The sequence below is a fragment of the Strigops habroptila genome, chromosome 10 (genome assembly GCF_004027225.2).
Source record: "Strigops habroptila isolate Jane chromosome 10, bStrHab1.2.pri, whole genome shotgun sequence".
Taxonomy (NCBI): domain Eukaryota; kingdom Metazoa; phylum Chordata; class Aves; order Psittaciformes; family Psittacidae; genus Strigops; species Strigops habroptila.
The window spans coordinates 1,052,924-1,549,965 of record NC_046359.1 but is presented as its reverse complement, the minus strand read 5'-3'; the positions used below and the strand labels follow the sequence as shown (position 1 = coordinate 1,549,965).

Genomic DNA, 497,042 nt, shown 5'->3' with positions numbered 1-497,042 from the left:
CACTTTAAATTTGAACTTTTTATTTTATTAAGCATTTTGGTTTTCTTATCAGGAGTTCCAGAAAATGAGGCAAGAAGCAGTGGAAAACTCTGTGGCTTCCTAGTCCTTTGAACATGAGAGAGGAATACCTACAACTAACCATAAGCATGTCAGTCTGGAAGAAGGAATAAAAATTTGATCTGGTTGTCTGGTCACTATTACTGCCTAAATAAACACTGTCTGACTGCTCATCTGCACATAGTTTGGGGATGAAGGAAGTTAAGCTTTAAAACAGCTGCTGTTGCTGAAAATAGTCTCTTAATAAGAAAAGGCTAGTATCTGTGAATGCAGTCAATCTGCCTCTCTAGATACATCTCTTTCATTTAGCACACACACAGTTAAAATCTAAGTAAGTGGAAGAGGAGGTGAGAAATTCCACTGACCTCTCAGCAACACTTCAAACACATTTTTTCAGCAGCAGCCTTTATAAAACAGTTAGCACTCCACCAGAGCATCTCTCAGCTACTCCTGGTACACCTTCAGAGCTTCATTTCACAGCCCAAACTTCTGCCAATCTGGAGCTACACCCTACAGCTAGATAGGCCCTGACAGTCTGAACCTAAAGCCAGTTGGCTTCCAGTCCAACCACCTTTAGCAGCTGAACCTGCACTATTTATTCACTTGAGAAGTCTCACCCAAGCAAGGAGCTGTGTGATATTTAGGCTACTGATGTACTTAAAGTTAGGCATATGTTTTAGCATCCTGCTGAACTGGAAGCTCAGGTCTGCTTTATTAACGCACCCCTCTTCCTTCCAAATAATTGGTTAAAGGGTAATACTGATAGAGAAATATTGGTATTAAAAGTTTATTTTTCCTGTTGTAAGGATCACAGTCCCCAAGGGCAAGGAATAAGGGGAGTTCATCGAGAAAGGTTGTAAAGAGGAGTGGAAGGTTGAAAATACTGTCACTGGCTTAAGCAAAGAAAATGTCTTTGCATCTCTCCTCTTACACTCCTGGTGTGGTCAATCTGAACACACAGAGCATACTGATTTACCACTTGTGCTTCTCATGCTCTACAGAATTATTTGTAAGGAAATGCTGTTGACTTTGTAGAGAAACAGTGACCTAGCTCGGAGTGTATCAGACTATCTCTGTAACAAAGTACCAGATGTCTTTTGCACACGAAGTTCTTCACACAGTCAAGACAAGCGTAACCAACTAGAATAGAAAGCTCTTCTCTCAATTTCACTGGGAGTGTAAGAGGTGACATTAAAACCCCACAGCTACTTTCAGAGCAACATTTTGAGCACTTTAGCCTACAAATGTCGCAAGTACTTCTCTGTGGCAAATTCAGCTTTAAATAAAAGTTATCCTAATATTAACTAGAAAATGTGAAAACAATTTAAAGTTTTGCGTATTAGGAGCAGTGACTAGTTGTTTTGAATGTCATGTCCAGGAAAAGCTGTGCTGAGGTATTTCCCCTATTTCTTCTTTACTTACTGAAGTCAAAAGTTTCTCATAAAAGGCAAAAACCAAACTGTTCTCAATGACCTTGTGGGCACACACATTTCCTGAGGAATTTGTGACCACTGAGGCCATGTGCACATGGCCAGAAATCCCCAGGAAATGCTGTCATAAGTAATCTTTTATATTTAATCTCAGAGCTTTAAAAAAATTACCACTGCTTCCAATAGCGTAATACTGGACACAGGCAGGTATGTTTTGTTTGTTTCTACTGTGTATCCCCAAAGCTTTTTGTACAAGAGTCCCAGATTGCAGAGATCACTTCATAGCACATGTAGACAGACAAGTAATACTACAGGGACATTCACCCATTCTATGCCTCCAAGTCAAGGATATGGGATTCACACAGATCTCCCAGACAGGCAGCAGACAGCTAAGACAAATAAACCTACTCTCCCCAGTTCTGCTGAACTCTGCTTTGTAACACCCCTGTTGTTACACTTCTGATGGTCTCCATACACCACCACCTGCTAACATCAGCATGGAGGACTCTTCCTCACTAAGGCAGTTATCCAGACCCTGCAAACACCCACTACCATGAAGACCTAGGAGCAGGAGTCATTACACTGCATAGCATGTTTCAGAGGTAAACAAGGTGCTGGGAAGGGGAAGGGATCAGAAATGTGGACCAAACTGAATAATGACTTGGAAGAAGATAGAATTGTTCAGAAAGTACACTGAGGTGATTTCTACAGCTGAGGTAAGAGCTGAATTTCTGATGCTAGCAAAAGAACTGCGCTTAAAAATCTATATAAAAACAGTGTGGAATTATCTTCAACACAATTTATGCCACAGGTGAGTTAACAGAAACTAAACTTTATATAGTAGCTGAAGGCTGTATCCTCCTACTGTGAAGGCTGGGCCTCTAACATATCAGTGCTGCAATTTTGTCTGAACACATTTCACATAGTTTTGCAGTCAGCAAACACGAGATCGTAAGGATTCCTCCCCTTCTGATAGGGAGAGAGAAGGATCTCACCACCACCATCCCCCCCACCTCCCTCCCAAAGACAGGAGCTGGAGAAGCAGTTGGAAGGAGAAATGGAAAGCAAAGGAGCACTACTGCTGACAAGACATTCCACTCTCCAAAATACTCCCACTGTTACAGAATAGTAGAGATAGATAGCCCACAGACCTATTGCTTTCCTCAGCTGAAGGCAGCAGGAGGAGCAGATCACCTCCCACTACTTAGCTGTGGGAACATTCAGAAAGCAATGCAAAATATCTGTGACTGCTCAGAGGTAGAAAGAGTGATAAAGAACCAAAGACGGGAGTGTGAAGTGGGGCAAAGGAACTAATACAATGAAACTCTCAAGGCAGAAGATTAAAGGAAAAATCCACTGAGGAAGGAGGGTGGAATGAAAAAATGCAGAGGAGTTTATGAGGGTGTATGGCCTGGGTGAGGACAGATGCTGTGGAAGAGAGAGTGAGTTCACCTGAGGGACTCCTCAAATGACTACAGGACCTAATCAGTTTCCATGATGCTCACATACCAATGCTCCAGAGCAAGACAGCTGAACTCCAAATGCCAACTAAAAGATGATCTATCAATCTTGACATTTTTCCTTCAAAATGGACTTTAATGCGTTAAATCATAGTCAGTTTGGTTAGATGAAAAGATCTCAAGTGCCATAAAATAAGGCAAGGGAAACCTTTGCACATCCTGCTGATGCATCAATCTAAGTTCCTACCTGAACCCTCACTCTGGATGCCATTCTGTGTGGAGGAGGTTTGTAAACCGTATGGCTTTATTCACCACCCTTTTCTGATAGTTGCTTTCTCAGTCTTGTGTTTCTAAGGTAACAGACCTGTGACACAAAGTCTAATTAATTGACTTACTGCTTTCTCAGTAATCACAACATCACACCTTTAAAAATGCATCTTTCTAAACCGTGGATGTTTTGCAACCGGAGCCCTCTGAAAGCACACTGCTAAAGGTTTCCAGTTTTCTACCTTGAACTTCTCACGTTGATTTGAGGTGCTGAAAAAATACTATCTTGGGTGCACCAGTCCTTTCTCTAGCATTTTGCCCAACAAATCTGACAGTAAGTTCTTTATCAACAATCCTTAACTGTGTGTTCTTGGAATTTGCAGTGAAAAGCACTAATGGAAAAAAATTACTAATGAGTTACAGGTGTGGGTGATAGAGAGTGACATACCAGTGTCCTCCAAGTGACAGTTTACTTCTGTGATGGTGTTCAAAGAGGACTATAAAGAATCATTCCTCCAAGGCAAAGACACACAAAAAAGTGGTGGGTTTTATTATTATCATTTTAAGATACACAAGTGCATGATGCAGGGCAACTTTTTTAAACCATATGTGATAAAACTGTCTTAAGCAACTCTGTTTACGTGATACTTTTGGAGTTTCATCTCACATAAGCACTTTTCTCTAGGCAAAGAGGTCATGGTGAAAGATGATAAAAATATAAATGGATTCTTGGTCTGCCATTCGCATGGGATAGCTGTAAGAAAGGCATCCTGTCTGTTTAAAATAAAGAATGGTTAATGCAGACTCTTTCTTATATTCTCTAAAACCCCCAAACTTTGAGCTGTGTGCTTTCTCACTTTTTTCATCCTGGTCAAATAATTTCTACTGCTTCTGGGTCATTTCTTTTACATTACCCAGCATTCTTTATCTCACCCTACATGCTGTATCAAAGATTAGGATCACGGGAAAAAAAAAAAGCCCTGTGCAAACACCAATCCCGCTTTCCCTATTAGATCTTTTCAGAATACTATGTGTTTTAAGAAGGCACCATAAACAGAACAAAAGTTAATCTCTAGTTTCAAATTACTACTAGTTATAAAATAAATAAAACAGAGGTGTGTGACAGAAAGACAGTGCCTGCTTTTCAGTTTGTTCCCATCAAGTTCAATGGGAGCAGGAACAGTTATATCCCAGCTGGTAGAGCACAGCCATGATTGGTGTTCTCCACGCTAATGTCAGAGAGTAATGACAGATGATATCTGCATATTTTGAATTTCTCAGTTTCTCTACATATAAATGTAAAGTATAATTCTGCTGTATTAGCAAATTAAAATTGTGCTTGATTAACCTCTGTATAAACAGGGCTACAGTTTCTGCTAGAAATTACAGCAAGTTTTCTTTCATCTGAACACATTTTGCTTAGTTAGTCATAGGATGGACAGTGTGGTTTGAATGAGAAGCCTCTCAATTTTCATTTTAAATCTTTAGCAGATACTGCAATTATTGAAACTTATTTAAAGACTAGTCTGAATAAAGCCTAGTGCTCCTCTCGCCCCTCAACACTTCCTTGGTTCTAACAAAGAGATCTGGAGAGCACGGCAGAGATATTTCCAGAGGCAAATGTTCCAGCTGGTGCTAGCACCGTTGTCACCGAGTGATCTTTGAGTTAATGCACAGACAATGTAGTTTTGCTGGGCAAACGAATGGAACTGGGCTATGCGGATGGAAAGCACTAGAACAGGCTGCCCAGGGAAGCGGTTGAGTCATCATGCCTGGAAGTACTTAAAAGACATGGTTTGTTTAGTGGTGGACTTGGCAGTGCTGAGTTAATGGTTCAACTCTGCTGCGGCGGCGGCGGGAATCACCTCACCGCCCGCCTGGGCAGCCGCTCCCCACAGGAAGCGGGGAGGAGCGCAGCCTCTCCCGGGGCAAAGCCGGGCAGCAGGCGCCTCACCCTGACACGCGGCCGCAGAAAGCCATTTCGGCAGCTCAAGCCGTTTCACTGCTCCCTGACCCGTCTCGCCGCTCTGCCCGGGGCTCGGCGGCGGGCTTCACCTCAGCCGCCGCGGCCCGCACAGGGTGCGGAGACGCCCGTCCTCACAGCGCCCCGCCGAGCGGCCGCTCTTCCCCTCCCCTCTCCTCCCCCGCGGGCAGGGCGGGTGGTGGCGCCCCGCCGGCGGCTCGTACCTGTCCCGGAGGAGGAGGAGCCGTAGCCGGGGAGCGAGAGGGACAAAGTTAACTCTGGGAAGTTTACGGGGAGAGTGGGTGGGAAGAGAAAGGCGGGGAGCAGAGGGGAAGGTCGTGTCCGCCCCGCGCCGCTGGCCGCAGCCGGGGGCTCCCTGGGGAGGAGGCAGCAGCCGCCGGCCCACAGGGGACGGCGGATACAACGGCAGCCGTGACCCCCCCGCTCCCGTCCCAGCTGAGCGCCCCCTCACAGGCACTTGGAGCCTGCTGAGGTGGCCGGCTCCCGCGAAGGGGGCACGGCCATCCGCCCTGCCCGCCTCCCTGGGCGTCCTCGCCGCCGGGTCCAAGCGGGCTGCCGGGACCGGGGACCCCGCGCTCGGAGGAGCTCCCGTGGGGGCGCGGGGCCGCTGGCGGCCCCCGAGCGCCGCGCTCCGAGCGCTTGAGGAGACGGAGGCTCCTTCGCACCCGCATTAGGGGTCGCATCTCCCCTCCGCCGGCACCCCCTGCTCTTTCTTCCCTGCGACCGGCGGCTCCCATGGCTCTGAGCAAAGGGCTGCGACTGCTCTGGAAGCAGGAGCAGGGGCCGAGCGCGCTGCTGGAGTCGCGCACCCGCCAGGACTGCCTGTTGCTGGAGGCCGGCACCGTGGCGGCGCTCAGTAAGTGCCCCGGGCCGGGCCGGGCCGGGCTTCGCTTCCCGCGCGGTGCGTGGCGGGGAGGCCGGGCCGTGGGTAGTCGGCTGGTGGCGGTGGGTACGCGGCTGGTGCGGTGCCTCTGCGGTGCCTGCGGAGGGGTGGCGGGGTGCTGTCGGCAGCCGGCGCCGAGGAGGCTTGGGACACTTTCTCCCGTGAGGCGTGTAGAGAGGAAGGGGGGAGCTCAGACCTGGGCCCAGTGGGACACGGACCGTAGGGAACTCGCCTTGCACTAAACCCCGGCCTCCAGCATGGCACTCCAGGCCTGCCTGCTCGCTGCTGTTTTGGGGTGACCCCCGTCACCTCATGCTACGCATGGAGGGTTGGCCAGCATCTCCTCCCTGTGCAACGCCCAGGCCTGATCGGTGTCTGACCGGCTTCTCTGTTCCGGATGCCTTTAGCCTCCTCAGCAGCAGCCAGGTAGCACAAAAAAGAGAGGCCACCCACCTGCCTCATGGCTGTGGGGTCTTGGCACAGGACATCTTTCCCGTGCGAGACTTGTACTCTAGCCTTGTATGAGTCTTACTGACTGCAGAGGGGGTCCAGCTAAAGGGACGGGGCCCAGCGCCTCTCGAAGAAATTTCTATTCAGCTACATAGGGTGCTAACCACCAGTGTAGACATCCATTTCACAGCTGAGATTGTTTTGGCTTGAGGTTCATGCCGCGTAAGAAAACCTGGCATCTTGCTGTGGCGCCATGCCTGCCCATGTGGTTTGCGCTGTGTGTGGTTACCTGAGTGTCTGGCCCTTATTGGAGGAGCTTGAGTCCTACCTGAGGCAATGGAAGCTGTAAATGTGCCAAGGGTTGTCTCATCTTGTGTTCTGATACTTGCCACCCATGAGTTAATGTACTGCTACTGTTGAGGCAGACACAGGAAAATGAGGCAACAGAATGTAAGGTGCAGAAAGTAGTGCAGGGAACATGTTGTGCTTGTGCTGTGTTGTTAAATTGTTTTGCATGTAATACTTACCTGTTCCTGCAATCATGCCACCAATCAGTGTTGTAGGAGTCCATATTCAAGCAGCTCAAAGGAAAGGGGAGACTAAAAGTTCTTACTGCAGAGTTCACGGTTTATGTATGTTATGGTTTGTACAATGTCATCTCCAGATCCAGGTCCAGTGAGCTGAGTCTTCTATGCTATATGGTGGCGAGACATTCAGGTATTGGGAATTTTTGAATTAAGAAAGCCGAAAAGGTCATCAGGCAGCAGCTGATTTTCATGAGAATAGTTCTGATAGTGTAAACATTTTGACCTGCCATGATAAAGATCAAATGAGAGAATTTATGCAGTCTTTCTTAAAATGTACAAGAATTTTGAACTAGTGATCTGTATGGTGGCTAGTGTAAAAGCCTGTTTGTCATGACCTTTGAAAGTCCAGTGTTACCATTTGAAAGTCCGGTGTCACCACTAGAGATAACTATAATAATCATGCATGCGTTGACATCCAGCCCACTCCATGTTAATAACTTTGTCTTTTATTTAATTTGGTTTTTCTTTTCTTGCCTGGGTTACTTGCTGTATTGTAGGAAAACCTAGTTTGTCCAGTTGAGCCTGTTTATTTCTTCTGTTGATGCAGCAAAGGACCAGAAAAGGAGGGAAAACCAGCAGTAGGAATTGTGATGGTAAATTTACAGTAATTGTGAAGAGCAAGCTCTGCAGCCAGGGTGGGAATAGAAACAACAGGAATTCTCTTTTGTTTGACTGGCCTTTAGGTTGTTACTAACCATAGAGCACTCCAGTGGGAGGCTAACATAAATTTTTTATATGTGTGGTTTCAGAGGTACTAGCCCTAGGATTGTGTTAATTTTGGCTTCTCTGTCTAATTTTCCGTTTCTAAAATAAAGTCTTTTTAAAAATTGCATACCTGTGGTAAGGAGGAATTTTGCAACTGTGCCTTATGCAAACTTCCACGCTAAATAAAAGCAGATCCATAAACCTGGAGCACTTAAGTTGTCAAACAGTTTATGTGGTTTTGCAACAGGAGTCTCATGTCAAGAGAACTATAGAGAGAAATAATCATGGATGGACAATGAAGGCCCGAGAACAAATTTTAGTCGTTGTTCATTATTCTTTTTCCGTAATTACTAAGTGTCTCTGCCCTTGAACAGGCATGACAGCCACACTTTTTTGAAAGTTCAAGTGCTTCTATAATACTTCTGTACTACAAGAAGTTTAAATGTTGAATTTAACCTCTTCAAGTGGCGTCAGGGAGTGGGAATCATCAAGTGGTGGCGTTACAAAAAAGAGATCTAAAAAACCACTTCTGAACTGCTGTCAAGGCAGTCACTGACATAATCTAAGGCTACAGTGCTGAAAATACAGTTATTTAGCTTCATTATAGGAAGTAATCTTAGTAATCTTAGTGAAATGTTGTCCACAGGAGTGCTCTGCTATTGAAATTCAGCATGAGAATATGTTTTCCAAGGGCAGAGCTAAAGGCACACGTAATTTTATTTTTCTTTCTTTTTTTTTTTGTTTGTGAGCACTTTGCTTCTGCAATTGCTTTTACTACAGGATGTTACAACACCTCTGATGGTGGATCCTAGGTGCATGTTTTTGGAAATATGCCTGAAGTTTTCCTTCAGAGTTTCACCCACAGATCTGGGAATTAAACCTTTACTAGAGACAAACTTAATAGAGATGAGGTGTTTGTACACTCTGCAGAGCAGCTCCGTGCCTCCTCTGCAGCTTCACTTGCAGGTATGTGTGCGGTTCTCTGATGCCGCTGAGTGAAATCGGGTTATGGCCTTGCAGGGGGAGGGATGCAAAACCAGGAAGTGGCAATTATTTACCTGTGTTATCTTCTTTTTTTTTTGTACAGAATGTGGTTTCTGTGCTGTAGGTACATTCACTGTTTACAATTAGCTTTAGTTTTGTGTTTAGGTGGCTGAATATGTGCGTGGTATGGAAATATGCATTTTTATCACTACCTGCAGCTAAGCAGGTGTCTATTTCCAGAATCAGGCTTAGGAATCCAAGGGGAGAGCTAGAATCTGTAATTTGGTCACAGACTCTTTTCTTCAAGAGCTCTTTCTTCAGTTTTATGTTTAAGTTGTAGGTACTGCTGTGTCTGTCTGTTGGAACTAAGGTACCTTTCTGCCCTCTTACTCCAGTCGTTGACCTTTCTGGGCACCCTTTGTTTGAGAGCCGTGCTGGTTCCTGCTGAAGTCTGGGGCATCAGCCTTGAGGAAGGGCTGAGTAAAGGAAACTGTGTACAGCTGGCCGGTATGTCTGGCTTTTCCTGCTAGCTGTTAAATTGAATTTGCAGCTTTCACAAGCAGGAAGTTGTACTTGGATAGGCCATGTGGTATATGTAGTTGTATGTATATCCATGGTGGTGGTGTTTGGCTCTGAAATATTTTATGCATGGAAAAATGTCACTTTTAGTTGAGTTTATCGAAGCTTAGTTTCATTGAATGGTTGTGTGCCTCTTGTTTTGCAAGGGTTACAGTTTCGAGCTAACATGCCAGCCTGATATATAATTTACATCAGGAGCTTTTACATAGTTGATATCAGGTACTTGAGGAGTGCAGACAGTGCAGGTCGGTAAAGTTGTTACGAACACAACACAGTTGTAATTATTGCAGAAAGGTGGATACTCAATTACATGCTTAGTGGAAGGAAAGTTTACTAAAAAATATTAATGGGAAGCTTTAGTGGAATTTGGTAATTACTATGTGTGCTGTTTAGTTACCTATAGTTATTTTTAAGTAGTAAACAAATGCACTGTGCATTTGCAAACTGGACTTGTTCTCTAAGAAGAAAACTTTTTCGTGTGTTTCATCAACTTCTGTAGCAATATGGTTCCTTAGCTATATATGTATGGATGGATGGATGGATGAATCTCAAGCTGTCTAGCTTGAAAAAGTAAGGATTTTACATGTGAGCAGAGTATAGTTAAACATCCAGTCCTCATCAGAAGTTTTCAAGCAGACCACTCTCATTACCTTGCCTCGTTTTTATGAAAGGTGTTGCAGAATAAAACCCCTGACTTTGGAACATTCGACAGAGAAACACAGAAATAATTTTCATGTTACCAATTAAAAATGCAAAGTGTTTAGAGTTTTATAGTAATTTTTCCTTCGAACTCTCTTCATCCAGCAAAGATAGTAGCACATCAGTTAGTTTTATTTTCTGTCCAGTCAGTGTCCTGGCACTGTTTGTGAATACTCTAGGAGATGTTTCAGACCAGATTTTGATGGCAGTTATTTGAGATTTCATTAAGACCTTTTTAAGATTTATAAATATTTCTTGGACAGAGCATTGGGTGACATGGGCTAGTGTGAGGCAACCCTGCCCATGGCAGGGGGGTTGGAACTAGATGATCTCAAGGTCCTTTCCAACCCTAACCATCTATGATTCTATGAACTTGGCTCAAGCCCTCTGCAATCATATCCTCTTAAAACACTCTTGTCACCCTTTCTATGTATTGTTTTTTATACTGGTTTCCTCCTCCTTCTCCCTCACCCACTCCAAAAAAGATAAAAAAAGTTGGCTGGGATGTGTCAGAATCCAGCAAAGACCTCCCAGTGCTGCAGGGATGATGCCTGTATCCTCACTTGCACATCTCCAGCACGCGGAGCGAGACAGGGCCATGGTGGCTAGAGGCTCTGCAGCACAGAGGAGTCATGCCCCAAGTCAGAAGGGCCCTTATGGAGGGGTGCAGCACATGGGAGCTGCTGCCTGACCTCTGGTGCCTGAGGCCCCTGCCCTGGCCCATGCCAAATGATGATGGTCACCGTGCATCTTAGGAGTTTGTGCAACATCAAGGAGTATAATGGGACAGGAGACTTCATATTCCACCAGTATCTGTAACAAAGAGATATTCTTTTTCCCCATAAAAATGTGGTCTGTATGCACTAAAATATTCTGGCCTCTTCATTTGTGTGACCCACAGGCATGTTCCTTCCCTCTCAAACTATCCGCAGGTGAGGTCTTAAGCGTGCTGAGTCTTTAGAGAGTGCACGGAGGTGTTAAGAAAAGATCACTGTCTCTTTTTTGGTTTCTGAGTCCAAATTGCTTCAGGGAGCAAAATGAACCCTAGAATAAATAACAGAATCTGACATATGGTAGAAGTTACTGGCAAGTTGTTAGCCAGCCAAAAAGAGTGGCAATGCAGCCGAGAGTCCTTCTGGAGCTTTGTGTTCAGAGCCTGCACCTCCTTGTAGGCAGCTCTGTTGGTACCGATGCTATTGTGCAGGCAAATGTTCTGTCAAATGGCTTGCCCAGGATGATGGCATATTTCTGTAGCAGTACTGACAAAACACAGCTATTTGTCTGTGCATTTGGCAAAGTCCCATGCCTGGAGCTGACGTGCATGTGATGCCACTGGCTTGACCTGGGAAACTTTGGTGCCTTCCATACGTGCCAGTGTCATGTGCAGAAGCCACCAGAAAACTGGTTTTGCTGAAGTTTTCTTTTAAGTGCCAGAGAATTGAGCTTGCAGAGTCTGAGCTCTTAAGTGGTACTGTTACTGTATATTTAGATCATTACTGTCCAGAGTAACAATTGTTCTGTTGCTTATGTTTTGTTTCTCTGGCGTGTGTGGCATCAACATTTTGCTAGTTTTTCCTGATTGACTCAGTGTTTCTAAGAAAGCAGAATAGATAAGTTGTGAAAGTCTGATAGCAAAAATAAAAATAAGAAAAAAATTAACAAGTCTTCCTTATTTGTCATGGGTGCAAGAACTGAGACAAATGTGTTTTGATTTCCTTTGGGGATTGCCTCTGCTAAGGAATTTTGCAAGTGGAATTGTCCTTCCTTTCACTTCAAAATGTCAACGATATACAGGATATTTGTTTGTTTTGCATGCTTCTCACTGAGCTACTTGCCTCTTGAGGTTTATAAAGAGACGTCTGTTTCTTTTCTATTCTGTCATTTATTGCAGGCAGTTAGTGCCAGAGAGTTCAGATTTTTTTTTAACTGCTGAAGTTTATTAGGAGCATAAGACTTTAAAGTATTAGCTAACCTCTAAAAGTACCATGTTGCTGTTTATCTGTGGTTCAAGAAGTAAAAGGATATTTGAGGATACAGGCTGTTTTCCTCATTCATGAGGTTAACCTCCTTCCTTGTTGGGAAATATATACAAAACACAGACTTACTCATTCAGGAAGTACTTTGGTTTTACTTTAAAGTAGCCAGTGACAAGTCTGGGCCATGTTCTGGCTTCGTATCTAAATGTTCAGTTTGTGCCCATTGAAGTCAGTTGTTTCAGAAATACACAAATCTAGCATCAGCATCTGACCATTTACTTACTTATTTTTAATCAGCTAATTCTTACTTCACTGAAACATGTTTAATTCCTCTTGAAATCAACATCTGATGTGCCTACATCAGATTATTTTTCTTGCATAAAGAATTGCAGTTCTATCTGAAATTAGACTGTTAGAATCTGGAAGCAGAAACCAGCTCTTCTTGCACATCAAGGAAAGATACATTGTATTTTAGTTTATGACCAGATAAATTATTATTTTTGTTCTTATTTTAGATTGCTGTAAAGTTTACATGTGCTTTTATATTCCTTTATGTATTCTGAAACTGATGTGACATCTGTACCATAGAATAAGAACATTACTAATAATCACGTTGTTTGGAAAGGTAGTGAGTGCCCTTCTTTCTTCTAGGGTGGTGTGTGGAGAGCCTATGCCTTTCTGTCCCATCACTTTTTACTTGTTGTGCTCCTACAGCATTTTAACCCTGCCTTTGTAATGCGTTTACTGAGTGAAATCAACTGGAAAGCATTAGCGTAGGCAATAGCAATCTGAAACTTTTATAGACTGGAAAACTAAGGTTTGCTGCCTTTCATTTTGTTTCTCAGCTCCAGAAGAAAAGGATGCAATTAAAGGACAGTATGAAAAACTCATGGATGCTTATGGCTGCTTAGGAGAGCTTCAGCTTAAATGTGGTAAGTGACCATCCGTATGACTGAGATTATAAAATGCCCAGACAATGCTAAACAAGAACAAGTGGCTAAAGTTGTCCAGTTCCTTAACTTGTGAAAGCTAATTGCACCGTGTTAGGTACAGTCTGGAAAAGATCCATTTCTTTTCCTGTACTGTGCCAAAAGTGTATCAATAAGAGATAGTCTAAGAGTTTGGGATTTTTTCTCACTTTTGTTTTGTCCAACATTCTTAGCTGCCTAAAGATAATTGCCATATTTTACCCTACCACATTTGTCCAAGGCAAGCTGTGATTTCTTACTTTTTTTTTTTGAAGGGTTATGTTTAAACACTGATTAATCAAGGTAATCTGATACTGTGGTATTACAGATTGCCAGTCCTTGGTATAACGCCCAATTGCCTTTAATTGAATAATTCACATGGATAGGGATCTGCAGAAGCAGGCCTTTAACTTCAGCTAGTAAGAGTAAGGAATATTTGTTGTCATTGCTGTAAATTTCTGTACTATTTGGGAATTTTGATTTACCAAAGGGCTTGCTATTACACTGACAACAGGAATGTTAATGGAAATAGCATGCTTTAGGAAGAGAGCTGAAGGCGTTGATTTGAAGGTACCTTATACAGCAGACTTCACTGTTGAAGAAGATGCATTGAAACTATATGCACTATATGCCTTGTTCCCAGGGTCTTCTTACAGTAAACCTTAATTTTGACTTGGAGGAATGACAAGACTGTTTTTCATATAACTTGCTGCTTGGTCAAAGAATCTGCCAAAGGCAGTGGTGGTGTAAGCACTCGTGTATTTAGGCCAGTAGATGTAAGTGTCGCTTTTTATAGCCTACTTACCATTTTGTGGTTTGAGTAATATGACTTGAGATAGATCTGAAGAGGTGACTGCAATCAAGAGAGATTTCTGTGTCATAAATTAAAACTGTAGGCTCATCTAGTCATTTAAAATGAATGTGGGCTTTTTATTTGTTTTGTTTCTTGTGGAATTAATTAAGCATTTCTATGGAGATTAATATCAGTTTGTTAATGTAATTAAAAACAGAGGGCTTGTAAGTAGTTTTTCTTGGAACTTGGATCTGTTTTTCTTCATAGGAGTCTAATGAATCCTGTTGTAATAATAAATATTACATGATAGTGTAACTATTGAATCCAAGCTCTTCAAGCTACAGGTGAGGGTAGCTTCTTGTGTGTGATGGGAACTAAATATATCCAGTTTTGGTCTTCCTATTCAAAGTTCAATGATTTTAAGTGGGATGTGAAATTTTCTCAGCCTTTTTCATTTCTTCTTTTATCCTTTTATTTCTGTGTATCCCATGTCCTTATTACTTCTTGAACAACAGCTGCTGAACTTCAATGCCCTTAAAGTGTGAGGTTTTCCCTCTCGGTGTTCTGTCACTGCACCTCTGTCTTGTTCTAGATATAAATTACAAGTCCTGGTACAGGACTTCCTTTCAAAGGGATTGTTAAAAATTTTGTTGGTAATTGGATGAAAAAGTTAACTGAAGGCAAACTTCTAACTGTGATTGGAAAGTCAGGAGGGTCATGCTATAATGGTAAGCAAAGGTAAGCAAATATTTTGTGATGCTGAACACATAGCTAAGTTCCATCCGTTTAGCTGTTGCTTGCATAAAAGATTAACACTAGAGAGGAATCGTATTGGGTTTGCGTGACAAGGTTTAGGTAGCAGTGGGGGCTACAGAGGTGGTTTCTGTGAGGAGCTGCTAGAAGCTTCTTCTGTGTCCAATAGAGCCAATGCCAGCAGCTCCAGGATGGACCTGCTGCTGGCCAAGGCCAAACCCATTAGTGGTGGTGGTAGCACCTCTGGGATAACATGTTTAAGAAAGGAAAAACCCCTGCACAACTGCAACTGGAGAGAGGAGTGAGACTATGTGAGAGCAATAGCTCTGCAGACACCAAGCTCAGTTCAGAAGAAGGGGAGGAGGTGCTTCAGGTGCCAGCACAGAGATTCCCCTGCAGCCTGTGGTGCAGAGCATGGTGAGGAAGGCTGTCCCTCTGCAGCCCATGGAGGTCGATGGTGGAGCAGATGTCCTCCACAGCCTGCAGGTGAATCCCACACCAGAGCAAGGGGATGCCGGAAGGGGGTTGTGACCCTGTGGGAAGCCTGCACTGGAGCAGGCTCCTGGCAGAACCTGTGGCCCCACGGAGAGAGGAGCCCACGCTGCAGGACTGGTGACCCTGCGGAGGACCCATGCTGGAGGAGCCTGTTCCTGAAGGACTGAACCCCATGGAAGGGACCCACGTGGAGCAGTCTATTCCTGAAGGACTGCACCCATGGAAGGCACCCACACTGGAGCAGTCTGTTCCTGAACAACTGCACCCTGTGGAAGGGGCCCACGCTGGGGAAGTTTGAGAAGAACTGCAGCCTGTGGGAAGGACTCACTTTGGAATTTCATGGAGGACTGTCTGCTGCGGGAGGTATCCCATGCTGGAGCAGGTGAAGAGTGTGAGGAGTCCTCTCTGTGAGGAGGAAGGAGCAGCAGAGACAACCTGTGATAGACTGACCACAACCAGCATTCCCCATCCCCTGTGCTGCTGTGGGGTAGGAGGTAGGGAAAATCAGGAGTAAAGTTTAGCCCAGGAAGACTAGAGGTGAGAGGGGAAGGCATTCTAAGGTTTCATTTCATTTCTCACTATCCTACTCTGGTAGTAAATAAAACTGATTTCCCTAAGTCGAGTCTGTTTTGTCCATGATGGTAATAGGTGAATGATCTTTCCCTGTCCTTAACCCCTGAGCCTCTCATTGCTCTCCGCTGTCCAGTTGAGGAAGGGAGTGCTAGAGCAGCTTTGATGGGCACTTGGCATCCAGCCAGGATCAACCCACACAGGAATGCAATGTACCTTTGTTTTTCATAATGTGTTTTAGTAGCTGCAAACAAGGGCAGAATTGGCCAGCTCTTCACTGAGCAGCAGTGATCACATCAACTTTGTTCAGGAGTATCAGTATTTCTTTTCTTGCTACTGGAAGCCTGCAGACCATACCTACTAAATTAACTGAAAATATTTGTAAAAGTACATTCCACTGGAATATTAAGAGTATATTTGTTCAGCAGAAGGGGAGACTTTTTTTCCGAGACATTAAAGATGTCTCTGAGCACTTTAATTAATCTGTAAATATCACTACTTAGGAATCCAAATAAATCACATTGTATTCCTGCCAAAGTAGATCGTGCTTTTCACAATAAAGTAGATGAAATATGTGAAACTGACTCACAAAGTTAATGTTTCCTACCAGTAATAACATTCATTTCTATGTACTTACGTCTGTTAACATGACTCACTAAGTTCTTCTGCTTTCTTTTGTGAGATGGATGGCAGCAGAATGAATTGTACAGTGTTTCTGAGTTGTATCTCAGCCAAGATTTTGCTGCCAAAGAAGATCTAGCAGTGGCAAACACATCTTAAGCAAAGTGTTAAATGAGCTGGCTTTGCAGGGTTCAGTTTAGACACTGATGTCAGGAAGGGGTGCATATATAAGGCAGTATTTTGACACCATTAGCACATAGGTTGTTTAGTTTAATACAGCTCCTGTATTTGAGGAGTCATTCTGAATTCATTTGGCTGTGTATATACTCTTGCTCTTGCACATATATAATGTGTAGTTGAAAGGAAGAAGTTTCAAAGGCAAAAAGGATGACTAAGTACCTGTTTTCTATTGCTTTTGAACATTTCCTAATGATGTAATTGTATTTAGAAGAGGGAGAAGGAGTACCTTTGAGACTGAAACTGTAGTTTGGAAAATCTTGTTCTTTTCATAATTCTGCTATAGATTTCCTCAGACATTTTCAGCTAGATGGTTAGAATCTGTTCCTCTGCTGTATTCTGTTGCTAATTTTGAAGGCAGACGAGGCAAAGATACCTTGCAAATTGTTTTTCGGAGGACTATAAAGTGAAGTGGAGGTATGTGTGGAATGGTAATGGAGCAGGCTGAGGGAACACAAGGCAATGGCATGACTGCATTACAATGGAGAAAGAGCAAAAACTGGAGTGAATTAATTTTAAAAAGGAAAAGGCAGTCTTCAGTGGAATACTTACAGTTAAGAAGGACAAAATAAGAATTGAATGTTGCCTCCATCCCATAAACTGCAGTGGGAACAATTGCCTTGAGTCATGTAGGCAGGTTAAATACGGAAGCTGCATCTTATTATTGTAGGGTGTGACGTACCAGAACTGCATTTCCTGTTCAACATGGATTAAGGCAGTTGGTTCACAAGAGCTTTTGAAAAAGTAGATGCAAGTTATTTTTGTCTTGTTCCTATGCCAGGTATTCTCCATCCTCTGCTTCTCTTGTGCAACCTGGTGAAAGGGCATTCAGCACATACTGCTGTGAGCAAAACAATTCTTACATTTCTTCGAAAGTGTTCTTTACAGTCGATTGTGGTGATTTATAGCTGTAACAGGGCAAATTAATGGTCTTGGTCACAATGCATGAATGTTTACATCCACCTACCTGAGAGCACAATTTGGTTCATAAGCTTTGAAATATTGTTTTTTCCCTTTAGTACTGTAGGTGGGTCTTGCTTTTTCATAGATGTGTTGCTGTGGAAAGTGGCCGGTGAGGAACACTTGACCTCTTTCTCTAAAATTATTTCAGAGATTGCTTTAAAACATTGCAGATTGCATCCTGAGGAAATGAGGGCCATTTCTACAGTTGTGACCTTCAATTGCAGTTCTTATGTTCCTAAATCCTAAATTACATCATGTATAAATTGTAGAAAGGCTAATATGAAGCAGAGTTGTACATTAAACTACTTGTAAAAGTTGAGGGGAAAAAAAAGAGTTTTGTTTTCCAAGGTGGAGGGGCCTGATAAAAGCTTGCAGCTGATGTGGTTGGTACAAACTGAAGTTTCAAGCGCCAGACCTGGAGCCTTCATCACTTCACAGGAAAGGGTTTTCTATTTTTTTGGGTTGCTTTTTATTTGCCTTAGTGCTGGCCCCATTTATCATGTGCTTTGCAGCTGTCAGCTGAATATAACATGCTTTCTGCTGCTGTTCTGGACATGAAATCAAGGCAAAATTACCATAGTTTTTCCACCCAGTGTACTTCTATTAGTTACCATTTTGATAGGAACTGTTGGGCTCCTGTTTCAAGAAGAAAGGCTGGAGTTTGGCCTGTCTCCTACTCTAGACATTCAGGGAGCTTGGGAAAGCAGGGAGCCTCGGTAGGCTCGCTGCAGTGGTAGTACTGGCAGGGCCACTGGCTATAGGGAATCGATGTAGTGTTAATTCTCCCTTTCCTCTTGAGGATGCACTGCCAGCATTTTAAAACTCAGCTTCTTGACTTATTTGAGCTTACACTTACAGGGTGACTGCTCATTTCATGGCTTTAGTATTTTTTTTTCCATGTTGCTGTCGATGTTATGGACAAAAGAAACATAAATACTTTGAACATTGTTTAGCTCCTCTCAAAGGTTGTAGCCCCATAATATGGCTCTGATAATGCTGCCAGGTGGATTTGACTGGACTATCTGAGTCATTGTTGTTGTGACTGGTGTTAGTCTGGTACTTCAAGTGCTACTTGCATAAAAAGAGTTTCACTGGAAGCTTAAAAGCAGCAGTGTTTTTAGGATAATTACAGAATTTGAAATCGTAGTGAGCTGCAGTTTTGAAAAGGCTGCAGGGATTAATGGAGTAGTCTGGATTGTTTCAAGGGGAAATACCATCTAGCTTCAAGGAATGTCTGGCTGTCTTTTCCAGCATAGTTGATTCTATGATTAAAGCTGTGATATTTTCAGTTTGCTCATCAAAACCAATTTAATTTAAAAAATCATTTCCTTCCTGTGCCATGGCCTCACAATCTACCTACCATAGGAAGTTATATGTGGTGTTGATAGCAGGATTTTGTTGTTGTGGTTTATTTTGTTTGCTTTGCTTTGTTTGTTTGTTTGTTTTGGGTTTTTTTGTTCGTTCTTTCTTTCTTTCTTTCTTTCTTTCTTTCTTTCTTTCTGTCTTTCTTTCTTTCTTTCTTTCTGTCTTTCTTTCTTTCTTTCTGTCTTTCTGTCTTTCTTTCTGTCTTTCTTTCTTTCTTTCTTTCTTTCTGTCTTTCTTCTTGGGGGGGGTGGGTGTAGTAAACCAGGAAGGCAACTTCTTGCATTCTTTTGTGAGATTTACTTGCTAATAAGAAATTATTGTTTAGGAACTAAAAGAATTTTTCAGTAAATTCTTGTCAGCTAAAAATGTTATTTTCCTTGCGTTGAATGAACAATTACCAAATAACACAGTGTCTGCAATTTTTAGAAATGGAGAAAGTTGATTTTAATTTTGCTTTTTATGAAAACTGCTTGCTCTAGTAGCAGCATCCATCCTGATTGAGGCAATTTAAGCAATTGCTACCCTTAAATTTAAATGCATTTAGGTAGGGTTGTGGTTGATACAGCTGTTTTCATGTTAAGAATCTATTTTCAACAGGAAAGATTATGGCTTGTAGACATTTACATAACAGAAAAGAAACCACATTGACTTTTTAAAGTTTAAATTTAGAAGTAAATGGACTGATTTTTTGCTTTAATATATCCATAATGATAATCAGGCTTTCAGTGACTGGCAAACAAGCAGAAGCATTTTTCCTGTGGCTGGTAATAGGCTTATGCCATATTAGATTCTCTTTGGATATGTAATGCTTTTGGTTTATTCCTTGGAATAGCATTTTAAATCTGACAAAATGCCTAGGGGAAAGCATGAGTGGAGGTAGCACAGTTATAATTTTCATCACAAACTTGTCCAGTGTAGTTATCAATATATTTAAAAACATTGTCAGCTTGGGTTGAGGGGAAACAGTGTGACAAAAAATGTTTGGGATTGAAAGAAGAAATTCCCAGACATAAACTGATGTTGATAGAAAAAATGGGAAGATGGGGAAAGCCTTTTTTCACTGTGTATAGCTGTACAGCTTAGTGGTGAGTGACTTCTTAGACCTTAATGGAGACATGATTAAAGGATGAATAGCAGAGTAGTATTTGGGTAGCATTAATTTTGCTGTATGAGGTTCTAAAAGGGTGAAAGGCTGACAGGAGCCTTAGCTCTGCTCAGGATCCTGTGGGTCATCTGTGCTGTGAGTAAAAATGGGGCAGGGCACAGGCGTGAGCCCTGTTGATAGGATACTGTGATTAGCTTGCTCCCTGTGCCAAGAGCGGCATGTACATCAGCCAGGGATCTTCCTCCCACAGGCAGTGCAGTGATAGCCCAGAGCTGATTCCCAGGAACACTGTCCAAATACTACCCGGGATGAATGTGATATCGGGGACAGGGCTTGGGGCTTTTTTCCAAGGCACAAAGAGACTTGCTAAGCCAGGGCTGTGGTGGTGTAGGGTTTCTGCATTCTGGCTCTTTTGTAACATGTCCTGAGGGATTTAAGCAAATCAGATTTTAGAGTTGATCTGAAGACCACCTCAGCTCACAGAGCAGTCTAGGAGGACAAAGCAGCAAAGCAGACTAGCTTTATTGTAGCGTAAATCTGTTTGTCTCTTTTCTTCCTTTTTCTTGAACTTTCTGGGCTGTAAGTGTGAACTCCTTTGCCGGCCTGCCTCTGTAAAAGGCATCTTGAAAAGTGCATGAAAGTTGCTGCATGATTTGGAGTACTGTAAAGAGATTTATTCTGTGTCCATAGAATCATAGAATGGTTTGGGTTGGCAGGGACCTTAACGATCATCTAGCCCAACCTCCCTGGCATGGGCAGGGACAACTTTCACTAGATCACGTTTCTCAAAGTCCCATCCAACCTGGCCTTGAACACTTCCAGGGGCATCCACAACTTCTCTGGGCAACCTGTTCCAGTGTCTCAATCTAAACTTACCCTCTTTCAGTTTAAAACCATTGTGCCTTGTCTTGTCATTACAGGCCTTGGTAAAAAATCTCTCCATCTTTCTTGTAAGCCCTGTTTATATATTGAAAGGTTGCAATTAGGTCTCTCAGAGCCATCTCTTCTCCAGGCAGAACAACCTCAACTCTTTCATGTAGGATTAACTGCACAATGGCACGATAGAGTGTTACAGCTTCAGAAAGCCATCAGTCTCCTGATGCTTTTCTTGATGCTACTCCAACAAGTAGTAGCTTGTTGGCTGTGATTACTATTTCTGAGCCTATTAACTAGGGATTTGGGGGAGTGGAGGTGGTGGACACCTGCATTTGTAGATGCGTCTCCCATTTTGGGGATGAATAGTTGAGTGGAGGAGGTAGTAAAAAGAGTCTAGAGTCTCTGCTAAGGAATAGCAGTTTTCTAGGTGAGGCAAAACTCTGTAGATTTGATTGGCTTTTCTGTCATGCTTTCCTACTCATTGCTTTCTTAAACTAGAGAATTGTTCAGTTTAGATCCAGTGCCAGTGGAGCCAATGAAAGTGCTTGTAGTTTTTATCTCAGCACCTCAGACGGACAGCTCTCTGAGTGCGTCACTACTGGTTTTCTGTCCCTGAAGCTAACTGATAGTGAGCCATATTAATAGTGTTCGTATACATCGCTTCCAAAGTTTCATGAGTGAAGTTTGCTTTGAGCTGATCAGTTTTCATGGTTTTGCAGAAGCTATTAGCTATCCTGGGAGACAGCCAGCTCCTCCTAACCCCTTCTGGAGGCTGCAAGATGGTATTTAGTCAGGTATGAGCTACCATGGTGATAACTGGTGGTAGTTCATCACCATGAACTACTCTTAATCCTTTATAACTATGCACGCTCAGGTGCAAAGGAATAAGCTGTCAGGTCTTATGTATTTCTAACCCTCCACTATGGTGTCATCTAGAAAAGTGCAGAAGGACGTACTTCTTAAAAACACTCAAGAAGGAGAACACAGCATACCCTTGTTAGAGAAAGAAATGTGATGAAGAGAGCTTTTTAGTAAATACCACCTACACTGGCCTTTATGCAAAACTGGAGTCAGCAGAACAGAATGAATAAGAGCCAATCTCCCACCTTGTTCTTCCATTCCAGTCCCATGTGCCTACGAAAATATTCTGGCCCTGCTGAGAACCACCCCTAACTCAAGTTTCTGTAGCCAGCCTGTGACCTGGAAGTAAGGACTCCCCTGCTTCAGATAAAAACTAGTTGGCGTGTAAGAGTTGGTCTGCATTTTCAGACAGGGGGCCACTGTGGAAGGTTGAAGAGCAGTATTGCAAAGGGTGTCCTTAGCTACTTAGCTTGCTCTTGGCAGGTCAGCTGTTGTTTCTGCTATGCTAGAGCAATAAATCTTGGCTCATTTCCACCTTTTCTTACTAACTGGAGTGAATAGGATGACATTGTCTCCATTAGAGACCAATTTAAGTGAATCAAATAGTTTTTTCCTAGCAAAACCAGTGTTTTCAGAACAATTGTTCTACTGTTTCTTAATTCTCATTTCAGAGAGAACAAGCAGCAGTTGCAATCCTGCTGTGTATGAGAGATCTGATTACAGAGGTTTTCTCAAGCTTCAAATTTTATCTTTTAGTTTTGAGGCCCTGAATTACAGAATCATAAAATTGTTTGGGTTGGAAGGGACCTTAAAGACCTAGTTCCAACCCACTTCACACTTCACTTCACAACCAATTCACAGCTGGAATTTTTTAGTGATAATTGAGGGTGTCATCTAATCACGTACACTCCTTTGTGACATAAAAAGCAAAATCGCAAGAATTGGTAATACTGAAACTTTCTGAATGGCTGGACCACCCAGCTTCAGCTGAAGCCAGTAAGAAATCTGAATGCTTCATATCTTTAAAATTCAGAAGTCAGTTGGAAAATCCATAGTGAAGAATACATGTTATCTCATATATGATTAGTCTTTTACCTTTCCCTTACAATCAGATCCAATGAAAATGTATGTTCTCTAGGGTGGCAAAATTTGGTTTTTGAGTAATGTCCCAACACTAAGCTCATTGCACTTCATAAAGTGAGCAAATAGTCTAATGCAGCAAAGGACGAGCGTGTAGAAGTAGTGTGGAGTATTATGCAGTTGCACTTACTTACCTGCAGTCAAAAGGAGCCCAGACATGTAAACAAAGTCTGTGGGCTTGTTGTTTGTTTTTGTTTTCTTCTGAAGCAAAGATACTGGCCTCTGCTGGAACCCTGTCAGCATTGCATGTGATAGGACTGATGCAAAGGCATAGCCTGTGTCCGCCTGTAACTCATTTGTAACTGTCTGTCACCTTCTAGGTAATGCTCGGCTGCACTTTCTGGTCCTGGTGACAGGCTGTACATCGGTGGGAAAAATCCTGGACGCTGAAGTTTACAAAATTACTGCAACAGATTTCTGTCCTCTCCAGGAAGAAACCAAGGAAGAGGAGCGTGTTACTGCCTTGAGGAAAATGTTGAACTCTGGGATGTTCTATTTCTCCTGGCCTAATGCAGGCTCAAACTTTGACCTGACTGTGCGGGCTCAGAAGCAGGGTGATAACCACTATGAATCTGGTAACTCGTTCTTCTGGTTAGTACTGCATGTTATACCAAAGTCTTCTGTTGTCCTTACCTGTATCTTACTGGTCAAACATTCTCAGAGGGAAATAAACATACACGTTTCAGGTGCACTTCCTTTCATCTCATTGTCATGTCATTTTAGAGGGCATGTGGCCTTAGTGAATTCATGGTAAACCTGGGTCAAACATATAACTTCTGTTTAATTAGAATTAATCTGATAGTGAAATGCAATTATAATAACAACATTTTGTGTTTTTGAGGAAACACAAGGTGTACTGCTCACACAACAGAAACATGTCTCTAGATGTCGAGAATAGTCTCCCCTGCAGTTCTTTTTAATAATTTGCTTTAAAAGTTATCTAATAGAAACCTGCACTTGAACTGCTCATCAATCCCGTCATCTGTGCTGAAGTATCTTCTATTTCTTAGATGTGTGTGCATTTAAAGTCTGTAGTTTAATGTTTCAGTAATATGCCCCAGTTTTTATGTTGAAAACATCAATATTAATATGTTTACAGCTCAGTGTAAATGTGTTGCATGGAAGGAAACTCCTGTGATACGCTGCTCTGTACTTCTTACTTTCTTGTGCTTACAAAGCAAAAAACCAGTATTTCTTGTTGTGGTGACTATCAGTTGAGTGGAAAGGAAAACACACAATGCTGGGTTTTGTCTTCCCTAGGTGGTTTCCACGTTGATTTAGTTCAGTTTTCTTTACAATTCTGGCAGAACGCTTGAATTCCTATACTCTTATTTTCTTTCTTTTTAAACAAAAAGATAGTCACACAGGAAGCATAGCTGTACTGGAAATACACGAGGGTTATATGATGCAGGTGGAAAATAACTGGCAGAGTTAAATGTGGGTGTGCTGCTAGAATGTGGGATGAGTCCTGTGGTCCGAAGTAGGTGAATATTAAATAAGCAAAAAAAATAATTTCATAATAAATGATAAATGAAAATGAGAGAGCAGTTCATCCAGGCTAAACAATCTTTCTAGCCATGGTGCAATTTTGGCTGGTAAGATCTAGTGTTTTGAGTTTAACTCAGAAGAGAGATTTATAAAACTTGCTTTCACCTGTGCTAATTATGCATCCCTCTCAAAGAGTTCATCAAACACATCAAGTCAGACACATGGCACAAATGAACTGTGTTCCCGTGATGAAAATCCTAAGATGTCAGTATCTCTTAATAAAGAAACAACCTTTAAAGCAACGCTTTTTACCAGTTCTGTCTTTTGAAACTTTTCTTCTTGGAAGATAGGTATTTGAACTTTCTTTTTTTGCTGTTCTGGCTAATCTAGAAGTAGCCCTTGAGGAGTTTCCGTTCTTCTTATGTTGTAGAACAGGGATGAATGGTGACAACATCACGTTTAGAAAGTTTATCTTGAGGCAGTTATGCAATATGGGAAATTTCAGACCAAACAATAGATTCTTGAGAAAAGTAAACAATGGAATAAATAGTTGCACAATGAAAACTGTCAGATGTTCTTAGTTAGAAGCAACACAAACTGCCTGTTAAATGAACTGCGACAACAAAAAACATCTGCTGGAATTAGTCTGAGTGAGCATTTTCTCTGTGAGTAAAGCTAGGAGAAGGAGGTGGAAAAGATACCGAAATCGGTTTAGAGCTGCTTTTTCAGTTCCATATTTAGTTTTAAAAGGTAAGAATGACTTGCACCTTTTTCAGAGAAGTGCTGTACTCTAGAAGAACAATTCTTCAGGGGGTTTGCTAGATGTAATAACTCTTGTATTACTGAGCAATATATGATTATAAAAGGGCCCTCATCTGTGACTAAAGGCACATTTTGGAAAACCATCATAAATAGAAGAGACTAGTGTCACTGTTAACCAGAGATAGGTTTCTCGGGTTGTTGATTTTAAAATAAATTGAAGGTTAAAACAGACATTCCTCTTAATTTTAGTAGCACTTTCTGCAATATCTCCATTGACTTATGGGTCCAGTTTCTGCTTGGAAAAATTTTCCTGAGAATCCTGGTGGATTTTAAAATGGTTTTTCATCCTGTAGTGTATGCTAAAGTGGTCCAGGCAATATTATTCAGAAAATAATTAGCTGGACAGCACTGTCATTTATGAAAAAGATTACTAAATTTAAATGTATTTCTGGAGCTGAAAGAGGCGACATTTGCATTTGAATTTTTGAGAGAGAGGTACAAGATATAAGGACAGCACCTTGGTGGTAGCTGTGCTGTTACAGTTTGCCATGTTCTGTCCACTGTAGTAGTTCACAAGGATTTCTTTCTGGTATTTTCTGGTTTTGGATAAAGGTACAACAGAAAAGGGGTCACAAAATATTAATTGCTTCAATTAGTGATTATTGTGGGGTGGCACCTATGCCTCTCTTACTTTATTCAGTAATGCATCTGTATGTTGTTGAACCTTTCAGGAACCAGCTATTGCACGTGCCCTTCAAACACTACCAGGTGAACTGCTCTGACTGGTTGCTGAAAGTGATGTGTGGGGTAGTGGACATTCGCACTGTTTATGCTTCCCACAAGAAGGCAAAAGCCTGCCTCATCTCTCGCATCAGCTGTGAGCGAGCTGGTGTCCGCTTTCACATTCGAGGGGTCAATGACGATGGACATGTGTCCAACTTCGTTGAGACAGAGCAGGTAAGTGGATGTATCCAGTAGCTTTGAATAACTCGTTCCACTCAAGTTTAATTGGGGCAGAAATTCCAAGAAGAATTAAAGGAGTTCAGCGAGGGTTTTTTCCAAGAATGTTTAAAATGTTATTGCATGGCAGATCTATTTGTACTTGCCCTTTCAGCATTTCTTTGCGATCTGTTTCTTTTTCTGGGTTTCTGACTTTTCCTTGCACACAGTTTTCACTAATACTTACGATTTTTTTCCTGAATGTGAAAGCCTGGCCTTTGGATATTGTACTGAAATATAGACATGGGTTTTTAAACCATTCAGAGAGCATTGTGTGTTAATACATGTGAAATCAACATGTGTAACGGTAAGTGTCTGAGCCTCAGAACTTATTAGTTATCAGTCATGAGGCTCATGTATTAAACAAAAGAATGTGTTCAAATCTGTTCCAGAACCAGTGTCACACTTTTATACATTCTCCATACATTTTAAAGTGCATTTTTCTAAAATTCATTGTGTTTTCCGTGGTATAGAATGTTGGAGAAGAACTAGTTTGAAAGATTTCCTATAAAGTCATAGTCTCTACACTTCATTTCTGTTTCATTCATTTTAGGTATCACCGTTAGCTCATTCCACCAGGTCTGCTGAATTAGAAAGTCCCTTGCACTACAGTGGCATAACTACATCTACACCGATGTAAAAGAATTTGGTTAGAGATGCTGGGGGTGTTTTTCAGCAAAGGCTAGAGCTGGGATTTGCTTTTGGCTCTAAGTCACTTAGAATCATACAAAATCTTGTGATAATAAGTATTCATGCTTCCAGTACTTCTGTCTGCCTTATTGGATTGAAGCCATCACTTCTTTGTACAGTATTTTTTCAACTATAAAATGAGAATGATTATTAACTTCCTGTCTCACAGGACTTTAGCAGACCAGTAAGTACAACATTTATAGAAGGTAGGTAATACACAATGTGCTATGGTGAAGCACTCTTAGCACTCAAATATACCATTCTAGTTAAGAGGAAGGTGGACGGCAAAGGAGCTGTGTTCACTGGGAGTCAAATCACCTTTGGCTAGTAAAGGAAATGAAGAAAACCCACCATTTTCTCAGTCAAGCAAATTCCAGTGCAGCTCATTTTGGAAGAGACTTTGCTTTATATTCCTGTTTGCTTTGTGGGTGATTCTGTCCAGCGAGAGGTGGTATAACACAGTTTTTATACATACATGATAAAAACTTTATTTCCAGCTGATGCCGAGATAAAATGTATGAGTGAAATGCATTCAGCAGGCTGCCTTGATTGGCACAGCCTAACAACATAACAATCAGTTGGTTTTATTACACATGGTTTAGCTTACTACCTTGAAAGTGAACAAAAAGCAGTGGACCCTGAAGAATCTGAGATCTTCAGTGCCAGCTGAAATGAGCGCTTTCTTATTCAAGTGTAATCACCTTTTCCTTTTTGAATAGAAGTAGTAATTACTTGCAGTCGGAATCATCATACAGAAAAGGATATCTCTATAAGCAAAATGGATAAATGGCTGGTAGTAGTTTTTAAAAAAGGACTGTCCCTAAAATTGCATTGTTTTCACTTGTCGTCTGGGCAGATCTACAAAACTGTGTGTAGCATAGATTGATTTTATATGTGTAATGTATGTGTCATATATGCAAGTGCACATACAATGAAAATAGATTGCTTATGTGATGCTAGTAAGGGGAGGCTGGTGAGACATCTCTACATGACACAGTGAGTGTTGCATAGAGATCCTTAAGTTCTCTGTGTCATTACTTGTTCCAGGAGAGTTATAGCTGTGTCACTGTAGGACTGTGCCTACCTGCTGAGGGTGGCATACTCCTCTCAAAAGGGCCCATACTGCAGCACTAGTATTTCTTCATGGCATTGTGTAAATGTAGCAGTTCACAGTCAGTGCTACCCTTTCCGTTATCCTGCTGCTTGTGGCAGGCATGCCTTCAGTCTCCTGTTTGTCCAAAATTCAGCAATATTTGGGTACTTTCAAAATTTTCCTCTTAAGATGTTGCCTTGGTGGTGCAGCTTTAACCTCTTCACCCGATTCTGTCTAAGGACACCTTAGGCTTGACAATGCTGCATTGCTCAGCAAAGTGCAGGAGGAGGAATTTCAGACTGGTATTCCCCAGTCTGCTGGTGAGGTTTGATCCCCAAGACATGCTGAAAGATGCGCAATGTTACACATGTGACTTCCTTGCACAGTGGTCAGAGTTCTCGTCAGGATTGTGGGTGGCTTTTTGCTCCCATCCTTCCTTTTCCTGGTTTGCCTGCATTTTCAGTTGGCTGGCCTGGCAGCCTTCCACTTAGTGTTCAGGCTTCCACAAATTCTGCTGGTTGGATGCCAAACTCTTCCCCTGCTGTGCTTGGGTCTAATGTCAGCCTCTGAATTCTCTGCTAATAATTCTCTTTTGTGCCTCCGTCCAAAGCAACTGCAAGTTAGGTCTTGCAGCATCTACATCTTTCTAGAAAGTCTCTCAGTGCCCTGAGAGAGCAGATGCAGATCTGCCCAACAAAAAGTAGAATTTCCCCTTGAATTTGGGAACAGAAGAAGGGACATATGCCATTTTAAGTGATAACATGGTACAGTCTGCTATTTTAGTTGAGTGCCTTCTCATGAGCATTAGTGCAAAGTACATTTGCACTACTGATTTGAAGAATGTTCTCTTGCTGAAATGCAGAGAAAATAAAATGTTAGGAAGGGTTGTCAGCTTTCTTTCAGATCAGCATCACATTTGCTGCATTGCACTTAGCAGTTGTCTAATTATGGGAAATACTTCTGCTGTAGTGCTTACTAGTTGGGTCAGAAGTAACTCATTCTATTTAATTATGTTCCTGGAGTACAGTATGTTGCAGATGATTAGCATGAAAAATAAGCTGGCCTTTGCATCCCAGCAGAAAACCTGAGGATTGGCTCCCAGTGAGCAGCAAAGCAATACTTGGTTGCTAATGCTTCCCTTAGCTGGGGCTGGATCAGGCTCTTACAGGAACTGCTGTGCTTTGTTCCCACTGCTGTGAAGTGGGAGGACTGAAGGGGTTTGAGTGTTTTGCAACTGGGTAAGCAAAAGCACAAGAGTGAAATGGTTATATGGTGAAAGGCTAGAGTAGGTTCACAATTTTAACAAGGGTTTGCAGTTTTAAAGGATTGTGTGGTTTTGTTTAGTGTTTGTTTTTAAAGGAGAAAAGAAGGTTGCTGTTGCTAATGGTGATAAACACTAGTTTTACCAAGCTGCATGTCCTAAGAAAGCAACGTTGGGCTAACCACTGGGATGCCTGAGATCCAGTTCAAGCTGGCCTCCACTTACCATTAGGAAGGAAGAGTCCTAGAATAAACTCTCTCCTACTTTCATAGTAGACTACTGACTAATCGCTTATGAAGTAATATCTTGGCTGAATAGCATTTTGTTTCCATTTGCTGCAGCCTGTACAGTATAATGGCATGCTGGCTGTGCACTTTCATGGATAAATAGACCCCAGGATTCTGAAAAGCCAGGACTTTTTCACCCTTTGTAGGAATTACTTCTAACATTTCTCCGTTTTTAGGAAAGGGAGAAACAATTAGTCTTATCTCCAGGCAGCTCTCTTATGGTATGCTTTTGTCTCCCACTGAGTTAGCCTTGTGGCATTTTAGCTCTGCAGTGAGTCATTTTTTGTGGGCTCACTTAACTGCTGTGACTCACAGTGTTTGACAAGAAGGGGGGGAGAAAGTTAAATGTCTCGCTTCACTTTTGCTTTTCCAAAAAAAAGAAAGAAAAAAAAAAAAAGGCTACTAGAGGATCTTTCAGATGTTTGATCATTTGCCTTGCATCTTTACAAGAAAAAAGAAGGAAGAAAAAAGGTAGGAAACACTTAAGGAAAAACAAAATATGAAGGGAAAAGGGATTTTTTTGAAATCCCTCTAACATGTATCTCCAGATTTGCTACCAGTATTTTATAATGGGATGGTAGCCCTCTCTACTTGCAGTATTGCAGTTAATCCTCAAGAAGTTTTAAAATCTTCCTGTTTCCCAGTAATAGCTTAAATGTTTCCCTTCACCTTTCCTTCCTCTCTAGTAATCCCTTAAAGTTGAGAGTGTATCACATTCTTTTAATTCTCTTCTGCTGATAGCATTGAGAAACAAGCACGCTTTCTTCATTTAGTTTGTGTGCCTGTCACTATTTACATTTCAGCTCCTCTCCCAGTTATGCTCCAAAGAGTTACGCTAAACTCCTCACATCTTATAATGTGACTTATGGGGAACAAGTGTAATTTACCAAAGACAAATGAGTGGTTTCAGTTGTCTTCCCCTTCATGGAACTGTTCAAGAAAGAAAATGGAAACCTTGGCAAGGTATTAAAAGGAAATGCCATGAATCTGGATTAACCTTCCCTTTCTTCCAGTTTAAGAAAAAAGTGTCAGGCATGGATTAAGAAAAATGATCTCTGTTTCACAATAACTCCTAGACCATGTTGGATAGCTCTCCAGGAGAGGAATGGATGCGATCATGTGGTTAATTTATTTTCTGGATCAAATTTTAGTATGGCCCCAGGGAGGACAAAGAGGATTATTTTGGCAAGTATATTCTTAGATCCCGTGGTCTGGGCTAAAGGGACTCATGGAGAGGTATGTTTAGGCCATCTGTTATCCATGCTCTTTGTGGGTTGTGTGGTAGAGCTGGGAATCCCAGGACAAGCCATGTGAGTATCTGTTTTGTCATGGATGGACTGTGTCTCTGTGTGCCCTTTGAGTCCATAATGAATTTTGCCGTTTGAATTTGTGACTGGATAATTATTTACTTCTAACGAAGCTGAGTGATGGAGATTAGTGAATAAATTATTCCAAGTGATGAATGGGCATAGCGTGCTGGGACTAGAACACCAGCTGGTTCATGTGGATGTTTGCTTCTTGCTCAGAAGCAATACCAGTTTGCTGCTTGCTCAGAAGCTTACTAGCCGTACCGGTGCATGAAGCTTGTGTTATCAGGAAAGGCTCTTGGATCACAGGGACAAGGTCTGGCCCTATGCAACGGAAAAGAAAGATTTGAGAAACATCCTTTTGAACTGTCAGAACTATTACCCTTGATCCTGGCGTTGGAGAAAGAGACCACAAAAAGAGTCTAACATGGCAAATTCGAACATCAGAGGTCAGAGGACAAGCAATCTATTATCAAGGCAAAGAGGCCCTCCACTTGGGTTAAGTATCCAGTTGCTACTATGTTGTCTGGTGGGAAACTGAAGGAAATGTGTCTGAAAATCCATCCAGCTAACTGGATTAGATTGTTCTATGGGCCAGACCCTTTGAGATTAATGAAATAGTCCTCAAGTGTTTTGAGGATTTGATAGGAATGAACATTCTCCTCAGGGAAAGTAGGCAACAACTTGCTGTCATTTTGCATCTAAGACAAAAGATAAGACTCCACAATAGTCTTATGAAGCCCAAAGAAAGATATTTAGCAGTATGTATCAACTATAATGACAAAATGTTGTCCAAAATATAATTTGATTGTTGTTGAACATTTAGAGAAAAACCAGTCTGATGTTCTTGGATGTATTTCTTCTCCATGAGTTAAGGAAAACGGAGGACAGGAAAATTCTGGAGACAAAGTGTTGCTTATTTTTCTTTAAGTTTCTTTTCTAAAGAACAGTTCATCTTTTGTGTTGTGACTTAGAATAAGAGAAACGGACTGCTAGAGGATAGGGTAATAAAATCAAAACTAGAACAATAAAAAAGTGGGCTAGATATGTGCTTGTAGAAAAAATGGCATTGTGAACAAAAGATGATCAAGGCTTGGAGGAATATGAGAAAAGAAATTGTGCACTTATCCATGCATAAATGCTGGAATTGCATCAGCATCAAAGTTGGAATCTTTTATTTATGACTGTAATTTTAACATGGATGTATTATCAGTGCTTATTTAAGATTTTAACAAATGGGGTTTCTTGCAGTGTATATGGGTGTTCAGTTTATGTCCATTCCTGAACTGGAAAGTCTTAGTCTCAATCTTTCAACCTACTTACTTAACAAGTCTGCTGATAGGAAAGCTGTTGCCGCTATTATTGTGTAAAGTCAAGGAGCATATACAATGGAAGGGAGTGTCAAGATCAGGAGTTGTGTTCCTTGGAGTGGTGAATGAAGGACAGTACGTATTGCTGTAATTCAGGGAAGATTTGCATAGTTGTAATGCTTAATGGGTACAGTCTGTTTAAGAAAGGAACAACTGGCAGAAAAGTAATTTTAATGAGTCTCCCACTCATTAAAAACACTAGGTCTTTTTCCAACTCATGTGCAGCTTGGAAGAAAACAATTTTTGACTCATCTGCATCACAAGAATGAGGTGAGAGGATTGTGAAAGACCACAGGATTGCTCCAGAGAACAGGATTATGAGCCCTGTAAGTGAAAGGAAAAAAAATATGTGCTAATGTCAAGAACTTCCTTGTGAATGACTGTGTTGGAGAGGCCATGCTTCCAGTTCAGAAACCTCATCTGAATTTCTAAAGGCCACATGGCAATGTGCATAAAAATGTCAGTTTCTTTAAAATGCCCTATCATCATAGGAGAGTTCTGGATTAGACCCCATCCTGGCAGAGGACCCCCCAGCCCATCACATCAGGGTGTGGGCATCCTGTTTAGATCACAGGAATGATTCCCAAATAGTTTGAACTTTTTTGTTGTTGTTTTTAAGTTCTCCAAATGAACAGCTTAATAGAGCAGGAAACAGTTAGAAGAGGTAATGGGTAAAAACCAGTGAACAGAAAATGTGAGTGAAAGTAGTAACAAACATCTGTTAACTCTCATGATGTTGAATCACTAATAAGTGGAAATATGAGCATCTGTTTATGCAGAAAGGCAGAAATGTTTGGTCAGTATTTTTCTTTGGCATAAAGAAGGCAGGTATATATATTCATGGTCTGTAACTGATGAAATACTTTCCGTTTAAACTGTAGCTCAGCAAGATGTTAAACTGCAAGTATTAAAATTAGAATTATTATTATTATTTTTTAATCAGTGCGTCTGGAGAATTTGCAGCTGGGGCTTCTAAAAGAGCTGGCCAAAGAGAGATGCTTGAGCTGTGGATTTTTCAGTTAGTTATGGAAACAGCAATGTTCAAAAGATTGTAAAGAAAACCGAACCTCTGTGGCAAGCTGCCTGAGTGGCCAAATTGTACTTCATGAAAAGCTTTTCTGTATTTGTCATCATTAGATGTTTCAGTTCAACTCATTCATCTCTAAGGTGACAACTGTTGCCAAATTTTGAAGTGAGCCAGTCCTTACTCTTTTTTTGCATAGGTTCAGGACCTGATCCTCATTTAGTATGAGTCAGGATAATGCTAGGCTGTCAGTGGAGCTACACAAATTTGCTTTACCTTAGAATTAGCTCCTCTGGGTCCATGACTGAATGAAAAGATGATTCAGTGTTTGGAAGTTACTGACTCATCTTGGTAGAACCTGTCCGAGAGAGGATGTGATAAAGAGGAAGAAGGTGGGCCTGCTCACTCCTCCTGTAGTCCAGCTGCAGGACAAACTCTTCTGAGCACAGAACTGCACAAAGGTGCACCAATGTGTTCCTGTGGTGGTTAGCTTCTGCACTCAGGTACCAGCAATGTTTAGAAAACTTCACTGGGAGAGCATGTTTTAGAGCCATGTAACTCGCAGTGAGGCAAGCCTTGCAAGAAAGCTGCTCTGAGCAACCCCCTCTCTAGGAGGGGGTTGTGCAAGCGTGCGATGTGACAGAGAAGGGTTCCTAGTTCATTAGTGTGAGGCTAAAACCATAAAAACATACAGTTTTGCACTACATCTGGGCTAGCCATCATTCTAATGCTGACACAGTGTTCCTGAGAAAGCCACTTAAATCTTTCTTCTCAGTGAAATGGGGATAGTTGTAAATGCTTTGCAAAAATATTGTGAAGATTAGTTAGATAAAACTGGTGACAGAATATTTAAATACCCACCTCTCTGGTGTAGCTATATACTACTTCTTTTCGCATGTGTAGCTCTAAAAATTATACACTGGTAGTGATTATAAATAGGAGAAGACAAGGTAAATTAAGGTGCTTCCCCTGAGCCACCCAGCCAGCACTTCTAGTGGTAAACCCGAAAGCACAAACCACATTCAAGCTGTAGAATAACCCATTTTCATGTTCTTTTCTATTTCGGGTGCTACTGGCTGGCTGGCAGCAGTTGTGCTAGATGATATGATGTGCTTAGAGAAGCAGCTACCTGGATGACCTGGATACCATTCCTCCGCAGGGCTGCGGAAGACTCTTTGTCATGCATGAGATAAGAGAGATGTGTATCATGTGTATCATGTATCCCCTGTGGAAAACAGCCAGGATTCCACTGCTAAGTATAGGTCAGGGGAGTGAGCCAGGCTTTGCGCAGTTGCTCTGTGGTCATCCTGGATCTGAAGATAGTACCTTTTGTGCTAAGTTAACGTATAATGTAACATTTGCTTGGGCGCTGGTGGAGGGGGAAGGCAAAGGGGGAAATCAGCCTTTGTACTTAGCATAGATTTGACTCAAAATCAGCTTGTTAGCAGTGATCATAAGAGCACATATTAAGGAAGAGTTTGAGGTCTGGTTAGGGAAGGAAATAGGGAGTTTGGAGCCTCTCACTGTAAGCATCCTGGAAAAGAAGTAGATCACATGCTGTTCGCTGTATCTCAGAATGGGAGTGGCAAAGCTGCTGGCTTACTTGGACACTCTGACAAGGCACAACACACAGTGAAATAAGAAATAATAAATAAAGCAAGAGATAAGCTTATCCCACACCTGGCATTACCAATCATCGGTCACAAGGAGCAATGACATTTTGCACAGTTAAGTTTTGAGAGAGACAGAGTGAGAGTATATGGTTGGTCTTCCGGAGTGTCTCCACTAGTAGATCAAATTCATCTTCATTGTGGATGAAAGATTCCTTCCTTCTTGGCAGTGCTGGTGTTTTAAATTTTCTCTTGTTTCTGGTGAGTAGTGAATTGAATCTGTTGCGATGACATGAGAGCAGATATGTTGTGCTTTGTTCCACTGCCTGTGAGACTATGGAAAAGTGGCTGAGCAGTAAGTGGATACAGCGAGATACATGGTTTACTTTTTTTACCCTTTGAGTTCAGTGTCGTAATCTGTCACCTCAAAAAGGGGTCACAGACTGATAGATCTAACTGCAGAACTCCTTCCCTGTATTTTATTTTTGCAGACAATTTACTTGGATGATGACGTCTCTTCCTTTGTGCAGATCAGAGGTTCTGTTCCACTGTTTTGGGAGCAGCTGGGGCTTCAGGTAAGCATACAATCAGAAAGCCTACCTTACTTATCTCTCTTGCTACTTACAATTTAGAACTTCAATAGAATTTAATTGGGTTTTTTATAAAGAGCTGCAAAGCTCTTTATAAAGTGAAAGTGCTGAGCTCTGTCATTTTAGGTTTGCATTGTAGGAAATTCTGCATGTTTAGATAAACAGAACTATATCAGGCAAATGGCTATAGTTCACATTTTCATGTGTTTGTGTGCCTCTGCAAGGAACTATTTGTAAGGGACTGTGTCCTAATGTCCAAAGATGAAACTTATAGCAGTATCTTTATAACATTTTCAATTTTATTTGGAGTAACCTTTCCTTCTAAAATGCTTGGTTGGCTTGATGATACTGACCTCCACAGTAAAATTTGGCGTATCTAGGAATACCAAGAGCTCTTTAGGAGTACTTTACCTTGAAACAAAATATAATGTCTGGATGGTGTGTTTGCTAGATTTCAGTCAAAAGGGTAATGATGATCTAATCTGATCTTCTGCAAGGCAGAGATGTAGGGTTTTATCAGGAAATTCATTAAGCCTAGTGGCTTACATTTCATCTGTGACTTACATTTTATATACAGTTACAAGATCAAATAAGAATCATCCTAGCACTCTTTGCATTCTCTTAACAGAGGGATAAGCAACTGGAATGAGTATGTACTTATATACATATACATTAGCAGAGAGAATGCATAAAATAACTGTTTTTTTAAGTACTTTAAAGATTATTTGATACTTTCTTATCATTAAATCTAGCACCTAGGTACTATTCAGAACTACTAGATTTAGGGCAAAAGAAAGATGACTAAAGGGTCTGTGTTGTTGTCTATTAGCACCATCCAGTGCCACGCTTGCTTCTTCTTATAAAGCAGGTCTGCCCATGTGGTCGTGCACATGCCCTGCCCATGATGTAGCTGTATCCAGCACTGTTGTTCCATATGTTATGAAGCCGAAGAGCCTTTCCCCAAGTATTTTTGGCTAGTGGGTAGCACTTCTAGTTAAACAGAATTTTCAACTTTTTAGTAGGGACACAGTCTGCTTTTTTGCCTAATCTAGATTAAATATGCAGCTTTCATTTGTGTTGGTGAATACTCATACCTCTTATTCCTTGGATTTGAATGTGCTGGCGCTGGTGTTAGAAAGAATTGCAGAAACCAACCTCATGAAAAACAAAGGAAGATGATGAAGTACAGGAAACAATGCATGATCCTATAAATAATTAGCAGTGTAGTTTTTGGAGAGGAAAGAAGCCCTCTGCATGCTGTAATAACAGTAGCTGTCACTCTGAAGGAGCTTGAGGCTCCTGTTGTTGACATACATATTAAAAGTCCTATTAGACTGATGGCACAGGATTTCTTCCTTCATATTTTGAAAGGACTGTTCTGATGCTTTTTTAGTTTGTGTCAATAATGAAAGATGAAAGAACTCAGGACACACAACCCATGGAACTGGCATAACTGCAGCCTTTTCTGCCAAGGGAAAGGCAGAAAGAATGCTGGGCACACAGCATACTCATGTGAGGCAGTGTGGGATATTTGCTAGAGGAAGCTGGTGAAGGGATGTGATTTGTTTGGCCATAAAAAGATGTGTAGGTATTCCTTTGCTTAATGATAATCATGTTTTCACTTCTAATTGTAAACGTTGTTGTCTAATAAAAGCTGTGGATTTAGTATTAAGGATATTATGTGTGTGGGGGTGTGGAGTCAGTTGGAGGTGTCTGGTGCTGTTCGAGATGTTTTTCTCTGAAGGAAAAAGGGAGACATCTAGTGATTTAGGACTCTAGCAGTTTAAGAAGTTATTTTTCTCTTTTTTTTTTTTTTCCTTCCAATATTTTCTTTTAGGTGGGTTCCCATCATCTAAGGCTTAACAGAGGTCTAGAAGCTAATGCTCCTGCCTTTGACAGGTAAGCTTCATTCCATTTTGGCAATAACACAGCAGCCTGGCATTTAACCAAGATTCCACTTTATGCCTTCATAGTAAATCCTGAGAGATGTAAAACACACAGCCAGTCTCCCAGGTGTTGAGGGTTATTAAGTGGGTTTACTTCATTTATTCACTTATTTTTGTGCACTTTCCTTTCTGTTTTAAATGGTAATTGAATTACTTTGGTCTCCTGGCTTGTTTCTGTAAAAGTTAAGAAATACCAAGTAACATGCAAAAGGAAGGTCTGTGTAACCCTTTGTGAGCCAACAAATGTGAATTTACACTTAAAGTACACAGAACATGTTCCTTGCCACTGTAACCCAGGTAATTAAAAAGTAAGCACTGCTTCCATTCAATTATGGACTTGTTTTTCTCCCCACTGCTATACAGAAATAAGTGTCTTTATTCTATGATCAGTATTGTGTGATGGTATCCTGCTGATGCTTTTCTGCCTTACCCAAAGACTGGCTTGTAAAAGTTTTTAAACCATGAAGACTCTGCTTGTCAGCTGGAAACTGTAAAAAAAGCTATGCATTAGCTTGATTCCTTTGAATGTCTATGAAGTGCTATCCTTTAAGTGCAAACTCCTATGGATATCAGTGGGAACATTGCCTGAAAAGGACATGAGGAATTCAGGCTGTGGGAAATTTTCAATGTGTAAGTGCCAGGTCATGTGGTTAATTTCTGGTTTGGTTTGGTTTGGTTTTGGCAAATCAGAGTTTGTGTTGACTTTGGGTAAGGCCTCTTAATTCCCTGATTTCATTTACTACAACTGTTAGCAAACATGACATTTGTGACTATTAAGTTTTGCAGCACTGAAGACACCAAACAGGGATTAGAACCTAAAGGGACTATGCCCCATTAACAGTCCCTACTCCTAAAGGGTCTTAGCCTACATTCTCCAAGCTTTTTAAGGTTCTTAAATCCTGCTGAATTCAAATGCCTTTGAGACTCATGGTCTTGTGGTCATCTGGTGCAATGGTAACTTGGCCTGCCAGTGTCCTTGAAGCTCCATCTTAGAGGTTTGCATTCCACAGCAGAGAGAGTTTATATAAGAAGAAAACAAGAACTTATTTAGCATCCTCTTGTGCTGCCCAAGAAATTGAGAGTACTTCAAGGTACTTAGCTCAGATAATTTTTTCTTTCTGACCCTGATACCAGTGGTGAGTAGCTTTCCTGTAAGAAACATGAACGTGAGTTCAATTGCACTATTTCTTCTTTCCATTGTGCACAGTAAAGCCTTGGGTTTGATCAGGTTATGGATGTCTCTGCTTACAGATCTGCAAAAGACAGTCCTTTGAAAATGGGCAAAGAATAAGCAACTGCTTCTAAGGAAAAAGACCCTGAAACTTAACGACCTGATACAGCTTTTCTGAGAACATTAGATTGGATGTAGCCTGTTAAATTTAACCATCTGATAGGTTAATGTGTTGAGAAGGCACTGTGGGAAGTGAGTGGTAATCTCATTAGTGGATCTTTTGTGTTCCCTCTTCCTGGGAGATCCTCAGGCAGCTCTGCTGACAGTACTCAAGCAGGTGACCTGAGCTTCAGTGATTTTGTTGTATGGAAGCAGTATTGTCAAAGTAGGATTTTGATGCTGGGATCAGAGAGGTGCAAATATATGGGAAGAGTTGGCATGCAGAGAACTGGTTGCAGAATCAGGAACATAAATAGCACCAGAAAATATATGTAGCCATGTTTCTTAAAGGCCATGCTGATGACTTCTTCTTTCTTTTATCCCCTTCCATGGTTTTCTTCGGGGCTTATTTCTGGTTATAGGATTTAATGGCGCATGCCAGAAGATGTGTGCTTGCTATTTCCCTGACACTTTGCCATTGCATGTCAATTTGCAACATGTAATAGCTTTTCATTTATGTGAGAGTTTATTTTATTTTTCTTGTCTATTTCTACCCAGCTTCCTTTTAAGTACTACCAAAGTGGTGTTAGTACATGATGGAAGGTGGCTTTAAGATCCAATTATTTCCTGATGAGCCAGCACAACTCCTGTAGCACACGCATTCTAACTGAAAAAAAAATTATTGAGGGGGGAACGGCTGCCTCTGCATCTGGCTAAAAGCTCTTGACTTGAGAGTCCCTACACGTCAGGCTTTGAGAGATGGGATAGATGCCAAAAAAACACCCACATTATACTTGTCCTATTTTACGTTTTTCCTGAAGAATCTGGGTCAGGCCACTTGGCTGAAAGCACCTTTGGTCTGATCCAATGCAACAGTTCTTATGATTACTAACTTTCCTGCTTAATTTAATTAAGCTGAGAGTGAATGTCTCAATGTTGCAGTAGCTTAGAGATGTTTGAACCCTGTCACGTATGGCATGTGTGTTTCTGCTGATGTGGCTTTGGCACTGGACTTCTAGGCCCCATGGCTGCTGCTAGCTCTTCATAGGCTCAGCCCTGCAAGATGCTGGGCAATTCCTGTTCAAGTGTAATATGTTTTCTGCTCTTGTTGTCTTTCCTATGTAGTTCCCAGGCTGACAGCCAAGAGGTGGGAGCATACAAAGGGCATTATCAAAGCTAACAGTGACATAAAAGGTCCGGGGCCTGTTTCCTAGGATGCCTGTTTCTTTAAGTTCAATACAGAATACTGTGTCCATTAATTGCATCCTTTCTCCATTTGTACATTAATATTGATTGCAAAGAAACTGAGGAAGATATCTGTAGCTGCTGTGGCTGAATCTTTCTACTGGATGGAGTGACCAGTGATCTTGACTTCTGTATTTTAAAAAAGGTAGTAGGCAACATAACATGGTTTTGTTTAGTACCTATTATGGTTACTTTTGCTGTAGGCATATGATGCTTCTGAAAGAGCAGTATGGAAAACAAGTGATCGTTAACCTGTTGGGAAGCAGAGGAGGGGAGGAGGTACTCAACAGAGCTTTTAAGGTAAAAGCAATATTTATCTTTTTTAACTGCTGATTTCCCCTGAGCCTCCATGTTCTTCTGTTTCCCTTCTGGCCCAGCAGGTGATGAATAGTATGTCTAAAGAAACTGTTATCTCTTTATTAGATGTTACATACTGAGAGGGTGGTGCTTCATAGTCTCATGGCTTAATTTCCAGCACTGCCTTTCTGCTTATTTCTTCACGCGTTTATGCACATTCTCTTTGATCAGGCTTTAAAAAAGAAGAGCCTTAATTCACCTAAGAGTAGTTCTCATTTGCAAAAATGAATTGTGGTTGGTTTTCTCATAGTATGTAGTTACCTATGCAGGTGCCTCAGAGGGTTGCTGGAACTGCTTGGGGGCCAGACCCTGACCCTGGCTCACTGAGCGTAAGCAAGCTGTCTGGCTCTGATTTTAATGGGAAATAGCTATCTTGCACTGATTGCGGTGGGAATTAGTTGCCTGAGTACCAGATGACAGTGATGCATGGAGAGAGGTTTTCCTGGCCCCTAAGTGACCCTAGGCACAACTAATACCTGAAAGCAGGAATGTCAGGCATTGTGGAATTGAAGCTGCACTGAATTCTAGTGCACTACTGTTATGGCCAGATTTTTAAAACTAATGTGAAGGCACAGACTGGCACAGAGTGGGGTTTGCAGCAGTGCAATACGTGTCTGAATCTGGCTGGAGGTTGATGGAAGTCTGCCTCTGAAGCGCCTGTTGCTTTAGAAATCCGATACTTTGGAGTATATCTTCCTAAGAAGAATATGAAGAATGGTTTAAATACACACCTGTAGTAAGTGTTACATGTTTATCATTGGTAAAGAATGATAACAAAAGTCTGAGATCAAATGCTTACTGTGTGAAACTAAGCAAAATGAACATTGTAGTTGGAGGGATTTGTCTCCCTCTCTGCTGGAATAATGTACTTGAGACAAGGAGTGGCTGGAGGATTTTGGCAGTTTTTCTGTGTGAGCATTTCCTCCTCCTCCAAAAGAGCTGGGGAGGACTCTCAGCTTTCCAAGTGGAAAGTGACAAAGTGAAAGTCTCCTTCTATACAGAATATGCCCAGAGTGAGTGTTTATGACTAAGTCTTGCAAGGCAATGAGGAAGGTACAGAAGTGAAGTCTGGTCCTAGCTTCTGTTTCTGGTTTCTAGCTTCTTCCTGAATTTCTGCATGACACAGCTAAGTCTCTATAATGTCCTGTTTTCCCTATCTTTAAAAGAGTTTTTATAGTTTATTTTGCAAAAACGCTGAAGTTTAAGGGTAAGAGAGAATCACTTCTGAAATGCTCAAATAACTTATGAGGAAACAAATCTGACATTTCTTGTGAATTTAATACTGATATTTTATCAAACTACCACGATGTTTAAGGCCATGTTCATGGCCAGTACCATACAACCAGAAGTTAAGTCAGAAACAGAGCATCTCTGGAATAAAGACGTTGCATTTGTTAATTTAGTTTAACTAAAGACCTGGTTTGTTTAAATTGTTAAACTTTATCCCTATTTAAAAAAGAAATAGAATTATGAAAGCACTCTGTGAGCTGAAAAAATTTAGGCTGACAGCACAGGAAACTGAATTTTTATACCCATTCAAAACAACCACCTCTTGGTCTTTCATTTATATTTTAATAAATGGATGTTTGGAGAGAATATATAGTTAATTTTTACTTCGATGATTTTAAAGGGCTTGAATTAAAAATAAAGTAATTTATAGGCGAATGATTTGGAATGAAAGCTGTTCCTCTCTTCTGTCATTGGTTTATTTCTTTGTTTCTCCATCTTCCTTTGCTTGTATTCCTTCCTTTTCTCCCAACTCTTGCCACAATCTGAGTAATTCTTACCAGAGTTGGTTCAAAATATTCTTGTAATTACTGCTGGTGGATTCCCTTGATCAGAATGTCACCACTACCGTTCATTTATACAACAGGAACAATCGTAAATGACCAACTTAGCATCAGCCGTTGCCAGACCAAAAGTCAATACTGTTCCCAGTAATGCTGTTCCTCTCATAATCATTCTCTATAACAGATGTGATTATGTATACAGTAAAAGCAGTTCTGTAGTGTAGAGTTAGGAATACTCTGACAACGATCTACATCAAGGCAGTGGGTAAATGTCCTCCTCAAGTGCATTACTACCGCCAGCAGCTCTAAAGGCAAGTTAAGGTGTCAACGACAGAAGCGGATACCAAGTGTTTTGGCTTTTCTAACAGTGTAATGAAATAGATTTTGTACATCTCCCTCCAAAAACTATGCAACACCTTTGAATTTGTTTCTGCAGGGAAGGCTTAATGGCTTACTTGATATAATTACACTGGTGTAACTGCTGTAACTGTACACTTTTAATGTAATATCAGAATTGTTGTGTTCAGTTTGTGTCATAATCTAAATCCATCTCTTGGGATGAGAATGTGCAGGAGAAAAGGGAATAGACAAAGACATGCATAGTCAGAGTTAATATAACAGTTTTCTCTGGGTTTGTCATGAAGAGCGGGATGCATTATTGTCGTATCTATTACAGACAACTTAATGAAATTTGTGGTGATTACGGAAATGTGTGTGAGGTCATCGAAATTGGAGTTGAAATAATGAGATTATTTGTGCCTCTTCTTTCACTTTTGTGGTTTACCACAAACATTTTATAGTATGTTTCCTAGGACATCATTTTTTTTCTTACTTCCTCCCCAGGCGACCTCTACCTAAGTTTAGGGCCACATTTTCCCATGTGTTGGCACTTTAGGAATGGTTAAAAAAATACACCCATGCACTGTTATGCTTTTTTACCTCAAGCAGCTCTGGACACCCTTCCCATCAGGGTCCCGGTCTTGATCTTGCCCAGCGCTGTATGGTTTGTGCACAGAGGTAGCAGCCCAGTGCTGCAGGGCTGCCACTAGCCACAGCGCAGACAGCAGCAATTCTCATATATACTTTGCAGTTACAGTTTGAGGTCCCCTGCTGAAAAATTGGGATCTAACAATCCAGATTAGTTATGGAAAGAAAACAAATACGGAACTTCGGTTGTTTTTTTCACGTCTGGCCTTTCAAAATTCCCTGTGAACTTTTCAATATTAAACACATGATAAAGAGTGAGCTCAGTAGTGATAAAAGCACACTGGTATCAATCCCTACAGTGTGGCTTGAGCAGAATTTGGTTTCCTCCATTCTCTATCTAAACAGAAACTGCTATGGGCCTCTTCCCATGCGGCAGACACTCCCATGATAAACTTTGACTACAAGTTTGCAAAAGGTGGGAAGACTGAGAACCTGGAAAATTTGCTGAGGCCTCAGCTGAAGTTGCATTGGGAAGACTTTGGAATCTTCACAAAGGGCGAGAATGTAAGTCCACGGTGAGTGTCCCTGCCCCTCTGTCCCAGCATAGCCAGGCACCACCTGGTTGGTTTCTTGCTGTGTTTGGACCATGAGTGTAAATGACCATCTTGAAATATAATTTTGAGACAAAGTGTAGTCCTGGTGCTAAGTAGATTATTCGCCTAACTGCATCTCCGTTGTTTGGAATCTGCAAAATTATCAGTGCATGGATTTGCTAATACAGTGTTGCAGATGTAGTCAAATAATTAGACAATTTAATGGAATACATTATGCATGGGTGGGAATATTCAGGCTGAACATTTGATGATCTTGTTCAGTCAACTCACGATTAGATGTTATTTTAAAATATACCTTTTTTTCCTCCCTCCTCTTATCTTTGGTTCCTGAAGTCTGCAGACAGGTACTTTTCGAATGAATTGTTTGGACTGCCTGAATCGTACTAATAACGTACAGTCCTTCATTGCACTGGAGGTGAGTTTGTCAGGGGACCTTTTGTGGAATCCTGTACTGCATACATTGTCTGTTCCATGGCAAAGACAAGAAAGAGGGCATGAGCCTTATTTATACAAGTCTCTTTTGCCAGCCCTATGGTAAAGAATGGTACCAGCTGGAATACTTAAACTGAGGATAAAAAGCAAAAACACATTTAAGAACAATGTTGCTGTTGTTTTTTCTCCTTCTGCACCTAATCCAGATCCTGCTTGCTCAGTTAGAGAGCCTTGGGTTGAACTCTAAATCTGTAATTGAGCGCTTTGTGGAATCCTACAAAGTAATGTGGACTCTTAACGGTCATAATCTGAGCAGAGTATCAACAGGCAGTCGTGCCCTTGAGGGGAAGAACAAGGTAAAGAAAAACAGCAAAACTGTTTATTCACAAGTAAAAAAGGATGTCTGATTTACTCTTCAGTGTCACTTGCACTGATGATTCCTGTCCAATGTAGGTTGGGAAGCTCAAGGATGGTGCCCGCTCTGTGTCTCGCACCATTCAGTCAAATTTCTCTGATGCAGTAAAGCAGGAAGCCATCAAGTTGCTGCTGATGGGTGACTTCTTCAATGAGGAATATGCAGACAAAGGCAAGATGCTCATGGACCACACTGCACTGCTGGGTGAGGCTGGTGTAAATCCTTCGCTTTTCTTTTGTGTCTGTTTTTAGCTGTCAGATATAATCAGTTGCACCCTTTTGAAAAAATCAATAAGCAAGCTACTTTTGCACAAATCTATTGTTTAAAGCAGTGCTTTCAAGTGACCGTAGCACAGCTCTGTGTGTTTTAATTCCACTGTGCTTACTTCTCATATTTTGTTTTGGACTTCTGAGTATGTCTGCTCTTTGATGGTGATCTGCTCTGACAGTTTAGAGGAGTTGGACCAGAGGGAAAGATTTTAGGGCTGTATTCCCAGCCTGATCCTGTCTGAGTTTGTCTTGTGGAAGTCTCTTGAGCTCAGACTTTTTATCTCCTTACTTTTGGCCTGCGGTTTGCACATGCTTTTAGCATTTGGATCTTTAAAAGCACAATTACCTTGTTACGTTGGTTCATCCCCTGCTTTACTCCAGAGCCCTGATAGTCCACAACATACACATAGTGGTTTGCACCCATCTAGGGTAAACTACCTCAGCTCTCTCTGAGAAAATACTTGTATGCAAAATATAGGATAATTGCCCCCACAAGCAGTATCAGTATCAGGTGGTCAATTTGCTCTAGAGAACTACCAGATATTAGTAGGATAGACTTGAACCATTCAGCACCACTTCAATCCTGGGGCTGTTCCGTGATGCACACCACAAGGAAAATATAGATAGTTTCTCTATGCCTGACTGCCAGTGCAAATCAGGTAGTTAAAGATTAAGGTTACATCAGTTGCTCAAAAAAAGCACGCTGCTAATTTTCTGTACTCCCCAAAAATAAGTGAATTATAGCAGTTTCCTGTGAGGAGTTCTGGCCAGCCTGGAGAACCACAGCAGTGCTAGATTTGGACTCATGTTAGACTCTGGTCTCTGCCTTTCCCTTCACACTCTAAACTTTTTAGGGCTTCAGTTTAATTCATAACTTGTGACATGCTTGATTGCTTGTCTGAGTTTTGGCTGGGATGGAGTTAATTTTCTTCCTAGTGGCTGGTATAGTGTTGCATTTTGGATTTAGTATGAGAATAATGTTGACGACACACTAATGCTTTTAGTTGTTGCTATGTAGTGTTGGTGCTAAGTCAAGGACTTTTCAGCTTCTCTTACTGCCCTACCAGCAAGAAGGCTGGAGGGGCTCAAGAAGTTGGGAGGAGACACAGCCAGGGCAGCTGATCCCAGCTGACCAAAGGATATTCCATACTGTATGACATCATGCTTGGTATATAAACTGGGGGGGAAAGCTGGCCAGGGGCTGCTGCTTGGGAACTGGCTGGGCATCAGTCGGCAAGTGGTGAGCAACTGCATTGTGCATCACTTCTTTTGTATATTCTAATTTATTCTTCTTATTATTATTATACTCTTATTACTATTATACCTTAATAATTATTTTCTTCCTTTCTGTCCCATTAAACTGTCTTTATCTTGACCCACAAGTTTTCTCACTTTTCCACCTCTTTCTCCCATGCTGCTGTAGGGGAGGGCAGAGAGCAAGTGACTGTGTGGTGCTTAGTTGCCAGCTGGGGTTAAACCACAACATCACTGTAGGCTAGACTGAAAAGGTTAAAGGATGAAAAATAATTTGTTTGCTTATTACTTTAAGAAGTGCAGGAAAATGTATGCTGAAAGTGAGAGACCAGCCCTTCAGAGGCTTTCAAAGGGTGCCTGGTCTCTAGAAGAGAAACTGCTGATGTCAACTCCAGTTATCTTGTAGTTAATGCCATTGCCATTGGAGTTATTCCTTAGCTTTTGTGTTGTTGCTGCTAGGTTAACGTCATTATTTCACACTGGCTGTGTTGTTGCTGTCTGTATGCTTTCTGTCCTTTTACAGCATATTCTTTTACACACCCTCTTTCTCTTTCTTCTCTTCCATCAGTAACTCCAAGTATTTTGAAGGCCATGTCAGAGCGTCAGTTTGAATTCACAAGCTTCAAGCGTGTTCGTATTGCCACAGGGACCTGGAATGTGAATGGGGGGAAGCAGTTTCGAAGCAACATCCTTGGTACCAGTGAGCTGACAGACTGGCTGCTGGATTCTCCCAAGCTCTCTGGAGTTTCTGAATTTCAGGGTAAGACTTCACAGTCAAAATGTGTAAGCAATATTTGCTGGCATCTCTGCAGACAGTGAGTTGGGACACAAGATTTGACTAGCTGTTCTTTTCAAAGGCAGTGCATCTTGGAGGGCATTTTCTGTCAGTTCTTAGGGGTGTAGACTTGTGTTGCCTTCCTGCAGCAGTAGAATCATGTGTGAAGGGTTTCTGACAGTCAGAGCAGCTCCTAAGTCTATACCATGTGACTGGTTTGCACCTTTAGAAGTCAGAGGTCTCTTGCATGCTGTCATGGGGTGTATCTGTTTATTCACATCCCATATTTCATTTTCTTCTTCCATAGTTTGTTCTGTGTTCTTCATTGTAAGTGGGAGCTACATGCTTATATGCCCTCAGAATGTCTCCTTGGTCTTTATCTGGAGCTAAACATATCTGTACAATCTGAACCCAGAGATTGTCTGGAAATGTTACTATCAAAGCCTTCAGACAAAAAGATTTATTTTTTTTGAAGGCAATTTCATTTGTTTTTTTTTCAGTGTAGAAAGCTCTTGTGCTTGTGGATTGCTTAAATTGGCTGCTGAATTTCTTACTTACAGAACAAGGTCAGATATTGCAATTGATCTACAGATTTTATTAAGGAAAATGAAAAGTGAATGTTCTGTCATTTAAAAATTGAGTGGTTACAAAACCTATGGCAAAACCTGTGCTTTTATTGTTACAGTGAAACATTTAGCTTCCTGCAGGCAACACAGGAGTAGTCCAGTGCCTAACCTTGAAGCTCAGGAATTCATTCCTCAAATCCTTGGCTGCTTGCACAAGTTGTCTCATTTGAACCCCTAGTGCTTGAGTGCATGGATATGTGACTAGGTGCAGACCACTCTACACTGAGCAGCTTAGGTGGGTGATTGGTGCAGTCTGTTTCAGGAACAGCTGAGATGTGTTAGCACATGGCTGTGTTCCTGATACTAAAATCTCTTGAGAGCTTGTCATGTGCTAGCCTTGCCAGGCCTTCCCCTGAGAGAACTGGAGGAGACTGACTACATGGTACAGGCAATCATAACATGATAGGCGTAAGCAGCTTCTGGAAGGGAGCTGACTAATGTGAACTGAGCTAGGGTATGACCATGCAAATGTCTGTGTTCATGGAAATGTCAATGCAGTGCCTACATGAATGGGTAAGTGTTCAAAGACAAATGTCCAAAATTATTAATGAGAAATACATATGTGACAGTGCTTGTCATGTTAAGCCAGTAAATGAGGTTAGCTGTCATGTGCTAGTTTCACCCTTGTGCCTAGAGACAGTTGCTGCATATTTTACTTCTCTTGCTGTTCTTGTTTTCTGAGGCAGATCTGATTTAGGCTTTTATGGTTGTCTACTGTTTAGGTCTTTATGTTGAATTAAGTTGCTGCTACCTTGGCTATATGACAGTTTAAAGAAAAAAAAAATAAATCCCTGTAGGCAATGGACAGACCTGATGGGTCAACAGATATGCTGCACAACATGAGAGCATTTGATCTTTGGTGTTTTGCCAGGGTAATATCCACAGGCCTGGGCCAGGGAAGGAAGGGTCACTGTGCTCTAGAGTGGTCTAACCCAACCTTAAGTGTGGGTGATCTAAGAAAATCTCAGAAAAAAAGAAGATAAGAAGAATCTTCAAAGTCTTCCTTAAGCTGGTAGATAAATTTACTAAAGGCATTGACATGGAAGTGACATACTGGTGTTGTGGACAGTAAGTTCAGTTCCATAGGAATCAGTGTTGAAAAGTAAAAGCATGTTGGGTAAAATGACAAGCGGGTGAAAGATGATGGGTAGTGAGATGTTGTGGCTTTAGTGATGAGTAGGGTGAGGGAGAAAGCATTGAATATTTTCTCATCTTAACATTGCTACAGTATAGTGCTCTGTCCTGAACTACTTCCTGCAAGAGAGATGGAGACCAACTGGTGAGAGAAAAGCAGGAAAAAAATTCAGAGGAACTGCAGGGGTTGTTTTGTGAGATTAGATTAAAAGAGCTATGAATATGTATAGCTTGGCAGGGGTTACACAAGATAGAACTACAGGAATGATCTCTAACAGAAGTCAGAATACAAGTTGTTAGAAGAAACAACAAAATAGTAACCCTTGTATGACTTTTCCTTCTTGCCAACAGATGATAACTTCCCTCCTGACATATTTGCAGTGGGGTTTGAAGAGATGGTTGAATTAAGTGCAGGGAATATTGTGAATGCCAGGTAGGTAAAAACAAAACAAAACAACAACAACAACAACAAAGAAAAAAAACCCAACAGAAGAACCAACCAAAAAAACAAACACAAAAAACCCCAAATGACCAACAAAATAAAAAAACCCTCAAACCACAACTCAATACAAAACAACAACAAAAAAACCCCCCCACCACAACCCGAAAAGAGAACCCTCTCCCCCAGAGGAACCAGCCAAACAAAAGCCTGCACAGTTGTTCTTTTTTATGGTCAGATGTACAGAATACTGCCTTCCAAGTCTGTTGCTTGTAATCATAGCTGGAAATGCGTTTGCCATTAACAAATGGCACTTGGATGGTGTTTAAAGTGCTGTTTTTCTGTGAACTTCTGTACAGTAGAATATACTGTGTTTTCCGAGTCTCAAGTGTTAACATTGGCAGAGAAGAATTCTGATGGTTGACATTGATTTAATGCTTGTCCTTAAATCCCTGTCTGATGTTACAAAAATGTGCCCAGTGACTACAGGCATAACTGGCATTCATGTGGGAATTCTAAAGTGATTGAAATGTTTCTGTAGCTAATTGTATTTATGAAAATTATGGCTAGAAAAGGAGTTTAATACAAAGCCTGAGCTTGGCATGTCAGCATGCACAGTAGGCTGTTGTGTATACTGGTCCTTTTGAATCTGGATTGGGCTGGAGTCTGAAGAACTTTCCAATGTGGATCCATCAGGCTGACCAGTTAGTTGTCTGGTTTGGGGAATGGCAAGTTACAGCCAGTCATCTCCAAGTCAGGGAAGATCTCTTTTTCTCTGTGAGCACAAGAAATCTTACAAGTCATGAGATCTACATGTATTTTTGTTTTTATGGCTGTGATTACTACAATTGGCTTCCAATTATCCCCAGTGAATAGGGATATCAAACATCATGTGAGCATGGATCTTTCTAAGCACAGTAGACAAAAAGCCTCTCGTGTCCAGAAGTAGGATAACACTATTTGTGTGCTGTGCCTGGGCTCACTGACCCTGCTAACTCTGGACTAGCTCACAAGGAGGTATTATCTGTCTCTGCCATGCATCCATCCTACAGCACTTCCAGTTCCACAGCCTAATGGATGTCTGTAAACCTAAGGCACAGTTAATCTTCTCATTTTATTGACTATATGTGGTTTCTTTTGATTCCATTAAATGATTTTATGTTTGTTCCAGTACAACAAATAGAAAAATGTGGGGAGAGCAGCTTCAAAAAGCAATTTCCAGGACTCATCGCTACATTCAGCTGACGTCAGCACAGCTTGTTGGTGTTTGTCTTTTCATCTTTGTACGACCATATCATGTCCCCTTCATCAGGTAAAAAACAAAACAGGAAAACCCCACCCACCCCACCCAACCTGTGTTTTCAGTAACATCTGGTGTTGGAGCGTGGCCAGCAAAAGGTGGGAGTGATTTTTCAGTTTGGTGGGAATTGTGCAAACCTTGTTTCTGATCTCTGCTCAGTGTGGGAGACAGACATGTTTCTAGGCAGCCGTAGTCTGGAGTCCATCCTCCTGGGTAGCACAAAGGCCAGGCAGCCCCAATATCTTCTCCAGTTGAGCTGAGAAGCCAGGCATGCTTGAAGTGGGCAGTCAGGGTGTAGCACCTTGTTTAGGTCCTGTCTTTCTAGAAAGCGAATGACCTGAGCTAATAAGTCCAGGAGTTCCAAGTGAAGGCAAGTGTCTCTGCCCGAAGGACATGTTTTACAGAACTAGTTCCAGACCTGAAAAGAATGGTGGAAAACGTGGAAGGGGAAGCGGGGGAAAGAGAGCTATTTTGCCCTGTGACATTTTATAGAATCAAGAGCTATTAGGGCCCATTAAATGTTTGTCTCTCACAGACGTTACATGAACCAGAACCACGTGCCTAGTCAGGAGGGTTCAGAGCTGTGTGTCCTCAGCTTAAGCACTGATTTCCCTGGAGACTGACCAAACTCCTCTTGCCCCTAGAAGATTACCAAGCCACAGGGGATATCTACATTAAAATGTGATGGGCAAGAATTGTGCAGGGTGAGCATAAGGGGGTAGGAAATGAATAATTAGCCAAAACTACCTTTGGGCATCTGTCTGACCTTGAAGTCTAGAGTGGTCCAATCAGTGCCATCTACCCCATATTATGGCACTGATAGGCCACTGCATTTTGTGATCAAAATATTAAAAGCTGCCTCTTTCTTCGCTCTGATCTCTTAGCTACTGAGAAGATCAGTGCAGAGCTTGTTCAATGTCAAGTGCTGTAGGCTAAGCAGAGTAATGCAATCCAGGTAACCCTGGTGGTCTTGCATTGCTGCCTTCCCAGTAATCTTTCTTCAACATGATTTTAAAAAATTACGTTTCTGCTGGCATGAAGCAGTCCAGAGGAGAAGTGTCTGCCAGTTTTTGACTTTTCACCTGGCTTAGAAGAAATTTGAGTAATCCAGCAGGAAGGGCATAGTTTAAATGGAAATCGGAAGCAAAACAGCACAATGGCTCTGTTGCAGCAGTTAAACTGGATGTAGCCCTTTCAAACTCAAGAGGAAGAGGGAAGGGTTTGATGTTAGTGATCAAGTTTCATCATTTAATGCTGATGTGCTGCTACGTGTTATGTGAGTGTAATTAAACCTAGCCTGTATGCTTGTGTAGGTTTTCCCATGCCTAGAAAAGGAAAACGAAAATTGTCAGAAGTGCAAGAAAAGGCTTCTGTGCTTACAGAGATTGAAGAGATTAGGACAGAAGTTAAAGAACAGAGAAATAAAAGGAGAGAATAGCTGAAGCTTATACAGCAATGAAAGGACTGATAAAATACAAGCAGTTGAATATATGGTAGGTTATCTCAACCGTTGCCATGAATGCAAATCAGATAAATGTCAGTCAGCAGTTGAGTAGGCAAGCAGCAGGAAGGGAGAATTCCTTAGACTGGAAAGACTGAACATGTGGTTCTTTTGGAGCGCTTAAACCCCATCTTTTCATAGAAAACATTGCTGGTCCTCTTTTGCCTACCTGAGGGTGTCTTCTGGTGGTTTTCTGCAGTCAGGAAAAGAGACAAAAATAAAGAGGGAGAAAAAGAGATAGAAAGGTGGGGAGAGAAGAAAATCAAGAGGGGGAGGTAAGAGAGCTGTAATATCTTACATCATTCAGATCACAAATGCCTGACAATAAGTCAAATAAGATTTAGTGGTTTTCCACCTGCCTGTTACTTCAGCAACTAATATGCTAGTCCGGATCTGCTTACGTGTAGAAAGTAATTTTTTCTCACTGGGAGGGGCATGCATGGTGCTGGGGTTGGTTACAACAGTGATCTCATCATTTACTTATCTGATCAGACAGACATGCTTTATTCTCCCAGTAGACTAGCTATCTAGGAGGAAGTATCCTGCGAGCAGGTGGTCTGCTTTGCCAAGTCATCTTTCTGTAGTGAAGTGTGTGCTAATCATGACATTGAAATACTATGTAATTAAGAACATAAAGACCCTAAGCAATTTGTCATCAGTACAGAACTCATTTTAGGAGTTAGGTATAAATAGTCGTATCCAATAATCACTGATTTTATTGCATCTGATTTAACAAATTATGGGTTATGATCTGTTGCTCTTTAATTGACTGAAAAATCTGGCACCAACTGCGAAGTCAGGTTTTAACATGTAGTAACACTAATGAAATTGTTAACTGCCTGAAAGACAGATTGCCCTATGTTCCAAAATAAAGGAAATGTAATAGTAAATTTAGTTATTGTCACTATTTTAAAGATCATAGTAGAGGTAAACTTGAAAAATATATTCTGTAGAAATTCCCAATATTTCAGAAGTAATGTCTTGCTCATCTCTTTGGAAGGGACAAAAAGAGGAGGGAAATACATTCAAATAATTTTATTTCTATGCTATTGTATTACACTTAATTTGAAAAACAAGTATGTGAACATCATAAAGAAACTAAACGATGAGCCTAAGACAACAAGCTTTCTGGAGGGGAGAAGACATGGCATTGTAAACTGGCTTTTCCTTTATGTTGCAGTCAAACCTGATTGAATGTTTGTCCCTGCAGCCCTTTACTCTCTTATCTTTCTTTTTTTTTTTTTTTAATATAGGGATGTAGCAATAGACACCGTGAAGACAGGAATGGGAGGAAAAGCTGGAAATAAAGGGGCAGTAAGCATTCGTTTCCAGTTCTATAGTACTAGTTTCTGCTTTATATGCAGTCACTTAACTGCTGGGCAGACTCAGGTGAAAGAAAGGAATGAAGATTATAAAGAAATCACACAGAAACTCAGCTTCCCAATGGTAAGTGCACATGCATGTATGCTAAAAAAATTTGAGATAAAGGCTGGATCTTTACATTATGAAAGCTGATCTCAGTCCGTCTTTGATGATGGGTCATCAAAGAAGTCATCTCAGTGCTATGGAGAATGGGCTTATAGGAAAATGGTAAAACATTTCGCAAGAGACCAGATACTGCCCAACATAGCACTCACTTTACAAAAGTACTACCCCTTTCAAAAAATACAGTTGCTGCAGTGCTTGAAATGCCCTTGCTTTTGAGCAGTTTTGAAGTTGATCTTTCGCAAAGGTGCAACTTAACTGACAAATCTGTAAGGCCTCATGGGTAAGATCTAGGTGTCTGGCTAGAGAGCATGATAGTGATAGCTCTTGCTGGCACTAGTTAGTAACAGTATCTAAAAGACCATCCGTGCCACTCAGTACATCAGTGCTTTAGCTGCTCCTGCTTGCGTATGATATATCAGTTCTTGGTTCCTGACATGGTAGTTTCTGTTCCCTTCACTTTGTCCTCATGAATGTGTCACTTCCAAGGAAAGCTGTTTGGCTTTCCTCAGTGTGCGGCAAGTAAGCTTAGCTGCTTTAGCTGCACTATTGTATGTGTATCAATAACTTTTTCCCTAAATTGTGTCAAATCAATCATCCTAGTGTTTTATTTCACACTTGTCTCCTCAGGCCAGTAGATACTCATGGGATTTAGTAGCAGTGCTCCTTCGATTCCCTCAATGGTGGTTACTTTAATTTCCACAATGCTTTATTTCTCAGACCTCCCTGGAGAGGTCCTAAACCAAGGAGGGGATGGACCAGCTTCTGTATTCTGGTTTGTCAGCAAAAGATGCCATTTAGATTGCAAAGCATAAAATTTTAACTTCCTGTTGTTTGCAAGGTTTACAGGCTTGGCACATGCAGCATATGAATCAGTTGTTTTATGTAAGAACTAACACTGACAGTCTGGACGTCCTGCATAGAATATCTGTTCCAAATGGCCATAAAGTTGTGCTCATGGTAGTTTTTTTCTTCTAATACATCATTAGCTCTTTTATGTCCTTTACATTTGCAATATCTAAATGTACCTTGTGTTTATAATGCATAGAAAGAGTGCCCTCTAGTGCTGTGACAGCCACAGCTCTGGAGCGATTCCTTTACGAATCTCTGCCTGTTAGAGGTTTATAGCTTAACTGGAAGAAGGAAGAAAACCCCAAAAGACTGGTTAAAGGATGGGGTGTAAAATTTAGAACTGGAGTGAATTTTCATTGACGTTTTATTTCAATACATTTACCAAACTATGACGTGCACATAAGATCAACTTTGGAGCTTGTTCTTACTCAGAGCCTATGTTGTTGAATATGCCTTGGTAGCAGAAGCACGTTTTGTGTTATATTTAGAATATGTAAATATATGTGGGTGAAATGTGTTAGGGAAACAAGAATATATTTTTAATATTCATGATAGCCAAATTGTGAATATGAAGCAGGTGTCCTGGCTTAGGCATACCTTCAGGAAACAGGCGTCAGAGCCTGACACTCTTGTTCACAAAATTCAGCTCAGCAGGATGCAAAAGACAGTGAAGGAACCGTTCAATTTTAGCACAAGATGGATTTTAACAAATCGAATGTGACAAGTAGGTCCGGTATTTCGTAATTCAGAGAGACTGAGTTCTACATTTCAATGCATTTAAAATGTGTTTTCATTAATGTGATTTAGCATTAACAGTATTCTGTACCTCCAACTAGGGGCAGAGCGTGTTCTCACATGACTATGTCTTCTGGTGTGGTGATTTTAACTATCGCATTGATCTAACATATGAGGAAGTGTTTTATTTTCTCAAACGCCAAGATTGGAAGACACTTTTGGAGTTTGATCAACTACGACAGCAAAAATCCAGTGGAAAAGTAAGGCAGTGTGTCTCATTTTCTTGAATACCTGCATTTAGGTTTGGTCTAGTTCCTTGAGAGAGTAAAAAAGTTGCATTTTCAGACCCTTGTTTGTAATACATGAATGCAGTAATTTGCTTAAAAATCAGAATGTTGTTTGTTTGCAAGGAGGTAGATACATCACAATGGCACCTACCTCATCTGATTTGATCAAAGAGATGGTATTTGTTTTCATAGATTTTTAAAGACTTCCATGAAGGGACTATTAATTTTGGACCAACATATAAATACGACGTTGGCTCAGAGGCTTATGATACAAGTGAGAAGTGCAGAACCCCAGCTTGGACTGACAGAGTGCTTTGGTGGAGAAAGAAACTGCCCTTTGAAAAAACAGGTGCGTAAGATCTTTCCTCCTCCTTTATCTGAAAGTTGTTTTAGATTTCATCCAGAATCCACATAAGGGAATTTAATCTAGTGAATGGTGAGGAAGGGAGTTAGTGAGTTCTGGACATAAGGGAATTTAATCTAGTGAATGGTGAGGAAGGGAGTTAGTGAGTTCTGGACATAAGGGAATTTAATCTAGTGAATGGTGAGGAAGGGAGTTAGTGAGTTCTGGGCTGTCAGCTGTCTTTAGATGGGTCCCGTAGGCTTTGTGAAATTGCAGTAGCTTTACTCTAGCAGATGTTCTTTCAGCTTCACTGGAATAACTTGCAGGAATAGAAAGAGCCATTTCTTCATGTGAACAAAGGGTTCATGCTGCAGATTGAAAAGGTGCTGTGAGTTTACTCAGGAGCTGAAAACAATCCAGCTCTAGCAATCTAGAAATTATTCTGTTGTTTTTCAACAAAATCATTAGTCCACGTAAAGTTCCCATGTTATAATGGCTAGATTGTTACCACTGTTATCCTCAGCAGATGTATAAGCACTTTTCTGTAGTTTCTTCTGCCTTGGTAATTCTGAGGAATATTTCTGCTAGCTTCTGGAATTGGGGGAGATTTCATTAATTAGTGCTTGTAAAGTACTTTCTGATCATGAGTGGCCAGGACAACAGAAGGGCTGTTTTCACTTGTTTTCATAAGTTACACTAGCAAAATAAAAAGTATTTCTTTGTGTATGCAGGGACAGTTTTCATAACCATTCTTTCAGTCTGCAGGTACATCGCCTGATGTTTATAAAATCTGAACAAAATCATATTAAAAGTGTAATTGCTGGGGAAGTAGTTTGGTTTGTGCCTGCAGATTTGCTTTTTCACATGCCTGGGAACTACTGCTTGGAATCCAGGTCATACCACGAGTACACTGAGGGTAAAAGGTACAAAGCAAATCTAGGGCAATCAGAGAGTTTGTCAGTGTGATACAGAAAAATACACTCTCATTTAAGGAATGAAAAATAACTTAAAATGAGGAGCTTAAACCATTGAAGGAGATGTAATCTGGGAAAGAACAACTGTATGACTTACAATAAGGGAGTTAAAAAAACCCTCTTGTGCTGGCTGTTTTCTGTTTAGGAGAAAGAAAACCCTTCAGCGTATTCCTTATTTTGTGTAGCAAGGCTTGCCCCTGGCAGGACTTTAGTTGATGAAGTGCACACAGAATGCAGGACCTATCTAGTCAAGGCAGGTTCTTGTGTTTAGGCTTGTAGGCCTCCCACAGTTAGTGCACATGGGTATATATGTGACCCCTTGTCTGTTCGCCCACCTTCCCAGCCCTTCAAAGCTTTTCTAGTTAGTTCCTCTCCTTTACTGCTGGTGGCAAGGCTTTTCTGCCTCTTGGCTCCAGTTCTTTTGCCTTGCTTCTCTTTGCTGTTATAGGCTAGAGGATTATTTGCCTTCTGAGAAGAAAGTGTAGCCCCAGTAAGAGTGATTAGGCATAAACATGATATTCCATATTAACTCATTTTCAGCTACAGAGAAAAAAGATGGAGTTGTCCATTAGCCTAAACAGTGACCAAGAACCTTCCTGTTATTCACAGCAATATAATGCTCTAGCATAATGTCTGGAGCACTTTGTCATCTTCATGCATTGCAAAAGAAGTATTCAGAGGTTGGATTTACATGGGTTTGTTTTCTCCTCTCTCTTGTGTATTATTTCTCTAATCGCTGTGTATTATTCAGATTTGCAATGTGTTTTGCAGGTACAGTGTCTGTTTCTATGCATAGGGCAGGAGGCAAAATCCTAGTATGACTATGTCAACCCAGATTGTACAGGCAATCGATTGGGTGACCTTCAGGTTAACCATTTTACAAGTGTCTTATTCTAGTGATCAGCTATCTCTGTTGCACTCCCTGTCCTTTCTGTATTTTTTTTCCCTAGTCCCTAACTGGTAAATATTTTAGGATACAAGAACAAAAATACCCCACCTCCTACTACGAGGGCCTGTAAAGTGCATCCTAATAGAACTGCTCTTAACTGTTAGTACAGCTAGCTTTGAGTGAGTTTTAAATCATGTTTTGTGCTGCATAGCTGGAGAGATCAATCTTCTAGACAGTGATCTGAATGCTGAAACTAAAGTCAGGCACACCTGGACGCCCGGAGCCTTGATGTACTATGGGAGAGCAGAGCTGCAAGCATCTGACCACAGGTAAAGTCCTAAGCAAATAATGAAAGAAAGGACACAAGGTAGAATGTGTCATACTGAATTACACCTTCACAGTGAGGGACCGAGTCTGACTGTAACAGGAATTACACTCTTATTGTGTGTTCAGTATCCATTTGGAGGGTTTTTTTTCCCTCATGGTAGGTCTTATACCAGGGGGCAAGTATCTATGGTCTTGTATTGATTTCTGCTGCACTGTGATGTTGGCAAGGGTTGGATAAGTTGTAGCAAAAGGTATAGAAAGCTGAGGGCTTTCTGTTGCTTGGTTTTTGAAAGCTCCGATAGCAAAACAAGCTGCTCTGCTGGGCTTCCACTCAGCTTGCCATGGGAGAGGAGGAGGTGGGACATTGTGGCCTGAAGAGGTGTAAGCCATGCGCACAGGGCTAGGTGTGGCCATATCAGAGTAGTGAAGTGTTGTGCTTCTGGGCTTCCCTTAGAAATGGAGATGGGAAAAGGAGGGAAAAATAAAGACCAGTGCCTCTGGTTGGTCCATATCATTGACTTCTCTTTAGGGATATGAATGACCTTTCTTTGTTAAACTTGTTCACTGCTTCACTTCCCTCAAACAAATTCTATAATAAATACACCCTGAAAGCTCCCTTACATTTGGAATAATCTTTGTCTCACCCCTTGCATGCCCTATGGAAGTGCTACAACAGTTTTCCTCATAGCAGCGCTCAGTGACCCGCAGTAACTGGCTCTGTGCTTCTCACAGTGCTGCTGCATGCAAGAACTGTTCTCTATTCCTCCAGCAATGGAAGAACGTGCCTCTTGCAATCAATTTCTCTGTGTCAAGGCTTTGACATTGCTGTCTTCCACAAAGCACAGTGGAACTGCTGCACTCATTATAAAGGACCCCGAGGATGCAATCTGTGAAACATGACTGTTGTACATTGGTTTTCTATTTCAGCAAACTTGACTGCAGAAACTGCTTTTTAATTACAGTCAGCAGGTTTGTTTTCCCAAGGTTTGTGCTGGAAAAAGGGCTTGTGACATATGGAAATGCATTATGATTCACAGTGCTTGTAGAAATACTTAACTATTTCTATACCTTCTGCCCCCCCACCTCCTTTTTTTCACTCTTCCTTTTGAGCTCTGCTGTTGTTGCTTTCACATGTTCTGGTAATGCGTATTCCTACTCTATGGCAAGTAGGAGGCAGCAATTTTGGCATAGTTTGAAGAGCAGCCATTCCACTTACTGCTCTCTCTGTATGTGCAGGTGGAAGTCTGAGAATGTGGATTGCACCCACTGAGATGAGACAAGCTTTGCTCTTTGAGACAGCTTACTCAGTTTTATTTAGGTCTAACACACAGAGAGGTGATTTGTAAGAAATGGCTGAAGAAGCAAGTTTGCAGCGTTGGCTGCTTATAATGTGATGGATTGACATATGTTTGCTACATAACCAAACTATACACTTAGAGTACCTTGTCCTTATGTTTTTGGAAGAACTCATCTTTATGTAGCCTTGTCTAAGAGAAAATAATATACTGCCTTCCTGATCTGCAGATGTTTCGGAACACAGCTCTTTGGTAATGAGTGAAATATCCTGGTATTTTTAGACTGCAGGTTTGCCAGAACTGCTACACACAATTGTTATTCAAATTCCTTTACATTCCTTACTGTTACATTCAGCTAATTCAGGGCTGGTAAATATACTTAACAGTGCTCAAGGCATGATCTTCCGCTGCAGGAAAAATGAAACAATCCACCAGACTCTGAACGTCTGGGTTGTATTGCCAACCACAGCACTTTTTTGCAGTAAGACCTTAAGTAATTTGTTCCACTTCTCTTTCTGTGTAGGTCATACATAATGATCGTTTCCTTCTAAGGCATAGCAGGCTTAATTAAATATTTGCAATGAGATGTAACATCGTGGAGTTAATGGTCATAGTTGTATAGAGTTTAAGCAATACACTGCTTGTCCTTCACCCAACTAAGAGCTTACCTGTCCTACTGCTTAACATTGATTTTCATTTTATATAAGCATTTCCTGTTGGGTGATGTTGATCTTAATTTTAAATAAGCATTTCTCCTTTGTTTCATGTAGGCCAGTGTTAGCTATTGTAGAAGTGGAAGTTCAGGAAGTTAATCAAGCTGCCCGTGAGAGTGTTTTCCAGGAAGTGTCATCTTTCCAGGGACCACTGGATGCCACAGTAGTGGTAAATCTGCTATCACCAACACCTGAAGAGAAGAATGAATTTCCTGAGGACTTGCGTACAGAGCTTATGCAAATGTTTGAGAATTATGGCACTATTGTTCTGGTCAGGTAAGTTTGGGATCTGAAATGGCATGTCAGCTATTCAAAGACATAGACTAGAAATTCCCTTTTTGTCCTGACAGAATTAACTTCGTATTAGAAAGCAGTGTGCTGAATTCCTTTCCTGCGTGTTGAATTCCTCATTAGAAATTGAATACAAGTGTTTTGAATACCTTTTACCTCTCATCAACCTGTTAAAGAAACTCCTCCACTCCTCCACTCTCTTAGCTGAGTGGAGGAGAACTTTATTCAGTATGGCACCATAAAGCAGAGGCTTTGATGTGAATCATCACCTTTAGATGCAGCTGAACACAACTAAAACCAAATATATAGCTATACAAAGCTATCATGCTTGCCTTTAAGGCTTTTTATTCAATGGTGAAGTTAAATGCACTATTTTTTCTCGTCTACCTTTTTTACTAGGATCAGTGGAGGTCAAATGCTGGTGACATTTGCAGACAGCAAGTCGGCTCTTCGTGTTATGGATATAGACGGTGTCAAAGTAAGACTCTTTCAAACTTGTAACAGTTTGTAATTTCTCAAAAGTGGTTGCTGAGAATGAGATAGTTGAGTTTCTCTCTATATCAAGTAGCATTATTTCAAATAAACTTAGTGCTCACAAAGTCCCTAGCTTTCTCAGCTGCTGAGGCTTTTAATGCAGTATTTCAGTTTCGGAGGGCAGGAGGTGACTTTTCTTGGAGCTCCTAAGAGGTGCTTAGGATCTGGCCTTTGATACCAGTGCAGAATATATGGACTTGGCCATTGTTCTGGCACTTGAAGCAGTTCTCCTGAGGTAATATGTGACTTCATGCTATTGCCAAAGCATCCTCACGATTGTGGTTTGGAGACTTTTTATGACTCTTAAGTGTATCAAATAAACTCCTTCTACCAAGCTGGAACAACGTGATTCATTGGCTTCCATGGCAAACTCAGCATTAGCAGTAGGCATTTACCTTCCCATCGCCTGCTCTTCCTTCCCATACACATGCTCTGCAATTCATCAACCCCCTCATTTATGCTGATAAAACTGTTTGTGGGGCTGCACTGTAAACTTAACACTCAAGGAATGGATTTAACTCTCATTCTCCTTTCATATTTGGAGCTATATTTTTTAATTTGGCTCATTTCACTGATGTAATTTATAGCACAAGCCAAAACGCAGTTGTATGTGTGCAGCATCTGAAGGTGCTGGGAACCTGAGTCAGGAACTTTCCATACTAATTTTGTTTCAAAACTGCTGGCTTGGATACATCTCACCCCAAATTGTCATGGAGCAACACATACAAGCAGTTGTGGTCTTATTCTGTTTTATAATATACTTTCCATATACAATCAACCATCATATCTGGGGTTTTCTGAGCAGAGAGTCTCCTTACAGATGGCAGCAGGTGGCAAATTCCTGTGTGTTTTAAAGCTACTGACTCAAAAATGGAACCCTCCCACACCATTATTACTATCACAATATTGTTTCGACGATATTGAGCATTTCATCAATTTCTCAAGTATTTCCCAAATGTAGCAGCAGTGCTTTTGAGCTGTGAAGCTAATTTTCGTTCAAGAATGTTGTTACAGTCTGAAAATTTGGTCGGGGGATAGGAAGAGTGCTTCCTTTTCATTTAGCTTCCGAAATGAAGCTAGTTGCATCAGTTTCTGAAGCAGTTGTACAACAGACTGGCAGCACTTGCTTATTCTCTTCAGGTGTTCTCATTTTGTGAAGTTGCTTGGCAAAGGAGAAACAGTTCTTTCTTTGCGTTAGGTTAGAGGCAGAACAGTGAAGATCCGGCCCAAGACTAAGGACTGGCTACAGGGCCTTCAGGAGGAAATTGCTCGAAAACGGGACAGCATTGTCCCCATGTCTCCCACGGCAAACTCCTTTCTTCTGGAAGAAAATTTTGACTTCTCAAGTTTGGACTATGACTCGGAAGGTGAGCAGTAGGATTCTAAGCTAAATTGTGGGAAATTGGTTTGCTAGCTTTGGTTGCACGGAGAAAGTACCGTGTCAGTGATACCAGAGTGTCAGTGGTATCTTAAGCTGTAATGAAACCACATTTCTTAAAAAGAGGATTGTAACTGAGGCCATGACCTGGCTTTGTGCCTGCACAAGAGAACTGTTGCTTAGATCGTCCTATCAATTTAGTGTTCTAATGTATGATAGCAAATCCAATGTATGGTACAGTTGTCTGTATAGAAATAAACTGTAATGAAACACAAGCTTCTTATGGGTTACACAAGAAGCTTGCCCAACCTGTATGTTAAATGCATTGACTAATAGTAGAGAGAGACAAAGAATGCATTTCCTCACTAATTCTTTCTTACTTAATATTTTAATTCAGGTGATATAGTGGAGGATGAAGATGATTATTTAGATGATGCTTTGTGTCACCACCTAGTAGAGGACACAACAGAAGATGTGCCTGAAAGCTCTGGACAATTTGCATGCACGTCTCTTTCAAACAAATCTGGACACGACCCACAGCTGTATAAAGGTAAAGTATCTACTGACCTTAAAGGGAGACCTGAAGGTTTTTTGTTTATTCTCCTTTTGTCTGTATTTCCCTGTTCATTTTGATTTTTATTGTAGGTCCTCCAAACACAGGGATCATCTTTTTGGTACAAGTTCATGCTCAACCTCCCCTTTGAGTTAGTGACAGTAACTGAGGTCCTCAGGCATAACAGCAACACAAATAATAAAGCTTACATCCTCCTTCTCTGTAGCCAGGGCAAGGCAAGAATGCTGAGAAATGTTGGTTTCCTTTTATAGTCAGGAGAAATTAAGTCTTTCTATCCATTTCACGTTGTTTGGCACCAGAGCATACCACGAAAAAATGTCTGTTATTTTCTTATTAATGAGGGACAGAGCAAAATCAAACCAGGGAATCCTGTTGATTCAGTGATGGGCTTGGCTCTGTCCTTTGAGCAATAGCTGTGGCAGTGCAGTCAGGTGTAAGCTGGGCAGTACAGGGGGTGGTTGTGTTCAAACAACGTGCTTCAAGGAAGCCTAAAGTTTCTCCTTCGTTCCCATTTTATTTATTTTTGAAGAATTTGAGGTTCACACAACAGGTATATTCGTTTTTTTAGTGCTTCATAAATTTGTTCCCTTTTTTCCTGGTCACCTGGCTTGTTTGTATGTTAATGTGAACTGACTCGGTAAAGAGAAGATAAAGCTGTGAAGAGAATACTGATAAAAGCTGCAGCAAGAACTAGCCAAGCCAGTGGAGGTCTTACACTGGGATGTGGTCAGGGCATGCTTTGGTGACCAAGCATTGACAGGCTGGGTCATGCACTGAACACTTCTTTGTGACAGCAAGTGATTCAATAGCTGTCATTCTGTGCTCTCTCAGAAGTGCTTTGTCTTCTGACATACAAGTGAGAACTTTAATACCTTCACCGGTTGAGTCAGAAGTAGAGTTCAAAAAGATTAAATGAAATTCCTAAGTTTACACAGACACATTTTCCAGACAATCAGAGTGATATACAGCTTTCTTGCCTGCTTTGAGTCATGCTGAGTGGAGTGTGGCCAGACCCAGAAACCTAGCCCTGAGCTGGGAAGTAATCTGCCATTATTAAAGACTGTGAAGCCAATCACTTTGTATTATAGGATGACTTGCCCTCCAAACACCTCTGGCCTACTGTGTGATGGTTCATTAAGCTACAGAGAATTGCAGTGATTCTTTTCACCCACACTACGTCTCTTCCACAAAAAATATCACAAAGTAAATGGAGATTATAAAGTATAGTTTGAAGGAGGTCAAGGTGGGGTCATGATCTCACACAGCTCAAAATATTATATATTCAATCCATCTTGAAAGTCTCTGCAATTTCAGATGTGTCCATGAGCTTCCAATTCTGGCTGAGTAACTCCCGATTGAAGGTATGATGATTGTATAGCTGGTGTTAGACACAGATGGAAACCAATGATGGGCAGAACAGGGTGTGTGTATGCTTCTGAGGTCAGAGAAGGGCACAGCCTCACAAAACTGATGTCACTGGGATCCCTTGCCTCAAACCAGCAGCCTTTTAAGGGAAGGGATAGAGTGGTGATGGCTGGTTTTTGTCCTGTGTTCAGTGATACTGCCAGAATTTCAAACTGTGCTTTTAGGTGCCTGCATGACTTCTTGGATCCTACCAATGAATGTGTATTTGCAGCTTAGAAGTATAGAAAATGCAAAGAGAAGGAGGAGGGCGGGTTGGGCAGATCATAGGCTCTGTCTCTGTGGCTGCCATCCGCTGCTGAGTTGGGAGCAGGGAACTTTGAGGTAGCTCATTATTCCCTGTAGAGCACAGCCTTCTGAAAAACAAGAACTTGTGTAAAAACACCTCAAGTGTGAGAGACTGCTGCTGCACAGCTCCTTCCCCATCCTCTCCAAACCACAGGGATGAAACTAAACCCAGTGAATTTTGGAGTCCTAAAGAACAGAGCTGTGGCAGGTTAAGAGAACTGAATTGAAAGCCCTCAATCAATATAGCAGAGGGGGAGACGAAAGCAATCCCTACTTCTCGCCTCTTGAGCTGTCGGAGAGGCTCAGACAGGAAGAAAGACTGTGAAATTACCTAGTCATGTAAGGTGCAGCCAGGGCCTACCAGATTGAGGCAGGTACACTCTGCAAAACAGAGACATGCTATGTGAGCCGTTCAGATTTTTCACTGGCATAAAGTAGTTCTCCTGAGCAAGGAAAGTTGTCTAATCCTCAGAGGGGAATTCCTGTGTTCAGGAAAGAAGAGCAGGGGATTGGCTGTGATTAACTAGCCTCCTCATGGCTGCCATGACAAAGTTTGGATGAGAACAGGTTGCCACCAATTCTGGCTGTGAAAAGCTCAGAACCTAACAAGGTGACTAGTAACACTGAAATCGGATGCAGGCAGTCTTTGTGTTGGCACAAACAGTTAATAAATGCTGGAAAGGAGAGAAAGAGAGAGAAGTGTTTGACAAAAGGGTACATGTTTCTTGGAGTGGGAGCAGGAAGACAAGGAGAGCAAAACAATATGAAAGGAGCCACGGCGTGTTGCTGAGATAGCTGGTTGAGGCTTGCCATTCATAATTCCCTCTCTCCTGACCATCCGGATTTGGTGCATCTCACGAGCAGCTATCTGATACAGATTCTTCCTAAAATTTCCCTAGATGATTCAGACCCGGCCGATTTGAAGCGGGAGCTGGAGGCGGGTGAGGAATGCCGTCGCCAGCCTCCAAGCAGGTCTCTGTCCATTCCTGCCAGGCCTCGGCCACTTCAGCCACCACAGAGGCCTCCCCCCCCTGGTGAGTTTAACTTTCTTTAACCTTATGTTGGCACCAGCTGAACAGCTTTGCTGCTGGCTCTGGGTGACAAAGAAAGTAATACCTTGTTCTGAAATGTCAGGCTGTTGAGGTACTTGCACTCGCTTCCCAGTCTGTTTCAGCCTGACTGTGGCTGCAGTTACCAGTGGGAGAAGTTTGTCTTTAGGATGATATTCTCCACAGACAAATGCCTTTAGTGAGGATGGAATGGCCCATATGTTCCACACGAACTCAGGTTAGCGAGTTGACCAGCCACTTCATGGTAATAAAAATAAATATCATTATTTATGCCTGCTAACTTTCAAAGCCACTGAATGTTTTCTTACAGTTTCTTTGTTTCTGACTTAATTGTAATCTTCCTTTAATCAAAGGAATTACTTCCTTTAATCAAAGTTAAAAAGCTTTGGCAAAACATGTGTTCTGGACAGTTTTTGTCCTTTCCTGTTTTGCAAGCAGTTCTTGCTTTTATGAAAGAGAAATGCAACATGGATTATGATTTTCAGTGAGGCACAAAGGGGAAGTGATGCTCTTCATCTAAGCTTTACCCACCTGAGATGCCATCAGTGCTATGCTGCTCCTGTTTTTATGGCTACCTCTGGATGAATGCTGATTGCTAGATCAGCATAATCATCTTCACCTTCTGTAGGACACAAACTATACATCACAGCCCTAAAGTTTCTCTTCTGTGTGTATTTTCCAGTATTAAATTAAAGGTTCTGTCAGACTCGCTGCTGAAAGATGAGTTCTTTGGGGTTATTCACATTCATTTCTAAAAGTCTTGTTGCACAGAAGTGACAACTCTGGTATCTGTATTTCTGTGCCTGGAACTCCTGGGGAGATTCCAACTGGACACAAGAGGAAAATTGTTCACAATGAGAACAATCAGCCGTTGGAATACTCTCCCCAGAGAAGTGGTGGATTCCCCAGCACTGGACACTTTTAAGATTCGGCTGGACAGGGTGCTGGGACATCTAGTCTAGGTCATGCTTTGCCTAGAATGGTTGGGCCAGATGATCCTTGAGCTCCCTTCCAACACGGTGTTCTGTGATTCTATGTTAATGCTCAGCTGAGGTTATTAAATTAATTAAATGAAAGCAAGAGTAACTAGGACATTGCTTCCTGAAGCAGTTCAAGATTTCAGCATTTCATTCTGTGTTGATACTTTTTTTCATCTTAGATTAGATCGGTAACAATTCAGCCCATCACTCCTCCTAGATTAAAGTATCTGGCTCTTGGCACTCACACAGAGGGACTCAAAGTCCCCAGGATCCTATGGGAACATCTTACCTAATATCTGTCCCTGGAGGAGCAGGGAGGGTGACAGCATCTTTTTTACTTATCACAAACAATTTCAAAGCACATTGCTTTTGCACCATTGCAGATAAAATGTTGGACCAGCTCTTGAATGTGAAAAGCCATTTTAATTCCTCTTTCAGCAGGAACACCAAGCAAAAAGCCCCCCTCGGATGGTTCCCTCTCTCCAGAAAGCCACTCTTCCTGCTCCATCCTGGCAATGGCAAAGCTGCTACCTGGAGCCCCTCAGCAGCCAGTGAGTCCTGCCACCCAGCGTGGCCACTCGGTGTTGTCCTGATCGCCCCCATCCATGCAGACACTGTAGACTCTGAGCACCACGTACATGGCTGAAAGCGAGTACATTTAGATTAGATATTAGGAAAAAATTCCTCCCTATGAAGCTGGTGAGACCCTGGCACAGGTTGCCTAGAAAGGTTGTGGATGGCTCCATGTCTGGCAGTGTTCAAGGCCAGGTTGGATGGGGCTTTGAGCAACCTGGTCTAGAGTAAGGTGTCCCTGCCCATGGCAGGAGGGTTGGAACTGAATGATCTTTAAGGTCCCTTCCAACCCAAACCATTCTGTGATTCCATGCCACACCTGCCATACAAGGAAGGCAGTCCATCACATGCCTGAGCTGGAAATGCCAAGACAAACTTCTTTGTAGTGTAATAGTAGATTGTAGGACCTGCTAGAAACCAGATAAGTGTTACTAATTTGCTAGGAATTAGAGAGGCCAAAGGAGGAGATGGAGTGGTGCAAGACTGTTGGGGGCACTGTTGGTTTATTCCACGTGCTGTGTTTTGCCAGATGCTAACTTGAATTTTCAACACCATGATAATATGCTTTGATTCTTTTCTCACCTCTCTTTTGATGGGCCATGCTAGTGCCCAGAATACAACTCCTGACCATTGCCAGCAAGGCTGCTAGCCCTCTGAGGAGACCGAGACCAGAATGTGGAAACACCTCCCCACTCCTGTCTCGTTGGATGAGAACCCCAGTGTATTGATGGCTAGGGGACTAGCTGTGACAGTAAACCATTGGTCTGTCTGTTAGTGGTAACAAAGATGTAGTATCTTCCAAAAGACCTCCCCCCATTGCTGTATTATTTATAGATTGTTGACTATCCACTGGCAAAACCAGTGTTTTGCAGGTACGTGAGCTTAGCTGCAGGATTACAGGCACACAGAAAAATCAGCTCTCTCAAGATCACTCATTCTCGTATTTTTTTTTAAGCCTAAAGTCCGGACTGGAATAAGTAAACCTTACAACGTCAAGCAGATCAAAACCACCACAGCTGAGGAAGCAGAAGAAGCTATTAGATGTCTTATGGAAGCTAAAGGAGGTGAGCACAGAAATCTTTATTTAAAGAAAACTGCAGGTGTATTCACCCATTCCATCATAGCCCAGAAGCACATATTTCTATTCAGAAACTCACCTGAACACTGACATACATATTCTTGCAAGGTTGTACTTGCTATTCTCTGGCAGTTTTGATAACACTAACCTTCATTTCCAAGATGACTCAAGTTGTATATTTCATTTTAGAACCTGTTACTAAGAGCACCTTGGGTTATTTATGTCCAGATTTAGTCTGAAAATTAAAAGATAAAGATGGCATCTTACTAAACTGATGGTACCTGTGTTAGCTGAGGGTCGCATGAAGGGTATTTGCTGTTCTATTTGGTGAATGCTCACTATTCCAGGCAGAACTGAAAAGCAAATACAGCGGTGGGAGAAATAACCTGGATTCTGTTCATATTTGGGCAGCAAGTATAGCTGTAACCTAAACAGGATCTTGCACTACTTTAGCTTGAATAGCTGAGCTAAAAAACCACTCTCTGTTTAGACTGTCTAATCCCTGGAGAGGAGCTTCTTGCAAGGGCAGGTTAGAGCAGGAAACTAGCTTAGGTATTGAAACTTAGGTGGTGTTGAATATACCCTCCAGGGCTGCAAGTTGTCTTTCTGCTGATGCTGTATGAATGAGAAGGAATGCAGCATGACTCTGAGATAGCTACCTGAGGTTGCAAGGCTCTCAGTTTAGAAAGAAAATGTCCCTTTTCATGTGTAAATGGAGCAAATGCAATCTGGGCTAATCCAGTTTAATTAGAAATATCATAAAGGCATCTTGATGTTTGTTCCTCAGAGAGTGCTGCTCATTTGGCTTTGAAATCACATTTACTCTCCATTGATTCTGAAATTCACATTAAGCATTTCACTCAGGAAGCTTGTCCTCTCAGCATCATTTTCAGTCCCTTGTGCTGTACCACCAGTTGGTATTTACAGTTCTTCCCAAAGTACAAGATGTGCTTAGCAGCATTACCTTGATTTTCCAGATAAAGAAACCAAGGCAAAAGGAGGCTCAGGACTTGAGTCCAGTACTCCTGACTCCCAGCCAGTGTTTTTTCCACTTGGCTAAATGGTGGCACAGCACTGCTGGTTTGGCATGAAATTATTTCGGGCAGGGGAGTATTTCCCTAACTGCCTCTTACAGATGTTACAGGATTGCAGAGGTCTGGGTTTATTTCTAAAACCTGCCTTCCTGGCTCTTTAGGCATGCACTTTTTAGGAAACATGACTGTGAAAGAAATTACCTTGAAGCTACATTCTGATCAGGCCAAGATACTGTTTGGTTTTGCTTTTCAGGACTACAGGAAGACGCAGCAAAGCCTGCTCCAGCTAAAAACCAGTCCTTCACCAAAGCTGAGCCTCTTCCCAGCTTGACAAAGGCAGCATCATTTCAAGGGTTGCATGCAGGACCAGTGCTTGTGCCCCATCGCCCACCACCCAAAGTTCCAACTGCGAAGAAGCCGGTACCACTGCAAAGGACTGGAGTCAAGGTGGAAAATGTAAGATAGTTGCAGCAAAATGCATCCAGCCTCCATTCCACAATGTGAACGATGGCAGGAGGGGTGGCCTGTTAAACAGTTTTATGTATGAAGTCCTGTCATTTGAAGTTTTTAGCCAGCAGGCACTGAAATGATTTTGTGTATTGTAGTCACGAAGGCAGAAAAATGTAAGAAAGATCAGAAAGAAAAGAGAGCTGTGAGTGCCTTACTTGGTCATATTCAGCTTTTCTATTTCTCAGTCCATTCTTTTAGATTTTGTTACTTTTCTTCTGGTTTGGCTAAAGCTTCCCGGGATTTAAGACTCATCCCTTCTTTATCACAGTGTTTACTTTGACCGCATCAGGAGTGGTCTGCTCTGTAATGATTTAAGGCAGCTTCATCATCAGTCTGCTGTTCTGTATCCTGTTCAGAGACACCTAACTTTGCTCACACACCTTGTAATGGGATTCAGCCTTTCACTTTGAATTCTGGATTCTACTGAAGAGTTCTTAAAAATGCAAGCCTGGAGGTCTCTGCCAGGTCTCTACAATAGAGATAATAGTTCTTCACCTCTAGAGCTGCTAAAATGATTATTTAAGGGTGAAAGCAATTTAAGTACAAAAGAAAGACAAAGACAATGTTTTATATTTTTGCTTTGACAGAACCTCTGCTAGGAAGCTCTGTTCTAAGTTGTTGGGACTCCTGCCTTGCCTTCCATTGTAAAGGCATTCATCCCTTCCCTATAATGGACTTTGTGCCATCTCTACTTTGCACATTCACAGAAGAAACAAACCCCAGAGCACGCGTTGTGTGCCCTTTTCTTAAACACTCAGTGACAAGGAATGGTCTGTTTGTGTGGTCACCATTCCCAAGGTGCTCCCGAAAGGCGCTCAGAGGGTTTGCCGTGTTGGTGTTAGTTACATGAGCTGTCCTGCAGGATCTATCCATTTCAGTTTGACTCTCCTTCAGACTTCCACTCCTTCCTCCGAGTGAGTTCCGATGGGAGTCATGTACTTGAAAACCTCTACCCAATCCACTTCTATCGTTAAGAAAGCTTGCAAGCAAATGGAGGCCACTCATCAACAATATATAGACAGAAGTGGCAGGGGATATGTCCATTATGAAATATTGACTAAATATTTTGGCTGCATTGAAAAGTCTGTATATTTTAATACCATGAAAGAATAATAAAGAATGAAAATGCTTTCATTCAGTCACACAGAGTTGTGAGAAATCTGAAGCAGCCCTTTCCCTCCTGGACTGAGCTGAGCTCCAGTTATTTATATATTTTTAAATGGTGAATATACGCTAGACTGTAGTTTGAGAGCTTACTTTTAGCTTCTGTTCCTAGCATCACTGAGACATGACAGAGCTATTAATGCATTTATTGTGTCAACTGAAGCTAATTGTCCTTCAGCCTTGTCTATCAGCACAAATCCAAGGCGTGTGCTAATTCCGCCCTCCCTATGCGTTCTTGCTTAAATAATATTAGTCAGCAGAGAGATGTAACAAATAAATAACTCTTCAGAGCTGTGTTTATTGGGCCTGGAGAAAAATCCTGACAGGGAAGAGAAACTGTCAGAAAGAGATGTATTTCTCCTACAGGGAGTGAACAAGCTCTAGTGTCCTCGTCCTCAGACAGCACTTTGTAAATGAGCACAGGTCCAAGGCACGATGAGTGAGAAGAGAACCAGGCAGGTGCAGTGTAAAACGGTGCTGTCAAGCCTCCTCTTTGTACTGCTCTTTTTTCTTCCAGTACTGTCGGCTTTTCTCAGTAATGCCATCAATAAGGCTTGCACTAGCAGTGACTCGTAGTTTAAGGTACCCTTTTTAGTCTCAAATTTCTTGTTCCTTTTTCCCCTCAGGCCACATCTACAGAAGAGCAGTTTGACCAACAGCCAGCACAGTCTCCTTTCGGCTTTCCAGAGCCCCGTCTAGAAGCTGGACCTATTCTTACTCCAACCAGGGTTACTCCAGTCCCTAAACCCAGAACCACACAACCTGGGAAGCCTCAGGAGAGCAGGGGCAGCAGTGAAAGGCAGCTGCCCTCCTCCAGCATGGCTGAGGCCATCACGCTGCCTCCCCAGAACGCCTCCTTTGCCCCAAAGGTGCCACCACGAAGAAAGAAGTCGGCTCCTGCAGCTCTTCATCTGCAAGTTCTCCAGAGCAGCAACAACCCACTTTTTAGTGGGCTGATGTTCAACCCCCCCAACAACAGTCCTGGGCTCTGCCCTCAGACTCGGGATGCTCCCGGCCCCATGCGGGCCTCTCTCTCAGCTCCTACCTCCTCTACCAGCCCAGAAGACAACACAACTAAGCAGTTGGCACCAAGCACCCCAGAATCAGAGGCCAACCTTCAGCACCCTCCTGTAGCAGGCAGCCAGCATGCACAGCTCTCGGATACCAGCTCCCTTGCAGAGAACAGCAATCTTTTGGACCTGGGCCTGGATTGTTCCTGCCCTCTTTCTGTGCAGGTGGCATCAGCTACTTCTCCAGCACACACCTCAGAAAATCTAAAACATCCCAGCTTGAAAGATTTCAGTCACTGGGTTACATTTAGTGACGATGAAGACAGCAGTGGCCTGTCAGAAGGGTTCAGCAAACTGCTTGTCTTAGAGCAAAACAAAAACAGCTTGATGAAGGCAAACACTGATTTAGAATTGTAAAATTTTGTCCCCTTATTGTTCCTATAGAAATCGTAATCGTAATGCAAAATAAATCTTTTGCACAAAGATTTTTATTTAAGGGAATAGATCATCTGTCCAGGCTACATTTCATGTTTAAAGATTCTGCCCCTGGAGGGACGTGTATAGGGTATATACAACCTAACGTTATCTACAGCTTGTTTGAAAAGTTCTTTATTCTAAGTTATTTCTTTTTATTAATCCATCTTAAGATGTTTTATTTCATTTCAGGTACAAATCCTATATAAGAACATGTAATGATGTATGGAAAAAAGACCTTAAGAAAAACATTTTCCTGTGAAATTTATATATTAATCCATTTTCGTCACTTGAAATAAAGCACCCTTATGTGGAATAGCTGGACTGCTGCAGTTATTCTGGATCTAGCATCCAGAAGGGGAGTAGACACCAGTATAGCTACAACAGTAACACTGGCATTGCTCTGCTACTCACTTTCTGTCGTGCAGTCAAGGCTTAGGCAGTATCTTCTTGTAGATCCCACCTAGCTGCGGGGTTGGCAGGCCCGGGGACTCGCCGTGTTAAACTCCCTCCTGTGTTACAGTAGAAGGCACGCTGTGTGGTGTGAGGCTGTACAGCAGAGCCAGGAGAGGTGCTCAGCAAGAAATGCCTGGTCTTACTCCATCCCAGGCATGTGAACCTGGGTATTACAACAGCCCTCCCAAGTGCTGTGCTGTTAATGGCACTGTAGTAACATGCCTCAGCTGTTCTGAAAGGACTGGGGAGCTACTCAAAACACTGCTCTGGCCTACAAAGAGATTAAAGGCATCCCCAGTTGGTTTTCTATCACAGTTCCAAAACTCACCATAGTTTTTGCTCACAGCAAGCCAATGCCAAAAAACATACATACTTCACAATGAAATAGCACATGGACAGTGACAGCCCCTTTTTGAAGAAACACTGTAGTCTGCTCATGTATTAGCTATGGAAATATGGAGAGTAGTTGAGACCAGCTGATGGCTTAAGTCATTGGCATATTCATGTCTTATGCTAAAGGCAGTTTAGTAATTCAGTAGTCGTGTCCCCGTTCCCATCCTGTGCTTTGTAGGAAAATGCCATGGCAGTCTTTTATTTCCACAGGGCAGATGAGGAAAGAGCTGCTCTTGGAACCCAAGTCTATGCACGTGCAACACAGGCTGTTACATCCTGAAACTAAGCCACAAGCACATGACTGGAACAGCAGAACCCTCCTGCAGTGGGGAGCAGTCTCTTGTAGCCTAATTTGCTCACTCACAGTAAAACTCACCTTGAACACCAACCTACCTGTAGGCAGGTAAGTGGTGGAAGTGTGTAGAGCCACTGCTCTCGCCGTGCACACCCGCTGACCATCAGCTCTGCAGTCTGTTTTGTACCAGGGAAGGAGCTGCCATATGCATCCCGTTCCCATCCCCCAGCAGCTGTGCTAAACCTGTGCTGCAGCAGGGGATCACTGGACATCAGCTGGGAAGACTAAGGAACAGAACCAAACATGGGCAACCGCATCCAGGGCTGCATTTAAGCAGCATGGGCACCACTGTAAAAAACAAAAGCTGTTGCTCAGGGGCTCTGTGCATCTGCAAAGGGAGCACACCTGGGAGGCAGCTCTGACACACGGAGACTAACAGGCAGCTCCCATCATCGGTTCTATGCGGGTTCTTGAGAACAAAAGGTTTGAAAGAGGATAATGTGCAATGGTTCAGACCACCGCAGCAGTGCTAGGGGAGCAGCCCGTTAACCACTGTGGACACCAGGCAAGCACTCCTGCGTGCCTGTCCTGCTGCTCCCTGAGATGCACCTAGTGTGCACTTACCAGGGTGGGCTGACTCATGAAGTATTGCTCAGCTCAAAGCGGGCTTGATCTTCATAATGAAGTTCTCTCTCGTTTGTTAGCAAGCCAGCAGTCATGCTTCTCAGGAGCCCAAGATTTTGGCAAAGATAGATAGATAATCCATGGTGCTAAATGTGTCTTATCTGCTCTCGCTGCCTTGCCTGTGCAGTGAAACTGTACCCTGTGGATGCCATTTGTTCAAAGCAGGCAGTTAAAAATCATAAACAGATTGCAGCCCGTCATGGTGACTTCTTAAGAGAAGCATCAAGATCTTTCTTTTATTATTAAAGGACAGAGACCACTTTTAAGCAGCTGGTGAAGCTGAAAAAAAACCCCTTGGTGGTTTTTTTTCAGGAAAGATGTATTTAAAAAGTTCAGAATTTGGTGTTCAGAATTAGGATTTTTTTTTAATATGAAAACCAATTTGCTTGTTCTCAGCTTCTTGGCAACTGGAATTCAGCCATTTTCCTCCTTGTTATGCCTATCTGTTTCACTGCCACTGCCAAATTTTGGACACAGAACACCCTATAGGAGCAGACGCTGCCTTCATCTGAGCACCTGCCATCCTCCTCTGCTCCCTTGTTTGCCAGGCACTTCCAAAAAAATCTCCAAATCCTTCAAAGGCCAAACCAACCAAATGCAGTGCTAAGCTGCTTCTGTGAGTGCCAGTTCCATGTGGTAGCAGGCTGGTGAATAATGCTGAAGCCAGATAGTTGTTTCCCTACAAGACAACACAGAGCTGTAACCTCTTCGTCCTCTTCTTAACAAAAAAGATACAGTGAATATTTATGGGCACACTTCAGTATGAAACATCAAGAGCAGTAAAAGAGAGTACGTTATATGGCCATAGCCAATGTTTTCTGCAAAGATAGTTAACAGCTCTAGGACAGCTAATTTACATGTTAATGAAAGAGGGAGCAGGAAAGCCCATTAAACTGGATTTATACAAGTCAAATAAAATCTGTTTTATTACTCTCCTTGAATAAGAGAAGTAGCTGGCCTTTAGCATTCTACCTTATGACTATGTATGTGGCCAGCTGCCTCTTAAAGTATGAATCCTGGCAGCTGGCTGGTTTACACCATCAGTGACAGCATATACTGGTCAATCACAGCAAATCAAGGGAAAGGAACGGTCAATCCAGCTGAAAAGGTTACAGCAACGAATGAGGAATCTCCTGGCTCTACAGATTATCTTCCATACTGGCGCCCACCACCCCAGCCAAGGGATTTTTCAGAGGCAGGCACTTGTGGGCTGGGTTCTAGTTTGGAGGTCAGAAGCAAAGCAGAGCCAGACTTGCTCTGTGTTTGGGAAACCACTGCAGCAAACTCAGACCCTTCTCATTCAGGATTAAGCTTTTTAAGGTGGCTGATCACTGAAGCAAACAAAGAGAACCAACCTCAAAATATTATTTAGAATTTCCACTCTGACAAAACAACATTTTTGCTTTTTCCTTTTTGCCCAGAATTGCCATTTTCACCAGATGGAAGAATTTCTCCTGTCTAGCTGCTGCCTGGCACCACGAGCACAAATCAGAGTGAAAGCCAGTTTATACTACTGTAATCACTTGATGACTGCTGCTACTAGAAATACCAATACAGCCATACAAGAGTGCTGGACCACAAGTGCAAGAAGATTAATGAACTATTAACCCTTCCTGCTTGTCCTTAGTCCTGGATGCCACAACACAGACAAGATAGATACCATCTTTGCAGGTACATGAGACAACTCACGTGTCAGCCACACCTGCAAGCTGGTTCCCCAGCTAGGAGGGATTAAGGACATCATTTCAGACCTAGGAATTGACATAAAGGCAATATTCTGAATTAATGTGACACCAGACAAGCACAAAAGCGTAAGTTTCTGATGGGAAGCAGATACAAATGCTACGCAACAGACCTTCTTCTGGCCCTCGAACCAATGTCGGTACGTGGTTTAGGAGGATCTACTGCAAAATCCAAAAGCACAACTGAAAAGCTGTTCAGTTTGTCAAATACTGATGACCGACTGCGCCGCCAGTACTACGCCTCTTACCAGAGATGAAGGGTAACTATGGCGTTCTCCCAGCATGAGACAGTCACTAAAAAACAAAGCAGGTCTTTAACAAAAGTGAACGTGGTCCACAGCACTCATCTGGCAGGTCATTCGACTTTAATGTGTTTTATGGCATATCTAGTACATTTTTAAAAACACATTTCATTACTATATTAAAAAAACAACCCCCAACTTCCCCTGAAAATATTAGTTTTAAAAGTTACACATATATATACATACAATTACAAAAAGGAGAAAGTTGCCATAGAGTTACAGTAATAAAACATAGATGCATCTACTGAGATGAACATGTAATGTTATTGACACGAATCCCTGTAAGCCAAAGAAGTCTATTAAAAATCCATATGAGATTTGTCACACTGAACACGCATTCAGTTATTAGAAGTCTTGTCTATTCACAATGAATTCCACATACCCTCTACTTTGTGAATACAGTGTGTTCTAATATATTTACACTCAGTAAATATATTTAAATAATATATTCAAACCACAGTGTAAAAAGGATAAACCTCTTTAGAAGTTATGACAGTTTTGTTACACTTTCTATCTGAAACACCTCCATGCAGTGTTCTTACCCACACCTTGGTTAGGGGGAAAACATGCTCTTCTCGCCAGCGTGGTGTTCTCCTTCTCTGCACTGCTCTTGTGAATTTCACTATGCAACTGCAGCAGGTCAAAGCTCAACTTCCAGAAGTGTATATTCAGATCTGGTGTCCTCCTGGGCTGGAGTGCCTTGAAGTAGGAACAGCTGAGGTGGCCTCAGGAGCTGGCAGGACTGCAACGGCCACTGGCGCCTGCACCGAGCCCGTGCAGAACCGCAAGGCGCATCCCACCTCTCTGCTAGCTTTCATAGCCATAATTTTAAGGCCAGTAATATTAGATCCATTTCACGTGAGTGATGTTAAGAGACATCTTAAGCCTGTCATCAGTACAGGCCTTATTTAACCAGTGGTCAGCTAGGACAGAGTAGCCTAATCATAGTCTATGTTTGTTTTCGGAGGGCTGAGGGTTAAGTGGAAGGAAGGAAGAGACCACAATTAGACAAGGCTGCTTTTAACTACATTGCAAACTATCTAAGACTTTTAAAAAGTGACTGAGTGCTGCCATATTTTCTTTTTGCTAAAAAATACTTATTTATTATCAGTACTGATAAGGTATCCTTAAAATAAACATAAACTCAAGTAAGACAACACTGCTGTCTTTTCTCTATATCTACACCGCTAAACACACTTGGGCCCCAACAATCCAAAACACCTGGGATCTTCCACATTTCCAGTGGGACTTAAGATCACCTGAATTTATTCCTGTACTACTTTTCTCTACCTGAGCTCCAAACTCTTAAGCATTAGTTTCTTGTCAGGGCCTACATTTGCCTTATTCCACTTGAGCATTTTTCAATGCTCTTCTTTAAATCAGCTGAAGAAGAAGTTTCTAAATGAGCAACATGAGCCGGGGATTTGAACGTGCTATCTTCTGCATACGTCCCAAGAGTAAAACAAAAGAGCTAAAGCTTTGTTCTGTATCTTCCATGTGAACAAGCACAGAAATGCTGTGAGTCTGACCAGATACACACTGTCCTAAAGAAAGCAATCTCACAAGTTGCTAAGGTTAAGAGAGAAATGTACAAGGTGAACACTGCTTTTGTTTTCATTAGCACAAACAGATTAAAACAACTGCAGTTGCCTATGCAACTGACCCATCACTAACAGAAAACAGAAGCCGTATTTGCTGACAAATCTGGGTGGCCTATTAAATGAAAAGGCAAATTACAAAACCTCCTGTAATTTGGCCACTACACCAAAATGCTACTTTCCTTGGCTTGGATACATTTCTTCAGGCTCCAGTCAGGCTACTTAACATGTCATGTAAACCAAAGCTTTGAGGCAGCCACATGCTGCTTCTCCCCTTTGACACAACCAATTACCACCTGTTTTTGATCCTCTCTGTAAGATTTTAGTCCCAGATGCATATTTACCTTAATGAGACCACCCACCTCCAGAAAGCTCTCTTTTTGTTTGTCCTTGATAAAGCAGATACCCTGGGCATTCTCCATAGTGAAGCTGTGTTGCTCCAGAGGGATATCTGTAGACTAAGTGCTGGAGAATTTACACACATTTTGTCGACAGATCATGGTCACTCTAAGCCAACACACATTCTCTTTTTGCCAGGTTTATAGGACTTCAGTTTGTATTTGTTTTGAACACATTTTAGAGATAAGTTGGAGAAGTATCGAAGTTGGAGACGTACTGAAATTATTTTAGCAGCAGATACTACTGACATAGCATCTTTGTAGTTCTGCACATCCCCTAACAAATGTTAGGAGAAGAACTTACTGTGTTACACCAAATGGAGGAAATAACAAACAGCCAAGGATGGCAAAACGTCAGTCTCCAAGTTCTTGGGCTAAAACATCTTGAATGAATTTCAGTGTATGTTGGTACAGGAAAGCATCCTTCTTCTTTGGCTTACAAATATTGAGATGATTAACATCCACTGGAATAAGGTCTCCAATTCCTAACTCTGGAAGAGGTAAAAAAAAGAACAGAAAGAAAAAATTACAGAAGTTAGTAAGATCACCTAGACTGAAAAGCACATCTTGAACTAGCAAATCCTCTCTCAAAAGCAACTTTGCCTATCTTCAATTTAACTGTTTTGCCTTCGTTATTTTTTAATGTGCTAAAAGCATCAATACATACTGTTATAGTCAGATAGAGCTGTACACTGCTACAAAAACCCCAGTGGTAAACCACCAGGTCAGAGTTCAACTATCTTTATTGGGAGTACACTAATGTACATGTCTCCACATAGACAACTTTGAAGAACCAAAACTTCACTTACCAGTATCTGACTGACAGCAAAGCCCTGACTGAAGTTTAAGCATTGACGTGTGCAGGGATAGGGTTTAAATCTAGACGATCAGAATCTGGATACCCACTAATTGCCCACATTCCTTATAAAAATACTTTGATGTGGAGGTTAAATATGGAACTAGAATGAACCTGAAATATGCCACAAATCACTACACACATTTCAGGGGAAATGAAAAATTTAGATTGCTTAATTGTAGAATACAAGTATTCCATTTTCAGCTACTGATTTTGGGGCACGCTATGGCTTTCACCTCTATCACTATCACTACTAGTGAACCTTCCATGTAGGATGCCATGACTGCCACATTCCAGTTTATTATCTATTCAGTCAACCTCCTGAGAAATCTTCCATTTTGCTTGGAACTCTATCTTTAACCATGTAGAATAAGACTAGAGCAGGATGAATGTTTGTCTTTGCATGTGCAAGCATGGATGTAAGAAACAGAGAGCATACTGCTTGTCAGCCTGGGTTTTGAACAAAATGAATGGCGTGCCACTGAACTGTCAAGTGCTCTCCACAGGCTTTTCAAGAGAGCTCACATGCTGCATTGCGTGTCATCTCTAGAAGAGGAGAAATATGCTATAAAATTCTAAGTGGATGGGACTTATTTGTGTGCTCTCTTATCCAGACCTCTTTTTCATTTTATTCTGGTAAAAAAAAGAAAAAAAAAAGAATTCCCAGTTTTTTCAGTCCTTGCCAATAAGATTGCACCAGCAACATTTTCACAAAAAATTGCTTCCTGAGAAGACACGCTGAAAAAATACTGCTAAATATTGCCTCAGGAAAACAGGGATGTACAGTCCCTGTTTCTTGAAAGCAATAACCTTGCATTTAACCTAGTGGGTTTAGCTGGTGGAAAGCCTGATCTAAAACCCAACAAAGCAATGGTTCCTGTTCAGCGCCTTACAGGTACCTTGGGCAGTGCAGAAGAAGATTTTTTTCAGGGAAAACCTGAAAATACCAGACTTACACCAATTCTCTAAGTTGAACACCCACGAACAAAGCAAGAGAAAGAACTGGCTGGTTTTCCTTTCTCCAAAAGACAAAAAGACAGAGGGAACTCTTCAGGAGGCAAAATATTGCTTGAGTACGTGAGATATGGAAAATAATGGATTCTTAACACTGAAAAAGAGTGTTGTAACTTTTTCCTTCCATTAGCAGTTTGCTAATTTTCTTCTTTTTTTTTTTTAAAGGAGGAAATAGCTGAAATTCCTGGGAGCTTATAAAGCACTATTCAGCCTATCTACAAAAGAATAAACAATAGTTATTCGTAAGTACAAAAGAAAGGACTACAACAATGTAACCTTAGACCAGGGTTTTTTCAACAAGTGTTCCTCACATTTAGAAAAATCAAACCAAACAATTGCTATTCTAAGATACAAATGTAGCTGCCTCTGACCTCAGCAGGGAGACTGTAGCTTAAACCGAGCCAAAAGTTTAAACAAAAACCCTGTAACACAACAGATGCATTTTTTTTCCAGGTCTTCCTATCATAGCATTTCTAATCCTTCCTCATTAACGATGCTTACATGAATATATACAACATTAAATAAATTAAATGGCTATTTGACTTACTTGCTGATTCCAGAGGTACAACATGCAGTTTTATCATACTGTTTATGTGTGTGGGTAAGGTTTCTGCAAAACTCAGCACTGAAAATTTCTTTTCTTTGGCAAGAGACAGGAAGTCATCATTCAGCTCTTTAAGGGCAGGAGAATCTGAGAACGAGCAACATGATTTGTGCAGCGTTATCTTGAACATAAGATTACAGCATTTGTCTAGACTGCATTCCTAGAAATGTTTTGGAAAAATTAGTACTCCAGGAAAAGAAGTAGCATTTTGCTTTTAATCCTTTTTTCCCAGCTATCATAGGCAACAATTTTTTATTTCTGCTTAGCATGGGATTTATTTAGAAGGTAAGGGTCTGAAGTCCAGCATATGCTGAATTACTAAATGGCCCACACTATTCTTCTATAAACCAATTCTGACACCCTTTTTTCCCCCCTCGCCTCTGCAATCAAATGAAAGTTACTCAGGATTCAACACCCAACCCAAAACATAAAAAGGTGGTTTTTATCCAGCTTTTTCTGACAGCATGATTAAAAACCAGTAGCTTCCTGAACGGATTAGCATAGACCCCCGTTGTGAAGTGGTAGCAAAGCGAGCGTACCCTTGCTGAGCTCTTTAACTTCCGCAGACGGAAAGAGAAGATATCTGGCATTTATAGAATATTCAGCCAGCTGGGAACCATGGTGAGGTACGCTATAAAATATGATTCCTCTGGTGTTGTTTACAATTTTCTCCGTTTCTGGATTCTTGGAAGCATCCACCAGCATCTTTTTGACTAGAAGACCTGGCAAGAGAGACTGAATTAATGCAGGGATCTAAACCACTGTGAAAATAATGATCATGCTATATTATCCATGAAACAACTAACCATATTCTTGCCTCAGCTGATTAGTCCTTAGTTTGTCAAATATGTAAGATTAAGTTCAAAACAAACCCAAACAAAACCTGAGGAGGCATTAAAATGAAATATCAATGAATGATGCAAATCCATTTTTGGTTTGCTTTAAGTGTTGCTAATGACATTCACTCTATGCCTGATCATGGAGAAAATTCTGCCTCTGGGTTCCCATTTACATGAATTTCAACTCATTGATTTTATGTTTTTAAATCAACATAGTAAAAACAAACAGCAACAAAAATCCTTTCAAAATGTATATGCTGATGAATACAATGCATTAAGAAAGAAGAAATCTACTTCTATTTTTAGGTCTTTGCAAATGTTTTTTGATAAACTACTCGGAATAATTGCATTTCAGACTGAATTTGTCCAACAGCTTATTCTGAAATATAACAGCAAATAAATAGTTTGTATCAAACAGGCAATGTGCTTACCACCCATGCTATGTGATACCCACACCAGAGGTCTGTCTCCAACCCCAGCAGCTCTGATCTTGTTAAGCAGCTCATTGCTTCTGTAAGCAATAGACTTCCTGCAATGAAAAAACAAAGACAAGCATGATTAATCATGACAGGCTAAGACCATGTTAAAACAGAATGAATTTTCAGTGCTGCACATTTATGAAAGTGAATTAGGTACACAAAATATTATTTATTGTTGCTACACTAAAAAATGCCAAAAAGTTTTGTAAGGTTGGCTTCACAAAGACACCAGGAATTAAGCTATATGCAATTTCCTGATCTTGCTAGAAAGTTTTCTTTTAATTTCACTCATCTCTCATTTCCTTTAGTTCAAAAAACCTGTTTATGACGTTTTAAATAGTTTCATTTACACATTGCAACAAAATTATGTTCTCATTTTATGCAAGCATCATTAATGCATAATGAACTTTATCCACAGAAACAAGAATATACCTAATGTCTAGCAAAAATGTATGTTGCTAACTAAACAATACTCAAAATGTGGAGCAATGTACAGGAATTTGATAAATAAGTGCATGATCAACCAACACATTTACAAAATCACAGATAATATCCGTTATACTTTCCAGACAATAATCTCTAAATGCTTTGTGCTGGAATAGTATAAAAGCACAATAATCACCACTTTATATATTAAAAGACTGAGCTCTGAAAAGTATAAGCTACATGTTAGAGGTCAAAAATGAACCTGTGGTACAACCAAAACAAAACCAATGCCAATTCCCAATTCAAGCTTCAAAGTACAACATTGTTACTCCTTGCAGTGTTGACAAGAATCGAAAACAGAAGACCCTTGGATAATGAAATCATCAGGATATTGGGGCAACCACTGTGCGAAGTAATTCACTTCATCTCTACTGGTTCTCAGCATTCTCACTAGAAATTGCTTTTATTACACACACGAAAAGGAAACTCACGTGTCTTTTCAGCTGAACAATAGGCTTTAGGATAGCTGAGAGACATAAAAATTCACTTCTGAAATGGTGAATGAGCCTGTCAGAGCTCATACATTTAAAGCAATCATAAGGTTGTGATTATACTTCTACATCTTTGCTCTTGATAGTTAAAAATATCTTCAATATCTTTCAATATCTTTCTTTTTTTATTAACCATATCAAATTATAAATTAATCAAATACTATGCTTGGGTGACTGTAAATAGCAGGTAATGTAATTTTCCACTTTGTAGTGAAAAAGACATTATCTTAAAATAAATGTGTTTCTTTTTCACATTTTCTTATATGGAAGTTATTCCAGACGGACACAGGAAAACAGTTCTTTTAGAATCACAGAATCGTTTAGGTTGGAAGAGACCTCTAAGACCACCAAGTCCAACTGTAAACCCAGCACTGCCAAGTCAACCACTAAACCAAGTCCCTAAGTGCCACATCTTTTAAAAACCTCCAGGGATGGTGACTCAACCACCTCCCTGGGCAGCCTGTTCCAATGCCTGACAACCCTTTCAGTGAGGAAATTTTTTCCTAATATCCAATCTAAACCTTCCCTGGCATGACTTGAGGCTGTTTCCTCTTGCCCTGTCACGTGTTACTTGGGAGACCAACCTCCACCTCATTACAACCTCCTTTCAGGTAGCTGTAGAGAGCAAGAGGGTCTTCCCTGAGCCTCCTTTTCTCCAGGCTAGCCAAGCCCAGTTCCCTCAGCCGTTCCTCCTAAGATTTGTGCTCTAGACCCTTCATCTGTTTTGTTGCTCTTCTTGTTGTCAAGCACTGGAACAGGCTGCCTAAGGGAAGTGACTGAGTCACCATCCCTGGAGATACTTAAAGATGTGTAGATGTGGTACTTCAGGACATGCTTTACTGGTGGACTTGTCAGTGCTCGGGTAACAGTTGGACTCAATGATCTTAAAGGTCTTTTCCAACTTCTATGAAAATGATATGCTTCATTTTATCATGAGTATAAAGTCATAGTATAGGATTTTTTTGCTGTGCTTATGAAGCATTACTGAGGCATTTTAATTTTAAGAAATATTCCCCTTAAGATATAAAACTAATGTTATATTTACATCAACTAGCAGCATAATCTAGTGTCTCCCCTAAAAATTAAGCAGAACAGACTGTAAGAATTTAGGAAGTTGCCACAAGTAGTTACCTGTGAGGCTACAAAGCTCAAGCATATCATGACTGTACCTAATGTTTTTCCAAAATTATTTTCAAATGCAACAGGAAAAATGAAATTCAGCTTCACACTAGGTGATCCCAAGGTTCAGCTTTACAGGTCTCCCTCACTTCCAAACTGCAGCCATTGCATATGTTACCTGTGAGCCTCAACAGGACACTTTGCTTTCCAGTCACTCAAATTAGTGTCATATTCCACAGAAATGACTCTAAGGGCAGGACAGTCTGAAGCCAGCCATGTCTAAATTGAAGAAAAGCAAAACCAAAGCAGCTTGTAATTGAGGTACTTAAAATCTTGTAAGCAATTTAGCAGCAATGGAGCAAAGATGTCACTATGGGGACAATATCAAGCAAGATATTCGCTCTTCAGTTAATCCCTAAATACATCTTACACCTAGACTATTCTTCTTTCATAACACACTGGTGAACTCTAGCCTGTTCCCCAACCACAAAGTAGGCAAAGGATGGAGACGGATTACTAACTCCTGCGTTCCTGGCTCCCTCTCCTGGGTAAAGCAAAAATTACTAAGGTTACCAACGGGACTGATCAGTTTACAGAGATACTTTGGTGGGTATACCAATGTGAGTTGCTTGAAGCAGTCATTACTTATTTATCAACATCTTTAAGTAGCAATCTGCAAAATCTGAGGTACTCAGACACCTATGTAAGAAATGATAATTAAAAATTAATTTTATACACATTTTTCTCAGCAATAACATTGCATCGTGGGGGGGGGAAGGCAGAGAAAAGAGAGCACGAGGAAAGCAGCCATTGCCTCCTCTTTCACTAGCAGAAGAATGACGTTGAAGGCTTAAAGTTAGCAGGGATTTTGCTCTGCAAGAACAACCTGCTCAAAATTTCAGCTTGCTAACAAAAATATATCAGGAACTTGAAAAGTGCTACTTGTATAACACATTACAAGTAATTTGATTCAAAAAAGACAGCTGCAGACAGTGTAATTCTAGATCCCCTGGACAGCTCTCATTTATGAGAAATTAATGAGAATGTTGTCTTTTTACCTTTGGCCAGCACTGACTATACTCCTCTTGTCCTTCTGAAGCCTTTTTATCCAAACGCTGGTCAACGTCTTGCTGTCGCCAGGTTTTAAAGGCTGCTCCCAAAAGACCATGAACAAAAAGGACGTCTGCTCTGATGGGCTGACTGATACAGAAAAAGGAATTTTTAAGAGCTGCATGGTACATATTCTTTTAGCAAATTAAATTTACACAGAACTTTTAACCTAAGGGATGCCAAAATGCTATTTTCAACACTATATGTGACTTCTTATGGTCAACATTTCAAAGAGGATACTCAGAATAAGACAAAAAACAGGGATCCACCCAGAAGAGAGAGATATAAAAAGAAGTATGGAAAATACCCAGCTCACAAGTCATATTTTTCTATAATGAAAACCACCATTCTCTCCAGCTACTCTTAATGCAGCCTGGTGGTTCCAGCTTTATCATGAAATTACATCGTCATTGCAACTAACACCAATAACCCAGGGAATAGCTGCTACTAAGTGACATACCACACTGGACACTGCCTCAGTCCCAGATACACAATCACTATTAAAAGAAGCTGAAGCTGTAAATTTACTGCATCTTAAGCCAACACGTGCTGCTGCCAGCAAAATAATTACAAGGCAAAATAATTATCCCAAGACAGCCAGTGCAAAGGTTACATGGTTGCAATGCATGCAAAGCAGTAATTCATCTCGTGTTGTGTTCAGATTTTTCCATGCAGTACAAAAATACTTTCATGGTCATGGACTGCTCCAACCACTTCTCTTGTTCTCCTATTTGAGAATCTAAATTCAGTCCTCTCAATCCAGCAAAGAACAGAAGGAGCAGGTGACATCAGTACAACAGCACTCTGCTGTTAGCTCTTTCAAAGTTTTTTAACTAAACAGTTTAACAAGTAACTCAAAGTACAACACGTACAAGTAACTCAACACGTGCAGCACCTCCTTCCACTTTACCTGCTGCGATATTGTGGATGCAAGACATAAACACCATCTGGATATTTTTCTTTCACCGCGTCCCTGTCTAGATTCGCCAAAGCTCTGGATGCATGAGAAGACTGAATGACATGTGGGGATTTCATTACTTCAGCAAGTACAGAAATCCAACCTACGTTGAAAAAATAAAGTGGCAGGTTAACCAATAGAAACATCATCCAAACAAAAGAATTCAGAAACATCACACTTCAAACCAGACTTGTGAAAATAGATGTTAAAATTTAAGAATGGCAACATCAAAATTAAATTTCTCAACAATATATGTTGACTACTGTGCAAGTTCTCCTAAAGAAGAACACTACCTATAATCTATTTTCAGTTCTCCAAATACAATAAAAGACTGCCAAGCTAGTCCAATTAAAATTAGCAAGGTCTCTGCTTTTGCATCTCTCTTAAAAGAGCCAAGATGAAGAGTCGAAAATAGTGTTCAGAATCCTTCTGCCCCCACATGCCCTATCGCAGCTACTACACAGTGCTTCATGGCTTTTCTTCCTCTTCCTGTATCACAGCTTTTGCAAAGGAAAAGAGCCTGAGAGGTTCTTGCTTCTTGCACATCATCCAGCAACAAAAGAGTAGTTTTATCAACCCTTAACCAGCAATATACAACTGCTCAACTCTGGCGTCTGGTTCACTGTCTAAAATTCCATTTATACTGAGAGCTCTGCCCCAGGAAGCTGCTGACTCTTCTGTTATGATCTCTCCCTCTATACATATGGTTTTAGCAGTCATCACAGGAATGCAAGAAAGGTGCTAGAGCTTAGACCCAAGGCCTTTGTAGTGCAGCTGTCCTCCTCTGAAAGTAAGCAGTAATGGCAGTTGCAAAACAATAAAGGAATAGAGCAATAAAAGGCCAAGTATATAAGGCTGATTCTCCACTACATTCTCTCAGGCTTCGGCAGCCAACTTGGCTTCTGTGTGTAAAACTTTATGGATTTCTCTTTCCATGAATTTGTCTAATCGCTTTTTGAAGCTCTGTAAGACTTCAACAATCACAATGTTTTGTGGCAAGTTTTAGTTGGGCCACGAACTGTATGGAAAAACATGTATTTGTTCTGCCTCTTGGTAATTTAACGTACAAGAACCTTTGGTCTTGCATGATGAGAAACAGCGGATCACCATTCCCTCTTTGCATTCTCTACGCTAGTGAGGACTTTATAAATCTGATATACTCCTTCAGTCGCTTTTTCCATACTAAGTGTCCTAGTCTAGTTATTTGTTCTTTATACCACAGCCATTCCAAATTTTTAATCATCCTCATGGTCTTTCCCTGTGCCTTTGCTACTTCTCCTTTTTGCAACAGCAGATTAAAAATGTGTTAAAAGGCAGACAACAGCTCAGATGCATACAACAGCATACTGATATCTTCTATTTTTCTTATTATTTCCTAATAAAACATTGAGAATTATTTATTTGGTACCGAAATTTAATTGTGATAATTAAGGGCATTAAAAAAGGGGCATCAGAGCAAAACTTAGCAGAAGTTCCTAGCCTAACACGAAACAAGAGAGGGTGGAAAGGCATGTTTCACTTTGTTCCAAAAGGTATGGACTACAAGCTGGTCTGTTCCTTTACAAGACTAAAACACAGTCAATTAAAAAAAAAACCCAAAAAGATTATCTGCAAGAGAAGGAAACTCAGAAGATCTTTCCCAGTAACGTAAACTGAACATCAATCAAGTCCAAACTGTCACCATCCATCAGACTTAGCACACCTCTGTAGCACTGACATATGTTGGCCAGGCAGCATACAGGACTTTTTAATCAACACCATCTAAACTGCCCATACTTTCTGCATTAAAAAACCAACACCACCAGCTCCCCACCCTCACAAATACAAAACCCACACCACTACCATCGTCCTTTGTATTTTACAAAAGCACTGAATCCTCTGAAAATTTTAGAATAGAAATCTGACATTCAGACTGCTTGCACTTGCTTTCCTTTTACCTGCACGTACTATGGATGCATGAAGACGTTCATCCAAAGCCATATTTCCAATAATGTGAATTATGTTCCTTTGTATTTTTGCTGAATCTTTACGTAGCTGGTATATTCTCTGTAGTAACTGAAGGCCTCCTTTAGCTTCAATTTTATCACAGTGAGAAGAAACCTAGTAAACACAGTAAATACAATGACAGTAAGTAGACATTCTGCAAAAGGTTGAGATGCTGTTAACTCACAAATTAGGGAATTTTAATGATGCAGAGCCCTTAATATGTTGAAATTCTCATTAATACAGAATTTATTATGCCATAGTTGAAGATAGAGTATATATTTTAATATGCTAAACATATGATTTCTATGGATTGACAACCTGAAAGATGCTGAGTATCATCACACTACTCTCCTCCACATTTGAAGGAGACGAGACCGCTCTCCACCTGGCGTAATCAAACTTCAATTAAAGTTTAAGAGTCTGAACAGGATAATTATCCGCATTTGTTAAAGCACTATCTCAATCAGAGCTACCTGTCTTCCTGTTCACCACGTAAAATGGAATCATTATAATCCCTTCTCTTTGAAATGCAAAGATATGTCTGCATTCCATGTAGTGCTGCTATCATTACTGATCTTAAGGGCTACAACAGATTCTAGTCGAGGCAGATGAATATGCACTAGTTGTTGTGGCAACTACTGATATTGGTCAAACGCTTCTGACTTGAACACGTTGTCTACAGTGATTGAAAATGTGTGGTAGTTGTATGCTGATGTCCTCAAGTCTGTGGCTTTCAACAGACACACACATTTGGAATGAGTACAGTCACAACTTGTCTAAACTGAAAATCTGGAATATAAATTCTAGACTGAGTCAGAACTTCTATGTATACGGAAGATGAGCAAGGAATACTGGAAATTGCACTTTATCCATGCCTACTACCAATAACAATTTGGCACTCTCAATGCTGTTTCTCAGTGTTCTAGGCCTCTGAGCAATTAATACACACAGAAGAGTACAGCAATAGGGAATAAGAAGTATTGCTGCTACACAGTCTTCCATACTCTCCATCTGTGTCTGCAAAGAACAGACTGGTCCTGGAAAGATGCACTGTATTAGGTGCATGCTGTGCAATGTTCTGTCAAAGGTAGTGACCCCTGAAAGATGGGCTTTCTTTGAATAGCCAAGGTTTGCATTTCATTCTGGCTTTCGATTAAAGTGAATTCATGAGGCTACTCTGCTTTCTAGAAACCTGGCACTAGAGTTAGATTAAGAGCCATAAGAGATCGCTTGTAAGCTTTCTGAATTGATGTACATCAGCTCACACAAATCCACACATACTTTGCACTGAGAATTTCATATTACCAGTATCTCACTTACTGAGAAGCTGCAGAGCCTCATATTGTCTATCTCAAATGACTTTGAGTGTCAGTGCGTGGTAGCCCTAAACAGAAAAAGACTTCTGGACTTCAGGTATTCTCTCCTGCTTTTCTGTGTCAGAGCTGCCCTTTACTTTTTGAAAGATACATACAGGTATACTACAGTGGAACTTATACAGCCTAATTAGAAATAATAACAGAACTTACATTCATTTCCCATCAGAAAAAATTAGTTTGTCATGCTGCCTTCCAATTCTCACCAGTCTTGGTTGTTTGAATATCCTTACAGAAGGGGTGAGGGATAGGAGACAAGGAAATGGCAATTCCTTCCCAGTATATGAGAGCATTAGAACAGAATGTTTATAAATTTAGCTTTCAGTTATAGTTTAAAGGACAAATTACCTTAGAATGCTGTACTAAAGCTTGCAAGCAAAAGAGTTCCACTGTCTCTGAAGGGATCTTACTCAGTGTCTCACAATATGGAAGTCCATTGCCTCCAAAACACCATAAACCTCCCTGAAATGAGAATCAGTAAAAATTATCCACATTCCAAATGGCTACGAAAAATTAGCATTTCTAAACTAAAACATTAAGTGTGTAATGGTCCACAGAAATTTCTATAAAGAGTGCACAGCATGCATGCACTTTTCAAAACATACAAATTACACAACAGTACACATTAAAAATAGCTACTATTTCTAACTGAAAATATTAACTAGATTTTCAGTCAGTAGTCTCCATAGTCTATTAGCTTTACAACATAAATGAAGGGGGAAAATGTATGATTTTCATTTTGTTGATGAATGTCTTCTTTTAAGATCATTTGCTCAAGCACAAAAAAAGCAAGATTCATACTGCATCTAGATTTCCATAGTTGCAATAAAGAGAAGAGGAGGAAAAGGGGAAAAAAAGGTCATCTACACGTAGCACGGTCTCTGAGAACCAGTCTCCCTCAATCATGCAACAGGAAGACCAGCATAACCTCAATAAAAAACAATTTTCTAGAACATCATGATTATCAAAATGCCTCCAAGTGTGGTGCCTTACTAAAGCTCTCTTTGTAACAAGAGACTCACTATGAAAACAATAAGGGGTGATAATGTAAAAATATTACACAACTGTGTCACAGGAAATTAAGAGTTATTGCACACTGAAATCTCTAAACAAAGCCTGACAGGCATCATTATTAAAAGATGACAGTAATTTTTATTATTGTATCTTATAAAAAATAATCATCACTGATTAAAACAGTCACAACTTTTAAATAAAAAAAAAATGCAAAAGAGATAGTGGATTACACTGGGATTACAATTATTATTTTTAAGCAATAACAGCACTTTAAATGACATTCCTAAAGCCACTTAGGAAGTTGCTGGACAAACGGAGTTGAAGAATTCCTGGTTTCCAAGTACAAACAGACTGCTAGACTATTTCAATTCTGGTTTTGCAACAATGACCTGTAACAGGGAGGCACTTCCATGTGGTATAAGAGAGTTCACTATTTAAGGTGTGCTAACAATTATCAGTTTGCTAGTGAGACTTAACAGAGGTTTAACCATCTCAGCAGTGAGAGAACATGTAAACAACGGTAAGATGAAAGGTGAAAAATCATGCTATGAGCACTGCAAAGGGAAGGAAATGTTCTGGACAAAATACTGAAATATCTGCTTTATGGGAAGGCTTGTAAGAAAAGATATAATCTTTCACTAGACCAACTAGTACAACTGGGAAAGATAAACAAGCTTTCAAGCAAACTATGTGTAGAAGAGATTCTACTTATGTTGTATAGTCACAAAGTCTCTTTCTCCTATAATGCTCGAAAATATGGAAACAGGTTTGTATCTTTGAGCTCTGCAGGAACAAAGCACCCAAGTAGTTCTATTCTGCAGGCAGGAGCTCACCCTTTGTGCAGCGAGAATCTGGCTACTTTCACGTAAAGCAAGAGATGTGAAGTGCTGGACACATGGATCAAGATCGGTCTGAGGCAAAGATACTAACAACAGGCGAAGTTCATCTTCTATGGTATAATCCTGTGAGAAATAAGCACAAATAGCTTTTAGTTCTGTTCAAAGCATGAAGCAAAACAGAGAAAAAAAGATACCTGAAATGATGAAATCAGCCATATTAATAAGGCCATAAAACACAAACCCTGGACTTGAGTGCTCAGCAACTTTGGTTTTATATTACACCTGTAAAGACTTTGGAAACTGGTAATTCTAAACCCACCATCTGAGTGATGAAAATCAAGCTTTAAACTTCATCGTTTGTTGGCCTTACTCTAATAGGTCCAAAAAAGAAAAAAATGTTCTTCTTGGCACAGGAAGCTTAAAACTTAAAACCCTTAACTACACAGTAATTTTGGTGCTGCTGCATTAAAATGGATGTATAAATTACTGATAGAAAACACAGACAACAGTCCTTTTAATCTTTTATCTTCAAAATATTCATATAGATGTTCATTTAATAACTCAGGGTAGATGACAGGAAAATAGAGTCAACAAAGTAATTTTATTTGTCCACAGTCACGAAACTTGCAGTTATTCTAATCCCTGCTACAATCAGAGATGGAGACATATCTGATGTGCAGAGCAACACTTGCTGCCACGATGATTTGCTTAAACTTCCTAAGCAGCAGACAGGGAGCTATTAGCTTCAATCACCTAGCAAACACACTGCTGTAAAAATAAAGTATACATACAACCATATACTAGTCTAACCTAGTACTTCAGGATTGACAGGTACATACCCACTATCTCGTAATGTTACAAAGATAAGAAAGCAAAAGCTGAGAATATCACTACCAATCAAAGCTGGTTTTCAGAGTTTCGTTAGTCAAGGTTTACAGGTATTCTCCGACAGGGACTTCTGCCAGCATTCATTCTATTAGCATTACAAAAGACCTCTTATATTATGCTTTATGCGCCAATTCCATTTACTGAAGAAGCTGATATGATGACATGATTGCTCAAACCATCATATATATATATTTACTAATTAACATAAAAACAAACCAAGGCCAAATTTATCCAATACAGATGTGTTGGTAACCAAAAGCTGGCAATAGAGGTGGGCCTACAGCAGAGACTTATGCTAGCACTGAGGACGCAAATGCCTCCAGAAAAGCTCTCTACATGTAGGAGTCTGTCAGTATCGACAAGGCAATCTAGGATGACCCCAGGACTATATCAATCTATTACAGTTTTGTATTTTGGTCTCAATTTTACTACTTCATTAGTTACTTTAAAAGAACTCCACATTAGTACAGTTACCAACAACAAAAGCACTAAAACCAACCAAGCAAGCAAAAATCACCTAATACTGCTTTTCATTTACTTACATTCTTTACTTTCGGCAATGGTGGTGGAGGCAGGAAAAAGCGAAGGTCAATATCTTTGGATCGAGCCAACCCTATAGCAGTCCTTTGATCACAGGTTTGGGCAACTGTACCATACTGATAATCTGTAGTACAAGAACTTCAGTGTTAGAGTTAAAACTATCCTTAAATATTTCATTTGGTTTTAAATGTAGTTTCTGATCTACCTTGTAAACACACTGGAAAAAAGAAAGACCTCTCTGCAATTTTGTAATCACAAATTCCTAAAGATAAGAATTGCAGATGTTAGACTAGCACTATACTGAGCTGAATGCACCTGGGCACTAACCGTTCATTAGAGACCAGTCTCATAAAGGTCCTCAGATAGAAGTTGAATCCAACCAAAAGCAAACGTTCGGTATTGCCACTGTGAAAGGAATACAAGAGCTACAAACCCAAACTTAATCCCTGGGTTTGAGTTCAAATTTGAAAGGCATCCTGCATACTTTTTTCTGCATACAGTATTAAAAAAAAGCCTTAAATCCACATGCTGCAAAGACAGAGACATCTAATTTTAAATGATACAAAAGACACATTTCAGTAAAATTGTTACAGAAGATACAAGACAGACTTTCAGTAACCCTACCAGATTTCAACAGTAACTAATGTTCCTTTCCAAATCCTACCTACTTTATAGCTGGAAAAATAGGAAATTACATCCTGAAACTGAGTGGCAAACTAAAAGAAAAACCAACCACCTTAAATGGGAACAATATTTTTTTTCTATAAAATTTGTTTCTATCTTTGTTACTGTTATACAATTCTAGAACAAAACTGTCAAGCCATTTAAAACAATTTTCACAAACAGTCAGAGATCAGTCATATTTTTTCATTTGGTGCAGAACACTTACAGTTGCAAACTGAAGTCACCGAAGCTGTGCTTTGGACAAGCAAAATACTCTGCTTATGCTAACAGATATGCTGAATAATTTGGTTTTAGCTATGAAAAGTTCGCACATACTTTCAGTCTTAACCTTTCTTGGACTCGATTCTGGAATACCAGCTTAAAAGAAGTTTCTGTCATAAGGTAGCTAGCAAGAATAATTAGTGTTTGTGAAACTTCCAAATAGTACAGCAATGAGCACTACAGAGAAAAGAAGAACAGAAAAAGCAACTAGATTCCTGAGTACCGGCCATCTTGTGCACTAAGACCTGAGATCACCTGCTAACAGATGTTCTCCTATAAACAGGAGACAGTTGTACTAAATTAGTATACAAAGCTTCAGTTTTGGTACATCCTAGCTTTCAAATGTTTTCAAACACAGCTTTTTGATGTAAATTGCCTGCGGAAATTCATTAGAATTTAAAAGAGGCAACCTGAAACAAGATAAATCCTATAAAGCACTACAAGAGTGAAAGGTCCTCAGCTGACTGGGTTACCACAACAATGACAGTCAAGATTAGATTGTCACCTAGTTTACATGGACCAGTGATGGAGGGGGGAAGAGGACACACATATTCACACACACCCTCTTTACTTGGGGTTTCAAGGATATTTGCTGCTAGAGCAACAGGGAGAGCTTATCACTACTAAATAATAACTAAGATGGAAAATGGCTTACAAATAATACTTGCACATACAAGTCCTCTACCTCTAGTTTGCCATTACTACTTTGCTATTACTACCTATCAGCTACTAACCAACTTTTATTAACTTAACCATGGCCTTAAACTCTTACAGAGCCTTATAAAAATCACTGCCAGAGCTTGTGACTGTGTTGGGAGTCCCAACTGAAAACAAGGAACTTATGAACATGAACTGCTCTCCCACACCACGGCAGTGCACAACAGTGGGTGCAATTGTCTGGCGGGGAAACAGAGAGAGGTCTGCACTGCAGATACACCCTCTGTATCAGAGTATTAGGAAAGAACAATTGCTTGAAATATAAATAAACCCCTCACATTTCAGACCAAATTTCAGAGAGTATTTACACTTTTTGCAGCTCCTAGCTTTTGTTAGCAGCAGACTTGAAACAGCTGAGAAACTGTTGCATTTCTGGGATGAATTATGCTACATCTGTATACATTACCATGCCAGTGACTGTTGTTTGCCAGGTCTTGTACAGCCTGTAGTCGGACCTCTTTGTCGTCTGACTGACTTCTCTTTAAGAGAAGCCATAAGGCACATTCATGATCTTCTCCATCAAATGTACCAAATTGTTCTTTTACCAGGAAAGAAATAAAGCACAAGTTATTATTAATGAGCATTTTAACAGTCACATTTCTAATTGTTGAGTTAAAAAAAAAAAAATCTGTTTCTTTTAATAACTGAATATTAATCATCAGCAAGTAATCTCAAATCTCTTCTTAAACATCACTTTCATTTACTATTAATATAGAAAATTATAAGTAATATTACCACCATTTCAATCACAAAAAACCCATGGTAAATTTGTAAGAAAAATTACTTTCTAAATAACTGATGTTTCACTATTCAAAAATACTACTCACAGATAAAAAGCCATGCTTTCAATACCTACCTTTAAAAGGTCTCCGGAAAAATTTAGCTTCTGTTTCTAGAATTTTCCTCACTGCTTTATGGATTTCTTTTCTGGCTTGGTATGTGATTCCTACAAGAGAGTTTTTAGATTACTGGAAGTCTGAAAGACAGTTCTCTCACATTATTTTCTCTATACATATGAAAAAAAATATATACACACACACACACATGGACATGCATAGAGAGAATTATCTCGTATACAGAGAACTGTATGTATAGAACTATCTTAAAAAAACTAGCTATCAGTTTAAAATACGTTTTGTGACATTGTGAAAAACACTATTTTTGTAACAGATTTCAGGAAATATAATTTTCATTATATAAGGGTGACTTACAGAAACATTCTATTATCTTAATATTCTATTTTTAGAATCCAAACAATTATAAATCTTACCTTGATATTCACTTTGATTTAGAGAAGCTGTACGTACATACACATAGGATTTAAGCTTTTCTTGATGTAGAGCTTGAGTATCGATTTGCAGTAACTTCTTTAAGGACAGGACTTCATACGTAATGAATACAAAACCTCTATTAATAAAAGAACGCTGTGTATGAACATTAATTTTAAAAATATTATGGTCAAAACATGTTAACAATCACTCTGGTATTAATCATGCAGATTTTACCAAGTTTTAATAGTTGACAGATTATTTTTATTTAGCAAAGTAGAGAAAAGACTCTAAAATACTTAAAATAACTACTAACTGTCAGAAAATATGCTTCAAAGCTATATTCTACCATGTCTAAAGGTCCTGTAACATTGTTACATTTTTTGAAAGATGCACATATGCAGTTAAAATTTTAATTCCTAAGTTACACACATGCTTGTCAGTTACGACTTACCCGAGTATCAGCGATCCAGTTACCTTTGCAATTTTTCCTTGAAAATAAATGAAAAATTCATGTCAAACAAAGCTGTGTGCACCACCTCAATACAAACATAGTTAGCATTTGATTACCAGACACTAAGAATGCCAGAGTAAGCTTTTTTAAACTTCTCCATTGCTCTCTGGCTTTCAGAAAATCATTACCTAAATTTACAAATGGAAAAAACAATACTTGATTAAAATTTCCTGCTCTTCTAAGCGAGATGATAAAACATATATCCTGCCAGTACTATTCACTTGAAGTATTGCTACCTATCAATTAATTACATTCATTGCTGAGCTGCAGGAATGAACAGTAAACTTTCTCTGCCTGTACGACTAGCATTCATTCAGAACTCTAGATTATTTTAAGAAGTTAACTTTTTCTTACACAATGGTGGATGTTTCTTCCATTTATATGAATACATACAGGAGCATGTATGTTCTTTGAAAAGTCCTGCAGAGTCTCTTTAAGAAAATAGGTTTTGGAAAAAAATTCCACTGAATCTCACATATAAAGCAAACAGCTGAATAAACACATGCCACTTGCAATAATTTCCCTTTTAAATCTAGCAGTTCCTGTCAGATCTGAGTATTTTGCTTGAATTATCTGGATGTAAGGATCTCAATACAGAGAAACCCTATTATTACTAGTAGCAGCAAACCCAGTGGAACCCATCTCACCTATCATGAATAATTTCTTTTCCTCAGCATGAATTGGGAGATTTGCCTCACAACCACTGCCACCAGGTTCTGTCTTTGTGAAACTGTAAGAATTTTGCATGCAGAAAAGAGGCAGAAAATGTTGAAGAAATAACTGGCAGAGAAAGTTGAAAAGGCAAAAAATTGCAATGCTTCTTGTAGAGCAGAAAAAAAAATATTCTATCTTTTAATGCTCAAAAATAAACTTTAGAGTCATTAGAACTGTCATCCTATACAGAAGGCACCGAAGAAAGCAGACACTAAGTAGGAAAGACTGCAGAATTAACACCAGTAAATAAGGAGGAAGAAACAATAGAAACAAACTTTATCCCAACTTTATTCGTAGTTTATGGATGCAATTGTTTCATGGCTCTACAAGTCAGGGGGGAAAAAAAATCAGATATAAAATGGAGATTGCATTTAGAGAGGGGATCTTCATCTCATGTTCTAATTCCAGATAATCTTCTAGTGTCATTTTACATATTATTATGCAAAGCAAGGTCAGAGGCAGACATCCACGTCAGGCCAATAAAAGCTTGTGATCACAAAGTATTCAGGGATTTAGATCTTTAGTATCATTTAATTATGCATGGCTTCTTATCAACACAGCTTTTTCCTTTTTATTAACACTTCAGATCAATACATGTAGAACTGTACTTACTGACACCCTGCCAGGGTAGGTGTGTTTTTGTGGCTGGACCAGAAGTTCCTATTTGTCTATAGGAAAATATACAGTAAGCGGCCACTGACATTCTGTGTATTAAAAAAAAAAAAAAGAGAAAAAGCAATGATTGATTTGAGACTTACAGCAGAAGAAAACCTGTAGTAGTTTCTTCCCTGTCTTTTTACAGCAAAGGGCATGATTGCAAAGGGCATGATTGCAAAGGGCATGATACACAGCAAAGGTCACAATAAACCATGTTTGTGTCACTTAACTCTATATAAAGTGCTCTAATTAAAGAAGTCTATAAACTCCTTAATTTAATAGGCTGGATTTCAATTACAAGAAAAGTTTAAAGCAGTGTCTCATACAAATATGTTTTATTCTTGATTATAGAATGTATCTCAAATTAACTTCTCTTCTTGTAAGCCTCCTTTCCTACTTCGTCATAACTCTCCCTTAAATACCAGATACAGTCATACATCCATCAAGACATTGCTCAATATGACACAGCTTTAATACAACTCAGTAATGAACTTTACGCTTTTAAAGTTTATAACTGATTGTGCTAGCAAGGAAGTCTTTTATTTTGACTAACAAGGCTCCAAGAACCACTACTACATTTTTTTTCCTTTAAAGGGCAAATTTGACTAATACTTCAAGAATGTAAAAACTCTACAGTTAATAAAAATAAATATTGGTTCTAAAATGTCTGACTCCATGGGCTCATGAAACTCAAAAGGGCATGCTTACAGATAAAACATAGAGGACACTTCTTGTCCTAGAAAAATTCTTACACATGCAAAAGAATGGAAACCTGGCCATGGCCATGAGGAACACAACCTTTTCTAAAATTAAGACCTTAGCAATTCAACATTATGAAAACTAAGGCTACTGACAGACTAACTGCACTGTATTCACTGAATAATGAAATCAATCTATAATTTTTTTCCAGTCACCAAAACCACCCACTGTATTCTAGAATACCCAAGTTCTGAATGCGCAAGCAACCCAATGCAAGCATGAATCTCCTTGACAGCAACAGTCTCCATGAAAGTAGTACCTGAGTTCTTCCGAAATGGTTTACTCTTGACCTATCTATGCTGTAAGGCATTGAAACCAGAAAATCCATTTTACAGGTAGGAAGACGAGTTAAGAGAAGCACACTGCAACTTCCTTACACATTTTAGGTATTACCTTGCCTCTTTGAAAAAGTGAGACTATTCAGGAAGCACCATAAAGGAGCAATGTACTTTAGCCCAGTGATTAAGGCTGTATCTTAACCTCTGCACAGTGACGTTCAAACAAAGTACAGTTGTATTAGTCAAACACTGAAAACCAAGTCAATTTTGGCCAGGCAAAACCACCAATTCCTCTTTCCACCACTCAGATGTATTTACCATTTTATATATTAGCAAAAGTTACTGCCTTTACATTTGATTTCAATAAGAAAAACTTCCCTCAGTTAGGAAAATAAACAAATTGGCTTGGCAACCTACAACAACAATCAAGTTCTGCATACCACCTCTGCTGAAGACTTAATCTCAAGTCTTAGTAGATAGAATGTGCAGTATTTTTAGTACAAGAATTATGCCAAAGTACAGAAAGAATATTAAACATTTTTAACAATCACAAAGTACACAAAAATTGTTTTTGCATAGATTGCAGAAGTAACGCAAAATTTGTATTTTTAAGTGAAATTTCAGTGTCTGCATTAATACATTTATGTTGACTTAATGATCTTTAATTCCTTTCCAATCCAAACCATTCCACGATTCTGTGATTACCCCAGCACTGCCACAATCACAGCAGAACGCTTTTTGGCTTCTGTCATTTCAGTATTGTCTTTATCCATTCACTTCAACAGAGTATGTAACACTATGAAACACTTCCAAGGCATTAATAATCAGTCCTCTGCCTCCAAACTCTGTCTAATCTATGGCTGTTCCTTCACTATCTTTTTATTCACAGAACCACAGTACTAACATTAATTCTTGTACCTAACCACAGTGTGTAACCGCAATAAACAGGTAGCTCCGTGACAGGAAGCGCCACAATTCCCTGAACCCGGCAGCCAGCAACAACTCCTGCACAGGTCGGTGCGGATGAGGCTGTGCGGTGCCAACGCTTCTGCCACCGCCCCAGCGTGGGGCAGTTGCAACTGCACAGCTAGGGCACATTAAAAATAATAAAAAATTTGGGCAACGCAACATTTAACTGGCCGAGCAGCAAAGCGGTAATAACCGTGCCTCTTTCACAGGGGTAAAACCGCATCTCCCCACCTCTGTCCTCGCATCAAGTGGGCGAGGCCCGAGGCACCGCGGTTACCTGAGGAGCGGCAGGCAGCGCCGCTCGGCAGGCCCAGGCCGAGGGGCGGCGCAGGCGCGTTCGCCGCTGCGGTCTCCCGAAGCCGGGAGGGGCTGCGAGGTCGTGAAAATAATAGTAACTACGAAACCGGGAACGCAGCAAACCCCCTGAGGTAAACCGGGGGCAGGCGGTGACAAAAGGGCTGAGACCCCCGGGTCCCGCCCCGGCGCCTGCCCCGCCTCCCGCGACCCGCCTGCTCCCGCCCGCCTGCACTGCCGGCCCCCGCAGCCGGCCCCCCGCCGCCGCTACCTTCCGCCTCTGCCTCTCCTCGCCGCGCCCGGCAGCGGCGCCCTCGCGCCCCCGTGACGCCAGCACGCTGCAGGCAGTCCGGCCAATCCGGAGGCGGCGCCGGGAGCGGAGGCCCCAAAGGGGAAGGTCGCGCAGGCGCACGGCACAGCGGTGCCGGTGGCCGTTGGCGGTGGCGGTTGGGTGCGGAGTTTCCGGCCTCAGGGAAGCGGTCGGTGGCAGCGGCGAAGGGGAAGGGCGGGAGGGAGGGAGCGGGGCCCCTGGGAAGCGGCGGAACCTGCCGGCCGGGAGCCACCCCCGGCGCTCCTAGGTGCGCGTTGGGGCTTGCCTCCCTCCGCCCAGGCCGCCTTCTGCAAGGCCGCGGCTTGCCCCCGGCGGCGGGAGGGCCGGTGGTTGGCCCCGGCTGCTGGAGGGGCTCGGCGGGGCTGGCGGGGGCAGAAGTGGCCGTATTGCTCCGAGGGGAGAGGGGGAAGGCCTTTAATTTTCACAGCCCAGTGCCCTGCCTGAGCTGGGCTCGGTACCCGAGGCCTGTCCCTGCGCGCCGCTCCAGGCCCCGCCGCTCGGCCTGGTCGCAGGGCAGCGCAGGTCCCGGGGAGGTGACTTGCGAAGGGTCGCTGAGTTCAACCAAGGCGTTGTTTCCTTTTCTTTCAGATTTACTCTTGTTTGCGTGTGTAGCCCAAAGCAAGAGTTGTTCCTGTCGCCTCTTCCTTTCAGCGTTTGTGAGAAAACTGAGAAGATGGTGAATGTTCTGAAGGGTGTGCTGGTTGAATGGTTAGTAACAGCACTTACTGCCTCTCGTTGTGTCCAAGTCTACTTATTTCTTTAGAGTTGGAAATACTCTATGTAACTTAAGAGTCTAGACCCAGAAAAAGGAGTTGTGGTGAGAAGAGGTGGTGCTGAGTAAGCAGACATGAGAAAAGTGTGGCCTTTGGGGGAAGAAGGAGAGGCAGTTAGTTGTAGGTAATCCTAATTCCAAACTCCTTTCTCCCCCCCCTCCAAAATATTGTTTTCCCTTTGTGCTTAACCATTAGATGTTAATTATATTGCTTACAAATAATGTTTGGGGGTTTTTGTTGCTGTTTATGAGCAGTGTATTTCTTTACTGGCTCTACAGGGAGATGGGATAATCTTTTATCCTTTCTTTCCTATCTTTTTTCATCAACTCCAGTTCAAATTCCAGCAAGGCTGACATGGGGTTCTGTAGATCATACTCAAAAAGAAATACGCTTTTAGTTTGTGAAAGTAAGCTTTCGATGTACATGCAGTAAACATGTTTTCATACAATCTGAAGTCACAAGACTAAGAATTGGATAACTAGTTACTTTCAGAGTAGAAAGATGCATAAGACAGGACCTTAGCCAGCTGAAGTCTGGATGTCTAATGGCTATGTGTGAGCAGTTCAGAACTCTGCTATAAGAAAAAGCTTGTCTTCTCAAGTTTGGCTTCATGCTAGTACATTAATAAACCTTCTGCAGCACAAAAAATTGCCTGCCTGCAGTTGACTATGTAAAGATGCCCAGAGCAGAATTCTTGATTGACAAAGCAAGAAGTTCTAAAGTCTCAAGATGTTAGCAAAATGCTTTATTTTGTACCTTATGTGTTTATTTTACACATACCTAAAGATCTGTGTGTTTTTATTCAGCTCCATGGCCATGTACCACTTAGTATTAGCATGGAACTTAGTCATTCTGTCTGATAACAAATCTATAGCATTTGTTATGCCATCAGATGTTTTCAACAGCTCCCTGGGAAACTGACCTTTGGGTTGGTTTTGCTAGCTCTTGGGTTGGTTTTGTTTGTTTTCCCTCCACCTTTGCAGAAGGGTAGCCAATGATTTGGCACAAAATTTCATCCAAGGAGAAGATGCAGGATTACTATAAGCCTGTCCCCTTCTTTACTCTTCAGGCACAAGTTTTTTATAACCCAATTTTCTGAGGATGTTTAAGATACCAAATGGACAGGCAATGAGAAAAAAACCCACTTTTGAATGTGTAAGTCATGAAAATAAAATAGTGAAATGTTGTGCAGGTCTTTTTTCCGTGTTGGTGTTTTCTGAAGGCACCATATCAAGGATTATAATCTTCAAGTACTGTAATGAGATCAGTGTTTCTGCTGTGACATAGACCTACCGGCACCGACTGCAGTTCTGTATGTTGATTGTGTGAAAACCAGTCTCTGAATACTGCCTAGCTAGGACATATCAGCTAGGACAAAAGCTACAAACGTGAGTCACTGAAGTACAGCAGAATGAAACAAGCAAAAAATAAACCTTCTTGCACCCATCCAAAGGGACATATAGAAGAATGCTGAGAGTCACATACTTCTGGTATCTGATTTTTCTCAGTTCTTTAGTTTCTCATGTTAAATACCAGAGTACCTAAATGTCTCTTCTAAAGCAGATAAAGCTTCCCAACTTTCCCATTCTCCTTTCCTCAGAATTACTTTGTACTTTGAAAACTCATCTTACTCTAGTCATGCTACTGCAGGTTTGAGGCTTATGTTAAAGGTCGGTTTTTGAGTTACTGGGTAGAGGGCAAAGGAAAGGTTTGGTCTCATAGTGCATGTCTTTGCACCATATATACTTTTAGGTAAGGGAGAATTGGTCCTTCTATTGTGTTTAAATGAAAAGATTTGAAGAGGAGTTCTTTAAAGATTTGAATGTTATTAAGAATGCTTCTTAAGAATTACTGTGTTGCCAAAACAACTATATTCATAATTTTGAAGTGTCCGGAGCTTACTTGATTCCAATTTCTTGTATTTCTTGCACATATTCTTCACCAGTTGTTGCAATCAAATACTAAGTTTTACCAAAGAACATGCTTTTCCTGTTTTGTAGAAAAGAGTATCAGAATGATACTGCCTGAATGCCTCAAAATTTCAGGATCAAGAAACCACTTTACCTAGCTGCTTAGTAGGATGGAGCTGTTTCAGTTACCTGTAAAATCCATACTTCCAAAATGTTTTCTTCTAAACTCGTAAATTTAACTTAGAAGGTAACATCATAAAAAAGAAGAGACTGTTTGGTCACTGTGATAAATGTACAATTCATACATACATTACTGTTTTTTTTCTATGCTGTACCAATTTGAGTGAGATCAGTGTTCACCTGGGTTTTGTTTGTTCTTAAACAAAAATACGCTTTAAGAAAACATGGTTTTGTGGTTCTATTACTGAAGATAAAGCAAGTTCAAACTTGCCTTATGTGTTGGTTTGGTTTGTTGGTTTAAGCTACTTTAACATCAGCATAGGAACACTGTCTGCTAATCAAGCAGTCAGTTCTTCTCATTTGACTTTATCTGTTTATCTCTAAAGTAACCCAAGCAATTAAGCAATTACTATTGTGAAATAAACAACTTTTCCAAAAGCTTCATAAACCTCAAGTTGTGAGCAACTCTAGAAATTAATATTAATTTCCCAACAAACTTTGGCAGTGTCTTTGAACGGTGGTTTTTCTGTTGGTTTTGAGCTCTATCTTACTATAGTGAGGTGGGATCTGACTTGTGTTTGTCTCTACAGTGACCCAGCAATGAAGCAGTTTCTGCTCTACTTGGATGAGTCAAATGCATTGGGAAAGAAGTTCATCATACAAGACCTGGATGAAACTCACGTCTTTGTATTAGCTGAGTTGGTTAACTTCCTCCAGGAGAGAGTGGGCGAGTTAATGGACCAGAACTCTTTTCCTATTACTCAGAAGTAGAAAGACTAGAGAAATGAGATTACTGCAAGTTTTGGAATAGTGGATTTCAATGGCTTGGATTGTTACTGTTTTAATGAATACACTGTGCTTACTAAGTTCCACATGGGAGTGGCTACTCTAGAAAATGGATCATTTTCATAGACATACTCTTGAATTGTATTTTATTTCTCATTTTGAAAAAATCATAGTATCTTTATTAAAATCCTTAAAATGATACACTTCAGAACTTGCCTGGAGAATTTTTGATGCATGCTCCCTGGTTTTTCCATTAAGATTTTTATCTTGCAAGGTGGTATGACCCAAAAATTAGAGTAGTGTTTCTGTACTGGAATGCTGTATGAACTCCCCTGACATGTTACATTCCTGTGGAATTGATAACATTTGGTTATAGTGTGACTGAAATAATTTTAAGAATGTCTGTTAAAGTATACTCTGTGCTTGATGGAACATCTCCGTAAATTGAAGGCATGATCAGATAGTGCTTTAACTTAGTAAGGTTTATACACCAAAATTGAAGTTGGTGAGAGTTGTTTGTTTGTTTTGTTGTTGTTTCTTGTTTTGTGTTCCCCCCACCTCCCCAACATTTTACAAACACCGCATGCTACTTACCTATTCCTACCGAGGCTATGCTTTCTGTGGTGGTCTGTGTTTGGAGAGTGGTGGTGGGACTCTAAGAGTTTGGAGGGGAGGGGGGCATATGAGGAGGTAGAGACAAAAAAATCCATTAACCCAGGTCATCACATTTTAATTTTAAACTGATTACTTGCATATCAGCAGTAGCAAAGGGGTAACATAAATGGGAGAATGGGAGACCAATTCTTTAGATATAACTGCTTCTATTTTTACGTTGAAGCTAATGCTTAGTCGCAATAGCCTATGTGATCAGGAAGGGGAAATAAAGACTTGCTTGGTCTACCTGTGAAGAAAGCTGGTTTGATTTTTTTTTTGTTTGTTTTGGTATTGGGTTTTTGTTGTGTGTGGGTTTTTTAATTCAGCTTAGTTCTTCGTCCCCTATTGCACTTTGCTGGGAAGAAAATGCCTTATATTTTCATAGGTTTTTTGGTGGGTGTTTTTTTTGTCTTTTTACACTGTATTTATGACTTACTATCCCAGACCCTGGCTTATTTAGTAGGTCAGCTAGTGCATGATGATAAAACCTGTGAAGATTTCTGTCTACAAATATGGCAGATAGAGATTACAGAAACAAGAAGAATAACACATATTACCTTTTCTCTTAGCCTACTTCCTACTCAAAATAGTCAGATTTATTTGATCTTTAATCATTTACAAATACAAGACTTCTAGTATATTACTTCAAATGGAAGCTTGGTTTTCAGAGCTGCTCATGTACATCAGGTAGATGCCACGTTTTTATCTTTGGGTGAAAAACAAGTGTAAATAGAAAGGCTTTTATAAGGAACAGGGTTTTTTACTGACTCTCACATCATTTCTTCGTTTATCTTGTCCAGTAGATATCAGATTAGTTTGTGGGTTTGGTTTGTTGGTTGTTTTTGTTGTTGTTGTTTGGGGTTTTTGTTTTCTTTCCACCAAGAACAGGGAAGCTTCAGGAAAATGTTTCATTAGATGTTCTTAATCAAAAAGGTATCCAAAGTTCTGCAGAATTGCATATATGCAAGCTCATGGGGAGAGGAAATAGCCCTGTGGCATTTAGCTTCTGGTACCCCTCCCCTTTGACTGTATAGAACAATTGGGTTTGGTCCAAGTTGTTTCATCTCTTCCTTTTACAAGTGGAAGCTTCCCCAGTCACATAGATCAAGAACCAGCTACACATCTTCATTTGATACAAAAAGTTGGAATCTTTTACTAATGGTGTATGGTTTCTTACCTTTTTCTTGAGATTGGTCTAACATCGACCACTTAACTGTTATTTTATGGAAGATTATTTGATGCTTATTTAATTGAGACATAATCAGTATTTACATGGCATGATAGCTTCATGCAATTTATTATTTATTATCCTTTCTTTGGAATCTTATTTTGTTTTCCATCCAGATTTTGATGAAAGGTGAGTGATCCTTCCCTCTCTCTTCAGGTGGCAGCATTTGAAAAGTCATGTTAGAATTATGCCTGGGCAACTTACCTCTCTTTAGCATGTCTAGTGCTACATTTCTATTGTGATTTTCCTTTTAAATCTATGATAGGTTTCTTGCAGTTCTTGTCTTTTTCTCCTGGTTAATTGTGCTTAATTAGACTTCGATCTTTCCTGCAACCTAACCAGGCCTAACTGATTCTAAGCTGGAAGGATAAACAAAAGATAAAAGAAGCAAATTGTTATCACCTTATGGGGTCTAAGGAGCTGAGTTCTTTGTAGTTTTCTTTTAAAGGCATATAGTCCTGGAATTTACATGCTTTATGCTTTTTAAATTACACATATATATATATTTCCCAGATGGGAGAAAAGTAGATACTGGCTTTAAAAATATCAAGACGCTCTGAGATGGTTAACATTTACACTTACAGATTTTAAATGTTTTCTCTGGCTTTCATTTAGGTGTGAAATATTGATAAGCAGAGCTTGGAATGAAACATCGTGTTACGAGTGTCATTTTTTTAAAGGCTGGAAGCATTTGAGAATAAAAGATTAAGGAGATCTGTTTAAATATATACACGTATCACTAATAAAGTTGATATGGTGAGAACATCAACTTTCACTGTATTTGGAATATTATATGTTAATTTACCATTTTATCCTTAGCTAATAAGTTCACTTTTTTGCTCTTACCTGGCACAGGGACTATATACTCTGCTCAGGTCCTGCTTGAACAGCAAAAAATAGAGCTCGAATGACAGACTTCTTATGGCATCTTGTTGAAGCAGCAGATTTTATCTTGATGGGCTTTCACTGCTAAAGGTTGAGCTGGTGCTTCACTTCTTGCTTTCAGTCCAAGTTCAAAGTATCTTGACTACAGGCATGGTAGGATAATTACCTAACAGACACTTATTTTAACTTAATTTCTTTTTTGGTACTTAACTTACATTTAGATCTAAAAAGGCTTTCAAGTTCACTTGTTTGTGTTTTGTGATATAAACAGTTGCTCTTGGGTAGTTACTGTAACTGAACAGGCTCCTAAATGCTGCTTTCATTAACACAAATGCGAAAGCTGAAGAGTAATATTTGACAGAAAGATGAGAGATCTAAAGCAGGTAAGAGAATATGAACAATGCAAGCAAAGTATTTATGTTAAATGGAAAGGGAGGGATGGAAACTGAAAATGCACCTTCCTATTAAAGCGATAACACCTAATTTTAGTTGAAAATTTAATTATTTGTTGGGTTTTGTTTGGGTTTGGGGTTTTTTTTAATTTGTTTTTTGTTCAAGCCTCAAATTATATTTTTTTGTTATTTATTATTATTATTTAATATTTGTTTATTAACGGTCTTCAAACAAAGCTGTGTAATACAACCATAGAGTACCACAAAAGCAAATAAGCCTAAATGCTGTCACATATTTAGATACTTTTAGAAATTGTAGGATAAGCTAATTCAGAGACTAATTCTAATGTGGGAGTTGGCAGCATGATGATTACCCTGAGTTAGTCAATATAGAGAGGGATTTCTTAGTCTGTTACAATGTGTAAGTCCCCTTTCCTTCTCTCTGGTACAACAGTTAGCCCAGGAAGAATAATTGTCCAGTGCAGTAAAGGAGGAAGTAACAATCAATAGAGAGAACAGATGTGGCCTCAAGAAAGAAAACTATTGAAAGAAAATAGAGAATGCTTCAGGGAATTGCACCATTTTACTTGAGAGAACCCAGACTGAGTGGATTTGACTTTGTAGCTAAACTGCCAGTGTTGTTTCATAAAAAGGTAGGCATCTGAATCCATTTGGAATGTAGAATGATAGAGTGTTTTTGTTTATTTGTTTAGAAATTTAATGTGCTTATAATGATAGTTTGGGTTTTGTTCTCACAGTGCTGAGAGCTATATGACTAGTGTGAGGTGCTATGTAAAAGCTTCTTCAAGTGCTGTTGTACATTAAGAAATCCTATTTCACAGTCTTTCCAGGATTGCAGGGTGTGTTCAAAAGCATATCTTGGATGCCTTCGCCTTTGCCTTTCCTTCTTTCTGTCTTTTTTTTAACATGCCATAACAACAGATTTGCTTATTTATTCTTACTCAAGTTACCCCTGCAGGGCCACCTCAAGCATACAATAACAAACTAGAGAACATGTATTTTATGCATTAACAGGATTGTTTACTGTGAGCTGAAGTAAACAGGATTGTATACTGTGAATTTAAGATAATGGTATTTCATGGTATTGTTAAAATGACTTATTTTAACCTTTTAACACCATAAAAGTGTCCAATTTTAGTCAGCCCCTAGGTTGAGCTTGCAAAAGTAGGGCTCTAAAACCATATATAAAAAATGTTATATAATTTTTATATTTTATATATTATTTGTATATATTGTGTATATATCTCTCTATAAAATCAAGAATTCTTTAATCATATAAACCAGCACAGGTTGAGATGTATATTTTGCTCTCCCAACCAGGCAGTAGGCCACTGAAGATACAGTAAGATTTTGTAATAAATCTTCTTCAGTTCCCAGTTCCACAGCAGATTCTGATCCTTTTCCCACACCAACTTATTGAATATCCCGCAAATGATCCCATTAAAGCTGGTGGTGGTTACTGCGAAATGAGGTATTACTCAGTATTCAGAATTGGGTGTCAGTGTTTGTTTTATAATTCAGACTTTGGCAAGCCTTAGATGTGCTTTGCAAAATAAGGATTCAATAAATTGGTGAAGATCATAATGATGAAAGAATAAATTCTTCCTAAACTAAGTCATTATCTTTGGTGTTATGATTTAACAACTAATAAAAAATTTTAAAAATAGGGTATCTGATAAAAATATGATGTGGAGCTTTTGCCTTTTTTTTTTTTTAATGTGGAATTGTGGAATACAAGTAATGTTTTACCTTTCTTTATTTCATATATAAAGATTTTCAGCACTAAAGACTTAAAAATTTGGAGGCAGACCAGTAAGGGGAGCTCTTAGCAATATTTTAAACTGCTTTTTAAAAAATTGCTGCAGCATGGACAGTGATGGGTCAGGATCTTACCTTGCTTTGGAGAATTACTATCTTTCTCTCTGGATACGCTTTTTTAGCTGGAGATGAACATTCTGCTTCAAAGGATCCTTTGAGAAAGATATTTGCAGAAGGAGATTTTAGAATTAGGTCTGAAATGTCTTAGATGTTTAGTTATCCAATGTTTTCTATCTGTGCTTCAGTGCACAGTCCTGTTATGTTAAAATGATGTGTCTGAAGTGTGGTCTTCCCTTCAGACGTTGCTGATAGGTCTGCATATCTCCACACCACTAGCCTGCTTTAGGAGTTCCTCTGTATTAAGTTACATCATTTTTTTGCAAGTGTAAATCACAGGCAGACATTGATACATTCAGAAGTAACTTTTATTGGGTTTTTTTGGGTGGTTTTTTTTTTTTTCCCTCTTTATTTCCTCATCGAAAAATGCATGTGATTGTAGGGTACCTGCTCCTCAGAGCACAGGCACCATACTCTGTGGGAGAGACATACAACAACTATTCAATCTTACTGTATCTCAGTCTGCACTGGGGATTGCTGTATCTATATCCATATTGTGTTGCTAATAGTACACAGAAATGAGACACAGAGAAGGTTTTCCCTCATTACTCTCAAAAGTGAATAGTTTTTATTAGCTTACAGCTATATAAAGGTAAAATTCAGTATGTTCCCTAACCAACCAAACAAAAGCCCCACAGCACCTACCAGCTAAGTTTTAATATGAGGGGAGGAAGAAAACCCTACATAATACCCTGAATATTAGTGATCATATTTTTTGTATAGACAGAAAAAGTAATTTTCTCCCCTCTGTGTAGCAGTAATAAACAGATTAGCTGCAGAATAGAAATGGACTACAAAATGCTGTCCAGTGAACAAATTCCAAAAGTGAAAACTTCAGAGTATTGTTAGCTTTTAGCTTCTTGTGCTTGAGCAATTCTAGGTGTTAGTAACAAGGTTCCTGAAAGAAAGCTCATTTTCAAATTAATATTTTTCTTTTACCAGAAGAAAAGCTGACTTATAATACCCATGCAGTAATGTTGTGCTCAAACACACCAAAGAAAACCCACCCAACACCAAAACTGACAGGTGATTGATTAGCCATAAAACTAGCCTCTCAGGAAAGAAACGGCAAGCAAAATTTCTGGATTACTATAGATAGAAGGAGTTGGCTGTCAGAGCTGTACAGTTGCTCACTTTCCTAATGCAGGAAAGATGGACCCAGTTGCAAATTACAGGACATGCAGAACAATGGGTACACTTGCAGCTCTGAAGAGATTGCTTGCAGATAAGAAACTATTGCACATTTCTACAATGTTGGCATAGCTGATATATTGCCAGTAGTGAGAGGTAAACATACTAAGCAAACCTCTAATCTGTCAGCATTTTGTGTGTTGTGTTCTGATGTTTCAAAACTAGAGGGGTGAGATAGGATGAAAGAGAAAGGAGGTAGGAAAGAGGGGGGAAAGTATTTTATGCTTCTAACTAGCATTTCCTGTTAATTCTGAAATTGAACAGATCACAAGGCGCATAAGGACAAAAGTGAGACAAATTGCACTCAAATTAATTTTAATTCTGTATCCAAAAATGTACTTGCAATTTACTAGAACTTAGTTGGTTTATAGAAGGTCCTGTATTTATGATCAGAGCCAACGCATCACAAGGACTGAGAGAGCAGGTTTTCTTAATGTTATGTCTGTTATTCTGCCTTGCTTCTGTCCTGCATGGGACCGCTTTTCCATGTGGAATGATAGTGTAGTTTTGCTTCCTTTTAGTCTCTGGTTTCTCCTACACTGCCAACTTTATTGGGTATAAAATGTGTTTTGCATATGTGTGGTATGTATATCATTAGATACATAGATATTGCAGAAGCTAGAGATTCAGCTGATGAGTGATGAGTAACCCTGGAATAGTGATAGTCTGTGTCATTGACCAGCTTGAAACTAAGATGTGGAAGAAAAAAGTCTTTCTTCAGCTGTAATATGAAGCGTGCTCCCTGCATCTGACTTTGCTTCTGGTCTAAACTGAGCCTAATTATTTGTTTTAATTTTGGGAAGGTTATAAAGTCAGTACAAAATTGAAGAAAAAAGAAGCTTTTTTCTTAAGGAATATTTGAAATTGATATTGTCAAGCACAGCCATGGTGAGGTGAGTGTGATAGGGGACTGTGACAGCTTTCTGCTACTGGCCAGGTTGCCATTTGGGCAGAGGCAGCTGCAAACAGCATTTGAGAGGAGCAGGAGAGTAGGGATGAGGACTGGGAAAAGCTAAGCACCTGAACCGATCTGTGAGGAGGACTAGGGAACCTGAAGTCTTGTAACTAGTATATCTTTTATATCTTTCCCCTTTTGGATTTGAGTAGGTTTTTGGTTTTTTGGTTGGTTTTTTTTTTAGCCACTCCTGCCTGTTCAGCCTGCTGTGCGACAGCAGGAGCCAGAAGGAGCTGTGGGGCGTGGGAAGGAGGGATTCTGACGGCGTATATGCTTCAGAAGGTGGTTCCTAAAGTTGTTTGCTACAAGTATGAAAAAAAGCTAGACCAAGCTGGAACTGCCTTTTCAATGTGCAGAGTAATTCTAGCTCTTTTTTTTTTAATGTACTACAAAACAAAAGGAACTCTTCTGAGTGCTGGAAAGAACTTTGATTGTTGAAGTTGCTAACTACAAGAAGCAACCCACTCTGCCTTTCAATTTGAAACAGTGGAAGAGGCTTTCAGGTAGTGCATTTTCTCATTATCATTATAGTTGCATGAAGATCATAACCAAAACAAATCATAGAAACGAAGAGAGAAGATTGATATAAACGGCCTAACTGTAAGACTAGCGATCAGGCATTGGCAACACTTCATCCTTGCTCAAGCCTGAGATTAATCACTTGTGCCAGTATTTTAGTTTCTACTAGTCAGGAGGCTTGCCTTGAGAATTGTAAGTTGGATATGCTGGAAATTTGCCACTCCTGGGTTGAAGGAATGTCAAAGTTGGATTTTTCAGTCTCAAAAACTGCTACACTCAAACATGACAGGTACTTTTCTCCTTTATCCTAGCATCCAGCATGTAACGATGACAGTCGTACACATTTGTAATGCCTGTGACGACATGAAGTAATGCAGTAATGAAGTATCATGTACAATGAAAAGGGTGATGTATAGATTTAGTTTTCTTCTATTTTAAAAGTAGGAAAATAAATACACATGTCAGAACTTGTGTGTGCACTATTAAATATTGAATGCAATTTATTCCAAGTGTGATCTCTGGTGCCAAGTGATTGATCTTTTTTAATGATGCAGGCATTTAAACATATGTAAATTGTGTAACAAGTGTTGAGAACATAGACAAAACACCAAGCCATCAGTTCAAATTTCCTCCAGATGTTGGTAAGAAAGTCATTAAAAAGTATAAATACACAAAGCAAATATTAGCAAAGCAGTTAAGAGTTTGTTCAAGCAAATGTGAACTTATTACCAAATGCAGCAAACTTACTTCTCAGAGTTGTTCTGCTGGTTTTTGAGACCTGATCATATGTGATACTGAGCACTACATTTAACAGTACTATTTTTACTTCTGCCTTACTACTAGAGCTGTGAAAAGCAGTTCTGAGAAGGGTAGATGCTAGCAACATTGTTGTGGTGAGACTACCTCACCACTTAAAGAATAGTTCACCTTTAAGATCATATGAAAAAAAGGAAGAAATACTTAGTAAAGGTGAAAAAAAAAATCAATGAATAATTTCCTTGTTTAGCACATCAGTTATCTTACAAACGTTGAATTTCTATTCAACTTAGTGTATCTTGTCCAATTTTCCCATTTACCAAATTGCTTCTATTCTTACCTGCAAGATATTTTTGAAATCCTTCTGTGCCATTCACTCCAGATGGATAACTCTGAGCTTGCCCTTACTGTTCTCCTTCTTGAATACAAGTACAGGATCTTTTTGTATATTCTAGGGTTGGCAGACTTAATTAAAAAAAAAAACAAACCACCCAAAACTCTTGTTGCTTTTAATGTGTCAGTTTTCAGTATCCTGGGATGATATCTGTAATGTTCAGGTTACATTAAGCTCCTTGAAGGGAGGAGGGTGGGGTGGGATCTATGTGGAAGGTTGGAGCTGCTTACACAACAAAAATGAGACAGGAGGAAGCTGGAGTGGACGGCCAGTCAAGTGAAGGGTTTGGTTAATCTCTTCAGCTACTGAGGAAATCCTCGCTCTTTTGGGGAATCCACCCAGGCAAGCTGACTTTTTTCTCCTTTTCTGATGTGTTCCTCTGTGGTGGAGGAAAATTGCAAGGGTAGGTACATCAAAAGAAAGATGCCTTTTGGAATCAGTTAAGCGTATAAAGCTAATAAAAATGAGTTCAGTTTGTGTGTGAAAAAAAGTACGAGTGAGTAGATTTGCATGTGAAAAAAGTGAGCAAGTTTGCACGCAAAACTCTCTGGTGCCTTAAAAGTGGGACAGTCATTCATGCTGGAAGTCCAAATAGAAGTGAAGAAGGAATATAGAGCAATGGAGACATCTACAAGAACAGTTTTTCCATTGTGACACAAGACAGTTAAGTATTCTAGCGTTGGGCTAGGAGAAGTGTTCTGCAAGGTGAAGTGTTCATGTCCTTTTCTAACAACACATAAAGAGAATTTATGATTTTTTCTATATTTCTTTTATTTTAGGATATTTTGATATTTCTCAGCTTCCCTTTCTTTGCTGAAGGTCTGAAAAAAATGGAGTGAAATAATGACATACCTTAATCTGCGTTTTAGGCTTCTTGGTTGTGTATCAAATGTAGTTGAGTTGGGAGCCCTTTAAAGTCTTTACTTGATTATTTTTGTTAATTTTAACAGCTTGTAATGGAAATAAACTGAAATAAAGGGCTACATTTCAATGCCTTTCTACTGATGAATAGTACCACTGGTGGACTCTGGGTTCAAAAGAAATCTATTTCTTTCCCCTGTGGCTAGGAGGGCCGGGGATATTTGAAGATATCCACCCAGTACTGCCAACCAGAGACATGTCAGGTTGGACAGCTGAAATTAGAGATTTTTGTCTTCTCAGAATCTGTAAATATTAATGGACTTTCCATGTTGTTTGGCCTACGTTTCAGGTAAAATCTTACCCTGAGCTCAGACATCCTTCCATATCCATTCTACTAAACATTGGGAAGTCCAACGCATGAGCTGTAGAGCAGCAATGCTGATGCAGTCTTCTGAAAAGTCAGCGGCCAGCAACAAAAAAAGGTAGTTATGATGGAGGCAGCTCTTGTAGATGATCAAAGCAATGAGAAGTATGAGCAGGACTTCTCTTTACATCGCTGTTCTAGACTGAAAGGTAAGCAAATAATTTTTTTTAACAGAATTTAAATTATTTTTCAGAAAGGGTAAACTTTCAATGCAAAGACCTCAGTCCTGCCAATACTTAGGTATATAAGTTTGTTGAACCCAAAGATATTGGTAGATTTTTAACAGTGAGGCTTGAGTGTGGATTTAACTGCATGCCAATGTTGAACTCATTTTGCTTACCTGCTAATGATTACACTTCAAAGATGCAATAACAACTTCTTTATTTTTTTTTTGTTCTTGCAGAAATAGGCCACTTTTCCCTTAAGTAACTCAAGAACTGTTTTTTGTTTTTTCCTGCCTTAGCTACCTTGCCTTACTACATCTGCATCTTGAAATTAAACTGTCTTTAGGATGAGATTGTGAAGAGCTACATCCCCAAAAATACCTACACAAACAAAAGCTCCAAGATAAACTAAGGGATTCAAAAGGATCTTAACAGTAATGGTTACATTTGATTTTTCAGGTGCACTTTCCCTTTCTCATGGAGCATATGGAACACTTGTAGGAAGTGACTGTATGATTAAAAAAACCAAGCACCTTTGACTTTACATATAAAGAGTATATAGAGAACTATCAGCTAATCAGGGAATATCATACCTGCAGAAATCACAGTTTTGATCTTTACAGTGCAAATGTTTCTTCATTTGGAAAGCAACCAGGACCTGTGTTTCATTTTCTGTCCCAACATACCCAAGTTGTATAAATGAGCATGAAGAAAGTGAGCTTGCAAATGAGGACGAAATCACAAAAAGTGAAATGATGTGGAAGAAAAACGTGTGTCTGCAGTGAAAACATTTAATGATAGTGAAGATTTTACCTGAAGATAAAAGCATTGAGATGTTCTGGTTGGGCAGACTAAGGAAGGTGAGTTGAAGAAACTGTTTTCTTGCATTTTCTTTTTGAAATAAAATGCATTCAAATTCATGTAGTTGCTCATAGATGAGTGGGATTTATCATCTGCCTTCGTGAATGGTCACAGCTTGTTATTTAAAGGTGTCTGCCTATTTTTTCTTTTTCCTTTTTTTTTTTTTTTTTTTTTTTTAGAGAGGTATAATAACAAAATATCCCTGAAAAAGAGGGGACAGTCTTTGCTTCCTTAGGGGTCGTGAATATGGAATTAAGTTTATAGAAATGGACAGATATTGGAGTAACTGCTTACTCTCACAGCTGGGTAAGATGTAAAAGCATAGGCCTGGTCATGATTGAAATGAACAGAGCTGATTTCCTTCCGAAAAGGCACGTGTTTTATTGCCTTTGACCTTAAATTCACAATATTCCAATAGTAAAAATGAATTTACAGTCTTTTCTGTACAGTTTCTTGACTGAACTTTTATTACCTAGGCAAGCTCGCTAGGTAGCTAAGCATTTCTTTAGATCAGTAATACCAAGAAGTGAGTAGAAATGCAGCTTTTAAAAAAATAAAAAAGTGGGGGTTTAGGCTTCATAATAAAATTAACGATGCTGCATGATATGATAATACAATTTTAGCTTAATGTCTCTATTCATTTGTACTACTGAAGTTGCATTATATGTTGCAGTTGGACTATTGAAATGTTTATGCTGTCACCTCCATAACATAATGAACTGGTGCTTTAGGTCAAGTTGATTACACTGGAGGAAGGGATGCAGTAGACTAGTGAAGGAAGAGGTTGTCTCTCCACTTTGAGTTTTCTATGGTTTTTATGTATCTTTAAATATACTTTGGAGTGTGAATTCAGTGGGTTTTAAAATGTTTGACTATCCTAGAGATGTATCTTTAGTCACAGAAAAAATACAAAGTAGTAGTAACACAAAACTGATGCGGAACAGTTAGTGGTATTTTTCTAAGTGTGGTCTGCCTTTGCACAGAGCACCAGTGTCCTGTAGGTGAGTTAAAAGAGCATGTGCTGTTTCTGTAAATAATAAGAGGTTTTGACTTCTGTTTTCATTTTGAAAAATGAGGCCTTGTCTTCACTGCAAGGATACTCCTGGGTTCCAGCCGCTTGGACCATGGACTTGATTTGAGATTGTTGTTGCTTCCTTTCTGCACGTGGGTGAATGCTGTAGTCTGTCCCTGATGTGGAATCAGGTCTTGCTGATTCACAGATGCAAATGAAAAATTGCTCTTCTGTTGCAAGGGTTAAACACAGCCTGAAGTAACTGGTTCTAGTTCCTGGGCTTCTCCTGTGAATTCTATGTGAATTTGTTTCTTGGAAAATAATGTGTGATGTTGATAGCTGCAGCAATTATAAGAGATTCCATCTTCCTGTGTATTTTCCTTTAGTCCTCAACATGTCATAGGGTGCAGAACAGGTAGGACTCCTGCACGGTATCACTCAGGGTTGTGATCATCATTTGTAGAGGCTGGTGAACAGCTACCAGACATAGTTTTCTCCTGTGATTATGAAGGCAGCCACAGGCAACTTCTAACACAGCTGAGAAGAGGGACTACTAGGCCATGCTGTGACTCTCTAGTTAATGTGGAGGGGTGGAGAAGACAGGATTACAAAGGGGGTTAAAGCTGCAGCTGTGTTTTGGAAACTTCTCTGATGTTGTTTTTGCTTTACTACCTAAACTTCTTATGCTGGCCTGTAAATCAGGAATTGATCCAAGGCACACATGCCTTAAGTTAAACACAAGAATTGAGTGATACAGTAGTTTTAACTGGTTTGGTGCCTCAAAATTTTCTGCCGAAGAGGTAATCCCCGTATAATACATGTAAGCCTGCCAATAAGGGTGGTGGTTGTCTATTGCAGATATTCAGAGACCCTGGTCTTCAGAGCTCACCAGTTGATAACTGTTGTAATGCAGCCAGAAATGGAGCCCTAACTCCCTGATGACTTCTTATTGCACTTTAGCTATAGGACTGTTACTCTACCTTTAAGAGATGCCCGAGGGTTTAGCCTGTGTAGTGCAACTGACAATGCTCAATAAAAAAACCAAGTTTTTTCTAAATGAGAATTATATTAACAGATGAAATCCATACCTAGCTCTAACACATTATGTCAGGTTTCAGTCTTCCAGGTTTTCACAGATGTAGCTGGTCCTCTGGCACAAAGTTTGGCCCATTCTTGCTATAGGTTGTAAGACAAAATCCTTAAAGACCTTTGCGGAATAGTGTGAAAAATATTTACCTTTTTAGTTTCTAAGATGGTCAGTAAGTTTTAATTACTAAAGCCAGCGGGAGATTTGGCCTTCTCACTTCTGGCTCCCCATGTACTGTGCTCTAGGTGGCTTTTTTAGGAGCTGGTAGTTACAGTTTGTTCCTGGTTCCCTGAAACTGCTAAGTGCTTCGCACGTTCTGTGTTTAGGCATTTCGTTGCTCCTTTCTGAAGGAATCTGCCCTGAATGCAATATAGAAATACCAGAATACAGCTTCAGAGTTTGTTTACAATGTAAATCCCTTTTTACTGGGGCTCCCCTAGGTCCTGTAGTGTTGGTATCTCTGGGTTGTATCCTGAACTGCCAAGTTTGAGGATAAAGGCATTCTCTCCCATAAAACACCCCCTTGACCCGTTACTTGTAAGCATTACTTTCTGGGAGCAAAGGTTACACTTAGCGTGGGGTGCTGGTCAACACGATTTTCACTCGCTGCGGCTTTCCATGGAAGTAGAACTGCGGGAATACCGTGGTTTTGCTGGGAGGGGTGTGTGGTGGGACTTGGTGCACCAACTACTTTTCCTTCCTTCCTTCTATGTTAGCCCTGAAGGTAGGAGTGATAAGCCAGCTGTAAGCGCTTTGTTACCGCGTAACCCCCACCACCCTGTACAGCCGTGCCTTTCCGTAACGCGCCCCGCGATCTCCTCCTCAGAGGAAGGTAAGGGAGTTGAGGGGGGACAGGGACGGCGTGGCGGCAGCCTTGGTCCCCCCCGGCTGTTTACCCTTGTCGAACGAGCCGTTATCTCGTCGCGTTACAGTGCCATGGCGCTGGCCGGACCCCACGAATGGGCCCCGGCCTTGCAGGGGAGGGCCCGGAGCTCACCATATCCCCCCCGCTCCGGTTCCCGGTGGCGCCCGGCGCTGCGGGAGAGACGGCGGGGGCGGAGCCGGGCCGGGGAAGTGTGGTGGTCACGTGGCGGGGGTCACGTGGCGGGGGAGTCGGGCCCAGCCGCCGTCGCCGCCGCTCCGGTAGCGGTGAGAGACGGGGCCGGGCGGGAGCCGGGGGGAGGGCGGAGCGCGGGAGCGGGGCGGGAGTGATCCCGCGGGGGCGGGGGGAGGGCGAGCGGCCGCCGCGCGCTGCGCCGCCGCGCCGAGGTGAGTGCGGGCGGCGGGGAAGGGCCGCGGGGCGCGGGCGGGATGGTCCGGGGCGGGTTTGGCTCGTGTTGCGGTGGGCACCTGCTGGGCCGCTCTGCGCGGGGCGGGGGGGGGGTCCCGGGGCGCCGCCGCGACGTGCGCGTCCGGTGTGTGCCGCGCGCGGCGTCCTCTCTGTGACAGTTCTCCCGAACGGGCACCGGCCGGGGCGAGCCTCGGCGCCGCTCCTGCCCCCACCCCGGCGCCCCGTGTACCTGCGGCTCCGGGCGGCGGGGGGGGTGTGTGTGTGTGGGGCGGGGGTCCCCGCCCTGTTCCTGAGGCCGCCGCTCCTCAGGGGGCCGGCGGCGGAGCGGGGAGCGGTGGCCTTGGCTCCGGCATCACCTGTGACTCGCCGGCACTGCCTGTAGCGCTGCGATATTTTAGTGTTATTTTCTGTTTATTCCTTTTTTTTTTTTTGCCTACATCCCCCCGTGGCCCCGCCTTTCTCGGGGAGGGGGGATACGGGAGGCAGACGGTCAGGAAATTTGCGATATGGTAAAATCGGCGATATGGTAAAATTCGCCCAGCGAGTGCAACTACTTCGCATTCTTTTGTGTTGTGTCCTCACGTCATGCCTTTCAGTAAATGTCTGCGTGCGAGCGTGTTCGAGCACCTTGGCTTCCTAAAGGTTTCCTAAAAAAGTGTAGGAATCGTTTACCGATATAGTACTTAAATTTGGCTTAAGCGTTAAAGCATGCAATTAGAACAGCTGTATGGGGTCGGATCAAAGGTCCGTGGAGTTTGGATTGCTGTTTCTGCAAGCGGTACATAGCAGATGCTTAGGAAACACCATAACAACAGGGTGAGCGTGCTGTGAAGCTTTGGGAAAGCAGCCAGGCCTCCAGCAATTTGAGGTTAAGGGACTTCCTGAGTCAAATGTGATGGTTTAGTGTTTAAGAGCCCTTTTTCTTCCATGCCTTAGCTCTATATGTTTTCAAAAAAAAGAACAAGACAAAGGCATCTTAATGGGAACGTTTTTTCTTTGCCTGCTTAAAAAAAAATATGTAATTGGACTCATATTGTTGTCATAGGTAATTTCATTTTGCCAAGATAAAATTTGCTTCTCCAAGGATTACTGATTCATGAGCAACATACTGTGTTTTAAATAGGTGAAGGGTATGTGCAACGGGTATTTTCTACACATATGGGAGCTGTAAATAGTAAAATTGTTCTTTAATGTCTGTTTTTACTAATCATTTGTGAAATTTAAGCCTTAAAACCTAAAATAACTGTTTAATAAAATGCAGTCTAGTAAGAACTTGGTCAAAATAGCAAGTGTTTTACAGTAATATAATACAGCTTTGCAGATGATTATATGAACCACTAACATTTAGCTATTTCTATTTAAGCTTGAAGAGTTAACTTGTATAAAAAGGTGAGGTTTGTTAATAGAACAGATTTCTCATTACATCAAGTTTCTGGTAAAATTATTTCAGTAATACCATCATAGATTTTTTTTTTTTTTTTTTTTTTCCATAATAGCAAATTCATGGTGTTCCCTAGGGATGGTAGCTATCACTTGATCCTGCAATCCTAATTCAAGAAGCAGCTTCATGCCAAGAGCTCCTAACCTGATTGCTCTTATAAGTAACATTTGCATGAGTGGGCCTTATTTTTCACAGGCAATGTGAATGTCAAGTGAAGTAGAGCTATTTTGAAACCAGCATATCCCCACACACCTCCAATGGAGTTTTATAAGAAGGTCATTATCAGTTTCTTGGGGGCTGAAAGGAGGTAGTGGGTTGGTGTGTGTGTATATAGATAGATATTTATAAGATTAAAAATAGCTTAGAAAGCTGACAACTATAACTTGTGAATGACTGTCATGGAAAGATGCTGGGGGTTTTTTTGTACATCACATCACTGCTTCTAACAACAGACTGGAATTTGTTCTCACCTGATCAACAGATGTTTATTCTAAAACTCTTAACCTATTTCATTATTCTGTAAAACCCCTACTCAAGCTGAACTATACTGAGCTCATGCTGGACACTTCAGATTACTCAATCAATTTTCTTCAGTAAGGGACGGATAGATTTCAGTGGTTCTATTGTAAGCTTACACCAAGAAAACCGTTGTAGTGCAACTTCCCTTAGCTCACTGAATCATTTTTATCATAAAAAAATGATGGGTTCAGCTGAACTTTCAAATAAAAATAGTTTTGTTTATAACTAGCCTCTAGAAAAAGTTGTGCTCGTTTTATGTGATGATTAAGCAGATCTATAATACACAGCTTTTAAGCAGTACTTTTCATTAGTAGGTCTCAAAGCACCTTACGAAAGAATTCAGTGTAATTATTCTCTTCTTATCTAAGGGTAATTATTGTTATCTAGTGTTCATAAAGAGATCGTTGTCTGCCTGTGATCACTGTAAGAAAATCTATAAGGACAACCAATAAAATCAGACTTTTTATTTAAATATTTTACAACTGAAATCCCCCACAAGCTCACCTTTCTGTGTGTACAACTTTAAGTTGTAGCATTTTTATTTCACTTGATGATGCCTGAGGTCATTTCATACTGTACCTTCCATGCCGATGTTGTAAGCTAAGCCAGTGCTTTAAGTAGAACAGTCTCTTCTCAGTGTCAGAAGAGAGCTTGCTGAAGGCTTAACCAAATTCATTTGTGAGTTAGAGAATGCTTCAGGACAGTATCTGTTAAGGTGATCAAAGCAGTAATGTGGTACACATCTTCAGTTCAGTTACCAGGGAGCTTGACTGCTGAGAGTTTGTACATAATGTCTCTTGATATCTGTCAGGAAAAAAGAAAGTGTGTGTGAGTGAATGAGTGAGTTACATGGCCAGTGTCCTCATATCTTCCTGGTTTTCATTCATTTCCGCCTTGCAGAGCTGTTAGAAATGGTACACAATCTCACATTTCTTCTTTTTTTTGACTGGAGCCATCAGTTCCAGTCACGTTTGGTGTCCCGTTTTTGTAATGCATCTGGTAACAGAACAAACCTCTGATGCTAGAGGTGTGAAGTACACACCCTTAAGTTGTTGTTTTCCAACTACTTCTGTCAGTTGAGGTGCGCAGATGATTGTTGCTAATTTTAGTAGTTTAGCTTAGGCCTTGAGATCTTCTACTGGTTGATATTTTCCCAAATAGAACAGAAAGCCATTTATTTATTTCAAGACAATACATTAAAGCATTGTCATTTAGGGGTAAACTACAAGTTAGAAAATGTATGAAAGATTGATAATGGAAGGATTATAATTTGGGAACTATATAGTATACTATATACTAAATAGCATGGGAACTGTATTCCCAGATATTGTAATGCTGTCCTGAGACATGAGTTCATGTAACTTAGATTTAAATTGTAAACCTTTTATTAAAGGGGATGAAGGCTTACCTACTGTAATAAAATGTTTGCCAGCAGTCTTAAAGGTACAGTCAGTGATTTCGGTTGACTCTCTGTATACTTCAGTTAGATCGGTGTAGATTCAGATGATTTGGAAAAATGGTCCAAGAGGAAATGTTCCGAGACAGCCAGTTTCAAGAAAGAGTTGTCCTGCCTATTTCTGTGTTCATTGTTTTTGTGTGGCTCATGTTTTGACCCATACTTTTGTATTTGATTTGTTATTTGTTATGTTATTTTAAATTAATGCCTTCGTCTACATCATTTTACACTACTTAAAACTTAGGTATCTTTAAAATGGTCTGTAATAGTTTTCACTTTGTGCTAATACCCATGAAAGACCTTAGTATTATTCAGCTGCACATCATATCCTTGATAGCTATAATATATTAAAGCTGGTCTGGAGAACTTCCCACTGGAAAGCTGGGCTCTTTGTGTGGCATGGAGGTCCTGATTGATTTGTGTTTGCTGCCTGCTGCATAGTTTCAGCCAGACATACACTTTGCGGGTACCCTAGATTTTAATAGTCTCCAACGTCCTTGTCTGGTGCAAAGTACTCTTTGTGAAGCATGTACTTGAAGATTAACTCTCCCATTAAAATATAAAGATCTAGCATTTCTCAGTACTAATATCAATCCATTCTGTCAGTTCTTCCGCTGCTTTGTACATGTGGTGGGATAGATTCTTCTTCTCGCTAAATATTTGTTGAAGGAAATATGTTACAACTAAACTGATTTCTAAATAAAACCTTCATATATCTCGTTTCACTAGTTTGGGTAATATTTGCAAGGTAAAATTTGGAAGAAGGCCAAACCCATTCATATAACCATTTAAAGAAAGTTACTGCAAATTCTTTGCCAGTGGTACCTGGCACCATTTAAGCAGACGAAAAACACAGAAAGGAGCCATAAATGTCGAACACAATATGAAAGAAAAGACTCTTTCTGCATATATATTAAGAATATTATAGAAGAACAGTGTTTTGAAGATAAGTAGCAAATAAAGTTACTGTGAAGAAGGTTGGCCGCCCACTGTGATTGTGATGGATCACAGTCCACAGGAGGCTCTTTAGTTGGAGAAACACCACGGCAAACAGAATTCTTAGATTGTGAGAGGGACAGAGTGCTCTCAGTTTTGTTCTGTTTTGGGTGCGGTGCCTAGTACAGTGGGAACTCTGGTCTCTTGGGCATCCAAGCGTTACTTGCAATGTTGTTGCTGCCTGTGCTTGATAAAGAACAGATCTCCCTATTCTAATGAAATGGTAGAATGATTTCTAGGAAATTCTTTCAGTTCTAAGTAACAAAAATATAAACCCCCAAAGACCTACCTGTCAAAAATCTGGATAAAATACACAAAAAGGAGATCGACTAACACAAATCCTGTCATGCACATAGCACATCCACATAACGTGGGGATAATAGTTGATGTTGTATGAAAATACCAAAAATGTTACTCATAAAGCTATTTTAAGTATTAAATAAAACTTGAAAGGGGGAGTGAATTCAGCTACAGGAGAAGGAGGAAGAGTTATATATTTGTGGTGTCTTCCCCAGCTCTCATGAGTGATGTAAGTATATTAAGAACTGTTACTATATAAATATCTTGGCTGCCATACAAGTGCCCTACATAGTGTTTGGAAATGAAGGAATTGAAGAGTGTGGGTGTTGAACCAGCTTTAGATATTTTACCTTCCTTTTTCCCAGACACAAAAATAGAGACCTAAGAACGGTGTGTCAGCTCAGACCAAAGCTGTTTCTACATCAATATCTTGTTTTTAACATTAAATGATATGCCTAGAGAAGAGTATCATAGGGCATGCAAATAGCCAAGTGTCTGAAGGGAAGTATTACTGGTTTCTAGCAGGATGCGGTTTAGGCGTCTAAGGGCAGACGATTTGGTATTTAATCATTTGGGTTTTAATAGTTGTGGCGAATTTATGCAATTTCTTTTTGAAGCCTTGGTAGCTTTAGCATCCGCAGCATCCTATAATACAAGAAGTGTCTGTTTTTAGTTAGACTGTTGCCAGCTTAAAAGTTACCATTCTCCACTCCTTTAATTCTGCATGATGTAAACCCCTGTTATTTTTAATTTGTAAAATTTGATATGAAACTTCTGCGGATAAAGTTGAGTACTAGATGTGTACGTGTGGAATATCAGGTCTTGTGTGGAGACTCTTATTTACTGAGAAATATAAAAAAAGAACTCTTCGTAAAATCTTCTTTCTTCTAGTAATGTCCAGTTTGTTTATGCTTTATATTTCTCTCAAAATGGAACCTGCGAACCACTTATAGCCAGTTTTGCTCTTAGCACTGTATCTCTTTAGAAAGACTCGTGTTCACATCTGTGTATGAATTGTATCTGTAAAAACATTGTGAGTGTAAAAAGCTTGCTTTTGAAAAGTTAATTGCCAAGTTTGTGGTTGTTTATTAGATTGGAGAAAGTTCTAATTGAGATTCTTGGTGTGAAGTTTCTGAAGTTGAGTAGCAGAGGACAGGTATTAGCCCTCTATTTATCATATGCACATCCATAAAAACCTGTAAGACATTCATGAATAATATGGAAAGAGAACAGTATGTCAATGAAATGGCTCCTTGCTATGGTCAATACTTGAACTTTCATTTCATCTATAAAGAAACAGTGATACAAATTAAATGGGTTTGATTTGTCTTTCCAGACTTGGATTGCTCTGGAGACTGCTAAGCTCTTTTCTAATTTGATATGGAATTTTCCCTGGCTTGGATTCCTTCTTCCTTCTCTCTAGTCTTAGGGTTCGATAGCAGATCTTTAAGGATGTTTGATGCCTAAGGCAAAGGATCCTTTATGGCAGTGTGTACATACATAAATTATTTATTTTAAATTTGTCAGAACAGAAAATGTGGCTACAGCTCCCATTGTCTGGTAAGTCTTCATGAATTTAATTAGATAAAGCAATGAAAGTGGTTGAATTGTAGGAGAGAGGTTTAAATGAACACATTTTAATCTCATAATGACGTGTCTCAAGCTGCGCCAGGGGAGGTTTAGTCTGGATATTAGGAAAAATTTCTTCACCAAAAGGGTGATCAGGCATTGGAACAGGCTGCCCAAGGGAGGTGGTGGAATCAACATCCCTGAAAGTGTTCAAAAAACGTTGAGATGAGGCCCTTAGTGACATGGTTAGTGGTGGGCCTGACAGTCCTGGGGTAACGGTTGGACTTGATGATCTTAAAGGTCTTTTCTGACCTGGTTGATTCTATGATTCTGTGATTCTATGGGAAGCTATGCAGTGAAAATCTGCTGTCTTGCATGAATGATGAAGCTCGTGGTGCAGGTATGTGATTTGGAACCATTTGCAGCTCTTCCGAAGTAGAGATGAAGATTTAAAAAATAAAATAAAATAAAAAAAGATGAGAGGGACATGGTTCTTCTAAAGATACCTATAACAAGCCCTGTTACGAATTGTAATAGACTACGATGAGCAAGAATTAGTCTGTTTCAACAATAAAAAGTTTAGTGCAACAACAGGGTTCTGTTAAGAGCAAATAGAAATCGTAGGATCAAGTGTTTTAAGTCCTCTTCCTCTGAGTTACAGACCTTTCAGAGGTGGATTCCTTGCAGACTTTGCTAGCCTGCTGAGAAGACCTTCTCTCTTTCTTTATACCAATAGAATAACCCCAGGCTACATGTCTTAAACCCAAAATCTGTTATTTCCCAGTGTTGCAAAGAGAGTTTTTGAATTTTAAAGTCCGTTCGCTGGACCTTTAGTAAGATTGAGGAAAGTATACTGTCTAAGAAAGTATAATTCGAGCTCAGTACTAGCGCTAAGAGTATGCCTGTATAGTATTAGGCCCTCCTTTGTATTTCTAGGTTAAGTACTTCTTGTTATTAATAGAGGAATTGGAAATGTCTCTTTCTTCCAGGGATTTAAATGAGAGACCACTTGATTAGAGAATGATGTAGCTTGGAAGATGAGGAAGATGATTATATGGAAAATTCTTATAATACAGTTTCATTTTCAGTTCTGTGTTGGTGGGGTTTGCAATCATTACTCATACAGGGAGCAGATGACCTGAATAGTGGTTGTTCTGGGCTGAATGACCTGTAATGCCAAAAGATTTCATAAAAGATAGTGTCCTATTTTCACAAGATGCGGCAGGAAATTCTTTTGTCACTGTCACAGGGAGGTTATATTCCAAAGGTTGGTTACTTGCTTAATTCAGGCTCTCCCTTCCCCCTTTGGAGTTTGGTTTAAATACTTCTGGTGTGAGGAAGCTTCTGGTTGGTTTGGAGAGAAAATATTTGTGTTTTAATTGTCTAGTGCTGTGGTGCCAGCATGAGCTTTTGCTGATTTTAAAATAACATTGCTGATTGAAACTCCAGAAATACTGGGAAACTTTGTTCCCTGGTTTGGATTTGAATTTGTGTCCTCCTTTGTCATCCAAAGATGAGCACAAAAATCAACAAATGGCCGGCATTTGCTTTACGTTGGGCAGAGAATGAAAAATCTCCTAAAACAATCAAATGACCTTTGCATGGCAAACGATAATATGTTTTTTATAGTGTCTTCAGGAGTAGATCTGCTACTAGTTGTCCATTTTTGGCTAAGGAGGATATAGTGGGACGGATGTGTCATGAGGATTTGGATCATGATGATTCGCCTCCAGCTGCGCTGTCACAGTTTTGACAAATATCGTGGCTGATGACTGAGTTTCCATACTGGTGTTTGTTTTCACTTCTGTTTACTTCTGCTTTGTTTTGTTTGTGTATAGACTAAGAGCTCATTGCTTTCTGAGCTTAATACTTGCTCAAGCTCTTAACGTAACTTTTCTTGCTTTGAGTATCTTAAGAGGTTTGGGTTGTTGTCTTTGTCACTTGCAGGACTAGTGTGGAAGCATTGAATGAAGGATCTCTAAATGCTGACAGTGCTCAGTTCTGTTACTGTTTTGATGGCCCCAAATGACATTTTTGGGTGCACCTCTCCATGTGTGGGATGATAATACTATTGATAAGGTTAGGCCCGAGGTGATGCGGGTTGAATGGAGAGAGCACTGGAGAACGTACTAAAGAGTACATGATTTCTTTGAGTTTGTGTCCTTGATTAGGCTGGTTTTTGGGGGGGTGGTGGTTTTTTTTTTTTTTGTGTGGGTTTTTTTGGGGGGGGGGGGAGGTGGGTGGTGTTTTTACAACTTTTAGCACAGTTTCTTCTCATATTTCTGGTGAAGAGTTCTGACCGTATTTCCTGGATGCTGATATTGTTATTGTCTCTGCCTCCATTGAAGTTTAAAATTTTGCAACTTTGTGGTATGCAAGGCGAGGCTGTGTTTTGTTATTGCTTTCTTTTTGCCTCTACGTCTTCACAGCAAATATAGTCAAGAAAGAAATCTTGGATTTTCCTTTTGTCATTGTTTTTGTCTTGTTTTGTTCTAAAGCACCTCATTATGATAGCTGATCTAAACTATCTGGAGAATTGCCTCAACTTAAAAATAAATAACAATTGCATGCAGGCATACTTGGCTGCACAGCAAGATCTACATTTAGAGAAGGGTTCTGTCCTGTTTTCACTTAATTTTAATGATCTGGAGTTTTACCTTCATTTGAGAAATCCTAATGAATTTTGGCATCTTTTCCAGGCCTCCCTAATAGATAAACGAATTAGTTCTCTGGATCAGATTTCAGAATCATTTGTGTAAGGGAAGCCCTGATTATCTGTCAGATAACCTCAGATATTCTAGTAATTCCTGGTGTGTTCAAAGTTATGCCTCTGCTTGTTTGGTGTTTACTCTAGCAGGGGCTTGTGGTTAGAAAGGTGAAGTAGGCTGTGGGAGGTTGTTGCCACATAAATATATTGAAAAGCAACTGCAGTCCCACGTAGATGAGTGTTCTGTTGAAATGCTGGTTTTGATTTTTAAATGAATCTCTGTCAGTCTAAGTTAACAGTTACATTTGGATTTTATTTTTGTTGTGCAGTACTTGATGACTACAGCAGCAGACTGGGAGTAAAAGTTCCTGAACTTATTTCTCTCTCAATTCTATCTTGAGCTTCTGTATTGCCTTGAGTGCTTGTCTTTTACCCAGTATACTGGGAATAATACTATTTTCCTAGTTTTCCTAGGATCACTGAGGCTAGTAGAGTACTTCTAGGACACCAGATAAAAGGGTCAGAGTTCAGGGTCATGTTAAAATAAATCATCATGCAGTTGAAATGAGTCAAATGTTCACTCAAGTGAAGATGACTAGGCTAGGGAAAGGTTAAACTGAAAAAGTTGCAGAAAGAGGGGAGTGAAATAGGACAGGCTAAGCTATAAATATTGTTGCGTGACTCATCATTTCCTTGTTTTCTTGTTGATTCTTGAGATTATGAACTCTTGGCCTATCACTTGACATCTGTAAACCATCAGACACAGCAATGGTGCAAAGTAATGATACTTTAACATAATAAGGTTGGCAAAAGTGCATGCCTGGGTGAGGTACCTGTGTAAGGCACATGTTCAGACATACGCTCTAAAGCACTCTTGTAGTTGAAAGATTCCTCCACCTGTTTGTAGCAGATAGTGAATCACACAAAGGGTCCCCAGTGTTGCTAAATTAAAATCTGGTGTGTTGAGGGTTTTGGGAGTTAGCAATGACAAGTCTGTATTTCATTCATTGGTAAGGGTGCATTTGTGACGGAAAGGTTGATTCAGCAGCTTGGTACATTTCTTTCCCTCATGTGTAATAGAAAATATATCTGTAGACTGTTCAGCTTTATCCATAGAGATGTTTTTCGGCCACAGATCTTTGAGTTAGCTTGTGGGATTTTTCATTTTCACAATCCTTTAGCAAAGTCTGCGTTTACTGAAGCAGTACGAATAAAGCAGGGGTGCTCCTTTGTTGAAAAGTCTCATCCTACCTGTTTGGGATTGTTTCTGGAAAACAGACTGCTAATCCCCATAATAATTTTCTTTAATACTTAACTCAGCTGCTATGCCCCCGATTTATGTTTGAACAGTGTAGCATACAATATGCAAAATACAATTTATCCATGTCAAAGATGAGAATTAAACTTTAAGGTTATGTAGCCTAAACTTCTGCACAACACTGTCTTTGCATGGTACGTGAAGTTGGGTGCTTACATTAAACTAAAGCACCGTTCTTTTCAGAAGAAGTAAGACTTAATTTCATAATACATGTGTGAAGCTGGTTCTCTCATGTAGTCAACTGTTAACAGGCCTGTTCTCTTCTTTAATCTAGGTATAGGTAGAGACCTTGTGAAGAGGAGAGTTGTACTTCAAGGCAAAGAGGCAAATACAAAATTCCTTAGGTCACAGAGAGTGGGAAGAAAAGCCAAGAGGGTCCTGGCTTCTTCTTTTGAGGCTTATCAGTGTTCTGGTGCAGATGTTTGTTCAGAAATTTAACTGAATAAATGAAACATGCCATGAAAGATGTGATCGACAAAAAATGCATTCTTTCATGTTAATTTTCTTCCCTAGGTTTCTCAGGTTATGGTGTGAGGCTTCCTGGGTGCCTCTCCTTGAGCCGCTTGCTACCACTCTGTGTAATGTGTCTTGTTTACCTATCTTTTTCCTTTCTACTTTTTTGAGAGACTTATTCTCTGTCTTCAGAGGTTTACTTGCCTTCTTTGACTAGCTGAGTAAATTCAGGGATCTCTCAGGGATTTACATTTGTCAAAAGATGATAATGCTGTGATGTTTCTTTGCAGTTTTGAGCTTTTCTTTCAGGACAAGCTCCTGTGGCTATGTGATTGATGCCGTGCATAGTTCCTCAAAGAGAACCTGTTAGGATTTCTGCTCTCCAGACTCTGATGTTTGTTATGTGGCCTGTACCATAGTACTCAAGCCTTCTTTTTCAAGCTTTTCTTGCAGGATATTTCAAAGTATGAATAAGTGGTAATAGGGAGGGAAAAGTTGTGGGAGATGCTGGTTTCCATACCGAATAAACCTCACAGAAGTTCACAGCTTGTTTGGCAGCATTAGGATATCGAGTGCACTTTGCAGCATGCTTGCTGTGAACTGAGAGCGAAAGACCTTTTGTTCACAGTTCTGGAAAATTTCAGGCCCAGAACTCTGGTCAAAAGACTATTCAGACAAAAAAATGATATAAAGCCACTGTTCAGAAAGTCATAATCTCTCTTCTTATGCTAGGGGTTTCAGAATTGATATAAGAGATGTCCTGTACTCTGTACTGTTTGAACGATCAAAGGCTTAAGAAATATGGTATTTCAGATTGTGTTTTCTCTAGCACTCATTCACATGGAGTAGTTTCTGCAGATTTTTTCTAGTATTTACAAACAAAGTGGGCAAAAGCTTAGATTTTCCTTGAGTAGGTTTATTTAGTCTGTGGTTTTTTGTTGTTGTTTGGTTTTTTTTGTCCTCTAAATTCTGAAATCCTTACTGATGAGTCTGATTATAAACAAGACACTCCCTTATGCTGGTGATAAGTTGAAATCTGCCTTGGGACAATTACCTCTTTCTTAGCATGATGTCAGTGGAAAGCCTGAAAATGCTGCCACACAGCAGCTTGCTTTCTCAGCTAGAAAAGAAATGTTTATTGTCAGTGGCTTGTTAGATCCTTAGTATCATAGAAATTGATTGTGTCCTGACATCCTCCAGTTAAATGCCCTGGCTCTTTGTGGTTATATCCACAATCAGCAGGGTATCATAGTGCGTTCATAGCTTGAGCATGTGAAGATATATTTTGCTGAACGTAGGCCCTGATCAGCTGGAAAGGTTGCTTCCTGCTTTCCACTGCTGGTTTTTGGTGCATGTTTGTGTCATACAGAAACAAAAATGAAACAAAGGTATTGGTATTATACACAGGTTTTGGGCTGAGACAGGCATATTGTTTGTCAGAGGTATTTTTGTGTGTCCTGTCCTGTTGCCCCAGCCCCAGTCACAGTATATTATTACAGTAATAGCAAAAAATGTCTGGAAAGAATCTAGTATGAGGATAACACTCACTCTCCTCTCAGGAGTTTGCAATCTGTATTAATTTTTTTGTTTGTTTTTTAAGGCAAACACCTATTGTGTACTTCTGTCAGTTGCATCTTTATGGGAATAGCATGAAAAGAATCACTGCCATCCTATCTTTTTCATCAGCATTTTGTCTCTGTTTAATGTAATTGCTGATTGTTTTTATAACAACACACTCCTATCTTCCTATGTGAACTTAGTGTCTCATTTGTTGAGATAGGATTGTCTTGTATAGTGGATTTTATGAACATATTTCTCATGTCAAATAATTTAGCATTTAATTGTTATGCTAATAAAAAAAAGCTTAAATAACTGGGCTTGTTTTGAGGGTTGGGCTTTTTTTGAGTGTTTCACAAATGCTGTTGCTAGACTGAAGGACACAGATTCTCCCACCCTTCTCCCCCAAACTCTGTACCCCTGCTAAGCTAGTTAAACATGCCTTGTACTAGATGACAGATGACACTCTGTAGTATGTATGTACAGGCTCTTGGCCTGTTTTACTCAGTCCAGGAAGCTGATGCTATGCCTCAAGTCTGATTTGGGCCTTTTGCCCAAGAGCTTTAGCATTATGGCTTCAAAATAAAACTGCATAAATTCCGCATGTTAATCCAGTGCCCTTTTTACCCTGTGAACCAACCACCTGCCTATTCTCAATATGAACTTAATTCACCCCATCTTCCCAGAAAGAAACTTGCTCCTTGTGTTTCTGGTTTCCTCTTAGAAGAATTCCCTCCAGCTCTGTCATTGCGTGATGGGGATAATGTTTGTCATGACCTGCTGTCAGCTGGAAGGGAGGAGATCAGGCACTGGTCAGGTTCAAGCCGTCTTCTAAAGATTGACCTACTGCTCCCATATGACACTGCAGGGTTTGGCAAATAGCAATTACCGTTTTAATTCTCATGTGTGCATATGTAGATGGCTTGGAATGGGGGGAAGTAGAAATACTAACTTCTGCATAGCTTCTCTATTATGAACCTGATATACGCATTGTTCGTGCCATATTAATCCATCTGAAATCTTGTGTATGTTGAGATTCGAAGCATGAAAACTCTATCTTTTCATGAAGTTTTGGAGAAATAAAACTAGTATGTCTAAAGGGCTTTAGCAGACAAAATATGTTGAAGTCTGGCTGTGGCTGTTTGATATGTCTTCTGTTGCTGTACCTGGTAGAGACTATCACCAGTCCCCCGCTGAAAGATTAGAAGAGAATGTGTGCCTGTACCTCATGCAATTTATTTTAGAATTTGGCTTTTTAGCTTGGTTTTATCTTCAGTGTCAGCTTTGAAACTGAGACTCAGGACCTTTTTGTGATGTGATAGAAGCGCAGACATGGGTCCGTAGCGGAGGAGGAGCCTTTCTGACAATACCATAGTCAAGTCTTTTTTTACTACAATATGTTAGCGAGCATTTACATGGTAGCTAAAAATGGATATAAAAAGATACTATTTTTAAGTGGAGCTTTTTGTCTAAGTCTATTGTAGTAAATTTAGGCTTTAGATAAGTTGTCAAATTTAAATAAAATAGCTTTGCTAATAAGTAATGTGAGTGCATACTGCTTGAATATTTTTTGCTGAAGTTTTAAAGTACATCAGATCACTGAATGAGGGAAATTGCTGGGTAAATAATTGGATTCAGTTTGCTGAAGGAGCAGATCAGCTTGGAACAGATTTTCTTCAGTAGGCAGAGATGGGAAATTGTGTGTTTATTTCAGTACAGTTAATGTCAATTATTTTTTTTTTCAAGGAGAAACTAAAAAGGTTGTTTTCCTCTTACAAAATGTAAAAAAAAAATGAAATGTGATGCTGAGATCAGCTATTTCTGTTGATGTAGTGATGCAGTATCCAGAAAGTCAGCTCAGCTCACTAGCCAAAGGTAATGATTCTTTCTATTAAAAACACCCCAACAAACTTCATTTTCAATGCAAACATGATTAGCAGAAGCATATGAATCCAAAATATCTAGTGTAGTTTTATCAGTAACATTCTCTAAATCTTGTAAAACTTGGAATTATGTAAGTGGAATTCTAGTTTCCTTTGAAACTAACTTGATACGCTTGTGAGTCTGGAAGATAATCCTAAAATGTAATCCTTCAAAATATTGCAGCTATTTTTTGCTATACCCAGCAACATTGGTGACAGTGGAGTTGACTATTGGCAGTAGTAACTTCTGTGCTAAGCTGGGTCTTGTAACAGTTCAGAGTACCTTGTGTACTTGCAGTGTTCCGTATGCGTATACTTTGTGTCGCTGGTGCATATATGGCAGTTTGGAGAACATCTGGTCCAGAAAATGAGAAGGACCGTTTATCATTCATAACATCAAATATGAAAATCATTGATCTCAATAAATGTATTTTTAAATGATGTTATTGCTTAAATGCGAATGTATTATAGCATTAAAGTTAGCAAAATGAAATATCAAATATGAGGTATAAGCTATGTTTACTTGCAAATAAACATCAGTTTAAGATTATCTTGTAGCAGGCTTTCTTTCAGAAAAGGAGTAGAAATGCAAAATCAAATTAAAATTGTATATTAAAATCAAGTTTCCTTGCTTGATGATTGAGATAGTAGCTCTTTGTGGTTACTGTAAATCATTTTGAATTAAACTGGCCTGAGTATCTGTCCATCTGCAGTGAATTGCTGAAGTGCTTTGGCACAAGATGTATTTCACCAAATGTTGATGGATATTTTCAAATATTATCAAACAAAAAGCAGGATGTTGGTTATGGCTTTTCCTGTGGATCCAAAACAGGTAGGTGTTGAAGCAAGACAGAAATGGACAGAAAAACATCAGATGAGCCACACTCAGTGGTGAATAGGATTGTAGCACAGACTGAAAGCCATTAATGATAAATTCTTCCCTCTTATTTTGATGTGATCTTGCCCTTCAGTATTAAGGAGAGTACTCCAGCTCTGTCTCATGGGGAAGTTCCATGGTGCAGCTGAGCTGATCTAGCATCTTTCTGTTTCCGAGAGGTCTCCCTGCATCTAAGTCTTGTGGGTCCTGCCTACTCCTTTGCTTCAACTCCAACACTCGTCTGACCCTGCGGTGAGTTGACCTAGCTGCCCTAAGACTACAGAACACTCCTGGCCTTTTAAATATTTGTTTTCAGATGTTTTAAGAAACCGAGTCTGCCTAAGGAGATGTCAGACGGACACCCAGCAGTGGACAACCACATCTAGGAAGGCAAATTGGAGTGGGCCATAGGGGTGGTGGAGATTAAGAAGCATGCTGTGAAGTTTGCATGTCTTGCAGGCCTGTACCTTTAGTTTCCTCATCTGTTACAACAGAAATCATAACTTGCCTATCTTACAGGGTTGCTAAAAAGACTTTAATGTGTGCATTCAAGGCATCGTAATTGGTGAGAAAGATCTTATAGAAGCAATCCTGCCTTACTGTATATAAGTACTGAATGTACTGCTACTTTTGCTATAAAATTTTATTTCTCAAGAGATGTCATAAAGCTGTTGAATTACCATTGATAATGGTAATTCTGCCAGTCACATACGAGCTCTTCTACTGAGGAATGATGCTGCTCTCTTAGCATTAATAATTTTGTGGGAAGAACGGGGCTAGCTGTTTGAATCATTGAAGGTTGCTAGGAGAAACCTGATAGTGTTTCCGTAGGGCATACCGATGTAATTATAGAAGCTTCTTTGGAAAATTGATAAGGTGTCAGTTATTTGTAGCTGCTCTTCAGAGCAAGTAAAACAATAACAGATGTTGAACAGAGTGGATGACCTGCTTGTATCCTGATTTTCTTTGCAATTGCACGTGGCCTTCCAGGAGATAGGCTTGGGTTTGCATTTAGTCTGTTAGAGCTCTGGCTGCTATGGGTGCAGTTTTGAGAAGCAGCAATAAAGGACATTTGCTGTAAGTCCATAGGAGTCGCTTTGTACTTTGGCTTTTGGCTTTTGCAAGGAGAGCAACAGATCCAAGAATCACAGAACACATTGCATGGGGCATTGTTATGAAACTGTAAGTGCCTTGCTATGCTCTGCTTAAAAATTTTTATAAGTTAAAATGTTGAAGCATTGAGAGGGAATAATCCTGCAACATACGTAACGCTCTATATAAGAAACAAACACTGTTTTATTGTAGAACATCCCTGTGTATGTGCTCTCCAGCCCAGTGGGAGGCTGACTGCCTAGCAGCAGATACTGTCTGTAATCAGATCCCTGCAGCTCTGCATAGCACTAGTACATCTGTCTAGAATCTTGCAGTGGTTTGCTTTATTTCACTGTTCCTATTGCTCTCTGTGAGATGGATTTCTTCATCTGAAGTGAAAATTTGTAAACATGGAAGTGCAAACTAAAGCGTGAGTTACATTTCTGAAAAGCCACATTACTGGTTTCAGTCAACTGATACATCAATGTAACATATTTTTTGGATGTGCGCTTTAGCTTCTCAAGCTTTAATCAACGTAAGACATGAGGTGATAGTATTAGCTCTCCAGCCTTTTTTGCTTACATCGGTTACAAGACTTCGGAAAGTACTTTGCTTCAGATGCTAATTGTAGTTAAGCAACTAAAAAAAATCTGATGGATTTGAGATGGTATTATTTTATGGATGTTTTGCCCTGAAGGCAAGGGGGAAATCCATGAATCTTGTTAATACTGTCTCCTACCTACTTGATATCTGGTAGAAATAACAAAAGAAAGTAATAAATATATGCAAGATAATTAAATGGGCCAGATAGGCATTGCAGACAATTCATAGCTCTCTTGCAATACCAAGGGTAGAATATCTCGGTCTACATGGATGGAAACAGGAAAGAAGTTTTAGAGAGCTCCTAAGACTTAATTCTATACTTTGATCATTCTTGAGAGCAAGGGGAAGAAAATAAGGTTTGTTAGCAGCCCCCTTAAATGCCATGTTTGCATGGGATCTTTTGGAGTTTGCTTGCTTAAGCACTTTGTGTCCAGTAGGGATGGACAGGAAAGGATGGAATATTTGTTTTATGTTTTTTGTGGTTATCCATCTGTAAAATGTTGTTTACTCCCGTTCTTAGTGATAGATTTTTGATGGGTTACTGTAGGAGTGATACTGCAGGGAATACTTGGAAGATACTGACACACTGTAAATCTGCCAGGTGCATTAATTTATGAAGTTCTTTGTTCCTATATGATAATCATCTTTGGGGATTTACTTTTTTCAAGATTACTGTGGTGGAAATATTATCCATTCACTGTCCATGTTACAGTTATTTATAAGTATATTTAACATGTTTGGAATGGTGTATTACATTTCCTTATGCTCTGTTACGGCTTTGCAGTTTAATGCATGCACTGAAATGCTCATCCCAGGAACATTATGAGTTGGTTACTCATCCTTCTTTTCAGAGATAATCCTAGTAGCCTTTCCATATGCACTTTGACCAGTGGCACCAGCGTTACAGAGCTTCTTGTAGGAGAGAAATACATTACAATGTGGATGCAAGGAGAAGTAGCAGTGGCAGTAATACAGCCATTGTTGTGATGGCCTACCATTACAAGCAAGACAGGATGTTTATATATTATGTCTTGGTTTATATCTTTTTAGAAAGAGATAGGCTGATTTCAGGCAAATGTATAATCTTTGGATTACGTATGATGTATAACAGATTTTTTAGTTTGTTTTGTATCTTGCATCATTTTGATCAACAGCCCAATAGAGAGTTGGTAGGTTGACAATCCAGTGAAGTCAGCATCTGTATCAGGTATTATTAGAGGTTTTAGAATAACTGAGTAACTAGATTTTCCCAAATTTAATTTAGGTTTTTTATTCTTTTGATAGTTAGGAATAGAGTTTTTGTAGTCTGATATTTCTGTTCATTGGTTTTGTTTTATGCTGTCATTCAGTAGACCAGTAAATGAATATAGTTATTGGGGTAGAATTTTCTTAAAATGTCATTGTTGAGTTACTTAATTTCAGAAGCTTTGTATCATCCTTATGAAATACTGTATGTTTTACCTTTTTATTGAAGTTTGTTTTGTGCATCCATCTACTGCAGATCAAATGTAATGGCTGTTTCAAGCAGATGCTGCAGTGTTGATTTCATTGCAATTTAGCTAGTATAGGTAACAAGAAAGCATATATTTTTCTCCTAGTGACCTCCTGGTATTCTGTGGTCTGTGCATAATAGCCTCTTAATGGAGAAAGCATTGAGGTGTCATGGCAGCATTAGATACTGAAGTAGTATACTGTCTTATGTTCCTTGAATCTAAAAAGAAACTGGAATATACTGATCCTCTTAAGCTATAGAATTGAAATCCTGAAAAAGATGTTTTCATGTAATTTGTTTTAATAGACTTTGTAAGCTCAAGGGGACCACTGACACTGCAAGATTATGATGTTACTTTGCCAAGCTGCTTACCAGAAAAAGCAGCCGAATTTTGCTTGAGCAGTTTGCTAGCAGACTTTCTCAACACAGAAGAACCTTCAGTGCAGATGTTGAGTTTTATAGAGGAATCGTCAGGGTGGATTATAAGTTACCAGTTTTGGTCGTTGTGGGTTTTTTGTGGGTGTTGGGTTTTTTGTTTTTTGTTTTTTGGGGGTTTTTTTAGGTTTTTTGGTGGGTTTTTTTTCACCCCTCTAATTGTTCCACTTTTTCACCCCTTCACATAGACATACAGAAATAGCACTTATTATAGTAAGTATTGGGCTTTTATATAGCTCTGGAGGTACTTTGTGAAGTACTTAACTGAATAAAAAAATGATTGTACTAAACCAAGTTTGTCTAAATGTATAGTAATTCTAGGCACAGAAGGAAAAAAGTGACTGTATGTAACATAGCTTTAAAATTTTAGGTCAAAATTATTTATTAAATGATCTCAAATTGCTTTTGGCTGGAATCTGCAACCATGATGGAATCCTAAGGAATTTACAGTCATGTTCAAAAAAGAAGGCATCCTTTGCATGAGCGAAGCGTGAGTGCTGCAGGAGTATGCCCTATATTAGTCAGATTTAGCAAAAGAAACCTGCTAAATACCGCCTCATCTACTAAATGCAATAATATTACTTTCCAAAATCCAAGTTTTCAAAATGAAGTAGAAAATGTATGAAGCTGACATTCTTCAGTCAAGCCAGTCTTTTCTGTGGCTGTTTTGAAAAGTTTACCATCTTCATCTGGAGATCCTTGTTCTGCTTGGGAAAGGCAGTAAGGTGAAACTTGGCAATGGCAAAGAAGAAAATCCAAAGAATGACAATGGGTATTTTTTTTCCTGGTTAATGATGGGTATCTTTAGCTTTGTGTGTATGTGAATGCATTAGCTCTGTGTGAATATTTATCTAAAAGGTATAGATTTAACTGTGATAATGTTTTTCAGATTCTGAATCTGAGCTTTAGCAATTAAAAAAAAAGGACATTAATCTTGTAAGCATAGGTTAGGTAAAGATGTATTTAAAGAGGCATTGAGAGTTTTGTGTTGAGGAAGAGAAATAACTTGGTCCAAGAAGTTTAAGTTACTGCATTTATGTAGCTTCCTGAGAGAAAAAGGTAATAAAATTAATAACAGGACTAGCTAGAAAGTAATGAGAATATTACTTAAAAAACCACAAAATGCAAATTTACAACATTTGTTTACTTTCTTGGTGAAACCTGAATGTTTGTTCAATGGAAGAGCATTTTCATAACTTCATTTTGATTATAGTTAGAAGCAAGCACTGTCTGCTAGTTGTACAGAGTTAAATGAATTACCCAAAATTTGGCTATCGTGAGACGTTGCCATGTTAAGAAATAGAAGTATCAATACAATATGAAAAGAACAAATTTTAAATTAAAAATTATACCTTTCAAAGGCTTGCTGTTTGCAGATTGACAAAGCTGAATGGGAAGAATTGGCATCTCAACTAATTTTTAGTTAATTATAGAAATTAATTTTATAAACAAAATTTGAATAGTCTCTTTTTTACATTGACAGTGTTGAAGTGAAATGTTCAGAATTCCTAGTTAAAATAACTCGCGTTGCTCCCTGAATATACTTTCCAGAGTTTCTGAAAATCTGTTTCTGTTCATTATCATCTGTGATCATTTTAACACATATTTTTGTATCGTATTTAAGGAAATAGAAGGCACAGTCCTTGATAGCTGTCCTTCCACTGAATAGCTCTGTAATCAGCAATTTTTGCCTATTACAGAATTCTTACTAGAAAGGTGATAGTGTCACAGTTATGCAAGAAGAATGATAGAGCTGTTTGCTTACTGCTGTTTCTTATCCCCACTTCACAGTTTTCTATTTTATCGGTGTAAACTTGCATATATCTAGAAGAAATATCTGGCCAGGATGTATTGAGAATCATGACTGTGAAGACCTCTGCAAAGTAAAGCTATTTGACAGAAGACCGCTGTGCTAATTTACTTAGGGGCAAATCTGCCTTCCTGCCTTCAGCTTACCCACCAGAACATGACTGTCCGTAGAGGATGCTTGCTTCTCCCTAGCCTCCCTGCTTCTGTCTGTACAGGTGACCAGTCAACTCTTGGCATATAATGTGGACAGAGCAGCTCAGAAACATCATTCATGTAACTGGGCACATATGTATGCAGCTAATTATGCCCTCTCTAAGTCTTGCTAGTGAAACACCTCGCTTCTGTACAGCAGTCTTTACTTTGCTGCAAGCATCCATTTCAAGCTCCTGGCTTTTACAAAGGCCTCATCAGTGACGCTTGTCAAGGTTGCGTCTAAAGCAAATCACTCTTAGAGTCTGTATTCATGATATTATATGCTGCTTCTAACCTAGAAACCTTGGCACAACCTTCTACAACCTTGAGGAAAAAACATGGAACTTGAAGCAAAGGGGACAGGTATGGGGAGGAGGTGAAGCTGTTCCTTAGCTTTGCATCTCTTTATTGTGAGAGCAAGAGTATCCCTCCTCTGCATCTAGACCTCTAAGCGGTGGTTGTGGGTTGGGTGCAAGTCCTCCAGCAAATACTGAAATCTTTAGTTATGGTGTATTTGAGAGTCAGGACTAGAGTTAAGTTCTTAATCCCAAAGCCAAAGACCGAGAAACCCAAGTTCTTTGAAAACTGCAACTCTTGTCTTTTTGCATTAAAAAAAATACAATAAAAAAAAAGAAAATCCAGCCCACTGAAGGTCTCCTGCCTTGATGCACAGCTGTAGCCAAACAGCCTGTGGTGAACAAAGGGCTGCGTGGTGGGAAGCTCGTACTCCTCATCCACTGCACACCTGTGATGCGGCTTGCAGGCATCACCAGGAGTTTCCTCCCTGCAGGCTGACGCAGTGTCCTTCCCTGCTGCAACACGCCGCGCTCAAACCGCTTCACTGCGATTATCAGATTCCTGATTGAAATACGGCTTGCTGTCCAACAGAAATAATTCTTGTTTATGAGGCTCTTCTGAATTAGACAAACTGGTGGCTTCTGATATTTTCTCCCTTCGTATTCCCCTCCTTTTTTATTTCATATTTTGTTTACAGTGTTGCAGGGCATGCGTCACATACAGTGGTGTATTGGGATTTTGGGGGAGGATATCCAAACTTCAGTGTATGTTCATACAAAAGTATTCAAAGAGCCTGTGGGCAGATATTGGAGATAATTAGGAAGTAGCTGGAACTGCTGCAGGCTCAAGGGATGTTTGCAGGCTGCAGAGCGTTCCTATGGGAAAGAAATTGCTCTGTAATTACAGGCAAGGTCAGTGCAGTCAGTTCAATGGAAAAGATATGGTAAGAGCTGGGGCTCCGTCCTTTGAAGATCTTTGAATGTCATTAAGGAGACACAGTTGTTACCACTTTTTAAGCAAGTGTCCCCTGAAGTATACATTGTGAAGTGTTGTGAGGATTGCAGCCCTTCCTTGAGAGAGAAGATTGACACTTGTAAGAGAAGGGAATTTCTTGGTTGGGCTTCACATTTCTTTTAATCTCTGAAGATTTTGAATGTGTGTTTCAGTGGTGCAAGTCTCCAACTTATTTAAAAGGCTGATATATCTTATTTGTACATTTTTATTTTCTGAAACAGGACTTTTCAACATCTGTCTGAAGTATTTCAGCCCACTTCAGTTTATTTGAAAATGAGGCATATTCTCATGGCTGATGAGTAGCTTTGGCTCCAGTATGTTGTGATAGCCATCCTAAATTCATCGTCAAAAGGCCAACTTTGCATCCCTCCCTTCTGAGGGTTAACCCTTGAGTTCAGAAATATTCTGTGCTCAGTACTTGTCATCAGAAGCCTTCATGTGGCAATAGTAGTTGCAAGTACTCCTCCCTTCTGCTCCTTGCTCGTGCTGTACAGCTTCACCTTCTCCATTTTGCCAGCTTTATGTGGGACTGCGCTGGGACTGTGCTGGGGATTGATTTGGCTTAAAACAAACTAAACCAAAAAGCTTTTGAGCACAGTTCAAACTGATTGAACTCTAGGCTGCTGTGGTGCCATGCCTTCCACTCCCTTTCCTACACTGACAATAGTGCTGCTGCATGTGCATAGTGAGTTCACTAAGGGAAGCTCCCTTAAAACTGATTGCTGTTTTGGAGGGTAAGTTTTTGGCAAGATCAGCTTCATGATTGGAATGTTGCTGACGCTTGCGTTAGGAGAGGCTGGAGGGGTATGGCTTGTCACAGGGAAGCTGAGGGTGTGCCTGAATCAGGCAAACCGGATTTATATTGTGAACCTTCATTTTTGATATTTTTAATTAGCTCATTTCTCTGATGTAGTTCGGAGTGTAGCACCTTGAATGATCATCCTGGCTTAAGTGAGGGGCATAGTGTGCTGTGCTAGGCATTGATAAAGTGATCAGAACTGTGGGAGCAGAAATACTTTTATTTGTCTTGCAGGTGAATGCTTTGTATTGTGAAGTCCAGTCTTCAATTATTTTTCTGGTTTGCTTCCCTGACATGTAAGCATAACAGATCTGACAGTATTTGACTCAGACATTTCCCATGTGTGTGTTCGACCAGTAGGTGATTAACTGCACTGGCAGCAGTTCTTTCACAAATGGTTATAGTATTTATTCACCTAAAATATACACTTCCTAAGAAAGTGTTTAAAAAACCAAACTAAAACAAAGCAAAACCCCACGCCTAAGTTAGGTTTTCTCTTTTGGTAGGTTCTGTTTAGCTCAGATATCCTTAGTGTGGAGGCTGAGTCTGTTTGGCAGTGCTTTTATCGTTTGTAACTTCTTTTCCCTATGAGCAGCATAACTGTTTACCTTACTTCCTGCACTTTTAACGATTTACTGAATTTAATGTCTTCATGAATCTGTCTTTTGGAGAATGTGTATAAATTTGGCAACTCCCATTAATAGCTTCTAACAATTTTCTTAAGGACACTTAGTGTTTTTCTTGAAAATATGTCTCCTGAAGGCATCTTAACATTTGTTTCTTGCTCATTCTTCCTAACTGTATTTTTTATTTTAACTCCCATTTAATTGGATTGTGTAGCATGAAGCATTGAAAGTGGAGTATAAATAATAGTTCTAGAAATAATAGAAGTATTTCCCTTATTTTTCGTATAAGAGCTACACAGGAAAAAAGATCTTGCACCTTAAAAAAATGTAAACAAGATACATATATTGCCTTCTCCCCCATTACAAGAAGCCAGGAGGGTTTTAGCACGTCAGAAATACCGATCAGCTACTACTGTTTATTTTCACTTCTCTGAGAGTGTAATTTGGTGGAGGACATGGTTGTAAGCTTCTCAGAGCATCGCATTGAAATAAATTTTGTCAATATTCAGAAGCAATGTCTGCTGAACAGCCACTAGTACAAGCTTCACTTCTCTCAATATGCCAACAGATACATTTTCTGTCAGTTTTATTTGCTTAACAATATATAGGTGCATATGACTAACATTACAGTGTCTGTATTAATGGGCTGGCAGTTACTGTCACAGTGCCTAGCATTACGCCTTTGCTACGTGTCTCTTTCTGTGCAGCTATAATGGGGTTACAGATTTCTTTATGTCTCTGTTCAGCATGGCAGACTGTCTTGTCCAGGCCATGCAGCCCTCCCTGAGCAGGGGAAGAACCTCTAGAATTACCCAAGGACAAACGTGGAGAGAAAACCATTTAGGAACAACAAAACAAAAATCAAGCATCTTCTAACTTTTTTTTCCTCCCCTCTCCACTCTCCCTTCATTTTTTTCAGGGGTGAAGCACAACCACTAGTTAGCTTATTGGTATTTGTTTAGAATCATGTCTTCCAAATTAATTTTGTATTGTTGTGTAATATGAAAGAACGGTGTTAAACTCAGTGACTTATACCACAATGGAAGGTGAATAAAGCAAAGATAATTAGAAGATATGAGTAAAAGAAGTACTTATTCCGGTCAAAATTACATTTTCTCACTATAGAATTGCCCCTTTTTTAAAGGGGGAAAAAAAAAAATCCTTTTGCTTCCAAACTAGTTATCTTTTCTTGTGTGTACTTTAGCCTTTTAGGAAATGAGTAGTTAATTTTGTTAAATAATTCTCTTTCCCTTTGGATAGGATTATTTAATAGTTTATGTTACTTTATAAATTGGACTAAATAAACAACAAAATGTGTCATCTTGCCAGCTTCTACCCTATAGTATTTAGACTGTAATATAATGACTGTATTACAGAATGTGCCAATTTTGTGATACACTGTTCAGCAGTAACATTGAAGGCTACTCCCACAGTCCCCATTTGATAGCTGGTGGGATCATCTGACTGTGCAGAACCAGTTGTGGTTTGATCCTTCACAACAAAGTACAAGTTTGTGGCGTCTCATTTTTTAAGATATCTTGCTGTCTTCTTGGATTCTAGTTTATATTTTTTCCTTTTTAGACTATGAAGGGAGGGAAAACCGCAATTTCCTTTGACCTCATGCAAGGTCTGACAGGAAGGAAATCTGGTTAGGCTAGAAAAGCCTGGAATCTGGTAGCCTGACTTTTCAAAGACTCTGTAGCTAACATTTCTTTCCATAAGATGTTTGGGCAGTCAGAATCTTCAAAATGCAGGCTCTGAGTCCTTTTTTGTTTTGGTTTGGGATTTTTTGAAGATACAATTTAGAAATAGTGCGTACTCACCTGAATTTTCCTTCCCTTCTTTCCCTCCCCTCCCCATCTCCTTTTATCCTCATCTTCACATACTCTGCTCTGGAGCCTTGAAGAGTAGGGTTTTGAATAAACATAAAGTGCTGAAGAGCTTGCTGCAGAATTGGTACACTTGGCCGTGCATGACTTCTTTCTGTCGACAAAAGAGACACTTCAATGAAAGATGCATGAGAACAAGCAAATATTTTCCTGGTTGTCCAGCTGTGGCTTAACACACTTTATATGAGTTAATGGAAACAGTTAGGAGATAAAAATGCTGTCATTAAAATACCACAACCACTGTTAATAAGCTCATTCTCATTTCTTAAAATGAATATCTAAATTTATTTCTATAATGTGGAAACTTCTTGCTGGTTTTGGATTTGAGAAGAGCTACACTTTGAAAGCAAAACTGAATAAAATACTTGTGGATCCTTCTTTCCTGTGTTACAGGTCTAATATGTTTTTCTCTCATTAGGTGTCTGTACTTAAGAAATGTTTTACAACACAGGGCTTAGATTCAAAACAGTATTAGAGAATGAGCTCAAGAAACATCTCCCTTTCTTGAAGGGAAAATCAAGAGCAGAGGTATTTTCAGCTACTCTTTTTAAGTGAGAGTAAAAGCAGGTAACTGCAATTTGTTGATATTTAGTGTCCTAGTAGTGCTAGAAATAATGTAACAGCAATGATGAATTTTTTTTTTCAGAATCAAGTATACTTGTATGATTAGCCCTTGCCCTGCTCTGAAAGAAAAGATGCATCAAGTTTGATTATAAAAAAAGTGCTATTAAAAATTTAGTTGGGATGAGTTTCATCTGGAAGACCAAGTCCCCTTTATGTGGGAAGCCCAAACTGAATTCAGACTAGTGGTAAGATAATGCAAAATAACACTTAGCCCTTCTATAATGCTTTTTATCCTCAGCTCTTACACACGCTCTACAATGGATGTAGCAGCCATTACCCTGTTTTTTCATGGTGGGGAAAAAGAAGGCAAAAAGCTTGGTTTGAACGTGTGAAAAGGAACAGAACTGTGGGACTGCTGTGAAGGAAGAGGAAGGAGGGGGTGTCTAAATTAGTTACTGGTGTTCTTGAGGGAAGACTATCATCTGAATCATTTAATTATTTCTTAGGAAATACTGAGAGGGTAGAAATGAAAGAGAGAGGAATGGAAAGAATTAAATCTTAATATATAATATATGTAATTTTAATTCAGCCTGTCTTTTGAGTGTTTGACACTACAGTCTTGAAAGTATTTTTAATAAGTACAACATAAAGGAACTGTTGACCCCCAGTGATTTAAAGATAAAATATTCTTGTAGGGTGTACTGTGGAGAGAGAGAGAGGTGTTTGAATAATGACTGACTTTATTCATTTTGTAGCTATTTTAGATTTTCATCTCTCCCTGTCCAGCATTCCTAATGCAGCTAGGATATTTTTATAAGAATATAATTATTTTTTAAGGAGCTTTTGGTTTGTCTCATTTTGAAAGTGATGGTAAATGGGACTAAGGTGAGAGAAGGTTGTTGGCCAAGACACAGCAGAGTCCTTTTCTCAAACTTGTTAATTTTATATGCAGTGAATAAGGATAGAAATTGCATACAGATTTTGTGCAAAGCCACTGCATCTACAGTTGTCTGTATTTTAAAATCCACTTGTAAAGTCACAGTACTTGCACAGTTCAAGCAATTCTGTTTAATGCTTACCTCATGCTGCTCTAACTGATGTTTCAGAGACTTTCTCTTTTCTCAATAAACCATCTTTTTTTATTTCTCTGTAGGCTTGCATCATAATAGACATGCCACTAATCTATAATGTCAACTCTTGAATGCAGATGTTTGTTAGTAAGGCTCCAGTGGGTATGGAAATAATAACACTGATCCTTGACAGGATCAAGTTTGTATATAGGATAAGTGCAGAAATTCTTCCTCAAACCATTGTGTTATGAAAGATTTGAAGTTTTTCTGACATTTCCTTTATAGGAACTTTCTTAGGACTGTAATTGAGAAACAGCATAAATCCGGAGAGTACGGGTGACACTTCTCATATGCTCGTCGTGCTATGATGAAAAAAATGGTAGCAGCCATTATTTTTAAATCTTCAGTTAGTTGTAATGCTGGAAAGTTCTGGTAGTGACTCACCAAACCTTATGGACAGTGCTCCTGATAAGTGTGCCAGCCGAATAGTGTTGTAAACTACTTTATGACTTCACCTTTATATCTGTAAGTTTTTCTTATCATTTCCTCTTAAAAGAATTCTTACTGATAACCCTCAAAATGTGAGTTTAGTACAGTGCCGTATGTACTACAGACAAGATAATTTTTACAGCTTTGATGAATGTCATGAATGCAATTCTACATTTAAATGAACTCTCTTTAGCAGTAACTATAGATACAGTAACTGTATGTATGTGTGCGCTTCAGATACAACTTCTGGGATATCCTGGACAGCCTTTTGCTTGGTCTCTTCTACAGTATTTACACTCTTCTGTATATAACTGACTTTAGGGAATTTCCCCCTTCTTCAAATGGAGACTTTTGAAATTTAAAAAGACTACTTTTGAGTAGTCTTTTTAAGAGTAGTCTTTTTAAAATTAATCCATATTGATTCAAACTCCTAAAGCTTTAATTTTGGAGTACCTTAGATCTCTGTAAAGCGGTAATTTAAGCCCTGGAGGAAACTTCTCAGTCTCCTTTGAGACTATTAGCACTGTACTTTCATGGTTTGGAGTATTTTTCATATGAGGAAAGTCTGAGAGAGCTGGGTCTGTTCAGCCTGGAGAAGGAAAGGCTCAGGGAGATATTTTCGATTTGCATGAACACCTCATGGAGGGAATGAAGATGAGGGAACTAGGCTCTTTGCAGTGGTGCCCAGTGGCAGGACTGGAAGCAGGGGGCACAAACTGAAACACTGAAGGTTCCCTCTGAACATCAGGAAATGCTTCTTTTCTGTGAGAATGATTGAGCACTGGCTCAGGTTGCCTGGAGAGGACGTGGAGTCTCCATCCTTGGAGAGATTCAGAAGCTGCCCGGATACAGTCCTGGGCAACTGGCTGTAGATGACCCTCCTTGAGCAGGGTGGTTGGACCAGATAATGTCCAGAGTTCCCTTACAACCTCAACCATTCTGTGATTCTGTGTGCCTTGGGGTCTAACTCTGTGTTTGCTCTGTCACTGAGACCTCCCTTCTCTACCCTCACTCCAAAGTTGTGGAATCTTTGTTTAAGAGTTTGCCCCAGTGACTGTGGCCAAAAGAAATTTCTTCTCTGCCCTCCCCATGCCCTAATGTATCCTTTCTGGATACATTTCATTAGTTATTGTCGTGGTTTGAGCCCAGCCGGTAACTCAGAACCACGCAGCCGCTCGCTCACTCCCCCCCCCTTCTTCCTCCCCCCGCTCCCGGAGGGATGGGGAGGAGAATGGGAAGAATGCAACTCCCACGGGTTGAGATAAGAGCAGTCCCGCAACCAAGGTATAACACAAAACCACTACTGCTACCACCAGTGATAATAACGATTAGTGAAATAACAAGGGGAGAGGATACAATTGCTCACCACCCGCCGACCGATACCCAGCCCGACCCGAGCAGTGATCTGGGCCTTCCGGGTAACTCCCCCCGGTTTATATACTGGGCATGACGTGCTGTGGTATGGAATACCCCTTTGGCTAGTTTGGGTCAGGTGTCCTGTCTCTGCTTCCTCCCGGCTTCCCCTCCTCCCTGGCAAAGCATGAGACTGAGAAAGTCCTTGGTTGGAATAAACATTACTTAGCAACAACTAAAAACATCGGTGTTATCAGCGTTGTTCCCAGGCTGAAAGTTAAAAAACACAGCACTGCACCAGCTACTAAGCAGGAGAAAAATGACTGCTATAGCTGAACCCAGGACAGTATCCACCCCTTATTCCATACCATTCACGTCATGCTCAGATCCCACATCTCTCAGCACACCATCACCCCTGTCCCATATATACACATATATATACACCCACACCCACACACAGAGAAAGATATCGTTCCCTAGTCCATGGACCAATCCCTGTAAAATTGCTGAACTCATCCAGTCCATGATGTCAGGTTCCATCTCTTGTAATAGTCTTTCAGGGCAGGAGGGACGGTACATAGTGTTGGGCTGTTGCCTGCTGATGATACCGCCAAACTCATCTGGTCACTGCTGAGCTCGTCTGGTTTCCTCAAAATTCATTCTTTGTTGAGGTGATGATCGGAGGGAAGTCAGGGTCAATGGCTGGTGACCTGAAGATATGTAGCTGGTGGGCTATAAAAGTGTTATAGAGCAGGCAACAGCGTACAATTGAGTTCATTGGCTGTTTTCCCCCAAAATCAAATCCCCTTGAGGTACACATCGGACTTCCCCATCTTCCCGCATTACCCACCAAGTATATCCAGGTCCCTGAGCAAAAGCAACCCCACGAGTGGGTTTGCCTTTACCTGAAGCAGGAATAACCCAGACTGTCTTCCCCAGCAAATTCTTTATGTGCACCACAGGAACTTTATCCCCCTCTACGGTACGTAAAAGTTCTGATTGGGCTGGGCCAGCCCTGTTGGCAGATCCCCTACTGTTGACCAACCAGGTGGCTTTTGGTAAATGTGTATCCCAGTGTTTGAAAGTCCCACCACCCATTGCTCTCAGTGTAGTTTTTAACAGCCCATTGTACCGTTCGATTTTCCCAGAGGCTGGTGCATGGTAGGGGATGTGGTATACCCACTCAATGCCATGCTCTTTGGTCCAAGTGTCTATGAGGTTGTTCCGGAAATGAGTCCCATTGTCTGACTCAATTCTCTCTGGGGTGCCGTGTCGCCACAAGACTTGTTTCTCAAGGCCCAGGATAGTGTTCCGGGCAGTGGCATGGGACACAGCGTATGTTTCCAGCCAGCCGGTGGTTGCTTCCACCATGGTAAGCACATAGCGCTTGCCCTGGCGGGTTGGTGGGAGTGTGATATAGTCAATCTGCCAGGCCTCCCCATACTTGTACTTCAGCCATCGTCCTCCATACCAGAGAGGCTTTAACCGCTTGGCTTGCTTAATTGCAGCACATGTTTCACATTCGTGAATAACCTGGGCAATAGTGTCCATCGTTAAGTCCACCCCTCGATCACGAGCCCATCTATATGTTGCATCTCTGCCTTGATGGCCTGAGGTGTCATGGGCCCACCGGGCTAAAAATAATTCACCCTTATGTTGCCAATCCAAGTCCATCTAGCCACTTTAATCTTAGCAGCTTTATCCACTTGCTGGTTATTCTGGTGTTCCTCAGTGGCCCGACTCTTGGGTACATGAGCATCTACGTGGCGTACCTTCACCACCAGGTTCTGCACCCGAGCAGCGATATCTTGCCACAATGCAGCAGCCCAGATGGGTTTACTTCTGCATTGCCAGTTGCTCTGCTTCCATTGCTGCAACCACCCCCACAGGGCATTTGCCACCATCCATGAGTCAGTATAGAGATAAAGTACTGGCCATTTTTCTCGTTCAGCAATGTCCAAGGCCAGCTGGATGGCTTTCACCTCTGCAAATTGACTCGATTCACCCTCTCCCTCAGCAGTTTCTGCAACTTGTCGCAGGGGACTCCACACAGCTGCCTTCCATCTCCGATGCTTTCCCACAATACGGCAGGACCCATCAGTAAACAAGGCATATTGCTTTTCACTCTCTGACAGTTCATTATATGGTGGGGCCTCTTCAGCACGCGTCACCTGCTCTTCTGGTGACATCCCAAAATCTTTGCCCTCTGGCCAGTCCATGATGACTTCTAGAATTCCTGGACGACTGGGATTTCCTATTCGAGCTCGTTGTGTAATTAGTGCGGCCCACTTACTCCATGTAGCATCAGTTGCATGATGTGTAGAGGAGACCCTGCCTTTGAACATCCAGCCCAGCACAGGCAACCGGGGTGCCAGGAGGAGCTGCGCTTCAGTTCCAATCACTTCTGAGGCAGCTCGAACCCCTTCATAGGCTGCCAGTATCTCTTTTTCAGTGGGAGTGTAGCTGGCCTCGGATCCTTTATATCCCCAACTCCAAAAGCCAAGGGGTCGACCTCGAGTCTCCCCTGGAGCTTTCTGCCAGAGGCTCCAGGTAGGACCATTCTCCCCAGCTGCGGTATAGAGCACATTTTTCACATCTGGCCCGGCCCGGACTGGTCCAAGGGCTACTGCATGAACTATTTCTCGTTTAATTTGTTCAAAGGCTTGTTGTTGCTCAGGGCCCCATTTGAAATCATTCTTCTTCCGGGTCACGTGGTAGAGAGGGCTTACAATCAGACTGTAATTTGGGATGTGCATTCTCCAGAACCCCACAACACCTAAGAAAGCTTGTGTTTCTTTCTTGTTAGTTGGTGGAGACATTGCTGTTATCTTGTTGATCACGTCTGTGGGGATCTGGCGGCGTCCATCTTGCCATTTTATTCCCAAAAATTGAATCTCCTGTGCAGGTCCCTTGACCTTATTCCGTTTTATGTCAAAACCGGCCTTCAGCAGGATTTGGATTATTTTCCTCCCTTTCTCAAAAACTTCTTCCGCTGTATCACCCCACACGATGATGTCATCAATGTATTGCAGGTGTTCTGGAGCTTGCCCCTGTTCCAGTGCAGTCTGGATCAATCCATGGCAGATGGTAGGGCTGTGTTTCCACCCCTGGGGCAGTCGGTTCCAAGTGTACTGGACGCCCCTCCAAGTGAAAGCAAACTGTGGCCTGCATTCTGCTGCCAAAGGGATGGAGAAAAATGCATTGGCAATGTCAATTGTGGCATACCACTTGGCTGCCTTTGACTCCAGTTCATACTGAAGTTCTAACATGTCCGGTACGGCAGCACTCAATGGTGGTGTGACTTCGTTCAGGCCACGATAGTCTACTGTTAATCTCCACTCTCCATTAGACTTTTGCACTGGCCATATGGGGCTATTAAAGGGTGAGCGGGTCCTGCTGATCACTCCTTGGCTCTCCAGTCTGCGGATCAGCTTATGGATGGGAATCAAGGAGTCTCGGTTGGTGCGATATTGCCGCCGGTGCACTGTTGTGGTCGCAATTGGCACTTGTTGTTCTTCGACCTTCAGCAACCCCACAACAGAAGGATCCTCTGAGAGACCGGGTAAGGTGGACAGCTGCTTAATTTCCTCTGTCTCCAAGGCAGCGATACCAAAAGCCCATCTATACCCTTTTGGGTCTTTGAAATACCCTCTCCTGAGATAGTCTATGCCAAGGATGCATGGAGCCCCTGGACCAGTTACAATGGGGTGCTTTTGCCACTTCCTCCCAGTCAGGCTGATTTCAGCTTCCAGCATAGTTAATGCTTGGGATCCTCCTGTCACTCCAGAAATAGAAATGGGTTTCACCCCTTGATACCTTGATGGCATCAGAGTACACTGTGCACCGGTATCTACTAGAGCCTTATACTTCTGTGGGACTGATGTGCCAGGCCATCTGATCCACACAGTCCAGTAAACCCGATTATCCCTCTCCTCCACCTGGCTGGAGGCAGGGCCCCTCTAATAGTGATCACAAAATTCTCCACTTCTGTCTTGTAGAAAGGGATTAGTATTCCTTATCACAGGAGCTGGAGTAAAATCAGCTCTTTCGCTCCATCTGGGAAACTGCTCGCCAGAGACTGGAGCAGCAGCTTTCCTGGGAGGATCATCCTTGACCATTGTTCTCCTCTTCAGTTCACGCACCCGTTGCTCCAGAGCTGAAGTAGGTTTTCCATCCCACTTTCTCATGTCTTCTCCATGATCCCGCAGGTAAAACCATAGGGTGGCCCGTGGCGTGTACCTCGTATATTTTCTTTCTCGAGCAGTAGGGCGCCTTCTGTTGATAGCTGAGACATGGGTTGGTACGCGTGGAGAGCTGGATAGATCGGATAAATCGTCTCTCAATTGTTTGAACTCCTGGGACAGTTTTTCCACAGCTGAAATGATGGAAGGGGTGAGATTGTCTTCGAACTCTCGGAGTTGACGAATCAGGAAATCCACTGTTGGTGATACTCCGTCATTCCAGGTCATTGATGCCAATGTGTGGGCATATGATGATGGCGCACTCCGTGTAAGTTTCCGCCACATGGGTCGTGTACATTCGACTTCATCTGGGTCTACGGATGTGTTCCTGGCATCCGGCCTACGATAGATCATCTCTATAATGGCTGATTCCCTCAGGGACTGGATGCCTTTCTCTATCGTGGTCCAGTTGGCTGAGCGATTCGTAATATCGTCTTTGTAGGGAAACCTTTCCTTCACAGCTGCCAGGAGCCGCCTCCAAAGACTGAGGGCTCGCTTCTCTCTTGCAATCGCTTTGTCAATTCCTCCTTCCTTAGCAAGTGATCCCAGCTGCTTGGCTTCCCTACCTTCTAGTTCGTGACCGTCGGCCCCATTGTCCCAGCACCGGAGCAACCAGGTGACAATGTGCTCCCCTGGAAGACGGGTGAAATCTTTTCGCATATTCCGTAGTTCGGTTGAGGTCCGGGGTCGAGAAGTGACCTCTTCTTCTTCTTCCTCTTCCTCTGACCCACGTAGTAGTAACTCTTGTTCAGGTGCTGTTGCGTATAGTAATGGCACTGGGTCTTCATCTTTCTTCGCTTCACGGGTTGCTCTTTGTGCCTTTCGTTTGCTTTTGCTTACAGGGGCAACAGACATTGTCACAAACTGGACATTTGGTTTAGCTGCAGTGTTTGTCCCTGTGGTTGGAGTGGCTGCAGTGTCTGCCACTAGGATTGGAGTGGTTGCAATGTCTATTGCTGGGGTTGGTGCAGCTGTTGTGCTTGGGAGTTGAGTAACACCAACAGCTGCATTATCTGTTGCTGTCGGGGTTTGAGTAGCTACTGTGCATGTCACTGGGGTTGGTGTAGCTGCAGTGCTTGGAGTAGCCATATTGTCTGTTGCTGTCGGGGTTTGAGTAGCTACTGTGCTTGTCACTGGGGTTGGTGTGGCTGTGGTGCTTGGAGTAGTTGCGTTGTCTGTTGCTTTGCCATCATGCTGATCCCCAGCACAATCAGCAGGCAGGTTTCAAGGGTACTCAAAGGCCATCTAAAACCTTCAGAACTCTCAATTGCTGTTGCAAATAGGCTGGTGGGGGAACGGGGGGTGAAAGAGAATGCTTCCTTCGTAAGTTTACCCCCCGAGGAGAAAAAAAAAGATATGCAATTGCTAAAATATTTCATTATATACCTCCCAATGTATAGTGGTGATGGCCACGCTGGAAGCACAAACCAGACCAGTTTCATGATCAATGAGTCTATTGTATTACAAGTCATTACCATGAAGTACAGTGAAACAAGAACCTTAGCCCAGGCCCCCCAGCCGATAAACGCTAAAACAGCAAATAGTGGCTGTAAGTAAGGTACAACATGCTGAAACTCTGAGATCAAGCGCAACACGTCTGAGAGCCAAATAATCACCATTGTGACGAGTAGTAACAATGAATGCTTATCACAAATATGATTAAACACACTCTGGTCAGATCTGTCGTTATCTCAACCTTTCGTGCCCCACGTTGGGCGCCAAAAAGAACTGTCGTGGTTTGAGCCCAGCCGGTAACTCAGAACCACACAGCCGCTCGCTCACTCCCCCCCCCCCTTCTTCCTCCCCCCGCTCCCGGAGGGATGGGGAGGAGAATGGGAAGAATGCAACTCCCACGGGTTGAGATAAGAGCAGTCCCGCAACTAAGGTATAACACAAAACCACTACTGCTACCACCAATGATAATAACGATTAGTGAAATAACAAGGGGAGAGGATACAATTGCTCACCACCCGCCGACCGATACCCAGCCCGACCCGAGCAGTGATCTGGGCCTTCCGGGTAACTCCCCCCGGTTTATACACTGGGCATGATGTGCTGTGGTATGGAATACCCCTTTGGCCAGTTTGGGTCAGGTGTCCTGTCTCTGCTTCCTCCCGGCTTCCCCTCCTCCCTGGCAAAGCATGAGACTGAGAAAGTCCTTGGTTGGAATAAACATTACTTAGCAACAACTAAAAACATCGGTGTTATCAGCGTTGTTCCCAGGCTGAAAGTTAAAAAACACAGCACTGCACCAGCTACTAAGCAGGAGAAAAATGACTGCTATAGCTGAACCCAGGACAGTTATACATGTCAACTGTGAAAATTTGGGGAACCTTGGAAGTGAAAAAAAACCCCACCCCATATTTGTGTGTGTGTCTGAATATTGCATATATCTATAATACAGATATTTTATAGGAGTCCAATCTAAAATCCTAAATCATAATGCTTTGATTACTACAGCAATAGTCGTCGTATCTTTAAGTTGTTTTGTAGCTTATTTTATTAACTTTTTTCTTCTTTTTGTATGTGTGTGTGCGTTGTCTTGCAGAGTTGGAAGAATCCAGGGATTTCAAGCCTTGAATAACAGGCGTCTTACAAAATCACCACAGCTAAACTGAAAAGGCAGATGCATCTCAGAGTACCTGATTGAGTGAGCTGGTGTGTGCACTGCATGTACATGAAAACGCACATGTTTTTGTCCTCATATAGACTTACTCTTGCATATTCCTGAGAGCTTTGCAGTTGATGAAAATTAATTTGAGAACCAGATGGAGCACCTTTACAGCACAGGAATCAGTAACCCATGGAAAGACACCTGCCAGTAATGTTCAGCTTTCCACATGGTCTTCACAGGTGAAAACAGTTTGCAAGAAGAGGAAGAAAAAACACCCTCTGCACAGAAAAAGCCTAACAAATACCTCCACAATCTAAATCAATAGCTGTGAGGGAAACGAGAAGAATACAGAGGGTAGAGGAAGCTGACTTTGTTATTGCAGAGGAATAATGTATGGTCTTTGGCACGTTTTGCTTTGGGCTCAATAGGTTGTGAATGGACTAATAAATCATGACCACATGTTGAGTAATGATGACTGGAAGTAAATAAGTTGAGGAACTATGGGAAAACTCTGGGCATTGAACTGAGCAAACCTCATCGTCCTTCTTGAGTTAACCAGGTCATCAAACTGATGCATATTCTTTCTCCCTCTCCTTTTTCCTCTTTTCACTTAGTGTGGTATAAATACTAATTAATTGAGCTCATAAATGTTATTCAAATAAAACGATTGGAATACTTCATATGTTTCCTTCTTGTACAGCTGCAAATGTTGTGTCTGGAACTATGAATCTATGCTGTAGACAAGCATCAAGAAGGAAAGATCCGATCAAAGAAGCAAGGAACATACCTAGAGAAATAGCGAACCCAGGAAGTCAGATTTTTAATGCTGCTTCTCTTTCTTTTTTAGATGATTATATTTCTTCCTTCCTTGAATTTTAGAAGATTTTGAAAGAGTGCTTACTTGATGTGCTTTAACTCTGGCATTTGTTTTTTATGACAGGAGGAAAAATCTGTGATTCCTTGTAGCAGAAAAAAGGGAAAAGTGAAGGAAAAACAGCTTGACATTTTAGCCTGTTTCAGAGGAGAGAGAACTTCATGGTTCACCTGAGGCAAACTTATCTGCTTGAAAGCTAAAAGCTTTAGAGCATTTTTGATTCTGCTATAAATGAAGAGGGGGTTTCTTTTTCATTCGTGTGTGGCAGCAAAGAGTGGGAAAGCAGGCAAGATAGCGTGATAAACAGTTCAGGCTGTGTTGGGTCTCTGGTGGAAAAAAAGTGCTGCAATGAAAAGTGGATTGGCTTTGGATTGCAAAAACTTTTGAGTCCAACGAGCGGTTCAGTACCAAGAGGGATTTCCCAACTGGCCTGGCACACCAGTGCCTGCACAAGTTCGGGTCTGTTGTTTCGCACGGTTTGTGTGCCTTTTTTTCCCTTTATGCAATCTCTTTCAGCTTTAGCAGCAGAAATACATCAGATGGAAAAGATATGCCAGAGGGCAGCTTGGAAAAGATGAATGTCATATATATACATATATATGTATGTGCGTGTGTTTAAATTTCTGCAACTGAACTTTGGAAGAAAATCTGACTGGAGGAAATCTTAAAAGCCTTAAGTTACTTGAAACCTACACATTTGCAACTCTTTGTCTCTGGAATTGCATTACGCTAAACTGGAATCTCAGGCTGTATAAAGATTATATCAAGTTGAGCAAAAAGATGACTTAACCATTTCTTGAGCGCCTCTTATGAAGTAGCTGTTTCTCCAAAGGATAAGTGCACCCTCACTCTACAGACTCAAACAAAAATGAACCTGAATTTTTTTTTAAGTGTTACTTTTTCTTAGCCAACTGCCATCATCTTTTATAGAGGAATTTTTCACTATGCATTTGGTGGATATTTATAAACACTGACCCCATCCTCCTCCCTTTCAATGATCTATCCCAGGTCAGTCTTATCAATAAAAAAAAAAAAAAAAAATTGATTTAGATTTTGTGCACTAGACATATTACTTTCTTATGTCAAAAAATAAAATATTTAAAAAGCATGTATGCAGCAGTGGAACATGGGCCTGTTCTTTGCAGCGATTCCAACATCCTCTGCCTCTCCTGGAAAGGGAGAGTCCCCAAAAGTGAGAAGGAGAAACCAGTGTGCAGGAGGCGGTACTATGAGGAAGGCTGGTTGGCAACAGGCAATGGCAGAGGAGTTGTAGGTGTCACTTTTACTTCCAGCCATTGCAGGAGGGACCGGAACACCCCTCAGAGAATCAACTTCAATTTGAGGGGCCACAACAGTGAGGTAAGCAAAACGTGTGTTACACTTTAAAGGAAATGATGGCAATGTTTTCTGTGTGGTATTTCTTCTTGAAATCTGACCGGGTGGTATGAAGGAGGTTCAAGACTAATCCAAATGTGATTAGGGTCTGTTGGAGTCTTTCTGGTAAATTCGAGCGCATGAGGCTGATGATGGGGAGGTGCTCGGGAAATTAGTCTGGTTTTGGTCTGGCCTATTTACTCCTTCATTCCCCAGTGCCTCCCACTTTCCAGACAAATTAAATAAATGTGTGTTAAGGCAGTTAAAATTTGGTAGTTGATTGCTTTTACACAGGATTAAAGTCGGGCTTGGAAGACTTATGAAAAGGCAGGGGAGTGGAAGATTTGCTCGGTGAAGTCTGCCAAGTTTTTGGAAGCTGCAAACTGGGATGGCATGTGGCAGGGGATAGCTGTCATCTCTAGAAAAACTTCTAATTTTGCGAGGAAAAGGAGTAAGTGGGACTAATGAGAAAAAACGTTCAGATGCCCTGCAGTAAAATGCTGTAACTTCAGAGTGTAAGCGTTGTCCTGATTACAGTGACACAAAAACTTTTCCATCCATTTTTTCTGAAAGAGATGATAAAAGCTGATATTTTAGCTGTGCTTTACCATCATTCTGGTACCTATCTTTCTCTACATAATGCTTCACGGAAAGTGCAGGTGATGCCCAGTAGCATGCAGTGTCTCAGACAGGTGTGAGGACTTTGTTGATTTCTGCTTTTTAGTTAGGCTGCGTTTGGATGTGCTCCTTGAAAAGAATCTGTCCAAATCAAAGCTTTGCATTTTGTTTAGGAGGTGGAATAACATTGCATGTACTGAAATTAAAGCAAAGATACAATGTGTTTTTTCATCTTTTATGCTACTTACTTGTTGGACTCTTAATGTATGTTGCCCTTTTGACATAAGCTGCACCAAAGATTTAGAGGTGGGTGGTTTTGATTCTTGTGTAACGTTAGTAACAATCCTCTTTTTAAGGAAAAAAGAGAGCAGGGGATAAATGTTTAGTCTGAAATAACTGCTTCTACAGGTTTTTTTCTATATGCAGGTGTTGTGGGTGTATTGTAAATTATAGAAACTTTTATATGTATAGATGAGAAATTCATGTATATATCTGTATAAGGCTCATTCAAAAAATTACAGCCACCTTTCCCAAAGGGAATAATGATGTTTGAATCCAGCATTTTGTTTTGAACCATCTCTAGTGGTCAGCATAATTTTCGATTGCAGATTGCATTTTATGTTTGGAATGTGTAATACAATGATCACTTTTCATTTCTCCATATTTTGTTCTCTAACTTTCCTGTGAACCTGGGCACCCATTTTTCCCCTTTTGCATAAGAAGTATCTTGGAAACCCTGGAGGAAGTGCTGGTCATGGGAATGTGAAGTCTTGTTGCAGAATATGGAAGTATGAGACTAGGTTTAAGTATGTGCCAGTTAAATGGAGAAGATGCTGATGTGCATGCTGCCCTTTGGTTTTGGCTATTTGCTTTGTTTACTCAGTTGGCCATTAGATTCTCTTTCTGGGTCACTGCATCATTGCTGTGTGGATTGAGCTGTACTGTTTGTGCATCCTTTTACCTACCAGTGACTGGTATGAGAGAGACTCTCAAATGGGAGGAGAATGTTCTGTTTGATGTGGGGGGCACTTAAAATGTGTAGGGTCAAGCTTGTCATTAATAAAGAGTTGTGTTTCTGTAAGGAACTTTCCTGATAGCAGAAAATGTGTGAATGACCAAAATAGAGACTGCCAATTAATTCCTCTATATGGCACTAGAGAACTGGTATGGTGGGGTCATACCGAAGGAAGAAGAGAAGTGGTTTTAGTGCAGCTGACTTTCTGTGGTGAGTGTGGCCGCGGTCAGATTTTCCTGCTGGCATATTTTTTTGAGCGTCAGTGTAGATCAAAGTTCAGCATTGTAAGATGATGTGTTAGACAACACTCTTCACCAGGCTTACTGAATGTAATCCTTTTACAGGAGAATCCTACTGATTTTGGTAGAAATGAAACTGTAATACAGGATTTGTTTGTTGTTAAAGGTAGATAGTTGAGTGCATAAGATGATATTTTTCTTCAGAAAATGCCTTTACTTCTATATCTGTCTGCTGGAAGATTCTTTAAAAAAAAGAAAACATTAAACAGCACTGTTTATTGCTAATATTTGCATAAGAAGTAGTAAATATTTGTTTTCCTATTCTCATGTTAAATGTTTTCCTATTCTCATTTTAATAGCAAGCGAACAACAACCTTGTCTCCTTTGTGTACCATTACACAATGGAAGATGCTAATTTTTCAAACATATCCTGGTATATGTGTCTGATTAATGTTATGTTTGTTGTACAGAATGTGCCCAAAGGGATGCGATTGACTTAAAACTTTAAGATCCTGTGTGTTTCACATGTTATATTATCTTCTTCCCAGAAATGGTCATTTATACCTCTATGTATTTTGCTTTGGGATAAAGCTAGGGTGACAAGTCAAGTTTATTGCTTTTCTGACAAAGATTGCTGCTTTGATATTAATATGCATTCAATTATAAAGTGTGAAATGCTGTAATGAACAGAGCAGAAGAGTGAAAATACAGAAGCTAAATGCTTTCCACTTGGCGTATAATTAGCAACGTGCTGTGGGCAGAGCAGTACATTGTATTTCAGTTTTAGGGTGAAAATCTGGAAAAGGTGATGCAGCAGTGCTGTGCTTTCGGCAAGGAAAGTGAGACTTTTTAAGTGAGTCATGAAGGTGAATGCTGGTGATGTGTTTTTGTGATGGTTTTATGATTGCTAAAGAGAATTCAGCTTTTCCTGCTGAAACCCTTTTTTTTTGTGCAGGTCCTTTTTGACTGTCATAGCACACCTGTAGCATATCAGAACAAATAAGAATGAAGAATCTCCAGGATTGAATTACTGACACGCATATTGCAGTGGTGAACTTGAATGACTCATCACATTGAACAATAATTGAGAATGAAATGCTTTGTAGCATGAGCCACGCTTATGTTTTTACAATTGCTTCAAGGTTGGTTTTTAGATTTTGCAATGAGGAAGTGGCTGCCATATTATTTTAATTAAACAGCCTCAATTTTTTGTAGTTTCTAAGGAGAACTACAGGCATCAAAATAAGCATATTTCATTCATTCTGTGGTAAGAGGTGAAAATACTGCATTTTGTGATAAATCCATTTTTAACTTTGGCATTGCACTTGCAGTCCTGAATCTCATTTACGTAAGGCTCAGCATTCTAAAAATGAAAATTTAAATGGGCACATATCAAAGGCAGAAGCAACTTTGATGCAGAAGGAAGGGGTAATGTGTGCTGTGCAGCAATGACATGTTTCAGGTGTCATAGGAACATGTTGCATCTCTGACCATGGCATGGGAGGTATCGGGATGGGTTGGTAGTGGATGGAGCAGATGTGAATGACTGCAGAGACGCATCGTTCAGTTTGGCTTTAGAGCATTCCCTTGGTTTGGGAGGATAAACTGACAGACTGGCATCGGGTGGGTTTCTTTCTTCAGTGTGGCAGAAAGGTTAGAAGGCAGGAAGATGTGCTGTTGTACTACAAGGTGTGAATTAGCAGCTAGGGAGCAAAGTTGTGGTGGTCTAAAAGACCATTCCCTCCACTGCATGTGTGAACGTAATGCTATGCAGAAAGTAAAGAGTGAAATTTAAAAGTCTTTGATTTTGGCCTAACTTGACTTTCTTGGCTGTACAGGGAAATAGCGTTAGGAAAGTAATTGAGCACATTCCTTTATGACTCTTACTAGTTCTGTGATAAATTAAGGATTAAATGGAAAATGTCTGGTGACTTCAGCAGGGTCAGGGTTTTAGTGTGACTAGTAGGCTCTGAAGCATGCCAGGCTATTTATAATACCACAGAGACACTGGCTTTCAGCTTCTGGTCCATTCTGAGGTTTCTGGGGAGAGATTTTCTAGGGGATCTGTGAAAGGTAATCAGAAAAAAAGCCCAAACTTATCCTCAGTGGGCTTCAGTTAGCCTTACAGGGATCTTCCCCTTCCAGTGAAAGGTTACAGGGTGCCAGCAAATCAAACTGGTTGGATGGTGCTGCTATATTTCTTTTAATGGGTTCTGTTGTGTCTAGTGTATTAAGATGGTAACAGTTTCTATGCCACTTAATGTTTCTTAAATTATGAGTGTTTAAAAAAATATTTTACAGGTGTATATTTTCTGTTCACTGTGTTAAGTAAAAAGACATCTTTGATATATTTAATAAGATTCGGTATGCCAGTTGCTGGACTGAAGCATTAAAAAAAATAGTGCAAAAAATATGCAAATTCAGATGCAGTGAATTAAGTAACATGCTGAATACATTATTGAGTATGTATAACATTTTTTACTGTAAACATAAAGTAAATTGCTCATTTATTTACATTTGACATTATTGGAGTGTCCTAAGTGCATGACTACAGCTGCAAAAACCACCCTGTTTTGTTTAGCACAGGATTTAGAAGTAGATACGGATGTAAACATATCTCAGCTGGACTGTCAAATGAATTAGTTACAGCTTTTCAAAGGAATGCTGTGATTTAAAAATATTCAATAAATGTTGCTTTTCATACTACATTAATTATGGAAGGCTGCACAGTTCTTGGTTATGTTTTGTTTTAGAGTGGAAGGACATTACAAATCATTTTTCCTCTTTTAAAAAGAAAGCTTTTCTTTATTCTTTCCACCTTTTTGAGCTTGTATATGAAAGTTCTGAGCAATTCTGGCAGAGCAGATTATTTCCAGAAGTGTATTGCTTCTATAGGAAATAAATTAAAAAAACTCCAAACAACCCCAAATAAAACCTTTTCAGTGGTGTTTCTTGGTTTGAAGTGTCACTGGAAGAATATAGGAAAAATACAGAAAAAAACTTTTTGTTTTTAAAAAATCTTTGTCTCTTTTAAGTGTAAGTGGCATTTGAATGTAAATGTGATTTTTATTATGATTCCTGGACAGAAAAACCAAGTCAGCATCTGAGTCTTGGCAGCATGGGTACCTCCTATCAACCGTTGCTTTCAGACACAGCTGGAACAGTTGTTACTGGTGAACACTTAAGAAATCTTGAGGTAGAGTGATACCATAACGATGCCTTTTGGCTATAAAAGTCTCAGTGGTACAAGACGTACACTGATGTAAACTGCAGTGGTACTGCACATCTTCTCTCCTGTTTTTTCTGTCACTGCACACAGAAGACAGAACAACGTTTGTCATTTTTTAAAGCAAGCTAGCGTACAAGGTTCTGAAGGCAGACTTGTATTTCTGAAAGCTTGCCTGGTTTTTACAACCCTGCTAGCTGATACAGTACTGAATCTGTCTACAAACCGTGCCCTTCCTCTGTCCTTATGACTACACAAAAATAGTGCTGCAGAAAGAGGCAGAATTAGTGCTTCTGTGGGAAGTGACTTGTAGGAGGATAGGTCCTGTGCCCGACTGGGCTGGCTCTGTTAAATTTGTATTGTGACTAGTATTGCTAGGCTTTTCTGACTACTTACTTTCAGAAAGGACAAACACATTGGAATTTCATGCAGGGTCCTTATACCTTCTTGAACTGTCTACTCTGCACTTGGTCTAGGTGCTTGAGTGCTTTAATTTCTTAAAACAAGTATTAAAACAGCCAAAATAAATTTAAACCTCTTTGTTAGTCTTTTTCTTACCAATCTTTTAAACTTCTGGTGAAGCTTAAATATGCTCTGGGGATGCAAGAAGTGTCTTTCATAGCCTTCTCTTAAGAGAATTAGTAAAGAAAATAAATGGGGCTGGAAGTTGGAAGGGATTGATTCTCCCCTGCTATTGACAAATAGCAGTCCTCTGCTTCCTATTTCTGTGCATCAGTTTGCAACCCCCAAGGGATGGCCTAAACCATACCAGTACACCTTCTGTATAGCTTGATCACTCTAAGAAGCGTGACCACTTTCAGTGTGTTTTTTATCTTTTCTTTGTGATACTGGTTTTTCCACCCACATTCAGCTTCTACTTCCACGAGTATTTTCTAGAATCATAGAATGGTTTGGGTTGGAAGGGACCTTAAAGATCATGTAGCTCCAGCCCCCTGCCGTCGGCAGGGAGACCTTCCACTAGACCAGGTTGTTCAAAGCCCCATCCAAACTGGCCTTCAGCACTTTCAGGGATGGGGCAGCCACAGCTTATCTGGGCATTTGTCCCTTTCTGTCTGTCTGTCTGTCTATCTTTCTCAATTGCCTCAGCATCCCAACCTCTCTGAGCTCCCCAAGTTTTGGGAAGGGGGGAGAAGGGAGGTTAGCCAGTCAAAGCGCCCTTCTTTTACTAAGGTACAGGGTTATATATATGCTTGCATTGTCGTGCAACTTTGAAGCAAGCCATCCAATATTGCTACAACTATTGTTGAGTAGTGAGAGCTGGTAGTGCTGCACTGATGTGCTTCTTGAAGGTTGCTTTTGTAGGTCACGTGTACACAGTGTGTTTCCTCCAAAGGATAATTTTAAATGACAGTTTTTCTGTTTTGTTCTAATGAGCATCTAGAAAATCATCCCTCAAGGCTGGGTAAAAGAGGAATATATGACATGAGAACAGTATTGTCAGCTTTTAAGAAAAATTAATTATATTTGTAAGTGGGTGATCAATGTGGTTCTGCGTTTTACCATGCTATAACATGTGGCTGCAGTTTTGTTATTAGATGATTCTACTCAAAAAGCTTGAAGTGGAATCAAGCTCACCTTTATCAGAAATGAACCCTAAGCTTTTATTCATATTAAATTGTTGAAAGAGAGCAACATGCATATTACAAGATAATGATACACCCAGGGGCCCTTCTTTGCCTTTTGAATTAGGGCAAAGACACTCTATAGCTTTGGATAGGAGCAATTGTACCACATGATAATTTGGTTGTTCAAGGAAAATAAATGCATTTCCTTTAACAAAAGTTTAGTGATGAGGACCTATAGATGTAGTGAATAGATGAGATTGCTACTGGCAGTTGATGCCTAAGCTTGGAATACAAACACCTTCTGAGTAAGGAAGATCACAACTCAGTATGCAATTCTGAAGGCCGGGTATATGCATACATATGTACTGAGCATCTGAATAGTGGAGAAGTCAGGTTTTATGATGGCATTTCTGAGCTGTAATAATCATTAAGGACACTGCCTTGGTTTAAACAGTTCCCAAAGGAATTAATCAAGTTACAGATAGTCTGAACAGATAAGATACTCATTACAAACCATAAACATTTCACAATATAATTGAAAGTAGAGCACCAAGTAATTGCTTGTCAAGTATAGCTAGAATGTAGTAGGACAGACAAAAGAAATGTTATAGGCACTTGTCCTTGGGCAACCATCATCTCTGCTCTGATAGTGATCTTTTATGTATGAACATGTATGAACTTCTGAGGGAGTTCTCAGTGTTCTCTTTGCATTAGGAACTTCTTTAAAGAGAAATAATCCACTTGTAAAACAAGAGTGTTACTGGAAGTAACAAAAATGAAGTTGAATAGGGGATATTTTTTGTGTGTTTGTGAATTTTCAAAAAGTCTGGTTTGAAGTTTTCAAACTAGAATTGTGATGTTCCAGTTCTAGAATTATTTGACAAATTAGTGCATCGGAAAATAGTATCCTTATACATTCCTCAATTTTTTCCATTTTAATGAAATGAAATATATGTGGATGACTCTACTAATGAAGAAAATACAGCTTTGTTTAGCCTGGCCAGCATGTAATGAAACTGCAAAGTACAGTGAATTTATTCTGCTATTTCAAAGGGACACTCTTGCAGGAAAGAACTCTCACCCGTTACCCTGATTAACATCATGTTTCTCAGGTCGGTGAAAGATATATGTTGGTGGAGCCTGATTTGGCAGTTTTGATCGTTCTCTGCAGACACAGACAACATTGTCTCCCATAAGATTCTTATAGACAAGCTGCTGATGTACAGGCTGGAAAAGTAGACAGTGGGGTGTATTGAAAAGTGGTTGAATGTCTGGTCTCAGAGGGTAGTGATCAGTGGCACAAACTCTATTTGGAGGCCAGGGCCAGTGATTAATGGTGTACCCCTGAGATCAGTACTGGGTCCAGTCCTGTTTGACATCTTTATTAACGATCTGGATGATGGGGCAGAGTTTACTCTCAGCAAGTTCGCAGATGACACCAAACTCTGACGAATGATACATCAGAGGGTTGTGCTGCCATCCAGAGGGACCTCGACAGGCTGGAGAAGTGGGCTCACAGGAGCCTCATGAAGGTCAACAAGAAGTGCACAGTCCTGCACCTGGGGAGGAAGAACCCCAGAAACCAATATATGATGGGGACCACGCGGCTGGAAAGCATCTTTGCAGAACAGGACCTGCAGGTCCTGGTAGACGCCAAGTTGAACATGAACAAGCAGTGTGCCTTTGTGGCAGAGGTGACGAATGGTGTCCTCAGTTGCATTAGGAGAAATATTGCTATCAGGTTGAGGGAAGGGATCCTTCCCCTCTATGCAGCACTGGTGAGGCCATACCCGGGCGGTTGTTTCCGGTTCTGAGGGGCTCCTCAGTACAAGAGAGGCATAGACGTACTGGAAAATGTTCAACAAAGGGCCACAAGGATGATTAAGGACTAGAGCACCTCACATATGAGGACAGGCTGAGAGAACCGGAGCTCTTCAGCCTGAAGAAAAGGCTCAGGAGGATCTTATTAATGTATATTTCTATGATTCTATACGAATACCTGAAGGAAGGATACAAAGATGGAACCAGGCTCTTTTAAGTGGTGCCCAGTGACAGAGGCAACAGGCATAAACTAAACTGCAGGAGGTTCCCTGTGGACATCAGAAAATGCTTTTTCACTGTGAGGGCAGTTGGCTCAGGTTGCCCAAAGAGGTTGTGGAGTCTCCATCCTTGGAAATATCCAACAGCCATATGAACACAGTCCTGGGCAACCAGCTGTGTGTCCCTGCTTGAGCAAGTAATTTGGACCTTCCAGAGGTTACTTCTATCCCCCAACCATTCTGTGACTCCGTAAATCTAGCTGAAATCCTTTGCACCTAAACTGGTGGAGCAACATCAGAAAACATGGCTCTTGGAGGCAGGCAGGAAGTGCTAAATATGCAGAAGTGTGGAAAGAAGCCATGCAAGTTTGGCTAAAATGAGAGAACTGATGTGCTGGAGGAGGCAGAGAACATTTTTTTCTGAGGATAAATCCAGATGATATTGCAAGTAGTCAAGCAGTTGGAGGGCATAGTCAAATTCCTCATGAGGAATTAGAGGCAGAGATAATTAAAATGCAGAAGAAAGTCAAAGTTGTTGGATGTGAGGCTAACTTCACGAGAGAGGCAGAATTTGGGAAGGAAAGTTGTCACTAAGCTGAAGAGGAGAAGAAACTGTTTAGATGGCACAAGCCATGCAGCTTGGAAAGAAGTTTTAGAAGAAGCTGCAGTGTAGTCTGTTGTAAGTGACAGAAATCTGCAGCCCTATGTAAAACAAAGTAATAAAAAATGCTAAGTGTAGACAGTGAAAGATCTGACTTCTGCAAGGACCTGCAAGAAGTGTTGGAGAAATTAAGAAAGAAGGAGTGTTTCAATCTGTTGAAGAAGAAATCCGTCACCTGAGTAAGACTGAAAAAAGAAAGACAGAGGATTCTTTCACCCAGGGAAGAGACAGCTCTACAGCCTTTGACCTGAAAAGAGCTAGAGGAAGTTGTGTTTCACAGAAAATCAGATTCCACCAAAAGAATTCAATCAAGGTCATTCTTCCAATAGACACACAACAGAGAATTGTGTGAATGGAAGAAAAAAAAAGGAAAGGTAGGAAGGAGACTCAAATAGGCTTGATTATTCGATTACAAAATACTAAAAATAGAGGTGTTTATAATTTCTAGCTGTCCTAATGAGGACCTTCCTTGAGGAATGACCTCATATTTAAAGGGAGCACATGTGAAGATGCTGTTACAAGCATACAATGAGACAGCTTTCTGATGTTCTGCTATTGGCAAAAGGAATGTTGGCTGCATACCAGAGAGGTTAGTTTATAAAGGATACAGGCAGACCTTTACATTAGGATTATTGTAAGGAAAAGGGATCCTATTTCTTATTCTTTTCTTTCTCTTAATTCTGGTTTTGGTCCTGTGAAATATTTCTTGAACCTGGTAATATACAAATACCTTATTCTTCAGTTCAAAAGTATTCTGGGAGCATATGATGAAGCTGTGTTTGCTGCTGCTGCACAGAATTTAGAATGTTAAATGCCTGGCTAATTAGTAAATGGTATTGCTGTGGAGGGAGTTGTATTTATTGTAGAGAATGGATGCTCAAAATGTGGTTCCTTGAAATAAGGCATCTTAGAAGTACGCAGAGCACTAAGTGGCTAAGAAAGGCAGCAGTTTGAGAGTACCTGTCACTTCTTGTTCTGGTAGTATCTTGAGTTAGGCATACACTTCATGACCTAAATGAGACCAATACTGAATAAAGTGTATTAAATGGAAGAACATTTGATGTTACAGTTACAGGCACAGATTGCTTTACTGTACAAAGTGATCCATTAGCATAAGTTATGTTTATCAGTGCGTAAGATAAATGCTTTCTCATGTATGTCGTCTTAGCAATTCTACTTTTGCCCACAAGACACCCCATTGATCACAGATGTTAGAGTAGGAATTGCTGTTTTCCCATGGAATGCCATCAATCATCTACATGTTTCATTTAAATTTCATTGCATTTTCAGCATTCTTACCATTTCCAGAAAAATATCCTCAATGGTTTCTTCAGATTTGGTAGCCCTTTTACTAATTAGGGCACCCAGGCCCTGCGCTCCGCTTGTGAGAGAAGTCTGTGTGTCATAAGCTTTCTTGAATATTAGCAATACTTATGCAAGTTATAAAAACGTAAACCAACACTTGTTTATTGAGAAATATGTATTGGAATTTATATAAGTTGGTCTTGCTTGAAGGAAACTGGAAGTCTTTTGAAGCAGTGTTTCAAGTTAAGAGTAGCTGTTAAGGATAAGACTTCCTGCTTTATGTACTTCTCCACAAGAAACAAATGCAGCAGGGAGGTTAACAAATTAGATTAGAATATTGTCATTTTAATACATACTACTTATGCAACCAATTATACCTTGTTATTATGTCTTATGGCTGCCATAAAGTCATTCTGTTGGTTAAACAGATTCAAATTAGGCTTTGACACACTGTTATTAGGTATTATTAAAGGCCCTACCTGAAGTTGGAGTTTCATTGGGTTAATTGTCGTAACAGTTTCTGTGGTCACTGGCTATGTGTTAAAATTGTCCTCCCTCAGCCAGCTTCCTGCTCAGTACCCTCAGAGTGAAGAAGTGAGATGTGGTTGTGATTACACTGGCCAGGGAGATGACTGTGTTTCATGGTTGGCAGCAGGAGTCAGTAATTACAGGTCTAGGTCACTTCTCCATCCTGAAGGTCCTGAGTTGCTGCTAACAACTAAAATGAGCCATCTTATGCCTGAGACGGGAAAAGGAGATGCATTCTCTAGAAATAGATGAGCCTAAACTAGCATTTGAGGCAAATAATGTAATTTTATTCCTGTACTTATATAACGTTTTTATACATGCCTCATTTTTATTTGAATTGCTCTTTCTGCATCTTTGATGTATAATTGTGACAATAATAAAAACTCGTTTTTAAGACTTGAAGGACCTCACCTTATTCGTACGGCTAGAAAACTTTATATAAAGAAGTTGTATTTTGCATATGTGTGTATGTCTTAGGAAAGACATGGACCTGTTGGAGGGGTTCCAGAGGAGAGCCACAAAAATGATCAGAGGGATGGAGCACCTCTCTATGAAGAACGGCTGAGAGAGTTGCGGTTGTTCAGCCTGGAAAAGAGAAGGTCTCTGGGGAGACCTTATTGCATCCTTTCAATACTTAAAGGGGTCTTACAAGAAAGATGGGGAAAAACCTTTTAGCAGGGCCTGTTGTGGTAGGACAAGGGGTAGACTTTTTAAACTGAAAGAGGGTAGACTTAGACCAGATAGGAAGGAATTTTTACAGTGAAGGTGGTGAAACACTGGAACAGATTGCCCAGAGAGGTGTAAATACCCCGTCCCTGGAAGTGTTCAAGGTCAGGTTGGACTGGGCTCTGAGCAACCTGATCTAGTTGAAGATGTCTGTGCTCATTGCAGGTGGGGTTGGACTAGGTGATCTTTAAAGGTCTTTTCCAATCCAAACTCTTCTATGACTCTGTGAGATACATATTTCTATGTATATCTTAAAAGATTGTAATATATATTCAGCTAAAATAAATTCTTGTATGTAAAGCCGTTAAAAAAATAGGAGCTGTAGAAAAGTTCTTCCCACAGAAAAGTAAGCTAATGAAGGAATAAGCCATTTGATCTGGGGACCTTATACAGTCTCCTAATGTTTCATGTTTTACTTTCAGCTGACTTCACAAAATATAAACCAGATTTTCTATATTGAGCTAAAATTCATATGGAGCTCAATAAATGTGCAAATAGATGACATTTGCATAGACCATAATATATGATACTATTTTAACTGAAAGCATGGCTTTTTTTTTTTTTATAGTGACCTTTGAATAGTCTTATTTTCTAACTAACAATTCTTCAAATCTGTTGTGACTAGGCATGAATCACATATTAACCAAAAGAGTAAGCTTTCTGTCCTTAGATTTTGCCTATTCAGCTGGGGGTTTTGAATGAAATAATGTCAGCTTTTACTATGGCTGTTCATCTGCTTTCAATGTTTCTTTCCTACAAGTTCCCCATTTTTAGGGCCATGAATCCTCAGTAATAATAATAGCTGAAACTAAACTAGATACCCAAGATAAAAAGTCTTGCTGTGCACTAGGCATTTTATTATTTTGCTTGAGATATCTTTTCAAGGTAGTTTTTGAGCATGACTTCTGTACTGAAATAAACAGAGCTTTAGTTGCAAGTGTTTCCCCTGTGAAAATAATTAAGATATAGACGTAAAAGATTTAAAACTTGATGTTTTGGGGCAGCTGTTCTTTTTAAATTTTTTGTGGCCTTGTAATCTTCAGGACAGAAATTTGAAAGCTTTTTAATACTGAAGGCACTCTTGTTTCTTAGGTGGTTTTTTTCTAATACTGTTAGTATTAGAAATACCTTGCTATTAACATTTTATTTTTAAATTACTATTGCAAATAGTGGTAGCACCTGAATTGTTAACCTTATTTCTACTCACTCTCTAAAAATGGTAAGCTTTCCAATACTATTATTTTACTGTTGAAAAATAGATAATTTTACATGAGAAACATCCATTATTATTTTTACTGGCGTTTATTCAAGCAGAGGGTTTTACTAATTTGATGTAGGGATCTAGTATGTAATAAATTACACGTTGAGTAGTAGCAGCATCCATACGAGCTGGGAAAGAGCTCAGAGTTTAGGTAGAAGTGGGAATGAGCAGGCTCTGGGGAGCTGGGCAGCCTGAATGGTTGGGTGAAAGTTTGGACTGTTTGAATGCAAGACACAGGAGTACCTGGAGGGGGACTGGAGGCAGAGAGAGGGCAAGCCTGCCTGCTGCCTTTCTAATGAGACTTTATGCCAGGCCCTGGGGTTGGACCTATGGTTCTGAGGTCCTGAATTCCCCTTAATTCGTAAACAGCTATCAGATGTGGTCAAAATATCTTCATCCTCTGTAGTGAGTGAGCCAAACCAGAAATGACAACTTTAATGGCTGTTAGTTAAATGTAGATAGTAGATATCAGTCCTGCTTACCATTTTGTGAATTGACGGTGGGTGTCAGGAGCAACATGCAGGTTTTCCTGTTTCTTTTGTAAAGCTTGAATGATTTGACAGGCAGCCATTGTGTATCAGAAAAAAGATTAAACTATCAGAAGTTATGAAATGTCAGTGTTACCTGCAATTGATTTACCGTGTCAGTTCATTTCTTTGAATGTGTTGGTGCATACATATTATGAGTCAGTTTTCAGTTACCTGAATACGTACTTTTTCCTTTTTTGACTCCTTGGAATTCTCATCCCTTTGGTGCCTGTACAGTGCCTGTGGTGAGGGAAGGTTGCCTGAACAAGCTCTGTATTACTTGTTTTGGAAATCATTAAGTATGCAGTGAAGGGCATGAAGAAAAGTGAAGTCCTGTGGCTGGGCAGTGGAATGTTGCTGTGGGAGATTGTGCTGTTTTGTTGGGTTTTTTTTACTGAGCTTTTCACCGTAGCCAGATGTATTTTCATTTTCTGAGTAATAGTAGCAATCATTTTACTATCTTTGGAACTGTGAATATGAATTAATTTATTTTCATTAAATACTCAGATATAATAATTCTACACAGCTAGCCAGCATTTCTTGGTCTTAAAGCATTTGCTTTTGTCAGTCTGATCTTGTTCTTCTGGTGATATGATTTCACAAGCCAATTTAAAAATAAATATTCATGACTCATCTTCAGAGTTTGATCATGAGTAATATTTGGCCCCACAGCATGTGGGCACCAATGCAGGCTTTTTTTGGTATATATCTAGCTAATCTTGAGGAATTCCTTGATGGACAGCACAGCTAACTTCAAAACATAAGACTTCAGGTGTATAGCAGTTTAGAGGATTTTTGGTTGTGTTTTACATCCAACTTATTGTGGTTCAGCTGGTTCATCAGCTTAGAAATCACCTCTTTGGAGTTTCAGAACAATTGTAATGATGTGGATTGTGCTCAGAGGATATATAATACGATTCCTGTTAATGGGAGGTTTTAATAATTGAGTTCAGTGTTGCTGATGATAACATTAGAGATGTTAGATCTGGATTGTCCTGTTGAGCTTGACTTTTAAAGCGTTCTAAAAAAATTCTGTGCAGTACTTACATGCTGCAGTGATTATTAAGACTGAGAATTGCAGGCATTTAATTGAATCTGAAACATGGTTGTGTGACTCCCGTGGGTAGGCGTGAAAGCTAGAAGAAAGTCAGATAATACATGAAGTTTCTCATTGTCAATTAACTCCAGAATCACTTGAGAAATGCAGACAGTTTATCAGCAAACTTACCGTGGCCTCACCAGTACTGCAAACACCACTGCAGTCTGAAAAGTCAAGTTGAGCTTTTAATCCTCACCAGTAATCAAGGTTTCGTAGGTTAGCTCTCCTATATCAATGTTCCCACATAATAGCTCCAGCAGGTTTAAGTGGGTGTAATGGATTGAACTGTTGTATTTATGAGTAAAGATATTCCTTTGGTTGTGAAAGCAACAAAAACATGCTATCTTTTCTCTTTGCTATGCTAACTCTGCAGTGATAACTTTTCATCTTGAATGTCAGCAGTGGTGAAGTTTGAATACACATGGTGAACAAATTTATTGAGTAAAGAGTTGCCACTGTTAAACAAATCGCCCTTAAGGCTGTATTTTAAAGCCCTTAAATATTGCCAGAATGACGTAGAGGCCCATAAAATGCCTTGCAGAAGGTGCATGGACTATAAAGGAGGCTTTAAAAAGGGATTAAAATGTCTTTTTGAATGCTCTTTATACTTCCAGGTGGTTGCAGAGGGTGCTTTTTTAGGTTCACTGTTCAATGTAATGATGAAAAATAATGTTCCAAATTTTTTTAAGTGTTCTTTAGCAACAACAGTATCATCGTACTGTACTGTGGTACTCATGGGTGACTTCTGTCAGTATAGATTTAGCTACCATTCTTGTGAAATTGAATTTTTCCTTCATAATTCTCATTATAGCAAAAGGTAGGCTATTATTCTTTAAAGTATTTGTGTGGATGGCACTGGTTTTAGTAGAGCATGTTAAATTATGTAAAATATTAATCTAATCTGGTGATAATGACTACTCTCTATTTGTTTGCTTTAGTTTGTTTTTTTCTTTTCCTAAATTGAAAGTATTTGAACTTTTTCATTTAAAATACAATTTTCAAAAGCCATTTTGCTCACTCTTAATCTTTGTAATTCTGCTTGAAGAAAGTAGGCTGCTGCTTTCTTCATTCACCACTTGGATACATATGTAGGGAGGGGAAACCTTGAAAACCCTTCAAATGAAATTGAAGACACAGATTTTCCGTTTCTGTGAGGCAGTATTAGTGTAAGTTGAAAATAAGAGGCTTGTTTTTCAGGATTTTCGATCAGCTGAATTTTTTTTGAGCAACTCTAATCACGACAATCATGTAATTGTTTGACAGAAGGCAGCTCACTGATTTGTATTCATTTTTAGGTGGTTATTAGCAAGCTAATAACTCTGGATGTTGTTTTGAAATTTCCTGTCGCTTCTTGTCAATGTCACTGGAAGCAGTGGGTGTCATTCCAGGGGAGCAGCCTGGCATTTTATACCACGTTTCTCACAGCTAGTGATGAGGAGTGCGGTCTATCTACACCACCGATGCCCAATCTTTCTACCCAGGTGAACTGATACCTTATTTAAATGTTGAGAGAAAATTGTGTGCTTTGGCTTCTCCTCTTCCACATGACTGGACTTTATGTGGAGTACTATAGTTATGTACAGTCCAGATGCAATAAAAATAAATAGGTAACTTGTACCAGTGGGTTGTATTTGGCCCTCAGGTGCAAGTTACCAGAGCAGCAGCTGTAGAATATGCTCATTACCATGTTTTTCTGCAGGTGGTACAAATGCGGATCCCAGCTGCTTTATCTTGGTTGTTTGATTTGGCTGCCCAAAGGAGATTTGGCTGCCCTTCTCCTTTGCTTTGTTACCACCAGCACTGGTGAATTGTTATACCTTACACAGCCGAAAGAGCCACTGCATGTTTATAGTGGTAGCACTCTGTGCAGGTAGCTGAAGCTGATCTGTCACTGGAGACAGGCTATTCCTGAAGCTGAGTTGCAACATAAGCTCTTCATCCATTTCCCCCATTTTGCAGGGTTTTCGTCAGGGAAGGATCCCAGCAGCAGGAGACTGAGTCATGCTGCAGAGCAGAAGAGACAGAGACAGGATCTCAGTTACAAGGATGCCAAACCATTTGACATCAAAAGGCTGTTAAAACTTACAAGTATATGACAAACTCTAGTACAAATAGCATGCTGGATCTTCTAGAATATCTATTTTACTATCTCCCTTTTATAAATAAAGTTACATAATAAAGTGCTCCAGGGTCCTTTCAGATAAAGGCATTAGATAATGGCCCCTTAGATGTTTACCTCTTGTCTGGGCCTGTTAATTCGTTTTATCACTGAAATGCTTTATATCAACAACTCTGTTCTTGCCCATGTGTGGTATGAAACCATTTGAATGTCATCCTTATTTATTTTAGCTCATTTATTAAGTTGCCTATTGTGAAGCATCTATGGCCTGAATTAAACCAGCATGAAACACTAAAACCAAGTCTCTACATAAAACCACCAAATAAAATACATAGCCAAGCAAGATTAAAAATAAATAAAGAAATAATCAGGCACAAGGGCAAGCCCAACAGACCTCTTGCAAACCACCCACAAAGGGATTAGCTCCCAGCTACTCAAAGGAATGGGAAAAACATGGATAGCAGATAAAAGAGCAAAGGGAGGGGACCCAAAAATAGATAAAAATAGCTCAGTTGAAATAAACAAGTCCTGCAGTAAAGCCAGCCAGAAAAGGGCAAGAAGAGAAGTGCATGCTGAAATGTTATACAAACCCATGAGTTGTTTATACAGGGGTGGAAGCCACGGTGCAATGTGGCATCCCGAGCCTGGATCTGATCCAGAGCAGGCAGTGCCTTGCTGGCATGAAGCCTGCAGGCTTCTGGTTAGTTTTGCCTGGCTGTTTCAACCTACCCATGGATGACCAGCTGCAAGGTAGGAGATGGCAATGCTGATGCAAGTCAGAAAGCTGCTCTTCCGAAACACAAGTTTGCTTTCTTTGGTTGGAATTACAGTATCAGGGCCTTTATCTGCTAAGCACAGAAAACCCAAGTGCTAAAATGTTTTGCAGGATGAGGTCTAGAATTTGTAAAAACATATGCATTCTTTTGAGGTTTTGGATTTTACTGGCCTTAGTGATTTCTTCTCATCTTTCCCAAGAAAAGCTCGTTATAGCCGTCAGAATGCTATAGGCAAATGGAGACTAACTACAAGGACTTATCTAAACCACCCTCTTTTTATTAGTGTATTTCTCTACAAATGGACCCTATTTCTTGTAAGATCATTTAAATGAAATCTTTGTAATCTGAACTGTAAGCCTTCTTGTTTGCCAAATTGTTCTACCCAAACAGGTTAAATTATTGAGGGTGGTAGAAAAGTCTAACATGTGACTTAGCATTTTTGGTTAGGGTCCACCCATGCTTCCAGCTCTTAATTTCAAAACAAGCACACCTTGAACATGCTGTTGCTCTTTTATTATACCTTCTGGCAACCTGCAGTTAGTTTCTGCTTTGCATAGCTGCCGCTTCATGGGATTCTTACTGATGGTATTTTTTTCCACTTGGCCCATTTATGTATTTGTTTAAATGGTACAAATAAATAATAATAATTATAATGATGAAAAAATATATCTTTAGTTCCACTGCTGTCCATACAACCTTCTTCTGTGAATTTGCCTAACTGCTTTTTGCATCTATGTAAAATTTTGACTAATCCTGCATAGTGAATTGTACAGTTTACCTGTGAGTTGTGTGGAAAAATTACGTTCTTTTCTTATTGTATGATCCATCCTTCTGAACTCGTTCAATGATTTTTATGGGGTTTTTTTCCCCCTGCACTGGGAGAAGCAGTAACATTTGTTACCTATTTATTTTATGCCCCTCCTGATGTAACAGCTCTATATGATACCCTTTTATAGTAATTTATTTTCCTGATTTGAATAGTGCTGGTCAGTTGCTCGTACAGAATCTAATCTATCCATACGTTTGAATTAGCTTTTTTTTCCTGTCCTTAATGTATTTTCAAGTTGCCTTATATACATTTTGAGACTAGAGGAACAAGAGCTACACATAATAGAAATGAAAACCCATACAGTGGTGTAATACTGGTTTCTGTTTTCCTTATCTCCCCTTGCCTTGCAGTTGCACATGGTGGCCTACATAATAATGACAATTACCATTTGTTATAGTTAGGGCTGAGGTACTTCCTTGCAAGAAGGCCGAGCAGGGGACATTTTAACTGGTGATGAATAGAGGCCCTGACGTGGACTCCCAGTACAATTCCTGCTTCTTTGTTCCTTGTAATATTTGTCAAAACATTGGCGATGAATGATGATACTTATTTATTTTTTTTCAGTGTGAAGGATGGCTGCATTCAGCGTGCACGCACGCAGATAAAAGAAGTTGAACAGCTTTAAAAGCTATGTCAGTCAGTCTGTCAAAATCACTTTGGCAGACCTGGAGTTCTGTAGGTACAGATGGGACCTGAAAGTGAGATCTGTTTGCTGATGAGTGGAAAGGGAGCTTGGTTTGACAAGATTTACCACAGGGAGCTGCTGGCTTGCTTAGCTGTGACCCATCTTCACACGCCTTGCAAGAGGCTTGCCCAGAGTCTCTTTCATCAGGCTGTGTTTCCCTCCTGGAGGCGCGCAGCCTTCGTGCGCCGTGTCCTCCCTGGGGCAGCAGCCACCTTTGCAGCCCTGGCCCTGCTCCTGAGGGCTCCCTGGGCCGCTTGCTGTTCTCACAAGGGGTGAGCAGGCAGGAGGGCTGCTGTCACAGTTATGCCTTTGCTCGTGTTCGCGAGGGTCCGCAGGGAAGCTATTGAAGGAACAGAAGCTACTTTTCCATGTTATGGAGGTTAGGGAAGAAGAACACAAAGCAAGCATGGTGCAGACTGAGAGTCCTGCTTGCTCCTCCAGAATAAGCCCTCCCTGGCTTATTCTGGCCTGAATTCTGGCTGGATTTTGTGGTGAGGAGGTGCATGCATGCACTCGGGAAGCCTGTCCTGAGGAGAAATCTTCTTAAACTGCATGGATCCTTGAAGCTAAGGAGAAGTTACTTACCTGTTGGCTAGAAGGTTGGTGTTTTTTTGTTAAAGGGTTGGCAGTTCAGAGCAGCTGTTCACATACCGAGTTAATGAAAATAAGTGTGTTTGAAATGCTGGGAGATTCTTCTTTCTGGCATCTATAGCCTTTATGTATTTGAAGTTCTTATATAATCAATCATCCATACCTTATATTTTTTGTCATGAGAAATACAGTAATCTTTATTTGATTTAAAATGTGAGCATTTAAAAATTTGTTCATGTGTGTGTCCTGGGTTCAGTGGGGGCAGGAAGAATGGGGGGAGTGAGTGAGCGGCTGTGTGGTTCTGAGTTACAGGCTGGACTTAAACCATGACAGCATGCAATATACTTAGTTCATCTCTCTTGACCAGGTAATAGGTATGTATAATTTTGCTAGGCTTGCTCCATAGAAAGCTGTCAGGCATTGAGGGGAAGACTTGTGGGTCATCTTAGAGGTGTCTACCTTCCTGGCTTTGATCATGTTGCATACAGTGGCCTAAGAACTTGTGTTTCATGATAAGGCTGCTTTACTTCGATTTCAGATGGCAGATCACTTAATTCAGTAACATTTGTCTACCTTGAAAATGGTGGATATTTTTTAAAGTTTAGTGGGGAAGATACTAAATGTCTAATATTTTTATTGTTGAATGGAAATGAAATATATGGAAATGATGCAACTTGTAAGCATGTTCCCTTGAGAATATACTAAAATGCAGAGTAAGTGGAGGACATGGGCACCTACAAACTAGATCAAATGAACAAAGGAATAAAATTCTTACAAGACAAAGATTTGGAAAGGATAGGAAAAAAGCTAGTACACAATAGGAGTTAAAGGGCTAAAATCTATACATGAGTTGTTGTATTAGGAAATGGAAAAAGAGAAGTTTAGCAAGGGAATGCAGACATTAACTTAAACAACAATCTTGCAGCCTTAACTGTTACTTAAATTTTCTTTATAAATTCTGATTAAACCTATGTTGTTGTAGATGATAATATTCAGAAACAACTTTGATGGGATGTTGTTAGCAGCACTGAGTAGGTATTTGGTGTTTATGACTCACTAATGTATTCTTGGGTGAGATTTACAGACTTTTGTCCAAAAATTTATTTTCTAAAGTAGAAGTGCAAAATTGATGAGAGATTAATTGTTATTCAAGTTGGGTTATTTGGCAGAGCTTCATGTGTAAATCCACTGGCATCAGTGCTAGATCTAAAATGATGATGGCATTGATACTAAAATGTAAAACACTGGCGTTTTAAGATGACTCACTTTAGGGAGAAATACTATTTTAAAACCAGTCCTTCAGCCTGAGCTGCAGGCTGGAGAGAGCGGTGTTTACTTCTGATAAGGGATAGGAAGAAAAAAAATTGATCGAAGGTTTACTGAGAGACAGAAACGTTGCAGGCATGCAAAGTTAGACAAGGTAGAGCACTTTGGAGAGGACTGTAGAGGAGAAGCCTGCTTTCAAAGAGACAGAATAGGCAGTATGATCCAAAACAGATACAAGCTAATTGGCTGACCTTACCACATTTTCTGTGAGGTTTGGCTTGAAAAGGAGAGAAGTAACTTTCCATCGAAGGAAATTTCATGTCTACTTTGAACTTCATTTTGTGACTTGCATTTGTAATTATTGATGTAGCTTGAGCTGAATTACAATTTTTTTTAATAGCATAGGGTTTTGGTTTGGTTTTTGTTTTTTGTTTGAGTGAGTTCATGTTTTCACAGTGTTTTGTATGTAAGAAATTCTATGTAAGTGCAAAGTGTTGTTATATCTTTGGACTACTAGTCTTAATTTATTTACTTGCATGAATTTGTGCTCCAATTCCAGTCTCCCTGTGGTTTCCATTTATCTTCTACAGCTTGTGTTACTTAGGATAGATGGTTTAGCTGAGAATAAAACTAAATTTCTCAGCATTTTTCTCAGAACCACTTAACGACTCTTTGTGGTGCTGGTTTCCTTAACTGATATATTCAATTTTTTTTAATTATTATTATTTTTTCCCTTTTCTGAGAGTGTTCAAGCCTTCAGATTGCTTCCCAATGTCTAAATCTAAATTTTAATATTTCTTTTTTCTGAATTGCAACAGGTATCTTCTTATTACTTTAAAAATAACCCAAAAAAGCACACCTAATATCAAATGCTGTCTTAGTTTTCTGATATGTGATGCAGCAGTAATCAAATATATTGTATCTCATTCTCTATATCAGAGATTTACATAACACTTGAGTCTTCTGTGACTGAGAAGCTTAATACAATTTAAACTGCATCTTTGCTTTGATGCAGAAGTTATTGTTTTTCACGATAGTGGATTTTGTTTCTTGTACCACCTCCCCATATCACTGCAGCTGATGGATGCAAATCCATCTGCAGTTCAGCTCTCTGTTTTGCTGCATACTACAAGATAAATTTTATTTCTATGGAGCAACTTGAAATAATAATAATAAAAAAATAAAAAAAAAAGCTTATGAAAATGAGATTGCTTTTGCTGTCCAAGAAACCAGGCTTTTATCTTTGTAGGTCTCTTTGAGAGAAAGAAAATACCATAGAAGCTGAAGTTCTTAGTATTTGAATAAATCAAGGGAAGGAAATTCAACTTTCCATTGGGTTAAACAAGAAATTGCTTAATATTTAACAGCCTATTTGGATTTCAGCATTTATGGGAAAAGATGCTGTGTACAGTTAATAAAAGTGGAACCATCCAATTGTGAATTCTGTACTGATTCATAAATGGCAAAAATTCAAAAAGTTAACTGCAAGCGAAACTAGTCAGTTGAGATTAGATTGCTTCAGTCGGTGGAAAAAAGAAACATTTCTGGGGAATCTAACATATGTTTACTTGGATAAAAAAAAATTGGTGGTAATAATAATGTCCATTAGCCGAAGCTATTAACAGCAGGAACTTCACTTAGGAAGTCTGGTAACAAGCACCATTTAGTTAAATGCTGTGACTTGAGGGAGGAGTATACAGGATGCTGTCTCTGGCTGCTCTGCAATTGCGACTGTTTGAGTGTGGTGAAAGAAATGGGACGGAAGAACAGCAGAGGAGGAAAGGAGATGAAAGCTGAAGCGCTCACTGTAATATTAATGAGAAACAAAATACCCACCGAGACCCCCTTTCTTTTTGTCCCTCCTCTGGTTTGATGGTGTTGAGAAGTAGTGCTTCCGCTAGAGCAGGGAATGGCCTGTCTTTTCAGCAGATGTCTTCCAGGAATTTCCGGTAGTGAGTAAATAGATCTGCTCATAGCTAGGAGTGGGTGTTTCTTTTTATAGGCAGAATCTATTTTTATTATGACCTATTTATAATGCTTTACTTCTTTAGTTCACTGGAGAAAACTAGCTCGTTTTTCATCTGTGTTGTCTTTTGGTAGTCACTTTTTCCATGGCTTTGGAAGCCTCTGCTCAGCTGTTTTGAAAGTTTTGGGGTTTTTTATTTTTGGTTGAAGACTTGAAGCTGCAATAACTTCTAGTTAGAAGACTGAGCTGTTTGGTGGTTAATAGGCTTGTTTTAACATTAGGTGATTTTAATTTTCTTGGAAGATCTGTGATGACCAGTGCTGTCCAATTCTGTCACTATTTGTAGAGCTTGGGTTTTGTACATTCTTTTCTACGAATCCAGTGGGAAATGAACTAATCAGCAATTCTGATTTTTTGTGAACATTAGAAAATTATTCAATCAATCTTATTTCAAAATAAAAATAAAAGATTGAAAGCAACAGAAATCAATGGACTTATGTGATCTCCTAGAGGAAGAATGTAGATTTCATTTATATCAAAACAAAATTGATACTAGTATTTATTTCCAGCTATTTGTATGCCAGTGCAAACAGTGATAAATTCTTCTAATCCTCATGTCAGTGTCTGCATTGTGGCTTAGAAGAATGAAACTCCTCAAATCTTTAAGAGCCCAAGGAAATAGGCGACCAGTACATCATCTAGTCTGGCCACCAGTAGGTCACAAACAGTAATACCAAGCTCAGTGCAGAATTCAGTAACTTGAAAATCTGTCACACAACCTGTAGCAGGTAAAAATCTTCTCTTGCAGTTGAAAAAGTACATTTCTTTTGTCTCAGATGTTGCTAGTTTCTGTTTCATTGAGAAAATGAAAATTTTAAGCCCTTGCAGTATTTTTTCTTACCTCTAAGTAAATATCCAATGGCAACATTATTGATAACCTGCAAATGCTTCGAAGTACTACTGAAATACTAACCCTCTCACATATAGCTGTCAAGAGAAATGCAGAAGACTGCTTGAGACAGATTAATTGGTAGGAGTTAATGGGACCCGAAGGCAGTCTGGTTGTAGCTGTGCACTAAGATAACCAGATGTTCCTCTCCCGGTATTGTCTTTCCTATTAGTGTCAGAAGTCTTTTTAAGTGTCTGTCATTGTTCTAATGAAAGACCACAGAAATTCATGTCTCTTCCTTTGGGGAAAAGGGAAAGTAGTGTTTAATGCGATTGCTGAATTGCTACCAGAAGTGCCCCAAATCAGTCCTTTACATGAGAAAGCATCTCAACACATGCTTTCATTTTTCAGCTTGCGTATGGACTGTGGAGAGATGAAAGTACAAGAGCAATGCAGCTGAGTTATACCTTTTAAACATCACTAAGGTTGCTTGAAGTTCCTAGAAAATGAGTGCACTAAAGTTAGATTATGAAAAAGAAAAAGCTTGTCTGCATAATGGCTGTTCTTGGAAGTACACACTTGGGTGAAACGGTTGGTTAGGGTTTTGTTTTTTACGTTGCCTATTGTTTAAAGCTCAGAACAGGTACAGAAGTTGTCACCTATATGATATTTTTAGGTGTTAGGGCATGTCGTAAAGGAAGAAAATAAATAATTAAATCTGAGCAATGAAGTCATTTGTGAGGAGCTCAGTGAAAATCTATTTAGCTTTTACTCATCCTACTTGAACTTGATTTGTATTCTGCCTGTAGGGGAACAGTTACTACTATGCATTTTAATAGTGTAAAATACGTTATTAATTTTGGAGTGTTAACTTCACAGCATTTCTGTGCAATTACTGTTTCTTATGGATTGGTCGTGGTTCTTTTTAATTCCTCACTGTAGCACTGGGATGGGACTTGCTTCAGAGCCTGTCATCAGTGGTTCATACTCAGGCAGAAGAGTGGCAATTGAGTTGAGTGCTGGGCTGAGAGTGCAGTTCCATAGCAGTTCCAGCTCCTGGAGTCCCAGGCAGACAGACTCAAATAAAGGGAGACAAGTTTTGCTCTCACAAAAACTGGAGGAACATCAGTGAAGCCATTTGGATTGAAGGCTGCTTAATACTTCTGTAAATGAGGTTAACTGTCCACATGTCTTCTTTTGGGCCATACTAAACTGGCCACTTCTGCACAGTCTGTATGTTGACAATTTCCACAGAGAAGAGAGAGAACTGTATTTTTTTGTACCTTTCTTGACATACATTGCCAAGCAAATCACAGGAATTGGCTTCAGAAGCACATGAAGTTTTTCAGCTCTCCAGGAGCTTTGAGGGAGATTGAAACCTCAGATTTTTGGGTCAAATCTTGAGCCCACTGAAAACAATGAAAATTCTCTTCTGATTACAGTAGAATCAGTCATGGTTTTAGCTTTTAAGTAAATAATGTTTTTGTGAAAAGATACATATCCTTAAAAATTATTATGTCTAGCAATTGTTGTCGTTTAGAATCATAGAATAGTTAGGGTTGGAAAGGACCTTAAGATCATCTAGTTCCAACCTCCCTGCCATGGGCAGGGACACCTCGCACTAAACCATGTTGCCCAAGGCTCTGTCCAACCTGGCCTTGAACACCAGGGATGGAGCGGTTTATGGTTTTTTTTCAGGAAAATGAGCTAATAGTAAAAGAAATATTTCTAGATTACTATATGATCTTTTATTGCATACAGTGCATTAGTGACAGATGGCAATTGTCACTGATTTTATTACTACTGAAGAAACAGCTCTGGAATGAGCTTCTTTTTTTGTGTCTTCATTACCTTTTATTCTAACTGAGGAGGAAGTCCAATACCCAAATTGTGTGGTGTATTGAAGTTGAAAGCATCTCTGCTGGTAAGCCGTCTTCTCACTCCTGAAATGCTTTCGTTTTGTCTAAAATGGGACTGTACTAGGCTGTTGCCTGGCATGTTGCACCTGTTCTAGTGTTGAAATGAGTGGGTACAATATATTTTAAAAATTGTGAAAGAACACTCTGACAGATGAAATATTGAGTGCACAAATGTCACAAAATCCCTGAATTAAATTCGGCTGTGTGACATCAGTTCTGTACTTTATGCACAGGCATCAGGAACAAGTCTTTGGTTGCGCAACCACATAGTGCGGCTTCCTCTCTTTCATACTACAGAATACCTGGTCTGCTTGCATTTACTCTGAGTAATACCAGTTTGGTATTAACACTTGTGATAACAGTTGGTGCTCGAAAGTAAAAAGACATCAGAAAGTCTAGACAGGAGCAGTGCCAACCCATGTTAAGTGCTAAAGTCATTACTTGATGCGTATGATATTGTAGAATTCCTGACAAGTTGTTTAAAAATTAACGTTTGAATCCCTGATAGGCATGCATTAAGGGGGTTGATAACAATGTTTAAAAGCTGTTGTAGCACATACGCACAGAAATATATGTCAGGCGATTTGCAGCTATAAAGAACCATGCCCATTTCACATACCAAACTGAAAGGTGCTGAAAAAGAAGAACATAATTGTTTTCTACTCTGTGTTATATTTAGAGAAACTGAAATTTAAAAAAATGTCAGTACAAGCTAGTGATGAGGAATCAACCTGAGTAGTGGTAAAGGGTTAGAATCGCACTGGTACAGACAATAATAGGCTTTATTCCCACAATTGATCTCATTTTGAAGATACTTGCAATGATTTCTATCCTGGAGCCCGTTCGTGGGCTGGGGCTGTATTCCCTAAATGCTGCAATGTGGCGAGCATTTGCACAGGCTCCATCACAAGCACGTGAGGGGAGGTGAAGAGTTGTTGTACATTGCTCCTGTTCATGGTCACTTTCTGTGTGCATGTTCTTAGCCTGCAGCAAGTATTAGATAATTTGTGTTAGCTCATTGAACTGCCTCTTAGTGGCTGAAGTCGTTTGCTAATGCTGATCTTGGACACTAAAGCTAAGATGATGTTAAGGGGCAAGGAGGCAGTTGTGCTCTCACCAGTTCCTCTGCATCATATCTAGTGCTTAGCAGCTCCAGGGAGGTTTGGCTGAGATGGTTGAGCCTACACAAAACTAGTTTTCTAGGGGAATTAGTGCCACTTCTTCCCTTTCTGAGGTTGCTGTCAATTCTGCTTATTAGGATTATTGTGTATACAAGCTATTCATTGTTTCTTTCTCTCTTTGGGTTGTGCTTAGCAGTTTGTGGGCATTTCAGTTCTGTGCACTGTACCGATTAATCTGCTAAGCTCATCATATGGATTTTATGTGGCAGTGGTTGAGTTTTAACATAGCCTGTGTTAGTTTTGAATGCTATTTGAAGAGGAAAGGAGAAACACAAAAATCACTATGTTTTAGAGAGAAGTAGGCAAGGAACTGAAAGAAGGCTGTATGTTGAAAACAGTTTTGTAGAAGTTGGGGTCTGGCTGTTCAGGGTAAAAGAAATAATGAACTTATGTTACTGCAGCCTAGAAAAATGAACTTCAAGGGGGTGTGGATTAAAAATGCAAGAACAGTTAGCCAAAAAACTAAATTCCCAAGAGAGATAGTAAAATTGTTACTGTAAGCCCATGTAAGCATAGGATAGATCAGGCTCTCATCCATTGGGGCAGTCTTAGGGCCAGTGGCAACATTTCTGAGACGCGACAGAAAAATAGGTAGCTGAGCAGCTGAGGAGTTCTTCTAAAACTGAAAAAATAAAACATGCTAGGTATTGATTATTTAATGATATAGTAAATATAAGGTTCAGCGTGAACTCCTGTGGATTTAGATGCTGTCATCTGAGCTGCATGTTTGGTGTCAGTTCAGCTGAACAGGTTTGGCTTATAGAGGGAATGGAGAGGCTTTGCTTTCTCCAGTCTCAGTCTTACTTTTTGTGATTAGATGAGAGGTTTTCTCAGTCATTTCCTTGCAGTGAATTGTTTCTGCTCTTTTAATTTGTGGATAGGATTATGTATGAATAAGAGGTTTGGGTTCTTTCAGTCACTTTGAAACCTTGCTCCTTTATGGCCAAGAAAACTTCTCCCTGTGTAGTGGGTGACTACAAGCTCTCAGCACCTTTGGTGTTCCTCTATGAAAGCTCACAGAGGAGGAGGACAGTCTTTCAGTAAGCAATAGCTGCTGATTCAATGCCAGCACCAACTGTTCAGTCTTTTTTAAATGACTGTTTTGGCCAGTCATTTCATCTTTTTGTGTTTTGGTTTTCCCTTTGTTAAATGTGAGCAATATTAATTCTTTTAGTACTCTTTTGTTCATATGAAGATTCTAAACTTTTAGGACTCTTTATTATAGCATATTTGCATAAAATCTAGCACCGTGGGGTCCTCATTTTAGCTGAAGTATCATAGTAGTGGCAGGAATAATAAGCTCCATTCACTATTTATCCCAAACCTTAAGACATGTAAGAGAGCTCTTGAGATTGGAACTTAGCATGAGACCCCGCAGACTGCTGAAGGCTTTAATCAGGAAATTGTTATTATATGAACTCACCAGAACAAAAGTTAAACTTATAAGCGAGTTAATTTTTCAACCTCATATTCCTAGTGTAAATCCTCATTAAGATGGAATTCATGTTCAGAACATATGCAATGCATTCAGGTGAATTTACAAAAATGTTGTAAAGACTGGGAACAATACAGCCTCAAGCTCAGAACTACACAGGTAAAATGCATGAACTACTAGTCTTCCTCCATGCTCTTTAGTGATCAGAAAGTTGTGACTGTGAATAATAGTATTGTGTTCCAGTTCAAATCAGGCTGATTAATTAAAACACACAGGATCTGTATTTTCTTTCTGTCTTTCCCCTAGTTTATAGCTAAAGAACAAAAAGAAAGCCTTACAGGTTGAATAGCAAAGCTTTCTATGTGGCATATTTTTTCTCTCATGGAGGGTGGTGGTGGTTTTGAAAGAAAGGGGCTGTCATCTTTCCTAAGGCCATACTGCATCACTAGTCCTTCAGGTGCGCTGGGATGTGACCGTCCCTTTGCAGTAAGGTTCTTAATGGAATTTTCTGTTACAGAGCAAAAGTCATCAGTCCCTGTTAGTTTAGGAAGAGGAGAGAAAGATGACATGGCCATTAATCCTTAAACAGATAAATAGGCAGAATTTTTGAATGATGCATGAGATTTCAGGGAGCTTTTCAGTATGTGAGAGAGTCTTGCACTGAAATCCCTCGGGACATCTGAATGATTTAAAACAAGATCTTCAGTATTTTACTAACATGCTTTTAAGTTAATTTATATCTAGGCTTACCCCTGAATTCTGCATTTCGTACATGTATTGGACCTGCTGATGTTGGTATATACAGAATTATTCATATGTAACTGTGGTTGAATCTTTGGTTTACTTGGAAAGCCTTACAACATACAAAAATGGTAGTTGGTATTTCTGCAGTACCAAAAAGATCAGAACTTGACATTTGTACTTGAAGATAGAGACAGAGATATAGATACTCTCCCCCCCCCCTAATTTTGTTATGGACAGATCTTGAAATACTAACTATGATTAGCACCTGCTGAGGCAAAACATGTTAGTAAATGTTTCATTTTCTGATTATTAGCCCTTTCTTATACTGTGCAATTCACAAATTTGCAATCCAGATTTTGTTTTACTTCATTACCCGCCTCATTTCTTGCTTTTAAAGACACTCTCTCCAGCTGAGCTAAAATATCAATTGTCCGGTGGGTAGAATTGGTTAGGCTAGCACCTGGGCAGACCTTCAGTGTATCTACTTACTTGAAAGACAGAGATAATCTGCTGCAGAAATAAAAATAGAATCTGAATTACCCAGAGCAGAGAAAGAAGCTACTGGATTAGCATACTGCTCATTTGTATGCAAATATGCTCTCTTCCTTCCTGAATTTGATCCTTAAGATCTGTTAATTTGGAAGATTAAGGGATGAAAAACATCCTTGGAATGTTCGTGCTCTGTGGCTAAACCATGATGTACATGTTGGGGATTATCTGAAAAAAATCTACATTTGAAAAAGCCTTGGGAGAACAAAGCCCTGCATTTATGGTTACATGACTTAAATCATATGAAGACTTTCATTTGCTAGAAAATTTCAGTGCCTAGAAAATCAAGTGGTAAATGCCTGCATTTTTGGTATTAAACATTGCTGATTACCTGTGAATAAACATTATCCAAATGAATGTAAATATTTTGGTGGAAGGAAATACTATTTTTTTTTTTTTTTTCCCCTGACTTGGATATAGGGGTTTTTCTGCAGAAAATTGAGGGAAAGAAAGGGGGGGAGGGAAGAGACTCTGCCTTAGAGGCTAAGATTACAGACAAGTCTGCAAATAGTTATTTACGTATTTGAATCTTTACTGCTCTATTCAGTTATCTAAAGTGTAGGCTCTGTCAGCTGAGTTCCACGCACTTTCAGTCTATGGTAGAGTTTGTCATTTTGAAATTTGGTGGCATGGAAATGTGTGTAACTCAGTCTACACACTTGGCTGTGTGGGCTTTACACTGCATTCTGTCCATACCTAACATTATAGACACTCAGGGTTTTTAGTTTTCCATGGTTTTTCTGCTTGACATGATTATCCGTCATGTCAAGAATAAGCAGCTCTGTATTTTTCTGTAGCAAGAAAAAATAAGGAAGCAAAAACGAAGGAATACAATACTGCTCACTTGAAAAGAAAGCAAGGATATGAAATCAAGAAATTGAGGATTAATGGTAGAATTAAGGCTATTAGTCTTCCTCAGATTTTTTTCTGCATAAGTGTTATGGCTATCTGATTACAGAGATACTGCATTTCATAGGTTTTGTTCTCTGAGTCCTTTGCCTTCAACAGGACACATTTTGACTGTACAGGATAAGAGAGAAAAGTTCATATATTCATGGCTCTGGACTGACATTGGCAGGCCCAGCAGTGTGCCTCAAGACGCTTTATGGCATGTTGGGCATGAAGGAAGTGCAGTGTTTAGTGCCCATGCAGAGAGCAGCCAGGAGAAGGTTGCTTGCTCAGTTGTGCCCTTCCAAAGGCGGGTTTCTACAGCCAGGAAATGACACATACTTTCAGCTTGGGGATTTTTTCCACCCCTCCGAATTTATGTGACTTTTAAAAGTTGAATCTGATATTCTGAATGGAATTTTGAGAGAGGGATTATTTACAATATTTTCTGGGTGCATTGGACAGTACTATTTTGTCTTACAGCACAAAATACTAAAAATATGTAATTGGGCAAATGACAAGGTAAGAACTTTTCAGAGCTTGGCATTTCCTAATGCCTGCATTATTATACATGATCTTAAAGTTGTAGTCTTTTTTCCTTTTACCCATGCTTAATCTGTTTAATGAATAGCATTTTTGTAACTTCCCATGCAGTGCTTGCAACAGTCTCTCTCTAGCCATTACGCTTTTTGCCTAGCCCCCATGTTTTGCAATATGTTAAAAAGTGGTTATTGATCTGTAGCACTTAGTATAAAATTGAGAAAGGTCATCTGAAAAAAAATGTCTTGGAGGAAGAAAGTGTGCTATGTGTGTAGTTGGTTTTTTGGCTAGGGTACTTCATAGTCTGTTATCTCTTCCATTTGTGTGACTTATCTCCCACTTAATTTCATCTTTCCTTTTACCTCCTGGCAAATAGCAATATGCCTCAGCTTAACAACAAGCAGCAGCAAAGGTGAAAACAAATATATTTATGTTCTTTCCTACCTTTCAAATTTAGAACTGAAAATAGAAACTAGTTCATATCGAATGTTCAGAAGGAAAACAAAAAATACGGTTTGGGTGAGAAGTCTGGCTATCCTTCAACATTTTGCTGTATTATGCTTTTCTGTAGTATGTAAAGATTTTTGTAAAATAATTTAGGAATTCTACTGAGAAGAAAAAGATAAGCAGGAAGATAATTAGTTCCTGGAAACACTTTATATATAGCTTTTATTTCAGAGAGACTTCAGAGGCTCAAAGCTAAAATATGCTGAACTATTTGCAGGATGAAATGTGCAGCACATAAAAAGCAACACAGTGCATGCAGAATATTTGGAGCCCATCAAGGCTTGGAATAACATTTTTAACAAACATATCCACCTACTGCTGTTTAATAACTCTGCCATCGGTGCAGAAGATAGCCTTCTGGATACTGCAGCACACTTTTGTGTTTCCATTGTCACTTGGGAAAACTGGAAGACATTGCCCAGAAAGGCTGTGGAGTCTCCATCCTTGAGATACTCAAAACCTGACCGGATGCATCCCTGAGCTCCCTGCCCCAAGTGACCCTGCTCAGAGCAGGGACTGGACTAGGTGCTCTCCGGAGTCCCTTCCCACCTCAGCCATTCTGAGGGCAAAGAGGTATAGCTTTTAGTAAAAAGTGCTGAAAGTTTTGGGATGTGCACAGACTGCAACTAAAAGGGGAGCTGGGCTTATCTGAGGGCAGCTTAGAAAACGCTGGCAGATCATGGCTGTGGATGTTTCTGCAAAACGTCTCCAGAGCAACTGTAGAAATAGTATTGCTAGTAAGTAATCACAAGGGGGAATGAGGAGCCCAAAGCTAACTAGGGGATGGATGTGACAAAGATGTTAGCAATAATAAAAATGATCAGCTCAGGAGCAGTACAAACCAAATGTCATAGAAGAGTTGATTCAGTCAGTTAGGAGCTGCTTACAAGTTTTGAAAATAAGGAATTGGTTCCAGATCGTTCATGGTTGGAATTTTCCATATACCAATCAGTGGTTTCACCAAAGTGAAAGGTGAGCAAAATAGTTGTCTTAGAATTGCCTTAATGTCCAAAGATCGAAGGGTTTTTATTATTATTTTTCTCTTTCCTCTTCTGGATAGTCAGGCAGGCAGGGTGGCAGCAGAAGCAGTACCTTGCAGATGGTCCCTTGTGCTTCCCTGACAGCTACCTCTAGGGCAAGCAGCACGACTGGGGAAGCCAGCTCTGCAGGGCAGCCGATGGTAGAGGCTTGCTAGTGGCAAAGCTGGTTGCATTATGGGCTGGGAACATGAGCTGTGACAGTTCTGTATTCAACACAACCTCCCTCCTCCGTCTCAAGGCAGAAACTGTGAATTTGAGGTTGTATTTTCTCTCAGGCTGTTTCTTGGCTAGAAATGCACAGGCATTTGAGGTTAGAAAGGACCATTGTGAACATTGCCATCTTTTATACTCTAGGCCTTGGGGCATCTTTCAGTTATTGTATTAATGAGCTCAGACATGGATTATCTGTTATTAGGAGCTTGATAGATCAACTGTAGTTTAGCCCATAATAATCATCACTATTACACATCTCCTACTGGTTTTTCTTGCCTGAATTTAACCTGTGATGGATCTTAGCTGTTGCTTGTGGATGTTTAAATAAAAAGCTGGAAGACAAAGTGTGGCAAAATAAAACATCTTCAGGATTAAGTAATTGGTTAGAAAATGCTTTCAGGAAAATTCATTGTGAGAGGTAGATACATAGTTCTATAATCCTTTAGTATTTATATTCTCAGCCATGTAATTGCAAGGCCTGATTGAAGAGATGTAGGCAACAGTGGTGATGACATCATGATTATAAGATAATTGTCTACAGTACAGTGATGCCACTCTAGTGACCAGTTACTGCCACAAAAAGCAGGCTCCTCCTGTCCCTCCCCCCGACTGTTTTCTTTTTGTTTTGGTTTGGGTTTTTGGTTTTTAAATTTTTATTAGTTTTTCTTTCTCATGGTTCCCTGCCAGCATAGCCGCTGAAGTAGGGGTTATGTGAGTGCTAGGAGAAGAGGTTGTGCAGCAGTTCCTTTCAGGAGTAGCCCATGGTTTAGACTGGCTCAGCAGTGTCAGGCAGATCTAAGGGGATGTGATGGACCCTGGCGACTGAGGGCCTCACTAGGAACAATATTGTTAAAAATTTCATCTTGCAACACAGGTAAGGAAAAAAAAAAATAAATCTGTATTTTCTGAGATTTCTGTTAAGATTTATATGTTTTGACTGTATAATATTAAATTTAGAATGTAGAATATGACCATATTAGGGTATTGCTGTAGGAATATGTCGCTAGTGTGGACCATGCACAACCACTGAAGCTACAAGCTTGACACTGGCATGCACATGAGTTGACAGCACCCCCTGAATAATAACATGCGATGAGTATAGGTGGTTAATGCACTGGTGTTATGTGATTGACATGTATGTGATTGAGAGGAGAAGAGGTTAGGGTACGAGGTCAGAAATGCCCTTTTGCCTCTTTGGCTTCCCAATCTTACACATCAGGAATTGGAAGAAAGAGGAGAGAAAGTGCTATGGTGCCCTTTGGCTGTTGTTAACACCTTAATGTTGTATTTGTCTGAAGCAAGCTTTGTCGTTTTGTCTCACAAAGTGTTTGGTTAAAACTATGATGTGCTTCTACAGATGCATCTACATTAGGGGGTTTGGTAACACAGCCATGTTAAAGGCAGTTTTTAACTAGGCTTTTTCTGAGCAAGCTATTGACCTGAGCTGGACCTTTCTTTTGAAGATCCTATAGGAGAGAAGAGAGCAGAGTCCTGCTGCTTTTTTTTTTCATGAATATATTCTGAAGTACCCTGTTGTGAAATATGTTTAACACTCCTCTCCTTCCAATATATTTAAGATAGTTTTTAGAGACACATAATCACGTTTTTCCTCGCTTTACTTACTGATTGCATTAGAGAACCATCTAATTGGCACTCTTTCAAACTTCATGAAAAGTAGAAATTGCCTGAAAGATTAACAAAGAAAGATTTTCTCAGGAATATTGTCCAGCTTGTATTTGACTGCACCTTATCAGTGATAAACAATGAAGAGTTTTGTACACTGGGGAAAAAAATAATCTTCCCTTTTCAGATCTTTTCAGCGTCTGGTGCTCATGTGTAGGTGTATCTTTTATAGTGCTATAGAAGGCTTGGCAGTTCTGATATAAAAACGTGTGGGATATTGTAACAATGAAACACCTCACCCTAAATAATGTTAACTGTGTTAAAATCAAACCACTTCATATTTGTGTGCATAAACATGCCATGTGTAATTATGCTTGTAATGGGGCAGAGTGGCCATAGTGGTTTTCTTCCTGTCTGTTCATGTTTCTGAACAAACAAATAAACTCACAAAAAACAACCAAACCAAAACAACCTTCCCCCTGAAGAGGTCCCTTTAACCCCTGATCACAGAATAATCAGGGATTAGAGGGACCTCTGGATGTTGTCTAGTCCAGCCCCTGTGCCTAAAGCAGTGTCAGCTGGAGCACACCAGGAGTTTGTCTAGTTGGGTTTTGAGCATCTGCAAGAATTGTGACTCCACAACTTCTCTGGGTCTTACTACAGTAAACACAATTTCTGTTTGGGCTTAAATGCAGTACTGAGCTAGAGTTGTTAGCAGTGTATAATGGTGCCTTTGGTATTCTTCACAGATATTAAACCTAGTATTCAGTCACAGAAATCAGATGGACAATTGTCAGTTCTGCTGTCTCATTACATGCCCTTTTAGTTTCCTAATGTTAGTGGAAAGAGCTACCTTTGGACCCAGGTACTACCATGTATCCCTGTGAGCTTTGGTCAATTTTATTACTAGTAACTAGGAGTATGTTTTCATTTTGATTACTATAATAATATGTAGAACTGTAGGCATTTATAATGTTTGCATATGAAGATGTATCATTTATTTATACTTTGTGCAGTTATATTTTTTTATGCCATAAACCCTTTACATAAAGCCTTTGAAAGAGCGGTAAGGCTGCAGCAGGCCTGTGCAATGATCTTGTCACCCTTAAACTATTTTTCCAAAGCCCTGCTTCTCAAGCTGTCATGTGGGATACTTTAATCTCTTTTGCTGATGGCATTCACTATGTCCGCTTTCAGGGCAGCTACAGGCAGACCTCTTTAGAAAAACAGATGAAGCAGTTTATATATCGCATTCCATTTATTCCCGATGAAATCAAACAGCCTTGTGGCCAGGACTTCAGTTAGGAAGAGCAGTTTATTTAGGACCTCTAATAGGATAAAAAGAGTAACAAGTGGCACTCTATTCGCATGCTGGTTACCTTTCCAGTATCGTATAGAAAAATTCCCTCTGAAACAGAAAGAATTCACCACATCCAAATAGTAAAAAAAAAATAGGTACAATACCTCTGTGGCATAGAATATCAGAAGTGGGACGCCCGAGTAACTAACATGTAATATTTTTCAGGTTTCCCAGTGTTCCTTCCTGAGCAGAAACATGTGACTGGATGTTATTTTTAATTGAGATGAAAGGACTTCTATTAATAGATATTGAAATTATGAATGTGTGATGTGCTGGAAGGGGCACAAAGACCTACTGATCATGATTTCTCATGGACAAAACCTTTAAACTGAAAGAATAATTTACCTGTCAATGTCTGGATAGTGCCTACCTTGTAAAATTAGACATGTTTACACAAATACTGATGCAGGTATGCTGTACTTAATATCTCTATACACTGCCTTGCCCTGAGAAGACTTTTAGGATTCGGATTGTCCCTAGGTCATCAGCTGGAAGAGATGCTGAAGGTACATCAGCGTTTCTTGACAGACTGAGTCAGATGATGCATGAGATTCAAACCTGTGTAATCAATGTGTGAAAAGTCATCATCTAGTACACCTCATGAACTGTACTTTTATCTTGAGGTGGAAGGTTCTAAATCTGTCTTTCGTGCTGTAATATTGGTTAAGCTGATTGAATTGTCTGTTTGAATAGTTTGTTCTAATTGGCTTCTATTATAATTTAATTCTCTAGAGTTCAGTTAGTTCTATAATATGGCTGCATGGCTTAATAATAATAAAAATCCCTCTCAAACTGAGTGATTTTACAGCTCTGTAAATGTTATATTCTGTATTGTGTGTTTATTGTCTGTCTCTCTTCCACTTTACACCTGCCCGTATGCCTTTAAGCTTATTTCCCATACAGGAAGGCTTTTTCCTTGGTTGCCTTTAATTACGGATTTTCTCAAAGCCACTAGTGGTTTTCCACCTGTTCCTTTACTCTTTTCGTCTCTCTCTGATTTTTAGTACTTGGCAAATTAGATAATGTTAATCATAAAGGGCCCGTTGATCAGAACGGTTGACTGAGACTTGCAGTCAAACTTGGGAGAGCTCCTTCCATGAATGTGTGTCATTTGTAATGAGTCTGTCAAAGAAAATTCCTGAACCTCAGCAGCTTTGTTATTAAAGTGGTGGTTATTATTTGAAATTCACCTTTTTCAAATGCTGAAAGTTTTTTAAAGGTGCTTGAATTTGCAAAATCTGATTGCTGGAAGTCGCTCTTCATTGACCTATTTCAGCAGTTATTTAAAGTAGGGAGTATGTAGCCAACCGATCTCAGTTGCCAGGGACAATCAACTTTGTTAGTGACATCACATCAGAATTTACAGAAAGAGTTTTTCTTTGAGATGCAGGGATTTTATTTGCTTTTAATGCCAATAAGGTTTACCTTTTAAAATTTGATACAGTTTTACACTAACTTAGGTTTGAACTCAAGCTTCCTACCTCTAACAACCAAAGGCAGAAGCGGCCTTCGTTTCAAGAGTGAAATGGTAAAAAAAAGAATGAAATGAAGAATGGAGTATGGTAGAGCCCTTCTTTCAGTTGCAGGGCACTGCTCTTCCTGTTGTCCTCATCCCTCAAACCCCATTTACTTTTCCAGTGGTATTACAAGTAGTATTTTGTCCTGGGTTCAGCTATAGCAGTCATTTTTCTCCTTCTTAGTAGCTGGTGCAGTGCTGTGTTTTTTAACTTTCAGCCTGGGAACAACGCTGATAACACCGATGTTTTTAGTTGTTGCTAAGTAATGTTTATTCCAACCAAGGACTTTCTCAGTCTCATGCTTTGCCAGGGAGGAGGGGAAGCCGGGAGGAAGCAGAGACAGGACACCTGACCCAAACTGGCCAAAGGGGTATTCCATACCACAGCACGTCATGCCCAGTATATAAACCGGGGGGAGTTACCCGGAAGGCCCAGATCACTGCTCGGGTCGGGCTGGGTATCGGTCGGCGGGTGCTGAGCAATTGTATCCTCTCCCCTTGTTATTTCACTAATCGTTATTATCATTGGTGGTAGCAGTAGTGGTTTTTGTGTTATACCTTCCTTGCGGGACTGCTCTTATCTCAACCCGTGGGAGTTGCATTCTTCCCATTCTCCTCCCCATCCCTCCGGGAGCGGGGGGAGGAAGAAGGGGGGGGTGGGGGGGGGAGTGAGCGAGCGGCTGTGTGGTTCTGAGTTACCGGCTGGGCTCAAACCACGACATATTTCCAGGATCTGATGTTCAGGTTTTCATTTAAAAACTGAAGGAGGCCAGCTGCAGAGAGCAAAGCCGACCCTGTAGCTAAATGTGAGTTTAATTTGTTCATCCCTTTCCTAACCTGTAAGAGCTTTAGTTCTCTCTCATATGTTGTTATTCTTTGCTTACCAACCCAGAAAGCCAGATATCAAGATGAAGTACACTGTGTCATGTATGAAGAAGATCTGGAAAAGTGCACCTACTGGCAACCTGTAGAGATGGGGCTAGAGCCTAAGGGTCATTACTTCTGAACAATAGGGTAAAATATTTTAGTGAAAACAAAAGGACTGTGATTTTTGCTTTTCTTTTGAACTTCCTGAAAGCATGTTTGTAAGCAGTTAACTCCAGAGAGCATTATGGTTCTGAAGTTGTGCTCAGGGCCCCCGTGTCCACATCCCAACATATGGTTCATGTCCCATCAGTCACTTGGCTGGAGCCTGACAGAGAGACTGCCATCCGTCTGGTCCATTTGTCAGCTTTAAGTGCAACCGTTATTTTTGAGTTCTCAAATAGGCACATGTAATGGAATTATATTCTAATTAATGATATGGTGCTGAAAAGCAAGTAAACCACTGAAATCATTACAGAAACAAATATACAGCGAGAAGAGGCAGAGTACGGAAGTTGGAGAGACATACACTGATAAAAGAGGTGAAGTGTCACAGACATTAAGTAGAGGAACAAAGGTGGGGAAAATAAACATGCTGTAGGAAGTAGAATTTTAAATTTATATCAGTTTATATTGTAATGTCAGGGTTATACTTTATGGCTGGAGCAAGAACTCTCATAAATCCAGACTAATCTGTTTGGTCTGTAAGTAATGGACTGAGGAATGACTCACTCCCCCTCTGAATTTATATGCTGTTGTCGTTAATACAGGAATGTGTTGCCCATTGTACTCTTTGGAAATGCAGGTGTTTTCCCAAGTATTTTGAATGCCAGGGGACTTCCCTAGTCATGGTTTCCAGTGAGGAGGTTTGCACTGCCTCATGCTATGAACCACCTTCCTGGAATACCCTAGAAAACGTGTTGAGATGCTGTCTGCTACCTCCCTTCCCAGGCGTTCCTTTAAGTTGTCCTGAAATTCTCGTTAAGTCAGGTTAAGGTGAAAGCAACATTATACAATACAGCTCAAAAAATGTGAGCAATGTAAAAGAAAGAAAACCACACAATTATCTGCCCGTCGATAATCTTGATTAGGTTGAATCAAGATACTCCTCCTAGCCTGTGTGGAGTAGCTCACAGGTTGCTGGAAGTTGATGTCCCTGTGAAAAATGGCTGAGGAGCCATTTCACAAGGAAGTCTCTGGTCGTAGGTTGTAGCAGTGGAAGAAGGTTAAGGTAAATATAAGCTGTTACACCCCAACCATTTTTTGGTTGTTTGCTTGGGTTTCATTTAAATCTCCTTTTCCTCCTCCTTCATTCCTACACTCATGTAAGAATTACTGATTCAGTTTTAGATGCCTTCTGATCTGTTAAATAGTCTCACTTTTTGGAAACACCAAGATCCTTTCGGCTAGATTTCCTGTAAGGCAGCAGGCTGCCTTTTTAGTAGATGATTTCCTGTACTTGATTAAACTGTTACTAAAATGGTAATTTACTGAAGAGGATAGCTGTCCTCATCTTGTAAGGAAACACAAAAATCTCAGATTAAAGCCTTTTCATACTCCGGACAATGCAAACGGACAGACACATAAACCAAGATTAATGTATACATTACTGGCTCTTGAATGAATCTAGATGTGACTCTCTGTAGGCCTCTTTGGGGTGAAAAAGGGGTTGGGATGACTGTCCACTATTTCTTTTTTCTCTTTAGAGACACTATTTATCCTCTTTTCCTTGCTCATTTTCCTCAAAGGCATAGATCTGGGCCCATTGCCTCTCGTGTGATGACAATGAAAAGCTGTGATCCCAGTTGTAGGCTTGGTTTCTCAGTCTGTGATGTTGAAGCTTTTCTGATGTAATGGTGAGTCATCTCTGACTGTATCAACATATGGCAAGGGCAGCAGGTGGTGCACTCATATACTAAGCTTTTGTAATTAAAGATACCAGGTTTTATCTGGACCGAAGATTGTTAGAACTCCACAGTTGGTTTCCAAGGGCCTTGTAGGAGACATTACCTGAGAAATGTGATGTCTTTGCGTAGCTACATGATTGAATTCGGTAGGTTTTCCCTTTGCGCTTTGAAGGGAATCATTCTCGTTTTACTATTTTTAATCTTGTACAAATCTTTTGATTTGCCATTGCCTTAACTTTAGTTAAGTAGAGCTAATTATAATTCCTTCTTTGCAAAGAACCATTAGAATAATTGAAGGGGAAAAAAAAAAAAGACTGCAAAGTGTATTGCCACCCTGAGCTATAAGTACACTGCGGATGTGTGCAGTGTCATGCATAGATCTGTAATCCTTCAGGGTAAGATTAGCCTCTGATGGGACCATTCAGTGAAACTGCATTGTGGGCAGGTTTTTAAATTTAAGATGGTGAGATTTTAAAATAGATTTTAAAATAGAATTTTAAAGAATAGAATTGTGTTTGTAGTGACCATTCTGACTGAAATGCTAAATGCATCATGTCAGATTTATTTTTAGTACCAGTTTGCTATCTGTAGCAAACAAGTCCCATCTCTTGATATTTCTTAGATGTTTGGCTGAGTGCGTTAGTGCATTGTGTGGTTGTGTTTTGATACGCTCCCTATCTTTACCTTGTCATTTGGTGGTGTCTTGAAAGGAGATGCCTGCACGCCTCATAGTGATGCACCTTTGCCGAACGAGTCTTTGCTCTTTTGCTCACAACCAGTGTGGTGAGGGAGTGGGTGTTGGTGAAGGAAAGCAGCTGCTGTTCTTGCTGTTCCCTTGGGAGGTGTCGTGTGTTTCTAACAGTAATGCTGGAAGTCAAGCAGGACTTCTTCAGGCCGGCAAGTTTTCCCCTCCGTGAACTTGACTGTGGGCTGTCCTATAGTAACCTCAGTGTGCTGTCTTATTAAACAGGGCAGTATTGCTGAGTGTATTTTTGGTATCTGGAAAAAACCATCCCGCTTGAGCGACTGCTGGATTTGTTTGTTTATTTTTAGGCACACTGTTGAATGAATGACTGCCAATGTCTCAATAAATAGCTCAGCAAAAAAGCACCCATACAGTTATTTGCTTAGTTTTGGAAAGGGAGAATCCAACATTGTTTTTATTTATATGATTTAAATCCAAAGCCCTTCTACTAGCTTCATTGGTGTATCTTTGTATGTACTTTTCCTTCTGAAGGTTTCTGAGAGCAAAACACAGCCTATAATTTAACAGCAGAACGAGCCTTCTGAAATAATGTTTCTAGAAGTAATTCACTTTCTCTGAACTGGTAAATTGAGAATTCTTTACATTACTTGGCATAGCTTTTATTTTGATCTACAACCAGTGAATGCTGGAAGTTACTAAATACTTATGCTAGCAAAAGGCAAAGAATAAATCAATAGCTTAATAATGTCCTCCTTTAATTACTTTTTGCTCTCTTTTTATACTTAATTTTACATTGAATGTAGTGTTCCTTAGAGTAATTCAGATGTTGATTAGTTAAATGGATTATTCATGATGGAAAAAAGTTTTAATTGAAGCGAAAGCAAACATCTTTGCATATGTGTATACAAATCCAAGCACTATTTTTTTCTTTTAAAGCTTTAACTTTTAAGCTGATTTACAGCAGGAATATGGCAGTGTTCACCAGTGGAGGAGACGCCTCTAATAATGCTTCTCGTAGTGAAGCTACATGTGCTGATTGGAGATTTCAGTCGGACTACTAGAAATAATAATTAAGCCATACATCTTCCTGAAAATCTGTGACTTCACTGTCTTCAAATTGCCTAAAATAACGGGCCAAGTGGGCTTTACGCACAGTTCATGCTAAGGATTTAGTGTAGGTAAGCACAGAAAGATATGTTTACTAAAGGTTTTCTCTCAATTTCAAATGGCTGTCATCAGCTGACATGCTTTTGTCTGAAGGTAGAGCATGTAGAGTAAATGGCCCCAGTACTTAGATGTATGTGACAGTCCATACTGAAAGCTAGGACTGCTCACCAAGTAGTTTTTATGATGCATGTAGTTACTGAGTTCTTACTTGGGAACAAATTGTCTTGAATTATTCTGGTATACGGTAGCTTTACATTAGCTGCTTACTCGAGAGGAACTGCTGGGGAATAACGTGAGCAGGATTGAAAGCCTCTGATTTCCTAGCACTCAGCAGGAACACAGTCTAGGAGAAGAACTTGCCATACAGTAGATGATGTAACTGCATCAAGTACTTAACCTGGCTTGGGATCATTATAGTGATTTTTCAAAAGCTTTTCTTTCTCTACGCCAAACTTTTGCCAGCAAAGAGGGGTCATTGCCTCTTCTTTCTCCTCCTCCTCTTCTCAAGAGCTGGTTGTTAACCTACCTGGAAGGCAGAACTAAATAATTTTGATTTCAGAAGGTTTTATTATTGCACACTTCTACAATTAATATGTCTAAAGACAGACGGTTGTACAGTAGTAATGCGGGAACCAGACACTGGTACAGTTGTATTTAGCTTGGAAAATCTATGTTGTGAACTTCATGTGCAGAGGATCTATTTCAGGAGCAAAGCATACATGAAATTCTCAGGTAGCATGCAAATCACAGAGAGGAGAGGGTGCAGCAGACATGTTCTCTACTGCTTCTTGGAGTAAGTACAGGCAGGGTTAACAGCATAGATTTTGCTGGGAGAATTATATCTTGGCATGCTGGGTAAAGCAGTAAGGGTACTCTCTTAGGTAAAAGCCGTGCCTGTTACTGAGGTTGTCTGACACGTCTCGTTAGGAGGCTGTGTTTTACACTGCCTACAAGTTTGTCAGCTGGAGCCATTTGGGCTGAAATTTTTATAGGTTGTTTATCTAGCTCAGGGTGATAGTTCTTTTTTCTTTGAATACTTCAGTTACCTCTGTATTGCGGAATAGGGATTTCTGTTTCTGTATTCCCCAGGTCTGCTTTTAGACCAATTTATAACTCCGTGAAATGACAGAGGCAATTTAAATTCTAGCAGTTAGATCTTTGAGGCTTTCTTCCTTATTGAGGATCTTCCATCTTTCCTCTTGCTGGTCAAATTGCACACACCTCCATCCCACAAAGTGGCTCAGTGCGATGGTGCCTGGTCCTGCGGGGATGAGGTTGGACTGGTTTTGCTTTGGCTGCTTCTGCACTGTGACAACCAAGCTGAAAGTGGGAAAATAGGGGCCACAGGTGAGATGAAAGTGTTGTGGACAAAGTGAAGGCGGGAGTGAGTGGAAAGGGAGAGCAGAGTTTGTGAGGAAGAGCTGTGTGGGGGAAAAGAAGTGAATTTGTCTGGGAAAGGAGGTTGGAAGGTGAAGCAGGGCATAGCTGAAGAGGGGTCCAAAATGGAAAGCCCACCAGGGAGGCTGAGAGCGGGAACTGGCAAGGAGGAAATGGTCAGGGGATGGTTCTTTGCAAGGACACGAGGAAGCAAAAGAAGGAAGGCTAGAATGAGGTCAGGCAAGGACCTGGTGGTGGGGAAGAAATAGGGTAGGGCCCAAGGACAGTTTGGATAGAAAGGGGCTAAGGAACTTTAAACGTGGTGTGAAAAAGCAGAAGATAACACTATTAAACACCATGGCCTGCCATAGCTGTGATAAGACCTGCATTCATGAGTCTCTCTTGTTAGCAAATATCTGCAAAGCCCACTGGTAAAATCTCCCAGTACTGTTTAGGGGGACAGCAGGCTGCTAATGTTACAGGTTGCTCTGGCAGTTCATATGCCAGAGATACAGGAGATCAACATGCAAATGCCATTAAGGTAGGAAAATCAGGTGTGCAGGATTGTCAAAACGAGAGAATTTAGGTGATTCTTTTAACCCAGTGCGACATGTAAGAACCCGAAAATATCAAAGCGGAATCACCACCGCTTTATCCGCTTAGTGCCATTTAAAGGTCAGCGTTTGCCCTCTGGTACTCTTAAGCAGTGCCAGATCCTCCTTATTCTCCCTGTATAGTTAATGTAGGAACCCATCATATTTTCTTTGGATCACCTCCTCTCATCTATTTTGGAGATACTGAAGGTTTGGGACACCAGATGCACAGGTTTTAATCCCAGTTTGGCCACTCACAGGCTGTATGGTCTTGGACTAGTTAATTCACCTTAATGTGCTTTGTTTTCCTCATCAATAAATTGGGGGTAATAATGGTCTCTGACCATCCTCTGTAGAGGCCCTTGAGCTCTCTGGATGCCGCAGTTCAGACTAGAGCTGAGAGATGCTGGTTGTGTTATTAACGACAGTTTCTTTCTGTCTGACTGGTGACTGTTTCTTTTTTCTCTTTGGATCATTGTGTGACTGTGGTAGGACAGAAATTGAGAAGAAAGAAAGGAACTGCTGGGGATGATAGGTACAGTGTAACAGGGACTGCTTCCTTTCTATTACCCAGACCCACTGCTCAGCCAACAGTGGATGCATTTGTGTCTGCAACCAGACTGACTCAAACCTTGTAGCGAGTCATTTCAAAGACATACACACCTCCCTAATGACACTCAGTTTATATGAAATAATTTGGAAGAATCTGGCTTTAGTAAGTAACTGTGAGTGACTCGGAGCCTGGCGCTGAGTGCTCGTTTTGTAGCTGGTGTGATAATGCTGCTCATGCTGTGATCTTGCGGGCCACGAGATCGGGCAGCACCACGGGAGCATGGCAGGGTGAGAGACGGGGCTAGGGAGAGATAAGCTGCAGAATAGCACATTTATTTTCATACCTTGTTACATGAATGTTTTAAGGGCTTTATACAGCTGCCCTTCATTTGAACGAAGTGGTTTTTTATCTCATGTTTATTCTTGTTCTTCTTACTATTCACAGCTCTCTTTAAGCATAGAGAGTGCCTCAGTGCTGTGCTGGAGATGGCTCAAATGCTGGTTTACAGCGTGTATCTGTAACTGTGAATTTGGAATGGAATTCAAATGAGAATCTGTTTCGATGTCATAGGTATCTAGCATTGAGAAGCAGTTGCATCTCAGTGGTTTGTGTGCTATATTTAGTACAGTTGTTATGAATATCTCCGACCCTTGTCATTCTGTCAAAATTATCATTGAGGAACATGCTCAGGTCAGAAAGTTCTTGGTATGTCTTATTGTTAGAGGAGAAGATGCTATCATATATGGCACAGAGATAAAGAAATGCCTCATTTACTACTAGATTTTGAAGTAGAACTCAGTGCATTGCCTCATCCACAGGAGTCTATGAAAGTAGCCATATTCACAAGGCAGTTGGTTGAGGAAAGTGCAGAGTTAATTCTTTCAAGCTCTTGCTGTAACACCACCTCTCTCATTAGATTAAGATCTTTCCTTCTTTCCTGATTTCTTTATTATTGTTTTTGTTCTTGAGGTTTAGTGTTCGTGAGAGTGAGCCCAGCTGGAAGCCAGCAGGCTGTAGGCTGGCTCTGCAGCCCAGTATACACGCTGCTGCTTTGCTCCCAGAAACTGTTCCAAGTTTGGTCCTCAACCAAACCTCCAGACTCTGCTGGGAAGGCAATATGAGAGCAGATTAAAGTGCTTAGATGTTCTTTTCGGGAATAAGACCAATTCAGCTGGGTTTGAAGAGCCAGATGCTTCTGGACTTTAGAGGCTGATACCGTTCTCAACTGCAGTATTCCTTTCAACCTCTTTCTTTGGTTGTTTCTGCACTAGTTCCTCTTCTGTAACCTGTCCTTGTAAGGTTACACAAACCAAGAGTTGGATAACAGTAATTTGACATTTCTTTTGTCTCAAATCTGGGTGAAGAGGTACGGATATAGGTCTGTGGGTGGTTTTTTTGTTCGGGGAAAAGGAAGTTCCGCAGATATTACATTGGAAATATATACAGTAAATCCCATTTTATACTGCATTTCCATGTAGTGTTGCATTACTTTGAGAGAGCTGTTGTCTATGTGCTGTATGACACAGTTCCTTCTTACAAGCCTGCTCGGTGGCTGACCACATTTCTTACCATGTGCCTCCAGTTACGCTTTCTCTGACAAGTTGATGTGCTTGCTTTTGTCATGTTTAACTATCATCATAATGCTTACCTTGATGCATTGCAGCTTGAAAATAGTCCCTAAGCCACTCCAGATTGTTCAGTCCAGCACTGTGGAACAGTCAACTTTGTGCACTGACCTTTTATGGCAAAAATGTTTTTGTTGGATCACCTCCTCTCATCTACTGGGAGAAAAGAGAGGGTGGTAATTCCTGAATGCTAGTAATGATTCCCAAGTTGAGAACCTCTGTCTAAGAATAAATACTTCCAGTGACACTCCAGTGCACTGTCACAGTAGCACTGTAACTCTGCTCTTATCAGTCATGAGATACCTTGAGTAGTGAAGAAATACAGTGCTGTGAATTGTGGATTATATTACACAGTTATGATACAAAGTGGACACCAAAGCATAGATAGTGTATGCTTCAGGAATAGAGAATGTAATTAGAAAAGGTGATTTAACTATTATAGATTTGTTTGGCAAGAGGAGGCAAAAAGATCAAGAAGAGTAATGAAGTAATCTTAGTCTGTGACCTATAGAAGTCTTTTATCTTCCTTTTTCTTCTTAGGAATAACATTGCTGTCCTCTTAGCGTAGTGATATTAAATAGCAGCTCTCTAAGACTGGAAAAAAAAAAAATTAAAAAAAATTGTCAATTTTATATTTTTTGTCAATTTTACCCTTTTTTTCTGGAATTCTGTTTTCGTTTTGCTGGATTCTGATAATTCCTTGTGAAAAAAATGAAAATCACTTATGTCCCACATCCAGAGAATCAGGTTCTGAGATTCGGCAGAAATGGTTGGAAGTATTATGTACACTTCAAATGCTTGGGTTGTATAAGCAGGGATGAGTCTCAGCTGGGAGCCTTGTGAAATAGTGAGAGTATGCACAGCTTGAGTCTTAGAGCAGCGTGTACTTAGCTTATGGAAAGCCAATTTGGAAGAAGAGTTCTTTACTGTGGATGAATTATCATATCCTCTAGATTTGGGTACATGCTGGGTAGGTGGATAAGTTAGCTTGGAACACTTAGCTGCCCAAAAAGAAAGTTTGGGGTTTTTTTTAGGACCCACTTGTGGGATATATATTTCTGGCCTTCAAACTTTTTTAATTCACTTCACATGAGAGTTGCGCATTATTTATAGTGAGTGTGGGATATGGAAAGAGTACTGTGGAAGAAAGGAAAATAAACTTTTCAATCATGAATTCTGTTTTTGACCATGATGCCAATTTGGGGCAAGATTCCAGTCATTTTGCACCCAAAATAGAAGTGTTAAAATCCCCCAAAATTCACCAGTCTCACTCATGATCTGAATATTTTCTCAAGTTATAGTTAGGAGGCAAAGCACAGAGTCTTGAGGCATGTGTCAGCTTCATGAGGAGAAGAGCAGCTCATCCTCTTTTAACTCATTAATGTCTTCCTGCTGTTTTGAATAGGCTTTAGTGGCCAGAGGTGACCCCTGTGTCTTGATGTTGTCGAGGTTGCTGTGCTGTGAAAACAAACGGCAGGCACGCATCTTGGGCTTTGTGTCCCCGTGTGCTTGGTGCTCTGAGCCGCGGGCTGTGCCTTGGCAGCGGGCTTCCTCTTGGCTGGGATAAGGTGTACCGAAAGCTCTCCCAGAAGGCACCCAGGTTTTGGTAGCAGTGTAGCCTTTCTTCAGCTCTGGAGTTAAACAAGCCAAGTGAAACTTGTGCAGGAGCTGAGCTGTGTGGAGCATCAGAGGCCATCACCATAAGATGAACATGCTCTACTGTGCTGACAGCCTGCTTCTGTCACTGCAGTGGTACCCAAGGGGCATGAATGCAGTTTCATGGGCAGCCTTTTGGTATCAGAACTTAGTCAAGAGGTTTATTTTCCTGCACCATAGTTCAACAACATTTAATCATTGCGAGAGAATGTTTCTGTGATCTGATTTACCAAATGTGGCCGCTCACACAATTGCACTGGCACAAACGAAGGAACAGTAAGATGGTAACCAGGCGTGGGAACAAGCAGCTGAGATGGGAGCTTTGCCCACTGAAGAAAGTGTATACAGCATCTTTGCTGGGTCTCCTACAAAGCACAGTGCTTAGCAGATCTGACTCAACGGACCTGGGGGTGTTTGTGTAGGTCCTAAACACTGCACTGGCACTACTCAACAGTGTTTTGTTGAAAGCATCAATTCGTACCATTTCACGCATACCTCATTTCGCTTACAGCTGAACCGCGCTCATTTGTGGTTTAGTGCCACAGTAAGAGCTACTTCAAGAGTCACATCCTTGTTGTTTAGAAAACTGGAGTATTGCACAGTGCAACTGTCAAGTCAGGTTACTTTTAAGGGAAGGCAATGCCCTGGATTGTTAAAAGAAGTCAAGTGTCATTTATTTTGAGCCTGGGAACAGAGTAGCCTAATAAATACTTGTTCAGCTTAGGTAACACGAAATGAACTACGTGATCTTTAAGGTCGCTTCCAACCCTAACTATTTTATGTGTTATACATGTAGACATTATATAAATGTGGTGAGCAGGGCAAAGAGGCAGTGATCCAGCCTGAATCTGTTGTGAAGCTGTTAACTCTCCTTGTCTTGTAGGAAAAGGTAAGAGACTAAGGGTCCACGGGGATCATCTCATTAACTGTCTTGTGTTTCTTAGTTAAGTTCTATAGTGTTTGTTTATACAAGCATTTGAAAGTCATGTCTCAGACCCAAAATTTATCAATTTAACTTAAAAATATGGAAGTTTTTCAGCTTTTTGTTTTTTGAACTGTTAATATTTGTGATTGTACTCTTGATGACTGCAGAAAAATAATTCTCTGTGTGTGTGTGTGTTAAACTATAAATGAGATTATTTTGTCACCTTCTGGTGTGCTTTGAGCTCTAACAAACAGGGACAAAGTTACAGTAAAAATGATCCCTTATACAAGCCCATGCACCAAGATTGTTTTTTTCCTGTAGGTCTGCAAGTGAGAGAAGCAGGTAGAGGAGAGGCTTGGCAGTTCTCCAATCCCCAGTAGTTCACAGGCAATGCCTCTGCCCTGAAATCCTGTAGCCAGGATCCAGCAAGCAGATGGTATTTTGTGTACATCTTGCCTGGAGGGAAGAGAACCACTGTCTTCGTGAGGTGCTCAGCTGCAGGACTCTTAAAGGAAATAAGCCCATACAGTAACCCTACAACAGATAAAAAGGGACCCCAAAAGACTGAAACACTGATAGTGGAGCACATGGCTGAAGGAATAGGAACAAATTACAGAGAATGCTTTCAGTGAATGAGAAGCTGGAAGTCAGTGAGACAGTTGGTGGACTTGCTGGGTGGTTTACCACATGCAAAGGGAGCCACTCAGGAAAACAGAATGTTGCAGAGATGTTAAATTATTTAGTAGTACCAGTCCTCACTGCAGATACGCATCCAGATTTGTTGAGAGAGCTCAAGTGTGAGATGGCTAAAGTGTTGAGACAAATATGTACAGTTTTCTTAGAAATAACAGTAAAAATGTGGAACTACATGTGTTAGAAGGCTCTAGGAAGCATCTGGAGAATTACAGCCCAATAAGCTTATACTGGTAGTCAGTAAATTAGCCGAAATAATAGTTACTGACAGGTCACAATTCATAGATTGCAGCCATCAAGATTGCACAGAAGAAAATGGTGTCGGTGTCGTGCCAAACTGAAGGTGAGGAAGGTGTTTTGACAGATGGAAAATCATTTGATTTAACTGATGAAAGCTTTTAGAAAGTTTATTGTCCTTCACAGATGGTTGTTAAGAAACATGGTACTACTAAAATGAGAGTCAGTTTGTTGGCATGACTCAAAATCTGTACTGGAGACACAGGCAAAAGGCACATCAGCTGGTTAGACCTTCTAACAGTGGTGCACTGATAAATCACCACTTTAAACTGGCGGGCACTGTTCTGTTCTTCCAGGCATGAAGTGGCACTGATGTGGGATTCTGCCTGCCCCACTAGCCCTGCCGAAAGGCAGAACTGGGAAGTATCTAAATGGTGTCTGATCCTTGAGCATGGAGAGCTATGAGGCTGCAAGTCCTACACCCCTCCATGGAGACTTCAATTTAGCAAAGACCTGGACCTGAGAATAGCAAGCTCTTTCTCGGTATGCAGCTGACTTGAAAAATACAGTAGTAAAAGAAAAAATCCCAGTAGTTTTGGAAACATACCATTAAGAAGAGGAAAATAATAAAGAATAGCAAGGAGAATGTTATCAAATGTAAAAGCCTATATGATATATGAAGAACGCCCTCATGTCACCTCAGAAGAGTTAGTGGGAGTTCTGGGAACACGAGATGAAGCTGAAAAAGGATCGGGGAAATCTCAGTTGTGAAGAGTGGCTGAAGATTGTGGCTGTTTACCTTAGAAAGCAGTGAGTCACAGAAGAGATGTGCTAAAACTGTGTAAACCAGTAAATGGTAATAGAAAAGGTAGATTGGGGTAGTTCCTGTTTTCCTTGTCTCAAAGCACTAAAGTGGGTGGATATTTAAAGGAATCAGAAGGTTGCAAATACCAAAACTGATAAAAGGAAATTCTTAATCAGATCTGTGATTAAGTTATGAAAGTTACTAAAGCAGTAAGTTGTTATGCTGAAGAATTTAACAAGGCTTTAAAAAGCTTATTTTATTGGATATCAGAAATATTTACAGCTGCCATAATCCATGCTGGCAAATTTTGAAGGGGATATTAAGTCTCACACGTGATTTTAAGACAATCTCGAGCTGCTAGAGGTATCTTTCTGTTCTTTTGCTGGTTGTTCTTCGTTCCTAATGTAAAGTGCTGTGTAGGACTGCAGTGGTGTAATTCATATAATATTTGTATAAAAGGTGTGAAATTAGTTCTGATTCTGAGCAGCATCCTGCAAAGAGCATTCTGTGTGGGTGATACCTGAACTCAGAGTGGTACAGTCTATTTTCAGGCACTGGCTGAACAGAGTAGCCTGAGGGATGGTGAAGGATGGTTCCCAGCATCTCTTGAAGTCACCAAGGTCTGTGGCTAAACAGAAGCGTGGAGGTATGGGATTCCAGACAGTAATAAGGTCAGGAACTGATGCAATTGTAATTCAGGTAGAAGGTGTTGGGTTGCTTTTTTTGGTCATACATGCATTACGTGTATGAGTAAAAGGTCTTCATCTCTTAAAAGCGCCCTTAAAGCCAGAGCACTTTCTGCACTTGTGCTCTGGAGTTCATTTCACTTAGAGTGACTGGAAGGCATGATGTGAGCAACTGTTGTTGGCTTCACCTGATGTCTTCAGTTGAACTGGTAAAATAAAATAGGCAAACCTAAACTAAGGGAAAATTTGTTTGCCTACAAAAGCACATCTCCTTGGTGCAGTTCCAGTATGCATGGTTTTCATGGATATGCATGTAAGTACATGATATTTCTGTGATACGTATGCGAGTACAGGGCGATGAGCTGTTCATCATTTTTTATAAGGTTTTGGTGGTATTAAATAATATTTGTCCCTAAAGGAATTTGACGGTGGCAGTTGACAGACATCAGTCAGTTCATGTAGTCCTGCTATTTCGCGTGGTAGTCCCCTCCTCAGGAATTGTTCTTGCAGTCTTACAAGTGTGTTCGTCTTAGTGTTGGTGTATTTGTTCTCTGAGTTGTGACGTGTTTTAAAATCATTCAAAAAACCCCGAACAATAATTAATGACGTTGTCTGCAGATCTTACAGGCCTGGGATAGATATTTGAAAGGACTTTTGAAATCAAATCCTCTTGAGAAGGGAGAGCTATGTATGCAGAAAATAAATGAATTTGTGCATAATTGCCAGAAGGTAAGGTAATTCCAAAATGTGAATGGAAAATGTTGATATTTGGCCTTCAAATAGCAAGCATAACACAAACCTGATGATTGGAATGAATAAAATGGCATAGAAAAAACCCACCTTACTGGAGAGTTTTAGGAAATCATGCATATGCCTATGTAGTAATAATACCAGAATTTTTTAAAAGTGAAAAAGGCTAGCATGATTTCTGTTAAAATAGCGTTAACTAATTGGATTGTAAATGCAAATAAAGCTATTAACTTTAGATGGCTGGCTTATAGTTTACAGTATCTCAGCTATCATGGTTTCACTGCATAACAGCAGTCTCTCCAGTGCATGAGTCTGCATCACATGGTTTTATTTTTAGTATCGATAAATCCAGTATGTCAAGATCATGTGAGACTGGGAGTCACGCTGGGCACCGGGGGCTGCTCAGTAGCTGCCTCTTCTGCACTCCCTCGCTCTCTGCTGAGAGACACTGTCCAGGACTCCACGGATCATGCTCGTTCCCCTCTACAAAGGTGTCAGCTTTGGCAAACAGCACATTAAAAGCAAGATCATTCTTCTGAGTTTGAGATTTGGTGATGCACACAGTGTCGGGAGGGTTGGGAGCACGGTTGCAAGCAAGACAGGGTGCCCTGGCCATGGCTCATACAAGGCAGTGGGCAGGTGTCAGCATCATGATACCGTGGGCATAATAAGGTACAACAATGCAAAAATGTTTTTGTTGGTATTTTCTACAGGGACATACTTTGGAGGAATTACCATGTAGTAATGGTAGCAAAGTGGGATGTAAGTGCAAGGATGTGGTAGGTGCCAACGTGAGGGTTTGCTGAAAAACTTCTGTCTGTACAGGTGGACCACAGAGCAGGAGGATGCAGCGGTTGCCACGAGCCACGTGTCCACCTGCCAGCTAAGGCTCTGAAACAAGGGATGGTGCTGAGAGCTGCAGCTGTGGGATCCCTGTGCTCCACTGTTTGCTGGTGCTTACCTGGATCCTTCTCAGCTCAGCTTCATTTCCTGCCCTGTGCTTGGCTACAAGTCAGCTTACCAGGCTCCTTCACTCCTGCATCTAAACACTGTGGTCCATGTAGTATCCTTGAGTCCTCCACAGAGTACTCTTTGGTACTAGGCAGAGGGCTTTGCTGGTGAAAATCACTTCTTGTTGGATCTTGGGTCCCATTTTTGATTCCATGCTTTTGATCTGTTACACTAACGCTCCATCTCCCTTTTTTTGGAGAGAGTGAGACACTCTCATTTCTCTATTAGGATATGATCCACTCAGCACCACCTCATACAATCAAATCAGATCACTAGCTGCTTAATAATATGAACAAATAATTTCCAAACAGATCTGTTTGATCATCATGCTAGTGACGTTACCGCTTTGTTACTAAAGGTTTCTGAAAAAGTGAATGACTCCCAGCCTGCCTCACCCCATCTGTTGTTCTTTAGGGAGACGCGGTACTCTGGAAATGCTAGCAGGCTAACATTTCAAAGTGTAACAAGAGCATACGCAGAACAAAACTTCCTGGAATGACTGATGGCTTGCAGGTCTGCATGCAGATGTGAAAATAGCTCGCAGACCATCTAGGCAGCCATTACCTATACCCCCAGCCTATAGACACACAAAAATTGTGATTTAATCATAGCTATAGAAAAACACACATCATTCCCCTTCACGCTTATGCACAGAATAGGACTTATCTTTCTTTTTATCATGTATTTACCATACTGAAATAATATGTGTTTATAAACACATAGGTGTTTATTATTATTCCATAATAAACACATATTTGCTCACTTCAGCACTCAAGCTTTAAAGTGATCCTGTTCTAGAAAAAAATTAGAAAATTAAAATAGTTTATTGTTGTATTTGTTAATAAAACACAATTCTCATTTCTTAAATCTCAGTTAATGAGTAAGAAAATGTTTTAAGAACAGAACCACTGAACTGCAGTAACCTCATGTGGTCAGTTAACATACACACACAGAAAACAAGTGAGTCCCTGCAATATATACCTTCTTATGCTATGTGAAAATTTGTGTGAAGTAGTTCCAAAGGTTGGCTTTATTCCACCTTTTCTTTTAGAAGACTGTTCAACCATTTTTTTCATTGCTGGAAGCTTTACTTGATATTTGGACTAAAATACAGTTTCCTGAATATCATCCTGTTACTTGCAGTAACATTTAATAATGTTTTACCTTTTTTTTTCATGTCATTCCAATACTTGCTGACTCTTTGCATGACTTCACTTTGCCAGTATGCTTTTTTTGTTGTTTTATTCTCTTTAATCTACCATCTCAAAACTTTAGTTACTTATCTTAATTTTTAAATTCTTCTAAGAATGTTAAAAAACATTACTTTAAAATCTTCCAAGTTTCTAAAGAAAAGAAACCAAAATTGCATGTAGAGTGAAGACAAGTGTTTTCTTCAGCCCAGTCCGAGGTAGTGCCATTGCTGCTTGATAAGGGGATGTCCAGTGGCAGTGTTTTCTGCTTTTGAGATTGAACTTCATGGAACCAGTCAGAAAGCATGCATGGCCTGTAGCACCTGTGGGCAACCTCTTGCATATTGTATTTTTACAGTTTTAAATTATTCTGTGATGTTTGTTCTAGATTCTTGCAGAACTGTGTTATTGCCTAATTATTCCGGTTAATATAAAGGTGTGGGGCTTTTTTCCCCCCTCAAACAAAGGCATCAGAAATAATGCAGATGAATAAATAGTAAAAAGCCCAAAACCACAGTGTTTGTAAGGAAAATGCAGAATTCAGGATGGGGAGAATCAATTTACACTGTTACTTGTGTACGTAGTCTCAAGCCCTTCTCTGGAAATACCTGATACATAGAGATAGAAGACCTAAGCATGGAGAGTGTGCCGGCCCGAAGAGTAGGAAAAGGCTTTGTGGTGGGAGGAGAGCTGCAGTGGCTTGGTGTTGGTGGCTTGGTAGCACAGGCATGGGCAGGCTCTTTAGGCAGGGTAGCGCCTGGTCACGTGTAAGCTTACTCTTTGAAACAGTTGTCAAGTTGGTAACTCTAACTTTTAAGGGTGTTTAACAGAGATGTAGAAATTATGAAGTCAAAACCGTTGCTTAAATACTAATACCTTTGCTTTGAAATAAAATGGGAGAGAAGTTTCCTTTTTCCTATAGGAGATTTTTCACTTTTGGAAAGATTTGGCAGCCATCTGCTTTTGCTTCTTTGCTCTGCCTAGCCAGAATAATTCTAATTTTACTGAAAACCTGAAAGGAGAGACAGTTGCATTGAGACTTTCACATGACAGGAAAGAGGGAAGTGGTATCTGGATAACATAGCAGCAGTGCACAGGCAGACATGCTTGCCTGACAACTCATTTCTTCACTAGGTTTTTGTCTTGGTCATATTCCAGATGCTCGTTGACAAGAAAGTGACTTGGGATAGAAAACATCTGCTTATTTTGCCTGGTGAAACTTTTTTTTTAAGGATTTTATTGGGGGAAAGAAGAAGAGTGTACTTACTGCTTTTCCTCCCTCTTTTCTGAGTGAACTGAAGGATAAACTATCTAAACTATAAAAATTGCTTTCCAGTGATGCAGTGCTTATGAGCTAGCTGGCTCAGGCTCTTGGATCCAGATCAGACAATCTGTCAGTCTGTGGTTCATAGACTGGCTGGGTTGTTAAAGGTTGAATATTGTTGCTCTTTGGTCTATTAGAAGCAAGTAAGTTTCACCTCAGTTCCTTGAAAACTGCTTTCTGTACCACAGGTAATCAATATCTTTGTTAATATTTGCATTAGTTGAGGCCAAGTATTGTCCTGGACAGTCAGATGTGTGTTTCCTATCACTCTTATGGCCCATGATCTGGTAGTCTCATGGTGATCCTTACGTCCCATTAGGGTGCTCAGGGATCACATTCCCAACCTGTATTTCAGCCCTTTAGAGTACATTGAGCAAGTACAGCTGTTTTACAGTTCTGTAGAGCTAATCTTCCCCGCAGTGCTTCCCTAGCCTGCTTTTTGCTTTGTCTTCAAGGCTGAAAACTTCGAGGCATGCCCTTCTTCATAAACTGTGCAGTTCCAACAACATGAGGGTCTCTTCTGGTTGAGATTTCTTTATCCCACAGTGTTAAAACAGTGGTAAAAAGGAATAGCGTGATTTATGCTTTCTGGGGTTGTCCACTTTGCCTGTTGAGGTCCTTCTATCTGAGTAACTGATTGAGCCCCTTATTTATAACATCCTTGTGTCCTCTGGAAAGTCAGACAAGTAAAATTATCGATCACTTGGCAGACTACATCGTGGGATAGTTTTTATTTCATGAAGAACGAAGAAATTTAGATAAAAGTGCTTACAGGGGTTTGGTCTCAATACAGTCTGTGCAGAATTGCAGGCCAGCCAAATCAAGGATGGCATTTTCAAAATGTGCAATTTGGCATTTCTTAGGGTATGGCATTTCTCTAGCTAGTATTCACTTTATCAGAAGTTTGTATCATATAATTTGCAAATTAGGTGGGCCAGTGTGTCTCAAGCCTGAATCAGAGCCTTCATGGCTATAATATACATATTAACCAAGTAATCCTTGGTTGGTATCTGTTGTTTTATTTATTGTAATATGATAAAGTGAATGTTTTGCATGTAAATATTGTGATTTTCAGTTATTAGAATTGTTAGTTCAGATTGTTTTTTGTTTCGTTCTGTCCTGAGAGGCTCAGGTGCAGAGTGGCCATTCTTCCATTTCTGCCTTTCCTGTGTTACTGCCCACTCCCTCCCTTGCGTTTTTCTCCTTGGAAGTGACACTATTTCATTTTCCGCTTTGTTTTCTATGTCCACCGGAGCAATGATACACACCCCAATAGCTGCCACTAGCTGAACATCTTAGGAAACGAACCCACTCGGGGCAGCCGGGGCATTCAGGTGGTGGCCTCGTGGTGGAAGTTAAAGCAGGTGTCCTACCTTTGCAAAATAACGCGGTGGAATGTCATCATTCTTGCAGCAGGGTTAGGGATGTCTCTGTGAGTCACGCAAGGCCAGTCCAGGCAGTCCAATAAAGATTATGCAAATGCTTTCTTTCCTCAGTTTCTGTGAGTAATTTACGGTCACCAATGTTCCTCAGATGGCCAGAAACGTTACTGAGTGGCACACAGAGGTCTTACGGTTGGACTTGATGATCAAGATAACAATAGTTGGGTACTTCTTTGGGAATTTGAGATGGTACAGTAATCCCACTTCAGCAGTGAAATGCCTTGCTGTACCATTTGTCTCCAGTCTGCCTTATAACTCACCTTAATTAGATTAGTGCAGAGGTATTTTCACTTCAGAGATGTTAATAGATTTGAAGAGCTGATCAGTGCTCTTACTGAAGTTTGGATTATTTTTACTTCCTTGTGTTTGAAAAGAATAATTAAAGTTGAAGTATTTATAGCCGTCAGAGAAATAATCATTTTCGGACAACACTTTTTGACACTGAATTTTGAGATCTTTTCTGTTTACATTGCTGACAAAAATCAAGCTTTTACTGCAGTTTGTAAAGGGGCAAGTTCATCTGCATGGAGAGGACTTGCACAAAGCTTGTGTTGCAGTTAGGTCCCACATAAGAGTTGTTCTACAGACTGTTACAGTGATTTCAGCTAAGCAGGTGCAAGCTAAGTTGTAGTCTGCTCTTGTAAAATCATCAAGAGAATCATTGCTCAGCTTCTGCTATAAAATCTCTACCACAAATGCTAATGGAGATGTTCAGTCACTGGAATAATGTTACTTAATTGCAATGCTGTATGAGTTGTGTCTGACAAGCAAAAAATTATCTGTTACCTTAGTATATTTGGCAGACATAAGTATATTTGATATGGGCAGATTCATGCCCCGTCATGAGACACCATTATTTTTCTGGCACTTCTCAGAATAGACTCCAGAAGGTGAAGAACTTGTGTTGCCTCCTCTCTGTGTGTTAACTAGCACAGTGCTATAAAATAACATCTATATTACATTTTATGAGTTTCCTTTAAAGCTTCCTAGTACTGCAGTTTGTAAAGCTGCTTTGTTTTGTTTTTTTCTGGACTGTTCTTGTGCGTGCCTATGTACACGGAAAGATATAAAATTGTATTTCACTGTTACATGAACACTTCATCAGGAATTTTTAGCCACCAAACTGGGAAGATGGCGTATAAGGGAGGGCACTTCTGTCAGAGTCGCTTCACTGACTTTTTCCAGCAATTCATTACCCTGAAGGTATTCCCAAACAAGATTTTTAGCATTTACAAGGTCCAAAGATACTATAGGAATTCCTGAGTAGCTGCTGTTGAGAAAGCAGAGTAGAGCTAATTCATTTTGGGTAGGAATGGTTTTCATTAATGTTTATTGTTACCCTGTCCCCTCTAGTTTTGGGTTTTGGGGTGGGGTTTTTTTTTTTAGTTATTTGGTTATCCATCTTTTTGGATATAATAACTGGTTTCAAATAGTGGTTTGTCCTTGACTGCATATTTTTAAAAAGAAGAGATATGATAAAAGCCATAGGCTCTGCTACAGGGTGTCTGTGTCTCTGCATCCAGTATTTTTCTGTTACTTTAGCCAGAAAAAAAAGAGAGAGAGAATTTTAAATCTGTCTTATGTAGGGTGTTTTGGTTGTTTTCTTCCCCCCTCTCCTTGGAACTTCAAACAAAGATGTGCATGGTGTTTGAATTCATATATGGTGATGATGCATATGTGGATGTCAGTGAGTGTTATTCTTGTTTTTAAAGTTTGACGTTATTTTACACTGAGCTTCGTATACGCAGCCCAAAAGTGAAATGTAAATGTGGAGGTTGTAAAATGGTCCTGATTTATACCATCTGTAATGTCATTTTGTCAGACCTTAGTGAAATGAGCATTAGGCTCATGTGCTTTTAATTTAATGTAGGCTAAATACCAGAGAACTTTAAATCTGGTGCTTTTATTTCTTGTGGGAAAGTATTTGACCATAGATGCTCAAACCCAAGGAACTGCCAGCTCTGCACAGTTGTTGCATGTGTCTTAATTTTAACAGCAACGGACCTTTCTAATGGTGCTCAGCAGTGATTTGGTAAAGAGAGGGGGAACTATTTTGCTCTGAGTATTTTGATCTTAACACAAAAGGGTTGTGCATCTTTAGCTAGAATAGTCATCTCTCCTTTATTATGGTGTTTTTATCTGTATGGAAACTAAAACAAAGCAAAATCTTTCTTCTTATAAAGGAAGGTGGTGAAAGTACTATTTTATCCTTTGCTCATCCTTATTGACATTCAGGTTTCATTTATTTTTAGTGAACTTGGGCTTGCCTCTGCACTTCTAGGGAGTGTGTATGGGCAATTAAACAGAAGTATCTTGCAGGGATGCTTAAAGACAAGAAGACTATCACTAGGAGATGGTGCTAGTAATGTACATGCTATAAAGGAAGTGAGCATGGCACAACAATAAAGAAGATTTTTCTGTGGAAACGGTTATCTTTTCTGTGAAAGAGCTTTTGGGACTTAAGTATCCTTGTGAAGGGAAGGGAGTCAAAAGCACGCCATACTCCATATCACTGTCACTCTGCTGTCTGTGAGATGAGAGATGAGCAGACCTCCACCTGTTTCCCTTCAAAGAACTTAGTGTGCAGAAATCTTTGCATATGGGTGATTGACTTCAGGCCTTCACTCTTTTCATGCCTTAATTCTTTTCCTTCACATTACACCTAACTATTTTCCTTAATAGCCCTAGAAGGAACAGTTAAGAAACATATTCAAATGAGAACTGGTAACCAGATATCAGCATCTTGTCATCCGCGTTAGGTTCATATTGCCTGTCATTTCTGTTTCTCACATGCAATTGCCAGTTCTGACAAGTGACCTGTCAAAGATCCTCAGCTGCCCAAACACATTTATCAGATATACTTTGGATACAGCTACTTTCTGGGGTTTGTTTTGCTTTATTTTGTGGTGGGGTTTTCTTTTTTCCCTAATGTCCCCTACATCTGTAGTTCTTTGAAGCCACAATTAAATGTGGTGTTTCCAAAGTGAAAAGAGTAATCTCTTTGGAACTGGTCCTGTGAGCCACTTCATTTGTAGGACCATAATGATGCTTCTTTGGTACCTGTGAGGGGTGTTGGGAATGCTTTCCTCTAATGTAGGTGATCAGATGGTGTGTTTTGTGTTCTGTGAACATATAAAATGGTTACATGGCAAATCCTTGGGATTAATAGACTTTGGGAATGTATTTCTTAAAATGAAGTGTATGACTTAAGGAACATATGAAGATTTGTAAAGCTTTAGAGCCTTTCTGAGTCCTTGTCTTGGCAGTTTACTATCAAGGCTCCTAAATGTATTCAGTGAGATGTTGACAGTCTAGGTATTTTTAAGATGACATCTTACTCACACGGAGTACATTTCCTCTCAAAGTAGCTAGCAAAACAAATTTTCCTTGCAGTTGCCTATTTGCCAGAATCATCACCTAAAGCTTTAAAAGGTCAAACTGCCTTCCCTTGGGGATTGGATATAAACCATGAGAAACCTTTCAAAAATAGGTATATGTGGTGGTCTATATATAGCTATATGTGTGCCAGCCCCAAGACACCTTTTAAATATAGGCATGTGTGGTGTTCATTTGCAAAGCAAATAGACAAAACTTGCTGGGGAGCATCAAGACTCTTCCCAGTGGGTGAGCAAACCACACTGTTACTTGCAGAGGGTACCAGCCACTCACGTGGAGAGTGAGCGAGCTCTGGGTGAATGGTTACCTCCCCTGCAATAACTCAGAGGGTTATTGCTGGTCAACTGCACTGCTCCTACCTAGCATTTTCTCTTTCTGCAGCTGAGCAGATGATCTTTGTCAGCCTGATGCGTGCTCTTGGCATTATGAAAACAAATGCCAGTGAGAAAGGGGAAAAAAAGTAGAGCAAGCATATTGAACTAAATGGCACAGATGTATTCTTCTAATGTATTCCTACATTGTACTTAACTTTAGACCCTTACCCGAGGTGTTTGAATTAGGGATGTAATTGCTTTGGGGTAAGTTTTCACATGAAGGTCACAGAGAAGTCTGTCAGAAGAAGGTACAGAGTTGGACCTGGACCTTTCAGATCTGTTAAGGTCAGCACTTTATTGCTGGTCCAGCCTTACCTCTGATTTCAGTTAGTGCAAGGTTAAGTCCCCAGATGACACAGATACACAGATGTCATGCTTAGCTTATTGATAATGTTTTACCATTAAACCAGATTTCCAGTTTAAAAAAAAAGGGGGGGGGGGGGCGCCTATTCAAATTTGGTCTTTGCATGGTCTTTTTGTATCTTTAAAACCCTGCAGTTAGTAGCTTTTATTTTCTCTCTCACAAGGATGCTGTTATATTCGTTTAAATAGCATTTATAGAATTTATAGAAATTGAAGCTTCTTTCCAAAAAGCAGAAAAAGCAAGATGACAGCTGCTGGCAGAGTAATACACGTTTTTCAAGGAAAAAGTAGGATCATGGGATAAAGCAGCAGACCTCTAACGTACAAGTGGCAGTGGAAAGGGCTGCCCGCGGCAGCAGCAGACCCCCCCCAGGAGCTGTGAGCAGCTGTGGTGCCGTTGGCACACATCACCAGTGACCGCAGCTTCTCTTGTGCCAGGGGTAAGGGTTTTTAAAGGACATCCATCCCTGAGATGTCTGGAAGCTACTCCAGTCCTTCTATTAAAAGAGTTTATTTTCTTATTATTTAGACAAAAGAAACATGAAGGATTTGCACAGCGTTTTCTGTCTCCCAGAACTCATTCACCATTCATTTACCAACTCTGTAACATGCAGCCCCTGTTGTGAGTGGGCAGTTTTTCCTCAAGAAATGTAGACACTGACTATCATAAATTTGCTGTTCTTTAGCTGCAGCACAATGTTTGTTATTAATAGTAGTAGTTTCTTCTTGATAATGATTCCTTGATGGGTATCGTACCTTGGAAACTGACAGCTCCATAAGTAAACCCGTGTGTAATGTCACTGGAAACAAAGAGTCAAAGCTCTGCACCTGTGGGAGAGACAGCAAGTACATCATTGCAGAATGCAATGTAAGACAAGTAGGATAGGAAGATGGGTGTGCAAACTAGCTGTCTGCCATGTCTGCTGATTTTTTTGTCTAGTGTTATTAGTAGGAAAAATACTTAACGTGATGCTCTTTGTCTGCGGGATTACATTAGTTTGAATGGAGACAATTATCCTCACATTATTGTCATGTAAGAAGTGAGGGTCACAAGTGAAGTTGAAAGTAAGAACAATTGCAAACAATCTGTTTGCAGCATAGGAAGTTAGGAGAGACAACAAATTTGATTAGCCTTTATTTCAAAAACATTCATATTTTAAAAATAGTCAAACTTTATGTTTCATTGAACTAAACATAATCAGAACCATTTAGAACCAAGCACTGGTTATAGGGAAAGTATAGTGAGAAGCAACAGCTTAACTGCCACCCTACTTCTTCTGGGCACCTGTTGTTGCTTTCAAATTACATTTTAGTTCTAGAAATCACTTTAGTTAAGTAACTTCAGTCAACAAATGCACAAAGTTGGCAGAGTTTCCTCACAGATTTAATAGCGATGTATATTCATGCACACGCCTGTGTTATACGTATGTAATGTGTGTACACATTATGTCTGTATATCTCTATAATGATAGAGAGAGACACTGAACTGTCATAGCAAGTTAAGGTGGTTAGTGGTTTCTCTGGTCCCTTTACTTTTATGTTTCATTTCTGTCCCTCATTATACACTCATCTTTTTTTCTCTGGTATACTTACACATCTCTTCATCTTTGTTGCCATTAATAAACCAAAATGTGTGCGAGTGTGTTGCATGTACTGTACACACATATTTCTCTATACTTGAAACCATGAGTGAAGGTCAATCTACTTATTAGGGGATTGCATAACAGGATTGCTTGGTACAGCAGATAGGTGATGTTCAGGGATCCAAGGTAGATTGTCTAGTTCCCTTTTGTGATGCTTTGTTCCAACTCTTATATGTTCCATTAAAAACATAAGTACTTTCCCAAAAAAGCACAGGACTGGAAGAAGCCTTTAGATAGCCTGTCCTGTACTCTGCTACTGTAGGCTATAGCCTAATCTCCTGTACTAGTTACTCTGTTTCTGTCCTAGGAACAATTAGGTCTTTTGCCATCACTGCTGGGACAGTGGATTCATATCAGCACTTTCCATAGCATTAGAAATGTAGTATGATTTTTTTTTTTTTAGGGAGGAAAAAAAGGCCAGCAATCCTGTAGGATGTTCAGTATTGTATATGCTCAATGGGGTTACAGTGCATCACATCCTGCACACCCTGCAAAAATGGCTAGTTCACTTGTAGTTTCAGAAATGCTCATGCCGGACAAGGGAACATGGCTCTCCAGGTGTAGCAAATCGTGCTGTAATCAAGTAGTTGCCATCAAGTATCCTCTATATTGCTGCAAAAATCTGCCTGCAAGCACATCTCCATAGCATATGTGAAAAGGAATGCTGGAGAAGACCTGTGTCTTCAGAGCATATGCGTGCTCCCCAGTAAAATGGATGGAGGATCAAAGATTAAAAAAAAAAGACTCACTGTGACTCAGTACAGTGTTTCATAATAAACCTATCTAAATCTGGTATGGAACTCCAGGAACTAGTTGCCCTAGTTATTTACACATTTAGTTTTCCTAGATGTTTGTCCCTTGTCTCTATAGCAATTATATAACATATGTTTTAGGAACTGCAGAGGTAAGATTTCAGTAATGACTGGTGAGGCTGCACCTTGAATGTTGTGTTCAGTTCTGGGCCCCTTACTACAAGAAGAACATTGAGGTGCTAGAGCGGGACTGGAGAAAGGCAACAAAGCTGGTGAAGGGTCTGGAGAACAAGTCCTGAGAGGAGCAGATGAGGGAACTGGGGTTGTTTAGCCTGGGGGAGGGAAGGCTCGGGGGGGGGGGGGGGGGGGGGTGGGGGGGTGGGGGGACCTTAACACTCTCTACAACTACCTGAGAGGAGGTTGTAGTTAGGTGGGGGCTGGTCTCTTCTCTCAAGTAACAAGTGATAAGACAAGAGGTAATGGCCTCAGGCTGTGCCAGGGGAGGTTTAGACTGGATATTAGGAAAAATTCTTCACAGAGAGGGTGCTCAGGCGTTGGAACAGGCTTGCCCAGGGCAGTGGTGGAATCACCGTCCCTGGAAGTGTTCAAAAACGGTATAGATGAGGCCCTCAGGGGTATGGTTGAATGGTGGTCTTGGCAGTCCTGGAGTAATGGTTGGACTTGATAATCTTAAAGGTCTTTTCCAGCCTGCTTGAGTCTATGATTCTCTGAAATTACCAAACCTGTTTTCTGTTAGGAAGAAGTCACATTTACCATAATTCACATATTTGCTACTGCAAAAATTGCAGTTACTCAAAATTTCTTGTCTAAGGTTTTAATAAATAATATCATCGCTAGCTGCATGGTGGTCTTTCTGTGGCAGTGTCTTTCAAAGAAACCTGATGATCGTCCAGGCCAGAGTCTGATTGGACTTTGTTTTGTTATTTGCACTAATGGACCAAAAAGCAATAGTGAATGGAAATGGAAATTTTTAAGCATAACAAAAAATAAGTTAGTGTCTGTTGTGTACAGATATTTCCTTGCCACAAGACTAGGCCTCTTCCAAATGGAGCATATGTGAAGATAAGTAGTACAGGGAAGTAACTGTGGTTCAAAAACTGTAATTATGAACTGAGGTTCATAAGCTGTAATAATTGCACAACATTTTTAATTGAAAGGAAAATAAAAAAATTTAAAAAGGAGCTCAAGGACCCTGATGTAAAAGCTCACTGAACTTCATGGAAAGCATCCTGTTTGTGAGCAATACATTGTTGTTTACGTTGTACTTAATATATTATGCCAGGAGTTCCTTGAAGTTTTATTGATGGGCCATTATTTCCTGTATGAGATAGCAGTTTAGAAGCTGATTAATGTCTGGGATACAAACGCAATTTGTGATTTTTATAGTATTTTTACAAAACCACAAACAAACAATAAACGAACCAAAATAATCAAGCAATATACAAAGGCTGTGTGGACCGCAAATGGGCCACAGACAACTTTCTCTGGCACATCAGCATTTTTTGCTCTTTCAGTACAAAACAGTTTAGTCCTTCAGCACTTGTGTGAAGATGCTAAGTAGAAAGCAGAGAACCATAAAGGCAGAAGTAAAGATGGGTCCCCTGTGAGTCGAAACTGTTAGTGAAAGTAATGATATCTTTGCGTTTATGGGTTAGCAATAAAATTCCTCTTTGCAGAGGGGTAATTCAAGCTTATGCATTATTTAAGTGTGCTATCAATGGGGCATGTTTTCATATGCTTTACATTTTAGCCAACATAAAAGCCAAAAGTCATCTTAATACTTAGGGCAATCCTTCTTCCTTTTTTTTCTCTCTGCTCTGGTATGTTAACTGTCTAAAATGAAATTGGAAATACTCAAAGTAGCTGTGGACTCAGCATCTGTAGTCAGATGTTAAATGTAAATGCTGGAAGCATCTTTAAAATGACCTCATAAAATGATAACATTTGCTCTGTGTTTAAAGAAGTTGAATTTTCAAATTACAAATTTGCTTCCTTATGAGGCTGTTATCAGAAGGCATCTAAAATCATTGTTTCATTTTAATCTGTGATTTTTATTTTGAAAGTTACTAATTTGTATCTAATTGGGATGGAGGGAGGGAGGCTTTAGTTAATCTTGTTTACATTCAAATGTACCCTTGGATTTTTCGTCTAATCTGAAGAAAAAACAGGTTGTACAGAATTTGAATCAAAAGTTATCTTCAAGTTTTAACAAGATTCCTATTTAAAATAGAAAAGAGACAAACTACATCAAGGTAATTGTTGTCACTTTGCCCATAATTTGTATCATAAAGTGAACTGGTATGGCTAATCTATAAAATCATATGCTGTCTCAAGTCTTTGCCAGACGAAGTAGGGCAATTTTCTAATAGGTAGTAGCACCTTTGATGGTGTTAGTAAAAAAACCCAAACATGTTACTTGAAAAATTAGTTTTATCTTTTGTTCCTAAATTTTCTCTAGCAGTTCGGTCTGTGTGATCTATGAAATGTCCAACATGAGCAGTGTCTAAGCATTAAAGGTCTGTTTTTAAGTGGTGATTAAGTACCTTCTACTCCTTAATAGTCACCGTAAGTCTTAGTGGCTCCCAGCCTTTGAAGATGAAGATATTTCAGTGTTATCCTTGGGGTTTTCTTCACTTCTTTTGTAATATTGTTAGGCATTACTGGCAAGTACAGTTATGTTGTTGCATTTTGCCTCAGGGTGGATGAAATGATGGCTCTGTGCATGGGAGTTACATCAAAAAGAAAACAAAATTTTGACAAATCTGTGCTATTCTTGTTTAGGCAGAAGGGACAGAGCAAATTCTCTGCCAAAGTACAGCTGCTTGTGTTGCTATGATGGAGTATTTTATTTACTGCTCTTCCAATTTATTTTTTTTTTTCCTTAAAAAAGGAGTATGAGAGATAATCCATCTAGTGGCATGATATTATCTACCTGACTGGAGGCAGGACTAGTGACTTGGAGTGCAGCTGCAAGGCTATAATCAAGTAGAAGCAGGTGGTTTTTTGCAGAACCTCAAATGAGATTCTTCTTAGCTATTTAATAACAGAGAGGTGGTTTGTCATACTCACTTCTCCCCTTAATCTTTGTGCATGCATGAAGAAACAGTTTGCTTGTGGTTGTTTAATCATTCAGAGGTTGATGATTCAGGATGGCAAGCTCCACTCATCTAAATGTTCTGAAGTTCTGATCCTTGGCTCTCCGTGAATAAGTGTAGCACTTGCTAAGTAAGTGTAAGATCATATTCTTCAGCTGTGAAGTTTAGGTTTCATGTATGCATACTTATATCCTAATTCTGAAAATGACTGCTGATTGCATTGTGAAGCATGAAGGGTCTGTCTACTCAGAGCTCATTTTAGGACCGGTGTCTTTAGGAGGGTTAGCCCATCTTTGTGAGCAGCAAAATATATTTCAAGAAAATCTTCTCTTTCTGTCTCTTTTAGATGATTAATTATCTATTTAGATCTATGTAAAAGCATTATTAGAGCTGGATGCCCATTAAGTAATTAGTAAAACACACTACTGATTGACTGATATGTGTTTTCTCTGTTGGTATATGCTGTGTCTCACGGCCAGGTTGGACAGAGCCTTGGGCGACATGGTCTAGTGTGAGGCATCCTTGCCCATGGCAGGAGGGTTGGAACTAGATGATCTTAAGGTCCTTTCCAACACAAACCAATCTGTTATTCTATGAGAACAGCTAGGGGGAATCTCCTTGTGTATGAGTGTAAGCATCCCATATATATCTGCATGTTTTTGAAATCAACTTATTTGGAAAAAAAGTTTTTAAGATAAAGCTACTAACGAAAGATGAATGGTTTTACTGCTGATTTCTGCTGCGGGCACTAGGATGACATGCTTTTTTCAGTTTTATATTGAAGTCTCAAGAGATACTGTATTTGTTAAATTGATGTTAATTAAAAATGAGAGAGCAATTTGGTAGGTTTAGACTTGATTAGTTTCTCCAGAAGAGCCCAGATAGCTCTAATGCGGAGAGAGGAGACTAAAACTGCTTTGTCTGCCTTCTGCACTCAGTAGCAAAGCAACCTTGCTATGAAATTTCTATTTTTTAATAATTTGGGAATCTTAATTTTTGTTTGCATGTCACTGTTGATATGAGTATTCAAGTTCAACCTGATACCAGTGCATGTATCTTCATTTGAAGACAGCAAGAGGTGATGATTTGGCATAAAGTCTGATGGTCTCTGGGATTATGGTGGGGGAAATAATTTGAAGGAGTGTTGGATGGTCTGTACAGGGCCTCCTGTTTGCTGCTTCTGTAATGAAGTCCTGCATTCCAGTGTACAGTGTGATTTTACTGAAAGCATGCAATGCCTTCAAAAGAGGCCTGATGGTGGGAGATGGTGCATTTCCTGACAGCCATGACAAAATGATTCCAGCTGTTCTTGAGAGCCACCTAATGCTGTGCTGAAAATTGCTGTTTTGTACATCTTTAGGATTTAAATGTGGCAATGTCTATTCTGCAGTATTGTTTAACTGGTTCTTGTTAAGTAGTTGTTAGCACAACACGCAGTTTTGGTAATGCTGGTTTTGTTTGTAATCTTTTAAGGTCGTGCTGGTGAGATGGAATGAACCGTTCCAGAAATTAGCAACCTGCGATGCAGATGGAGGGATATTTGTTTGGATACAATACGAAGGCAGATGGTCGGTGGAGCTTGTGAACGATCGTGGGGCACAGGTTGGTATGCGTGTTTTCTCTGCAGTCAAGAGATCTGTCCTTATCAAGTCCTGAGAGGCAAAATAAAGAGGAAATGGTGCTTTATACATTTCAAACAGCACAGGAGAAAATGACAATTATTTTTTGAAAGGAATATGCAAGAATTGTCGCAGAGACACTTTGCAGGGACAGTTGCTTTATCCAATAGCCAAGACATCAGAGCTGCACCTGGGCTAATAGTTGCCCTGTCAAGGTCTGTGCAGTGCTACCTTTTATTAAAACTACAGAAAATTCCTATACGGCCCATATATCTATTTTCTTGTCTTTGATACATTAAGGTAAGCGACTTTACATGGAGCCATGATGGGACTCAAGCACTTATCTCCTATAGAGATGGATTTGTGCTGGTTGGTTCAGTCAGCGGACAAAGACACTGGTCTTCAGAAATAAACTTGGAGAGTCAGATCACCTGTGGCATATGGACTCCAGATGACCAACAGGTAATGGCGCTTTTAGAGGTACTAATTGTGTTGCATTTATATGCTATAGAACACATCCCTTAAAAAGTTGTTAAGTGGTCCCTTTGTAAGAACAGTTTCCCTCAGAACTGGTGCTCCTACAGATAACAGAAATTTAATTAATCCTGTCATTCTCATTAGGCAAATATGATAATGTACCAAGTTATCTATCATCACTTTTCACCCCGATTCACGTGCAGTCTTATTCAAAGTTAGTTGTTTGAGGCAGGAATCTGTATTTCTACCCCTAACTTGAAACTGCATTTGAGCAGAGATACAGCCTGGACTAGTAAACACCTGCCTGGTCATTTCTGTATACGCCTGTCCAGTCTGCATTTGCAACAAAAGCAGCACCACTGACAGATATGGTTATGTTTTGCCTCCACATGAGCAAATGGATCCAATTGATTGAGTGTCAAAGACACCTCTCAGCCTTATGCAAACAACATAATTCAAAAGAAGGCCATTTTTCCAACTGCTGAGTCTAAAACTTGCTGAGGTTTGAAAAATCCAGTTAAAAAAGTCCTTACTGTTTTTCTAAAGAAACATATGATACTAGTCACATCACCATTTATAGTGGGGCTTTAGCGAGCCCATCAGTTTTGTGTGCCCTTTGCCATTCACTGTTGAACTTACTGGAATGGTGTTTCCTTCCAAGTGCTTGCTGCCAATATGGTTAATGTGTGTATAATATAGTACTGAAAGAAATTATAGCAGTAGAATAGTGCAAAGAGAGACTGTGTTATGATCACGACTGGATTATTTTCCTTCCTTCCTTTTACACTGCCATGAAAAGGTGCTGGTTCAAGATCCAAGGTACCACTGGCTTTAATTTACGATACTATAAATCCATCCAAGATAGAGTTATTTTGGGAATCGCTAGTGGAATATAATAGCACTAATAATATAAATTTTGCAGCAGCATCTTATAATTTTAGAGTGCTCCAAAAAGAATAGTGAATTAATTATTGCTACTCTTTAAAGCCAGGGAGTCTAACTGCCTCTTTTTGAATCTGGGGAAATGTAAGTAAATAATTTACTCAAGATCAAGAAGAAAAGACAAGAAGCAGAAACAGGAGGAAAATCTAATAGCTCTCAGTCCTATGTTTTAAATATGAGGCTACCCCATTTGTGTGATACTCAGTTGTTTCCTGCAGTATTTGGAAATATCTTCACTTGAGTATGTAATTTGGGATGACTGACTGCCTTTAATTCAACTTAAGCAATATGTTTGTACTTTCTAATCTGGATGCTTCATAAGTGATTATTCCAGGGAACACTTGTTAGTGCCCAGATAAGCACATACAAACATAATGGCCAATTCCAGAGTTACAGAATTTACTGCTGACAAACTCACTAAAATAGAGACCACAAGCTTCATGTTGCTCTGCACCATCTCCTAACTGTGGGATTTGCATGTTAAGTGATGATGGATCTTGGTACTGTTCTCCAGAGTTGGTGGAAAGAAGTGATCTTCTAAAATATATCTAGATGTATTTGCCTCTGGAGGCACAAGGAAATATGATTCACTGAAGTACTAGGTGAGCGACTGTGCTCAGTTCAAGCTAAAACCAGCAAACGGGCGGGGGGAAGGACATTGCATATATTACACACAAATAAGCACATACAGAAATGGATAGCCTTGCTAACTTATCTCCTAATCTAATTTCTCTCATGATTTGTGTCTGTGCAAATGAGAACAGAATATTATTCTAGTCTAGAATAGCTTCAGCATCTTCCCTATTGCCTAATATAAGCTACTTGTCAGTACAGCAAGTGAAAGATAAATGTCAACATTTAAATTTATATTTTGGTACTATTCTTTTTGTCACCCCTTTCTGGCACCATGAAAATTGCTAGTGAAAGGATTCCTGGAAAATGTCCCATGACCTTTAACACCATTAACTTGGAAAGTTAAATTTCCAAGGGGAATGTATTGTTCAGTATCAGTTTTCTATCGTCCTGACAAAAATTTGCTCAAGGTATTCTGTCTGTTCACCTCACTCTTCAGTTCTCTTAAATTTCCCCCTCAGCCCTCTGCTGCATCCATCCACCTCTTCCAGTCTCATCTTCCGTTTTTAATCCTACCTGTCTCTTCCACACCAGTAGGCTATCACCTCTGACACTCCTCACCACAGCTCTGTGGCATCTCTGCAAGGGGAGGGTAATTTCCTACCCCCGTCTTTCTGTTGGAGGCAAGAAATGGTTGGAGCTACAGTATTGCCACCATCATCTTGTTTGACGAACGTGTGTGGCCTCTGGGTTTGTGTCCTTGTTGTGCATTGACCGAGGCTTTAAAGTAAAGCACCCGAGGTAGTGGCTGATGTCACCTGTGGTTGAATCTCCATAGTTAATGCTTCCCAAGGTCTTCTAAGAGCCTGGAGATGGGATGAGAGCTAGAGAGACGGCCAGGGTGCAGCACAGTCCTGCTGAAACTGAGCATATAGTTGTATCTTTTAACTGATTTGGTACACGCTTTGCCCTGATGAAGTTACTGGCTGATTTTACTAATAAAATACAGCTGTTCTGCATTTCTTTTAGGAAGAGAGTGGTATCATTCTTATTGTAGCTCTGTTGCTTTCAGGATCTCTTAAGTTCTCCTTATCTGTTGGGGACAAACTGATCGTGAGTCATAGGACAGTTGATGCAATCTGGTTGACTGCAGTGCTTGCTTTCTCAGCATCATATGTCATCAGATGATCTGCTCGTGAAGGTCATTGGCAAATTTTTACTGTGGTCAGAACCAGTTCTCGAATCTGGACTTTGAGCTATGGGCTTCTTTAGCCAATTCAAGACATAGGCCTTGTGACTGTGGTTCTGCGTGTTTATTGTAGAGGACTAGAAGTTAATTTTCTCACTTAACTGTGTGTCTGTAGCTTCCTCATTTAGGTGTTTCCTGGTCCTGTACGCTATAACCAGAGCACATGTCTGGCCAAGGCAAAGAGCCCTGTTAAACCAATGGCCTCTTGGTTATAAGGGTAATAAGCAAATACATACAACGGGAAGACTCTGCAGGACTGGGTCCTTCCTTCCTCTGTTTTGAAATGGGGTTTTTTTAGGGCTACAAGAGGCTATAGTAGAGCCTGCTTCCTCAGGGTCATGTGAAGTATTTTTCCGGTGAGCAGGCTCACCTAGGATCATGTAGGGATGAGAAGTATATTTGAAACGAAATGTAAAGCTGAAATATCAGGGAATGCTGTACCTTGTCTTGCGACAGTTCTGTGGTGTCATACCATGCTTGTTTGCAAAGAGAGAGTGTACATACCAAGTAGACTGAATGACTTCCCAAGTGAGAAAAACGTAAGGTTTGACTTGCCGAAGGGTTTATTTATAATTATACAAGCAATGTCAATAAGTAATTGAGGATTTTTCCTAAGCCCACAAGTCATATAAAATATCTTTCCAGTGCTTCATCTCCCCTCCTGTGGGCTTGCTCAGCTCACAGTGACATTTTTCCATCAACTTCCACCCTTGGGCCATCCTCTTCTTCTCCCAGATTTTACCTATTAAAGAGGCTTATCTCCGTTCACAGTGGAGAAGGGCACAGTGTCACAAAACTGGGTGAGAACTGTAGAGGGGCCTGATTATCCTCTTGTTTATAGGAATATAGTGTAACTCCCTGAGCTTCACTGGTGGTGTTTCTCTTGCTGTGTCTGTGTGTGAGAAGAGAATCAGAAGGAAATCACTCTCCAGTAGAGGGAAGCTTTGATAAAAAAGAAAGAATTTAATTCCTGGATATCCCAAGAGTTGCTATTAATCTGTATTTGTTCCCTGTATCTTAGCTAGTGTAAATTACTAGGCTTTTCTGACAGCTGTAAGAGCCCATATCTATATTCCCCCCTTCTCTTGTCTGTTATAAGCTTTTATTTGTGGAAATTCAGGGACTGGCCAGGATTCTCCTTGGCCAGGACATGACAGACTACAGGTACATGTGAACTTTGCCCACGCACTTCCTTCTGTTTGCTTTGAAAATAGGCATGCAAGCAGTTACCTAATTTGATATGCATCCCGCTGGGTACAACGTTAACTCTTGTATGTGGTCCCATCGCAACACTACATGCTTTAGTACTAGGAATGTGCAAATACAGGCCCTAGTTTCAGCCTCCTCTGTGTCTCATCCTACAAAATTCTGCTCGTGGTGGAAGGGAAAAGCAGCACCGTGTTAGGAACAGATACCGTGTGTACTGCAGGGTCTCACAAGCCACTGGAAGAAAACCGTGAGACCTGTACAGATGAGAAGCGCTGTCTCAAAACGCAGGGTGTGGGAGGTCTCTGTGGTGTGTGTTTGCCTGTTTCTTTGCTGGTTTGCGGTTTGCGGTAGCTGTGCAGGAAGGCAGTTTCTGTGCTGTTCCTCACTCCTGCTCCCAGCCCTTGCCGTCCCTGCTCCCGTGGCAACCACAGACGCTTCAGCAGCCTTTTCCCTGACAGGCAGGAGGCAGGGGCAGGCTTCGGCTCCTTCACCCTGCCTGCAGCACCCTGCCTGCAGCATCCTGCCTGCAGCACCCTGCCCGCAGCACTTCAGGGTGGAGCCCAGGACCCAGAAAGGGTTTTTCCATGAAGAAGGGGATGCATACTACTTTCTGGGTTCAGCAGTGTAGTTTGATGGGATCTGTGTGCTGGTACAGCATCTGGTGCCTTTCGTGTGCCTGGTAGAATCAGTGCTAGGCTGGGCCAAGTGGCTGCTGCAAGAGCTACGGCACAATTCTCACCAGGAGGTAGGAGCTAACTAACAAGAAGCGCTGTGAAATGGTTACTGGTGGCACCGGGTGGGTGCTTCATGAGCTCGCCTTTCAGGCTCCTTGCCTTTGGTGTGACTTTAGTCCCTGGCAGGAATTTTAACTAGCAAATCCATTAGGGTTATATAGATCTGCTTTTGGATCCCCTGATTTTCATCTGTGGACTATGATTTGCAGTTGTACCACCTTTTCAGGGAAATAGTTGTTCTGAACAATTCCTAAGCTGAAAACAGGGATAGTAGCCTCACCTAGCTTCCAGAACATGGCTTAAAAATAAGGAACTTACCAACATTTGGAAATGTTGCATCTGTTTGGGCCATGATGTCATCTTCTCATCTACGTCTTCTTATCACCTGCAGCTCTGGAACGAGGACTTTGTGCTTCCATTCACTCTACTGTTACGGTTTTAATCAGGCATGATTCAGGCAGTCCTTGCTGTTGTGGTAGTCACACTGATCAAGTTTAATTATGCTCAGACATCTAGCCGTGTGGAAAAAAAATCTTGAAGACAGCCTTCTAATGAGTTGACAGAACGATGAAAGGGAGCTACAAAGAGGCAACTGGGGCAATATAGGGAAGGCAAATATTACCTTAATTACTATGAATGGAAGGAAGGATGAAATAAAAGAAAAAGTAAAAAATACAGCCTGCTAAATTTGAAAGTGTAAGCAATGGCTTTGGTCTTTATTAGAATATGTCGTGTCCCTGTGCAGGATCTTTACAGGTTCACATAAAGGAGCCTTTAAAATGCCAGGGAATATCTGTATTTTTGTGTCTTAACGTATAAAGATGCATCTTTTCTCCCCATCAGTTCTGGGTGCAGAGACTATCAAATGACTTTACTTATGTTTACAGTGGCTAGGGACACTCAGAACTGTGCTGTAAGATACAGTCTTTGAGGAAGAACTGAAAGACTTTTATTGATGGATGAATTACTCGGATTACTGGGAAAAATGGCTAGAGGCTTTTAATAGCATTGAAGAAGTGTCATTAAGTAACTAGGCAGTTTATTCAAGCCACAAGGGCTGCGGACAGTGGTTAAATCGGATGTAAGGATTTTAACATTGCATGCTGCATAACTGAGCAGTGCTATTAAAATGCAAAAGAGGACAGGGGAAGGAGACTTCAGTTGTCTTTCAAGATAAACCTGCTTGTTATATAAACCAAACAGATAAACAAAACCCACCCCAGCTTAACCGTCTTTAATATTTTGGCATATTTTTAGATGCATTTCAAACCTTTGTGGCAGACTTGCTATTAAAATTAATGATTTCTGCTTGCTTGTGCTAAGGGTTCTGTGAATATTTACTATCCTATGGTAGACTGTCCTTTCATAGACAAAATATATGGGGTTTTATATATCCTTCAAAAATTTAAATGTTTTTGCGTAGACTTTTTATTCTTGTTTTATACAGTTATATGTGCTGTTAGCCAGTAACACTTTGGTTTTGTTTTTTGCTTGATGACTTGATTTTTATGATGCCACATAATATTGGCAGACAGATTTTGTCTGAAAAAGTAATGTGGATTTTAAGTGCTAGTTAGCCTTTCTGTTTCTCATCTCTTTTTATTATGTTGTTTTAAAGCTCCATTATGCAGCTATTTCTGAAATAATGGATTTCTCTATTGGGTTTTTTTTTCCCTGGTGTCTATATATACGTAGTTTTATTACCATTGTCTTTCCTTGCCTTTTTGTCTCAAGTAGGTTTTCATGCATCATCCTGCTGACAATATGGCTTCCAAGAGGAAGGAAAGAGAAGACTTAAATAGCATGATGAACTGTGCCTTTTTTTAGTTGTGCTCTCCTTTTCTCACTAGCAATGAGCAGCTACGCTGAAGATTTCCCTACTCAGAGGAGGACTTTGTAGGCTTTGCCTCAGGTTTTGGGGAAAGTAGAGAACAAAGACATTCTCCTTGGAGCCTCAGGGGTTTACCTGCAGCTTCAGGAGTGTGGCATCTCTCTGGGTTTATTCCAGACTAGATTTTTCCTGCCAGAAATCCTAGCTGATACTGCGCAGTTATTGAGCCGGTAATTAAAGGAGCGAAGCAACAAGGTGATGCTTCAATGTGCTTTCTTCTTCCCACTCGCTTCATCTGTGCCTTGCCTAATCTTTCCCTTGGTGCTCTTCATCCAGCCTGTAGAGGCAAGAGACTAAGAGAGCTGACGAGATGGTGCCATTTCTTCCAGTCATGAGGGCTGTAACATGGGGGATGTTTATGGGCTGACAGCATCATGGCTCATGTTTTCCTAGTAACTCTTGCAATGTTTCATGTCAACACTGTTTCAGATGGGTCTTGCAAAGAAATTTTTCCGTTTATGACTCTGAAAGGAGTAAGACAACTGTTTTAATGTTTTGCTTATCCTTGTAGGCAGGGTATTTTGGTGTTTGTTACTGTGAAAAACAAATGGCTGAATGCATTTCTGCATCCCCCTGGATGCACAGTGTACTAGGACATACAGATCACCCTCAACAGTGCATCTTGTAACTCTTCACTTTGATCTGATATGACACTAAGGTCACAATATTCTTATTTTAGTTAGAAGCTGGGATTTAAGCTCTGCACTCTACTACATCTTCCACTCGCTCAGGAAAGGAAGGGTGTCAGTCACAGTGACAAACCAGAGGTGGAAGGAGAGCTGAAGTCTTGTGCTGATCAGTTAATGTGTCTACTTAGCATTTTTATACCCAGTGCTGCTCTGCATTTTTGGAGTGTCAGCAAAGTAAAGATGAGCACAAACAGCAACATGACTAGTCTCTATGTGCGAAGTGTCAGGAAGAAAGAAGTCAATTGCCTCTCCTCTCGCCTTGCTGGCACTCATACAGAAAGATTTGTTCATATAGCCTTAAGTCTTTAGTTCTTTGGGACAGGGAGTACTTGCTTGAAACTGTGTTTCTGAAAAGCTTTGTGTTATGCTTTGGGGCAGATAGTAAGAATGAGGTTTTGCAGTGCACCTGCGAAAAGCAGCAGCACATACTTATGCTGCTTTTGAGGCAGTGCAGGTAAAACATTGAGCCTCTTGCAGGAAGCTGCTCTCTTTATAAGAAGTCATATGTAAGGTAGGAAAATTGCTTTAATTTTTTTGTTCAGATTTTGCATTGGTCAGGAGAGGGCATGTGAGTAGCAGTGTAATTCTTAGAGAGGGAAGACTCTCAGAACTGTTAAGGCTTTACAGCATTTTTCAGAAACAGTCTGTGTTATTCCGTTGCCAGAGCCCCTTGGCTGAGTATGCTTCGGCCCCAGGACCCCTTTAGTTCATCCAGAGCTTTGTGGTCTGTTCAGTTCAAAGGAAATGTAGCTGCCAGAGTGGCTGATTTAAACTTTATTATCACAGGGACTTGATCCATCGACTTTTTGGAAGTGTAGTAAGAAGCCCAGGAGCCAAATGGGGTCTTGAACTTGGGTCAGATGTGTTCAAGCCTGAGAATAGTCTGAAACCTTGGTACAGGGAAGGAGGATTAAAGTGACTGAATCCAGAGGAGATTTGTGGATTTCTGTGCTGGGTCTTTTCTGGGAAAACAAGGTGGCCAAGTTTCATAGTAAATTGGAGATGAGAGGTGATATTTCTGGAAAGTGATATCACATTTTTTGACAAAAAGGGATAGTATGCCAATGGAAAGTGGGAGCAGTATCTCTTTATTCTCCAGAACCTTTCCCATCAGCATTTCATCCTGTGTGGATTCCACTTGAGCTCTCTGCTCTTTGTCCAGGAGCCAGTTTCTTGTTGGTGTTCAGACATTGAGGAATGGTTGGCGACTGCATTGGCTGAGAAGGGATTAATCCTTCCCTGTCTTCCTTGCTTTTAGGAGGATAGTCATTCTTCTTCAGTGCCTCTTTTGGTAACAGTTTATTACTCAGCCTATCTCCCTGTTGACTCAGTTACACTTGACCTCACCCATTCTGCATATTTCCTCACCAAGCTGAGTTACCTCTCTCTGCCAGCACCCAAGACCTAGAAGGAGAACGCAGAAGTTGAGAGGCTGCTTCCATTAGCATGTAGTTTAACCCAGGGGCTTCTTAATTTTCTATCATGAAATTCAAAACAGCAAGGACATTGCTTCCAAGCTGCTTTGTGTTGCATTTTCACTGGTCGAGAGTGCAATCCTTGTTGCTAAGTAATACCATTTTCAATTAGGAAAAAAACCAAACCACAAAACCCCAGAAGAAACTGTCAGACTTCTGAAACTCTGAAGGAAATTTTAGCTTCAGCAGTCAACATATCTTTCAGGAAATAACTAAAACCTGGCTTGGGAGCAATGCAGAAGACTGCCAAGTGTATCAGTTGACTTCTTTGCTTGATTGAGTGGTTGTTGTTAGAACTGACCACGTTTTCCCACCTAACAGTACAAAACAGTTGGTTTTGTTGCTATATATAATTGGATATATGTGAAGAATATGTGTTTTCATAGACAAGTGTGCATTTTCCTGGCAAATTTAGTAAGAAAATAGAAAACGGCGCTGCTTGAAGAGCATTCCAGAGTACTTCTGCTGTGGGAGCTCAGTGGTCCGGGCTCAGAGTCCTGTCCGTGTTAAAAGCCACAGAAGATGTTCTGTAGAATGTGTTCCGGCTGCTGGCTTTTTGTTCATTTTGCATACTACTTTGAATGTGATTTGAAACCTGACACAAGTTTTAAAAAAACGTAACTTTTTTCCACATCTAAAGTAAACTAAGGCATATTGTTAATTCAATAAACGTTACATAGAAGGGCAACTCTTTTCACTTAAAGATCCAACTGTTATAGGATTCTTTCTTGAAAAATGTCTCAGGAGTCAAGAAAGAATATAGAAAAGTGTGTGCCTGGAAATACACAAGTCAGAATTAGTCCAGGTATAATTAAAAGGGCATATAATAATCAGTCTTTCTGTGATTTGCCAGAATGCTTCCAAATAATATTATCTTCACCTGGACAATTGCTTCCATCCCTATATGTCCATAGTAATTATATAGCCTGAGATCCTGGCTTTGGGGCTACTTGCATTTTTAACTCCTGAAATGGGATGCAAGGCTGTATCTCATTTGCAGTCATTCAGCTATGTTATACTATTTTAGAGAGAAACAAAGTCAGTGCGGTTTGAATCCCCAGGTTTTTGTATTTCAGTATTTCTTAAATCGATTTGTCACCAAGATCTCCAGTGTATTTACTTTGTTTTCTTATTTGAGGGCTTTGTAATAGTTTTCTAGGCCTCATGGACTTTGTAAGAGGGAGGGGGAACAAGCCTGAAAGTAGGTAACTAAACCAATGCTGCTTTCAAAAGTGTTAATGGCCTCAAATGAGAATTTTACTGCTATGTGTATATATACAGTTAACTGGATGATCTCGTGGTGTACCATCCATGTGTAGGGCTGGTAACTCCTCATGTCCAAAGGAAACAAAGACTCATTCTTTTCGGACATAAAGGCAGTCAAAGAAAACATAGCGCTTCTCCCCTGAGCTTGTGTGTGAATTGTGGTGAAGCCTCTTTTTGTGTCAGTTCAAGAAATCATTTTACAATGGCTGAATTTTTAATGGAAATAGAAGTATTCAGCAGGAGAGCAGCTGTCTCACTCTCTCTGGTTCTCTCTCTCTTTCTCTTTGCATTTTGAGCTAAAAAGAAAGAAAGCCAGAAATACCACACTGAGAAAAAACAAACTTTCAATTTTTAATGTATTCTAAGAGACAACTGCTGCACTGTCTCCTGCTTTGTGATGGAGAAACAGTAAGGAATTCAAAATGCTAGTATCACAACTAATGGGCTGTAAAATGTAACTCAGCCTTTGCAAGACTGGCATTTTTTTGTTAGGCGAATGAAAGAAAATATTAAAGGCAATCATTTTCCACGAATTTCCTATGTTACTAAGCCTACCTGCATAAATAGAAGGTTGATCCATGATTTTGTATATGAACCAGTTTATATCAGTTAATTTTGGATGAGCAAAATAGATTTATCTCTATTAGTATGACGGCATTAAGGTGACGACTGTGAAGGCTGTTCCTATTGTGAATACTCATGTTTGTCCAGATAGCTAAATCAGGGCAGACAGAACTAATTCAGCTTCCTTGAACTGCTCAGCACCTTCTGACAATGCAAACGCAGCTGGCCATGTTAGCATTTTTGCAGAATGTGATTTCTGAGGTACAGTGTTGAGTTTTTCCTTTGGGGTGAGATGGGGGGGAGGCTGAAGGAAAAGGTGTACGACAGGTCTAAACTTTGAAAAGGGAAATGTCAGTGAAAAAGAACATCAGACGTGGTGGCTGCAAATGCAGAGGTATGCAGAGTAAGTTGTTAGCGGCAGCATTTGTGCTACCTGGTGCAAGGGCAGCAAGGTTTCAGCAGATGTATATGCCAAACAGAGAGGATACAAGAATGTAAAGATATGCTGAAAGAGCAAGGACTGGAAAGTGGGTAGGTGGAAGAGGAGTCCTTCAACTTTGGAAGTACAACTCCTGAGAATGGTAAAAAATAAAGACCTAAGTTTTTGTGAGGTCATTCATGGTTTACTTGGTCACAAGATGCTGGTGAGATTTCTGCCCTGGGCTACAACTTCACTGTTAAGAGACGCCTCACTGAGTCTGAGGAAATTAAAAGGTCATCCTGGAAAAGGTTAGTTTGAAATCAGCAAGTCCCTCTGTGCGACTGGTACATCCAAAGACTGTGAAGGATCTTGAATATGAACTTAGCAGACATAATCACATCTCTGTCCTAGAAGGACAGCATTATTTTCCTGCAGTACATTTAGAAAAGGGTTTAGGAACATTCAAGAACTGCACAAATGAAGTTTACATCTGCAGATTTAAACTGGTTAAAGCAAAAATTGAACATGGAATAACAAAACACCTGTAAACTGGGCTGAAAAGACCTAGGTAGGTTGATTCTTCCAGAGGGAGATCATGAGTCACTGGTCTCAGAAGTCTTTGGATGTGTCATTAAAAGTGATGGCTAGAATAAAATAGCCAAAATGGTATACGTAGTTCTGAAAGTCAACACATTGCAACGTGAATAGGCCCCCCCTTAGGATTTCCTGACAGAAATACCTGCGTGTGTGCTTTGCCATAGTGGGGATATATCCTCTGCATGAATGATTTGGCAGGTGTAGAAACACCAGCAAATTTAAACAATACATATTTTACTTCTGGTGTTTGGATTAGCAGTGTAGGGAGAAGAACTAGCCAGGAATTGGTCTGCAAAAGGGAAGACTAAGTAGTCAATTTGCATTATAAAAATGGGGACAATGGATTTGCCTTTATGTCATACTCTGTTTTAAATATATATTTCTTTTTTTTACTTTAAAATACTGCTGCATAAATTAATTACTGTTGTGAGATAGCAACACTTACAGGTGACGTACAGTTATTTGTATGACTCGGGGCTGTAGAAGGCTTGAGTATTTCATGTCCAGTAGAGCTCAGTTTGCTGGACTGGTCCAGTATGCATATTCTAGGAGTAACTAGGAATCACCAGAAGGTTGGGCTTCATGGAGAAGTGAGGCACTTGTGTGCCAGAACTGAACCCAACCTTCAGCTCTTGGTATGCTTAGAAAAACTGTGTGGGAATTATCCCAATGCTGTTTATCACAGTTTTCCCTTCAAAGTATACAGCATTAGGACACTACTGGAGACAGCTCTGCATTTGTATGACCTTTAGTCAACTATAGCTTCACTGAAATGCAGGGTTCCTTATGTTTGATATGTTTTGTAAAGAAATACTGTATTCATGCTGTGTAACTGACTCACACTTCGAATGTATTGAGTGATTTTAGGTATTTTGTTACCTAATGTAATGCATGTAAAAAGAGTTGAAATAGGGAACAGTATAAATGGAGAGAAGAGAACAGAACAAGGGGCCAAAGAACCTCTTCCAAATAAGTACTTGGGATTTTTTTAATTACCATTGTTATCATTTAGCTTTTGTATTCAGGGGTTAAAAAAACACTCTAGCTTGTTCATTACCTTTTTGCAACATTCCCTTAGACGTCCTAGATCTGCAAATACCCTAAAAATATGAATTTAGGCATCTAAAACACCTTTTCATTTCTTCACTGGATCCTTCAGGCATACCCTATGGCTCAACCTTTTTTTCTGAAGGTCAAGAGAGTTTTATTCATCTGACATAAGTAGTTTGAGTGTGGCATTTATAACTTGAGTAATGTTATGGATAATAATACGATTAGACATTTTTACAGCTTCAGCAGGAGTTCAGCCAGCAGGACTATCAGCCTGATAAATGCTTTCATCTTAAAGGTTGTATTGCTACAATAACCCTGAAACTTAAAGCTGCTCCTTGAAACTATAGCCTGGCTAAAGAGATGAAGAGTGCCCTCTGACATTTCTAGTTTGCTAAAGAGCTCTCAGGTTCAACATGCAGCTGTTCTGAATTGGAAATTACTGTAGTACTTCATAGGTTTAAATTAATTGGGGGCAGTACTACTTGAAAGAATTAACTTTAGATTGAGATGAGATTGAACTCTGGGTAATGAGTCCCAACATTTTGTTCCTACCCTATTATAAAGTGTTTCTGCAGGATTTTAGGAGTCAGAACTCATACTGCTATTTTTAGAAACAACAGTGAGTTTCACCTCCTCTGTTTAGGTATTTTGCAGTTATAAAACCCCTGCAAGACTGCTAGAAAAACTAATCTATAGAGTAGGCTGAAAGTGGTATAAGAAGCTAGCAATGACAACTGGTAGGATTTTGGCTTTCTAGAAGAAGTTCGTTTTGTAGAGATCTGGAAGAGTAGTTAAGTTCTGAAAGCAGATAGTGAAAGTGGCTGTGCACTGATTGTGCGTGTTGAATAGCTGAAATAATGAACAGTGTGAAAGGAGACGGGATGATACAAGTGGAAGAAGAGTAGAATAGAGGACCATAAGGGAAGAAAGTGTGAGATGAACAAAGGTCAAGTTAGAGCTTTTATATCTAAAAATAGTAATCCGGGGGCTGTAGCAAACTTTAGCTGCTGTTTTAACCCAGCAGCTATTTAACACAAAAATATTTGTAACATATATCAATTACAGTTAAGGCAGCCAAATACTGTTTTTCCATCTCTTCTGATGATGTGAAACAACTCCATTGATTTTCTTAAGATTATAATGATTTCTCTGGAGTTCCTCTGTTAAACTGCTATTCTAGTTTACAACGTTCTGTGTTTCCTGATACCACCTTGATCATACAAAAAATTTTAGTGCTTCTTATTTTGACTAAGACCTTTGAAGGCACATTCTTTGCTGAAATTCTCAAATGTGCAGCCACGACAATTGCTTCCTAGTTGAGCACTGTTGTGTAAGTGTGATACGATACACAGTCTGAACGCTGCAAGCCTGGCGTGACATCTCAGAGGGAAGATAGCAAGGAAGACCTCTGACACCAGAGGTCAACAAGTGTGATTGGAGGCTTTTAACAGCTGTAGAGGGAGACCCTAAATAAGCTATGATTCTTCGGCTTGGAGAAGAGGTGACTAAGGGATGAGGTAATAAAGGTCCATGAAAGTGTGACCAATGTTGAGAATGTAAGTAGGGAACAATTATACTGTATTTCTTTTAATGCTAAGAGGTAAAGGTTACCAAGTGAAATTATAAATTATCAAAGAAGAGGGAATACTTTTTGTTAGAAGCTACATGAGTGTGCAGGGGAGGCGTCTGCTCCATGCATCCTGGTCTTTTACTCTTCCTCAAACTTGACCACTGTTAGAGGTAAGCTACAAGGCTAGATGATTTTTTAATCTGGGCATGTAATTTTTAGAATCTTAAATTTACAAGCACTGGAAGTAGGTGGTAGACTGAAGGGCAAGTATAAGATTTGACCTTCCTTTTAGCTTCGTTTTTAATGCTGGCTAGTTTTCAAGTTGATGAGTGCCTTTAAACTTGCTTTAAAACATCCTTGCCTCATACAAAGTTATGTGATAGCAGCAGCAGCCTTGGCTAATGCATTTATCATTTGGTGAGTTTATTGATCCTTATTTCCTGATGTTTTTCTAAAATTCATCAAAATTGCAGGATCTTAAATTGCTTAAAGCCTCAAGACTGAATATGTTTAGAAAAAGAGAAATTGTGGGTTCCAGTCAGTCTGACTTCAGTCAGTGTACGTTGGCTACGTAGTAGCTTGCGTTATCCATTTTGTATTTGAAATGGTGGGTAGAAGCTCTTCTTCATCTCTTCCTGCATGTGTAAAATATTGCCTTCCTCTTGAGCTGTAATAATCTGCTTCCAGTTGACTGATCATGTTGGTTTATGCCTCTGGTTTTGGAAGACGTTCTCCTACCTTCTCTCAGCTCATGAACTGAATAACCTGTCCTCCTCCCTTCAGCTTTCTATTTCTCACAAGCTATTTGAAATCTCTGCTAAGACCTCACTTTTGTCAGCTGTTCCTTTTTGATGTTGTTATGACTGACGCATACCTTGGTTTCTGCCACCAATTTTAGAAGTTTCTGTATAATCCAAGAATACTTTAGACTCTGTGGTAGCTGTTCTGCCAGCTCGCTTCAGTTGTAGTAATGGCCAAGTTCAAATAAAGCATAATGTGTCATATTAAAGTGAACAAAATGCACCCCACTGTGAAACGTTACTTGCTCACAGATTTTAGGAACTTAAATCTAGACCCTTCTGCTTTAACTTCATTCTTTATATACATCTTTGGTTGTGGCATCCTGTTGTGGCACCATTTCACTTCCCTGACTGCTTTGCTTTCAATTAATTTCCAGCATAGGTAGTTAATTACAAGATGTGTTTGAAGTAGGGTCCATGTTCATCTGATGTTTGGTGGGACTGAGGTCTGTTCTGGTATTTTCAGGTACTATTTGGCACTGCTGATGGGCAAGTTATCGTCATGGACTGCCATGGCCGAATGCTGGCCCACGTGCTCCTTCACGAATCAGATGGCATCCTCAGCATGTCCTGGAACTACCCTAGTTTCCTGGTGGAGGACAGCAGTGAGAGCGACACAGACTCTGACGACTATTCCCCACCGCAAGGTAGTGTTGTGTGCACATCCTTCTGTTTCATCTTTGCAAGCACTCACAAAGACATCTTGAACCCCAGGGAGTTTTCATGCTGCGCTTAAACAGCAGGATGGCCACAGTTTCAAGCAGGTAGAGGCTGAAAGATGGTGCGTTGCTGTGGAGGTAGCATGAGGAATGGAGCAGAGAGCTGGTACAGAAGAGTGGGTTTGTCCCCAGCTCTGCCACCAGCCTCACTGCATGGCTTGCTGCAGCTCATACCTCATCTGGGCTGCTCTGCCTCCCTTCTCACAGATGAGATAACAACACAAAGCTCAAAGCTTTTAGTGAGAGTGAGTGAAAAACACTAGATAGGGGCATAGCAGGTTTCACTGGTAAGCAGATGTTGTGAGGTTTTGAGTGGTCCGTATGTAAGAAGGTAGTCAGAGTGCAGTTGCAGAAGTTAATGCATTATTATTTAGATTCATGTGAAAAGACACCAGTACTAGACATAGTGGAAAGTACTGCATGTTTAATTTTATCTGTGTTTCATAGGATTTCTATGTGCTCCTCATAATAGTCCCATTCTTGATAATCCTGAGATAAAAAGCTCACTAAATTCCATAGAAGGATTGGAAATTAAAATATTTCTTGCAATTACACAGTGTAAGAAGAAAGATGACCGATGCTGTCTGGAGTTACTAATTTCCATGCTTAAGAGCACATTGCCAATTTGAGGGTCAGGAAGAAATCCTTCCCTCCCCTTAAGTATAACTCATTGGGAGAAATGTTTGTGTTTTAAACTCTTTGGAAATCATCAATGGCAAAGACCTAGGAGTCATAGGTATTCATGCACAGTCAGCCCCATCCTTCTTATTCAAGTAATGCTAATACTTCTTCTTGTTAATGCTGTTGATTAGTCTAGAAGATCTAGGAAAGACGATTCTGTGTTCCAGTGTATAAAGTCCAAACTAAATTAATATCTAAATTAATAAAACAGTGATTGTACAATGAAAATTTAAATATAGAATCATAGAACACCAGGTTGGAAGAAACCTCAAGGATCATCTGGTCCAACCATTCTAGGCAAAGCATGACCTAGACTAGATGGCCCAGCACCCTGTCCAGCCGAATCTTAAAAGTGTCCAGTGTTGCGGAATCCACCACTTCTCTGGAGAGAGTATTCCAATGGCTGATTGTTCTCATTGTGAACAATTTTCCTCTTTTGTCCATTTGGAATCTCCCCAGGAGTAACTTGTGCCCATTACCCTCGTATTTTCTATGTGACTCCTTGTAAAAAGGGGGTCTCCATCTTCTTTGTAGCCACCCTCTAAATACTGAAAGATGGTGATAAGGTCTCCCCTGAGCCTTCTTTTCTGAATGCTGAACAAACCCAATTCTCTCAGCCTTGCATGTCCAGAATCTTGTATATATGTGTCAATAGAATAAGCATAATAAACATGTGTATTTAACAAATAATGGTAGAAGATAATGTGATCATCTGGTAAAACGTTAGCATGTTTTTAAAACTGAGTTTTGTTTTGGCTTTCATGCCTCAGTTTAGGTACTGGGTGAGATTTCTTACCTTAGAGGAAAAGAAACAAACTTCAATTTTCCTAGCAAGCTTCTAAAACAAGACAGAGAACAACATTAAATTGATTTGTTCATTATTTTGTTGTTTTTTTTAAATACCGAGGTTCCAGTTGGAGGGTGGTGAAGTTGCAGGGTACACAGATGAGAACTTAAATGATCCGAATGTGCTAGCTCTTTCTGAGTCAGTCAGGGGTGGGTGGACTCGTTACAAGCCTACAAGCCTATTTTAATGGTTACCCAAACATGATGTGTTTTCTTTAGAGCAGATTGCAGCATAAACCTCTCAAAGGTGACAAGCCTTTGACTCACACAGGCGTGCAGGAAGGACTGGAAGTTTGATGGGTTTTTCTTACTAAATTATATACACAGAGAGATGGTAATTACTAGACGTATTTCTCCAGAATGCTTTCTGATCAGCTTTTTTGCAAGTTCAGGAAGCTATACCACTCTTAACTGGCTCTACCATTTTTGTTGACTGAAAAAGATGCCGGCTGGGCCTTGAGGGGCACTTTACCAGGGTCAGCAGCATCTCCTGTCAGAAACTGTAAACAAAAAGAGTTAAATGGCAAACATTGTGGATGGTGAATGCTGAGAAACAAGCCCAGAGGAGCAGAGACTTTGCAGAAATGCCCTGTCTTTAAAGCCAGCTGTTCCATTTGGGCTCACCTCTACGTGTGAGTGCATTGGATCCTGTTATGCAGGATGGCAGGTAACTTTCCATGCTGCTGCTTAGCTCTTAACATTTAGAATACAGTAATTTGTGAAAGGTCAGTATGTTCTTTCAGAAATTCTTATAATGTCCCTACGTGACTCCAGGAGGAGTCCCCAGCACTTGTCCAAGCATAAAGTGTAACTAACAGATAGCTTTTAATGTGGTTCTATTGCTTATTACACTGGTTTTCAACTTCGGTTCCAAGGCAGCTTCCAAAGCACTGGTTTTCAATTTGTGGACACTTTGAAGAGTTGACAACGGAGACAGATTGAAAACCCCCACTGTGTAGTGTAATAGTGTATGCATTAAATCACTTTGGGTATACTGCGGTAAAAATTCACAAAGTAAAAACACTGGGGCTTCACAAAACCGGGCAACTAACTAGCTAAACCTGCTTTCCTGTTGCCCATAGACGTTGCAGGAATAAGGAGGTACAGTTTGAGGCTTGGAACCACTCCTAACAGTGTATTTCAGCCTGAATTTAATTCCTTCTGGTTGGTTGCCTTTTGCTCACTTCAGAGCCTTGTTTTTACAGACGGACCAGCTGCGTATCCAGTCCCGGTGCAGAACACCAAGCCACTACTTACTGTCAGCTTCACGTCGGGAGACATCAGTTTAATGAACAATTACGATGACTTATCTCCTACTATCATCCGCTCAGGGTTGAAAGGTACAAAAGGAAAGCACTTCACCCCTTCCCTGTGCTCTGTTTTTCTTGTATTTTTAATGATGGGTGTTTGTCTCTCCTAACCCAGACGTACCCTGCCGCCGCTATTGCCGTTTCCAGCAGTGACACCTGCTGGTGAGAGAGCGGCGCTTGGCTCATAGAGTTTTTGTGTTTGAAAAAATGTTCCCATTTTTGAGATCGTGGTTTTGTGGCAGTTTGGTAGAGCAACTGATCCATTTGCTGCTTTCCAGCTAAATGTGCTAATATGTTTGTGCTGCTTTGTGTGAATGCCTCTGCTACGTAACACTTCCTTTGCACCTTTAATTCACAAGGTCTCCCCCCATGCTTTTGGTAACCAGGTATGAATTACAGTGCTGCTTTGACTCTCACAAATACTGAAAACTTGCTAGAGTTATTAATTCTCAAGAGTCAAGTTATTCTGAGAGAAGGAAAATTCCACTGATTAATTACTATGCATCTTGCTAAGCGATGTGCATGAATGTTTGTACATGTATTCCATGTAAAGTCTTTAATTCACATTGAAATTTTTACTGTTCTTACCTATCAAAAAAATCTCTTGCTTTGCCAGCACTCTCAGTACAATTTACGCTGCCTTGCCTGCAGAGGCGTTTTAATTCACTGCAGCACATAAGCACATACTTAAATATAGGTTCCATTGATTCTTTTTCATCTCCAGAGATAAATTACTTTTCTATTAGATGGAAAAAAAAAAAAAAGGGAACCAAAAACTTTTGGAGCAGACTCTTGGCTGTTTTGTGACAGTGGGATATTTTTGGTGAAAAGTTGCCCTAACACCAGCCCAATAGTTTTTAGGTAATCCATGATGTAGGGTAGTCTTAGGGGGTAGAAGAATCACCTTTAAGGTTTCTTTCCCACTCCTACGTCTATCTGTGCCAACACAAGAAGTGCGTGGCTGGCAAAATGTAGCATCCTGAGGCAACCCTGTGATGCAGAAAACTTCTTGAGCCAAAAGGACATGTGAGTTCTGGGAAACTGGAACCAGTTTAAAGAAGCTCTTGTTACATCTACCAATGGGTCTGCCCAGCATCTCCACAATATTATAGTAGTTAGGGTAGGGGTAATCTTGAGTGGTCATCTAGTCTAGCTTTCAGATGGAAACAGTAGGAATAAAAAAACCCCATCTTACTCTTTGGAGTTGCAGGGCTCTGTCTTGCTGGGGATGTCTGTCCTGTTTCTTCCCCCCCCCGACTGTCACAAATGGAAAAAAGATTCCTTAATTACATCATTCTACTTTAGGAAAATGTTAATGTGCAAGCTAGAGTAGAAATATTTTTATGAATTGTAAACTGGACTACATTGTTTTCATCAGTAGATAAAGAATGTGCAACATCTTGCTGGATTGGGAGTGTATGTGAGATGGAGACAAGAAAGGTGATTGGGATATCACTGTTGTTTTGAAGCATTGTACAGTGGAAAGTATTTTACGTATAGTTTTATATAGATGTACATATTTTCTGTATCTTCTTGTAAATTTTTTTTTTCAAGAGACTGTAATTTTACTGGTTTTATCACATGCAAGAATTTGCAAAACCACCCAGCTCAGGGTCGCCATCCTCTCCAGCCACTTGCTGTTCTGCTGAGGGTGAATGGTCTTCAGTATTGTCTGCGAGTCTTAATTCACGTGGCTTTGTTTGAAATTCAAAGTATTGCTCTCTGGTCTCTTCAGCAGATGTCCTTGTCTTTACAGGCTGCTGTAGGTTTCTCAGTGTATTTTTAAATCAGGCAACTATAAAACTATTTTGAACAGTAACAGTATGATTTTTGCCGTTCTACTAGCTTTGCAAAGCTGTCATTTTACTTGAAATATTTATATAAAATTGATACGGAAGAACTTTTGCTGTTGGATGAGAATTTGATTACTCAAATACAAGTTCTTCTTTTCATCCAGCTTGAACACTTCTGGGTGTTTTGTCAGTTCTAGTGGAGGTTCTGAACTGTTCAGTTGTATCCTTTCTTTCTCTATGCCTTTTAATTCAGTGATTCTCAGTGCACTGCTACCTGCAGAACTGCTGAGCTACATCTACTATTTATACTAGTTAGCTACAACTACTGCCCACAGAGCTATTGCATAGTTAGAGAGCTCTCTGTTCAAGGTTTACTGAGGGATGACTCTGATCCACTGACTCACTTGCAGATCATTACCTGATTTTTAATCTCTGTGCTTGCTCTGAGACCTAGTGATGAGTTGAGCTATTTTACATCAAGGTTCAGTAATCATTGAAGACCCTGTTGCCAGTGTAAGTGTGTTGTAAACCATGCAGGATGCTGCAGCCCATGTCCACCCCTTTGCTGCCTTTACAGCAGCCTAATTCTAGGAGTTTTGTGGGAGAGAGAGGGAGAAAACTGCTGGAAACAGTAATCACTCCTCTTGATATGGGGATTGACTGAAAATTTTACCTGAAGTCATGTATCCAAAGACATGTATCATTTTGGTAGCTGTGTGGTTAATCCAGTTACCAGAAGTGGAATCGATTAGCTTGCCTCTTTAGCTTGCCATTAATGGAGTCATTAATGTGCCTATCATTAGATTTTCTGAGAAAGATGAATTAAATCCCATTGTAGATTACTTAGAGAGCTGAGAGCTAAGAGGAAAAAAGGGCCATACAAAACCTAGCTGAGGAAAAATTATCTTGAGAAACATGTGTCTTGCCTCTGATATGTGCAGAAGCACAACTCCTATAAGAAATATCAGAAAGTTGAAATAATACAAAACCATTTTAAATTGCACATAAAAGTCCTGGAAAATGACAAGTTGACAACTTGAAACAATTTTGAGATCCTTCCTGCCAACTCTCATTTCTCTCCTGCTTCTTCATTTGAAGACAGCTTCTCGCCCACAGATGTCTTCAAAAGGTTCTTGGCAGCTTGAGCATCCCAGAGCACAAAAGTTTTGTCTTTACCTTCACTTTGTCTCAGCACAAAATAGCTGCCTTTCACCTCTGGTTTAAGAGTAAAAAGGTTTAAAGACTAGCTCCGTATTCCTTGCATATGCAAATCTGCCTCTGAAACACAAGCAGAAACACAAAATACTGTTTTAGTGCTTTTCTTGAAAGCTGACAAAGAGCTGGAGGATATAAGGGTTAGAAATTAGCATGCCCAAATTAAGCTATGGGTGTTCCTCACGGTGAGGTGCCTGTAGGAAAAGTAACTGATATGTATATTCATATCCATGTGTATGAGAGACTAAGTAATCCCTGCGTGCTTCTGCCAAACTCCTGCTAGGCAGATGAGTAGATTTTCACAAGTCAGGTGTCAAAAGAAAAACTATGACATGGAGACTATATGTAATTATGGACAAAAATCCAAAAGTATTTCTAGTTTGACATTAATACTAAACTGTAACTCTAGTTTGAGTAATGCCAGTGAGAACGTGAGGCACTGGCAGATATGCTGCTTTTTCTCACTGCAGGCATTTCCAGACAAGTACTCTTTGCTGCTCTCTTAGTAAGATTCTTAATCTCTGTATTAACTTGATTCCACTTATTTACCCCCCGAAGACGTGCATAGGATCTTCCACATCAGTTTTAACATCTCTAATAAATTTTTGTCCTTATGTACTTAGGAGCAAACACTGATTACATTCTAGACTCACTGTAGAGAGAGAAAAATGAATGCGTTTTCCACTTTTTTTTACAACTTACAGAATAAAGAGACTCATTCTTGGAAATGCAAATATGTGGCATATTTGCTACTATTTCAATGAAAGGATTTAGGTTTCTACATACTTAAGTAACTTTTGAGAGCATGATTTAGCTGTCCAAGTCACTTTGCAGCATCTGGAAGTGCCATTCCTACTGATTCTAAGCAGTGATCTTTGCAAACCGTCTTTGTGATTTCAGATGTGGTGGTACAGTGGTGTACACAAGGAGACCTATTGGCAGTAGCAGGCATGGAGAAGCAAAGCCAACTGGTTGACCTCAGCAATGGTTCCTTGTTGAAAAGCGCACTTGTCAAGTTCTACAATGTGCGTGGGGAACACATCTACACTCTGGAGACACCTGTGCAGGTAGGAGGTATTTTTTAAGTCAGTTCTCAATGCTTTTCTGATGTGTTTTTCCCACATTAGCTCGTTGGCATAGACCCGCAATATGAAAACGGTTGCAAAACATCCTGAACACGCTCTAGAATACAATATAGATAAAAATGCACTATAAATAATTATTGTTTGCATTAAGGTAGACATCCAAGAGTGCGTTTCATTCGAAAGACGACTGTGCTAGGTATTGTGCAAATACATAATGAGAAGCAGTCTATTTCCCAAAATCACTGGGCCATGAACAGGCAAGATAGAAAGAGGAAATTCTATTGTTTTGAGGTGACTAAGGAGAAAAAAGCTAGATAACTTGTTTGATGTTGAAGTAGAGCCAAGAGCTGGACAAAAATATTCTAAGTCCAGTATCACAACTACAAGATTAGTCTCCCTTTTTTATTGCTGTAATTTTCTAATGTACAATCAGTTGATCTGATGCAATATTTTAAATTTTTATGGCATCAGATGGAGAAGCATGAACCTTGTTTCTGTTCCCACCTTCTGTACAGACTTTCACTGTAACCTAGGTCATTTACTTGACGAGTAAATGTCAACACATGGTCTGTGTGTTGCCTAGGAGCACAACATGCTTCATAGGTCTTCGCTGATATTTCAGAACCCAGCTGAATGTATCTCTACAGTTTTATTTCATTTTCTGCAAAATAGGGATGACTGTTCTGATTTCTGACTCTTACTAGTGAAATGTAATGAATTTATAATAGTTTTGAAATCTAAGAGTGAAGGAAAATGCTATAGATATATTTACTTAATTATGTTTAATGATTATACCCTTTATTATAATTTTTTTTCAGTACCCTGATTTGGGATGGATACAAAAGGATGACATAGTAAACCAGCTGCTAAGCTTTTGTGTTTGCTTATATTTAACATTAACCTGTGCTTACTAACATTAGCACTCTAATATAGATAGAATTCTTTAGTTTTGTAATGTTTAAAATAATGGTCTCTAAAGCCAACCTAAATATGTACAGTGACATCTAATATTGATTTAGGTACTTAAAGCACAGCTTTCTTGTCTTAAACATAGCCCTTTGAGCAAAGTAGCACAAGTTTTTCCTCTCTGGATTGATTCTGGAGAAAACATATTTATACCAGTGTTGCTTATTTCCAGACCAGCTAAAAAGCACACCTTGTTCTGTTCCTTTAGTACCAGAATACAGTATGTCCACCTTAGGTGTTGTAGCAGTGTAACACTCTAGTGTCAAGCTGTGAAATCAAATTGAGGTTTAAGCATCTGTTGTGGTTTAAGCCCAGCTGGTAACTTAGAACCACGCAGCCACTCGCTCACTCTCCCCCTCTCCCCCTTCTTGCCCCTCTTCGGGTGGGATGAGGAATAGAATTGAAGGAAGGTAAATCCCACAGGTTGAGATAAGAACAGTCCAATAACTAAAGTATAATATAAAACTACTACTAATAATAATGATAAGGGAAATAAAAAGGGGAGAGAATATAAAACTAAAAAGGGAAATGAAAAAAAAACCCCAATAAACACAAGTGATGCACAATACAATCGCTCACCACCCGCTGACCGATACCCAGCCCAACCCCAGCAGCGATCTGGGCCTTCGGGGTAACACCGCCCAGTTTATATACTGGGCATGTCGTGCTGCGGTGTGGAATACCCCTTTGGCCAGTTTGGGGCAGGTGTCCTGTGTCTGCTTCCTCCCGGCTTCCCCTCCTCCCTGGCAGAGCATGAGACTGAGAAGGTCCTTGATTGGAGTAAGTGCTACTGAGCAAAAACGAGAACATCAGTGTGTTACCAGCATTGTTCTCAGACTAAGCCAAAACACAGCACTGCACCAGCTACCTTCATCTCCTCGAGTTTCTCCCTATATCACTTCAACTTCTTTTCGTATTTTCAGCTCTTCTCAGTTCTTCTCTACTTAATCAGCTGGGAGAAAGCACGTGCTGTGACCCATGTATGGGCTAATTATTCTGCCATTACATGAATACTCATAGGGCAACTGACAGGTCATACAGAACAGGTAACTGCCAAGTCCATACTGCAGTATCTCTTATAGTGAAAATATTAACATGAGCCTCTATGCTTTTTTCAGCTGCTAATTTTCACTGAAAATGCAGTATTTTAATATCATGGAGATTTCTTTCCCCATTGACAACTTCAGATGAAAAGCCAGGAGCTTCAGAAGCTGTAAGCCAGGTTGGAAGTGAAGGAGAGAGGGGTCAGAGGGGTAACAATCGCCCCTTAATAGCACAATCGTGGAGTCTTGTTTCCTTGGGAAAAACTGTGTGCATAAACCTGCCTGAGATTAGAGCCACTCATCTTGTTAAGTCAGTGTTTATTCTATTTAATGCATTTAAATTCATATTCATTTAGCTTCAGGAGGAAGTGAAGGGTCTTTCAGGAGGACATGTGCGTCTGCTTATGTGCACTTCATGCTTCTATGTACTTGAAAGCTGGTCTAGCAGTATTACCAGCTAAGTGACAGGTATGCTAGAACATTGCAAAGTATTTGGTTTGCTAACAAAACTAGATAAAAACCACTGTTGCAAAAAAATTCCTAGTAATTTTTGTAATTCTGTGCCTCTGCTCCAAAGATGTGTGTGCAGAGATGACAGTCAGTCAGCGGTCCCAGTAATTCATCAGAGTAAATTAATTAGTTTTCCATACTGTGATAGTCAGCCTTGTAATGGGATTTTATAAAAATCATCATTGGTTATTGAAGAAAATAATTTCCTCATCTGGAATTCTTCTGCCAAAACTGTTTTTTCTGAAGCAAGCAAATGTGACTGAAAAAGCAAATTTATTCTAAATGAGCATTGTTCTGAATATAATAGTAAAAAAAAATAAAGCAGCAACAAACATAGAAAGTAGTAAGTTACAGGTGCAAAACTGATTTTCCACGTGGTCCTCTGTCCCAATTCTTCGATAAAGCAGATGTCTGAAAATTTTATCCCTAAAATATACTGAACTGGTTTTGATTCTGCTGTTTGTCCTGTCTTTGGATATTCAGGAAACAAGATTTTATTGTTTATAACAAAACCCAGTCTAAAACTCCTGTAGGATTTATACGCAACTTGCCTGGAATGTTACCTGACATAAAGTCACTGCAGACCTCGAGGTAGAATAGATTTGGGTACTGCAGGTTATGTCATCTTAATGACAACTGTTGTCATGGATCCCTTCAAGGTGTTTTGTACGCCACCTTCTCCTCCATCTTCAATATGGTTTTGGCATTCTTTGTCTCATTTGATTAACTCTCTTAAGATCTTACCTTCCATGTAGGAATTTATAGTTCATAAACCTAGTTTGCTGACTATAAAACCCTAGATGGGGAAATCACACTTGTTTAGAAGTATCCAAATGAATACTTAGCGTGGAAAATAATGTTCATAAACAGAGTGGTAAAGTTATCATAATGTATCTTGTTCCCTGCTCTGAGGCATCAGCCTGCCACCTTGACATGCTGCAAGAATGTATTTGCAGAATATAGTAGAAAGAGCTGAAAAAGCTGAAAGAGCGTGGAAAAAGGTACGGGTTGGGCAAATATGGAACTTCTGCCACACAGAATCAAACTGGTTTGAACCTTGAAAGAATGAGGAGAAATTTTCAGAAGAGTCTTCAGAAAGTCACCCCAGACTTTCATCTTACGGTGAGGCACTGCCACAGGCTGCCCAGAGAAGTGGTGAATGCTCCGTCCCTGCCAGTGTTCAAGGCCAGGTTGGACAGAGCCTTGGACGACATGGTCTAGTGTGAGGTGTCCCTGCCCATGGCAGGGGGTTGGAACTAGATGATCATACGGTCCTTTCAACCCAAACCATTCTATGATTCTATAATCTTATTGGAAGCTGCTCTATGAAAATTGGGTCTATATTGTGATTCCAAAGATTCAATACTGGTTACTTATTTAATACAAAGAGCATATCTTAAAGTCTGTTGATCAGCTGATAGCTATTCAAAAAAATACTATCAAATTCTGTAAGACTTAGCTCTTACTAAACTCACCCTTGTGTACACGAACACCAACCTGATGTACCAGAAGCATGCCCAGTTCTTTTAACTGGCAGTTTTTTCATGGTCCTGCTTTTTCAACATTTAAAACTGTGATTACAACAGCAGGCTGCCCTGCTGGTCATGGTTTTTTTTATTGGAGAATGTTAATTTCTTACATTATTTGTTAAACTCTCACAATCTTTCCCTGGCATCAAGCAGGGATGAGAATAATCAACTCATTCAAGACTTTTACAGTCTTGCTAAAATGCTGTGGCCCAGTTCTGTCACTTCAGAATTTCTTGCCTGATGTGCAGACAGTTCTTTATTATATCAACTAACTGTACCTGCTGTTGGTTCTGAGTGGATACAGCTGCTTCCTATCTTCCCATTTAGACTTTAAACAGAGGAGTCTTCTGCAGGATCACTTCAAAATTACTTAACTGCCAGCTTTAACAAACCTGGGAAATTTTTTTATCTAATGGTTCAAAGTTGTAGCTTATATTTTGATTCCTTCTTCACTTTTTATAATTTCCTTTTTTGTATGTCCCAGAGAGGACCAGGGGAACAAGAGCATGGATTTAGAAACCCTGATGCTGATCTCATCTGTACACCTATAATTCTACAGTAAAATTGACATTAGCTTATGATTTTATACCACTATGTAACTGATGTAAGAACATATTAAACCTCAAGTGCGATGAATTAGAGCTAACTGAGCATGGCATGTTCCAGAATCAGTTGTATAAGCAACAGGATTAGATGCAGAAAAATTGTAATTGCATTTTCATCAGTGTAGTATTTTTAAACCCTAATTCAAAGTGGTGTACCAAACACTAAATCTTTACAGGAGAGGTTTCCGGGAGTCTTTGAGAAGACCCTCCTGCTCTAAACCTGCTGTTCTCAGCAGCAGCCTTCACAGCATTTCACGGCTGCTTCTCTGCTAGAAATCTGCCAGCATCTGAATGGATAGATTTGAAATGATGTGATCCTGCAGAAATCTGGTAGTTGTGTAAAAGCTGTTTTATTAAGGCTGAGAAGGAGGATGCAATTTCAGGTTAAACTCAGATCAAAAAGCTTTGAGATAAGAGGCTGTCTTTTATGTTAACCAGCTGGGCTCACCTTGCTTATTTTCTCTTCATTTATTTCACATAGAATCTTCAGGTTTGTTGCTTCTGAATTAACATTGCCTTGCATTTATATCACCTGAAGTTAATCCTATTTAGTTGTTACTGGATGACAATAAAGCTTCAAGAAGAGTTTATTTTCTTACAGGAACAAGAGCAACTGTTTAGAACTAGGTGGTGAAACATACTTTGGGATATCAATAAGGACTATGATATTTTCCATATAGGCCATGAGGTCATCTCTGACTGCTGCAGAAGTGGATTGTGATGAGGACTGGAAAGAAAATGGAGACATTTGTCTAAGCAAAGACTCATTTTGCTACAATAGAATCTCATTGTTGTATTACAATCTTAAAAAAAGAAAACCTCCAAAAAAACCAACAAAACCTGTAGAAACAGACGATATAAGAAACATCTGCATGAGAAATTGAACAAGGCCACAGCAGTGTAATTTCTGACCACATCATAGTCTTCATTGCTTTTAGCACCATCAGTCCTTACTAGTTAATGTTATTCCCACTGTTAATGTGGGGAACAGTAGAATGAAGAAGTTACGTTGCTTTCCAGCAGCCAGCCACGAGTGCTGTGGCAGTGCAGAGATGTGCACACACAGTTCACAAGAGCTGGGTGGGCACTGCAGCTATTGTACCTTCCAGCTTCTCTCTGCGAGAAGGAGAGGGAAGAATGTGCGTCTCCACATCAGCAGTCTGAAGTGAGAGTGAGCAGGCAGCAGACATCAGAGTTTCACTTACACATACCATTCACTAGATACTGTTTTGCAGTTGGGTTCTTTCTCCTGAGAAAAATACCTCTTGTTGCTGGGCTGTCTGCCCTGGGATACCATTTTTCTTTCATTACCGGTGGGACTCCCAGTGCCAGAAGATAAGGATTAGTGCTCAGGATTTCTGAGCTCAAGGCAGGCAGCAAGAATCAGCTTGAACAGTGTTTTCATTGACTGAACTGCATACAAGTGATGAAAGCCATATAAATTGTGTTCTCTCCTGAAGAGAGACAGATGAGTGACTTACGAGAAGCAACCACAGAGCTTTGAGCAGGAATATCCATTCCCATGTGCTTTTCTAAGGGGAGTTGATGTCCCAGCTAGGGGTACAGATTTGAACAGATGTAGCTGACTTTCAAGCCCACTCTGAAAAAATGTCAAAAGACATTTGTCAAAGCAGTCAAAAGACTGCTTTTTGGCCACTTTTTGAGATGGGTTTTCAGTCAGTGTTTCTCCTGATACAGTATGTCATTTTATTGTTCTTCAGCTAATTATTTCTAATATATAATTGTAATAGAGCTGAATCCTATCTATCTGTAGAATTTCCAGGGTTTTTCCATGTTTTTTTCTTGATATGTTTGTATTTGAACCCTGGAATTCAGGTGTTTACATTTTGTGCTGAGATTTTTCAAAATCTGACAGGATATTTATATGCAAAGTGAGATCAGAAATTCTCATTAGACATTATATTTGTAGCTGCATTTCCTTGTTCCTAGCAGAAAAATGAAAGTGTGCAAACATGGAAAGGAAAATTTTCTGTGCTAGAATCTGCTTGTTCATTTTCTAACAGGTGCAATGTGGGTATCAACAACTTTTTTCCTTCCTTTTTTTTTTTTTTGCTAAAACAGTGCAAATAAATGGATGTTTTGTGCTGGATGTTGGAATTCAGTTGTTTTTTCTCAGCAGACTCTGGAAGGAAAGCTGTGGCCAGCTCATAACTGACTTGCTGCAGTAATTGATTCATATCCCTGTCTGTCAAGGGAAAGAGTGGGAAGCATAGTTATTGAAAAATATTATTTGAGCAGTACATTTAAAGGTCAGGTCAGATCTGGCATTTGGGTGATCTTTTCTTTCTCCAAGCCTGTAATGACAGACTAATTTTCCCTGAACCTCATCTTAAATCTTAGCCCTTCACCATAAATGAAATGTTGCTGGATGTTAGGCTTGAGAAGTACTGTGGGTCTGACCATTACGTAGAAAAGGAAGGCAAAGCATGCCTGGTGAATCGGTAAACAAAGACAAACCAGGATGGTACAAGTGCTCTTTGATGAGGTTGAAAATATTAAGATTAAAACATGTGAGGTGTGTAGGAAGACTAAAGAGTAGAAATGCCTTGATTTACAAACAGTACAACTCTTGTAGGTATTGTGTGTGTGTGTGTGTATATCTAAACATGCACCCACTGACATATTGTTTACATAAAAACCTGTAAACAGAGCATAAGGGAATCAGATATTCAGAGGCTTAGAAGATGGCTGAACTATGGTTGCCTGTGGTGAAATCATGCAGTGAGGCAATGGCTTCCAACTTGTAACTTTCTACTCTTCCTGAGCTTCATAGTGCTGTGTTGCCAGAGGTCCTTCCCAGTGTTTCAAAGCTTCTGCAAAACCTGTTCCTTGGGAATATGTCTAAGATTGCAAATGTTCTTGCACTGGTAGTATCTGCATCTCTGCTGTTCTCTGCATGCAGCAGTAACCTGAGGAGAGAAGTGGTTTCATTTGGCTCTATTTGGATGAAGAGAGGCCTATCTGTGATAGGTGTGATATATTGGGTTATAGTAGCTGCAGTACTAGACTTCATGGTAGGGCTCTCTGGGTGTGCTGTATTGGATTGTGCTAACTGGGATATTAGACTTCCCTTCTGGCATCAAACTCTATCCAGTGATTAAAGACTTGTGTGCGAAGTCACATCCTTGTTTGTTCTTTCACTGTATTTATAGGTAAGCTTTTGTTGATGCAAGGTGAACAGAAGGATGCAGTTTGGATCCCATGGTAATGATCAGGTAGATAGTTCTGCCTGTGCAGAATTCAGCAGTTGGGGAAATCAGGGTCACTTCTACTAGTGCCTTTCTCAGGCTGCCATATACTAGCTATGGCAGGAACCTAAGTTGTGTCAGTGCCTTTTCAATTGCATTTATTTTGCAAGCTTGATCTGTCTCATTACTGCCCAACAGTATGAGGGCTGAGCCAAACTCTCAAATCATGAAAATACTAATCAGCAAGGTATCCTTTATGTGTGATCTCATCAGATTTAAGGCCCTGTCCCACAGATAGTGGTTATGACAAGCCGTGTAATAATTACTGATGGTACACAAAGGATTTCTCAACTCCTTTGAAGTTCTCGACTACAGAATGCCTTTAGCAATTACTGTGAAAATCACACGGTTCACACGTTGCTGCTTTCTATTTGCGTATCAGTCAGCCTGAAGGTTTGTGCCTCCGTGGAAGTGTGTGTGTGTGTGCTGTTGCCTAGATGGAATGAAAATGAAGCTGCTTCATTCCTCCCACTTTAAAACCAGTGTTTTCCTTGAAATATAAATCTAGGATAAAATGACATAGGAAGGAAGGTCTTTTCTCTGAAAAAGTTAATTCGCCCAACCCTGTATCTTGATGATATACTTGATCGATATAGTACTGTGCAGCTGCATTTTGCTTTATATCATTCACATAAAAGCATTTTGTCCCAGTTTCTCACCTTTAAGCATCTCGAATTTGTAACTGAGGGGAAAGCTTTCTTTGCCAGACTAGATTTATAACTTCTAGGCTGATCTAACCCAGCTATCTGGGTACCATATTATTAGAGAGGAGTGGATAAAAGTTACTCTTGGTGGTGCCTTGACCTTTGTCTTCTGTATAGTTAATTCTTGGTTTGTGCATCTTGTGAAGAGCAAAGATATTCCAAAAAGACCTTGACCTTTCAGTAAATACAGTTCGTAATTTAGATTAAAACCACGTTTGCTTAAACTTTTTAGTGTCATGGTTTGGGAAAAGGAGGGAGCCCTCCACAGGAAAGAGGAAACCTTTTGTAGTTCACTGATCAGAGCCTGCTGCACAGTATTCTTCATGGCACGAGGGGTTTCTTCTTTACTCTGTGGTGTTTATTTGTTTAGAGATAGCAGCTGCGGGATTGAAATTCCATCCAGTATGTGTGTATATATGCAAATACAGATGCTTTGGAACAGAAAGCAAGAGGTGACAGGTGAATGCAGCTAACACTCATGAAGGGCAAAAGTAATAGTGATAGGGCTGTAAGAGGTCACAACAGACTGGTGCTTTACATGAAAAAGATGGGGTTTAGTAGGAGAGGTTAAAGAGCTCCTTGCAAGCACAACTTAGTATCCTCACATGAACTCTTAATGTTCATGCAGCAGGGAGTAATGTCCAAAGCAGCGTTTGAGTTGTTTATTGTTAATTCTGCTCCATGATCTGACGCTTCGTACCAGTCGCCCCTGACTCTGGTTTTACCGTCATGAATTTAGACATTTCTGAGTATAGCAAGCACAAGACAAAAGGTCATTCTGTGTTTTGTTCCTAGTGCTTTTTCACAGTTCACTTCATCTGGGAATAGTTCAGAAGAGGTACTGTGCAGCAGAAGACACAGTGTAAGACAAGAAAGCTGACTGTGTTTTGTCCAGTAGTTTACTAAGTGTCTCTGGGCCTATAATTTAACTTTTCAGTTGTAAAATGTGAGCCATTACCAATGGATGAGGATTTATTAGATGACTGAAAAAAACACCTGGATAGGGCATCAAAAGCTCCTGCTTTTTAACATTGTGTGACTTTAAAGTCACTTACCATAGAATCATAAGAGTGGTTAGGTTGAAAGGGACCCTAAAGATCATCTAGTCCCAACCCTTCTGCCATGGGCAGGGACACCTTCCACTAGACCAGGTTACTCAAAGCTCCACCCAGCCTGGCCTTGAACACTGCCAGGGATTGGGCAGCCACAGCTTCTCTGGGCAATGAATTTTATAGACAATTCCTTGTGTGAAGGGCTTTAAGCCTCATGAGTAAAAAGCCCTGTATAAACATCAACTGCTGATGCGGATAATTTCAGATGTTCACATCCTTCTCCCTTTTTGTGAGCAATTGTATGCACTTTTAAGTGTCTGGAAGCCTTGGGGTAACGTGACTGGTGCTTTAATTCATGTGACCACTTGCAGTGCAACTATCTCAGAGCAAGTACAGACTCTTTTAAAGTGGTATCCTTTCCTCTCCACGCAGCGGCCCATCATCTCCATCTGTTGGGGTCACAGGGATTCACGCCTGCTGATGGCTTCCGGGCCTGCATTGTACGTTGTCAGAGTGGAGCACAGGGTCTCCAGCCTGCAGCTGCTGTGCCAGCAGACCATCGCGAGCTGCCTGCGGGATGACAAGGATATCAGCAAACTGACCCTGCCCCCTCGGCTCTGCTCATACCTCACCACTGCCTTTATACCAACAATCAAGGTAAAAGGAAAGAAAAGTGTGTGTGTGTGTGTGTAAGGAAGGGGAAAGGATTGCTTGATTTCCCTCCCATGGTGCTTTTAAGTGGCAATGGCTAAATTATAAGATACTATAATTATCATAATTATCATTTTAAAAGCTTTATTAAGGGTCATTCCTGTCCTCTTCAAGAGCCCACTGATCCATTTGGTGCCTATTAAAATCTCAACAGAAGGCTCACACATGCTGATCTGCTTTATTCCATGGGGTTGGCCTGTCCAAGGACATCCCAAGAGTAAAATATGCTGGTGACTCAGGAAGACTTCTGAAGCAGCTCACACTGATGGTAATACTGTGTCACAGTCGTAAGAGAGATTCACAGTCTTAAAACTGTTGCCTTCCTACTTGTTACATGAGTCCTTATATTGCCAGGAAAGTTACACTTTAAGACCTGTGGCTGCCCAGACATTTCTGCTGACAGTGAGTTCTGCTAACTTTACTGTTCCAACTATGTTGTGGAAAATCAACTGGATATTATGCCTTTTCCTGCACCACGAGCAGAGCCATCTGCTCAGCCCCTTTGTTTCATGGGTTTTGCCTGCAGTCATAGCTCAGGATTTCTGAACTCTTTATCACAGCCTATAAACCAGAGCATTAGCTGGTAAATGCCCTACATTAAAACATATATTTTTGTGTTAGGTATTTTCTGTGTATGTGTTACAGCATTCTCTTGAGCCAGTTTCAGATCCTTGTTAAAACAATGCAAAGCTAGAATAACTAATTTAAAATCAGTGGAGTTGGCCCAGCTTAAATGAGAATAAATTATGCCTGTAAAATAATGATTCAGCACAGTTCCATTTGGGTACTGCTAATGAGGGCAATTTGTGCAACTGTGAAACGTTTCATTTGCCAGAGAAGAATAAATGCCTTGCTGTAACCGTAACTCCTCAATCTTCAAATCAAATGCAGAGCATTTAACACACCAGTGGTTCTCAGTTCTTTCTAGCATGCCTACTTCTCCCCAGAAGGCTTTCCATGTTGTCTCAGAACCACCCCGACAGCTCTCTAGAGCTTCAGTGATGCTTGCTTGGGTGTCGGGGAGGAGACAGAACGGGACAGGATGGGATGGGATGGGATGGAGGCAGCTGTTGGCTGTAGCAAGTCTGGGAGCCATGACAGAGCTCAGAGGGGCAGAGGCAGTACAGGAGAATGTACTTGCCAACAACCCTTCTGTCAGCTCCAGGAGGGGGGCTGCGTAGCCGAGAGGCTGAAGCAGGATTCCCAGAAGCCACATGCCCCTCACTGCTGTTTCATGGGTCTTTCTGGAGCCTCCTCAGCACTGGTCTACTTTACCCTGGCTTTCCCCCAGGCACATACTCCCACTTACATTGTCAGCCGTGCCTCCAGTGCCTGAAAAGGCACCATCTTCCCTGCACACATTCCTCTTCCCCCTCCAGCTTGAGCACTACATCACAGATCACTCCTCAGCCTGTATCCATCTCAGCAGGTTAAGGAGGCTTCTTTTTTCCCCCACTTTTTTTCCCTGTACTTTCATTTTGAAAGAAACTGTGTTGACTTATACACATTAATAGTATGTGTGTCATACAAGCTCTATTGTTGTAGACAAAAGCAGTCCAACTGCTTTAGGACTGAGCTTTTCATGGATTAATATAGTGTGCTGGCAAGCGGGGCAAAGTAACCTGCCCTGAGCTTTGTGTTCGTATTTCTTCACGTTGCACACAAATAGGCCCTCAGCAAAGATGGGTCATGTGCTTGGAAGTGATATAAGAAGTACAAGCTTCTTCCAGAGCTGACAGCATTGTAGCATAGTGGCATAGTATGTACTGATGCTAACCAGGAATGGGAACCTGAGTGGCCAAGTTCACTTGGAGGGCTACCGAGAGACAAGATGTTCTGAGACTTAGGCTTTAACTTTACCCAAGTTAAAAAAGAGAAGTTTGTGGTAGAGCCAGGGCTTGAAGTCAGGTTGTTGTCTAATTCAGTGATCTAATCACACATCCAACCTTCCTTTTTCATGTGACTAGTTTCAGTTTTCTGTGTACAGCTGCTTTTGACCTAATTAAATAATACACAGCCGCTCTGTCTTGCATGTGGGTCCTGCATAACTCACGCAGTAACCTGTACTAATCTTGAACTGCCAAGTTAGAGATGGGTTCATATTCAGTTAGTTGTGTTGGGATTAAGTCACCACAGGAAAAAAAACCCACAATAACCTATAGGAAACTTTCTCTTTCCTTGCTTCATTTAATCAAGCCTCCTATCCCAGACCCAAACAACATGAGAGATTTTGTCAGCTACCCAACAGCTGGTAATGAACGACTTCACTGCACGATGAAGCGGACAGAAGATGACCCAGAGGTTGGTGGTCCATGTTATACTCTGTACCTGGAATACCTTGGGGGACTGGTGCCTATACTGAAGGGACGTCGCATTAGCAAGTTGCGGCCGGAGTTTGTCATCATGGATCCTAAAACAGATGGAAAAGCAGGTACAATTGAATTGTTGCTCTGTATAAAAAAATGATTTAGAAATACTCAGATATTAAATCCTCAATAGTTAAAGAAAATCTTCAGCATGTCCTAGGCTCAAGCCTCTGAAATTATACCTTTGTATCTTCTGTTTTACAAACGGGAACTTCTTTTGAATAGTGGGGAACAGATTGATAATCAGCAGAAAATACTCTTTAATATCAGTTTTGAGTTGATATTCACCCCTCTGAATCATGTTCACTTAGGTTCAGGTCATTGGAAATTTGGAGTTTATACTAGGCAGGGTGAAGAACGGTTAATTTTTCTCTGCATGGTTTTATCTCAACTGCTGCCTGTGGATTGGATTTATGCTTCTGGTGACTGATGGTTGCAATTGATCGCAGTTTTCTGAAGCACCACTTACGTTTTCTGGGGCCTGTCTTGATAGATGAAATCTATGGAAACAGCTTGATTTCCACTGTGATTGACAGCTGCAACTGCTCTGACTCCAGCGATATCGAACTGAGTGATGACTGGGCAGCAAAGAAATCTCCCAAAATCAGTCGAGCTAGCAAATCACCCAAACTCCCCAGGTAATAATTCCTTGGATGTTTCTTCTTCTTTTTCCGCTGGTTTTCTTCCTTCCTTTTTTCTTTTTTTCTTTCTTTTTTTTTTCTTTTTTTAAACACTGTCTTGACACCTCATAAAGTTACAAGCAAACTCCTTCGGGCAGATAGAAGTCCTCTGAAGGAGTGAGGTTCTCTGCGGTGGGCTGTTCTGGGGTGATCTCAAGAGATTGGTGTTGAGGTGGTCTGTGGGGAAGGTTCTGGGGCAGAAGGTAGTGGGAAACAATAGGGCACGACTTCTCCCCAGACAGTCTTAAAGAAAGATTTTATAAACTCTCCCACCTCTGCCTCTGCCACTTGTGAGCTTTTGCTGCCATGGAATGTATTTTGTCCTTCAAACAGTCTGTGTTTTTACCTCCTCAGTGCTTAGTTTAGGTAAACCCTTCGTTTCCTATGGGGTATTTTGAAATTCAGATCTATGCATAGGTAGCATAGATCCTGGCATAGATGACACTGCTGCTGTGGTGACCTTGCAAGCGACCCTCCGCACCAGATCCTCCTAAACACCGGGTTGACAAGGTTCTGTAACAACAAGCAAAACAAGCTTCTAGGCTGTTGATTCATCTGGTTCTTTTCCTGCTGGTTCTTTATTATGTGCATAGACAGAACCCTCCACCAGCACAGAGCCTCACTGATGTCTGTGGTGCTTCTCACTGATACTTATCTGCCAGCTTCGTGTTATGGGATTGCAGCCCTGATGCCTTCTAGCTGCAACTGACACTTTTCCAAAGACCTTACATTATGAGCTTGTCCTAGTATGAGGCAAAGCAAATGCATCCCTTTATGTATGAACATACCAAAGTCTTAGTTTAGTAGTAGTAGTACTTGACAAAAGCACCATCAATTCCTAAGCCTAAAACTGAAATGGCTCAGGAAAAACAACTATATTGCATCCTTGATTTTCTAAGAGTGTACTTTTGAAATCTAACTTTCGTTCGCTATTTTTACTACCAGTCAGCTGTTTCAGGTGCTTAATCTCTTATTCATGACCCACCTTGTATAGTGGGAGGTAGGAATAACTTTTGGCTTAGAGTAAGGTCACTGACGAAGTTTGTGGAGCCTTGGTTTGGTGTAGCGATGTGAAGATCTGCCAGTTCAGGTGTCATGTTTTCATTTCTTGAAACATTGCTCAAAATCTTCATAGCTGAAATAACTCAGCCCTATACCTTTTTGTGGATTAGTAGAGGAAATATTATACCTGACCGAACTGCTGTAAGCTTTGTTAAATGAATCAGAAAGTATTTGGTCAGAGTTACTGCAAGCGTATCAGTTCTTACGTATCTTTAAATTTGGCCTGTACCTCTCCGTCCTGCAAACTCTACAGTCTCCATTAGTCACTTAGAAGACACTATACCAGTTGTCTTCATTATAACTTTACATTCAAAGACATGAACTTTGTGCATTTTTGCATGCCTGTTGATGATTCCAATTATTGCTTTATCTGCAGAATCAACATAGAAGCTCGCAAATCTCCAAAGATGTCACGAGCTGCGCAGGAGATATCAAGATCACCAAGGCTGCCAATAAGGAAACCTTCTATTGGTTCACCAAGCCTAAACCGAAGAGAGTTTCCTTTAGAAGATATTACTCAGGTATTGTGCACATTGTTGTCAGACCTGAGTCCAAATGCATCTTCTTTCAGAGGCAGCATGTTGTGATATAGATCCAATGATCACCAATGAAAAATTTTCATCTAATTACAGCAGCTAGATGAGCAATTAGAGAATTGCATCTTCCAGTTTCAATATTAGTGTTTGAAAGAGTCAATGGAAGTATCAGGTGTTGTCTTGGTAATTCCTGCTACATTGACTTCTGTCAATGTGAATCCATGTGAGAGGTTTATTCTAGGTGGCTGTTTGAAAGTGTGTGTAAAAAGGCTTCATCAGTTTCTCAGAGCTGTCTTTAATGCTACCACAGTTCTCTGCTTCGCTAGGGATTGCAGAGATAAGCAATGCTTGCTTCAGAGGGCCACATGTTCTCTGTTTGATAATTAACATGTAACAGCCTTAACTGGAAGGAAGGCAAGGAATTAGTACTTTGTGCTCTTTGTTGTGTTTCATGTCCTGTGGGTAAATGAAACTTAGCAGGCTGTAGAACTGTCTGGGTTACATATTAATACCAGCAGCGTTCTTTTCATTTTGTTTTGTTTCATTTCAGTTGGGTTTTTTTCTGCTCTATCGTTTCCACTTCTTCCTTTCTATTGAAACAGTCTAGATCAGTTACACAGCAGTGGTAGGCTAGGACCAAAAGTCCTTTGCATACAGCAGGAGACAGAGGCTTAGATCCTGCTCTTGGCACGATCTAACTCCTATTGACAGTGTAACTCTTGGCCTTTGAGAAAATCTCTTGGTCTTTTAAGACCCATAATTTGATCACCAATGGAAGCAATGTTTCAGGAAGCTGCTTTAGAAACGCCAGGAAAAATGTGTTTGTCTTTCTTAGTAATTAATTTCTTGTCTTATTTTATTGTTCTATAAAGTGATTCATAAGCATAGAAGCCAAAGGGACAGAGTATATTTACAGAACAGCCACGCTCTTCTTGTGCAGGAGAAGCAAGTGCCTGAAAACAGACCTGTTCACACATTACATCACATAAGTGGCCATCATGTTGTTCAGTTCTTTCAACAGCCTTTATCAGCCAGTGTGGCTGTTGTGTACACAATATCTGATGGTGTTCAGATATCAAAATGAGACTTCTTAATGACTGGGTATAACAGTTGCTGTGTAAGCACATTAGGTTGTTTCAATAAAATAAAACCAAGAGGAGCTGAAATTATCACTTGCAATAGCCTGATTGCTGCTGCAGTTTTTTTATTTAGAGTTTGATACAGATTTTATTAGGTGAAAAATGAATTTTGTTTTGCTTTGCAGCACAACTACCTTGCTCAGGTCACATCTAATATCTGGGGAACCAAATTTAAAATTGTGGTTTGGCTGCTTCGCTACCAACTAACCTTGGTGCAGGTAAAAGTAAACTCTATTGATTTTTTGCATGTCAAACTCCTTCTACTCAAGCAACAAACTTATGCCATGTGATTCTTTTTAAGGTGATCAGAAGGCTTGCTTTAACAAAGCATTTATTTTCACGGGGCAGTTAGCAATTAGATTTTACAAAATCCACTGTAACTAAAAGAGATTAAAATCTTATACATACAACAATGAGGTGATCAATAAAATATTAAGTCTTAGTTGTAATAAAAATATTAATCAACAGTCAAGACCTTTATTTTTACAGTTTATTTGAACAAAAACCCAAACAAATAAAGAACATTTTTGCAAGAAGACTATAATAAAAAATCACAGGTTTTAAGCTACTGCAATAGAAATTTTTAAAGTCAGATTTTTATAGTCACTTGGCTACTAATTATACCAGAGTAATGTTTAAAAGTTATTATAGCATCATGCTCAAGATTCTTCAAGTCAGTGCATAGCCTTATCATAAGGTTCTCTTGCTGGAGCATCACTAAATGGGTAGCCGTCATCAAACGCAGTAGTTGTCTATGCTCCTTACTTTTTTCTGGGTAGGCCAATTCTACCTTGATAGTCCTGTTGAAGGAAGAAGGCCGAGTAAAGAGCAGAAGTGAGCTCTGAACTGAAATATTAATGCAGAGTATAGGAGTTCTATGAGCTCTTCAGAAAAACTTATTTTTTCCTGGGTTGCATTATATAGGTAGATCAGGACTACATAATGATGCCCTGGATATCTTTGTGGCTATATTGACTACTATGAGACAAGACATGGACTCCTAACTGCTGGGAAGAGGACTTTCTCTGGCCCAGCCTCCAGGCAGAGGTTGTCCTCTCAGGATCTTTGTCATCCTGGGACAACCAGTGCTACCATTAAAGGGCAAGTGGCACCTTCTACTTAAATGAAGTGTTTATGGAAACTCTCAAGTTTGTTCCAGCCACTTGTTGGGGTTTTTTTCCGAGTAATATATGACTTGTTTGACATCTGCGTTTGCAATGATTGTCAAAAGATCATGTAAGAATGTCCTACTGACTTAGAAGAGAGGTCATTCTAATTTTCTCATTCAGTGACAGATAGTAGATAAGATGTAAGGTTAGAGTAAGTGATATAGTGATACTTCCTTCAAATGTTCTCCCTGTTCCAGTGATTTGGGTCCCAGGGAGTTCCTGACCCAGGAGGAATTCCTTTTGTATGTAGTACCCCTCAATAGATTTCCTTCCTAAGAGCTTTCCAGTTTCCCCTAAACTCATATAATTCAGTAACATCCTTTGGTGAAGAGTTCCAAAAGTAGAATGGAAAAATTATCTTCCTTCCATAAAAATAAATGTGAATACAAGTTACATAATTCATTATTTTTACATATTGTTTAACTACAAAGATGTTTGCTTCTTGTTTAAAGAGAAATAGCTGAAGAGTAAACAATATCTTTTGACTGTGTTTATGCAGTGTTACATAGTGATTCCGCTACGAGTGGCCCATACTTGCATTTGTTCATTAATAGAGTAAATAACAATAGTCATAGCCCTTCTGTCTGCTTTGAATTGATTCTTTCTTAGCTTTAGATGTTCTTTGTGTAACAGATTTATTTATTTATTCTTGTTACGCTGTCTCTCCAGTAATATATAAAACCAGTTGCTGCATCTGCAGCCCAGACAGATGACAATATATCTCCCAGAAGTGCGCAAGATTTCAATGGACTACATTAACCTGCCTGTCTTTAATCCAAATGTTTTCAGTGAAGATGAAGATGATTTACCAGGTAAGGAGGAGCTGGAGGTCTACCATATTATGGGTTAAGCTAGATGGAAGGCATATCACTTGTGTCACTAGTCTCCTCTGGTAAACACAAAAATCAAAATCCCTTAGTCTGATGGGGGGGTAGGGGTGGTGCTGTAACACTGAATTAGAATAAGGCTAATACGTATTATGGACATTGTTTTCTAAAACATGTGGAAAATGCAATCCGTATGGAGCTGCTGAGTTTCAAGTTCATTGGAAAAATAATCATTTTCTATTTAGTTCACTAAGAATTCTCTAGAGACCATTATTCCATAAGAATTCTCCTTGCATTCTGCATCTTTGTAGGACAGAACTGTAACATGTTGGGAAGCCAAAAGGGTTGTTCCTGTGACCTGATGGCAGCAAAGTACAGCCTGCTGATAGGGGCTTGGCTTGGAGGGCAGGTTCCCATAAAACTCAGTCACCCTTTGAGAAGTGATAGGTACCCATTTGGATCTTTATCAATACCAAGTCTTACAGAGAGGCTAAAATAGTGAAGTAGTCTATAAACAAGGGGGATCAGGAAGAATTTCTCATTTCACTGGGGATGTAAGGGTAGCAGAAGACTCAAGCAGTGCAGGGAAGGCTTGGGTGCAAGAGAAGTGAATGTGGCAGGGAAAAGGACTGGAAGTACTCAGGAAGCTACTCCGATAAAAAAAATAATCATGCCATAAAATCAACAAATAATAGGAAAGAAGATAAATAAATGTGTTTTCAGAATTTTCACAGCAGTGAGGGATTACTGTTGCCAGGTGACAGGTTTCAGAAAGTAATACAAAATTAAATAGGAAAAAAAAAGTTAATACCAAGTTTTCATATCCCTTCCTGAAATTGGATTAGATCTGCAATATCAATTCCTTTTATATTATTAAAAGAGATGAAATGGTACTCAGAATTGCAGGTTGGTGAACACCACATAAATATAGGAAAATTGTTTAGTGAAAATTTGTTACAGCCCTTTGAGAAGGCTGGTAAGAGAATCATGCTACCCTGTCCTCCGTAACAGCCTTCCTCTTCTTGTCCACTTTTTTCTTTCTACTTCTTTTTTATTTCTGAAAATTGATTGTGACTTAACAAATGGAGGCTGCCTGAGTCTTCCAAAAACATTTTTGGGGATAGCCTTTCTTAAAAGCCTGCATATAAAGGAAAAAAAGTGCCATATGCTAATGGGAAAAAAATATTGCAGTGTAAATAATGATTACATGTTAGATTAAAAAAAAAAATAAAAACCAAAACCCTAGTACAAAGCTGCTCTTGGGAAATAGAATGTCATAGTGAGGTACTCTTAATGTAGTCAGTAAAGATTTGGCAAGGCAGATGGACAGTGAATTGATTTAACTTGCAGATTATGTAAACAAATCAATTAAAAAAAATTGGGACAAATGGAAAAAAAAAACCAAAAACCATTGGATTTAAAACACTGTGGGATTAAGCAACACCACAACAAATGAGGTTTTGTTTGACAAGGCACTTAATACCCATGACAGCAACATTATGGGTTGCTCCAAGGCCAAGCTACCAATTAAACCTCAAAGCTGGTAGTGGATAAATTGCTAACCTGCAGGCATCAGGATGGAAGCATGGCCTGCCAGCCAGGCGCACAGCCACGCTGCCTTAGGGTCAGTTAGGTTTAGCTGTCAGTCTTCTTCTAAAGGAATGAACAGAAACTACCATAAAAATTAGCCATAGACCTAGCTGTACACCTACTGCATTCAGACTGATACGGATAAAAGCCTAATGCTATTGAAAATGTAATTATAGGGCATAGGTAGATGACTAGAATTTTAATTAGAAATGAATCAGGAACTGAGCAGCAGCTGGAAGAGGCCTGACTAATGGATCTCTTGCCTTATCTGGTCTTGCAAATTGGAGGTCTCCACACAGCTTGGCACACATAAGTGATCCTGGATATGACTCTAGGATCCTGGAGCCTAGTCTCTTTTCCTCCCATAAACCTGCTGATGCAACTCACTTGCCATTTTCTGTATGTTCTAGACAGGAAAACTAATAAAGCAGCTGCAAGATTATTAGGGTGTTTAACATACTATTTAGTGTTTCCCTTCATTATTATATTTTGTTCCTTCTTATCTTTCCGTCTGTGCCTGTACTTGGTTCCAGTGTCCTCATTTCCCTGCCATGCTCCAGCTGTTCAGTGCTAGCATCTGTTGGAATCGCTCTCACCACTTTTTGCGAAAGGAATTGCAAACAGTTGAGATAGCTCCATGCTTCTGCTTAACATCATCATCATATCTTCTTACCTCCCTGTCCTTTGTTCCCAGCACCACATGTGGAAAACTTTTCCTATATACATTCACTTCTTTTCACATTTCTGATTGCAGCCAGTCCAAATGTGTGTGCTGAAGTTGCCCTGACTACAGCCCCCACTTCTTGAATCTTCTTGGCTTCCCATCTATTTTCTCACATCTTCCTCTTTACATTTCTGTTCTGGCTTCACACCTATTTCCTCACATACTTTCCTTACAAATCTTCTTTCAAGAACTTTTATAAATTTTGTCTCTATTTCATTCTATCATATTCCTCTCTCTCTTTGTTTTAGCTTCCTTCTTTTTGAGTTACTGGTTGCTTTGTCACCCACTATACTCAATAATACTTTTCGTAACTGCTGTCTGGTTTTCATGACAACAAATGTCCAAGTCAGAACCCATAACTGTTGTCGGATCAGGACAGGCTTAAGGACTGTCACTTCACCTTCCTCCCGAAGCTCGGTTCAGCGTGGCACAGTGACACCTGAATGGCTCCAGAGGGAGTCATCCTGGGCCAGCAGGGACTTTTCTGTGCCTCACCATCAGGAAGCAGGAGCCCCAGAGGAAGCCAGGAAGTCAGTCTTAGTGGTCCTAGGGCTAGGGGCAGAGAAGAGGGGCCTAGGACTAGGGTCAGCCATGGGTTTCTGAGTGGATTATTCTTTCTATGTTTGTTGATGTATTTAGTATCAAACGACCCTCCTTGAAAACTAGTGGGTCCTGATTCAGCAAAACTGTTACTGATTTAGGCAAAAGTAGTTAAAATTAGATGATGAGTCAGTGGTAATTCAGATTCTGAAAGTCTGTGGGAATCATAGTGTAGACTGACAGAAAGCTCTGAACTTCACCTCTGAAGCATCACTCCCAAGAAGTTGCTTTGAAGTTGATCACCAGCTATTACGAATAGATACTGTGCGGTGGGAATCAGTGGAGATAAGGCTGGCTTTCTTGTTCAAACTAAGGCCTGATCCATTGACTTGGGATCTGATAGCAGTCCCTCCAAATGCAGCAGAGTTGCTCCAGCAAGTACATAAAGGTAGCAAGTAAAAAGTCAAAGGTAAAGCGGAAGTGTCCCCACAGCACAGCCTTGCCACCATGGCAGGCGCGGGCCGCGGGGGTGTGGGGCGCGGTGCGGCGGGTGACCGGGCTGTGTGTGTCGTTGCAGTGCCGGGCGCGCCGGGCGCCCCTGCCAGCAGCCCGCCCCTGCACCGTCAACATCCCCATCGCGCCCATCCACAGCTCGGCACAGGCCATGTCGCCCACCCAGAGCATCGGCCTGGTCCAGTCGCTGCTGGCCAATCAGAACGTGCAGCTGGATGTGCTGACCAATCCGCCGGCGGAAAGCGCGGGGGCGAAGGGGCGGGGCCGTTCCCGGGCCCACCGGGCCGCTTCCCGGGCCCGGGGCAGGGCCGCTGGCCGGCGCCGGAGGGGACATGGGCCGCGCTGCCCCTGTGCCCCCGGCGCTCGCCCCGCCGCCCCCGCGCCCCCCGCCATCACCCTGGCCGACCTGCGGACCACGGCGACCGCGAGCACGAGCCCCTGCCCAAGGCCAAGCCCCCGCGGCCAGCGCCACAGCTGGTGGAAGGAGACGCCGTCGTCTTCGGGGCCACTCCGGAGCTGCAGCTGAACAAGATGAACCCGCCGCCACCCTACCCTGGCACCATCCCACTGCGCCGCCTGCCGCCCCTGCCACCACCGCCCGGCCCCCCGCAGCCGCCCCTCGACCTCTGTCTGAAAAAGGGGGAGTTCTCCCTCTACCCTGCCAGGGCAACTACCAGACACCGCTGGGGTACGAGCGGATAACCACGTTCGACAGCAGCGGGAACGTGGAGGAGGTGTGCCGGCCCCGCACCAGGATGCTCTGCGCCCAGAGCACATACACCCTGCCGGGGCCCGGCAGCTCTGCCACCTTGCGTATCACGCTGCTGAGAAGAAGATGCAGCAGCCCTGCACCAGCGCCACCCTGAACCGACTCACAGTCCCCCGTTACTCCATCCCAACCCGGGGACCCGCCGCCCTACCCTGACATTGCCAGCCAGCTGGCCCAGGGCAGAAGCATCACGCAGAGGCTGGACAGCAGTATCATTCACGCGACTCTGCGGAGGAACAGCAGAGAGGCAGCCTTGAAAATGGCTCAGCTGGTGGAATGGTCAGAGAGCCACGTTGCAACTTCCTCCAAAAGCCAAGAGCAACGTCGTGACGGCGCAGTACCAGCAAAGAGTACCCACCGCCTTGTACACCTGCAGCCAGTGCAGCAGCAGCAGCAGCGGCAGTGGTGGCGGCAGCAACCCAAGCGCTGGTGGTGTGGGCAGCATCGCTAGCGCCAATGCTAGTAGCAGCACTTCCAGTATTGGTGGCATGAGGCCTGATCTGAGCACGGGGAGTGCCTCCCAGCACAGCTCTGTCATGGCTCACTCTGTCAGTACTTCGCCTCTGGCCTCCCAGTCATCCTACAGCCTGCTGAGCCCGCCTGACAATTCCCGTGACCGAGCGGATTATATCAACTCCGCCTTCACGGAGGATGAGGCCCTTTCTCAGCACTGCCCAGTGGAGAAATCAATACGGCACGTGCCCGTGTCCCTGGCAGAGGCTGCCCTCGGTGTAAAACGGCCACCGCCGTACCAGTGGGACCCCATGGTGAGTGAAGAGATATGGGTTCCTCAGGAAAGGACATCTCAGAGCTCAGTGCCCAACCCTCTAAAACCTACTCCTCTCATCATCGGTCAAGCTCAACATCTGGATATGTCTCGAGTACCGTTTGTTTCCCCCAAATCTCCAACCAGTCCCACTGCCACTTTCCAGACGAGTTATGGGGTTGGAGTACCTTACCCAGGAAGCTACAGTGCCCCTCCCCTTCAGGGAATGCAGCCTCCATGCTCCCCCAAAGAAGCTCTGGCCCCAACACAGTTTGCACAGCAGGAGCCCACAGTTGTGCTTCAGCCAGGTTATCCATCCAACCTCCCTATTGCCCTTTGCCACCCATTACCCGGGAAGTAGCGCCTGCTCTAGTTTACAGCTGCCACAATCGCCTTGCACCCGTGAGTTCCTACAGCGCCTGCCCACCCGTACAGAACCCCCAGGGCACCTTGCCCCCCAAACCGCTCCTTGTGGGTGGGAGAAGCCGGTGATGTCTCCCCCGCCGCGGAGCTGCAGGGCCACGTGGGCACAGAGGTGATGGTGGAGACAGCAGACACCTTCCAGGAAGTGCTCTCCTTGACAGAAAGCCCTGTTCCTCAAAGAACAGATAAATTTGGCAAGAAGAGCCGGAAGCGCTTGGACAGTCGAGCTGAGGAAGGAAACGTGCAGGCCATCACCGAGGGCAAGGTCAAAAAGGAGGCAAGGACGCTGACTGACTTCAATTCGCTAATATCCAGCCCTCGGCTGGGGAGGGAGAAGAAGAAGGTCAAGAGCCAGAAAGACCAGCTGAAGTCCAAGAAGCTAAACAAGACAAACGAGTTCCAGGACAGTTCAGAGAGCGAGCCAGAGCTTTTTATTAGCGGGGATGAACTGATGAACCAGAGCCAGGGCAGCAAAAAAGGTTGGAAAACCAAAAGGAGTTTAAGGACAGCCAGTGAACTGGACGAATTCAAGTGCCGGAAGGCCAGTGAGAAGGAGGACGGGAGGCTGGGAAGCCAGGGCTTTGTGTATGTGATGGCCAACAAGCAGCCGCTGTGGAATGAGGCGACACAAGTGTACCAGCTGGACTTCGGAGGGCGGGTGACCCAGGAGTCAGCAAAAAACTTCCAGATTGAGCTGGAAGGACGACAGGTAGGAGGGGTGGTACACACGGGCCGAGGTGGGGACCGGGCGGGGGAAAGCCGTGCGAGGAATGAGCTCTGCCTCTCACGCAGCCGAGTGCCTCCCACTTGTGTGAGCTGCTCCATGGAAAACAGCTTTGTTGTGTGGTTGGTAAAAAGCAACCATCAAAGGTCTAGATTCAGAATGGAAGGTGAAGTTCAGTTGTAAAGTGAATGTACAAAATATGTTTGGCCTTACTGCAGTCGGACCTGGGAATAAGGACCTCCACTGGTCCCACTGGCTCTCACTGGAAGTAGGTGGGTAGTGTAATAAACACAACAGATCTCCCCAAAGGTAGCTGCATTTGCTGTTGGTGGTTGTGGATGGTAGCTAGCTGAGTGAACACTGCAGCGCTCGCTAAAGTTAGCCAGTCAGCAGATAACTAAGGCAGAGGCAATGGATGAGCAGTTAGGTTCCCTCCATGCCCAGATTTCCCCCGTGGGTTATCAGGCCTCTGGGGCTGGTTCCTGGTGCTAGACCTTTCCAAGAGCAAAGCACTCCTGAGCTGCTTCTGAGCCACCCATGGGTAGAGGGGTCTGTGGATAGTTCAAAAAACCCCACATTTAATTTTAAGCTCTCACCTTGGCCCAAGTGGGATGTTACTACACCAAACCCAGGCTATGAAGTGGTACTAATCATCAGGACAGTGGACTGAGACTTAGGAGACACATATCTATTTCCTTGTCCAGCTCTCCCATCACTGTAAGTCACTTTCGATTTATTAGAGGACATCAAGGCTCTCAACTCCCTCTGATTTAAATGGGGAGTTAGATGTCTCAAATATCCAGCATGCATGACCAGTGTTGGTCTCTTGATTTTGTTTGTCCGTAACAACAGCTCATTAAAAAGGCAGTCATCAGAGCCATTTATATCCCTTTCTTCTTTGGTTAAATGGCTGTGGATACGTGCCCATGGACAGCTGTGCTAAGTCACCCTGCAGCAGGTTTTGTTGGTGGGGGAGCAACGCCTGGCTGAGCTTGCACAGCCAGCCTCCCTTCTAGCTCAGGGATCTTCACTAGAGAGCAAATACCATCTGAGCTTCTCATGAAGCAAATGAAAAAGCAGTAATAATAGGCCAAACTGTTGGAACATCAAGGAACTACCTGACTAGCCTTGCTTTAGATTTCAAACAGCTCCCATGGCCCCTCATTCTTGGTGTAATTATGTGCTCATGAAGCTTATGCAACGGAAAGCAGAACTGCCAAGAACATGCAACTTACCATCTATGAAGTGTTAGAGACAGGAGATGGGTTATTCCCCTTTCCTGAAAGCTTCTTTCTTTGAAAACAAAATCTGTTTTCCTGATGGGCTGATGATTGGATCTCTCCGAGAGAGAGAATAGTATTTTCCTGCATGAAGCATGTTGCTGGTGTAACTCACATCTGCTGAAGTAGTTGACAACAATCTACTTACACCAATGCTGTATACAGTCTGGTATGTTTTAAAGCTCAATTTACTCTATAAAGTTGAATATTGCCATCAAATACTCTATACAGGCCAATAGGGACTCTTCCTTAGGGACTGTAGTGGTAGGACAAGGGGTAATGGCTTCAAACTTAAACAGGGGAAGTTTAGATTAGATATAAGGAAGAAGTTCTTTACAGTGAGGGTGGTGAAGCACTGGAATGGGTTGCCCAGGGAGGTTTTGGATGCTCCATCCCTGGTGGTGTTCAAGGCCAGGTTGGACAGAGCCTTGGGCGACATGGTTTGGTGCAAGGTGTCCCTGCCTGTGGCAGGGGGGTTGGAACTAGATGATCCTAAGGTCCTTTCCAACCCTAACTATTCTATGATAGTACAGTGTTCTTACTCTTCCTTGGCTTCATACCCCATTCTGTGAGTAGCCCCATTCATATTAGCTCGGGAGGTGAGGTGTTCGTACAAAGGAGCAAAAACATTGTGCTTTTATTCTTCTCTGGTTCCTTTTCTGTGGATCACTTTTTTTGACCTTGTTCTCTTTTTTCCTTCCCTTGTCCTCTTCCCCTGCTTCCCAGGTGATGCAGTTTGGAAGGATTGATGGCAATGCTTATATTTTGGACTTTCAGTATCCATTTTCTGCAGTGCAAGCCTTTGCTGTTGCTCTGGCTAATGTGACTCAACGCCTCAAATGAACAAGCAGAGACTGGAGAGAGGAAAATGTTAACCTTCTCAGAAAGTCCAAACCGGAAAATGTCAGGGCAGCCTGCTTTAGGTGTGCAGAGGTGCCTGGGAGCGAAGGCGGCAGTAAAACTGGAAAAGTCTCTTGGTGCCCAACAGAAGGGCATTAACTCTAATCAGTCATGGGGTGGAGGGTGGGGGGCTGTTTTCTGTTTCGTTCGTTTGTTTGTTTTCAGGTGTTTGGTTTTTTTCCTTTGAAGCATTGTGCTGGGTCTCAGAAAGAGCGAAGGGTTGAGAGCCATTCAGTGTTACTTGGAGAAGCGTGGCTTTTGGCTTGTTGTGGTGGTTCTGCCGTGTTTGCTACAGTAGCTCATGTAAGCTCATAGGGGGATTAAAAAAGACTGCTCTTTTTGATAGACTGCCTTATATCATGTTGTTCTTTTTAAAACAGGGAACATAACTTTTTTTCTGGTCCAGTTTGTACTACTACTACTACGTCAGTGATAGCAGCAAAAAAAAAGAAAAAAAAAAAGAAGCTATAATACTTGAAGACGTGTTTCTTCTTTGATATCTGATAATAACTGAGCACCACAGGTTCCAAGGAGGCATATGTAGGTCAATGTTTAATTTATAAATAAAGATGTATTATTCCAGAAGAAAAACAATTGTTACCAATGGGTGGTTTAAAACCCCACTGTATCAAAGAAGTTGATGTCCGCTTGTTTTGTGTGCTGTTATTGGGGATAAACATCTTTCAGTAGGTGACAGAAGATAGAGGAGTAATTAACCAAGAGCATTGGTTCTTTTGTTACTGGAAGATAAACATCCTTCAGTGGGTAACAGAAAACAGGGGAGGAAGTAACCATGAGCACCGCTTCTTTGCTCGTACTGATCAGCAGTGATTTGGTAGCTGGGAGAGGTACAGTGTGAGCAGGTGTACCTCTGAGGCCACACCTGTACATGCTCCTCATTTAAATGTGTTTACACTTCATAAACAAAGCAGATGAGAAGGCCTAGTGTATTCAGTCTTCTTCGCAATCAGTATGAATCAAGTTCTACAACAGTGTAGAGGAAGGAGACAGAAGTGTAGCAAGTCATTACAAGCAGCAGTTTCGTCAGGAAAGCAGTTTCAGTAGAGGAAACAACATCATGGCTGGCTGGAGAACAAATGAGTTGAAAGAGGAAGGAAAAATTGGACAGAATCATCCCTCTTATCACCTTGCTACTTGAGTAGTCTTTGTGACTGTGGGTTGAGAATATAATGCTCCAGCTAAGAGCAGGAAGCCAAAGTTTATACGGCATATTACAAAGGAAGGGTTAATAACAGTAGCATGACTCTGCAGTTTTTTCTGGTGGACATGCAGACCTGTTGTGCATTTCAGAATGATTATTTGCACAGAAGAGTTTCTGTGTTGTCAATGTGTTGCGCACATGCTTATTTGCTTTCTCTTTCCTCCTTGCCTGCATTTTGGTGTGGAAGTAGTTTGCCCAGTAACGCACAAACCCCAAAACTATTCATGTTATTATTTGGACATTAGATTACAAAACGTAACCGCAGATTTCCTTCAGAAATTACTCTTTTGAAGTGAAAGGCACACTGGGAAAGGTATGTTGGTTGAGGTGTCAATGGATGCTTTGTCTTTCATCCACGGTTTAACTTCTCACTTGAAAAACTTGTTATAACTTAAGATGAATAGGTGTGCTTTTCTCTCTACTTAAATCCTAATGGTGGGGCAGATGTGTGTTCCATTTGATTTGTTCTAGAGGAACATATCACATAACACACTGCATAAGACCCTGCTGTAGCAGAGGTTATCAGCATGCAGTGAGTTTACACCTTTTGCTCTGCTGAGGCTTCGAGAACTGACAGCACACAAGGAGTAATACCAGTCAGGAAGGCGTTTCAGAGAGTTGCCAAGGGAGATGATGAGGCAGATCATCCACAGGGAATTTCCAGCTGGGTAAATCCAGGAAAAACGACCTGCAAGATGGTTTCCTTAGAGAGAGGAAGCAGAGATAGGAAGGAAGGAGGGGGGAAGTAGATGGTATCATGCCTGTGTTATCCCAAAGCTCAGCAGCTTCTGCTTGCAAGTAGGAGTGGTCAGGCACAACGTTCCCCATGGCATCTAGCTGATTGTTGTTTGCTTTAATTAATTAAGATTATCCATCAGTTGTCTGGGCCCATTTGTATTCTTTCTCACATGCATGATTTATTCAGCAGTTTGAGTTGCCTGTGTGTATAATGTGTGTGGAACAGAGGAACCGAAATGGGTTTGGTTCCACTCCCTTTAAAATCAGTGGAAGTGTTTCCCCTGTATTTTTGTGGATGAAGCACTATTAAGCCCTTTGTATTGAGTTACATGCTGTACAAACAGTAGGTTGAATTCTCAGTCCACTGAATCCAGTCAGTACACAAGGAGGAAAGTTGTCTGATGAGAATCCTCATCTGCCCTAAGGGCCGTGCTAACCAGTCATACTCTTATTAGAGTCTAACAGGTAGGCACTGAACACCGTAAGAGAAGAAACATACCATGGCTGGCTTGCTTGCTGAGGGAAGGGCCACTAAGTCATGTGTCAGAAATCTTCAGCTGAAAGAAACATCACCTGTAGTTTTAAGCCAAAATTGTTAATACATGGAACCAACATGAATGGGATTTTTTTTCTGAACAAAATCTAATCTAAATAGAAGGACTCCTCCATGTGGTTTCTTTAACCTTCCAGGGAACAGTATTCCTCTTCACCTGGTTCATTCCAAATTTTTCCAGTTATCAGCAGTTTTATGCCTAATGAGAATTGGAGAAATGGAAACTCATACAAAAGTTAGCCTAGAGTAGTAATTTGCGTTTCCTGCGCCCAGGGGTCATGGGTGTGTCCTTCCTGGATGCACTTTAAAGGAGCCTTTTGGCATAAGAAGAGACCTCATTTCTGCCCCAGCAAAGCACAAGGAATAAGTATCAAAAATTTTGGAAATAAATTGCAATTTTCCCAACATCCTTCCCCATTTCAGAAAATGCCTTATAGGATTAAGGATAATCTGTCTCTTTTTGAAAATTAATGTAACAGAGTCCCTTTAATGGAGGATTTTAATGCATAGAGAATAGCCCGTATGTAGAGAGATATACACTGTCAAATATATAGAATTTTAATGAAAGGAATGGGAATTATGCAAATATCTGGCTGTGCAACTGGATCCTGAATTATACAAAAACAAGTGAAAGTGACAGTTCTCTTATTTTCATTGAGATATATAGAATATAGAATATAGAGGAAGATATTCCTATATAGGAAACAAATCTAAAAGCCTCTTCCAAATAATCACTTAACTCCTGAAGATTGCTATTGCATTCAGCCAAAAGAGAGATGTTACATTTTCTGTCTATTCGTAAATCCCTGGTTTTCTGCGGATAACTAAGTTCGTCTAGGAAGAATGTAGCAGTGTTCAGAAAATGTCTAGTTACTTTTCTACGTTACAGTAATCCCCAGTAGTTAAGTATGGTTTTTCCAAAGCTTTTTTTCAGTTGTGCAATAATTGTGACAGTCGAGGGCGGTTTTACTTTTTTTTTTGTTGTTGTTGTGTTTTTTTGGTTTTTGGTTGGTTGGTTTAGGTTTTGGGGTTTTTTAGGGATTTTTAGTGGGTTTTTTTTAAGATAATTTAATGCAGATTTCCTGTTGATGTCCAAAAGACAAATTATTTATCTTGCGTAATGTAATAAGTGATTTAGGGATTATTTTATTACTATGTATCAGTGAGTTATACACACTTTCTTATTTATATTTAAAGCCATCTTTGAAGTAATTGCTTGGCTGAGCAGGGATGTTTGCGTATAGGAAGACCTGGTTTTGCTGGATAGTGTGCACAGTTTTCATAATGCAGGCAGGCAAAATATCTGTTGGGCAGCTGAACACAGTGAGTTTGCTGTGGAGGACTGTGTAGACTACAAAGAGTGTAGATGACTTCTTTGGGACCTGCAGAAATTTGTCCTTCTCCACTGCTTTCCTCCTTTATTTCTAACTTAATTCACTCGGGAGCTTCCAGCAAAGTCTAAAAATTGATAATTGAAGTCTGGTATGAAGCGCACCGTGCATGGAGTGGCAAATTTTAGCTTGAAACAGCGAGAATATCATGTTTCTGCAACATGGTAAGAAACGGTTAGAGGGAGGGGTGTGAAAGAGGAAAAAGATGAATTATTACATTGGTAATTTTGCACTCAGTTCCAGAGGTAGCAGTGATATGTGCCATGGGCTGCCCAGTAAATCTGCACAATGCTTCATATCAGTTAAATAAACTTTCTGTGATGCAACCACAAGTAAAACAGTTCCACGTTTCTCTCTTCAGTTTTGTTCCATTGTTTTTATGAAGATGCATGAAAGTCTACAGGCGTCAGACAAAGATCTTTGATGAGCCTTAAGCCTAGACTTTCTGTAGGTCCAGGCTTTGCGTGATGTGTCTTTTTAATGTCCTCTCATGAATTCCAGACAGATTTTGGAGCTTGCGTGATCGTTGCCTTAGACAGTTTCTGTGCATTTGCTTTTTGCAGCCTGATGTCTGTGATCCTATGTTATCTTAGTGCCCTGTTACCTGTCAGAAACAGTTTAAATCCTTGTATGAAGAACACAGCACATGCGAAAACTGATTTGATTGAGAGAAAAGGGAGAGAAGACAGAGTAAGTTTTCACTGGCTTTTCTTTAGCTTTTAAGAATGTGTTTCCCAGAGCAACATGTTGGAAATTGCACATGTCTGGAGAGCCCAAACCACTCCAGACCAGCAAATCTGACTTGGAGATCAGTAACACATGGGTCACTTGCATGGCATGCTGACAGAGGGCCGACTTCTAGGCTCACTACATGGTTACGTCAAGATACATAAGAGAGTAGAATCTGACCCAAAATATACTTTCCCATTACTGTGTGATTATAAAGAACGACTTATATGACCCATATATCCATTTAAGAAAATTATAAAGCATTAACCAACAACAGTTGACAGTTCTGTATAACCCCCCTTGAAGAATGCTAGATTTTTGGTTTTTATTCCTGTTTCTAGGATTCCATCAAGGAGAGCAAGGTGGTTTTGTTATTTACAGATTGATATAATAGATTTCCTGGCATAAGAGAGCAAATGTTCTTATACTGCTGACAGAAATGGAAAAATTCTGGTAAATTAATTTTCCCATTTTCAAGTCCCTTCACCTTCAAGGCAAGCACAATCCTCCATCAGCAAATACCAATTTAGAGTCCTGCTACCCTCAGGAGTAGTCTGCAGGTGGGCACCACAGGTCCTCTTTGCAGGACTGGAATTTACATGCACCATTCTTCAAGGAATAAGATTAATTACTACTTGTGAACCATGAGCTATGGGAATTACTTTATCTTTGTATTTATTTAATTTTCTTCTGAAAAAATCCTGCAGAGAAGTTCTAAGATTAAAAGGCTCAGCTTTGTATGTTGCCTGATATCTCTGAAGATGTATCAGGAGGTAATTCCTTTGGGCATTTTGATTGCTGCTGCATCTAGAAAATGAGATTTTTAAGACAAAAGCAATTAACCAAATAAAAGAACGAAATAGGATTCAGCGAAGCAATTCTTGCTAAGAAAATTAAAAACTTCATCCTTCAACTTTTGATTTTGCAGACTGATCTATAATGAGAAATTTGTGCTTCAAGGCAAATTGATTGTTGTGGAAAACTATGCCAGTGCTGAGGTTTGCTGATCCAGAGCTGACTGCAGCATCAAAACAACATGATTGTGTGAGACTTAAAACTAAATAAATGAAAATACCAAATACTTATCTATCCAGAGCATTCAATGAAACAATTAGATGGTATAACGTTAAAGCATGCCAGTTTATGCTTAATGCTTGCCCTCCAGTTTACGTTGTTACAAATTTAAAGATAGGGTCTGATTCAGCAATTTGGAATCCTGACAAATACTGTCTGTATGTGGACTGTTTGTCTTAGTGGCCAAGTAAATGGTTTAAATCATGGATTAAGATTAAAGGAATAATAGAAACATTTTTGAACAATGTTCAGCAACCCGATTTCAAGTATTTTATTGGCATAGTGCTCGGCCTGTAATTCCTACTTAGGTTGTTTCAAGCTATTTGTTCACAACTCTCCTAATTTTCCATTTGGTTCTTGTGTTTGCTTGATACATGTTTTGCCTTTGGTTGCCTTTTGTTTCACCATTTCTGCATTCAGTGCTTTTGTTTCTTTCTGTGTTGTGCGTTTGGGGAAGGGTATGTCTGTTCAAGATCTCGTTGTTTATTGTAGATACAATATATGGTGTTGTGGAATAGCATGGGGATGCGTTTGATTGAAAAGGCACTGTAGTGTTTCCTGAAAAAGAAGGGGAGTTGCATTTGTTTCTAAATGCATTATTCTGGTACTATAACTTTGAACATGATTTGGGATTTAATTTTTTTCTTTTTTTTTTCTTTTTTTTGGTTGTTTTTTTTGTTTTTTTAACATTAATTTAATGAGCGTATAGTCATGCAGGTGCATGTGTTCTTAAGCCAGCAAGCCCAGCATGTGTTTTCTCCAGGCTGTTGAAAATTTGGTACACAGTTTGTGTACTTTTACATACCTTTCCTATTTTTTAAATACATTTTTTGGAATCTCAAGTTATTTGGTTTTTGGTTTTTTGTTGGGTATTTTTCTCTCCTCAGTATACCATGGCATACTTGGTTTCCATTGTACTTACAAACTACCCTGATCTGCCTCTCCTTTTATGTATTTTGTGTAATAGATTTTGCAGGAGGTGCCTAGAAAGCGTTGTTGGTTTCCCTATAAAAATGTGGTTTGTCCAGATTCTTTACTGTCTACATGATTGAGAGATGGACTGATTGCCCTATTTTTCCTTGATGATTTGGAGTTGTAAGAGTTGTCCAGCTGTTGCTTAATAAAATTTTGCAGACTAGAAAATTCCTGACTTGTTTTTGTTGCATTCTGCATCTTGTCGAGCACCTTAAATAATTTTAAAGCAGATGCCAAATCTGCGCTGGAAGGACCTGAATAATTAACAGCCAGATGCCATTATGCTTTCTCTTTTCAATAATTCTATCCACAAGTTCCACTGAATCTGAGGCATGTACCAGCCCATCATACTTTGTGTCATTCATATGGGAGGATGGATGGCAAAGATATTTCATGGTAATAACGTTCCTATCTGCCTGGATATCAGCCGATTCTTGTGCTACTTCATCTCTGCTTTCTTTCCTTTTTAAGGAAATTACCTTTGGGGTTTGTGGTACTTCTCATTTTGTCATTGATATACTGAAAAGTTTAACATTGCCACGAGGGATTCCTCTGTCTTGTCCTCTTTAACAACAGAATAAAATGCTGTGGTGGCCAGTGGTCATTCTTTGGTTTTTAACTAAAATAAGCATTCTGGGGGCTGAGAAAATTGGAAAGGTAGTAAAGTGGCTTACCTTGCTTAATAAACATCCCAGTTATGGCACAAATGAGAGAATCCTGGCATGGATCCTCATAGTGGACCCAGAGTTTTGCAAGGGTCTGTGCTGGATCTTCACCTGTTGACCATGTTCATGGGTGGCCTTCAAAAGAGTTTGAACACAGAACTACAGAGTTTACTGATGATGCGAAGTTATTCAAAATACTAAATGCAATGGCCAATTTGTTAAGAATCTCAGAAAGTGATTCTATGAAGGTCTTTGTGAAACTTCGCAATAAAAGAGCAGGTGAAAGTCGGTGTAGGTAAATGTGAAGTGATACACAGGGGGAAGAAAAACAGTCCTAACTTCACATGTGCAGTAATGGTCTCTGTAATGAACTCTACCGCTCAGGAAAGACCTCTTAAGAGTTCGATAGGTCTCTGAAAACATCACGTTTCTTTGATACTCAGCAGCAGTCAAAAGAGGAAAATAAAATATTGATAATGATTAGGAAAAGAATTGAGAGCAAAGCAGAAAATACAGGATCAGTGTATAAAATTGCAGTTCACCACACCATGCATGCTGTGCGGTACTGGTCCCCTTGTCTCAGAAAAGTTAGAGATCTAGAGCTAGAAGATTCACAGAAGGGCAACGGAAGGCGCAAATCAACTTCTACATGAGGAATGACTGCAAAGGGTAGAACCCTTCACCCTGTAAAAGAGATAGCTTAATGGGATTGCTGGAGAGCCACCAAAACAGGAGTAGTGTGGAAAAGTGGGTAGGGATTGTCTGTTGATTGCCTCTTCCTGCAGAAGAACTAGAAACTATAAGAAAAAAGTGAAATAATAGTGGGGCAGGAAGTCAAACAAAAGGAGGTGGTTCTTCGAGGAGGTGAGTAGCCAATGCCACTTTGACAAAGGATGCTCTGATACAAGAAGTTTACAAGAATTTTACAAGAATTCAAGTGAGACTGGAAAAGTGTGTGAAGAAGAGATCCATTGAGGCACTAAACAAACTGCAACAAGAGCAGAAAGTTCCCTGAACTGAAAATAGTCGGAGGCTGGGAGAGTATTAGGGAAAATAAAATATGAATTTGCTCTGTTCTCACTTTTCTTCAGGAATCTGCATATGGCTATTGTAGGAGACAAAGTGCTGGGCTTAAATGGATTCTCCTTGTGAGCCAGTGTCTTCATATCTACACCGATGTTTCTGTAACAACCTTAAGCTTCAGCCTCTGGGAATGAGAAGAGGAAAGAGTCCCAACCTGGTGTCTGAATGCTTTGCACTGCAGCCATGAAAAATCCTCTTCTAGCTCAGGGCATGAGTGCTTCGGCGTCTGCCAGTGTTCATGAAATCTCCCTTAGCTCTAGATGAGTTTTCAGGGCTTCAGTAAACAAAAATGTAAGCCTTTACAATAATATCCTAGAAAGATTCCTGTGACCATTGTGTGGCCCCTTAGAGGGACTAATAGCATCTACTTGTTCATTTTATATATGATTGTGGTTGTTGTTGATAATAGTGCTATCTTATTTTTATGATTTAGATGAACACAAGGGCTATTTGTGCCCAGTGCCCTCTATTCATGCTGCCTGGTTTAAAGGTCAGGAGATGTGCAGATAGTGAGGGAACAATGTTTAAGCGGGGGCTTTTAAAAAAGAAGCTGGTGATACAGCAGCTATACATATAGTTAAGCTTGTATATATGATTTAATAACTACTGGCTCGGACATGAGCTTTTTCACCAAGACAAGTTGTTGTTGTTCTCTGCTCAATGGCATATTCCACTTTTTATTGGCATTGCTACCAAAGTAACTATCAATAATAAAATAGCAATCTGTACTTACTGCTAATTTTTTCAACAGCAGCTCAGCTTTCATTATGCCATCTTAACGGGATAGGCTCAGGATCTACGTAATTACCTGGTTGTGAGGGAGTTGTACAAAACTAGGAAAAAACCCTGGAGCACTTCATACCAACTGAGATTCATCTCAGACCTTTCATCTCGCTCCTTGTCCACTATCGCTGTCTATTGCATATTCTCATTTTTGTGTTCTGTTTAAAACAGACACATTTGAAATCTTTTTTTGTTGTTCGATCAAAGGGAAACTTATTCATCTGGGGGAATGTTTTGCTTTGTTGCATCTCCTGGTATTTTTATCCTTTCCAGCTGTTCCACATTGTCTTCCATTTCTCACTTCCCCATGGATAAGGAGGAAAGTTAGATTTGAACTGCAGTAAGTAACATTTCTTTGTTGTCCTCCTTTGTCATTGTACTATGTGGTGATAGTCCTCTCTCTTAAAACAAGAGTATCTTTGTTCCCTTTGTTGCATAGTTTTGGTGAGATTAATTTCTTCCTTTTCCTTTCAAAGCCTTTTAGGACTTTTGTACTTTTTTGTAATCTGAAAAGATGTTTATTTTAGAGAAGAGTCTGTATGGGGTGGTTATAGCAAAGGGAAGATCCGAAAGATGATTTAAACATCCATGAGTCTTCTAATTGCCTCATGTGGAGGCAACGAAATGCAGTCTCATCTTCAGAAGTCACATAACTGATTTGACTTCTAAGTGACTTCTCTCTTGCATTTTATGATGCTTTCTAGTGAGGGAAGCATCCTTGTTTTCATCAGATCTATGAACATACCTGAAGATTAGCTAGTATAGTCTGAGGTAGCAAACATTCATTTTCACAAGCTTTATTTATATAAACCAGGATTCCAGTTTTGTCCATAAATCCACTGCTAGTATTCCTATTCATATGATACTAATCATATTATCTGCAGTTTAAATATATATTTATACAGGCTTTAGCAGGTTCGTATTGTGTCTGATCAACGGAACATATCAGAGTGTGAAAATAAGAGTGGACATCTTCCCAAAAACTGTGGCATATGTATAATTTGCACTGGAAGTTCTGCTGTGAACTTCAGAAGTTCCAGGTGCAGATGAAGTGTCCCCTCAGGCCATAAATTTAGAGAGTATCATTTGGAGAGCTGCCAGAATCCACAATTAGGTTCCACTTCTGGAGATCATGGAAAACTCGAGTAGAGAGTAAAATGCCACAGGCTGGGTATCATCGGAAGTACTGCAGAGTGTGCATGATGAAAAAGCTCTCCAGAGAGCAAGGCAGTAGCAACCAAGAAAGGGGAGGCTTCTGGGAAGTCAGTGAAACTGAGGGGTTTGGGGGGGCTGCGGGGGGGAAAGGGGTTTGAGGCGGGGAGAGGATCGGCAGCATAGGAGACAGAATGTACCTTGCTTCAGAAGAAGAACAAAAAACCTTATGAGCTGTTCCATAAGTCACTTGCATTCAGATACATCAATGCAAAATCTACAATGATGGTCATCCTTGCTATCATCACTATCAAAGATGGTGGCCTTTTTTCTCTTTTGGTGGAAATTTTTACTATATGAATATTAAATGAGAAAAGAATCAAAATAAAATGGTAGATGGTGAGAATGATGACCTGAAATTTAAATATTCTCTAATGGAAAATGTTGCATATTAAGAGCAATTCACATCCTAAAAGCAATTCACATGCATTAGGAAAACATCTTTATTTATCCAGAGTGAACAACCTCATAGCAAGATTGCTTGCATCTCTGAAGTTATAAGCATGCCAATGGAGAAAAGATCCAAGATGTGTCCTAAGCTGGAGGCCGCGTCTGAAAGACCAAAACATGGAATTCATGAAATTAAAGCAATATTTATCATGTTCTCAAAGTTCATTGTTGTTGCATTAATCTACTATGTGTAGATTACTGACTGCAAGAGACAAAGTTCAGAACAATTTCATCAAAACAACAGATGTTCAAATGGTTTTGAGTAGAGCATTACAGACAACTGATGACGTCAAGTGCCTTTAAATTGGATCGCTATGTTCTTTTGGAAGAATCTTAGTGTAGCAGGCAATTGAGAAGTAATCAGCTGGGGAGATTGAAAGAACAGGATGTACAATGAAATTCGTTCTCAAAATAGTTGTTAGACGGTAATTATATGAACGAGTTGGTAATCCTGTGAAACTACTGCCAGCCATGACTTAAGAGATTAATTTCAAGGTAACTCATGAAGACCTGTAAGTACATATGGCTTTAAAATGTCAGGTGGGTATTGAAGCTTTGTTTGAAAGTTTGAGGGCATGAGATAAACGCAGTCAGTGCTATCAAGGCAGCTGCTGTCAGTCTGTTAACTGCTTGGCCAATTTCCTCTCTGGTGTTGTTGATTGATAACTTATTAAAGTACATAAAGTTAAGGAAGAAGCATGTAATGATATTGGGAGAAATTGTTTTAGACGTGATTCACCTTCATAGAAACATTATGATGGGATATCCAAGTAGAAACATAAAATGTTTTCAAGTACCAGCAGAAAGAATGGATTGGTAAATGCTTAGGAAAGGATGTTGCAGGAATTTCTTAGGAAAACATTAACTGTTGTGCAACACAGAGAGACAAAGGAGTTCCTTTGTATTACCCAGGCATGGATGGGTTACAAGTGTGACTCCTGCTGAGATCATCATTGTGTCTGTTACCACAGAATGAATTTAATGCAAAGAATGAACAGTGTTAACTAAGCACTGGCATCACCAGGTCATTAGCACTATCCAAATGATACAGAAGCTGCAAGATTTATGTAATGTTGGATATTTCCAAAAGATGGCAAAAAAGGTGTAGAGGGATGCAACAGAGGATGCAAAGTACGTATTCATTTCAAGAACAGTACCATGTAGCGATGGAGAAAGTTTTTTTTTGTCCCATCAGCAACTCAGGCCTCATCAGATATGTGGCAGAAGAGAGTAAGTTTATGTGATAAATTCTCCATGTCATGAATGAGTCCCTGGGCTAATCAGTGACTTGAAAAAAACCTCAGACTTCCTAAATTCTCTTATGAAAAGCTGATGGACTTTTTTGCATGCAGTCTGTGCCTCTAGTGATGGGTACAAATCTGCCACAATTGCCCCTGAAGACATAACTTCTTGTTATGTCTTGTGCTTAGCCTTGGCTGCAGCAGTTTTATATCTTGGCCAGAGTATCAGATGATTGGAACACAAGACTGGACCAGATTCACAGGCATCCATGAGGTTAAATGCTCCCGTAAGGCTGATGTTAGTGGAGCTGAAACAAGCCTGTGTGTCTTTTGTGATGTTATCACTGCTAGGTGAGGGATAGTTGGGAGGTAGAAAACTCATGCAGGTGTAGCTCCAAGTACTGGTGATTTCATCAGATGTCTTTGAAACACCAGTGACATGAAATCCTGCGATGGGCAATACTCAGTGTCAAGACATTTCTTCTATTAGCCTTTGTTCCAGAATGAATGAAGTAAGTCCCAGCTGTCTGGGCATGTGCTGTGTCGGTTTGTGCTGTGGACAGTTACGCTGGAATTCGCAGTGCAAATTTCTTTTCCTCCGTCCTGCAAGCTGTGCTGCACAACTGACACCCAGAATAATCTTGGACACAGTGTGGATGTTTGGATCACCACAACCACAACTGCCTTTCACATTTATCATCAGGTGTGTCCTCCACACTCAATGCACAAGTCCAAATCAGTAATGCTTTTGCTTGAACAAAGAGTTGGAAACTGCAACTCTCTGTCTACCAGAGATTAAAGGTGTAGAGAGATACTGGGTAAAATCATTTCACTGAAGATTTATAAGACATGGAGGTGAATGATTTTGTTTGAAATAGAATCTTACGAGTGTTTTATAGTATATGAACATGTGAAGGGAAAATACTTTGTGCTTTTAAACAATGAATATATATATAGTATTGTATTAATAATCAAATTTTGACTGATAAATATGTAAAGCTTAAATGTTACAGTGCAAAAATATGTCACCAACAGGCAGGGCACTGTTTTTAGAAGCTTAATCATCACTTTGAAGCTACTAAAGGCTGTAGGATCTGAACAAAGTCCAGGAACACCAATGTCTTCAAAAAAGCATTATTAAGCTTTGCTTCTTCAAATGACACCAGCAGCTGAATTTTCTGACCTTGGTTCATTGATTCCATGAGCTGAATGCTACTCCCAGGAGCTTCACACGCAGCAAGCTCACCAAGTTAACTACATTTTCCTCCCAGGAGGTTCCTGACAAAGACTTTTCTAACACAGTGGCACAGAGAAGCCCTATAACAAGTTATCTGTGCCTGACTCAGAGTGATTGAATAAGGTATCATTTCAGCTCCTCAGTGTTGCATTCTAATAGCTTCCCTTTTACCACTCTGTTCTTGACTTCCCTTGATGTATTCATCAAGCCAATTAAAAGGAAAAAACCAACACTACGCAAACATCACAGCACACCAGCAAGCCTCAAAAGAGTTTGATCTATCAGTGATGGCAACGGTGTGGTGGGGTTGCAAGGGCTTCTCATAACAGTGCATCAAGAATGGAGAGGGAACATCCACAAAGCAAACACCAGTTCCTGAGGTGCACCTGCAGTCAGAATAGGAAAGCAGGACAGCTCACCCTGTTTCATCATGCCTGTGTGAATTCACTGAGAGGGGGACTTTCCTATGGAGCAGGTGACGAATGAATGTACAAATTGTAGCTGTAGGGACCAAATATGGTATTTGGAAAGCCAGAGGAGATCAGGAAACTTCAAACTGCAGCAGTGTCTTATAGTATGTCACAAAAATAAAGTAAATGTGAAACACAGACCTTTTCTGCAACAGAAATCACCCAGCACTGCAAAGCAGTGGATTTGAGCAAACTAGCAGGAGGAATATTCATTGTAGTTCCCTGAGGGACCAGATAGTACACCCCCAGGCAGCTAGGAGAGGTAGCTTGAATCATCAAAGAATTGGAGTCTTGAAAGCAATGCAGAGATGTGAGAAAGCATGCTATGTTATGTCCAATTGCTCATAGTACGGATGCAATGAATGGTACCCAGGAGGTGGATTTAGTTTAAACTGTGACTGATCCCAAGAGCTGTAATTTTAATAATTCTCAGCTCTCTCTTGTGGAGAGCAATAACTGGATGGAACCTTACTATAGCTTGAAACTTACTGTACAGCCCCAAAATAAAATGCTTCTAAAGGAATTCATTTCTCACACAAGAAGGCAACAGGTACATAGAGGCATTAGGCAGTGTGTCAAGAGATGCCAAGCTCCAGAGCCAGTTCTGCAATTTTAGCTCCAAAGAAAAACATCTCTCTTCAAAGTACATGAGCTACAAAGTACATGAGCTAACTTTAAGAAAAAATGTGGGAGTCTACTAGCTGTACTTTGTCAGCTTGAGCAATGCAAGATGGTATCACATACTACTTACTTCTGGAGAACATATTGCTGGAGTTGAGCACACTTAACACCTTCCTTCCTTCCTTTTCTGCTAAAATAGATGGGTAAATCAAAGTACAAAATTAAATGTACTGCCAGACTTGTTCCTCAGGCAGTACAGTTAATGACTTACAGTAATAACCACAACTGACCTGTGTCAGTTCATCTTGTTTCACTCTTTTTTCAAAAGGTTGAGGCTTGGCTAGTTTGCCATCAAGAGTGGCGTAGAGCAGGCTGAAGGGAATGCCAGCCAACTGCTGTGTGTTTTTAAAGAGTTTTACATAGCCTGAGAAGTTTCAGGAGCCTGAGAAAATGCTTAGCTAACAATACTGGAAAATAAGAAGGAGGTAGCAGGCCAGCCATGCTGACCTCAGCAGCAGGCAAAGTAATAAAAAGGATGATATAGGAGTCAGTTAAAAACTGTAATATAAGGATGTAAACCATGAGAAACTAATTTTAGGTGATACGTTATTATGAAGAAGAAAAAAGAGATCTTATCCCACTGTGTCTTTTGACACCATTATTTGAGGTTATTACCTCAATTTGTAGATAAAATTCCATTCACAGAGCATTTGGTAAACTACTGCCTGGGTTCCAATAAAGAAATTAGCCATAAGTAGTGTGAATGAGGTGTGCTTCAGATGGATTATGAATGAACCCAAGATCTCACAAAGTAGCCTGCAATGTGGATTTGTCACTGAGTGGAGTGTTTCTAAGAGGATTTTGCAGAGACGGGTGCTAGATCTGACAGTAAATGGGACTCTAAAGCAAATGCAGGGCTGTGCTTGATCAAATCTGGATATGGCACAAAACTGCCAGAAACGCAAACAGCACTAAGGACAAGGCAGTGAAACGTCGCAGACAGAATGCATTTTTAATACAGGCAAATGCGAAGTTACACATTTAGGAGCAAGAAATGTGGACATAACCTTCAAAATTGGAAATTTAGCACTGAAAGCTGCAGGTCTGATTTGGAGGCACAGGTCAGAGCACATAAGCATCTCAATGTGCTATGCTAGCAATCCTGACATCTTCTTGCAAAAAGAGCTAGTACAATCCTCAGATTGGTAAGTAGGGCAGTGGAAGGAAGTGATTTCACGTGATAAAATACTGGGTCTGCTTCTACTGTCCAAGCTTTTAAACTATCTTGGAAGAAGACACAGTGTTGAAAAACTGTGAAGTTCAAAAACTGAAGAAAATGCCTCACAGCAAGAGATTTGTCTGTTTAGCTTATTTCAGAAAAGAGCATAATTAAGTAATTCTCACTATGTTAAATTTAACTGAACTAAAGTACTGGTATCAAAAGGCACTTTAATTTAGCAGGGAAAGGCACAACAAGCATGAATGACTGGGGGCTGAAGAAAATTACTAGAAGAAGCAGGACACATTTAATGATGAAAATGATTAACACTGGAACAAGCTCAAAGAACTGGTGGATTCTCCGTCCTGCAAAGTGCTCCCATCAGGACTGCTTTAGTTAAATGCATTTGGGTAGATGGATAGGTAAATGTGTGAAACACGCAATGACCAAAGGCGAATTGGTGTAGGTCAGTATTTGTCAAGGCCTTGGTGCCCCCATCAGCCAGATGATGACCTGGCTGAAGGACACTCCTGCTCCTTCGCCGTCTGCACACCCAGGTTTCTTTATTTCCTACAGAGGGAGGAGAAGTGAGGGGCTGAGGATGAGGAGCCCCTGTCTTTTGTAGGTTCATGATTTAGCCAGACATACGTCCAGGCCCAGGAGCTTAGAAATATGCCCGAATCCCGCAGATTAGCTGTAGTCTTAAACCGCTAAGTAGGAGACATACTTGTTGGTTTGCACAAGCAAGAGCTAATTCACTCTAGTGGGCTGCAAACACATGCTACAAAGCCTATACAATCTACATTTTCCTATTACTTTGAAAAAAAGTCACATGCTATTTATAACTGGGTATCCAACTTTGCAGTTCAGACCAGAAATGACTGGCTGGAGAAGGGAGATACCCAAGCACAGAACAAGACCCTCGTGATACTGCATGTTTCTTGTTAGATCTAACTGTAACTAAAAGGTTCTTACTATTATTTTATGTGTGTCTGTGCATGCAGGCAATAAACTGCTCCTAAAAGGAGAGAAGTTTTCCAAAATGTCTGGCACTTTTCACTGTTTCCATGTTAGTTTTAATTGCTTCCTTTGAGATGTACAGAAAACAGTTCAGAAACAGAAGTATTATAAATGATGGGAAAGTATTATGAAGTCTTCTATCTGAATAATGACATGCTGTATGGGCTGCAGGTGCGTCATGTGCAGTGATGAGGGTTTCCTCTTTGTCACCCTTGAAATCACCTCACAAGAGATTCTTCTTAAATTTTGATCAAAAGAGATTATAAATCTTATTTTGTTTTCTGGTCCTCACATCTCTTCAAAGCAGGATCAATTCAGGGAAGATTCATCTCTAAGGATACAAAGAGAGAGCGATGAGTCTTTCTTGCTGTTGCTGTGAGGGTCAGGACTGCATCTGCAGCCAGCTGTGTCGAGCTTTGTTCCTCCCAGCAATGACAAGAGCAGCTGTGGCTCCAAAGCCCCTGTCAGCTCAGAGATGGTTTGTTATGGATGATCTGTCAGGAGATGTCCCAGCTGATGTCTCTGTGCCACCATTTCAAATAAATGAGAAGCCTTGCTTCACAGCGAGCGCCGTGCTCCCGCTGAGCTTCCCCATCTTTCCATCCCCAGCAAGCTGCTGTGATCCTCTGCGCGCACAGCAACGGCTACGTGGCAACAGTTGTCATCACATAACTGGTTGGTTGTGACAAAACAGTCTTCTGACAGGCGGAGACTACCAAGCTATGCTGGCCTGGGGTAAGGCAGGGGTTATTTTCTTCCAAAATCAAGGCAGCAGTGATGAAGAGGACAGGGTGGACCGAAGGCTTGAGGTTCCTGTGGGGCTCAGCACAGTTTCTGCTCATGCAATTTGAAAGTAATCAGTGACAACTCCTGTATATGGCAAGACTCAGAGGCATATTTGCAGCTGTGTGACAGCAGCACAGACTCTCTTATCTTGTGACAGTCAGTCTGGGTATGTGCTTGTTTACATGCCATCTGATGAGCCAGGCTTAAACTCCACTCAGAAGGGAATAAAAGGCAGTTGCTCTTTCCAGCCACAGCTGCCACTACTGCCTTTCTCCAGGTCAAAACAGGTTTGAAGAAGAGTATGTGCCAAGCAGCTGGACTTCTGCTTGTTTGTGTGTTTTGTGCCTTTGATGAGAAAAGAGGGACTTGAGTTGGCGGCATTTATTCTCTTAACTTCTCAGCATCAGAGGAGTTAATAATCCTGCAGAGAGTAATAATCCTGGCACTTTTATGTGGATTGCCAAGCTTTGTATTTAGCTACGATCGCAATTTAATATGTGTGGCTGATGCTGCAAAAGGCTAACTACACACAGGGGGAGAGGGAAGAATCAGGAAGAAGAATTACATGGGGGACTTCTGTTAAGCACCACCCTCAAAATAAACTCTGTCCATGTGATGTGATACAATGAGTGCATTGAACAGATGTTGAGTCTGATCACGTCTTACACTCCTGGGGCCTTTCCCTCCCTCATGAAGTCCAGAAACACTTGCGGGAATTCATTTGGGGACGAATTGAGTTCCAGATGCTTAAATTCTAACTGAGGTTTATGGGCCTATCAGTATTAGATTGGTTTGTTCTGCATGTGGTCAGATGCTGCCTCTCTTTCATTATGTGCTGTGAAAAGCAGCAAAACAAGGTTGACACAGAAGGTGATGGGCTTGGGTAGGTGAGTGCAGGTGTCCTGAAATTAACGGGGCAAGTCATACCCCAGTGCAGAGTCCCAGTGCAGGTAAGTTGTTGGTTACTCCTGCAGCTTGTTTGCAAAGCTGTCGATGAAGCCTTGACCTCCCTTTGTTTTTACCAAAGCTGTGCTTCCTGCAGAGCCAAATGCTTTTCTGTGCCAGCCCAAGCTGTGTCGTGACTGCACTGGACAGGAAAGAAGGACAACCAGTAAATGTGGAAGTGTGATCTGTGGGCATCTGCAGGGCTGTGGGTGAGTGAACAGCTAATTGAAATGTTCCATTCTTTAGGTTTTGACAAAAGAAAATAGATCGGCAGTTTTAACAGAAGTGCCTATTTAATATTAAAAGTCTGTTTTACTATTTTTCTCATTTAATAATAATAATAAAAAAAACAAACCTCCTGGAATTTCTTTAAAGAAAACATTTGGATGGAAGCTAATTGTTTTTAACTTTTAAAATGTTACCTAGAATTGGTACTGTGTAGCAAGGGCAGCACTTCTAACAACAACAAAAAAAGCAGCAGGCCAGACTTGTAACTACAGTGTCATTGTCTCAAAGTCACTTTCTGGTGGCTGAGCTTCACAGAACACCGATGTCCTTAGTCCTTGGCTGCAGGAGGCATGGCTGGGGAAGCTCTGCATGCTTTCAGTGCCTGGTCATTGCCCAGGCAGAGCAGGCTGTGCCCTGAAAACGTTTGATTTGCACGCTGGTACATGCATACAACTCTGTGTGTTGCTTGTTTTAGCAACATGTTGAAGTGTTCCGGAGACTCAAAATGAATTCTTGACCTCAGAGTATCTGAGTGCTTAATCTGGACCACAATGGCAATATGCAATTAGCTTGTGTCTTCACACAAACTTCACTATTCACAAGCCTAGTAATTTTAATCCTGTAATGTCTGGTAGTTGTTAGTTGGAACACTGTCTGTTTTGTTGAGGTTTTTTAATGGCTGAAGTTGGTGGGTTAATACATGGCCAGAGCTAACACCTTCTCTGTGCGAGTACCCTGCAGGCCTGATTGTCAGCCTTCCATAGCGGGTGCGACTTCCTCCCATGGCACTCGAGGTGTAGGGAACAGGCACAGCCTGGGGCTCATCTGGATAGTGTTCAGCACAACACGGGGGAAACTAGATTGCATCTCTGGAACAGTGAGGCTTTGGGCCCTCAAGCAAACCCTGGCTTGGTTTTGGGTTTTGATTGGTTAGTTGATTTTGGTTTAGTTGGTTTAGGGTTTTTCGTTGTCGTTGTTTAGTTGGGTTTTTTAATAGATGCAGTAGAGGTCACTTAGTTGTAAGTAATTAAATGGTAATCAGTTTTTAATCCTTGAGCCTATTTTTTATTATTTTGCTGTATAACTGCATAACTCCCAGCAGTGAATGCTTTTTTACCCAGCTGAAGCTTCAAATGTTTTATTTTCTCCTTTTGGTAAATATTTAAAGATCCCATTTATAATTCCTACCTCTGAGCCTGAGAGCTGGAAGCAGCATATTCATCACACATAACAGAGAATTTTAATTCTTGCTTTGAGGGAAACGTGGGTAAGTCTCAAGCACAAATGAAGCGTTTACCCTGAAATAAACACTTCCAGGAAAACCTTACATGAGTGCCTCAGCCACAGGTACTGTAGCAAGTAGGGTCATAGCTGATGAGTTATAGCTCATATACAGACAGTCACAGAAGCACGAGGGACCTGCTGGGCCTGTCCTCAGGTTTCAAAGCAGCCGCTCAGAAGCTGGTTGAGCTCTGCCCTAATGCTGGCTGGGCTCTTTGCTTCTCTTTGGAGGCTGCTCCTGAACAACAGCCCCGTGGTTGGTAGGAACCTTCCAGTCTCCAGCCTAAATCCTGCTGCTGCCTCTTCCCAGGCTTGGAAATATTTGGAACTAGGGAAGAGAAATTCTCAGTCAGAAGTGACTCTTCCTCTGTCTCTGCCCCACCTGCCTCTCCCACTCCACCACCAGGAATAGCCTCTTGTCACCACCTATTGGTGCCATACTGAAGGGGGGTTGTAAGTAAAAGTGTGTGTTCCAGCCTTTGTATGTGTGTCGTGGTGGCTAAGGCAAGTGGCAAGGCTCCCACTGGGAAGTAGCCCAGCCAACTTCCTGGATGCCGATGGGGAAGATATTTACATGGAAGAGGCAGAATAGCAGACTTCTATGTTTATGTTATGACATATTCATAGTAAAGTATTTTCATATTTAATACAGACACTATCATTTCCATTAACTCATGGGAATTATTAAGGTTTGAATTGACGGAATAATTTAAAACAGGGTTTAAATGTGAATTTGTTTATGCAGAAGAGTTTAATACACCCCTGAAGCTAGTATGACACTGTGCAAATCGACGGGAGCTCAGCAGGAGCCACTCTGAAATCCCGGACAGCTTTGTTCCTGACGCAGGAGCGCTTCCTTCCTCATGGCGTTGCGACCACGAGAAGCGGATTGAGCGCAGGATTTCTTTTACGCACACGTTAGGCCTTCCTTGGCGGTGCAAACCGGCCTCATTGCTTGGGTAAAGCAGACCAGAACCACCGGGACACCGGTTTCGGGCACTGCAGGTTTGCCCGGCCCTGCCCGCGCACCTGCCCCGCGGCGGGGAGCTCCGCCCGCCCCTGTCCGCGGTGCTGAACCGGCTCCCGCCGCCCCGGCCCAGGCCCGCCCCTGCTGCTGCCGCCGCGGCTCCTGCGCCGCCCCCGCCCCGCGGCCGCGCAGCGCCGGGCGGGCTGCGGCGGGGCGCCATGGCGGCGCGCGGGGCCTGAGGCGGCGGCGGCGGGGCCGGCATGGAGGCGGATTTCGCCGCCTTCGGGAGCCCGCTGTGCGGCGAGGTCAAGCGCTTCTGCCGGCGGCTGCGGGAGACCTACCGCGAGATCAAGGAGGACCTCACCCCCTACAAGGATGACCGCTATTACCGGTACGGGCGCGGGCGCGGCTCCCCCTCCCCGGAGGCCCGGGGCCCTGCCCGCCCGCCGGGGCTGCGGCCGGCTTCCTGCGGGGCGGGCTCAGCGGCGCTCGGCCGGGGCTCCGGGGGGGAGCGGGGCGGCCTCGGGGGGCGGGCGGGGACCAGCACAGGGTGGTCTGAGGCCGGGCTTCATGCGAGGACCCCCGCCGTGCACCCGGGAGCAGCCGCCCCGGCCCCAGGCGGGCGGTGCCGCGGGCGACCGGGCCCCGCAGTGCCGGCGCGGCGGGTGGGGCGCTCTGCTCGGCTCTGCTTTGGGGGGGACGCGGTCCGGCAGCGCCTCGGGCAGAAAGCCCAACACCTTTGGGCTGTTCCTACCCTCACGTACTGACATCCTTGTGTACGTGATAAAAGCAATTCCAATCTGCATCCATCTGTGCTGCGCCTTTTCCGCTGTCACCGCAAGCGAGGGGAACGGGGTCCAGAGCAGCCGTGAAGATATCCTGGCATAGGTACAAAACTGGCCGGGGAATCAGAGCGGCTGGCAAAGGCTGAGGTCAAAAGGGACAGATGCACTGGGTGGGCTGCACCCATCTTTCTTCCGCGCCTGGCCCTGTCTTGCGTTTCCATGAATGACCAGTGATGGCTGAGGAGTATTAATGTTGTGAGATGACACAAGGCTAGGAGAGACTCCAAAGGCTGGGATAAAATTAAAAGAATTTTTGGATCTGAGAAAGGGTCTGAAAAAGTAGAACGAAAATAATGAGAAACAAATGCCAGGAACTACACAGAGAAGGAATGCTGTTCAGCCATGCACAGTGTTTGTAAAAAAAGGTGGTAGGAATTACAGTTCTTTATATACTTGTATATAAAGAATTATGTATATGTATACGTACATAATTATATATTTATATATGTACATATGCATATATGTAAATAATTATATATGTATTTTATATATGTATACGTATATAATTATGTATATACGTATACATATACATAATTCTTTTAGGAGGGCCACAAAGATAATCAGAGGGCTGGAGCTCCTCTCCTAAGAAGACAGGCTGAGTTGAGCTTGTTCAGCTGAGAGAAGAGAAGGCTCTGGGAAGACCTTACAGGAGCCTCCAGCACCTAAAGAGGGCCTACAAGAAAGCTGGAGAGAGACTTTTTACAAGGACATGCAGTGACAGGACAAGGGGTGATGGCTTGAAACTGAATGAGGGGAGATTTAGATTAGATACAAGGAAGAAATTGTTTGCCGTGAGGGTGGTGAGGCACTGGAACAGCTTGCCCAGAGAAACATGGATGGTGGGTGCCCCATCCTTGGCAGTGTTCAAGGCCGGGCTGGATGGAGCTTTGAGCAACCTGGTCTAGTGGAAGATGTCCACAACTTCTCTGGGCAACCTGTTCCAGTGCCTCACTACCCTCATAGTGAAGAATTTCTTCTTAATATCTAATCTAAATTTTCTCATTGTTCACAATAGCAAAGACCATAGAGAGTTACAGGGTTTGGAAACGCTGCCTGCCAGCCTGTCAGATTGAACACAACCATGGCCCTTCCTATCAAGAAGCTCCTTGTTGCTGAGCCTGAGAGGTGTGAGAAGCCATGGGAGGTGATAAGGAGTGATGGCAATGTACCTGTGTGCATCTGGCAGCGCAATAATGAATACTGGCACTAGAATATTCAGGAGGGGAGACATAAGCTTTGAATTAACAAATCAGAGGTGCCAGGAGAGGCATTTGTTCAGCTTTATTTCCAGAAGAAACTTGAGCTTTCCAAGGTAAATTGTTATTAACTCAGTTTTATGACTTAAAGTGTGTACAGAGGGACTTTCTGTATTGAAAAGAGAAGATGCTACTCCACCGAATCAAATGAGCTTGTAGAGCAGTGCTAGATTGCCCTCTCTTCAGTGAGAGTATCCCCAAGAGAGATCAGCTGCAGAATGAAATAGAGTGATACTGGGCTTTTGGCAAGAAAATGACATTCCGTGACTTAGAAGTCATGCTGGTACTTCTCTGCATTCCAAAGATCTTAACCCAACTGACCTGGCATAAAGTAAGTTTACTGTTACTGTCACCGCATACCTGCTGTTCTGGTGAGTGTTTCCCTTCAGCGTTATGGATGGATGTAGCAATGGCACTTGCTTTTTAGATTCCTGGTAAGGAGGAGGGTTTCTTAATCCTACCGTGTATTATTCTCATAGCCAGCTCTCACTGATGGTAAAGAGAATTAGATACTTCATCCTCTTCTCTCTCTATTTTATTCAGATGTTTGGTCAAGTTATAAATGAGCACATTTCTGGATGTAATGGAGATCTTTACTGGAATTTTGGAAATTTGACCAAGGAAATGCTGTGTGGCTTGTCTTTACTTCAAGGCGGTCCTCTAAAATGATCAGGTTACTAAAAGCAAATAATATCTTATACCAGACTAGCAAACTCAAGAGATTGTATAAAACCATATAAAAGCATGGTCTTTCCCTTTCACACACTGTATTCACAAATGTGAGGCTATTGGCCACTGCACTCTCTCCTCCTGCTGGTTGAGCAAAGCCATTGGGCCATCAGCTGGTGGTTTCCAGTGCCTCTTTGGAAATGGAGCGGTCTAGTCCATTAAGTGGTAGAGAAGGAGAGAGCTGGGCTGGGAGTTTACAAGCAATCAATATTTTCTAGAAAAAAATCAAAATTGGCTGCTGCAGTCTCACTCGTGATTTCTATACGGACATCCTTCTCCAAGTGCCAACAGGAAAGCTCAAAACTGGAAAGCCGTGGAGCAGAGCTGATACAGAAATGGAAAACCAACAAGCTGTCCCCTTTGTGACTGGCAGGGACATGGCTTTTCTTGACTCGGGGTGCTTGTTGTACGCTGTGTGGGTATGTGCTTGTCCTCTGCAACAGGATTTGGCGTGAGAAGATGACCTATGTCAGAGACGGCTGATGAAGCCGTTGCCCAAGTAACTGTCCTCTCACTGCGCGGATGGCTGAGTCATTTCTGATTCAGCCGTGAGGCTGTCCCAGTTTAGTGACATCTTTTGGTGACGGTTTCCTTTAAAGCACGGTGCTCTTGAACGTGTGGTTCAGCAGCTGGCTCCGAGCAGCCTGTTCTTTGGGCAGGGGCAACAATTGATGGTGGTAGGCTCCTCAGCCACCTCAAGCTACACTGTCCTCACTCCGCACAGCCCCAGGGCACTCATCCACACTACAGACATGAAGGGATGTCCATGTCAGTGAGTTTGTTCTGACCAACAGTCCAGAATAGTCTCTATGTTGTGCCTCCTGGGGTATTCCCATTAGCAAGTGCTTGGTTACCCAGCCATCTAGGAGAGATGGAGAGAGCAGGGTTAGCCGTGGCACAGCACACTGATCAATGCCATCTGTCTGGGTTAATAGTTCTCTTAGGCAGACATGGCACCTCATGGTAAGCTTGTAAAAGAGATTGTATATTTACAGGCTAATGAGTGTGGTATTAATAACCTCATTGGTAACCACAATACAAGGTTGGTCTGGACTTAGCACACCTAATATTAGCCAAGGAGATGCTTGGTGCGGTAGATAAGCTCAGAGAAGGCAAAAGGAGGGAAAAGTGTTATGCTCTCCATCAGTCCTAAGGACTGCCACAAAGTGTATCATATTTATTACAGCAACGTCAGGATTGCTCCAAACAAGCCACTTGAATGAGCAGTTTGTTGTCTGGTATCTCTCCTTCCCACTCCAATGTATTCCTCCCCCACTAGCCTGCCTCCTGGCCAAGATGGCAGGGCAGGGAGTGCTGATGGGGAGCTGGTGGCTCCCTCACTGCCACATACCACTTTCTTGGTATGAAAAGAGCTTAATACCAATGTTTCTATACATTTTTATCTCTTCAACATGTTGTCAGTGAGATAGACGAAGCTTATCAGAAGACACCAGGCCTCCCCATCAGCTGACAGTTATTGCAGTGGGAGTTTCATAACCCTATCCCCTGGCTAATATCAAAGAGTTCAGCATGCTGAAAGCATTTTGGTAGGAAAGCAAGCAATTAAACCTGGTAGAGAGGAGGGAACAGGAGGGTGGCCAAATTGTGGCCTGACATCAGAGTTGCATAACTGTAAGTAACAACTTGGTATTCTTGAAAAATCAGTTTCTAGGTTAATGAACACATCCCACTGGCCAATCAGCTTATATAGGGAAGCACAGTGTTGAGGCTGAATTTAGTAATAATGCCCAGAGATTAAGATAAACGACCTACAATCCGCCCTGCTTTAAATAAGGGATACATTTTAAACTCCTGTCATGCAACAATAAGACATTTTGTACATCAGAAAGAAAAGACTATATATAGGACATCATTAAACATATTATTTATCTCACAGCTTTCATTAATGCTTGATGTTACTTACATGGGTAACAGAAGAGGTAATTATAGATGATACCAATGTTCTTAATTCCTCAGCCTCTTCTATTAGTGTTTCCAGTTCATTAAAACACAGCTACTCTTCAAAACATTTGGGAAGGGTTCATTCACAGTGGTTCTGCTCCTTTGGCAAAAAGCATAGCAGATCATTTGACACAGTAATAAAGAGAAGATGTTCATTTTTCCTTAGAGAAACTAGTGTTCACATGCTTCAGAGAAGAAACTTGAAGTTTGCAGAGAGGACTGTGTGATAAGGACACACTTCTTCCCACCTTCTTAAAATCTGTCCCAAGTGCTCAAAGTGCAAGTTTGTGAGAAGCCAAGGGGTCAGCAAGACTTTGCTGGTGAACTGCAGTCACATTCCCTAAAGGCTCATGCTGCTTCCAGCCCAGACCCAGGCAGGATCTTCAGTGGCTCCCTCAAGCCACAACTGGTATCCTTCCCTTGTTTTTCCAGGGCTCCCTCATGGGTCCTGGCAACTGGGGGAAGAACCTGAATGATCCCAGTGTGAAGTACACAGCGAGGGTGTGAGGGCTTGAAGCAGCAGGAGGAGGAGACGGGCACCGCAGCTCCATGATTGCTATAAACTGGCTCTGTGTCTGGAAGAATCCATCTTAGCTCTCTTTCCCTAGCCACACATTTCTGCTCTCTTCCTTGTCTGCCCACAAATGTTCCTGTAGCTACACAGTGACTGAGCAACCAATCCAGCAGAATGCCATTTGTTTTTTCCTGAGTGACTTTAAACTCAGGTAATTTCCATTATTTAGTTCACCACTCTACTGCACAAATACTCGTGCTGGCAAAACCCAAAGAGCTGCCAAGAGGCTGGATTTCCCCTTTTGTCACTAAAGCTGTAGGTATGAGCCATCAAAGTATAAACTGGTCATGAAAGTACAGTATTGATGCTAAGGTGGTTAATGTAAGTAGAATCCCAGCTGAGCTAGCATTCAGCCTGCTTTTTCACAGATCAGTCTGCCTCTTCTTGCAAGCCTCCTTCACTTTACACCATCTGGTTTCTACACTGGATGAGGCAGACAGTAGCTTCTTGCACTATTTCACCCCTGAGCACCTTCCTGCAAGCAGGAAAGCAGAGTGAGACTCTGACTGACTCTGTGTTTGTGGAGGGAGTGGGGTTTCACAGTGCCTTCCCTCCGAGTATTTAGTTTGTAAACTCAATGGCACTATTTTCACAAAACTTACAGGGTGCGGAATCTGTGTTTACAGTGTATTCGCAACCCTTTGAAAGTTGGTAGAAGGCAAAGAGAGATGTGGTCCCATCTGTGTGGCTAATTGTAGTGAGCTGGATTTCAAGCCTTTTCAAGCACATTTACAGGCTGGAGATGGTCCAGAGAAAACCTGCTGTGTGAGGAAAGGCTGAGAGAAGTGGGTTTGCTCAGCCTTCAGAAAAGAAGGCTCAGAAGAGACTTTATTTCCAGGGGAGACCTTACCACCATGTTCCAGTATTTAGAGGGTGGCTACAAAGAAGATGGAGACCCCCTTTTTTACAAGGAGTCACATGGTAAACAAAAAGGGTAATGGGAGCAAGTTACTCCTGGGAAAAAGACAGAAGAGGAAAATTGTTCACAATGAGAATACTCTCCCCAGAGAAGTGGTGGATTCCCCAACACTGGACACTTTTAAGATTTGGCTGGACAGGGTGCTGGGCCATCTAGTCTAGGTCATGCTTTGCCAAGAAAGGTTGGACCAGATGATCCTTGAGCTCCCTTCCCCTGGTAATCTATGATTCTGTGATTCCATGCCACCCACACTGTTCTCCAGGTGACTTTTGTCAAGGCTCGGTCTCTCTGTGCTTCAATTTCCTACCCATGCAATGAGAAGAATGTATTTTTGTTTTGAGGAGAATAATTTCATTCACCTTAGTGAGACACCCGAGTGCCAGAGGGACATCATCCATATAGCTCAGTTGTGTGCACAGAAATGGCAGCAGCCTGCAACTGTACCTCCTAGAACACTGGACATGGTCACAGATGCTGTAAGCACCATTCCATCATTTTCTGGCCAGGGAGAACTTGTTGGAGAAGCCTGAAGTGTGCTGAAAGCTACACAATGCATGTCATAGTCACCTGTGACCCAATGACCTCACCTTGTGACTTGGCAGTGCTATCTTGTTCTGAGCAAATGCAGTTTGTTGTGTTGCCCTGAGTACTCAAACCTTTATTTTCTGCCCTATAGCAGTGATTCTTGTTGATTTAAAATGTATAAATGACTTTCCTTCATCACTTCATATGTCTCAAGACAGCCTTTTTATGAGGTTACTGAATAATCACCAGTGCTATAAATCACGGATCTAACTGATGGGATAAACACAAGTATCAATGACTGAATTAATTCCCAGCATCTTTCTTTTGGCTTCAGGGGTGTTACACAAGTGACATACTGCATCCCACCGATCACCAGTGATCATATGAATTACCTGTAGGGCAACTGAATGAAATGAGTAATATTATTAATGTTAAGTACCTTTTAAAAGTAATTGCAATAAAACTGTCTCACCATCTAAGTAAGCTTTTAATGGAAGTATTTGACTGTTGAAGAGCTAAATTTTTAAATTACATGTTGACTGATCTAAATGTTTCTGAGGTCACACTGAGATGGCTCTGCCTTATGTATATGACAAACACCAAAGCCGGGAAGTTACTCTGAATTTTATCCTCGACTAGGCACCAAGTATCCCCACATGCTTAACTAAAGTGCTGCTTTCTATAAGAACTATCAAAAATTAATACAAAATGTAACTCGGCAAGCCCCTAGAACTGCCTGGTTTTCACCATCGCTCCCCAGTGGATGGGTTGACAATCTTTGTTGCTCAGCCTCAATACATGTAAAAGGAAAGCAGAACAAACTCCAACTTTACCTCAACATTTGTGCAACAAGTAGTGTCAGGAGTGACCCGGGGATGTTTATTAAATAGCGTGTTTGAAGCAGTAGTTTACTCCTAGCATTTAATGTGCAGTGCATGCGAGCTGACCGGATTCCCTGTGAGCATGATGCATTAATCGCCTCTTGAACACCACTAAGCTGCATGCAGGTGACTGCAGTGATGGCATTTTCATTGTCCTTTCCCGTCAGGCTGGGGAAAAAAAATATATCACTTACAAACCAGGTACCTGTCTCCAGCGGGCACCGAACACACATGTTCAGCGTGGGTAGGCGATGGCAGTCCTTATGCCTAAAAGGGATTGTATTTTATAATCTTAGTTTAGTTTTCCTCCTTTTTTGTTTAAATCGGATTCAGAACCGCTTCTGTGTCTTATGTATTTTCTGCTTGTAAGTTTAAACGTCCCTCTGACGAATGTGGTTGCTGCTACTGCAACACAAGCTGGGAAAGGGCCCTGGGAACGTGTGAACCGCGGCTGTCCCCCCAGCAGAAAGGGGCGTTCAGCGGGGCAGGACGAGCCACACGCCTGCTCACTGAGGTGGCGCTTCAAAGCGCCGCAGCTCAGCGTCTGGCCCAGCTGCTTCCACAGGCGGCTCCTTCTCCCTCCGCAGCCGCCGGGGGCTGCCTGGGCGGACCGGGGGCCCGCGACCGCGCCCCTTGCCGGGCCCGCCGGCTCCCGCTGCGGGAAAGCGGCGCTTTGCCGCTCAGGCGGCAGGACAGGCCCCGGCCGCCGGGGCGCGACCCGCGGAGCAGGGGCCCGTGTCCCCTCCGGCTCTCCGTAGCGCTGCCGCCGCCAACAGCGTCGCCCTTCGGCCCCGGCGCGGCGGGGGCTGCCGTGACGTGTCCCGGGTCGCGTGGCGGGCGGGTGACGCACGCGGAAGCCGCCGCGAGGCACCGGTCGCGATCGTGCCACGGCAGCGGCGGCAGCTCCCGGGCGGGGGGGGCGGCGCCCGCTCCGCGCATGCGGCGCCGGGATGGAGCCGTGAGTGGGGCGCGCGCGGAGGAGGAGCGGGGGGGTCGCGCGGGCCGGGCCGGGGGGGCTCGCGCCGTCGGCGGGAGCGGCCGTTGAACGGCCGGCGGGGCGCGCGCGCCCGCCCGCCCGCCTGAGGGGAGGTGCGGCGGCCCGCGCGGCATCGGGGGGTGCGGGGTGGTGGGGACGCGCACAGAGCCGCTGCTGCCGCGGCGGGATGTGCCTGTTGGCGTGGGTCCGGGCCCGGGGCGGGAAGAAGAAATGCCTTCTGCCCGGCGGGTGCGGTGATGTGGGCTTTTCCCTGTGGAGAGATGAACCCCGTCATTCGGTCTGTACATGTTAATTCTCATTGAGGAAATAAGGTCACCGAGGGTTAAATCAGTGTGTCGGAGGCTGCGGTTCGGCAGTCAGAAACCCGAGCGTGACTATCCGCTTCGTTGGGAGAACGCTGTGCTTTGTTGTCCTCTGTGGTGAATAACCCCCACTCTATCTCTGCTCTCAGATTAGGTCTGAGCAAAAACTTGTTTTCCCAGATATGTCTTCGCTTGGACGGAGCCGTAGTCGTGACTAATCATTCAGACTTCAATGAGTACAACAAACAGGACACGTAAAAAGAAAAGCCAAACCCACCCCGTGCATGCGAGCTGTTTAGCATAGCCATGGTTAGCTGTCAGTTGTCGTATAAAAGTGCTATGTAGTACTGTTAATTGTATGCATCTTTTTATGTAGTCATTAGCTATTAACCACTGTGGAGTACATCTGCAAGAAGAAATTCAAGGTCTCCTGAGGGACACCAGAGCAAGCAATGTCTTTAAACAGTGAGAAGGTGCGGTGTGTACAGACAGACCCAGTACTGTGAATGTAGGTAGCATATATAATATTTAAATCAGAGTGGTTTTGGTGGTTTTATTTCGGAGCGAGCCTAAAATAGAAAAGAGCAGTTGGAGGCAGTATGACAGAGAAACTGCTGTGCATAAAAGTAAGTTATTTGTGATTTTAGTATCAACTCTGTGCTACCTACTACTTAATTCCAATTTTGTCACAGCTTTCCCATCTGTAAAGTGGGAGTCTTAAGTGAAAACTACTGTATAAAAGACTCTGTTATTCTTGATGGTCTTTACTCTGGTAAAGGCTGTGTTGTGCAGGCATGAGAAGTAGTTTGAAGATGAGGAATAGCATAAGAAAGATTTTGCCTAACCCTTTGAGCCAAAGCTTTACTCATAGAGCAAGAGTTAACTTACCTTTACATGTCATGTGTGAACGGCTCCTGAAAGACTGCAGTTGTTACGAGAGTGCGTTTCCATACTTTGCTCTAGCACAGGTTGCATTAGTGCAGTTGAGTCTTTACTGACTGCTATTTGAGATGTCTAAGTATAACATTTTTCTGTTTGTGTCTCAGTGCTTTCTGCTCCTTTGCAGTTAGTTTCAGACATATCCAATTTAATTACAGAATATTTAGTTCCTGTCTGAGTTAGGATAAAATTCAGTGCAGGTGGTCAGTCCTGAGCTTTTGACTGCCTTGGGCAGGCCAAATAAAGCATCTTCTGTTGGTGAAGCAAAGCACAGTTCTTTACTCGTTTGAACAGGTGCTTCCAGAGTAAGGAACCTTCTTTGTTTCTCCTGTAAATGCCTTTCAAACATTATATTCCTTGTTAGGCCTTTCAGATGTAAGAAAGCTGCTAGTGGGGATCATCAACTTGCACTTATATAGATAAATAAACTTTATATAATCTCTTTCCAAAAGGCAGGTGTTAAACAATGGATGTACAGGAAGATAATCTGCTTGCTTTGTCAGCTGGTAATAGGTTGATAAGAGACACTTAAACCACACAAGGAAATTTTATTATTGTAGCGAGGGGCAATCCCCTGATGAGAATGCTATAAGTTGTTTGCTGTCATGATAAATGCAGTTAAGATTTGGCTGAGTTCTTACATTTGCTCTTACAAAAAGTGTCTGTGTTGTCTCACTGACCTGTAAAGTAGCACGAACCATCAGTGGCTTAAACGAGACTGCAGGAGTTTCTCTTCAGAAAAGGGGAAAACAGTGTTTTCTGGTCTCCTCTCTTTGTTAAGTGCCAGCACGACTGTTCTTAGGTGGGTGTGCACCCACCCATTTTGACTTCTAGGTGTTACACCACCTGGAGAGGAGTTGGAATAAAGAATGAGCCAATGTCTGGAACGTGTTTCTTCGAAAGCCTGCAAGCACATCTGTGCTCTGGCATCTGGGTAACCGAAGGTGATAATTACCAATGGCTGTAACGCTCTGAGTGTTGGCTGGGTGGCAAACTCTGGTGACTTTTCTGTAAGGACTGTGGAGGTGAAGCTGCTTTTCATGTTCACATTATGCATTTTGAAATGTCTGCAAAAACTTGGAATTAGGAAGCTTATCAAAAGAACCAGGATTATGCATAGCAAGTCAGAAGTGTCCTGCATCAGCTGTAGCTGTTGATGCCCTGATGTAAGCTGTTACAAAGAGCACAAGCATGTGTGATACTTTCCTGCATATATCTGATACTCTTCCAGTCGTCAGCAGTTCTTGACCCATGGACTTTCCCATCCAGACCTGGTTCTGTATGTTGAGAGTGATCCTCAGTGTGTGCTCTCTCACGAAGCATTTGGTATCCACTTCAACCCTTATAGTTAGTTTAGGCATATCAGCATTTTATGTACCATTTTTATATATGAAGGATTTTCTTGTTAAGACTAGTGGTTTTGGTATCTCAAGATATATCTTGATGCATAATATCCCATGCATGGCGTTCTTAGGCAGACAAGGAATACCAGGTCATCTGGGGAACTGAAGGAGCCCTTGGAACAAACAGGAAAATGTACCTTATTTATATAGTTATTTTAGTACTAGTACAGATGTAATAGCTTTAAAGTGGTTTAAATGCAGGAAGGCTGAGGTTTTAAGACACTGATTTAAGGAAAATACTGTAGTTATATCCCTGGAAAAGTTGTGCAGACAAGTTATGGTTTGAAATGCCTCTATTAATTGGCATTTTTCAAAGTCAACTTTAAATAGTGTATTTGTCTGTGAGAATTCTGTGTGATGATCTCTGTGACAGAGATCTCATCTGTTCCTGTTTATGACTGTAATAATTTCATGTACAATTTACCTTTTTTTTGCCTGTGCAATCAACTATTATGACTTCTTTGGCTGCCGTTGAGTTTTTGCTCTGCCTAACAGCATGTGGCAAGGCAAGTTACACTCTGTTGGCGGGTGCTATGCCCGGAGTCCTGTACAGCCAGTTTGTGCGAACTTGTAACAGTTACAGTTACTCGCTTGTAGTTCTCATTACTTCTGTTGAGGTTTCCTCCCTTCCTAGTCTCCTTTGTGAGCTAAATTAAGCTTTGCGTCTTTCAATCTTCATAGTAAAGGAAAAATGTAATTATTTTTGTGGTGCCTCCTTTGGAGAGAATGCAGTGATTCTTAAAGAAAACAAAAGTTATTAATAAATCTTTTTTACTGGTTTAATATTAATTGTTTGCCTTGCTTTTAAGGGCTGCCAGGCATGCAGGCATGCGGTACCTGGTCCCAGAATTCAGGCTGGGCTTATGGAAAGGATTCCACCACCTTTTCTGAATTTCTTCATAATGTGGTTAACCAGGAAGAGCACCGTTCAGCTGGTGAAAAGAAGTTTTATTCCAAGCTGAAAGGGAGCACTGTCATTAAAGTCTTATGCTTTCATTTCTTTCCATGATGGTGCTCATACAACTTTATCAGAAAACAGCCCCACCTCCAATCCTATAGCTTTCCCATGTAAACCGTACAGCTTTCTGTGATCATACCTACTGGAACAGCAGCACAAATCAGCTATATGGTGGCTCAGTTATGGCATAACTCAAAAAGAAATGTTGGCTCTATTTTGAAACATGGGGGTTTGTCCTTTTTTGAACTATGCATTTAACAAAAAGGGACGTAGAGGAGGGATACATTATGTAGGATTAAGTCCTTGATCAACTTTCCTTTAAGCTAACAGAACTGCAAGTTACCTGTTTCCAAGAGAATGCAATTGGTCCTTTCAGTACTTTTTTCCTCTCTATTTTGTCTTTAACTTAAGGATAGCCACCAAACAGCTGTGGAAGAGATATTGCTTTTATGTGTATTTTTATTCCAGTGTCTAATAATGAACTTAAGTTCAAGTTTCTATTTTCCAAGCTTTGGTGGCCTTCAGGCAGGAATGCAGGGTCTAGCATGTGCATCTAGCAGATTTGGGGTTCTGCTTTACTCCTTGTTAGGGGTGACCCTGCAGGGAGGAAGGGTAGTTATATATACATATATATATATATATATAGGGTGCAGAAAACTCATCAAGACCCTGTGCAGGTAACTGAGTTGTTAGTGACATGCGTCCCTTTAGGTTAAGCTATCACTGCAGGAGGCATGGTATCTTGGATGTTTAAATTATTAATGTATGAACTAAAACCACGTAATTTTTTCTCCCTCTAGAAATGCTTTTTCAAGCTCAAGTCCTCGGACAGTAGAAAACCCTGGCATAAAAAGAATGGGCAAAATTCATACATTTTGGGGCATGGGTGTGCATGCATATACATATGTCTGATAATTCCTAGTAGTTACCTTTGCTCTATAAAGCAGCATTAATTTTTTTTTTTTTCCCTTAATGTTACCTCAGAGTTTGGTTTGATTTTCTGTGTGAGGAATGAATGGGGCCTATTCTCTCCCTCTCCGCCCTTTAAAAGTATGACTGGCAACTAATTCTTTGCTTTCTTTTGCTTCCTGTAGGCTGGCACCGATGCGATTATATACACTGTCCAAACGGCACTTTGTTCTGGTCTTTGTAGTATTCTTTGTTTGTTTTGGTCTGACGGTCTTCATAGGAATAGCAGGTAAGGATGTTGTATTTTTAAAGGATTACAGTTCTTGTATGCTTTGTCTAAACCTGTTAGTATTTACAGATGTATTTAAATGCTAATGAGCTTACTGCCCCTGGGGTGTCTGAGGGAGCATTACTTTTCACAGGGAGGGGGAAGTGTTTCTTCCATCTCATTTCCTCATAGGAGTACTACCTACACAGATTTGGTGTTTGCAACTGCCTTGCAGGGAAGAGTCAGTAAAGTGAAACAAAACCAGCCTCATTGTAATGTATTTTTTTCAGCAGACTGCTACGTTCATTTTCTTCCTTGTGTTTCAGTCAGTAAAATGGTGGTGCTAATAGCCGATTTCCTGTGAGGAAATTGGTAGCTGTTTGTAAAGCCTCCTAAACATTTGGGTGATAAATGCCACAGAAATACAAAATATTTTAGTAACGCAAAAATACAGACTTCTCTTGTCAAACATATATGAGCTTAGGTCTCTGGTTTCAGAGGCCTTTGTGGGAGTCATGACGTGATCTGTGAGGCTAAGCACTTAGTGCCTAGATACGTGTCCTGGAGATCAGAGAGATCTGGGCAAGTCTGGTCGACAGAGATGCAGAGTGTCATTAGACAGATGGAAAGCGTGGGAGCCCTCTGTATTTCATGCCAGAGAGCTTCTCCAGGTCTAAAATGTACTTGCAAAAGAAGTCAGCATGCTGTCCGTGCGGTGTTATTAAGCTAATATTCTGCTGTCAGGATAGCTTTGTCAACACAGAAGTACAGTGGCAGGGAAAGGGGGAAGGGACTTGTACTCATTAAGCAACCTGTCCCCCATGTAGGAATTATTTAAGGATGTTACTACCTCCCCCCACTTTACTGCTATTTTCATGTGACCCAGCATGTTCTCCTGTGCCAGTCTGATACCCCGTGACCTGTCTGTAAGGTTGTTTCTACCACTGCCCTGTCCTTCACTTCCTTCCAAATGAGACAGGCTGCCCAGGTCTGGGACTCATCCGCTCCTGCCTGCCTTGGAAAGGGGGGTTAATTGGAGGCAGCTGTTGGGCTTTTTGTGCCCATCTGTGCCTTGTAGGCAGTACATTCTTCATAACAGCATTAAATAATGAAATTTGTCTGTGTTTGATTTATTGTAGCAGGCTAAGTTCCAAACAGACTTCCAGTTCATAAAGGTTAAACAGTAATATTCCTGTGATTTTCCTAAGGATGCTTGCTGAAGGGCATTATTTGGCCACTAAAATACGGTATAAGCACATTTACAAAGATGCATTTTATATGAATGACAAAGGGAAAAAAAAGCCCTGGAATTACTTAATTTAGTGTCATTTTGCTATTTGGCTTAAAAAGTGAACCATATTTATACTTGTGTATTTATACTGCCCAGTTGCAAGAAATATAAGCAAGTTGTTTTATGTAAGACTAGGCAAAAAGCAGTGCTCCTGGAAGAGAAAACTGAGTATTTAATCCTTAATCAGTAGGAGAACCTGAAAGAGAGCTGTGTTGGTGTGTTGCCTTGAGTCTGCGTGCAGCTTGATCTGATGATGTGGTTACCCTTTGGTCCAGGGGACTTGGCTGCTGTAAGCAGGTCATATGTACCCTGCTGCTGGGGTGCCAGGATTCACCTGCAGTCCCTTTCAGGAACGGCTGTGGGACTCTTGTCGTTGTAAAACTGGTTTGCTGGATAGTTTTGTTGACACAGCATGAACACAGTTCATTATTATAGCTTAATTATTTTTAAAGTAATGCTGTTTACCTTGGGAGGAGACTCACTGAATACTTACTGTGATGTTGTTTGAGGCTTTCACTGGCAGCTCCTTGCTTCCTGTGAATAAGAGGGAGGGGCACTAACAATAGAATCCTCCCTCATTAAAGTGTGCAGTCTGAGCGGAACTCACCAAACCCTCTTAAATAAATGAAAAAGCGGGAGATGCATCTGTATTTACTGTGCCACTTGAATATGCCATTGCCTATACTCAACATCTGTATCTGCAGTTTGGGAAGCCTAGCAGAAGTCTTGCTTCTTGTCTGAGAAAACAAGACAGTTTAATCTAAGGTAGCTGTTGTTTTTCAGTTTTTGTAACGCATGACAGATGCAGACTTGTTGGTTTGTTTGTTGTTTTCCTTTTTTTTTCCTCCAAGTTACACTTTTCTTTCCCTTTTCCCAATGGGCCTGTGTCAATTTTGGGGTAAGACAAGTGCAAGGAAAACCCAAGGTGCAGAGCTCATTTTCTGTACCTGTGTAGTTCTCCTGTTCTCTACCTCAGTGTGGTTCTCTGCTTCCAGATGTCATTCTGTTAACTGAGCAAGACTAAAAGAAAAACAGTAACAATGTAATTAAATCACCATAATTTAATAATATGACCACATCATTGTTTTGATCTGTTGCTTTAAAAAGCTTTAATCTGTTGCTTGCTAGAGGAGTAGCAATTATAGCAGTAGAACCTCATAATTTTTTTGGTTGCTGCTCTTAAAAACTGGGACTATGATCTCTCTGCCCCAATATGGGCTCGTATCTTCTGGTAAAAGCCCCAACTTTTAAAAAAGGCTCATTCTGTTGTTTTTGTTAAGACTTAATTACTGAAATATGATGAGTTATCAACTATGAGCATTTGCTGAATTTGAATTGTACTTTTCAAAACAAAAACGCCATCCAAAAATCTGCCCTGTTTATATGTACTCGAGAACTGGAAAGTTCAGTGGTGCAGAGCTGACTTTATGGTGGCTGTTAGTGAAGTTGAACTGTAATTCTAATGTGTGGTGGGTGAAATTCTTCAGTTTTCCATTTAAAGTTTGTAAGGTTGTTAATATTGTAGTTGAGTGGTTATAGAAGCCCAAGCAATGCTGCATGTTTAGAGCTGTCATGACAGCGAACCTACAATACTTCTTGCACAGAATAATCCCATGTTGCTCATTTGTAAACTTCCTTCTTTTCCACAGTTTCTCCATAGAAACTTTGAAGTTCACAGTCTTTGTGAAAAATTGCTTTTCTTGATATTCTTTTTTAATACTAAGCTTGTGGCTGAAACAGCATGTTTTGAGGATTAATAAATTATATTAAATTGCCAGACCAAATATGTAAGGGGAGAGACCATTTGAGCAGAAAAATTGTACTGTGGCTGGGAAGCCTCTAGAGTGACCCAAATACACACATGTATGTCCTGCCTGTGTCTCTACGTGCGATACATCTCCTCCCTGTCTGTTCACACCCCAGTATATAGATGCAGACCTTTTCCTACTCTTCCATTTAATTTTTCTGGTTTAGTCCTTTCATATACATACACAGGCATGTATGAATACTGTTGTGTATGTACATACACGCATGCATTCCTCTTCTCCCCAGTACCATGTGTTCTTGCATACCCAAGAAGGCTAAGGGGAAACCATGCCGCTGTCTACAACAGCCTTATCAGAGGATACTCATAAGATATGGCTGGACTCTTCTCAGTGGTGCATGGTAATAGGGTGAGAGGCAACAGACAAGCTGGAGCGCAAGAAATTCCAGCTAGATATTAGGAATTTTTTTCTACTATGAGGGTGGTGAAATACTGGAACAGGTTACCCAGGAAAGTTGCAGGAGTCTCTGTCCTTGCAAATGTTCAAGATTTGACAGCGCCCTGAGCAGTATGGTCTAATTAAGCAAGATGTGGACTAGATGGCCTCTGGAGGTCTCTTCTAACATAAATTATGATTTTATTGCTTCCCATTTACTGCATACAGAACTAGAGGTAGGGTGTGAGTGGATGGATGCTGTTGATCAGTACATGTTAAGTGTGCATGTCTGTATACAAAATGATTAAAGGAATGGTCGCATAAAAAGCCTGGTACCAAGCTGAACATCTCCCACTATAATTGGACATGAAACTCCATTGATTAAACAGATTGTCTGTTTTAGCAGAAATTGTTTATAGAACTTTTATGCAATTCCGTTTATGCGATTATATACATAATATATTTTAGCCCCAGATTTCTATAGAAAAGGGGAGGCCCAATCTGAGTAGACTGAGAACTGTTCCCAACCAAACACGTGGGTATATTGGCTTGAACAGACTAATGCGATGAAAACCCAACACTAGGCAGGAAGTACTGTTACTGTGATTGCACAGGTAAGTGTGCTACTCATACATAAAAAGGTATTAGCATCATGCACTCAAATACCATGAGACGTGTGTGCCCTGGTACCCAAGCTTTGAGTGCAATGCATTATGGACACAATGCTCTATGTAGATCAGGTAATGGTAGTAGTTTAGCTGTAGAAACTTTAAGGTGCAATTAAATACGCTGGTTTTTCAGGTGGGTTTTGCAGCCCTTGTTGAGCTTCAAGGTGCTGTAACGACAGTGTTAGCCAGCTTAGCCAGCTCTTTCTGTAACTGAGTACTTTCATGACTGCAGTATACAGTTTAGCTTGGGAAAAATACTCTGTGGTTTGTTGTAGTAGTTTAGAGTACACGTGAAAGGGCTTCTGACATGGAGTTCTTGATTTATAATTTACTTCCTATTTAATCATGACTAGAAATCCTATGGCAGAGAGGCTTAAAGGAACATTCAGACCAAGGTTATTAATGATACAGTAATGTCTTAAGTGATTTATCCTTCAGCTTAAATATCTGAAAAGTGGGATACTATTTACCTGCTTTGCAGGGAGATGTTTTTGAAATCATGCTTTTACATCAGTAATATGCATACTTCAATATCGTTTTCTTTCTTCTTTCTTATGTATTGTGTAGGTCCTAATGTGATCGAAACTTCTGTAGCAAGAACTGATTTAAATAACAGCCTAAAGGTAAGAGTTAATACATATCATTGGATTACAGGAGTGGCTTTATTTGATGTCAGTAAGGTTCAATATTTCCCCCATCCCCCAATTATTTTAAGTATTTAATTTTTTACTGGAAAACTTCTCGGCCACACAGTGCTTTCCAGTTTGAAATTGAACATGTAGTATTGTACTACCGCTGTTATTTCATGAGTGGCCCAGCAGCAGTTTCAAATCTCTTACCTTTGTCAGCTGGTAAGGTAGAGAATTCTATGAATTTTCTACACAGTACTTTCTGATAAAGCAGCATGGGTGTTGATAGGATTCCCTGGGCAGTTCATGCTGGAGATTCTGGTAGGGGGTCCAGAAACAGAAATTGAGAACATAAACTGAAAACCAATGCTCTCAGTGGCAACTAATGGTACTCCTCTTGTGATCTTCCTTTCTATCAGCTGGGAAGGAATGGTGCTTTTTCTTGTTAATTGTCCACTGTCATGTGACCAAGACCTGGGATCTGGCTTCCTAACATGAACCTTCACATTCTTGAAAGCTCTCATAGTTTGGGTGTCACTTCTTGCATTTTTATTTCTGTCTAGCTCTTTACTGTCAACCTGGTATCTGAAGTAATTTTGGTGAAAGTTCTAAGAAGGTTTTGTTGTGTTGTTTTGAGGGATTTTAAAGTAAATTTTCTTTAAATACACTGGAACATTATTTTTTTGTCTGTTAGCCACCTGTATGTGTTTGGATTGGTATTACATTATGGGTGGATTTTCTTTTAAGTGTATTTTTATATCAAATAAGAGAAGTCATTCCTGCTTGTGGGTTTGATCTGCTAATGATATCTTCTGTGCTTTTGAAATTAATGTGGGATTTTTAGAAAACCTAGTGGAAAACAGTTGTTGTTTTCATAATTATAGTGTAACAGGTTTAAAACTGAGGGGTCATAAATCTGACTTTTGATGTAAAGTGCTAGAAATGACTTGTGATTTTCAGGCTAGATCTCAGGATTTTGTTTTTCATATCTGAACTTTTTGAGGTTATTGCTGCTGCTTTTATGTGCTTTCCTTACTTAAATGCTGTGCAAAATACATGTGCTGTTTAAGCTACTTCTCTGTAAGACTTTTATTTGAGCTGCTTATTGTACTGTCCGCAGAATAGCACATATTATATCTATTCCCAAATAGAGTGTCACAAACATAACGAACATGTCTTTCCTCATTGTAACTACAGATATATGATGTAACAGAATAAGGGATGGTATTAACCAGGTGGGGTTTTTTTACAGCTGAAGCCGTTTAATTTAAGTTCACCACCACTGTCTACTTACAACCAGCAGCTGTGGCTGACCTGCGTAGTTGAGTTGGATCAGCCCGATGGTGAGAATCTTACCTAATTCTCAGGAAACTGCTATAGTAACTTGTATGTTGTATATTGTATCTTTAATTTCATCTGTCACATGAGTGATCCTGTTGCTTTCTGGTTATGGTTGGTGAGTTTTTCCTCTGATACATTTTCATCCCACTATCCCAGTAAAGACATGGACAGCATTGATCTTGAGAACTGGAAGCAACAGGTATATGGGATAAGTTGTTTGTTATTTATGTGAAAGCAGTAGTATCTAGAGAATGTGTGTCTCCTTTAATTTTGGAGGGAATTAGATGTGTAGATTGTAATGATACTAATTGTTTTCTATAAAACTTCCCTGTAAATATGTGAGAAATACTGTATTAGGAATTGTTAATCTATCAAGATTCAGTACAGGGCATCTGTGACTTACTGCCTAAGTATATAAAGAAAAAAGTTTTGTGGGTTTTTATTAATATACTGGACCTCTACTCTAGTAAAGTATAACTTAATAACTTTGAGTAATCTTTGGATATCAATATGTGTTTTAAACTCTATTTGGAACTCTGAATTTTCATTTCTGCATGTAGCAATAGCTTAATGTTTTCTCTTTTAATTACAGTATCCCTCAAAAAGAATGTTACTATGACAGTCAAAGTACTTGGAGTGGTGAAGGATGGAAGCACACCATATGTTAATAATCAGGTTCACAATCGGACAAGATTACTCAGTTGTGCACAAGTATGTGCCTTTTTAAATAAAACTGGTGCAGTGCATTTTCTTTAAATCTGTTTGTGTGCATGTTATATTACACTGCAAATGAGAAGAATATGTCTGTTCAGCACGTCTCAGGAAAGATTCTAGAGTATAGTTCTATTTATAATTGCAACCTAGCTAGTAATTCTGACCAAGATACCTACCTACCCATCTTCTTCTGTTTAATTCTATGACTTGTGTCTATTACCTCTTAAAGATGCCTCTTTCTTGTTAGAGTAGCTCTCTAAGCAGTGTGCCCTGCTTAGTCACTTAAGCAGATTTAGCAGTGCTGAAGAAAGGGATATTGTAGTAGAAAATTGGTAAAGGGCTCCAGAGGAAAGAAAAATTCTCCTCCAACACCTAGCAGAGAGTCTGGTTGAAATCAGTTGGCATCTGTGTTCTAAAAAAGCCAGATTTCTTGCCACCTGTGAAGAAATGTTTAAGGTTTTGAGTTTCTAGTTTAATTTTCACTGAAATTTTTAAGCTCAGACATCCAAAACAGCTTCTCCAGATGCAAGTCCTTTAAGGAGGGGCATAGCTGAAGTTTTTTGTGATGACCATATAGGGTAAATAAAATGTTTTCTTTTTATATATGTATGCACATATATATGAAATCTGCAGAAATTGATGACTAGAGTTCCATTAGATTTAATTATGCACAGCTGAGAGAGAAATATGCTTGGGTTTTCCCTTTCCTCCTGTTAACTTCTAGAAATGAGTTAGTACAAGATAGCCTCATTTCACAATCCAATGGCCTAGAGCTTGACTGACAGAGTTATGCAGATCCTTCCCAGTGCTGCAAGCAGCTGCTGTCACCAGCTTAAGTGAAAAGCTAGCCTTGGTTGTCAGTTCAACCTTTGGTCCTGCTGACTGACTTTATCAGTTCATTCTGCTTTGTCTGGTATCTTTCAAGAAATTTGTTATCTGTGTGTCTAGTTGGAGTCTTCTTCTGATGAAGATTGTCAAGGAATGTAATAAATATTATCAATATCTGACTGTTTAGAAACAAATTCTCAACCTGTACTTACAGTGCATATTCTGGAATAAATTGAAGGTTTTTACATACTATTCTATGTGTGCGTTCACAGAAATGCAGTGAAATCATTGTTGCTCACCTTGGCTACCTGAACTACACTCAGTACAACATATTTGTTAGCTTTGAAGATCTAAACAAGTTAACGTACATCCAGAATATTACTTTCACAGTAAGTATAAAGCTTTATATTAGCAAAAGAAAGCTCTTTAATTACTTATGCCATAGAAGTCTGCTTTAATTATAAGGCCCTCAGCGATATGGTTTACTGGAGGACTTGGCAGTCCCAGGGTAATGGTTGGACTTGATAATCTTAAAGGTCTTTTCCAACCTAGTTGATTCTATGATTCTGTAACAAAGAGTTATCTCATTTTTGAAGATAAACATGAAGATGCATCGCAATTAGTTTTTCTGTCACTACTAATGTCAGAACTGGTACAAGTGTTTGCAGTTAATAAGGGTCTAGACCAATTTTTTTATAAGGAAAGATTTTTCTTTCAGAACTGCTAATGCTGTTTTCTGGAGGAGGTAAATTTAGTCTGATTCCTGGGAGATATTTTTAACACCAGGCAAGCTAGACTAGAACATCCAGTTTTCTGCATTTGCTTGTAAAGGTGTTGGCTCTCTAAAGCATGATATCTTTTTCAGCCTTTCCCGGAGGTGCATTTGAATTAGCACCATTTTCCAGCCTTTCAAAAGCGTGGGTTAGAAACATTTAACAAACCCAAAGAGACATGAAGATTTTTTTTTTGACTGTGCTCATGAGGAAGAGAAAAATGTTTATGCAGCTAAAATAAGCAGGCTAATAAAATAATTCACTAAAATAATCCCTAGTGAAATAACTAGCTCAGTAGTGCTAAAGATTGCTTATAAAACAGTTACATCATCAGTGTGTGCTGGTTAGCTTCTGAAAGAAGTTTAGAAACATTTACATTGGGAGACAATGGAATAAACCCCAATTTATAATGCAGGTTACTATGGTATAATCTACCTGTGTGCAACATTTGGTATGTCAGAGCAGGTAGCAAGCAAAAATCTTACTGTAAAGCAGAAGTGGTTTTCATATACTAAATGAACTTCCTGAATATTAATATTTGTAATACTTCTAGCATATAAAGTATATAATTAAAAATAAGCACTAAGGAGGAAAAAAAAAACCAAACTCACAAATCCTTTGCTTAGTTGCAGATTTCAAACAGGACAAACTGTATGGTCTATTACCTTGCTTTGCAGGCCACCTCTAAGGCAGACTTGTGTGCAGACACAAAAAAAAACCAAACCCAAAGCTCTGCTTTCCTGCAGCAACTAAAATTGTCAGTTTATTTTGTTATTATAATGGTTTATGGTGAGCTCAGTTGAAATCATAGTTTTCCTTCTGTATAATGGATTCTCTACATATAATTTTCATTCTACGTTTGTGATTTAAAAAGACAGAGATTGACAGATGTAATACATTGAAAGGTAGAGCTTATTGTTTAGATGGGCAGAGCATATGTTGTACCCAGGAGTTTACATTTCAAAAGTGGCTTCAAAGGGAAGTGTGCCCAGTATGAGATAAATTGTCAACAGAGTGGAGCTTACGCAAACTGACATGTTACAATTAGTGTTTGTGCCCTTCTAATGATTAGAGGAGAAGGAGCTTTTCCTCCTTAGCCTATGAAAAAAGTTTATTTCTGGTTAGGTCATTTATTCTTCCCTTACTTGATTTTCTTTTTTCCACTTCTGAATCAAGAGAATAAGCTTTAAGAAAACAACCCCATTACAGGAAGCATGCCTGTACCTTATCAACCTCTTCATCATCCATTTATGCATCTGACCTTGGTAATAAAGAGGAATGTACTGGATTTACTCAATTATTGGCATTCAAACTTTTAACGAAAGTGTAATTGAAATCAATGAAGAACATCCTTTTTGTCATGAAAAGCGCTTTAATGTAGGACAGCACACTTTGTTACAAAGTGGCAGGGTAAAAGAGAAGCAAGGATATTAGGCTGCTTTGGTTATCTTTTCAGCAGATAGTTCTGTGGTATGAATTTATCTTTGTCTTTCCATGGTGATATGGTGGAACTTGGTTATACCTTTCAATTTTGAAAAGCCGGAGAACTTTTCAGTGTCTGCAGAATGCTAGTTACTGATGTTGTATGTACTCTTTCAAAACAGTGTTCATGGGCTATTCTGTTTTCTTCCAGTGGAAGACCTACAATCCAACTTTTTCACAAGTGGAAATATGGTTCCGATTTGTCTTTGTAGTTCTTACTTTCATGGTCACGGTAAGATTTTATTTCAGTTTTTCTGGAGTATGTTATGTAGGCAGCTGATAACACTGCTTTGTAGTGCTGTGTTTAGTAACTTAACCCCAGGCAGCAGAGTTGAGATACCACTGAATGGGTGTAAAAAATGTTTCTAGAATACTTACATAGTTGCTTCGTTTATGTTTTTGCAAGTGGTATTGAAGGGACATTAAGAAAATAGGATAAATGGGAAAACTTGTTTTTCTAAACTCTGATTTTGAATTTAACAGAATTTTGCTAAACAAAGGAAACTATGATTAGATGCTAGAAGAAGATATTTTATTACAGTGCAGGCAGGCCCAGAGTGGAGGCTCTCCATCTCTGAAAACGAGCAAAACTCAGTTGAATGTAACTTTGATCCAACTTCAAAGCTGTAACTGCCTTGAGTGTGAGAATGGGCCACATTACCTCCAGAGGTCCCTTACAACCTAAATTATGCTATGATTTGGATTATCTTTCCCCTTCAACCTGGCTTGGCCCCTGGAAAAGAAGTGTTTGGGAAAAAACCCCACAAACCCATAACATCTAAAATGCAGAATTTTCGGAGTAAGGACACTAAAGCACTGAACACTTGCATCACATTTTCCTCACATAGGTGATGTCTCTCGGCAGGTAACTGTGAATGTGATGTGGAATCTGTTTCTTTTAAAAAGTGAGTTTAAGTGGGAATTGTTGGTACTGTGTGACCAGTAATCAGGCAATATTTTTTCACACGCTGTTGCTTTGCACAGCACTAGCTGCTTTCCTTCTCAGTTTGCTTGAAAGATTAAGTAACTTGCATTGGGTAAGCCACCAGACTTGAAGCAGAAGAGATATAGCTTCTGTTTTGCAGTGTCCTCAGTGGCAAGGTGAAGTAGCTTGTACAATGTGCTGTGTTATCTCTTTACTCTGGTTAAACCACTAAGGCTATATTCCTTCCTTACAAATTTATTGTTTTATAGTGTCTGTTTGCACATTCCCTGCGGAAATTCTCCATGAGAGACTGGGGTATTGAACAGAAATGGATGTCCATCCTGCTTCCCCTCCTGCTACTTTACAATGGTACTTGTATTCTGGATTTTTTAGAAGATCTCCTTTCTTTTAACAAAGGAAAAAAAATAAGAATGCATGAGAGAGAGAGGGAAGGTAAAATGAAATTTGGCTTTGAACATACAAGCAGCTCTTTATAATGCTTCAGAAAACTAATTAAAAACCAACCAACCAAAACCCTAAGCTTTAAGTATATCAAATTCAAGGACATAATGAGTAGGTGGATTTCATTCTTTTCAGTCACATGAGTGCCAGCTTTACCTGTGTAAAGCTCCAACTGGAATAGGTGGCTGCAACCATTCTGAACCTTTCCTATAGCAACATGTAAATGCAGTTTCTGTGTTTGTCTGCTAAGTCTTACTTCTTCATCTTTCAGATACTTGCACTATAGTTAAAAATGGAGGCTACTTTTAGTCCAGTAACCACATCAAATTCTAGCACTATCTAGCAGTACCAAAATAACATTTGTCTCTGTTATTCTGTGTTAATTTTTTAGCTCATCACCAAGAAGAGTGATTAGTAGAAAGTCTAATAAAACCTGAAATCTACACATGTTGGGACCATTTCAGATTTACTGGTGTAATTTGAAAGATCTAGGGAGTTTTGTTCCTCTGAAGATACATTCTGCTTTACTTTTTCTAATGGAAAGAGTGTGCTTTTTCCCCTTGTTTAACTTTTTTTTTTCCTTATTTTGTTACAGATCCATTTTTCCCCCTTTCTTTCCTGGTGAACAGCTGGTTTCCCGGGATGCTGGATGATCTATTCCAGTCACTGTTTCTGTGTGCATTGTTACTGTTCTGGCTTTGCGTCTACCATGGTATAAGAGTACAGGTAAGGGTGCAACATTATCTACTACTTACTGAGAAGACAGTACTTGTTTTATCAGTTCTCTCAAAAGGTGATAAAAATGAAACCAAATTTTTAGAAAAGAGACATTTGTTTGATTCTTAAAGTACAGCGTGACACATGAGGCTTTGGAGTTAAAAGGATTTGTGGTGAAGTAGCTTGTCTTGGGGCTACCATGCCTAAATGAGATAAATGGGACAGTCCACTCTAAACTGTTGCAAGACAGTCTTCAGAACTATGATGCCATTACGCTTTGTTCTTGCTGGAAGGGTTTTGTTGTTGTGTATAATGGTTGATTGTTTAGTTTAAACCACTTTAAAATACTGCATAAGATAAATATGAATTTTGGAGCATATTCCTATATTGCAGTTTCAGTGAAATACGTGGGACCTTACAAATAGGATGCTCCAAATTTGCTGCATCTTATTTTCACAAATGCTGATACAATTTTATGTCTCCTCTAATCACTCGTGCAGGTTAAAAGTACAGAACGCGAGTCTCTTAAACTAGTTCCTGTTGAATGAAACAAAGATGATAGTTACTTTATTCTGTCAAGAAAGAATGTAATCTCAAATGCGGGTTCACTCCTTCACCACACTGTTGTTTTCTCAACAGGGGGAAAGGAAGTGCTTAACTTTCTATCTGCCCAAATTCTTTATTGTTGGACTACTATGGCTGGCCTCTGTTACATTGGGAATATGGCAAACGTAAGTAATTTGAATTTTAGTGCAAAAGGAATGAGCTGAAAGTGTTCAAGAATGAAAAGATTGTTTGTAATTAGTATTTGTTTCTTAATGCGCTGACTGCGATGTAGGAATGGTGTTAAAATTCATATGTCTTTGTTTTGCAAATTGTGATTGGTTTGAATACAGAATTTCCCATGGACAATCTAGTAGTACCTGATTTTATAAATCAGTGTGAGATCTACAAATTGCTACATTGTCATTGTGTTATGACCCCCTAGATACTGCCTCTAGTGCTATGTCCTAATTAGCTTTTAGTATTTGAAGCAACAGTTTCTCTGTAGTTAACTTACACCGTTTGGCCAAACTTCCTCAACTACTAAACCTGCACAACTGCTATTGACAGTGCTTAGTCAGGCTATGCTACTGCTCCTCAAAACTCAGTTCTTGTGCTTAGTTTAGTGTTTCTCTCTTTTTACCCAATTTGCTTAACAATATGTTAACATAGAGGTGTCATTATTCCCCACTCAGAAAACTTTCTCAGTTTTGGTACATTTGTAAGTTCTAAATCGCTTTAGTCTCAAGTGTTTGCCTCTTATTTTATGTCTCAGAAAGAAAGATACCTTTTAACCTTCTCCATGCAGCTGTACGTTCTTGAAAACAGTGCAGTTGTAGGCAGTGCTCGTGCTAATGACCTATCATTAGAGTTGCTGTAAGAGAAGGGCTTATACCATAGTTATTTCTTAAGTATAATTCATATCACAAGGCTAAAATTTAAACATTAAATCCTGAAGGCTTGTAGGAATTTGCAAGGTTATACATTTTCTAAGAAGTAAGTGGGGAGATTAGAAATCCTCCATATTCCTTCAAAACTGGGTTTGGGAAGGAGGATGTTATATCCTGTAAATTGTCATGACTCCACTGGAATCAATGGCATTGCACCAATTTCTACAGCCAAAATCCTTAGTTATAAACTCTGTACAGTAACTCTAAACCTTTCCTTTGTTAGTGGGTTTCTTGGTCAGTATAGCTTTTTGACCTTGTCTTTTGTAATGGTCTAAGTATCACTTTCTCATTTTGAATCTTTCTAGTGTTAATGAAGTACATGATCCCACCTACCAATACAGAGTTGACACAGGTAATTTCCAGGTAAGTCAGAAATGTTTTCTTGCTATTAGCTTGTCAGGTGGAGTTAAGCAATGCAAGGAGGTATGGTTTGTCCTTCTATTAAAATCTGTAACACAATTGAGATAATAGCAAATGCTGGTCAGATGGTGTTATACTGACTAGGATACTCTAGTTTTGCTTTAGATAGTGCTTAGGCCATATGGAGCTCCATCCCACTGAGAAGAGTAAATTGTCTTGCAGATCTGGAGACTCAACACCGCAGGTTCAGTGCGGACTCCTGGCTGTTGTGATTGAAAGAAATTTTTTAAGCCTCTTATTAAGTCCATTTTGTACATCTTTGCTCCTGCCAAGATCCTCTGACCTAGTAAATTTCAGACTTTCTTCTTGTACAGGAAGATCTGGTTTATACGGGTCATTGTACTGTTCTCAGGAGCTGTGCTTTAGAAACTCATTGAGATTCAGCTCACTGTGAACTCAGTGAACAAAATGATGACTTCTGTTAAACATCCTTCCTTTACATTCCCTCTACCTCAGTGTATAGCCATCCTTATTTTATAATTTCTTTTGTAAGCCTACTTTCCCTGAATAAACAGACCACTGTATGTTGTGCTTTGGGAAATAATGATTATTGTTGAGGGAAGAAGGAATAGACCATATCTTGTTAAATAATAAAAACTAACACTTTTCTTATAGGGAATGAAAATCTTCTTCCTTGTGGTGGCAACCACATACGTTCTCTACCTTCTGTTCCTGATAGTGAGGGCATGCTCAGAACTTCGTAACATGCCTTATGTTGGTAAGGAATATTTCTTTTGATTCTTCCCCAGACAGAGTTTCTTTTAGATGGAGGTGTAAATTCACTAATAACAACTTTTCTCAACCTTTTTCAGATCTCAGGTTAAAATTCTTGACTGCATTAACCTTTGTAGTGCTCGTCATTAGGTAAGGCTTTTCAAACTACATTTCTCAGTGCTGTAACCTTTATAACCCTTTTTTTTAGGGCTTTGAGTGCATTTTCTTGATGATAAAATTGTCAGTGAAACTGGGGAATGTCTTTTGATATGATTGTTATGGCAAGCATTTCTCAGCTTTTCAACGCTTCTTGAGCCTTTTAGAGCTAACTTTACATTATTTCTATTACCACTGCAAGATTTAGAGGTTCACTTGGCAGAGATGGTTTCTGTACTGCTGAGTGGTCTGCAGCACACCCTTCGTCTCTTTTGGAACTTTCTAAGTTTCACTTAGTCAAGGCAGGAGTTTAGAATTGGGTGCTTAGATTATTGTTAAGCAGTTTGTTCAAATTGCTGTTGACTCTTGGATTGTCTGTAGCGGATGAAATCTGAGGGAAATAGACCATGGGGATTTTTTTCTCCGCTTTACTCAGTTGACTACTGACTTTTAATCACAAAAGAATCATTCTTAATTTGGAACTATGAAAGCAAACATGTCTTAAAATAAACAGTCAGCATGTTAACATAATTATTTTCTACTACTACTTTCTATTCAAGCTACTATTCCAGTTTTGCAGTTTCAAGGCACAGTACACCTGTATGCTTTAACTTTTTTCTACAGCATTGTTATACTCTACCTGCGTTTTGGAGCACAAGTTCTACAGGACAACTTTGTTGCTGAGCTGTCAACTCATTACCAGAATTATATCCTTGTGTTGTGATACTGCTCAAGTAGGAATATTAATCTCTTTTCATGTAGAAGGTACTTAAAAATGATGTGCCTAAGGACTGAGACCTTTGCCTTTTAGGTGGGCTTTTGAAGTTAAGCCCATTTTGATCGAGGTTTCATGTCAGCATTTTGTAATGGCTCTTTGTAAAGATTATGACCTGAGACAGTTTCAGTCTAATTTGTTTATATCACATAAATCACAACTGCATTTAACACTCTTGAAAGGAATGAAAGCCTAGATATGCATGCATTCAAGTAATTTTAATAAGTTATTGTGACAAATTTGGCTGTGTTTACTGTATGAATTTAGCTTGCTGTATACCTGTCGGTTGGCATGGGGCGTACCAAAGTATTTGAGAAATTAACAGTTTAGAAGTCACTGAAAATGCACTTGTGTATTGGTCCCAGACTACCTGTGGAAGAGGCCATGGCTGAGAACCGTGACTTGAGAGAGACTATTTCTGGTGTCTGTTGGCAACAGGATTACAAATTGTATTTCTGGACCTGAACCATGAGGTGCCAGTTCATTTTACTTTCTAAAATTGCCCATGTAGCTGTAACTGCCCCTTACTGATAAGCATAGGTATGTGATGGGAGCTAGTATAAAACAGTATGTAAAGCCTTTAGCATTTTCCTGCCTTCATTTTGGGAAGCCTCCTTACTCAGCTTTCGTAAGGCACCCAAGGCAGAACCATACGCTGCATCTCTCAAGAGTAGACCTTACCTCAGCAAAAGTTGCTTGTGCTAAAACTTTGTCTTCAGTGGGAACTTTACCTTGAAATGGCTTGAGTGCATTAGTGGTCACTGAATTTAAAACATGCGGGTTTGTTTAGCCATTCATGCTCTCAAACTTTAGTAAGGTAAACTTTCTTTCCACTGAACCAGCTTATGTATGGTTGGAGTCTTGTTTCTAAAGTTAATATGTATGGAGCTATATTGAGCAATATCCTTGACACTTAATACCAGCGGAATTCTTATCTTTTTATGGTTTATTGAACTTTTATCTCTACACATTAGCCTTCGTGTATTCCCCCTCAAAGAATGCACTATATGGTAAGTGTAAGCAATTGTCTGGCAAACTTAGATGATGAGCTGGCACGTTAGCAGATACGGTGTAACAGCTTTATATTTTGGTTGTCTTGTTACTATTTGAATTTATGAAGTTTGAATACTGTTTGAATTTGAAAAGTTAACTGAAGCAGGAATTAATTTGCTCAGGAGCAGTGCAGCATTGAAAATATGACAGAACACGTAAAATGTATGCATCTGATTAGCTAGACTCGAATTCTTATGCACTTAGATCAAGCTTATAGTCAATATGATGTTTGCATGTAATGCACCAACTTTTGCCCTGACTCACAGGCAATCTTTAAGGAGCACCAATACTTCATTTGTACTTTGTTCTAACAAAGGTTAATATATGGGTGTGCTGACAAACTGGACTCTGAAATAGGTAACATGATGTTGGAAAAGGAGGAGTGAAGCTGATCTCCAACATGGGAGGAATTTTAGGGGACACAATTGGGCCCACTGAATCAGTGGCACTTCTTTTTCTTATTCCTATGTGGAGGATGTAATCTGCCTCACATGGTGCTTATAAAACATCATCCCTTTCTAACAAACAAAGATCTGTAAAATAAATATTTGTACCGAGTCACTCTCTGCTTTAAGCATTGAGTTTAGAATACAGAACCATAGAACAGCCCAGGTTGGAGGGGACCTGGAAAGATCAGCTGGTCCAAACTTTCATGGGAAAGGGAGCCTAGATGAGATTATCTATCACCCTGTCCAAGAACATCCTACGTGCTGACAGGTATGCAGGGGGAAGGCTGCAGTGGAGCTGGTCCTTTCTCTGAACATTTTAGAGTTGATATGGGTAGAATTGTTATGGGAAAATGCTATTTTCACATTAAGAAGATGAGAAGTGTCTGGGTGAGAATAAAGTTAAAAACTTGCTGTTGGGTCGCAAAAAATATTAGTTTATAGAAGGCAGAAAGTAATGCCAGGAAAAAGATGTTTATGGCAAATTGCTGGATTGAATTTTATTTGCATATAATTATGCACTGCAGTTAAGCAGCACAGATTATGCAAGAAATGAAGGCCTTAAAACAAGGTAGAGGGAATTGTCATAAATTGCCAATGGAAAGTTCTGTCTTTCCTTTCATCTCACCATAACTGTACAAGTCCTTTCTTCACCTATTACAAGGGTGAAAAATAACTAGCTAATCATTGATCTGCATACAAGGGATTACAGCTTTGGTCTACTGTATTTGTAGCTTAGAAATAACCAAGAAGACAAAGAAGTCTGTGCTTTTCAATAATGATTAATAATAATGAAATCTGACTTAATTACTCTTAAGTGCAGGTTAAATAATATGACATAGAAACCTGCACAAGGGAGGAAATCCACTTATACCACATGAAGAATATCTATCTAAAAATGAGATTGTTATGTTATCTCTTGAGAATACGATGATGTTGTGGGTGAAGGGTAAAGGATTTAAAGGAGACGATTCCTGTTTGGATATAGTTTTGTTGGATTGTAGTCGTGACTGCCTTGGGAATTGTCAAATCTGTTGCTGTAGCATTGAGTTAGAAGTACAGCCACATTTCTGTATTGAATTTATTAACTCCTATTTGTATTTTCCAGAATCACAGTTGAAAGACAATCCCGCTTTTTCTATGCTGAATGATTCAGATGATGATGTGATTTATGGGTAAGATTATAAAATACCTATGGAGAGTTACTTTAGGTGTGTTATTTTTGTAATGTTCTTTTCCATGTTCATTAAATAGGTGAAGGATTTGTAGGTTGTTGGTGGAGGTATTCTGAACAGAAATACAGTCTTATTCTGAAATAGAAATGCAATGAGAATGCATGTTATCATGTTTTTTCTTTTTTTGGTTTCCAAAAGGGATTGCTATGGCACTGATGCAAACGGGTAAGGCAGCACCTGTAGGGTGCTGGTAGGTCATGAGGTGAAAGCAGCAAGAGCTGTGAAAGGAAAGGGCTTCCTTTGAAACCGGGAAGGAAGTCAGGTGGGGCTAGCAAAGGGGAGCTCATATGTCAATGCTTCATGGAAGGAGAAGGGCTCTTCTGAAGTCCATCACTGACTGAAATAAGAATAGTCAAATCTGACAAAAAGTCCTGGACTTGTATGAGTTTCTGTAATAAGAGAATTATAGCAGTACTTAAAACCCACCCCGGTCGTGTGTGTCTGTGTTGGACACTGAACAAATGCATTATCTGCCCTTGATGCTTTCACCTTTTACCAAAGACACTGACTGAAGTGGCTGGAGCAGTGAGGATGGGAGTAATACTGCGGTGAACTGAGCAACTCTGTGCTAGACTAGCTATATGTTTGTCTGAGCTAGCTTGCTTTTGTTTAGATCCATGAGTAGTGGTAGTATCAGCTTGCTTCTATATGGATCCTTGTGAAAAGTGGCTTGTAGTTGCTGGAATAGCTTCTATTATGCATCATCCTCTGAGGAAAAGTCATATATATTGTTCATACCTCCAACAGGGAAGGAAAACAGATACCAGATTCTTACCCAAATAACGATTCAATGCCTCAATGCAGGTTACAATTTCCCTGTTTATTTTGGATTTCCCGTCTAAACGCTGTGTTCAGAAGTTTTCACAAGTATCTCTTTCACAGGAGTGACTATGAAGAAATGCCACTTCAGAATGGCCAAGCTATTAGAGCCAAGTATAAAGAGGAGTCGGACAGTGATTGATTGATTCTGATGTAGACAGACTTGTTCAGCTGAAATTAAACCAATTTTGAAGTTTTCCTAGATGGACAACCTCCTTGTCTTCCTTGCAGTCTGCTGTCATCTGAACGCTGACTCCCAGGAAGGACATCCTGCTTCTGTTTCTGTTTACAAAGCTTAAACTGAAGAAAAGAATGCTTGAAAAGGTTGTGGTGAAAACTGAAGAAACCAAAATTTTTACTGGTCTTATAAAATGCCTGATAGCAGGATGCCTGTGGACGTGTCTATTTCCATTTACAAGTATCACTGATTATATCCTGATTTTAAAATTGCTTCCTTGCTGCTTAGTTTTTTGGGTTGATTTGTTTTGAGGGTTATGTACAGTGTACTGTCATTCCTCTGTTGCATTTGTGTTGGCTCCTTTGTATATTGTCCACATATGTGCCTCGTTTCCCTTCCGATTGTCTACCTTAGTCCCTTGAGCTGGAGGCAGGGAATGAAGTGTCTTAGGGCTTTCTCTCTGCTTTTTCTGTTTGATGCAAGAAAACACAAGCTTTCCATTCTTCCTTCAAAGAAGTGATACAGACTTAAGACCATTTTTGTAACTCATTGAAATGAGTTTACCAGATTCATAAGCGTGAGATATGTGCGAATAGTCAAGTTCTAGTGAGCCAAATAGCCTCAGTGGTGCAAAACTATTTGTATAATGTATGGTTCATGTCATGCTTTACTGCCACAACAGAACTGGTTGGTTTGGGTTTTGTTTTGCTTTTCTAACCAGCCTGTTCAAATGGAACTATTTAGGCAGCAACAAATTGCAGAAGGAAGCCAGTACTTCCCTTTCTGGATTTTTGTGTGCTGGGGGTGATTGTTACACTTATAGGGAATACAGTATGAAAGCTTCATAGGGAATTAAAAGTTCAAAATTCCAAACATTTCATTTTCAGAGGCTTCTTCTACATCAGGATTTTTCCGTAACTTGTATTAGTAGGTAGTTGATCTACATCCCAGGAACAATCGTGGTTGCTCATGTATTGAATGTGCATCAGAGTTGGCTTTTGAGCACGTTCTGTGCAGTTCAACTTCTCTGTCATGCCACAGTTGCCACCTATATGGTCAGAGCTTTTACTAGCATGTTTTGAGATTATCTGTATTGCAGTTTGTCCTGGAACAAAGTTAGATGGTCAGTAAGTATTCCTAGTACAATGCTGCTTCTCTGTTTGAAAGTTGGTTTTCTCCTACACCATTTTTCGGTTCATTATTTAAGTGGATGCTGTTTGTGTCTAAATATTTTTGTTTTCAGGTACTTGACTACAAGTATCTTTTTTTCCATGAATTTGTAACTGTGATTTACTCTTGTAAAATTTCTCTGCCCTGCTGCTGTGGAAGACTCTAAAGCACCGTCAGGTGTTCAACAAGAAATGGTGCTGGCTTACAGTACGAAATTGTGCTCCTCACTGAAGTAGTTTAAACAGAAGAGTGCAGTGAAGTCCTACTAGACTTGCTGGATTGGACTGTGGAAAAATTAGGTTTGTTCTGCTTTGATGCAACAATCGTTCTAGATCATTCCCACATTCCCACTGCAGGAACCTCCTGGCAGCTGTTCAGGATCATGAAGGGGAGACTTCGCAGGACAGTTCTAAGCAGTTTGCTTAGAGAGGACCAAAGGAACTGCTTCATGTGGTTGCACCCTTGCTATCATAGAACAGTTCAGATTAAATCGGTGCTCTGCTAAAGGTAACTGTAGTATGATACTGTGTGTGTGAGAGAGAGAGAGAACTCTCTAAAACAGGTAGAGCTGTGAAATTTTTTGAGGGTATTTGAAATTTAAAACTTCCTGTACCAGGGATCACTTACGTGTTAGAAGCCAAAGCACCATTGTATGGCTAAAGCAAGGAAACTGCTGGGGAGGAAGGGAAGGGTTTTCCTTTTAGTTTCTTAATGAATTGGTGTCAGTTTAGAAGAACATGTAGGAAAACACTAAAGAAGTATTTCGAGTTAGTGGTGGTTTGTTTCCCCAGTGTTCGTAGTAAGCCGTACCCTCAGCGCTTCCTCTTAGGCTTGCTTTTTAACAAGTATGGGAGATGATCTTTGTATCCTAAAATCAGAGGGCCCATTCTCACTGTTACTGTTCCCCAGACGCCTCTCCTGAGGCTCACAGCTGTTTGGATGTGCAGAGTCAGACTCGGAAGCCACCTCGGTGTCCCTCACATACCCCAAGTCCTTTTGACTTCTGCTGGAGTGAGTACAGGAACTGGGTCTTCAAACACTGATACGTACATGATCCTTATATAGTCAGTCTTTTTGGCTCTGATATTTCTTAATTCTGTTCTAAATTGTTCTGAAGAGATAAAATGTTTGATTTGACCAATGTGCAAAGTGTATTCCTATTTCTTGTCACAGTCTGCACCGATGGTTACAGTTAACCCTGAAATAGTGTCATGCTTTGGGATTTTGTTAACTAAAGAAGCTATTTTTAATCTAACCTTTGAGATGATGATTTTTTTTCCTAAGATGTTCTCAGCCCATTTCACTTGTGGTGTTTGCATTAACTCTTCTACATTGCTACATTCAAAGTGGAAATAGGAAAGTTGAGAATGGGAAATGTGTACTTAAAGTAAGGATCTCACTATGAAAATAGTGAGAAAATAGTTTCCTTGTTAATTTTTAGAGATGATATTTAAGCAATGTTTGCCATGCAAAATAGCTTTGTATTTGGGAAATGCTAGCGTGTAGCGGTAAGCTTGGTTGAAGCACTGTCACACCAAATTCAATACAGTAAAAAGGCAAAAGTAGTGAAGCAGGTGAGGAAATAGTTTTGCCAGTAACAAATCTCAGTTTCACCCTTCTTATTTTCACAATTGGAAAGCAGAGACAGCATTTGAGGAATATGACAAGAGGGACTGTAAACGGCTTGGGAGTAGATGGCATAAATTTACCTCTAAGTATTGTAACCTAAGGGTGAAACAGAAGATACCTGGCGAAGAAACAAGCCTGGCTTTCCTTTCATTACTGCTGAAGTAATTATTTCCATCACTAGTGGAGCTGTATAAAATGAGACAACTCTACAAAAAGGCCCCACAGCACATGGTGTTCTGCTCTGAAGGAGGTGCCGTCTCTAAGTAACTGCAAGACTTCCATGAACACACTGACCCAGAGGGACGTTTCAGACACCAGTAACCATTGAGCCGAGCCGTTTGTGGCAGCCATTTTCAGTAGCATTTGCTTTAAAAACAAACAGAGCTGCTGTTGGAAAGGGTGAAACTTCCCCAGGCCTGGCAAAGGGGCTTAACCCCAGTGAGAAGCAGGGAGTGCAGCGGGCCATGGCACACATGCTGGGGAGGCCCAGCTGTGGAAAGCTTCCATCTGTTGTCCTTCTCCCAGCCACAAGACAACTCTGTATCCACAGCCACCCAACTCTTCCCCGTTTCCTTTTGCTGATGCCAGGAATAACAACCTTTGCATTACTGTAAAACTTTTTTGAGAAGTTTGTAAATATGTAAAATGAAAATATGGAAAAATTGTGTACCAAAATGGTATCAAAATGTGTAAGATAAACGCTCTGTTTAATGAGAAGCTGTAATTAAATGCTGCTTTGAGAAAGTGTGCATGAGGATACGTGTTGAATATCCTGTGTATCTAGATGATGTGTTAATGACAGCAAATTATCCATTTATGTTGGAAAACTTCATGCTAATATGGAATATGAAGGAAAAAATAGTATTTTACTTTAAGCAAAAGTTGGGTATTGAGTTTCTTGGACAACTTCATGTGCATAATCATTGTTAAATATGTTCATAATAAAGTTTTATATCTTTATATTGTAGCTTACTTTTATTTTCCTTCTAGTGAATGACTAACTGCACCATTTTCATAACTTAGATCTATTTGCAGTTCACATGTATTCTCTTATGCACATTTAAACTTGGTTAATTGGATAAGGATGAGATCCAGGAGGCTGTGGTGGCACAGATAAATCAGCATCTACCTCTGGAATAAAACTTACTGTTACCGGGTTTTTTCCTCCCATACAGCTCTTCCTCTGACAAGTGTCCCAAACGTTTTTCCTGCACTTGAGCACGTGCATGAACAACAAACAGCAAAAAAAAAAAAAAAATAAAATCAAGGATTTGCTGTTATTGGCATGAACAAAGGCCAAGGAATGTCTGAATGGCCTGACCAAGTGAAGTGTTTCTAAACATGAAACTATTTCTTCTAAATGTAAACAAGCAGCTGAGGAGGTGCTTCACTACCAGCCTCATTCTGGCATGCGGAGGGAAAGGAGATAAAGTGTCTAACCATCCACATCAAATGTCCTTAGCAATTCAGAGATTAAAGATTGATTCTTTTTATAACAAGTTTCTCACCCTGATGACTGTTTTCAGGCACTTTACTCAGTCTCCCTTGTTTTAATACTCTCTTTCTTTTTACAGGTGGTATATCATTTCTGACACTGAACACTCAGCTGTAAGTTTCTTGTCAAACTGGCGCTAAAGGTCTCTACTACAGAAATGCAGTATATATACACTCCTCAGCATGAGGAATATATTCTGTGTAGCTCTGTCACACTCCTTAGGACATACGCTGGACTAAAGTGGCCTGTCATGAAGGAGACGTGTCCACAGATAGGTCTTGAAACTCATACACTAACAGAAACATGTTAGCCTTTAAACTATATTCAAAGTCTCAATGGTACAAAGCCCAAACCTGCTGACAAAGACTTTTGTCCTGCTGAGAGCAGAAAGAAACGGGTAGAAAGGAAGAATCAAAGCCTTGCCCAGCATGGAGTGGGGGGATTCTACAGCCTGGGTACACTGAGCAGGCAGCAGAGAGCAACCCCTGCACCCAGCGCTATGAAAACCAAACCCTCTGCTGGCACTGGAATTTTCAGCACTGCGTCTTTCCAGATCATGGAAACACACTGCATCAGCAGTGATCTCACTCCCAATGGCATCAGCCAAGAGCCAGATTCTGCAAATGTTTGACAGGGCCTCCTAAGTATAAGCAAATGCAGGTCACTCACACTGCCTCCAGCCCAGAATCCTCTGCCCTGCTGGCTTTGTGAGTCATTCTTTCAACTTCACCAGCACTGAGCTGCTCACAGCAGCAGCACAGCGGTTCACAGGGCTAGTCTGAAATTCACAGCATGGTCCCGTTTCTGCAATTGGCTGACAAAGAAAAACTTACCCAAGCCTACGCTGAAAACAAGTTTTACATGTTCCTCCTCTGCAGCTTTACTCTAGAAGGCCGGAGACTTACGTGTTATTTAGTCATGTCCCCTTGAGGCTGGTTTTCCCCCTTTCAGAAAGGCTTGTGTTTTACCAACCACCAGAACTCATCACACTCACTCTCACCAAAACTAACAGAGTATAGCAGGGAAATTCAAGACCTACTCAACACACGTAACTGGCTGCAGGAGGGAATGGTTACCCATGTACAGCTTGCTGAGCACTCCTAGAATGTGAAAACCTTCTTATCTGCCCTTGTTCACTGAAGATAGTTTTTTCTGTTATCGTTCCATGCCTTCAATACCATACAACCAGATTAAACAGGTTCCAGAAACGCAGCCAGGTTACTTTCTAACAAACATCACCTCATTTTCTTGCAATTTCGTAGTGACTTGGGCAAAATTACAGAAGTGCTTTGCATTCTGCTACATACCTCAGCTACCTTGAAGAGAATTAGAAGATTTGGAACTTTCTAAATATCAAGAGTTGAGTTTAAATGAATCACACCAACGGTTATGAATTTCAATAATTTAATGCTAACCAAAAGTACAAAGTATGAAAATCAGTGTCTCATTTAGATTGGTCTTAAAAAAGAAATCTAGAGAAAGTGTTTGCACTGCAGCAGATTTCAGTATTAGCACCTTGAAGAGAAGTTCTTGAAGTGTTAAGACAGTGTGGCAACACTGCTACCATACTAAGAACAAACATAAACCATGTAACAGCATGTTTTCACATTCCTACATTTGAAAAAAGTTACTAAAAAAGTACATTAAAACCAGAAGTTGTTCAGTGTGTTCACAGTTTGAGTAGAGGTGGACTCAGGTGCTGGAGTAGAAAAGAGAAGGGTGAATGATTCCAAGGCAATCAGATGGCGAGTCCAAAGGCACTGACAATACAGTACACCGTCTTATTCTCCCATCTCACAGTGCAGGTCCCTGCAAATACAAAAAAGGGTTTCAGGGACAGAAGAGTCTAACAGTGACTACATGCACACCCTTATGTGCAGGTTTGTAATTTACATTTAGAACATAAGCATGAAGCTTTCACAACAACTAAGCAGTTCAGATGTAGCAGAGTTGGCACCACAGCCACACAGAAAACACACCAATGTATCTGCTATTACTCCAGAACTACAGCATTTGGGAAAAAACAAAAGTATGTTGCCTAAGCTTAAGGGGATGAGCTGAAAAGTCCAACAGTTATGTTCCTTACCATCACTGGAGTTGTCCCAGAAGCAAGAGCTTGCTGTGTGTAGCCCAGCACCATTCTTTTGCATAATCACACAGGTCACTGTTAGTAGAGAAGCTTTTATTAATCTATCACATCAATTAACGTTTAGCTCCATTTTTGCTTAGCATAGCACATACACATAAATGTGTGCTTATGAGTAGCTCACACACACGGTTCTTGCCAAGATCTTCCCCCACCCCTACCCATCAGCACACTTGTGTGTACCAGCTTTAACAGCAAAGAGAGAGCTGAGCTCACCAATATACTTGAAAGGCTTCCCCAGCTTTGTGAGTTGGCTCAGCGTTTGCTCCACCACACTGGTTGTCCACTGGTTCACCTTGCTGTGCTGGTAGGTATTGCCACCTATCGCACCTTCAATGGCCTGTTGGTAACAAGCACACACAATAAGCTTCACAAGGCACCCATTAGCCACAGAACAAATCCTAAATCCTGCTTGTCCACACTGATTGTCGGAAGTGTTTTCAATTATTACAAAAACTCAGCCCAGCACAAGGGAAATTATCACAGATTCCATCCCCTCTTCATTCGGTGATATTCTGATTATTTGTAATTCCTATCCCCATGTCCTGAAGGCAGAGTTAGGGAAAGGGTCTTGCATTTAAACAGTCCTGAAGAGACTTTAAAAAAATGCACAGAACAATGGCTCATTCATACATATGCCTCTATGGAAATGATCTTCAGATTTGTCAGCAGAACCATTTCTGGGAAACAAAACCCCAAACCGAAACCAAAGACCCATGTGGTGGCTAGTTACTAAGAGAGCAGCAGCCTTCAGCCAAAAGGCTTATCCTTGTGAGCCATTTTGCTTACGAGGATAGTTTCCCCTTTAAGATACAGGTGAGTACATTAAAGCTGCATGTTTTTCACTGACACGTACTTTCCTCACAGAAATTGTTTAAAAAAAAAAATAGCCACAAAATTATTTCAGATTCAGAAGAGACGGGAGCATGTACTGAAACATGTGTATTCAATTTACAGAGTGACCCAAACGGTTGTTTTGCAATAAGAAGATTGCACTAGTTTAGTCTACAAAAGGAATTCTGGACACAAAAAACCCACCCCAAATCCCTCTGGAAATTTTCTACACAGGAAATTCATGTTTCTTAGCAACAAGAACAGTTTAATCATCCCAAACAAACAAGAACTCATTTCGGAGGAAAAGCAACTCGAACACAGTAACATGCATATACAGACAGCCTATAAAAGCCCCTGCACGGTACTGAAACATAAAATCTATTTCTATGGGGTTTAACGTAAAAAAATCTAATAGGGATACACTGCAATGAGAGAGGAACATACGAAATTACTTCTGGATTTACAATGCGTATCACAGCGAAAGCCAGGTATCATTTCCACTTAAAGTAGGTATGCTGGTTAAATCAGCAATTATACTTTGACAGCAACCTAGCTAGAAATCTATCACGTCAGTTATCACATTTTCTTGAATGCCTTTTAGCACACAGCATACGACATACTCAACTTTCACACCAACAAAATCAAAGTGTTAATTTACCTCTTTAATGATGGCACTGACTTCATCAACAACAAAGGAAGTCTACAAAACAAAGGAGAATTTTAAATAATCAGTGGACACATTCTTCTGATCACAGAGCTCAAGCTTTGTGAAGAACATGCACGAGAAGCTTAATTTATGCTTGTCAGATTTCTTGCAAGCCAGGAGATACCGAGTCTTCCTTTATTTGCCCACATGTCCTCTGGCCCCCTGAACCCAGGCAATATTCTTAGCAAAGTAATGAAAAATAACAGGTGAACTACTACTGGCTGGCCTTTAGAGTCAAAGTTCTCAAATTTTAACTTGGTAGTATTTTAGAACAATATGTACAGCACTTCTGTACATGTATATTCGCATATTACAACAAGCATTAATGTCCACAGTTTGCAGCAGGGTTGCAGAGATAACCTCAGTGTGCAGGCACAGCTTACAGTTAAATGAAACCAACATCTCCAGCGCACCGAGGCAGACAAAACATCAGCTGACAGCTCAAGGAGAAGCTGCCATGACAATCTCAGCTGGGGATACAGAGAAAAGTGCCCCTTGGGAACCAAAGGGGAAATCCAGCTTGATGGCCTTCCCACCGCCTCAGCCTTCTCCCAGGCTCTGGGGAGCAGAGATTAAGCACAGAGAAGGCACCAACATTTTACTACTCTTACAACTACACCTGTATGGTCAGTATGTTCTCTCAGTTGAGTCCCTCAGCTATTGCTGCCTGCCACGTAAGGCAGTTAAAACAAGAGCAGCCCTGCAGAAAAGGACTTGGGGGTGTTGGTTGACGAGAAGCTTAACATGAGCCGGCAGTGTGCGCTTGCAGCCCAGAAAGCCAACCGTATCCTGGGCTGCATCAAAAGAAGCGTGACCAGCAGGTCGAAGGAGGTGATCCTGCCCCTCTACTCTGCTCTTGTGAGACCTCACTTGGAGTACTGTGTACAGTTCTGGTGACCTCGACATAAAAAGGACATGGAGCTGTTGGAGCGAGCCCAGAGGAGGCCACAAGGATGATAAGAGGGCTGGAGCACCTCCCGTATGAAGACAGGCTGAGAGAGTTGGGGCTGTTCAGCCTGGAGAAGAGAAGGCTGCGTGGAGACCTCAGAGCAGCCTTTCAGTATCTGAAGGGGCTCTACAAGGATGCTGGGGAGGGACTCTTCCTTAGGGACTGTAGTGGTAGGACAAGGGGTAATGGGTTCAAACTTAAACAGGGGAAGTTTAGATTAGATATAAGGAAGTTCCTTACAGTGAGGCTGGTGAAGCACTGGAATGGGTTGCCCAGGGAGGTTGTGGATGCTCCATCCCTGGCGGTTTTCAAGGCCAGGTTGGACAGAGCCTTGGACCACGTGGTTTAGGGCAAGGTGTCCCTGCCCATGGCAGGGGGGTTGGAACTAGATGATCTTAAGGTCCTTTCCAACCCTAACTATTCTATGATTCTATGATTCTAAGTGGGACCCTGCATGGCATGGCAGCAAGCCATGCACCATGGTTTTACTGCCGGTATCTCACCTCATAAACCAGAAGAAATGAACTGGACAAAAGAAATGCACATAAATTAATTAATTTCAGATGACTGAATACAGATTTCAAAATGAACTTCACGGAGTATATGTTGCCTGAGTTTTCACTGGGATGTCTGTCAGCTTCTCCAGCTGGCAAACACAAATAACAGCATAACTCTGGTGTGCAGGCAGGACGTAGTTACACCTGCTCAGAACGTCAAGATTCTATTGCTAAACCTTTGGTCACAAGGTTTCAGAACAGCCTGGCTGGCTTCAGTGACATTCACAAAGATGTGAGCAGAAACAGCGGGCTACACGCAAGCAATGCCTTTTCTCTGTTTGCAGGCACCAACTTGCCCCCACACACTAACATTTGTAAAAGCTTTTATGTGCTGTGGCAAACTGGCTTTTATTCTCAGCTTCTTGACTTTGATTAAATTTTAATACGCCTCATTTGTTTTCATGGTACTAAATTTTACATGCACTTACATTTTCAAGAGCACCAGTATATTTAACCAAAAAAGAGCGCCAATTATCAAAACACTCCTTCCCTAGAGCACAAGTTAAGAATACGGATGCCAGACATGCTGGCAGACATGAAACATGCTGTCAGGCAAGATGATAAACCACATACAGCTTTTTTCTTCGTGAAGTCAAGAACTCTGCTCAGAAACGCCTTTGAGGGAGCACAAACACAGTTCATCAAAGCAAACTGAATTAAATTCAACCCAATTTCAAATTCTCAAAGGTATTTTGAGGTCTAATTTGTACTGAAACAAGCAGGAAAGAGCCACAGAGAGATTTAAGAATTTGGTTCTAGAGTTGCTGTTACTTCTTGACCTTCTTCCTTTTTGGGGATTGCAGTGTATATGGGTTCAGATGCATGACAAAACAGCACATGAAGCTCTGATATCCAGCTTTATGATTTATGTCCTATAACTGAGCTGCCAAATCACACAACACTACTAGTCCATCTTTTAATAAGATGATATACTCACTTTTTATATTAAATCAGCAGCTTTATGATTTCCCTGTGCTACCCATCTGGCACAAGGAAATCAGATGTGATGTTTCCAGCACCTTGTTTAAACGGGGCGTTCCCAGGCAACAAATGCAAGCAGCAAAGCAGCCTTGGTTTTTAATCATTCTGAAGATGTTTTTGAAAACAGCTTTAAGAATGATGTTCAAGTGTCTTAAAGAAAAACGCCAAACCCATAACTGTGTAACCGAAGCCAGGCCCAGCAATGAGGACAAGGCTTTTAGAACAGCACAAGCCTGACCCACCTTCACCCCTCACGCTGCTTTGCCTCTGTCTAACCAAGCCGCAGCGCAGCTGTTGAAGAACAATGCAGCAAATTGTCACAGCTCACAAAAACCTGTCCCTCTGCAAGAGCACCACTTGCTGGGCAGTCGCTTATTGTAATAAAGACCCTTGATTTATCCGACTCTTTATCTTCGTTCATGGGGTACGATGCCCCACTAGTGCACCTGTAACATACAGACTACCTTCTGAACTCTTCTTTCCCCACAAAATTAGCTTATTCGAGTCTTTCACTGATGTAACCCGTACCGGTAAACCTTCTACCAGAGCACACTGCTTCACCGCAATGGGAGGCCAGAGGCCACGGCACCCCCCACCGTTTTCTCTAAGCCATTTGCAGCGGCAGCTTTCGGGGGAAAGGCAGGCGCGGGTCACCGCCAGGGGAGAGGAGCGCAACCAGCCCCCGAAACACAGGCAACGGGCTGGCGCACCGGCACGGCCGGTAGCCGGGTGTGCTCGCCCCGAGCTCCCGGCAGGAACAAAGGCTGGGCCTGTCGCCAGCCGCTGCCCGGGATGCGCCGCTCGGGGACGCCGCCAGCGCCCAGCGCACCCCGGCGGAGGGCGGCAGGGGACCGGGGCGATGAGGGGACCGGGGCGGGCGGGCGGGCTCCCGGCGGCCCCGGTCCATCCAAGGGGTGGGGTCCGGGCGGACAGGTATCACCTAAGACCGTCCACCAGCGCTGAAAAGAGAAGCGAGGACGTCAGGGCAGCCGCGACGCTGCCCCCAGCCGCGTTACCTCCTCCCCCGGCTGGAACTCGTCCATCTTCCCGGTGGAGCCCCTCACGCCGCAACCGACACCAGCCCTCACCGCTGCCCGCACCGCGCCTGCGCCGCCCGCCGGCTCCGCCGCACCGGGGCGCTTAGTGCAGCGCGCCTGCGCACACCCCCCGCCGCCGCCGCCGCTCTCGTTACGTCTCGGGCGCGTAGCAACGGGCGGCGCGGCGGGCTCTGCCTGCCCAGCGCCCGCCAAGATGGCGCGGTTTCCATAGCGACAGCGCGGCGGTGGGGCGGCACCGCAGTGGTGGTGTCAAACGGCTCAGAGCCTGAGGGAGGGAGGAGCCGCTTGCCACGGACAGAGCGCTGCATACAGACAGACAGACAGACAGCTTTTTGTACGGACAGACAGCTGGCCGTTTGTGTTCCGCGGGCGTGCCTGCGGAGAGGGGGGTCTGAAAGGTCCTTCCCTGGGAAGGAGGATCTGCATCTTGTTCCTGGAAACAGAGCTTGAAAAGAAGGCCTGAGTATGTCATGTATGCACAGGAACTATTAAAAAAAAACAAACAAAAAACTGAAAAAACAACCCCAACAACCACCAAAAAAAAAAAAAAAAACCCAAAACACCAAACCCCCAAAAAAACCAAACAACAAAAAACTAACCAACCAACCAAACAAAAAAAACACATGGAAAGGCATGAAGAATATCTGAATTCTTACAGTTCTAAGCAGATCCTGTTATTTTTAGCAAGAATCAGAACCTGGACGTTAATGAAACTAAAGGGCACACTCTTCACAGTTTATGGATTTTGTGTGTTTGTGCAGTGTTTACAGGTTGTCCAATGTCTGGTGATACCAACCTCTGAGAGCTGCTCTAGGCAGCGGGAGATGCCATCCAGGCTCAGAGTGGCCTGGGTGAAATGGAGAAATAGTTTGAATGAAGGGAAAAATAACAGAGGGTGAGTGCAAAGGCATGCACTGAGGCAGGAATAACCAGCTCTGTAAATGCAGACAGGGCAGGACTGGCTCGCTCAGTAGCTGTTCCACAGACTAGGGAGTAAGGGAATGTGTGAGGTACAATTTACCTAAATTCATCATATGACATTGTTAAAAATGGAAGATGCCATACTGGGATGTGTAAATGGATGTATAGCTTGCGGAACATGGGAAGCACCATTCCCATCGCACTCTCTGCAATCAGGCTTTGCAAGGAATGCTGTGTCCAGTTTTAGGCAGAGGGAATTAAAGTCTCAGGGCCTGAGTGCTGATGGGCCCCAGGTGCCCTGATCAGCCCCAGGTGCCCTGACCAGCCTCAGCTGTGGCCTCCACCCCTGTGCCCTCTGCCCAGCCCTGCCTCTTCAGCGGACCTCTGCTGTATGTTTTGTCCTTGTTTCCAGTCCTGTATCGGACCCTGCCTCCTGCTTCTCTTGAAGCAGAAGATCGTGACCAGTCACCTTGCTTTGGGACTGTGTGGGCACCCTGCAGGCAGCACCCGCTGCTGGTATGCGGTGGGATGGTGGCTGGCTGCTCAGCCTTCCCTCGACCCCTCTCCGAGCCCTGTACTTGCTGCTGCCACCAGCCTGAAAGCAGAGTCGAAAAGGTGAGGCTATGGGAAGGCTGAACAAGCAGAGCTTGTTTAGACATGTGCTTAGCACCTATAAAATACTGCAGCAGTTTTCCATGCCCAGGGGTGAGAGGGAAAAACACAATGAGCTAAGAGTGTGGTGATTAAGGCTGTGTTAAATATTAGGGGAAAGCTGGTGGTAGGGCTAATGTTTTTCAGCCTGGATTTGTGATACGACACGTCTGTTGCTGTGGGTAGTTACAGTCCTCAGGTTATTTTCGGTTGTTCGTTTAGTTAAAGTTTTGCGTGGACTGAAGGCCCAAATCATCCAAATATTCTTTCTTGAACGTAACTCTGTGCTCTACTAATAGTTACTTTCTCTTCGGCGATATAGTTGAAGAAGGTGATTAGACTTGACATACACAGGTGGAAATGTTTGAACCTATTTAACTAAGAAGGGCTTTTGCATCGTACATACAGTTTATCTGGTAGAGCCAGCAGTGAGGAAGGAGATTGACTTGCAAGAACAGCCTCTATTCTTTTCCAGATTTTGAAATAATTTGGATGTCGTTTTGAGCTTTATCACTCACACTTGATTCTGTAATAGATAGCACTGGGATAGCTAATCCATATAATATTTTAATTTTTAATCATTATCTGAGATCAGATTTCCAGTTATGAGTTTTGGGTTTGGTTTTTTATCCACAGTAGTATAAAAAATATTTCTTTTAAACCTTTTTACATTAGTTGCCTTGTCATTCAGACCTGAAAACCATTTTGTTTCCAGGAAAGAGCTGGTCATGATACAAGTGGAGTTTTCTGTGCGAGTGCTGGGGGATATTGAGGTTAGTAAGATTTTCACATGCATAGTTTCAGAAAAAGAAATGATGTAGAACTCAAAGCCACTTCTCTTCCTGTGCACGGCTTGAAGGCTGAGTATAGTTTGATGGTATCAGTCAGCTTTTATGGTCTCTTGTGCTGAGTCTCTTTTTAATGGTAGAAGAAGGAGTAACTTTCCTGATTGTTTGTTGCTGGTAACAAAACCACCTGGGGAAAGCTGCTCTAATACTAGAGCTCTTTGTTGAATGTATTTGCTTTTAGCTGTTCTGGGGATGCTCCTCTCTACATGTTAGTCTAATTTTGGTGTTCAAAGGAAGGAAAGGGGGTGGAGAACAGCCACCAGTTTTTTTCTTTATGGAAAGATAAGTAGAGTGCTACTCATCTCTTAAAAGCAGTTTACTTCCACATATTTTTCTTTGATGGCTGCTGAAAAGGTAAGGACATTGTTTTAATCTATATGACATTGCACAGAGAGATGCATTTTTACTTACTGGGATGTTGTTGTTTGTTTTTTTTTTTTTAAACTGCAAAGATTTCATGGAAAGATCACAACTGGAACTTAAGTGTTTGTGTTGGGTTTGGGGTTTTCTTGTTTTTGTTTTTTCCTTTTACTGCTGGCATGGGATGTTATTAAGATCACAAGACATAACTTTGGTAACACATTATCAAAGAACTTTTAAGTAATTTGCATGTGTGCATGCAAGGATGTGAAAAATAATCTGTTGCAGCCAGGTAGTGTAAAATAACACTTGTAATTTTTCTTAAATAAGAATAAATTTATATGATTGACCTCTACAGAACAGAAGATAGACACAAATTACGGTAGGTTTTGTGATCATTTTTACTCTGAACCTTCTTAATGTGTATCCTAGCTACTGATATATTATATCCATCTTCTGGGTTAATGGATGAAGTAGTCCAGTTATTTAAAGTCAATGAAGGCCATGAATTTAGAAGATCAGCTTATTTATACTTGTTTAATTGTAATTATTTTGCTAATCCTTAAGGATCTGAAAGGAGATCAATAATACATTATACGCAAAATTGCTTTGAGAAAAAGCTTGCTAAGTCAGGCGTTTCTAAGTTCTAAAACATAAATAAACTACCCTTTGCAAACTTAAAAGGCCTGCCTTAGACAAGATTGATTGATGTTCAGTTATATATCTACATACTGGTTTAGCCTGATAGAAAAAAACATGGCCTTCTGAGGGTGCACTGTGCGTGTGCATCTCTCCCTCTCTTAAGGTGTCACTATGTCGGTTGTCCCATCTCCTTTATGATGGCTTTGAGACTTTGCATGATGTTTTTAAGAAGCTACTGATCCATCTGCAAGGTGCCTGACACTGGTTTATTTTAAATACATAATTTAAAATAATGCTTGAACAAAATATTTCATCTGAGCTTTGCGGGAGAAGTGTCGTGGTATTTACTAAAGAGGTTGCTGCTGCTTTTGGTTTAATGTAGAAGATGCTTGGCTTTGAGGTTAGCTGACTATGTAAAACAGCTAGCTAGCTGGGTTCGGTGAGTAGATGTGAAGGGAGGGCACTTGTGAGGGTTTTTAAGTTTATTTTTTCTTGTCAAGGAGGGTCATTACTGAAAACACCATTTCTTTATTACTGCCAAAAACCTATTCTAGTGCAGACGGCTTTGGTGTTAGAAAAGCTGCTCTTTTACAATGGTAGAGAGCTTTTCAGTCCAATCTGAACACCTCTAAAATGATAATGCGTTCGAGTCTGTTGTGGGACGTAAGGATTCTCTCCCATTTTGGGGAATGTAATGCTTTATTTACTCTTAAAGTTACCTCATCATTAAGGTAGATTGAGTTATCTTTGAATGTTCAAGGAAAATTGACAGCACACAATGATTGTCAGAGCTTAAAATCTTCATGAAGATTAAAAAGCAAACAAACAAACAAAGCTGTAGGAATTTCCAGACACAATACTGATAGAGCTGCTGACCACATGATATATTTTAAGCTTTATTCTCTGCGGTGTGTGATGATCTTGTCCAGCAGTGAAAGAGCCACAGTGGCGTTTTCTCTCTCTGCATAGTGCAAATTCTGTAGAACATAGGGCCACTGGCATTTCATTCTGCAGTAAGTTTGTTCTGTTGTTTGGTGCCAGAAGATGATCCTAGTCGTTCCATCCTAGTCCCTGTTGGCAGTCTACTACTGGCATTAGATTCAGTGCTCATGATTTACCACTGTGAAGAGGGTATGAAGTGTAGCAATAAGACCAACTGGTTTTAATGATGGTGCTTGCAGTACCACTAATGGGCTGCAACGCCCTTCTAAAGAATCCTGCCCTGGCTATCACAGAACCCATGTCTCCGGGGGGGACTAGCTGTGTGCAGGACAGTGGAAACAAGGGGAGGCTGCAAGCTCTTCCTTTCCTCACACCATTTACATTTGTGCAAGCTTGAATAGCTGAAAACATAATTTAAAAAAAATGCATCTCTAAATAAGATTCTACATTCCCTCAATATTTTTCATACAGTAAGATGTCATCTGAAACCCATTTCCCAAAATAGCTATGAAATGTGGAAAACTTTGTGCTCTTCGATGAAGAAGGGAGATAGTCCTTTTATAAAGCATTTGAAGGAGATATAAAATAACAACTATTTCTGTGCCTGCTTAACTGCAGAGGTTGCTCTTAGTAACTGTTTTACTGTGGCACATTCTTAGTAGCTCTGCAAGACATTCATATATTTTCTTTAAAATCATTAGAGTGGTTTTATGGGGTCCAGCTAATAATGACTGTCATGAATTTGCTAGCCTTGTACTGATGCTTCCGCAGGATGTTCTGATGATGTCGTAGATATGCTAGCCTTTGGAAATCCTAGGAGTTTATAGAAAATGTAACTCATGCTGTAATGGGTGTTTTGGTATCCTTGGTGCAGAGGTCACTGAGTTTGTACTGACTGCTCTTTTAGATTGCATTGATCTAAATGGAGTTGAAGGCTCAAAACATGCTCAATCCTGGGAGGTATTCTTGAGGTAAAAGATGAAAGCAGGGAAAGGATACAGGGGCCTTTGAAAATTACATATATACTGTGTTAAAAAGCTGCTTGGCTTCTTAGCTTTCAACTGAGTAATTTCCTGTGAAACTGCAGTTCGTAAGGAAATGAAATATGATTGTGCCTATCTCTGTGTCTTTTGTTTCCACAGGAAACCAATCTTTTTTTTTTTTTTCTTTGTTAACACTGCTTCTGTGAAATGCTTTGTTTGTTATAAATACAAATTTCCCACCATTTTTTTGGTGGGAAATCAAGTAGCTTGATTGGGGCAAGCTGTATGTAAACTAATTCCCTGCACCGACAAAAATACATTGTCACTGTATATCTGAAGTTCTGGTGTGGGGTGGGGTTTTCCTTTGGGTTTGTTTGTTTGGGGTTTTTTAACTTGCAGCTCACAGTATTTTACAGTAATGATCCAGGAATGCAGATAGTTGGTCAGATTCTCAGCTAAGGTCCATTAATGAAGCATCAGTAACTGCTTTGGGAAAGTTTTCCCTGCTGTCCTAGTCTCTAGACCTTCTGGCTAAAGCCTGACTGCATGTATTTAGTTCGGATTAAGCTTGAAACACCCAGGTTTTATATATAAATCTTTAATATTTGGTGTACCATATGTGGAATGTTCTTCCATTTCTTGTAATAGACGCTAGACAGTATTAAAACTGAATATGGTGTGCAAGCTGAATTAGATTGAGTAATCATTTTCTTGCTCTACTTTGCTGTAAAATACATTAAAATTATTTTCTATTTTAGTGGGAGTTTTACAAAAGTGAAGATCACAGAATGTATCCAAAATACAGTTGTGACTCAATTTTACACTTCTCATATATCTGTGCATTAACATCAACAGTTTGGGACCAAAATTGTTAATGCATTGAGCTGGAAATAACAGTCTTTAGTGTTTGTGTGTATTAACAAAGATAAACATTATTGGGCATTAAACTGTTTATTTAGACTCAAGAGACTGGGGTAACTGATAGGGTGACCCTTAGAGGGTTTCTTTTGCTCTTTCCTCTTAGGCTTGTGATGTTTTTTCTTTTCAGTAAGATGAGATTAGAAAGGGGTGTTTTTGTCCCAACCAGTATGGCTTTTCCAGTAATGGGACCTATAAACCTGTGTTCAAAACTAATTTAAGCTTCTTTATTGGTTGTTTTATGTTGACTGAATAAAAAATGTGAAGGTTCATGGCTGAATGTAAATGGACAACATGGTGAGGCTATCTGAAGAATGGAAGTGTCTCAAATCCTCTCCTGTATGCAAATTAGTGCATGAAAAGTCTAAGTATAGCACAGTGTGGTCTTCACATACTACTTAAAATGTCCTGAAGAGGTGAAAAGAGATGACAGCATGTATATATTTTTATTTTTTTTTTTTCCTCTGTAGGCCTGGAAATCCCAAATCTGCAAGACCAAATGAAAAATCCCTCCATTCCTTTACACTGTCTCTTGGTGAATTGTCCTTCCTTCTGGTGACAGTTAAAGCCCGATCCTGAGCCTTGCTGCGAGCTCTCATCTCTTTTGGAGCCACTCTCGGCGACAAAAGAAAAAAGAAAAATTCTTTTGTGTGAAACAAAGAAGCTGCTGTGACCTTGCTAATTGTTCATATTCCTGGGTAGCAGAAACACTTAAATGGTGACTTGTGTGAAGACAGACACTGTTGTTTTTCTCGTCAAGGGTATGACACAGTGAACCGTATCACCAATTACGTGAGAGTGCAGGCACTTATAACCGCTCAGACTACTCTATAAAGAGTATCCATCATTCTGGATGTTGTAGAACTGTAGGACAGGAGTCTACAAAATAAGAGGAGTTTGGGGAAAATGGCCTGTGAATTTAATCTAAACTTCCTTAAGGAATTGGAACGAGAGGCTGTTCTGGAAGTCCTGTACCGTGACCAGATGGTGAGAGAGACAGAGGAGGAAAGAATAAGGTATCTGCTGTTCCCTTATTCCTGGATTTCTGTTCCTTTTTTTCTCAGAAGCACTCCTCCTCTTCTTTGCTGTCATTCCAGACGACCTGTTAGCTAATGCCTTTTTATTCTTTGGGAGAACTAAGGATTATCCGGAGCCCCTTAGATTTACCATAATATACACTATTCTACAGTGAAGATGAGCAAATACTGTTCAGTGAATAATCTACTTACAGAATTTTACTTCTAGCCTTCATAGAAAGTTCAGTTGCTGCCTTTAGTTTGTCTATGAAGGCTAGAAGTAAAATTTTGTAAGTAGATTATGGCTTTATGGCATTCTCGTCATGTTCCTACATGTATGCCTGTAATATATATATGCCTATATAGTCGTGGTAACACAGAACATCTTCAGATCTTTGGCTGGTTTATTTAACTTATGTTGTGCCATGACTGGAATTAAGAATAATTGGATACCTGCTCATTTTGCTGAATCCATCACTGCACTACACTGTCTTGGCGGTTATTACTAGTGTCAACAGGTGTCATTGGTTTGGGAAAGGATCCTATTTAGTTATTTCACACTACGCAAGTATCTCAGTTGTGAAGGTTAAATCCTCCAGCATTTTATTTGCTTTATATTAGGGCTACAGCAAGGATTTCCTTGCAGCTTGTCTATTTTGTCACACTACAACCCTGTGTAAAACAGTGTATTTGTGTTGTGAAGTTAGAGATTTTTAGTCTCTTAAATGTAGAAACTTAAACTTTGCTTACAGCAAACATTGATGTAAGTATTACTGGACATCTTAAATGATTGTGAAAAGTAAGTACAGGGCTATAAAGGAAGTTGGAATTGGTCAGAAAATCCCTTTCAGCTGCTGATGATTTCCTAACTATTTGCTAACAGTTAAAAAACATAGATCTTGGTTACTGGTACATGTAATGAAAGCAAAGTTAATGAAAGGGAGAGGCTTTGATATTTTGGTCTGATATGGCTTTTATTTAACTTTCAGATGGTGCATTTGTTATGAATATTTTTACTTGATAGAAGATTTTATTCTTGGATAAATATGGTAAAAAAACCCATCATCAAATGACAGGAGCACTGTTTAGTCTCAGTTTTTGTATGTGAATACATAATCACTTGCATATGCAATTTCGGTACCCTGCTCTGAGGATGCACAACTGAATCCCATGAACAGAATCCCATTTGTACCAGACTATTACTCTGTTTGTATGCACAGTTGTGGTTGTATACAGAGTCACAGTGCAGAAATGCTGTGTGTAGATGCCTTCAGTAAGTACTCGAGGTCAAACTTGGAGGCATATCTCCCACTAGTAATGATATTGCACAACTAGGGTATTAGTTTGCATTTCACAAGGGGGTTTTGGTCTGTTTAATCTTGTGATCTTTTCTTTTTGTTTGCTTTTCTTACCTGGGGGATTAGGAAACTGAAACTGCAGCTGCAGCAGCTTCGGTGGAAAGGGGCAAGAAATGCAAGCCATGAGTACCAGGAGAGATCTTGTGCTCGCTGTCAGAAATCGCTTGGGTTACTGATGAACAGAGGTGCAGTGTGCAATGGGTGCAGTCATCGAGTGTGCTCTGAATGCCGTGTTTGCCTGAATCCCTGCCTTTGGAAATGTACTGTTTGTTATGCTCATGGGTAAGAAATGTTACTGGTTTGGTAGAATGAAAATGTTGGATGGAGTCCTGGTAGCAAGGAAGTCGATGAGAATTTTGTGTTAGACTTCATGTAGTCAGGATTTCGCAGATGTTCCTGTATTTTGCAAAATGAGTCCTCAGGGTAGGCCAGAAGTAGTATGACAAAGATAACAGCAAAGCACAGGAACAGTTGTTAGTTTCTGAGCTGTAGATAGAACTCCTTCCCCTGACTCAATACTAAGCCAGTACATCATAACAAGTTGCTGAAGGGGTAACTAGTACAATATACACAGGTATTGATTTTTTTTTTTTATTTAATATTCTGCATTACTACTTACAAATGCCTAAAATGCCTTAAAATCAAGCTACTGAAAGAGCAAACAGCATCCTACCTATAGTTTGCCTATCTTAACACAGAGTAAGGTTAGGTGTAAAGTGACAGACCCAGGGATTTTGTGGCCTGGACTTTGGATATTGCTGTAGCTCTCATGTTTGGAGGTTTTGCTTTCTTAAGGAGGCAAGCCCTATATGAATTTACTGTCTGCATGTTGTTGCCAATTTGAAGCAAATTTGTCAGAGGGAATGGTAATAAAGACATGAATTTCATAGGGGGAAAAGAAAAACCCAAACCCAAACTATACTGGGTAGAGAAGAAAGTTTAGTGGTGCCTGCACTGAGGAAACTTTTGCAGTGGGACTTCATCCTATAATAAGTGTCAGAAAATTCACAAGGAACAGAGCTACTATATATGCCCTAAAAATTACTAAGACATTTGTATGAGAATTTCAACCCTGAAGACTCCAGAGAATCCTCTCCTCAGTTAAAATTCTTTTTGTCTCTTTAATAATGGATGAATTCCGATTGCAGACTTCATCTAAGCCTGTTGGAGACAAAATGCAAGAGTCAAATCTGCTGAAAATTGGCTCTTGATAGAGCTGTTTGGTCTGGTGCTATTTTATACTTGTTAATCATAGCTGTCCTGATCTTGTGATCATGGTGCCTATCTATGACGCTGACAGTATTGATGTTAGTTTCCACAAAATGGAGAGAGATGGGCCATGAAGCCATCACGCCATCAGGGTTGTGGAGCTCAATGCTTCCTGGTAGCCGTCCCAAGTTCTGCTTGGGAGCATCTCTTCTATTGTTGACTTTCCCTGCTCCTCAGACTAGGCTGCAGCTGTAAGCAGTCAGCACACCAGACAGCACGAGTGCCTGGGCTGTATTATAACTTGCTTGTATGGACTAGAGTGGATCCAGGACTCCTGGCTTCAAAGTCATGTCTAGAGCAGTATGTATTGCTTTTCATAGGCAGTCCTACATAGGAAAAAGGGGGAGGAGGAGAGGAGGAACCCTTTGTTTGCAGACCCACAACAAAATTGGTAAAGGGAGTGAGCAGTCATTAGTTTTGTGGAGGATTAAGAAGTATTGTTGGATTGTTAAATAGTTACCAAATATTTGAATAAATGCACTTTGGAAAATGTTGATTTAAATTTCTCTTGCTTGTTTTTCAGAGATGTGAAAGTAAAGGCTGGCGAATGGTTCTTTGAGGAACGAGCAAAGAAATATCCAGGTGAAGGTAATCACTGACCATAAACTGCTGTGTCATGTGTAGTCCTCATCTTAGTGAAACATTGAATGTAGTCTGCCACTGTATTTAATGTTTCTTCCACTTGGTGAGAGACTTGTGAGAAATTGTCATGCAGTGCATCTGTCTATGCACTAAATAAAACATGAACACAAATTAGCAGAATGCATTTAAAAGTATAATTTATTTGGTATGAGTAATAAGAATAAGAAAATTGTTGGCCATATCAATTTGAGTTAATGAGCATGTAAGACTTCTAAGAAATACAAGGACATGAAATAAATACAGAAATGTTAAAATACGCGTGCAGGAAGGAAATGATCTTGCATCCATTGTTAAAGTTAAAACTCCAGTTGTTTTCACTGAGAATGTTCTAAAGCTTAAAGTGATGACAGAATGCAATAAAATACATATATAGCTATAAATCAACAGAAAGCTAAATGCATACTGTTGCTTTACTTTCAGCCAGCTATGCCACTGCCTTGTGTTCAATCTTTTCAGTGCAATTAAAAATACAAAGCTCTAAAAGAAATTATACGGGATGTGGATGGATTGCACTATGGGGAATGTGTTTTTCCAGCCAAGGGGCTCTTGGTCTTCGTTTTCACCTACAATGACTAATGAGGTGGAGAGGATTTCCTTCCTACTTCCCCTGAAGCACCACTTCAGATAGGCAACTATTTCACTTTGTGCTTGACTGTAGCTAAATGTTGAAGTTTTACTTCCAGTATTTGCATCACATACAGCTTAAAGAGTAGTTGGTAAAAAGGAAGGCACTGAAACATCTCTTGGGAAACTTGAATAGGAAGAAGTTTAGAAATGGAAGAATGTAGTCAGGCAAATTTTGGGTAGTAGGTGTTCACAAAAGACAATAGGTAGCATATTAAGAAACCGAACTACAGTTCCTGCAACAACAATTCATTTAAAATTTGAAAGATTTCATAGAATTCCAATCTAGCTAACATAATTTCTGATTTTTAAAATAGTAGTTTAACGGTTCTTATTGGAAAATGCTGTGTTGTTCTCAGACACTGAACCTCATACTGCAAGGTACTAACTGTCCCTCTTTCCAGTAAAATGAATTCTCACCTTGTGTTACCACAGCTTTGTGAGTACTTGAAGCATTTTGCTTAGTTAGTCTAATAGTAGTACTGTTGAAGTCACAAAGATCTAAGGACATGCAGAAGACAAGCCTGCAGAGAGAAATATGTTTGGTTTAGTTCCTTTGATTAGACCAACTGATATAATTAAAGAGGTTAAAAACGTCAAACTTTGAAACACGGCAGCCGTTGTAGTTACGTCTGTTTCAGGCCTGGAGAGACAGTGCCCTCTTTTGGTTTGAAAATATAAGACAAGTGGAGTATTCACTGGAAAATAAGTTTAACTGAAGAAATACATGTTACAATAAAGTTGTTTCTCGTGTAAAAAATTATATCGGTATGCTGCTTATTAATTTTGTGTAATTTAGCTTCTATCTAAAGAATAATCACTTTGATGAAAATATTTTTGCCTTTCCTGAATAATAAATTAAAAATCTAAGAAATCACTTAATGCTGCACTAAATCACGATACCAAATATTACTTATTAATGCTTAACAAAGCATTAAGTCTGGAGTTCTGATTGGAGTTTGGAACATCAATAAGTTGATTATTGTTTCTACCACCACCAAGGTCTACTAATTTTATGTTAGCAATATGTTATAATTAATGAGATCTTCAGCAAAGCATGGATCACATATTGTTTTCTGTATTAGGAATGAGTAGTGATTAAAGCCACCCCAGATATTTTCAGTTGGCCATTTGTTACACACATTTAGCCCTTCTTTCTGTTTGTGATCACTCAGAAGCTACATTTTTATGAGTCTTCATTGTTTGTGCCTGATGGAGCGCTTGTTCCTTGGTGTTCACCTGAGGAATGTGACATGGTCACTATTTCCCCACAGGGGTTGGCCTTGGCAAAGAGTTTTTTGCTCATGTTTGTGAGCTAGTCACGTGTTTTCATGATTGTTCAAGGTCTCTATTGGGAAAAGTGAAAAGAATTTTTTGTAAGATGGAGGAGATGACCATGTGCCTACCCGTGTACATGTTTTCAAGCTTTCCATAGTGTTTGAGTGTTATGGTTGACGTGTCCTTCGGTGCAGTAGGCCCATGCACTACCTGCCTCCTGGACCTCAGGAGGCTGAGAGTACTTACAACCTGTAGGAATGGGCTTGTTAGCACCTGTACATGGTTGTCCTCAGCATTTCTGAAGAGCTGGTCTGAACATGTCGCCTGTGAGAGGTGAGGGTGAAATTATGATGCAGTTTGTGATACAGGATACACTTGCATGTTGTTTGGCATGTATGCTGGTATGTCAGGTGGGGGTTCATTTTTTCACTCCCGACTTGCATGTGCATGAGCTCCTGTAAATACAGGCCAGCTCCTGAAAGGCACAGATTTGAAAGAGTATCATACAGCTGTTAGTAACTGCTGCTGTTGCTAGATGACCTCTGGGTGGGTTTTTAGTTTGTTTGTTTTTCTCCTTCACAGGCAGACATGAAACAGTTGGTGCAAAGCTCTTGAAATCTTATCAGAAACTGAGGTAAGGCTCATAAAAGGACAAATGGTCCTAGAACACTGAGAATCTGTGTAGGTGATATATGTTATAAACTAGCTAACAGTTTGTTTTTTATCATGAAAAAAGTTTTCAATACTTTTGGCATACAATTTAAAAAATCATAGAAAAAATGCCACTTTTGTCTGTCAGCAATACATAGAAAGGGTATAAGTATGTTTAGAGTAATATTAATCTTATTTACTTGAAGGGACATATGTTGGTTTTGTCATATCTGCTTATATTTTTACATAGCTGCTTACATCATTGTTTTTCAAATTTGCACACTATGAACAGAGGTTAAAATTATTTATGAGGTATAATAGCAACAGCATCATTGTTTGTTCAATGGGAGATACTGATAATCTGATAACTTTAGAATAAATGGTAGACAAGAAGCTCTCTGTTCAGTAAGATGTGTCCACTTACTAAGCTTAAAACAAGTAAAAAATCCAGTTTACACTGAAATATTTAGACTAGAGGACTAAGCATAACCATACTTAAGTTATTACTAGTGATATATAATGAAATAAGTCTACTTAAACTATATCGCATAAAAGAAACCCTCTTCCTTTAAAAAAAACAAAGATACAAAGAGATGGCCTCAATTTTATGATAGTTAACTGGTAAGTCATAGCCACATGAGACAGAAACTTAGAGTCAGCTAGATATGATCCTAACTAGGGCTGCATAGGACTTGCTTTTACCTAGATGTGGTAAAAGTAAAAGACAATCAAAAGGAAGTTCAGTAGCTGCTTTTCAGGCCTGTGATTGTGCTGTGGTAGCAGAATCAGTCAGATGACAGTCAGAGTTGTTTTCACAGGCTGGGGCTATTTACAACAAATGAAATGGCTGGAATGCTGTAAAGGGGCTCTAACAGCTTTGGGCCCAGACAAGGAAGCATCCTTTTAGTATTGTAAATAAAGATGGAAACATCTCTGAAACAGGGATGGGGTGTGTTACACAGGAATTGTGTTTTAACGCTCAGGACACAGATTGTAATAATGTCAACCATATAGAAGCCTAGAAAGCCTGTCCTAAGTTAAGTCTTCCTGTTTGTTTTAAATCAGTAATTCTGCCTAGAGCAGCCCAAGATTGAGAAGTCGGAAAGATAGTCATAATTCTTACAAACAGGCAATCAACCTGTGCTGCAGCTATTAAAGATACAGGATCCGAACTCAGATCTTTAGGTTGCAGGAAAGGCAGATAGTAAAAATACTGTGCATGAATGTGATTCATCTATCCATCTATTAGTATAATATATTAATTGTTGCACTGTTTATCTCTTAAATTTCTAGTAAAATTTCTGTCGTACCTCCAACTCCACCTCCTTTCACAGAATCCAGAGCAGGAAGCAATGTGACGGTAAATGTATGTATCTGCAAAATATACATATATATCCACTTGTCAGGGTGTCATTCATATGAGAAGGCCAGCCACAGAAATGCAGGAAATAGCAACTACTGCAGCATCATATTGCAATATAAATGCTGCCTTATGTTCCTTTGTAATTTTTTTTTACATGCTGCATTGGTAAGAGGAGAGAAAGGTCAGAGTCTGTCATGAGGGAAGTTTTCAGTTAGTTTTCAGTTTTTGAGGGACGTGATTGACCACGCTACTTGGCGCTGGGATACTGCGCTTGGTTTTTGGTGCCTCACTACAGGAAGTCTGTAGCTCCTGAGCTTCCCTCCATCCTGAAGGATCTCATGGTCCTATGATATTCAGTAGTGATTTATAAAGCTATCCATGTGTTACTTTCATTACTGGTGAAACACAGTAAATTTGATGGTTGCCTTTGCATTACAGTTTCTAGCGGACAGACTAGTACGACATGGCTCAGAACTCATTGAAATCACACTTTATTACTATTTCAGTTAATTTTGGACTGGGTCCTCAGGTCCTGGTTTTGAAGCCCACTGCAATTCTGTAAACATTCTAGTATGTGCTTACCTGGAGCTTGATGAAAGCTCTGATTCAGAGGCACAGGAGCATCTGTAATAGATAGGACTTTCCTACTTAAAGTATTAAATACATTACAACAAATCGGTGATGTAAATAGTTGTATTTAAGAAATTGCTGTGTGATCTGCCTACAAAGGACTTCCACTTCTATATCAAAGAGGATGGAACTGAAAAGATTATTTCCATCTTCATACATTAGAGTGACAGTCTTCAACCATGTCAACATGTGTCCTCAGATGTATTTGTCTACAGAAGTGAGCAACGGGCTGCAGCCTTACCATCTGATTGTTATATGGACTGTAGATAAGTGATCATGGAAACTTTAAAACAGCAAGTATTTTGTGATTTCTCACTCTTGGCATCTCCCATTTGCAGGAACTTGGTCAGTCTAAAAGTTTTAATAAATCTGTGGAAAACTTGTTTCTGTCTCTCACAACGCATATAAAAAGTAAGTAATTTTCATTGCTTTGTTGTTCTAGAGTAACATAGTGAAATGTTTTTTGGTCCAAACTGTTGGCCAAAGAAATAGTTATTAAAAAAGGGTATTGAGAAATGGCTGAAATGACTAATGCCAAGACTGAGCCAACCTGTAAAGTAATACAGTAAGTATAGTTCTCCTTTAGTGTTTTGCTAGTTGTTTAACAAGCTGATGATACCAACCTAGAATGCCTTTCTTGTGTAGATGTGAAAAAACTATATAATGTCATTTTTAAGTTTACTGGGTGTTCAGATGTGGTGTATTTAACTCACACTAGCACAGTGTAATAACCACTTTCTACTGTAGTGATATTCATGTTGTCTCTTTGACTTGAACCCCAACTGACCCTGTCAAAGAATCTGTCATGTAATGGAAGCGGAGTTTAATATTTTCATTTACTGGCAATTTTCAAGAGGGCTTCCTTCCTCTTTCTCAGTCTGTCTAGTTGTGAGCTTTTTTCCAGTTCATACTGCTAAGAGCCAGCCGGTCCTAACAACTCTTCCTTCATTCTGATACTTTTCATTCCTTCCATTCACTTATGCTACCTGCTGTTCTTTAGGGTACAGACTGGGTATGCACCTCTAAGGCTAACTACACTGAGGACAGCCAGCCTCTGTGAAGAACAAATTAAAGGCATCAGTGACCAAAGGCAAACAACTTCTGAGCCTTATGAAGATTACAGGGGCTTGCAGATTTGCATGTATTTGAACGGACCTTAGTGTTTTCTTACTAACTTCATCTTACACAACCCCAAACGTGGGATTAGACCTGAATAAATCTGGCTTCAGTGCCTTTCAGCCTTTACCCCTAACTCTTGTCCTAGCTTTTGTTTTGGTCTTTCCTCTAACTTCTTCCACCCATCCTAAATGCCTGGTCTTTAACTAAACAAATTTAATATTGTCTGTGTGAACACATATTAAATCTATGCGGAGACTCAGTGGCTGCCTCTCTTGAACAGAAGTGTAGTGCAGGGTGGCATAGGACACTTCATTGCCGGAAGCAGATAGCTGAAGTAGCACAGAATTGGATAAAAAGTAATTAATTCTGATTTCAATTAGTCTAAAGCCAAGTCATACCCCACAGTTACTGGTGAAGACTGTCAGGATTGCAGCAAGCTAATTTAATAGTTTACTGCTACCAAAAGAAAGGTCCTGCTCCCTCCCCATCTAACTTCTGTTTCTGGTCTTATGCTGCCATCACTTAACTTGAATTAGCATCAGTGTTTGTGGACCGTTCTGGAAACTGATTCAGTTAATTAAAAGGGCAGAACATTAGCCCAGACAAAACACATAGGTGCTTTTCTGCTGGTTTAGTGAGTTGAATAGGCTCAGGGCAGGCTATATATGTTGGAGCTGGCACAACAGAGGGTGCTGGGCTACATGGCCAGGAGCTGAGTAAGGAAGAGCAGTGGTTGCAGAGGGGAAAATGGCAGTAAGCTGTTAGCTCAGTTCAGCTGTATGTGGAACCCCACTCAAGTGCTGTCATTCTCTGTTAAGGTAGAACCTTTTAATTTGTAAGAAAATAACAGGCTGTTGCAATCACTGAAGTTAATAATTAAAAAGTATAGAAAGTCTTACAGAGAGAAAGGCTTGGGCTTCTTGGCTTAAGAAAACATCTCTTTTGGACAGCGTGGCCTCTTAATGAAACCTGGTAATGTGCTGAGAAATGCTTTTGGTCACGAGTGTATGAAGTGAGTATCTTATCTAGACAAAAAATGTCCTGGTTTGCAGAAGTATTTAATGCACCCAGCTCTTGTGTGTTGCGGTAAATAAACCTGGAGAACCTTGTTATGCCTCTGATTCTGGAACGTATGTGTGCGCATGCCTGAGAGCAGCAGGAACAAAGGATTAGCACGTGCAGCACAATGCTGCCTTGTGCAGTCTGCTCTTTATGCTGTTACCTCCTGTTCCAGCATGGTTTGGCAGCAATGGGAGGTTATAATCCAATGACTGCCATTTGGAGAATGTAAAATGAGGTGCTGGTTGTAGTTTTATTTGCAGTGCAAAATCACCCATGGCACTAGAGATGGTGTCTGCTTTACTGATACTTGGGTAGAGAAGCCAAAGGAGGAATAGATATCAAAACTGAACAATCTTTTCCTTTTTTTTTTTCCTTGGTAACCTGTTCTTTAACCTGTTCATTCTAGCAGAGTGTGAGGCAAGCTTGTGTTTCGGCTTCTCCTGCTGGTCAAGCTACTCAGATTGTATCTACTCCATTAGATCTTTCACTCCAGTCCTTTTTATGATCTCTGATTTCAGCGTGTATTTTAAAAACCTGGTTTCGTTTACAGTCAGAGATGACTTAATTGAGCCTGCCTGTAAATATGTCATGTGATGCCTTAATAGTGTGCACAGAGTACAGTAAACAGCTGAGGGCTGATAGCTGCTAAGAACAAAACTAATCCAAAGTGGCTTTAAGAATCACACTTAAGAGTGCGTTGGTTTTTTTTAATGCTGTAATGACCTATTGTCTGCTGTCTGAGGCTCCTCCACAGAGGCTCATGTTGTGAGAGAAATATTTATTTCTTCTGTATGAGTTAAACATATGATAGCTATTTCATGTACCACTTGCAAGTTATTAATTCTTCATGAGAGACTATCTAGGGTTTGCAATAAAGTGTCTGCTGCTAAGCCTGCTAGTTTTCAACTTCAGACAGAGCTGAGTGCTGTTCTTCGCTTTATGTGAAGTTCTGACTGTACCCTGAGGAATAAGAAGCAAGAAGTACTGCACTGAATGTCTAATTGTCCTATAGATCTATTTGACAATAAACTAGATGTTACTGAAGTGCTAATTCAATAAGGTACTTAAGTACGGACATAAGCTTATCCATATGAGTAATGTTATTGAAGTCAATGAGGGCTACTCATGTTCTTAAAATTATATGTGGTTTGGTACCAGAGTATGTAATAGCTCTCCCTTCATCTGTATTTTGGATACATTTCTAAATGCTTTCCAATATGCTCTGCTTTCTAATTTCCATTGTCATGTTGCTTTATGTTGTAATGATCTCGCTTTTATTCTGAACCAAACCAAACTGCTTTACAAATGAAACTATGTATAGGGACTGTAGTAGCTACTTCGGCATGGAAACTGTATTTGATAGCATGCAACAATTCCTTGCAGCAGCTATAATGATAGGAAGTGAGGAGTATAATTTCCAGTTGAAACAGCAGAGAAGATTTAAGTGGAAAAAAATATCGTTATACAAAATGAGACAAGCACTTCCCATCTGTTTCTTACTCTTAGAAGATCAATACTAAAACTGCAGGATGAAAGTTTGAAAGCTACAGAATTAGCCTATGAATCTACAGGGTTGCTTGCAATGTTTGTTATAGTGACTTCTCTCTTCATTTTCACTTCAGAAATCTCTAAGTCCCAGAATGATATGGCTGACAGACGTCTCCTAACTGCAGATCATGGGCAGAATGTGGAAAGAAGGAAGCAAAGAAGGAGCCAGTCTGACACTGCCATCAACATTACAAGCAGGGTATTCATATTATTATACACAGCCTCTAACTGTAAGGGCTGTTTCAGGAATGGAATATATTTGTAAGAATAATGACTTACACAGTGGAATTTTACTTCCATTATACATGCAGGGCTTAGCTGTATTTCACTGACCGTGGCCAGAACTCTGATTCTTCAGAAGGTTTTTGACTGAGTCTGAACACTTGATCTCAGCCCAGAGCTGAAATGTTAGACTGAGATTTTAAAAAGACTCACACACAGGGAGGGAGAGAGTGGGTCGTTTCTCTCCCAGTTGCTCACAGTCTCTCTTGAGGCTGATTGATGTCTGCTCTTTGTGATTGTTGGGCTGCCAGGAGGTGCTCTGTCTTTTGTCCTCTTCCTGCCCCTCTTGCTGCTGCCAAGCTATGACCATCATAAAACCCATCCTGACAATTTCTGAGCGCTTTTTAATTTGGCAAGGAGAAAATGTTGCCTGCTGTTAGTTGTTGGGCAACTTTCCTTTTCCTTTTGCTTTGGTTACAGTCTCTAGCTTTCAGTGTTTTCTTGAAAAAAAAGTTTGAGAAAAATCCAGTCATCTGTTTTTCCACAAATTGTGCAGGGCTGAAGATGATGTCACATATCCGCTTTAAAGTTACACTGAAGATTTTGTGTTGTACACTTTCACCTCTCAAGGGACTGGACTTTGTCCATACTCTATTTTCAATATAGTGGGTGCTTACTGAATCGCCTTGTTCTTCTGAATGAGCTAAATGTGGTCTGCTAAGTGCCTGGATTAGATGCTGAGAAAAGCTTTTGCTTTGGGCCAGACCTCATGGTAAATATTACTCACAGCTCCCTTGGTGCACACTTTTCACTTTCCTCTGAGGTGTTAGGTCTTGATAAATGGAAGAGACAGGATGACAGACCGCATGGACTAGTGGTTTGAATTGGCCCAGCGAGGTCTGTGAACTCTGAAATTAGTTCTGGTACTTTTGTACGCAATTATATTGTAAATAAAACTGGCAACAATTGTTAAGTACCAGAGTGCTGCTTTCATTGTGGCAAACCACATTTCAGTGTGACTTTATTCTACTGGCAGAGTACTGCTCTTTTAATGCGTCAAAAAATATTGCAGTTGGAGATAATATGAACTTAAGCTATGTTTCATTGAATGCTGATCACATGCAGCCTGTCATGTTTAAAAGATGGATATGGATTCTTTGGCTTGAGAAGTGCACTGGTAGGAGATTACAAATTATTTGTGTGGGTTTTTCAATTGCTCATTTAGAGACTTGGGACTTCATTTATGTCCATCCTTTGTGTTGCAGAATTTGAAAGATAGATTTCAATGGGTTTTGTGTGTCAGAGCAGTAGTTCTCTAAGTCGTGGAGCTGTTGTCTCATTCAAACCAGTTAGACTATATTTAAGTTAGAATTTTAGTTTTACTAGAATTACTCTTCATCTTTTTTTCTTGTAAATGCCACCTTTGACATTTAGAGATTTGGGTGTTTTAATATTAAGGAAGTTTTACTCATCTGTCCCTGCACTTATATGATGGCTTTTGTATCTTTACTGTGATTCTAAAAATTAGTTTTAATTTCTGTCAATGGCAGTATTGCATTATTCTTCCTTTTTTTTCATTTGTTTTCCTTCAATAAATGTAGCTGCTTACATCCTTACTAAAACTATGACTTCAGTTTAGACACAGAACCTGGTTTAAATTACAAGTGCAAAACAACTACTTGCATTTATAACAAAATATGATGTATAAATCTTACTTGCTGTGATTTCCACCACAGAAAGAATTTTCATTTTCAGAGAATACATTGAAATAGTGGGGTGTTTTTGTCTAGAAAATGTGCATTTTTCTCCAGGAATGGCTGGGAAGTAATAGCTGTAACACCCGTTTTGAATGTGTAGGGTGTAGGACTGGGGCACCACTTCAGTCTCAAAAGCATTATCTGTTTCTTAAGTAAGTTTTCCAAACACGCGATATGTTCAGAGCTTGATTCTTTCACATTAAACTTGAAAGAGGTTTTATTTAACTTCAGTAATAGTGAAAAAAACATCCCACAGCAAGAACTAGCAGCCAGTGCAAAATCTGGATTTAGGAAGTTGAATGAATAGTGTTTTCTAGGGCCTCTCTGCATCAGAATCTCCAAGCTCATTAAAGGAACAGCCTCACTGGGGGAACAAGCAGATGCATGGAAGCTTTGGAAGCTGTTTGTGGTGTGTCAGTAGCTGTGGGTTACCCTTCCTGTGACAGCAGATGCATGCTGCTGGAGACGTTAGAGCGAGGCTAGGGGAGAGTCTTGCTTTGTGACCTGATGCTAAGTTTAGCACTGTTAGTTACATTGCCTTGCTAATCACTTATGTTCTGTTTAACACAATAGAGAAGTCTTTCTGATCCAAGTAGAAGCTAAAATTTGGTGTGTAGTACGTTGTTTTGGGTAGCAAGTGAAATTGGTGGTGGTTCAGGTTTTATAAAGCAGAAGACAATTACTCTGCTGAGAAATATGATGGTTTGGTATTTGGGGATTTACGAGACTCTATTCTGAACGTGTTTTCTGTCCATTTCCTTTTCACAAGAGAACTTAATGAATTCTTACATCTATTCTTAAAGTAGGGCAGTTACTACACATAACAATTTCTGTGTATAATAACGATACTGGTTTGGATTTTGCACATCCTGTGTTCTTTTTCAGAAGCAAGGTCAATATATCATCTCCTCTGTTATCCTCATTCTTTTGTGCTTTCTGCTGATTGTGTGGGAGGGGTTCCCAGGTTTGTTAAATATATGTAGTTTCTTTTATGCAAATATGTTACAATCCTCTTGTTGATTCAATCACACTATATTCTTTCCAGTCTTTCAGGTAATCCCTCTTATACATTATTTTTAAGAAATTATTTTCTTAGTTCCTAACCATGTAAAGTTTCTTACCTCACTCTTTTCCTACCCATTGAACTGTGAACATACTTTGCATAGCTTTTTTTATCTAGGGGGGGGTGGTGTGCCACAATGAGCTAAAATCTATTTTCAGCATATTTATAGCCTTATGTATTATTCTTTCAGCACTTCATTCTATTAAGTTATTAACTGCTGTTACTGGTAACAGAGGTGGCTGAAGTTAAATCTCAAGGAGTTTTGCTACTATATATGTTAATTCCACAAATTACCAGGGTATTATTCATGGGAAGATTGGAAAGGTGAATGGACTTAGTCAAAGCAAAGTCAAGAACACCTCAGAAATGTAAACTTTGTCTATAATCAAAGTTAAATAGGAACTTGTGAGTCTGTTTCTATTTCCAAGTCTCTTTCAACTTGCATTCATTCTTGCATAGACAGACATGGGCATGTGGCATGCATATTGCAAAATACTATTTTGAATTTCCTGGAGGCAAGGTTTTGTTGGTTTTTTTTTTTTTTCTTTCCCAAAATTACTGGTTTGTTAAAGACTAATAAGGCCTTTTATTAGTATACTGCTGCTTTTGGTCTGTTATTAGTAGACTGTTGTTAGTAATTGCTGCAGTACAAATCCTTAGATTATGTTGTGGTATGTTTAGAAAATTATGATATATTTATATAGTGGTATATAATGAATGTACTACTAGCTGGGATGGGAGAGTTGCAAATCAACTTAAATTAATAATTCAATGAAGTTACTAAATTGTCTTTGAAAGTGTGCCAGCTGTGTGACATTGATCAGAGGGAATTGTAGCTATTTACTGACTTTTCTTCTGATAGGATAGCATTCCTGAAGGAATCGGGGCATTTTTCTTAAATAAACAAAACAACAAACAAAAAAAGCCCCAATTACTTTCTGGATTTCTTACAGATGAAAAGTACACCTAGTCTTCAGCAGCTCGTTACTGGGGCCCAAAATGACAGTGAAATTCTGACCAAAAGGAATTGCAAGGAAGAAGACGACGTAATAACCAGTCCTACAAGTGATGCAGTTTTCTGTGATGGCAAAAAACATGTAAGTTAAAGGGTGAAGCACAACAGAAGAGGTGTCTAATGGGAACAGATATAAAAGCTAAGATCTTGTGCAAAATGTTGGTGTATTTTGGGTTATATTACAGAATGAAGGAAGACTTGAGTTTGTATCTGATGAAAAACTAACTGCCTTTGGCACAGTCCCCAGAGTAACACTGAACTTTTTGCAGCATAAGTCCAATCAAATTAATAATGGATAATTGATAGATGGATATATCCATTAATAATGAATAATGGATAGATCAGCTTCCTCTGATTTTGCAAATGCAACTAATATTCTTCCCATTTTATAGGGTTGGAATTGTGAACAAGGTCCTTTCTAATTGAGTGGTAGTTTTTCTCTTAAAACTTCATTTAATGGAAGGGGTTTGTTATTCTGTAAGAGCTGTGGTAAAGGAAATGTCAGTGGAAACTCAAATGTCAGAATGTCAGTGAATAAAAAGGAAACTGGCAGCGATGGAAGCCAGGGGAACAGTTGATAGTTTAGGGGATGGCACTGAATCATCCTCTGATAGATGGCATTCTGAATACTGCAAATGAGAGAGAAGGAAGCCAGTTATAGATGAATTCAGCACATGCTTTAAAGCCTCTATAATTGACTGTGGAAGGTAATTTCTATGTATTAGTGATGAGGTTAAGCAGGGTGAAGTATCCAGAGAATCCACAACTGATGCTGTAAAGAAGGAAACGAAAATGACTTTTAGGGAATCAAAATTAAACCAGCCTGCTCACTTTGCAGAGGAGTATAAACACACACAAGGACCTTGGCACACTATCATAGTCTACTGCACTGTGGAGTCAAGGTGTTAAACTGAAAAATGGATAATAGTTTTGGATGACAGTTATGATTCTAGTGAACAACCATTTGAGCTGGGCTATAGAGAGCCCAGGCTTAAAACTGAAATATTTTCTACTATCTTATAAGGGGGAAGGTCACGTTCCATTAAACTTCCCTTTATGGGTGTTGGATGTTGATGACTACTCCATGAAAATGTATCTTCCAAAATACCAGATGGAATTGCTTCCAGTCATGCCAGCAGAAGTGCAATACATGAAGTCATTGCTAAATCCCTCTTTACTGAACCAAAAGGATGAATGATTTCTGCATTGAACGTATGTGACTCCTGATCAGGTGGAGACATATATAGTGATATTCAAACCAAACACCATTAATCATCAGAACACCTATCCAACCTCTCTAAATAAGAGATTCTGTGGAATAACTATTGGGGAGTTTTGCAGAACTTTTTTTAGGACATATGAGCCAAGACAAAAATCTGTTTGCATTCCTTTGTCATGAAGGATTTTGGTGGAAACTAAGCATTTTCTCATCAGATAAATAAAAATGTCAATGAGTGAAAGAACAGAGCTGAACAAAGCTGTAAGGGAGATTGATTACACTATTGTACACCTTGTGGAGGGAGCAAGACCACATGCAACAAGCATCAGGTCAAAACAGTCCTAACGCTTCTTGTGACTTCCTCAGTAAGTGCTCTGAGCACTCTGACCCTGAGCACTCTGACCCTTCTTTTGTCAAGTTTGTGTGTTACTTAGATCTTAGAAGATAGCATAAATAGCTGCTGTAATCTGATTAGGCTGTTGGTGTAAATTTTAAAAAGTATTTGGCAAGCTGCATGAAGGAAGAAGAGCCTCTGCATGGGAAAGAGAGATGATCTTCTAAACACTACTCTGCCCTCCTAGCTGCTGGGTTGTGCAATGTAGAACTTGTTGGTCAACCAGTCCTGTGTGGGTTGGTGTTTATTTTCAGAGGGAGGAGTGATCAAACACAGATATTTTGGCAATCTAGGGCAGTGTTGCTGTGAGATTAATCACAACAACAATTGTGTCCTCGTGACATATGCTATGTAAAAGGTTTCTAAGGCTAACTTTAAAGTATATCATTATAAATGAATGGAGACCAAACTATTTTGATTGGTTTGATAATACGTTACGTTGAAGTCTAGATAGCATCATAAAACTACATGTCTGTGCTGGGCCACAGAAAGGATTATAGTCTCTTCCTTCCACAGATGCAAATGCTGTTTGTCTATGGATGGACAGTGTCCAAACCTTTGCCCCATAGGTGAAAGTAGGTAAAAGGAGAACGGAGTGGCTGAGGCGGGTTAGGGAATACCTTCTTTATGCACCAACATACAACAACTAGGTATCTTCATATTTTAATCTTTCCTGAACTGTCTGCTGCAGTATGGAATATGTAATTTTTATATGGAATTGGGGCATCTTGTAGAAAATCTACTGGATGTGCAAGGCCACTTTTGTTTCCTTTAATATATGATAAACCTAACATCTTGGCAGTGTACCCTACGATGAGCTATGTATTAAAAGCAGTCTAGTTCAATGTTTTTTATGTTCTTATATTTTGGAGGTTTTTTCACTCTCTTCCTTTCAGACACTTATCCCATTTTTTTTCTTGGAAAGCCACATAGCAGTTTTATTTGGAGACAATTTCTAGATCTAGAAATTATCTAAGAAAGCATTTTCTTAGCCTGGAGAGCTTACAGAGAGAAAAAGGCAGAGCAGTAAAATTGTAATTACAGTCATAATTTTCAGGGCTGTTGTGGAAGCAATAGGATGTCTTATACAGGTTACCTTAAATCTTCTTGATTTGCAGTAGCTCTACAGTCATGTCTGTAAAGATGCTGACCTTTGAGGTAAATGCATGTCTTGTCCTGTTTGATCTGAAGCTACTTTCCCCAAACATTTGTCTTTTCTTAGGGGAGTTTGTATAGTCTTAACAGCACTTGCACCGAGTCTGGAAATTTTGGCAAAGCTAATGTCACAGGAGAAATAGAGTTTGCCATGAGATATGTCTTCAAAGCTTGCATCTTAGAAATTTGTATCAAGAGATGCAAGAACCTGGCTTATGGAGAAGAGAAGAAGAAAAAGTGTAACCCGTAAGTATTTGGTAGAAAAGCAGGAAAAAAAATAAGGAAAATATTCTGGGTTTAAGATACTTCTATGTTGTGATTGAAAGTGATTGATATATCATGGTATGCTATACTGGCACTTTCAGAGCATTCAAGACATATACCAGCCCTTTTTACATTTGCACACTGCCAGACAAATATGTTTCATATCAGCGCTTATTCCATTCTGTGTTAGTAATTGTCTCTTTCTCTGCCTGTGAGCAGGCAGTTGGGTATCTGGTGCTGGTAAGTACCTTTGGATGTCAAGAGTAGCTGTTCAGATTTTAGCTCTTAAGTTGTGCCCACAAAATTAATACATAAGTGGCTAAAACATATGATGTCACATTCCTAATTCACCTACTCGCCCACTGTGAGTCACGGGGTGATTGCTATAATACTTCTGTGCTTCCATCTTCTGTAACAAGAATAGAAATTTCAGATCCTGCAGTACATTTTAAAATCTAAAGCTGTTCAAGAAGTATGTATTATTGTAAGAGGAAGAAATACCCACTTCTGTAGACAAAATATGCCATAGAAATTTTTGGCTGGATAATCACCAAAGTAAGCCTTGGTGATTTGTCTGTTTATTACTAAATGATCTCTGACCATGCAGTAACCATTCATGGAAAATCACCAGGTAGAATACCTAACTGTTCTTGTCCCTGCTGTCATCCTGTTGTTTGAGCCCTTGAGTGACCACACTGGAGTTGTGGAGCTGCAGCCACCTTCACCCAGAAGGCACATGGCTTTTGCGCACCTTGCGGAAGATGTTAATCAAGACGGGCTTGGTGATGAAAGGAGCCTTGCTGGATCAGCAGCTCATGAAGCGGGGCAATTTGGGAGCACATCAGAAGCGGCTCAAGGTTCTTTGAGTCCCCTGGCAACTAAGCCAGGCAAACAGTTGCAGGAAGCCTGAAAGGCAATGTGGGAAGTACTGTGTAATGAACATTACACTCTCTGTTGGTATATATTTATATATTTCTGTTGGTTTCCAAGCCAACAGAAAAAGTACAGCCAGTGTACTCAGTTAACACACTTGCCAAAAAGCAGACTTTTAGCTGATGTTTAAAACCTACTGAATTATTTAGCTTGTTGACTGGACTGGGTACTTTTTAATTACATTGATCTGGGGTGATAGAGCAAGAGGCTAAAACTTCTAGTACCTGGATATTTTAAAAAGTTACTGCCTACGTGCAAGTTTGGAAAGAATAAGGAAGATACAGAAGTTCTGCACTGACAATATGAGGTACAGCTGATCTTACTTTTGATTAAGTTAATCAAAAGGCTGTTTTAAAATTGGTTTAAATTGTAGTATCTGAAAAGTATACAAGCATAGTTAAAAAATATTATGTTAACAATCACTCCTTTTCCTGCCAAGCTGTGAGCAAACACTCTCTGTTGCTAATACTCTAGTTTTGAAGCCATAACACAAGCCCACTGAACTCTCATATGAAGGGAAGTATTTAAGCATTAATGTTCATGTGACTTGCACATAAGAAACTTTGGGTAGGAAAAATTGGTGCTTGATATCGATCCAACTCAGCTTCCAGAATATTTTTACTGGTTTTCCTTGAATCAATGTTAAGGCAATTTTCAGCAGTTCAGACAATCTCCCACTTTCACTATAGTGGCTATTATAACAGGTAATGTTTGTAAGAGCTATAAATTATTATGTATTATTTGTATGATTATACCTTTTTTTTGCTACATGGTACTTGGTGTTGTAAAAATGAGATGTTTTCTTCACCAACAAGCAGCAATGATCCTAAAGTTGATTGAGCTGATATTTTTTTTTCCTTTAAGCACATAATATGCTGTTTGTTTTCATCACAAAACCATCACTACAGCTGACAAGGTGACTTCCTTGGTGGCTATGTTACGAGAGGCCAAGAGTATGAAAACAGAAGATTCCTGTCCAGATCCTGATCCTTTCCCAATTAGAATTGAAACATGTTAGCTGATTGATATACAGGGCTCTTTATTCTGCCTGTTTTTAATGAGAAAGGATATAACCGCAATTTGCCATTGTATTGCTTGGAAAATTACAGTCAGTAAAATTGTTTAAGAATTAAGGAAAAACTCTTCTCATCTAATTAATTTTTCTTCTTTGTTTGCTTCTCACCCATCTGTTTCTCTGGTTACCTTCCATGTATCTTTCTACCTACCTACAAGGTATGTTAAGGTTTATTTACTTCCTGATAAATCTCCTCGGGGTAAGCGGAAGACAACCGTCAAAAAGAGAACAGTGGATCCGGAATTTGATGAGACTTTGAAGGTACTGTTTGCAATTGTGTGCTGCTAAGTCTGCTTTTCCAGGGTAGTGTCTCCTTTTGTAACGTATAATCCTGCAGGTTCAGAAGTGTCCTGATGGGACAAACCTGAGAGCCACTGGCAACAATAATTGAAAAAATTATGTTTTTCAGTCCAAATAAGAGAAAATGCTTTTGGAGTTGCAATAGTAAATTGCTAATCATTAAAAGTCTGCCTTTGTCTGTAAGAACATTGCTAATGTATTCCAGTGTCATTCTGAGTTACCTTGTGGAAAAGCAAAGTATCTTCCATAGGCACTCTTTTTTTTTGGTACATTTGGGAACTGGGTGCATTGCAGAGCAGTTTGTGTTTTACACAAGTATCCCTTTCAATCAATACCCCTTGTCAGTGCCACTGGGAATGTGTCTCTGCAGTTAGTTGAATGCTAACTGAATTCCACCACCTCTAAAACACTGTCTGCTTCCTTTTCCCTGTGCAATTGATGCCAGGCCATCTCTTTGTAGTTCTAATTTCAAACATTAAGAATCCCACCAGACAACAGTAGTTGTGCTTTTAATACCTTAATGCCTTGCAGTATTACTTCTTGTGTCCTTGTAAGAACTGTGTGTAGAAAATAGAAGCCATTATTCTTGCTTCACAGACACTTAATGGATTGTGAAGCTGAAGCTGAGTACTGCCACCCGGAAGAGGTTGGATTAGTTTTGTTGTTCCCAGCTCTAGTTTTGTACTCGGATCACTACAAACCCATCTTTTTGTGTGCATCAATGAGCTGCAGTAGCACATAAGATGATGACTTCTTCAGTAATGTGTTGTCTTGGAAGAGATAAGAAACACAGTTAATGGACAGAAAAACTTGTGTTGTTGGTCCTTGAACTACACAAAAGCTTCAGTGTTACCCCCATCTCTTGGCGTGTATGAACAAGAATTTTTAGCGAGTGAAACAGGCAATACGTTTGGAAAAAACATTGTAAAATTCAGTAACAACAACAAAAGATTTAAGTAATGTATGTAATTCTTATATAGCCTGAAGTCTGTACATAGGGTTTAAGCTGGGAGAAAGAAGAACCTGAAATTGGAATAGCTGGTTCTAATTTTATAGTCCCTTTCCTATATGCCAAATCATGCAAAACTGAAAAAGGGAGAGTGAGAGCCATGCCTGAACTGGCTGTATGAACACTAAAGATAGTTTAGTTAGAAGTCTTTTGAATTAGTTTAATTATTAGTTTATCTAGAGTAGCAGAAATGGTCAGAAGATCATAGTGCTAGTGCAGGTAAACTACATAATGACACCAAGATCCAACTCGGTGAGATTCAGCTGCAAATTAAGGCACCTGCATTTGGGTAGCTCCATGTGCAAGAGGTGCGTTAAGTGCTCTTGGGAATCACTGGAGCCCAGGGCTATTAGCTCCACAGACTACACCATGCTTGTGATTCAGCAGCCTAAATGTGGGGAGTGATGCCCTTGCCTCCAGCTTCCAGCCCAGGTGGGTGCAGGTCCCCTGTAGGCTGGGTATCATATTTGCCAGTCTCATGTGGGTATATTGGATACCCAACAGTGTCTCAAAGGGCTATAACTATGTTTTGGGAGCAGATCAGGGCTGTAATTAGTGGTCAGCTGAATTAGCTCCTTCTTCTTACTGACTGCGTTGAATAGATGTCCGCTGACCAGAATGGAATTTTAGCACCTTTGTTAGGTATCTTAATCTTGAAGTGGCCTCCAGAGTGGTCAAATTCTGCTTGAAGTGTATAACAAAGAGAGGGAGAGAGGAAAAAACCCAAAAAATCCCACCAGCAAAAATGGTCAAGAATTATTTAAAATTCTGAATTAATAATGAAAGTCTTTAGTAAGGCAGGTCAAGGTATTCCTGGAATGTTGTTTCATATTTCGATGAGTGTTATTTAGCACATAAATAGTGGAGTAATATGCAGATTGCAAAGCACATTCAGACAACATGCTTCTGTCTGCATCCCGGTGCCTTCAGCCATGCTGTGATGAGCATGGGCCTGCATTCCCCCTGTAAATACTGTTTATCTTTCCAGTACAAGATTGAATACTCCCAGCTGGGAAGTCGGCAGCTTCAGATCTCTGTGTGGCATGCAGGAGCACTCAAATACAGGGTGTTTTTGGGGGAAGTGGTGATTCCACTGGCAGCGTGGGATTTTCAAGAGGACTCAATGCAGTTGTTCAGCTGGTACCAGCTCAAGCCCAAGGTGATTCTTAGTTTTTGTGCTTAGTTGTATCTTAAAAGCAAGATGTAGTAAAAGCTGTGAAAAATATCACCCTTCTGAGATAATTGAAGGGAAAAATGCTGTCAATCCAGCCCATTAGAAGGACGTGTTGCAAACATAAATAAGCTGTGAGAAGGATGTGGAATAGAATGATTGCAGTAATGCTGATTTCTGTGTTCCTTCAGCTTGAAAAGCCTGAAGATGATCTTATCCAGTACAGTGGTGAACTCCTTGTGTCTGCAAGACTGTCGGCACCTGCTCAGTATAAAAATTCCCAGTTTGAAGGTATAAAGTGTTTCAGCATACATCACTATGTATGCTGAATCCCTTGGCTAGAAAAGAATTGAGATCAATGAGGGGCTAGCAATGTGTCCATGTAATATGCCCATATAGAGTTTGTAACAGCTACTGCAAATAGTGGTTTGTGGCGTATTATATTTCAAATTATTTAAGATCCAAACATTTGCCAACTTCATCTTTTTGTTCTTTTTAATGCCAACAAAAGCTGCACATTATAGTGGCAGCAGTATGTTGCATCCAGCTGTTTGGGAAGCTTGTGCCAGTCATGGTGTTGCTAGTAGGCCTTGTTCTTAGAGGCGGTGCAGCAGTTTTAATGCCCAAGGTGGAGACTGCCAATTTAGGGAAAAGGTGGAAAGGAAATGGCTGCAAGGGTACCAGAGCAGCACCCTTGGCTTCCTCCAGTGATCTCATTTGAGGGAGATCAAAGATTTGAGGGAGTGGGAATTTTCAGGAAAGCCATTTGTTAATATGGCAAGTTCTAGGATCGGAGCCTGGCCATGCTAAGACAGGCATAGAAAAGGTGGGTGAAGTTAACTCTTCTAGAGCTCTGTTTATAAATTTCTAAGACCAGTTCCTTGATCTCATTTGGAAGATGTTAGGTTCAAAATGTACAGTCAGGATTTGGTTTTTGTTAATGAAAGACTTGTAAGATACATTAAGTATTGCTGTAGTGTGTCAGAGCAAGCACCTGCTGACGGAGTAAAAGAAACACCTTTGGGGGAGGGATAGGACAACCTCATTTTCCTTATCTCCCTAGATCATAGTGAGGTATACAGAGGTTTGGAGCTCTACTGGATCTCTCTGTGTCAGGACCATAGCATCAGGTGGAGGCCAATAGGAAGATCTAATTAGCTGTTAGGCGAATTTTGTTCCCTTTTCTTTTCCAAATGACCCCAAAGTTACTAACTTGCTTTCTTTCATTTTTCCTTCTTGTGCATGCCTGTGTATTGGGTCTCTATAACTAGAGCTGTAACAGAGGAGCGGTATCACACTGCGGGTTTGGCTGTTTCTCCTGCTTCTGGCTTTGTTTCAGAGAAACACTCATGTGGGTACTGCCTTGTGTTCACTTTACACAAATACATCAGAAAGCTCTGTCTTTGGAACAGGAATCATAAAGCAACCTGCTACTCATTGCTTGCCTTTTTGGGGTGTGTGTGACTCATGCCCTGTGCAAGCAGGTTAAAATCTTTCAAATGATCCTAATACAGCACTATGAGTCCTTATCTCAGTAGTACCACTTAGGCATTTTCCTACTTCCCGATAGCAACATCTTAAGCTATCAGCTGAACTAACTGGTTATTTCATGTGATAAATGCTCTTGTTGCAGGAAAAAAGGACCAAGGTGTTCCCAGCTGCCAGCTTCAGGTGATGATAACTGCGGCCAAGAACTTGCCCGTGCCAAGATCTGCTGGAATGCCGAACCCATTTGTTAAAGGGTATGTATGAGACCTAACACTTCAAACAGAAAATGTCACACACATTCTATGTGAATGTGTGTGTTAACGTGTTCATCAGGAGACTGGCCACTGGAAGTGGTATAGTCCACACTCTTAGACTTCCTTGTAATGGTAACATTCGGGTGTCTGCACAACAGCAGCATTCAGCAGTGCAGTGACGGGTCCCACTGGCTCTTTGGATCCTGAATGGAATTCAGCATTGACTGATGTCATTAAAATTCAGAGGTCACTAGTTGAAGTTCCTGCTTTTAGATATTGGGGGTGGGGTTGGGGTAGTGCCAATCAAGAGGGTATTTTAATTCTTATTTTTCATCTGTGCCTTTGCAGAATTAACTATAGCTTTGGGGACATTTAAAAGGAAACCTTTATCCTCTTCATACTAAACAGTTTAAAAGAGGAGAGACTGAAGTTTTCTTCAATGTGCTATGTGGGATCATTTTACTTTCTTACTGTCAGGCACCCGATGCCATTGGAAGTATAATACTGAGGTACACTTACACCATCACATAAAGCCATTTCATTGCTTGTGGCACTGATTTTCAGTGAAATGGGCCAGAAACTTATCTACTGAAAGGCAGATTTTGGGCAGAATTTGGTAACGGAACAGGGAGTAAAGATTTCTTTAGCAGTCAGTGACAGCAAAAGGCAAATGGACCAGAAGAGCCTACTTGCACCCACACTGAAGGCAGACAGGAAAAGGAACAAGTCTCAAAATAAACACATTGGCACCATGTTCTACCTTGCACTTACGCTGAACTTTTGTGCTATTTAAAGCAAACCAGAGGGCCCTAGTTGATTATTGCAAATGTTCTGTTTTCTGGTTGAGAAATCAGAAACCTTGCTGAACTCTCATTGTTTTGGGGAAGTTGTCTTATCCTTCCAGACCAACCAGAGGTAAAGCAGAAGTCTCCTGTCTGGAAGAAAGAAGCCTGTCCCCAGTGGAATCACTTGTTTGTCTTTGATGGTGTGACCCCAGCTCAGCTGCAGCAGTCATGTCTACACTTGACTGTCTGGGACCAGTCAACGTCCAGCTCAAGCGATCAGTTCCTAGGAGGAGCTACACTTGGTGCAAGTAGGTTCTTTACCATGAAAAATTGAGGGTAATTTGGGAAAAGTTCATTTAGTTTACATTCTAAATAATACTTACACTGTGCTATGTATCACCCACTGCCATGTGCTTACACATACAGCCCAGCCTGTCCTTACCAACTTGCAGTCTTGGGCCTTGATCCTGTAAGAAGCACTGCATGTGCTTTAGTTCAGGTCTGTGCAAAAAGATCATGGTTGTGAGTGGGAATTTTCAGGAAAGCCATTTGTTAATATGGTAAGTTCTAGGATCGGAGCCTGGCCATGCTGAGACAGGCATAGAAAAGCTGGGTGAAGTTAACTCTTCTAGAGCTCTGGTCATAAATTTTTAAGACCAGTTGCTTGAGCTGTTTCCTGTGCATTGGTTAATCTTAAATACTATTTCATCAAGAGGAAGCACAAGAACTAATGACCTACTAGACTCCAACCTCTGTATGTTTGTGCTTATTAGTTTACATCCACAAAACAATCCAGGCAGTGGGAGATAGAGACAGTGAAACTTGCACAGAAGGGGCTATTGCACATCTGAGTTTTGGGCTCTGTTCTAATGTATGTGCAAGTGAGGAAGCTTGCTCTCAAGGCTGAGAAATTCATGAGAAGCCCTCTGCACACTGAATAGGCCCTGTTTCACTTGTCGTTGAGCAGAGAAGCCCTATCACTTGAAGACTGCCCCATGGAGTCTGTCTTCTCAGAGAGTCAGTGCTTTGCTTTCAGTTTTGAGATGAAAGGCTCAAAAAGATTGAAGCTCAGACACTGTGTTATGGTATCAACACACACTTTAGGGGAGTATTATCACTAGTAACAACTCAGTGCTGTGCCAGTTGCCTTGCGAACTTCTTTTGATTGTCCTACCCAGCATTTTCCTTTCTGCCAGAGCAGGGACTACCTGCTCCTGAGTGAAGAAGACTATTCAAGGTCTAAGCCTAGTAATGCATTAAAGTGACTGTAGATGAGCCGCAGCAGGAGACCTAGTGTATTCTGCTATTATCAGTACACATGCTTGCTTCTTTGCTCTTAATCATATAACCAGAAACTTTCTTTGCTGGAGGCTCAATTCTTCAGTGAGTGATTCTAGTTTAACAGGATGTAAATAATGCTTGAAAAGTATAACTACAATTTATTGCAATTAATGCCTTAGGAGCTACAGAACAGCTGAAGAAGCAGGTTGGTTGTTGTCTCATCAGTTGGGTAAGACCAAGTGAAAAGGAACTGTGACCTTCCTTTTTGCTTTGTTGCAGTGGAATTGTTTGGTCCTACAGCCCTTTCTCAGTCAGTGCTCCAATGGCAGGAAGTGCTCTGCAGCCCAAACACGTGGATGGACTTTACACTTGTTCTGCAATCAAGCAAGGAAAATTTTAAATCATGAGAGATGACTGCACAACAGCTTTCCCCATGTATGAAGCTTTCAGTTCAAGTTGCATTAGGCTTTTGGGTCTGAGGAAGTACACTGCGACTGTACCTACTCCAGCATTTGTGGAATATAGAGTTATACATTTGAAAGTGTGTGATGTTCTGAAGGTTTTATTGCTCCAAAGGTTAAGGCTTTGTTATCTGTGTGTGTAGCTGGAGTATAAGGTTTCTTTGGGAGTAATGAACTCAGAAATGCATTGCGCTGACAAGGCAACAGTAGCCAGATGATACGCAGTTTTCTAGTTCTGGGCATAGAACTGTCATTCTTTAATCACAGATAGGAATACTTCTTAAGAGAAAAATAACTTACCAAGTCACCTGCCTTCGCTCTGATCTTGGTGTTTAATATATGCTGAAGGAATTGTCCTGCACCCCTCAGCAGGAGTGAGGGACAAGAGTTAATAGAAAAGTGGTGTCAGACTAAGTTCCTTGTTCTTATCAGCTGGAAGACAGTATTAACAAGTCTGATCCATATGGCATACAGGACAGGAGTTTAGCTAGGGTTATCATTTATTCATGTAAGCTTACGGCCCAGCTGCTGTGTCAGTTCACTCTGCCTCAGCTGTAGTGTTACAGTCAGCAGAAATGTTATATATACAACTGTAACAAGTGCTGCTCTTACCCTCTGTAAGGGGGTTGAGGTATGTATTCTCCTTTCTTCCTTCCCAGGTTATGTGGCTTTTAAGGAGTTAGGAGTTAAAGACACAGGGAGTTATATGGTAAGCTCAGGAACTGGAAGAGCAGTAGCACACATTATACAAAATACACCCCACACAAGAACCACTTGACTCCAAGTCCTTTGTTACTTTGCAGATCTTTTATTTAGATGTTTGCTGCTGCAAATAAAAAAACCACACACAATTCAACTCAAGTATAAAGCAGCCTAGATGGTGCGAATGGAAGAGAAAAGCTGACACCATACTGTATCTCACTTTCTAACAGATTTTCAAGGAAAGGGGGAGCTTAGGAGGGAAGGAATGGTCACAGAAATGCTCTCTACTAGAGAGAATACAACTGTGATATAAACAAGCAGTCCCTTCATCTTTGGAGTCTGAAACTTTAAATCAAACATTTAAAAAAATTAGAAAATTTGTTAGAAAAAAAAATAGGTGCAGTAAAATTGTATCTATTGGATCACGTGTACATAATAAGTTCATTAAGTAAAAAAGTGATCTTTACAAATAATGCTTTGTAGCAAATAATCAGCTGCACTGTATCAGACTACAGCATTGTTTAGGCATTTTTACAGATGCAAGTCTTAGTTAGTTAGTTAATCTGAAAAGTAACAAAATATACAGAGCAAAACTATTTCCCTTTAAACTAGTATTGCAATCCACATATTGTGTGGTTTTAATATATATATAAATACTACACTATAACTGATCAGTAATGAAGCTGGAATGCAACACAGGAGTGTATTAGATTCCAACAGAGTATTTGCCTAGTTGTTACAGGAGGAGGGTATCAGTGTCCCTGTGCCATCATTGCAGAGTTTCTCCAGTTGAGAGCAGCAATCAGAAGCAGCCTAATTTCTACACAGAGTAGTTCTGAGGTGTTGTCAGTTCTTCTGTGTGCATGCGGTGGGGGACAGGCTGTGGGCATCAAGACCAAGGGGAAAAAAAGGGTCTATAAACACACGTGCCCACATGTACACACATACAGGGCTTGCAAATCCTGAGTTCTACAACCTGTCTTCTTAACTGTTGGACTTCACACTGTAACTAATAATAGAGAGACATATGGCACAAAATTTGCCCACAGTCGCTTAGTTTTAGACCAAGCTGAATCCAGCACCTGCTTGCTTAAAGAGAGATGTGACCTGAGGCCTTTTGGCACTAAGCAAAGGCGTGAGCAAGTTACCAGGATCAGTGGTACCGTGACTTTTTAACTACACCAAATTTAACAGGAGGTATGGAATAAAAGGGAGATCCAAACACCTCTGGGCTTTTAAAGAACACTTGTTCAGTGTCATACAGTGACCCCGCCTCAGGGAAAAAAACAACACACAACAAAAACAAGAATACAGCATTAAGATCTGCCTTCCCCACAGTCCTGCCTTCTTCTTACAAGCATCATTACATTGCCTCAAACTCATCAATTCTCTGCTTGGTGTTGCCTTGCCGGATCTGCCGCAGCGTCTTGTACTTGTCACGTCCCTGTCGCATGTTCTCCGAGTGGATGATATCATTGTGGGTCCTCTTATTTTCATCTCTAGCCTGGGCCAGCTCATCTGTCAGCGCCTGCAATATAAGGGACAGCAGATACAGATTATACATGTGAAGCTTTCAGCTGGTGACAGCAGTGCTCTTTGGTGAGAGTTGGCAGTTGGTAGATGACTGGACAGATCAGTGATACGGATACAACACATGCTTTCCATAAACACTACGGATAATGTAAATAGGTTATCTCAAAGGCCGAGCAATGACAGTAACCTTTATATATCTTGTCTTTAATTCCAACTGCCTACAGGAACTGTAAATGAAGAGAAACCATTGTGCTTTGTGTGCTTAACCAAGCGGTTAAGTGGTCTATTTTCCAGGAACAATTGTTTCAATTACTCCACTGTCTTACCCTCAGCTGCCTCTGCACACGCTCATTCTTCTCTGCTTCAGTAATGCGCTTCTCCTCGTTGCGGTCGTTCCTGATCCCCTCGCTGGAGAACTCTGCGCTGTAGGCAGAGTACTCGGACCCCTCGTCTTGCAAGTTATCGTGGACATGGTAGTTAACAGGCTCATAGACAGGCGGTGGGGGTGGAGGTGGAGCAGTCATCACCAGCTGTAGCTCCTCCTTTGTCTTTACCAGATCATCCTGAGCTTCCCTGGCCTTTGGGAAGAGAGTGAAAAATAATAGTTTTAAATGCATTTCTTGCTTTACACCAGCTTAATGAACACTTCAACACTTGTCTCCCCCCTTTTTTCAATCTACTATGAAAAGAAAGAAGGAATTAAATCTCTGCAGTTGACACACTCTGTTGCAGTCTTAAGCAAAACATTTTTGCTAGTGGTACTATCATCCACTGTGTAACTGTGTAATGTGCAGGGGAGCTGAACGAAGAATCTTCCAAGAAAACACACTCTAGGAAAAACAATTCTGCAGGAATCTACAGTTATCTTCATCCTGCGTTCCATTTGAAGAGCTGTAGATTGGGTTCCACAGAGCAAGGACTTTGATTCCCTGGTTGGCATTTTAATGCCATCGCAGACTGGGCAGTCAGATTCCATGCTGCTTCAGAGGTTCTGCCCTCCTGTGCAGTCTGCAGCACCAGCCAGAAGGCACGGGGAGAACAAGGCACGCTGAGCCTAGCATGGGTTGGGTTTGGTGCATCCAGTTCTTAAACTCTCCCAACCCAGGTGCCAGGAAGCCACTGACAACAGCACACACTCCTCAGGACTGGTACCTGCTGTCTTCTCTTGATTGATGTGATGTTTTCAGACATTGCACCATGGACTAAATGCCTCATTTATACAATGCACCACTTCCCCCCCCATGTCTCCAAGGCTATGATTACATATTTAGGTTTCATACAGGCTTCCATTTTGACTGAAGGCTCGTTGGAAGAAAGGTGTTTTACAGACATATTGCACATTCCTCACAAGTCTGCCCTTCTCTGCTGGCCTACAGATGTTTGTCTACACATTTAGAGAAGTCATATCAGGCCAAGCACTGTGGTAGGCTCTGCTCAAGTGCAGGGCTCCAGAGCAACTTTGTACAGCAGATACTCACTCTGATTTGCCACTCTTCAACCTCGCTCTCTTTACGCCTCCTTGCCTCCTCAAGAAGTGCAATCCTGGCTGTATACTCTGCAAGCTCTGTAGCCTGTCGAATAAGAGAACTGGAATTACAAGGACTCTTCAAAAAAACAAAACACACAGAGCAAAGAAACACTGGTGACTGAGAAAAGACCTTAGTGTTACGTTCCACTGTAATAAAGACTGAATAGGAATTTAAGAATTAAAAAGTAGATTGCTCACGACAGAAACCAGTGCCACAATGATGCTATCACATGGTCTACTGCTTCACTATGTTTTCCCCTGGAGAAAAAGGCTTTACCTTACTCAAAGGGCATAATAACATATCTGTATCTCTTATCCTCAAAATGACTGGGTCTTACCAGCTGTTCCTGGCTCTTTATCTGGTCCATATTCTGTCTCTCCAGTTCTTCCTTGGCCTGCAGAGCAGCCAAACGATCAGCTTCCAAACGTTCTGCTTCTGCCTGGGCTCGTCTCCTTTCCTCCTCCAGCTGAATGGCTCTTTGGATCTGATCTGAGAGCTCTGGAACAAAATGAATCAACGTGGCTAGTGCATAAGCCTGGTCAAAGTGAAGGCACTACAGGCAGTCTCTTAGGTAACTGCGGAAGTCGACAAGCACTTCACTCCTGCTTGCAATACCCCCTTCACTGTGCACCTCAAAGTAATTATTTGTATAACACGTCAAGGAACTGAACTCAGAAGTAGTCAGCTGCACATGATTAAATTTTCTGCAAGATACTTGCACTGAGGCCTGCAGCACTGACATGATTCTGCTGCCCTTAATTGACAGTTTACTGCAAGGACCAGATGTTGCTGTCCCAAACTGCATTGAAACAGAAGCTTCCTTTTCACTGGAAAGACTTCTTTCCAAAAGTACTTTTTCTGTTAGAGTTAAGTAAAAAGCACTTGAGAGCTGAATGCTCACTGCCTGCTGGAACAGGCCAAACTACTTAAACCCTCTTGGCAACAGGGTGAAACAGAGTTTGTGCCCTTCAGTTCCCAAATACAACTGGCAGATTTTATGCTACTTTCATACTTTCATACTTTGGCTGATCTCAGTGTGTGCACATGTGTATTTATCCGCATAGACAGGTATCAGTAAGCCTTGCCAAGAGATCCCAGTGAAACCAGGCTTAGGCTAGGTGTAGGTAGTGACCCATACAGCCCGCCTATGGAGCACGATACATATGGTCTGGTACAAGTACTTTACCTTTCTCTGCTTTCTGAGTCTTCACTTCATATTCTTGTAGCCTCACCAGCAGCTCCTCCTTCTCCCTCAACATTTGCTCTTTCTCCCTCTCAATTGTCTCCCTTCTCTTCTTTTCATTTTCTAGTTGTTCCCTGTTAAAAACAGATTTCATGCTTGAAGCTCACTTTCAGACCTAAGGTACAGCCAGGCAAGAATGCTGGCTGGGCATTTCTCCAGGCAGCTCAGTGGGAAGCAACTGCCACAAAACAAGAGCCAGAAGACAGAAATAGATATAGCCTGTTCCTTCATTACTTCAGAAGTTTTGCTCAGTTTTGGATACCCCATTTCATAAAAACATTTCTATTTTAGTTGCCTGCCACAGAAATTTAGAACACCAAATAGCTACTACATGCAGAGAGAGAAAATCTGGACTTGCTACTGCAAATCTACTTTGTACAGCAGAGATTTAACTTCGTTACTTCTGTTGTAAGGGAAGTCAAGAAGGCGTAAGAACAAGAGCACTGAGGGAATGAAAGCAAACGAGCCACAGATACAGGAAAAAAGCATGATTTCTTAAATCCTAAGCAACCTGCAGCTAGTGGTGGAAGCCCAACGGAATCACTAATCCTTTGTGCTTGTAAGAGGTCTCCTAGTCCCCTCTTCCCTCTTCACAGTGTACCCACATGCCCCCTATGAAGGCTTCTTCCTTACTCCCAACCATGCCATGGTCCAACACATAAATCAGATGCTAACACTCAGGAGAAGCCCTCGCTGGGTGTGCACCACCACACAAGAGCCCACTGTGCTTTTACTCGTGCATTTCCTTGCAAAAGCCATGTTGCTGCCAGCTGCCCTGCAGGCACAGCTGCCTGCCGAGCCCTGCTGTGGCACTGGTGGCATTCATCCCTGCCACCCCATTTCTGCTGAGTGTATTTAAGCTCACCTTTCCAGTTGTTTCTGGTGCTTCTCCTCCCGGGCCTGGGCTTTCATCTGTTGCACCTCAATGGTGTCGGGCTTCCTGCGCCGCATATACAGTTCATGGTTGCCCATGCAAAGCTGCAGGATCCTCTTGTTAATTCTCAGACGAGGGGCATAAAACACAAAGTCCTAGAAGAGAGACACCTGACAGTCAGTTTTCTCCCAGCATCTTCCCATTAACTTCACTGTAATCAAGACACATACGCAGGCCACTTAAATATAGTAATAGAGACTGACAGTATCATCTGAAGCTAAGACAACTGTTATTTGTATTCTTCATTTAAAGTCTACAAAGAATTGACAAGTTACTCTTCTAGAAAAGGTATCCGTCAGAGAAAAATCAACGATCTCAATTTAAAGGAGTCTTTGTGGAGTTTGGAAGTGTCACAGAAGATTCTGGGTCGGCAGGTAACCATCTGAGCAACTACTCACAGATCTCTAGTACTGAGTAATTAGTTTCTCAGCTTGCAAGGCTTTGTGACCAAAAGATAAAGCATTAAACTAAAAATCCATTACAGACTATTAAAGTCACTTTGTAGAATTTCCTGATCTGTTTGAATCAATATTCAAGGCACCATCTGTGGGGATTTTTTTCAGAGAAAGAGAAGAAATACCTTCCAATATCATTCCTTGCTCTCCATGGCATTTCCTAGTTAAGCTGACCTATGCTGTTACCAGAATGTTAAATGACTGCTATTCTTTTGGAACCAAACATAGGGGTTATTTTGAATACTGGGTTGCAGGCAGTAACAAACACAAGATGTTCTAAAATTTGTTTGGTTCAGCGAAAAGAACAGCCCAAATTTATTATCTGTGTTATAACCAGGCTTTTGTAAGAACTATTCACCAGACTGATCTCCTAGAAGTCAATCTGAGAAAGGGATAGAGGGGGCCAAGGTCACCACCTGCCTGATGATTCCTCCTGAGTGCACAGCCATACACACTTACAACACAGCCTGAATTCACAGAGTGAATAAACTGCATCTTTGTGCTTTCCTTGAGTACTACGAGGCCAGCGATACGGGCAATGGGCAAGCTGCCATATTACCACCAGCCCCCATTCCTCAGAATCACTCTCCCATGGATTGCCTTGCTGCTAACAAGGGGTGGAACTGAGAAACGGCCCAACAGGGTCTATACTTCTGCATGGCAGCAGCAATCATGTTTTTAAATGCCTGAGCTCAGAAGCACAAGTTGTGGCTGTCTTTTATCCCTGCCCATGGCAGGGGGGTTGGAACTAGACAACTTTTAAGGTCCCTTCCAATAAAGCCATTCTGTGATTCTACAATTTTATCTCTGGAAAAACTAGAAGTCACACTAGAAGCAATGAAAAGCTCTTCAAGTACTATTAAGATGAACATGCTGACAATGACTTTTTTCTTTAATGGGTCTTCCCAGTTCACGCACTGATGCAGAAGAGGCAGTCAGCACAGCGTGTTGTTTCCTACCCCCAAAAATCCTGCCAGAGCCATTCTGAGCTGCACAGGTCTGATACTGCTAGCTGTACCTGTTAGCTATTCATCCAACCTCCTGACAAGTCATTTTGAAAACAAACAGTTTGTGTACCTTGTGATGAACAGGTCCTACCCTGAGGCAAGGTTCACTTCTGGGGAACTAAATACTGAGGGCACAGGCAGTGGCTATGTTTATCATTTAAGGCCATAACCAAGGGACAAAACATTGACATATGAAAACAAAAGAATCCCCCCCCCCTTCCCGCATCCCCAGCCTCCCCCAGCTGCACACAACTGGGAGCACTGCAGCTTGGTGTTTTGATGATAATGTGCTGAAGATGTTGGACTGTGTGGGCAGAGAGTCCACTAAAAGTTAAAAAGCTTATTCTAGGCAAGATGCCACAGGACTCTATCCATCACATGAGTGTCCATTTAAACACCGACATGTGGAATCCTCCAAATTAAAGGGAGCTTCCAACTCACATCTTGGGTAGACTGAGTATTTTGCTGCAGTTATAATACTTGCCTTTTTCAAATGAGACACAAGCATATGAAAAGACCCAGACAACTTCCTGAATGCTCAGACTTATTGTCCAGAAAAAGTCTTCTTTCAGGCATAGCTTTAACATAACTCCACCCGAGGGAAAAGGACAATGGAGACAGAGGGAGGAAACATAATTGAGGTTTTTAAAGTTAACACCTTCCTATATCAGCTTCTTGCAAGTCTCTAATTTCAAACTGAGTTAGATTTACTGTTGGGGAGTGGATGCAAAGCTGTGATCCATAAACAGGAGGTTAACACTTTATAGTGTGTACAACACGCCCAAGAGGCTCTTCTATTGAGGAACACATGCCTGACAGACCAGCTTCTTATCTCTCTCTAGAGTTTTGCTGGCTTTCACTAACACCACCTTGGAAAGAAGCTCCTCTCCCCCAAAAGCCATGTTGTTATCTGGAGGAAAGCCCTGCAGCACACTGTGCATGAGTGTCCTTCAAGTCACTGGGAGGATCTTTTTCTGTTGAAGAGATTCATACGCCATCACCCTTTGCCAAAGCCAAACGGCTTATTGTTTCTCGGGGATGTACTCACCCACCAAGGCCAAGTACTGGGGTGGGGGAAAAGAAGAGGAGGCCTTTCTCAACTATTCCAATAGCTTCACAAGACAGACAGAATGAGATCCACCTATACCAGTTATTCCATTTTATGTTCCTAACAGGTCAAAGTAGGTTCCCAATTCTTTACCACAGTAACTCTCAAACACATTTGTAAGTATTGAAAAGCAGCATTTACAGGTAGCTACATTTCAGTTCTCATAGAAATTATATACTGCCATTTACCCTAGCATTCGAGGTCAATGAACACCATGGTCCTCAACTGGCTTTTACTCTTTCAGTAGTGTGGAAGCGAGCAGTGAGCAGACAGCTCTGAATACTAATGCTCATTTTGCATCTAGAATATTTGCAGCTTTATCCTCTCCAAAGACTACTTTATTTTGAGATAATACAGCATTAGTTGCTCATATGCAGTATCCAGGAATCCAGTCTAGATATACTTACTGGTGCCTTCTTGTCAATAGGCTTTATAACAAACTTCTTGTCATTGAAAGAGATGTTTCTGATTTCGCTCCAGGGGAACCCAATCTTTGGGGTCAGTCTGGAAAGAAAATAAGTATTTTTAAGGGATGCTGCAAGGAAGTCCTGCATATAAAAAGCACCAAGCTATTCATGAGGTCAAATGTTTCTGAGCCACTCCAGTACTGCACCCTTACATATCTGCCCAGCCCTGCAACAAGTTCTAATATTACAAGGACTTGCACCTTTGACAGTAACTAATTCCTTTAATTCCCCCCAACAAAATGTTCCCAATTTTATGTTTAATATCACATTATTATTCTTTTATTCTTCTCTTATCAAGGGAGTGTATATTCTCTAGACACAGCAGTTAGCGATTAAGAATTGTGTGTCTCACAAATGGTAATACCAACAAGCAATCTCCTTGTTATTATCTAACCCCTCCAATATACGTGTGTCAGACACACTGAAGTGCTGACAATCATTTCAAATAAATAAAGACACAAGTATTTGATATTTAGCACTTAGAGAAACATCTGTCACCACAGAGAGCCACTCAAACTCTGTAAGAAACAGAGCTCTGTATGGAGCTTGTTGGTAAAGGAAAACCTGACAGTTTTGGGGGAATTTGACTCTTTGTCGCAGAGATGGAAAGCTACTACACAGCAGGATTTCGCTACACCCAAGCATTTTTGTTTAAAACCAGACATCAAGAATAAAATACCTCCTCTTCAGAATTTAGCATTACCCAGCCTTTAACTCAACTGCGAGCTTACACAACAGTGTGTGTGTAACATTAAGAACTGCAAAGAAAATTATCTGATTAGACTAAGATTAATTACTCCAGTGTCTGTCATATTAACTTAAGTGTTTCAACCCTAGATAATACAGCATGATGGACAACTAAAATGATTCACTTCTATTAACAGAAGTTCTATTGCAGGTTCTTCTCTTTAATGCAGAAAAAAGTTGCAGACACCTAGGAGCAGGACACTGACATATATTGCAGTACAGAGGCTCATATGCCTACAGCATGGTCTCATTTTCCTCAGGTTGAGCTTCAACAATGAAATCTTTGCTTTTTTACCTTTGCCCCAGTCCCCAAATTTTGCACACATAAACCAGAGGCGAGGTACACATTGCAATTTTTCTAGTCCCCATATCTGCCCAAAAGACTTAATTACATAGCAGCAAGAGTTACAGCAGAAACAAGTAGTTTATTCCAGCATGGTATTTGTTTTGCAAACACTCTTGATAGCTCTTTACATTCAATGGCTACACTCTGTCTGCTTCTGCAGCTCGAAAAACCTGTTTGTGTGACCATGGTTACATAGCAAGACTAGTCATTCAAGACTGAAGTATTACATGAGCGAAACTACTTTTCTTTCAAGTGACACTCCTTGTTTTCTGGGTGACGGCACGTATTAGCATTGCAGAAAAGACTGCATTTCTCTTTGCAGTCTTTAACAGAAGCTCCAGAGAGTTCCAATTAATATTTGGGTTGGATTCAAAGCCTTTTGGAAGCAGAGATATAGAATGGGTGAAATCCCTTCTGTATTACAATGATAGTCTGTTATAGATTAGTGACATGAAACTAAGACTTGGAACAGGGTGGAGGAAAAGCAAGCCACCTAGACAGCAATGCTTCATCTAAAAAATGCCCATTTTAACACCCCTTCAATCCTTTCATTGTGGAGTATTAGAAGAGACTAGAAGGCTTAGACACAGCTGTTCTCACCTTCCTTTTATGTTTATTTATAGATGTAGTCTATCATTTCCCACCTACTATCCAATTAGCAATGGCTCTGCCTTTACCAGAAGGGCTGATTAAAACTACGCATACCTCAGCAAGACCTCGTTTCATTCCTCATTCCCAGTAACTATAGGTTAACTCCTCCCTGGGCTCTGGGTGTTATCCAGCTTTGGTTTCGTGTCCACCCCATAATCTGTCTTTTTCAAAACCAGGCAGTCGTACACACATCTGTTATTAACTTCAGTACAGAAATGGCCCGAGATGTCCAAACACTCTGCAGATACGTTAGCCTATCGGAGTTCTTGTACCCACTGCTGGCATACCTGGCAACCTGATTCAAGGAAACACTTGGTAAACTCCTTAGTTCAGGGTTCAGCTCTACAACTGCGCATGATTTACCAGATGGCATTGTACGACTAACATGTATTTTTTTATAGTAGGTAGCATTAGCAGGTCAGGCAAGTCATGAAAGCATAAATGATGTGAAAGCTCATTTCCTAACACAGCTTCACCTACTGATCCAAAATTGGAACATGAGCAAGTTCTAAGCTTTGCCTTAATACTGTAAATGAGAAATGTCCCTTTATCCCACACCAGCCGTTGCTCTGGGAGATCAGAAATGAAAACAAAAGCCTTACTTGTCATCCTTTTCATAGATGTTGAGACCCAAAGCATCAACCCCCAGCCAAAGCTCAGTTCCTTTTTTATTCTTGATTTCAAAGTAGTTGATTCCATACATCTCAAGGTCTTGAGCAATCTTCAGGTATTCCAGCATGGCACTCTCTCTGGTTGAGACAGGAAGGAGAGCACATGTTAGCTTCTCATTTAGCTGACTATGTCAGAAAGCACAAAGCCCTCAGAAGAAACTTTTCCTAAACCCACACATCAAACACAGGAGTTAAAACTGAACATTCACCATTTGGGTTTCCCTTTAGAAATTAATGCTATCACGCCTATGAACACACACAGTGCTCCGTTTACTAAGCCACAGTATTTCCAGGCAGGAAGTTAGCAACATTCATCTTTCTCAGCATTCCTCCTTGTCTCAAGGTGCAGTCAGTAGGAAAGGTACAATATCTGAACCTTCCCCATTTGCCAATGCAAAAGCTTCAATGAACAAAGTTAGACTTACACCTTCGCTTTTTTTTCTCCAACTCAAAGTCATCACAGATACACTGTACCTAGGTTCAGGATCTTCAGGAAGCCATCCAAGACACTGTTCTCAGCACCAGTGCAAATACCCTACTGAGTTTTACCACGTGATTCAATGCTGGACTAGAAGATATACACCAAGAGTTCCCAGAGAGGCAACTCCTGGAGGCTATTTCAAAAGCATATTGTAGAACTGCAAGCTTAAGGTAACCAACAGAGCGACCAGTCTAAGGACCAATACCGAACACTTACTTGAGCATGCCACCGTGTTCAGCATGCCACACCTGGATCCGTTCTTCCCACTGCTCTCTGGAAAGTTTGTGCTGGTCCATCACCCTACACAAGCAAATAGATATTTACACTTTATGTTCTGCAGTTTCCATTGACACTGATCTTTGCTACAGACTTATTGAAATTAGTCCCACCCATGAAGCCTTCCTGAAACCAAGAGGAAGACCCTACCAGCCTAAAAATGAACTCTGTGAAGCAGAGCAATTCAGAATGAACAAAAACCCTCTGCAAAGCCTTTCTGGTCACTGACAGAGACGCAAGAGGCGCAAGCAGAACGCTGCCAAAAGAATAACATATATACTGTAGACACTAGAGGATTAAAGCAAAGCAAAAGTTGGTGTCATTCCTGGAATTAGACACTGCTGCATTAGGAAGTATAAACAGAAGTCTTTTGTCTGGCAGCATACATTTATCCTTGTGGGGATGGACTACATAGCCTCAAGACACGCTTCCCAGATAGAACATTTTTAGGACTGCGCATTAGGACTAAGTCCACACAACTCAACCTTCTCCAGGAATGACACGTTCTTGACTGAATGCTTCTCTTATCGAACAGTTCATACTGCCAGTCACCAGGCATGGCAGCAATGTTTAGGGAAGAGAAGCTGAATTCAGCAGTAATACTTCCTCTGCCTAACCAACCCGAGGATAGAGCACAAAAGCCATACTCTAATATGACAGAGAAATAAAAGAAGGTAAACCCCCAAATGCATACAGTTCAGTTAAAAAAAGGGCATGCTTTCAATGAAACTCTGTATGTAACTAGAATGCAAATGCTTGACTTTAAAAAATTACAAAAAAAAGTAGAAAAGAAAGGAAGACTGCATCAACCAACTGCTTCACCTCTGGGGTATCAGACGCTCTGCATTGAGGTATCCAGGCTTGTGCACATCTTTGCTGTAATCTCCAAATTTGGCCTGCACAGCATAGGAGCCAAGAAGTACTGCTGTTTCAGGAGGACAGTAGATCTCATCGCTGAGGATCCCTTCCTTCACCTGCAGGAAGAAGAGCTTCTGCGTGATGTCTTGGATCAGCTCTTCAGACACGTCCTCTGGGAAGAACTTGGCACGGAATTTGAACTGGAGGGGATTCTCCTTTCTGATTTCTTGAGCAGAAACCTGAGGACAGAGGTGACACCACAACTGAGCAGGGCTGCAAACAGTAGAATAAATTGCTTTTACACAGAAAAAAAAAAGCATTTGGAGCATTTGCCTTAAGAGGAGAGGGACTGGCAACTCATTACTGGAATTCCTTAATTCTGGCTGCTTATTGGTACGAGAAGACGGGGGAGATGCATTTTATTTTCCAACTAAGCCAGTAAAATTCCATTTGCACAGCAAACCTTGGTGACTGGAGAATGATTTACCACGCTATATCAGATGGCAAACCCATCCAGTATTGTATGCATTTGACAGAGAACAGCCCCCGTCATTAAACAGGAACTCCACTGACCACCCAATTAAGAACAACAGTTCATACCCTCAGAAGTCTACAAACAAGAGCACATCGGAGGCACTAGTGCTCTGTCACAACTGCCCAGCCTTGAAGTGACCTATCTTTCACTGTAACAACTGATCCTGCATAAGCAGAGCCCAGGTGTTCTCCAGTCACAGCAAGAAGAGCTGCTTCAACCAAAGTATAATATTAAGCTGCTGTTGTGTATCTGACAAACGCTGTAAAGCTTTCTGTAATTCACCCAGAGAAAAAGGGTAAACTTCCACCATACCACACCTCACCCAAATAGTTCCCATGGAGGTCACACAGCAATCTCTGAAAACAATCCTGGAGTTATGAGAATTAAGGAACAACTGACAACAGGTACAAGGGTTTATAAAGTTGCAGCCAATAACACATCAGGAATCATAAAAGCTTTAACCTTTGTTCAGCAATTAGCCCAAACTCTGTTACCTTTTTATCAAGCTTCAGCCAAGTCTGGAATCCTTTGTTGTCCACATACTGAAGACCAAAATACCACACTTCTCGCAAGCCTATGGTCTTAACCACCTGCAACACAAAGTCAAAAAAAGAAAAAATCAATTATTGTAGGCAACAGAGCACTTGAGGTCCAGGTATGCTCAAGTCTCGCACTGCCTGCGGGTGCAGGCAGCAGCCTAATCCTACTCATCTGGCATCTCTTAATTTCATCTCATGCACAAAGATACACAGCTGCTGCAGCAGATGACAGCAATGGCATTTGCCAAGCTACCTGTCCCACCCAGTTCCCAGGAGAAGATGATTCTGGGGAAACTGGGAGAGACGAATGGGACAAATGACAGACCACCAACTGCTAGACTGGTACGCTGGCAGCATTTGGGGCTTCTGCCTGCTTGTATCTGCTGCATCTTCCTACCTCTGTACTTAGTGAAGCAGACAAGTTACTCCTCTCACCAAAGCTTACGGTGAGATGGTCTGTAATGGTGTTAGTACTAACTACAATCAGGTAGCAGCACTCAAGTGATCTTGTCTGCCAGTCACCAAAGATTATTTGGCTGGAGGAAGCAAGTGCGGGATGCTTCACCTGGCTGCTGCAGTGAGCTCCCTGTGCGGGTCTGAGGATTAAAACAAGCTCCAAGTAGTCCCAGCCAAGGGTGTTCTTTTTTAAAATTCACACAAAGGCTGGTTTTGAAGGACACAAATATACTGATGCCCCAACACTAGGACAGATCTCCTTTCACATATTGTAAATCCTAACCAGAGGAAAGCCCCAGAAACACCATCCATTGACTGGATGGCACACTTACTAGCGAAAACAGTCCTGTTTGGAGACATTCCTTTTCTTTAGTGGAGGAGATGGCCTAACAGGTTCCTGACTTCTTCCTACTCTTAGACTGCTTGTTCTTATAGCCCAGTAGTTTGCTGTCAGCTCATCTACCTGTAGAGCTGTGCTCTAGACAGAGCTGAGTTCTGGAAAGATCCACCACATATGTGTATATATATAAAAAACGATGTTATTTGCAGAGTGGCTCTTCAAAAAGTGATGTAGGCATCACCACAGAGAGCTGAACTGAGTGGAAAGCAAGATGTTTTTAAAAGTACTTCGCAAGTTTGGAAAGTGTGACAGACTTGAGAGGGTGTAGCTACATGTGCTTCAACAAGTGTAAGATCTCAACCAAGGTTCTGTCTCACTGTTCCCATTTAGAGTATTGCTGGACACTCTGTCTGGAGAGCAGACTTGAAAGAAGCAATGATTTCAGGATACTTCATTACATTTTCCTTAAATTTTCCAGAAGTCTGTACCTGGAAACCAGAAGCTTCCTGAGGTTGATAAGAGAGATATGGAAAAATGCACCATTCTGATTAGCACTCTGAGAACTACTGTTTGTATGAATGCCATTGTCAATTAACAGGCAATCTATAAACTTTAGTGATAGAAGCAGACCAAGAAAATGACACAGTAGTATGAAAATTGTCACTAAGCAAATACAATGTTTTAAGCATACAGAAGCCAGTGCCTAGTTGAGGAAATGGGACAGCTTCATAGCTACACACTGTGGGCTGTATTTAGTAGGGTACAGTTTATATATTCTACTTCAGCAGGGCCAGTTGTAACTAACTAGAGTTTATCTTAAAAAAATCAAACAAACCCCACAACCACCCAAACAAAACCCCCAAACCCCATGACTTTTTAAGAAGAGGTAGGGTCTGAAAGTACTTCAGTCTTTACTGGACCTAAACTCGTTTCCCCTCCTCCCCCGAAGTGGCTTGTTTCACCACAGAACAGACAAGTTTTCTGACAGCTACACATATTTTTAGAAGGGCTGGAGCTGGGCTTTACTCAACCCAGCAGAAGAGCAGGGGTACTTCCTGTTGCACAAAAGTGTTGCAACTTTGTTAAAATAAAGAGTTGCATAAATCAAGCAGTTATCAGGCCATTATCTCTGAATGTCTCTTACAACAGAACAAGTATGCTTTTTCTATAAATCAGATTAGAAAACTTGCAGAAGTTGTGAGCCCTCAAGTTCTTCCCAAAACCTAAAGGCAAGGAAGGAGAATGTCTTAAGCTAAACACTGCGATTTGACCATTTGAGTTCCAATACAAAGAACAATGTCATGAATGTTTTCACCTATATTCTGGGAAATGGTTTGTAAACCTCCTCCATAACAAACCAAGGAAGAACTAAGAACCAAGGCAACATAGTCAAGATGGGAGACAACTTTTACCCCCTGCTACCCCCAGCCCCAAAATGCATGAAGCAGCAAATCTTATGCCTGCCCATTCCACCCGGAAATGTATTTACTCCCAGAAACCACCAGTGGCACACTCTCCTCCACTGGAATTTCTTTTCCTTGTGGCCAGGGCATTGGCATACAATGGGCACACCACTGTCTGGGAGTTACTCCAGCCAGCTGCAGAGCCCACTGTGTAGGGTCTCAGGATACCTCAGACCATTGCAGCATAAACTCCGCACAGGTCTGGCTTGAGCAGAGCTGAACTCCGTGTTCACAGGTTTCCACTCTTTCCCCCTTTCTATGAAAAGGAGCTATAACTCACCTTACGTGCAGGATACACTTATGATAGCAAAACCTAAAGCTCAAGGGCACTGCCAGAGCAGTCTTGCTGTCTGACAGCTCAGGCCAAGAAATCATGTTGTGGTTTTTAAAAATAGCCTGCTTCTTCAACGCCCTTTCCTCTCAGGGTGGTTCTGCAGTTCAAGTTGGGCCACTCCTCATACCTGTGAAAACCTGTTGCCTCCACAGGCTTTATCTGAGTGTAAACTCCATCTAAGATAAGGGCCTAGTAAAAGGCTTGCACAGCAGAAGTGAAGAGAGGATGTCAGAACAGCTGCAGCTAAACACAGAGTCTTCACCTTCCCCTGTTTTGCTCTGCACACTTCTACCTCAGTCTTCTCTTTATACACAGAAGTGCACCTCAACAAGCTATGGACTATGGAAAAGAACTTCCAATTACAGGCTTTAAACCCAAGCCATAGGATGCGAGGAGCAGATCTTCATGATGTGATAGTCTATCCCAACAGCAGCAGTAAGTGCTGCAACAAGCAGCCCTCAGAAATGCAGAACTAACTAGACAGCAAGCTGGAAGTATCTTAGAACCAAAGCATCCTGCCTTTTTCCATGTTCCCAAGACCTTCTGCTTCATCTCTGGAGGTCAGGAAAGTAGTTTCTCTTCTGCCAGAGAGATGATCCTGACTCTTAAGAGCTGTAAACATTAGTGAATACATGGGAGGAAGAAGTCTTTGTGGAGTCCTTGTCATAAAGGACATAGGACATACTTACACTGTCTCATCTAAGACATTGCTTTTAAAAACCTGGCTTTTTGTAATTTGGATTTTTGCACCCTCAGAGATGAAACCAGAGTTGTCTGGTTTGAGTTAACATGGAAGCGGCTGGGGGAGGAAGTTACCATGATGCAAGGGTGATCAGCAGTGAATGGAAAGTCAAACACAAAAGGCTGGTTCTGTAAAAGTGCACATTTCATATGCACTTCACCAAATTTCCAGATGATGAATACTTGATGTTTATCCCATACCAGTAATAATCCAAAGAAATTAAAGTTAGATTTAATGCTAAACACAGTTTGTAGCACTCTATTTTGCACTGAGAAGTTCTGCAGTGATTATAATTTGATTTCTTCCTTTCACTCCCTCCAAGAACCCACTCAACCTTTTTCTTTGTTTGTTGGGGGTTTGGGCTTTTGTATTTGTTTCTGTTTGTTGCCAGTCTTTTTTTGACAAGTACTTCTCCCTGCACAGTTGCCATAAAGCCTGGCAAGTTCTAGATAACTCAGTGAAACAAGAAATGGTACCAACAAAAACTCAGAAGGAATGGACATTGTTAGCCAGTTCTGCCTATCTGAGTTAAAGCTCAGCCATCCCTTGCTATCAAGGCTAGCAGGGGACAAGAGGAGAAGTGCAAAGGAATTGCTGCAACATTTTATGAACAGCTTAATACATGTAACTGAAGTGGGCATAGGTCTATTCATGGTTTGGTTTTCAGGGTTCCAGCAGGAAAAGCTAGAAGCAAGCTTTTTTTTTTTTTTAATTCCAGAATAGTAATTTTTTCTGCTGAAATCTTGGCCTTGCTTCAGTTTTGTAAGAGCAAGCTATTCAAGAAAAGAATAATAGTTTTACAGAGTACTCTGTTTATTTTAGTTGTCTTTATCCGACCTTTCTAGGTCCATCTCCAAACAGAACTGTGTATTGTTACTACAGTAGCAGGGAGAATAGCAGTAAGGGAGGAGAGTCGTGGCTAATTCCTGCCCTCCACTTCCCTGGGAACCCCTGGAGGCAGGCTGGACAAGTCTCTGCTCAATCCTGCTCCACGGAGGCTTCTCCCAAGGCATGTTGCTATAGCTGCTGCACGGTTATCACAAACTCAACTGGCTTTCTAGTAGCCTGGCAAACACCTGAGGCAAGTGGCTACCTCCAACCCAGCTTCTGATGGGTTTGTGAGCCCTCGGAAGACCTGATTCTGGAACAATATTTCAACTTCAGAATTTAATAAATAAGATCTAAACTGCATTTCACAGCAAGAAGTGAACTTTTACATGCTACCTATGCTGTGTAGACATTTTAGTTCCGTTACAACACTTCACCACCCAACACTGCCAGGAAGACAGGTTTTGCTGGAACATAACATACCTGCAAGGATTTTTGCTTTTTTCTTTTACTGTGATGGAATTTAGAGACCTTAGCTCAGACCGGGACCCTTGGATTAGGAGGCAGAGAGAAGAAAGAAAGGTAGGTTTGGAGTCCAGTCTTAAGAAAACACTATAGTCTGAAATGTACTCCAAGCTTAAACAAGAGCCCATACCAACCCTCACTGACCTGGTCAAACAGCTGCTTGCCTGTAGTGTTTGGCTGGATGGCAAACTCCAGCTCTGCATCCATAGTAACAACTCGAACATTGATCTAAGGAGAAAAACAAAAAGCATTGTTTAAGACTTATTGAAAGCTATTTCTCAGTGTTAACACAGTACTTGGCGTACAATACAGTCTCCACTCTTTGATGCACTACCGTAACCTGTATAATATGCACACTTAAGCCCCAATTAGATTTGTGTTACCACACCTGCACATTTAACTGGGGGACTGACTCTGCTGTGTTACTCAGATTGCTCTGCGGGTTTTCTACTCAAAACAGAATTTGATGGAACTTCTGGTTAAATGAGAGGGAATTTCTGACTTGACCATTTCCAGGCCTAAACCCCCTTGGAATAATAGCTCCTGCAAGCACACAACATAGTTGCCTGCAGGCCATCCCTTGGATTACAAAAGGCCCTAATGACTAAATTAAATTTAAGACTTATAATTTAACTTCCATTTATATTAGAGCTGGAATTAATCTGAGGTTTTAAAGGCAAAAGGCTGCAGATTATTCTTAGGAAGCAATCAGCATTAACCCAATACACGTTCATTCTTTCCCCTCATAAAAGTCTACTCAGCACATAAAACCAGCAGTTATGGGTACTGAATGATGCTACAGGGCAAGAGTTCACAAAGCTACTGCTGTTAGTGAGGCAACACCACAACCAGATTTACTGCAATGGCCAAAGCAGACTGCAAGACAGAGATTACTATTGTACGCAGAAGGCAGGAGTGTTTAATAACTAGAAAAAGTCTATTAGCAGTCAATCAGGAGGCAGAAGCAGCAACTAAGCTTGCAGGGAATGGCATAAGGACTAGCAAAACGGCAAATCAGGACAGGGTTATCTCCAACTGTTCTGACTATAGGAGACTATACTGCAGGTAAGGGTTCATGACAATTTCTCAACATTTTATAGATGTCATGTTACAGAAAGCCAGAGCTAACAGCCCAGGAGTGCCTGCTACAGCTGCGGCACTGATACCCAGTGCAGGGGCACACATGTGAAGAAATGAGAGGAAGGGGTAGAAGAGAAATAGAATCACTCACTACAAAGCCTTGACACTGCAGCAGTTTCCAGCCACTTACATATATTTAAACTCTAGGATAAATGTCAGGTTAAGCCAATGTTGCAGTTAACACAGAACTGTGAATAAAACAAGTTGCCCCAGATAGTTTTAGTCAAATATATTAGAAAATTTTTCATTCCTCTTTCAGTGAGACATGAAGGCACCGAGTGTCTTTCAGCCTTTACTCAATTGTATCTTTCTCCTGCTCTCTCCCAGATGACTCTCCTATAGAAAGATGACTGAAGGCAGTTTCCAAGACATGGAACCCCAGAACTGAACCAGAGAAGATGACTGCTTCGGTGCCTTGTCACCTGCAATCTGTATTTATAAAGCAGTGTCCTTTAAATTAGGATTAAAAAAAACCAAACAAACAACAAAGGTCCTCTAAAAGCAGCAGGAAAGAACAAGCAATAAAGGGCTTTCTAAAAGCTCCTTTTCCCAAATGTAGCATTTAGGATCCATAATGGAGCACGAAAGTATGCTCCATTATTCCTCTGTCTTAAGAGCCAAAGGTTTTCCAAACAGTGTTTCCAGTGTAGGAAGGGAGGGGAAGTTCAGATACCAAATTCTCAGGAAGAGCAAGGCTGCAATTTGAAAATGTGACCTTAAAAAGCTCCTGTTGCTAAATCCCTCTCAACAATAAATCCCTAATCATATTCTAATCCCTTTCTACCCCCTTAAAGAAAACATGCTTGTAATCCACAGTTTTGTTTTGTACAAGTTATTTGTACTTTGGGCTGAAACACCACAGTGGATATAAAATAAGTATCACTTTACACACTAAAGAACTTGAAAGGATGTGCTTCCGACTCCTTACCAGAGTGGTAAGGCCAAGCACAGAATTCCAGCTGGTACCAGTACATTCAGCTTTTACTGTCCCCTTAGCAGATCTTTGCTGGTAAGAAAGGTAAACTCCCTAGTCTAGGGGAATACCCCGTATTACTCCAACCCTAAAAGACCCTTCTGGATGCAGTCTCCTTCCTAAAGGATCAGCTACTTACTGAGCTATTTAGTGCTAAAGCCATCTACCTGCTACATCTTTTAAGCATTACTTTAGCATTAAGACCAAAAATTGAAGTAATCCACTTTCCACTTCAATCATTTAAAGCCATAAACATGCAGGAACATGACTACTTGGTTATCCAAAAAGCTTTTAAGGACACTTGGGGCATGTGGTAAAGGTTAATTTCTGTGTTCTCAAAGGGCTGAACAACGAGCAGGATCAAGAGGAATTCCCTGGTGTGCGCTTAGACAAGCTGCTAGCCACATGACAGTCAGAGCAAGAAGAGACAGGGCCTCAAGCACTTGTCACTTCAATGGGTTGATGACTGCCTGGGAAAACCCTTTGAGTCTCCTTCCTGACACATTAAGTCCTCTTGCTTCTCATCTCCAAACCTTCGCCTTGATTTCCAGAAGAACAATTTTAACAGTGTTTCTAAACAGACATCCTACAACCACTCCACACTTCAAGCTTTTAACAAGAGAAGCTGGTAGCGAAGCAGGCAACCAGAGCTTAACCCACCTGAAACCCTAGCTTAGACAGTCTGGAGAAACCTTTATGTCTGTTAGGCTGAGACACAACCAGTTTGGCATTCAGCTCAGACCACATAGAACTCCCCATGGCGCCAAGACAATTAAATCAAAACCCAAGGTGCTAACCAATTCAAGATACTGTTGGGGAGGAAAACAGCAAACAACTTGGACTAATTTCTATCAGTGACAAAAAGAACAAGACACAGTTAAGACAGCTTTCACAAGCGAAGCCCTGCTTATCCTGTGTGGTAGGCAGGGCAGGTCCTGGCAGTACCCCAGGACAAAACTGAAGCCACAGCCAAAAAGCAAGCAGGTTTTTATTGTTTCAGAGCACAGGTGCGTGGAGAGGGAAGAGAGCACATGGCTGTTATGCGTGAAATAAGGGTTTTCAAATGCACATAGCATTCTAAAAATCCTAGACAATAAGATGGAACTTCCTTCTCACTAAGCAAATCTCATAACACTTTGATTATACTTTTATGTCCAAGAGTAACATACTTAAAATGAATGACAAAGAGGGCCTTAGAAAGTTTCTAAGCAAACACATAAGCAAACATCACAGAACACAAGGTTTTCCCCTTTCCCTGTCCTACGTTGCATAAATTTGCTGACAAATTTAATCCAGAGGGGAAAAACCACTCTGTTGAAAAGGCAATGCCATTTGCATTAAAAGGGAAAAAGCTCCACGAATCATAAGAGACAACAGAAACAGGAGAACTTACTAAACCAATTCCACACTTCAGACTGTTCAGGGTGGACTGTAACATGTTACCTACATTTCCAACTAGGACAAGAGAGTGGAAGTAAGATGAAAGTTAGAACTGGAGTGAACTTCAGAATATAGTGTAAATAATTGTAACACTATGGAAAGTTCTTGTATTGAAGTTGTAGTAATTAGAATGGGATCTTCCTTGCTTTAGCAATGCCTTCAAGTCATGCATTTGTTCTTACTCTTTAGTTGGGTTTTTTGTTATTGTTGTTAAATATCTATTCTAATGGTAAGTCAGCAGATCAACCTACGGGACACTGCAGCCTTTCAGAGACCAGGCACCATACAGTACCTAACTTGGAAATCTAAAGTGCCATTGGAAAAACATTCGCAAAACATTCTCTCTTAAGGAGGCAACACACTGCCAACCAGCTGAGTAGCAACATCTTCTCTGTGTAAGAGCCAAGATCTAAACAGGAACCCGAGATGACATTGCCTCTTCAACCCCTTCCTCTCATAAATGCCCAGTTTCCACATGTTGGACACTCTGCATGCACAAGCAGGTTTTTTTGCCTAAAGTCTGACTCTTGAGCTATAGCCTGTTGGTCCAGAATTCGCCTCTAGTTGCAGGCAACATGGTATTTTTGAAGTTATGCTGATATTGCATCCCCATTGCAAACACTCCATCTTACACTGTACGGGAAAAGGAAGGCAGAACAGAAAAAAAACCCCAGAGCCCTCACTTGCAGTAAGCCATCATGGATATTCTGTACCCTGATGCATGAAATCCAACACCCCTTACACTCACTTAATTCACTATAATAAAATAGCTCAGTGAAACCATGAAGTTGTGCAAGTCATTTAAAATATCACGCAATTTATTTTCATTGAATACATAAGATAAAGGGCAGTAAATACCAACTTCTACCCATATACACAAGACAAACCAGTACTTAATGTAGCGCATATCATTATCATTATGCAGCTCTAAATGCCCCAGACAATGCTCAGGAATGTTTTCTTCCTCTTTCCAAGGAGGACAAAGACAGAGCCTCTTTAATAGCAGGTTTACAAGTGCAAATACTGGTGAAGTATCTTTCCAAGTGGTGGCAATTAGCAGTATCATAGTGGAGAAACCTAGATAGGCATGCCTTCTTTCTTCAGCCACCGGATGTCTGGAAATCCCAGGCAAGTAGCTAGTACACATAAGCAGATCAACTGCGTTTTGAAGTGCTGTGCCTGCACAGCACATACTGTGAAAAACAGCATGCAGGCCTGTCAAGGTTTCTTGCATATATGTGACCTGACCATATAGCACACGGACGTGCTTGTGCTGGAAGAATATGGCAGTCTTAACAATAAATAAGAAAAAGTAGTGCTATTAATAATATACTTAAGAAGACAGTAGTATTAAGCTTGCATCCACACTTCTGCAGGTCTACGCTTCTACCACACAACTACTATTGTACTTGTCATAAACAACAGACAAGCTTTTTGCCCTGATTTGCAACGCATCTGCACGGACAAAGTAATGTCATTTCAACCTTAGGAACCAGACCTGTTCATAGATGTGTGTACTGAATCTGGTAACAGGAAAAGCAATTTCATGCAGTAGCATCAGAAGGACCCGGAAGCTGCTCTTTATTCTTCCACCTTCCACGCTTTAATGCTCTTGGGTTCCAGACCCAACAATAAAGATACTGTGCTAACGGATGGAGTAACTGTAATCCCAGCTCCTGGAAACTATTTTGGGAAAAATTTCCACTTTGATTAGGGAAAAAAAAAAATCAAAATAAAAAAATAAACAAATCTTAGGGGCTTCAGAGCTCTGAGCTGACCTGCTAACACTTCAGTGTGTGCATTTCTCTATCCTCCACAAGTTACTTAAATCAACAGCTAATGGTTCAGAGACTGCGGAGAGGGCAACTCTGGGAGGGTAAGCAGCATGAACAGCTCAAGCAGCTGGAGAGGTATTAGTTCAATTTATTATGCTATTCTTCAGCACTTGCCAACGTGTCAAGAACACAGACAGCACTTAGAGCCAATTCTCTTTCTTCTCTAACAGAATAACCTGCCTGATGGATCAAACCTCATCTGGTAATATATTGATGGGATCCCGTATAGCAGACTAGGCATACAACAAATCTGAGCCATGTGAAATGACAACTGAATGACAAGTTGCACACCTAAATTATCCGTAGCTTCTGTCAAAGCAGGAGACAGCATCATGAATATCAAGCAAATGATCAATTCTATTTGCTGCTGCAGGATTGCCAAAGCGTGACTTCCCTCCCAGCTAAGCTCAGCACTGTCACCTTGCTGGAGCTACTGTAGGAACATGTATTCTGACCTTTTCATGGCAGATCAGGACCTTGAAAGGAGGATGAGAGTGTGCTGGGGTGAAAGGAGTAAGCAAATGTAGTTAGGTATTCTCACGGTCCCTGGAAGATGGAGTACATTTACAAGTTCACAAGCAGCACTTAGTCGAACAAAAGAACAAAAAAGAAACTTCAGGAGGACAGGGATGGACCTCAAAGGTCTTGGTATAGTTGCAGGTGTTATACTTGGAGAGGTGAGAATGGACAAGAGGCAGACAAAGAACAAATTACAGGCTTGCAAACAATGGGCTACATACAGCAGGACTGTAGACAAGGATGTGGTCTATTATAGTGCCCAGAAAAGCACCACACTTCCTGGTGTGATGCTATTGCATGGAAGAAAAAATTACATTCTTGAGTGTATTTGTCATCGGATGCAGGACAGAAGGTGACTATTCTGTTTTGTTTGCCTGACAACTTGCCAGTTGGAACAGTCACCCAAATTTGAATGTTTCTTTTGGAAGGGAGCAAGTTAATCAAGGAGAGTCTGCACTATTCTGCAGGTCAGGTGGGTTTGGATTGGTTGATTGTGAGTTTTTTTGGTTGTTGGGTTTTGGGTTTTTTTCCTTCAAGTGGATGGGTTGATCCGCTGGCATAGCGCTGATCTCTTCCAAATAGCTGTCTGAAACATGATGTGCTTATAGAGAAGACAGGAACTTTTAAACCCAGAATGAGAAAAAATAAAAGCCACCAAAAAGCCCTCTTATTTTGTAGGCTGGATAACAGGAAAAGACACAGTAATTGCCGGAGTGGTAAGATGTTGGGATACTATACAACCATTGCCACAGCCTTCAGACAACACAAGTTCAGGTCCTCTCCATTGCTACATTTCTATAATTTAAAAGATCTCCAAGAAGGTAAAATAAGAAGGCAAATGACAAACCTGCAATTTCTTTTCTGTGTGAAGGAGAGTATGATTCCTATGGCAGTGGGAAAGAGACGTACAGCACAACACTGAAGCAAGCTTTTAACATGCTCCTCTCCTGCTTCCATGTCAGGATCCTTTCTGAACCACCTGCCCAACACCTAGCATGTCAGAGGGCAGTGACAGCACAGCGAAAGGGTACTGAGCATTCCCTTCCATGCCGCAGAGCATACAGTTTGCTGACAAGGATGAAAACAGCCTCATCGGTTCACAAAACACAAATAGGGGATGGCCTCATTGGCATTCACTTGACTGATGAGGCAAGCTCATTGCACCCATTTAACTGTCCCAGTTTCTCAGCATACCATGTTAAATCAGGAAGACCTGACTGCGAACAAAAGGACACGTTCCATTTCAAATCTCGTTGTGTTAAACATTGCTTCCTCTCTGCAAATAAATGGGAGCATTAAGTCACGTTCCCCTGGAATTCCTGCGAGTCTATGAAGCAGAGTTAGGTACTGCTGTATTTGCAACAGGTGCAACTGGAGTTAAGTAGGTTGGTCTTTGTTTCTTAGAACCTTGCTCACCTTCCTGGAGAGGAGGAAATACCACTCTAGGTAAATATAATTTATATAATAATCTAGAAGCTAGTAGTTACTTTAATATTGCCCAGCACAGTTGGTAGCCTTAACTACTAGTCAACTTTAATGCAACAGCTTGTACAACCATATTTTTGATAGAAATCCTCAGTATTTATGGAGCAATAACTATATGAGCTATACTTAACTGAAATTTCTTAAGCTTACTAAAGGCAATAGGAGCCCAGGTATTTGCTGCTCTCATGTAAGATGAAAGCACCCTATAACAACTTACGTAAAAGAAGTTTTTCTAAGGAGAAAAAGTACTCTGAGTAGAAGCCAAGAATATTTTTGAAGTGAAATCTGAAAGCTAGACTCTTTTGGATGAAAGGCAGGGGGGACGGCAGGCAGCAGGGGCTCACATGGGCAGGAAAACCTTGAATACCCAGATGTGGGGAACCATCCAGAAATTCCAGTTTTCGCAGGTTGAATCTTCAGGACAAACTTTCCCCTCCCTGCCAGCATACACTGACAGATCACGAGAAAGCCAACCTATTGCGTTTGGTTTTGCAGCCAGGTCACTTGACTCTTCTTCGTGAGACAGCATGAAATCTGCCCTGTAATTAAACATGAAGATAATCCTAGACTGTAAATTCAAGCCTTTTTTGTTTAGATGTACAGAAGAAGATGCCATCTAAATTACATGCCTATCTCAGTTTCCTTAACCAAAGCCTGGTATATCTTCTGTCAGCATATAATAAATGCATAGCTGGCATCTGCGTGAAAAGCTGAGAAGCACCCATGGCTGTAATTCAGTTCTTTATCTCCGGTCAAGCAATAATGCTCTGGGTGCCAGAAGATCATGAAGATTTCATGCAGGTGTGGCAAGTGCACGTGATGCTGCACCTCTGACAGCGCTGGTTCCCAAATGCCTCAGCCTCAGTCAGACTTCCAACATTCCCCATCCCTGGTCAGCTCTGTACAGTTAACATGAGTTGCTCAGTGAAACAGTGAAACCAAGCAAGTATGCTTCCCAGAGAAAAAAAATCTTTCTCCACCCGCCAAAGCTCCCCCCAGCTCTTTCCTAACAAGCAAACTGCACCATTCTGTCTCAAGCGAGAAATAAGCTGGGGGGAGAGGGAGAGACAGAGGCCTTTCTAAAATGTTAAAATTCAAATCTTTTTAACAGGTAAAGTTACGTTGGGACAGCGCTATGTTCTGGCAAGACATAAAGCAATGCAGTTTAAGACTGAAAGGCCCCAGGATATTGCCCTTAAACAAAGCTCCATACACTCAGGGAGCCCAGATGTTTTTCCTGCAAAACACTTGGTCTCACTTTCCACGAGGGACATAGGAATGGTTTACTCTGAACAGAGACAACGTTAGGAAGCAGCAGGAGGGTGTATGGTGTTCTGTTGAAATACAGTAACATTCACTTTAAAGACTCTCTGATGCTGTATAATGCTCTATTAGCATTGTCAGAATATCTGTGTACAAGCAGCAGTAAGTTCTTTAAAGGAGGAACACAGAGCACAGAAGCAGCCAGTGACAGCAGGCTCAGCACAACACTGCTGTTTAGATGAGCCATTTGTCCTCAACGGACGGATGTTAGGATAGATTTAGGAACACAGACTCCAGGAACAAATGTCCTTTGCACCTACAGGATAAATACAGAGGGAAGCTACAGGCCACTGGATCAAACTCCTTCATACACAGACTTTTATCATGACAGCTGTTGCATTAATTAAACGTAACGAAGTTGTGCGACTGAGGCTTTACACATGAAAAAGCTTAAAGAAAGCCCCAAAACCAGTCCTCAAGAATAAGCTTTATCTCAAGAAGACACTCAGAGTGCAGAACAAATTAGATAATCTTTTGGGATCTTCCATCAGAAACATCAGCATGGGGCCAAGTGCAGATAATAGAGGTTTAAGATCTCAAGTTTTATTATAATTTCAGAGTCTTTTAAACAATTTAACATCTCCAATATTCATGTGAGTCAGCTAAATTAATATGACCCTTCTGCAATCCTCATAAGGGAAAAAGAAAAATTAGTATCTTACTGACTTTATCAAGAACACAAACACCATTTCGTACCTCTGCTTGGCTTTCTCATGTGGCAACAACAGGCACACAACAATTCATGTAAAAGCGGAACTCCACAATACCAAGTTGCAACAAACAGGGGCAGGGTCTGAAGGTATGAATAACCTAAATAAAAGCTGTAACAGCCTCAGAGCTTCCCCTGAATCCACGCACCAATACTGGTGCCTTTTATTCCAATGCTTACGCAGAGGCACAGGCTCTGGAGACCAATGTGCATGGAAAACCCAGAGGCATTCCAAAAAGTCAGAAGTCTGACAGATGCTCACCTGGAGACCAGGCAACAAAACAGTCTGTCGATACACAGCTCTCTACACTTTCAATAGAGCCTGCATGAACAGTACTAGTGCAAGGTACAATGATTGTTGTTCCGAGGTGGAAGAAAAGCACATTATACTGGAGCAGGGTGAGCTGTGGGAATACAAGGTGAGTTTACAATTTACTCTCTTTTAGTATTATGCCCAGAGAATTTAATGGGACCAAGAACAACTGTTGGAGAAATGTTAACAACTGTACTCTTCCCAGATGGAGACGTTACAGAATACAGAGCAGTATTTTCATAGATGTGAAAAGGAAAACACTCAAGGATGTTCAAAGGCATGGAATAATTTCCATGCAAGGATCAAGTTCCTAAGCTAGTTAGGAACTCAGTTTGGAAGAAAATTAACTGAGGCTAGGACATAAGAGCATACAGATTCATGAGTTACATGAATAGGGTGGACAAGGGACACACGCTCATTGCTCTACCGACAGAATAACTACAGGGCATCACTACTCTGAACAAGAATAAAGGTTTTCAAATGGTGCTATAGCAAGTTTTGTAGATAACTTTCCAAATAACCTGCAGGTTATCTAGGACAGCCTTTGTTAAAGCATACTGTGGATGCTGGAGTTCACATGGTTTCAAGGGGAGACTGGACAAGTTCACAGAAATCCATTTAGTAACTCATTATATAGGAACTTTCAATACCTCAGCAGCCCAGGGGAAAGCAATGGTGCATATCTCTGAAATACTCTTCCTCAGGCCAACACCAAAGGTGTACTATTAGGCTACAGGGGCTTTCCGCCTGACCTACAAGGCCAGCCATGTTCTTATAGAAAGAAGTCAAAGTGCAGGAGGAACATGAACTCCATTTAATTAAGGATAAATGGCCTTGTGTAACTTGTTACACTGCTCAGTAATGATGTATGTTCATTCTGCATTCTAGATATCAATCCATTTGTCAGAGGGATTTATTGATTCGATATCCCATCCTTGTGTCTTACCTGTTCCATAATCAGCCTCCTTCATTTTACCTCATGGACTTTGGCGAAATGTACCACATGGCATTTGCGAACTTTATAAGTGGGATGATATGATGTGATCACCTCTGACAGCTTAATAACCCATTCTACATCCACTACACTACAGTGCCCACACTTCCCAGTAAGGTGACTTCAAACAGTATGCAACAAGTACTATTTACTCCCAGATAAAGGTAGGTCAGTGCAAGTCCTGGAATGTCACGTAAGCACAAAGAGATTGTTCTTCAGAAGTGACAGAGTGTACAGGAAAAGTGACTGGAAGGATCAGCAAAATAGGGCTTCCGAGATGAAACTTTTCACAGGCCCTTCTCCACAGATGCCTGATGGCAAACAAATATGCACCAGTGACTCCCGAAGTGTACCCAAGGCACAGCGGGTGCAGAAAATGTGTCAGTTTTTAACACGGAAAGCTACTCTCTCCCACACTGACATCACTGGGTGTCGATTATGCAAATCCACCCACCAATTCACACCGCATACTTTGCGCACCAGGAACCTTCTATAACCACTTACCTCTACAAAAAGTTAAGCAAGCTAAGCTTTCACAATTGAAGTGTATTCAGCTAGACATTAAAGAATTACTTCAGCTCCCACAAAGAACTCTGAAGTCTAGATCCTACAGTACAGACTCCGAAGTCCTCTACTGGGCTACACAGGCTAAATTCAGGGACAGCAGTGCAAATGTGAGATTCTTAAATCTCTACTTCTTCAGGTAATAGGCAGCTCGTAGATCTCCTCTATGTATCTGCAAAATGGTGATCTCTTGGCAGAACCAAGCAGGTCTAGACCCATTTCAGCAGCCTACTCAAGATTCATCAACTGGGTGTCCACCCCCTTGCAACCCCAGAGGACTCTCTCCCACATTCACCTCACACAGAGTCTGAAACAACCACAGCAAACACAGACATTTTCATGCAAAATCAAGAGATGAAAAGGCGATGATAGTGATGCCTCTCAGTCTTACTCAATAGCTAGAGCACTTGCTCCTGAAAGTGGGACAGAGAAGTGCGGGCACAATAACACTCTCCCGAACAGGGCAATTCCGTACTCCCTTCTCAAAGCTAGCAGGCAGCCACAGACCATGTGTAGGAGTGTCGGCACCTCTTCCATTGAGCCTATATAGTAAGTAGCTAAATACAAGTCCTTAGTCATCAAGCAACAGTTTTTCTTGCTTACTCAATTAGAAGATGACAGTCCCACATGTTAATTCTTAAACTAAGGATTTTTACTTTGAAAGCTGATAGTATCAGGTGCTCACCAGTCACAGCTGAGCACACGGCTCCTGCTCATGCTCTCTCAAAAATAAGAGCAGATGCAGAGAAGGCAGGTGATTTTTTTCCCCACTGTGCAATAGCAACTAGAATCAGAAACAAAATCTGGATCTGAATGGATGAGCAATATGGAGCTATTCAATACGGTTAGCTGTTACACTGAGCTATGCCTTGTTTCCAGCCTCACATAGTAACAATTTTCTCCCTTTTCTAAGGGAAAGGATCCCATACACTGCTTAGTAAAACCACAGATTTCAGTTGCTTCTGCCAAGAGCTGTACTTCTCAGCTCACAGGCTAAATGCTACCTAATTCTGAAACCAGGCTTCAAAGCAAGCATGCAACACAGCTAAAATACATTACTTTACATGGTATGCAGTGTGGTTCAGTGATCTTAGGCAGCAGTGCCTTCCTTCAAGGTCAATTGAGTGATTATGGGATTTACAGCACACATAAAGCTCTTTGGACACAGAGTGCCAAACAAGAACACCACCAGTGCGTGAATCTTCAGTGGTCATCAAGAAGTCTTACTCTCAAGAAGTCCTGACGTACCACAGCTCTTTTTCCATGCCAGAGGAAGACGTCCATGTGGGCCGAGGGAGGGGGAGGCACAGGAAGGCTTATCTCCCCCTCTGCCCTTTAAGAAGGCTAAGGAATTCTTTAAGTAGTGACTAACATAACAGTTAACACCCTTGATTTCTCTGCAGCAGCTAACATCCCAGAACAAACAGCCCCCAGAAATGCTTACTCAGCTCATGTAGTAAATCAGGTTTTCACAAAATCGTGAGCTCTGTCTCTTATAACTTCAGTCATCTGTGAAATACTCTTTAAATTTACTACTAATAGAATCCTCCGCCTTCCTTTTGCAACCATGAATGGTAATTATCACATTTGGCAAGTTTCCTTATATTTCTGTTTTGCACCAGAGTATATATCTCCTGGTACAAGTAGACTGCAATTGGTACTTACTTACGAGAAAAGGGTAAGATTTTTTTCCTGACTAAATCTATACTTATCCATAAGCTAAGAGTATTTTAATTAATTATGAGCACTTAAGGATATGAAAAGATATTCTTATTTCAGTCCAGTTACAGCAATCTGCCATGAAGAACTTGGAGATAAAACTGCTATGTGTAGTTAGAAGATACACAGTCAAAAATAAATTAGGAAGATCTGGGAACAATTATTATTAATTTTTTGTATTTAGAATAAATTCCTATCGCAACACTTGCATCTCTAGGCTGGCTTATCAGAAACTTGCTTATTTTAATGATAGAATCTGTTCACAGACAGCTAAAAGTATGGCTGAAGACTTGCACGCTGTCTCCAAGTGTTTTTGTTTGGGTTTTTTTTTCCAGCATTCATGTATATTCAACATCAAACAGGCATGGAAGACTTGTCTAACCACTCAATGCCTAGCACACACTAGCACAGTATTAACAACACTGGGCAGGGAAAAACCTTTTGAGTCATCAGTTCCAGTTCCCCACTCCTACAGGCAGGAGCATTAAATTGTGTCCTTGTCAAACTTTATCTTAAGGGATGATAAGTCTTGGAACAGTCTCATAATAAAACCACATGAACAGGGGAAAAAAAAAAATAAAAAAAAAAATCTAAAGTTACCTACCTACAAAAAACCCACCACACACACTTAACTGCTCTAATGTTCAAAATTCTCTTAAACCACAAGTTCTGCTTAAAGCAGTTCCTCCTCCTCTCTGGCATTTAAACTCCTTTTATACAGGTGAAGGAAGAGCTAGCTTGTTTAATTCTACCACACCAAACTTGCCAAGCACTCTCTTATCATGAGGTGGCTTTCTGCCTCTAGTCATCCAAAAACCCATCTCTAGGTTCTGCTTTGAATTTCTCTCTGCTGGACACACACGATAAGTATGCAAGGAAAGATCTCAACAGCACCTTCTGTTACTGCTTGCCATTCAAGAAACCCTATGCATTGAAGATAACATAGACAAGAGAGACCACCATCCATATCCTCCTAGCATATATAGTGAGGGACCTTCTTCCCTCTACCCCTCTGAGTTTAACTACTACAATGGGACCTTATTACCATCAGTCCTCCAATCCCTTCATATGGTGGCCCTCTGTAACAATAATACCGCCCCCCCCAATCAACAGCATGGCATTAGCACATTTCATGAGCATGCTTTGCTTCCTGACCACAAGCCATTAATAAAAGTATTAAAGAAAAATTAAAAAAAAAAAAAAAGGTGCCTCTGGGTATTATTCACTTGTATTTTCTCTTTAGCACTAGAAGCTGACTGCATTTACTGCAATCCTCTCTACACAGTTTTACACACATGCACATAAGCATTGGGAGTTCTTGTGTGACACTGCATCAAATGCTCTACTGACTTCATTTCTTGTGAAACTAAGTTTTTTCTTCAAGAGGAAACAAAACAAACCCTCCACCTTCAATAAAGTAACAGAGAATGCTGCTAGGTCAGATCAAATTAACAGGCCTATAAACCAGAGATCATGTTTCCTTCTCTTTCGCTAAGTACTGTTCATTAGCCCGCAGCCATGCTGTTCTAGACACAATTCATTAGACTGGCTTGTTTTGCAAAAGTATATAATTCTGCTGGAACACTATCTATCCAATGAGTCAAACAGAAATAAGCTAGTAACATGCATCTAGGAAAAATGCAGAGAGCACAGACACTCCAGAAATGAGAAGATAATGAGAAGACGCAAGGCTGAGCAAATGAGTTTGACTGTTTCACTTCTTCCCACGTAACACAGCAAGATTTGGACAAGATGACATCTCTTGCATTTCCTTACATAGTAATTCACCAGCTGTGAAGCCCAAGGAACGTCTGTACAGAAAATATAGAAATTATGTATCTGAACTGTTGATGAGCTCCCTCCCAGCCATAACCCCTCACGAACTGGGCACAAGTCACATATTTATAGCTTACCTCAGAGAGATCTCATTATTTTGTACCTGTTACACATGGCAGAATGCCTGCATTAAATTACAGATTAACACTTGCCTATATTAACAAATATATTTATTTCAGAATTATTTTCTGGACCACTACTAAAATTTGAACACTGTAAACATGCATCAGATCCAACTAATTGTGATTACATGTTGCCACAGAATCTGCAATACGGTCGGCTTTCTAGCACTTCACTTTGGTACGCAATTAAAACACAAAATCACTAACATTCAGTGTTAATGGGCTTACTCTCTGTTTACTGTGAAAGAACGTATTACATGAATTACAATCTGTAAGCTTTGTGTGTGCATGCATAGTTTTTGCTAAGTTTCATTTAAAGGTTTAACTTAGTAGTTTTGAGAGCTGTCAAAATATTGCTGTCATCTTAATCTTTACTTGTAAAGAACTGATGACCAGTATGTCAAACTTAATCCACAGCAGCATGAAGACTGCCAAGCAACATCATGTTTACTTATGCCATGCAGACAAGACACATGCAAACAAGCGTAGGTAATAAATATTTAGTACCCATGTCAAACACCCATCAGAAACTAAAACTGCTTCACTGTGTCCCAAGAGTTCATGCCACCATTCCTCACACATGCCAAAGGCTGTTGTCTCATTTGTCCTGAGCACAGTTCTGCCTCTGGAGCGACAGCTTTACATCCTCTCCCTCTGCTCCCTGCAAATTGACAGGAATCCTATTTAGCTGTATTAAGACCAAATGAGCTGGCCTGGGAAGGATCCAAATCCAGACTCAGTCTGAAGCGGTGTGTTTTATTAAAATAACCTCTGCAAAATTCCTCCTTTCTGTATAAAGTGAGGTGGCAGCTAGCCCTACGGAACAGTAGGTTAAAAAACCAAAGTGCTTATATTGTGCAAACTATTGACACAGTCTTGTCCATGAATCCCAGCTAGTAGGTCACGTCTTAGAAACCATTAGAGTACACCCGTCCTTCCCCAGCAGAAGGTGGTTTACACCATCCACCTTGGCTATTCGCTGGCTACTCAGCCAAGAAACAAACAAAAATCACCACCTAGGAGGGAATATGAACATGGCTATGCCAGGTAAAAGGATGAACGCAGCTGTATGTTTTCCAAGAGGTGAAAGAGTTTTTCCACGCCTATCCATGGCTTCCAGTATGACTTAGTCCTAAACCAGGATTTCAGATTATTCCGACCAGGATATTTTGAGAAAGCATTCTGCAATTAACAAATGGCTAATAAAGCAGAGAGAGATTATTCACACAAAACCTTTTATATCCATGCTTTGTGAACCATGTATTTGCTCTCTCAGTTGCAGAAGGGTCCTTTCTGTATGTATTTTTATATGCAGTAATAAATCACCTCCTGCTGATGAAATGCACCTGAAGATTTAGCAGTTCTTAAAAGGATTGAGCACCTTTTTTTTTTCACTAGGTTTACAAAAACTGCCATGTTAAATTAACCTAAGCACTCCTTTTGGGGGTGTAAGTTAACCTAACTACAATGTTATGGTGGTAAAACATCAATTGCTTATTACCCTGAAGATAAGCTTGTTTACTCTTATTTCACAGGGTGTAGCTAATACTCACATAAGTCCTTCACTGCACTGCATTTTAAGAAATATTGCCTCTATTGAAAATAGATAGCAACAACAACCTGTTCTGATTATGCTCTTCAGAGTTCAAAAGTGGGTTTGCTCCAATGACGGCTCAGAGCTTTGTATCAGGCAGTTGGTTGCCCAAGGGAATTATAGTTTCTAACTGACAGAGTTGTAGCAGACTTTAAAACAAAACAAGCGAAAGGACCCACTAGAAGATCGGGGGGGGGGGGGGGGGGGAGGGAGGAGTGGTGTGTGTCAAGAAAAAGGAGGGATGAAAGACAGCCAAGTTTTTAAATTATAAAAAAACCACAACAAACCCAATCCTCCTCCCCCACCCCCCCCCAAAAAAAAAAAACAACCAAAAAAACCCACACACAAACAGACAGAAGAAACAGGGTTTTGATAACAGCTGGTAAAGAGCACCGTGGAGAACTGCATTAACAGTCCCCGGCATGTAGTTTTTAAATCATCAAGCAAAGGGGGAAAAAAGTTTCTCCTGCGTTTACAGCCACATCCACGTTTCCTGTGCATAAATACTAAATGGAAGCCAGAGCAGTTTTGCCATCTCTCGTTAAGCGGGAGCGTGTTAAAAGCTGTTCTTCCACGAGCGGCTCGGGAGCTCTTGCATGCTCCCATCAAGGCGCACCGCACTAGCCGGAGCCATGCACCGCTCGCCCTCTCCAGCACAGCTCCCAGCTCCTTCCCGCTCTCCCCGCGGGGCGCTGGGAGGGGAAGGGGAGGCGCGGCGCGGCGGGGCCCGCCAGCCCACCCGAGGCGCCGCCGTCCTGCCAGCGGCCCGGCGCCTGCCCGTTACAGCTCGGCGCCTTATGCGAGCCGCTCCAGCTGCTCCTCCCGCCTAAAGCAGCCGAAAGCTTGGCTGGTTCTGCAGCGGCCGCGGGAAACGCGGGGAGTGCCCGCAGCTCCCTCCTCGGACCGCGGAGAACTTCTGCCAGCCCAAAAGCCCCATCCCGGTACCGGGAGCTCGGGGGCTTAGACTCAGCCCTTCCCAGGGGAGGCGGCAGGACCCCGGCGAAAGCGCCCCGGCCCCAGGGGGTGACCGCCCCGCCGGGCGCCCAGGCTGGGGCAGCCCCTGACGGCCCTCCCGTACCCCGCTTACCGGCTTCGGCATTTTGAAGGCTGCTGGTGCTTCTAGTCCCGAGCCAAACGTTCATGCAGCGGCTGTCTCGCCGCAGACCGAGCGCCTCGTGAGGAGGAGGGTGACGAAGGAGCCGCTCTGGGCCACAGCGGCAGCACAGCCCACGAGTGCGGCGCCAGCCGCCCGGCGGCGGTTAAGTACGCAGGTGGGGCCGTGGCGGTGACTCACCGCCGCTGGCCATTACGCGCCGCTCCCCCCGGCGCTTTCTGAGCGCGGCACCGGCCTCGCCCAGCCGCCAGGCACCCCCCGCCGGCCTCGCCTCGATGCCCCCGGGGCGCAGGGGGAACCCGGGTCCGGAGCGTTCAGTCCCCGTAGGGTGAGAGGCGGGCGCCCGCGAACCGTCGGCAACAGGTGCCGGGGGGCGGCGCCGCGCCGGTAGGCGCCGGGCACAGCCGAGCGGCGGCGGGGCTGTTCGCCCTCCAACGTCTTTTCTCTCTGTGGCCCCGGAGGGCGACCCTCACCCGTGGCGCCGAGCCCCGCCGCCTGCACACCGCAACATGGCCGCCGAGGCGAGCCCCGCCGCCACGCCCGCACCTGCCGCAGCTGGGGCCAGCGGGCAGCGGCCCGGTGGGGACGGCGTTTCCCAGTCCGGCGGAGGGCTCGGGGAAGGAGAGGGGAGAGCTGCCATGTGTGGGCTTGCCGACGGCCCTGCCGCCCCGGGAACCGGGCGTGAGTTAGTGGGGGCACTGGTGCTAGGCTGTAAGAGTCGCTGTGTTTCCTGAGGTGCAAAGGCGGGAGATAGGACTACTAAGCAAAACACAGGATTGCGTTGTGTATTAAAGCACGTTTTCAGCCATTGAAGCAAGAGAAGAACGTTTGACAATCCATGAAAAGAGTATACTTCAGTTGGCCCTGATTCTTCATCGATACGAAAAAAGATCATGCAAGTAGACTAACAATTTATAGGCACACAAAGGTGACGGTCTGTGTCTCTGCCCCTTGTTCCTTCTCCCTCCTCCTCCATGAATGCGCTCCCGCAGATGAAGTCTCCGCCAGCTCCGCAGGAGCTGCTGGCCTCCCATATCTCCTCGCCTGGCTGGTCGCAAGAGCACATTGTATTTACATAGTCATGGGCAACGGGCGGTGGGGGACCGCTCTTCCGCTGTGCCGGCAATGCCATGTAGTAGAGCTGTAAGATTAAGTAAATCGCACAGCCTGTACCCGAGCTGCTGCCTGCAACATCCCCATTTCAAGCAGCGTCTGGCTGTTTGGTCAGAAAAGGCATAGGACAAAGCGAAAAACAACCCACTCAATGGGAAATATATAGGGCAGAAGAGAGCCTGGGAAATGTTCAAGGGATGGTAACAAAAAGGACAGCCCTAGCAATATAGGTCCTGCTTTGGAGGAGAGCCAAATGGTGTCTTCCCTCTCAGAGTCCACTTGGCAGCCATTGGTAGTGCCACATTAAAATAAAAGAGTCATTACTGTGTCAGGTCTGTGAGAGAAAGGGGAGGGGAGCTGTGGCAGGGGCTCAGACAATTCACAGTTGTATTCCTTTCCTGTTGCATGATCCTCAGGGATTAGGGGAGGCTTTACCATCAAAACAGAGCCATGGGGGTGGCAGCTTGCAACAGCAGGTGAGAAGAAATAGTCTGAGCTGAATACCTTCCAAGAGAAGGGCTGTGGGATCAAACATCTTTGGGAAACAGATTTGGCCTCCATTTTCAGATGAAACAATTCCACTAAGATTTACTTGGGTCCGGTTAATTTAACAAAATATGATTTGTGAGAAGACTTTCTACGCTCCTCTGTTAAGCAAGAGGTTTATGCTGGGATTCATGTGTTGTCCAGTAGGATGGTGCTGGAGAAGGACCAGACCAGGTTATCATGGTGTTTTCAGTAGGCTGCTAAGCACAAGGAACAACTGTTCCAGGTAAAGAGTGCTGTAAGAACCCAGCTTTTGCACCTCTCACTCAGAACCCTAGGTGGTGGTTGTAGATTTATTTTTTTTTGGGGGGTGGGGGTGGAAAAGGATAGAGATATTTTCATTCCTTAGTCTTAAAATCCAGATTTTGGCTGTGATTGGGGGGGGCGGGGGGGGGGGGCAGAACAAGTATGTGTGTCTGCATAACCTAGAAACAGGGTATTGCACATATCGAATAGGAAGCCCATTTCCATCCTGGGAGATTTCCATTCCCCAAATCCTTTCCTGTCCATAGCTCGACATGGACTCAGAGACCATCACCCTGGGGATCCATGCTGGAGCAATTCCATGCCAAAGTGATGCCTCACTTAATAGATTATAATTTCTTCAGTGTCTTGAATCAGTCAGGTAAGTGTTTGTTTGCACGTTAGTTATATATTCAAGCTTAAGCCCCCTGATTTTATGGTTTTTTACACTTACCATTTGCTGCTTCCTAACCATACAGACCTAGAGCCAAAAGGAATTTAGGTAACTAATAATTAAGTGTGGCAACATACAATCTTTAGGTTCCTGTTTGCCACGGCACATAACCTTGGTGTGCCATGCTGCCACAATCACCTGCAATGCATGGGGAAAGGTTGATACCTCAATGGTATCCATACCTCCCAGCTTACTCAGCACTGCTCCACCCAAAACCAACCACCATGAACATACTCAGCTTACAGAGGAAGAATTGTCTTCTGTGGAAGGAACCAGAACAACTGCCAGCTTGGAGTACACATTAGAGAGCCTTTGCCTCCTGCTGGGGCTTTTGCCTTCTGCTAGGTGTGTTTTCAAACCCTGTTGCCTGCAGAGCATGGTGCCTTATTAAACTCTCAGCTAGGTGTCTTTGTGATAGTACCAAACTCTCTTCTACAGTTGGGTCCCTGAGGTCCTTCCTCTGTATTTCTCTCCTCACCTCCCCTCCAAAGGATGGGAAGGTATATAATGCCAGCCCCTCTTCCCTTTTATACGGAAGCCTACTCATGCTTTGCAGATGCCAACCAATCTGGCTCCCGTTTCCTCCAGAGGTGGGGTGAAACCCCTCAGTTCTCTGGTTTTCTTGGGACTGTCCCGAGAGTCAGCATATTGAATTTTTGGAGCATGGGCACCATGTAAAGTACTGATGAGCATCATCTAAGAATGTTTACAGACTGAATCCCTTTTGGAGTCTGGGTGAAGCAATATTGGAGCAGGCATGAAACAGATGCAAAGCCCTCATCAAGACAGCCTGAGGCAGAAATACAAATATGAAAAAAAGCAGATACAAATGTAGAAGCTGGGGAAATCGAAAAACCTATGGAACTTAGTTACTTCAAGATTTAGGCATTAGCGAAGCAAGAGAGAGCTTTTATAGCCACCCTAATTACAGTATCTTCAGTCAGACCTCACAACTAAGCATAAGACCTAAATAAAAATGAAGCCTTTAAGTTACAGGATTGACATCTGCTCTGATCCAGCACTTATTCTTAACTTGCTTTATTAAGAGGATAACATTACTAACAATTTACGGGAATTACTGAGGCAGAGGAGGTGATGAAAGGATCTCAATTGCTCATCAGGTCAGTAGCAGAACCCAGTTTTTGTTTTCTTCTCTCTAACAGTTCCTGTACCTCACTGACCCCTGACCAAACTGTTTCATCCTCATCAAGCCTGCCATTCCTGTTTCAAAGAGAAGACCCATTTAGTTTTCCTGTTCTACTTTAATAACATTGCAACTTGATGTAAAACATTTATGAATTCCAAGTCCTATAGTTATAAAGTGGTTTTTGCTTAACAGGCTTGGTGCCAGACAATTTTTAGGCAACAGAAAACTTCCTAAGCCAGACTATCCTGGAACTGGGAAACATGGAATCTTGTGCCCTAAAAACATCGTGCAAAATCAATAGTCTCAACAAGAGACAGACCTGAACTCCCTGTTTCTCCATATAGAAAGCTTCATCCAGGTTTGGCAATAGCTGGAAGAGTTTTGCAGCATATCTGCTGGTTTGTTTGCAGTTTTACTCTGCCAACTCTGTCTTCTTGACAACTGACAGACTGCATTTGGTATAGCAGTTAAAAGAAAGGACATTCAGTATAGTATGAAAGGATACAACGTTCTTAGCTGTGTTGTATAGATTGAACGAGATTTGCCCTTATCTAGGACAGTCAAGAGGGTGATTTTCTTTATCAACTGGAAGAGCTGTAGGAGGAAAAATAACCATACAGTATTATTGACAATAGCTTCTTTTTCATTGTGCATGACTGAATAGGCAGCTTATTCCCCATTGCAGCTTCTGAAATTTTGGCATCATAATTCCTGAAATGTCAGACTGCAGGAAGCGTGGCCAAGGACCTGGAGAGTTCTAGTTCTGTCTGCACTGAGAGCTGCTTCCCCCCTACCCACACTGAGCTTTATTGAAAACCCGATGAATTCAGGTCACAGTGGACCAGCATCTATTGACAAAGCGCTGTTGACATTCTCTGTGTTTCTTTTGAAGGGAATATATGAGGTAAAAGACTGCAAAGCTTGTGCCTCGTTTTTGGTTGTTCCTAAATGAGAAGCTGCTGCCAAGTTTAGTTAATGTTATTTTCCAGTAAGCATGAGTTCCCACAAGGTTTTTTTTTGTGTAACAAATGGTTAGGTGGGTTCAGGCCTAGAAATAAACCTCATTAAATGACCCAGTGGTTACATGCTGGACAACCTTTATCTTTGCATTCATTTTATTTTCCAGCTGCACCCCCCCCAAGTATTCCTTGGGATTACCTGACCCTCCGATTGATCGTCACGGAGCCCTATGGGGACATGCTAGGTTGTGAAGAAATGTATATATATATTTAAATGAAGGATTATTTTAAAATGCGGTAAGAAGGAAAAAGAAGGAGACAAGACTTCAGGCTTTTATCTGGTTTGTTCTTACCTTCTATGAAAGGACAGAAAAAATTAAAGAAGATTATGAACATCTTTCTTCTCCTCAGCAAAAGTTCTGGACAGTCCCAAGGCCAGTTTACAGACAGTTCCCATGAAAGCTGTCTTAGTAACAACTCCAGTAACACATTCTTCACTCTTCTTCCACAGTGAACTTCCACAGGGAGTAATGCAAAGTGTGCAATAAAATCTTCTGAAACAAAACGTAATTTGGTATTTACATTTTGAGTACACTGAGACTGAGAAATTATTCACAATGGATGGGGAAGCCAAGACATAGTGATAGGTAAAATATAGATAAATACTACTGAAAGTAAAGGCAGGTTTAAACATGCATGTAATCGGGAAAGGAAAATCTATGGTAATCATCTCTGTAACTGAAATCCACAATGAATTATTGATCTTACCAAGAAAAATAAACAAACAGAAAAAGCACAGAGAGTTTTCTGAATCTATTGAATGAGAAGGATCATGTTACAAAGCATTGTTTAAAAATGCATAAAACAACAAATGAAGTTTGTGACATACTGAATTTGTGGAGATTATACCACATGTGTAAATCCAGCCACGTTTGTCCAAGACTCAAAGCAAATGGAAACTAGGGGCAACGCAGCTTTTACGTCTCAAAATGAAATACTGATCTTAACGTGTTTGATAAGAAAGGAAAGAGGAAGGGAGTTCCCCTGGTTAAGTAATCTCTATTCCACCTTGATATCTTCCTTTGTGCTTTTTTTTATTTGGAATCTGATTAAAAGCAGAGCTGAGTGCCAGGTACTGCAAATACCCCCTGCACATCTGAACTCAAAAAGAGGGGACCGGCTCTTTTTGTTTTGTTTTTGTTTGTTGGTTTGTTGGGTTTCTTTTTTTAACATCAAACTAGAGATGTAAAGAGTGTTGACAAAAACAGCAGGTCAGATAATGTTAGCTAACTTAGCACATGTGCTAAATCAAGCACAGATGTGTATTTAGAGCAGGTGTGAGTAGTAAGGAAGGTGGCGGCAAAATGAGTGTCCACTGGTTGATAGAGGGAAAAATAATTCATCGGTCTATGTACAGGAGATTGTTTAGTCCAAGTTGTTTTATAATTATATATACTGCTGACATGTGTATTGTTCTCACTGTGGCTGAAAGAGTTCAAAAATATAAATAATCAGCCATTTCAACTAAGAATGCCAAAATTTGGAATTTCAGGGATAAGAGTGCAGAGTTCAATGCACAACTAATGGACATAGAGTACGCTTTCTTTTCCTGTGATATGATGTTGACTCACACCTTTTAAGATCAGAAGGACCATGTTGTTTGACTTTCAGCACAAACTAAGCTGTTGAGTTTCACCTCAAATCAAGCCTGTAACTTTAGAAAAGCCTTATACTGCAGTCTCAAGACTGAATGACAGTGATTCTACCTCCTGCCCAGTTCTCCCCACAGCCAAGTGCTCTGTCAGTGTAAGTTGTGTCATTCTCATTGACTGGCAGTTTTCTCTCTCATTTTAAAGGTCTTTTCCAACCTAGTTGATTCTGTGATTCAGTTTCAGAAGATGCATTATCTGTAATGCAATTTGCAGTTAAATACTCAGCCATGATAAAACATCTAGCATGGCTCTTGCCTCAGCTAAATAATCATAGAATTATAGAATAGTTAGGGCTGGAAAGGACCTTAAGATCATCTAGTTCCAACCCCCCTGCCATGGGCAGGGACACCTCGCACTAAACTATGTTGTCCAAGGCTCTGTCCAACCTGGGCTTGAACACCAGGGATGGAGCATTCACAACTTCCTTGGGCAACCCATTCCAGTGCCTCACCGCCCTCACTGTAAAGAACTTCTTCCTTATATCTAATGTAAACTTCCCCTGTTTAAGTTTGAAGCCATTACCCCTTGTCCTACCACTACAGTCCCTAATGAAGAGTCCCTCCCCAGCATCCTTGTAGGCCCCCTTCAGATACTGGAAGGCCGCTCTGAGGTCTCCACTCAGCCTTCTCTTCTCCAGGCTGAACAGCCCCAACTTTCTCAGCCTGTTTCTTCCTACAGGAGGTGCTCCAGCCCCCTTATCATTCTCGTGGCCCTCCTCTGGACTCGCTCCAACAGCTCCATGTCCTTTTTATGTTGAGGACACCAGAACTGTACGCAGTACTCCAAGTGAGGTCTCACAAGAGCAGAGTAGAGGGGCAGGATCACCTCCTTCGACCTGCTGGTCACGCTTCTTTTGATGCAGCCCAGGATACGGTTGGCTTTCTGGGCTGCAAGCGCACACTGCCGGTTCATGTTAAGTTTCTTATCAACCAACACCCCCAAGTCCTTCTCTGCAGGGCTGCTCTGAATCTCTTCTCTGTCCAACCTGTAGCAGTGCCTGGGATTGCCCCGACCCAGGTGTAGGACCTTGCACTTGGCTTGGTTAAACTTCATGAGGTTGGCATCGGCCCACCTCACAAGCGTGTCAAGGTCCCTCTGGATGGCATCCCTTCCCTCCAGCGTACCAACCGAACCACACAGCTTGGTGTTGTCAGCAAACTTGCTGAGGGCGCACTCAATCCCACTGTCCATGTCGCCGACAAAGATGTTGAACAGGACCGGTCCCAACACCGATCCCTGAGGGACACCACTCGTTACAGGTTTCCAACTGGACATCGAGCCATTTACCACAACTCTTTGCGTGCGGCCATCGAGCCAGTTCTTTATCCACCGAGTGGTCCATCTATCAAATTGGTGTCTCTCCAATTTAGAGACAAGGATGTCGTGCAGGACAGTGTCGAACGCTTTGCACAAGTCCAGGTAGATGATGTCAACTGCTCTGCCCCTGTCCATCAGTTCTGTAATATAATATCAGTAATATAAGCTGTGCATTACTGTGCAGTTTGGTGCTAGTTATCAAAAGGCCATTTTCTCCTATTTTTCCCTAATTGACACAGGAAGAATTTCTGGATGCAGAGGTTACTAGGTAAAGTTCAGAAGGTCCCAAATATTGCTTCAGCCTATTTTTCCGCTCAGGATTGTCTCTGTCAGATTATCTTCCCATATTTTGCCTAGCTTCATTTAAGTGCTTTATGCAACAAAGTCTCTCCCCCTTTGAACATTAGAAATCAGGTTTATGTTGTAGTGTGAGGCTAGTTATCCTTAAAAGCTGCATTCAATAGCAAGAGAAACAGAAAGTATTGGGGCTGCTGTTTATTACTGGTCTGTACCTAAGCTTTCCTGCTCTGCATCACTTTCTTCTGCTGTAGACAAGAATGTTTCCAAGCGCCATTAGGAGCTAAAGTTATTTCTGCTCCACTCAGGCTGCAGCTGCCCAACAGCAGCACACGCTGCATAGGGAACTCCCAGTGCTGGATTAGGAGAGAATATACAATGGAGACTTCTGTCACAGATAAAGGAGGGTAATTTTGACCTTAGTATATCATGAGTAAGACGCTAAACTGGAGTCTGAAGTACAAGAATCCACCTATCTCTTGGGAAATCCTCTGTTTGCCCTGTGATAACACAATAATGCTGAAAACAGGCGGGCACTGATAAAGACGTAAGACCAAGTACAAGGCAGGTATAAGCAGGGTGACATTGCTAAACAAAGCAGAACACTACCCACTTTCACCAGACCTGAATTTTAACTCTGATATTTTGCAAGGGCTTACATGGAACTGTACCTCGATTAAATATTCATTCATGAGAAAAAGCTATTTGGGTTTCATAGCAAACAGCTCATACACAATTTACAAATGGCTACATATATCCTTAATTAGTTTTCAACAACCCCGCTAAACACTGAGGGCAAACTAAATCCATTTTATGTCAAGGCTGCAGATACACAGTCACTTTATCTAATCCGCCCCAGCAGCCTTAAAGCCAGTAACTCTAAAACAAAGAGGATACCAAACCAAGTAAGTTCTGTGAGGCCTTGCTGGAGGAGAAGGGGATCAAGTTGATTACTGCTCACCTGTCACACTGAGGCATGCAGGCAACCTGAAACAAAGGGAGTTTTCAGTGCTTCCCAGTGACACACCTAGTTTGTGAAGTAATTACCTCTGACGCATGACACAAAAGATAAACACCAAGGCTTGTAGCATGTTGGCTAGCAACTACTCAAAACACTTTGGAAAATATCATTATGCTACCATTAAAATTGCAGGTGAATTTCACCTGTTTGCAGCAGGTAGCTCAGGACCTAGGTACTAATTGAGCACCACTTCAGCCTTCAAAATAGATCTGAAGTGCTGCCTCAGATGTAACCAGGTTTTCACACAGACTTGATTTGCTCCTAGGCAGAACAGGGCTCAGCTCACTGTTTCACTTACTTCATCTATCTTTTGAAGATAGCATGATGAATTATTTGGTCTCTTTTAATAAAAGACAAATGTAAGATGAGGAGGGAAAATCTGTAACATGTAACCTTATGATCACCTTCTGTGCCATGGGTTCATCTGCATGACCTCTCGGCAATTGCTAGCAATGCCTTTTGAGCTGGGTTTGTCAGTCCGCTGTTCTGTTTTGACCTTCAAGTGCTTACAGTGTGGGAGGAGAAGGGTGAGGTGCTGCTGGACTCCAGAAGCAGGGTGTTGTGTCCCTTCACCTGGTATCAGTTGAGGGTGAGGATCTGGTGACTCCAGAACTAGTGGTTCATGAGCTAATTGTTCAGTATGTTTAATTATCCTGGAGCGGTGAAAAACATTGTCGTTGCAGCAACCAGACATGAAGTAGAGTTTCTGTATCCAAGAAGTTTGTCTGTTTTCCCTAACTATGTCATTTGGCCTTGCAGACTTTGCTTTGCTTTAGCACAAACATATATCCATTAGAGACTTTCATAGGCTTGCCTATGAATTATTTGGATTATCTCCAAAGCCAGACCCAGCTCGATCCTAGATCTGAGAGAGAACGGAAGCAGGAGGATTGGAAACGCCTTGTAGACATGAGTGAACCATATTGTCCCTAAGGTGTGTTACACTGTTACGTGTGGCATTTTCCTATGAGAAAGTGGGTTGCCTGTGTTGTTCTCCCTGACTGTGGTCTGCCTGCCAGGGCAGATGTAGAATGAGGTGCCAGTACGTCAGCTATGGCCTTATTTTGCAGAGTTCAGTTTTAAGGAGAAATGCTGTCAGCACTTGGGATGTTGTTGCAATAGGGGCTTCAAAGTAGGCCATACCAAGTAACATGGCCTGCTTTTGACATAGCTTGTTGAAGCTAGTCACCCCAGGAACGGCCTCAGTTCAGAGTGTCTGAGGCTCCGAGCCTGGGACCATGAGTGGCTTCTTGCTGACTGTCTGTGGAGAAACTGGTCATTAAGGCTGGTTTGCAAGAGCCTGCAAGAAGGGCTCAGCCCGCTCCAGGCCAGGCCTGTGGGGCAGTTTCCCTGTCCTGCCCTCCATGGCTGCTCTGCCAGGCAGGACAGCAACACCAAGTGGGAAAACAGTCCTGGCTGCTGACCTAGCTTCCCTTCACCTCCCTGACACCAGGAGGCAGGAAAATGCCGGAAGGGCCGTAGAGACGACAACAAAACAGGGTGTGCATGTGCAGCTGATTCACGGGGTGGAGTAACAGCTGGACAGACTTGCAAAGAAAGCCACTGGTCTCACAGGTGGGGACCCCCAACAGAGCAGATGTGCCTGTGAGGGGTCAGGGGCATCCTGGAGAGTTGCACCTAAGGTGCTCCCACAAAGCAATGTGGACAGCGCTAATGAAAGCCCTTCAACTGCGCTATTTATCCCCAGATCTGAGAGAGACCAGGAGCACGAGGGCTGGAAACAAGCGCAACTGTCTCTAGCAACATAGCATTTTTTCCAGTTGTGTTCAAACTGATGGGAACTCTCCTGGTCCCTTTAGGAGGCTGTCCCAAAAGTGAGCAATGTCACAGCAAGGAATAGTTTTCTACTGTATTATCTCCTCTGAGATCTAAGTGTGCTCCTTCCCTGCATTGCTCTCAATACCCTCCACCCCTGTAGCCTGAAATAACTGCTCACTCATCACCTTAGTGGGTTTAGCTGTGCTGTGCGAATCCACGGAGATAAGAAACAATATTCTTTAGATAACAGCACAGTCTTGCACAACGTTCTTTCTTGTCTCAGAGTTCAGTCTGCACCCTTATTTAAAAAAAAGGAATGTAACAAAACCCCCCTCTTTACAGGAATTACCTTAAAATGCAGCATGCAATATCGTTACTGCAGTGCTAAGGACTTTTGAAATAGTGGTGGTGTTTCAGGTAAGATTATGGCCACCATTTTCCCCACGGTTGCCAATGTGTAGTATTTGAAACGATCTCTTTTTTCTGTGCTTCAAGCAGCAATTAAGTATTGTGTTTCAAATGCCACCACACAGCAATGGAGAGTAAATAATGGCTTAAATAAGAAGTAAGAAAAAGATTTGTTTGCTTTTGCAGGTGTTAAATTTCAGTGGGACAATCTAACTCAAATAAAACCCTAAACAAAAGTTTCTGGAATTCCTGACAACCTGAGTTTCATGTTAGACAAGCAGATAATCAAAATTATCTCTCCTGGCTTTAAAATCTCTAACCACTGATTTTTACCATGGCTGTAAAATTCCGAGATTGAGTTTTTTAACTTCAGGTGTAACGTTTTTGTTTAGATTTTTAATGCATGGAGAAAACAACTGCAGCAACTACATGTGGTTAAATGATTATTTTGGTAATGAGTAGCCTTAAAAAGAAAAAAAACCCAAACCAAAACCCAAAAAACAAACCAGTAAAACTTGCACTGACAAGAACACTGCAGGATTGAAATGCGATTTTAAGTTATTTTGTTGTTCTTCTCGTAACCTGGTTATAACTCCCTGTAGAAGAAATGCAATGATACGTATCCAGTACCCAGATGGACTCAAACTCACATTCTGTAAGCAATCTCAGGTCATTAGGAGAAAGGTAATTGAATCACTTTTAGACTTGGTAATTAACTGTGGAACCCATTTAGAGGAAACTGAGCTGCAGTGGAACCCTACTTGTAGGGAAGAGAATGAAAGCTGCAAGTTTCAGTGTGAACTAGTGATGTTTGTGAGTCCATTCCCACAGGACTAAAGCTTGCAATCCTGCCCCAATGTCAAAGCCCTTCAGAGTCAAGACAGTGGGACCAGGTCTGTAACTGAGAGATTTAGTGGAGAAAATTCCATGACTTCACTAGGACAGGCTCCCATTGTAATTCTTAATTGGTTACTTTAGATTACTCTCTCAGCCAACCCCTGTTAATGTGAAATGATAACCTTGAACAGTGTTCATGGTTTAAGTATTATCAAAAGACCTGCACAGAGCGTACAGGGACAAAGTCAGAAATTCTTGCACTTGTGTGAGGTCAGAATCAGGCTGTCAGCCTGATCACAGAATCACAGTAACCCAGCTGTTTATGGGCCTTATCGAACATGAGATTCTTTGTGTGTGCCAGTCTGGAAACAGAGCTTACCGGCCTGATTCTGCTACTTTTAGCCATGGTGCTACCGCCTGATTTGTTGTGCAATCTGATTTAAACACCAGTAGAGGTGGGAGAGGTGAGTTCTATGTTCATTAGGAAACTTGAGATGACATGAATGGAGCAAATCAGTGGTTCAGCAATTATAAAAATCTGAGGTAATCCGGGGAAGTTGAAGCAGTCTTGGTCAGTACAGTTGCCCTGTTAATTTTCCACTCAAGCTAAGTGCCTATGCGTGTTCTTTGTCCTGGAAAGAAACAGATGAGAAATTCTTTAAAATAACAGATTCCTTTTAATCTCATCTTTAACGTAATGATTTTCAGGTTTCTGTTGTTTTATGTGGGGCTTTCTTTCCCCAGTATATTTTGTAACGTTATACACATTCTATATATATGTGTTCTATGTACACATTAATTACATCTGGCTTTGATATGTACAGATTCCTCTCACTCCTTTGAGAAGACTAATGGGATGGTGTTTGGTGGCACTGCTCAAGTGAGGGAGGTCAGCCAGATTTGGCTAAAATCACACAAGGATAGAGAAGGTAAATATGAACCTACTCCTTGAATTACTGAAGTATCTCCTTTACTCCTTTTTCTAGGATTATTATGTTCACAAGATTTCCAACTTGGATCTATGCTCCTCTGCACCCATGTGCTGCGTCCTAGAGCTCACTCAACAATTGCTTTTGCATCTTCCAACTCAAAGGTGCTTTTTCAGTAGTCGTTTACCCAGTGCCTGCTCTGTTTCCTTTCCCAGCCTGTCAATGGTGCCCTTCAAGCCACTGCATGGTTCAGCTCTTCTCAACTCTCCCCACTCCTCTAAGTCCTCATTCCTCACCCCAGCTGGGAGCTGGGGAGGCAGCTGCAGCAAGTCGCCAAGGTTCTCCCCCAGGCGAGGAAGGAGAGGAGAACACAATGGAGTGAGGAGTGGAGTGATGCCTGTTGTTCACGGCAAGGAAGTAAGGTGTGGCTCATCCTGAATTTGCGTGAAACACTCTCTCATCAAAGGACAGCCAGCAACCAGGAAGAAGGTTTATCAGGTGAGGGTTACTTGGAATTGCCCATCCAGGCCCTACAAAAAAAGCCAGGCTTCGTGGGATTAAGAGTTCTGTGCAATATGGTTAATGAAAAACCTGCCCGTAGGCAGGATGATCTGGCTCCTGGTGTTCTGGGCTGGGAACAAACTGCTGTGGGACGCACCAGGACCTTCACTGGAGCACACGTACAGGGCAGTACAGGTAGGACAGAGAGGGCCTGCTACAGCAGCCAATAAACGTTAGACTACCCTAACAGCATAACAAGTCAGTTTTACTATTCTCCATGACATTTTTTTATGAGTTATTGAGTTAATAAGGCAGTGAGCAGAATGTACCCACAGGTCTATCCACAAAGGAAGTAATTTACTGCCTGACTTACAACAGTGCTGTGTACACAAGTACTCAATACAATTTCCAAAGAATCGCAATGAGTACTGCATTTCTATGGGAGTTGTGGCACATTCAGGTGAGCAAACACAACACTTTGGGGAAAACCAAGCACTTCGGGTCCAGCCTCAGGCCACACTGCTGCCAGCCCATGACAGTGTAAAAATAAATCAATACTGTTAATGAAAAAATTGAGGAACTGAAAATGATCCCAACACACTCTTTAAAATTCAATGTTTTTACTATTTCCACAGGACCTCTGCTTCATGCAGCTTGAATGCAGCATTGGAGAGGCCCTGGCCTTACTCCAAAACTCTCATGGATTTCAGTAGATAAGCCCAGGATGGGCACCTGAAACCGAAACGGTAAGGAAGGAAGCCTAAGAGATGATCGTTACTTTCTAGCATCACAGTGATTTCTATATATGCCTTAAAATAGTCTTCAAAAATTACAAGTATGTATGAATGTTTAATTCTACAACTCTTGTATTGTCCTGTTAAATCTGCCTCTGTATGAGATTTTCCTCTGTTCTTGTTCCCTAAATCACAGAGCAGGTTTCAAATGTCATTAACCAGCTGTTTCTTTCCCCATAGATTTAACACTGTTTCTCACAGTGCAGTTTCACTGCTGAACAGCAAACGGAACTGACCCAGAGGGAGACAGGATCTGCAAGACCCTCCTCAGATTTGCAGTGTTTCCTTGCCTTAAAGCACATATCAGAACTCTTTGTCAGGACCCATATATCACTGTGAGGCTACTGACTTGGAGCCAGCATCCTCCAGAATATAGTGAAATTATGATACTTGTTTAACCCTGTGCATACACTTTGGTCTTTTTGAACTGGAGCCTGAATAAAGCCTGGGTCCAGCAGGCATTCCTGCATATATTCAAGGATAATAGGTGACTAATCAGTTTGGGAGAGCTGATGGCCAACTCCTAGTGACTGTGATCTTTGGTAAAACTAATTTTCATCAGTAACATTTCTAGAATCATTTCAGTGTGGTGTCTGTACACTGTAAGTCACCGTGGCATACATACATACTGCTCTGTTTTCTTGCAGACATAGGAGCTTCGGATTTTTACTCTCCACCCTCCCACATTCCGGTGCAATTCCTTTCCTTAATGAGCATGCACACAAAATGACCTCTGTGTTCCCCTCTGCAGAATTGTGCAGTTTCCTTGAACTCTGGAGCTCGCATTTCCATGCTAAAAGGTGCAATTATTTTTCTGTGCAGCAACATTTGCAACAAGACTGGCTTTGCAAACAGATTTTCAGGCTCTCAGTAGGTTGACAAGAATTTGGTCAGACTGGTGAGAAATCTTTTGATTGTAGAAAATTCATTTTACCTAAGCACCCCTTTACATTAGTCATTTAGAAGAGCAAAGCAGACACTAGTGCACCATCTGCCTTTCCCTGTGCGTTACAAATTGTTTAATGAAGCAGGTAGAACCTGATTTTATGCAATCGATCATGAACATGTCTTAACAACTGCAACCTAAAATTAGCACCTTTCATGACTGTAAACATCATTCCCGATCTTCCCTCAATTACATGCTGTTCCTTAACGGTTATAGCTCATTCCTTGTCAATCTGGCGGCTCAGAAAACTGAGCCATGCACGACACTGGAGACCAAAGCACTGGCAAGGCAGAAAGTGGATCTATGTAATTCTTAAACACTACTCACATATCATTTCCCCCCCGCACTCCGTACATGAAATCCAGTGAGTGCAAAACTTCACTGGCACTCTTTGACGATGCCTTTGATGATGGTGGCAAAACTGTTCACTCCAGTAACCTACAATTATGCCATTTAAGTGATAAAACCCACTCAAATCAACACCTCGATTAACAATGCAGTTTCACTATTTTAAAGTTGAGGAATTACTTGCCTTTTACTTGTGTACACAGGTTCTGATTTAGTTCCCAGTTAAGTCAGTGAGAGCCTGGAGAATCTTTCGGTTTGCTTCAGTGATAGGGGATAAGCCCAGCAGTCAAGGATTATTCTCCAAATATTAGCAGAAGTGCTGCACTTATCAGGCAGTTGATATTGTTAGCTCAAAGGCAATAAAATCTTTGCATCCAAATATAAGCTTCTGTGAGATCTTAGTTGACAGATGGATTTATAAATCGATAATACAATCTTTAATTTCTTCTTAAACTTTAATTAATGGAAGCATTTGGGAAAGTGTGGATCTTTCCAAAACAACTCCTTGAGGAACCATACTGAAATTATGTTGCCTATTCATGATCTTTAATGTCAGTAAACCTTGACTTTCCAATCATCATAAACCATCTTAAATTAAGACTATTATAAAACTATTATAAGACTATTATAAAATCTATATTTGTTTGGATAAGAGACATGTCAAGAGACATGACATGGAGCTATCAGAGCTAACCAGGTGTGAGGTAGATCTACACTAAAACTGGAAACTTTACTTTGTGCTTCCTCCTACGCTTCTTCCCCAGTGGAGACAATTTAGCAGTGGGCTTTATAAATAATTCCATGAATCTTTATGCAATGAAGGCGTGCCCTCAAATATACCGAAATTCTTCAAAAGACTCTCACAGGCTTCAATGGACTCATAATCAAGCTCTGAATATGAGAGTCAGATCTCCCAGTTTTGTTTTCTAGATAGGATCAACAGCAGTGGAAGTGCCCAGCTCTGTGAAATGTGTGAAGTTTTATAGTATGCTGTTGTAAATGGCTGATAGCGATACAGGTATGAGAGCCTGGGAACCCCCATAGGATAGAATATGGTAATTCCCCAGGGAACTGCCTTCTGGAAGAAGATTTTCTTTTAATGAATTAACAGGCAGCAGATGCTGGGAGGAATGCATTTGTCTGTCTTTCAACATTGCTTCATATGTAGAGTAAACACATATAAAGCAAGATAAACCTCAAATATACGTACAAAAGATGGATAGCCAGGATTGCTCTTTAGAGATTACAAAGCACTGTAGCATAATCTTTAAACAATTTGATACTTCTGAGGATAATTTTTAAGCCATAACACAAATAGGTTCTGAAATCCTACAACAGAAGGTGAACACGAACAGCTTCTGCAAAGTTTCTGTATTGCACTCCATTTGCCAAAACCATGGTCTAAATCAGGAAATGGTGTGAACTAAACCAGCCAAAGTCCAACCACTTAATATTTTACTATAGCTGTTAGCAGATGAGACTGTAGAAAGTCCCTCTTCCCCATCTGTGTGCTTAGCATGTGATAGGCCTACCACCTGGCAGACACTGTCCAGGACTCTTTTGGCTTGGGCTCCGGATTAGCACACATCTTGCCTGTGCAGACAAACTCCTGTGGGAGACAAAGGGCTTACACAAAAGAGTATTCCAGGGCCACTCTGATATGCTGTTGCATTTCCAGCCTATCTGATTGCACTGGCTGCAGAACACTGGGGATTTTCCACAATATCCATCTCCATGTGGCTTGACTTCTGCATCCTCCCAAAAGCTGCATCCAAGAACTCCAGGGATGATGATTTGTGCAAGACTTAAGGGAGGCAGTTAGCACTGCTTTTTCAGTCTCACACTACATTTGCCAAGTTAATACTTGCACTTTTCTTAAAGTGCTGTCTTAGCTGAACAGTTTGGCGAACTGGAGGAACTTCCACACCCAGGTAAGAATACAACGCAGTTATATCTTGACACTACTTCCTATTAAGCTCTTCGACTACATGAAATGGCAATCTGGTCTTTCACCTTCACCAGTGGAACTTTTTGACCTTAATCTCAGGTGCATACCGATATACCAGCAGAGCTAGTGGAGACATGAGGGACTGCAGCTGCTAAGCAGCATACATCCCAACAATGACCACAAACTTCCTCTAAATGGAGCATGGATTCACACTTGGCTTGTACGGGCCAGATGTTCTGGAGGCTGGTTTTGAGTGACACTGAATCCTGGTAATGTATTTAGCCCATTCGTTGAACGTTCACAGAGTGCTTCTGCTGTATGCAGAAAATAAATCTGCAGTGGCCTGATCCATCGGCCATCCTGTCGTGGAGGAGTGGGGATGTGACGATGCTCCTATCTAGAGCCCAAAATCAGCAAAGCTTAAATGAAAGTTGTTTGTACCTCTTTAGATGGACACAACCTGGCTGCTGCTTGCAGGCTCATTTCGCTGATGTCAGGGGTTTGCAAAGGTACCATTGCGTGCTTTCGATAGCTGCACCAACACCTAACCTAAGGCAGCAGTGGCTACACCCCTCTCCTCACGTACATGCCTAAGCCCAGCTGTCCCTGTGAGGCTTTCATCCCTTCGGGGCTGCAAGGACACGGACGGACAACTGGAAACAGTATCACAGGATGTTCTTGCTCTCTGCAAGGAGGTCTAAAGATGAAGCCCCAGACCCCTTGCAGTTCCACCTCGGACGCTGCTGCCCCCTCCAGCCTGTCCCGGCAGCCTCATCCTGTCTCCGCGGGAGCATCCCCTCAGCCCCACCGCCATTTTGAGCGGGGAGCTGAACACCCCGGAGGTGACAGGGGGCCTCTGGACAGGGACGACCCATGTCTCCCCCACCTCCAGCACGGGCGGGAGCCACAAGCTTCCCGCCCGACCCGGTGAAGCTGCGATGGAGAAGCCCCCACCGCCGGGCACAGCTCCCGAGGCAGCCCCGCCGCGGTGGCACCGGGCTCTCCCCTCCGCTCCCGCCGCGCTGACGGGACCGGCTCCCCCCCGGGCCCCGCGCCCCGCCGCCACCCGCGTCACCCGGGGCAGGGGAGGAGCAGAACGGTGGGACTTCGCCCTGGGAGAGCCGGTGTCGTCACACGGGCCACGGCCAATGAGTGGGCGCGATTAAAATAGCGCGCTATAAATAGCAGCCCGCGGGCCGCGCTCGGTGCCGCCTGGCGCAGGTGCGGTGCAGCAGCAGGAGCAGCAGCCGGCCCCGGTCCCCCACCCCCGGCTCCCCGTCGCCGCTCCCCGCTGCCGTCCCGGGCACCGTCCCGGCTGAGGCGCCCGGCCACGCCCCGCGGAGCCGGCTGGGCGCCACCGGGGCGGCTGCTGGTGCACGTGGGGTGCGTCCCCCTCCCTCGGGAGAAGCCCCAGGACAAGGGTGCGATGCCCTTGGGGCCTTGCCCCGTTGCTTCATCTCCCCTCAAGGACTTGGTGACTCTTCCTGCTGGTTTTAGTTCATTCTTCCTCTAAAGGGTGCTCTCCTCCTCGCTCTGAGGTAGCTGAGGGTAGTCAGTGCCATGCCATCGTGAAAAAAAAACACTGTTCCTGGCAGGAATGTCTTGTACATGCTTTTAAAACAGCATCTGTTTAAGGTCTGGGGCTGGCTGTTACCAGTGAAGGAAGAGCAGCGATAAAGCTTATAGTGTTGGCCTATTTCTTCCATCTCTCCTTCATTACTCTGAACCGTGCTGTGAAAGAAAATGGTTTCAGAGGTATTCTAGGGCCAGACCCTTCATGGGTGAGATCCTGCTGGAAAGGTGCAGCCCTGCCCTGCCTGGAGCTTAGTGCTCGGGCCTCCTAATCCTATACAGATGTACACAGTGAATACAAAAACCCATACCCGCAAATGGAGAAACATAAGGTGAGGCTTTCTTTTTGTCCCCTTTACCTCTGGGAAAGATGAGGATGAATTGTATGGAGGTGAGTCGAGGAGAACCGCGTTAAAACAAACATGACTCATAATGAAAGCAAATAGTCTTCTATTTGAAGATTTTTGCTTTATTTTTCAATGCATGGTCAGGAAAATGTTAAAAGTATGCAGACTTCCTGACTATACTCAAGACTGCGAGTGCTAGGAGTGCAGTAGGTCACTTAGAAGACGTGTTCCTACTTGCTTCACCCAATTTGGGTTTGTGGAAATGCCTGTAGCACACCAGGTCTCGGTCTGCACTGCGCAATTGTGTTACGCATGTTCCCACCTTACTGATTGCATTATACTGCATTGCTAGTCTCATATCAGATAAGGTGCCTGCTGTAGGACCACCAGGGCTTGGTTTTGCCCTCCCGCATCCCCCACCCTTTTTTTGTGACACCTTGGTAAGATAATAAAGAATACGCATTTGCTATTCAGGAAGATACCTTGCAGTGTATTTTACATAATTATATGTATATACTTTCATCCAGATGAATAAATATGAAGTTTTTTATTCAGTTTTTTACGAAGTTGCCACTGGAATGCTTAACATAGCAGCTGAGGGGAAGAGGGATCATCAAATGAAATTATGAGGTGGCAGGTTCAAAAGAAGGTACCTCGACACGGAACAATTAAATCTTGGAATTCATTGCATTGTCGAGGATGCCAGAAGTTCAAAAAGCAATTAGGCACCGTCATGGAGGAAAAATCCGTGCAGGGATGTTCAACACAAACACCTCTGATGCAGGAACTCTTTGAGGTGCAAATCTGCATCCTGCGGAAGCCTTTTGGGCAGCAGCCTCCCCTGTCCTCACACTATCATTAGGCGGTTCCTGTTGGCTGCTCCAGGAGATACAGACCTGGACTAGATGAGAAATGCTGCTATTCTGACACACCATGGTCATTTCTATGTTTGACTGTCATTTCATTCCATGTGTTTGGGTTTTTTTCCTCTAATCTTTAATAAATCATAAGCAGCGATTCTTGCAATGAACTTTTGTGACACATAAATGCCGTTTCCCTATCCTCTGTACATCTCTATTCTTTCTTGCCTGTTACTTTTGCTGAGGGATGGGAGGTTGCTTTGCTGTGTGTTTGTATAATGCCACATTACCAAGCTGAGCGCTGGCTGTGCCTGTATTTCCTAGGTAATTATTTATTATAAATAAATATTAATAACCTGTATTTCTGAAGATGCCCACAGGCCAAAAGGTTTGCTGCTCATATAAGTACCCTAAGTAAGGATCCGTGGGGCTCCAGTCCTCATCTGCTGGCAGAGTTAGCCAGATGGGCCATTTGAGAAAGCAATTAAAATACCAGCAATACCTGCCTAAAGAGTTACAAATTCCACGCTCCTCCAAGGGCTGGTATTTATTATCTAGGAACACGGGACCAGGGCCTGTGAACCTGCTGACGCTGAAAGGTGAGACCAAGGGCAAGACGTCAGCAGAGCACAACAGGCGTGAGTCCCCCCCTCTGCCCCGAGCCGCCTGCTCTGGGGAAGCTGGCACTGCCTGCAGGCCCACAGTGGCTCCGTGCACACCAGAGGTGTTCTCCAGTTCAGTGTCTGCATGTGGCAGTGGGTCCGTGCACACCAGAGGTGTTCTCCAGTTCAGTGTCTGCATGTGGCAGTGGGTCCGTGCACACCAGAGGTGTTCTCCAGTTCAGTGTCTGCACGTGGCAGTGGGTCCGTGCACACCAGAGGTGTTCTCCAGTTCAGTGTCTGCACGTGGCAGTGGGTCCGTGCGCACCAGAGGTGTTCTCCAGTTCAGTGTCTGCACGTGGCAGTGGGTCCGTGCGCACCAGAGGTGTTCTCCAGTTCAGTGTCTGCACGTGGCAGTGGGTCCGTGCACACCAGAGGTGTTCTCCAGTTCAGTGTCTGCACGTGGCAGTGGGTCCGTGCGCACCAGAGGTGTTCTCCAGTTCAGTGTCTGCACGTGGCAGTGGGTCCGTGCGCACCAGAGGTGTTCTCCAGTTCAGTGTCTGCACGTGGCAGTGGGTCCGTGCGCACCAGAGGTGTTCTCCAGTTCAGTGTCTGCACGTGGCAGTGGGTCCGTGCGCACCAGAGGTGTTCTCCAGTTCAGTGTCTGCACGTGGCAGTGGGTCCGTGCGCACCAGAGGTGTTCTCCAGTTCAGTGTCTGCACGTGGCAGTGGGTCCGTGCACACCAGAGGTGTTCTCCAGTTCAGTGTCTGCACGTGGCAGTGGGTCCGTGCACACCAGAGGTGTTCTCCAGTTCAGTGTCTGCATGCGGCAGTGGGTCCGTGCACACCAGAGGTGTTCTCCAGTTCAGTGTCTGCATGTGGCAGTGGGTCCATGCACACCAGAGGTGTTCTCCAGCTCCAGCTCTGTGTATGGCAGTGCCTTCAGCAGGCAAGATGGGATGTTTCCAGAGGCGCATAGAGGGCCCTGCGAGGGGTTGAGCAGGCACCCACTGAGGGCTATGCACTGACAGCAGGCTCAGATACTGGAAATGGGGTCAGCTGGGCTTGGTCTTTGGATTTTTCCTTGTAGCAGGGAGATACAGTTGGCTCGCGTGACACAGGTAGCTCCTGTTCCAGCCTTGCTGCCAGAAGGGGATGGATTGATGCATACATTTTCCGTTGAAGTCAGTTTCCATACTCATGTCTGCTTTCCAAAAGCTAGCCTAATTGTAGTGCTCAGGAATGGAAGTGCCCCCAGATCATATAGCGAACAGGAGCGTGATCATGTCATTTTATTGAACAATATTCAGCACAGGTCTTCTGAAAAGCCCTAATTCCTTTCCTGCCAAGGCTACAGATCCACTATATACTCTCATGCTCATTTTAAACTTAATGGAAATGCAATGTATAAGTCTTAGAGCAATACCCTTTTCCTAAAGCGAAGTGAAAAGAGGAGGGGCATGGGATTCTGCTGAGGAGTATCCATGCTGTACGGATAGGATTTTATCAGTGTACAGCTCTCAGGCTGGAGGCACAGCCTCCCATGTATATGAGGATCTAGCTCAGGATGGGTGTGGGTGACCCAGCAAAAGACTAATGGTAAACCTGTTGTTCTTCCTGTTTGTCTCACCTGTATGCCTGTTGCTCTGCTGATTTTGGAGAAGATACATGCAGACTGAGAGACAGCACGTGCTTATGGAGGCAATGGAAGCCGGTCCTGCTGCAAAGTCCTGTATACAAGTGCCATTTGTGTTGCTGATAACCACGCAGCTCATGGCTTTAGCAGCCCCTCGGAGGTAGCAGTTTCATAAGGACAAGTAGTTCTTCAACAGCAGCTTAAACAGGCAACTGCACCTGGGACTTAGACACGATACTTTGTGTAGCACTTTTCTCCACGAGTGAGTTAGCATATAGTGTAAATAGACAATAAAACTGAATTTATTCTTTAGTCAGAGAGTGTAGGGCTGGAGGGGATGGGGTAGGTCAGTGAGCTTAGTCCCACAGGACTGGCAGGAGGGATCGGGCTTCAGTCCAGAAAGAGCTGCAGAATAGATATTCCACCCACCCCATACTCAACGTATGTTTGTATCACGTCGGCTGCACGTGCATAGCTACCTTCTGTTCTTCCTGGTAACTTTTAACAAACCTCAGACTGTTAGTAAATGTCCAAAAGTCACAAGTATGAGGTCCCGTAGGAAGAGAGGTCAGGGGCGCTGGCACTGTGCCCCTGCTGTTGAAGCGTTTTTCAACCTCAAGGCCCACACTGCTGTGGCGCCTGTTTGGCTCATGCAAAGTCCATAGAGGACCAAGAACAAGCTCTCCCAACTGCTCTGAGTTTAAGCTCCTGAACAAGACCTGACATAGGTACCCTTTTAGTTTTCCTTCAGCCCATCCCATCCATTCCCACGGGTGGTGCTGCAGCCTGGTGCTGCTGCAGCCCTGTGCTGCCTGTCTGTGTGGCTGGGCAGCTCCTGCAGCCAAGGCGTGGGGTGTAGGTGTGTTCCCATGGAGCAGTTCATCAGCCCAACCTCTCTGGGAATCTCAAGTCATCAGCGGCGGGGGATGGACAGGAGATATTGTGGCTCAATGGCATTTGGAGGGCAGAAACATGTTCTTGGAGTGGGGCAGTACCTGGGAGTCTTTGGAAGAGGAAAACTTTTGTTAATTGTCTAAACAGACACAGGTGGTAGTCTGCCACACAGGGATAAGGGAAGAAACACAGAAAGAAAATAGCAATTGTAAATTTATATATACTTTTTATTTGATTTTCCAAGAGAAAGACTTGTCTTTATTGTCTTCAGACACTGCTGCTGTACAGACACACATATAACTTTCCTGGAATCTGTGTTTTGATAACCAGAACTAGAGAGTGGCTGTCATTTGGGCAGTTATACATATGAAAATACACAAATTTAGATTTATAATTTCTACATTTTAATGAATGACATTTTTGCTCTTCATTTAGTCTGTCAAGCTACTGTTGGAGGAAAATTGCAATTTATTTCAAAATTCAGAAAACCACAATTTTTAAGGAGTTTTTTGGAAATAATCTGGGTATACCTACCAAAATTATATACTGAATCAATATTTATTAAACATAGAATCATAGAATGATTAGGGTTGGAAAGGACCTTAAACATAGGATTTGTAGATTCCAGTATTAGTGAACTGATTGTTAGCGATAAGATTTTTTAAATGAGTAGATTTTTATACCCACCTGGAACAGAAAAACGCATTTCTCAGTTATTTCAGTCATGATCACCCAGCATCACATGTGATCTCAGTGGAAGAGACAAGCTTTGGGGAAGCCCAGAACTAGTGTCGCTGCCAGCCTGCTCTCTCTCTGCCTGCAACCTTCTGCCACAAACCCACCACTGTCCCCAGCAAGCCCTTGTAGTGCTGTGGTCCCCAGTGGCTCCCATGGTATGCCCATTCTTGCTGCTGTATGGAACAGGGATCCAGGAGACTTTTCATAAGCACCTGTTCAGTGTCCAGTGGGCTTGAGGGCTGCTCTGGCAAATCCCAATGCTTGTGGGTTTGGCTTTGCCACAATGGTAAAATACCCTTCAGAAGTAGTGTATGCATCAGGAAAGGACTGAGTTATTGAGGGGTACAGATAGGGGTGGCCAGCAGTGGATCCTTCATCAGGGCAAGTATGGTTCCCAAGCTGGAGCGTTCTCACTATAAGCAGTGCGTTGTGCAGGCACAGATGCTGCCAGGCAACCTCAGGCACCAGCTCTGTGAAGAAGTACGTTGGCAGAGATGGCTGTCCAGCCCCACAGAGAGCATGGGCCCATGGAGAGTAGATAAACCCATGCTGGAGCGCTCTCCTCTTCCCTAACCTTCGGTCATATGAGGATTTTGGCAGGCAGTTCGCAGGAACATGAAGGTTGTTCACCCTGGAGTAACCTCGCTTCTCCTCCAGCCCCATGACATTCACTTGCTACACAGCAGAGACCCAGGGATCAGCTGTAACCCTGTCAGGTACACAACTCTTCCACCTCTCATTACCAATCACCTCCCTCCCCATATGTCACTTTGTTCCTGCTGCACGTTTCTAGTGCTGCTTTATGCCAATGGAAGGAAATGCAGCAGAACCTGTCCAACAACGGGTCTGTCTGCTAGCAAGATGCCCTCTCTGGGTCAGTGCAGTGCAGTTTTTATTGGCATAGGAGCAAGATAGGCTTCTAAGTAATTTCTTTTCCATAGTTGCGCATTGTTCACATCACTTCAGGTAAGTGAGGATGGGGACTTTCTGAACAGCACTTTTAATGTTATGTGAAAACCAGATGTGATGTATGAGTTTTGGAATTTCTCTTAAACATGTTCTTTGCTTCTTTCAGAAGCAAATATTCCTGAGTTATTGCAATGGATACAATTAATTATTTTTTCTTACAGCAATTTAAGAATAAAAATAATGTCACAGACAGTTTAAATACAACAATTCAACACTCTCTAACTAAATTTTCCAGCTAATAAAGCACAAAGCAGAAATGGCAGAGATGAAAATCTTCAAACTGACCACTTTCCCCTTGGATAATTTCCAAAACAAATATTCAAATCAGCATTTGGTTGCTTGAGTCTTTTCACAAATATCCACATCAATCCTCTTAGTGATGCTAAATCTCTTGTAAAGATATGACAAAGTAATGAGTAATCCCTAAAACTGACATATAATATTCCACTAAAGAAGCTAAAACATTTACAGTTCTCACAAGCCACACCTTAATGACCTTTTTATTTATTTTAATCCAGATAAAGTAAGCCATAATAAGACTCATTTATGTGAAGTCATGGTAGGAGTCTCCATCTTTGTGGAAACAAAACCGTTGTGAAATCTTGGTCCCATTGACTTCAATACCTAAACCAAATTTTCACTGCCAGCCTTTGACTCCTGTCTTATATGTCACTAGAGGAAACTGAGCAACAGAGAAATTGAGAAATTGAGAATGATTTGAGTATTGTTTTCAAATACTAACAGCCAGGTGTGGTGAGCATGGACAATTTTCATTTCAGACAGATGACATATATTTGATACTTTCAGGAATGGATGATAAATGAAAGAAGTAGCACAGTATATTGGATTACTGTGACTTAAAAAACAGAGTTTACAGAGGAATATTCCATCTTTAGAAAATGTCTGTAGTCATAGCCTAATTTTGACCTGAAACCGTCTGACTGCAGATGCTCAGTTTAACACATTCAAATCTGCTGATCCTCAACCCCCTGAGTGGATTTCTTGGTGCTTACATCTTGTTACTTCTGGATTTCAGCTGCCTACAGGGAGGTGTCAATGCCTGACACCTTCCGAGGGAGCTTTTCCATGTAAGCAATAGCTGCCTTGGTTATCAGTGGATGTCCTAGCCCAGGATGGAGGGAAGGCAGGGTCTGCCTTTGAAGCCACTCGTACAAGTGGCCCAGTAAAAAGTCGGGACATCTCTTTTGAGAGTATGAGATGTAGAGCAGGGCCTTGTCTCCTCAGGACTCTGGCTGGGATCTGGCCTGCTGGGTTAGCACTTGTGGCAGATAATGCTCTGAACCCCAAGAATTTCAGGAACAGCAGCCTTTGCTCCATTGCCTGCTGAGGCACCCATGTCAGGCTCTGTCAGGGCAGAAGAGGCGAATGGGATGATAGCTTTTCTGTTGGTCATTTCCCAGCACCCTGCCGCCCCACAGGCCCGCTCTGGCTGGGCAAGGGGGTGAGGGTGGCTGCTGGTATCCCCTCTGCATCAGCCACATCAAGCCCCATGATGGTCTCTGTAGGATGAGCCTAATCCTCTGTTTCCCACTACAACCATTTTGGTATAAGTCACAAGATATGCTTTTATCACCATTTCAGTTTTCAGGTTTTTGATTTTGACCTGAAGCTATGGAGAGCATGTTTTTTGTTACCTTGCCAGGTTGTATCAATAGGCCTGACACTGGTGTCCTGGTCTGGCCCCTAAGCCTATGTCCATCCAACCTAGGGAGATCCTGGCAAGAATATTACACATCCCAAAATGTGTGATAAGCAGGAACAATGCTAGGAAGGGCTTTACACTGAATAAGCTCCACATGACAAATGCTAAATTAATGCCTGGAACGTCAACCACCCGTGGTCATGGTGCAAACTGGACAATAGGTAGGTGTGCAAGCTTGCCTTTGAGGGAAAACTTTAAGCACGGGTGAATGTGCTCTGCTTTAGTGTTATCAGTGACATCTGGTGGTAATAGACAGTTTTGCATTAGAAGCTGCTTTCATGCAGAAGACATGTTTTGGCAGTGCTTGGGGACTGTACATCTCCTTTTCCTACTTGCATGGCCACACGTCTTCCTCTTTCTTCTTGGGTGAAGAGTGGAGAGAGTTTTCGGTCCAGAAAAGCACCTTTCTGACTCTGTGTGCACCTCTCTTGCTGCTCTTCTGAATGCAGCTCTAGAAAGCAAAAGCTGCAGGGCTTCACTGTGTTTTTTAAACCTGACAATTCAGGAAGGCAGACGTTATCCAACAAATGAACAGTCAAATGACTTTAGTGAAGCCAAAACCAAAACTCAGACCCCAGCTTCAGGCTGTGCATCTCTGATGCCATGTTCTCTGTAGTGTCTGCTGCACTTCTTGAAAATGGTTCCTGAAACGACTTTTCACTGAACAGACTTCTGGAGCCAGCATCTAGACCGTTAAGTTTCAGCTCACCTTGAAGAACAAACAGTTCTTGGAGGAAATAACTTTGATAAGACAAGTTCAAAAAAGGACACAGGTAGCATATCAGCTGTGCTGAAAACATGTCTTTCTTTTCGTAGCCTGTTCCTCCTGAGAAGCACTGGCAAAACAGAGACCTCTGGATCTGTTGGGTTAGGAGAAATACGCTCTGTTTTGAGCCCTGCCAGAAAGATCCTTGAGATATCAACACATCTGTAACAGAATGTGCTTAAGGCAGATGTTTAACATCAGGATTTAATTTTGTTTTGAGAGTATTGTAATTTCGAACTTCTGGAAAGTGTTTCTGTAGAAAAGCACTGCAACAGCATATTGAACCGTCTGCAACTCTCTGTGTTCTCACAGATGTGTTCTCATATCAAATTAAAGAATTTAGCCCAGCAGCCCTAGTCTGTAACATCCCTAGTCCATTCTAATACATGTGAAGCTCTCTGTGTGCTCCAGTGACTCCTCAGCTGAGACATAGACAGTCAAGGCAATGTCCTCCCCAAATATTTCTGAGCAGTTGTTTATGAGGAACTCCACCAACACTGTCACCTGCACACAATGTGACAAAGTGATTTGCCCTGATGCAGACAAAACGCCATCACTCACAGCTTTGGCCTCGCTGTCCAGAGGCCCTGGGGGTGTCAGTGCCCACCAGTACCCCTTGCCCTCTGCATGCAAAGATTTCAGGAGCTGTGCTATGATGTAGGGAGCTGTGGGGCAACTGCTGCTTTTGCTCAGGGAGGAGGAGCTGCCTTGCCCATCACATTGCAGGCACCGGAGATAAGAGGCACCCCCGATATGCAGGGGTGCTGTTCTGTTCGGCATTTGCAGTGGCAGTGGGATCCCTATGGATGCTCTGAGCTGCCTGGAAAGGGGTGGCTGCTTGGTGAGTCAACACACCTTGTCATTCATCTCCTTCTGCACTTCCAGCGGGATCGTGTTGTCTGTGTCAGGGCTCAGCATATTTGGGCCCACGCAGATGGCCAGATTGCTGGAGTCCATCCTGTTGGTCTCAGCGTTTTGGCTGATGTGGTGGAGCAGAGAGAGCAAGTGCTTGAGCAAGGCCAGGTTTGGCCTAGGCAGTTTGTCAGCCACCCTACATGGACACAAACAAAACGTAATGTTAATTCATGGTGCAGCAGCCGCTGCTTCTTCATTTGAGCAAGTTTCAATTAAACTCAGCCAGATGACACTTCCTCCAGAAAGAGACGTGCATGTGCTTTTGTCACTGCTGAGCAGAAGTATCATCCAGAAATCCCCAGCGGCAGCTGAGCGTGTGGTTAATTAGAAGATCTTGAATTACAAGGTCTTGACGGAAAGGCGAGCACTGCAGCAGTCCCGGTCCTTGAGTAGATGGGATGACATCGGGAGATGTCACTGCAGGCTTCCCAAAGGCACGTGAAAGCCTGTGGTTGTGCTGTGCAGCTTTCAAAGCTCTCGCAGTCAGCCTCCACATCTGCTCCTTCTGAAGAGCAAAACGTGGTGGTGGGCTCCATGTGCCTGACCTCAGCACCAGCAGATGTGCAGGCTCCCTGTCAGTGCCAGTCCCACAGCACTGTCTGCGTTAGTGGGACACTGCAGTCTCTCTCCTCTTACTATGCCAGTCTTTCCACAGGGCCCAGAAAACAGGAATATACAGAGGGATAGGGACATCCTCTCTGAAAAGCCTATAGGCTGCCACCAGTAAGTCGCAAGTGCAGAAGTGATTCAGACTCTGCAGATGCTTTAGGAAAAGAGACTAATTATTTGAACCATCGTACCCAGAGCTGAGGAGACACAGAAATGAAGCTGGGCGGTTGGCTGTGGGTCTGGGCCTCTGGAGGGGCTGCTGCTTCTTAGTGCACTTGGGCTGGTATGTTATAGCCATCTGCAGATGGGTGTGCAGAGCCAGGGCTTGGGTGCTGCAGGATGCCTGGCTGCTGCTGAAAGTGTCAACAGCTGCGGTTGTTTGAGCATTGGAGGAAAATGCAGTCCTGGATGTGTCAGCTGGAAGGGAACAGTTTTGACTTGTGTTTGGTAAGAAGCCACCTCCTCCTGTGGGTTTGACAAGAAACCTTCCACCTCCCCATAGGGGCTCTCCTGGTGCCCTCCCCCCCAGCCCCGTTTGTCTCTGTACCACGGGGGCGCAAGGGAGGCCCGGGGGTTTCCAGCTCCTGGTGCCAGCTCAGAGTCACATCAGCATCCCTGGAGTGTGAGCGTGGGTGCAAGGGGGAGCGGAGAGGGGACAGAGGGAGACACTAGAGGGCAGGACAGCCCATAGCAATGCGTCTGCAGGAACGCATAGACACTGAAGTCACCCATTGCACACCCTGCACTAGTGACACCCGGATGGACCGCCCTCCTGTGCTAAACCACAGAGGTGTCACCCTTTCGCAAAATCTACTCATATTTATAAGATGAGGAGCCAACACTTAGGGTCACCCTACACAGTCCACACTAAGATCACAGACCCAGAATGGTGTGGGCTGGAAGGGATCTTTAAAGATCACCTAGTACAATGTCCCTGACATGTCCACACTAAAATCCTGGTTTCTGGTCTTTCTAACTGCAGCTGCCAAGTATTTCCACACCATATATCAGCCCTGTGCCGAACCCTTTCAAAAGGTTCAGCAGAAATATTGCAGCCTGTCCTTTGAATGAGATTGGAGGAAAAATATATTTCCCTGCATATAATCAACCATCTCTGCAGATAACCCAGTAAGTAACCCTAGTCACCTCCTTGCCAGAATTTGGTGTTTTAGCTTTGCAGCACCATCATGAGGTGCCTCGGCTGGGAGGAGGGAGAAATTGTGCAGCACAGCTCCAGCACACTTTGTGAGAGTGAAGCAAAGGCTTTAGCACACAGACATGCAGGATGCTGGACTTCTGCTTTGTGTTTTGTGGTTCTCATAGAAATCTTCCTGCAATTTTCAGGGGGAAAAGGATGTGGCAGAATCAAACTGCTGAAAACAAAAGTTATTCTCTGGAGCAGATCTTCCAAAAAGTTTGTATCCCACATGGGCTCCAAAAAACCCGGGGAAATTTTCAAAAGAGCTTAAGTTTCTGGCTGTTTTGAAAAGATGTCCAGGGACATTGTCCATGTGGAAACACAGTCCCACAGCTCGCTGGAAATGACAGGATGCCTCCTTTTTGCTACTGCTTCACATCTGAAATTGAATGCACAGAAACTCAAATGGCAAGTAGTACACAGCAGGCTGTATAAAACCAAATGAAATGCTCAACAGCCACCTGAAAAATGCATGCAGTGCCTCGAAAACCAGAGATTACTGTGGGCTCGTTACCAAACCCTGTGTAGGGAGCAGCCTTGCTCTGCTTGCACACTGCATTAAACTCATTTAGCCTGCAGTCCCAGAGCTGCTGCTGGTGATTCATCTCCTCCAGCACCTCTGGCTGCTTTCCCAAGGGCAGAGCTCCCGGCACAGACCCCGACACCGCTCCTACCTCAGTCCCTGCTAAGTAGCTGCCTGCATAAAGCACTAACATCGTCTCCTTATGGAGACCTGGAGGGAGTGCTCAGCAAACGTTCAGCTATGCATTATGCTATGTACTTGTAGCAATGTTTCCAGAAGGAATGCATTCCTGCTGTCTCACTGCTCAGGACCCACCAGCAATTCTTCTGGTGCTGTTTGGCCTACAGGGACAAATACCGCCTCATCCCATGCCACCCGATGCCTGTTTCCCTCCAGACCATGGGCTCTTTTGCAAGCAGGTCTTGCCAGTTATGGCTGGGGACAGGAAAAGGATGCAGATGTGCCTCTTTTCCAAGGCGTGCAAGCCCTTCAGTATTTAGCTCCTGATCAGTTGTTGTGAAACACCCTGGCACATGCAGGTTCACAGCATTCGCAGTGCCTGGCTACAGCCAGGATCTCAGGGTATGATCCATAACATCCCCCACCTTGTTAGCTGACACGAACAGAAATGTCCATCTGGGGATGACGTGAGCCCCAGGCTTGGAAATAAACCCTAGGAGAGTCCCTCAGGAACAAGTGGATGACTGAACAAACCCACCCGGGCGCAGGTTTCCTCTCCTGCACTGCACCCTGCTGGCCACCAGCACTGCAGGCAGCATCTCTCCAAGGTGCAAGGAGTTCAAGTGGCCCAATACAGTCAGTTGCTCTCTGTTGCTGATCTTTTCCCAGGTGGAGACCCACTGGGCTGCACAGGCACATCCAACAAACACACATGAAGCAGGACACTCCTTCGCTGTGGGGTCCCTGCCAAGGGCTGAGCAGATCACGCTTGCCAGCCCTCTGATGTGATCCACAGAGCTTCACACAGCAAACAGCACACGAATGAGAGCCTGCACATCTCTTTAGATAAAAGCTCAGGGGAAGAAGGATTATGGTGTTTGTCTTCCCAAGCCTCTGTTGCGCATGCTGAGGCCCTGCTTCCCACAGAGTGGCTGGACATCTGCCTGCCGATGGGAAGCATGGAATGAATTCCTCTTTTTGCTTTGCCTGCACACACAGCTTTTGTTTTCTTATTAAACTGTCGTTATATGGACCCATGAGGGTTTTTTTCATCTCATTTTCTCCCTCTGCCCTGCTGAGGAAGGGGAGTGAGAAAGCATCTGGGTAGGAGTCTGGTAGCTGGCCAGGGTTAGCCCATCAGTCCTTTTTATTGCTGCCCAATGTGGGGCACAAGATAACAACAATTTTGATCTGAGCATACTATAGCTGTGGTAGCTGATAATTGGCAGGCTACTGCATGGGTCACAGAGCTTGCTTGATTTACAGTGTGACAGAGCCTAGGGCTCGTCGGCACCTGCTTTTAGTTCCTGTCTTTGCTGCATCACTTATCTCTGTGTTTAGGTGCACCTGGGAATGTTCTGATAAAAGCAGCAGCCATGCACTTGGCTCTGGCATGGGATCCTGTGCCAGGAGGGCTGTCCTGAGGAAAGGTGAGGGATTGCGCTTCCCCCTTCCACTCCAGGACTGATGTTGCCACCTTTGTTGCACGGGCTCCAGAGTCCTCGCACATCCTAATCTAAGCTGCTTGATTCATGTCATCATTTTTTCGTCATGTGCATAGAAACTGTTTCTGGTCTGGTGTTAAAAGGAAACTGTTGGTGAGGTGGCAAGGAAACAGGTCAGAAGCACAAGTTCTCTAGGCACTTTACATGTGCAGTGCTGGATGTTCAAAGGAAGCATCTCCTCTACACATCGAGCAACCTTCACTACGTACAGAAAGTGGGTAGCGCTGATCACACAACAGGTTTGAATGGGGAACTCGAACCACCCAGAAATCCTGGAAGAAACGATTCACTGGCCAGAAGGCAGATATTGTGGAGCATTGCCCAAGGAGGTGGCTCCTGCCCAAGGAGCACCACCACATGAGTTATCAGAAAGTGAAAGGCAGTGTGCTGTATTTACCAACAGATCCTGTTGTGTTGTAAGAAACCATCGGAAGTGGAAAGCTGTGGAGTCCCACACCACAAGTTGTTGAAGCTGTTGCAGGAGAAGGTGAGTCAAGTCAATTTGCAGAAGTGAAAGCCATCTAGCTGGCACTTCAGATTGCTGAAAGAGAAAAGTGGCCAGTACTCTATACTGACTCTTGAGTGGTGGCAAATGCCCTGTGGGGCTGGTTACAGCAATACGAGGAGATTCAACTGGCAATGCAGAGATAAGCCTATCTGGATTGCTGCATTGTGGCAAGACATTGCTGTGTGGGTAGAAAACGTTGTTATGAAGGCATGTCATGTAGATGCTCACAAACCCAAGAACCGTGCCGCTGAAGAACATCAAAACAACAAACAGGTAGGCAGGTTGCCTGAATTGAAGTGGCTCATGTGGGCCTGGACTGGGAGCGTAAGAGTGAGCTGTTTATAGCTCAGTGGGCTCGTGAACACTGGGACATCTAGGGAGAGATGCAACATACAAGTGGGCTTGTGATCAAGGGGTGGACCTGACCACTGAAGCCATCAAACAGGTCACCCATGAATGTGAAATATGCTGTAATCAAGACAGCCATGCGAGTAAAGTGTCCCTGGAGCAGGGGGAGGTAGCTGGGTTGTTCATATAGTGATATATCTGCTATCTGCAGATATAGCTGCTATTCCTTCTAGATTGGGCCACCTGCTAAGGCAAGTGCTGCAACATGCTCACCATGGTGGAAGCCACTACCAGATGGTTGGAAATATACCCTGTAACCCATACTGCTGCCTGAAACAGCATTTGCGCCTTGAAAGGCAGTATCTGTGGTGACATGGTACCCCAGAAAGAACTGACTCAGACTATGGGACTTATTTCCAAAATTAGGTTCACAGACTCCTGGGCCAAGAAACATGGCATTGATGGGATGTATCACATTCCCTATCACCCACAATCCTCTGGAAAAGTTGAATGGTACAATGAACTGTTAAAGATTGCTGAGAGAATTGGGTGCTGGGGCATGAAAACACTGGGGTATAAATTTAGCAGAGGATCTGCTGACTTGGGCATTGCTGCCCAAGCAATGCCTCTGCGTATTGTGGGAGGAGATAAGGGAAGTGACTGAGAAGGGCTGTTGTGGGTTGCTCCTCCCTTGGAAAAAAGGCAAACCCACTCAAGGATCTTTGTTCAAGGATCCAGGTGTACTTGGTGGGTAAGGTGGAAGGATGGGGAGAGATCTAGTGGGGCCTGAGTCATTCACTGTTCTTACTGACTTTCTGGGGGGAGGCCTATGGAATGGGAGAATACTACCTCTCTATATGTCAAGGAACAGGGTATAGTGGTTAATGTTGGATGTAAAGAAGGTTCGAGTATATAGTATAAGTGTTGGTAAGAGAAGATTTCAGGAATAGCAAGCAGATAGAATGGGGTGGTTGGGGGATACCTAGATGTATTGGGATGGGTCTGGCTGGGATGAAGTTACAAAGTTAACTTTCCCCATCACAGCCTGTGTGGTGCTGACCTGTGCATTTGGGGCTAGAACAGCATTGGTAACGCACCGCTGCTGAACAGTGCTTGCATGGTGTCAAGGCTTTCTCTCTCTCTTCCCTGCATCCCCAAAACCAAGTAAGCTGGGAATGGGCAAGAGGTGGTGTGGGGACACAGCCACGACAGCTGACCCCAACTGGCTGAGGGGATATTCCATACCACATGACATTGTGCTCAGCATATAAAGCTCAGGGAAAGAAGCAGGAAGGGAGGGACATTCGTGGTTACGGCATTTGTCTTCACAGATATGCACGCTGAGGCCGTGCTTCCTGCAGAGTGGCTGGACATCTGCCTGTGGATGGGAAGTAAGGAGTGAATTCCTCTTTCTGCTTTGCTTGTACATGCAGCTTTTGCTTTTTTAATTGAACTGTCTTTAACTTGACCCACGAAGGGGTTTTTTATCTCATTTTCTCCCCCCGTCCTGCTGAGGAGAGGGAGTGGGAAAGCATCTGGGTGGGTGTCTGTGAGCTGGCCAAGGTTAACCCACCGCACTCATGCACATACATACTCATAGGCTCTGTATGTATATTTATATACCTGAACATACATATGTTCTCCTCTGATCTAACTCACTTAGTAGCAGCAGGCAAAGAAGACCCGTCAGCTTTTCAGATGGTGAAAATAAATTTGAAATAAACTTCAGGTTGGATTGCTATCAAATCCTTGAACTAATTATTATTATTATTATTAAAATTAAGAAGAATTCCTTGAACTTATCCTTCTTATTCTTATTATCCTTATTCCTATTATCCTTTCCAATTATTACGGTATTGCGTAGAGCTTCTGGAGGATGAAGGGGGAGAAGAGTGGGCAACATTGACTGGATATCAGTGAGATGCTGTCCCTGCCCCAAGGAAAACCCAGGCGCCAGAGCAGGTCCTGCTCTGTTCAGGTGGTCCAACCAATGCCATTAGGGACACCTGAGGGGTAACTGTCAACAGAAGTGATGATAGCAGAGCCTGGATCTCAGCATGTACAAGACGTGGCAGATGGAGTGCAAAAGCAAACGGGCTGGCTAGCAGCAGGCACTTTAGCAATGAAGCATCACAGGAGCTCGCAGGCTCCGCTCTGATCGCTCTGATTTTACTGGGCGATGTTCCAGAGTGCGTCTTCACCTTTTTTTTTCCCCTTAAGTATCTGCAAATGAACGCCTGCTAAGCTCTTGGATAAGTGTTTCTAACTTCTCAGTCTCTTACGAATTTCAAATAGCAATTTTTATTATCTTAATTGGTGACTGCCTGTTTTAATTAGGCATCACAGTTAATCTTACACTGCTGACACATATTGAGGCTTTGTGCAGAGCAAAACATGGGGGTTTTTTTTTAGCATAAGCACCAAAAGAAATATGAATTGTAAGAAATGATGACTGTGTTTGCAATTCTGATTTTCATCTTTTTCCTTTCACTGTAGTCTTCGGTTATGACCTTCCAAAATCCTCCAGTATTGTACATGCAGGTAGGTCCTGGCCAAGATATTGTGTGAGCTGGGAAAAAATTTCTCCCCTTTGCAGTGATCCAGGAAACATTTCTGATCTAAACAACGAAAGGCAGAAAGCAATGGTCTGTCTCCTTCTCTGAAGGTCTCAAGCCATCATCTTATCTGCCCAATTTGAGCTAATATCAAATAACAAACAAACTAGTAAACATAGAAATCAATCACTCCTGGTGATTCCGTCTGGGAACATGTTATTTCCAGAAAAGCTGGCCTGCGTTCATGTCCTGGAGGGCTTAACTGAGCCTTCACAACAGTTGCACTGATGATGCCAAACCTCGTGTAACTTCCCTGTTGATTTTTGCAGGCTGCCAGAGCATGTCACAGGGGGAGCCCAGCACCTTGGAAAGAAGTTTCATTAATATTTTATACAGAGAAGTGCTCAGCAATAAAGCTGAAAAAAACACGAGAGGAAATAAACCCAAACAAACCAGAAACCCCCCAGAACTCCCTCTGAATCCCACAGAGCCGGGAAAGGGAGGGTGATATTGGCAGAGCTGGCATCTGATTTGCGACTGTACACAAGCAAGGCCAGACCCACTGTGACTATGCGACTTCTGAAGGAGTCTGTATCTACCTGTCCTGTCAAGGGGTCTGAGTGGGCTTGAAAGGTGCTATATTGTGGAGAGTTTTGTTTCCTGAGGAGTACATAGTGGACAATCAGGGAAACGGTAACTCCTCCCTCCCCCTCCTCAAGGTCAAACTGGAGCTCTTATTAACCAGCCCAAATTTGACAGGACACTTGTCCTTCTCATGGGAAAGAGCAGTTCCTATGCTTTTTTTCTAGCAAAAATACCAGAATCTTGATTGCAAGAGGTAGTGTCCCAAATGGATGCAATTCATCATTACATGGAACAAATCCTTCGACTTTATCTCTAGCTGCCAAGCAGCACAGCTCAGCGAGAGCAGGTCACTTGTAAATACAATAGTTAAGTGCAGGCAAGTCTGTAAAACAATTAACTTGATGAAGCTCCCCAGCACTTGAGTCACTTTGATATCAATAAGAAGATGGAGTGTGTTGGGTAGTAGAAAGACAAGCCCAGTTGTTTAAGAGCCCTGTGCAATTCTTACCAGAGTTAGAGGGATGATTCCCCAAACCTGTGCTCAGGAGGATGCTGAGGATGTGTTTTTCAGCTAGAACTGGACACTTGCAGGGGTGATGAATGCATTATAGAGCCTTTACCCTTGGGCCAGTGGTGTCACAGACCCCTGTCCCTAATGTCCCTTGGCCCATCCCTCATTCCTGCAAGCCTGATGGGCTCAAATTTGGGCTGCAACTTCCCCAGCACCAGCGCTCGTTATTTCTGACACCCTGCGGGGTTACATCCATACCTGCCACAGTAATAATCCGGGGAGGGGGGGCGGGCCTGGCTGCGCCACCGATAAGTAAGAAGCCGTGAAGGGGTTTCTCTTTGTAAGTAACTTTTCATTTCTCCATACGCCTATTGATCCGTGTCTCCCCTTCCCCGGCAAGCGCGGTGGCTCTCCAGCGGCCAGCTCGGCACCCCGGCGCCCCCCCCGGGTTTTGGTGCCGGGTGGGGGAGCGACTCCTCCCTCCCTCCCTCGGCGGGGAGGAGGGGGATTGCAGCGGGGTCTCCCTCCGCTCACTCGCTCCGGCTCCGCGCCCGAGGCGGACCCGCGCGATGCCGGGGCCGCGGGCAGGCGGCGCGGCGCGGCGGGGCAGCGGCGGCGGCGGCGGCGGCAGCGGGGTGGTCCCCGCGGCCGAGGCGGTGAGTGCAGCGCGGCGGAGGCGCGGAGCGGGAGCGGAGGGTGATGCTGGCGGGTGCTGCTGGTTGCGCTGAGGTCTGAGTCGTTGAGCCTGGGCTTAGATTTGGTCCAAAGCAAAGGCAAAGCCCGAGGCTTCTCTTGCCTGACTCTAAACATGCGCTTCCCCGGGACACTGGACTGGTCCCCTTCTGCTGTGCTCGGCCGGTTCCCGCTCCCAGCCCCGGGCCGCAGGGCTCTCGTTATCCTAAGAAAGCGGCCACGGGAGTCGGGGACTACTAGGGCCGGATTGTCAGGGGTCAGGCAAACGTGCAGCTCCCACCTCTTGCCAGAGACAGTGTTTGAAAAGGCTGCTTGACGATACCACTGCGGGGTCAAACCGCTCAGACGCCGCTTTAGGGCAGCAGAGTCCTGGGAAACAGAGCAAACAGAACCCAACCCTCAGCCGCGAGTAAGTGGGTATTGGCTGAAAGGAAACCCGAGGGTTTCTTGGCGATATCTGTGTGAGGGAAAGAGTTAAAGAGGGCTTTTTGTTGTCCTCGTTGTTGTTCTCGTTATGGAGAGGTTTACCATCATTGCAAGAGACATGTTTCCCATTAGTGCACGCTGTGAACTCTGTCCCGCAGCACCTGGTTAGCCTGGTGTGAGCCCAGGACCAAAGCCTGGTCCCCGGGGGGGTCTCAGCTGCAGCGATCGCTCCTGTCAGCAGGGAGAGGAGCCCCGGCCACCAGCCCATCGGCTGCGGGGCCAGAAGGGACCGTTACATCATTCACTCTGACCTCAGACAGCAGCGAGGTGCTGGCTGCGGAACAAAAAGATAATTGCTGGGGACTGGATCTCTGCACCGCACACGGCATTTCCTCTGACACTTCAGCTCTGACAAACAGACTCTGCCTTCCACAAAACATGAGATTATTGGCAGGTTCTCACTGCATTAATCGCTTACACAGAGATGCATGGATTACACGTAGCAGCTTCAGAGCTTCCAACTATAAAGCCTGGAAGCGTATTTTACATACCAACTGATCCGCTTTTCCATTGTTCCTCCTGCTCTATAAAACTAGGGCTGCTAGCAGAAACGGACTCTTTTCCAATAAGAAAGAGCTTATGGGGGGTGGACGGGGAGGGCAAAATTAGTTAAGAGGAAAAAACTCTCAAGTAATAGTTACATTTTGTTTGAAGTTGTTAAAATAATCAAAATTGCAGATAGGCACGTTTTTCTCTCTCTTCATCCGGTTTCTTTCTTTTTAACCTCTCTTTGTTTTTCTGTTTCTGGTGAGAAAGTAGGAAAGAAACAAAAAGAAAAGAGTAGGTGAGTATTTAGCGGGAAAGTCAGGATGCTGACTGCCCCGAGAGCAATTGTCACTTTACTTAACCTCTTTTCAAAGGTAACCCCTCAATATACATTGAAAAAACGCTCTTTTCTTTGGACATGGCGCAGCACCAGCACTTGCACCCACAGCATGAGGCTGGATCTGTCATGCTGCACTTCGATGTTCAGTCTTGTCTTCTAGTTTTATGGATCTAGCCCCCCACTGTTTTTCTTATGCCTGGTACTTTTTCAGACTACCAATGGTCTACAGAAGGCAGTACTGACTAGGGCTCCTCAACTTACATCCTGCTTTTTCTTATATTAACAATGCACATAAACCCCTTGCATTGGCACGGGAATGGAGTATCGCAGGAGCGCAGGGCTATACTGGGAGATGATCCCAAAAGACAGGAAGGGTGTATCGCCTCCCCAGCCCCATCATCCATCAGTCCAGTGCACCATCTGCTGCAAACCAGTGGCTCCTCCTGGGAGCTTGAGAAATCCATGTTTACTGTGGATAGTCATGGATATCCAGCTTGCATGGTGTGGGAGGAAAAGGAATGACAGTGTTTGTGGCTAATGAAGTCCAGTGCAAAGCAGCATGCCACAGTAATTTATTACCTTGGAGAGCAGGAGCATGATGCCAGACAAATAACTGGCCCCGCGGGAGAGCAAGACACTGGGAAGGCAGGACCAGGAGGGGAAGAGGAGGACGAGGAGGAACCTCCCAGTGCCATCGCTGCTGGGGACAGCAGCAGTGCCCAGCAGTGTTTGTGGGGGGCATTTGTCACAGCTGGCTCTTAGAGTGCCTGCAGCAGGGCCCCTGCAGGGGCTCTTAATCACACTGATTGCACAATCAATAAAGAGAACCTCACCAGTCCCCATAAACAGGCTGTTGGCTTTTAAACCTCTTCAGATAAAAATCTGTTTCTTGCTGTGCTGTTGGAAGTTCAGAGCAACTGTGCTGTCTCCAGCGATGCTAGTTGCACAAAGGAGCTCTGGAAAAGGTTTTAATATAGATGAGCTCAAGGCAAATTCCAGTCTAGTTATTCCATATAGGCCTGGAGCCACTCCTTGGGATGGCTAGCTTAAATAGAGAGTGCTGGTGTTTATTTCTGAGGAATTGCTCTCTGCCCACACTGATTCAACCAAAACCAGACATCTTCCTCTTCCATGTATTTTAAGTTCTTTACCAGCCCGCCTGACTGAGCCAAACCAACCCCTCACCCTGGGGAAGTACCTGCAGGGCAGCTCTTGTGGGTACTGCTGGGGGCAGCAGAGCAGAAGGGCACAGGACAGGCCCCAGGGGTACAGAGGTGCCCTGGTCCATGGGGGACAAAGGGGCAAGGTCCAGGCAAAGCTCATTTAGAGGACCAATTTCCCCCCCAGCAACCCTTTTTCCCCCCCTTTTTGGTGGTCTGGTGTGCCAGGCTGGCCACAGCTGCCCCTTCCTGAGCCTGCTTCGCGGGTGCACATGCATAATGTGGCCAGGGAAAGCCCCTGGGAATTTCAGTGTGTCCCCTGGGTAAATCTGGTGAAGGAAAGGCCGCTCTACCTGCCAGCACTCCTCCTGGAAACCCCCCGGGCTCCCTTTTCTGCTTCTGGTGTCTCATGAAATTTGGTTTAAGTGACCACTGAATGTGAACCGTGTGAAATTTCTGTGTTCCTGCCAGTGACGGATGCTTTAAGGAGGAGAAGGAAGGACATGGGTTTGCCATTTTCACAAGGACTCTTTCCCAGTGTCACGGAGAGGGAGTGAAAAGGCGTTTAGTTCATCTTTCAGGTTTGTAGAAGTAGGTTTGGTAGGTGTGGGCGCATTTCTGAAAGTCCCAAAGAAACGAAAGTCCAAGGTTTTAGAAACGGGTTTAATCTTCAGCTAGTGCTGGTCCTTGCCTGCTGAAGAATTTGGCCACCCAAAAGTCTCTCCAGATGGCAAGTCACATCCCTGTATATCTCTGAAGGAGGTGACACTTTGAAAGGCTTTCCAAATGAGTAAAACCAAGCGATATGTTTGCATCTATAAACCAGAAGCATGTGGTTAGCCTGTCTGAGGAAGAATGACTAAACTCTGGATTTTCAGTTTTTGGTGGAGTGCTTTGAGCTAATAAAGGAGTTTTGCCTTCTCTGCCAGTTTCACAAAGCAAATAATTTGGTGCCAGGGTTGTTCAGCTCTCTCAGTACCCTCTATCCCACCACAATGTGCAGTGCAGTGGGATAGTTTTCAGGCTTTCTCTCCTGTTTTCCTGATTAAGGTGGAGTCTTCAGGCAGTTCTCCTTGTGGGTGCCTAGGATGGAGCCCTTATGTGGTGCATGCAGGTGATTTCATTAAGCAAATGGATCCTAGTGAGTGCACCTGGAACTCTGCCATCTGCAGATGCCCTCCTTGCATTGTCTGCTGTGTGTCTCGGGGTGAGAGCAGGTTACAGGCTAGTGTAAGAAGGGCTGGAGCTTAGCTTGTGGCAGATCCTGCAATATCCTCCATGAAACAAGAAAAGATTTCTGTTAAATGGAGGAAACCCCCTGAAGAGAGAAAGTATGATGCAATTGATGGTCAATACTGGCATAAGTGGGTTCAAATTCTCCAGCTCTTGGAGCACAGGGCAAAGTTAATTTGGCTTCTCTGTGCCTGCTGCAGTCTTTCAGTAAAAATCATATGTAGGTTTTTTTTCCACCAAAGTAGCAGCAACACTTGGAAATAAAGGTTTTCTTCATGATAACACGTTTGGTTCGATAAATCGAATAAAAATGACCGTCCTCTCCATGTGAATTAAAGACCAAACACAAAATCTGACAGGTCTAAGTCTGTCCAGGTCCAGGTTTTGCACCACCAACCTGACATTGGCATTGTCCACCTGTACTGGCTTTCTATGGGATTTCCAAAGAGGACAGGGAGGTTTTACTGGGAATCGCGCAGGAGGGTGGGAGGGGATGGTGTCCCCAGTAAAGATGCTCAGTAGCCATGAAGAAGCACGAAGGCTTCCCAGATGGCTCAGCAGTCCCAGAGGGCTAGTGGGATCATCTCATTCTTGCATCTTCTTGCATTGACAAGGACTCAGTGCAGAAGGAAAAAATATACACCCCTTGTGGGAACTTTTATGCAAACCCCTCTAACAAGACATTAGTTTAATTTTTAAGGCCATAAAAACTGACTGCTCTTTCTATGTGGGAATAGCCAGTTCCAAACCCCTGGGCCCTGATCAAGTAATTTATTGCTTTTATCTGAAACACATTGCATGCTCTGGATTGATTCTCCACACCCCGGTACCTCCACTTCCTAGATTCAGTCCTTTGCTACTGAATCTCGTTAGGCAACCTCTCACCCCATCCAGACAGGATTTGTTTTCAGTTCACCAAGAGCAGAATCACCTAGAAACCTAAGGAAGGGGATAATTTGGAAGGACTTCCCACCTGTCTCAGCTGGCAGCCAGCATGCTCCTTCTAGAGGTGACAAGCACCAGAGCTGGGTGAATCAAGGAAGATCTGCACCCCATCCTCACTGTTGGGGCTGGGGCCCTGCTTTCCACCTCTGCAAGGAGGCAGCAAACTCCCACTGGCTGTCCCTCACCAGAGCTGGGTCTGCTGAAGCACAGAACCCTGCTGCAAAGCACGGCGAGTTCTGCAGGGCCCATCGCAGCTCCCCACCCCACAGCAGTGACACTTGGGTTCATGCCTCAGCCTCTCAGGAGACGCTCCAGCATCACAGCCCAGAGCCAGGTCTCACCCTCCCTCATATTCGGAGTGAGAGGAGGAACATTTGGGATGTTTTCACTGATCCCAAAATGTGTGCTTTTGTACATGCGTAACTTGAAACATATTGCTCATTTAAACTCTGCTATATGCGCTTGGTAAATGGAATTGCGGCAGCTCTAGAATAACAAGAATAACAGTATCAGAAATAATTTGCTTTACAGTGGTTCAGAGGAACAAACTCGTTCTTCCCCACAGTGCTGTGCTCTTTCTTTGCCCTCCTGGTGACACATTGACCCAGACACCCTGAGCATCGTGCTGTCACCAGCTGTAACCCCCATCCCCATCCCGGGCGGCAGTCGCGAAGGTTGTGTTTCCCTGAGCATCCTCTGTCTCCTCTGCATGGAGCATGCCTCTGGCTGGCTGTAGGTGGTTCAGAAGTGGTTCCTGGCTGACCTCTCGTTGCCACTTGCTGGCAGATGTTGTGCCAAATTAAGGAAGTAGTGTCTGCCCTCCCACGTGCAGCTTGTTTGGGAGTCTGCTCTGAACAGTGGGTTTAAAAGGAGGCGGGATGGCAGACAACGCTGACAGTTCTATAGGCTGATATGGCAAAGCTCGTGATACAAGGAAGTAAGCTGGGGAGAAGGCAGACATGTGCCTGGGTCATCCTCACTTCCCCTGCAGTGTGCAGCTGTCACTCTATCACCAGAATGGTGATTTACCCTGGTACTGCAAACCAGCGATGGACAGACAAGCCCCTGACATGTACCATATTTTAAATTGGAGCGAGAGGACAACCCCCAAGCTGGAATCCTGGTGGGCTCAAGCATGAGGACAACACCCTGCAGCATCTGAGGAGAATCATCTTTCCCCAAAACACATTTAACTCCCCGTGCTCTGCAGTTCTACCATGAGAGCAACGTGGGCTTTGTCACATACTGACCTTTTGTTGAGCAGCTGACTTCAGAAGAGCTTCTGGTAATAATGAGTCAATGTTTATCAAAGAAAAGTCCTGCTGCCTGATACCAGGTACATGTGCATAATAAGCAATTTCAATGTTAATTTCTTTGACTTCCGATTGTGTATTTTAAGGCATTTGTCAAAGGCAGCCAGCAAAAAAGGCCATGGTAGTACAAGCATTGTACTTGTGCTACCAAGTACAACTATTGCATTCAGAAACCAGCTCCTCTGCAGGTATGAAGCAGTGTCACCTACTCCTGTCACTCAAGATCTCAAATGCAGAGAGGCCACAGGAGTAAAAATATACCAGTGTCAAACTGGTATAAACCACGTATAAACTGGGAGTAAATATCCCAGTGTCACTCCTGTCTTCCACTGTTCCTAGCAGAAAGGGGTTTTCTAGTCTTTCACCGCAGTGCTGCTGCAGCTCACTATGTGTACCAGCACCTTTCCCTGCAATGAGAGTGGGTGCCTTCTGCTGCTGCTTTACTTTTCTCTGCTGATAACCACCAGAAGCATTGCTCATCTTATCTGGGATACTGCATTTGCTTTGGGTTACATAGGCTGTGGCACCATGGGGAGGATCTCATCCAGCTCGACTCCCCATCACAGGGCTTCACAGAGCTTGGTCCCTGACACCCTCCACCGCTTCCCTGGGCAGCCTGTTCAAATGCCTGATCACCCTCTTTGTGAAGAAGTTTTTCCTAATATCCAATCTCAACCTCCCCTGGCGGGAGCTTTGTGGGAGCTTTGCTGAATGATGAAAACTGATAACAAACTCATTCGCATTTTCAGCCCCTCAAGACTGTTCCTTCCCGACGGTGTTCAGCGCCATCGCTCTTACTCAGCAAAGGTTTGAGCAAGCCATGGTTGCCTTCACCCAGGTAGGTACCTTGTGAGCCATATACACCATGCCTGCACAGACATTTAATGCCCAGGAGCAAGGTGATATACCTTAGCTTGCCCATGCATATATCCTGTGCTGCTGCCCTCCCGCCAAGCCTGTGTGAACCTGCAGGAGCTAAGCCTCTTCTGCCCATCTGTCCCACCCCATGACAAGGGCTGCCAGGGCTGGCTGCTTGTTCATGTTAGTTTCCACCTATGCTGTTGACAAGCCTCCCCTGGCGGTTTCCCCTGCAGAGCATTTTGATTCTTTGCTTTCCAACTGTTTTTCTTTCTTTTGGGTAGCAAAGCCTTTAAAACAGGCGGAAGAGTTGGCTGTGACAGCATTTACTGCCTTATTTTGCTATAGGTCATGGCTTGCCTAGCCAAACCAATGGTAAATTTCTGATGATGTTAGTGCCAGTGCCTCCTTCCTTCGCTAAACTGATTTCCAGTAAGCAGAGGAATGCTGTCATTTGAACTGCAGCTACTTGTCTGCAGTGCCCAGCAGATTCCTCTTCTATCCTCTGATAAACTCAGTCCAGCTAGTCAAATGGCACTGCTGACTGGGCATGGTGGTGCTGCAGGTAGGCCTATTATGTGTTAAAAAAAGAGCTTGCAGAGGAAAGACAGGAAAGGCAGCAGTATCTTGGGTCTTCAGGTAGCAAAAGTCTGAGTCCTTGAGCATTCCTTGCTTTGGGAATGGGGCAAGCTGTGCTGTATGAGCACTTGCAGTTCATTATTCTTCAGTTACATGTTTCTTCAGAGGGAGCACATTTTTTGCCTTCCTTTCTTGACATGAACATCAGGAGCTGTCAGACTGTGAGAAAGGCTGAGTTTAACACATTTTCCTTTCGCTGGAAACATTCCTGATTGAAGTCTGCACAGCAGCTCTGTGTGACACCTCCTGGCTTGCCATATGGCTCCATCTCAGAGCCCAGAATCATCCTACAGCCTTGGGGGGGGAAGGGTGTGTGGCAGGTGGAGCTCAAACACTGAACAAGTGCCAGGACTCACTGCTCTGTTTTCTTTGATGCCATAATCTACTCGGTGTTACAAGCCCTACGAACTCCAGGAGGCTGCAGGGAAAAGGAGCTGTTGATGTCTCTATAGCAAGGAGACAGCAACATCCCTGTGTTGGCTGGTGATAGGTGATCAGCTGGAGGGGCAGTTATGGCCCTCTCTAACCTGGAGTCCCTGCCTCCTCCAGCCTCTGGCTTTAGCTTTCAGGCCTCTTTGTGTGAGCAGACCCGTCTGGGCAGGAAAGTGGTCCCAGTGCCTCATCCCCCCTTCATGCACAATACGGATCCTCCCTCTTGTTTCTGCAGGAGGCAGCACTTACCAAGAGCACAGTGCTGTGATCCACGTTGTTGCTGGTGCCATCAGCTAATCTGCAGCTGGTGCCAACAGCTAATTTGTCTGTGGCCTGGGTGTATGGAGGAGGGAGGTGTGCTCTGGCAGTCTCACCCATTTCCTACCCGTCCAGGCAAAGCCAATTTAAGATATCTCAGCAGGGCAAGCGAATGTCACGTGCCAGCACTGGGAAAGGGAGGGAGAGGGCAAGCAGCAGCATCAGGAGAAATGCACCAGGCCCTTGGGACCTGAGTTTGTTTGTGCTTCAGGCGTGCAGCTCCTGGGGTAGGGCAGAGCAGGAGCTGCTGCTCCTCCAAGCAGTGGTTCAGGTGTATCTGCTGCCTTCCTTTGCCCCAGACCTTGCCTCCTGGCTGCCCAAGGAGCATCACTCTCCAGGCAGTGTGGGCACAGAGCTGTGATGGTTGTCACTCTCAGCATCTCGCCCCCTGCCTGACTGCCTGCTTTGCCTATCCCTTGAGCTGGTGCTAACCCTGCTGAACAGCCTGGGCAGAGCCCCAGCTGCTTCATCGGCACCTGCCTCACCACATTAATGGCCACAAAGGGCTTGAGTCAGCCCATCTCCCAAAAGGAAGTATCATTTCCACTGAATACATTTGAGTCAATGAATACACAAAACCTCTGAGGTGCAGAAGAGGGTCACGTGAAAGTAAGGTTAAACCCAGCTTCCTTCGTGCTGCAAACACAGTCCCTCCCCGAGACCTCCCAGCCCTGTGGCCAAGCCGCTGGTGGCTTCACTGTGACATGAAGCAATAGAGAAAGCCCACAAAATCCTATGGAAAGAGCCTTCTGCTTGTCTGTGATCCTTAGTGTTGGAAGGGACCTTTGGAGATCACCTGGTCCAACCTCCCTGCCGAGGGCAGGGCCACCTAGGGCAGGTTACATAGGAACATGTTCAGGTGGGTTTTGAATGTCTCCAGAGACTCCACAATCCCCCTGGCAGCCTGCTCCAGTGCTCTGCCACCCTCAACATAAAGCAGTTCTTCCTCATGTTGAAGCAAAAAGTCTTGTGTTTTAGTTTATGGCCATTGCTCCTCGTCCTGTCGCTGGGCACCACTGAAAAGCTTCTGGCACCACCCTTCTGGCCTTTGAGATATTTATATGCATTAATGAGATCCTCTCTCAGTCTTCTCTAGACTGAACAGGCCCAGCTCCCCCAATCTCTCCTCATAAGAGAGATGCTTCAGACCCCTGATTATCCTTGTGGCCCCCACCTAATAGCGGGAGAATTGTCACAAGTTGGAATTGTCACAAGAAACCCACCTTCATAAAGCTGTTACCTTTCAGGATTCAGAGCAGTCACAGACGGAACATACCCTGGATTTTTCTGTGCTGGTAGTAAGCTATACAAATACCACAGAGCACTTACTAGAACATTATCTTTCATAGACACCATACAGCAAGGATGAATTTCAAGTGAAGGTGAAAGCCTTTGTGGTCTGGTTGCCAAACCCATGAACCACCCAGTCCCGACTGTTCTTGGTCTAAATAGTGATTTTCCTTTTTTCCTACAGAGGTTCACAAACTGACTGGGCTAATGCAGGTGATTGTAGTAACTGAACCATATGTCATCTTCAGAAAATTGATGAGTTTGCTCATCTTGCAGATTCAGCTTCCTAGAAACTAGGTTCCTCCAGCTGTCAAACCAATTCCTGGTTGCAGTGGCATGCAGGATACGCTTAATCAACTAGTGCAGATCCAGACTTTGACTGAAGAATTAGCCTGTGAGATAAAGTCACTGCAGTGCCTTGTTTCTGGACCTACTGAGCAATTATCAATAGCATTAGAAAAAGGTAACCATAAGTATACTCCCATGCTTACTTTGTGGTTATTAACTAACATGCCAATCAGAAATCCTTTGGGTTTACGTTGGAAAACTAGCAATGACAAACTTCAAGTAGGGCAAACTTTTTGTTTTAAAACACATGTCCACCATAGCAAACTGAGATCCTGAAGGAACATATTCCTTGGGATGTTGTCTAGAGGATATTTCCTGAGAGCTGATGTTTATTTTTGTACCAAGCGTCTTTTGTACCTCTGAGGCTGAGTTTGCGTATTGCTCATTAGGTGCTAACTTCATTGCCCACTCCCGGCAGGGAAGACATTAAACAAGGTGCATCCTCTTCAAACATTGATGGGGTCAGGATTCCTACCCCAAAGGTTTTCCACTGGGTTTTCCAGTGAGGTCATGTTGGAGAGCTCAGTGGACCCAGACCACTTGCCATGATTGCAGGTGCAATTGCAGGAGATGAGAAGAGCAGTGTACTGAAGTTGACACTCAACTGGGCTTTCATGAGAGTGAGGCAAGTCTGATCTGCAGCTTTTATCCTGACATTGGAAAAGTCATTTAAATTAACCACTGTCTTGATTTCCCGCATGATAGTGAAGATAGCACTGCATTTCCTTGCAGAGAGAAACATCAGTTCTGGGGGCTTCTTTGCATTGATAGAACAAGGAGTGGGGGAGCTTGGGCTCTGCGTTCTTTTCTGTGTTGTCCTGGCTCCTTCCTGTGCCCAGGCAGCCAGGTCCGAGCAGGGAGGCACAGCATGTACTGAACTCTCCTACAGAGATGCTGGATCCCATCCAAACACTGAAGATCTGATTCCTGTCATCATGCAACCAGATTTAGTTGCCTGCGTTTTCCCCCCAGTGGTGTGACAGACTTGCCTTGCCAAGCTGAGAAAGCTCAGGGAAATGTCTGCAGAGATGCAGAGGGCACAGAGATGCAGAGCAGGTGAGTCATGCAGCCTGGGGGCTGACAGCAGAGACCCGAGTGTGGAAGGTTGTGGTTAAAGGAGGTGGGAGGGTTTCTCGCTGGCCACAGGACTGAATTGGGCAGAGGCAGATGAGTCAAGTGAAGGTTGTTGCAAAACAACCTCTCTGAGGGTGAAATCAGTGAGCTTCAGGGTAACATTAGGGAGTTTTATGGGTCAGCTCAAAGCTTCGATTTCCTTTCTGTACCCTCCTACTACTTCTTGACAGCCATGCTGCTCCCGCCCTTCACTTTTCATTCACTTCTACTCTCTTCTTCCATTTTTCACTATTTGTGTGCTTATATTAGCTAAATGCTTTAGCTCCCTTGTTTAACCAGCTGATGACTGTGAGTTTTCTTTCACAGGCTGACTGACGGGAAAATAATGAGTAAGAAAATAACATTATCATAGCACCAGCTGTGTGGAAGCAGAGTGGGCAGGGTACTGCTTTCCAGGGGAAGAGCGGGCACCCACCCCCTGCTCTGGGTGATGACCTGGATCATCTTCAGCATGACATTTGGCCTCTCTGCACCACAAGTCCCCATCTGTAACATGGGGTTAATAATGCTGCCTTTCCGCATGGGGATGTGACGAGGAAAGGAGTAGTTAACAGCTCAGCACAGTAATGGGGCTGATCCATTTGGAGGTAGATACAAGGCAATCCGGAACTGCAGAGACCTGGGGCAAACCCAAAAGATGAGGTTTTCCAGGGTAGGACTTGCCCCTTTATTAACTGTTGGCATAACAGGACTCTGATCCATGCAGGACCCCTCTCTTTTTTTATAATACAAGTAACAAGTGAAAGCACTTCATATTCATTGAGAGCACTTTACTTGAGAAAGAGTTCTGTGAAAACAGGCCTATTTATAAACACAAAATTAACATATTCAGCTTTGCATGCAGATGAGTGCAAAACTGTTCACAGAAACTGTTCTGATGAGACTCAGAGGTTGGCTGATACTATATAGAAGGTGTCTGCTTTCTTTGAAAATGTTAGGTTTTTCTTGAAGAAAAACCCAATACTAAAAATATCACCCAAACTATAAAGCTTCTCAATGGGAAAAATATGTCATAGTTGTTGACAGACACCTTAAAGCTTTCATTCTACCTATTTTCTAACTTTCATGTGAGTTCTAGAAACTTGAGCTGTGTGACTCCCCTTTGTACTTTTGATAAATTACAGTCTCGTGGAAGTTGCAATCCGAATTTATTCATTGAACACCAAACCCATAGTTTTCACACCAGGAAAGCTAAGCATGATTCGAAACAATATTGCCCTGCCAGTGATGGATGTCAACGCACACATATGTGTGGCTCCAAGACCAGTTGCTGGGGGCTGTGATCGGATGAATTTGATGGAGTGAACTGGGAGCTGAGGCATCTCCTGTATAGGGGTCAGCCCACAGCAGGACAGCCTGCAGAGCCGCACTGCTGGCATGGCAAGAGGTGTCCAGGTTGCAGTGGACGAGCCCATCAAGGTATGCATGCAGCTTTAAGATGACTGGAGGGACTCCAGGTGTTATTGCCTTGTTCCTACTTATTGCTATTCCCTGTCTAGAAGTTATAGCCAGCAGCAAAGGCTGGTGGGTGGGATCTCACAGCCCAGGTACCAAGTCTGCTACTTCTATATTATGGTGCTGAGTGATGGGGTTTGGAGTAAGCTGGAGAGATCCCCCTGGAGAAAACCTGGGAGCACTCACTTGCTCTGTGTTACCTGCAGAGCAGTGGGAGCAGTGTGACAAGCAGATGCAAGTGACAAGCAGGATCTAGCTGCTGGGCAGCAGCTGCTGCCCTCCCAGAAGCTGAACTGTACAGTTGTTTCACACAGGGCAGAGTTTGTGCTTCCACCAACACACCTTGCTCAAAGCAGTAAAACTTTATTATGTGTTCAAGCCATTCAGTTGCAACCAGCTAAACAGCTAACAATTTCATTTCTAAATGAAACTCCTAGGCAAGCCAGAAAAGGTTTTTGCTGACCTTTCTGCACATGCACAGCTATTCCCACCTATGCGCCACAAGAAATCATAGAATCATAGAATAGTTAGGGTTGGAAAGGACCTTAAGATCGTCTAGTTCCAACCCCCTGCCATGGGGTTGGAATACCTTGCTCTAAACCGTGTCACCCAAGGCTCCATCCAGCCTGGCCTTGAACACTACCAGGGATGGAGCATTCACAACTTCCTTGGGCAACCTGTTCCAGTGCCTCACCACCCTCACAGTAAAGAACTTCATCCTTATATCTAACCTAAATTTCTCCTGTTTAAGTTTGAAACCAAAATGTGCAGGGGCAAGTGCAATATTGCTACTGGACACATCTAGGACTTAGCTGAGTCCAGCAGTACTGCAGACATCTGGACAGACTTTATCCAGAAACAGCCAGCGTTCTGTGGCACTCACAGGATGCTTTGAGAATACAGGATTCAGCATTCTTTGGAAAAATGTACCTAGAAAGGAGAGCTTGTAAAAGGCCTTAGAAGGATGGGGCTTTCAGCGCTGTGTCCCTGTCAGACGACTGGTCTGGGAAGAGATAGCCTCAAACCGAGAGATGCGCTGATGAAAATCAGGGGCATTGCACTGCAGGTCTCTGTGAAGGCTAATTAACACCCATGACAGCTTACATCCTGTCTGCTGATGGAAAGGAAATACGCTGTGGGCGTCCCAAGGCTGACATTCATGCCTGGCATTTTCCCCGTGCTGCTGCAGCGGGGTGGGCAGCACAGCCGGCAGTGTGCTGGCGCTGGGGGGTAAGAGGCAGCAGCATTGCTCTGATGGGGGTGCCAGGCTGACTGGGGGGACTCGTTGCTGATGCCTACCCCTAGTTAATTGCTGTCCCTTCCACCTCAGCAGTTTTCTGCATGACGTTTGCTGCTGCACTTGGCAATCTTGGAAAGGCACATACACATACAGCCCATTAACGCGCAGGAGAACCCGTGCTCCTGAGCCTGCTCTGGAAACTGTGGCCATTACTGGTGATGCCTCCAGGGCCTCCAGTCAGGACCTGCCCATGCTCAGCAGCACAAGGCAGCCTGCGGAGCTCTCCTGCCACCAGAGCACGGCTTGTCAGGGCATCAGCTCTGCTAGCAAATGAGGCACTCCTGGGGACTTTCCTCATCACTGGCACAGGATTATCCCTCTTACAAAGTGTTCAGGTGTTCCCAGCACAGGTCTGCCTGAGCCAACCACCTCTTGCCAGCAGCTCCTCGGCGCTATTGGGAAGATGGCATGAGCTGGGTGCCCCTAGCAGGTGGCTTGGACGAGGTCTCCCTGCTTGGCAGGGCGATAGCCTTGAACAGCAAAGACATGGACTGCCCTGCACTAGGTCATGCCAGAACCAGGCCATGCAACATGCTGACATTGTCACAGCCTGTGTTTGGTGTCTCCCTTGCCATTGCGCTATGAAGGACCATTCTCTGCCCTGGGCCAAGGGCATGGGCAGGACCTGGCCATGCTGCCAGTGCAGCCCCAGTCTCCTTAGCTGCCTTCCCCACACAGCAAACCTGCTTTCCCCCTGTTTGTTTCACGGGTCAGACCTGGGTGTGAGATTCCCTGGTGCTATGAGAGCATTTGGGAACAGCACTGATTATCTCCTCTAGCTGGGGCTGCCCTGTGCAGCACCTCAGCCCTTGAAAGGGTTTCACAGGCTGCACAGGACAACCCTGGCTTCCCCATGGATGCTGAAGACTCGCCTTGGCTGCCCACAGTGCTCTCCCCAGTGATAAGCTCCAGCAATGATAGCAGGCTCAGCTTAGCAGGGCTGAGCTAAGCCAGGTAACACTCATCCTCCCTCAACTCAGGTGTGGCTGAAGCAGTGTCTGTTCCCTGAGAGAGAGCCTTTGGTGCTCACTGAAGCTGGGAATGCTGGGCAAGTCTTACCTCAGTAGGGTGAGATGGTTCCGGGTTTGTTTGGAAATTGGCTTCAAACTGTGCAATGGTGTTAGCCCGTATGGGCTATTTCAGCCACTGTCATGAATGGAACCAGAGGGTTTCCACCCAGTCCCTGCCTGTGCTCTCACATTTGCCAGGCTTTTAAGCCCAGACACACAGTTATCCAGTGCCTCTGCTGCCAGGCAATCTCCTGCTAGCCAGGCCCAGGAGAACTTAGCAGCCAGGTTCAGCAGAGCATGGGTGCCTGCAGCACATGGCTGTGAGGGACCCAGAAGGGCTCTGTCCTTAAGAAAACCAAAGTCGAAATGTGTAAACTCGTTCAGGCAGCTCTTACTGCTTCAGACACCTACTGCTTCTCCTCTTTCTCCCATCCACGCATCACCTCCCACAAATGGCACGTTTTACTTCAGTCTCCACAAAACTGGTTAGTAAAAGTTAAATGTCAACCAAAGCAGCAGAACCCTTGCAATTCTGCAGCAGCCTGGAGCTCCCTGGTACCCTGCAGGCAGCACAGCACGCAGGGGCTCCGGAGGAAGCAGCGCGTACCGGGTGTGTGGGTGAGCTCCTCTCATTGCACAAGAGGAGGGCATTACTGGAGTATCGCTCCTGTTTCTCATTCCACACGTGACGCTGTCACCCGCTCTGCAGAGGAAAAAGCATGAGCCGAGTCGTGAGCGAACGGGAACAACCAGATGAAGCTGCAGTTGGCTGACGTAGGAGAACCTTCATACGTTTGAAGGCATGCTTCACACCGTATTGCTCTGACTCTGCTCTCTTTGAGGTCTCTGAAGATTTGAGTGTCATGGGAAGCAGATGTAAATGTGGTACAAAATCCATTTGTGCTTCTTTACCCTCCATGAGAGAGGGCAGACTGGAAAGCGCAGGATCCCAAGTAGGTCTCAGCCCGGTTCACTGGAGGATCTGCAGCCATGGACAGACCCTCAGTTTGCCAGAAGCAAATGTCCTTACTGCCTTTCCAGGGCAAGTGCAAGCATGTGTAGGCCACCCAAGCCAACGGAGGACCCTGTGGTACTGCAGACAGGCCTGCATGTTTGGGGTTTATATGGAAACACAACCCCCCAGCTGCTGGACCTGTTATATTCTCAAACACCAACCTCGTCTTCTCTCTTTTCCCAGGCAGCAGTCACATCCCAGGAAGCTAAGTGGATAGCCCAGACAGATAACTACAAAGAAGATTAGGATATGACTCATTTTATGTGTGTGGATTCATTCATGTAGGGGAAACAGCTGCCACAAGGGGCTCTTGAAAGTGTGAGAAATAGGCATTAGGAGAAGTTGTAGCTGTACAAGCTGGGAAAAATAAGATGTGCAAATAACCACACTGTTAATAAGCCATTGTGAAAGTTAGAACTGCAGTGAAAAAAACTTCAAGTTAAATAGGGGTCTCTCTGCTGAGATCTCCAGGAGAAAGGAGAAAAGAAGAGCCTCCTGAGGCGGTGTACGCATTAACTAAACCAGAAGTGTTGTAGTCAAACGCACATGGCTGGCTGGGCTCACTCCAAGACTAACGAGACAAAATTCCAGTGCGGACATGCAGCCAGACTGGATGATTTTGTGGACTCTTTCCTGGGTTTGTGGATGAACCTGTGTCCATGACACCTGTTTTCCTAAGGAAAAAAAAGAAACACCTCTCTTCTGCTTGACATTCCCTCATCCTGCAGTCCTCACCTGAGCACAGTTTCCATCAGTCTCATCAAAGTGTTGTTCACATACTCCTGCAAGGCCAAGGCCAGATCTCACCCTTGGCCTTTCTCCTGGCTCAGACCATGACTCTGATGTGCCACCACTTCATTGCAAAAACAAGGGTCCAATTGCAAGATGGGAAAAGAATAAGCGCCTAAAAGGGACCATACACATCCAGAGGCATCTAAAGAGACAACTCTTTGCTTTCTTAGGCAAGCAGCAATATTTAAGTACAGCCAGCCACACTTTGCTCTTCCCTGCCCCAGGGTGGCTCTGATCGCGGAGTCCCAGTGATGAGCATCCATCTGCCTTTGGCTAACAGCAGCAACCCTACTTGAGCACAAGAAAATGTGCACACTCATTATGTCTCACAAATATCGAGTTAAATGGATTTTCTTCTAATACTTCTGTTATTTTTCATATAATAACTCTAAAAATAATGCCTGAAACCCCCTACCGTAAGTGGTTATTGAAAAATAAGAAAAACCCCCAAGAAACTCTCCAGTCACTTATAAACAGATGACGGGAAAATCCTACACTTGACTAACTGTAGCACTGTGGCCAGGCCTTGTCTTTGGGGATTTCTTAAAGTTCAACTTCTGCATGAGCGAGCGAAGTGCCAAACCAAAAGTGAAAATCAGGCTCCGCTGGAGCCCTGCTGAGCCAACCACAGGTGAGATGGGTAAATCTGTGACTCCCCTTTTACTACCAAACCAAACAAAACAAACAGATTTTTCCAGTGCTAGCTTGAAGAAGAAATTTGAAAGAAGCTTGATTTCTTAAGAACAGCTGCTCAAAATCTTACTTTAGCAGGCTGCTGGGGACTTCCTTGCTGAAAGTCAACTCACATTTTAAATAGTGGGTTTTCAGCTGAAGAAACTGCTTTTTTTCAGTGAAAGCATTTTATATTCAATTAAACTTTTCGTGCTACAGAAGTAATTTCCAAAACAGTTTCAATCTTCCCTTCATTTTGCAAAGAGACAAATCTAACCTATTTTTACTCAGCACATGTACCACTTTGATCCTGACAGGGGTTCACCATGGACCTGGCTGTGGGGAGCAGCTCAGTCAAGTGAGTGCAGCTGCCCCATCAGAACCTGCTCACTAACCCAGAGCCTGCAAGTGGGCATGTCACTGTCCCCATCCTCACCCCAGGGAAATCCACCCGCATCCTAACTTCACAGAGCTTCCTCATGGCGTACCTCTCCAGGCTGTTATGCTTAGGTTACAAAAATATTTCCCAGGAAAGTGGTAGCAGGTTCTTAGTTTGAAAAGGATTACCAGATCCCTTCAAACTGGTAACCTTCTCCTTGCACAGACCCCAGGTACCTGCTGTGTACAGGCTATGACCTGCTTAGGCAGAAACTTGGTCCCTGTTTCAGTTGTGGTGCCCTGATTTGGTTGAGCTCCAGGCACTACACTGTAATAAACAAGGTTAATAATAATGATGCTAATGGCTAGATCAACAACATCAGAGTCAATCAAGTGTGCCCACCCTCGAGCCTCAAAGCCAGCCTCTCTATATATAACATACTGACACAGTAACCTTTCCTTATCAAAACAGCTGGCGGTTCATCTAGCATTTAAGCGTTCAGCACTGGTTTTCAAATCAACCATCTGATATTTCCGGATTTATATATGAAAGGCGCAAGCTTTCACTTCAGGAGAGTGACTTGCATACAGCCTGTTCTAACCTGGAGGGTCACTGATATCCACTGCTCTTCCACACGGGCGTTCAGCCATAGGCAACTCCTCCTCCAGCTCCCACTTTTCTAATTGGACTTCTCCACTCAGACCCTGGTAACACAGTCTCTGGTTCAGGTGCTATCTGATGAGCAGGTCCTTCAAAATAAATGGAGGTGAAAGAGCTGAGGAAGCAGCTCTGTTTATTTTAAAGAAACTTTGAAATATAATAATTCAGGAGGGTACTGAAGGCAGAACGGGAATTTCACTGGACAGGCTTGGTCTGAGGGGGTGATCCTAGCACAGTTACAGGGAACTCCATGGCACAGAAAAAGTTAGGTCCAACCTTTACATACACTTCATCCACTTCATAGATCATAAGTATTCCTGTAGACTCTTTGCTGGGTGAAGCATTCATTTCAGGGTCCCAGGTCTTGGTTTCTGTAAGCTTCACAGCTAGAGGAAAATGAAGGAGGCTAGGCCCCGTGAGGGGAGCGATGCTTTCTGAGCCCTTTATCCTCACAAAAATGCATCAGGAATCTCGTACACTGTGTAGGCCGTTATTTGGACAATGCTGCCACTCTGAACGTGCGCCAGCTGGGTGCGTTGCAATACATCCTGTGAAAAGAGCCGGCTAGTGACTTGTACCAAAGCTTTTGCCCAGTGGACCCGGACAGCTCTTTTGTAGCAACAGAAGCAGAGGTTTTCTCAACCCTAGCAAACACAAAGTGGGTTATGAAGTATGATGTTCCCCAGTGTCTGGTGTTTGGTTTTCAGCTGGATTTTGGGGTTATTTTTTCTCCCTGCCACTGTTCTGCATGCATGCATCTAAACTCTGTGTGGCTTATACATGTAGTAAAAATGTTCACGTCCTCCTCCTGCATTCTGTCCAGGTAATTGTGCCATGTATTTGGAAATGCACTGCAAATCAGACTGATTTTCCTTTTCCTGGCAGCACTGGAGGAAAGAACTCTGAGTGTGCTCCAGGTCCCAAAGGCTTTGATGTTTTTCTTAGGAAGACCTTCTCCTCAGGTAGAATTATCAGCCTAAGCTCTAAATCCTTCTGGGCAGAAAAAATACCAGCTTTTCTGAAAGAGTCTCTGCCATAGTCTTAAACTGCAGGCACCCCTGGACAGCTTTTCTCTTCACACAGGCGAAATATTCAGCCCGCGCACAGGTCAGCCAACCCACTGCACTTTGTTGGCTTTTCACTCTCCTCCTACATTCAGACAAGTTGGTGCTTCTTCATAAAGCCCCTACTTCTTAAATTACTCAGGGGGTAATGTAATTTATCAGTCTGAAGGTTTGGGAAATAACAGACGCTACACCTCCTGATTCAGCCTCAATTGCAATATTTGTCTCACTAATGGACAAAGTGCATCTTGTGTTTCCCATCAATGCTATTATTTTCTGTTGAGAAGTGACTGATCAGAGAAAGCTGACTGAAAAAGAACAGAAAGATCTACATGTGTTCATATGTAATTTCTTCTCACAGTCAGTTCAGATGCAGTTTTTAATTTCCATTGTTTGGGGTAATTAAAGAAGTTTCAGTTATTGTATTAGATCAGAAAATCCCCTAGATGATACCATGGCAGAATTCTTAAAATCAATTTGCAATGTCATTTCTGCTGAGAAGCACAAGAAGAGCAACAGTCTTTCCTGGTTCTTTGGGGTAGTTTATTTGTTTTGGGGTTTCTTTTCCTGATAGACCTAATGGCAATTGTAAATTTTTTCTTTGTTTTCCTTGGCTTCTTCTTGGGTGACAGAGGAAGGTGAACGGGAACATACCTGACACTTAAAGGAGAAGAAAGGCTGTGCCTCTAATGGGAATGCTTTCATCTACCTCCTTTAGCAGACAGCATTAAAAAACTATAACCTTCAAGGAAAAATAAAGAGTAATTAAACCCAGAATTTTGAGTATAAGCTCATTCAAGCATTTTCCATCCTGCTTATGTTGCATGAAAAGAATAAAGCAACAGTGGAATGCATTAGTCATTCTTTAACATGACTGTGTGCTGCTTTACACAGTACAACCAAGATAAAGGTCTCTTTGGATATGACTGAGAGAACTGAGTGATGCAAAAAGCATAGGCTCTGGCGGAGAGGAAGGCTCTTCTCCATTCAAGGACAGGAAGTCATCCTGCTGCCAGGACTTAACGCAAAAGGGCACCATATGTGTCACAGCTTGCATGGATTAGACAAACATTTGCTAATTGATTCTATTTTGAAGCGTAGAAGTTGCCCCAGAAGGATGCTCGTGGTCCTTACCAGCAACCTTTCCCTTGAACAATGTGCTCTTCTGCCCATTGGGACAGAAGCTGATGTACTGTTAAAATTGAAATGTTACCAGTGTGTTATCATTCCTGATTTCTTCTTATTTTTTTTTTTTTTTTTTGGCAAACAGTTTCTGATGAAATAAGAACCTAAATCAGCCTTCTCCTATACACTTCTGTCAAGAATAAAATAATTATTAATAAAATTAATAAACCAGGGACTTGGAAGAAAAAGCTTCTTATAAACATGTGAAAATCACAACTATTTCTGAAGCAAGTAGCACAATTCGCCATCAGAGATAGATAGAAACCTGGATTAGGTGGCTTTTGAGCTTGGTTCAACCAGCTAATTCCTACATTCCTACTTTTTATGTACACTGGTTTTACCCAGTGAGACGGCTCAAGCTGAAAATTCAGCTGTGTTCAAGGCTTCCATGAGCTGCTGAGTATTTTGATACAGAGGTTAGCTGTGGTCATCTGTAGGGGCTTCCCACCACCACACATCTTCACAGAAATCAGTTTCAATTGTAACTACAAGCAGAAGTTCCAGAATAGTGTAAGAAAGAACGCTCCCCAAATTGTTTCTAAAATTGGGAAGTAAGAGAAAGCTGGCAAGGCCTCCAGAGCTAATACAGATGGTAGACTCATTCACAAGGTATGCCATTCTTGTGAAGTGCTTCTGCCACCCAGATTTTTGGGCTTCCCCATCCTTGAACATATTTTAAATGTAATGCAAGGGGACTATGCTCGGCTGTTCAAAGAACTACAAGCCCCCAGGATCAGCCCTCACCACAGGCTATTTGAACATGTTACTTGGGGATTTGATCTGTAGACACCTCGACACAATCAACATAGAGAAAAAGGGGCAGGGTAGTCCCCTTAAATGGGCACTATATGGCTCAGAACTATTATGGACATGACCTACAAATGCAAATCTGTCCTGCATGTCTGTTGGTTTTTTTTTTCCCAATTAAAAATGACAGAATCGTGTAGGCACACAAATGCTGCCTATCTGCGTATATGGATGTCACTATATATAACTATGCATTTAATGTGATGGATCCTGTTGTCTTTACACAATGCATTTTTATAAGGAGACAAAGATAATGATGCTCAGGTAGCTCAGAGCCTCTGTTGAGACCCCCCTATATTCAAGTTTTCTTGTTCAATTTAGAATAATTAGATGTAATAAAAATAGCTTGTTTAGTGAAATATGGTCACCTACTTCAAAAGCAGAATCCTGCTTTATCACCATCAGCTCAGAGCAGTGGCATGGAGGTTGTCGCAGTTTCTCAGGGATCCAAGAGAAGAGATTTTGCCACAGTTTGGGATGGCTGAATGCTAGATGATGAAGCATGAATGTGACAACTGCAGGCTTTTCTCTGTGTTACCAGATAATCTGAAAACCCACCTCTGGCTTTTTCAGATATGCTGTGGTTTGTAATCGCTAAGTAGTCAGTCAGCTGCTGTGAGGATGACACAAGCGATGGTCATCTCAGCACTGGGAGAAGACTGAGTAGGGCAATGATGACCAACATTGCAAATGGAGCATTCTGGTCATGGGAATGAGCAACTCAGCAAATTTCTCAAACAGCAAAAGGCAAGTAGTTGCTTTCAAAAGAGTAACACGAGCCAAACTAAGTCACTTGAGCGGCAACAAGAAGAAGAGCTCATTTAAAAGAAACCAAGCATATCCAAGTTGTAGAAAACTTTCATGATTGCACAAGAAGCCACTAGTCACTGAGACAAGACACCGAGGAGATACCACAGATCATAGGATGCTGTCGGTCACATGAACCAGGTTGCAGAGAAAATCTCTCTGACAGTGCCTCTTAGGCAGTTACTCAGCAGATTAGCTGGCATGGACCTTGCTGAAGGCTATCTATCTTCCCCATTTTGTAGTGTTATGTATTCTTAAACCCTTGTTCTTAAGGGTCCTTGGCAGGGTTAAAGAAAGAGATGGACAAAGGCCCTCAGTCTCTGTGAGGTAAGAGTGGGAAAACTTTTACCTTTCCATACCCCAGCGTAGATTGTTTCAAGTCTAAAAATTATTCTACTTGGTCAGAATCATTCAAGGGGACAGATTAGAGGGAGTGGTTTTTGCCTCCTTGCTTGCCTAGTTCAGCACAAGGAAGCAGACCCCACTTCTAGTTTATCAGCCTCCCACATGCAAACAAAAACCTGCCAGTTTCTGAGGAGGAGGATGTGAAGAAATGTCACCAGCAATTGCTTTCTGAATGCATTGGTGCGCTGGAACGTCCTCTCACTGGCACTGCTATTACACAGCCTTCACAGCAGCCCCTTGCTGACATGTGCAATCACAGCTGCAGATCTGCCTCTGCTCTTATTCCTTTTTTGCCTTTCTCTTTCTGCTTCGTCAAACTGGAGGCATAAACCCAACTGCTTCCTGGGCCTGGGAACATTTTGTGCTCTCCATGCCCCGAGCAAAGCAGGGGAGAACCCAGCTTAGAGCATCCCTAGTGGCATGACGAAAGCCTAAAGCAGCTATTACAGAACTGTCAAGAAAAATCAGACATGGGAATCCCAGGCTTCTTTTGCATGGGAGTGGTACAGACCCATGCTGATGAAGGGAACCTGGGCAAGTAAATAAGAGAAACCTCACAGCATAAAAGAGTAGAGAACAGTGTAAGAGCAGGATGCTGCTGTTGTCAGGTGAACAGTATAGTTGCAAGGAAACTGGTGTTATTTCCTAAGAGCTGCACAAGGAGAATGTCTGTCTTTATCAGGAACTGAAAGCACTTTTATGTAAAGAAGTTGTTTTTATTCTATCTCAGTTTAATACTTCATCAGGGAAATAGGCTCCCTCTGGTTTTCCTCTTTGAAGGAAGCATGCTACCATTCAGGTCTCAGCTTTTGACCGCATCCTCTTTGGGTGAAAGCTATTATTTTGCACTGTGTTTGAATAGTACCTTGAGCAATAGGTGTTCAGTCTGTGCTCCTCCAGTGAACCCTTAGTGTTACCACACAAAAAACTGATTATAACAATCATCCCAAAAATTGAAAGTATGTTTGTCTCATGTTTCTATGATTTCAGTGTTGGGATACCAATGCTAGTGTAAATGGCAGGATGGAGGGAAAACCAGGCAGATGTCATAAGTCAGAAACCATTGCAGTGCCAGTCAGCATGTCTTCACAGCAGTGACTGTCACTGATTTCGCCATCCAAGACTCTGGGCCTCTATTCCCAAAGCTCTGCCTTGGTGAAATGACTCTCCCAGAGATGGTTCCCATGGTTGCCCTAAGAAGGCAACCTAGAATTGAGTCCCTGCTGCTGCCCTCTGCAGCTGGGGCACATCTTCTGCCTGAACCACAAGCTGAGCCTTGGTGAGCTGTGGCTTGTGTGCAGCAAGAAGGCAGCATTCAGGCGTGAAGAAGAGCAAGAGGTATTCATCTTCAGATGCAGTAGTTCTCTTAACCCTGTCTGGCCCACCAGCTTCTCTGTTGCCACTTTCCGGTGAATTTTGGTGACATTTCACACAGCTGTGCTGGGTTGTGTGGCATAGCATTCATCTGCCATCCTATCTGGGCTACCTCAAGCTTGTGTCAGAATGTGGAAAGTGAAGGCACCACTTTGTTTTTGGACTGTGACCACATTAGTTTGAATTGTTCTTCTCCCCTTTGTAAACAGGGCATGCAGTAAGTGTGCAGCACCACAACAGCGAGGCCAGGCTCGCAGGAGGGATACAGGATGAGCTGGGTGAGAAACACTTTACCCATCCCATGAAAAGTTTCTGAGTCTTACAATTTTTCAGAAGAAAATTCTGTTCAGATTGCACAAAACTCCCGTTTCCAAGGGTATTTTTCTAAGGAACTGAGAGGCAAGGTGAAAAAGCTGCACTGAATAAACAGAAGTAGAAAAGTCAGGCTAGACAGACAATGACAGTCACAAACTTACCAATACTGGGCCACTTTCCTGTCTTTTGTTGAAAACCAGTAAAATGAAAGTTAAATTCAGTGGGTGGATTTTAATTGCAACATCATTCTCTGTGATGTCTGTTTATGGATATGTTGAGCCTCTAAGAAATACGTCCCCATTAACTGCAGAAGTAACTTCCCTTCTGCCCCTCTTGCAGAATACATTCCAGGAAATCATGAGGGAAATAATATGTCTAGTGAAGAATCCATTTCCAGGAAAAAACCTCAGGCTGGATGGGCCAAAGATAAGAGAAACTGAACAGTGTGGAGGGGAAACATAATCACAGAAAACTGTGTGGTAGCCGCATACCTCAATGCAGAAGTAAAAGTATGTTAAAAAACATGGGTTGTGATGAGATGTATTAAATAATTTTGAAATAAGAAAGATAAGAACATTATTTACACTTATCTTCAGCCTAATTCTTATGCATTCATTTCAAATCCAGAATGAGACAAGGATCTTATTAAAAAACAGCTACGTAGTCATATGGTCAGAGACATTATGAAAGCACATTGAGTGAGGGCAGCTAGCATGGGTTTGTCCATGCAGCCATCAAGTGGACACTTCCCAATCACTTCCCAGTTTGATAAGATCACTTTCTTTCTTCAATGTAATTTCCAAGGTCCTTATTAGAGAAAAACCAGCCACCTTTATTGCTTTGTTGTGCAGGCACACGCATCCTTTCACTTCAAATTTTGTTGTTTGTGAGCCTGAGTTTGAAAGTTCTCAAGCTCCTGACAAGTAGAATTAGCTATGTTCATAAATCTGAGTGGAAGAAAAGTGACAACGCAGCTTAAGCCAAGTCCAGGGAGACGGCCATAGCTGGACAGCATTCCCACTAACATCATGGATTCTTGTTCCACTTCTGCTTAGGATAAAAGTGTCCACAAACAGGAGGAAAAAAGGAACAGTAAGAATTAATAAAAATAGCCTATAGACATGGTCCAGGAGACCCTTTTTTCCCCTGTTCTTCTTGTTCAGAGCAAGAATGATGCATAGCTTCTTCAGGAGTCTCTTCAGAAACCCTGCAGAACCATTCAAGCATGTCTTCCCTCTTGACAGTCTCTACTGTGGTTTTGATCTCCCTTCAAAAGGAAAAGCAAATGGAAAACCAGACATAAACAGCTGAGCAGCTGTAGGACAGGTTCTTTCTGCTTGTCACTTTTCCTGGGGTCTCTGACCTCCATGCTGCCATGGCTCTCAACTATGGACACTAATTGGGTAACTGGGGGTGATCAGAGCTTCTTGCTCCTCACTGAACACTTTCTTTTATCTTCCCAACTTCTGCATATCATTATATGTAACTTTCACTAGCATCTGCATTTCTTACTCTACTCCACCATCAGACCATGGTCTGAAAAGAGAAAATGAAAGAGAAAAAGAGAGTAATATCATGTTTGCATAGGTATTGAAGAATTCTTTCTCTCTGTTAATATTTACTGGGTATGTATCTTAAGGTCCTTTCCAAGCCTCACCATTCTGTGATTCTATGATTCTATGTTTGTCTCCTTGCAGATGTCGCCAAATGTCCTTTCCACAAGCCTTCTCACTTGAACCCTTTGTCATTGTAAGGGTTGAGTCAAAAAACAATTCCTGGTGGCTTGCACCAAGTGAGGGCTGCCATCTCAAACACGAGGATGCATATTTGCATCTGAGGAGTCAGTCAGCTCCTCACCTTGCATCTCTGTCAACTGCTGCCTCCCTCTCTCATGGGAGCAGGAGCAATATGTGCCAGTACAGATGGAAGCTGTTCAACTGGCTAAACCATCTCCCTCCTCCCTGCGCTGTTGCAGCTGATTTGACAGCTGCCAGATGTTCTCAGCACGGTGGCTGCTGTTGTTGCTGGACTGGTACTGATGGGAAATTTGCCTTAAGTGTTCCTGTGTTTATTTGTTATTTGGACAGGCCAACAAAGTGTTCCCAAGGCAACCCAAACTTGGGAAGGTCTTTGGCTGTGTTTGGTACTTTCTACATCCCCAAAAGCCTAGTGGGCTTTAAGAAAACAATGTGAAGGTATTTTAGCTTTCCATATGCTGAACAGCAAAGACACTGAGAAGGTTTGTGGGTCCCTCAGATGAAAGATTTTCAGATTCATACATTAGGGATCACAATGAATTCCCCCTTAAAACAACCTTAGTCCCCTTCTACAGAGAGCTACAGTCAGCAAGTACATCGAAGATTTGTTACTGAGATGTTCTTAAGCGTAACCAGTCCTGGAGGTGTTGAGAGAAGTGTGAGCATACATGCACTGTCCCATAGGACAACGGGTTAGTAGGGGTCAGGTTAGCCAGCACTAATGGGGTGACGACCAGTGACAACTGGGGAGTCTGTACAACAAATCAACTATGACGTGCAAGTGCTGTTGTCCATAATCAGCTGATACAGTAGGACAGTCTCTTGGTTTTCTCTACATTTTCCTTATTATTGCATATTTTGTGGGCAGATTCAAACACCTCCTGAATTCCTGCAAGACCTTAGTAGGATTCATATTTTACATTTTGCATTATAAAGCTACTTATTGAAGGAAATGGTACTTTCCTCAAGTTTGTGGAGAAGAAACAGCTTCTGCCCATGCACAAGATTATTAGCCTGTCAAAGTCCTGTTAAAGGTTTATACAGTGTGGCAGCATGGTGGAGATGTGTTAAAGGATCTCAGTGATACAGTGCCCACTTACAGTAGACCAAATTACACTAAAGGAAACCTCTATTTCACTGTGGCCCCATAAGTTAGTCCAAGGCAGAGTTCATTCAAAGCAGAGTTCCACTAGGGACACAATGAAATCTCTTCCTTCGTAAGATTTTGACTGGTAGTAGATTTTTGAATCATACTCATTTTTTTTTCAGAGATGAGTCATTGACTAAAACTTGATTCAAGCACCATTTAGAGCAACTCGTCTCTGAATCCCAGTTTTGCAGCATTCCAACATTTCTGTGACAACTCAAATCAAAATCAAGATGCTGATTCCCATCCCTTTTCTCTCTATGTCCCTAGACCTGGTATTCCAGATAAGCACCCTGATATTAAATCCATCCTCTCTAATTATCAGATGCAGTCATGCTTTTGCCTTCTGTTTTGTGTAAAAACAGTTTGGGGAATGCTAAATAGAGCCTATACTCTTTGTACCTCCTTTCACTGGTACTGAAAATAAAAGGGACCACAATGAAAAGCACTGCCCAAGTACAGGGTTAGTTTTACCTCAGCCATGCTCAATGCACAGCTATCATGAAGAAGAGCAAACTGAAAGGAGTTACACCTCACACTGCAAGAGCCTGCGTGCCCTCTCCCTGACACTGCTCTCATCCAAAATTCTCCAAGGCAGTTATGTTCCCAACTCCTATTTAAAATGAGGGTGGGTAGGTGATTAAAAAGGAAATAGGTCCCTAAGTATCTCTGAGGAGCTGATCCTTGACTCCAGTTCCTCACCAGAGCCCTCAGTGGTAACTCCCCAGCACCACGTTGCCCACGGCCGCCGAGGCCAGCTCCAGCCTCCTCCTGCAGAGACAGCGCAGAAGTCACGGCAAAGGAGATAAAACCTCACAAGTGGGCAAATGCTGTTTCCATCCCCTCTTCTAAGGAACAGAGACCAGGGTGGTACCTTGACCATATAAAGTGGAGCCGACATACACGTCTATCATTGTGAAAGAATATGTGGTTTCTAATGGAAATCCCCCATTTTAAGAACAGAAATTTTTTACCAAAGTGATAGAATATTTAATGATAGCAGGCTTTTATACGTATTTTCTCATAAAAGCATAATCTTACACCAAAAGCCTGGGATCTGTTCCAAGTTTTGTTGTCACTTCTCCCTGTTTAACACCACCTAAATCAGAATGGTGGCATTTTACACATGGTCCTGGGGTGCACGGACAGCCAGGTGGCGGGGATGGGGCCCTTTTCAGTTATACCTACACGGATACAGAAACAGCCGCACAAATCACTCTGAGGGAAGGCATTTTTGGTGGGAAAATTCGTTCTCCAAAACAAATGGTATCTTACACATCAAGAAAAGAGAACCAACAAAAACTGCATTTAGAGGAACTAAAACTGTGATCTGTTAAGCAATAATAAAGAAGAAAAAAAGAGAGAAGGAAGAGAAAAAAGCAGCCACAGTGTCTGACCATGATTTCCTTTTAGAGGATTACCTCTGTGTAAGAAATTAAGCAACTAGTTTCATGTTGACGAAAGTTTGGTTGATTTGTTGTTGATTTCTTTTTTTTTTTGGTTTTTTGGTTTTTGGCTTTTTCTTTTTTAAATCAATACAACACAATTCAGCATTTAGAAATGAAACTGGAAAATACAGGCATATTTTTTTCCTTAGTTTCATTAAAATCACTTTATCTACATAGAATACTGGCCAAACCCCAACCAAAATTCTCTAAGGTAAGCAAGGCAAAAATCAGTGGTTGACCAGGAAAGGATATTGTTCCTATTTGTTACTGGATTCTTCCCCCACTGTTAAAAATAAGTAATCTTCGAGGTATGAAATGGGCCTTTGTCTCTTGATCAGGTATCCCAGCGTACTGAAAGTGCAAGTGGGAATTTCAAGCTCTGAAGTGATACATAAGCCCAAATGACACTGATTTTCATTCACTTATAGTGACAGTAGAAGAAAGGGGCAAACCTATTAATTACAAGGATAAAGGAGTGATTTCTGTCTTGGTGCGAAAGGTATTCAGTTCACACTCCAGCACAGAGTGTTTAACTGAGCATGTGTCTATGCTCTTTGCTGAAAAGCAATAAACTGAATCAAGTGCTTTGGTACACTGGACATCTCAGTGTCCACACAGATGGCATTGCACTAGTGGAAAGGGATGATGTCTGGTCTGTTGTTAGGTTATAGAGCAAGAAGCACGAATTTCCCAAATGCCTGTAGGAAATCCACTGGTTTGGGGAAGAGTTGCTTGCTTGCCTGGTGACTGAAATGAACGTCAAGACTAAAGGTTACTGGGGGTGATAGAGAAGTAAAAAAACACCTGGGAAAAAAAAAAATGCAATCACATAAGCCTTGCTTGTGAGATTAAGAGCCCAAGATTAAAAGCACACAGAGGATTAAATCCAGTTAAATCTGGCAAAGATTCTGCATAGCTAAAGATAAAGAATTTGGCATGGGATAGCAAAAATTAGAGGCACATGTGAGAACTTAAAACACCGGTGCCTTAGAGGGGATAGCTATGGGCTGGGGGTTTCTGAGGAGCTGCCACTGAGGCCCCTCAACCCTATGCAGAATTAGACCCTTTTTTCTAAGGGGTCTTTCAAACTTTCTTGCTAAGGAGGCTAAGAGCTTTCTTAGGATCTTGACGGTACACAGCAGTTGCAATGACTGCAGTGCCACGTGGCCCTTCCCAAGCGCGCTTTGAAGGAAGTAGTTCCTCAAAGAACATGTAGACATGGTGGGACACCATGTCCCACTTTCTGCCTGATGTTTAAAGCATAGCTTCTGCTGTGACCATGCTGGAGTCACCATGCTAGATCCCTTTCCTGAGGTCAGGCAAAAGGAGAGGAGTTCATGCTCAGAAACATTTTTGTTACAGAATCTAGATAAAATAGTTAGCTCAGTTACCATATTGAATGATTATTTCATTGTGACATTGTCGTATTTCCTCCTGAAAATAACTTGCATGCTTGAAATAAGTGAATATTTGATCTGGCCAGAAGGTGACTGTTGCATTTTGATATGATAAGTAGAACTGCAAAGACCCTGAGGGAGACAAATAATGCCCAGAAAATAACATATTTTCCTCACAGATTATGCACTTAAAACACATTCATTTGTCAAAGACTTGCTACGAAGACTAAAATTAAGGTCTTCTTTTTGCTATGTGGCTCAGGGGACAATAGAGGCAACAGCTGCCAAACTCTTTACAGGGTTCTCCTGTATGTACCATTTTTTACCAAAAGATATCATAGCACCTTTTATTTTTGGCATTTTATTTATGAGAAACTGAGGCAGAAAGAGGGCAAGCTACCTTTCAGATGTGGCATGGAAAATCAAAGAGCAAAACAAAGCATACCCTGGAGTTCACACACAAAACCCTGACACAAAGATGCAATTACAGTTTTTGCTTAGTCTGAAAATTCCCTATTAGGGGATTACTGTGTGCTGTAGGTTTGATGAGTAAGCCTGTTCAATTGTAAAAGTGACAACTTTTTCCATGATAACGATGTTCATTAGGATTTTTCCTTTAAGGTCAGTACAGGAATATTATCTGCATTGTTTATTCATGTCAGTCTCACAGTTATGACAGGTTTACGTTGCAGCACACTCTCGTCCAAAGAAAACTGCAGGAATGCTTGGTTCTGGAACTAAACAGAAATGGTGCAGGGAGGAGGGACAACCACTGGGACATAAGACAGGCCTCTCAAACTCCTCTTCTAGCACATCTGGCTCTCCTAAAATAGCACAGATAGGAGTCAATTACAGTGATGTATTGTGTTTCAGTACCTGAGTTTAGCAAATCGCAAATGTTTTTGCTGAGTATAGCATAGGAGGTGATTAACTTAGAGCTATAATAATTCCAGAGGGTGATGTTTGAAAGATACGCTCTGGAGATCTGGGTATAATGCAGTAAGAACAGGCACTTTGCTTTGTTACTTACCAAATTAAGTAGTACCAGCATCTTAGGTGTGGCATAATGTACAGGATAATGAGAGTTCACTTTTAGTCTCTTAATACTAAATTCAATTAAGTTACACAAGGACAGGATCAGTTCACAGTGTTGCACAAGCAATACTAAGACTCTCTGTAGCAATATGGTCTTTGTTCTACACAATTGTTACAGCAGTTGCTGTACATTTTTTTGCTTAGCATTTTTATATTTTATGGTGGCTAAAGACCACAGACAGAGACTGTTTTCAGAGAGGAAAATCCCAAAGAAACATACTAATCTGATAAATGGGAGAAAAGGTAAAGCTGAAACAAAGTACAAGTAAACCTTTAAAAGATAATGGAAAGAGAGAACAAAATCTTCTTTTCAAGCTTCAGCCACCACTGAACAGGGAAATGAACATGGTGGCATGCAGGTACCTTCTCTACATACTCCTTACCTCTGTGCAGCGACTGCAGATCTGAAAGGCAGGGTTCAGAGCAGGCACGCACAAGCGGAATAAGCAAATGTGGCCAGAACAGAACCTGGTCTGCATGGCAGCCACAGTAATTAATGGCCAACTTTGCAGGACCATAGGCTTGAACAGAACAGCCTGGCCTTCAAGCCAAGCTGTCTCCAACAATGACCTGATATAGCTGAACTCAATCTCAAAAGCATTTTTCCTCCCCCCACCCCAGTTTCGCTAGCAAGTGATCCCAGCTCCTGCTTGCTCTGGAGAGTGGGAATTCCTCTTTTATTCCTGGTCTGGAAAGGGTGCTGTGCTTTTGCAAATGTGGAGGCAAGGACCTGGCTGTCCTGGTTCCAGGGGCGATCGATAGCTATCGGTGCACCCTAGTTGTGCCGGTTGGTGTTGGTGCCTGAGGCCAGCTTGCCCTGCCCCACAGCAACACTATCCACATGTCCCCGCAGCAACAGCAGCAGCAGCAGTGATAGTCCTGCTTGCCCAGAGACCTCTTGGTTCCCTGAGGCAGGAGGCAGAGCCCATGCCATAAGAAGCATTTGCTTTCTGAACTCCTCATACGGTAGTCACGCTTTAAAACGGGACAGCAATACAAACGTGTTTATATAAAACACTAACACAGCAGCTGTTGCTAGTAGCAACAATATGGCAATCACCGGCTAATATGGAGATGTTTGTTTCAAATTTATCATCTTGATTTTGATGGGTTGCCAAAACTTCACAGAAGAACATTTTATTTTGCTGTGCGTGGATGTGCATGCGCAAGGACAGGGCATGACAGCAAATAACTCTCCCAAAAGTACAGGGTCAAATTTGCGCAGGGGAGTTTAACTGTAGCCAGCAGAGTTGTGCTTGGAAGGATTTTCTTTGTCTGATGCTCCTTTTGCCTGGAGGATGGAGTCCAGGTGTATGGTCATAAATGCTCCCATTCATGGTTAATTTAGTGGTGATGATCTGGTTACAGGTAGTTCTACTTATTACTTAGGAAGCAGGTACAACACAGGAGTGACAAACTCACAATGGCATCACTATGATGAACAGTTTGGGGATATTCCCATCATGCCACTGGGGCTTGGAGGCGGCCAATTGGAGGTGAACAATGGGGAAATTCCAGCTACTCCTGGTTGTTCCTCCTGGGCGTCTATGGTGACAGCCATGTTCATGGCCATGGGCGCTTTCTTATGCCTGGAACAGCTCCTGCTCTACCAGGGGAGTTGTAAGGTCTTGCCACTCCTGAACCTGGCTTTCTTCTCTAGTTTTTGTATCAAAGGGGCACATACAAAATGAAACCCAAAACTACACCTGGGCCAAGTTTTCTTGGTCTTATTTCAGGCTGCCTCCTAAGCCATTGGCAGTCTGCAGATCACCTTTTGTGTGAAAGTGAGATGACTTACTTATGCCTGAAAAGGCAAGTTAGAATTCAATGTGAAATCCAGGTTATCTCTGGTTTCCACTGATTCTCACTTTCAGATCTGAGATAATTTTGAACCTGAAATTCAAAGCAAAAGAGAAGGTGTAAAAGCAGAAGAAATACAAGCCTACATCAACCAAAATCAGGAAGAAAACATTTGTATTAATCCTGAAAAGCAAAGCCAAGATGCACACCTTTCTGGATTCAGTAAGAAATTCAGTAAAAAAAGTAATCTATCCCTGAGAACTTGGAAGAAAAGCACCATCTCAGTTCCTGATTTGTGAATGGAGAACATAAAGAAGCAAAATAAGTGAGAAACCTGCTGGAGTAACAAAAAAAGCCAGTAGCATCTCACTTTTCAATACTATTTGAGTTCCTTCAACCAGAAATCTTGAAAAGAATAGAATTCAGACTTAATTACATACATTCTCTACTATCTGGTTGTTTATTGTAAGAAAGCAGAGATTTAGATCTGCATCAGTCAGAAATGATGGGCAACTTCGATTCCCGAGTGCCTTTGAGCTGGCCACCTCAGGGAGCCCAAGGAAGGAGTGATTCCCAAGCACCGCCAAGCTGCAACAGCAACCTGAGTTCAGGCACAGCTGAACACCAGCACAGACCCTTTGGGAAAATGGCCTATATGCACCCACCCTCCACAGCTAAAAAACTACCCATCGAAAACAGCCACCTGATGATGAGTAAAAAACTCCAGAGCTGCCAACTGAGTGTTGGAGGGGCACCCATGAAAGAATAAAGAAACCATCCTGCAAATGCAACCAAAAGGGTGTTATGGGAAGGGCACAGATTACACTTTGGGATGTATTTATGGTATTATTTTTGATTTGTAACTTTTTCCTATGCAATAGTAATCCAGTGTGTAGAAAGGTGGTGCAATCTAACTCACATTGCAGTCTAACCTGGATATCTATTTAAGGATAGAAATTGGCTGAACAGAGCTGTGAAACACTGTGTGGGCTTCACTTTCCAAAGGCAGGGTTAGCATGACCTGACTAAAACTGCAGTAGTTCAGCACCAGCTGGGTTGATGGATCTCACTCTGAACTGTTACAAGTAGGAGGTAGGGACTGGTCTGATGAAAATTCAGGCAACCCTCTTTTCTGTGATCAAACCCTAAACTGGGCCTATGCAATCCACAACACCTCTGGAGAGTAGTAAATAATCCGAGCTGCCTTCAGTAGCCATGTAGAAATGCAACCTGTTCCCAGCAACCCACATGCCACCCTGTTCTTGGAATCCATGGACAGACAGTGCAGAGGTCTCCTTTCCAAAAAAAAAATACCCAAACAACACAACAACCCTCTGACTTTGGTAGAACTGCTTTCCTTATTTTCATAAACATTCCTATTGTCCCCCAGCGAGGCTGCAGTTGTGCCAGTGAAGAATCCATTTTCCATGCAGAGAGGCACTGATGGAGGCTCTTTCTGTACTATATGAACACAAAAGAGTCACTGCTCCAGGCGTGTCCTACTGTCCCCTCCTCACAGCTGCACTCCTGCTGTGCCCTTGATGGTACAACAACAGGGCAAAGGCGAGTTTCAGGATTTATTTTCGCTCCCTCATTTGTAAGAGTCAGCATGTTAAACATTTGTAGTAGAAATAAAAAAGTGAGCTGTGGCTGGGATTTTCCCATCTGTGGTTTGATAAATTCCAGCCACAGCAGATTTGTTCTTTTGTTCTTTTGTTTACTATCAGCTTCCAATTCCTTTCTCCTCCCAAGTGATGCTGCCCCTTCATTGCTGGAGTCCTTCACTGAGCCACAGTGCAAGAGGAGAGAGGAGAAAACAGGAGAAAATGCCTAGCTTGACTGTCACTCACACAAAGGGTAAAATAACCATTTGGTCTGTGTTGGCGGCAAGCACTATACAAGCCCTCTCTCCAAAAACTGGCTGGGTAAAGTGCTTGGGAGTGGACCACAAAAGCAGCCATGGCCTGGCAGGCCATGGCTCTGGGGCCTGTCCATTCCTGCCTTCCCTCCAGTGAATCACTTCAGCAGAACCGAGGGAAACAACCTGATGTACAGGAGGGGAAGAGCTCAAATTGTTTTCCATATGGGCAGGCAGGCCTATACACATACAGTCCATATACAGTGGCCATTATGTCTCTACAACTGTTAATAGATGGGAACTAATTAGATAGAGATACAGCAGGGTATGTGCCAACGGACAGCCTGGTGATGTGCTATCAATACACCACCCATTACTGTATCTTTTCCTCCAGGGAAATTGAAAGCATTATGCCCTGTGTACAGCTGTGCCCTACTTGTAATCTAAGCTTCTGGCCTGGCTAATCACTGCCCATTAAACTCCCATTTTCTTCATGAGTCACATATTTTCCAGATCAAACCCCATGTCTCAATCATGCAACACGCTGAGCTCAGAAATACATGTGTACAGTGCTGGAAGTGAAGGCAAGGCAGAACTCAGCTGCATAGGTCTCTGAGATACTCTCTGAGATATGTTTAGATACACATTTCACAGACCTACTGAACAATATGCCACTTTTCCCTGGAATCCTGCTGGGACTATCAGCAGGGGTGCTGCAGCTGCCAGGGAGCCTCAGAAGAAATTCTCAGGAGAAGGTGATGCAGAATGACAATATTTCTGCGAGAATGTGCATCTGCCCATGGAATTTACTAAGGGAATTACGGATGTCAAGGGACTGCTAATTAACAAAAAATCAGTTACAGCAGTGAGTAGAAGATTAGTGGTAAATGTACAGGGCTGCAGAGCCATTGATTGAGATTCCAGTAAGTTTCAGTCCTAAACAAGTCTATAGACTTCAGGAGCATGGAAACGATGGTCCTCAGGAAGACTTCAAAGGTCTTCTACAGCATTTCTGCCCCTGCAAAAGCAGGGCAGTTCTCTTTTTGCCCTTCTGGACACATGTCCGTCTAACCAAAAGTGAATTTTGCACCTTGGATTTCTGCCAGAGTCAAGCTGAGACCACGCATCAGTTTCGCGTGACAACCAAGGATCAATACTACATGGGCCAGGTCTGATGTGGTTAAGCAAAGAATGGCTTTCAGGGTGAATTCAGCAGCGGATGTAGCCATAATGTGCATCTGCAAAGAGCTGTGCTATGACACAGCCTCGTCCCCTGCACCTGTGGAACAGAGCATCCACCGCGGGAAGCAGCAGAGAGACCACAGTTTTACAAGCGTGCTTTCCACCTAAATCCACCTCTGAAATATTCCAACCCCTTGATGCTCAGCCTGAGCTCCTCTTTTTCACTAGATCAAAAGACTGGTACCCAGAATACAGGGTTGTATTTTGCCTCTGTCAGTGCATCAGTAGAACTAGTATCATGCATTTAACATCAAACATTGATGAATTTTCATAAGGGTCTGGTAGAGTGAGTACTGTTGTCCTGATGTTCCTGATGCGCCCAGGTTGGGGGGAAGTCGGCAACGGACCCTGAAGAGGTACAGGGAGACCAGAGGTAGATTTTTCCTGATTTTTTGATCTCTTCAGTTGAATTAAACTTTATTACTTGGACATACAATTCTTACTAAGACATATTTTAAGCAAGACTTTTACTGCATATCGTCATATCTTACTAAATAATTACATAATACTTCTATACAAGTTCAATGCTTAGATTCTCAAGAACTAGTTGGCACTTGCAAAGTGTGTGTCTACATCTGCTTGCAGACAGTAAACTGTTGCCATTAGCTTTAAAAAAAATATACAAAAACATTTCTCTGAATCTTGGCTATTCCACTCCCCCATGTTTTTAACTATTCCTAGTGTAACTTCATCTGGTGATGCATCTTTAAACTGCGAAGTCTAAGATCTCTGAGCAGCCAAAGGACAGGCTGTACCCACTGCCCTTTAATGGTAAGGAGAAGCTGCCCACACTGCAGCCCCCTTTGCACATCCCACCTCATGATGATGATGCTAGATGGAACCCTTACCTGGCGAGTGTCTCATCTTTTCCATCCATAACAGCTAGAAGGGTGCTTTTTTCAATTATTTTTATTCTCTAAGGAAAAAAAACCCAACTTCCCTAAAAGGAAAGAGGAAGCCAGAAATTTCGTAGCTCCTCAGTCCTGCCCCATGATGCTTCTTCCTGTCTGTGAATTTCCACCTGCCCCTTCTGCATATATAAGGCAGCACACGTGGGGTAGAACTGTTTAGTCACCTGCCTCCGTGCAAAGGATTAGTAGCAGTGGGGAGTGATGCTGTTTCTCCCTTCCTCTGCAGCTCACGGGAGGTGAAGGAGTTCTGGCTGGACTCACTCCTTCGGTAAGTACTGCCTGGGATAAAATCCGTGGCGTTGCAGTTGCAGTCAGTGGGGTGCTCCAGGTGCGGCTGTACAGAGATGTACACAAACACAGAGAGGGGAGAGGTGCTCCCACTGCCAAGTGCAGCTCGTGGGCAGCACTGACTGGCTGGCTGAGCTTTGCGTTTGCAGATTAACAACCATATGTAGCTGTCACCACTTGCTCATCTTTTGCATGGATTAGAAATGGAAAGCTGCTTCTTTTCTGTTTTAATCAAGAGGCATATAGGGCAGCAGGGCTGAGTGCACTCCACAGAAGGGCTTTATGATTGACTTCTGTGGGATATCTTGCTGGTTGAGGATCATACTTAAATGCTAGACTGGCTTGCAGGGGAGAAAGACAAGAAGGGTGCAGTTTTACAAAGCTCTTTCTCTGTCCATTCCCTGTTCAAAAAACAGGCAAACAAAAGGACCAAAGGAAAGCAGAGTGTCCAGAGCCCCCCCGATCAAACTCCTAATGAAAGTGTTAAGCAGCTGTAATACTGTGAGTGTCTTTATTGCTTCAGCTCTGTCAACAGAGTGATTTTGAAAAGCTCTGATTTCTAAACCGTAGCATTCAATTACTCACGTGGTGTCTTTGTTTTCTTGCCTAGTCAAAGACACTAAATGCTGGGAACATGGAGAGTCTGATTGAGCGCCCGTCAGAAGTAAGCAGCCACTACATTTCCCCCTCCCTGATCCTTCTTGGGTACACATGTGGAATATCTTAGCAACGTGGGGGTGCCCCTGTAGGAGCTGCCGGCTGCCTACCATTATCCAAGAATGGGCAGAGCCCTTCAAAGGCAAACCGTGCAACACTGCAGAAGGAGCTGGGCATGGCTGTGAGCAGCCAGCTCATTCCCTGGGGTCCCAAGGAGCTTTGCTCAGGAATCTGGCAAGCTCCAAAGCCACCAGGGCTCCCTGGAGGAGTCTGGGGGGAAATCTCCAGTGCCAAGGGAGTACACACAAGAGCAGGCTGTGTCCAGCTGCGCCTTCTCCGGAGCTAAAGAACAGCCTGAAAGAGCTCAAGGCTGTGACCTGCTGGGCAGGTCTAGGGTGGCTGGCTGCAGGGGTTACCAAAAACCCCTCTCTTCGGCAGTGAGGCAGCATCACTCCTGGACCGAGGCACCTCTTCAGCCTCGGAGTGTTCATGCCCTTCACTTCAGGGTGTTGGGCATGCTCTGGTTATTCCCTGGAGCCTCCCACAAGTTTCTGAGGAGATGCAGCAGCTCGCTGGTGGCCTTTGCTGCTGGTGGCAGCTCCGTAACCCCAACATGCTTCTTGCAGGCTGATACCAAGAAATGCCCCCCGCTGGTCCCAGCAGATACTGAAGATGGACTTTGCCACTCAACTGGTGAGTTTTAAAGACAAACTGAGAAGCTGTCTTCTTATATAATGCCTACAAGCTGGCACTTCTTCAAAACAACCCAAAACTGCCCACTTCACCTCCCTGAGAGCAATCCACCAGCACCACCCAGGAGATGGCTTAAGCCCTGGAGTGCCAACTCACTTGCAAATGGCTTCTTTCCCTTATGCTCAGTGGCAGAGGTGACAGTGCTGAGTGCCAGAGGTCTTGTATTCCTGTTCTCTGGTCCTCGGAGTCCTGTTTCATTATGTTCTCTGGCTGCCATGGGAAGTAAATATGCTCCTTTCTCACTTGAGCATCGTCACTGAGGTGTGGCACTTAAGGGAGTACCAAGTACTGCTATCAGCGGTTGCACGCCACAGCAAATAAACCCTCTTGGCAGCAGCAACAGCACTTGTTTTTTTCTTGCCATGCAAAACCTCAGCACCCATAAATAAGCCAGAGGAGACCATTAGCAGGGCAGGGTCAGATTTGGAGTAGACCATCATATCAGACCACTTTTTAAGAGAATCAAAAGCAAAATTGTTATACGACACTATAATGTTAGATGACTTTCTCATAGCTTTTAACCCCTCTCTACTTGTAGCTTGTGCTAAGCCACAAATATTGGTCCTGAGAACATCTTATCTGCATAAAAGACAACTTCATTTTGGAGTAGAAAGGCAAGTCCTTTACAGGAAATTTGCAGAAAGCTTTCGTTTAGAAAGCTTTCTAGCAAACGGATCCTTCTCTCACTGTTTCTCAAAGGCAAAAGAGGCACACCCCATCCCAATACAACCATCATCTCTAAATTTCTGGCATTCCTGCCTCTTTAAGATGCAGATGCAAAACCGATGCTAAGAGATTTCTGACCCTGAAGCCCGTGGGATCCTCCTGTGAGCCTCTGAAGCAAGGATTACCTTCCACTGGATGGCTGGCAGGGGACAAGCACTAGCTCTAGCAGACCATTATCATTAGAGCTGGCCCCAAAGCTGGCAGAGCTGGAGCTATGTGTTTTCATTTCAGCTGGTGAAAGAGGCTGAAAAGCAGGAGCCCCTATTTCCACTCTTACCCTAAGGCTGGGGCACAGTCAGACTGTGGAGTGAAAATTGTTGTCCTTGCGAGCTGCCCAGGTGACATATCTGCCTTAGATAGTTATCACAGAAACCACTGCAATATCAGAAATCTCTGTAAATGCTGTATTTCTGTGCCTTCTATGTTCCCACTGTCTAAGAAGAAACAGTGACTAGAATGTAAAAGAAAACACCCCAAACAGGAAAGGTGGTGTCCTTAGGAGGATGGTCACAGTTCTACAGTTTAGGCGGTTGTTTCCTTAGTAACCACTTAGTTGTCTTTCAGTTTCTCCCAGTTTAGTTTGAGTTGTTTGACAACTCTGCACTGCACACAGATGAAAGACCACATAGCACTGTTTTGGTTTGGGTTTTTTTTAATTGATTTTTTGCTTTCCTTTTGCTTGCAGCACATGGAACAAAGAAAAGAAAGAAGGTGATACCACAGTCTTTTACTCTGAGACGAAGCTCTGCCAGTGGGAATTCTGCAGGGCAGCTCGACTCGGGTGCCAAAATCGCTCTGTTTGGCCAGCCTCTGGCAATTATCTGTGGGGAAGATGACACACTGCCGCAGCCCATCCAGGTAAGCAAGACTGGCGATACAGTTATCATACCCTGGCTAACAGTGTGAGGCAGGTCCCTTGTACTCACGCTGCAGCACCCAGGAGATGAGTGATTTTGGTGTTTCCCCTCCACACACACTTCTGATAAGTTCAGGACGCATCCCAGATGTAGAAAGGGTCAGGTCTGCAGGTTTTGTCCAGCTCACCCAACTTTCACAGGAAGTAACTTTGAGTGGAGACAATCCAGGACCAGGAATACGAGTTCTGTTCCTTAGTATAAATATCTGTGATCCTACAGAAGTCATTTCAGCAGCACAAACTTCCAAGGATTTCTGTATTTCCCTTAAAAAAGTGTTTAGCTGTGAACTGCCACTGACAAATACCTAAACATGTCTTCTGGATAAAAACACTCGTGTGTTTTTTACTCCCACTGAGTTGGCTTTTCCAACAGACAGGCTTATGTCTCTCCTAAGCAGTATTTTCTTGGCTTGGGAGGGAAAGGATTTGAATTAACACTTCAGACATCCCTTATTTGCTTCTGGAAAGAAGTAGGGATGCCTCCAATGAAATTAGTGGAACTCATCACTCAAAACACAGGGTGGGTTGGGGGAAAATCAGGTTATTGCTCATGTAATCTACTTGGAAAAAAAAATACATAATGATGACCTAATCAGAGCACAGTGTACTTCTGTTTCCAAAGACATGTTCAATACTAAAGGACCTCTTTTCAGTAAGCATTCTGCCATTCCTGTCTGCTTTTTCCCTGCAGGATCTCCTTGCTATATTGTATATGAAAGGACCTTCCACTGAAGGGATATTCAGAAAAGCTGCCAATGAGAAAGCACGAAAGGAGTTGAAGGAGGACCTAAACAAAGGCGTGAATGTTGACTTGAAAAGCAAATCTGTGCACCTGCTGGCAGTGGTCTTGAAGGTGAGCTCCTCTGACCTGCAGCAGTGGGAAGACATTGCTAATCTGCACAAGCCCGCTTCAGTGCCAGAGCTGACCTAGGTGGGACTCAAAGCTAAAACCAGAGCAAAACCAGACTAAATGTTTCAGGATTGGACAAGTTTGGCATTTTCCTTTTCCACCTGATTTTCAGCCCCATTTGTTGTGCTGTGGATTCCCTGCATGCCCACAGGAAACTCACTTTGTCCTCCTCAGCATCCTCCCAGGGAGGAGTACTGAGATTATGTATGGGTAAACAAAAAGAAGCTTAGACCTGGGTCCTGTTGTTATGCCAGTGCCAGTGCACTTGGCACGTATTTGTGTATTGCACTGCTCTGCCAGTGCTGATGGTTGGGTAGCTGAAGCCAGCCTGCCTCCTAGCGAGCTCATATCGCAGTGATGCTCCCTCTGTGCTCAGGGCTAGTGTGTTCACAGCCTCACCCAAATCTCTTGTCCTTGCAGGACTTCCTCCGAAATATTCCCTCCAAACTCCTGTCAGCCAACCTCTATGAGAAGTGGATACAAGCTCTGGAGAAGCCAAGCAAGGAGTTAAAAATTGAAGAATTGAAAGAGTAAGTTCTGCAACCAGGAAGTTTTGCAACCAGCCCCAATGTGATGGAGTGGGTGATAGGGGCCAATGATACCTCTTGAAATTGAGAGTCTCATTTTAAAGCATGTTATTTATATCAGCCTGCTATTGCCCCATGGGGTTTGGTTTAGAGGGTTATAGCAACAGCACTTCCTGAAATTATTTGAGATTGCCCTGTGAAAAGACTAGCATAGAGGCTAGAGAGAGCTAGAGAGAGGCTGCAGTGTCCCACTAACGCAGACAGTGCTGTGGGACTGGCACTGACAGGGAGCCTGCACATCTGCTGGTGCTGAGGTCAGGCACATGGAGCCCACCACCACGTTTTGCTCTTCAGAAGGAGCAGATGTGGAGGCTGACTGGGAGAGCTTTGAAAGCTGCACAGCACAACCACAGACTTTCACGTGCCTTTGGGAAGCCTGCAGTGACATCTCCCGATGTCATCCCATCTACTCAAGGACGGGGACTGCTGCAGCGCTCGCCTTTCTGTCAAGACCTTGTAATTCAAGATCTTCTAATTAACCACACGCTCAGCTGCCGCTGGGGATTTCTGGATGGTACTTCTGCTCAGCAGTGACAAAAGCACATGCACATCTCTTTCTGGAGGAAGTGTCATCTGGCTGAGTTTAATTGAAACTTGCTCAAATGAAGAAGCAGCGGCTGCTGCACCATGAATTAACATTACGTTTTGTTTGTGTCCATGTAGGGTGGCTGACAAACTGCCTAGGCCAAACCTGGCCTTGCTCAAGCACTTGCTCTCTCTGCTCCACCACATCAGCCAAAACGCTGAGACCAACAGGATGGACTCCAGCAATCTGGCCATCTGCGTGGGCCCAAATATGCTGAGCCCTGACACAGACAACACGATCCCGCTGGAAGTGCAGAAGGAGATGAATGACAAGGTGTGTTGACTCACCAAGCAGCCACCCCTTTCCAGGCAGCTCAGAGCATCCATAGGGATCCCACTGCCACTGCAAATGCCGAACAGAACAGCACCCCTGCATATCGGGGGTGCCTCTTATCTCCGGTGCCTGCAATGTGATGGGCAAGGCAGCTCCTCCTCCCTGAGCAAAAGCAGCAGTTGCCCCACAGCTCCCTACATCATAGCACAGCTCCTGAAATCTTTGCATGCAGAGGGCAAGGGGTACTGGTGGGCACTGACACCCCCAGGGCCTCTGGACAGCGAGGCCAAAGCTGTGAGTGATGGCGTTTTGTCTGTATTGGGGCAAACCACTTTGTTGGCAGCATCAGGCCTTGTCTTCCTGACTCTGACTTTCAGCTAGGATTTTGGCAGAAGCCACACTACTCTGTGCTGCCCTTCGTACAAAGACAGTAGGCAGGGGCAGGAAAGACTGTTCAATATATTTTCAGCCCTTTTGACTTAAACTATTTTCTGTGTGCAGGTGACAGGGTTGGTGGAGTTCCTCATAAACAACTGCTCAGAAATATTTGGGGAGGACACTGCCTTGACTGTCTGCGCCTCAGTTGAGTCACTGGAGCACACAGACAGCTCCACAGGTATGAGAATGGATGGGGGATGTCACAGACTGGGGCTGCTGGGCTAAGTTCTTTAATTTGATATGGGAATACACCTGTGGAAACACAGTTGTAGAGGGCTCAAGACATTGTTCCAGTGCTCTTCTACAGGAACTCTTTCTGTATAATTCCCTTGCATCCTCAGATCAGTGAAAACTAACAGGTGCTCTCTCCCTACAGAATACCTATGTGCTGCTCATCAGAATGACTCTGCCTATGACAGCCCAGATCCTGAAGCTGAATGCAGCCCTAGTACCTCTCAGGTGGAGCAGCCCAAAGGGAGGAGCACTAGTGTGAGCAGAAGATACCCAACACGTACCTCTGGCTCTTCACTGACTAATTTCAGAGATGACATCAGCACGATGGACAGGAGGTACTCAGAGCCAGATCTGTCCTTCCAGAACCGCCTTGAAGGCAGGATAAGGAATCAGAAGCTAAACAAAAGTGAGGACAGTTTTCCAGTTCAGCATAAACAGCTAGGTTTGGAGGCACTGGAGAAACAGCTTGCAACCTTACCTTCGCAATTATCAACTGACTCTCTACCCAAAACATCCTCCAGTTGCTCCCTGGAGAGCTCTGATGGCTCAGTCTTCACGAGCTCCCCAGTAGTTTCACCCTCTAGTCCCAAAAAAACCTTTTTAAACAGGCCCCAGTCCTTTTCCACCAAGGCCACTGAAGACTGCAGTACGCCTAGCAGAGAGATCAAAAAGCATTCCATGTCATTCTCTTTTGCAAACCGCAGGAAAACACTAATAAAAACCCAGAGTTGGGGGCCTGGAAAAAACATGTTTTTTCAGAAAGACGGTTTCACAAAGAAAGAAGAACAGTTCTCCTGCAGGGTTGTCCAGGAGAACAGCCCTGATGATGACAAACCATTGCCTGTGGAGCATCAGCCAAGGCCCCGTTTCAGGTCAGCTGATGAAGTGTTCAGAGAGGTAGACCAGAGGAATCCTGGAAGACCACCCTCTTATGAAGAGGCTACTAAAAACTGCCTGGCCACTAAGGTTCCCTCCCACAATCTTACGGTTCAAACTATGAGATTAAAAATGTCAAACCAGGACACTTTGCTGCCTCATCCAAGCAGCAGCTGTGCACAGGACACAGCATGTATGTCTTTCAGGGATCTACCCAGTGCCAGAGTTTCCGCAGTGAAGAATTCTGACATGGAAACTGCAACCCTCAGCGTCACTGTGGGAATAAACTCCCGTGTGAGTTTACCTGTGACCCCGGGAGTCTACCGATTGAGAGCCATGTCTGAATCCTGTCAAAAGAACAAACTGGAGTATGTGGCTCGGAGGTGCAGCCAGCCGGTTTTTGAGGTAGACCAGATCCAGTATGCCAAGGAATCCTACGTTTAAAAAGCCTATCCCTCCTCTTTGTACTGTACAAAGTAAATACTGTAAAAACAGACATCTTGCTTATTCCTTGTAAGATTTACTTTCAAGAGACCAAGAATAAGCTAGCTCTGCATGAACTTTTTTCTTTCCTTGAGGCTCTCTTGAAGTGTCTGTCAGCTTGACATGTCACATTCTTTCACCACAAGAGGTGGTGGTGGGGAAGACCTGTGTATTATGTAAAAATGTAAGTGAATATGCTGTACATAACCTGTTGTGTGGGAAAACTAGTTATTAGTTCATAGAGTGTTGTATTTGTATGCCTGAAAGGACAATTAAAAGGTTGGTGGGTCCAAAACCTGTCCCACGATCCTTTTCTTTTTTTTATGGTCACAGACTCCATGCCATTTGTCATGTGTGTGTGCCAGGCTGGTGCAATGCTTTGCTGATTATCTGCATTAAGAAGTGGGCTTCTGCATTAAGAACTGGGGAAGAGCTGTTCTACCATCAAAGCCACTTCAGCACTCTTCCATAAACCCCCTGTACCTGCTGCAATACCCTCTTCCTGCTTGCTGGTGATGAGAATGATCTGACCACTAACCAGCACTAGCATTGTATACCAAGCCTGGGTTTAGAGGGTCATTATGGGGATGTATCAAGTAAACCCCATGGGGCCTGAGGTGTGTTTCGTCTACATAAACTGAACAGGCTAAGCAGGAAGAAAGAAAGAGCATCTTCAGGTTTGGTTTTATAAGCGGAAAAAAACCCCAAACAACAAAAACTCCTGTAAGGAAACATTCTGGATTCCAGCTTTAAATAGTTAAAGCTACAGCTCATTAAAAAAAAAAAAAAAAAAAAAAAAAAGGAAAATAAGAGGTAGTGTCCTTATAACCTTGTAAAATTGACTGGAAGTGCAATGTGTTTTTACATGTAGGAACTTGTTTTGGCTAGCACTTAGCTGTCCTTTTATGGCTCAGCACAGCCTTGAACCAGGAGCAGGGAGACTTTTGTTTTTCTCCTGTGGAACTTCACTACAATAAAACATTTTTATGCATGAATGCTAAAATGTTCATTGTCTGTCTTTAAAACATCCAGGCCCTACATGTACTGTACCTGCTTTTATAGTATTCTACAGGTACTGCAGGTCTGCTTGAATGACATGGCACATCTAAGCAGCAGGAAGGAAAGGAATTGATGAGCAATATTGCTGTTATCATTGTTGTAAGAGGCTGCAGGCTAGATTTTGCGAACAAGTCCCTCTCTGTCAGGAAAACAAGTTACACTGCCATGTAACAGCAGTTATCAGTGAGGTGGAGAGGAAGCTACAAAGAGGTGATGCTGCTGCTTCAAAAGTGGAACAAATTAGAAAATAGCATGCCAGCATCCCAGGTATGATGTTTTCCAGGTGTAGGTGTTCACAGGACACATTCAGCTCCTGAGGCAGTGGCACTCAGCTTCCAAGCATGCTGAATGAGAGGGCTCTGCTGCCAGCTGCAAAAGGCACTTTTCATTTTCTAGAACCTGCAACTCCTGAGTCACACAATAGGCAATGCTTGAGATCCTCCTGTCCTACCCCCCTGCTCAAGCAGGTTGCCCAGGACCATGTCTAGATGGCATTTGAGTATTTCCACAGATGGAGACTGCAACATCTCTGGGCAACCAGTTCCCACATTTGACCACCTGCACAGTAAAAGAAGTGTCTCCTTGCATTCAGGTGGAATTCCATGTGTTTTAATTTGTGCCTGTTGCCTCTTGTCCTCTGTTGAGTGGGAATGACAGCTTTCTTTTGTAAAGAACATGAGCATCTTGCCCTCACGGGAGAACGAGTGTGAAGAGAATTCACGTGCAGAAGCCACAGAAAAGAAAACACGAACTTCAGAATGTACTCAAACAACAACACAGCTACTTCTTTGGTAAGTGACTCGTTCTTTTTTGAGTGTGACAAGACTATGGATCCCAAGAGGAGGAACTACTTGTTTCCTACCCTGTAACTACACCAGAAAACCCAGGGAGAATAAGCATGGTCACTTCACCAGAGATGAAGAAAGTCTCTCTTTAGGTCCAAGGTGTCCTAAGGTAGACATGACAGTTATACTCAGAAAGCTTACCTGAGCTCTAAATATTCAGTATAGATGAGCCTAAATCTTCCCACTTCTGCATAAGAAAGCCTATTTAGAACTTCTTGTAAGGCATTTCAATAGTTGGAGAAGAAGGAAGAGAGGAGCTCTACACATTGTTAAAAAGCAAGGGGTAAGGTGAAGAAGTTAAACAAGAGTGGCCCAGTCTCCCTCACCTTGCTCTTGCATTTCTTCAAGTCTGAGAAACACCAGGATTAAGCAAAATCTGAAGGTAAATGGACCCTAAAAGAGATATAGTCCCTCACTGACAGATAAATTTTTTCCCCCTCCATCTCTTAAGACTTGTCTGTTTAGCCAGCATTATTTTCATGTCATGTTCCTGCACAGAAGTGATTTCTCATCCGTATAAGCTCTTGGAGATCCCAAAAGGCTAGAATGACACGGAAAGCAGAGAGCTTTGCTTTAGCACTTACTTACCTGCCTTCAGCTCAGAAAACAGTTTTATCATGTTACTAGCCCACCCTCACATTTGAAGATCCAGCCCAGCTATTCTGGCCTCCAAGAATAAGGCCCTTTAACTGCTATATCTAAAAAGTGAATTATCCAAGTGCCTTTGTGAAAGCTGCCTTTGACTTCTTAGCCAGAAAAATCTAATATCTGTTTACTGCTGAGTCAGTTGGAGATTGATTTTGGCACAAGAGTTGAATGATGACAGTAAGCTTCCCGTTCTCCACACGTTACTCCGTCATCAGTATTGCATTGCTTGCTTCACACATCCCATTTTCTAAATAGATTTCATGAAGACACTCTAAACATACTAGGCATATAGGACTGGAATAGGGGAAAAAGCAGTATTAAAGCAGAAAATCCAAGCCATTGCCTTGTGAGGCAATGCTGGAATTAAAGTTGTTGGTGCAGCCTGAACTCAGTTCCTTGTGCTTGCATCCTGCTACTGTTTTCAATCAGATGATGCACTCTGTTCTTCCCCACAGGATGCACCTGCTCTGGGGAGGAACCAAGGTTGTGCAGCAAAGGAGAAAATTTTAATTCTGGCATTCCCCAGCACGGCTTTGGACATATGTCTCCGTCTGATTTTCTGGGATTTGAAAGAGCCGACAGAAGAACAAAGGAGTTCCTTGTGGAGCAACACACTCCTCTCCTTCCTTTCCCATGTTCTGCACCAAGGAGTTGCAAACTCTTTGTCACTTGAATTAGGACAGCAACTTACAGCAAAAGTGCATTACCATCAATTCTATGGCCAAACATTAGCGAAGGCTGAGAGAAACACCATGCCTGCATGTTTCACAGACATTCTGTCTGGCACTCAGGTGCAGACTGCAGACATAGACACTTGCATTTAGTTACCTATATGCAAGCACTTACGTGAGCCTGTGTCCCATCTGGTGCACAGTCTGCATTTGAGTATCTCTCTGGACTCCTGGGACTGCGTTGAGCACAGGTGGAACACGGTTGCCTGAAAGTAGGTGCCTGAAGTCATTTGGGTACCTTACGGCACCTTGAGGAATTTTCTACAGCACCCGAGGTGGATGCAGATCCAGATATTTAGGCAGCTGAATCCTTCCTTAAAATCTTCTCTGACTGTGATGGGAACTTAGAGTCCCACCTCACATGTAGATAGGTGTAACATTTAGATACCATGAATATAGGTCTCTATAACCCAGGGCTGACACTTTTACTGACAGCAAAGAAACAGTAAAACTTGGGATCTTAGGCTCCACCTAAGCCCTCAAGGGGAGAATTCTTGAGCAGGTATAGGCCCTCCTGCTTGCCTCCCTTCAGAACTTGGGGCCTCCTGCTCCATCTCACCACAGAAAACCCTCACGCAGACCTTCCTCTTCTCCACTCCTGACTCCGCATCTCTTCCTCATTTTTATTGCCTCCCTATTCCCAGCCTGCATTCCTTTTCTCACCCAGTTATTTACCTTTCAATTGAACTAAACCCAAACTATCCCTGTGGACTTGTTCTCAAAGTACCAATTTCAATCCTGCCTCCTCCATCCTTAGACCCACTTCTCTCAATCAGACAGTTTGTTTTCCAATTCTTCCACATTTTCCCCTTGTATCTGCACTGGTTGTTATTCCAATGAGCTCCACCAACACCCATCTGGTCTCAGTCCCCAGAACACACCTTCCTTGTTTTAGTCTCTGCAAACACAGAAAATCAGAATAAGGACACATCTTTGCAAGCTACAAGAGAAAATGTGCAATTCATAAAGTCCGGTGATGACCTCAATTCATAGCTGTAACTATGGAAAGCCTTTAGGATGAAAATTCCATGGACAGAGGTCCTTGACTTTATGGGATTTCAGCAAGGGGTCTGCATATCTCTTGTGGAGAAGTACGTGCTGTCAGCTACTTTGGAAGGATTTGGATTTGGAGCTAGCATAAATAACAAGTCAAAATAAGCCACTTTTCCTCGTGCCTTACCGAAGCAATTCACATACTATGATATTAGGGATATTTTTGGTAAATCGCTCATCTTCTCTGGGAAAAGGCATTGTCAAGTACATAGATTTTTTTCTGCCTGCACAAGCAACGTCTTGAGGAAGAAGCTTTCTCACTGGTCTGACCTCCCCTCCAAGCTGTTATCTGAAGGGCATCTCTTTCTGAGAACTGTGAAAACTAAAGAGATCATGAATCCTCCACACCTCAGGAAGAACAACTGCTGGCCATTTAGCAATGGTGCACAAGAGAGT

At 41.8% G+C, this 497,042-nt stretch overlaps 9 protein-coding genes and 2 long non-coding RNA genes across 30 annotated transcripts; 8 read left to right on the top strand and 3 right to left on the bottom strand.

The window, feature by feature from the left end:
* The first annotated feature begins 5,422 nt into the window (after positions 1 to 5,422).
* Positions 5,423 to 72,239, top strand: SYNJ2 (synaptojanin 2). 4 transcript variants are annotated; one of them, XM_030498861.1, is made up of 27 exons: positions 5,423 to 6,054; positions 12,907 to 12,993; positions 23,129 to 23,399; positions 25,790 to 26,015; positions 35,191 to 35,274; positions 37,127 to 37,188; positions 40,014 to 40,110; positions 43,290 to 43,459; positions 43,832 to 43,913; positions 44,137 to 44,286; positions 44,384 to 44,549; positions 46,437 to 46,628; positions 48,755 to 48,836; positions 50,014 to 50,154; positions 52,897 to 53,089; positions 54,817 to 54,975; positions 55,195 to 55,351; positions 57,420 to 57,537; positions 59,601 to 59,819; positions 60,234 to 60,312; positions 61,567 to 61,735; positions 62,144 to 62,296; positions 64,930 to 65,064; positions 66,519 to 66,631; positions 67,609 to 67,717; positions 69,019 to 69,221; positions 71,066 to 72,239. In XM_030498861.1, the coding sequence occupies exons 1-27, from the start codon at positions 5,934 to 5,936 to the stop codon at positions 71,864 to 71,866; spliced, it is 4,539 nt and encodes a 1,512-aa protein (XP_030354721.1). In that variant the 5' UTR covers positions 5,423 to 5,933; the 3' UTR covers positions 71,867 to 72,239. The 4 variants fall into 4 exon arrangements, with proteins under 4 accessions (XP_030354721.1, XP_030354722.1, XP_030354723.1 ...); XM_030498863.1 differs by lacking the exon at positions 5,423 to 6,054 and adding an exon at positions 8,649 to 8,789; XM_030498862.1 differs by lacking the exon at positions 43,832 to 43,913 and having other exon boundaries at positions 43,290 to 43,448.
* Positions 72,240 to 75,819: 3,580 nt separating this feature from the next.
* SERAC1 (serine active site containing 1) lies at positions 75,820 to 99,874 on the bottom strand. 3 transcript variants are annotated; one of them, XM_030498866.1, is made up of 18 exons: positions 99,774 to 99,805; positions 97,158 to 97,249; positions 96,479 to 96,561; positions 95,772 to 95,808; positions 95,320 to 95,456; positions 94,906 to 94,995; positions 94,456 to 94,587; positions 92,390 to 92,511; positions 90,954 to 91,082; positions 89,455 to 89,568; positions 87,685 to 87,847; positions 85,700 to 85,850; positions 84,738 to 84,879; positions 83,858 to 83,958; positions 81,536 to 81,633; positions 80,805 to 80,987; positions 80,209 to 80,352; positions 75,820 to 78,282 (listed from the first exon to the last, which is right to left on the bottom strand). In XM_030498866.1, exons 3-18 carry the CDS (start codon positions 96,483 to 96,485, stop codon positions 78,146 to 78,148), a joined length of 1,887 nt encoding a protein of 628 aa, XP_030354726.1. In that variant the 5' UTR covers positions 96,486 to 96,561; positions 97,158 to 97,249; positions 99,774 to 99,805; the 3' UTR covers positions 75,820 to 78,145. The 3 variants fall into 3 exon arrangements, with proteins under 3 accessions (XP_030354726.1, XP_030354725.1, XP_032776074.1); XM_030498865.1 differs by lacking the exon at positions 96,479 to 96,561 and having other exon boundaries at positions 99,774 to 99,874; XM_032920183.1 differs by lacking the exons at positions 96,479 to 96,561; positions 99,774 to 99,805 and adding an exon at positions 99,486 to 99,522.
* GTF2H5 (general transcription factor IIH subunit 5) lies at positions 99,815 to 103,996 on the top strand. Of its 2 annotated transcripts, none has more exons than XM_030498871.2 (3): positions 99,815 to 99,981; positions 100,422 to 100,541; positions 103,287 to 103,996. In XM_030498871.2, exons 2-3 carry the CDS (start codon positions 100,507 to 100,509, stop codon positions 103,465 to 103,467), a joined length of 216 nt encoding a protein of 71 aa, XP_030354731.1. In that variant the 5' UTR covers positions 99,815 to 99,981; positions 100,422 to 100,506; the 3' UTR covers positions 103,468 to 103,996. The 2 variants fall into 2 exon arrangements, with proteins under 2 accessions (XP_030354731.1, XP_030354733.1); XM_030498873.1 differs by having other exon boundaries at positions 99,919 to 100,080.
* Positions 103,997 to 113,473: 9,477 nt separating this feature from the next.
* LOC115613461 lies at positions 113,474 to 115,250 on the top strand. The gene is made up of 2 exons (XR_003993394.1): positions 113,474 to 113,755; positions 114,321 to 115,250. It is a non-coding gene; the product is annotated as an uncharacterized LOC115613461 (long non-coding RNA).
* Positions 115,251 to 133,485: 18,235 nt separating this feature from the next.
* Positions 133,486 to 137,040, top strand: LOC115613460. Its single transcript, XR_003993393.1, has 2 exons — positions 133,486 to 136,907; positions 136,977 to 137,040. It is a non-coding gene; the product is annotated as an uncharacterized LOC115613460 (long non-coding RNA).
* Positions 137,041 to 142,690: 5,650 nt separating this feature from the next.
* TULP4 (TUB like protein 4) lies at positions 142,691 to 280,700 on the top strand. The gene is given in 31 exon segments (XM_030498860.1): positions 142,691 to 144,042; positions 153,741 to 156,039; positions 224,149 to 224,277; positions 224,595 to 224,756; positions 240,271 to 240,451; positions 243,256 to 243,390; positions 247,269 to 247,435; positions 257,564 to 257,788; positions 260,039 to 260,273; positions 260,702 to 260,846; positions 262,327 to 262,471; positions 263,751 to 263,802; positions 263,805 to 263,843; positions 265,464 to 265,475; positions 265,478 to 265,606; positions 269,053 to 269,087; positions 269,089 to 269,232; positions 269,235 to 269,291; positions 269,294 to 269,368; positions 269,371 to 269,395; positions 269,398 to 269,651; positions 269,654 to 269,807; positions 269,810 to 269,889; positions 269,891 to 270,034; positions 270,036 to 270,846; positions 270,849 to 270,866; positions 270,869 to 270,911; positions 270,913 to 270,997; positions 271,000 to 271,027; positions 271,030 to 271,655; positions 273,677 to 280,700. Coding segments are annotated over 30 exon segments (4,704 nt in total). The 5' UTR covers positions 142,691 to 144,042; positions 153,741 to 155,787; the 3' UTR covers positions 273,794 to 280,700.
* Positions 280,701 to 294,537: 13,837 nt separating this feature from the next.
* TMEM181 (transmembrane protein 181) lies at positions 294,538 to 331,286 on the top strand. 6 transcript variants are annotated; one of them, XM_030498854.1, is made up of 17 exons: positions 294,538 to 295,131; positions 308,125 to 308,228; positions 312,935 to 312,990; positions 314,249 to 314,339; positions 314,930 to 315,048; positions 316,152 to 316,268; positions 318,286 to 318,366; positions 319,329 to 319,428; positions 320,117 to 320,247; positions 320,878 to 320,969; positions 322,037 to 322,094; positions 322,767 to 322,869; positions 322,964 to 323,015; positions 323,646 to 323,728; positions 324,717 to 324,806; positions 326,404 to 326,470; positions 327,581 to 331,286. In XM_030498854.1, exons 1-17 carry the CDS (start codon positions 295,001 to 295,003, stop codon positions 327,600 to 327,602), a joined length of 1,497 nt encoding a protein of 498 aa, XP_030354714.1. In that variant the 5' UTR covers positions 294,538 to 295,000; the 3' UTR covers positions 327,603 to 331,286. The 6 variants fall into 6 exon arrangements, with proteins under 6 accessions (XP_030354714.1, XP_030354713.1, XP_030354715.1 ...); XM_030498853.2 differs by having other exon boundaries at positions 327,413 to 327,800; XM_030498855.2 differs by lacking the exon at positions 294,538 to 295,131 and adding an exon at positions 303,285 to 303,389 and having other exon boundaries at positions 327,413 to 327,800.
* A 1,922-nt stretch (positions 331,287 to 333,208) lies between these two features.
* DYNLT1 (dynein light chain Tctex-type 1) lies at positions 333,209 to 339,330 on the bottom strand. The gene is made up of 5 exons (XM_030498978.1): positions 339,011 to 339,330; positions 335,460 to 335,501; positions 334,184 to 334,307; positions 333,908 to 333,985; positions 333,209 to 333,630 (listed from the first exon to the last, which is right to left on the bottom strand). The coding sequence occupies exons 1-5, from the start codon at positions 339,035 to 339,037 to the stop codon at positions 333,560 to 333,562; spliced, it is 342 nt and encodes a 113-aa protein (XP_030354838.1). The 5' UTR covers positions 339,038 to 339,330; the 3' UTR covers positions 333,209 to 333,559.
* Positions 339,331 to 341,753: 2,423 nt separating this feature from the next.
* SYTL3 (synaptotagmin like 3) lies at positions 341,754 to 373,806 on the top strand. 2 transcript variants are annotated; one of them, XM_030498974.1, is made up of 16 exons: positions 341,754 to 341,826; positions 345,788 to 346,333; positions 347,758 to 347,973; positions 349,484 to 349,548; positions 352,087 to 352,138; positions 353,449 to 353,515; positions 354,487 to 354,559; positions 357,952 to 358,076; positions 361,873 to 362,016; positions 364,770 to 364,948; positions 367,133 to 367,235; positions 369,272 to 369,442; positions 369,646 to 369,745; positions 371,088 to 371,196; positions 372,084 to 372,289; positions 373,542 to 373,806. In XM_030498974.1, exons 2-16 carry the CDS (start codon positions 346,224 to 346,226, stop codon positions 373,667 to 373,669), a joined length of 1,848 nt encoding a protein of 615 aa, XP_030354834.1. In that variant the 5' UTR covers positions 341,754 to 341,826; positions 345,788 to 346,223; the 3' UTR covers positions 373,670 to 373,806. The 2 variants fall into 2 exon arrangements, with proteins under 2 accessions (XP_030354834.1, XP_030354833.1); XM_030498973.1 differs by having other exon boundaries at positions 353,449 to 353,521.
* Positions 373,807 to 374,508: 702 nt separating this feature from the next.
* Positions 374,509 to 410,725, bottom strand: EZR (ezrin). Of its 2 annotated transcripts, XM_030498976.1 has the most exons (13): positions 410,147 to 410,725; positions 392,638 to 392,721; positions 387,761 to 387,856; positions 386,696 to 386,970; positions 385,814 to 385,897; positions 385,048 to 385,194; positions 382,642 to 382,738; positions 379,596 to 379,759; positions 378,674 to 378,804; positions 377,825 to 377,985; positions 377,437 to 377,529; positions 376,285 to 376,536; positions 374,509 to 375,953 (listed from the first exon to the last, which is right to left on the bottom strand). In XM_030498976.1, the coding sequence occupies exons 1-13, from the start codon at positions 410,156 to 410,158 to the stop codon at positions 375,789 to 375,791; spliced, it is 1,761 nt and encodes a 586-aa protein (XP_030354836.1). In that variant the 5' UTR covers positions 410,159 to 410,725; the 3' UTR covers positions 374,509 to 375,788. The 2 variants fall into 2 exon arrangements, with proteins under 2 accessions (XP_030354836.1, XP_030354837.1); XM_030498977.1 differs by lacking the exons at positions 386,696 to 386,970; positions 387,761 to 387,856; positions 410,147 to 410,725 and having other exon boundaries at positions 392,638 to 392,696.
* A 36,619-nt stretch (positions 410,726 to 447,344) lies between these two features.
* On the top strand, positions 447,345 to 493,306 carry TAGAP (T cell activation RhoGTPase activating protein). 7 transcript variants are annotated; one of them, XM_030499681.2, is made up of 13 exons: positions 447,549 to 447,669; positions 454,419 to 454,507; positions 484,354 to 484,443; positions 484,810 to 484,851; positions 485,288 to 485,372; positions 485,482 to 485,535; positions 486,155 to 486,221; positions 487,693 to 487,865; positions 488,615 to 488,776; positions 489,254 to 489,363; positions 490,084 to 490,279; positions 490,781 to 490,895; positions 491,094 to 493,306. In XM_030499681.2, exons 5-13 carry the CDS (start codon positions 485,346 to 485,348, stop codon positions 492,269 to 492,271), a joined length of 2,082 nt encoding a protein of 693 aa, XP_030355541.1. In that variant the 5' UTR covers positions 447,549 to 447,669; positions 454,419 to 454,507; positions 484,354 to 484,443; positions 484,810 to 484,851; positions 485,288 to 485,345; the 3' UTR covers positions 492,272 to 493,306. The 7 variants fall into 7 exon arrangements, with proteins under 7 accessions (XP_030355535.1, XP_030355542.1, XP_030355536.1 ...); XM_030499675.2 differs by lacking the exon at positions 484,354 to 484,443 and having other exon boundaries at positions 447,345 to 447,669; XM_030499678.1 differs by lacking the exon at positions 485,288 to 485,372 and having other exon boundaries at positions 447,566 to 447,669; positions 491,094 to 493,305.
* The last annotated feature ends 3,736 nt before the right edge of the window (positions 493,307 to 497,042 follow it).

Coding starts and splice junctions, on each gene's coding strand:
- SYNJ2 (XM_030498861.1), top strand. CDS start 5,934: ATGGCTCTGAGCAAAGGGCTGCGACTGCTCTGGAAGCAGGAGCAGGGG. Junction 44,550..46,436: donor GGACCACACTGCACTGCTGG/GTGAGGCTGGTG, acceptor CTCTTCCATCAG/TAACTCCAAGTATTTTGAAG. Junction 46,629..48,754: donor TGGAGTTTCTGAATTTCAGG/GTAAGACTTCAC, acceptor TCTTGCCAACAG/ATGATAACTTCCCTCCTGAC.
- SERAC1 (XM_030498865.1), bottom strand. CDS start 97,248: ATGTCAGTGGCCGCTTACTGTATATTTTCCTATAGACAAATAGGAACT. Junction 92,512..94,455: donor AAACAACAGTCACTGGCATG/GTAATGTATACA, acceptor CTTGTACTACAG/ATTATCAGTATGGTACAGTT. Junction 89,569..90,953: donor AGATTCTCGCTGCACAAAGG/GTGAGCTCCTGC, acceptor TTCTCATTTCAG/GGAGGTTTATGGTGTTTTGG.
- GTF2H5 (XM_030498871.2), top strand. CDS start 100,507: ATGGTGAATGTTCTGAAGGGTGTGCTGGTTGAATG. Junction 100,542..103,286: donor AAGGGTGTGCTGGTTGAATG/GTTAGTAACAGC, acceptor TTGTCTCTACAG/TGACCCAGCAATGAAGCAGT.
- TMEM181 (XM_030498853.2), top strand. CDS start 295,001: ATGGAGGCGGATTTCGCCGCCTTCGGGAGCCCGCTGTGCGGCGAGGTC. Junction 315,049..316,151: donor GATTACTCAGTTGTGCACAA/GTATGTGCCTTT, acceptor GTGCGTTCACAG/AAATGCAGTGAAATCATTGT. Junction 326,471..327,412: donor GATGATGATGTGATTTATGG/GTAAGATTATAA, acceptor TCTCTTTCACAG/GAGTGACTATGAAGAAATGC.
- DYNLT1 (XM_030498978.1), bottom strand. CDS start 339,037: ATGGACGAGTTCCAGCCGGGGGAGGAG. Junction 335,502..339,010: donor AGTTCCAGCCGGGGGAGGAG/GTAACGCGGCTG, acceptor TTTGTTTTGTAG/ACTTCCTTTGTTGTTGATGA. Junction 333,986..334,183: donor GAAGCCTTTCAAGTATATTG/GTGAGCTCAGCT, acceptor CTCTACTAACAG/TGACCTGTGTGATTATGCAA.
- SYTL3 (XM_030498973.1), top strand. CDS start 346,224: ATGGCCTGTGAATTTAATCTAAACTTCCTTAAGGAATTGGAACGAGAG. Junction 354,560..357,951: donor TCTCACAACGCATATAAAAA/GTAAGTAATTTT, acceptor TTTTCACTTCAG/AAATCTCTAAGTCCCAGAAT. Junction 362,017..364,769: donor TCTGTGATGGCAAAAAACAT/GTAAGTTAAAGG, acceptor GTCTTTTCTTAG/GGGAGTTTGTATAGTCTTAA.
- EZR (XM_030498976.1), bottom strand. Junction 385,898..386,695: donor GAGCGTCTGATACCCCAGAG/GTGAAGCAGTTG, acceptor TTGCTTGTGTAG/GGTGATGGACCAGCACAAAC. Junction 377,530..377,824: donor TAAAGAGCCAGGAACAGCTG/GTAAGACCCAGT, acceptor CTTATTCGACAG/GCTACAGAGCTTGCAGAGTA.
- TAGAP (XM_030499675.2), top strand. CDS start 447,583: ATGCCGGGGCCGCGGGCAGGCGGCGCGGCGCGGCGGGGCAGCGGCGGC. Junction 484,852..485,287: donor TGGCTGGACTCACTCCTTCG/GTAAGTACTGCC, acceptor TTCAAAAAACAG/GCAAACAAAAGGACCAAAGG. Junction 485,536..486,154: donor TGATTGAGCGCCCGTCAGAA/GTAAGCAGCCAC, acceptor TGCTTCTTGCAG/GCTGATACCAAGAAATGCCC.